This window comes from Alosa pseudoharengus, unplaced genomic scaffold (genome assembly GCF_046254945.1).
Source record: "Alosa pseudoharengus isolate Yale_2024_CS ecotype anadromous, Long Island Sound unplaced genomic scaffold, YU_APseudo_1.1 YU_APseudo_1.1_scf_8, whole genome shotgun sequence".
In the NCBI taxonomy this organism is placed as follows: Eukaryota; Metazoa; Chordata; class Actinopteri; order Clupeiformes; family Clupeidae; genus Alosa; species Alosa pseudoharengus.
Window position 1 is genome coordinate 42,170,441 of NW_027468870.1, and position 403,984 is coordinate 42,574,424.

Here is a 403,984-nt window from a genome sequence, read left to right on the forward strand (position 1 = left end):
TGAAGACATTGAGAGGCTTGGTATGTATTATGAGAACCATTTTGAGAGCTGTGATGACAAATAAACATGCTTCCAGTGATTATTTAAAAAGGGTATGAATAATTTTGGACATGCCATTTTTCATAAAAATGTTCAAAAAATATGAAAACTGATTCTACCACATTATCTTACAACATTTAGCCATGTAGAAGTGTCATTTTCAAACATATTGGTCAAGAGAAAATTAACATTAAATCAATATTTGCCAGGGGTATGAATACTTTTGTTCTTAACTGTATAGAATGTGTACTGTTGACAAAACATAATGCAGTTGGTTCCAAAGTATTCAACCAACGTGAAATTTTTCACCATGTTGTGGTCATCAATGTAGTCAAATACATACCATAGCTTTCTCCTGTGCTTTCTCTAATAACACATTCTCCACTCTCCTCAGATGTTCTTGTGTCTGAATTGGGAATGTGAATTCCTCTGGTAGAGAGGGCGCTGCTTGTGCTGGCTGCTTCTTAGCCAGGGCCTGGAGAAGGAGGGTGTTCTGGCGCACTTGCGCCTTTATCTCCTCCAAGGCCCTGAAAATTAGCTGGTCACGCTCTATAGGTAAGAAAGGTTTAATAGAAAAACAGAAACATTTCACATTGCTTTAGAAAGTGTTGTGACTTAAATGATTATGTTACACAAATGATATCATCAGTCATGTTGCAGACCAGCAAAATGTTTTGTACCGAATGTGTTTGTCACAGGCTGTGAGTAGGAGGTAGTGGGAGCACTCAAGACCGATGAAAACACCGGTGGTGGCTGGAGTACAGGCTGGAGTACAGGTAGCTGTTTGGAGGAGCCTGGTTTCGCAGGTGGTTTCACTGGTTGTTTCGCTGGTTGTTTTGCTGGTTGCTGGTTGGCGATGGAATGGCGTGGCTGAGGTAGAGCTTCAAACTGCTCCACCACTTTGGCAGAGGGCCTGCAGTATGACAACAGGACAACACCACAGGTATTAAAACATCAGTGAATCTTAGACTTTTGTTAATTTGTGTACTGTACGGTTCTTACATTCTAGGCCTTCTGAAACTTTCATCCTCAGAAGTGAGGGAGTCTTTCTTGGTGGCCCTCACCAGTTTCTTCCTGGCCGCTTCATAAGAATCTGTATTTGAGGGAAACATTTGTTAAACAAGGAACCATATTGCAGCATGTATAGAAATGAAATGAAGTTGCATTATGATGAATCATGTTATCTCTCTCTCTCTCTCTCTCTCTCTCTCTCTCTTTCTTTCTCTCTGTGTTTGTTTACAGGAGGGTCTCACCATATTTCTTCAGTACCCTGACAAAGAACTCCCCCCATGTCTCATCAGGATCCTCCTGATTCTGGACAGCCACCTTACCCCGTTGCATACTTTTGTATGGTGGCCAGAACGACACTTTTTGGTCGACACTCAGCCAGCTTGTGGGCACCACTTCAACCTCATTCTTTTCCGTAAATAGTACAATTGCGAACATGATCTGTAAACTGAAATGATGAACAGATGAACTTAGCTTACTAACTAACTAACTTATTTATTTATTTATTTATTTATTTATTTATTACTAACTAACTAACTTATTTATTCATTTATTTATTTATTACTAACTAAATTATTTATTTATTTATTTATTTATTTATTTATTACTAACTAACTCATTTATTTATTTATTTATTTATTTATTATGTATGGTTCAGTCGGTATATTGCAAAGCCATGTTTGACAGGCATTGCAACCATTTTGGCATCAATGGTTTTCTCTGACAAAGCCACCACCTCTACAGACAGTCCTTGAACAAAAGCAATATTCAAATTGAGGGAGTCAACTGGGGATGTGAAAAACGACTGTCTGTTTAAAAATTTCCGTCCCAAAAACTGTGTGCAGCCATCAGCATTGAACATTTTTTCAATTCTGAATATGCTGTGCCCACTCAAAACTATGTTGTTAGGCGCATGGACTGATAAAAAGAATTTGGGACAGGTGTAGTGAGAGAGTAGACTGTGCAACACTGGACTGACATTGACTGACTGACTGACACTGCTGTTTAGTTTTTGTTCAGCGATGCGTTTTACAATTTGCTGCAAAGGTTGGTTTGGCTTTCTGATCTTTCTTTTCAGTTGATGCAGAAAGTTTTCGAAAGGAAAGGCAGAAATTCTCTGCAAGGGGCCAAATTTTCTGACATCGTCTGCCAGGTGGATTAAGCTATGGACATTGTACACAATGAAATCGCCATAAATCACAGAGAAGTTTTGGACAAAGACTCTGATCACCTTCTCGGCGTAATCACAGTATGTTTTTGACAGCTGTGGGCTGCATAGAATGGTTATGCCCACATGCAGAAGGAGGAAGTGATCGTACATAACATCAGGCAGTTCGTTTTTGAGAGCAATGGGACCCGTATACAAAAGAAATGTCCGAAATTCAGTTGCTTTCCAACGGTCCACCTCTGTTAGGGATCTCCCTCTTCTATTGAACTCTTTTGGCAAGCTTTTTCCAAGTTCCACTATTTTTTGTGATATTGATGTTATTGTTCGGTTGCCAATTCTTGTGGGTAGTGGGCCTCGCATCCACAACCAAATGAGCTTTCTCACTACTCCCAAACACACTAAGTGCATGTAATCGAGCACAAATTGGGAGACCATGCCAATGTTGATGTCAGTGAGGGGACTTTCACCATCCTTGTGGTGATCACTTTGTAATTTGGCCTTAAAGCTCTCGTCTGTACGTGGTGCCGCCATTGTCTCAGGGAAGTTTAATCTGTTATTGCACCAAACACCCTCCTGAACACACCTCTCGCAGCCGTAATACGAATTATGATATTTTATGTTTTTGAGGAATGCTCTTGCTGGTGCATCGCATACAAAGGCCGAAATGATTATTTTGTGATTTTGTTGGTACATAACACCACTTGAGGAGATGACTGACATCTCCTCCACAAAATCGGAGAGATACTCTGCCAAATTTGATGGTTTTTTAAACCCAGAGTATAATGCCACAACGAAGGGAATTTGGTCTGGGTCTTCTTCAATTAATGCCAATATTGGCCATAATTGGTTATTGCTACTTTTAAAAAGTGGCATGCCATCAATATTGATTTGCAGGTGGAGTGTTTGAGCGATTGTTAGGGTGGGACTGTCCTGCATCCTCACCAATACACCTTTAGCTAATCCAAAATAGTGCATGGAGCCCCCTGCTTTTTCTTCCACCTCTATGCTTTTAGGAGTTGACAAAAGTGTCCGACCATCTTTTGGGAGATCTGCATCGGGCAGGTGTTTGTTAAGGACAGCAAGAAGACTTGAAAGATGGCTGATTGGTGTGTTTGTTTCCACTGCCCACGCCTTTAAATCGTCACGTAATTTAATGTTGTCATATTCCTCATCAGGACTGTCAATGTCAATGTCAAAGTCCTCGTCTTGCATACAGTAATCGATATTTTGGATTTCCTCCAGACCACAGGTGGCGCTTATGTCCTCTAAACTAGAGCTAGTACTAACGTTACACCAGTCTCCTCCATCACAGCTGTCTAACGTTTCCGTCCCTGACATGTAGGAGTCGGAGCCATGGTCGGAGCAGTCGGAGTCGTGAGTAACGCTAACTTTTTCCACATTAAGTGATTGTAGCATAGAGACAATGGCCTCTGTATTTTTTTTTGTATGCCGTCTTAAAGACCTTTTTGATAGCAATTTGTTGCTCTCTGCCATTATTGTGACAGACAATAGCGTAAAGTTTACTAGATAACTGTTAGCATCAAGCAAGCTATAGCAGCTAGCGATATAGCTAACGTTAACGTAACCGTTTTCAGCTAACTTTAGCGAGCGAATCCGACTAACGCTAATTTACACAGTTATCGTTCTTGGTTTATGGTGTTGCGGTCTTGAAAGTGACCTTATAACCACTACTTTACCTGAATGTTGACCAAAACACCACAGTGTCTAATGTTAGACCAAAGTCTGTCGTTGGCGATCCCAGGTGAATTGAAAATCAGTTGATTTCAGTTAACTTTTATTCATACGCGCGCAGGTGTGTGTGTTACATCATAAGCACGAGAGCAACCTATATGTTCTATATTGTTGATGAACACAGTGGACCTTTTAACCTGTAATGTGTAGTGTAGCCTACAGTTTTTTTCTCCTACTCTCTCTGTGTGTGTGTGTGTGTGTGCTTTCAGACTCTGGAAAAATGTACTTATGAGGGCTTTATTTCCTTGAAGGTAACTATATTACACCCCCAGACACACACACATCAGTAGTCCTATGAGCTATGAGATGTCAGATTGTGTGTGTTGACACTGGAGGCACACTCACCTGTCTTATGTTCTTCAATGGAGGCTGAGGATGATGAAGACACTGTCTGTATGCTTGGAGTTGTGAGGGGAATTCTTGTAAACATGCACTACCAAAGTTTTAGCCTGATGAGCCAGACCTCACATCTTGATGTAGGACCATTCGCAGTGCTCAGTCCAAGGGGCGGGATAAACGGTTGTCTTTCAAATTCCCTCTGCACGCAATAGGATAGTGCTACAACCATGCATTTTCCCACCAGCGGAGCTAGTTGTTCAAACTTTTGCCAATTTAAACAAAGCTTAACTCGTGTCACGCTGTTCGCCAGCAGCAGCATCCATCTTCTTTGTTTTCAAGTAGCAGGGAATTCACGCAGAACAGTCGCAACTATGCCATCATTATGTTAAGTCCGCTTACTGATTCTATACACGATGTGATTGGCCTGACTGAAGTTGAATTTTTCCAACTCGCAAGCCAACGGAGAGTTGCTAGACTACCCTGGCAGCAAATTACATCACCTTGGCCGCTAGGGTGCGTCTAGATTTCTAGGCTACCAAAGTTTGGGATCACTTAGAAATTTCCATTCCACTCCATTATAGACAAAATACCAGCTGAGATCAATTACATTGTTTTTTTAATCAGTGCAACAGTTTTCAGGTTACACAGTATGCGCTTACATAATTGCAAAAGTGTTCTCTACTATTGTAGAAAGAAATGTCTTATCTCTAATGCAATATTTACATTGCCCATTATCAGCAACCATTCATCCAATGTTCCAAAGGCACATTCTGTTTACTAATATATAATTTCTCTGTTTCAGTAGCATCTGTTTCCTGTTACCAGCGTAACACAACACAGACTGTTTTTCTGCCGTGTATTCAGGGCACAGGCAGCTAGCGGATAGTGAGGCGATGTTTTAGCTTAGAAACTGCGTGACATGTCAACAACGTTTGTATTTACTTGTCACAGCCTGGCATACTGTGTTCATTATTCCATACATCTGATGTGTAGGCTAACTGCTGAACTATGAGGTCCGACAAGGGACCAGGGCTATAGGCTACAGTCAGGGCTACCCTGCTGAAAAAAAACAGCCTGACCAGCTTAAGGTGGTTTGCTGGTTGACCAGCTTGTTTGACCACCCTATGATGGTTGACCTGCTAGACCAGCAAAACTCATGCGACAACATAGCTTCGGCTGGTTTACCCAGCTTGCGATGGTAATTCAGCTGGTTTTGCTTGTCGTATCATCTCAAGTCATTTTAGCTGGTGTTGCCGGTCTACATTGCTGATTTATCTGGCCATGCCAGGTTATGTTGGTCATTCTAGTAAACCAGTATGACCGCCTTACACACACAGTATGCACTTACATAATTGCAAAACTGTTCTCTACTGTTGTAGAAAGAAATGGCTTATTTTTAATGCAATATCTACATTGCCCATTATCAGCAACCATTTATCCAATGTTCTAAAAGCACACTCTGTTTACTAATCTAATATCATTTCTCTGTTTCAGAAGCATCCATTTCCTGTTGTTACCAGCACCATGCCATGTATGTCGCTCTGCATTATCCACATGTACACTGACCAATCACTGACTTGTTTCTTGCTGGGCATTTTTTATAACAGTGATAAACATTAAAAACATGAAAAGCATGAATATTTCTTTCAAACAACACAACTTGTGGTGAAGTCAGAGTATGCTTCCAATCAATCATTACACAACAGTGAAAAAAGTTCAAAATATAGTTTTCAATATAGATCGACAGATAGATACTTTATTGATCCCCAAGGGGAAATTCAATTCAATAAGAACCTAGACAAGATAAATTCATATATTGAAATTGGTCAATTGTTATTTCCATTGAATATTTTTATTTAAGTACACCAAGTAAGTACAGAAACCACTGTAAATGTGCCTTTGGCCTATTTGATCCATGCTTGCAAATACACACACCTTCAGCTGTGTTGCTGTGTGTGTGTGTTAGAGGGTGATTGACTAAATAGCACCACTGTACATTGTAAAATGAGTGTGACAAACATGTAATGCAACTTTTTTGTTTGTTTTTAAAATCCATGCTATCTATTTCTCTGTCTAATGTATATTTTTTTGTTTCTATCTGGTCCATTCAGGTGCTCTCTGCAGCTCAGAATGAGATTGGCTGGGACTTAATGGCACGCTACTGGGAAAGTGATTACTCACTCATGAGTGAAATAGTGATCTCGTATACTGTGAAATGCCAGTATTAAATAAATGATGGGCTTGTAAACATTGGGTTTGTGTCATGGTTTTCAGCAACAAACATACTTTACATGAAACTGTAAGATGACATTCACTTAAATTGTGAGTTATTAGGGGGAAGGCTGAAATCATTTGACAAATTAACTTTGTCTAATACAAAGATTTACTTGTTTGTATTAGGTGTAATTGCAGTGGCACATTATGATACACATTTAAATAATGCCCAGTCAGACATAAGGAATTTTCTATCAGAAAAACTTTATTGGACCATGGCAGTCATATTTTATGGTGAGGTCACGGGCAACTCCAACTGAAATATCTGATGTTACATGATTAGTGCTTGGATCTCATCTAGCCTATAACCAGAAAGTTGGACATCAGTTCCACCATGAATAGCCTAACTGCTTAACAGTTATACCCATTAGAGTGGAACTTCTAATGGGTGAGCTATAGTATGCTTTTTGTTGGAGTTGCGATAGCTTGACCTATTTGGGAAATGCACTCTTTTTCAGTGACTTCTGTGGGTATACTTAGTTACTTATTGGTCATAGGAATAAGTTGGCTACTGCTTTTCTTGATTGCATGTGGGAAAACAAATATCCTAGTCTTACAAACAGAAGCAGGTATGTATAATCTACAAACCTATGGCTGAAAAAGTTAAGGTTCATTTAGCAAATGTTATTTTGTAGTATTAAAAAAGATTGTTTTATAATTTATCACGTAATTAGCACGTTTAAGATAATCACTGCAGTTGCAAACAGCCGGTCGGTGGACTGCCGTTGGCGTGACTGTGTTTCAACGTTGTAAATCCTCTTGTTTTAAGAGGCCTTTAAGAGGTCTTACAAACTTCTAAAATTATCTCACAAATGCAATAAATAATAATAATAAATAATAAAACCCGAAATCTTGCGTTGTTGACATTCGCTGCAGTTGCAGCCAGTCGGTGGACTGCCGTTGGCGTGACTGTGTTTCAACGTTGTAGATCGATCCTCTAAATATTTTTGTTTGACGCAGCTTGTCGCAGAACAATCCAACATTCTATAAACCAACATTCTATATACAATTGCTTGAGGCGCTGCGGTTGTTGTGACATTGTTTCAACGTTGAAATTCCACCTCCGACACTGCCAACCAATGGCAACGTTGTGACAACGTGTGCTTGCTATCTGGGTAGCTTCCCTCATTGCAGATGGCTAATGGTTAGCCTACACATGAAGTTGGTACTAGGCTACAAACTGCTGCCGTTTGCCAAGGGTAATTGTATAACGTTAGCTAAAATTACCTAGCCTACTGTTTTGATTTTAGTAGGCTACTGACTAGCCTACCCCTGCTAGTCAGTGTGTGTCACCGTGGGCTATGCAGTGGGTTCTAGCTTAGTTTGTAGGCTAATTCTTGCTACATTATTTCAATAATAACTTTAAAGTCTCACTTGCTGTGACGAGTTTCTATCTCATTAAAGATCAGTAGTAGACCTACAAAACAAACGGCTAACAAACTCAGCTGCGTTCTACAGCTAACACATCTACATGTTGCTGACGGCTACCACTTTGCCTGTTTAAAGAGTCTTATCTCGGCATTTGATTTGTGATAAGAACAGTTTAATATGCATTAGTATTGAACGCATTGCGCTGCGGTGTTCATGATGCTAACCTTTAATGAACACCAAGCTGAACTGTCATTCGGCCAGATTCTGTGCCGCAACAATCTGGTATCATTCTGATCCAGACATGCACAAATATGGAGTCCCAGTGTGTGTGAGATGTGGAGTGGAGGTCAGTTTTGCCGCTTTTACCCCCACCTCAATGCCGGCTTTGGCCGTAAGGCAGCTGATACACAGGAGCTGTTGCTCTGTCGCTCATTGCTAAGAGGGCAAGGAAGGAATTTTTTCTCCTTTAAAGGGTTTGGGAGTTTTTCGCCTTCCTCTGTGTTGAGAGTGCCAGCATATTAAAGCCTTCCCTAGCTTACCATGGGAGCACAGGTACACCAGCGTGTAGCTTTGCTCTGTTACACTCCTAGCTGACCATGGAAGCACCTACACCAGCGTGTTCTGCTGTTCCTTGGAATCCTCTCTAATAATGTGCTGCTCACCACTTTTCTTGCTGTTAGCTAAAGTATTTTAATTACATCCTGGTTTCCATAGCACCTCATATTGCTAAATTGGCGCTATTGCTATCCCTGGATTACTCAAACTCAATTATCACAACTCTATGTAATTATATGCACTATCCTGCAACTACTAGACTACTATCGTCTCCATTGTACTTTGTGGCTAAATGCAATTTGCTCATTTTGAATTGCTTGATAGGTGTTGGCTAAAATGAAACATACTTTTTAAACAATTTCAAATCAAGGCCAACACTTTCCCGATTTTCTCCTGAAACTTGTCCTCAGTCAGAGTGTTGAGCTCAATCCTTTTTTCTTTCCCTCCTGCTAGCCAATCAGCCAAGCACCTGCGCCGTAGTGTGGAGCTCTGTTCCTCCGGCATCTCTCCCTTTGTCCATGCAACATGCTTTGTCAACCCAGCAAGTTATGGGTGCCCGCGTGCAGCCCTCTACCTTGCCTTCCACTACTGCGTTCTCTTTTCAAGCCTCTTCTCTTTGCAGACCCAGGGTGCTGTGCAACCTCCTCCCCCTCCCCTGTAGCGACCGCGTCGCTACCTTTTCCCTTTCCCCATCATCTCCCACCGGCGTGAACCGCGTTCGTGCCCGTGTCTCTTCCCCAGCCAGGGACCGCGTCCCTGGTTCTCCCTCACCCCTCTTTCCCTGGATTGGTGCCACCACCCATGGGGTCACCCAGTGTTTCCCATACATTGACTTATTTGTAGCGGCCTACCACAATATCAACATTGACCACCAAACAATGATTTTCCAGGTTGTATTAAATTGTGCTTAAATCTGGTTAGCATCATAACCACACTGTGCTAATTTGATAAACTGTTCCATTCAAGTTAATTCTGCAAACCAACCACCACAATTGGAATTCAATTCTGTGGGAAACACTGGTCACCGCATCCTTCTAACAATGTTTTCCAGATCACACCCAGGTCAATCTTCTCTTTCCGCTCTTCATGTTTGCTCTTTACAAACCCTTTTGCTTCATTTTTTAAGGTGCCTTAGTTGCCCTCATCTTTGGGCTGTATACACGGATCCTGCTGACTCCTGCCTGCACAGTGACTCCTGCACAATCCCCCCAGAGCAATTTGGCTGAGCCATAGACTCTGCCAAGCCTGGGTTTCTTAACATCCATTAATCAGTTTTCGCTTCAAGATGGCTCTTCAGGCTCTTCACTTGTACTAATCTACGTGTCAGTGCCTAACCTACTCCAGCCTAGCCGCTTGCTCTCATTCTCTAAATTTCTTCTCATGCTCTTGAATGCAAACTGCCTCTATTAAGTGTTTTCTACAGGTTCGTATTTACTCTCTAGATTGGCTACCATATTGCTAGGTAGCTCAGTGTTCTCTACAAACTTAATACAGCAAAGTAGAAACCTGTAACACCCATTTATCACCTTTCAGTAACTATCCTTATATTCAGACCATGTGTATGCTATGTAATGTCTAAGATCCCCTTATAGCATATATTTGACATTTTTTGCACATGTAACCCTCATTGGTTTTAAGGGCAACTCTGATATCTACCAACGCATATTGGTATTGGCACAGACCGTTTAGGTTTCATTCAGGCAAATAACGGTCTACCCGAGTAGTAGAATACTCTAGGCGCCTTAGATACCTTTCATATCACCTTATCTATAGCCTACACGGTCCTAGCCAGGGTCTTTTCTATTGGGTTGCATATTTTGGGGTGATAACATGACATGGATCCTGCTTGATTCCTGCCAGCGCAGTACACTCCTGCAAGATCCCTGCAAAGCACTCCATGACCCTGGCTAGGGATCTTGCCAAACAGCAGAATTGTAGATCGTAATTTGGAATGTTAACTTTATGAATCACTCACAAATCTCCGAATCACATGCCATGAGCATCAGCAACTACATCAGTCCTCTATTCCCACTGCACTGGTCCCGAGCTCTGCTACTGCAAGCTGTACTCCACTGCACTGACCCCGAGCTCTGCAACTGCAAGCTGTACTCCCCTGCACTGACCCCGAGCTCTGCAACTGCAAGCTGTACTCCCCTGCACTGACCCCGAGCTCTGCAACTGCTAGCTCATTGCCCTGCATGTCATGTTAAGTGCATGTTACAGTATGTGTGCAAGTGCATGCCTGTTAAGTTAGCTCTCAAGCTTCCCATTACTTCAGGATTGGTACAGCCACCACCGCGGTTGGTGGTCTGACCAATCCGCTAAGCACTCATTCACCCTGGTTAGGGATCTTGCCAAACAAGTTTGCTGTTTTGCATGTCAACTCATAGATTGGCATTTGCATCATCTTAGACCTCCATCTGCCATAGACGACAGGCGCCCCTGGCTGTCTTAATTCAAGTCGTTCCTCTATCGCATCCCCTTTAGATCCCCCATTTGATACAGATGACGGACGCTCCGTCACTTGCTTCTGTTTTCAAATGCAGCTCAAAGCTGTTCTAACGCAAGTCGGAATCCCAGCAGACCGTTACTCAACTTATTCTTTAGGATTGGTGCAGCCACCACTGCGGCAAATAACGGTCTGTCCGATCAAGCCCTCAAAACTCTCGGCCGGTGGTCCTCCGACGCCTATCACTCATATATCAGATCAAATCTCTGATCTGAGGAAGCGCACCTCGCGCACTCCCATTGAATTTGCTCAGCGTGGTTCTTGCCATAGGGTCCTTCATCTTCAAATGCAATTTTTGGGGTGTATGGCGGAATCCTGCCCGACTCCTGCCTGCGCAGTCGACTCCGGCACGATTCCGCGAAGCCCTTCAGGACCATGGCCAGAGACCTCGCCAAACATGCTTTTCTATTATGCTTTTATGTATTATGCTTTTTTGTCTTTATGCAAATTCAGGAATGTGAACTAGTGAAATGGCGTTTTACAAACGGAAGTTCGGGAGGAGCGTGACGGAATTTGCCACGCCTCCTTCTTCAATCAGTCAGGTTATTTATTCGCAGTCTACCTGCCGAAGTTGCAGCATCGGTGTTACTCCGCTCGCAACCCACCACCTCCCCTTACGCCTCCCGTCTTCCATAGTTAAAGAATAAGGGGGTGTATGGCGGAATCCTGCCCGACTCCTGCCTGCGCAGTCGACTCCGGCACGATTCCGCGAAGCCCTTCAGGACCATGGCCAGAGACCTCGCCAAACATGCTTTTCTATTATGCTTTTATGTATTATGCATTTTTGTCTTTATGCAAATTCAGGAATGTGAACTAGTGAACTGGCTGTAGCCTAAAATTAGAGGAGTGACGCTGCAGTTCAGCAGGTGCATGTGTTTGTGCTTCTTGGCATACATGCTGGACGTGACATTGGGGGTGTGGCTGCATCGTCGATTCTACTTTTAAGTTCGAAGTTCGAGATTGAGATGTCATTTCGATCGATTTCGAAATAAAATCGAAATCGTGACACCCTTATTACTTAGCTAATCATTTTTAGCAGTTTTGCTAAAAATGCTAACAATGCTAACTAGTTACAGTGGGTAGGAGTCATAGTTGATGACAAGTAACAGTTACAATGGCTGAACAGTTAAAAAGTTCAGTAGTTTAAAGCAGCGGTCCCCAACCACCGGGCCGCGGGACATTCCTAACCGGGCCGTAGCCTACGACATGAGTTTTTAAAAAAATGCATGCAAACTAAACTCAATTTAATTCGCAATAATGTCACGTTTTTACATGGTATAGGCCTATATGCAGTTGTTTGATTGCACGCATGTTTGCGTTTTGCAAGGTCTATTTTCTTACGTCTGTCTGTCCCGCCTTCAACACTTTACATATTGCCTTCAGCGCTGCGCAGCCTCAGGTCAGCTCACTTCACTTGATTAGTTCTTGGCGAACGGTAGTGTCACACAAAGTTAGTTAAACTGCTAGAATGAGCAACAAAAAACAAGCATCTTTAGCAGGTCACTGGCCAGAGTGTTCGAGAGCAGAGATTTCTTACAGAAAAAAAGTCACCGTTAGCTGCACATTTTAGTGATGAGGACTGGGTGTCAAAACTCGCTTACCTGTGTGGCATATTCGGGTTGCTTAATGACCTCAACCTGTCACTCCAGGGGAGAATGACGACTGTCTTTAAACTGGCAGATAAAGTCGCTGCATTTAAAGCCAAGCTTGATTTGTGGGGATGAATGGGGACGGGGTGTATTTGATATGTTCCAAACAGTAGTGGGGGTTTTGGGAGAGACTGAGGCAGGGCCCTTTCTCTCGCAGCTGGTGCACGATCACCTTGTTGCGCTTTCAAATGAGTTTGAGCGTTAGGCTACTTCCCATCCTCCAAAGATCCACGGCAAACCAATGAGTGGGTCCGCAACCCGAATAGTCCTAACTTGTCAGGGCAGGAGGACGAGCAGTTGATCGAAATTGCAAATGACGGTGGTCTTAAGAGTGTGTATGAGGAAACCTCTCTGGCGGGTTTTTGGATCAAAACCAAAGCAGAATATCCCGAGATAGCCGTAAAAGCGCTGAAAACGTTGCTACCATTTCCCACCCGAATCTATGCGAGGCTGGGTTTTCTGCAATGACTGCAACTAAGACCAAATTGCGCAATCGACTGGACATTTCAAACACACTGAGGGTGTCACTGTGTTACAAGGATACAAGGAAGTTTATTGTCACATGCATATAGTTACTGGAAGTAAGAAATGCAGTGAAATTATGTCTGGTGTCAGCCAGAGTTTCCGCTAGAAAAAAATGGTGCCGGTCAAAGTGACCGGCAGAGGTTTCGTTTTCCGGACATTTTGATGATATGCCGGGATATCCTATTATCGCTTCTTAATTAGTCAAATTGAGGAAAACTGGAGACAGGCTATGTAGCTTAAAGAATAACATAATCAGGCTGTATAGAATGCAACATGTTCATTAGCCTAACTTAAACATGCCTAACAAGGACAGCAAGAGTCCGCTTCGTTCGTTGTTTTAAAAAGGCGACGTTGTTTGTTGCTGCTACCCACGTTATCTCCAGTGGACTGTTTAACTTACACAGATGCGCACACACAAGAATGAGCGCTCACACCACTACCCCCTAATGCTATGCCTCTTTATTTGATAACAATAAATTAAGAAATGTTTCCTATTCTGGCCTGGGAAATGTTTAGTTTCTTTTTCTTTCGGCCGCGATTCAATGATACCGTTTAGTTGTGCCAGAAATGATCCGCGGACCAGTAATCGCCTCGTCGAGGAGGCCCTAACCCTGCAGATCATAGACAGAGAACGCATAGGCCTACTGTATGCTTTGGGTAAAGAACACTTTGCATGTCCAGTATACACGGAGAATGACAGTGTCTTGGAGCGGCCGCACCCCCCGCAACTCCACTTCCAATTCCAATGTCACTGATTCCGACAGATACGCCCGACACTTCTGCTTTTTATCTGGAGGTGGTGGAGTTGACCGGACAGCTGAGGCTTCAGACGTTACCAATTTATCATCATCCATCGCGTCTGGCCATGTTTGAACCGCCTCACTCATTTGTTCGTTGTTTAACATGGTCGTTTTAAGCGTGCGCGCTTCCTATTTGAAATGCAGCATAGGCTGCGCGTGTTGTTTAATAGCTTACTTTTCAAACGGTAGAGCCTGTTCATTTAAAAACAAAGCCAGAGGACGTATAATATAGGCTTACATATTAAGGCTTATTCTCAAATTCAGATTGCGTTAGGGTACGGGATTATTAGCCAATTTCAATCGGACAATTTGACCGGAGAGATTTAATTTTGTCGGAAATTAAATTTTTTTTCCGGCCAATGTCCGGTAATTACCGGACAACGGAAACCCTGGTGTCAGCCTATTTGTGCATTTATGGGGGGGGGGGGGGGGGGTAAAAAGTGCAGTAGAAGAGGGGTTTAGTAGATTAAGTGGCAAGGGCTGCATAAGAATGGTGGGGGAGGATTGGGATTGGGGGGGGGGCACCAACAAGGAGCACCCAAGAGCAACAGGGGCAAGGAAAAACTCCCTTACCAAGGAAGAAACCTTGGGCAGATCCACGACTCAAGGGGCTAACCCAACTGGGGGTCTTGGTGTGTGTGTTGGGGGGATGACAGGGAAGATGGGATAGTGTGCTGTGTATGTGGGGAGAGGGCAGTGTGTTGGAGAAGCTTCCTCATGAGACAATGTGCTGTGTATTGGGGGGGGGGGGGGGGCAGTGTGCTGTAAGTATGTTGGGGATGTGTGTTGGAGAAGCTTCCTGATGAAATAATGTGCTGTGTAGGTAGGGGAGAGGGGGGGGGGCAGTGTACTGCAAGTATGGTGAAGGAACTTACTATTGCAAGCAGAGTACTGTATGTATGATGTATGTGAGTGATGACAGTGAAGATGTGTGTGTAGGCGGGAGGGGAGTGGAGCAGTGACTGTGTGTGTGTGTAGTGTGTGTGTGGGTAGGTGGGGGCAGTGTGCTGTAAGTATGTAGAGCAGGGATGTCAAAGTCAAATACATTAGAGGGCCAAAAAAACAAATTTGCTACAAGCCAAGGGCCGGACTGGTTCAATGTTTATTAAAACATATTAAAATGACTGCACGTAACCTATTGAACCAAGACGTGTACTGTATTTTGTTTAATGATTAAATGAATAATGACTGACTGAAGTGCGGGCAAAGTTTGCACAGAAATGTACGATTTTTCCCATCCTCACCGACCTTGTCATAAAACTTGTTTAAATGATCATACGATGCCTCCTTACTGCTTTGTCGTCTACATCAGCCTTTCTCAAACTTCTTTGACCTGAGGCCCAGTCAAGGCATACTTTGGGGTCATAGGGCCCACCTACATGAACCCACCCCCCATCAAATTATCATAATGATATCACAATTATTATTTTTAGGCTATACTATATTGCTATACATGCAGTTCAAAACAGTCAATGTTTAAAGTGCTAAGATTGTTCACAAAAGTTTGTGAAAACATGCACATCAGAGTACTGCTTTACTAATGTAAAATATAATTAGGCCTACAATAGTTTCATTGTTTTTGCATTGTTGCATGATGCTTGCATGAGAAATACTTCTCAAAACAACAGCAATTATATGGGTGACGTTGGTTTGGGATGTTTCCCTCATGCAAGCATCATACACTGATAGAATATATATATATATATGCTATTTAATTACATTTAATTTGAATGCCTGAATGTAAGGATTTAGGAAACACAATACCAGCTTTTGTGAATGGTAAATGGCGGATCAGATCATGCGTAAATCACTGATCTGGAGATCTTGACTAATTAATAGCTTTTGGCTGACTTTAATACTTAATGCCAAACAGTGTTTAATATAGTCTGTGCTCTGTTTTTTATGGAAGTTGCATAAATCCACGTCATTCTATTAAATGTCGTTTCATAATTAAATAGCCTTCCAATAGGTTGAAGCTTAGCTTTGCTACCAACGTGCACACTATGTTTGATGACACCAAACAAGTATTTCCTAATTGCAGAAATGTTTGTTTTCTTTTTCTGTCCGCGCGGCTCCTTGATCAATTGCGCAGCAAATTAACAGACGATGGCCCGGGAATAATTTCACTCTGCAGACCATTGTCCACATTGCGGACCGCGGCCCATAGTTTGACAAATGGTGACCTGCATGCTGCCATATTAAGGCCTTTTTACGGTGTATTTTAGCCGGGTTTTCGTGTGGAAGGTTCTGTAGAAATCTGGCACCCTATTCAAGAAGTTAAACTGAAAGAGCGTGCCGTTCACAGACACCAGAATGAACGAGTTCATAGTAACGTTCATCAGGCAATACAGTAGGCTACGTTCAGTTCACGTTCGCTCAAAATATGAACGAGTTCATGAACTTTCGTTCAATGAACGCGTTCAGGCACAACACTGGGGAGGGGGGTAGCTGAAAGTTGACATCTGCCCTGACTGAATACTGATGAATAATGAAGCCGAGGCCCACTTGCGGCGCCGCAGTGAGTTTGTGCGGGCTACCGTTGCATTGTGGGGAATGGAGTATTGGTGCGTGCAAAACAGCAGCGGCTGTGGCCTGCGGGCCGGTTCTAATACTAATCAAATATCATCCCGGGGGCCAGACTTTGACATGTCTGATGTAGAGGATGTGTGTTGGAGAAGATCCTGAAGACAATGCTGTGTATGTAGGGAGGGGGGGGGGGGCAGTGTGCAGCAAGTTTGTAGAGGAGGCTTACTGTAGCAAGCAGTGTGCTGTATGTATGTGAGGTGATGACAGTGATGATGTAAGTGCATAGGTGCCAACTCTCACGCATTGGCCGTGAGACACGCATTTGATTAGTTTCACACACTCACACGCCACACACCCGATTTCTCACGCTGAAGTGTCAACCCGGTCGGTCAGATGCCTGAAAAATTAGTTTAGCTAAACTTATTTCCCATATAAGATGCTATATATCTTCATATACAAGATCCAATTATTTGTTTTTTCCAAATATATGGAGAAGTTTATGTGTGAATATGTGACAGACTTATATGTAGTCTCCATATATGGTGGCATACATATCCATACACTAGATTCCACTACTTATTTTCTAAATATATGGAGAACTTGATGTGTGAATATGTGGCAGACATATTTGTAGTCTCCATATATGGTGGCATACATATCCATACACTAGATTCCATTAGCCTACTTATTTTCCAAATGGAGAACTTAATGTGAATATATTTGTTTATGTCTTGGCGTCACAGGTATGGTGTCGACTATGCTGCTCGGCATATTTTGCCTTATGTGTCAACGTTTTGTGTGGAGCGTTTGCGTTTCACCATGTGCATACAAAAATGTGTAAGGGCCAAAGCTACTTTAAATATAAACTAGAAATGCAATTCCAAGGAATTACCAGTCCATGAAAATGCTAAAGTTGTGATGTAAAATATCATGTATAGTTAAAACAGATAATACAGAGATGGTTACTACGGTGATGCTAGGATAGACATGGTGGTTGCATAGCTTAATAAAAGTTGATCGTTTAAAAGTAGACTGTTTAAAAGCTGAATGTAGATAGTTTAAAAGTTGTTGATAGACAGTAGATAATTTAAAAGTTGTTGATAGACAGCTAGTTTAATAGATAGTTTAATGATAGTTTAAAAGTTGAAGGTAAGTAGTTTAAAAGTTGTTGACAGACTGGAAGTTGAATGAATGTTGATATTCAAATAGTTTAATGGCTGTGTATAGGTAGATATTTGACGATAACTGAAAGTTGGAATGGCTCTAATGTTTGCTAGCAGTTATGCTAAGATTTTTAACTATGCTAACCATGCTACTTAGCTAATGTTTTATAGCAGTGCTAGCAATGCTAACCTGCTAACCATGTTACTTAGCTAACGTTTTCTAGCAGTTTAATGAATGTTGATATTCAAATAGTTTAATGGCTGTGTATAGGTAGATATTTGACGATAACTGAAAGTTGGAACGGCTCTAATGTTTGCTAGCAGTTATGCTAAGATTTTTAATTCTGCTAACCATGCTACTTAGCTAATGTTTTATAGCAGTGCTAGCAATGCTAACATGCTAACCATGGTACTTAGCTAACTTAACTAACATTTTCTAGCAGTTTTATTAAACATGCTAACTATGCTAACCATGTTACTTAGCTAATCATTTTTAGCAGTTATGCTAACTATGCTAACCATGTTACTTAGCTAACCTAGCTAATCATTTTTAGCAGTTTTGTTAAAAATGCTAACTAGCATGCTAACTATGCTAACCATGTTACTTAGCTAATCATTTTTAGCAGTTTTGCTAATTAGCATGCTAACATGCTAGCATACTAACTATGCTAACCATGTTACTTAGCTAACCTAGCTAATCATTTTTAGTAGTTATGCTAAAAATGCTAACTAACATGTTAACATGCTAGCATACTAACTATGCTAACCATGTTACTTACTAAAAATGCTAACTAACATGGTAGCATGCTAACTATGCTAACCATGTGACTTAGCTAACCTAGCTAAAAATTTTAACATGCTAACTTTGCTAACCATGCTAACTAGCTACAGTGGGTAGGAGTCATAGTTGAAATAAAGTGTTGACATAGTTGATGACAAGTTAAAAGTTGTTGATAGACAGCTAGTGAATGTATATAGTTTAAAAGTTGAATGTAGATAGTTTAAAAGTTGTTGATAGACAGCTAGTTTAATAGATAGATAGTTTAATGATAGTTTAAAAGTAGACCGTTTAAAATTTGAATGTAAAAAGTTCAGTAGTTTAATGGGTTACATTGTTTAACAGTGGATTATTGTAGTGAGGACTTTTATTTTGAAACAGTTTTGGGCAGATGAAACAGTTGAATAGGATGTGTAGTCTTAATTGACCCAGATTGTATGCTTAAAGCCTGAGGCTGCAGGTGGCCTGAACACCTGCCATAGGATTCTAATTGCTTAATGGCCGTATTTATGATGTCATAATCGGCAATGTTAAGTCTATGGGGAGTTTTTCTTTAATAGTTTAAAAAGTATAAAAGTTTCAAAGTTGAAAAGTCATACCAACCCGATCTGTTTGAAGACCTACGTTACAAAGTTTGAACGAAGTTTCTAAGTTAAACTGTTCAAGAGAAATTGCGTACGGAAAAAGTGGTAAGCGGAATAATAATAAGAAGAAGTTGTTGAAGTTGCCTAGGAAGTACAGTACAGTGCATTTTCATGCACTGTAATTAGAATGGAAAATTATTACGCCTACATTACTAGCACTTGAACTGCCACTATGCATCTCATAGCAGGTGATTGTTAGAAGTATATCTAAAATTCATTTAACAGGAGTTACTGTTAGAATAATTAATTTTAAATGAATGCTTAATGCTTGTAGTATCTTGATATGCGCATGCGCACACAGCAATACCCATCCCCCACCCTTGACTGACTTTTGAACACCAACCACGGTGACTTCAACCGTCACTGTTCTGTCCTGTCATGCATCTGACTTTGTAAGCTGTGCAAACTCTGCTGTCGTCATATCCAAGGTAAGAAGGCCTTTAGTAAACGGGAATTAGTTAGAAAAATATTGTTTTTATAATGTGTGTAATGTTAACCAAATCCGTTTGTTAACAGTCTAACCATCATGTTAGAATTAGCTAACGTTAATGTTATCAATTAGCTATCGATAACGTTAGCGAGCTAATATTGCTAACGTTAGCGATGTTAGCTATTAATGTTAACTTTTCCATTAACTAACTTTACCATTATGTGGAATATCTAGAATGATAGTTAACAACATATCCAACAACAAGCCTGTCTGAGATGTCGTTATGAATATAAGTTTTAGTTTGAATGAAATATCAGGTGTAAGTAAGTTAGCTAACCTAGCTATAACTTAGGCTACATTTAAAGTGGCTGCTATTAACCATGCAGGCTAACGTGAACGTTAGTAGGCTTAAATGGATCTTTAGTTTGTGAAGGGTAGTGTTAAGCCATCCTTACAACAGAAGACTTTGACAAGATTTGGGGAAGATTCTTGAAAGTCTTTTGAGTAAAGCTTGAATGGGGGGCATTAGTTAAAAGACTCCAATCTTTCAAGAATCTTTCCCAAATCTTGTCAAAGTATTCTGATGTATGGATCATTAGGCTACATGTTCATCTCATAGCCCTTATTTAAGCTTACTTGTGCCAAGGCGTGTGTTTATTAAAGATGCATGTGAAGGTAGTAGTGCTTCAGTGATGGCCTTTTCATGTTCTGTGTGTTTTACAGCATATTAATCTTCTCTGTTCCCTGTTTGCAGGTGGTGATTTGTGAGGACTGCTGCCCTGAGAACACTGAGTGCATTCTGCCAAATCAATGTGTGCCACTTCCATACAGAGAAAAAAAGTTTCTACCTGGAGAGTTTACTCACTGTTTGTGTGGAAAAAATAAACTTTAATAAAAGGTTAAACAAATATTTTGTGTGTTTTCTTCGGGACATCAACAATGTTATATTTCTGAAATATAAATATATTGTGACATATTTCTTTTTGTATGGGGAAGTCCAGGGCGGGGACAATGAGCTAGCTGGAAAGCCTAGCGTCATTTACTGTCAGTGGGAATCACGCAACACCCGATGTCTCGAGATACAGTATAACATAAAGACGTTGTATTGTAACAGTCTTGTTAATCCAGAAATAATGACATTTACAATAAAATACTTACCGATGATGTATTTTCCTGTGGCGTGTTTGGTTCAGCAATTATCCTTCTTTCCCACTAACAGTAAATGGCGATAGACTTCAGCAGCCAGAATAGATTCACGTTTGCTCAACTACAAGTCTTTTGTGCTTGAGTTTCATTTTTCCTCAAAATACAATTTGTGTGCTTGCTCAAAACATTTTTCTGTGCTCAAATTGTTCTACTGCTCGCTCATAAAAGAGGCACAATAAAACATTGATAAAATGCATATTTACACTGAGGCAGACTTCAAAGAGAGAGAGAGAGAAAGGGAGAGAGTGTTTGTGTGTGTGTGGGGGGGGGGTGTTGGGGTGTGTGTGTGTGTGTGTGGTTGAGAGAGACAGACAGACCAAAAAAGGGCTTGAGTCAGGGTTAGAGACACAGGCTTGACAGACATCGAAGGGGGGAGGGTGAGAACGACAGACAGAAAACAGAGTGAAAGAAAGATACTAGAGTGGATAGAAGAGTTAACACTTTATCAGGAAAACAAAAGAGAGAAGTTGTGTCCCAGTCTCTGAGGTGACCGTACTGCTGGAGTCTTACAGAATCGTGTTGAAGGTGAAAACAACTGCTACAACAGGGATTATGGAGCAGCAGACAAGTTGAGCCGAGTCCAGCACAGCTCTGCCATTATGTCAGCAGATTCACGGCCCAGAGACCCTCGGCTGCCAGGGGTCTTCATGAAGCCTGGGCCAGTGGGGCTACAGACTCTACTGGATCTGCTAGTGGGGGTGTATCAGGAGTTCCGTGGCTCTGCCTTGTCCAGGGAGAAGTATGTCTCAGGCTTCCTCCAATGGGGTCAGTTCCCTCCTCTCCTTCATTTAACTCACACTCTCTCTAGCTTTGCCCGCTAGCTTGTCACCTACATATGAAGTGACAACATACACAGACCATACATATTATATAGAGGTAGGCATGCTGGTATTGCTTTTGATAAAATGTTGACATTCTATGCGGTTTGTGACTAAAATACATCACTTACATTAAAATTAACCTGAGCCAGTATACTGAGCCTAAGCATTATTTAGCTAAACATAAGCAAACCAAATCATGTACACAATTGTAAGGTAAATATAGGGCTGATCTTCTCATCCCTTTATAGACCAACTCAAGGCTGCAGGTTAGGGTTGGGCTGTATATAGCTTGAGTTATTGTAGCTGTGTTTTATGAGAGGTTCTCATCATGAAGCAGTGGCCACAGCTGTACATGTACTCACTAAACTTATTCACCTGTCTCCTCTGATTCTCCATTGTAAGAAACAAACAGATTGCTGTAGATGAGAGCAAACACAAGGTCATGTAGGCAAACACACGTGGTCATGTCATGTTACGAGCATGTTGGACATTTGTCTGTCTGTTGGACTAGTGTCTGTCAATCCACCATTACAAATCCAGAATTAAAGAGAGGAGTACCCTACAGGTCGTGTAAAACCTCCCCCACATACATTGTTTTTCCACCTTGAACATTTATTAAGACTGCTACAAAGACAATATTAGACATTTTCTTGTATGTAAGATCAGTAGTATTGTTATATATCATGGCAGTGAAATTATTATTTTTTTTTTTTAAAAAAAAGAAATAACAAACTAAAGGCACCTTTAAGAGTTTTTTTTTTTTACCTCAACATAACATTTCCAAAATCATTTTGATGGCACATAACCTCATAAAATGTCAAACGACAACTGCCATTGTCTGAGCAGCCCTCTATAGGCAATTACTGACCTAGCAACTTTCTGTGTTCAGGTAGAAACACTTGAAAAGCTGCTATGCTACAGGAATTCTGAGATATCTTTCTACAGACTGCCGTCAGTGCATTGCTTCTATATCCGAGTTATGTTCATACTTTGAAGCAAAAAATGCATATTTAGTTTGTTTATTTTTGCGATTCTCTTCTGTAGGGGGACCCCGAGAGCAAATCTTCTTTAGTGCTGCTTTATATATAAAAGTATATATATACTATACTTAATTATTTTTCCTGTTAGTAACATATATTTTAATAATGCAGGATCGCCACTTCACATATCACATATTTTCTCCTGTGTATTAACCAATAGATTTACAATAAAACTAGGGCTGTCAGCATTAACACGTTAATCGCGATGCGATTAAGGACCAAGCATAACATTTTTTAATCGCATTAAAGGGACACCAGGCAAGCCTGATGCTTTTTCTCTACGAAACTCCCCCTCGCTCGGTCTGAAGCTCTTTTCCTTTTCTTTGCGTCTTCCGTCAAGGGTTTTCGCTGCTTCTTCGCCGGCTCTGCCATTATACACACGTTTGCAACAATCTCTAGCGTTTTGTTAGCCTGCCTCTGTGCTGTAAAGTGATACTGCTTCGGTCGGCGGGTAGGATAAACCGAACTTGCAAGTGCAGTAGGGGCGGGCGAGAGAGCCTTCATTCGCCATTCGTCATTTAACCATATACTGACTTACGAAGATGATTAATTAACACGAAAAAAACATTGCCTGGTGTCCCTTTAATGCCACCAAATGCCGCCAGAGATTTTTTATTTTACACCTTCACTTATTTCACTTATCAATTATTCTCTTTGGCTGCTACTATTTTGGCCATTTGATGCACCGTTTCTTGTCCTCAAACTGCCACAGACACTTCCTAGTAGGCTTCTGCATGCCTTCCTCCTGTAGTCATGAAGATAATAAACACCAACGCAGTTCTGAACTCCCGGTCGGCTGAATGGACGTTTTACTCCCTGTCGGTTCAGTTGACATGGAATTAAAATATCACCGAAATACCTCAAATTTAAGCTATAATCTACAACATGGGTCGGCAACAGGCAGCCAAAGCTGGCCCGCCACCAATTTTTTTTATCTTTTATTTTACAATATCGATTTACAAATTCCAAATTCCTATTCACCAATCAGACCGCGGGTGGGTGCTAAAACAAATATGAGAAAGAACACCAAATGCGTTGGATCCTGCCAGCCTAATCTGTGCATAACCCTCGGCCAGCGCTTCAATATTGCGCATTTGTGCCTCTGATTGGAGGTGGCGCTCCGTTTCATAGTGCGGTATGATATTCTTTTCAAACAGCGACAGCGTTGTTGCATATCAGATACACAAGCTTTGCATTTGTGAAACCGGGTAAGATGAACGCAAAATTTTCTTTCCATTCCTCTTTATACTGTAGGCCTAGCTATATTTCTCTCAGCTAACTCCTGTAGTTCGCTTCTCTGTATGCTAATATTTCTTGAAGGCAAACAATAAACATTGTAACATTGTCAGGAGATGGGTCAGCCAAGTAGCCTATTTAAGAATAAAAGTAAAAGATAGACTTTATCCGAAGAAGTCATTAGAATAAGTCAGGCTCCGTGTTAAATTGTCCATCAAGGCCAAAATTATTGTTGCCTAGTGCCCACATTTACTATTCACAATATTGAAAAGGGAGATAAAACAGAGTTTATCAAGAGAAATTAATTACTCAAGTATACCATCAATGGGTCCATAGGCTACATGGTTTATTTTTTTCACAAGTCATTTTTATCCATTCTCCGGTTGGATGCGTGTGTGGACTAATAGACGATCCACCGGAGCTGCATTTAATAGTAGCCTATACTCTGGCCCGTCAACTATTGGTTAAGAAAAATACTGGCCCGCGGCCAAAGTTTCTTGCCAACTCCTGATCTACGAGCTAAACATTGTTTACACTCCTACACTGTACACGTTTTCAACTGAACTAGTTAACTGAACTGAACATAGTTAATGGAGATGGACTAGGCTATTTCTGTTTGTTATGCACTTCATTGAAACGTGCTGTTGGCCTGGGCTACATTTTGCACATGCACTTGCATAATTTGTCAATATGAAAACTTCCTTATTTTCAATTGAACTCAAAGATAATGAACATAGAGTATTTTTTAGTTTGTTACGCCCTTTATCATGTCTCCTACATGTTGTGCATGCACTCTGCTGTAGCATTTATTTCAGATTATTCAGCTATATTTCTGAAGAAGACATTGTGTTGCCTCAGGCCCGTCTTTTGCACATCTTTTAAAATTTGATTTGATTTACTTTATTCATAAAGTAACTTTCTTTGCATTCATTTGATTCCCAATATACAATTAAGACCACCAGGCTCGTTCTGGGTGATACATAGGGAGACCACACATGGATAAGGACTTAACAAAAAGATGTATTTATTAAAGTAAATATGTCTGAAAATATGAAGTGCAGTCAGTATTAGTGGGATGGTAAGAAAACAGGTGTGGTGTAAATCAGTTTAATGTGCAAAATCCAAACAGACGACGCATGCTGCGATTGAGGTAGCGTCTTTTATAGTACAGGTGCCCCAATCAGGTGATCAGCAGCACCTGTGACATGACTCCGCCCTGCAACCCAGAGAAAGATAAAGACAGGCAGGCAGGCAGGCAAAGACCGGCAGGGTCGTAACACAATCAAGATACTGCTATTAATTGCTTTACATAATATGGAATTCTGGAAAGTTCTGAAATGCAAAATAATAGAATTTAAACATGTGATAAAATATGTGATTAGTCACGATTAACTATAGAAATTCAGCGATTAATCATGATTAAGAAAAAATGTATCGTTTGACAGCCCTAAATAAAACCATAACAGCTACATTGACTGTTTATCTTGAAATTTGTACTTGTACTCAAGGGTGTAGGTTTGGTCTCAGCTTTGGTGGGGACACGTCCCCAACTCCTGTTGTCAGGATACCAACATTATTGTTTCAATACCAATACCAAGTGAAGAATCTCAATTTTGATACTTTTGCGATTTTTAAAAATGTTATTTGGTTTGGGGGCCCCCACCACCTTGACGCCATCAAAGTCAAAGTCAAATTTATTTGTATAGCACAGTATCATACACAGAGGTCATTCAAATTGCTATAAAATAAAATTAAATAACATAAAATGAAATATATGGTAAAACAAGAATAAGACAAGAATAAAACAAGAGTAAAATAGGATTAATTAAAAGTAATGGTAAATGGGTTTTTAAGTTTCATTTTTAAAAGTGACAGTTGGGGCAGATTTTACTTCTGTTGGTAGCTTGTTCCAACACTGGACAGCATAGTGTTTTTTTCAACAGGGGGACAGCATCCCCCTGCTTAGACCTGACCCTGGGCACAACCAACCGACCAGTGTCAGAAGATCTTAGTGACCTGGGGCCAGTTCCCCAAAACGTTCTTATCGCTAAGTAGTTCTTAACCTATTCCTTTACCTCTCTCTTAACGTTATGGCACGATTCCCGACACGTTCGTACGCTAAGTATATCTTCTGTAAGTCACACGTTCGGAAGGTTGGTCTGGACCATTCGTAAGCTCTCTCTTAGCGTTGTTTGAGCTCTCAAGACGCTAGTCGCCGCCACTGTGCAGCAGTCTTTAGAAATCAGCGCAGCGCAGTACAAGTCAAACTATGGTAGGCCGACAGTATGTTGACAGTGTTGTGGCTCAACGATGATTTTATGTTATGGACATTTTAAGACTAATAATAAAATATGTTCGCAATGGATGCAGGCCTATTTATGAAGTTTACTGTATTTGGTATCAGAACTAATATGGTGGTAATTAGCCTAGGCTATTTAGTAATGTCATTAAAGCTTTCAAATTGGCAATCACTTTTGATAATTAAAAGCTGGCAAAGAATTTGCCTCTAAATGGTTGCTTTTTATTGAAAACATTAACCAATGGCAATCATTTTTTTAATTTGAACCTTGAATTTCCCCTGGGGATCAATAAAGTATCTATCTATCTATCTATCTATCTATCTATCTATCTATCTATCTATCTATCTATCAATACCGCATTAAACAGAAGTAACTGCAGCTGCTTGCCAATCAATTATAATTGTAAGGTACCTTACCATTAATATAAAAGTGTATTACATCATTTTAAGAAGTTGTTAAATCCATGTCAAGAACCGGCACAAGTGGCACAACGGGATAAGGAGGGTGGATGATTAGCGAGGGATAGGCCTACCCGGTTAGTCTACCCGTCACAACATATCGTGTGAACATTGTGACAATACTGACATACTGACAATTTGATAATTTAGTTAATAGTTTATATTTTACTGATAACTTAAACTATGTTAAAATAAATGTTACTGGAATAATTTGAGGAATATTTCATTTGCATAGAACGTGTTGTGTTTCTTAACGCCGTCATGCACCTTCACGTGAAGTAGAAAATCGATTCCTGAGCAATCGATGCCAACTAATTCAGCACCTTCACTTGGGACAGCGCCTTTGTAACGTCGAACGTAAGAAGCAGCGTGTTAAGAAGCTTCCTAAGGGACACTTCGGGGAACACACTTAGGAACATAAACAACTTTAGTAAGATATATCTTTTGAGTCTTCTTAGCGCGCTAAGAGTGAGCGTTATTGGGGAACCGGCCCCTGGTCAGTTTGTAGTGGACTAGCATATCTGAGATGTATTTTGTTCCAAGGCAATTGAGTGTTTTAAAGATGATCAGGAGGACTTTGAACTCGATTCTGAATTGTACTGGAAGCCAATGCAAAGACCTGAGGATTGGTGTGATGTGTTGTCTTTTTTTGTTTTGTTAAAATTCTGGCAGCAGCATTTTGAATTAATTGCAGATGTCTGATTGACTTTTTGGGGAGGCCAGTGAAGAGGGCATTGCAATAGTCATCAAGCCTGGATGATACAAAATGCATGCATGAGCTCTTCTAAGTCTTGCTTAGATACCAAATCTCTGGTCTTTACTATATGTCTCAGGGGCCAGAATGCTGTTTTAGTTATGGCTTTTATATGATCACAAAAACTAAGATCTGCATCCAAGATAACACCAAGATTCTTTACTTGGGTTTTTGTCTGAAGACTTTTACAGTAGACTCCAAGTAGGCACTGAAACTTAGGCTCCCTTCCTTATTCCCAAAAACTATCTCAGTTTTATCTTTGTTTAATTGTAAGAAACTCTTCTGCATCCAACTGTTCACTTTTTCAATACACAGGCATAAGGAGTCAATAGGACCATAGTCATTAGGTGAGGTAGATTAATGCAAGGTAAATCTGAGTATCATCTGCATAGTTGTGGTATGTAATGTTATACTCTTCAAAATTTTGGCCTAGGGGGATCATGTAGAGGTTAAATAACAGAGGGCCAAGAATGGTAACCTGACCCTAGCCAGATGAATTTCGCTCTGCCTAGCTCCACTCATCCATCTGGAACCGATCCATTGAAATGTTGCTTCAGAAGGCTGGACCTAATCAAAAAATGCTTGCATATGATTGAATAAGCCACTTGTCCGTCATCTATTGACGTGCTACTTCAACCACGCTCATCGAAGCCAACCCGTGACGCTGATAACAGTCTCACAGTCGCTTCTACGCTATGTCACATCTATGAAACTCCCGCCCTGCGTCCTGATTCGCTAAACCATAAAGTTGGTTGGAGAAATACTCTCAATGGAAGAGGTTCCAGATGGATGTGAGTGAAGCTAGGCGGAGCTAAGCGGAACGACATTCATCTGGCTAGGGCCAGGTTACAAGAATGGACCTCTGAGGAACTCCATATGGCATGGATGTTTTCTCCGATGCATAGGTTCCAATGGACACAAAGTAATTTTGGTCTTCTAAGTAAGTGCAAGGATATGTGGATTCAATTAGATAGATAGATAGATAGATAGATAGATAGATAGATAGATAGATACTTTATTGATCCCCAAGGGGAAATTCATCATGTTTACTATGTCATTAGATAAAATGAATGTTCAAAAAATTAACAAGTCAAAGAAAATCTTTCTGGGATGAGATCATAGAAGAGATAAGTTAGCCTACATTAGCCTACATAAACAGAATATAGGAACAGGAAAATGTCTCGGATCCATTGTTTATTGCGACTGCAAGATTTGTAGCCCAATTAACAGTCAGTTAGACAGGTCATCTGCTGGAAACATTAGGCCTAGTTTTTGGTCAAAGTTTTCTCCATGGATTCCTGGTTAGAACCCCTATTGGAACAGATTAAAACTTGGGACATGTTGAATTTTGTCCAAAAATCCGATATGGCCGCCGTATTCCAAAATGGCAAATTTTTACACTTTTTGCTATGCTATGGGGACATTTCCAGTAAAAACAGTGTCATTTTAGCAAAACACTGTTCTTTTCTAGCAAATACATATTTACAGAGGTTAACTGATGAAAACCCTAAGTATTTTTCTAACAATTTTAAATCATTAAAAAAATATAATTTTGTCAGATATTTGTCAAATATCAGAAATCATCAAATTTCCTTCAAACATAAACCTCTTACAGGTTAAATACAGTTCAAATAAATTTGGTACCTTAACTTAAACAGATTAAAACATATGGCATTTAGACATTTTCCCAAAAACTCAATATAAATTCAATAATATGGCCCCAGCCGGGGCGCAACTGGCTGGGGCACCTGGACCATACGCCGGCGACCCGGGTTCGATTCCTAGTGATGGGGACGAGACCGCCTATGCCGAGTCAAGACCGAGTCTTTGAAGGGTCGAGACCGAGTCTGTTGGTTTCCAAATACAGTCGAGTTCGAGTCAAGACCGAGTCTTTGAGGAAGCAAGTCTGAGTCGAGACCGAGTCCTTTAGGAGTCGAGACCGAGTCAAGACCAAGACCATAAAAAAATGTCAGTTTTCATATTCATAATTTAATATCACCCCAGTTAATAATCAACCATTAGGCCTACAGACTAAGCTAGATTGGGAATTGTTTAGAGGAGCAGTCTTAATGTCTTAATATGGACTATGCTGACCTACAGACACTCACCGGCAGCAGAGCCATAGAGATAAATAAACGGCTCTGACGGCAGTATCTTTGCATTGCACCATGGGATGTCATTTTTAAATAATGCCGGTCAACATTGCATTTTATTATTATTGTTGTTATGTGTTGTGTGTTTTTTTTATATGAACATAAAAAATGCGTTGGTCTCGAGGACTCGGTCTGAAATTACGAGTCCTTCTCCACCCACTGTGGTCCGAGACCGAGTCAAGACCGAGTCTTTGAAGGAACGAGTCCGAGACAAGACCGAGAAAGCAGAAATTGGTCTTGAGACCGGTCTTGAGTCCGAGACCGGACTCGAGTACTACATCACTATCGATTCCCGCCCCGTGGTCGACACAACAGATGCTCATAGTGCTGGGCGGTATACCGGTTCACACCGTATACCGGTGTATATTTTCATTATGATATGAATTTTTAATATACCGCCATACCGGTGTATTTGATTACACAACGTTTGGAACGCTGCGCTGCGCGACAGTGTTTCAGACAGGACTTTTTTCACACGCACGCATGGTGCCACTGCGAGGCATAGTGAGGGTAAACACCTGAAGTTTTTCCCCTGAAGTATGACCCTTAAGGCTTAATTTCTCCTTAGATAAGGGGTTTATTTAAGGGTGTTGCACAGAATACCTTAAATTGTTTCTTTAGTTAAGGAAAAACGTTAAGGGATACTGCGAAAGGGATTTACCGTCACGAAAATTCTATTGAGATTGTTCAACAGCAGCTGGCTAGTACAGTAGGTGATGTCGTTAGTTAGCAACCCACCAAACACAGTGAAGTTTAATGAGCTTATCATTCATCTCACCTTAAGAATATTCGCTGAATTATCCAGGTAGCAAGTAAAGCATGTTATAGACATGCACTGAGCAATACAAGCTGGCTAGTTAGAAATGATCCTGACTGTCATCAGTGCACCAAAACGAAATTTTTTGTTAATGTTTTGACTAGCGAACCGAACCGAAGCTCATGGCAGGCTAACATGACATCCACATTCACATGAAGTTAACGTTAGCCTACCACTAACGTAATGTAAACCACACAATACCAATAAGGCATGTTTCTGATAGGCCTATTTGACAGAGTAAGCATATTAGCAGAGAGGTTTCATTTTAAATTGTATAATTTTCAAAAAAGTATAAAGTTGCACTACTTTTTGTATTGGTTTTATAGGCTACAAGATGTTTGTGAAATTTGCACAGTAAAAGTTCTGTATTTTGACTGCAATTGTCTTTGCATTCTGATTAGATTCTTCATTAGAATCTTTTTTTGGGGGGCCATGCAAAACTGCATTACCACTAGTGTGGAGTTATTCTACATCACGACAGTAAAATATACCATCCTTAGTCAATGTACTGCAGCAATTCCTCTCTTAACCTGTAGAAAATGCTGTGAACATCTGATTATGCATGGAAAAAAAATACCGTCATATACCGTGAAACCGTAAGAATTTAGAAAAATACCGTGATATACATTTTTGGTCATACCGCCCAGCACTAGATGCTCATCAGATGACCCCAGTGAGTGGTTGGGGATGTACAGCTGGATCATAGAATTGAGATAGCCGTAAGCAGATCCAGTAAGTGTCCTATAGGCCAAGGTCTATTATAAGGAGTCAAGGTAGAGTAGGAGAGGAGTTACATGTGTCCTCTTTGGCTGATTGAAGACCAGGCGTTCTGCAGCATTCTGAATCATTTGCAACGATCTTACTACACAATCAGGCAGGCCAGCTAACAGTGAAATACAAAAGTCCAGTTTGGATATAACCATGGCCTGCACAAGAAGTTGTGTGGAATCTTGTATTAGATAAGGTCTGATCTTCCTAATGTTGTAAAGGACAAGCCAACACAATTTTGCAATTCAGGCTACATGGTTTCCATGGCGCCGCCGCGTTCGGACGCCTTTTTGGTTGCTCCGCCTAATTTGTGCTTATATTTACTCTTTTACCTTTTATTAACCCCTAATTTTTTGCACTTTTCCATTGCACTGATTACGTATGATGGCGTTACACTCAGAAACATCGGGATGTTTTAATCGGCGATTCTACCTGGCCGACTGAGATTCTCCGAGATGCATCATGGAACCATGGAGACGCATCTTGGCGCAGAAGGAAAAAAAACGGGGAAAACGAGCCGGGGCCCGTAACGGATTGAGGAATAGAGCTCATAGGCCTCCACTGCCTAGCATTCTCCTAGCCAATGTCCAGTCTCTTGTGAACAAGATGGATGAACTAAGAGCGAGGATACAGTTTCAAAGAGAAATCAGGGACTGTAACATTCTATGCTTTACTGAGACATGGCTAACTGAACTTGTACCGGACTGTGCCATCACTCCGGTGGAGTTTTTCTCTGCTGCTCGCTCTGACAGGACTGAGGAATCTGGAAAATTGAAAGGTGGCAGTGTTTGCATCATGACGAACAGCAAGTGGTGTGATCCTAGAAATGTCACCGTTCTCTCAAAGTCCTGCTCGCCTCATCTAGAACATCTAGCGATCGTCTGTCGACCCTTCTACCTGCCCCGTGAGTTTACTTCGGTAATATTCAACGCTGTCTACATTCCTCCACAAGACAACACAGATGCTGCGGTTTCAGAATTGCAAGAAGTGTTAAATAGACAACAACACACGCACCCTGAAGCTGCGCTTATTGTGGCCGGTGATTTCAATCAAGTACATCTGAACCGGTCCATGCCTGAATTTATTCAACACATTTACTTCCCTACACGTAGTGACAACACACTGGATCACTGCTACACACAGTTCAAGAACAGTGACAAAGCTAAGTCTACCAGCTTTCGGAAAATCAGATCATGCCGCTGTTTTCCTACTGCCTATGTACAAACAGAGAAGTCAGAGGGATCCCCCAGTGACGAAGGAGGTCAAGCGCTGGACTGACCAATCGGAAGCCAGGCTACAGGACGCCCTTAGCAACGTTGACTGGGAGATGTTCAAGACAAACTCTGCTGACATCAATGAGTTTTTTTTTTACATAATTTCACTGCATTTCTTACTTCCAGTAACTATATGCATGTGACAATAAACTTCCTTGTATCCTTGTAAACTTCTTTGTACATGCTCAAAGAAATTAAGTCGGTCATCAATTATGATGCCAAAGTTACGTGCCAATCTAGTTGGGGTCAGTGAGGAGGAGTCAGGCTGGATGTTAATCTGTTGGGGAATAGCTGCTGGAAACACCAAAAGCTCAGTTTTTGAGAGATGAAGTTGAAGGTGTCGGTCTGTCATCCAGACTGAAATATCAGGCATGCAGAAATCTGATGGGAAACAGTCCTCAGGTGGTAAAGACAGCCCTGCTGAAAAAAACAGCCTGACCAGCTAAAGGTGGTTTGCTGGTTGACCAGCTTGTTTGACCACCCTATGATGGTTGACCAGCTAGACCAGCAAATCTCTTGCGAAAACATACCTTCAGCTGGTTTACCCACCTGATGGTAATTCAGCTGGTTTTGCTTGTCGTACCACCTCAAGCTGGTAATTTTAGCTGGTGTTGCTGGTCTACACTGCTGGTTTAACTGGCCGTGCCAGCTTATGTTGGTCAAACCAGCATGACCATCTTACACCAACAATGTCAAGCTTGGCAGGCTGGTTACCAGCATGACCATCTTGCACCAGCTGTATCTCACACGACAGGCTGGTCAAACCAGCATGACCAGCTTCCTCAGATGGTCACGCCAGCATATCCAGCTGGTGATCCAACCAGCTACACCAGCAAAGACCAGCAAGAGCTGGAAGAAAACCAGCAAAGACCAGCTAAAACCAGCTACCAGCATAAGCTGGTTTCTAGCTGTTTTTTTCAGCAGGGAGGTAAAGCCGTCTGCATAGCAGTGAGTCAAATCCATGGGAGTGAATGGTCTTACCCAAGGAAGTGGTGTAAATAGTGCCCTAATACTGATCCTTATGGCACACCTGTGGTGAGGTCATGATACTTTGATACAAGACACACTGAAAGAACGCCCTTTAAGGTAGGATTCAAACCAAGATCTTTCCCAGAAATTCCCTGTTCAGACAGTGTAGAGAGGATAATGTCATGGTTTACAGTATCAAAGGCTGCACGTACAGTAAGTCTAGTAGAATTAATACTGATGACTGAGCAGACTCCTGATTTGAGGTGCTGCTGTTTACGGGTTTGAGTCCGGGCGTGTGCAGGGCTGAACCACGCAGATTAAACAGTAACAGTAAATGTAAATAGGTTACATTAGCTACTCTCAATGCTTCAGAGACAGTCACAGACAGAGCAATTTCAGTAGAATGACCACTCTTGAAACCAGACTGCATACGGTCTAGCAGTTTGTTCTGATACAGAAAGTCATAGACTTGCTTGAAGAACACTTCCTCCAAAACCAACAAGAAAGGAAGAAGGGAGACAGGTCTGTAGTTCTTCATCAATTGTATGAAGTGTACTTTTTTTTAGCAAAGACATAACCCTTGCCTGTTTAATAGAAACTATTCCAGAACTGAGGGTAGTAGTATTAAACACATGCATGACTGCTGGCAGAACAGCAGGTGTGATAGACTGCAGAAGAATGGATGGGACAGGATCCAAAGGGCATGTTGTTGGATGACTTTGCTGAAGCAGTAGAGAAACCCCTTCAAGAGGAGAGAAAGAGTCCAACAATTCACAGGCAAAGCTCTCCTAATGGGTTCATCAAACTGAGCACTTATCCTGTTGTGTTTGCAGTCAAATATGACCGATTGACAATTCTTCTCTCTAAAAAATATTGTTAACTTATTCTCACTACCATGAGGTTTTTTGGCTTTGTTAACACAGGGCATCTGAACACACAAAACAAATTTTGATATTTTGTATAACTTTGAGTGTTTTATTTAACTTTTTTAACTGTTTTATAGACCACCCATGTGTATTTTCGGTCAAAAATGACTGGCCATTAGAAATTAATGGGTGAACAAATGGTCAGTGTATAAAATTGAGTCCAGGCACATACTTATTGATCAGATGGACTGTATATGCACTTCTGTACATTAAAACACACACAAACACATACACTCCCCCTCTTTGCTTCTATGCCAGCCCCCATTGGAACCTTTCCCCAATTGAATCTTCCCCTTTCTGACTTGCATGAGCTCAGGTCAGTGAGGCCTGCTGGCCATAAATACCAAACGGAAGTTTAAAACTGGTTATATCCAATAGAACACAAGTTGATACAAAGGTCTATCACAACATTAAATGATAATATGTGTGTTACTGTGTATTTATAACAAGTTATAATGCAGCTGTCATTTTTGACCGGGAACACAAAACTAGTAAACATAAAACAAACACAACAGGAGGGTGAAGCAACTTTCAGTGAAAATGTTGCAAAGTCATCTGCTGACAGTGAAGTATGGCAGTGGTGGAGGATTGAGAAGAGACTTGAAAGTTGAAAAAGTTTTCTACTGTCAGTTGCACTCTCAATCTTGCTCTGATAGAATGTCTTTTTTGCAAGTGTAACAGTGAATGAAAAAGATGATCGCAAAGACTGGTAGTTACTAAGACCATTTCCATCTCTGGATTTACGTAATTTTCTCTCAGCAGCTCTAAGTATTACTATCATTAATATAGTAATAGTAACAATATATCTAGCCGAGTGGTAAAATAGTATTTTTTGTAGAGATGTCCGATAATATCGGCCAACCGATATTATCGGCCCGATATTAGCATAAAAATGTAATATCTGTTAATATCGTTATCGGATTTTTTTTGCCTTAAAACCGATAAAATAATCAAAGTCAAAGTCAAAGTCAGCTTTATTGTCAATTTCTTCACATGTTCCAGACATACAAAGAGATCGAAATTACGTTTCTCACTATCCCACGGTGGAGTCAAGACATATTTTACCAATTTTAAGTCCACAGACAAACATAACATTCAAGTAAACAAAAAAGTAAGTAAATAAGTAAATAAGAGGGCACATATAATGAAAAAATAAGAGCAGCAAAATTTGGTTGAAATTGTGCATAGACAGTCAATAAAATAAAATACTAGTGCAAAGTCAGGCCAATAAGAGGCTGAGGTAGTTCTGTTTGACCTAAGTAAGAAATAAAGTGGCATAGTGGTGCAAGTTATGTAAGAGCAGCAGAAGTGTTGTGTTTTCAGGACAACAACAACAAGTTGCAAAGTGTACAAGTGTGCAAGTGGAGTGGTGCAGGCGGCCATTGTGGGTCCAATGTCCAGGATGTTATGTAGCTGAGGGTGGTGGGGGGAGAGGAGGGAGAGAGTTCAGCATCCTAACAGCTTGGTGTATGAAGCTGTTGGTGAGTCTGGTAGTGCGGGAGCATAGGCTTCTGTACCTCTTCCCAGAGGGCAGTAGATCAAACAGATTGTGAGCGGGGTGACTTGCATCACTCACAATTTTGGTCGCCTTGCGGGTGAGGTGGGTGGTGTAAATGTCCTTCAGGGAGGGGAGTGAAGCACCAATAATCCTTCCAGCTGTGTTCACTATGCGCTGCAGGGCTTTCCTGTTGTATTCAGTGCAATGCTTGCGTTACACCCAAATAGTGCCTATGCGCTCCTGAAGCGTTTACCGCCGGCGCACAGATGATGAAAATCAGAGGTTTACAGGCCACGGTGGCCTTGGTGCCCCCTTCTCTAAATATTCTGCTTTGCGTCCTACTAATAGCGATTTAGCCTATGGCCTATGGCCAAATTACGCAGTGGAGAAAGTGACAGCGCAAGAAAGAAAGTGCGTCCAAATTAACCCATCCTACTCATCACACAGACATCACAAGTATCACATGAAAGAGCTTTTTCTCAGCTTTTAAACGATGTTAGCCGCTAATTGCTGTGGTGAACCGTTCGCGAGAAAAGTAAATAATATCATTCAATTTAATCATAAATTCTACCAAAGGTTTTGCGTCCATCTCCCTACCCATTCATCTCGGTGGAATACTTCAGAACCCTTCGTTTAACATATGACAAACCATATATCAGAATAAACAGCAGACCTTACCGAACAGAAAGGTGTAAAGCAGTCCCCTGTACAGTTAGCCGTTCCAGACTAATCCCGTTTTGAATTTGCAGTAAATTTCAACATACATGGATGTCTCCAAATTTGGGATTTAAGTTTTACACTGTGTTTAAATTGTTCCACATTATTTCATAACGGGCCAAATACAAAACAAATATTACAAATGTCGCCTAGATATCGGTAAATCAGAGGACAGCTGACTATAAGAGTTTGTGAAAGTAGCCTTCATGATCACAAAATGCTAAGCATGCATCTAGGCTATTTGAGTTTCTTAAAGCTGAGCTGTGCTTAAATTGTTTAATACATGATTTCATAACAGGCCAAATATAAAATAAATGTTAAATATAGCCTAGATATCTGAAAATATTAGATGATCAGATGATTTACAGTTATATGTAATATGTCATGTTTTATGTTTTTGTAATGTTTCATACAGTGATGCAGGTCTACTGCAGTGAATACAACTTTGATCATGTTTATAGCCTACTACTGTATAGTTAACTTTGGCCTTGGTGCCCTGACATGTGGCCTTTGTGCCCCCCACCAAATATGCCCAACTGAAGGCCAAGTGGCCTTGCCCCTAAAATGGTGAAATTCTAAGCCTGATTGTGGGTATGGCCCGTTATGAAGGCCAGTCAGTCTTTTAGCCCCGTTCATTGGACTAATACTAAAGGAGGACTTTGTTTACTACTCTGGAAGGTCTGGATTGAAACGTTGTGCCTTCCTTGTTCTTATTGCACACTACCTTAATGTTGCATCTCTTTGTTGTTGCTCATGTAGAGCAGTGCTGATTGAGCCCAGTTTATAATTTAAATGATTGCATTAGCCCAAGTAATGGGCTAGGGACACAGGCTGCTTAGATTTGTACACCTTAAATGTTTCATTTTTTGTACTTCACCTCAAGCCTGAAGTATTTTTTGTAGCTCAAACAAATGTTTTCAAAATTGTGCAGTATAGTTGCCACATTGTAATTGACTCATATTTGTGCATTCATTCAATTAAGGTGATTGAGTTTTAGTTAAAGAAACAGTTCATGAAGCATCCTACAAATGCAGGCTCATTTAACACAGAAAAAGGGTAGCCTGTCATACACTATGCCTGTTATTTTAGTTGGCTTTACATTCTGCTATGTTGCACATAGTTGTTCAGGTACAATGTTTTATCATTTGTGAATAAGTCAAATTTGCCCTATTTGTTGTGGGCATTGTCAAGATTATCTCAGGGAGAGTGTAATCCAAACTGTTGTTTGAGACAATTTAAAAAAAAAAATAAACATGGCACTTTTTCCCTAAATTAAGTTGAAGTATTTTTCTTATTTTGAACAGACAATGTTAACATTTGGAAAGCCTTGTTGCATTCAAGAATGCATCCAGTGGGGCATCACAATAACATTAAGCATGTTGTGTTAATTCAACAACAGGAGATATGTGATGTTACCTAAATTAGTTTTGAGGAAAAATAACCCACATATCGACATCGGTATCAGCTGATATCGGAATCGAAATTTGAGAGTTGGACAATATCGGCATATCGGATATCGGCAAAAAAGCCAATATCGGACATCCCTAATTTTTTGTAATTCCATCACCTTTATGGAACTATCTTGTTTCTTATATCAATTAACATTTGTCAAAATGTTTTTAATAAAAAAAATACCTCTAGCTTAACCAAAAGTGTAGACCCAAAAATTCACCATTTTGGGGATATTATTGAATTTATATTGAGTTTTTGGGAAAATGTCTAAATGCCATTATGTTTTAATCTGTTTAAGTTAAGGTACCCAATTTATTTGAACTGTATTTAACCTGTAAGAGGCTTATGTGTAAAGGAAATTTGATTATTTCTGATATTTGACAAATATCTGACAAAATTATGATTTTTTTAATGATTGAAAATTGTTAGAAAAATACTTAGGGTTTTAAAATCATCAGTTAACCTCTGTATATATGTATTTGGGTCCGTGTAACGCTTTGCAGTGCTTTGTTCTATTTGCTCCATCCATCTGATCCAAATTAAAAAATGTGTTCAATAATTCAATTTTCAATTTTTTTAACTGGTCAGCAAATAGATAATTGCTGCTATTTTCTAAATGTGTCATTAGTCACGCAAGATAAAGAAAACAGAAACTGGATTGAAAACAAAAGTAAAATTCAGTTAATATTGACGACAAGAAAAAATACTTTTTTTTACTGTTTTTGTTGGGCTGAACCACAGGTGGGGGGGTGTACCTGATACATATTGGCGTGCGGTGTTGGTGATCACATTTTCTCAGCGGATGTAGAGATGGAGGGCTATCAAACACAGTTCAGCTTGCATCAAGGAGCCAAGCGATTGATAATGTCAGCTCGAGATCAGAACTTCAGATGCAAGGGAGACATTGCTGCGTCCTGACACTTATGAGTAGGCCTACGTGTGCTAGCCTATGTTCTGGAAGGCTTTGAAGACCTACATGAGCATTACCAATGGACTTTTTTATTTTTTTTTATTTGTTTATTTGTTTTGTTGTCTGTCTTGTATGTCTTGGTGTCACGGGTACGCTGGCGACTACGCCGCTCCGTCCGGCATTTTTTGTATTTGTTATTTTTTAAAAGTATTTGTCTTGTCTTGATGTCATGGGTACGCTGGCGACTACGCCGCTCCATCCGGCATCTTTTGTCTTGTTGTTATGTGTCTTGTTTGTGGAGCGCTTTGGATTGCACTATGTGCATGTTAAATGCGCTTTAAAAATAAATCTGACTTGAATTGACTTGACTTGAGCCCTAGTAGCCTACAGGCCAATGTTGGTTATTTGCTGTTGAAATTAATAAATGGATAAACGGATAAATTAGGCTCACTGTTGTGTCTTCGTTTAGCCTAATGAAACCTAGTCTAGCGTAAAGCGTTAAAAAAGCAAAAATGCCATGTCAAACAGTGCTTGAGGTAGCCTGTATAGCCCGGTATAGCCAAGACTGTCGATGGCAAAGCATTCTGATTTGGGGAATTATTTGCTATGGCATGGCATTCAAATATAGGCTACTATAGATATGTTCAACATAGGCTGAAAGTTATGTTTAACGTGCCTTCTCCCAAAAAGTTTTAGTTATTAATCTCTAAAGTAATGAGTCAAAATCAAACAACTTCAGGCGGCACTCTCTTCCACCATCTAGCCTGGCCCAGCTAGATGGTTTTCTCCCCCCGGTGCTCGTGGTTCAGTCCAACCACAGGGGTAAAAAAGGAAAATTAGAAAATTGACGCATCATTTCAATTTTCAAATTTCAAATTTCAACTTCTGAACAGAAAACCGTAACTGTGCTCAATTGAAAATCAAAATAAGCAACAATAACCCATTTACTGTGCCGTCCTAAAGAATGGATAACTGATCTTTAAGCCCATTTTTATATTTTTTCATGTGAATTCTGCAAATAGAACATAGCACTGCAAAGCGTTACACGGACCTATTTAATAGAAAAGAACAGTTTTTTGCTAAAATGACACTGTTTTTACTGGAAATGTCCCCATAGCATAGGAAAAAGTGTGTAAAAATGTGCTATTTTGGAATATGGCGGCCATATTGGATTTTTGGACAAAATTCAACATGCCCCAAGTTTCTGACCAGGAATCCATGGAGAAAACTTTGACCAAAAACTAGGCCTAATGTTTCCAGCAGATGACCTGTCTAAGTGACATGGTGACTTCTATTCTGTTACTGTCTGTGCGGCACACCCCTATTCAACATGACTCCTAACCTTGGTTGAAAGATAACAGAAGCTAGGTTTAGCTGTGACAATATACTTAATTCAATTTGAATCTCCAACAAAAATGGAAACTGTAGAATACAAATAGATAGGCTACTGACAGGAATTCTACACTCTCTTTCTACAGACTGCAGTCAGTGCATTCTATCTATATCATATTTCAGTTTTGTTTCAAAGATGCACATACAAATTAATTTATTATTGTGCTTCTCAACTGTATATGTATGTATGTATATATATACTTTTTTGATCCCGTGAGGGAAATTTGGTCTCTGCATTTAACCCAATCGGTGAATTAGTGAAACACAAACAGCGCACAGTGAACACACAGTGAGGTGAAGCACACACTAACCCCGGCGCAGTGAGCTGCCTGCTACAACGGCAGCGCTCGGGGAGCAGTGAGGGGTTAGGTGCCTTGCTCATGGCACTTCAGCCGCGGCCCATTGGTCGGGGCTCGAACCGGCAACCCTCCGGTTACAAGTCCAGAGTGCTAACCAGTGGGCCACGGCTGCCCGTCGGGGGGACCCTGAGAGCAAATCTTCTTTAGTGTTAATATAAAGAGGAAAGTTGAAAGGAACACGCCACAGTTTTGTGAAATTGGGTTATTCACTGTCTCCCCTAGAGTTAGATATGTGAGCAAAAGCATTTTTGTCTTAGTCCGGCAGCACCCCTGCTGACCAGTGGTGTAGTCTACGCGATACGCAGGACTTAAAAATAGGCAAGGATAGGTATTTGGGGTTTATCACAGTATACCCACTACAGCTAACTAGACTACACCACTGCCACTAACTTAGCTTGGAATTTCTCGTCACCGGATAGCATGTCTTGAGTAAAAAGTGAGCCAACAAAAAAAAATCCCTAATTACTTTTTGTGGCCTGCTACTTGGGCACAGAGATTGTTTGTGCTGTGGCGAGTGAGTCAAGGTACTCATGTGTTGCGTGATATCTCTTCGCCCAATATAGTCCCAAGTCAATTGCCTAGGAAATTGCCTCGTCTTAATTTGCATTGCCATTTGTACTCATTGTGAATAACCAGGCCACAAGAAGTAATTAGGGATTTTTTTTGTTGGCTAGCACATAGCTGATCTACAAAGCACAAAAAGGGGCAAAAATGTACATGCTGAAGGGCAAAGGCAATATATTTTTGAGGTATGTATTGGCAGACAGCCCTGGTAACTTAGCCTAACCTTGTCGTGAACACACCCACTCGCTTGTCTGTCAGTGCCACCACAAAGTGAAGTATTCTATGCTTTGACACGCTCACATTCGTGTCAGAGAACCCCCCCCCCACACACACACACTTTGGTTTCAGTCAATCAAATGACAGTGTTTCTTTTACGGTCGTCCTGACCTTCGGAATCAGTCCAAATAGCCAAACAAATTTGCTAAAATATTGGTTGGGACTGGGGACAATTTTGGTCCCCATCTAAACCTACACCCATTCGCTGTCATAGCTGACCTCAAAGTAAAGCAGCATTCCCATGGGTCATGGAATTTCAGGAATATCATAGAATTTTAATGAAGTCTATTCCAGAGATGGAACGTCAGGGATATTTTTGGGGGGCAAAGTCATGAAATATTGAAATTATGTTGCTTGACTTTAAAATGCACTTGCCAAAATAGATTAATACAAATGTATTCCCACACAGCATTGATGTTTATTGGGTTATTAGCTTTTTCCATTATTACTTGCTTAAGTGGTTGTGATTAGCCCTACCTTTTTTTCAATGGATTTTTTTCATTTCCCAAATGTTTTTTTTTAATAATTCATATTCTGTGACCTGCATAATTACTAATAGCAAACTAAGTATTTAGTAATTTCAATAATTCATTTAAACTATTAGGCTAACACTTCTCTTTAATGTCATTACATTGAATTGGTGGTGTGTAATTGGTCTAATTGCCTGTCACTTTAAGGATGTGAGAGTAGGCTACCCTAAATGCATTTCTGAGTGGATTGGAAGGCTTGCATCTCACTATTTTCGGCTACGAGTGGAAAAAAACTTTTTGCGTAGTGCATAAGAATATGTGGATGCAATTCGGTATGTTCTCTGTCATTAATTAAAATAAATGTAAATTTGAATTAAATCTTTCTTGGATCATAGAAGAGATAAGTGTCTTGCAATGTTATTCATTTCTATGATTTTGGTACAAACAAGTTATAGGGAGGTCTCTGGTGTCTGCAGAAGTGAGTGTGGCATCTGTCTCAATATTCTGTGCGAGGGACTCGCAGGCTGTGGTAAGTGAAATTTCATGAGGAAACTATGATGATTGGTCAAATGTGCAGAAAAGTTGTGGTGTTTGGACAAAATTTCAAGGTCGCCCAGAATTCATGGGGATTGCTGCAGCTACACTGCAGCTAAATTTACCAAAAATAATAAGCTCCCAAATGGTTGTTTGATTTTATGTTGGGTAAATTATCATTGGTAATCCTCTGATTTTTTTTGTTACAAATCAGATTCTTTCATTGTTGTGATCCACATAAGGAATTACTTTTTCAAGTGGCATAATAGCCTGTGACAAGGATTTGTACATTAGGTCGAGTTGGAAATATTTAAGGATGTATGCAATGGGTGTGGAAATACTGCTGTTTGTGTTTGGAGCCTGACAAAAAGAGACGTAGCACAGACAAAGTTCTGTTGGGCTGTCTCCATTGGACATATTTCCATGTATGAGGCAGTCAGACCATCTGGCAATCTGGTGGGGCAACTGTAAACAATTAAAAGAGAGAGAAGAGATTCTAACATCCCCTCTCTCATTTTTTTTCCAGAATAGAGCTGTACAGTCAGCCTATGTGCATGACCCTTTGCTGGCAGAGGATAGAATGGAATGCTGAAGAGACTATGTATGTTGCCCAGGGAATTTTAGCTAGTTATTCTGTTCATCAGCGTAAAAGGATATAATTCTCAGATATACAAAAGTATAGTAAATCAAGCCCAACAGATACTCACTTAATGGCCCAATGTGGGTTTTTATGTGGTCAAATTGTGCAAGGACAAATAAATCTCATTTATATCTATCTTACTGATAATGTTATTAAGTGTGCTTGCAAAGCAGCACACTTATTGTTCTTCTTATAAGTTTTATTATTTTTCCCGTCTCCCTAATTTTTTGTCAGCTCTAGCGCCTAGGCCCTTTGAGACAGAGACACCGTTCCAACTTTAAAACGTCCGGTCAGTACCAGTGTAAGTTGGTCGCGAAGATGACGTCAGGTGGGCGTGTCGTTCGTCCGCCATATGGATTGAACAGAAAGCGAAACTACATTTTCACAGGTCACAAATTTGGTCCGAACGCCACGAAACTTGACGTACATTATCCTTGGACCAAGCCTCACAAAAGTTACCGGAAGGATTTTTGATTTTCGAAAGCGTTTGCCCGTCACAGCCAAACGAAATCGGCGGCGAAGCTCCGAAACAGGAAGTCGTCCATATCTCGGGAACACGGTCACATATCGATACCAAATTTTGTATATGAACTGGGGACTCCAATGTGAGGGTGCATAAGCTAAAAAAAAAAAAGAAATATTCCAAAAGTTTCCATCATTTTGCAAACCACCCACAGGTATTTGGTAACTCTCACCATTCACCTTTGCACCATTCACCTTCTATCACAATGCCTTCCAAGTATGCTAAATGCCTCTGGGCAGCCACAATGTCTCTGGGCAACCTTACCCACTCTTGAAATCCTTGCTCTGCCATGGGATAGTATGGACTTACAAACTGAAATAGCAAGGAGAACAGTAGCTATATATAGCTTACATAATAGAGTTGTTTTCACATTGACGGTATTCAAATTAAATGTTTCATTATTGTTAAATATCATGATGGGAGAGCATTATTAAAAATGTTACAAGTATGCAAATGCATATGTTTACGGGCATTTACTGTGTTGTTTTGTTGTAAAGACATGCAAGGCATTCTGGGCCATGTAATGAACAGTGGTCGGCAGCACTCTTCTCCAGCCCCTTCTCCTAATTGCTGCATCCATAAGTGCATACCACTTCCAAGAAGCGGCGGTGGCCTCACCCGCCTCTCTACTAACACCAGTACGGGGATGCTTAAGCACCTGTGGATAAACGACAGCAAAAAAGCTGCACTACTTCACTATCAAATGCTACAAACACTAAGGGCCCTATTATCTTGGTTTAAAATGCATGGTCACTGATCAAAAGCTTATTTAAATTTAGTGGGATGTCCAGTCCACATTGGGAGTGTTTTCATTATCAAACGTCGGGTGAAAAATCCTCTGTTGAATGAAAGTAACTGTACGTTAAATATCCAAACTTTTCTTGTAATCATCTTTATGTGGCGAGAGTATAGCCTACATGCATAATTTTCACTCGTCTATTATTTGAACTCATTGACAAAGTGAAACTAACTTCACAGTGGTGTCAGTCAACAACAAAACAGTATACACAGTTACAGTTTTTTTCTGATTGCTTAAGCACATTTTTTGTAACTATTGGCCATTTTTGCAAAACTCAACAAATAGGAAAATAGGAAAACCTTTCACCAAATCAGCAAAACATTGTAGTTCTCTTGCAAAAGCTAACACACCTTGCTTAAGTCTTCACACCTTTGTAAAAATGGTGTTTTCGTATCAAACAGTAAACACAAGCCATCACAATAATAAGCACACAATGTGCCAACTACACACTGATGGTATGAATAAAAAACACATCTGGCTTTTGTATCTGACAATGTAGGCTATGAAGTTTATCATGCAGCAGGACAATGACCAGAGCACACTGTCAACAAAACAAAGGACTTCATTGGGGGGGGGGGGGGGAGTGGAAGGTTTTAGACTGGCCAAGTCAATTACCTGACTTTAACCCAGAGGTAAGCAAACTTTTTGGAAAATTGGCTGGCCGGGTGATATCAATTATCAACAACGACAAGCCAACTGGAACCCGCTTTCTCTCCCTCTCGTGCATGCTTAGACGCTTTCCCAATTAAATGGAGTAGCATAACGTTCAAGTTAGATCTGCGGCAAAGGAGATAACAAAGAGTATCATCTCTATTAGCCCTTTCAGACATACTGTACGTGTAAGACCGGAGGTTCTGTGGATGTTAAACGGTGGGGCCGTATATCTGAACGACATAAACGATCATATGGAAGTCCAAACTTAGCCGGTTGTTCTACTGCCCCCCCCCCCCCCCCCCAAGTATTTCCTCCAGACATTATGTAAATGCACTGTGTCTGAATGAAGCGTAGAACCTGCGGTTAAAATTCACACCTCGTGAGAGGGCGTGTCGATGACGTTTCTTTCGTGCGTCCATGACTGGAGCACTTAAATGCCAGGGTCATGATGGGAGTGGCATATTGCTGTACAAAAAATCGAAAGAGAATGCCGACCATGAGGGCTGACGACGTCATGGAACATATGAAGGGAACGGCGAGAGACACCCTGATGTACGACCGCATTGTAAGGCAGCTGGAAGCCAAAGGAATTACCAGGACCAAGGCACAAATAATCACCAAGCTGAAGGCGCTGAAAAGGCAGTACACCTATGTTGTTGACCACAACAACAAGAGTGGGAATGACAGGAAAACGTTCCAATACTACAGCTTGTGCAACGCATTATGAGGATATAAGCACTCGACAAGACTACTGATTGTGTCTGGAAGCATGCCGGTGCTAGGTGCAGGTGCATCCCAGACTGAGTGCATAGAGTCCGAACCATCTACATCTACATCCGAGCCTGCCTCTACCTCCGAGAGCTCTCCAATGCCGGACAGCGATGATGAGGGTGGTGATACATCACTGAACCAGTCGGTCTCGAGCATAGGTAATTTATTGTTTGTGTTGGCATTCTAAACTGTTCACGAAATACAACTAGTAGCTGGTTTTAATTCTGTTGAATCTAATGACATTCGGGTTCTTTCTCAAGTGTCACCCTGTCGCTCGCCGCCGAGAAAGAAGGCGAGGAAGGCACGCGCCGGGTCCATGGCAGAGATAAGGAACCTGCTGGCGGACCTTGATCGGGAGATGGACGACTGGGATCGGCGGAGGGCGTTGGAGAACCAGGAGCGTGAGGAACGCGCTCGGAGAGAAGCGCGAGAGGACCGGGCAAAAGAGAGCGCTCAGCTCAATCAACGGCTCCTCGACCTCAACACGGTCCTGCAGCAGATGGTCCAGAGGATGCCAGGCCCACAGGCCCATGGCCAGTACCCACCTCAAGAGCCAGCGTGGAGGCCAGAGCCTAGGTACCATCGCGACAGCGGTCAGGGTCCATCATACACAGACCTGTGAGCCCTCATCTCATCGCTTCATTCCTGACTTGCCATGTTGAACATTTGTTCACGCACAGCACATCACACAGCACATCGACACTTGACTCCATGGCCTAGGCTAGGCCACTGGCGGATGGACACTTATTTGTTTGTTTGTTAGGTAATTCAAACTTCGGGTTTGGTGCAATTTTTTGTCACTTTTTAAAACGTGTATTTTTTTAAACGTGTACTTTTTGTAAACGTAATGTAACATGTTTTAAACATGTTTTTAACATGTTTTAAATGTCAGGGCCCTCGGAAGTCTACCAATGAAGTGTGGAGCTACTTTGAGCCTCGTAAATGGTGTAAAACAGTGATTTATTTGCATGGCTAGCCCAATGCCCGAGGCACCCCCATTGAAAACCTGTTGGTAGCATCAGCTAACTAGCGCACACTGAACTTCTCCTTTAACCCAATAGAGCATGCATTTCACCTCCTGAAGAGGAGACAGAAGGGAGAAACCCCCTGAAACAAACAATAACTGAAAGAAGTTGCTGTAAAAGCCTGGAATAGCATCACAAATGAAGAATGCAACAGCTTGGTGATGTTCATGGGTCGCAGGCCTGAGGCAGGCATAACCCTTGCAAGCAAGGGTTATGCCACCAAATGTTATTTACTTTAAGATTATTTGTTCCTTTACTTTTGCTCACCTAAAAATGCTGTGGTCTAATACAAACAGTGATATGTCCTAAGTTGTTTAACACATCTAAATGTAAATATCAGGAAATAAAATTTGACATTATTGCTGACTATGCCAACACCTTCTTTGGAACTCCTTGCTCTCGCTGAGACTTGGATCAAACCAGAGAACACAGAGTTGCTAGGTTACGCTGGCGAGACACGCCGCTCCATCTGGCATCATCTTTTTGTTTGTTTTTATGTAATGTTCGTAATTTTATGTTTATTTATTGTATTGATTTGTCTAGTTACATTTTTTTCTCTCTGTATTTTTGATAGTTTTCGTGTTATTCTCTTAGTCCTTTTTACTGCTTCCAAGTCGCCTGATGTCGTTAACGTTTGTCCATTGGGAGCTTTCTATGGCTAACGTTAGCTTTTGCCGAGGGGATTTCTCGGGACAGCAGCTGGAGCTACTCTGCGAAAGATCTGCCGAGGCCGCCGAGCTGTTTCTGACCTGCCTGTGACCTGCCATGCCAACTGCCTGGAGTCTGGATTGAGCAGACTAACGTTAAAGGAGAATTCCGGTGTGATTTTGACCTAAAGTGTTTTGAAACATGATACCGAGTGTGAACGTATGTCTCATAGCCCATCTCGGCTTGTCCCCTGCACTCCGAAATCTGGCGCTAGTTAGCCGATGCTACTAACAAGGCGGTCAATGGTGGTGCCTCGGGCATCGGCATAGCCATGCAAATAAATCACTGTTTTACACCATTTACGAGGCTCAATGTATCTCCACACTTCATTGGTAGACTTCCGAGGGCCCTGACATTTAAAACGAGACATTGAGAACTTTGAAAAAGCACTGGTAGTTTACTTACAAGACGATTTATACAGACAGTATCTTCTCGAAGTTTAGCGTTTGCAGCCATCTTGAATTTAGTCACGATAAGTCGAGCGACGAGTAAGAATGAACAGGTATGATAAGGGATCAGATTCCAAAAATAATTCCGTGGAAATGCATGGATTCCAGTTGCTGCTACTGGAAGAAACTGTAATCCATGCATTTCCACAGAATTAATGGTGTAAAACAGTGATTTATTTGCATGGCTATGCCGATGCCCGAGGCACCACCATTGACCGCCTTGTTAGTAGCATCGGCTAACTAGCGCCAGATTTCGGAGTGCAGGGGACAAGCCGAGATGGGCTATAGGACATACGTTCACACTCGGCATCATGTTTCAAAACACTTTAGGTCAAAATCACACCGTAATTCTCCTTTAACGTTAACGTTGAAGAACTGGGCCCCGGCCGTGGCGCGACTGGCTGGGGCACCTGCATGGAACGCCGGCGACCCGGGTTTGATTCCCGCCCCGTGGTCCTTTCCGGATCCCACCCCAACTCTCTCTCCCACTCGCTTCCTGTCATTCTCCACTGATCTGTCTGATTAAAGGCATAAAAAGCCCAAAAAATATACTTAAAAAAAAACAAAAAAAAACTTTGAAGAACTGCATCACGGACCAACAAACTGTCGCTGTTAAAAGTCCACCGAGTTGCTGATTTACACCATCGCCCACGACTTCGGACTTATGCTTCCAGTGATCTCCAGACTAACAAGGCCTAACGTTAACGTTATCTCCAGACTGCCAGTGAGTTCACCGGGTTGGTCAGTTGTAAAGAACTTTGTTGGCGTTGCATCGGTTGTGGAGACACAGCTGTGCGCAGTTTCATGCGAGACATCATTGCCCTTGGACATTTTCAGCTGGTTCGAAATTGGACTAATTAAATGTTTTATTTTAATTTTATTTATTCATTTGTTTGTTGTCTGTCTTGTATGTCTTGGTGTCATGGGTACGCTGGTGACTACGCCGCTCCGTCCGGCATCTTTTGTGTTTGTTATTTCTTAAATGTATGTCTTGGTGTCACGGGTACACTGGCGACTACGCCACTCCGTCCGGCATCTATTGTCTTTGTTAGTCTGTGTCAATGACAATGTCTTATATGTGGAGCGCTTTGGGTTGCACTCTGTGCATGTTAAATGTGCTATACAAATAAAACTGACTTGACTTGACTAACACTGCCATCCTGGCTGCACTCTCCACTAACTTCACACTCTCCCACACCCCTCGCCCATCTGGATGAGGAGGTGGGATGGGCCTGCTAATCTCCAACAAATGGAGATTCACTCCGCTGCTGCCTTCAAACTGGTGCTGGTCATATAATTAGAATATCATGAAAAAGTTGATTTATTTCAGTAATTCCATTCAAAAAGTGAAACTTGTATAATGTATACATTCATTCCACACAGACTGATATATTTCAAGTGTTTATTAGGGCCTGAGCACCGAAGGGCGCAAGGCCCTATTGTTTTTGTAAGGATTATTATTTTTTCACTATTATTAGGGCCCGAGCACCGAAGGGCGCAAGGCCCTATTGTTTTTGTAAGGATTATATTTTATTTTTCACTATTATTATTAGGGCCCGAGCACCGAAGGGCGCAAGGCCCTATTGTGTTTGTAAGGATTATTAGGGCCCGAGCACCGAAGGGCGCAAGGCCCTATTGTTTTTGTAAGAATTATTATTATTATTATTATTATATTAACTTTGTCTCAGAGCATTTTCCTTTTTTGAGGTGGTTAAGAGGGGTGAAAAGTCTTGAAATGGCACACACATCAGGTGTCACGCAAAGCAGTTAGGTACAAGAGCTTGGCCCCGGGCGTGGCCCAGGGACTCAGTAGCGCCCCCTTAGGTGATTGAGGCAGTGGTTGGCACATACTTTCAGCTAGACGCATCAAATTTGGTAGGTGTGTGTATCTCCCCAAGATGAACAACTTTCGTATGTACAATGCATTAGCCATGCTCAACAGGAAGTGAGGTATTTGGGATTTTGTGCGGACTGAAATGTGATGAATTGTGATGCCAAAAGAGGTTCTTCCCATAGGTGAAAACGCATGAAATGACAGGGATAAAAGCTTGGCACCGGGCGTTGCCAAGGAACTCCATAGCGCCCCCTTATGTCACTGTGACTTGTGGTTGGCATATAGTTTTAGATACACACACCAAATTTGGTGGGTGTATGTAACTCCCAAAAACAAACAACTTTTGTATTAACATGCCATCAGCCACACCCACAGGAAGTGAGATAATTGAGATTTTGTGCATTGTGGACATGATCAATTTTAACATACTCCTCCTAGACGGTTGATCCGATTCATGTCAAAGTTGGTATACATGACGCCGAGATGTTCCTGATTATACATTGTGAAGTTTTTTTTTGATATGTTGTAATTTGACGAAATGGCGAAATTATTAATTTTAATACCCTTCCACATAAGCAATAAATGTGTCATAATTCACCATGCATGGCTTGAAATGTTTTAAATTTCACAGGTCATTGAAGACCATGTTAATGATAATATTCACATGCCCATAATGCATGTTTGGCATAGCGCCACCAACTGGCAACAGAAAGAATGACAATTATACTGATGCCATATGATCAATTTGAACATACTCCTCCTAGACGGTTTGTCAGATTCATTTGAAATTTGGCAAATATTATGCCAAGATGTCGCTGATGTTAAATTGTGAAGGGATTTTTGATAACTTATATATTTGATATGATTTTAATATCTCACCACATAAACAGGAAATGTGTCATAAATCACAGTGCATTGAATGAATGGTCTGAAACTTCTCAGGTTAATAGATATCATGATTATGATGATATCCAGACACCCAATAGGCCTGCCTGACATAGCGCCACCACCTGGCCAAGCAGGAAATGTGCCAGAAATGGACAATGCCTTAAGTGATTGATCTGAAACTTTATAAAATATCAGACATCATTATTGTGATGATATTCACATTCGTAATTCACAGGCCTAGCATAGCGCCACCATCTGGCCAAGCAGGAAATGTGCCAGAAATGCTCTATGCTTTGAATAAATGGTCTGAAACTTCTCGTGTTAATAGATATTATAATTATGATGATATCCAGACACCCAATGGGCCTGCCTGGCATAGCGCCACCACCTGGTCAAGCAGGAAATGTGCCAGAAAATGGACAATGCCTTAAGTGATTGATCTGAATGTTTACAAAAAATTTGAATATCATTATTGTGATGATATTCACATGTGTAATTTCCATGCCTAACATAGCGCCACCATCTGGCCAACCAAAAAGTGTATCAGAAATGTTCTTTGCTTAAAATGAATGGTCTGAAATTTCTCAGGTTAATATATATTATGATTATGATGACACCCAATGGGCCTGCCTTGCATTACGCCCCCATCTGGCCAAGCGAGTAAATGTGGCAGAAAATAAAATACAAAAACAAATAGCACACGCATCAAATATGTACATTTCACAAACGCACCACGTCGGAAGCTTTTTTTTGATATGTTGTAATTTGACGAAATGGCGAAATTATGAATTTTAATACCCTTCCACACAAACAGTAAATGTGTCATAATTCATCGTGCATGGCTTGAAATGTTTAAAATTTAACAGGTCATTGAATACCATGTTAATGAGAATATTTGCATGCCCATAACGCATGTTTGCTATAGCGCCACCAACTGGCAACAGAAAGAATGACAATTACACTGACTTCAGATGATCAATTTTAACATACTCCTCCTAGACGGTTTGTCAGATTCATTTGAAATTTGGCCAACATTATGCCAAGATGTCGCTGATGTTAAATTGTGAAGGGATTTTTGAATGTTGTAACATATTTGATATTATTTTATTGAATGAATGGTCTGAAACTTCTCAGGTTAATAGATATCGTGATTATGATGATATCCAGACACCCAATGGGCCTGCCTGGCATAGCGCCACCACCTGGCCAACCAGGAAATGTGCCAGAAATGGACAATGCCTTAACTGATTAATCTGAAACTTTATAAAATATTGGATATTATTGTAATGATATTCATATGTGTAATTCACATGCCTAGCATAGCGCCACCATCTGGCCAAGCAGGAAATGTGCCAGAAATGTTCTATGCTTTGAATGAATGGTCTGAAACTTCTCAGGTTAATAGATATTACGATTATGATGATATCCAGACACCCAATGGGCCTGCCTGGTATAGTGCTACCACCTGGCCAAGCAGGAACATGTGCCAGAAATTGGCAATGCCTTTATTGATTGATCTGAAACTTTACAAAATATTAGATATCATTATTGTGACGACAGGGCTGCCAATTTTCAAAAAACCTTGGAGTGAGATTTGGTGGGGCCAACCAAAATTTTACTGCGGAAATTTTTGTTTGGCTCATTCAGCATTATACCGTACAGTAAAAAAAATGTACATCAGTGGTTCTCAGGTGTAGGGACCAGGCATGGACGGATTATGAACTTTCGGGCCCCTGGGCCCAGATGTATTAAGGGCTCCCCACTAATTGTCGCATATGTGGAAGGGGGGTTTGGGGGTACTCCCCCAGAATTTTTTTTAATTTGTTTAATGTGATTTCCTGTATTCTGGTGCATTTTGGGGATGGGCAATACTAAATTCAATCAGATTCATAGCCTACATCCTGATGTGTTGATATTGAGGCAATGATTCCATGCAAAGGCTTGGGCTTCAGGGCCCCCTCACACCTTGGGCCCCTGGGCCTGGGCCCGGAAGGCCCGTGCAGTAATCCATCCCTGGGATCAGGGTCCCAGAGTTTAATTAACATTGGTATCAAAGGGATCTACCACTAGGACCATGGGCATTGGAGGCATTCTGAAAGTGGGTGGGACATTTCAGTGGGGGGTATGGGGGTCCTCCCCCAGAAATTTGTTTTTGGACTAGATGCAATTTCCTGAATTCTGGTACATTTTAACAGGTTATTTAGATACTTCTATGTAACAAAATAAAGCCAGCCTACGAAATTAATAAAAAGTAAATCATGCATAATTTAAAAATAACTCAATATATAGGCTACTTGGCTATTCAATAAGGTTTCCATAACAGCACCGCGGACATTCAATGAACGCATGAAAGCGGATGGTTTGTTTGAAATCCTGACACTCTTTCAACTACATGGAACGTAATAGTGATCATCAAATACCTCCCCAGATTTCAGTGCCCATCAGTCCCAACATTTAACAATATAATCAAACAGTCCAAAAGTAAATTAAATATCAAACTAAACCGAAAATGTCATGCTTTTGAAGGCCTACCATTATGCCGCTCCAAGAAACACATGTCTCAAAATAAAACTCGCATAAGAAATAAAGGGCTGTCTTGAATACAATCCTGCCTCTAAAGGCCTGTACTTTGTCTTAAGACCCCGGCCATAATTTGAGGATTTACAGTATCTAAGTAGACAAACTGGCTTCAGATATCCAACAGAGTGAATAGAGATTGTGCAGTCTTAGCTGTGGTTAGTGACGTGATGCTGTTAATGGGGAGTTTTACCTAGCCTAGCGTAAACCTATAGGTTATTATTTATTTGGCGTACCTATAAGGCTTTTTACCTTATCAAAAGTGAGGGGGACGACTGATCTCTTCAACACTGTGGGGGATTTGGCGCTTGTCACTGTGTGTGTGACAGAAGCGGAATGGGAGAATGCGTGTAACAAAAAAAAAAGTTTATGAGCGATTTACGTGCAAATGGGAGAATCCAATGAAAATGACAATGAAGCACTAAACAGATGCTGAAAACAGCACTGGTATTTCGCATGGCAAAAGTGGGGGGGGTCCAAACTAACAATTTTAAAAAGTGGGTGGGTGTTTTGTAAGAATTTAAGAAATGTTTGTATATTAACTTTTAAATGTATCAATCAGGTGCACTTTCAAAATAAATTCAGAGGTCAGACTTGTTTATTTTAATATTTGTGCTGTAGCCTAAGCTATTTTGCACTTCAGAATTATAACTGCACACACAGGTGGAATAGTTATGGTGATATTGCAATAAGTTCACAACCACAAAAACATATGCTACATTTCACAGTTCAGAAATGTTCAAAAATGTGTGTACATTTCAGCACTCCATGAAATTATGCAGAAGTGGTCACCTGTGTTATTCAGCTAGTTTATTTAAGATAATATATTGGTCATTGTAATGGCCATAGCCTATAGCCTACATGCTATTCCTTTTTCAGGATGTACCCATATCTGCATGATGTAAATGTTTGCATATGGCTTATGTCAGGCTTTATATCAATATTTGTGTCTCGTTATTTGATTTTCTTCATATTTTTGCATTAATGTCACTAGGAAGCATGCCAATATAAATATATTTATTTATCTGTAATGGGATTGGCTGGAACCTGACAATATAAGAACCATGATAGTGGGATAATCTATGGCTGAGCAATTTACAAAAATGTATGTAGGCCTACTGACAAATAGTTTACTTTAGAATACATTATAATTTCGCCCCAATGAGGCTATGTAGAAATGTGTTGCAATTTCAAAACCGGATTACTCAGGAACCATTTATTGCACAGAGGCATGCTTTATATCCTCGTATTCGGTACGGTTTGCTGTTTATTGTGATATTGGGTTTGCCACGTGTTGTGTGAAGGGTTAGTGAAATATTAAACCGAGAGTAATGGGTGTGCACTGTGTGCAAAATGCAAATATGATTACCCTAAATTGCACGTCGGTTCAATGTTAATTTTCTCACGAACCATTTATCACAGCAACTTGGCGCTAATATCATTGGAAAGCTTAGATTCCGCACGTTCATATGATGTGTGATATCATATGTATAGGTTTAGTTTAGTTGAACCTCATCTGCCAGGTATTTGACCTACCAGGTTGACACTTCAGCGTGAAAAATACTAAATAATACTCAAAGCATACCTGAAGCCGGGGAAATGCGGGGGGAATGCGCCTGGGATGGCTTCTGAAGTAGCATCGCAAATGAGAGAAAATTTTGAAAATTCCACAGACAGGGGGTGCTCTTGAACCCTCTCACGTCTCTGAAAGCATAACCGTGGCTCAACAGGTAGATCTATCAGGGTTCGTACACCTATTCCAAGATCAAATTCAAGCACTTTTCAAGCACTTTCAAGGTCAATTTTCAAGCTTTTCCAGCACTTTACAGCGGTGGCAAATGGCATATTATACGAATATACTAACTCTACCTACATCTGTTATCATGAGCTACCAACCAGTAAGCTAGCAATGCGGAGATGTGACGTTGGGTGACATGAAGATGACTGAGTTGTCATATAATTGGATACATTTAACTTCTTGCCAAACAGCACAATATGCACATATGCATGGTGTTTTAATGTCCTTTCCACTTGTAGGGCCTATAAACATTAAACCACAAAACTAAGCTGAAATTTGAGACCTGACCAAGGCCGTAGCCAGGATTCAAATACCGAGGTCAGGGGTGTTGATAGAAATGTTGCCTCCCGCAAAATACTATGGGGGTCCGGGGGCATGCCCCCAAGGAAGAAAAATGTGAAAAATAACCCCTTAAATTATGACTTATGGTGAATATTGCGGAAACTAATAGATAAATTGACATAAATATAATTTATACATTATAGCATAAATCACAGCCTATTAGGCATATGGTATATTTATAAAAGAGCAAAGTAGCCTATATATGCATCTGAAAGACTTAACCATAGAGGTCTGTAATGTAAAGGCTATCATGATCATTTACAACATGTTTTGTTTATAACTTAAACCAACACATTTTTCCACAATATTCTACTTTTTTAGATGCACCTGTATATTTCAAGAGCCTTTTCTCCAATTGGTTTTGAGGATATTTATACTGATATCTGCTCCGTCTTTATTTAAGAATGCTCTGCTTCTCCTCATCAGAGTAGTGAATGTTGCATTTATAAATTGCAGGGTCATAGGCTGCTGAGCTTGTACCTTCTGACACAGTGAGTGTCACATCTTGACTCTCACTCACTTGTGAGGGCCCTTTGCCTATTATTTTCCTCTCTTCTCCTAACTCTTTCTCCTCATTTCCACCTTTCTGCCTGATTTACTTCTCCTGGCTTCTCCTGTGTAAATAACTGACCAATAATCAATAGGCTATCATGCTTAATATAATATCCATATAAATATCTACTATTATCTACTATCTAGGCTACTATCTATATGCTACTATTTTCAGTGCAGGTTAGCTAGCTGCTACTCCACTGAATTCAGCATAACATTTTGAGTAGGCCTTGAAGTCAGCCTTTGTTCAGGTCTGACGATTATTTATTTTGGATAATGGATTTGTGGGTAGGCCTATTGAAGTTTATTTGAGCTGCGTGAGACACTGTGTTGCGTTCGTCGTTAGTTAGGACATAGCCTACCTCTGACATGTCAAAACGAAAGTAGAGTTGACTCTGCTATCGCGGAGCTAACTCTACTTTCGTTTTGACATGTCAGAGGTAGGCTATCTACAACTATGTGTTGCGTGACAGTGCGTTGATGCAAGGATAATTGTCTTGTCGGCTATTTTTAGTTAATAAATAAAACGAAATTTGAAGAAAGAAAGGTGACCTCTATGGTAGATACGGCCATAGACATGACTGGTGCGGTTTTAAATTCACATACCATAAAGTTTCGTCTCCCTCTTCAACCTAACTTTCTCCTTGTCTTCCAATGATTGGAGCTAAGTAGCCTATTCAATAATATGTTAGCTTTAATGGCGACCTAGCTAGCAATGCATCTGTATGAGCCTAGCCTACATGATTTCTGTTCAGCAGTCCGAAATAGCTGTTTTCTAACCAACGCTCATTAAAACGGCAACCTCACTTCATGTTGATGGTTATCTCCGACTGTGTGCAGGGGGGCGTTGTCACGCATGAAAACAGACTGGCAGATCCATAGACTGAGCAGATCAGTCACACACGCAGAGGCGCAAGCGAGGACCATGGCGGAGAAGTTTTAATTTTAAACTCTCCGACTTTTTGCGATCTAATACGCTAAGCTAACTATTCCGTTAGATAGCTATTTGTGTCAAAAGAAATACACTTACAATTTTAAGCATTTTCAAGCACTTTATCCAAAATGCAAGCACTTTTCAAACCTTGAAAACGCAACATTAAAATTCAAGCATTTTCAAGGATTTCAAGCACCCGTACGAACCCTGATCTATAGATAGGCTAAACTCATTTTTCAGGCATCTGACCGACCGGGTTGACACTTCAGCGTGAGAAATCGGGTGTGTGGCGTGTGAGTGTGTGAAACTAATCAAATGCGTGTGTCTCACGGCCAATGCGTGAGAGTTGGCACCTATGTGACGATATTCACATGTGTAATTCACATGCCTAGCATAGTGCCACCATCTGGCCAAGCAGGAAATGTGCCAAAAATGTTCAAGGCTTTGATGGATTGATCTGAAAAAAATAGCACACGCATCAAATATGTACATTTCACAAACGGACAACATCGGGGCTTTGTTGGATTCCGAAATGTCACGGGTTGCGGCCCGCAGGTGCTCGGGCCCGCCATTGCCGCTTGCGGCTATATTTAGGGCCCAAGGCCCTATTGTTTTTGTAAGGATTATTAGGGCCCGAGCACCGAAGGGCGCAAGGCCCTATTGTTTTTGTAAGGATTATTATTATTAGGGCCCGAGCACCGAAGGGCGCAAGGCCCTATTGTTTTTGTAAGGATTATTATTATTATTATTATTATTTTAACTTTGTCTCAGAGCATTTTCCTTTTTTGAGGTGGTTAACATGGTCGAAAACGCTTGAAATTTGGCACACATATCAGGTGTCACGCAAAGCAGTTAGGTACAAGAGCTTGGCCCTGGGCGTGGCCAAGGGACTCAGTAGCGCCCCCTTAGGTGATTGAGGCAGTGGTTGGCACATACTTTCAGCTAGACGCATCAAATTCGGTAGGTATGTGTATCTCCCCAAGATGAACAACTTTCGTATGTACAATGCATTAGCCACGCCCAACAGGAAGTGAGGTATTTGGGATTTTGTGCGGACTAAAATGTGATGAATTGTGATGCCAGAAGACGTTCTTCCCATAGGTGAAAACTCATGAAATTTGGCACACACGTCAAGAGGTACCATGAATACACAGGGGAAAAGCCTTGGCACTGGGCTTGGCCCAGGAACTCCATAGCGCCCCCTTATGTCACTTTGACTTGTGGTTGGAATATAGTTTTAGATACACACACCAAATTTGGTGGGTGTGTGTAACTCCCAAAAACAATCAACTTTTGTATTAACATGCCATTAGCCACACCCACAGGAAGTGAGGTAATTGGGATTTTGTGCATTGTGGACATGATCAATTTTAATGTACTCCTCCTAGACGATTGATCCGATTCATGTGAAAGTTGGTATACATGATGCCAATATGCTTCTGATTCTAAATTGTGAAGCTTTTTTTGATATGTTGTAATTTGACGAAATGGCGAAACTATGAATTTTAATACCCTTCCACGTTAACAATAAATGTGTCTTAATTCACCATGCATGGCTTGAAATGTTTTAAATTTCACAGGTCTTTGAATACCATGGTAGTGATGATATTCACATGCCCATAATGTATATTTGGCATAGCGCCACCACCTGGCAACAGAAAGAATGGCAATTACATTGATGTTACATGATCAATTTTAACATACTCCTCCTAGACGGTTTGCCGGATTCATGTGAAATTTGGCTAACATTATGCCAAGATGTTGCTGATGTTAAATTGCGAAGGGATTTTTGATATGTTGTAATATGTCATGATTTTAATATCTCACCATATAAACTGGAAATGTGTCATATAATCACAGTGCATTGAATGAATGGTCTGAAACTTCTCAGGTTAATAGATATTATGATTATGATGATATCCAGACACCCAATGGGCCTGCCTGACATAGCGCCACCACCTGGCCAAGTAGGAAATGTGACAGAAATGGACAATGCCTTAAGTGATTGATCTGAAACTTTATAAAATATTGGATATCATTATTGTGATGATATTCACACATATAATTCACATGCCTAGCATAGCGCCACCATCTGGCCAAACAGGAAATATGCCAGAAATGCTCTATGCTTTGAGTGAATGGTCTGAAACTTCTCAGGTTAATAGATATTATAATTATGATGATATCCAGACACCCTATGGGCCTGCCTGGCATAGCGCCACCACCTGGCCAAGCAGGAAAATGTGCCAGAAATTGGTAATGCCTTTATTGGTTGATCTGAAACTTTATAAAATATTGGATATCATTATTGTGATGATATTCACATGTGTAATTCACATGCCTAATATAGCGCCACCATCTGGCCAAAAAGTGTATAAAAAATGTTCTTTGCTTAAAATGAATAATCTGAAATTTCTCAGGTTAATATATATTATGATTATGATGACACACAATGGGCCTGCCTTGCATATTGCCCCACCTGGCCAAGCAAGTAAATGTGCCAGAAAATAACATGCAAAAACAAATAACACACATATCAAATATGTACATTTTACAAATGCACCACGTCGGTGCTTTGTTGGATTCTGAAATGTCATGGGTTGCGGCCCGCAGGTGCTCGGGCCCGCCATTGCCGCTTGCGGCTATATTTAGGGCCCGAGCACCGAAGGGCGCAAGGCCCTATTGTTTTTGTAAGGATTATTATTATTATTATTATTATTATTATTATTATTATTATTATATTAACTTTGTCTCAGAGCGTTTTCCTTTTTTGAGGTGGTTAACATGGTCGAAAACGCTTGAAATTTGGCACACATATCAGGTGTCACGCAAAGCAGTTAGGTACAAGAGCTTGGCCCTGGGCGTGGCCCAGGGACTCAGTAGCGCCCCCTTAGGTGATTGAGGCAGTGGTTGGCACATACTTTCAGCTAGACGCATCAAATTCGGTAGGTATGTGTATCTCCCCAAGATGAACAACTTTCGTATGTACAATGCATTAGCCACGCCCAACAGGAAGTGAGGTATTTGGGATTTTGTGCGGACTAAAATGTGATGAATTGTGATGCCAGAAGACGTTCTTCCCATCGGTGAAAACGCATGAAATTTGGCACACACGTCAAGAGGTACCATGAATACACAGGGGAAAAGCCTTGGCACTGGGCTTGGCCCAGGAACTCCATAGCGCCCCTTATGTCACTGTGACTTGTGGTTGGAATATAGTTTTAGATACACACACCAAATTTGGTGGGTGTGTGTAACTCCCAAAAACAATCAACTTTTGTATTAACATGCCATTAGCCACGCCCACAGGAAGTGAGGTAATTGGGATTTTGTGCATTGTGGACATGATCAATTTTAATGTACTCCTCCTAGACGATTGATCCGATTCATGTGAAAGTTGGTATACATGATGCCAATATGCTTCTGATTCTAAATTGTGAAGCTTTTTTTGATATGTTGTAATTTGATGAAATGGCGAAACTATGAATTTTAATACCCTTCCACGTTAACAATAAATGTGTCTTAATTCACCATGCATGGCTTGAAATGTTTTAAATTTCACAGGTCTTTGAATACCATGGTAGTGATGATATTCACATGCCCATAATGTATATTTGGCATAGCGCCACCACCTGGCAACAGAAAGAATGGCAATTACATTGATGTTACATGATCAATTTTAACATACTCCTCCTAGACGGTTTGCCGGATTCATGTGAAATTTGGCTAACATTATGCCAAGATGTTGCTGATGTTAAATTGCGAAGGGATTTTTGATATGTTGTAATATGTCATGATTTTAATATCTCACCATATAAACTGGAAATGTGTCATATAATCACAGTGCATTGAATGAATGGTCTGAAACTTCTCAGGTTAATAGATATTATGATTATGATGATATCCAGACACCCAATGGGCCTGCCTGACATAGCGCCACCACCTGGCCAAGTAGGAAATGTGACAGAAATGGACAATGCCTTAAGTGATTGATCTGAAACTTTATAAAATATTGGATATCATTATTGTGATGATATTCACACATATAATTCACATGCCTAGCATAGCGCCACCATCTGGCCAAACAGGAAATATGCCAGAAATGCTCTATGCTTTGAGTGAATGGTCTGAAACTTCTCAGGTTAATAGATATTATAATTATGATGATATCCAGACACCCTATGGGCCTGCCTGGCATAGCGCCACCACCTGGCCAAGCAGGAAAATGTGCCAGAAATTGGTAATGCCTTTATTGGTTGATCTGAAACTTTATAAAATATTGGATATCATTATTGTGATGATATTCACATGTGTAATTCACATGCCTAATATAGCGCCACCATCTGGCCAAAAAGTGTATAAAAAATGTTCTTTGCTTAAAATGAATAATCTGAAATTTCTCAGGTTAATATATATTATGATTATGATGACACACAATGGGCCTGCCTTGCATATTGCCCCACCTGGCCAAGCAAGTAAATGTGCCAGAAAATAACATGCAAAAACAAATAACACACATATCAAATATGTACATTTTACAAATGCACCACGTCGGTGCTTTGTTGGATTCTGAAATGTCATGGGTTGCGGCCCGCAGGTGCTCGGGCCCGCCATTGCCGCTTGCGGCTATATTTAGGGCCCGAGCACCGAAGGGCGCAAGGCCCTATTGTTTTTGTAAGGATTATTATTATTATTATTATTATTATTATTATTATTATTATATTAACTTTGTCTCAGAGCGTTTTCCTTTTTTGAGGTGGTTAACATGGTCGAAAACGCTTGAAATTTGGCACACATATCAGGTGTCACGCAAAGCAGTTAGGTACAAGAGCTTGGCCCTGGGCGTGGCCCAGGGACTCAGTAGCGCCCCCTTAGGTGATTGAGGCAGTGGTTGGCACATACTTTCAGCTAGACGCATCAAATTCGGTAGGTATGTGTATCTCCCCAAGATGAACAACTTTCGTATGTACAATGCATTAGCCACGCCCAACAGGAAGTGAGGTATTTGGGATTTTGTGCGGACTAAAATGTGATGAATTGTGATGCCAGAAGACGTTCTTCCCATCGGTGAAAACGCATGAAATTTGGCACACACGTCAAGAGGTACCATGAATACACAGGGGAAAAGCCTTGGCACTGGGCTTGGCCCAGGAACTCCATAGCGCCCCCTTATGTCACTGTGACTTGTGGTTGGAATATAGTTTTAGATACACACACCAAATTTGGTGGGTGTGTGTAACTCCCAAAAACAATCAACTTTTGTATTAACATGCCATTAGCCACGCCCACAGGAAGTGAGGTAATTGGGATTTTGTGCATTGTGGACATGATCAATTTTAATGTACTCCTCCTAGACGATTGATCCGATTCATGTGAAAGTTGGTATACATGATGCCAATATGCTTCTGATTCTAAATTGTGAAGCTTTTTTTGATATGTTGTAATTTGATGAAATGGCGAAACTATGAATTTTAATACCCTTCCACGTTAACAATAAATGTGTCTTAATTCACCATGCATGGCTTGAAATGTTTTAAATTTCACAGGTCTTTGAATACCATGGTAGTGATGATATTCACATGCCCATAATGTATATTTGGCATAGCGCCACCACCTGGCAACAGAAAGAATGGCAATTACATTGATGTTACATGATCAATTTTAACATACTCCTCCTAGACGGTTTGCCGGATTCATGTGAAATTTGGCTAACATTATGCCAAGATGTTGCTGATGTTAAATTGCGAAGGGATTTTTGATATGTTGTAATATGTCATGATTTTAATATCTCACCATATAAACTGGAAATGTGTCATATAATCACAGTGCATTGAATGAATGGTCTGAAACTTCTCAGGTTAATAGATATTATGATTATGATGATATCCAGACACCCAATGGGCCTGCCTGACATAGCGCCACCACCTGGCCAAGTAGGAAATGTGACAGAAATGGACAATGCCTTAAGTGATTGATCTGAAACTTTATAAAATATTGGATATCATTATTGTGATGATATTCACACATATAATTCACATGCCTAGCATAGCGCCACCATCTGGCCAAACAGAAAATATGCCAGAAATGCTCTATGCTTTGAATGAATGGTCTGAAACTTCTCAGGTTAATAGATATTATAATTATGATGATATCCAGACACCCTATGGGCCTGCCTGGCATAGCGCCACCACCTGGCCAAGCAGGAAAATGTGCCAGAAATTGGTAATGCCTTTATTGGTTGATCTGAAACTTTACAAAATATTGGATATCATTATTGTGATGATATTCACATGTGTAATTCACATGCCTAATATAGCGCCACCATCTGGCCAAAAAGTGTATCAAAAATGTTCTTTGCTTAAAATGAATAATCTGAAATTTCTCAGGTTAATATATATTATGATTATGATGACACACAATGGGCCTGCCTTGCATATTGCCCCACCTGGCCAAGCAAGTAAATGTGCCAGAAAATAACATGCAAAAACAAATAACACACATATCAAATATGTACATTTTACAAATGCACCACGTCGGTGCTTTGTTGGATTCTGAAATGTCATGGGTTGCGGCCCGCAGGTGCTCGGGCCCGCCATTGCCGCTTGCGGCTATATTTAGGGCCCGAGCACCGAAGGGCGCAAGGCCCTATTGTTTTTGTAAGGATTATTATTATTATTATTATTATTATTATTATTAGGGCCCGAGCACCGAAGGGCGCAAGGCCCTATTGTTTTTGTAAGGATTATTAGGGCCCGAGCACCGAAAGGGCGCAAGGCCCTATTGTTTTTGTAAGGATTATTATTATTATTATTATTTATTATTGTTATTCTACTTTTTTGCTTTCCTGTTTTTGAGGTAGTTAACATGGTCAAAAACTCTTGAAATTTGGCACACGCGTCAGGTGTCACGCATCACAGTTAGGTACAAGAGCTTGACCCCGGGCGTGGCCCAGGGACTCGCTAGCGCCCCCTTAGGTGACTGATCCCGTGGTTGACATATATTTTGAGGTGGTTAACATGGTTGAAAAGTCTTCAAATTTGACACACACATCAAGTGGTACAGTGAATAGACAGGGATAAAAGCTTGGCACCGGGCTGCCCAGGAACTCCATAGCGCCCCCTTACGTCACAGTGACTTGTGGTTGGCATATAGTTTTAGATACACACACCAAATTTGGTGGGTGTATGTAACTCCCAAAAACAAACAACTTTTGTATTAACATGCCATTAGCCACGCCCACAGGAAGTGAGGTAATTGAGATTTTGTGCGTTGTGGACATGATCAATTTTAACGTACTCCTCCTAGACGGTTGATCCGATTCATGTCAAAGTTGGTATACATGATGCCGAGATGTTCCTGATTATAAATTGTGAAGGTTTTTTTTTATATGTTGTAATTTGACGAAATGGCGAAATTATTAATTTTAATACCCTTCCACATAAACAATAAATGCGTCATAATTCACCATGCATGGCTTGAAATGTTTAAATTTCACAGGTCATTGAAGACCATGTTAATGATAATATTCACATGCCCATAATGCATGTTTGGCATAGCGCCACCAACTGGCAACAGAAAGAATGACAATTATACTGATGTCACATGATCAATTTGAACATACTCCTCCTAGACGGTTTGTCAGATTCATTTGAAATTTGGCAAACATTATGCCAAGATGTCGCTGATGTTAAATTGTGAATGGATTTTTGAATGTTGTAATATATTTGATATGATTTTAATATCTCACCACATAAACAGGAAATGTGTCATAAATCACAGTGCATTGAATGAATGGTCTGAAACTTCTCAAGTTAATAGATATCATGATTATGATGATATCCAGACACCCAATGGGCCTGCCTGGCATAGCGCCACCACCTGGCCAAGCAGGAAATTTGCCAGAAATGGACAATGCCTTAAGTGATTGATCTGAAACGTTATAAAATATTGGATATCATTATTGTGATGATATTCACATGCGTAATTCACAGGCCTAGCATAGCGCCACCTTCTGGCCAAGCAGGAAATGTGCCAGAAATGCTCTATGCTTTGAATAAATGGTCTGAAACTTCTAATGTTAATAGATATTATAATTATGATGATATCCAGACACCCAATGGGCCGGCCTGGCATAGCGCCACCACCTGGTCAAGCAGGAAATGTGCCAGAAAATGGACAATGCCTTAAGTGATTGATCTGAAAGTTTACAAAAAAATTGGATATCATTATTGTGATGATATTCACATGTGTAATTTGCATGCCTAACATAGCGCCACCATCTGGCCAACCAAAAAGTGTATCAGAAATGTTCTTTGCTTAAAATGAATGGTCTGAAATTTCTCAGGTTAATATATACTATGATTATGATGACACCCAATGGGCCTGCCTTGCATTATGCCCCCACCTGGCCAAGCGAGTAAATGTGGCAGAAAATAAAATACAAAAACAAATAGCACACGCATCAAATATGTACATTTCACAAATGCACCACGTCGGTTCTTTGTTGGATTCCGACATGTCATGGGTTGCGGCCCGCAGGTGCTCGGGCCCGCCATTGCCGCTTGCGGCTATATTTATTATTATTATTGTTATTTCACTTTTTTGCTTTCCTGTTTTTGAGGTGGTTAACATGGTCGAAACCTCTTGAAATTTGGCACACACGTCAGGTGTCATGCATCGCAGTTAGGTACAAGAGGTTGACCCCGGGCGTGGCCCAGGGACTCGCTAGCGCCTCCTTAGGTGACTGATCTCGTGGTTGGCAAATATTTTGAGGTGGTTAACATAGTCGAAAACGCATGAAATTTAGCACACACATCTAGTGGTACAGTGAATAGACAGGGATAAAAGCTTGGCACCGGGCGTTGCCCAGGAACTCCATAGCGCCCCCTTACGTCACAGTGACTTGTGGTTGGCATATAGTTTTAGATACACACACCAAATTTGGTGGGTGTATGTAACTCCCAAAAACAAACAACTTTTGTATTAACATGCCATTAGCCACGCCCACAGGAAGTGAGGTAATTGAGATTTTGTGCGTTGTGGACATGATCAATTTTAACGTACTCCTCCTAGACGGTTGATCCGATTCATGTCAAAGTTGGTATACATGATGCCGAGATGTTCCTGATTATAAATTGTGAAGTTTTTTTTTGATATGTTGTAATTTGACGAAATGGCGAAATTATTAATTTTAATACCCTTCCACATAAACAATAAATGTGTCATAATTCACCATGCATGGCTTGAAATGTTTTAAATTTCACATGTCATTGAAGACCATGTTAATGATAATATTCACATGCCCATAATGCATGTTTGGCATAGCGCCACCAACTGGCAACAGAAAGAATGACAATTATACTGAAGTCGCATGATCAATTTGAACATACTCCTCCTAGACGGTTTGCCAGATTCATTTGAAATTTGGCAAACATTATGCCAAGATGTCGCTGATGTTAAATTGTGAATGGATTTTGGAATGTTGTAATATATTTGATATGATTTTAATATCTCACCACATAAACAGGAAATGTGTCATAAATCACAGTGCATTGAATGAATGGTCTGAAACTTCTCAGGTTAATAGATATCATGATTATGATGATATCCAGACACCCAATGGGCCTCCCTGGCATAGCGCCACCACCTGGCCAAGCAGGAAATGTGCCAGAAATGTACAATGCCTTAAGTGATTGATCTGAAACTTTAGAAAATATTGGATATCATTATTGTGATGATATTCACATGCGTAATTCACAGGCGTAACATAGCGCCACCTTCTGGCCAAGCAGGAAATGTGCCAGAAATGCTCTATGCTTTGAATAAATGGTCTGAAACTTTTCAGGTTAATAGATATTATGATTATGATGATATTCAGAGACCCTATGGGCCTGCCTGGCATAGCGCCACCACCTGGCTAAGCAGGAAAATGTGCCAGAAATTGGTAATGCCAATATTGGTTTATCTGAAACTTTGCAAAATATTGGATATCATTATTGTGATTATATTCACATGTGTAATTCAAATGCCTAATATAGCGCCACCATCTGGCCAAAAAGTGTATCACAAATGTTCTTTGCTTAAAATGAAAAATCTGAAATTTCTCAGGTTAATTTATATTATGATTATGATGACACACAATGGGCCTGCCTTGCATTGCGCCCCCACCTGGCCAAGCAAGTAAATGTGCCAGAAAATAACATGCAAAAACAAATAGCACACGCATCAAATATGTACATTTTACAAATGCACCACGTCGGTGCTTTGTTGGATTCTGAAATGTCACGGGTTGCGGCCCGCAGGTGCTCGGGCCCGCCATTGCCGCTTGCGGCTATATTTATTATTATTATTGTTATTCCACTTTTTTGCTTTCCTGTTTTTGAGGTGGTTAACATAGTGGAAACCTCTTGAAATTTGGCACACACGTCAGGTGTCATGCATCGCAGTTAGGTACAAGAGCTTGACCCCGGGCGTGGCCCAGGGACTCGCTAGCGCCCCCTTAGGTGACTGATCCCGTGGTTGGCAAATATTTTGAGGTGGTTAACATAATCGAAAACGTATGAAATTTAGCACACACATCAAGTGGTACAGTGAATAGACAGGGATAAAAGCTTGGCACCGGCCGTTGCCCAGGAACTCCATAGCGCCCCCTTACGTCACAGTGACTTGTGGTTGGCATATAGTTTTAGATACACACACCAAATTTGGTGGGTGTATGTAACTCCCAAAAACAAACAACTTTTGTATTAACATGCCATTAGCCACGCCCACAGGAAGTGAGGTAATTGAGATTTTGTGCGTTGTGGACATGATCAATTTTAACGTACTCCTCCTAGACGGTTGATCCGATTCATGTCAAAGTTGGTATACATGATGCCGAGATGTTCCTCATTATAAATTGTGAAGTTTTTTTTCGATATGTTGTAATTTGACGAAATGGCAAAATTATTAATTTTAATACCCTTCCACATAAACAATAAATGTGTCATAATTCACCATGCATGGCTTGAAATGTTTTAAATTTCACAGGTCATTAAAGACCATGTTAATGATAATATTCACATGCCCATAATGCATGTTTGGCATAGCGCCACCAACTGGCAACAGAAATAATGGCAATTATGCTGATTTCACATGATCAATTTGAACATACTCCTCCTAGACGGTTTGTCAGATTCATTTGAAATTTGGCAAACATTATGCCAAGATGTCGCTGATGTTAAATTGTGAAGGGATTTTTGATAACTTATATATTTGATATGATTTTAATATCTCACCACATAAACAGGAAATGTGTCAAAACTCACAGTGCATTGAATAAATGGTCTGAAACTTAACAGGTTAATACATATTATGATTATGATGATATCCAGACACCCAATGTGCCTGCCTGGCATAGCGCCACCACCTGGTCAAGCAGGAAATGTGCCAGAAATGGACAATGCCTTAACTGATTAATCTGAAACTTTATAAAATATTGGATATTATTGTGATGACATTCACATGTGGAATTCACATGCCTAGCATAGCGCCACCATCTGGCCAATCAAGAAATGTGCCAAAAATGTTCAATGCTTTGACTGATTGATCTGAAATTTTACACAAAATTAGATATCATGATGATGATATTCATATGTCTTTTTAACATGCCTTGCATAGCGCCACCAATTGGCAAGAGAAGGAATGTGTTTTTTCCAAGTCTGTTGGATATAACAATCAGATGCATCAGTGTGGCATAGCCCCATCAGCTGGCCATAGAATAGTTTTTGAAATTTATTTACAAAATTTTAATTAAATATCATTATTTTGATGATTTTCACATGTGTTATTTCCATGCTTAACATAGCGCCACCATCTGGCCAACCAAAAATGCATCACAAATGTTCTTTGCTTAAAATGAATAGTCTGAAATTTCTCAGGTTAATATATATTATGATTATGATGACATCCAATGGGCCTGCCTTGCATTGCGCCCCCACCTTTCCAAGCAAGTAAATGTGCCAGAAAATAAAATGCAAAAACAAATAGCACACACATCAAATATGTAAATTTCGCAAACGCACCACGTCGGTGCTTTGTGCTCGGGCCCGCCATTGCCGCTTGCGGCTATATTTTCTTTTAATTTTGATGATTATAACTGACAACTAATGAAAACCCCAAATTCAGTATCTCAGAAAATTAGAATATTACTTAACCCTCTAGGCGCCACTGTCGAGTTAACTCGACAAGATGCGGTACTGAATAAAACGGCCGATTTAGTCAAATAGGGTGTCATATTTCGTTCGACTTCCACTCCACTAGATGGCAGACATGTCATAAGTCATCCCCGAGTCGGAAAAAGGTCACGCTTTAAACAAAACTTTTGAGCTACAGCTGTAGTGAATCAGTGCGTGCAATACCGGATATAGTGTGCGTGTGAGCCACTTTGTCAGAGCGATATTGTCAACGTCAGCGAGTATTTGCATTAGATTATCGTCTAATGGCATCAAAAAAGTTTACCTGAAATTAAGTGTTGGGTCTTCTATTCGTGGACCCTGATTCTGAAGGGGAATATCTGCCTTCAGAAAATGACGGTGATTCGTTTAGTTAGTGAGGCTTCAGATGCGTCCCTGCCTTGCAATGATGCAGCTGGACAAAGTGAGAGTTTACTTCATAGTTTAGCTTACACCAAGCACAAACGTTGAATCGTTTGCCCAATGTCACTGGTGGGAATAATGTTTCACAGGTTCGGAGTGTTCTTAGGGAAGTTAGCAGGGTGTTAGTGGTGTGGCGAACGAGGCTGGAGGTAGCCTAATGTCCATAGCGCTAGCTTCTGTCTAATGAACGTGTGCCTCTCCACAGTCGCGGCGACAGTAACGTGGTGGAGCCTTTGTCTAATGCCACTGGGTATGTTAGACGAGGTCGAAGTGCTCATAGGACAGTTAGGGGGGAACGTAGTGGCAGTGTGGGGAGTCGCAATGAGAATGACAGTAGGCCTAGTCCGAGCTGCGCAAATTCTCTCCACTCGACGCGCGCGAGGCAGATCTGGCCATGCTGCTCGCATGGTGGAGGTGGTGACACGCTCTCTCCCTCTCCCTCTCCCACACACACACACATTAGGTCATGCATAGTCTATCACAAGATGATGGGAATGCCGGCCCTGTATGGATAGGGATAGGGAGTCATTATCTCTACAGCAAAAGGCCTGCTACATAAAAAAAAAAATGTCAGCCATTTATTAGTAATGATTTACACTGTTGATTTGCTATCTATTTCCCTGATCATTTAGGACATACACTATGTGTTCCTTTTTGTGTGTTCATGTCCTTGTGATGTGTGTGTCTTTGTCAGCTAAGAAAAAAACAAAAAAACATCAACAAAAACAACAAAAAGAAAACATTGTCTCTTGTCTTGTCTCGTCATCTCACTCCTGATCTGTGCCTTGCCGTGACAAATGAGCTTTTGAACTAAACAGGTCTTGTCTACTTGTGTTTGTGTGTCATCTGAATAATATATATGTGCCCCATACATGGAATCAGAGTGCCTACTGTATGTAGTAAATGGAAAATCTCTACAGCAAAAGGCCAGTCTACCGCTACATGCATTTGGTTTGTTTCTGCCATTTATTAGTAATGATTTACACAGTTTGTTCACTACTTACTATTTACCCGAGCATTCAGTATTGTGCAATATAGCATACAGAAGGTGAGGGACATTTTGGGGGGAAAGAAGTGGTGCATTTTATCATTCAAACATGCGACTTTTCATGAAAATTCTATAATCCAAGATGGCCGCCACCATATGACATCATAATATGCAAATTCGATATAAACATTTAATCTCTACATACACTTTGGGTCATCCTTAATATTTCTCTAATTTACAGAAAGTCTCTATCTCTTATCACTTTTAAGATATAGCCTTTTGAAATGAAGATGTCAAAATTGATCGTTTCGGAAAAAAACCTCTGGCGCCTATTACTGAATTACTGACATAAATCAACTTTTTGATGATATTCTAATTATATGACCAGCACCTGTATGTCTCATTCGAATACAATGCAATCACAGTGATCGCCCCAGCTAAACTATGTGTTGGTCATTTACCGACCACCAGGCCAACTTGGTGGCTTTATGGATAAGCTGGACAATCTGCTATCCTCCATCCCTGAGCATGACTGTCCACTACACGTCCTCGACAATATGAACATCCACTTAGATGCCCCATGCTCAGCAGTCAATTCTCTAGCCTCGTGAGACCATCCTGATCTCGCAAGCTTCAGATTTTCACTCGCAGATCAGTCTGGCATCTCTCCGATAGAGAAAATTTGGAGCAGTTCACCAAACGAACGTCCAATCAGCGTTGGTTTTGAGGTGGGTTTAGGTGTGACACGACTTCCACGGATGAGATGAGCATAGTTATCGCTGACGTTTTATCCGAATATTTGAGTATTCCTGGGGAAGCTTACCCTGGAAATCCAGAGTTCTCGCGAGAGCACAATGGAATTGTCTCTGCGAGACACTCTGGCAAAGAGCATTGATGCACGTTACTTTTACCCCAACATTCCGGGAAACCAGCTAAACTGATGAAGACAGCGCTGCAACGTTTGGGGACAGTACACATTTGTCGCAGTGTTATCCGATTGCGTCGAAGTCCGAAATAATTCAGAGTAAACATGGTCTAGCGTTATCCAATTGCGTGCAGTGAGATTTTTAAATGCATGCTTGTTGCCGCCCCTCGAATTGGGCCATTACATTGTTCTTTGCCAGACCCTTAATCTTTCTAGATTATCAGGGTCTGGATTTTCCAGGCTAGGGGAAGCTAGGAAGCTAGGAGTCTCTGCAATGTAGCTGGGAGGAATGAAGGACACAGACACCCTCCAATTCAAGTTAGTGTTTGATAGCACTGAATCTTACTTAACGAGAAGGAATATGCTTTCTTCAGACATGTAGCCTACCATGAAAACTTAGTGGGGATTTTCGTTGATGAGGTTCATGTCACATACAATAGTACGTTTTAAAACGTTAACATTAGCTACTTACCTAACTTGTATGTTAAAAGATGCCATTAGAAGAACGCTTCATTTATCTGATTGGTTGATTTGGACCGTCCATCACCAACATAGGTAGTGATAGACAGATGGTTTATCCAATCAGCTAACCAGTATTTTCGCCCCTTCCCAAACATTCTCCAACGGAAAGTTCCCAGATGGATATGCGGAGCAAATGCGAAGCAATCCATCTGGCGGAGTCAGGTTATCAATTCTCTACATGTCCACAGCATTTGATGTGGTTAATCGCCGCATCCTTCTCTCTATGCTCTCAAACATGACTAATAGCACTGCTGCTGGAAAAAAATCTAGGGGAAACACTGCAGGGGTCCCCTAGGGCTCAGTGCTGGGCCCCCTTTACTATCTACATCACCTTAATGGGACAGATTATCCTTTTGCACAGCTTCTCATACCAGAATGCGGTGACACACCTCGTCTACAACCAACCCAAAAGGGCACATCTTACACCACTGCTCATCCAACTAGCTTATCCAACTGGCTACCTATGACCACTCACATCAAATTCAAGCTTCTAACGCTTGCCTACAAAGTAGTCTCCGGTTCTGCTCCCACCTACTTGAATGCCCTCATACAGGCATATGCTATCTCCCGACCGTTGCGCTCCTCAGACGAATGATGTCTAGCTCTGCCACCGGTACGCTCAGGCCAATCCAAACTTTTCTCATTTGTTGTTCCTTGTTGGTAGAACGCGCTACCAGTTCCTTCAACAGCAGGGACATCCCTCTCCATCTTCAAAAAACTCCTGAAGACTCAGCTCTGCAGAGACTATCTCCGCTCGTAGCACTACTTACAACTAGCCTTGCTAATTCTAGCACTTACTGTACCACCTGACTAGAAATGACACTTGACTGTATAAATACAGCTGAAGTGCCCTTGAGCAAGGCACCTAACCCCTCACTGCTCCCTGAGCGCTGCTGTAGCAGGCAGCTCACTCATAGTTCGAATATCAGTTTTGGGGGGGTCAGATGTTTTTTCTGATATTGTGAAAAAATATCATTACAGTTACAATACAAGTCAACTCCTATTTTTACTGTAGGAACATTTTCATGTAAAGCGATTTCAGACACCCCTATTGTGGACCATACCATTTTAAATCACCGTGGCGCTATAAGCAACTGAGATAGAGAACGACTTCAACTTCTCAAGCAAGTGTCAACATTGAATGACGAAACGCTAGGTAACTTCCTCCAGTAGGCTAAATTCGGTTTGCTGCTGATGTGCATGGGTAAATGTAAGTTGCTAGCTGACGTCTAGCTTGTTGAAAATGTGTTATTTTACAACCTTCATTTATAAACGTGTTTTGTTCTTTCATAGCTCATGTCACGTCTTCATACATTGAATTACTGGCTACTTATTTGCTACTTACCCACTCAGGCTAGTAAAGTGGACCTTGGTTAGTTACCAAGGTTAGTTAGCAAGATAGGCTAGGCTAAGATGAACTCCATAGCCTAGGTGTCCATTCTCATTTTATCTTGAATAAATTATTGTGCCCTTTTGAAATTAGTTTGGCACAGATCCTGTGTTTTTATATTACCGGTATGTATGCACAAGAGGGTCTGATGTAGCTTAGTCTACATAACATCAGTGAAACCTGTGGAAACATAAAAAGACCCAAGTAGCCTAGGCTAAATAGTAGGCTATGTGCTAGTTTTTGAATTTGTTTTGAACTGGTTTGTATTGTTTTTACATTCTATAATTTCATATTTTTTAGTTCAATAAATAGTTTCATCTGAGAACCCTGACTATCTTAGATTTTATTTTATTCTAAGAGACACTATGAGGAAAAGAAAAGGGCACACAGACATCAGGCACTTTTTTGGTGCTAAAAGAATAAGCAGGATATATTACACTAAGAACACTATAGAACACTAAGATCTACAAACAATTACATTAAAAATGTAGGTGCAGTTAGGTTTTATACACTGTTCATATGTGTTAATGAAAGGGGTGCTCAGCAGACAGGAGAGGCACAGGATGAAAGCCGTGAGCAGGCCGCAGGGAGACGACAGGATATATAAGAACGATGAGATATTATGTAGCCTACTGATTATCAGTTTGTTGCATGTTTAGACCTTATGTGTTGCACAACACATGTTGCACTTGGCGATCACGGTGTGGATTGATATGGTAGTGGACCATGATGGTCATGGAAGAAGTGAAGGAGCAGTACCCCCCAATTATGGTGGGGTAATTCGCACTCTGAGCTCACTGCGTCGGGATTAGTGTGTGCTTCACCTCACTGTGTGTTCACTGTGTGCTGAGTGTTTCACTCACGGATTGGGATAAATGCAGAGACCAAATTTCCCTCACGGGATCAAAAGACTATACTTATATACTTACTTATAAGTAATAGAGTAATACATAACTAATTCTTACCAGTCTTGTCAACACTAGGAACTAGTGCTGTCAGTTAAACGCGTTATTAACGGCGTTAACGTAAACCTATTTTAACAGTGTACATTTTTTTTATCGCGAAATTGACATTCTTTTTGGTCTAACAAACTTTGTAGTTTTTTCATATGCTGTTGCAACAACTAGTAACGTTAGAACAACTACAACACCACAGGGGATCTAGGTAGACCGGAAACTAAACAATACGCACTGACGAATGGAATGGAACGTTGTATGTGCTGCACGTACACGCCTTTCTTTTACTGTCTATGGTACACGCCCCCTTTTAGGGGAAAGATGACTGTTTGGATATAATGGAATCCTATGCTGCATCGAAGTGGGGAGCGAAAAGGGCTTATACTTACTAAATCTCGAAACAAACGTGAATAAAAGGCACAAAATAATGTTGGTTTAAGAGTTATATGTGTGTTTATGGGATTGTGACCATTATGTTCCTATTTTTTGCTCTTTCCAGTTTACTAACAGGAGTGTCACGAATGTAGGCACAGTCAAACTTCCCATGGCTGACTCATTCAGTTCAAGTTCAGCAAGCTTAACTTTACATGTCATAACATCAACTAAACATAAGTCACACATTCATTCTATCACTTGTAATATGAGCGTAGCCTATTTCCTACAACTAGGTGAGATAATTGGCTGTTATACTGAAGTTCCACAGTTAGCTAGCTAGCAAGTTAACAGTTTTACATGGGATATTATGGTAAGTGTAACTACGTGCTAAATTTGTCCTCAAGATTGGGGTATTGGAAACAAATTAGGTTGGTAATGTACATAGTTTCAACATGAGTAAGTTACATACACATAATTCTTCATACTGTAACTGCTGTGTTAGTAAAACTAGTGCAGTGTCCGTTCAAACATGCCATTCCTGAAGAAAACCCGTAGCCCAATTACATGCCCACAGGTATGCCTGCTTTAAAAATAGGATGATAGGGAAACATCTTTCCAGCTAAGCATTCAATAATGATTACTGAATATTATGCATCATTGTTTGAAATTTGCAACGTGACTCAAAAACAGTCTTTAGCATAAGTGACGTCGCTCAGTCTGCCACTTGTTGTCTAGCTATGTGGCATTAGCCAATCACTCGTTTCAATTTGGGACCTTGCAGTCAGAATTCAAGTCAAACGACAATTCTTAAGTCCAAAGTAGCCTGGGCTATTCGAAGCGTCAGTTTATTGCACATACTTTTATTTTGAGTGGTCACTACATACCCGTGTTTGTTGTTATCTGGTTTCAAGGTGTAAGAAAATATAGAATTTATTAAGAAAGGAGAGAGAGAGAAAGAGAGAGATGTATTATATATATAGGTAATATTAAAATAGAATTTATCCAGGTAGATAAGGAAAATAATGAATAGATTAATAAGAATAAATAAAAGAACATATAAATATGGCCATTAAAATAAATAAACAAATATATACAGCTTATATAAACTATATGTGAGTATAACTAAATTAAATCAGTGTATGTGAGATGTAATTATTTCAGCCAGCTGACCAGCTGGAATTGCAACAGTAGCGATCTGCCACTGAGTAAATCCGTCTTTCAACAAAGTTCTGGGCATTCCTGTGTGTAATTCGGTTACTCCTGGATTTTGGAGCCTTCTAGAACAGGCGGTTGAGAGGTAGATGCTCGAGTCGCAGCCACAGACACAAACCGTTGGCGATATCCAGGACAAGCGGTTGAGAGGTAGAAGCTCGAGCCGCTGACACAAGCCATTGGCGATATCTGAAGTTCCAGTACAGGCGGTTGAGAGGTAGACGCTCGAGCCGCAGACACAAGCCGCTACTATTGCTACTATTTTGACTCTTTGGCTTTGATGCACTGTTTCTTGTCCTCAAACTGCCAGACACTTCATAGCAAATATTCTATGAACTTTACTTCCTCCTAGTCCTCCTCCTGTAGTCATGGATATAATAAACACCAACGCAGTTCTGAACTCCTGGTCGGCTGAATGGTGTTTAAATTGCTGTGGACACCGATGCCGACATGAGTGCGATGCATTCTGCTTTCGACATTAATTTAATTCGTTCGCCATAGCCACCTTCCTTGTTGTTCACCGTCGCAGGACTGTCGTTATCCTGTTAAGCCCGCCTTAAGACTCTCTAACAAAATAGAGCGCTGTGATTAGATGACGTTCACGGCGTCAGCCAATAGAAATCCCTATGGTTTGATACTAGACGTACAGGCTGAGCAAATTAATTTGCTGCCGCTAGGGTGCGTCTAGATTTCTAGGCTAATTCTTTTCAATACAACTCCGCACACCAGCATCGCACTTTGCCGCCGTGTAAATCACGATTCAATTATATTTGGTCGACGCCGTTCCATGAAATTCATTGTTCATCCAGTGTAAAAAACTTCGGCGCTGATGTGTGTGGCAAGTAACAGTGCACCATAGACTGTAGGCCTATAAAATGGCAGTGCACTCATGTCGAAAAGTTCCTTATTTTCAACTGAACTCAAAGATGCCTCAGGTCTGCTGCACATCTTTTGAAATTGATTTGAAATAATCAAATAGACCTATGTCTTAAAGTTAAGTTAATAAAGTAACTTGCTTTGCTTTCATTTGAATCCCAATCAAGATACACAATAATTGCTTTATATTGTTAATATGGACTCATGGAAAGTTCAGAAATGCAAAATAATAGAATTTTAATCATGTGATAAAATATGTGATTAATCGTGATTAACTATAGGAATTCAGCGATTAATCGTACATTACAGATGATTTAAAACATGATACTATCATCTTGCTGGCAAATGAAATGAATAAAGAAAACAAACAAAAGTTATTCAGAATATTTCATATTTTTTACAAATCTGAACGATGGGGGGGGGGGGGGGTATATTAGCTGGATCTGATTTCTGGCTACACCAGGCGCGTAATTTAAGCGCTCCGTTCGCAATGTGCAAAAATAGTTTAGAAGACTGGTCTACGTGCTGCTATCACATCTGGTGTAGCCAGTTGCACTGGTCACAGTGGAAAGTAATTGGTGTAGCCTCCCTGTCAGTCTTCCACATATGCATTCATTGTATTGCCATACGCAAAACTGTATCGCACCAGTGCTACATTGGAAAATTATCAATCGCACAGACTGATTTTTTTGTAGCATATGCAACATATATGTCGCACTGTACAGCCCTGATTGTGAAATGAAAACGTTTCGGTTATGATTTATTGAACCGCAAAACACAAATCTTGCGAATCTGCCAATTTCTGTCTAACTTTACCGAAGTCATTCAGGTGCGTAGTCCCCGCCTCCTTAATTTCACCAATGCTCCTGCTCGCTTCCCATGTTTGCGTCTCCGGCAGATTCCATGGAGAACCGCACCAGGATTCCAACCAGGATTGCAGTAAATTTGCTGGGTTTGTGAAAACCGAAGAAAAAGTTCCTGTACAGGATTGTCTGATGTTTAAGAGTTCCTCTCTGTCAATTATGGCCAATCATGAAGTTATTCCACAGCACAGACCATCACCACTTCGACCAGTGGTGGACGAAGTACAAAAATCCTGTACTTAAGTGAAAGTAGAGATAGGGGGAGACCGGGGCTGGTTGGAACAGGGGCAGGTTGGCACACTGTTAATATCCAGGCTACTAGAGGGAGCTGCAACAAAATTCCAACACTAAACTGGCGGCCTTATTGAGTAGAGTAAACTCATGTACAGTATGTAACTGGTCTCCAGGTCATTAACCCTTTAGGTGAGAACAACTTTTTAATTTTGTAGTGTCAAAACCTGCCACCTCCCACTAAATACATCCTAGAAGGGTAACAGTTACGGATATAAAAAAAATATTCAGCGGTCACAAAATGTATCAGAGTAAAAAGTAAGATATTTGGCCTAGAAATGTACTGGAATAAAAGTAAAAAGGTTAACAAAATTGAAATACTCAAGTAAAGTACATACATGAAAAAGCTACTTAAGTATAGTAATTGAGTAAATGTACTTAAGTAATGCCCGCTACTGCATGGGACAGACAAACACATATTAGCCTATGTAGACTGACTGATATGTAGTATATTTATGAATGATTAAAGGGTAACTTGGCAACTATTTCAACTTAATAAACCTATTAAGAAATCATTTGGATGGTTAAATGGCCTGCTGCGTTGAAAATGGTGACTGTCCCCGCTATACCCCTAGCGTCCCCAGGCGGAAAACCAACCTTGCAACATTGAGACTACCGTCCCGGTAAGAAAAGTCAGAAACAAGAAACTTGTTTTAAATTGTGTTTCCTTGTAACATCCACATTGCTCTGCTGAAATTATGCTAACCGTTTTGCTAGCTTGTAAACAAATCCATGTGCTTTATTGTGCTTTTTCCCACAGTTTGAAATAGCATAATGCACAACTTACATTACATTACATTTGGCTGACGCATTTTTAACCAAAGCGACTAACAACATGGTAAACAGTTTAAGTTTTAAAGCAATTCTCAACAATTTTAGGACAATTTAAAAACGGTAGAGTACAGTAAGAATAAGTGCATCAGTGAGTGCTGTTTTTAACAGTTTAAGATGGCTGGTAAGTGCTAGGGTCAGCAAGACTTGTTGTAAGTGGTACTATGAGAGGAGATGTTCTCTAAAGAGCTAGAGGTCTAGAGGTAGCGTATGTCTGTATGAGGGCAAGTAGGCGGGAGCAGAACCGGAGACCACTTTGTAGGCAAGCGTTAGAGCCTTGAATTTGATGCGGGCCGCCATAGGTAGCCAGTGTAGCTCGATGAGCAGCGGGGTAACGTGCCCTTTTGGGTTGGTTGTAGACCAGGCGCGCCGCTGCGTTCTGAATCATCTGAAGGGGTTTCACTGCGCAGGCTGGGAGACCTGTCAGGAGGGCGTGTAGTCGAGTCGTGAGATGACTATTGCCTGAACCAGAAGTTGGGTAGCATCTTGAGTCAAGTAAGTCCTGATTTTCTGTATGTTGTAGAGTGCGAAACGGCATGACTGTTCTCCAGCAGATGGGGAATTATAGCTAATCCTGCCAAGTTTCCCTTTAATATTAAATTGCAATAATTCTTTGAATGATTCATAGACAAATAAATGTTTTATGCATGTAAACCAAATAAATTTGAACAATTGTGTCTGTTAATAGGTCCTAACACTTTAGTGCACATTGTATGTATTTCCGAAAAAAAAAAAACGTGTTTCAATAGGAGCTTAGACAACATTCTAAATCACATTTTTACACTGAATTTATCGTAACTTCTGCATAGCTGTAATAAGTTTATTGGTTCAAATAAGGTTTTGTTGACTCACACACAAATGAGTTTCATACACTACATTTTTCTCTGTCTTTTAGACTGATTTTGAAAATGAAGGGGCTGCCAATTTGAATATGGCCGTGTGAGGGACCGAGGCGACCACCCCAAGTTTAGGGAAGTGTGCCACTGGATTAGGTGGTGTTGAGGGAAGGCAGGAGACAGCAGTTCCATACAAAAATATAATTTATTTTGTCCATAAACAAGCAGGCAGATCCAGGAAGCACAATTAATGGCGGCCTTACATTGTACGATTTTGGCCTGTTTTCACAGTCGGCGACTAAATTTCCAAAGTCGGACAGAAATCATGGGAGTTGTACTGGAATCGCGGCGCGCTCCCGTCAACTAGATCGTTAAGTGTAAGGTGCCAATCTTAGCGGTTTTAAGTCAGTCGGAGTCAGTCCTTTTCTAGTTTTGCCGTTACGACAATATCAAACATGTTTGATATTATCGCAAGTCTTTCTAGTCGTGGCTCATGCAAATAGTGACGTAAACTATAAAAACCAATAGTGACCTCTCTCCAACACCAAACAGGAAGGGGCAAAGTATAGGCGACAGCTGTAGCCTATAATTATTTGTTATTCTTACAATATTTGTCATTTCTTATACATATTTAGTCGGCTCTTCCATGTGACAGAACAACTCTATATCGGTTAGGGATGTCACGCATGAAACAATACTGCAGAAACACGAAAATACAACTTTGAGTTTAGTAGGCTATCATTTCAGTTCCTGTATATCTATTGCACGATGGGTAATAATTTAAAGGAATCTAGTTGCAGTCTTGTAAATAGTGACCCTGCAAGATCCCTAGTCATTGCAAAATCATAGTCTGTGACTTAAAACCTCTACTACTTGTCTTTAGATGTGAGAGGGTCTGAGACTGTAGTCTTTCAAAAATCTTTTCCAAATCTTTGCAAATCTTTCCAAAAGTCTGTCAGTGTAAGGAGGGCTTAAGAGTCCAAACATGAAATCCAGGGATTTTCATTAGACAAACAAACATGTACCGTGCCATCAAATTAGGCACCAGGAACTTACCCTTTCTAGGCTCCCTGTCCAAGCAAGGCGACCTTGCAACTTTGGACCTACTTTCCCCTTGCCTCACAACAAGCAAGGGTTAATTTTACATAGAAACAAACAAACAAATACTTCACAACTTCCCTGGCCCTGGATCTCTGGCTCTCCAATGTGTCCTCATGTTTTCCTGTGTTTCCAGTATTGTGTCTCTCTCCTGTGTGAAATAAGCCTGCCTTTAAATAGGCTAGGCAATTACCCCAATCAGCATGTTGGGCTAAACCATTGTATAGGGGTGAAGGTCTACACCATTAACCCAATCACAGTTAAAATCGACACCTTAAAGGAAAATTCCAGTATTTAGCACTTTGAGTCCCTTTTCTGGTTTGTTTTGGATGAACTAGAGTAGTGGACACCGAAATTTTGACGAATGGTCCTGTCTCGACCTTTCTAACTCGTTTTGAATCGCCTTTGACTTGTCAGAGTGGCAGAATAGGCATACTGTAGGCTACTCAAACATGTCCTAAAACAACCCTTAACGTTCGTTTTCAAAACTGTGCAATCATCAAGTGGTTAGTGGTGTTCATTGATGTTCCAAAACAAGTAGCGTAGCGAAATACAGTTTCTGACGTTTTATTTGGCATTTTGTAAAATCCCATTGATTTCTGTTGGAAGATTCATTGCACGTTGATATTACTGCGCCACCGTCTATGCTTCAGGTTCAAATATTGAGCAGTTGTGAATAGTTCCACAATAGCAAATAAGACGGCTGGAAATCATACATTGCGCCGATATATTTGCTTTTAATAATTAACGAACACCACTAACCACTCGGTGAGTTGCACAGTTTTGAAAACGAACGTTAAGGGTTGTTTTAGGACATGTTTGAGTAGCCTACAGTATGCCTATTGGCAGCCACTCTGACAAGTCAAAGGCGATTCAAAACGAGTCAGAAAGGTCGAGACAGGACCAATCGTCAAAATTTCGGCGTCCACCACTCTAGTTCATCCAAAACAAACCAGAAAAGGGACTCAAAGTGCTAAATACCGTAATTTTCCTTTAATACAGACACATACATACCACATAAACCTGAAATTGAGTGCAGGTGAGTGTGTTTGGCTGCAGTCCATGCAGGTGTGGCACAAGTTCAAGTTTATTTATATAGCACATTATCATACAAAATGTACGGAGCCCGGGAGGTGACATGAAAAAAAAAAAAACTGAGAACACTGACTAGGTTTGTGAGATCTCGAGTTTCTTTTGCGAGATCTCGAGTTTCTTATGCGAGATATTGACTTTCTTTTGCGAGATCTCAAGTTTCTTTTGCGAGATCTTGACTTTCTTTTGCGAGTATCGCAAATCCATCAATGCATATGAGAACCACTAGAAATGTTCCGGAGAGCTCTAGCCACTGGAATTAGGTTGCAGTTCCTTATTTTGGCATCTGCGTTGGTCTGAGGTTGCGTTCCACACTGACTGACGAGTCAAACTAGTCAGGGTGTGATTTGTGAAAAAAGCCGAGGGGGGGGATGCGTCATCACTCCTACACATCACTCCATCCTAAACCTCGATTTCAATAGTCAATTTGATTTTAGAGGCTTTAAAAATATGAAGTTTTGTTTCCCTTTCTTTAACTTGTTTAGCTGTAGTCTCCAGTGCAGTGAACAAGCCACTGCATTCTGCAGTGAGTCAAGACCAGAAGTTAACGTTACCACACACGCACAGTGATAGTCTTTTGATTTTAGACAGGGCCGGTCCTACATTATTCTGGGCCGGGGAGCAACACGCCATTATGGCCTAGGTATATGCACGCACCACAGGCGAGCACAGGCTAAAGGAGAAACATCAACCAATTCAGATCAATTAGTTAAAATAATATAGATCAACCATACAATTGCAAGCGATCATGCCACAGCAGGCTACTGTATTAATGTCATCATTGTCCTACTGTATCCTCGAACTCGTCTGTTGCCCGAACGTGAAGCCAAGAACCATAGGCCTTCCTTCTTTGTGTTCTCTCCCTCCTTTTTTGTATTTTCTATCCTCTGTTTATGTTCTTTTTTCTGGCTACCAAATTTGTTTACAGACATTTTCCCACTAGTTTAGCCTACCAAGCATACGCGTAGCCAAGGCCGGGCCTGTCTACTTGTCAGTCTTGCCCGTCCAATTGACCTGTCGCTAAGCCCCGCCCCCCATTGTTACCGTGTGAAAACTCGGACAAACAAACCAGACTTGATTAGAAATACATTGTGGACAATGGCAGCTGGCAGTATATGAAAGCAGGCTTTGAGGACGTTTTGGTCGATAAAGGATTTACTTTCCTCCAGAAGCTATCAAAAGGGACTTAATTATGCTATGGAAGGGTGTATTAAAAACTTTAGAATACATACAAGGTGACAAGCAGTTGTGGCGAGTAGCCGTGCAAAAAACACTGACGTTAATGCTAGCTAGCTAGCTAATGGAAGATTGATACTAAAATATGTTAGGTTACGTTAATATTTGATGTAGTAAGAATATAGTAGTTGGCTAATGAGCATTTTCATCTTGGGATTTAACAGGGAACCTGTGCCCACGTTGTTGGCTTAGTAGCCTACATTACGTCGAGCTGTTGCAAACGCGAGAGACGTCCTGTGGGGTATACTACGAAGCACGTTAGACATATCTAGGCTATGTAGACATATCGAGGCTTGACAAAGCCTTGACTCAGGGGTATACGTTAAGTGATACTACGATTGCAGTTATGTGATATATTTGTCAAACTAGGCTTTCAGCTCAGATCTGTGTGCGTTCTCAGTGTTGGGATGACTTTGGCCAATCGTGTAACGTGGAGACGCACAAGACCGCCTCTATTTAAAAACAATTACTTCCGGCTATAACTTAGCACATAACCTCCTCCCGACCAGGTTTGGTTGACAGCACAAGATACCATGGTGATATAGCGACACTAAAACAGATCCACTTTCGTGTCACAGCATAGCCTGGCTTTGAGCGCAACATACCTCGCTAACCCACTAATCGAGATTCGTAGTACAGCCCACTGTAGGCTACTGTTGATGAAAATATACCCCGTTTTCTAGCCTCTCGTGGTACCGGCTATCAGTATTACACATCCCCCATGCAAAACGTTTGACCATGGTTATCCGTCGGGGTTTTTTGAGTTAATAAACTCCATAAATAACCATTAATTTGTCATTTTATGCCTCCTCCCTGTTGTTTCCTATGGAGTTGTCCGAGCTGATGTCCGAGTCTCGTTGAGGCTGGACTGTCATTGGCTCATCAGCGTTCTAAGGGTGGCGCTTAGAGACAGGTCAATTAGAGGGCTTTCCTTCGTTTACGCTCACCATCTAAAAAAGACGCGCAAGTCAACACTGCGCTGAGAGTTCAAGAATCAGTCAAATCACGTAGGCTACAGCCGGCAGCTCCGTAATTGTCAGTTGTGATGAAATGCGTTCATATTCCACTTTTTATGTCATAAACGTTGCATGCCTATGAAAAGGCTTTGCAGTAGGATTGTCCGATAGTCAAGCTGTTGCTTCAATTTGTGTTTTAATTTATGCGACGCACCGATGCTGGGTTCATGCAGTTTTGAGCAAGTTTAAAATGTTTAGCCGACTGCATAATGTTTCATTTTTGTACAATAAGTTCCACTTTTCATGTCATGAATGTAACATGCCTATGATAAGGCTTTGAAGTTGTCCAATATTGTCTCAATTGTGTTTCATGTGACGCACCGAAGCTACATTCATGCATTGTTTTGCTCCAGTTGAAAATGTTTCTGCGTAATTTGTCAGCTGTGATTAAATGCCTTCAATAAATTCCACTTTTATGTCATAAATATAACATGCCTATGATTAATAATAAATATCATTTGTATGGCCACATTTCTGGCTACGCTACCGAGAACAGAATCTCTTAATCTCACGTCTTGACACTTGCAGTCAGATGGGCTAACGTAGCCTACTACTCCCCACGGGGGAGGGGTAACTTTTGATACATTTTTAAAAATAAGTTGTTATCAGCCAATAGGGAAACTGCCAGAAACAACAAGCAACAACGCTTTAAGCTGGTAATGAATGCACTTAATGCAGAATCACCACAGAAAGCGTTTATTTGATTATTTATTTTTCTGTCGGTTGAGAAGTAATACATGATCAACCGTATCGAAAGCTGCACTAAGGTCTAACATTACTAGGACAGTTGTTTTACCTGAGTCTGTATTCAGGTGGATATCATTTAATACCTTTACAAGTGCAGTTTTGGTACTGTGGTGTTGACGAAAGCCTGATTGTAGTTGATCATAGATGCCATTTGTATTTAAATAGTTATTGACTTGGTTGAATACAACTTTCTCAATAACTTTGCCTATAAAGGGGAGGTTTGAGATGGGCCTTTAGTTGTTAAGCACAGAGGGATCAAGGTTTCTTTTTTATGAGGAGTTTGATAACTGCAGTCTTAAGAGAGGCTGGGAAAATGCCTGAAATAAGAGAGCCATTCACAATCTTTAAAAGCTCAAATGCCACACAATCAAAGATGCTTTTAAAGAAGCTTGTGGGCAAGGTGTCAAGACAGCAAGTAGATGAGCTGAGCTGCATCACTGTTTTTTCAAGAGTTTTACTATCAATGGCAGTAAATTCAGATAAAGAGGCTACATGTGTATTTGATGATTTAACCAAGACATTACATAAGCAGGTGGAGCTATTTTTTTTTCTAATATTTTCAATTTTTTTTTGGAAGAAGGAAGCAAACTCACTGCATTTATCAGATGAGATAAACTCTTGAGGTAGATGTACTGGAGGATTTGTTAACTTATCAACAGTGGCAAACAGTGCACGGGAGTTGTTAATGTTCTTGTTAATGATGTTAGAGAAATAACATTGTCTAGCCTTTCTTAACTCATAGTTGTAAGATTGAAGTTTGTCTTTGAATATATTATTGTCAACCTGAAGCTTGCTCTTTCTCCATTTACGCTCAGCTTTCCTACATTCTCTTTTCTGAGTCGCTACTGCTGTGGTATACCTCCATGGTGCTTTACATTTCCTGGGGACTTTTTTAAGCTTGGTAGGTGTTACAGAGTCAAATATCCTGAGAATTTTGGCGTTAAACAGACATAGATGGTCCTCCACACCCAGAGTTGTTATGCATGGTGTAATAGCCATGGCTTCCTTAAATAGACTGCAGGTATTCTCATTAATATACCTCTTAGGGACAGTTTTCGATTGAGTTTGGCTAATTGGAGAGACCTGTCAAAGAATACAAAACCCATCAAAGAATACAAAAAAATTATCAGATAGTGCTAAGTCTATAGCATTAATTGAAGACAAGGCAGTTCTTCAAAAGTTTGTCGTAGGGGAAAAGGAGAGGACTCCTTTTTCACAGGCTGTCAACTCATTCGAATGTCACTCAGCAACTGTAGGATGACATCAGAAAAATGTGCAGTGGTCTCTTAATTTTTTCCAGAGTTGTATATTATAACTGTAGGAAATAACATATATATTCTTACTTCTCTTCCAACTGTAGCTGAGCCACTGGTGAGGCAGGTGCAGATGACAAGAATTCAAAGGGATGACTTTGAGATCCTGAAAGTGATTGGCAGAGGGACCTTCAGTGAGGTTTGGGACCAATCTAAAGACACTTCAAAGTTACATGCTTCAAAGAACTTGGATAGGGGTCTGTAGGAGTGGTATCCTGTTGGTCTCAGCCAGGTTCTGTGTCTGCAGGTGGCTGTGGCAAAGATGCGGAGCACCCAACAGGTTTACGCTATGAAGATTATGAACAAGTGGGATATGCTGAAACGAGGAGAGGTAGGCTATGCTGCATACCAACATCATTTTATTTGAATCCATATCAGGTGTCTCAGTCTAGGTGTTGTTTCTTGGTTTTTAGACAGCTTGCTACCAGGAAGAGAGAGAGGTCCTTCTGAAGGGAGATCGACAGTGGATTACGGAGCTCCACTACGCATTTCAAGATGACAATTATCTTGTAAGGATTAGTTTAATCAGCTTTTTATTGACACGTTCACCATTACAAAGTGTAGTGGCAAAATTTCGTTCTTGGGGTTCATTAAATTAAACCACTTCGTGTGGGCAGCCTAAGGATTTCTGACTCGTCTCCATATCCAATGCTTCACCGTTATTCATTTTACTTTCAGTGTACTCACGGACCAGTTGAGTTTCCTTTTGTTTTCTTTAATTCTTGAAGTCTTGGTAACACAAAAGTATCTTGGTACAAACAAAAAAAGGTAAAATAAAACAGAAATATCACTTGGTTAGACTATATTCATTTTCTTTTAAGGCACGGGACACAAGGACACAGAAGCGCGGTCAAAAAGCTATGTGCCTTCATTGCTGCACGCACGTCAACTAACCAGCACGTCTCTCCCATAGATATATACACTAGATGTCGCCTTCTGCTTCTCAGCATGCGTCAACACCGCCGCCATCTTTGTACAGGGATCTGAAGCGCTAAACTAGTTCTCCTGTATTGTCAGCGTTACCTATTTAGCGACGTTTGGCCATCCCCAGCGATAGAAAACCTTTTTAGCGATTAGCGACAAATTTGGGAACTTCTCACAATGATGGCAGATCGGCTTCTTTGTTGTTGAAACGTAAGAAAATCTCCTTTCTCATGGCTTTGTCATTTATGAATTCAGCTACATCTCGTTTGCCCATGGCACTGACCCATGATTTAAAAGTAACGACTGGCGTAGCCTATGTAGGCCTAGTAGCAGAGGTAAATGTTCTACAGATCTACAGCAACTTCTGGTGAGATTACAACTTAGCCTACATGAGTAAACGACACGAGGGGTATGTGGCCTCAACCAGAGCCTGTCGAGAAGAGCCTGTTTACTTTCATTGTATCGAACCTGGTTGCAGTTTACTCATTGTTCCTCTAGGGGCCGCCGCTAGCTAGTGCAGAATGAATGGGAGTCTATGGGGCTAGACGGGTAAAATGTATCATTATTATCGTCTTAAGCTTAGTTTTCTCTAGACTCAACCATAAATACATGCCTGTCAGTTGGAACAACCCAAAAAACTAGATAATTGCTTGAGATTTTGACGATTTATGGTGATTTTATTTTCGCTAGATCTTTGCCCAGATTGACGCTAATGCATTATAGAGGAGTGGATCACTGAAGCAAGATGGCGTCTCGATTGACGCATTCGTTCCAATGAACAGCAGTAGTCAAGGCGACATCTAGTGTATATGTCTATGCGTCTCTCCTACTACATCACACATATTCCTTAGAATTCGGTTAACCAATCAAAATGCAGCATTAATCACACAGTTCTAAATAAGCATATGCAAATTATAACTAATCTAAAACAATACTAAATACTATTTTGGCATATCTAAATATTCATTATTCATTCAAAATATTCCTCAAAATTACTTTCAATAATTTGGCTCTAACACAAAGATTATCTATCATATCAAAGAAAAACACTTTCTCTATAGGTTTCCAAAGCCAACGTGCACTAGGAGATACTTTTTAACATCCTGTAGGATGGCATTTCTAAAGGTTTTTACCAAATCAAGTTATCATTACGCTGAGAGGACGCTGGCGTGAATGTCGCTGCTTCTCAGTCTCAGTCTCCGAACTTATCGGCCTTCTCAGTCTCTGAATTTATAGCCTACTCTAAAACTTGCCGGTTTTACAGACTGTTGCCTCGGCGATTGAAAATTAGTGGATTACGAGCTGATCTCCTAACTTTAGTGTGCATCAGTCTCATGTCGCCATCTCTTCAACCTATGTAATCTATGCCTATACTCAATGGAACACTGACTATGCTAACCAATTGATCTGTGGACTACCAACGAGAGTGTACGGATCACGGACACCTTGCCTCGACACAGATTTACAGTGAACTCACCTGGTCATCTGGACTGCCCCTCAGTAGTAATCCTAGTCTTGTTTTCTTCTTGGTTTCTTCTGTTTGTAGTTAGCAGCTAGCAAGCAAGCTAGGGCACTTCCAGCCTCCTTTTTGCCATGACTCTCTTAAGTACTCTGCAGCTGAACTTTTCAAACTTAGGACTCTGACCTCTCCAAACTGCCTGGAGGTTATTACATCTCTCTGATTACTAAGTCGCACCCGCTACGTGCATAGGTCTGCCCGACATAAGTTTGTTTACATGGACAGTACTCCAGCTGTTCCTGCAGTCAGGTGCCATGCTTCACTGTGGCAACGTCATCTAAACAAACCATGCCCACGTGCCGTCAACCTACGACCCCTGCTCTGTGTAAACAGCACCTTGACCCCTGTTGCTGCACTTGCTAACAGGGCTGCCTCATTCATGCTGCTGAACACTCGCTCACTAAACAACAAAGCCCTACTCATCCATGACATCATTTTAGAAAAGAAACTGGACTTTTTATGTCTGACGGAGACATTGCAGAGCCAGCAGGATTTTGTAACCCTCAACCAAGCTACTCCCCCAGCCTATGCATATATTCAAAAACCTCGTAGCTCGGGCCGTGGTGGTGGGTTAGCTGTTATTCACCGTTCTGATATACAGATCAAAGAATTTCCAGTCAACCCTACCTCATTTGAGTGCCTCCACTTTGCACTGGCAGGGGCCGCTCAGCTCCAGGTGGTACTTGTCTACCGGCCCCCTAAAATCTCCACCCACTTCCTACCAGACCTCTCTGGGCTGCTTGCTACCATCTGCCCCAAATCCCCGTCAACCATTCTCCTGGGTGGTTTTAATATGTGGACTCTGATAGCTACGGAGCCCGGGAGGTGACATGAAGAAAAAAAAAACGAATGTTAAAAAAAAAAAACTGAGAAAAGGTATGTACTTGGGACAAACACTGACTAGCTTTGCGAGATCGTGGGCTCTATCTTGCACTTTAGCGCAATTGACTTTGCGCAAATCGCTTTGTGGGCGAATCTTGGGCACTGTTTCTAATTTACCGACGGGATAATGACTGTTGCGCCCGACGCAAATCTAAAATGGGGTGGTCTGTAGTAGCTACATTATTCATGGGGGTTACATGCTGCTATTCCGACATGCCGCTACTTAGACATTGGCGTCTAATTGTCGAAGTGGCGGCATTAACATTAATTTTCAGGCGTCCCACTACTGCGGCATTTTTTTTTTCATTGTCGGAGTAGCGGCACTTGACCTTTTTTCAAACGTCCTGTCATTCCGACACGAGGTCATTAACAGTGCCATAGCCAGGATTTTTCAACGGAGTGGACTTTTGCGAAGTAGGCTAGGCCTAGGGTGGGCCTTTATTTTTTTTTATTCCAATATGGGCAGTATAGCCTAGGCCTACAGTAATCGTCCCAACTTTAAACAACACACGATTTCATCACAGCTCAGACGATTCATGGCAAAAAAACAATAAAAGGCTACATTGATAAATAGCAGGGGCATCGACAGGATTGGATTCTATAATAGCCTACGCACAAGAACTTTAACCGAATGAAACCGAAAGGTTAGTCGCGTCTTTAACCCTTAAAGGAGTACCGTCACACCAGTGTGACGGGAATGTTGAGAAATGAACGTTCTAAAGAATATCTGGGTTCATTGAATTGCGCCTCACACACACCAGCTCCGTTGAACATCAATGTTCAATACATATTTTTCGTGTTTAAGAGCTAAAACAAGTTGATTAGAGAGTCATATTTAAAATGTCCGGTAGTCTAAATTATAGCCTATAGCGCGTGCATCTCAGAGGAAGAGATTTTGGAGAGAGAGAGAGAAGATTTAACCTAGGTGATGATTATTTGTGTCTGGTGGTAATTAGACTTGAGTATAGATACCTACGAATTGTTTTGAATAAAAAAAGATAAGACAACAAATGAAATGTGACCCTGCAGGGCGAAACCAGTCGTTTTGGTAAAATTTACAAAATTAAGTTATTGTAGCCTACTCACACGAACGGCCATAAACTAAACTTTAATATGCATATCGAGGGTATTGCAAATAGTATTGGGTATTGGATAGTCGCCGACCCTCATTAGATGTGGATATTTGGAGGTTAGGATAGCCTTAAAGAAACAAGGTTATCGCAGTTGCTGTGAGACATACGGCCCTTCTCCAGGTATGTCGTAATAGAGGGTTGTCGTAATAACGGGATGTCGTAATAAAGAGTGAACCCCATTCATGGGTGTGGTTTGGGCGTAACGTGCAATAAACCAATCAGAGCATCATCTCACATTCCCTTTAACAACAGGCACGCTTGTTCAATAGCGGATTGCTATTATGATGGCGGATTTGCCAGGCGCAGCCAGGAACGGTTCACAGCGCTATAGTCAGTTGGGAACAGTTTGCTATTGATTTTTCCTCTTGACAAAATGTAATACAGAAATGTCACTTTCCGATGTTTTGGGAGCACTCTCACTGAATCACGAGGTTAGGAATGCATGGTGATATTTTTGCAATGTAATCTAACATTACCTCACTATAGACAATGCAGATCTGTCAGATAAGCTCTCCTCTCCCGTGCTGCTGCTGGGGCATTTGGGTTAAATGGCATCAGCATGCAATTCAACATCACGTCTCATTAAGTCCTCTAATATTTCCTAATTTATGTCATCAACACATCCGTGATTTGTGGAAATGTGTTCGCTAGATTTATACCTGTTTTTTCACATCGGACACCACACTGATTTCCCTCGTGTAGCAATATTTTTCCTTGTTTTTCCTTATTTTTCCTTCCATTTTTATGTATGGTTTGGAGAAATAGGAACTGCGTTGTATAGATGAGAGGAGCAAAGTGCATTGCGCAACACAGGCGCCCAAGCAAGCGCTCCTGCAGGTGTAAGCTACAGCTGTACCTTACCAACAGGCAACTCAACAACGAGAAACAGTTTCCAAGTTGACCTAACTTTCCAACTCTGCACAGTATCCCATTAACTGCATGACAGTAGGCTATTTACAATATTTATTTTATGTAAAGTAGAGTTTGTAAACATGTTATCATCAACTTAATGCACGCACAACTTTTGTTTGAGCAGGAGAGAGAATAACAATGAATGGATGCAGCAACTACAAAAATTGTAGCCAAGGCTACTTGCTGCTTTCTTTTACTGCAAGGGCGTAGGTTTGGTCTCAGCTTTGGTGGGGACACATCCACAACTCCTGTTGTCACGATACCAACATTATTGTTTCAATACAAGTGAAGTGAAGCAAATGAAGAATCTCGCAAGTGAAGAATCTCGATTTCGATACTATTGCGATTTTTTAAAATTTGGTTTGTGTGATTTGTGAGATCATTTACATCAGTGGCAATCATAGAATTTGATTGACCCTCCACACACACACACACACACAGAAAGTGATGGTTGTAGGTTTCTTTTTCATATTTTGGAATTCATATAAACTATAAATTTATATTGATAATTATTCATAGTATTTTATGATCTGCATGATTACTAATAGCTAAACATATTTAGTAATTTGATTAGGCTACATCATATTGATATTTAAATTATTAGGCTACACTTGTCTATATCATCACATTTGGTGTGTAAATCTAATTGAGTGCCTGTCACTTTAAGAGGAACGTGAATGCTGAAAAATAGTTTTGCAAGTGCAAGGATAATGTGGATTCAATGTTTGCTATGTCATTAGATAAGATAAACGTTAAAAAAAAACTAACTAGTCAAAGAAAATCTTTCTGGGATGAGATCATAGAAGAGATAAGTCAAGTCAAGTCAGATTTATTTATAAAGCGCATTTAACATGCACATAGTGCAAACCAAAGCGCTCCACAAACAAGACACATAACACCAAGACAAAAGATGCCGGATGGAGCGGCGTAGTCGCCAGCGTACCCATGACATCAAGACAAGACAAATACATTTAAAAAATAACAAATACAAAAAATGCCGGATGGAGCAACGTAGTCGCCAGCGTACCCGTGACACCAAGACATACAAGACAGACAACAAAACAAATAAACAAATAAAAAAAAGAAAATATATTTTAAAAGAGGAAAAAGTGATGTTAAAATTAGTCCAATTTCCAAACCAGCTGAAAATGTCCAAGGGCAATGATGATCCGTGAAAACTGCGCACAGAGCTGTGTCTTTACAACCGATGCAATGCCAACAAAGTTCTTTAGCAACTGACCAACCCGGTGAATTCACTGGCAGTCTGGAGACAACGCCAGAAGCCAGGCCCGCTAGACTGCAGCCCGGAGACGATGGAAGCACAGTCCAAAGCACTGAGCAATCGTGTAGATCCGCAACTCTGTGGACCCAACAGCGACCCTGCCGCTCCGTGAGAATGCAGCTCTTCACCGTTAACGTTAGTTTGCAGTTGGGAAGGCAGCTCGCAGGTCAGCAACAGCACGGCGGGCACGGTAGATCTTTCGCAGAGTAGAGCCTAGGTCCGGCTGTCCCGAGAGATCCACTCGACCAGACAGTGAAGTGCACTGTTCACGGATGGATGGAAGGATGTCAGAGGCCCAGTTAGTCTGCAGTTGGCATGGCAGCTCGCAGGTCAGCAACAGCTCGGCGGCCACGGCAGATCTTTCGCAGAGTAGCCTAGGTCCAGCTGTCCCGAGAGATCCCCTCGACCAGACAGTGAAGTTCTGCACCGCTCACGGATGGATGGAAGGATGTCCGATGCCCAGCTAGGGCAAAAGCTAGCCATAGCAAGCTCCCAATGGACAAATGTCAACGACATCAGCTGACTTAGAAGTAAAAAGGACTAAGAATAACACGAAAACTATCAAAAATAGCGTAAATAAATAGGGAAAAAACTAGACAAACCAATAAAAAAAATAAACATGACATTAGATAAAATTACGAACATTACATAAAAACAAACAAAAACATGATGCCAGACGGAGCGGCGTGTCTCGCAATGTTAATTTCTATGAGTATGGAAATGCTCCAGTTTATCTTTTATTTCTTTGCATTGTGCAGGCTACATTCACAAATACATTAGCCTACATAAACAGAATATAGGAACAGGAAAATGTCTGACAATATCCTGGGTAATATCCTAACAGCTAGTGCTATTTTACTCAGTAAAATCCACATTTGAAAGCCTGATCACCAGTTGCCAGTTTGTATGGCTAACTATTTTGCCTAGACTGCAATGAAAAAGCTTCGTATTTTTGGGTGGCAAAGCTGATCTACAAACCACAAAAAGGGGCAAACATGTACATGCTGAAGGGCAAAGGGAATACAATGTTTTACTCTGGCCTTTTTTGGGATAGGCTATGTATTGGCAGACAGCCCTAACTTACCGTTGTCGTTGACACACCCGCTCGCTTGACTGCCGGTGCAAGTACAGTAGCCTGTGCTTTGACGCTCTCCGTGCGTGTAGGCCTGTAGCGTGCATGTCAGATAACCCTTCCCCCTCCCCCTCTGTTTTTCAGCAAATCATATGACGACGTTTCTTGTACTGTTGTGCTGGCTGTCGGAATGATCAGCTGCACAAATAAGTTCGCTAAAATATTGGTGGGGACAATTTTGTCATCTTAAAATATTGATTAGGACTAGTCCTTAGCGTCCCACCTTAAATCTACACCCATGTTTTACTGTCTATGGTTGCTGGTTAACAGCACATAATAAGCTTATTTAAGCGAATTCACAAACTCAAGTCTTCAAGGCCATCATGGATATAAAACGTTTTTTGAAAACAACGAAAGGATGGAGGGAACAAAGCAAAGTTTGGAGTTATTTCAGATGGGTTACAACAAGGTAGGCACAATTGTGGTGCTTGTCAAAAACTTACCGCAGCTGGAATAAGGCTTATAGGCTGATGTTAAAGCGCACACAATGTTTAAAGCCATACACAACGGTAAATTGGAACAAAACTAAAGGTAACTTTAGCCTTTATAGGGCTGTATAAAGTTGTCCAAATTAATAGGTCGTAATTAGGCGTTGTTGTTGTAAAGATATTGCATGTAGATGTACTATATAGGCTACTAAATTTTTTTTAGTTGACCAATGCACGAACAAAACCGGGAAACGGACAAATATTATCAAGGCTTTGAATGTTTCCATCTGTGCACAGAGTGTCTGTAGATCGATGTGCATAGCATTAATTTCTGCAGGCCAGTGGCCATGCATGCGCCCTTAAAATAGCATCTGAATTTGCGCCACTGACTTTAGACCAGGAGGTTCCTGGTCTGTGGCGGAATTGTTTTCTGAAACTGCAAAATATCAACAGGGACCGTTTGCGCCGGAACACGCCCCCTCTTTTCGCTGAAACGCCCCCGTGGGCGCACATGTACCTGTGGAGGGAAAATTCCAATATGCAAAATAGCTTTCATAGGAAAGACAAAAGCGTGAGTATACAAAGTCAATTGCGCTGGTGTGCAAGATAGAGCCCCTTGAGTTTCTTTTGCAAGATATTGAGTTTATTCAAGATCTCGCAAAAATAAACTCAAGATCTCGCAAACCTAGTCAGTGTTTGTCCCAAGTACATACTTTTTCTCAGTTTTGTTTTTTTTTACCTTCGTTTTTTTTTTTCATGTCACCTCCCGGGCTCCGTAGATAGCTGTCCCTTTGCTACTGACTTTTTGTCGCTAACTCCATCCTGGCCTCAGTCAACCATGGTGTCCTCCAGGGATCTGTGCTTGGCCCTCTCCTCTTCACCATATACATTCTTCCCCTCAAATTATACGTCACCACGGTCTCGGCTTCCACTGCTACGCTGATGACACCCAACTGTACATCAGCACCAAACCCTCAACTCAGCTCCCACCTGGATCACTTGTCAACTGTCAAGAACTGAACTTAAAACCTGGATGACTACTAATCTTCTCAAACTGAATAGCAATAAAACTGAGCTCATGGTGGTGGCTCCTAAGCCACTGCTCAAGAAGGTTGGGGATCTTCTGGATGTGGATGGGTGTTCCATTGCTCCATCCCCTGAAGTCTGCAACCTTGGCGTCATTCCATTCCCACATTAAAAACACCATGAAAGCTGCTTTCTATCACTTGAAAAACATCTCAAGATTACGACCCTCAGTAACCGAAACCCTTATCCACTGCTTCATCTCCACCCGTCTGGACTACTGCAATGCCATATTCACAGGTCTCCCCTCAAAGGCCCTGGACAGGCTGCAATATGTTCAGAACTCAGCTGTCAGGGTCTTAACAGGCACTAAGCCCTGGCAGCACATTACCCCCACTCTCATGCAGCTCCATTGGTTACCAGTCAAGTTCCGCATCATCTACAAAATCCTGCTTCTCACTTACAAGTCCCTCCATGCTCTGGCCCCTAAATACCTCTGTTTAACCTAGTCAGAAATCAATATGGCTGGCAGCGGTGGAGCACTTGTTGACCAAGAGGTGAGTAAATACAAATAAATCACAGTTATTTCCAATAATACCATCATATTAGCGCTTACAACTGATTATAAATGTCTAAATATAGTAATGAAGACAAAAAAGTCTTAACTGTTTGTGGAGCTGTGGAGTGTATGTATCCCCAAAGATACGTTGCCAGATTAACGGTATACAATTTGGTCAATGTGTATTCTGTGTAGTATTGAAGATTTAGTTTCAAACAGGAAGACATGCTCTGCACTGCAAAAACAGATGTTATCAGCCACAGGTGTGTACATTATAAAGACCTACCAACCTTGAATTTCCCCTTGGGGATCAATAAAGTATCTATCTATCTATCTATCTATCTATCTAACCTGTAAGCATTTCGCATAGCAACCACGCATTTTCACATCAGAGTACACTGGTACGATTTCTTACTTAAAGGAACCATATGTAAGATTGTGGCCAAAACTGGTACTGCAATCACTTTCAAATTACTGTAGAGCGGTGTGTCCCCTCCCCCTCCCCCCTGACTCGAGGTTGCCAACCCGGATGCCGAAACACTACCAACTTTGTGATTAGTAGATAGGTGGAGAGTGGCACATCAGGCCAAAACACAACATGACATGACAAAACACAACATCAACATCAGTTGAGGGCTGCAACTTCACTTTTTAAATGACAATATCCTGGCCGGACTACTATTGTCAGTGATATAAGTATTTGAGATGATCATGATTTCTTAATGTCTAGTAACATATCAGGGCCATTTTATGATTAATTGAAATCCATTTCCTACATCCATTTCCTTTAATATTAATTTCTATACAGCATTTCAGAATGTTTGTAAACAATAGGCTCAAGATCCTTCCGGTGGGGTAGGCCTATACTACGAAGCACGTTAGACATATCTAGGCTATGTAGACATATCGAGGCTTGACAAAGCCTTGACTCAGGGGTATACGTTAAGTGATACTACGATTGCAGTTATGTGATATATTTGTCAAACTAGGCTTTCAGCTCAGATCTGTGCGCGTTCTCGGTGTTGGGATGACTTTGGCCAATCGTGTAATGTGGAGACGCACAAGACCGCCTCTATTTAAAAACAATTACTTCCGCATTCATGAGCGATAGCTTAATCTACACTGCGGTGATTTTTTGTGTCTAACCTATAACATCAAATAAATCAATTGTCATCAGTTGTTGTATGGTATGCACGTCCATAGTGGGATATTTGCACACACAGCACTATTAAAGCGCTTTTGAGATCCAAAATGTTAGTAGAGGCGGAGCTCCACCTGTAAGATATATGACAGAATCCTACACGTGAGATAACTTCGTTTTTAAGACAATTGATTGGTCAGTGTGCGGTAGATTACACGATTTGAGCTAAAACTTAGCACAAAACCTCCTCCCGACCAGGTTTGGTTGACAGCATAAGATACCATGGTGATATAGCGACACTAAAACAGATCCACTTTCGTGTCACAGCATAGCCTGGCTTTGAGCGCAACATACCTCGCTAACCCACTAATCGAGATTCGTAGTACACCCCACGTGTGGCAGAACGCAAGCGGCTTCACTGACCATACATAGTTAAAACATGGAAAAGTTGAAACAATAACGAAAACGTGTTGTGTTTGGGGTTGTGCCGCCAGATATACAGCAAAAAGTGTAGGGTTTTTATCGATTTCCTTCAGAAAAAAATACATTTATCCAGCGGAACCTGTGGGCGAAGTTTAAAGCTAGTGGACGTCGTCAAAAGTAGTGCTGCAGAGAAGATGGCAAGACTGCGGAGTAGCCACTTCTAACATCTGTGGTATCCGATCCGACCGAGCAACAAAAGCCCAATCAGCCTTTTTAGTTAGATAGCAGGGAAATACACCATCTACAGATTGTAAGTCAAACAGCAACAGTCACTAAAAGAACCACTCAATGGTTGGCTGAGGCTCATTTAGGCTACACATTATAGTAGGCTAGCCTAGGCTACTATGCATTTCATTTATTGCTATCTCCTTAGGGCCGGTTGCACAAAGCACCTTAAGTTTTGTCCCTTTCATCAACCACGGAGATTGTTCGTTTGCTAATTTGTGCTTGCTTTTCTGAGGGTGCAGATGTTGGTCAATACGGGACTGTCCAAAATAATAGCAAGCTGTGTGCACATAATTGTCGATCAAATCAGATAGTGAATGACGCATTACAAATCTGAGTAGCCTATAACTAAGGGCCCGTCCCAATACCTCCCCTACCCCTAGATTTTTGCCCTAACCCTCGTTTTTGCGCGTGCACGTGTAGGGCTAGGGTGTCCCATTACTATAGGGAGCAAGGGGAAGTGCTATTTTGCCCTTAAAATCAACCCTCAAAACATAGCCAGGACCGATGCAGGCTTAAAACGAAGTGGGAGATGAAATTACCCTGGATACCGTGCGAGCTCAGAGAGCCGGCCAAATTTCTCATATATTTTCGCAAATAAGCATATTAAAATTTCGGAATATGTTAGCTGGATGCACATCTGATGGACTGTTGAGTTTTGAACACTAATGTTAGAAAATATTTCACGAAGCTATCTGACGATGTTCATGATATCTGCTGAGTGCTTTGAGAGAGTCTCAAAGTCAAAGTCAAAGTCAACTTTGACTTTGACTTTGAGACTCTCTCAAGTCTGCCCATTAAATAACGTTATATATCTGATCTGGGTAGTTTCGTCAATATTTAAGGTGGGTGTTCTGGCGTTCACATGAACACGAATATCTTTGTTGATTAACTAGACGTAGATAAACCAGCACAGCCCACACAACAACGACCGCTGGAATGGGCATGTTCCTGAATGAAAATAGTAGCAGGCTACTACCGGTAGACACGTCGGCGCTGCGCGTGACGTAGGTGAGCACGTTCGCTACGCTAATTTGCATTTAGTGGTGTCCCAATTTATAGGGAAAGATCTTCACCTCCACTTCCCTTGTCAAGGGGGCTTTAATGTTGAGGGCAATCAAAACCAAGTGGAAGTTTTAAGGGGGGAGAAATGGGACGGGCCCTTACTTTGACAAGTTTGACGGATGACAGCCAAACACGGCGCACCTTAGCGCAGTGACAATTAATTTCACGATGTTAGCTATAATTATTAATGCACATATGCCTATTAATAGCTAATGTTAGCAATACATAACTCAACTGGTACGTACAGACATAGTTGTAACTAGCTTGCTAAAGTTATGCCGTTAGTCAGCAACCCAAGCTTAATTATTTTATAATCTTACCTTAATTAATCATTTTCGGTGACATTTATCCATTCATCAGTAAAGCCATATAAACATGAACTGAACAATACTAGCTAGCTAGTTAGATATTATCCTGACTGTCATCAGGGCACCAAAATAAAAAAAAAATTGTTTTGCCTGGCGAACCGATGAACCTCATGGTTATTTAGGCTGCTATAGGTCGTTTGTGCAACGGAGTTTCTTATAAGATAAGAAAAGGAGAAAGCCTTAAATACTTGAGGGAAAATGATAAGGAAACCGAAGTAGAATACTTAAAGGTGTTTGTGCAACCGATTTTATTTTAAGGGGGCCTTAAATCAGATACCTGAACAAGGTGTTTTGTGCAACCGGCCAGTCCCTCAATGGGCATGTTAAGTGTCTGAATTTCCACCACGTCTGTTTTTTAATTAACTTACCTATTGAAATGTATTAGGCCTAGGCTACGGCCGACAGTGGGTCTTCCCCAGCAATTTACCTCACGTAGCAATTTCATCATTCGCCTTTGATTTCGACTGATACTTCATTCAAACTACTGGGTAGAGTGGACGCAGCATGGCTGGCCAAGACAGGTATGACTCATTGAATATTAATGAGACTTCCCATACCCATATGAATGAGAAGTAGCACCCCGCAAGACGAAAATCATTCATTCAAGCCATTTACTCTGTTTTCTTGATCGCTCTGCTCTGGTCAAATGACATGGAAGGGTTTGTTTACTAGTAGTGCCATCGGAGAATGCTTCGGCTTTTGCCACCCAGAAGAATGTATATTGTTATTGTGACGTCATGGTAAATTGTCATATACAAACCAAGGCAGCGGATTCCTAAAGAAACGCAAGCACCCACACCATAAGTTTATCTAAATTAGCTATGTACCAAAAATTACATTTTACCGTGACTCGAAGAGCTGTAAACAATGTTGTAAGGCTGCGTGTACAAATCCGCTTGGAGCTCCAGTGGAATTTTGATTTTGCCGTTCACTGTTGCTAAGTTACGTTATGAAGTTTGGCACTATACATTCTCACACAGGATAGGGATCAATAATACTTTCCACTATCCCAAAGGTTTAGTATACATCTCTTATATGATCTATTTCGATTTTATAATGTTGACAATTACATAATCATTGGAGAAAAAAAAACATAGATAGTTCTAAAATGAAATAAACATTTTTCCTTCTTTTTTGAATCAACCTTCCGCGCCTCCCCTCAAATTATTTGGCGCCCCCAGGGGAGGCGCGCCTCACAGTTTGGGAACCTCTGGATTAGATTAAACTTAACACATAAAATGTCCTACGGCACACTAACATCCTGTGTGAAGAAAAAATAAACATACCATAGCCTAAAATTTCAAATAATACACAGATATGGCCTTATTATGGCTTCTATGCAAGACCTGCTCAATAAAACAAGCGCCCTTTGTTTCATTTGTAGGTGACTATATCTAATTTAATTGTTGTTATGAACTGGATATGTGATGATTCTGTGAATACTGGATATGGGGCCCCCGTTGTACAATGCCTGCATACCACAAATAGTGCAATCATACAATCAATGAGAGCATGTGGTTATAAATTCTTTGATGCAACAAGTTGCTTTTCTGGACCAGTGAGTGACATTTGGGTAATTTTCTGCGGCACACCTGATGATCTCTCACGGCACACTAGTGTGCCCCGGCACAGTGGTTGAAAAACACTGATTTACTGTAGCAGAGTACAGGTACAGAGCCAATGAAATGCAGCTGACATCCAACCAGAAGTGCAAAGAAGCATTAAATACCAAGTGCAGGTAGAGTATGGTTGCGTATACAATAGAGATTAATAATGTACAGTGTATAGTTGGATAAATGCAGGTATATAGTATATATGTTGAGTATAAATAGACATTCTATATAACTCTGAGGTGGAAAATTGGAGTATGTCCTCGTCCGGGGAAACAGCTGCCTCCTTGTTTTCTCGGTCAAATCAAGCATAGAAGTGGTTTAGCTCATCTGGGATGTAAGTACAGGAGGGTAGGGAAGAGTTGCAAGGGGATTTGTTGGTGATTGTATATAGACCTTGCCATATACGCCGGGAGTCGGAGGAGTGCTCTACAATCCTTTTCTTGTAGGTGTGTTTGGTCCCTGGATATTCCTTTCCTCAGGTTGGATCTGGCTGAGCTGTAGGCCTCCTGGTCTCCCGACTGAAGGCTGCATCCCTAGCCTTGAGGAGGAGGCAAACTTCTTTGTTCATCCAGGGTTTCTGGTTAGGGAATAGTTTCACTGTTTTTTGCGTCTACACACTTGTTGATATAATCCAGGACAGAGTTGGTGTATGTGTGAATGTTTGTATGGGAGTCCACGTCAGCAGCAAACACATTCCAGTCAGTGTGCTGGAACTGTTGTTGTAGAGTGGAGTCTGCGTCTTCCATACAGACTTTAACGGCTTTTGTTGTTGGTTTCACACGTTTGATGACTGGGGTGTACTTAGGCAGGAAAAACAAAGAGAGGTGGTCGGACTGACCAAGGTGGGGGAGGGGTGTGACTTTGTAGGCACCAGGCACATTCATGTAGACATGGTCCAAGGTTTTATTGTCTCTAGTGAAGCATGAGACATTTTGGTGAAATTTAGGTTGTACAGTTTTTAGGTTAGGTTTTGGGCTCTAAAACAGATTGTCAACATTATAGAGCTACTATAAAAGATTCAGTTTGCATTGGATCAAATTTAGATAGATATCCAACATTAAAGATGGTTGCTATCCAAAATGTATATTGTGTGCATGGCTATGTCTGTTTTTGGCTGCATGGATAAAGGCCGACATGAGCCATTTTTTTTCTCAAAAAACTTCAAGGTTGGCAGGTCTGATTATGTCAGTATAATAGGCCATATAATGCCCTCCAGGGTATCACAGTTAGCATATGTTATGGCAATAGAAGGATGAATAGAAGAATGACTGAGAGAATGAGAGTGATCGAGGAGATCCCTGAACGCTCTTCAGACATAGGCATTAGTGATGAAGATGAGGAAGTCATTATCAGGGACAAAAGAAAGATAAACCTAGAGAATGAGAATAGTTCTGCTGAGGAGGGGGAGGAGGAACAAATGAACCAAAAAGCTGCAGAATTTAGGTGATAGTGCTTTAATTGAGGGACTTGGGGTCTGTCTCAATACTACCACTTCACCCTACCACTTCGCACTTCCGGTTTGCATGTGCATGTTTAGGGGTAGGGTGTCCCATTTCTTTAAGGACCAAGAGGAAGTGTTGTTCAAACCTTCAAACTACCACTAAAAATCGCTAAAACTTTTGGTTTTGGCAGACTATAATTGAAGGGGAAGATTTCCCAAGATACATCGGGCACACTGGAAAAACATCACAAGCACACCAAGAGACTCATTAAGGCGAGACACTACAGGTGAATGGGGCAACATTTTTAACTAACAGATATCACTATGAAACTTCCCCAGTTGATTACTTACAAAAAAATATGACAAGTTTTCTGTAATTTAATGTTTAAACATGCAACTTAGACATTATCTAATTAAATATGTGCTAATTTGCATGCATTTTAAAAAACAAAAGCATTAAATAAAGCCAGTTTCAATTTTGTTTTTTCAATGTGTTCACCTATTAGATAGATAGATAGATACTTTAGATGGGAGGAAATTACCTAGGGATTTATGAATATCTACTTTTGTTATCCTGTAATTCAGAATATAATGTCAATAGCCTTAAAAAATCAAATGTCATATAAATCAAGCTAGGAATGATCAACAACTCCCTCTGTAAAAGTCTTCTAAATATAGTTAACACTGCTTATCTAATAAAATCTAACCAAGTGTTATTAATCTTACATCAAGATCAAGAAATCTAGTTGGCATTGTGCTTTCTCGTAAAATCATTTGACTTAAAATAAGTCAAACTCTTCTTAAATTAAGACGTCTCATCCTGAAAACAAGAAAATTTGTCTGCCAGTGCGTTAAGCAAATTTGTCCTAAAAACAAGCAAATGTGTCTGCCAGTGCATTGAACACATTTGTCTTGATAAGACTCCTTGAAATAAATCAAAGTTCTTAAATTTAAGTCAAAATAATCTTTCGAGAGAACACTAAGTCTCTTCATACTAAAACAAAACCAAATTGATTTTTTGATCTTGATATAACATTAATAACACTTGGTTAGGTTTCATTTTTTGCCATGTGTAAGTGCTTCTGAAGTGGATATTTCATTCTCAGAGTTGGAGAGGAAGCTTGTTTTGAGAAAACAGCTTTGAAGCACAGCCAATGAGATTCCGTTGTCAGTCTAGACCTGCCTTTGAACTTTCACGATTGGTTGATGATACAAAGAAAATGTTCATATTTAGATTGCATAGTGTCATGCAGGGAAAACAGAGCTTTACAACAGTACTACACGTGATGTGTTTCTGATCATGGTCGTGGTAGTGCATGCAATGTTAGAATGCTAACTTTTGGTGAATTATGAAGAAATATACAGGCACAAGAAAATAGAATGTAATGAAATAAACTCCTAAATGTGTAAATTGGACTTTTTTCTGTAGTAGTGTGAAAGAATACACGCTAAGGTAGCAAACTAGCCCAAAATCTCAAAATTGGCCAGTGCATGAAAAAAACGAGGTTTTCACCTGTGTCTCGCCTTAAATGGATATTCCACCATTTGGGGAATCACACTCATGTTCCACCTCCCCTTGAGTTAAACAATTGATTTTTACCTTTCTCCAGTTTATCCAGCTGTTCTCTGAGTCTGGTGATACCAGTTTTAGCTCCAGCCTAGCGTAGATCATTGAATCGGATTAGACCATTAGCTTCTCGCCTGCTAGCATCCCTCGAAACTAGGGTGACCAGATGTCCCGAAAAATTCGGGACAGTCCCGATATCCAAGCAGTTGTCCCGAATCCCGAATCCTGCCCTAATTGTCCCGAAAATTATACTCAATCAGAATACTGAGTAGGCCTAGTTATTTTCTGATAAACATTAAAAACTGTCCGTAGAGAGTCTGAGTCGACTGCATGCAGCCCCCGACGGCAGCTAAGTGTCTGGATGCAGCCCGGCTACTTTGTTTCTTTTTGACGTTCTATAAGTAGGCGCAAATATGCACTGATTTCGCGAAGCCGAGGACATTGTGCAGGCAGCGCAGCAGGCAGAGCCAGCGTGTGTGCAAAAAAATACGTCGGAAGTTCGGCCTAATGTCCATGTCGTTTTAACATAATCTACTTAATCTAACAATTATTTTGTATTCTTACTTAATGACCCATAATTTTGGCAAGGCTTGTTATTAGCATTAGGCTATTATCCTTATTCTGAAAGGTCTGATTTGCACTGTTACGCAGTCATTGTTTTTTTTTTTCCTACAATGACATTTTGAGTTCATGATTTCTCTGTTGTATTTTGAGGCAGACTTGATGTTTGAATAAAAATGTGTTTTGGTACAGGTTTGAAAATTCGCTGTAAGCCTACCAACCCCCCCCCCCCCCCCCCCCCGAAAAAAAAAAAGCGTCCCGAATTTCAGCCAATCCCATCTGGTCACCCTACTCGAAACACAATTGTAAGTTGCTTTGAATAAAACAAATGTCTGATAAATGAATAAATGAAGGCTAAATGTAATGAACAGTTTTGTTCAGAGCTGATAGGGCAACTGTATTTGACAGAGGATAGATGTAGGTTGCTAGTGACAAATTATTAGCTTTCTGTGTAGTACAATCTCTTTATATATTTAAAGATAATTCAATCGTTCTGGTTGTTCCACAATGTGCCACCCCTTATTGGTGTGGATGCCTCCCTAAAGCTGTGCATTTCCCCTGTCATATACACACACTGAGTATGTACAGGCTATAATGTGCATGTAATTTGGTATGTTGAAAATAAGAGGCAGATGAATGTACATAAATACTGACAAATTGCCAAGTTAATTCATTTGATAACTGTGTGTACTTCTGTGTTTTAATACAGTTGACAGAAGAAAAGGTTTGAGCACCAGTCAACAGCAAAAGCCCAGGAATTCAGAGCTCTTAATAAGATGTATAGTAGAATATATAACAGTATATATATATATATATATATATATATATAGTTGATTAAAAAATGAAATCCATATAAATGGATTTGTGAAATAAATGATCAAGGAAAGCAATAATGTATCAGTTCTGTTTATCAAATAAAAAATACATTCACCATTTTGACTGTTTTCTTACCTTAAAGCAGCACGAAAGAAGATTTGCTCCCTACAGTAACAAATTATGGTAACACTTTACTTGACGGGTGAGTTCATAACACATTCATGACTGTTTCATGAGACATGACTCAACATTCATACCAAACCTTTCATGAATGTGGAAGACAGAACGATGACAACTTGTCAAAATAAAAGTCCAACAATCGCAAAGCAGCTAAATGTTTTTCAGCGTTTTTTGGCCCCATTGAAATGAATGGCGGAATGCTGGGCCTCTATGACATCACAGCACCTCATTACTTGCACCTGGTAGAGCTCTGCTGCTAGAGTTGATTACTTGCACCTGGCAGAGTTCTAAGCCATCTGGCAATGTCTAATGGGCTGGGCTGGGCTGTCTGTGTATATGAAGGTGTGTGCATGTAACCTTTGACCTGTGTGTCCGATTTTCATGAATGAGGTACCGTTGGAATCCTCGAATGAAGCCCAGTTCAATGCCTTGCCAGCACCAAGTGTAAAGGTGTAAAAAAAGATTCGCGCTCTGCCATCTTTTTTTAAAGTGAATCCATGTTCATACAGGTCATTTAAAAAATAAAAAAAATCCCAATCCATTAAGCCCTGTTCAATGCCCAGCTAGCTCCATTCAAACTTAGTCATGTAAACAGTTGTATAGATTATAACATTGAGAAACACACATTCATTCAGATATTATGCACTTCTAGTCCGTGAGCCAGAGGGGTTGGTCGTTAACGAAAAAGTGGCAAAGGCTACCATACCTTTTCTGAAAGCCTGAAATCTCAGCTTTTCAATGATGTAAGATGGCCATCTGAAAAGTGGCGAAGGCTACCATACCTTTTCTGAAAGCCTGAAATCTCAGCTTTTCAATGATGTACGATGGCCATCTGACACATAATGGATCAAAGGGATCTGTCAGTGGTGTTTTGGATGGCCATAAGTACAAAATCATGTATGAAGCCCTCCTGAGGCTAGTCTGGAATTAGTTTCCCCAGTGGCTCACAGAGAACCATCCTGATTCCCACAATCTCTTAGATATCCTGCCCCTAGACTTGAGTGTCTTTTCTGAGGGTATATCATCAACCACTGTAGAAGAATCACTTGACCGTACAGTCTTCAGAAAGGTCCATCAGTACTTCTGTGAATTCCTGCAGCATCTCAGGTCTCAGCAAGGTCCACTGGCCAGCTTCTGGATGTCATATATAGACATGGTGGAGGTTGTACTAAACCTTGTGAGGGCATCACGTGAAGGAAACTGGGCATTGCGCATGGCTAGCATTCGATCAATCATCCCCTGGACATTTGCCTATGATAAGCCGTGGGGCAGCCGTGGCCTACTGGTTAGCGCTTCAAACTTGTAACTGGAGGGTTGCCGGTTCGAACCCCGACCAGTAGGCACGGCTGATGTGCCCTTGAGCAAGCCACCAAACCCCTCACTGCTCCCCGAGTGCCACTGGATTAGTGTGTGCTTCACCTCACTGTGTGTTCACTGTGTGCTAAATGTGTTTCACTAATTCACAGATTGGGATAAATGCAGAGACCAAATTTCCCTCACGGGAAGAGTATATATACTTATACTTAATCTGAATTATGCAAGGTCACTCACTGCTTACTACTCAGAGATGAGCCATATTGAACATGAGAAACCAGATCTGTACAGGTACATGTTTCTCTGTGAAGGTGGCAGCAAACACATTTGGCAAGGTTCCGATTGACCAGACCCTAGAGGAAACTGTCAATTGGGACACTCAGACAGCTGGAGGCACAAAAGGGTTCAGCTTGAACTCAGCAGGTGTCTCAAGATATTACCTTACTGCTGAGTACAAAAGCTTACAAAAAACTTACCTGTCTATATTGAAAAGCTCCCTGGGACTCCAACAAAGTGACTGTTCTAACAAGGACCTTGGACAAAGCAGAATTGGCTAAGACGAAGAACACATTACAAGCACTGTGGATCTGTTGGATTCTAGTTGGATAAATCCATTTGCAGGTGGTGAGTCCCTTGTTTCTCTGTCTACTAGAAGTACAGCACCAGCAGATGTTGCTGAAGACCTTCTGAATTCACACACCATTGGCAAGAATGCCTACAGAACCTTCTCTGGTGAGCGTGTTGAGAGTAATCCTCCTGCAAAGCAGTTCCATGCACCACTCTCCAAGATGAAACTGAAAACGTTCTCCTCAATGCAGGGAAAGGCAAAGACATGCAATAAAGGAATAAAGAAGTTATACTCAAAGCTGATAATCGAATATTTGCCCAGATGGTACTGATTGCATAGAGTACATGTAAACCAACAATAGTAAACTATTACTATAATCACAAACCCTATGCTACTATACAATAAAGTAGCCTGGTCAAATCAGTTCCATATCGCGGGTGACTTTGTAGTTCTTCAGAGCCCTATTTTTACAACCCCTGCTGTCTATACCACGTCCATTACGGACACTATCATCACTATTGCCACTGGCACCTCCAGCTATGTTGGGCAGAGGGTCGAAATCGGTCGAAATAAGCATGGTATGCTTAGTGGACACTGTCGCAAAGACGTACCTCCATTCACAGACGCACCGTGACTATCAGTCAATAGACGATCGATCATATTCTCCAAAAGGCAGATATTCTCCTTCAGAATCATAATAGGTGAATAACAGATCCAAGACTTCATCACACGTGAATTTTTCTTTCAACATTTGGTGTATTTCTGCTTCAATTTGTGCAAAACTATGGCCCGCATCGCTTCCGCGTTATGGAGGAAATGCACGTCTTCTTCGTGTGTTTCTCGCGTGTTTTCGCATGCTTCCTGAAAACTTTGAAAAAAAAGGTTGAGCTTGAATCGAAGCTCTGGGTGTCTGCCAACTAGTGGTCAAGAGTACAAATGAGATTTTACACTGTACTCGCGTCTATCGTCTGTTTTATTCAGTAATGACGATTGTCGCAATATTGCGACATGGGCGGTTAGAGGGTTAAAGAGTTACCCCATACATATGAAATATGTAACGGAGTTAAGAGATGGAGGTGTCGAGACGATAGAGAACATTGGGTTATGTTGTAACCCTGGTTCTCTGAGTGAAGAGACCATCTCTCCAATCCTCAGGCTGCTCAGAGACCCATTCCAATCAAACTATCAGTGATTACACGCCAACACAGGTGTTTTATAGGTTCGGGTGTGGGCGTGACCAGGCGAGCCGGTGTGTCTTAAAGCCTATCCAAAGTCTTTGACAGGTGGGGGGCCATTCCCTGTACATATGGAATATGTAACGGAGTGGAGAGATGGTCTCTTCACTCAGAGAACCAGGGTTACCCCATAACCCAATGATCTCCAAATTGTGTTCCTACCTGAACAGCAACTTTCTGTTTTACAAGCCATAAGACCTGCTCAGAATGCTGTTCACCCTATGAAGAGTTTATGTGCCATCAAAATGATTTTGGAAACATTATTTTAAGGTAAAAAAACTCTTTTATAACCCTTTAATAGGGCAATGTATCCCAGGAGATACAACTAATAAAATTCAAAATGTAACAAGTTCAATGTAGCCTATTCCACTGTCTACTCACGTTGGTAAACCGCACTTGAGCAAGCAGTTTGCAGTTACTCAGAAATGCATTCTAGTTATTGTTATTTTTTCTATGCACCCAGTTTTATTGTTATTTAAAAAAAAAAAAAAAAGCCCAGTTCTCCTGCTCTTAGACCTTTTGAGGTATCAATTTCTTTCAATTTAATTTTCACTTATAGAGCGCCAAAACATTACAAGTCTCATGGCACTTTACAGAGTGTTCAATATTCAGAGAGGGCCCATGAGTAACAGGGGCAAGGAAAAACTCCCTAAAATTAGAGATACATATAGGAAGAAACCTTGAGCAGATCCACGACTCAAGGGCCTGACCCATCTGCCTAGGGTCAGTTACAGAGTAGTAAGGTGTGTATACATGATAAATTAATAAGTAAGTTAGGTGTAGAGAATAGAACATGGTGTTTAAAGCCACCTGAGGAATATAAAGAGGTGGGATGATTACATGTCCAGTATGATAATGCATTAATCCTATTTAGTGTCAGAAAGTTCAAATAGTCCAGTGTAGGGAATTCATTGTCCATGGGGATTAGGAGTTGTCATTGGGCAAGTAGTGGGTCGCTAGGCTGTGTGGGCCAGGAATCCGGTAGGGGACCAGTTGGTATTGCCACCGGTCCAACTCTGGAACGTCCTGCCAGAACCGGTGTTGTGTGAAAATTTAAGATGGTGTCAGTGACCCTTGTCATTCTTCTACCACAGTGGTCCCCAAACTTTTTCTTCCAAGGGCCAGCTCACTATGCCTGGCTCTAAGAGAGGGCCAGAGACTCGGAGTATATCAGTAACCATAAATAGCTTAGTGCTGTGAACAACAGCAGTCTACCTTAGTTGAATATTCCATTACATTTAATCATAGGCTATTGCAATTTAATACCATTGTTAGCTGTGTTTATATTGCCATCATGCCATATCAGTGTAAAATGTAGCTCAAATGAAATAATACTAATAAAAAGACTTTAGCATTCCCAAAAGTATTAGCAGGGAGTCCCAAAAGTATATTTTATTAAAAATGTGTGAACTCTGAACTCTGTGTCTTTGCATACACAGCTCAAATTGTGAACAAGCAATATCCTACAAATAATTTAAAGTTCTCAAACTATGAGAGTTTTATGAAGTGCTGGCAAAAACATCTGAAATTACCACCATTCTAACTTTCATTCACCTGATGAGAACTTGAGAACGAGTGAATAAAAAATTGATCCCAGAAAGTCCCAGAAATATGACTTGAATAGAAGTTAGTTAGTTATTAACAATTAATTGATACACTTTTAGAATACTTTGAGCACTGATGCATACAGCATAGGCCTCTTTGTTTACAGGTAGGCCTACATTTATTTCCGTTTTCGATGGCAAACATGCAACAGCGCGAAAACAACCACCAGTGGACAAAAAGAGTATTACATGTGTACTGTTAAGACTCGCCATAGAGAATGAATGGGGGAAATTACGGAGGTTATAGTTTGAGTATAAGTAAGTATAAGTATATATACTCTTTTGATCCCGTGAGGGAAATTTGGTCTCTGCATTTATCCTAATCCGTGAATTAGTGAAACACACTCAGCACACAGTGAGGTGAAGCACACACTAATCCCGGCGCAGTGAGCTGCCTGCAACAACAGCGGCGCTCGGGGAGCAGTTAGGGGTAAGGTGCCTTGCTCAAGGGCACTTCAGCCGTGCCTACTGGTCGGGGTTCGAACCGGCAACCCTCCGGTTACAGGTCCGAAGTGCTAACCAGTAGGCCACGACTGCCTGTATGACGACTGATGATGTCATACTCCCATGCGGGCAGGATGCTATATACCACGGACATTTTGGAGGGCCACCCAAAATGAGGTGGGCTGTAGTTTGGGGACCACTGTTACAAAAAGGATTTTTGATGTTCGAAAGCATTTGCCCATCACAGCCAAACTTCACATACATAATGTTCAGACCATGTGTGACAAAAGTTACTAAAAGGATTTTAGATTTTTGAAAGCATTCACCCATCAGAGCTAATCGAAATCAGCGGCGATGCCGCCAAACAGGAATTGAAGAACCGCACCTGAGCAAGCACGGTTTGCAGTTCTTTGGAAATGCATTCTAGTTCAAAATACCAGTGGACTGAAGAAAGCCCTTGCTTTCTGTCCAACTTAGTCCATACCTGCCAACACTCCCGTTTTTCCCGGGCGCTCTCCTGTGTTGTTATCTCTCCCGGGAAACGCTTGGAATTTGCATGACCATCAAACTTAATTTTACAATCACGATCCATTCATTTCTTCTGTTAGTCTGACATTGCCACACCCTACACATAGCCTACACTTACTTACTTTCAATTTCAACCCTTTTGTCATAAAACCTGGCAACCCAAAACCCAAATAAGGAAGCGGGTCCACACTGTGCAGCCACTAAGTCTAGTTACACGCGGGCTAGTTGATTAGCCTAGTGTCTCAAATTGTTAGAAGAAATGTTGTGATTAACACCACCACATTATAACTGTTATGGAGTGTTGTTGACACACAATCTTTGGAGCAGTTTGGAGTTTTGGAGGAAGGCTGCATGCAGCAGGTGGATGCATATAACTGGCATGCGTATCTATTTCGGTAAGGTAAAAGCAACGATCGTAATGCAAGGAGTGTATGAAACATGTTGCAAACACTGACCCCCCCGAAAAAGAAAAAACTCCTGTTTTTTAAAAGCTAAGGTATGGCTTAGTCCATGATCAATCCTGCAGTTGTTGCTCCAGATACTCGAGCAGCTTATAGAAGGGCAATTTTTACCTGCTTTATTTAACAGGACAGAGTCCTGCACGGGTCTGTTTTTGGAGACCTGCACCCGTAAAGTCGTAAAGTTCAGCACCAGATCCTACCTGTCACCCGTGATAATATCAAAATTAAATCTGCATCCGGCCAGACCCGTTAATATTTGGCCCGTTACCCGACCCGTGCCTGCGATAAATCGCACACGAGCTAAAATCATTCCAATTAAAGTACTTTACTTTTATCTCGCATCTCTCAACATCACAATATAGGCTCTCTGTGAAACAGCCTAACAAGGGCTTTCTTTTGCGCTATTGGAGCACGTAGGGCTACAAACAACCTAATACAAATATTTAACGAGCCCCTGTCAACTTTCACATTTGATTTGAGTATTTCACATTTAATATGAATCTTAAGCTAATGAACAATATAGCCTAAAGTGCGCTTTCTTTTGCGCGATTCAAATAGCCTACCATCGGCACCTTTTAATAGGCTATGGAACCTGATAACTAGTGCATTTTTCTTTAACATTTTGCATTAGTGATAAATCTTACAATAACAAACCATAGCCCAAAGCTTGCTGCATCAGAGCATTACACAAATAGACCTACCGGTATTAATATTACAAGAAAAAATACAACCTGAGCATCACAAACAATAGCTATATGTAGGCCTATGCCTATGCTGGCAATGCTCCAACTACGATATGCATCAAGAAATCAAAGTCGCAGTAGTGACTTGATGGTCAAAGGTCGTAGGCTATCATTAACTAAAACACATATATTTAATGTGGTAATGTTAATTTAGACATACACATATTGCACATATTTTTCATTTATGTTTTATTTCAGCAAACTAAAATACTGTTTTGGTTCTCATCCTCTACCTGCCCGCAAGGAGTTCCTTATCCGTCCGCACCCCCGCCCGTGAATTTTAGGAATGTCACAATCCACCCGTTAGAGCAACTTTTATGCGGGTACCCGACCTGTTACAGGACTCTGGAACAGGATAAAAAAATGTTTAACAGGGGGGCGCTGTGGCGCAGCAGGCTACAGCGCCTGTACCATGTACGGGGACCCAGGTTTGAATCCGGCCTGCGGTCTTTTCCCGATTCCCACCCCATCTCTCTCTATCCCACTTACTTCCTGTCACTCTTCACTGTCCTGTCCACATAAAAAGGCAAAAATAGCCCAAAAATACTTTAAAAAAATGTTTATGAACATTTAGGATTAGCCAACATACTGTGACATTGAACTCATGTGTAAAGATAGAAAATTATATGAACATGTTATTTCCAGCTGCAATTACAATATCAAGACTACCAATTAATTTTAAAAGTTATTATTTTGAGTAGTAATGTACCAATTCTTACTATGTTTTTCTCAGTATCTCGTTATGGATTATTATGTTGGTGGTGACTTGCTGACTTTGCTCAGTAAATTTGGAGATCGGATTCCAGAGGACATGGCCCAGTTCTATCTTGCAGAGATGATTATGGCCATAGACTCTGTCCACATGCTTGGCTATGTACACAGGTATATGTCAAGCTGAATTAACTGAACCACTTTCAAATAATATTATCTCTTGTGTGAATGTATTATCATATATGGTGTATAATTATTGTCATGCTTCAGAGATGTCAAACCAGACAATATCCTGCTCACCGCAGATGGTCATGTAAGGCTTGGGGACTTTGGATCTTGTCTGAGACTCCAAGAGGATGGAATGGTGAGTCTCATTTGAATTTAGTTGTTATTAAAGTACCATTTATTGAATTAGAACTGTGTTCAATCCTGTCAGGACCTGTCTTATTAGCCTTAAAGACACATTACTATGTTTATGTGTGTTCTCAGGTTCACTCTTCTTTGGCAGTGGGAACTCCTGATTACCTGTCTCCAGAAATATTGCGTGCAGTGGAGGGTGGGAGTGGGTATGGCATAGAGTGTGACTGGTGGGCCCTGGGTGTATGCGCCTATGAAATGTTGCTGGGGACAACACCTTTCTATGCTGAGTCCCTCTCTGAGACATACGCCAAGATCATCCATTTCCAGGTGTGCTTAAATGATAACAACAGCTATTCATCCAGTAGAATTAAAAATGTACAAAATGTATAAAAATGTAGCAGCCTCAGAGAACAATACTAGATTATGACCATGGTTACATCTGTCATTACAGTATGTTCTGGGCTGGCTGACATGATCTGATCATAGATATGTATGCTCTTAGCCTAGAATCTTAATGTAATTTGCAGCCAGGGTAGTCTAGCAACCCTCCGTTGGCTTGCAAACTGGAAAAATGAAACTTCTAGCAGGCCAATCACATAGTGTAAAGTCGGCGACGGTTCCGTGTGAATTTCCTACTACTTGAAAACAAAGAAGATGGATGCTGCTGCTGGCGAACATCGGTCTTTGAATCGCGACTCGAGTTAAGCTTTTTTAAATTGGCAAAAGTTTGATCAACTAGCCAACTAGCTCTGCTGGTGGGAAAATGCATGGGACTCATGAGTTGTAATGGTAAGTTCCCAGACCCTACATATTGGTGTGGGTCTGGCTCGTCAGGCTAGTATGCTCTCAGATCAGATGGTGTATACTAGTGAGCTAAGAGTTGCAAGTTCGTGGAAAGTTTCAGATAAGTTTTTTTGGTAAATTTCCAAAAACCTTCCACCTTGCAAATGCATATTACAGTTGAGAGACATTAATATTAGTCACACACAAATGTCCATGTTTATAAAAAACAAGTCAAGTCAAAGTCTTCGTTCAGTCCTCCAGAAGACAATGTGCCCATGTAAAAAATCCAGCGTGCTTCACACTGTCGAAGTTTGCTTTCCACGTCACGGCTTCTGCGGCTGGGTGATAGGCGTTCAATTCCCATTACCTCCAAGTCACTCATCTTGTGCTCAGCCATGGAGAAGTGTTTGGCCACTGGTGATCTAATGTCCTTTCTGTGGATGGTACTCCTGTGTGTTTGTTGATTCGGATTCTCAGTTGCCTGTTGGTCTTGCCAATGTATTGTAATCCACAAGGACAAGTTAGTAAATAAATTACATTCGCAGAGCTGCAAGTTATGAATTTGTTGATTCCTGACTTTGAGCATTTTAATTTATTGATTTTCTTCATACCTGTAGTGGTGCACGATGTGCAATTCCGGCAGGGGAAAAAACCTTTTGCATCGTCCAGTCATTCCTGTGGTGTCTTGGAGCGATCAAATGTATCAGCATGCACCAAGATGTCACATACATTTCTAGCCCTGGAGTGTACAAAGAGTGGTGGATCTCTAAACAGGGTAGCACATGCTTGATCTGTGTTGAGGACATCCCAATGCTTCCTAATTATCTCTTCTATCTGGTTGGTTAGAGGTGTGTAGGTGGTACAGCAGATCACAGAATGGTCTTTTTTCTTTCTTTCATTGGTTTGGGTGTCATTCTGGGCCGAATTTACCTTATGATAGGCCCGGTCCAGTGTGTCTTTGCTGTAGCCTCTTGCCAGGAATTGACTGTACATCTTGTCTGTCTCAGTCCGGAAGTCTTGGTCATCACTGCAGATTCTCCTCACTCTCAGGAATTGGCCGTATGAGAGCCCCTGTTTCAAAAAGGTGGGATGGAAGTGTATGACCCAGGTGTCCAAAAACTGTCCTTGAAAGGATCACATTCCATGCTGAACTTAATGGTTTCATGTAGACAATTCATGTACAGTAGAAAAGACTGGAGTAGCTGTTCAGAGCCCCACCATACTAGAAGACAGTCATCAATGTACCGCTTGTAGAACAGGATATGGTTTGCAAACGGGTTGTTGGAGCATAGCTTTCTTCCAACATCCTTAGGAAAAGGTTAGCAAAATCAGGGGCTAAGGCCGCATAGCCACACCCATGTTTTGCAAATAGAAGTCACTTCCAAATAGAAAATAAGCTTTGCTTAAAACTATCTGCCATGTCAACAAGGAACTGTGTAGGAGGCGACTGATGGCTACGTTTCTCCAAAAAGTGTTTGAGTGCCCTCAGGCCACTTTGGTGTGGAATATTGGTGTATAAAGACACCACATCGTTGCGAGAGATGACTGATGAGGTCTCCTGTGTCTCTGATGTACGATGGAAGATCTGTCACCAGTGATCTGATATGGTGATCAATATATTTGGAGAGAGGCTCAGTCAATAAATTGTTGCTAGGCACTATTGGATGTCCCGGGGGAATCTTAGTAAACTGTTTATGCACTTTGGGTAAGATGTACAGTAAATCACAGGAATGGTGGGATGTTCCTTCGTGAGAAATCTTTTATCTGTGTTTGTGATGAACCCAGCAGCTGTGCAGCATTCAAGAATAGATCTATTTCTTTTTTGAATTTGGTGGTTGGATCATTGGGGAGCTTTTTTTCTATGCATTAGTGTCTGCCAATTGTCTTAAAATCTCCATGTCATAGTCAGCTCTGTCCATGCAAACTAGACCACCACCTTTGTCTGCACTCTTGAAAATTATATCAGACTCTTTGGACAATTGTTGGAGTGAAGATCTCTCTTGTGCGGCCAGGTTCAGTTGATGTCTGTTTCTATTCTGTGAATGGAACATGTTGTCAACATCTCTTTCCACTAATTTGCAGAAGGTGTCAATGCTAGAACATGTCACAGGTGGTACAAATTTGCTCTTGACTCTAAACTGTGGTGTAGACTTGACCTCAATAGAGCCAGTCTGCCCAGTTGTAGGCAAATCTGTCCTGTCCTTATGATAGAAATACTTAAGCTTCATGCTGCGAAAGAATTTGAAAAGCTCTACCTTGTACCGCTTGTTGAACTGCGAGTTTTATAAACATTAACATTTGTGTGTGACTAATATTAATGTCTCTCAACTGTAATATGCACTTGCAAGGTGATTCAGTATGTTAGTATTGATAATGTTTTGCTTCTGGAATGGATGAACATGCAGTTAGTCTCTGGTATTTGTTAATTGATTGCTAATTGAGCACATGAGGAATTCAAGAATCGTTGTGCTAAACAAATCCACGTTTGGGAGCTTTAATCAGTGTGCGGACCTTTATTATTTCTTCTTCACACCTACACATAACCCATGAATAATAGTCAGATAATAGTCAGAAACGATTAAAATTTTAGCTAAAAGACTTTCCCAGGTTCAGAAATGTACAAAAATAAGTGATATTTTATCAGTTAGCAGAAAGCATCTGAGAAAAGTTTGGTCTTAAGTCTAGATTTGAAACTGGCTACAGCTTAAGGGCCATAAGCAATCTAATCAAATATATATATATTAGCAATAAAGGCCTATACAGTATATATCAACTGCCATAGACATTCTCACTTGGCCTTGACAGACAGAGGCAAAATTTTCGACACTTATTCAACAGAGAAAATCTTCACAGTGGACCAGCAATCTCCCTCAGAGTGCAGTTCCCATAATTTGCATCAAACAGTCCAGGGGTAAATTGAGTATAAAAAAAACCACTTAGTGTCGTGTATATTTTCCTTTCCATATTAAAAATTCCAGGAGACACAAATCAATCAGAAGGAGATAGTATACAATATAAAGCCTACTTTATTATAAATATTTGTTAAAATGAATAGCAATTGGAATAGAAAAATTGGAAAAGAAATACACACATTTTCGCCAGGTGAGTGACCCCCCCCCCCCAACTTGAACTCAGTTCAGTTCAGTTCAGATATCTTTATTAGTCCCCGAGGGGCAGCCAACCCATCCATGATGGGGTTAAAAGTTAAAAAGTGCATTAGCATACACTGTATAAATGTATGCAATGTTAAGAATAATAAATAGACAAATAAATCAGTAAGTACTGCAGCAGTCATACATCACCTGTCTACAGCCACACACACACAAACACACACACACACACACTTCACCTGCCAGTGACGGAACAGAGCAGCGGAGTCCAAGAACCAGTATTGTTGTAGTTATGTGCATTCTTTTAACAGTCTTATATGATGTTCATTTAACAGTCTAATAGCAGAGGGAATGAATGAGTTGGCATAGAGGTTAGTTTTACGTATTGGCACATGGTACCACCGACCTGACTGCATGATAACCAATTCATCACTGAGTACATGACTTGGTTGGCAAGATATTCTCTCTTCTTTCTGAATCACCCGTGTTTTCCAGAGATAACAGAGATCTTCTAACTGGGTACCAGTAATTTTTGAGCATACTTTGACAATGTTGCTCAAGCTCTTTTTGTCCTTCACAGACAGTCCAGTCAAGAATGAAGAGTTTTGCATCTTCTACACCCTTGTCCGCTTGATAGGCAAATTGTAGTGGATCTAGTTTGTCTACAGTTAGGGAGATGATTGTGTCCTTGAGGATCTTTCTCAAGCAAAATGTGAATTTCTTTGCTAGGAGAGAGGGAGATAGAGAGCGCGTGCCTAAGTGGTGATTATTTCTGGTGGTAGCAGAGTAATGGATAAGAATTGTTTCGAATAAGACAAAAAAAAGATATAGGCAATGAATGAAATGTTAGGTATCCGCATGATGTAGGTATCTGCGGGCAGGGGGTTTGGACAGCGGGTTAAGTGAAATAGATCAACCTTTTCTGTTCTTGCTGTTTGTCTCACGATACAGTCCGTACTGAAACTATAGAAAGCCCCAGACGAATAGGCAAGATGTTTTGTGGTGCGTCGGAAAATGAGACATTTTATTTTGAATTTTTTCCCGAAAAGTGGGGTAGCCACTGGCCTCGTGACCCAGCCACACCCCCACCCCCGAAGTGCAATACACTTGTCATTTTCCTTGTAGACAGACCCATGGCTACACTAGACAGGCAACTGTGTTCTGTCCCCAGAGCATGCTTTCTATGTTTATGATCTGCAGGCTTAGGCCTCCTCAATGAGGAGATTGCTAGTCCGCGGATAATTTGCAGCGCAATTGAATGGTAGCCTATTATGGAACCGCGGACCGAAAGAAAAAGAAATTAAACATGTTCCTGATTAGAAAATATTTCTTAATTTAGTGTCATCAAATAAAGAGACATGCAATAAGTGGGTAGTGGTGTCAGCGCTTATTCAATGTATGTGCGCGTTTGCGCAAGTAAAACTGAACCACTGGAGCTGACATGTGCAGAAGCAACAAACAACGTTATTTAAAACAACGAACGAAGAGGATCCTTGCTGTCCATGAAAACAGCATAGAGACTGGGTAGTCTAATAAAAAAATGGAAATAACAGGTTTTTGAATTGACACGCAAAATTAGACTGTTGTAGGCCTATAGTAGCAAATATCGTAGCGTTAAAAGATAATATACTTTACTTATATTTCATGCCGTAAAATATTACTAATATACTAAAATTAATTTTGGCGGGTGTTAATAAAAACGTACTAGCCAGTTTGGCCAGTGATGCATGAGGCATTACATGCATGATACATAAGGCTCTGTTCTCGGTCATTTATCCCCCTGGCAGTACTTCCTACATTTCCCATGAACACTGTGCCGTAATGCTACGTGATGACGTTTCATACGCCCATTGGCTGCGCACAGTTTGTAATGAAACCAATGCGAGAGACCATGGAAAATGAACGGAGTGTCTACTACTAAACACAAGGAAAAAGAACGATTGGAGCCAGAGCAGGGAGCATAGACAAAGAGGAGGGAGTTAGCTAGTTAAACTAAAATAAAAAGTAGGGCTGTCAAAATTAACGCATTAATTGCAGTGATTAATTTTGAAATACATAACACATTACAAAATATTAACACATTGTGTTTAGCCTACCTATTTCCTTTGTGGGGGGCTGATGTCATGTAACTGAAACCGCAAGATTGTTTATTTTATTGTCTATGGAGTTAGCTGAATATGGAGAGGAATGTGAGGAGCTTGTAGGCAAAAAGTTTCAGTTTAAAAAAGCTGCCTGATCAGTGATCAGCGCTGCTGCTACCACCACATGCATCACACACTGTGCGTAGGGCACTAAGAGACAGAGGAGGGACCAACATTTAGCCAATAAATAGTAGCTTTATAGTTTTTCACTCTTGTTAGAGAAAGTTTACAATGTCAACATGAACCAACAGCATGTTACATAAAGATGATACTTTGCGCACGAGAGGGAGAGAAAATGAGTGGCAGGTTCCAACTGGCTTGTCATTGTTGATGATAATTGATATCTCCTTCTTAATATAACAAACTTATAAAATGAAATCATGAAGGCAAAAAATAAATAAATTGGCTAGTGGAAATTCTGATTGGCTGGTAACTTTAGAAAGTTTAGAAAGTTACCAGCCACATTGGCTGGTGGCTAAAAAAGTTAATTTAGAACCCTGGGTGCAACATGTTAAATATTAGTAGTTCAGAAACTCCAACGTAGTGCCAATTTAGGTTGAAACTAATCTAGGATGGAACTTAGGTTCAACTTACGTACAAATGTAGTAAATTGTAATGTAACTTGTGCAATGGGCTGAGGTGCAGTGGCTACATGACTACAGAGCGATCGAGAGATGCAAGAGAACAGGTCATGCGCTTGCTAGAGATTACATTATTGTGTTGCCAGTACAAATGACCTTGCGGGCCGCCAATTGAGGAGGTCATTAAAAACTTTAACTAAGGCTGATTCAGTACCTACTGTGGTGAGCTCTGAATCCAGACTGATATAATTCCTGGATTTTGTTCATATGTAAGAAAGCACCAATTTGTTTTTACATAAAAGGGAGATTAGATATAGGCCTATAGTTGGCCAGGTTGTTAGGGTCAAGGCTAGGTTTTTTGAGGGATGGCTTAATAACAGATAACTTAAACGACTGTGGTACATGCTCTGATAGCATTGAATTATTTATAATCTGGAGCAAAGCATTATCCAGGAATGGGAGAGCAGTCTTAAGAAGGTGGGTAGGAATAGGGTCTAGTAGACTAGTTGTAGATTTTGATGAGGACATTTTGGAAGTGAGGTCTAATATTTCGATAGGTGTAAATGAATGAAATGTTGTTCGAGGTCTCATCTGTGATTCTATTATGTTTTCGCTATTGTTCAGCAATGGAGTATGAATATTTGGTGAAACTAGTTCTTAATCTTATCTCTAATTGTTTCAATTTTGTCATTTAAAAAGTTCATACAGAGCGGGTTTATGCTGAGATCAATCGAAAACCAAAAAAAAAAGATTTGCTCTGGATGCTTACTCGACAAGTAAATACTTCCCATCAAGAAGTGCCTGGATGGACTGGATTTAATATCATAACAAGAGACAGAGTAACAGTGAGCCAAAATGCTGTGGGGTATCTCCCTACAATAAATGCCCCAGCCACAGACATGCCAACAGTTTTAGAAATTCTACAACAGTCAGCACTGATGAGATAGAAACTGAAACTCCAACAAGTCGTGGTGGTGATGGACCAAGCGATTTATGCAAAGGCAACAGAAATTGTGTGGAAACACAACAATGAGTTCAGCCAGAGACTTTCTAATGTGGAGATACAGCACTCAAAAAATACTCCATAGAAATGCATGGGGCTAGTTTGTCACGCCAATATGGCCGTTGTCTACACATATCCAACCCCTTCCTCGGCAAAACGTCGACATGTGAATACATTGAGCCAATCATGTGGTGTGATGTGAATACATTGAGCCAATCATATGGTGTGTTGTGAAGACATCGTGCCAATCATGTGTTGTGATCTCGCCGCTGGAGCAAGATTGGTGTCGTGAAGCCTTGCTCACGCGCATTTCTGCCGAAATGGATGCCCGACGAGTGCCCAAAAAGCGTTGTCATATGGCCGCCGAGTGGAGGGACTTGCCTAAAAGGACTTTGGTTCAGCAACATCCTTCGTTTGGGCACATTTCACACCATACTGACATTGGTTATTCTTGGAAAAATATTTCAAGATGCAGGTCTTCGTGATCTCTGTATAGAATCTGGACTAGTAGCTCATGGATCATTGGCTGGTGTGATTAAAGGCAGAGTGTACAATCATGCAGTGAGAGTGCACAAACGTATTTACTCCGCTTAGCCTGGAAGGGATTTATCAAATGGATGGAATTTAACTGTGCAAGCCATGTTGAAAGAGTTATCTTTTTAATGGCTCAAGTGTCCAGACCTCCTGATGACTTATGCCAGCAACATTTTGAGTCACTTCTGGCACATTATGACTATGTACAAACAGCTGATCTATGGAATGAATACCAGCACCATCTTCAATGTGGTAATGGGGACTTATCTGCTTTCTGGATGTCATATCTTGACATAGTTGGTGACATTCTTCTGGGCCTCATACGCGCATCTAGAGAAGGAAATTGGGACTTGCATTTGTCTGCAATAGCTAAATTACCATGGTGCTTTGCCTATGACTGAGTTAATTATGCACTGTACTTACCAATCTATCTTCAGCAGATGTGCAATCTCCAACAAGAGCATCCAGAGGACTACCTAAGAAGTGGTGGATTCTTTGGCCAATTGTCTGATAACAATCCATTTGGTTGTGTACCGACAGACCAGACAATTGAGATGACCATCAATAAAGACACACAGACAGTCAGGGGCACAACCAGGTTCAGCCTGAAACCAGGTGTTGTGAGAAGATATTATCTTACCGCTGAATTACCGAAGCCGCTTTCTGGGATTCCTAAGAGAAATTACCTACATGAATGCTATAGCATGTTACACCATTCTGATGGTAAGTCTGTAGCAGCTGTTACTGATGTGGTGGAGAATTGGATCAATCTATTTTCAGAGGAACATAAGTTAGTTTGCATATCTACAAGCAGGCAAAACTACAGGTTAGGGATGATCTGATTCAGGCTCATCCTAGAGGCAAAGATGCATATTCTTCAAGACAGAGAGGCTGGAGTCAGATACACTTAAGCAAAAATTCCACGATTGACAAAGCAAAATGTAAAGACATTTACGAGCATGAGTCAAAAAAGAAATACAGGCACATGGAAAGACCATCATGTTAAAGACCAAACTCTGTTTGGAAGAATAGTAGTTATTGCTCAAAGCCTGGACATGAGAGTAGTCTTTTGTCACCCTGTTTACCCTGGTCATTGGTGACATCTGAAGGGATCCCAAGGAAAACCTCTAAAGCAGCACTTGCAATGCATTTGCAGAAACTTGCATAGCCATCAGACGATCTTCCAGATGAGTATAATACAGCAACAAACATTGATGGAATGTCTCTGGTCTAGAAGGTCAATAACAATGTCTCAACTTTTGCAGACGTTGCTGCTGCTATTCATAGCATGATCTGTAAAGAGGCAAAGCAGATCCAGAGAATTGATGTTGTGTTTGATACAATGAGATATCCATCAAAATAGCTGAGAGGACAAACAGGGGTGAAGAACAAACTGCATCTCAAATAGTAAGGCAATGGAGAAATGTCCTAAAGCAAGTAAACAACAAAAGCAGCCTGATTGACTTTCGTGTAAGATAATGGCAAAAGGTTCAATACACTGAAAAACTTGAAGGAAAAAAACTCAATGAACTCACCTGGACAAGTGCTGGAAAATAAGAGAACCCCATTGTGAAGAAGTTCATGATCTGATAAGCCAACATTGTCAGACACCAAACAGGACGAGGACCACAAAAGCGTCACGTTCGAAAGTTTATTTAAGGGTTGGGTGTTAAGGGGGTTTCAGGGGTTCCGGGGGGGTACGGGAGTTCCAGGAGTTCCGGGGGTTTCAAGAGTCTGCGTGTGTGTGTTCCCCCAGTAGCCGAACAGCGATGGCAGGAGCTGGATGATCCGGGAAGTCCTGGGGGAAACACACACACAACAGCAATTGAAACGAAGCGGCAGTACAGTCAAGGATTAGGCGGTATTCGTAGAAGAGAGACGGAAGGCAGGTCAAGATTACCGGTAGTGATGTGCCCAATGAAGCGAGGCTTCGGAGCTTGTGTCGAGCAGAAAGGGGCGTGCCAGATGAAGCCCCGGTTCGAGGCTTGTGTCGTTTCCATAAAAATCACGTGAAAAATCAGTGTGACGTCTGAAGCTTCGTTTGGGACACACACCCACGTGACTGCTTCGGAATCTGATTCAAAGGCTTTGAATTGCGCGAACCAGGGCACCCGCTCTAGTGTCGGAATGAGTTGTGTTGTATTGCAAGAGCCAGGCGAAATTTGTGGGTAGCCCTGATTTATATAGGATGTTTTCTCTGTTTGTGAATTGACGTTCTTTTCTTTCCGGAAAATGTCCATAATCCATAATATCATGCACATATAGAAATAAAGAAGAAATAGCCTAGGCCTAGCCTAAAGCTTTGCCATTTAGAACAATGACATTAAAACGTGTCTGCGTTGCAATCTTGTCTCAACTTCAATCATGTCATTTAAAAGCAATACAGGCTAATAATTTCTATGTAGGCCTAACAATAATGGCTGACATAATATTTTCCTTTTATTGAAAGTTTGATTCATGAAACGTCAAACTATGTCAGGCCATGTAGGGTTTGGTTTAATTAGGCGCCTGGTCGTTTCCTTTTCACTCTCGTCCATAGCGTGTTGAGGTTGATAATACTTCGTCCTGGTTCAGAAGCTAAGTAGTGTCTACTGCGGTCGTTAAGTGGATGGGAGACCGATTGGATCATTGACTGGGATAACATGATTTCACGCCTCCACGGAAAAACCAATCTTCACGTGATAACGAGTGACGGGATTATGTTGCCTAATCATATTTTATTGTATTGAATTGAGACAAACAGAAATGCACATTTCTTGCAACACTTTTAATGTAATGAATGAGAACATTTAGAAGCTTTGGCATTGTGTTGAACGTTGTAGGCATTCTTTTCACTAGTCCGTGACTGCGGGGCTTTATGCAAACCACCAGATGTCGCTGTGTTTTCCTTATCTTCCATGTTTCGAAGCTTCGACACATTACTCGGCACATTAAGGAAATGTGCCGAGTAGCGCTCGAGGCTTCATTTACCCATCACTAATTACTAATTTACTAATCTAATTGACATTGGCAAGATATGTTCTGTCATTGGCTCTGAAATTTGCATGGCACTTATTGGATTCCACACATTTACTGGACGTGATTCTGTAAGTGCCTTTGCTGGTAAAGGAAAGGTGCGAGTACCCATAGGAGAGATTGAAATCACATCAACTGCCCCCTTGCAAAGATTCACTTGCAAAACATTCACAAAGAGCAAATTTCCAAGCAGCAATATGGAAAAGGTGCTTTCAAGCTGATCTTAAAACTCCCAGTCCAATAGGTTATGGTTAGAGGCTTGAAGATGGCAATCTGGTGATCAATTGGATGGATGGATCAGGCTGTGTTAGACTTCTCTTGCAAGTTGCCATCTTGCAAGTGTCTTTTGAATGGCTTGAAATGCACTGACATGTGTCGTCTGATGAATTGTGCCAATCAGCCAAGTATGGAACAAAGTGAAGCAGTCTACACAGAAGAGTATGTCTATGACAATGATGATGAATTCCATGAATAGATTAAAGGTTGTATCAGCGATAGCGGGGATACGTCACTTCTGTTGATGTTCAAACAAAACAGAGAGCTAGCTCGCTACTCCCTCCCCCTCCATGCCGTGCAATTAAAACTCTCCTAAATACGCATCTCGTCAGTTATTGGTTGAAATACTTTATTTTGCCTTTGAAGGGTTGCCAACCCTTGTTGGTAGCAATTGTTTTTGTGTACAGATCTCGGAGCCTACGCTGCCTACAGAGACGCATATTTTGACGACCTGCTTATGGGGCAGGCAGCTAGCGGATCGTTAGGAAAGATTAGATTAATGATCATTTATGTTTGGGCCTTTTTTGGGTCTGAAATCGCTGATACAACCTTTAAATATCCTTTGTACTTGTTTCAGCTACAATTTAAAAAAAACATGGTAACTCTTTACTTGACAGTATCGACATAAGAGTGACATGACACTGTCATGAACACATGGCACTGTCATGACACATGAAACCTAACCCTAACCCTAATCTTAACCTCTAACCCTAATCCTATAACCCCAACCCTAACCCTAACTATAAACCTAACCCTAATCCTAACCCTAACTTGTTATGACAAAAACCGAACATCACTTAAATAACAGAAGTGTTATATGTCATAAACGTTTATGACTTGTTTATGACACGTTCATGACAGTGTCATGTCACTCTTATGTCGACACTGTCACTGACAAGTAAAGTGTAACCAAAAACATTTGTACTGCAGACTTATGCATGTCATCATTTAACATTAATTTCAATTCTCAACTGAAAGTAAGGAAGGTAGAATAGTAATGATCAATAAGGTTGTCTGCATTCAGGCATTGCTGTAACATGTTGCTCAAATTTGAAATTTACTCAAATTTACATTTTTTTACACATAAATCTTGAAATTTATCAACCAAAATGAAGAGCAAACTCACATAATGATTCAGAATATGTATGCCAACATCAAACTCCAAATATGCATACTTAATAATGAGGTTTGGTATATTTTATTGGCTCTTATGAGTGGTTTAACCAGACCCGGCGGCAGACACAAATTCACGGACTGGCATTACATTTTTCCAAGGGGGGCACAAATTGATCACTGCTGGAACTTAAATTGATCACGGAAGTTTAAGCTGACACTTGACAAAACATTCTAATATGAAAATGTAGATGCAATTGGTGTAAAATGGTGCAGCTCCTTTAAGAGAGCCCCGTGCGCAGGGATAGAGAGAGAGAAAGCGTGAGGGGATATGTTTTATGTGTGTTAGAACTGAGACTGTGTGGAGAAAGTAGACATGCTGTTGAGACTGGAGCGAGTTATATTCAAAGTAATGCAAAAATAAATCTGCAGATAAAACCAAAATCCTTGTTCATTTGCTAACCACTTTTAGATAGAGGGTGTTAGCCATGAAGTTACGGATAACTTCGGCCCTGGAGCGTTAACAAGCTCCCCTATGTTCTCCGACTAGGCAAAAGAAGAAACAGTAAAAGTTAACACTATCAAACAAACCCAGAAATGACTAGGCCTACTTACTAACTACAATATGAGACATAACCTACCTGCGAGCCGATAAGCCATATTTGTTAGCCTTTTGTTAACCTAAACTGCGCCACTAAAAACGTCCTCTACATGAAGGTGATAGCTGGGCTTACCTAATGTTCCTGATTGATAAACTACGGAATAATACAGATTTTACTAGTTTTATTTGCTTTAGGCTACATGGTCCTCGCTTTAGATTGGGGGGCTGCAAAATGTACTACAAATAGGTAAGAAAGGTCTTATAAGCGTATTAGTTATCCACCAACAAATATGCTTGTAAGTAACTTATAAGGCTGCTTATTAACACTTACAAGCTGCATGTTAACAGTTAGTTAATGTTATTAAAGGATAACAACAGTTAACTAACTGTTAGTAATGAATTGTTAACTGCTTATTATGCACTGTTAATACCTAATAAGCACATGTTATTCTAAAGCGTTACCAAAGATGGTTCTTGAGGGTTACCAGGGTTGGGTCAGATTACTTTGAAATATAATCCATTACTGACTATAGATTACATGGCAGTTTTTGTAATCAGTAACATAATCAATAGGATTTCCCAAAACATGTAACAAAATCTGAATACTTTAGGATTACTTTTTAAACAACTTGTACACAACATACACATTCTTATTTTCCATGGTCTTTAAATTACTCTTTGTTAAAGCTACATTGTGTAATTTCTAAGTCAATTCTAAGCAAAAACCCATTTCTTCTTTCAAAAATATGTGCTCATTCATGTGTATTTACTTCCACCAACAAATCAAAATATTCTCGTGAGCGTAGAATCTGCCATTCAGAATACATACGAGCGAGTCGCCTGTATGGCGGCAGCCATGTTTCGGGCTCCATCTTTAGAACATTAGCCAAGGAGAGACATACCTGAAATTCTAGCTCTGCCTTTCACGTTTGTAGGACAGTTACCAAACTACAGCGTTGTACTTGCGGCTGCTGGGAAACCCCTAATGTTGAATCACCTGCTGATCTCTGACTCTTCGTATGCAGACAGAAGACCACATTAGCGTTAGCTTGAGCTACATATCTTGTACAGTATTGTTGAATAACGTTAGCACTGATAAGTTACTCGCTGAATGTAAGCCAAAATAACAAATCCATAGTGACATTATTCATCTTGCATGAAGTATATGAGCTAATAGTTTTACGGGCAAATTACTAAATGCAATTTGCAAATATTTTTCTAAAATAATTTTTTATCAATAATTTTGTAATTTTGTGATAGTAATTGTTGTAAATATTTGTTATATTCATCATTTGATTAAATCAAGTTTTATGTAAGCCCTTTTTATTTCACTTGGGAAAATCAAGTGCTAATCATTTCATTTGACAGTGGAATCTGTGTTGTTGCAGGATTACTTTGAATTCCCTTCAGGAGATCAACAGATTTCTCCAGACGGCAGGTCTCTAATTACAGGGTTGATCTGTGAGAGGCAAGAGCGTCTGGGGACCAGAGGTTCTGGGGACTTCAGGGGCCATCCCTTCTTCAGTGGACTGGACTGGGGTCGTCTTCACCTGCTCCCAGCTCCATTCCAACCAGAAGTCTCCAATCCCACTGATACATCCAACTTTGATGTGCTTGATGAATGCCTGAGTGAAATGGTATTTGGAACTGAGGATGCTACAGTTTGTTATCCTAGTTACGCCTATTATTAAATATTTGATAATAATAATAATAATAATAACAATTTAAAGTGCCTTTCATGACACCCATGGTCACTTCACAAACAAAAAGGTTGTTAAAATTAGTCATCTCATAACATAAAAAATAAAAGTAGAAGTCAGTCAGTCCATAAGCCATCTTGAAGAGGTTTTAAGTCAGTTTTTAAAGTCAGTAATTGAGTCGGAGTGTCTAATGTAGTCTGGCAGTGAATTCCACAGCTTGGGGGCGATGTAGCTGAAAGCCCTTTCTCCCAGGGTGCTGAGGTTCACACTAGGGACATGCAGTAAGCCTGCTGAGGAGGATCTCAGTGAGCGGGCAGGGGTGTTAACTTCCAGGAGATCAGTGAGGTAGGTGGGGGTATAATTGTATAGGGCCTTGTATGCCAGGAGCAGGACTTTGAAACGTATTCTGTAGGCAACTAGAAGCCAGTGCAGTTGCATAAGCAATGGTGTTACATGGCTAGTGGATTTGGAGCCTGATAATCCTTGCTGCAGAACTCTGAATCAGTTGGAGCCGATGGAGTAGCTGATTAGGTATTCCAGACAAGATCGAATTACAGTAGTCAAGGCGGGATGTCACATATGCTTTTACAAGGACTTCTACACTCTGCTGGGTGAAGTCGTGCAATGTTCCTTAGATGGAAAAAGGCACTTCGAGACATACTGTTTATGTGTGCACTAAATGAAAGTGTATTGTCCAGTATGACACCAAGGTTCTTGATCTGGTTGGAGCAAGGGATGGTGCTGCCATCTACACAAAGGGTGAAAGGTTCCATCTTAGCAAAAGCTGATTTGGAGCCAACCACTAGCAGCTCAGTCTTACTGCTATTCAACTTCAGGTAGTTTTGTGTCATCCACAAGTTTATGTCATGGAGGCAGGCAGTAATTGCAGCTGGCAGAAGAGTGGCAGTGGGTTTTGTAGATAAGTAGAGCTGGGTATCGTCAGCATAGCAGTGACATTGAATACCATGTTGCCTGCCCAAGTGGGAGGAGGTAGATAATAAACACGAGAGGGCCTAACACAGACCACTGGGGCACCCCTCTTGTCACAGCACTACTCAATTCAATTCAATTCAAGGTTGCTTTATTAGCATGAGTACAGTGTTGCCAAAGCACAATTAAAACAGCATAACAATTAGAACATTGACAGCATTAAGGGAAACAGTAACATGTAACATAAAAAATTACGTGTATACCCTCACTTTCTCTCTCTTTTTCCACACACACACACACACACACACACACACACAGGCATGTGATCACACACACACACACACACACACACACACACACACGGGCAGCATACACATTATAATACATTGGATTAAGTACAGACATTAGGTCGGGCATTGTGGCAAAGTGTCCGACTCACTGTCCCTCATGTCGTGGCAAGCTGTAACGTATTTTGCAGCCAGCGGAGCAGTCAGTCCTTCTCCTAGCAGGTGGGCCAATTTATCACAGTCTTTAAAGAAGACCTATGCAACAATTTGAGCAAAAATTACCTTAATTATGCAGGTTGAGAGTCGTTCTGATGGTTCTACAACACTTTTTGGGTCGTTTGGTGGGTGCTTCGTCTTCCCCTAGTGCTTCTCCGCGGAAAAAACGAATATGCAACTTTCTGGTCCCGTCCCGAACAAATCTGGAACTCAGCGGAACTATCCAATCGCGTCTCGAAAATGTAGTCAGATTGTAGTTTCTAAGAAGACTGCAAAACTGCAGTCTAAGTTTGCTAATCTGTTCAAACTTTGGACAGTATAGGAGAAAGTGCATCTCTGTTTCAACCTCACCAGTCCTACAATGACCACAGAGCCGCTGCTCTTTGGGAAGCCGTGTTTTTTTGTACCGCTCTCAGACTTGCAACTCAGCATTTGTACATACTCTGTCCTTCCAGAGAGATAGGAGGTGAACCACTGGTGAACACTGCCCTGCACTCCGATATTGGCTAAACGTTCCAGGAGAAGATGTTGAGAGATGGTGTCAAAGGCTGCACTGAGATCAAGGAAAATCAGAATAGAAACTAGAAATGTAATGCCAGAGGAATTACAATAGCGGATGGAAAGCTGCTGGGTTAATGTTGGTGGGGAGATTTCTGAAAAAAAAAAACCATTGAATCACTTAATCTTTGAGTTCATACAAACCCTTGTACCAAAAAACCTTGTGTGTCAGGCGTTCTTGAGATATCACACTCAAGGTGGGTTTGACCTTGACATTTGACTTGAGTCCATACAAATGTTCACACCAAATTTGAAGCATGTGCGTCAAGCCGTTCTGAAGTTGTGACACAATCACGAAAGCTGGCCTTTGGAAAATGTAGTTCAGAGAAAGCCAAATTGTATGCAATGCAAGACTACCTGCAAAACGGGGCTTTCAGTTGGTGTTGATGACTGCTCATTCTGCACCCAGATAACAATTAGTCATTGAATCTATATTAAAATCAACATTACTTTGTCAACGTAAAAACACTCCATAATAAGGTGCCATAATAAATAGCAAACTAGTAATTACCTAACCCTTTGTTAATATTTGTTAATTGTTACTAAAATATCTATTTGGCACAAGTTAATAGTTTTTTCATCATTAATTAATTAATTAAAAGTTGTTTGCATAAAATCTGTATGTTAATGTTTTAACAAATCTATTAACTAATATTGTATTAATATTTGTAGTTGACTAAATGTCTTTTTGGCACTAATTAACAGTTATTTCTTACATCATTTAAATGTTAAATGTTTATTTACAAACTATATGCTAATATAAAAGTTAATGACATATTATTTATCTAGCTTTTCTGATTAGCTTTGTGGAGAATTTATGGAATTTATGGTGTATGGCTTTATGGTCTTGTGGGGTGTATAAGGCACCCTACTGCCAGTGGTTGGTTGTGTGAGAGTTTGCGCACCTCTTCTTCCACTTCATCCTTATTGGATACCTTTGTGGTTGGCTGTCCTGTAATTGGTGACCCTCTGTCTAGTGTCTAGATGTAAGAAATAACTGTTAATTAGTCCCTTCCCCTGGACAATCCCAACGCTGGACTATTGAACTTTCTGTCACTAAATCAGGAATAACGAATTACCATAACGGATACGTAATCATCCCACCTCTTGTAACTTTCAGCTCAAGTGCTTAAACACCATGTCTTATTCTCTACACCCGACTATCATATGCATTTGTCATGTATACAGACCTTACTGTCATGTACTGACCCTAGGCAGATGGGTCAGGCCCTTGAGTCGTGGATCTGCTCGAGGTTTCTTCCTATATATATCTCCAATTCTAGGGAGTTTTTCCTCGCCCCTGTTACCCATGGGCCTCTCTCTTGCTTTTCTTTTCTTCCTTTCTTTCCTTCTTTCTCTGATTGCCTACATTCTGTAAAGCGCCATGATACATGTGTTATGTTTTGGCGCTCTATAAGCACAATAAATTGAATTGAATTGAATTGAAAGTAGTGCCTTTGGAAGTACTATTTGGTTGCTGCTTGAATTTGGTGAAATTCAGGGGAGAGGGGTGTAACAGAGTTAGAAATGTAGTTTAGTGTTTGTATGTGATTTTCGCCGTAATTAACCCTTAGAACCCGATTGACGCAAAGTGCGTCAAAAAACACACCCTTTCTTCTCTGTTACATTGCTCCGGAACGGTTCGTCGCAGCGAGATGAAACCTTTATTGCACGACAGAGCAGAAGTGGGGCTTTCCAACGAGACTACACACTTGTCTGTACGATCAAGTATGAAAATTAAAAAAAATCATGAAATTAAATCAAATTGCATCATATTTACAGTCTATACTCCTCTGCGTTCACCTGCACACACATTACTCTAGTTTGAATTACTCGCGAACCCGTGATCGCATCGATATGGCAAGCATATCAGATGAAAGAGGGGGCATAGGGCTATCCATTGGTACCATGTTTATCGATCCTTCTGGCTTATAAAACCAGACGAAGTGACTGCAAAATAATAACGTCATGTACACAAACCAACCTGCACACTCATTACTCTCGTTTGAATTACTCGCGGACCCGTGATCGCATAGATATGCCACGCATGTCAGATGAAAGAGGAGACTCAGAGCTATCATTTGATACCAAGTACATCCTTCTGGGTTATAAAACAGACGAAGTGACAGCAAAATAATAACTTCATATAGCTGGACTTACCCCACGTTTTTGTCTGTTCTTGTTGCAAAGCATGTTTATAATCCAATGCTATCATGTGTTTCTCTATGGCAAAGCATGTTCATATTGCGGTTTTGAGATCCTAGCAAATTCCTACATGGCATCCAATTCAAGGCTCACATTGCATCCCAATTTGTTCAACAAATAAACACCTTTTTTGCCTTTACTTTGTTCATGGCAATGCAGTAAAAAGTTGAGAATTATTATGACTGCATACACACAGGCACGCAGGCTAACATGCAACCTCGGGTCAAGTCAGGTCAGATCAGTTCGTGTCACAGATATGGAGCGCGGAAAGGTCATTTTTCATCACTAAATAAAAAATGGCATTTATTTCTGTAAATCACACAGCAAATATTTCTGTAAATTGCTCAGCCCCAGAGTATCCCTCCAACATGGCAATTATATTGCCCGATTCAGGACAGTCTGCCCTACACACACATGAAATGCATGTAGAGCTGTGAGCTTGCTGTGGTGAGATACATGTCGAAATATAAGAATTTTTATAATACACGTTTTATGTTTTAATTCTTTAAAAATCAAAATAAAATCAATGCTAGTATTAATACATGAAATGGTGCCAGATCTGAATAGCCTAGACTCTCCTGAAAAAAACAATATATAATATATGTGTGTGGCACTTACAATGACCAGAATAAATCCTTATGAATAAAGGTAGTGAAAATGCCCTAAAAACAGCTTAGGGTTCTAAGGGTTAAGCAGCTTTATTGAGATTGGTGTTTTGGAGCCCCCTTTGGAGAAACGGTATACTGCAGCTCTGCTGCGTTTTGTCCTTGTATTGTTGCCATAGCCGATCAGAAGCGGTATGCTTTGCATTGGGTAGGTTGATTGTATAAAGCACTCCCCACTTTGTTTTAATTTTGTAACTGTAAAATGTTGTTTAAGTTGAAAACTTCGATGTGGCTGGTAACTTTCTAAAGTTACTAGCCAATCAGAATTTCTACTAGCCAATTTTTCCGGTGAAAATAAGAGAAATTATGAGTGCCACTGAATGTATTTGATAATTTTATGGAGGATCTATCTATCTATCTATCTATCTATCTATTGTGGTGGATTTCTATGACTTAAAGGATGCATGCATGTTTTTGTTATAAACTTTGATATTACTGCAATTATTATGAGACTTCAAGGCCTGTACACATCTTAAGCAGACCAGACCAGGTGTCAAAGAGTGGGGTGAATGAGTGCACAGTGACACTGGGCCTAGACGGTCAAGAGCGAGAGGATGAGGTAATGGTAACTGGAAAAAACCAGAATCAGACAGTTTTGCATATAATTTTTATGCATGATATGACAAGGGGTCCCACCAATATCAGTAACCTTGGTGGATGCTGATAGGCCAACAGGTGTCTTTCGAGGGTGGCGAGAAGGCCCAACTTCAAGGTTAAGGAGTATAAAAGATAGGCCGCAGCCATTTTGATTTTAGATCTCATCGGGGGCCACCATCTGATGACATCTCACCTCACCCTATTGCTTGACACCTGGTCTGAACATTGTTTAGACTGGATTATCACTGCAATACGGTGAATAAAGATTCAGCAGTCTTCAGAGATCTCCTGTCTGTTCTGTCTCCTTCGGACGCCTTGTCCCAGAGTGCTAATTAGTAATAGTCAAGTGATAAATTGCTAGTGGATTCGAAAGTGGACTAGTTTTTCCACGTCACTATCTATCTATATCATCATCCCCTGCTTCATTCCTCTTCTCGCCCCCAGAAGTATGTCCCAACCACCGCCGCATTTAGTTTAATCTTAACTTTTTACTGGGGCTGTCAAACGATTAAAAACAATTCACTTATTAATCTCATATTTTGAAATTAATCTAGATTAATCCTGATTAAAAAGAAAAAAATTCTCCCTAAAGACTAAAGCTTCTTAAGTGTCATATTAAATACAACATAAATCACAAAATTAATGAGTAACCACAAAGGTAAAAGTAAAACACTTTTATATTATTTAAATGACAATAATTTAAAATAATTTTGTTTTAAAATCTGCCAAATCCATAACCATAACCATAAAATATGAATTTCTTAATAAAATATTACTCATTTGATGCTGCTTTGTAAATGGTGCACTGTCACTTTAAACCCATTGTGTTCACAGATTCTGATAATGATCTTTTTTTTTACCAGCTCCATGCAAATATAGCCTATGGCTAGTCTACAAACTCTTAACATTGTGTAGCATGTAGCCCAATATTAACAATGATAAGCATGATGTTAAGTTGGTATCAACAGCTTTTATTCCTTTGGAAATAGAAGCATGTCATGACATGATGCTAGCTAGACATGTTCTGTTTGCAATTAAAAGTGAATTATGAGCTTGGTAGCCAGCCACCTAGTTAGCTGAGTGGATGCATTTCAATCGGCATATCATGTGCTTCATGTAAACAAATTATTGAAGACTTCTAGACTCACCAATTCCATTACGCAAAGGCAAAGACAACTCTTTATATTCTTGTCCATTATCCAAATCACAGAGTACAGCCTATGTCAAAGTGCCCTGGCTCTGGACCGTTTAACTGGTCAGTATGGGAACCGGATTAATTGGCAATCTCCTCTAACCTCGTCTTTGTTGCTTTCAGTATTTCGTTTTATAAGTTTCTTATATTAAAAAGGAGATATCAATTATCATCAACAATGACAAGCCAGCTGGAACCTGCCACTCATTTTCCCTCTTGTGCGTGCTCAGGCGGGTTCTCAATTAAATGAGGTAGCATATGTTCAAGTTGGATCTTAATGGAGAGGACCCGAAAAGTATCATCTTTATGTAACATGCTGTTGGTGCATGTTGACATTGTAAAATTTCTCTAAGAGTGAAAAACAGTTTGCAATAAACCTACTATTTATTAGCTAAATGTTGGTACCTCCTCTGTCTCTTGGTGCCCTACGCACAGTGCAAAATCGCACTGTCAAAATCGCGTTAATTTTGACAGCACTACTTTTTACTTTACTTTACTTGCTAACTCCCTCCTCTTTCAGTCTATGCTCCCTGCTCTGGATCCGTTCGTTCTTCTTCTTCCTTGTGTTTTTTGGTTTCCATGGTCTCTCGCACTGGTTTCACCATACATAAGGGTTTCACTGTAAACTGCGCGCAGCCAATGGGCGTATAAAAAGTCATCACGTAGCATTACGGCACAGTGTTCATGGGAAATGTAGGAAGTACTGGCACGGGGATAAATGACTGAGAACAGCCTTATGCATCATGCATGTAATGCCTCACGCATAACCGGCCAAACTGGCTAGTAAGTTTTTATTAATACCCGCCAAAATTAATTTTAACCCGCATTTGGCGGGTTGGCGGGTGTTAATTTAGAACCCTGGCCACAACCTACCACTCATACAAACGTAGTTCAAAACTAATGCTAAGTTTCAGCCAGGGATTGTTTGCCATAGAATGCCATTTCCCTCGTCAGGCCAGCTATCGCTAGGAAAGGCGGCTGGCTGGCAATTTGAGTGTGAAGTGCTTAGCTACCGCCTCCACTGCACACAATCGCGAACCTAGAAACATTCCCGAGGTCTAGCTAACGTAATATAACTTACCTACTGAATCCTCGGTTATCGCTTAATCAAGTTATGAACTTGCTCGCCGTAATACTAATATTATCAAACTAGTTAGAGTTAAACTTAACATCCTCTCTAGACGTAGCATCTAAGCTACAAGTTTGAAGCTAACACCAGCTTGCTTGCTTACTTGATTAGCCGAGTCATTTTAAACAGACTTCACACACTCCATTCGAATAAAAAACACAAATTAATTGTAACTTACATTGGGTGTGGTAGGAAAACGTCAGTTTCGTCATCGTTTGTTGGACGAACCAGACAACAAGAACGTAAACTTTCTTTTGTGGTTGAAAGCGATGATGGCGTGAAGTGGCCTGTAGGAATCAATGACGCAAGGAGAACGCTACTGCGCATGCGCACAAGTTAATTATGGGATGTGTAGTTTTAGGGAGCGCCAGATTGTATGCATTAGAAACTGAGACAGTTGGATTCACAGTTGACACCTGTGCTAGTGTTCTGATTAGCCAGAGAACTACTCTGGGAGCTTAACGAGCGCAGCGGGCTTTAAGCCATTATGACATCACAGCCATTCAAGTCTATGGGGGAAAAATGAGCTTTTTAACATTTTTAATCCCCTATTTCTCAAAAAGTATAAACTTTAAAAAAAATCTGAAAAAATCTGAAATAGGGTAATAGTGAAATCTGTTGTTAGGGTATTTGACATGGTTAGTAGGCTGTTGCTATGGTACTTGAGGTGGTTGCTAGGCTGTTGCTAGGTTAGTTGTGGTGGTTGCTATGCTATGCTGGTTGCTAGGTTAAACTCATTAGTTGCTATATTGGTTGCTAGGTTATAACTGTGGAAGTGGTTGCTAGGCTGTTGCTAGGGTTTTTGACATGGTTGCTAGGCTGCTGGCCCACTTTCAACCATAAACTTGCCAAACTCAGCGGAGAAAGATATCAGTAGATACTTCTGATTTGTAGTGTTTTGTTCACTTGGATTTTGGAAATGTTACAGAGAAATATGTTAGCCCTTTCTGCCTCCAGACCATAGTTGCATATCCTCCTGTAGAAGTTATCAGACAAAAACGATCACTGGCTAACCCACTTTAAACTACTTTAGCAAAGTCCTTGGCTGCAGGTTGTGAGCAACAGGCAAACACAAGATACAATTGCAGTCCAATGAGATGCAACTTTATTCTCTGCGATCATGGCAATGTTAGACGATGTCGTTGGTGGAACAAATATAAGTTCGCCAACCTTGACTCAGGCAACTTGAACGCTTGTCCCCTTCAGCTGTGACGTGTGCCGATGTATGAACAAGACATTACATTACATTACATTTGGCTGACGCATTTTTAGCCAAAGCGACTTACATATGTCAACTATATTACAAGGGATTACATTTTCCCCGGAGCAACTTGGGGTTAAGTGCCTTGCTCAAGGGCACAACGGTGGAAGCTGGGAATTGAACCGACAACTTTCAAGCTACTGCACGCTAGCCCAGCTCCTTAACCGCTACACTACCACCGCCCCAGTTAGGCTATAAATAAATATCGGGGTAAGTTACAGTTGACAATAATGACGGATCTTTACTTAATGCTATTAGATATGGGTCCATAAGTTTATCTACTTATATTGACGAGATGAAGCCATTAGGCTACTGTGCTCTGCTCAGCTCAAATCTATGCGCTACAGGCGATTGTCACATAGAATAGCCTATAGAACTGGAATGTCATATCAACAATATGGCCGCGGCGGTGTTTGCGAATAAGCCCTATAGTTTTTAATTAATAGTTTAAAAAGTATAAAAGTTACAAAGATGAAAAGTACAAAGCACACATGTCCTAAGTAAGACCTACATAACATAGTTTGAATGAAGTTTCTACGTTAAATGGTTGAAGCTGCATTAGCTGCGTTAGAATATAAGAAGAAGCGGAAGAAGAAGCCTAGGAAGAACAGTGTAAAAAGCCTAGGAAGAACAGTGTGATATCTTGTGAGTTGATAATAATGCACTTTAGACGGTGGGTTCAATAACAAAACAACGTTTACTGAAAGCTGCAGGAATACATCAGCCCATACAAGTCTCCCGCTCCGGAGCTCAGTTCCTATCTTACTCGTTACTCTGAGTTATGTGACTAAGGGAACCAATCACATTTACTGCTACATCACAGCATAAGACCCAGTCTATTACATTCCTCCCCTTTTAGTTTAAGACCTGTGTTACTAAAAATCAACCATAAACTTACTAAGTCTTAAGGCCTATTCACACCAAGAACGATAACGATAACTATAACTCTAACGTTAACGATAAAAGCGTTCACACTGAACAACGATAAACAAAGTCTCTCCTTGTGTTAATGAATGTGACGGTTAAAATTCAATGGGTTCTGATTGGCTATTAGCTTTTTATCGTTCTGAAAATTGCTCTGAAAGTGATCCCCAACGATATCGTTCTTCATGTCGTTATCGTTATAGTTTATGTGTGAACGTCGTCATTCATATTAACGAGAACGATATTTATTTATAGCTATTGTTATCGTTATCGTTCTTGATGTGAATGGGCCTTTATTCACACAGGCACGATCACTTTAAACATTTTTTTTTTTTTTTAAACAACTTAATTCAACTCATTACAATTCTAGTCTCTTGGGCAGGGTTGCCAACTTTGGGTGTTTGGCTGGAGTGAGATTTTGTGAAGTCATAGTGCGTGTGCGTTAAATTTTTCCCTAAACCTAATTTTAAAAATGTCTGTCCCCTGACTTTTTTGCTATGTACAGTATAATCCCTGATTTATGTTTTTTTTTTTAAAAAAAAAACCTATTAGAATGGAAAAGTTTCTTCAAAATGTACAATTAAATTATTGATTGCACTTGAAAACAAGACCAGTGTTTTAACACCGTGGCATGGAAGGATTATGAGCCACTGGGCCCCTGGGCACAGACATGAAAAGGGCCCCCCTGCCCACCTGAAAAAGGTAGTAGCTCAGTAGAAAACATTTAAAAATAACCCCTTAAATGATGACTTCTGGCGAGTTTTGTGGAAAGAAATGGACAGATTGAGACTTATGAATGTGTGTATGAGTGTACATATGTATCAGGGATGGAAATAGCCTAAAATATTTTTTTCCACCTACCATTGTGGCTGGTGGATTCCAAAGTCTACCAGCCACTAGAGATACAGAACATATGAACATTTGATGAAAAATCACGACCAAAATGATCACGGTTATTGGTATTATTGCAATATGATTAAAATGTGCTGACTTTTTTTCTAAACCTACCATCAATGTTGGACAGAACTCATAATTGGCCTGCTCTTCATGACCAGTAGCAACAAATCTAAAGGTCAACAGACTATAGTGTCATAAAAGTGGTGTGGCTCCTTTAAGACCCAATCCACTGGTGTGAGTTCTGGAGCCATCCAACTTTATCTAACTCTATACTATCCTACATCATCTGATTTTAATATTATAGGCTATATTTAACATTTAACATTTATTTTCTATTTGGCCTGTTATGAAATTATGCATTGACCAATATAAGCACACTTTTTTAAGACACTTAAATACATGCATGCTTAGCATTTCGTGAAAACAAATCATTATGGCTACATCGACAAACTCTTAGCCATGAGCTGTACAGTATATCCTCTGATTTTAATATTTACACATATGTAGGTATTTAAGCACAGATCAGTTTTAAGACACTTAAAGCCCAAAATTGAAGACCATATAGAAATTTGCTACCATTTCAAAACCGGATTACCCTGGAAAGGCTTATTGTACAGGGGATTGCATTACACCTTTGTGTCCGGTAAGGTCTGCTGTTTATTCTGGTTTACGGTTTGTCATGTGTGGAACGAAAAGTTTGTGAAATATTCCTCCTATATGAATTGAAATGAGCGCAGCCTAATATGATTATTTCTTGAAAGTTAATTTTCTCGCGAACCGTTTATCGCAGCAAATAGCGGCTATACCTTATAAAAGATGAGAAAAAGTTATTTCATGTGATGTCTGTGAGGCTACTTCGCGAGTAGTTCCTAGAGAAGAATGGGCGGCCACACTTTATGTCGGTCTGCCTCATGTCTAAATAGCAGCGTGTTCCGTGAAGGTGTCGCGGACCGGATTAAACAGTCAGCGAATCAACAATCAGAGAAAACTGCGCTAAGAACGTTGTAGGCTGATATTAGATCTACCTGCTGTTTGTCTAGACATATGTATGCCTTAAACTCGTATCCTGTCATTTAGAAACAATGCTGTGGTCTAGTCTAGTCATCAACAAAAAATTAACGGATTGCAAAAAAAAAAGAATGGATTTGGCGTGACATTTCTTGAGTGTGCGTGAGAGCGTGAGATTGGTGCTGAAAGCGTGAGTGTCACGCCAGATGCGTGAGAGTTGGCAACCCTGCTCTTGGGAGCACTTCTGAGTCTCTCTGGATTTCTCCTTGGCTGCACCCCTAGAGGTACAGCAGTGGTGTTGTTACTGCTGGGCAGGGGAGACGTAGCATTGCCGGACAATGCTTGGCCCAAGCAGACGCCCTTCTCCGAGGTGTCAGAGTCAGGCAGTTTCTCTCCACTGGCCGATACTGGGTCAGGCGCTGGCGGAACCACTGGGGTAAGGTCTTGGTCCTCAAACAGTGTGCATGGCTCCAGTTCCTCGAGTTCTCCTCTTCTCCACAGCATGTGGTCGACATGAACGGATCGTTGTCTGTTTCCTTCCCAGACACGGTATGTCACAGGACCTAAGCGTTTTATGACAGTAGCGGCAGTCCATTTCTCTTCTCCTCCCCTGAAATTTTTTCACTCGGACTTGGTCGTTTTCCTGAAACTCTCTCAATTTCAGTCTCCCTTTGTCGTGATAGAGTTTCTGTTTTGCCTGCTGGTGCTCTACAGTGCGCGATATGTCTGGTCTCAACAGACTGAAACGGGTGCGAATCTCTCTCTTTAGAAACAGCTCAGCTGGAGAGCGACCTGTGACTGAGTGCGGCGTAGCCCTATACATGAGCAGAAAGTTTGACAGCCTGTGCTGCAGCGAGAAGCTGGGCTGTCCACTATATTTGTAAGCTGGGCTGTCAATATTTGCACAGACCTCTCAGCCGCACCATTCGATGCTGGATGATATGGTGGGACCAGAGTCTGTTTTATTCCATTTTTTTCAAGAAACTGCTTGAATTCTGCGGAGACGAACTGGGGTCCATTATCCGACACGACCTCTTCCGGAAGACCATATGCCGCAAATAGGTTGCGCAACACCTCTATGGTTCGGCTCGACATTGTGGAGGTCATGTGGAAAACCTCCAGCCACTTAGAGTGACTATCCACTATCACTAGGTAGTACTGTCTATCCTTCTCCGCGAAGTCAAGATGAATCCTCTGCCAGACTCTGCCAGGCCACCACCAGGGATGTAGCGGTGCCACCGCAGGTCCCTTCTGCACAGCTTGACACACAGCACAGTTCTGGACCATGTCCTCAATCTCGCCATCCAAACCTGGCCACCATAAATAGCTGCGGGCTAGGGCCTTCATTTTGCAGATGCCAGGGTGTTCATGGTGCAGGTCTTTGAGAATCTGCTGTCTGTGCCTTTGAGGAACAATGACTCTGAGACCCCACAATACACACCCTTGCTCAGCTGACAGTTCATGCTTCCTGACAAAGTACGGTTTCAGGCTGTCCTCATACATGTAATTAGGCCAGCCATTCATGGTATAACTCCAAACCTTGCTCAACAACGGATCTCTGCTGGTGCCTACTTTTATGTCATGAGCTGAAACAGGCAAATCTTCCACACGTGAGAAGTAGAAAATGTTGGATTCCTGTGCTGTGTTGTCCAACTCGGTCACAGGAAGTCTGGACATAGCATCAGCATTAAAGTGGTCTGACGACTTCTTGTATTCTAGCTCATAACTGTAAGCCATGAGAATCAACGCCCATCGCTGCATAAGCAAAGCTGCCAATGTAGGCACAGCTGACTTTGGCCCTAAAATAGCCAGCAAGGGCTTGTGATCCGTGATGAGAGTAAATTTGCTTCCATATAGATACTTGTGAAACTTCCTCACTCCTCATTAAGAGTGCGTGAGGCGAACGCAATTGGTCTCTCGTCACCATTGTCCATCACATGCGAAATGACTGCCCCTACCCCGTACGGGGATGCGTCACATGCCAATCTCAACGGCTTCTCTGTGTCATAATGTACCAGGTCCGTGCTGCTCAGTAACATCTCTTTACCTTTCTTGAAGGCTTCCTCACATGCAGGTGTCCAGCTCCACTTTTCCTCCCGTTTTAGCAGAGCGTGCAATGGCTGTAGCACACTAGACAAGTTCTTCAAAAAGCGTCCATAATAGTTCAACAGTCCCAAATAAGAACGCAAATCAGAAACATTTGTGGGCTTTGGGGCCTTTACAATTGCCTCCACTTTTTGCTGAGTGGGGTGCAGGCCTTCCTGGTCTATCCGATGCCCCAAATACTCTACACTGGACTGCAAAAATCTGCACTTGGCCAACTTTGCTCTCAAGCCATAACGTGCAAGGCAGCTTAACACTGCCTCCAGCCTTTTCAAGTGCAGGGCCTTTGTGTTGGCTGTGATCAAAATGTCATCGAGAAAACATGTCACACCTTCTTGCCCCTGCAGAATCTGGTCCATCACTGATTGAAAAATTGACGGTGCGCTGGCAACCCCATAGCTGAGGCGATGGTAGTGATACAGTCCTCTGTGGGTATTAATGGTTAGATACTCTTCAGAGTCTTTGTCCAATCTCAATTGCTGATAAGCATGAGAAAGATCTAACTTTGAGAACCATTTCCCTCCAGCTAGGGTCGCAAATAAGTCCTCAGTGTTGGGCAGGGGGTAAGTCTCTACTTCCAGTTGGCTATTTATTGTGACCTTATAATCCCCACAGATGCGGATGGATTTATCGGCCTTCGGTACAACTACGATCGGGGCCCCCCATTTGCTTCGATCCACTTTGGACACTATTCCATCTTTTTCTAACCTATCCCGTTCTTTTTCCACAGCCTCTTTCAATGTATATGGCACAGGGCGGGCTTTGCAAAAAACTGGCTGTGCATCTGGTTGCATTCTAATTGTTGCTCTGAAATCCTCTATGGCACTGACATTCTCCGAAAACACCACTGAGTGGTGCTGCAGCACTGCTTGTAATTCCGGATCGCCGTGATTAGGTCCTTTTTCGACTGTGAAGATACTTTTCCAGTCCAGCTTCAGCTTCTCAATCCAATTTCGGCCAAACAGAGCAGGCCTATTGCCTTTCACTATGATGAGAGGCAGTGTAGATTTCTGGTCACCATACTGCACTGGTGCCTGAACACAGCCAAGTATCCCCTTTAAGGGATAACCTTTCTTGTTATATGAAAGTGGATATTACTGCTCATATTATAGTATTCATGGATAAACAACAAACAGAAAATGGTCATATCTTTTAAATAGATATGTTACAAAAATTGGTAACACTTTATAATAACTGCACACAATTCATCATAGCCTTTGTTACTTATTAAGCCTTTGTTACTTATTAGTTAATTGTTCATCATTAGTAATTTCTTGTTCATACATAATTTATCAGCAGTAAAGTATTTGTTCACACAGTTATGAATAGTTTGTTCATAGTAAATAAGCCTATATCTAAAATATGTTTATACATTATTGTTAAGGCGAGACACGGCAGGTGAAAACATCGTTTTTTCATGCACTGGTCAATTTCGAGATTTTGGGCTAATTTGCTACCTTAGCATGTATTCTTTCACACTACTACAACAACAAAGCCCGATTTACACATTTAGGTGTTTATTTCATTACATTTTGTCTACTCGCGCCTGTATATTTCTCCTAAATTCCCCAAAAGTTAGTCTTCTAACGTTTCATGCTCTACCGCGACCGTGATACAAAACATAACATGTGTAGTACCGTTGGAAAGCTCTGTTTTTCCTGCATGACGTTGTGCTATCCAAATATGGACACTTCCTTTGTAACCGCAACCAATCGCGAAAGTTCAAAGGCGAGTCTAGGCTGAGAACGGAATCTCTTGGCTGTGTTCCAAGGCTGTTTTCTCAAATGGAGTTTTTATCATTTTCCAGTAGAAACATATCAGCCTATGTAGCACCTATGTACACCAAACTTTCCAGATATACACTTAGCAGTATTCTGAAGATATTTACAGAGGGATTTGTTAATAAATCATTCCTGGCCTGATTTATGTGACATTTTAATCAAAAATATAAGGCAAAAATCGATTTTTTAAGGCTATGGACAGTATATTCTGATTTCCTAGGTAATGAAAGAAGATATCCTGAAATCCCTCTGTAATTTTATTTTTATCTTGTATGCAAACAAAATGAAAGAATCATTTTGTACCAGGCTTTATCATATGTTCAGATCTATCTACCGAAAATATATGCACATTTGCGCATATTTAATGAGATAATGCCTAATTTGCATAATTAAACATTCGAATTTCAAAAACTTGTAATACATTTTTTGTTCATACTTGTGTAAGTAATCAACTGAGGAAGTTTCATGGTGATGTCTATTATTTAAAATTTTTACCCTATTCACCTGTAGTGTCTCGCCTTAATACTTAATAAATAATGCAATAATATGTTTTTGATTAAGTCATATTTCCATTATTTAACAGTTGTTACATACACATGCACTAATGCACTAATGATTAGTTAGGGTGAGGATACATATTTTATAAACCACTTCCCAATATTATAATTAATAATTAACTCAGGAGTGGTTAGTTAGTGACATTTAGTGAGCTCATCTAAAGTGAGGACGTTTTATGCCTTGCAAGACATTTACAAATGAGTTATAAAGTTTACTCTTGCATTTATTCATTTAGCCGAAACTTTCACCCAAAGCGACTTACACATGTCAATGAAATTAAAGGGCAAGGCCACATTGGTGGACGCCGGGGCTTGAACCCCCAACTTTATGGGTTACTGCATGTTAACCCGGCTCCCTATCCACTACACTACCTCTGCCCAGTGGTATTACAACAGTCAATTCAAAAATATAATATAGATATGCGTGTTTACTATGAACACATTTTTAACTGTGTGTAAACATGATTTACAGATGAGAATTAATGTAGCAATAATGCTTTACAAACTAAGAATACAGCATTTAATAATAGTTTACAGATGTTTAATAAATGCTTAACAGTGTGTAGTAGAAGAAAACAGAAACTCTTGCATAGTTATAGGGGTTTCTGTCTGGGCCAAGGTAGTGTAGCGGATAAGGAGCTGGACTAGCATGCAGTAGCCTGAAAAGTTGGGGGTTCGATTCCCGGCTTTCACTGTTATGTCAATGGCCTTCAATTTAATTGACATGTGTACGTCGCCTGTCTGCTAAATTAATGAATGTGAATGTAATCTTTACAACTCATTTGAAAATGTGTTGCAAGGCATAGAAAGTCCTCACTTTAGATAAGCTCACAAAATATCATTAACTAACCACTTGTAACTCCTGAGTTAATCATGAATTATAATATTAGGAAGTGGTTTATAAAATATGTATCCTAACTAATCATTAGTGCATGTGTATGTAACAACTGTTAAATAATGGAAATATTACTTCATCAACAAAATATTATTGCATAATTTATTAAGGCGAGACACGGCAGGTGAAAACATAGTTTTTCATGCACTGGTCAATTTCGAGATTTTGGGCTAATTTGCTACCTTAGCATGTATTCTTTCAAACTACTACAACAACAAAGTCCGATTTACACATTTAGGTGTTTATTTCATTACATCTTGTCTACTCGCGCCTGTATATTTCTCATAAATTCACCAAAAGTTAGTCTTCTAACGTTTCATGCTCTACCGCGACCGTGCTACAAAACATAACATGTGTAGTACCATTGGAAAGCTCTGTTTTTCCTGCATGACGTTGTGCTATCCAAATATGGACACTTCCTTTGTAACCGCAACCAATCGCGAAAGTTCAAAGGCGAGTCTAGGCTGAGAACGGAATCTCTTGGCTGTGTTCCAAGGCTGTTTTCTCAAATTGAGTTTTTCTCATTTTCCAGTAGAAACATCTCAGCCTATGTAGCACCTATGTACACCAAACTTTCCAGATATACACTTAGCAGTGTTCTGAAGATATTTACAGAGGGATTTGTTAATAAATCATTCCTGGCCTGATTTATGTGACATTTTAATCAAAAATATATGGCAAAAATCGATCGATTTTTTAAGGCTATGGAAAGTATATTCTGATTTCCTAGGTAATGAAAGCAGATATCCTGAAATCCCTCTGTAATTTTAATTTTTTATCTTGTATGCAAACAAAATGAAAAGATAATTTTGTACCTGGCCTTTGTACCTAATGAGATAATGCCTAATTTGCATAATTAGACATTCGAATTTCAAAAACTTCTAATACATTTTTTGTTCATACTTGTGTAAGTAATCAACTGAGAAAGTTTCATGGTGATGTCTATTATTTAAAAAATTTACCCTATTCACCTGTAGTGTATTAACAATAATTCATAAACATATTTTAGATATAGGCTTATTTACTATGAACAAACCATTTATAACTGTATGTACAAATACTTTATTTTTGAGAATTAACATAGGAACAATGCTTTACAAATGATGAACAAAGCATTTTGTAATAGTTTGCTGGTTTATAATAAGAAAATGATTTCATTTATAAGTGGTTGTTTCATTACTTATTAAGTATAAATCATGTACTTACAAACATATTTTTTGGATAGGCTTATTACTATGAACAAACCATTTATAAATGTGTCAACAAATGCTTTACTGATGACAAACCATTAACTAATAAGTAACAAAGGCTTAATAAATGATGAATTGTGTGTAGTTATTATAAAGTGTTACCCAAAAATGAATAGATATGTTTATTTGTTTGTATGAAAAAAACAAGTAAATAATGACATGTAAGGTTACACTAAAGCCCTAATGATGTGACACTTTTCCCAATTTAGGCTCCTAAAGACCCAAGGAAATACCTTAGAAAATGCTATGCTTTTGTCTGGTTTGTCCTAATCTGGTTAACACCAGACCACTTCTCAAATCTCAATTGGAATTTAGAGTGAGTCTTTGACTTGATTTAAGACTTTCAGGGGTGTAACCAGTAGTGAAATTAAGCTTGAATGGGTGCATTAAACACTTACCAAATAGTTTCAGAAGTGCAGCAATCAAAACTCTCTTGTAAAATATGGTTTTAAATGCAGTTCTTTACTCAATTCTAAATAAAATACACGTCCATATCTATTTAACCCTGTCACTACCAGCACAAACATTGGTTGTGTCGAAAGCACTGTTCTATCAGTCATCGTATCAAGACTGGTCCATAAGTGATTGTGATTGGTTCCTGGATACTTGGGAAATTGGAAATGGGTGGAAATGGCCTCCTTGCTAGACTGACCTGCAGAGCAAATTCAAATTGCACAATCCAATGGGTTCTCCCAGGCTAGGTCTGTCCCCTTCCTGACAAAAAATGCTCATAACCTACCTATACCTATGTTTGCCTTATATATATATACACACAATACCAGATACAAGTTTGGAGAGACTTAGAAATTTCCATTCCACTCCATTATAACCCTAGGAATACCAGTTTATATATTTATATATTTATATATATATACTTTGTGGTGTACTTCACAGGAAACTCTGTGTGATGTCATGGAGAGGGCGCCTGTGGGTGTTCATTTGGCCTTTGTTGGTTTTTCCTATACTGCTACTAGGTAACCTCATCAGACATAATTTGCAGGTATTTCCCCATTATATTTTCTATCACAGATGTAACTTACTCATTCGTTGCTTATTTTCAGTGAGACTGGTGCAATGGACCGCAGTCACAATATCATGATGGAGATTGACCACCACCAGATAAAAGAGTGTCACATTTTCCAGGAGAAAGTGGTAAGAAAGTGTACTAATCTGCATGGTATTTAGCATATTATTGACAATATTAGCATGATTTAACAAGGTATGTGGAATCTTTCAGCATCAGATGTGGCAGATGAGAGAACCACCCTCAGCAGAGAAGCACCCTCTAGCACTGGGACTGGCTCCTGCAAATACGCAAGACACTGAGAAGCACAGAGAACTACATAAAGATGAGCTAATCAGGTGTGTAGTGAACTATTGCAGATGCAGCTAGCTTTGAAATAATATTTACCAGTGAGACAAAATAGTATGACCAAGTTGAATTGAATAAATAAAGGAAGGAACATATTGAACATATTGAAGAAGGCAAAATGTCCTGATAGGAACATATTGAACAAAGCCAAACTAATAGCATGGCTGCCACTTTGAACTAAGTATGTAGAAAGAAAACACTGGGTGGGTTTCCCACACTGCAACAAATTAAATCTAACCAAGTATTATTAATATTTTATTAAAGCTGCAGTTGGCAAGATTGGTAACACTTTACTTGACGGGTGAGTTCATAACACATTCATAGCAGCGGTCATAAACTGCATATAATGCATTCATGACTGTTTTATGAGACATGACTCAACATTCATACCAACCCTTTCATGAATGTGGAAGACACAACGACGACAACTTGTTAAAATAAAAGTCCAACAATTGCAAAGCAGCATTGCCGTTTTTCTCTTCAGCTTTTGTAAATATTTCATGAATATCTTATCTAAGTCTACATCGAATGTCACTTTACCATACAAGTTGTGAAGTATGCTTAATCACTGAGTTTAACACTTGGAGGTAAACTAGCCTACATTCAGCTGACCCACATTTGTGTAACCTGGAACGGTTGGACATTCCCAGTAGCAAAAGATGAGAAATCATCTGCAAAGGTTACATCATAAAACAAAAACATTTTTATGAAACAAAAATTATTTGCTTGACCATGTTCTGTCACTTTGGCACTGGAGTAGCCCATTGACTCAGATGTGACGTGATCAGGTAAGAAGTTTGGAACAAAAACGGCAATGTTGCTTTGCGATTGTTGGACTTTTATTTTGACAAGTTGTCGTCGTTCTGTCTTCCATATTCATGAAAGGTTTGGTACGAATGTTGAGTCATGTCTCATGAAACAGTCATGAATGCATTATGTGCAGTTTATGACAGCTGCTATGAATGTGTTATGAACTCACCCGTCAAGTAAAGTGTTACCGCAAGATTTTTTTGATCATATTCACTGAAACCGACACACTCCGACAGAACAACATAAGGATGAGACGTCTTAAAAGAAGTCAAACTCTTTTTAAATTATGTCAAATGATTTTAGGAGAAAGCACTAGGTAAGTGTCTTTATACTGAAAACAATACCAACTAGATTTTTAAAAAAAAAATCTTTTGTTAAGTTTAGTTTATTTATTAGGGACCATGTACAATTTGAAACATAAATGTTACCATTTAATGCATTGTACCAAAGTTAGCCTCAGGCTAATTTACATACATCTGCAGTCCCCTGGCAAGGCACAATAAAGAACATACAAACACCCTCGGTAAAACCAGTAAGGGGCCAGGGCGTACCATTGTGTACACTAGAGTAAAGTTGGAAGTCTAACATTTTCAAAACTCAATAAATTATGTTTCTTTAGGATCTTGCAATGGTGGTACTGAAATGGCTTTTTATCAAGGTTTTTTATAGCCATAATGATTCTAGAGGTTTAATGTCTAAATCGCACTAAATGATTTTAGCTAGGAATTTTCTCTTAAAAGTTATTCACAAAGCCTCTCAGACCTACTCTTAGTAAGGACAAATGACAACTCTTTTAAGATGAGATAAGAGCTCTGTTGCTATGGTTGAGGTCATTACTCATGCACAAGCTTTATTAAAGTGACCACCTTGATTGGCTGATTATTATAATGCGGGAATGATGGTAAAAACCTCCCCTATGAAGATGAGTGACAGATGACAGGTCTTAGCTGGTGGTGATAATGTGTGCCCTATAAGTACTGTAAAGGATGGAAGATGATGAATAAATAGCCTAAATGAATGAAGAGTAAGACAAAGCAAATAGCCTAGTAGCATCAGTGTTTCCTTACGTTTATTTCAGCATGGCGGCCCACCACGGTTTAATTAATACCGCCACGGTATCAGAATCAGGGCAGACGCACAATGTAGTTGCAGTTGCTTTTTAAATAATCCGGCCCATATGGGTTAGCCAAGAAGGGCCCATGTGGGCTAACCCATGTGGGCTACCCATGTAGGTCCTGGTTGGGTAAATAGTAGGAAAGCATTTATATGGGCTCGGCATGGGCAACACAACTGGGTCCCAGTAGGGATTACCACTTGGGTTAGACATTGTCAAACCTGGTCTAACCCATGTGGGCTCCCAATATGATATGGTCTGTAATGGGAATCCCATATATGGGCTCAGAATGGGCAACACATATGGGCCCCATTGGTATTTCATGTTTGGGTTAAATATGGGCAAACTGGGATAAACCCATGTGGGCTCCCCATGTTGGTGCCATGTGGGTCCTTAATGGGAAATCAACAATTGGGTTCAGGCTGGGCAACACATATGGAGCCCATTATGGTTAACCTCTCGGGTTGGATATGGGCAAACCTGGAAAAACCCATGTGGGCAATCCATATGGGTCCCAAATGGGTAATTAATGTGAAACCAATATATGGGCTCAGAATGGGCAACACATATGAAGCCCATTAGGGTAAACCACTCGGGTTGGATATAGGCCAACCTGGACAAACCCATGTGGGCAATAAATATGGGTCCTAGATGGGTAATAAATGTGAACCCAATATATGGTCTCAGAATGGGCAACACAAATGGGGCCCAGTTGTACTTAATGTTTGGGTTAGACATGGGCAAACTGGGATAAACCCATGTGGGCTCCCTATGTTGGTGTCATGTGGGTCATTAATGGGAAATCAACAATTGGGTTCAGACTGGGAAACACATACAGTGGGCAGTGCTTCGACTTGGCCAGCTTCCCTCGCGGTCCGCGCGCGGGATCACGCAGCATCACGCGACTTTAATTTGTATTTTTCCAGTGACGCTGCAACGACGCTGCAACAACCGGCAGAGGTCTCAAGTGAGCAGGGTGTCTCGTAAAAAGAAATGGAGCTGGAAAACCCTACACAGACTTCACTAGTCTTTAGCAGACTGGTTTAGAAATAATTTAATAGCCAGAAATATGCCTGCCCTAATAAAGAAATATTTGGTTAACGGCGAGTGAATCCTGTTTGCAGCCGTAGAAGAAACGCAGGACAAATTAAACATTCTGGTTTTCTCCGAGTGCAACGATGATAGACAGACATCATTTGGACAAAATATAGAGCATATTAACCTCCGTTGCTCAGCCAAATGCCTTCCTGTTACGTCCTGTTATCACGGAGTTACAGGCGATAAACTATTTTTGATGGTCAAGTTTACTTCATTAGCGTTTATTTCTTTGATTATTAAAGAGTGTTTTTCAAGGCTTGACTTCATGCTTATTCAGAAGAGCATTTAGTGCTCTTCCCAATCCCAGACGTTCACATTGCATGTTTGTTTGAGATACGCTTGTCATAGGCGCCGATACCGTGGGTGCTCCATCTCTCGGGCACCCACTGAAAACATCGAGCACCCACGTGTGCCAGCTAACTGTCCCGGCTAAATTTACATTAATTTAAAATCAAACATCGCAGTTTATGTTAAATTCAGCATCTCTCTTAATGTGATTGGATATGTTGCTGTCAATTCCCTACTTCATATACTAACCACCAATGAGAGCGTCTCTCGTATGAAAATTCCTGACACTTCCCACCTGAAGAATTAACGCAAGGCTTTCGGGTCTTCAGCCCCGAATGTTTAAAATGTATATAGCTCTGAATATCATTTTATAAGTAGTCTGACAAAGCTTATTGTTTTGTGACACAGCTAAACACTGGTACCTCATAGAACGTCTATAACATAGCCTAGGTGGTCGCAACTCACAAAAGTAAAGCAGATAGAAAGAACTCACGCAAATCTAGCCTACAACACGCAGACAGCTTTATATGCGCAGGGGAGAGCGCGCACCCTTCTGATGGTATCTTGCTAATTCACTGAACTGCATTAGGTGACACAAATGGTATTGCCTTTATCTTATAACTCCTTGTCTGAGCGACTACCAGACCTATGGTTTTTAAAAGTCAGATGTTCCCTGACAAAGACATTCGAAAATTAAGAATGTTTATTGACTTGAAAAATACACTAATTTTTGCAAACTCCCTTCATTCAACCCTTGAAGACATCGCGGTCTGGTGCGCTATGTAGATCGTTTCTCGTACCATTTAATTTCTCAGAATTTAGGTCTACTAGTCCTACAATAACGTCATTACCAAATACATCTTTTATTTTTAGTTGATCAACCACAAAGAGTAGCATAGGCCTACTGTGCACAGTGCACTGACGACTGTAGCAGCCCAAGGTAACCAGTTGTTGTAGATGAGAGGCAACCCCTTGTTTCAGATAGCCTGGACAACATGTTACCTGGGTGTTGCCTACGTTATTAATTAATGGTAGCCTACAATAGTTAATTGATTCGCGTAACATATTAGTTGGCTTAAAGAGTAGGGAATCATGATGGAGAGAGTCACGCGTGTGTTGCTTTTGCGGGATCGAATCCAGTTTAATGCTAGTTTTCAAAACATATATTTTTTACATGTCTTTTGTCCGAGTGGCTGTAATGTAGCCGAGCGCTCATGGCGTATGAAAAGCGAAAACCGCCTAAAACAACTTGTTTGTGAATGTCTGACAACTGCTGCAGCGCATGCACGCGCAAGGAAACCAGTAGGTGGAGAAACCAGAAGGCACACAACACCGGAATGATTTTAAGGCTATTTCGCATAGGCTACTCAATGGTGCTATTTCACACGCATTATAGCGACCCCTACTCACCGGGGTTAGGTGGAAGGTGTTAATAGACGATTGGCGTAGCCTAGCCTAAGTCAAAAGTCAAAGTCAAAGTCAGCTTTATTGTCAATTTCTTCACATGTTCCAGACATACAAAGAGATCGAAATTACGTTTCTCACTATCCCACGGTGGAGACAAGACATATTTTACCAATTTTAAGTCCACAGACAAACATAACATTCAAGTAAACAAAAAAGTAAGTAAATAAGTAAATAAGAGGGCACATATAATGAAAAAATAAGAGCAGCAAAATTTGGTTGAAATTGTGCATAGACAGTCAATAAAATAAAATACTAGTGCAAAGTCAGGCCAATAAGAGGCTGAGGTAGTTCTGTTTGACCTAAGTAAGAAATAAAGTGGCATAGTGGTGCAAGTTATGTAAGAGCAGCAGAAGTGTTGTGTTTTCAGGACAACAGCAACAAGTTGCAAAGTGTACAAGTGTGCAAGTGGAGTGGTGCAGGCGGCCATTGTGGGTCCAATGTCCAGGATGTTATGTAGCTGAGGGTGGAGGGGGGAGAGGAGGGAGAGAGTTCAGCATCCTAACAGCTTGGTGTATGAAGCTGTTGGTGAGTCTTGTAGTGCGGGAGCGCAGGCTTCTGTACCTCTTCCCAGAGGGCAGTAGATCAAACAGATTGTTAGCGGGGTGACTTGCATCACTCACAATTTTGGTCGCCTTGCGGGTGAGGTGGGTGGTGTAAATGTCCTTCAGGGAGGGGAGTGAAGCACCAATAATCCTTCCAGCTGTGTTCACTATGCGCTGCAGGGCTTTCCTGTTGTATTCAGTGCAGCTTCCGCCCCACACAGCGATACAGCTGGAGAGGATGCTCTCAATGGTGCCTCGGTAGAATGTGGTCATGATGGCTGGTGGAGCACTTGCTCGCCTGAGTTTCCGCAGGAAGTACAGGCGGCGCTGAGCTCTCTTCGCCAGTGATGCTGTGTTGGTGGTCCAGGAGAGGTCTTCACTGATGTGCACCCCCAGGAATTTGGTGCTGCTCGCTCTCTCCACCACAGCACCGTCGATGGTCAGTGGCAGGTGTTGGGTGTGACCTCTCCGGAAGTCAACAACAATCTCTTTGGTCTTGCTGACGTTCAGCAGGAGGTTGTTGTCCCTGCACCACGTGGTCAGATGGTCGACCTCCAACCTGTATTGAGTCTCGTCGCCCTTGGTGATGAGACCCACCAGAGTTGTGTCGTCAGCAAATTTCACTATGTGATTGTTGCTGTAGGTTGCAGTGCAGTCATGCGTCAGCAGGGTGAAGAGCAGCGGACTGAGCACGCAGCCTTGGGGGGCCCCTGTGCTCAGTGTGATGCTGCTTGAGGTATTGTTGCCAACACGTACTACTTGAGGCCTCTGACAGAGGAAGTCCAGTAGCCAGTTGCAGAGGTAGGTACTGAGTCCCAGTTTGTCAAGTTTGCAGATGAGTTGTTGTGGTATTATGGTGTTGAATGCAGAACTGAAGTCTATAAACAGCAATCTCACATATGAGTCTCTTTTTTCCAGGTGGGTGAGGGCTGGGTGGAGGGCAGAGCAGATTGCATCCTCTGTAGACCGTTTGGCTCGGTATGCAAACTGGAAGGGGTCCAGGGTGGGGGGGAGAATGGATTTGATATGTGACATGACAAGCCGCTCAAAGCACTTCATGATGATGGGTGTCAGTGCCACAGGGCGGTAGTCATTGAAGCAGGATGGAGCAGTTTTCTTCGGCACAGGTATGATGGTGGCAGCTTTGAAACAAGATGGGACGATGGCTTGCTTCAGGGAAGTGTTAAAGATGTCTGTGAAGACATCCTTAAGCTCCCCTGCGCAGTCCTTCAGCGCACGACCAGGGATGTTGTCTGGACCTATTGCCTTACGGGTGTTGATAGCAGCAAGTGTCCTCTTCACGCTGTCGGCAGAGAGGCACAGGGGCTGCTCATGTAGAGGGGGATGGGTCTTCTGTGGGCAGGTGCTGTTTTGTGCTTCAAAGCGAGCAAAGAAGCGGTTCAGGTTGTTGAGCAGAGGGATGTTGCTCTCGCAGCTCTGTGGCGCGGGCTTGTAGTCCGTGAGGGCCTGAATGCCCTGCCATAGGCTTTGTGCGTTCCTGCTGTCTTTGAAGTGGGTGGTTATCTTGTGAGTGTATTCCTTTTTTGCTTCCTTGATGCCACGGGACAGGTTGGCTCTCGCTGTTCTCATGCCAGCTTCATCCCCAGCTCTGTAGGCTTTGTCTCTGGCCCTCAGCAGCCTGAGGACATCCCCTGTCAGCCATGGCTTCCAGTTAGCCCGAGTGATGATGTCTTTTGTGTGGGTCACATCATCAATGCACTTGGTGATGTAAGAGGTTACAGTGTCTGTATACTCCTCTATGTCTGTCTGGTTGTTGTAAGTGGCTGCCTGCTTAAACATTTCCCAGTCTGTTGTGTCAAAGCAGTCTTGAAGAGCATCGGAGGCTCCCTCAGGCCACACTTTTACCTGCTTACGAACCGGTTTGTTCACTTTTACCCTTTGTCTGTATGCGGGCATTAGCATAACAGTGATATGGTCTGAAAGTCCAATGTGGGGGAGGGGGGTGGCTTTGTATGCTCCTTTGTGTGTAGTGTAGACCAGGTCCAGGATGTTATCTCCTCTTGTTGGAAAATCAACATGCTGGTGTAGCTTTGGAAGTACAGTTTTAAGGTTAGCATGGTTAAAATCTCCAGTGAAGATGGTGAAACCGTCTGGGTGTGCCGTCTGTTGTTCACTGACAGCCTGGTACAGTTCACTAAGAGCCGCGTTCTTATCGTTGTTGTTGTTGGTAGGCGGGATGTATACTGCGACTAGCAGAATCGCAGTAATTTCCCTTGGCAGGTAAAAAGGACGGCACTTTATGATCATAAACTCTGCCAGTGGTGAGCAGTGTTTGCATACTACTACAGTGTCCCGGCACCATTCATCACGGATGTAAACACAGATTCCTCCTCCTCGTGATTTACCTCCCTTTACAATGGCCCGGTCTGCTCGATAGCATGCTAGCTGCTCCAGTTGTACAGCAGAGTCCGGAATGTTGTCATTTAACCAAGTCTCAGTGAAGACAAGCACACAGCAGTTACTTACTGTCCGGTTCGTTGATCTCAGCAGTCGTATGTGATCCATTTTGTTGTCCAGTGATCGTACATTTGCCAGGAGAATGGATGGTATGGCTGGGCGAGTTGGGCTGGCCGCTAGCCTGGCCCGGACGCCTCCGCGCTTGCCCCTCTTCTGCTTCCTCGCACACCGCTTCCGACGCTTTCTTTCCGGGGGAGGAGTAGCAGGCGAGTCCGGTGTTGTTGCAGGCCGGAGTAGTCCGAGTTCCTTTAGCGTCTCTGTTTCAAAGTCCAGAACGCTGCAAAACTTGCTTTTGCAGATGTCAATTAAAAACTGTCTGCTGTACTTGTAGTACGACGTAGTAAGACGAGACGAACACGTAAAACTTTCGGACAAACACTTTTTAAACGAACAAAACACCGTACGGTTGGGACAGAGAGAGGTCGCTGCGTGTGTACGCGCCGCCATCTTGGATCTGTGTATGTGTGTATAAAATTGCTCAAAAATGACGTTCGAATATCCCCTCTAAAATAAACGCATGTATTCGAATATATTGGAATATCCTTTCTGTTTGTATTGTTTAGAAAATGATTGACGTCTTGAGTTAATGCATTAAACATTGTTTGCTGGTTACCAGCCACAAATAGCCTACAGATTCTTGCGTGCGTACATTCTCTATTCTCTCCAAAATGTGCCCGTTCTATAGGCTGGCCAAGTGCGTAATTCTGCGGCATAAAGCAGATGTATTTGTTTATTGTACAGAAAAATAAAAATAACCTGTCAAGCAGTCAATTGACTACATTGCAGTCAATAAGTAGGGCAAATTACGAAACCAAAACGTGGGTCATAGTTGTCTAAGCCTCTGCTGTGAGGCCAAACCCATGAACAAAGACGCATTGATATCTGCAATAGTTTTTTTTTGGCGAAACAAGCTCACAGCCGAACGAGTCATAGCACTGAAGGGAGAGGCAACTGGCATGTGATCTCCCCACGGGCCAATGGATGTACAAGTTTTCTCCTGTGCCTACGATATTTAATCCAGTGTTTTGTCAAGTTGCAAAATGCTATTCGTTTTAATGAATTTTTATAATAGTATGAAGTACTTTTTGTATAGGGTACTATCTTAATTGCTTTATACTCAATACTTGACCAATGGCTATTGCATCTGTCTATTGAAAGTGAGAATGTGGCATGTGATCTACTGTGTAGGCTTCATAAAATAAAATAAACAGATTGCTAATGGCCTACAAGCTGATCTGGGGTGCGTTTCCCGTACAACTACGGAGGTTAGCTTTTTACTAACAGGATGCATCGTTCAACTAACCAACATGTAAGTTACGACTGTTTCCCAAAACTGTCGTACTTACATAGTACTGTAAGTTTGGACCATGATAGTTTCCAAACTTCAGTAGTCTGGACTAAAGTGGTTAATGATGTTTAGTAGCACGTGAACGGGCACCTGCACATACTTCTGTGGCGCATTGCGTTAAGGCCGGCAGATGACAGCCACCGTTGCACAGCAGTTACCAGTCCCCTGTCCAAGAGTTTGAATCTGGGTTAAGATTTTGACAACAATATTGACATCGTTGTTTACCTAAGTTTATCTTTTGTGCAGATCATATTATCAAAATCAGAATCAGCCTTCTTGGCTTGGTTTGCGTAAACTAACAAGGACCCCCCCCCCATGAAAATCAAAGGCTACATATTCTCAGCTGACTCGTCAAAAAGTGCGCCCCACCTTATTATTATCTGCAGGTGTGTGACTTTTACTTACGTGCACATGGCTGCAAATTGACTTTTAATTTATGTATTTTCTGCCTTGGGCATTTTAAAATATGGATGTAAAGAAGTGTAAATATCAATTAGAAACCTAAATATATTTATAATTATTAATTTGCAAACAAGTAACTGGCGTCAGTGACGTCTTTGACATGAAGATCCCTGGAACTATGCTTCTACTAGCATTCTACCACAGGTCGAGAGGTGTAGTTGTAACTACACAACTTTACGATAGTGGTTGCGAACGTTCGTTGCTACTATGGTTTTGGGAAACACTAACGTAGTGTAACGATGCATTGGACTATGTAAGTTCCAAATATGAATGTAATTCTGCGGCATATAGCAGATGTATTTGTTTATTGTACAGAAAAATAAAAATGACATGTCAAGCAGTCAATTGACTACATTGCAGTCAAGAAGTAGGGCAAATTAATTTACGAAACCAAAACGTGGGTCATAGTTGTCTAAGCCTCTATAGCGTAGCCTGTTAAAAACGTGGCAGAAGCCTACCCAAGGCTACAGATTAATTCTGAACAGTTATTTCTCTACTGGCTCAATTATCACACCATGGTTTTGATTTGCGTAGTTACGTTAACCCAACACTGACAATAATGTAGACAGCAAATTTCGATTTCCGTTACCACCTTGTAGTCAAGCCTTAAGCCATACCTAAGTAGCCTAAATCGAGGTAAATTGAGCTTTTTCAGAAGGGGCGGCAGACAGAGCGATGTACAGTGGCAGAGCGACGCACAGTGGCTGAAAGTGGTACTAAAGCTTCACGCAGCTTCACGCCTCGTAATGCGCGACTGAAGTGGCCATTTGAAAGCGATGCCCACTGTATGGGGCCCATTAGGGTTAGCCACTCGGGTTGGATATGGGCAAACCTGGACAAACCCATGTGGGCAATCCATATGGGTCCTAAATGGGTAATTAATGTGAAACCAATATATGGTCTCAGAATGGGCAACACAAATGGGGCCCAGTTGTACTTAATGTTTAGGTTAGATATGGGAAAACCTGGATAAACCCATGTGGGCTCCCCATGTTGGTGCCATGCAGGTCATTAATGGGAAATCAACAATTGGGTTCAGGCTGGGCAACAAATATGGGGCCCATTAGGGTTCACGGCTCGGGTTCGATATGGGCAAATCTGGACAAACCTACGTGGTTAATCCATATAGGTCCTAAATGGGTAATTAATATGAAACCAATATATGGGCTCAGAATGGGGAACACAAATGGGCCCCATTTGTGTTTAATGCTTGGTTCCGACATGGGCAAACTTGGACAAACCCTTGTGGGCTTCCCACATCGGTGCTGTGTGGGTTATTAATGGGAAACCAATATATGGGCTCAGAATGGGCAACACATATGGAGCCCATTAGGGTTAACCACTCGGGTTGGATATGAGAGAACCTCAACAAACCCACATGGGCAATCCATATGGGTTCTAGATGGGTAATTAATGTGAAACCATTATATGGTCTCAGAATGGACAACACATATGGGCCCAATGGTATGTAATGTTTGGGTAATACATGGGAAAACTGGGATAAACCGCAGGCTCCCTATGTTGGTGCCATGCAGGTCATTAATGGGAACTCAACAATTGGGTTCAGGCTGGGCAACACTTATGGGGCCCATTAGGGTTAACTGCCTGGTTCGATATGGGCAAAACCGGACAATATCAAGTCGGCAGTTCATTTGGGTCCGATATGGGTCATTAATGTGAAACCAATATATGGGCTCAGAATGGGTAACACATATGGAGCCCATGAGGGTTGGATTATCGCAAACCTGGACAAACCCACATGGTTAATCCATATAAGTCCTAAATGGATAATTAATATGAAACCAATATATATGGGCAAACCTGGACAAATCCACATCGGCAATTCATATGGGTCCCAAATGGGTAATTAATGTGAAACCAATATATGGGCTCAGAATGGGCAACACATATGGATCCCATTTGGGTAAACCACTCAGGTTGGATATGGGCAAACCTGGACAAACCCATGTGGGCAATAAATATGGGTCCTTGATGGGTAATTATTGTGAACCCAATATATGGTCTCAGAATGGGCAACACAAATGGGGCCCAGTTGTATTTAATGTTTGGGTTAGACATGGGCAAACTGGGATAAATCCATGTGAGCTCCCAATATGAGTCCTACTATGGTCTGTATTGGGAATCACATATATGGGCTCAGAATGGGCAACACATATGGGCCCCATCGGTATTTAATGTTTAGGTTAGATATGGGCAAACCGGGATGAACCCATGTGGTCTCCCAATGTTGGTGCCATGTGGGTCATTAATGGGAAATCAACAATTGGGTTCAGGCTGGGAAACAAATATGGGCCCCATTAGGGTTAGCCACTCGGGTTGGATATGGGCAAACCTGGACAAACCCATGTGGGCAATAAATATGGGTCCTTGATGGGTAATTATTGTGAACCCAATATATGGTCTCAGAATGGGCAACACAAATGGGGCCCAGTTGTATTTAATGTTTGGGTTAGACATGGGCAAACTGGGATAAATCCATGTGAGCTCCCAATATGAGTCCTACTATGGTCTGTATTGGGAATCACATATATGGGCTCAGAATGGGCAACACATATGGGCCCCATCGGTATTTAATGTTTAGGTTAGATATGGGCAAACCGGGATGAACCCATGTGGTCTCCCAATGTTGGTGCCATGTGGGTCATTAATGGGAAATCAACAATTGGGTTCAGGCTGGGAAACAAATATGGGCCCCATTAGGGTTAGCCACTCGGGTTGGATATGGGCAAACCTGGACAAACCCATGTGGGCAATAAATATGGGTCCTTGATGGATAATTATTGTGAACCCAATATATGGTCTCAGAATGGGCAACACAAATGGGGCCCAGTTGTATTTAATGTTTGGGTTAGACATGGGCAAACTGGGATAAATCCATGTGAGCTCCCAATATGAGTCCTACTATGGTCTGTATTGGGAATCACATATATGGGCTCAGAATGGGCAACACATATGGGCCCCATCGGTATTTAATGTTTAGGTTAGATATGGGCAAACCGGGATGAACCCATGTGGTCTCCCAATGTTGGTGCCATGTGGGTCATTAATGGGAAATCAACAATTGGGTTCAGGCTGGGAAACAAATATGGGCCCCATTAGGGTTAGCCACTCGGGTTGGATATGGGCAAACCTGAACAATATCACGTGGGCAATTAATTTGGGCCCTACATGGGTAATTAATGTGAAACCAATATATGGGCTCAGAATGGGCAACACATATGGATCCCAGTTGGGTTAACCACTCCAGTTGGATATGGGCAAACCTGGACAAACCCACGTGGTTAATCCATATAGGTCAGGGGTCTCAAACTCAAATGAGCTGGGGGCCAATTCTGCCAACGTCATCTGATTGGAGGGCCGGCTATTTCTGAAAATGCAATGTTCTTTTTTTCAAATACCACACAAAACTGCAAACAGAAAGTGCAAGTGTTTTTATTTAGTTTTAGACACCTCTGCTAGCAACCTTAGCTTAAAATAAATATTAATACAAATTATAAAACAAATGAAAAACATAAAAACAGGTATGTGTGTGTTTCACACCAAATAAAAATATTTTCCTCTCATAACTTTTTTAAACCTGGCAAACTATAGGCGTCAGGGTTAAGAAAGCAACACCATTGGATTTTTATATCAAAATTTCAAAAGGCCATGGCTTGAAAGTGGTCAGAGATAAAGTCCTACTGTAAATGTAAAAATCTTTGAGTAAAACAAAAGTTTATGAAGGGGGTAAATTTACCCATCTAATTTGCCACTGGATTTGGGTTAGACATGGGCAAACTGGGATAAACCCATGTGGGCTTCCCATGTTGGTGCCATGTGGGTCATTAATGGGAAATCAACAATTAGGTTCAGACTGGGAAATAAATATGGGCCCCATCGGGGTTGGATATGGGCAAACCTGAACAATATCACGTGGGCAATTAATTTGCAATAAATTTGAATTTACCACCCAGGTCGGACATGGGCAAACACTTTGATTAATTTCTGCTTGGTTGAGTCTCAGATAGAAAAAAAAAAAGATTTGGCCTAAATGCGTAGGTCATATGTGGGGCACATTGGGGCTTTCATTGAATGGGTCAGTACTTTACATGTTCTTTTTGGAAATCCAAGCATGGAGTATATGGGCAGAGTGATTTGGACTCCTTACAGGAAATAATTATATGAAGTTCCATTGACTTGAATAGGATTTTCCAGGCCTTTATGGTGAAATATTCTTTAAATAATGAAGGCTGAAATCCGTTTCCAGGGGAAATCCGAGTCCAGTTCGCCCTTTCAGGACTTATTTTCTGGATAATGACCGGAATTATGTCATTATCCCTTACTCAATACATGTAGTCAGCACAATGGGCCCATTTAGGTGTACCATTGCAGTTTAAAATGGGCATATACCCAGGCAAATTCATATGGATTGACTACAAGGCTGTTAAGTAGGACACAAATGGACAATAGTTCGGGTAATAAGCAATGTGCAATGTTTAGCGTCATTGGGACAGGGTCTTTAAAAGAATTGCACAAAGGAGGCTAACTATGTAATGTATACAAAATTTGAAGTGCGCAAAGTTTACATTGAGGTTGGTGATCTGATTTTACTGGCCAATGCAGTTGTGGGTGCTAATTTTAATACTTTTTTTAACCCTGCATAGTGCACACTCTACAAGCAAGGGCTGACTTAATATGTGAACTGAGGGTTCTGTACTGCCACTGCACTCTTTTGATGCTGGTCTATAAACATTCAATTCATTTCATGAAAAATCTGTTGTTCAGAGAGCAATTGCCTTTCCTCCTTGTGGAGTGGCCTTCCATTACATGTAAGGGAGAGCAGGCTCTGTAGAAATATTTTTAATCTAGACTTAAAACATTGTGCAGTTCAGAGATTGGGGGTGCTTCAAAGGGTCACAGCAAGCCACACACTATTTGACACTAGGTTGGCCTTGTGCACCTCTCCATTTCCCTCTTCAACCTTGGTGTACAGAACACCAATACAGTGTGACCATAAATACCGACGAGTTAGACTGAAAATGGTTATATCTTTGAATCGAACATTCAACTGTAGTAACAGCACCTAACGCTGGAGCAATTTGAACTGCTCATTATAGCACTGCCCTGGTCTAAAACAGTGGTTCTCAACCTTTTTTGCTCTGTGACCCAAATTTAAACATAGCCTACCACTTGTGACCCTAAGACAAAGGCTGAAAGCTAATCATGCCTAAGGTTCAGGTTATTGACTCTTGCAACCCTTTCAGAACTTCACGCAACACAAATTTGAGTCCCGACCCAGAGGTTGAGAAACACTGGTCTAAAAAATGCTAATCAAAGAGGTCACATCACAGCTCATGGAACACGCGGCCAACATCAAGACCTCTTACCTGGACCAAGCCCATCCTGTTAAAGGCCTGTCTTCCTACCCTCTGTTCAACATCATCAACTGGAAGTCTCTGTCCTGATACCCAGCTATCATACTCTCAATGATACTCATACTCACAACCTCCCCTTTCTTTAGTCTAAACCTGGAAAGAGCAGTGGCTGCCCAACTCCAGCACTATGTCCAACCATGAGCTCTTTGAACCCGTCCAATAAGGTTTCAGAGGCCACCTGCTGTCATCAATATCACCATCAATCCCCTCATTGCTGATGACAAACACGATCCTCATCCTGTAGGGTTTAACAGTTTCCTATTTCTCTGGAGACAGGGCCTTCCAAAACAACCTATGTCACAACTGCCTCTCCATACCCGCTGTGTCCCCAAAGACCACTTATACACATAGCCTATTATTACAGTGCATGAAAATGCACTGTACTGTTCTTCCTAGGCATTTTATTCTTCTTCTTCTAACGCAGTTAATGCAGCTTCAACCGTTTAACGTAGAAACTTCATTCAAACTATGTTACGTAGGTCTTACTTAGGACATCTGGGCTTTGTATTTTTTAACTTTGTAACTTTTATACTTTTTAAACTATTAATTAAAAACTGTTCAAAATTTCCCCATAGACTTAACATGGGCTGATGACATCACAATAGTTAAGCAATTAGAATCCTATGGCAGGTGTTCGGGCCACCTGCATCAACTGCCAGTCTCAGGCTTTAAGCATACAAACTGGCCCTATTAAGACTACACATCCTGTTCAACTGCTTCCTCTGCCAAAAACTGTTTCAAAATAAAAGTCCTCACTACAATATTTCACTGTTAAACAATTTAAGCCTTTAAACCACTGAACTTTTTAACTGTTCAGCCATTGTAACTGTTACCAGAGACTTTCTAATGACACAGCACTCAAAAAATACTCCATAGAAATGCATGGGGCTAGTTTGTCACGCCAATATGGCCGTTGTCTACACATATCCCACCCCTTCCTCGGCAAAACGTCGACATGTGAATAAATTGAGCCAATCATATGGTGTGTTGTGAAAACATCGTGCCAATCATGTGTTGTGATCTCGCCGCTGGAGCAAGATTGGTGTCGTGAAGCCTTGCGCACGCACAGTTCGACCCAAAGACTGTGCCCGATGAGTGCCCATAAAACGTTGGTATATGGCCGCCGAGTGGAGGGACTTGCCTAAAAGTTTTTTTGCTGTTACTTGTCATCAACTATGACTCCTACCCACTGTAGCTAGTTAGCTAAGTTAGCTAAGTAACATGGTTAGCATAGTTAGCATGCTAGCATGTTAACATACTAGTTAGCATAGTTAGCATAACTATTAAAAATGATTAGCTAAGTTAGCTAAGTAACATGGTTAGCATAGTTAGCATGTTACCATGTTAGTTAGCATAGTTAGCATAACTGCTAAAAATGATTAGCTAGGTTAACTAAGTAACATGGTTAACATAGTTAACATGTTAGCATGCTAGTTAGCATAGTTAGCATAACTACTAAAAATGATTAGCTAGGTTAGCTAAGTCACATGGTTAGCATAGTTAGCATTTTAACATTGTTAGCATGCTAGTTAGCATAGTAACTTGGTTAGCATTATTATCTTTGTTAATATAGTTAGCATAACTGCTAGCAAACATTGGAGCCATTCCAACTGTTAGTTATCGTCTACTATCTACCTAAATAATTTAACCATTTAACCCTTTTGTGCCCGTGCCGAACATTTAATTTTTGGTGCTGGATGACCTCCTTACACAACAAACCTTATTTCTTGAGTATAATACATACCATCAATGGGATATACATACCATTGTAATCAGAAGGATCAGTTCTATCAAATGATGTAAAATACATATGGTAATGTTGATATAGTAATGAACAGTCTTTGAAAATCCTCTCCAAATGTATACCGAAATTCGTTAAAATTTAATTTCATTCACATAAAAATGAATTTTCATCATATTTCTATACAAGATAGAGAAAAATATAGAGTGTATGACATGTTCAGCAAGTTGTGGGCTATTTAACAAAAAAGACTGAATTGGAATATCATTAACCTTTTAAAAGTTATGATACATTTAGTGATCAGTGTAAAAAAATGCAGGAAACGGGATTTAGAATGTTGACAGAATTCACATTCTCTTTCTCACCAAAAACATGAAAGTATGCATAAAAACTAATAATGAAGTCAGACACAATGGTTTAGATTTATTTGGTCCATAAGAATAAACCATTTATTTGTAGGGGTGTCACGATTCTCCAAATCCTCGATTCGATGTAATTTTCGATTTTAAAGTCACGATTCGATTCGATTTTCGATCTTTTTTAAATATTACTATTAATGCATTCCTTATATGTTATTTACTCTTTTTGGCCTTTTCCTTTTCTTTTTCGGGGGGCTTTTATTTTGAAACCGCTTTGAAACCGTTCCAACCGTGAGGTTGTAATGTAAACAGAACTAACTTTAGGCTAAAACAGAGACGTGAACATAGTAAAATGAAACAACACAGAATGTTAATTTGATTGTTTCAGCACATTCCGAAGAGACCCAAGGTTAGTGTTCATGGAATATGTACTTATAAATGTGCATTTTAAGCCTTAAAGTAACTTTGGACTGTAATTAGACCATCTTTTCACTTGCTAAGTTGAGTAGGCTAAGTTAGTTTTAACTGACGTGAATGAACAAATACTTCCACACCGGTGATTTCAAAGTAGCAAGAGGGGCTTTGATTTCGGTAGGTTGATGTGTAGGCCTATATTTTAACTGGCTGCAGCCTAAAATTAGAGTGTTGACGCTGCAGTTCAGCACGTGCATGTGTGTTTGTGCGTCTTGTCATACATGCTGGACGTGACATTGGGGGTGTGGCTGCATCGTCGATTCTACTTTTAAGTTCGAAGTTCGAGATTGAGATGTAATTTCGATCGATTGTCGAAATCGTGACACCCTTATTTATTTGTATATAAGCAAATGCTACAGTCAATAATAATGATATATAAAAGAAAAACATGTACCTTACCAGTAATACAGGAAGTAAGTATACTGTATATTTATTGAAGATCAATTCTGAATAGAGACATAAAATACATTTGATTCAACAGATACAACTTCCTTATATAAATTAGTGTAATATGAAAATGATATACTGTATCTATAAACTGTATTATTTATGAAAAGCTAGGAATACAATCAACTTCAACATCACTCAAAAATCAATGTGTTCTAAACATTTGAAAGTGGATTACATAGAACAAGCCTGTTGAGAATATACACATATACACACAAACTCACACACACACACACACACACAGAGGAGGATAGGGAAAGGTGGGGTGGGGAACCTGAAGGTTAAACACAGAAGACCTATGACTCAAAACGAAACGTATCCCCTTCTGTAGAATGCCAAATCTGACAGCAATTTTGTTTACCAAAAAAACAGTCACCTACCGCTAAACTCCAGGCCATACAAGCTACTTTAGTGTTATTATGTGTTGTTTTTATAACAAAGCCAACAATTTTTCTTTGGCTCCTGCTGTACAGGAATATGTACTTGATGAAAAGACGACAGAGTAGTAGTTGGAGCAGCTGAAGGCGAGGCTGAAATTTTGACGGAAATGCCTGCCAGCTGTTGTGATAGATTTTCTCCAAAGTCTTTCTGGCTGTAGCTACCAAACCTAGGTTCAACACCAGATTCTGCATTGCCAAACTTGAAATTAGGGCTGCACGATATTAGGAAAACATGCAATATGCGATAACATTATTGAGTACTGCGATAATGATATAAGTTGCAATATTTAAATATTTCCACCTCATGTTTTTCTCCAACCTCATACGCTGCGCATCCCACGTTATTAGGCTACCGGCATGCCGAGTGCAGCGGAAAGTGAAAGTAAGGGGTTGCGATCGCACAGTCCAACAAAGTAGGCTTAACAACTTTCACAAATAACGAATCCTGATTACCTCTCTGCTGCTGTCTGGGGCTTTTGCTAAATGCAAATCATGAAATACAAGCCTTACAGTGAAAGACAGATATCTTCTAATCCTATAACTATAACGAAAGAAATTGTTTATTTTAACACAGTGGAGAAGGACGCATTTGGTGATGTGTTTGTAACACGTCATCCTTAATAAAACCAAAATATCTCCATATAACAGACATGCTTTTCCTTTTAGTCACCAATTCCTCTTCACCCAAGTGTAACCTACCTCGCTCGACTCACTATCTTCAGCCATCACGACATTAGCTCCCGCCTCAACACCTAAAACACCACACACCTAAACTGGTAGGGGACGGGCTTCTAGGGCAGCATGACAGCATCGGTTTGGTAAAATATGTTGACATTCAGAATGTGAATACACCATAGACTGTATGGAATGCGCACGGCACAAAAAATGTATCGAAATTTATAGAAAATTAAGTAATCTGTGCGGTATGTCCATCGCAAATGTTAAGCGAGTGCAAGATATCGCGATAACGATAGATTTTAGATATATCGTGCAGCCCTACTTGAAATAATAAGAAACTACTGACAACGGCAATGTCAATGGAGAAAAAGTGTACACAATATGTATTTCTCATTTGGTCAACGCTCCCTGATCCCTTCAGAGACTTGGTTCCCCAGTAGCAATGGATATTAGGGAGGGAAGTTAAGTCCCATGTCAATGATCAATCCCAGAAAACTGTGAAACTCTTCTGGGGTCTCTTCGTCCCATGCCCCTTCACTGTGTGTTTGCATACGACGGCCTACTAAGCACAACCTCCCACCCGTTCCGGTTGGTAAAACCACATATGCCTGGGACAACAACATATAAAAAACAACATAACAAGTCTATTTCACAGTGTTTTAGTGGCAGTCTACACTACCCTACGCACGGCACCTAAATCTATACCTTCTTCGTCCATCCTCACATGGTCTTCAACATTGTGAGCGCAAGCTCATCAGCAGTCAGCTACCTCTTCAGGCCTGCAAGGAGGTCTGTGTAGGTCTTGTCATCCTCCATCTGAAACAACAGTAAAATCATACAAATGTAATACCTTTATTAATTTAAAAAATAAAATCACAAAACTACAGATGCGTGCGTGTGTGCACATACATACACAAGAAGAGATAGCCTAAACTATTGAAGCATTCTGAGTAACTCAAAAATATTTAGAAGTATGAAAAGTAATTTTATTACACATACCCTAAATCTGATTGCCTGGCTGGCATTAAGATAAAGACAGATTACATTTCACCTAGTAACTGCTTATATGCAATGACATTTCTGACATAATATGTGATTTCACATCATGTTTTCTATAACTACATATTGAGAAGAGTAGAATATCAAGTCATGCCATCTTAGAAAATGTTGAGACAAGCATGTCTGATGTTTGTCATTTAGAAGTTAGCAAGGTAAAACAGTTCACTACAAACTGCCTAGCGAGGTAACAACCCGAGGAGGCAATAAGTTAATTAGCACTACATTTCTGACAGAATCCATGATTTCACATCTTGTTTTCTACAACTACATATTGAGAGGAGTAAAAATATCGCTCAACTTATTTCATGTAAGAGAACGCAACTTAGAAACGCGGCGCCCATTGATTTATTCAGCTTTGGTATGCTATACTGTCTTGCCAATATAATGCTTACCTAACAAGCAAATTGGTACTAGAAAACAAACTTACTAACAGGTTATATACTAACAGGTTTTTAAATGAAATTGTCAAATGAAAATAACTGATATCAAAAGCAAACGAGAATACTGCAAGCAGTTCAGAGTAATGCAGCTAGCTAAAGTTACATGACGATCCACTTAGCCCCCGCTAATCCATAATGTTGACACTGATGAGAAAGCATATTACTGTCAAATAACATGATTTTATGACTACAAATTAAGATTAACCATAACTAGAAACGATGTAAAAACATACATTACCTCAGTGTATCCAGCTGTGCGGTTTCCAGTCGAGGTAAACTCCAACGAAGTGCAGGTGGCATCTGGCGGTCCATGTCAAAATGTACGACTGACGTGAAAACTTTTTTTCACGACTCATCTTCAAGTATCCAAAACATTTCACGCCATAAACCCTTTAACCAATCATGTCAAATTGAAGCTTATGTTGTCAGCATTACGGGAAGATTTCAGAAATAAAATCAGTCATTGGACAGCTGAGATATTAGATGATTGGTCATCGTTAAAATTTTAACGAAATTAGAACGGTCGGGCTTGTAAGGGTTAAATGATCAACCTGTTTAACTGTTCAGTCATTCCAACTACAGTGGGCATCGCTTTCAAATGGCCACTTCAGTCGCGCATTACCAGGCGTGAAGCTGCGTGAAGCTTTAGTACCACTTTCAGCCACTGTGCGTCGCTCTGCCACTGTACATCGCTCTGTCAGTAGCCTGACTGCCGCCCTCTCTGAAAAAGCAGGAGGCTACCAAACATAATTGTTACCGAGAGGAATCCCAGCCTACGAATTCAATAACAAAATAAATCATGCATAATTAAACATTACCTCGATTAAGGCTACTTGGGTATGGCTTAAGGCTTGACTACACGGTGGTAGCGAAAATCGAAATCTGCTATGTTATTGTCTGCAATGTAGTCAATTGACTGCTTGACATTTCATTTTTATTTTTCTGTACAATAAACAAATACATCTGCTTTATGCCGCAGAATTACATTCATATTTGGCTGACTGCAGACGCGCCACTTCACTCCCGATATTCCAAGATTAAGATAGTAGTCTATACAAAAAGCATACTATCATAAAAATTCGTTAAAACGAATAGCTATTTGCAATTTGACAAAACACTGGTCCTCCTTTTGCGAATGCGAGGACGATATGAGCCTGTTGCATTTAGTTAGATGTCCGAGTCACGCATGTTTGAAAACCACTGGCTCGTAATCACAATAATTTAACACACGACAGTTGGATAGCCTACTTCATCATGTCCCCATGCCTACATTTTTGTGAGTAGCATAGAGATCGTTAAAAACAATAAAGTAGCCTATGTCTCTCCGTTTGGGACATCGAAAACTTATATTTTTAATAGGGTAGACTACCGTCGGAGATGCTGACTGGCAAAGGCCTCGGGATAACACGTTATCTCCACTATCATCAGTCATGCCCCTTGATCAAAGTGGGGAATTAAATAAAAGTTTGAGAACCACTGGCTTAACAAGTTACCTGCAGTCCAGAGCAATATTCTGATGATCGGCGATGATATCGGCAAATGTTTGTTTTCCAAAGTAAGAATTTCACTTGACCATGCACCTTCGACAATGAATAGCTCATTACACTTGTTAGCCTACTGTTAAACGTAGGCCTAACTGGTATCACTACTCCTGGCTACTCCTAAATCGCACTAAAAGATTTTAGCTTGGAGTTTTCTCTTAAAAGTTATTCACAAAGCCTTTCAAACAACTCCTAAACTAGGAGTGAGTCTTCGTTGCTATAGATGACGTCATTATTCATGCACGAGCTTGACTGAAGTGACCACCTTGATTGGCTGACGATTGTAACGCGGGAATGATTCCAAACACCTCCCTTCCGATGATGAGTGACAGGTGACAGGTCGAAGAATGCGTGCGCTACACAAGTAGTGAGAAGGACGGAAGATGATTAATAACTGAATAAAAAGGCCTAGCCTAAATGAATAAAGAGTAAGGCAAAACAAATAGCCTAGCCTAATGAAACATAGGCCTATGGATTGATGCAGTACCTTTGCAACATTATTAAATTAATCTGTCACCATATGCCTAGGCTACGTTTGCAAAGAGAACATTTTAATTTGATTCACAATGAAATGTTACATTTAATTTACATGTTAACAATGAGTAGTTTTGGTTGTTGTTGGTGGCGTTATTGCATTCCTTTTATGAATGCAAAATTGTTCCCTCGCGATTGGAAGCTCCTGTTGCCGCATAGCGCATTTCAAAACATCGCAGCGTAAAATGCCACAAAAAGCTGTTTATGAATAGGTCTTAGTGAGTTAGGAGCCCTCTCGAATTCTTTTAAGCTGTCCCAGACTTTTAGGTGCTACTTTTAGGTCTATAAAAATGCTTCGTGAATTACTTTTTGTGAAAAAAATTAGGAGTCCTAAAGTTAGGAGTGACACGCCCATTATTTTTAGGAGTGGCTCCTAAATTCGCCAGTTAGGAGCTACTTTTAGCCTTAAAATTCTTTGTGAATAGGCCTACGGCCCCTGAATAAAAAGGCCTAGCCTAAATGCAAAACAAATAGCCTAGTAGCCTAATGAAACATACGGATTGATGTAGTATCTTTGTAACATTATTAAATTATTCTGTTACTATGCCTACGTTTGCAAAAGAGAACATTTTAATTTGATGCACAATAATGTTACATTTAATTTACATTTTGACAATGATTAGCCTAGTTTTGGTTGTTGTTGGTGGCGTTATTGCATGTTAGTTATGCCTATAATGCAAAATTGCTTCCTCACTATTGAAAGCTGCATAGGATTTCAAAACACGGCAAAATGCCGCAGGTTTGTGAATAGGTCTGTGAGTTCTTTTAAACTGTCAGAGGTGGGAAGGTATGATTTGTTGGGGGGCAGGGCCGGATTAACTGGTCACAAATGTCTGATGGCCCCCCTTCCCCCCCAGCCAACGTGAATCGGGTGGTCAGTTAATAGGCTGAAGATTTTTCCTGCCATCTAAGGCAGCGGTCCCCAACCAACCGCCCGTACATTCCTAACCGGGCCGTAGCCTACGACATGAGTTTTAAAAAAATGCATGCAAACTAAACTCAATTTAATTCGCAATAATGTCACGTTTTTACATGGCATAGGCCTATATGCAGTTGTTTGATTGCACGCATGTTTGCATTTTGCAAGGTCTATTTTCTTACGTCTGTCCCGCCTTCAACACTTTACATATTGCCTTCAGCGCTGCGCAGCCTCAGGTCAGCTCACTTCACTTGATCAGTTCTTGGCGAACGGTAGTGTCACACGAAGTTAGCTAAACTGCTAGAATGAGCAACAAAAAACAAGCATCTTTAGCAGACACTGGCCAGGGTGTTTAAGTTGCGAGAGCCGTTAAAGTTGCGAGTCACCGTTAGCTGCACATTTTAGTGATGAGGACTGGGTGTCAAAACTCATATTCGGGTTGCTTAATGACCTCAACCTGTCGGGAGAATGACGACTGTCTTTAAACTGGCAGATAAAGTCGCTGCATTTAAAGCCAAGCTTGATTTGTGGGGACGGGGTGTATTTGATATGTTCCAAACAGTAGTGGGGGTTTTGGGAGAGACTGAGGCAGGGCCCTTTCTCTTGCAGCTGGTGCGCGATCATCTTGTTGCGCTTTCAAATGAGTTTGAGCGTTAGGCTACTTCCCATCCTCCAAAGATCCACGGCAAACCAATGAGTGGGTCCGCAACCCATTTGTCAATATCCCAAATAGTCCTAACATGTCAGCGCAGGAGGAAGAGCAGTTGATCGAAATTGCAAATGACGGTGGTCTTAAAAGTGTGTATGAGGAAACCTCTCTGGCAGGTTTTTGGATCAAAACCAAAGCAGAATATCCCGAGATAGCCGTAAAAGCGCTGAAAACGTTGCTACCATTTCCCACCACGTATCTATGTGAGGCCGGGTTTTCTGCAATGACTGCAACTAAAACCAAATTGCGCAATCGACTGGACATTTCAAACACACTGAGGGTGTCACTGTCTTGTTGCAGGGAAACAAGCACAGGGCTCCCACTGATTATATTCGTAATGCACGTTTAGTTCCCATGTTTTGTTCCCATATTTTGTTAAGCATGTTCACACTTGATAGATGTAGCTTCAAGTTGTTCAATTTTCATAGTTCATATTGTTACATTTTCACTTCTTCAAGTTCACGTTTTTCACGTTTTTAAGAGTTCGTTACCTTCACTGTTCATACATAACTGGAGCTAGTTCTTTTCAAGTAATGCATGCACAACACATATGAAACATGGAACTCCCGACCCCCCCCCACGGTCCGTGAAAAAAAATGGGAATCAAACCGGTCCATGGTACGTAAAAGGTTGGGGACCCCTGATCTAAGGCACGAGCGCATCTGTGAGGCCAAGCCTCACCAAGTAGCTCGTTTGTTTACAACTAACATTCCATTTAATTAAACTGCTTTATAGGCTATGCCGAAATAGTTTTCAACATTTTGAATATTAGTGTCGGGTGAATTGAAATGTTCTCAAAGTAGCCTTATGGCTGAAAGCTGCTTGGGATCCCCCCCGTCAAGCAATATAACCATACAAACGCGCTTCCTGCACTCATTGTTTCAAAAGGAGTAATTTTGGCTTTGTCAGAACTGAAGAGCTGTGGACGGCACGGCACGGCAACGCAACGCAACACAACACAGACACCGCTTCTCTCGCGTCAGTCACTGACATGAACGAAACACAGAACCCGCTTCTCTCACGGCAGTCACTGACAGTAGCCTAGAATAAATGCATGGGGAAAAACACTTCCCCATTACAAAGACATCGTAAAACACTGAAAGTTAATATTTTGTCACTAGCAACATATCGGAACTCCCCCTACCGTCGGTCCCGTAGGCTATTTCCACCGTCTTGCGTGTACACTTATATCCATTTCTATACAAACCAAGACAGCGGACTCCTAAAGAGACGCAACCACCCACACCATAGGTGTATCTAAATTAGCTATGTACCAAAAATGACATTTTACCGTGACTCAAAGAGCTGTAAACAGTGTTGTAAGGTTGCGTATACACAACCGCTTGGAGCTCCAGTGGAATTTTAATTTCACGACAAGAATTCTCGGTCTAACCGTCCATGTGCCGTTAAGAACCAAACCAGATTTTGTTCAAATCTACACACCTATGGCTACTGAAAAATTTAAGGTTAATTTAGCAAATGTTATTTTGAAGTGTTAAAAAACATCGTTGTTTTAGAATTTCTGAACAAAAGTGGTGATAATTGGGGGTGTTACGATACATCTGTCCTTTGTCAAATGTGTTATGTTCCAAGTAGCCTATGCGTAATTCTGCTGCATAAAGTTGTATGTTTATGACATTCAAGCAAGGAAAACGATGATTTGAAGACATCTGTTTCGTTGGAAGGGCAAGGGGTAGCAACAGGGCAACACAGAGACAGGCCCGATGGCAGGGTTGTTATGAGGGTATTAAAATCTGGGATAGCCTATTCTACGGCAGGACAGCGGGGAAAAGTTAAAATACGTGATAAACACGGAAAAAGTTGGCATGCATTGTTTCGGTTCCCATGCACAGGGATTATTTGTCATATTATTAATATGATTATTTGTGAAATTGTGCAAACAGGTGCAACACATTTGAAAAGGAAGGACTGGTAGCATGCAAGCTCACGAAAGATTGATTTAAGAACGTTATCACAGTGTGTGGCTGTGGCGCAAAGCAGCGCGGGCGGAAGACATGCGACAATTGGCAAGGGGAGGGTCATGTCTTTTTTAACAATTCTGTTGGAGGGTCATTGAACAATTTCTAGCAGGCAAGGGAGGGTCATGCAACTTTTGACTGAAGCACTCAAAATTCCTCCGGTGGCCCCTTCAATAAATAACGAACAGTCCCTAGATTGCTGCTGGGCATGGACGGACTGGCCATCTGGCATACCGGGCATTTTCCCGGTGGGCCGACGCACCTTTTGGGCCGATAGAATAGGCTATATATATATAATTAAATAATTTTGGCCAACGATCGGCCCAAAGGAAGGACAATCAGCGGCCCATTGGTTACATTTCCATATTGACACTCGACTGATCCAATGAAAGCTCACGTCAGGCCCCACCCCTCACATTTTGGCTCAGAGCCAGGATTTTGTGAGCCATCAAAAGTTAATCGAAGTTGCCTGCACGAAATTGCGGCGGGTGCCGGCAGTGACAATAGTGCAAAAGTAACACCAATGTAGAAGCTTCAAAAATACAATATTGCAAGTAGGCTAGCATATGTCAGCAACATGTTGAAGTTCGTTGAGTTTGAACGAGCATGTAAGCAACCATAGGGACAGTGGGACAGTGAGCAGGTGGTGGAGCCTAGTTGAGGCAGAGGCTACATGATAAGAACTCAGTGGTGGAGCAGGTAGGCTACTGTATGTGTGACATGCCATGCTGACGATGATGATTATGATGACTTATTAATTAATGATATGGTAATGATAACGTAAGGCCGTGCTGTGATTATAATAACAAATAGCGCAACTTAAATGTTCTAAATGAATGATTTGCAAACCCGGACAGCAAAAGACTGTCAAATCGATGTTAATTGTTGGTCAGATTTATCAGTTTCCGTCAGACGCCCAAAATTCAACATCGATGGCATGAGTGGTGGTTGGTCTCTCAAAGTAGAGCGTAGAAAGGGTTCTATCGTGGAAGGGTTATCATAGTAAAGATGGGCTAAAAGACTGTAGACTGACGGAAATGTAGGCTACAAAACATAAAGTCATATTCATGCACAAGCCAACTAATATACAGTAACATATGATAGGCTACTGGAAGACATCAAAGATAATTAGTTAATGTAGCTATAATGTTCCAAAATACGTAGTATAGCCTACAGGAATAAAATATTTCCAGCAACAGCCCTATTTATTTTGTGTTGTCTCAGTTGTCCTACAGTGATTAACGTCTACAACAATCTAGGTATGCCTAATTTAGCTCTTTACACATAGGCTTCATTAACTGTTTGGTGCTGCTGTCAGTTGAGCATTGTATAGTTTAAATGTAGCCTATTGAATAATTTGAAATGATACTTTGAATTCAAGCAGAAACTCTTCTTTAATAATTGCTTGTAGGCTATAGCCTAGACTACTTGAATATGGAGATCATGTGCTCCATGGCTACCTCTGATCAGTCAGAGTGATAGCCAATGAGGCCTACATCACTTTCAGTGCTCCATGATGCATGTAATGCAAATATGATTGCATGTAATGCAAATATTTTGTATTTAATTAGGTGTGCCCGACCGATTTGAGGGCCACTTGCTGTGGGCTTTATTTATTAGTGGGTTTGATCCAGCAAGCCCACTATTGTTCTTCTTAAGTTTTCTTATTAGTGGGTTTGATCCAGCAAGACCACAGCATGGCTTTGCCATGCTGTGGGCTTGCGGAGCAAGCCCACTATTGTTCTTCTTAAGTTTTCTTATTATTATTATATCTTCCTATAAGCCCACTTTTTGGCCGAACTACTGCTCCTAGACCGTTTGAGCTATCGACGCGGTTCGAACTCCAAAAATTCAGGCCCGAACCGGTGTAACTTGCTTGTTGATATCGTGTCGCTGGCCCTTGTCGTTTTCGCGGTATTCCCGTTTTTCTGCGTTTTTTGGGCCCATTGAAATGAATGGCGGAATGTTCAGAATTCAAATTTCGATTGTGACATCACAGCTCTAATTGCTTAAGCTTGCACCTGGAAGAGTTCTAAGCCACCTGGCAGAGCTATAATGGGCTGGGCTGGGCTGTCTGTGTATATGAAGGTGTGTGCATGTAACTTTTGACCCGTATGTCCGATTTTCATAAATGAGGTACCGTTGGAATCCTTGGATGAGGCCGAGTTCCATGCCCCTGATCAAACCCACTCTTGCAGTTCCTCGGAACCGCAATTCTAGTTATTATATCTTCCTATTCACCCACTTTTTGGCCGAACTACTGCTCCTAGACCGTTTGAGCTATCGACGCGGTTCGAACTCCAAAAATTCAGGCCCGAACCGGTGTAACTTGCTTGTTGATTTCGTGTCGCTGGCCCTTGTCGTTTTCGCGGTATTCCCGTTTTTCTGCGTTTTTTGGGCCCATTGAAATGAATGGCGGAATGTTCAGAATTCAAATTTCGATTGTGACATCACAGCTCTAATTGCTTAAGCTTGCACCTGGAAGAGTTCTAAGCCACCTGGCAGAGCTCTAATGGGCTGGGCTGGGCTGTCTGTGTATATGAAGGTGTGTGCATGTAACTTTTGACCAGTATGTCCGATTTTCATGAATGAGGTACCGTTGGAATCCTTGAATGAAGCCCAGTTTAATGCCTTGCCAGCACTAAGTGTAAAGGTAATGTAAAAAAAGATGAGACAGCGCGAAGCGCTGTCTCATCTTTTTTTTAAAGCCAAACCATGTTGATACAGGTCATTAAAAAAAGGTCATTAAAAAAAAAAAATATATATATTTTCCAAATCCATTCAGCCCAGTTCAATGCCTTGCCAGCACCAGTTGTAAAGGTCATGTAAAAAAAGATGAGACAGCGCAAAGCGCTGTCTCATCTTTTTTTTAAAGCCAAACCATGTTCATATAGGTCATTAAAAAAATAAATAAATAAATAAAGTATTTTACCAATCCATTCAGCCCAGTCCTATGCCCAGCATGCTCTATTCAAACTTAGTCATGTATGTGTACAGTTGTATAGATTATTACATTGAGAAACACACTTTCATACAGATATTATGCACATCCACACATTACACATTCATGTTAAGTTACTCATCATTGCCCGGCAAGAAGTCCACAATCAATTCAATTGTCTTGCCACGATCTGTGGAGCTTACAGACAACGTTATATTGCTATAGGTTCTGTATGCCATTTAAAGCCGACCTAACGATGAGTCCCTTTAAGACGGTGTGTTGCAATGCATTCTGGGTGCTGTGCTGTGATCCGACAGCTCGTCACCTGACCCACCAAACACAACGATGCTTGAACCAGAGCACTTGAACTAAACGTAGTAAATATAAATAGCTACCAAGGCTCCAAATAGCAACACACTTACACCGTAGCATAATGAGGGTATCTACATGTAAAGCGAAGCATTCAGAACTCTACAGGCAGTTTATTAAAAAGAACGTCAACGGGTCAACGTCAACGATAAGTAAGTCAGGCTAACGTAAACGTTAGCTATTTGCTGTTGTCATGCTAGTGCTATATGCTTTAGGCTACGTGATGGCCATTTATCACACTAATTTTAGGTACTACTTTTACGAGGTCTGTAGTTCTGTCAAAATGTATCTTATCGTTGAACAGACTACAGTTTTATCTTCCTTAGACTTCGTAGATGTAGTTACTACAATTTGGAAGCGAATTTCGAAGTGTAAATATGGTTTTAGTGTGTAAACAGACCAACCGCGATTTTGCAATGAAGTTAATTGAGCCTTTTATGTAGGGCTACTAGGCTACTTTCACGAAGTCTGTAGTTCTGTCAAAATGTATCTTAACCATGTAGTATGTTCATAGATATCTTCCTTAGACTTCGTAGATGTAGTTACTACAATTTGGAAGCGAATTTCGAAGTGCAAATATGGTTTAAATGTGTAAACAAGACGCCTGATGTTTAATGTTAATGAATGGGCACAGTATTATTGTGTACAGTAATGGGCTATCAGTAGTATGTAAACAGTTCATGTGTTATGTGATTTACATAAACTAGTAAACAACTGAAATGTTAAAAGCTGGTATTGTGTTTCCTGAATTCTTACATTCAGGCATTCAAATGAAATGTAATTAAATAGCATATCAATCATGCAACAATGCAAAAACAATGAAACTAGTGTAGGCCTAATTATATTTTACATTAGTAAAGCAGTACTCTGATGTGCATGCTTTCACAAACTTTTGTGAACAATCTTAGCACTTTAAACATTGACTGTTTTGAAGTGCATGTATAGCAATATAGTATAAAAAAAATAATAATGGTGATGATTTTATTACAATTTGATGGGGGGTGGGAGGAGGGGGTGGGTTCATGTAGGTGGGCCCTTTGACCCCAAAGTATGCCTTGACTGGGCCTCAGGTCAAAGAAGTTTGAGAAAGGCTGATGTAGATGACAAAGCAGCAAGGAGGCGTCGTGTGATCATTTAAACAAGTTTTATGACAAGGTCGATGAGGGTGGGAAAAATCGTACATTTCTGTGCAAACTTTGCCCGCACTTCAGTCACATTGTCTTTTAAGAAAATGCAGTCCATTTTTCGGTTTCAGCAGTCAACAACCTCAGAACTGACCCTTCAGGCCTCTCAGGAGGCACTGCCCTCTAACCTAGCGACCACCTGAGCAACCAGCATGATTGCCCTAGCAACCAGCATAGCAACCACGTTATTTATGCGTTTTAGCTTATTGGATGTTGCGTTGATGCAGATAACTTTTGATCCGTGTGCCCGATTTTCATAAATGAGGTACCGTTGGAATCCTTGGATGAGGCCGAGTTCCGTGCCCCAGATCAAACCCACTCTTGCAGTTCCTCGGAACCGCAATTCTAGTTTATTTATTATTCCTTTTTACCCACTTTTTGGCCGAACTACTGCTCCTAGACCGTTTGAGCTATCGACGCGGTTCGAACTCCAAAAATTCAGGCCCGAACCGGTGTAACTTGCTTGTTGATTTCGTGTCGCTGGCCCTTGTCGTTTTCGCGGTATTCCCGTTTTTCTGCGTTTTTTGGGCCCATTGAAATGAATGGCGGAATGTTCAGAATTCAAATTTCGATTGTGACATCACAGCTCTAATTGCTTAAGCTTGCACCTGGAAGAGTTCTAAGCCACCTGGCAGAGCTATAATGGGCTGGGCTGGGCTGTCTGTGTATATGAAGGTGTGTGCATGTAACTTTTGACCCGTATGTCCGATTTTCATAAATGAGGTACCGTTGGAATCCTTGGATAAGGCCGAGTTCCATGCCCCTGATCAAACCCACTCTTGCAGTTCCTCGGAACCGCAATTCTAGTTATTTATTATTCCTATTCACCCACTTTTTGGACGAACTACTGCTCCTAGACCGTTTGAGCTATCGTCGCAGTTCGAACTCCAAAAATTCAGGCCCGAACCGGTGTAACTTGCTTGTTAATTTCGTGTCGCTGGCCCTTGTCGTTTTCGCGGTATTCCCGTTTTTCTGCGTTTTTTGGGCCCATTGAAATGAATGGCGGAATGTTCAGAATTCAAATTTCGATTGTGACATCACAGCTCTAATTGCTTAAGCTTGCACCTGGAAGAGTTCTAAGCCACCTGGCAGAGCTCTAATGGGCTGGGCTGTCTGTGTATATGAAGGTGTGTGCATGTAACTTTTGACCCGTATGTCCGATTTTCATAAATGAGGTACCGTTGGAATCCTTGGATGAGGCCGAGTTCCATGCCCCTGATCAAACCCACTCTTGCAGTTCCTCGGAACCGCAATTCTAGTTATTTATTATTCCTATTCACCCACTTTTTGGCCGAACTACTGCTCCTAGACCGTTTGAGCTATCGACGCGGTTCGAACTCCAAAAATTCAGGCCCGAACCGGTGTAACTTGCTTGTTAATTTCGTGTTGCTGGCCCTTGTCGTTTTCGCGGTATTCCCGTTTTTCTGCGTTTTTTGGGCCCATTGAAATGAATGGCGGAATGTTCAGAATTCAAATTTCGATTGTGACATCACAGCTCTAATTGCTTAAGCTTGCACCTGGAAGAGTTCTAATGGGCCGTTCTTTTTGTCTTCTAATCGCGACTTGCATCTCGATAGTGACGTCACGTCTGTATCGGAAAACAGGCAACAGCTGTTTTTTGCGTTCTATTTGTACACCACACGACGAGTCGGAGATAATGATGGACGCCCCCAGGAAAATCGCTCTTGCATTAGCTCTGAAAGAGTACAGAGAGCTACAATCCAAGTATGTGGTTCATCAGCGAAATATGGAAGAAGATGATAGAAAACGGAGAATGTAAGTACATGTTTCAGCTAATTTGAAAGTAGTCTATGAATGTTTTAACCGCTGTTTAAGTGAAAATTCCGTTGCTACGTATAGGCCTAACTTGTAACGGCTTTTTATGTGTAACATTGTAGCCTAACGCTTGTTGCGACATGCAGATGTCCAATCAAAGGTTAAATAGCGGAAGCGGGGGTTGGGCTACTCATTCACTGAGACATCATTACACTGGAAACACAAGGGAAGTCAATTAATAAAACAAGCGCGATACACGAACGGGGGTAGTCACATACAAAACACCGGGTAAAACACATGATGTAGGCTACAACCTAAAGAAAGACTCTAGGCCTACAAGCTAACACATACATGGCAAGATATAGGCTACGCAATTACACTCACAAAAGATGCAGTTTTTAAATGCAGCCTACCTAAGATGTTGAAAGATATTAGTGGAACTTTATTCTAGGTTTTCTAAGCCGAATGCTGTAAGCTACTCCGATACGTTAACCTGCAACAAAGAAAGGTGCCCCAGTCTGCTCTCTTTGATAGACTTGCCTGATTTTGCAGCCTCAACTGGATGATGGAATATCCCACTTTAATTAAAGTCTACCTATATGTTATATAAGTTTAGAATGCCTATTCTGTAAAGTTCTTAAGATCTATTGCTAGTATAAGCAATCAACCCCTTTTTACTGCCTTAAGAAACAAAACAATATAACAAAGCAATAGATTTTAAACAACATTTATTAATTTTAGGTTTTCTCTTTCATCAGGGCACTGATCTCGATTGTATTGCGCTCCAGACATCAAATTATCCTCAAGACGGGAACTGAGTGGGAAATAATGCTCAACTGGAGTGATGCCACCTTTGCTCGTCATCTGAGGATCTCAAAACACCAGTTCGAGTACCTATTGACCAAGTTACAGGACAACGGCCTACACACTGATCACACCCAAGGAAGGACTCCGGTGCCTGATACAAAGAAGGTTCTAATCTTCCTCTGGTATATGGCCAATCAGAACAGCTTCAGGGAGATTTCTGACAAATTTGATGTATCACAATCAGCAGCGCATGGAATCATCCACCAAGTGCTGACCATCATGTCAGGCATAGGAAACACCTTCATCTCCTGGCCAAATGCTTGTGAAAAAGCTGCCTCTGCTGCTGCCTTTCACCGTGTCTGTGGCCTTGATGGGGTTATTGGGGCAATTGATGGCTGCCACATCAGGGTCCAGAGGCCACCCATAAGAGGAGGGGATTATATGAACCGCAAGGCATACTATTCTGTTCTCCTTCAGGGGATTGTGGATGACCGGGCCCGCTTCATTGACATCTTTGCAGGACCACCAGGCAGGGTGCATGATGCCAGAATGCTGAGGAGTTCCACCTTCTTCACACAATGGCAGGAGAAGATGGGGGAGCACTGTCTGTTTGGGGATAGTGCCTACATTGGACATGCCTTCCCATTCATCAAGACTCCAAGGCGTGACAATGGAGCTCTAACGGTGGAAGACCTTAGGCACAACTCAAAGATCAGCCAGGGGAGGGTTATTGTGGAGAATGCCTTTGGCAGAATGAAGTGCAAATGGAGGCGTCTACGTGACCTCCAGAACACCCGCATTGACATTGTGGTCATGATCATTATGTCTGCTTGTTTCTTACACAACATGTGTATCGCTGCTTCAGCCGTATGTCCAGAACACCGACATGGCTGCCCAAGGCAGGATGATCACAATGAGTAGACTCATTTTTACAGTTGAAAAGCTTCTAAATATATTAACTCTTACAATGCATTCGCTTTCTGTTGTTATTGATGTTTACTTGTTATATTCTGTGTGTACTAATGATAATGTTTTACCTAAATTGAATGCTTCACCATTTTCTAGCCCACAGTATGGTTTTGAGTAATTAAATATTTATTTTCCATAAAAAAAAAATACTAAATAAGAAACATAGAATAAAATTATTACAAAATATATTATACATACATACACACACACAACTTCACTTAACAAACTAAAGATTTTGAATAAAAAAAAAATATATATATATACAGCTTAACAAACAAATATAATTATATTAAATAATAACATATATTAAATAATAACTTATAATAATAACAAATATAATTAAATAGAGGGAGGATCAAATGTCACTCAGAATTTATCTATCAATCGTGTAATCAGGCTTTCAAAGCCCTGCTGTGAAGTCCTCATCTGGGCCATGGTCTCCTGGTGGCGTTGCTGGCTGGCCATTTCTGTTTCCCGGAGGAAAGTCAGGAGGTCATCGTCCCTTGGACGCTTGCGTGGCATTCTTGGGGTGGTACAGGGTGTTTCTGGTGGGTTGGAGTTGTATGTTGGGCTGGGTGTTGATGTGCGTGAGGTGGTGGCAGAGACAGTAGGTGTTGATGTGCGTGAGGTGGTGGCAGAGACAGTAGTGTGGGAGGTGGTGACTGTGGCAGTGGCAGCTTCACTGCAAACCACTGCTTCCTGTCTTCGGACATCCACCCCATCTTTCGTTCCTACAAAAGGGAACACCACATCATGTTGGGCCCCAAGCAGATCGTCCATTTCCTTATAGAACTGGAAACGTATGGGGCCCTTCCCTGTGCTGGTGTTATTATCTTTGACCTTTTTATACCCCTCCACTAAGGTGCACCACTTCCTGGCCACCTTGTCAGGGCAGAATGCTTCATTGTATTGTTCGGCTAGTTTTGAGGCCATATCTGCCCACAGCTCCTTCTTATTTTTCCTGCCAAATTTTAGCCGGCTGTTGAGGTCCCTCATAGATTTTGGGAGACCCTCTCCCTCCCTCTCCAGATGTAGCCTCATCAGGTCAACCAGGAAGAGGGTTTGCTCCCTCGTAAAAAAATCATGCTTCCGCATGGGCAGCGCTATGGGATCGTCGGCAGAGGGTGCCTCAGGGCAGCTGCCTATATAACACATAAAAGCAATATGCCAGTAAGCACAAGGTTATTAACATCCTTACTAATGCTATTAATATGATTAAACTATGGTCATTATTTCCATTATCTTACCAGCTTCAACGAGGTTGACCTTGATGGATAGGTCCCCATCAGCATAGAATACTGTGGGGTCGGCTTCATGCTGGTACAGAGGACCAGGGAACGGCAGGGTCCTCTGTGAATTGAGGAACAGGTCCGTGTTCTCTCCTAAATACACTAAAACACACACATACACGGCAATTACATTATAGCCATGATTTAGCTTGAGTAAACATGTAATGGTACTGACCACAATTGGCTTGTCAATCCTTGACCTATGTTTCAGGTCTCAACTAATTATCACACATATAACAACCCTGAAGAGGTTTCCATTGTGTTCAGAGTGGGTGAAGTGCTTTGCTCTAACCAGGCACATTAAGGATTCACCCATTTAAGGCCTATTCACACCAAGAACGATAACTATAATCATAACGATAAAAGCGTTCACAACGATAACAGATAGGCCTAGTTTATGTTTGAACGTCGTCATTCATATTAATTAACGCACGATATATTTATAGTTACCGTTGTCGTTCTTGGTGTGAATGGGCTGTAACCTAATATGCTTGAACAATAGTATCTTTCTGTGTTTAAACGTTAATCAAATATAGACACATGTTCATTACATATTGCCAAACATATTTCACAGTTTGATATCTGAATATTCCGTTATTATTAACGTTAACGGTAACGTTATGCTACTGCTCTGACTCGGCATTGTTGACATAGCAACAGGAGCGTCTCTAGACAATTTTAACGGCACAAGCTACAAAATAACTTATTAGGCGGCACTTGACACATAAAAAGACTGTAGCGACATGCCTATAGGTAACAGTATACAGTGCTGTGTGTACGACTTCTTCATTTGGTTACAACAAAGACAAAAGTGCTTTAAATAGCATAACACCATAATTTTAACTTACGTGTGATGCTTGTAGTAGCCATCTTGTAAACTGAACTCGGGGTCCTCTGAGTTCAGACGAGTTGACGAGTTGTTTAAACAACCTCGGGAGCATTCTTTTTGCAACGTCTGTTTCGTAACCCAGGTAACCGGCTCGCAAATCGAGTTCGGTGGACAAAAAGAACGGCCCATAAGCCACCTGGCAGAGCTCTGATGGGCTGGGCTGGGCTGTCTGTGTATATGAAGGTGTGTGCATGTAACTTTTGACCAGTATGTCCGATTTTCATGAATGAGGTACCGTTGGAATCCTTGAATGAAGCCCAGTTCAATGCCTTGCCAGCACTAAGTGTAAAGGTAATGTAAAAAAAGTCTCATCTTTTTTTTAAAGCCAAACCATGTTGATACAGGTCATTAAAAAATATATATATATATATTTTCCAAATCCATTCAGCCCAGTTCAATGCCTTGCCAGCACTAAGTGTAAAGGTCATGTCGCGCTGTCTCCTCTTTTTTTTAAAGCCAAACCATGTTCATATAGGTCATTAAAAAAATAAATAAATAAAGTATTTCACCAATCCATTCAGCCCAGTACTATACCCAGCTAGCTCCATTTGAACTTAGTCATGTGTACAGTTGTATAGATTATTACATTGAGAAACACACTTTCATACAGATATCATGCATATCCACGCTGCATTACTAATCAAGTTACTCATCGTTGCCCAGCAAGAAGTCCACAATCAATTCAATTGTCTTGCCACGATCTGTGGCGCTTACAGACAACGTTATATTACTATAGGTTCTGTATGCCATTTAAAGCCGACCTAACGCTGAGTCCCTTCTAGACGGTGTGTTGCAATGCATTCTGGGTGCTGTGCTGTGATTCGACGGCTCGTCACCTGACCCACCAAACAACAACTCTCTGGGATGTGGCAAATATCGCGTAAAAACCTTGTTGCCGGAACAACAGGGAAAAGGCAACAGGATAGCAGCACGAAAGATACACAGGATACACACGGAATTTTGATGGACGTCCTTATCAGTCTATGGTCTAACTTATAAACGTGTCGGGTCAACGTCAACGATAAGTAAGTTAGGCTAACGTAAACGTTAGCTATTTGCTGTTGTCATATGCTAGTGCTATATGCTTTAGGCTACGTGATGGCCATTTATCACACTAATTTTAGGTACTACTTTTACGAGGTCTGTAGTTCTGTCAAAATGTATCTTATCGTTGAACAGACTACAAGGTTATCTTCCTTAGACTTCGTAGATGTAGTTACTACAATTTGGAAGCGAATTTCGAAGTGTAAATATGGTTTTAGTGTGTAAACAGACCAACCGCGATTTTGCAATGAAGTTAATGGAGCCTTTTATGTAGGGCTTCTAGGCTACTTTCACGAAGTCTGTAGTTCTGTCAAAATGTATCTTAACCCTTTCGTGCCCGTGCCGAACATTCCATTTTTGGTGCTGGATGACCTCCTCACACAAAAAAACTTATTTCTTGAGTATAATACATACCATCAATGGGATATACATACCATTGTAATCAGAAGGATCAGTTCTATGAAATGATATAAAATTAATATGGTAATGTTGATATAGTAATGAACAGTATTTGAAAATCCTCTCCAAATGTATATCCGAAATTTGTCAAAATTTAATTTCATTCACATAAAGATGAATTTTCATCATATTTCTCTACAAGATAGAGAAAAATATAGAGTGTATGAAATGTTCAGCAAGTTGTGGGCTATTTAACAAAAAAGACTGTATTGGAATATCATTAACCTTTCAAAAGTTATGATAATTTTAGTGATCAGTGTTAAAAAAATGCAGGAAACGGGATTTAGAATGTTGACAGAATTCACATTCACTTTCTCACCAACAACATAAAAGTATGCATAAAAACTAATATTCAAGTCAGAAACAATGGTTTAGATGTATTTGGTCTATAAGAATAAACCATTTATTTGTATATAAGCAAATGCTACAGTCAATAAGAATGACATTAAAAAAAAACATACTGTACCTTACCAGTAATACAGGAAGTAAGTATACTGTATTCATTGAAGACCATTTCGGAAAAGAGACATAAAATACATTTGATTCAACAAATACAACTTCCTTATATAAATCAGTATAATATGAAAATTATATACATATATAAAATGTATTATTATTCATGAAAAGCTAGGAATACAATCAACATCACTCAAAACTCAATGTGTTCTAAACATTTGAAAGTGGATTACATACTTAGAACAAGCCTGTGGAGAATAAACACATACACACATATACACACAAACTCATACCCACACACACACACACTTACAGAGGAGGATAGGGAAAGGTGGGGTGGGAAACCTGAAGGTTGAACACAGAAGAGCTATGACTCATTACTAAACGCATCCCCTTTTGCAGAATGCCAAATCTGACAGCAATTTGTTTATCAATAAAACAAATTCGCCTACCGTTACACTCCAGGGCCATACAAGCTACTTTAGTTTTATTATGTACGTTTTTTATAACAAGCTCCTGCTGTACAGGAATATGTACTTGATGGAAAGACGACAGAGTAGTAGTTGGAGCAGCTGAAGGTGAGGCTGAAATTTCAATGGAAATGCCTACCAGCTGTTGTGATAGATTTCCTCCAAATTCTTTCTGGTTGTAGCTACCAAACCAAGGTTCAACACCAGATTCTGCATTGCATTGTCAAACTTGAAATAACAAGAAGCTACTGACAACGGCAATGTCAATGGAGAAAAAGTGCTTTCTGGTATTCTGCGTTTTTTGGAGTACACAATATGTATTCATCATTTGGTCAATGTCCCCTGATCCCTGCCAAGACTTGGTTCCCCAGTAGCAATGGATATTAGGGAGGGAAGTGAACCCCATGTAAATGATCAATCCCAGAAACCTGTGAAACTCTTCTGGGGTCTTTGTCCCATGCCTCTGCACTGTTTGCATACAATGGCCTACTAAGCACAAGCTCCCATTCCTTCCGGTTGGTAAAACCACATATGCCTGGGACAACAATGTGAGTAAATAAAAAAGAACATAACAAGTCTATTTCACACAGTTTTTTAGTCTGCACCATCCTACGCATGGCACATAAATCTATACCTTCTTCCTCCATCCCCTCATGGTCTTCAGCATTGTGAGCGCAAGCTCATGAGCAGTCAGCTACCTCTTCAGGCTTGCGAGAAGGGCTGTGTAGGTCTTGTCATCCTCCATCTGAAACAAGAGCGAAATCATACAAATACCTTTATTAATGTAAAAAATAAAATCACAAAACTACAGATTTGTGCATGTATGCACACAAAAGCAGAGGTAGTCTAAACTATTGAAGCATCCTCAGAATATACTCGAAATATTTCTAAGTAGGCCTATGAAAAGTCATTGTATTACACATGGGTTTAGCTACCCTAAATCTGATTGCCTGGCTGGCATCAAGATAAAGACAGATTACATTTCACCTAGTAACAAACTGCTGAAATGCAATAATGACATTTCTGACAGAATATGTGATTTCACATCATGTTTTCTATAACTAAATATTGAGAGGAGTTGTGCTTCATCTATTTCAAGTCATGCCATCTTAGAAAATGTTGAGACAAGCACGTCTGATGTTTGTCATTTAGAAGTTAGCAAGCTAAAATAGTTCACTACAGACTGCACTACAGATAACAACCGGAGGAAAGGCAATAAGTTAATTACATTTCTGACAGAATATGTGATTTCACATCTTATTTTCTACAACTAACGTTACATATTGAGAGGAGTAAAAATATCGCTCAACTTATTTCATGTAAGAGAACGCAACTTAGAAACGCGGCGCCCATTGATTTATTCAGCTTTGGTTTGCTATACTGTCTTGCCAATATAATGCTTACCTAACAAGCAAATTGGTACTAGAAAACAAACTTACCTACAGTTTATATACTAACAGGTTTTTAAATGAAACTGTCAAATGAAAATAACTGACATCAAAAGCAAACGATAATATTGCAAGCAGTTCAGAATTATACAGTTAGCTAAAGTTACGTGACGATGCACTAGCCCCCCCGCTAAGCCATAATGTTGACGCTGATGAGAAAGCATATTACTGTCAAATAACATGATTTAAGGACTTCAAATAAAGATAAACCATAACTACAACCGATGTAAAAACAATATTACCTCAGTTTATCCAGCTGTGTGGTTTCCAGTCGAGGTAAACTCCAACTTAAGTGCAGGTGGCATCCGGCTGTCCACGTCAAATGCACCGACTCAAGTGAAAATATTTTTTCAAGACTCATCTTCAAGTATCCAAAACATTTCGCGCCATAAACCCCTTAACCAATCATATCAAATTGAAGCTTATGTTGTCAGCATTACGGGGAAGATTTCAGAAATAAAATCAGTCATTGGACAGCTGAGATATTAGACGATTGGCCATCGTTACTTTTGTAACGAAATTAGAATGGTCGGGCTTGTAAGGGTTAACCATGTAGTATGTTTATAGATATCTTCCTTAGACTTCGTAGATGTAGTTACTACAATTTGGAAGCGAATTTCGAAGTGCAAATATGGTTTAAATGTGTAAACAAGACGCCTGATGTTTAATGTTAATGAATGGGCACAGTATTATTGTGTACAGTAATGGGCTATCAGTAGTATGTAAACAGTTCATGTGTTATGTGATTTACATAAACTAGTAAACAACATAAATGTTAAAAGCTGGTATTGTGTTTCCTGAATTCTTACATTCAGGCATTCAAATGAAATGTAATTAAATAGCATATCAATCATGCAACAATGCAAAAACAATGAAACTAGTGTAGGCCTAATTATATTTTACATTAGTAAAGCAGTACTCTGATGTGCATGCTTTCACAAACTTTTGTGAACAATCTTAGCACTTTAAACATTGACTGTTTTGAAGTGCATGTATAGCAATATAGTATAAAGATAATAATAATTGTGATGATATTACAATTTGATGGGGGGTGGGAGGAGGGGGTGGGTTCATGTAGGTGGGCCCTATGACCCCAAAGTATGCCTTGACTGGGCCTCAGGTCAAAGAAGTTTGAGAAAGGCTGATGTAGACGACAAAGCAGCAAGGAGGCGTCGTGTGATCGATCATTTAAACAAGTTTTATGACAAGGTCGATGAGGGTGGGAAAAATCGTACATTTCTGTGCAAACTTTGCCCAAACTTCAGTCACATTGTCTTTTAAGAAAATGCAGTCCATTTTTCGGTTTCAGCAGTCAACAACCTTGACTATTTGAAGATACTAATCTATTGTGTACAGTAATGGGCTATCAGTAGTATGTAAACAGTTCATGTGTTATGTGATTTACATAAACTAGTAAACAACATAAATGTTAAAAGCTGGTATTGTGTTTCCTGAATTCTTACATTCAGGCATTCAAATGAAATGTAATTAAATAGCATATCAATCATGCAACAATGCAAAAACAATGAAACTAGTGTAGGCCTAATTATATTTTACATTAGTAAAGCAGTACTCTGATGTGCATGCTTTCACAAACTTTTGTGAACAATCTTAGCACTTTAAACATTGACTGTTTTGAAGTGCATGTATAGCAATATAGTATAAAAAAAATAATAATTGTGATGATATTACAATTTGATGGGGGGTGGGAGGAGGGGGTAGGTTCATGTAGGTGGGCCCTATGACCCCAAAGTATGCCTTGACTGGGCCTCAGGTCAAAGAAGTTTGAGAAAGGCTGATGTAGACGACAAAGCAGCAAGGAGGCGTCGTGTGATCATTTAAACAAGTTTTATGACAAGGTCGATGAGGGTGGGAAAAATCGTACATTTCTGTGCAAACTTTGCCCGCACTTCAGTCACATTGTCTTTTAAGAAAATGCAGTCCATTTTTCGGTTTCAGCAGTCAACAACCTCAGAACTGACCCTTCAGGCCTCTCAGGAGGCACTGGCCTTCTAACCTAGCGACCACCTGAGCAACCAGCATGATTGCCCTAGCAACCAGCATAGCAACCACGTTATTTATGCGTTTTAGCTTATTGGATGTTGCGTTGATGCAGATAACTTTTGATCCGTGTGCCCGATTTTCATAAATGAGGTACCGTTGGAATCCTTGGATGAGGCCGAGTTCCGTGCCCCAGATCAAACCCACTCTTGCAGTTCCTCGGAACCGCAATTCTAGTTATTATATCTTCCTATTCACCCACTTTTTGGCCGAACTACTGCTCCTAGACCGTTTGAGCTATCGACGCGGTTCGAACTCCAAAAATTCAGGCCCGAACCGGTGTAACTTGCTTGTTGATTTCGTGTCGCTGGCCCTTGTCGTTTTCGCGGTATTCCCGTTTTTCTGCGTTTTTTGGGCCCATTGAAATGAATGGCGGAATGTTCAGAATTCAAATTTCGATTGTGACATCACAGCTCTAATTGCTTAAGCTTGCACCTGGAAGAGTTCTAAGCCACCTGGCAGAGCTCTAATGGGCTGGGCTGGGCTGTCTGTGTATATGAAGGTGTGTGCATGTAACTTTTGACCCGTATGTCCGATTTTCATAAATGAGGTACCGTTGGAATCCTTGGATAAGGCCGAGTTCCATGCCCCTGATCAAACCCACTCTTGCAGTTCCTCGGAACCGCAATTCTAGTTATTATTATTAGTGGGTTTGATCCAGCAAGCCCGCTGTGGGCTTGCGGAGCAAGCCCACTATTGTTCTTCTTAAGTTTTCTTATTAGTGGGTTTGATCCAGCAAGCCCACTATTGTTCTTCTTAAGTTTTCTTCTTATTATTATTATTAGTGGGTTTGATCCAGCAAGCCCACTATTGTTCTTCTTAAGTTTTCTTATTATTATTATTATTATTTATTATTCCTGTTCACCCACTTTTTGGCCGAACTACTGCTCCTAGACCGTTTGAGCTATCGACGCGGTTCGAACTCCAAAAATTCAGGCCCGAACCGGTGTAACTTGCTTGTTGCTTTCGTGTCGCTGGCCCTTGTCGTTTTCGCGGTATTCCCGTTTTTCTGCGTTTTTTGGGCCCATTGAAATGAATGGCGGAATGTTCAGAATTCAAATTTCGATTGTGACATCACAGCTCTAATTGCTTAAGCTTGCACCTGGAAGAGTTCTAAGCCACCTGGCAGAGCTCTAATGGGCTGGGCTGGGCTGTCTGTGTATATGAAGGTGTGTGCATGTAACTTTTGACCCGTATGTCCGATTTTCATAAATGAGGTACCGTTGGAATCCTTGGATGAGGCCGAGTTCCATGCCCCTGATCAAACCCACTCTTGCAGTTCCTCGGAACCGCAATTCTAGTTATTATTATATCTTCCTATTCACCCACTTTTTGGCCGAACTACTGCTCCTAGACCGTTTGAGCTATCGACGCGGTTCGAACTCCAAAAATTCAGGCCCGAACCGGTGTAACTTGCTTGTTGATTTCGTGTCGCTGGCCCTTGTCGTTTTCGCGGTATTCACGTTTTTTTGCGTTTTTTGGGCCCATTGAAATGAATGGCGGAATGTTCAGAATTCAAATTTCGATTGTGACATCACAGCTCTAATTGCTTAACCCTTAAGAACGTACCGTCACACTGGTGTGACGGCCGTTAACTATCCGTAAAAGCGTACCGTCACACTTTTGTGTTTGGAATGTTGCTACATAAGTATTCTAATTGCTGCTTAACAATGGGCTACCACTTGTTAGCTAACATAGGCTGACATTGTACATTCTCAAAGTCAAAGATCTCTCGCAAATCACTTTGCCACTACCATTTTGTTATGTCCACATTTTGCAGATCTAGTTTATATTTTATATTTATATATGATTGTGTGGTCGGGCTATACATGACAAAATCCACGGAAGTGGCAAGTATTGGGAAGACGTTTACTTACAGGAGGCTACAAATGTGGTTAGCTTCACTGCCATTTATTGCCATATTTCTGAATGTCAGTCATTACACCAAGCACAATAAAACAAGCAAAATTAGTGCTTTTTTAAAAAATAAATGATGTTATTCAGTGTTTAGTCAAATCTCATGGCCACTGATCAGATGAAAATCAAAATGACCGCGAAATGTACGGAATGCTGGAAACAAACAAACGAGCTATGTAGCTTTGAGTAACGCACGCGGCTCAGGAAACATAGTTTGCTACATTCATGATTAAAACTCGCACAAGAAATGCGCATACATCTTTATCTTGTCCCATTATAATCACAGCTTTATTTCCGTTCATTCATTCAGAAAACAATCGTAGTATTTACAGACGCTATACAATTTCATCGATAATATTAGTCATGGCACATTTGAAAAGGCGTCAGCTTACTGATGAAGAGATCAGGGTTATTTTTACATCTAATGACAACTCTGATGTGGACATTGAACATCCGTCTGAGGTAAGAGCAGAGATATTCGCGTTAGAGTTTAGATTCTCTGCCCGAAGAGATCAGGGTTATTTTTACATCTAATGACAACTCTGATGTGGACATTGAACATCCGTCTGAGGTAAGAGCAGAGATATTCGCGTTAGAGTTTAGATTCTCTGCCCGAGCCCGAGCCGCGGGCCGGGTCGGGCCGATATTTCCAGCCACAATCCTCGGGCCGGGCCGGGTCCTTGATCAAGCTTTTTTTTTTTTTTTTATCATTAGCCTACTTGGGTGGGGAGCTAAAGCTATGCCATAGTCAGACTCAGAAATATTATATATTTATCAAAGTAGGCCTAAGTAAAAAGTGTATACAAAGTTATACAAGTTAGGCTCAGAGTTACAAAATGTCATTTGTAATGTCGTCTCGTAACGTGTCATGCGCAGCTTCTCCACTCGCACGCATCATGCCGGGCCTGCTGTGCTGTATTGTGTAGCTTAAGTGCAACGTGAAGCTTGAAGATGTAAAGAAAAAAAAATGAAAACAGGAGAAATAACTTCGAGCAAGTTTGGAGAAAAGTCGGAGGTATGCATTTGTCAGGTAGGCTATGCTTTGTTGCGTGCATTAAGTGCGCACGATGTTCACCTATGACAGCAAAAATACTTTAAGATGAACATGAAGCAGGCTTGCCATGGCAGAAATAATGATAGCCAGCCTTCAATGTCCTCTTTTGTCACTTCTCCAAGCATAGGTCCCACACCTGAGAGCGAGGCAAGCCCTCACAGAGAAATGCGTTGAGTTTTGCTACAGGGACATCATTTTACGTTGTAAGTGGCTTACGTTTCTTCATTCGGATTCATTTGCAATCCATTCCATTCTGAATAAACAAACATAGTTTAGCCTACATTCTTCATCCTCCGTTGCATTATTCATTAATATAATTCTAAACGGATTTCTGTAGCTCAAACAGCTCGGAATTGTAGTTGAGAACGTCAGTTATAGGCTAATGGCCCACGTATTTAAAAAAAATGTCGGGTTTAAATCGGGCTCGGGCTCATAATTACAGTTAATGTGTCGGGCCGGGTCGGGCTCGGGTAGGGTCGGGCTTGATTGTTTGGGCCCGATCTAAGCTCTAATTCGCGTGTCCTGTTATCCTCGTGACAATTGTAACACGTTGTCAGCGCGACTTCATTTGCGTAATCAGGTGCATGCATGCAACACATGTGATCACATGATGAAAGCATGTGTGTGTGTGGTACTTTGCAATATTCACGTGAAATAAAACAGATCAGGCCATGCTGCACTGCATAGATTGTAGGCCACCTAATAATGACTATAGAATGTCAGTGTAGAACGCTAGTGACGCAGCCCAAAAAACTCACCCAGTGGAGTACGTTGGTTTAAATAAAACCTACGTTCTTAAGGGTTAAGCTTGCACCTGGAAGAGTTCTAAGCCACCTGGCAGAGCTCTAATGGGCTGGGCTGGGCTGTCTGTGTATATGAAGGTGTGTGCATGTAACTTTTGACCCGTATGTCCGATTTTCATAAATGAGGTACCGTTGGAATCCTTGGACGAGGCCGAGTTCCATGCCCCTGATCAAACCCACTCTTGCAGTTCCTCGGAACCGCAATTCTAGTTATTCTTCTTCTTCTAACGCAGTTAATGTAGCTTCAACCGTTTAACGTAGAAACTTCATTCAAACTGCGTTGCGTATGTCTTACTTATGACATGTGGGCTTTGTATTTTTCATCTTTGTAACTTTTATACTTTTTAAACTATTAATTAAAAACTGCTCAAAATTTCCCCATAGACTTAACATGGGCTGATGACATCACAATGGACTAATTAACTTGATTTGCACCTGGTATCATCTTCCAGCTGCTCATCTAGGCCCCATCAAAGAATCAGTTCAACTGATTGCACCTGTATCAACTGCTTTCTACTGAACTAGACCAACTCTCTCTGTCTCTCCATTCTACAAGGATATAAGACACATTTCCTCCAACTTTCTATCCATTCATCCTCTTCAAACCATTCACTCATCCACCCATTAAACTATCCATCAACATCCATTAAACAATCTGCCTATCAACATCCATTCAACTTTCTGTCTATCAACATCCATTACACTATCTACATTTAACTTTTAAACTATATACTCTGTCTCAGGCTTTAAGCATAGAATATGGCTCTATTAAGACTGCCGTTAAGCAATTAGAATCCTATGGCAGGTGTTCGGGCCAGCTGCATCAACTGCCAGTCTCAGGCTTTAAGCATACAAACTGGCCCTATTAAGACTACACATCCTGTCCTACTGCTTCCTCTGCCAAAAACTGTTTCAAAATAAAAGTCCTCACTACAATATTTCACTGTTAAACAATTTAACCCTTTAAACTACGGAACTTTTTAACTGTTCAGCCATTGTAACTGTTACTTGTCATCAACTATGACTCCTACCCACTGTAGCTAGTTAGCTAAGTTAGCTAAGTAACTTGGTTAGCATAGTTAGCATGCTAGCATGTTAACATGCTAGTTAGCATTTTTAGCAAAACTGCTAAAAATGATTAGCTAAGTTAGCTAAGTCACATGGTTAGCATAGTTAGCATGCTAACACGTTAATATGCTAGTTAGCATTTTTAGCAAAACTATTAAAAATGATTAGCTAAGTTAGCTAAGTAAAATGGTTAGCATAGTTAGCATGCTAACATGTTAGCATGCTAGTTAGCATAGTTAGTAAAACTGCTAAAAATGATTAGCTAGGTTAGCTAAGTCACATGGTTAACATAGTTAGCATGTTAGCACTGCTAACATGCTAGTTAGCATAACTACTAAAAATGAAAACATTAGCTAAGTTAACTAAGTTAAGTATTATCCACCTATTTAACTGTTCAATTATTCCAACTATATTAAACCTTATCTACCAAGCAAATCATTTAACCATATAAACTATCCACCTATTTAACTGTTCAGTCACTCCAACTATATTAAACCTCATCTACCTAGCAACCAATATAGTTTGTTTTTACTCTGTATGATATTTTACATCATATTTTTTGCATTTTCATGCACTGTATTTCCTTCAGGAAATGCTTTTCTAGTTATTATTATTATTATTATTATTATTAGCCTAAAACTACTACAACTAGCATATCTAAAAATGTAAAGTTGACCACTGATTCCATACTACATGCAGAATGCAGAATGCACAGAGTTCTAATACATATGCCTACATGTATAAACCTAGAAAATCTAGGTTTATAGTGTAATTAGCTTTATTTTTTTAAATTTATTTTTCATTGACAAATCATAGTTATTTTATTCAATCATGTTTCGGGGTGGGCTCTGCTTTGAATGTCGACGTCACCCAACGTATCAGTTGACGTTATCAACGTTATCATAGTGATATGCGCGGGAGATTGACTTGTTCTACCTGGGCTCACTCCTCCTAGCGTTCATCGTCGAAAGCTTCCATAGGTAAGTACAATTGTGATTCATTGATAAGTTGTGTAAAAAGTATTAGCTTATGTACAACATTTTCGACTGTGTTCTGATAATTTAAATTACACAATTTGCTATTATGAACTCTTGCTAGCCTTAGGTCTACTTCATGAGCTATTAAGGTAAGTCAATGGACATCACAGCTAGTTTGAGTTTAAATGGTAGCATAAGTATTTCGGATATTGCATGATAATTTCTAACGTGAGGTTTTACAGCTGAGTTAGGGAAGGCAGCACTTTTCATCAGATTAGATATATGAGCTTCTAGGCTACTTGCTGCAACATTCTTCTTCTAAATAACAATTAGCCAGACTACCACTACTATCCACTACTACTCATTGCGTCTTTACACAACCCTGTCTCGCAGGTCTATGGACAATTCTCTCGACCCCGTGGCTTTGTTTTTACTCTGACATACACCATCAACTGTGAGACCTTACATAAAGAGATGTGTGCCTCTCCTAATAATATCCAGTGAATTCATTTAGGCACAGGTGGACTTGAATCAAGTTGTAGAAGCATCTCAAGGACCATTGATAGAAGTAGGATGCTCCATGTAAATGGAATATTTCAGTTTTTTATTTTTTATACATTTAAGAACTGTCAAGAATTTTGCAAACACAGAAGGATTACATAGAGTGGCCAGGAGACGCGAGGGATCATGGATGTGTTTTCCATTTGAGGAACGTAGGCTAATCGATTGCGGACATGTACAGACAGCCACAGACACGGAGCATATAGTAGGCCTACTTTCACTTTCTAGAGTGTGCATTCAGTACGTGAAAGATGCTTCATACCAAAATAGCGATCAAACATTATCAAATTTATCATGACATGTTGTCACAAACACTTATTCCTATTAGAAAATTAAAACCAAAATCATGTAAGTAAAGACTATGTTAAAAGGATTTTACACCATTTGGAGAATTACACTCATTTTCCACCTCCCCTTGAGTTAAACAATTGATTTTTACCTTTCTCAAGTTCATTCAGCCGTTCTCTGAGTATGTGGATACCACTTTTAGCTCCAGCCTGGCATAGATCGGATTAGACCATTAGCATCTCGCCTGCTAGCATCAAGTTTAAAAGTGATTTCCGGTAATTTTCCTATTTAAAACGTGTCTCTTCTCAAGTTAGAATGTGTAATAAGACTAATTGAAAATGAAACGTGGCAATTTTCTAGGCTGATTTGACATGGAACTATACGCTCATTCAGGCATAATAATCCAGTCACTAACCAATTTGTCTGCTGCAGCTCAACCTTGTTGCTAGCCTACGGGAACTATTTTCAGGTGCTGCATGATATCATTGTGCCGCTGCGCCCATGGTGTTCCTTGATTATTACTGAGTGTAATTCCCCAAATGGTGGAATATCCCTTTAAGTGTTGTTCTTCTCTCATTGATGATTTAATAAGGAAAATATGATTTTGGTTTGTAAAATGTATGCCCCCACCCCAAAACTCTAAATAAAAAAATGTCTTTGGACGACTTATTTGACCTTATTCATGCAGAAAAAAAGACCCTGGATTCAATTTTCTCCAGAATTTGTCACGGGCAAGACAGACGAGGACCACAAGTGCGTCACATTTCTTTCAGTTTATTAAGGGTTGGGGGAAAAGGAGTGAGTGGGTGTGTGTGTCCCAGTGGCAGAGAGGCGTCAAACGTTGATGGGGACGAAGGGTCTGGGCTTACACGCCAGGGGCCTGGAAGTCCTGGGGAACACACACGCACAACAGGAGAGCAGAGGAACAGGGCAGGCGAAACAAGGCAGCAGCACAGACAAAGCCAAGGCAGAACTCGCAATAGTAAAGGTGGCAGGTAGGCTGAGTTACCAGAGCAGGAGAGCAGAGGGGAGTCAAGCGGGTCCGGGTACAAAAGTAGGAGTCAGAGTAGCGCGTAGACGTGCAGGTTACAGGTGCAGGCTTTGCAGACGTTCTGACAAAGGTGGACTGAAAAACAAGGCTTTAAATACAGGGGATGGTTAACAGGAAATGCAGTGCAGCTGGCAGGTCAATGAGAGAGCAAGGGTAGGGACAGGTGCGGCTAATCAGGCAGAGCAGAGACTGGGAGTGGCAGATAATTGAGAGCAATGAAGGCTCGTTAACAGGCAGGGAGAGAGAGCTCACGACAGAACCCCCCCCCCCCAAGGGACGGCCCCAGAAGTCCCCAAGAGACACCACCAAACCGGGCGGGTGGAGGGGGAGCCGGTGGAGGGCTAGAACTCCTCGGACCGATCAGTCTCCATACCCTGATCTTCAGAAGGCTCCCCAGAAGTGGCACCGTCAAGGGCCAGGTCAGGTTCCGGAGCCCGACCCCGTCGAATGACCGGCTGGTCTGGATGCCTCCGGTGGAAGTCTTTGATTAGGGTCCGGTCCACAATCCGGCTGGCAGGCACCCAGGTCCTCTCCTCAGGTCCATAACCCTCCCAGTCGACAAGGTATTGGATGCCCCTACCTCTTCGGCGGGACCGGAGCAGACGCTGGACAGAGTAGACTGGACCACCATCAATGAGGCGCGGAGGAGGGGGAGGAGGTGCAGCCGGAACCAGTGGACTCTCATGAACCGGTTTGATCTTCGACACATGGAATATAGGATGAACTCTCATGGATCTTGGTAGTTGGAGCTGAACAGCAGTTGGGCTGATAACCCTCCGGATGGGGAATGGACCGACGAACCGAGGCGCCAGCTTCCGTGACTCCACCCGCAGTGGCAGGTCCTTGGCCGACAGCCAAACCTTTTGTCCCACATGGTAGGCGGGAGCAGGAGTTCTGCGGCGGTTGGCACCCGTGGTGTAGCTGGAGACGGACTTGAGGAGCGTGGCACGGGCTTGTGCCCAGGTGCGGCGGCACCGGCGAGAATAGGCAAGGGCAGATGGGCAGGTGACTTCGCCTTCTTGGCTGTTGAACAGGGGTGGCTGGTAGCCGTACACACACTGGAAGGGTGACATGCCGGTGGCAGAGCAGGTCAGAGAATTATGGGCATATTCCACCCATGTCAGTTGCTGAGCCCAGGCATGAGGGTTACGAGATGCCATGCATCGGAGTGCCTTCTCCAACTCCTGGTTTGCCCGTTCCGACTGGCCGTTGGACTGGGGATGGAATCCAGAAGTTAGACTAACCGTGGCCCCCAGCAAACGGCAGAACTCCTTCCAAAAGGTGAAGGTAAATTGTGGGCCTCGGTCCGAGACGACATCACAGGGCAGTCCATGTATGCGAAAAACATGCTCTAAGACCACCTGGGCAGTCTCCTTGGCAGACGGCAGCTTCGGGAGGGGGACAAAGTGTGCCATCTTGCTGAACCGGTCCACTACTGTGAGAATAACCGTCATTCCATCAGACTGGGGCAGACCCGTGACAAAGTCCAGTGAGATGTAGGACCAAGGCCGCGTTGGCACAGGCAGGGGCTGGAGTAATCCAGCAGGGGGCTGATTGGACGACTTCTGCTGGTTGCATGTGGGACAGGCGCGGACAAAGTCTCGTACATCCCTTCTCAGAGATGGCCACCAGAACCGCTGGGCAAGCAGATGGCAGGTGCGAGTGGATCCAGGGTGGCAAGCGAGACGAGAGTCGTGTCCCCATTGTATGACCTGAGACCTCAGGTGTCCAGGGACGAATAGGCGGTCAGCAGGGCATGCACTGGGGCCGGGCTGGTCATGGAGAGCCTCCCGTACCTGTTCTTCAATGTCCCAGGTCAGGGCGCCTACGACACAAGGACCGGGAAGAATGGATGCAGGATCCTGGGAGGGGGCATCATCTTTCTGGAACTGGCGGGAGAGGGCGTCTGGTTTGATGTTACGTGATCCAGGACGGTATGACAGGGTGAAATTGAATCTAGTGAAGAACAGAGCCCAACGGGACTGTCTCGGGTTCAGACGCTTGGCCGAGCGGATGTACTCAAGGTTCTTGTGGTCTGTCCAGACTAAGAATGGAACTGTGGACCCCTCCAGCCAGTGACGCCACTCTTCCAAGGCCAGCTTGACAGCCAGCAGCTCACGGTTCCCTATGTCATAGTTGCATTCTGATGGGGACAGGCGACGGGAGAAGAATGCACAAGGGTGGAGCTTGCCGTCTTCTGCAGCCCGCTGAGAGAGCACGGAACCAACTCCCACATCGGAGGCGTCCACCTCCACAACAAATTGCCGGTCTGCATCCGGCATCCGGAGCACGGGGGCAGAGGTGAACCGAGTCTTGAGGACAATGAAGGCCTTGTCGGCTGCTGGGGTCCAGGCGAAGGGCTGCTTGGTGCTTGTCAGAGCAGTGAGAGGAGCGGCTACAGTGCTGTAATTCCGGATGAACTTTCTGTAGAAGTTTGCAAACCCGAGGAATTGCTGCAGCTTCTTTCGGTTTTCTGGGACTGGCCAGGAGGTCACTGCTGAAACCTTGGCTGGGTCCATCTGGATATTTCCCTCTGCCACAATGTACCCCAGGAAGGCCACGGTCTTGACATGAAACTCACACTTCTCTGCCTTGACGTAGAGTGAGTTCTCCAGGAGACGACGAAGGACTTGCTGGACATGCCGGGTGTGTTCAGACAGGGTCTTGGAGAAGATTAAAATGTCGTCCAGGTAAACGAAGACAAATTTGTTTAACATGTCCCGTAGTACATCGTTCACAAGAGCTTGGAACACCGCAGGAGCGTTGGTGAGACCGTAAGGCATCACCAGGTACTCGTAGTGGCCGGTTGGGGTATTGAATGCTGTCTTCCATTTGTCGCCCTCCCGGATCCGCACTAGGTGGTAGGCATTCCTGAGGTCCAGCTTGGTGAAGATTGTGGCTCCCTGGAGCAACTCAAAGGCAGAGGTGAGCAGAGGCAGAGGATACCGGTTCTTCACAGTGATGTCGTTGAGGCCCCGGTAATCAATGCAGGGCCGAAGGGATCCATCCTTTTTCCCCACAAAGAAGAACCCAGCACCGGCAGGAGACGAGGATGGACGGATTATTCCAGCCGCCAGGGAGTCACTGATGTAATTCTCCATGGACCTTCGTTCAGGGGCAGACAGGGAATAGAGACTGCCCTTGGGAGGGGCAGTGCTGGGGAGGAGGTCGATGGCACAGTCATACGGTCGATGCGGGGGCAGAGATGTGGCCTTGAGCTTGTTGAACACCTCCCGGAGACCATGGTAGCATTCCGGGACGTTCGAGATGTCAGGAGCAGAGTTGACGGGTACGGAGCGGAGAGGAAGCGTGGCAGCGAGCAGACAGGTTTGGTGGCAGTCCTTTCCCCACTCCTTGATCTCCCCGGTTGTCCAATCGAGGTGAGGGTTGTGCCGACGGAGCCATGGGTAGCCCAGGATGAGAGGTTGGCCCGGAGAGCGGAGCAGGTGGAACCGGATGGCTTCCTGGTGGTTACCAGACAGCATCATCGAGACGGGGGTAGTGACACGAGTGACTGTGCTGAGCAGGTGTCCATCAAGCGCCCGAGCAGGAACAGGAGGTGTCAGATGGTGAATCTCTAGTCGCAGCTGGTGAGCGAGCTCAGCGTCCATTATATTGGCTTCGGCGCCAGAGTCCACCAGGGCCGCCAGGGTGTGTGTGGAATCAGAAAGGTGAAGACGAACTTGCAGCAACGGTTTGCGGTTGGAGGACTGGATGGTCATTGAGCTCAGCCGGACTCCTCCTACATCTGGTGAGCTTGGGCTTTTAAAGGGCAGTTGGCAACGCGGTGTCCATCTCTTCCGCCATACAGACAGAGGTTAGAGGAGAAACGGCGCTGACGCTCTGCGGGGGTGAGGGAGGCACGACCAATCTCCATGGGTTCAGACAGCTCAGGTTGGCTTGGTGGAGCAGTAGGGGAGGACAGAAGAGCAGTCGGCGCACTTTGTGTGCTGGTGGCTGGCGGATTCTGGTGCCCCCTCTCTCGACGGCGAGTGTGGATCCGTTGATCAATTCGAACGGCCAGGGCGATGGGATCATCGAGGGTGGAAGGCAGATCATGGGAAACCAACTCATCTTTGATGTAGTCAGCCAGGCTGTTGAAGAATGCGTCCACCAACGCCTCCATATTCCAGGCGCTGCGTCTTGCCAGAGTCCGGAAGTCAATAGAATAATCTGCGACCGTCTGTCAGCCTTGCCGAATACTTAGCAGAGCCCGGGATGAACCCAGATCGAAAACCTTGAGCATCTCCTCAGCGAACTGGTCGAAGGATGTGCATGCGGGGGTCTGACGCTCAAACTCTGCTGTCCCCCAGAGTCGAGCTCGGCCGGTCAGGTGTGTGATGACGTACCCGACTTTTGCCCCCTCTGTGGCAAAGGTTCTGGGCTGCAGGCAGAACTGAACCCGGCAGCTTGTCAGGAAAGCCCGTACCTGGGTTGGGTCGCCGTTGAACCGCTCGGGATTGCCAATCTTGGGTTCTGGAGCTCCGGCAAAAGCGGCAGGAGTGATCAGGGCAGGTGACTCGGGGGCTGTAACGGTGGGCAGACTGGCTGGGACTGAACCGGCAGATGTAGGCTGAGGAACCAGGTGAGCGAACAGTTGTGTTATCTGGGCAAGTTGTTGTCGCTGCTCCTGAATCTGTTGTTGTTGCTGTTGTAACAACTGATGGGTTTGCTGGAACTGCTGTTGCTGCTGTTGGCCAAGCTGTAACAATGAGGCAATGTCGCCAGTCATCCGATGGACGTCTCCTTCTGTGCGTTCAAGACGTTGCATGGCAGAGGGTAGTTCGGGAGCATCGAGATCCATGTTGTCTGAGACGTGCGCTGGGTCCATGTTGGTCAGAACGTACTGTCACGGGCAAGACAGACGAGGACCACAAGTGCGTCACGTTTCTTTCAGTTTATTAAGGGTTGGGGGAAAAGGAGTGAGTGGGTGTGTGTGTCCCAGTGGCAGAGAGGCGTCAAACGTTGATGGGGACGAAGGGTCTGGGCTTACACGCCAGGGGCCTGGAAGTCCTGGGGAACACACACGCACAACAGGAGAGCAGAGGAACAGGGCAGGCGAAACAAGGCAGCAGCACAGACAAAGCCAAGGCAGAACTCGCAATAGTAAAGGCGGCAGGTAGGCTGAGTTACCAGAGCAGGAGAGCAGAGGGGAGTCAAGCGGGTCCGGGTACAAAAGTAGGAGTCAGAGTAGCGCGTAGACGTGCAGGTTACAGGTGCAGGCTTTGCAGACGTTCTGACAAAGGTGGACTGAAAAACAAGGCTTTAAATACAGGGGATGGTTAACAGGAAATGCAGTGCAGCTGGCAGGTCAATGAGAGAGCAAGGGTAGGGACAGGTGCGGCTAATCAGGCAGAGCAGAGACTGGGAGTGGCAGATAATTGAGAGCAATGAAGGCTCGTTAACAGGCAGGGAGAGAGAGCTCACGACAGAATTACACTTTAAGATGATACACATATTTATACTCTCTGCCTGGCTTGATCTTATTAGCAGTGACGCTGGCAGGCGTAATCCTGTACGCACCGTGCGTACAATTTTTTCACGGCTTCATTTGTGAAATCATTCAATATTAGCCTACAACAATAAAAAAAAACTTGTGACAACTAGCCTATATTTATTGACGCATGTGCAATCTGAATATTGCCATTATTCCGAATAAAACCGGAATATGGTGTGCATGGAAACCATAGACTATAAAATATGAAAACGTAGGATTGTCATGACATGATAACGATTGGCCTGTGGCGGTTTTCAGGTGTGGCTTTGGATGGGTCAATTCTGGCGCTTAAAAACACAACATTCCATTAATTCATAGGATAATAGCCTAAATCATTCAGTCATGAAAAGAAAACAACAGCAGCAGCTTATTATTTTTCAGGCGTTTAACCGTAACGTTAAAAGACATACTGTTCTTAGCAGTGATGCTGACAGCAGTGAAAGATTCTCCTCTATGGTCACGGTCACTTACACATGTTTAAAATGTTGAATTGTTTGCTTTCCTCTGTAGGATTACAGTATTTAAAACAATAACGCACTGTTTGGAACAGGGATTCAGTTAATGTGTGGAGCAGAGGTTTTCAACCTTTTTGGGGCTAAGGCACGTCATGACGAGTCGGGTTGGTGCGGGTGTTAAAGGACCCGTATGTAGGATTTTGGCCAAAACTGGTACTACAATCACTTTCAAAATACTGTAGAGCGGTGTACACCGCATATGTGGTAACTAGAGCAGAGCTGGCAACCCAGATGCCGAAACATTACTGACTTTGTGATTACTAGATAGGTGGAAGGTGGCGGATCAGGCTAAAACACAAATATGTAAACATCAACATCAGTTGAGGGCTGCAACTTCACTTTTTTAAATGACGATATCCTGGCCGGACTACTGTTGTCAGTGATATAAGTATTTGAAATTAGCATGATTTCCTAATTTCTAGTGACAAATCAGGGCCATTTTATGATTAATTGAATTACATTTCTTACATACGGTTCCTTTAAAAGTCCTTGACTGCGTAGGCCCAGGCCTATCATCTAAAAGTTTTGGGACAACCAAAAGAGCAGTGTAATATATTTAGAGTGTTGTGAGCAAATCCTTATTGTTAGTAGGTTACCATAATTGTGTTTTTCTCTATCGCAAATCGCGACATAAACTTGGTTTATTTTTTCTTTTCTTTCCCTTTTTGGGTTGGGCAGTGAAGTTATAATGCGCATAAGGTATGTTCACCTAATTTGAGCCAGAGCCCCTTGTTCTGTAAAGGTATTCCTGTCCATTCCAAACTGCGTTAAAATAGTGTGTTTAGCAACCAGAATTAAAAAAAATTCCCGGGAGAGAAATCTCCCTCATCCCAGAACTTTTAAAAAGCTTGAAACACCCCTATAGCCCACGTAGCCTACAGCCAGTGTTGTAAAAGTTAGACGCGGTAGGCTATTTGATAAGGGATGACATGGGTAGGCCTATAGGTTGACGTGATTAAGAGGGGCTTTCTGTTCCAATTTTGTAAAGGTTTTTCTTAGACTCAATAAGGAGAGGGCTACACGTTAGGCTAGCCTATATTTACCAAAAGCGCAAATTTTGTAAATAAGGTCGGGTATCTTTTTTTGGGGGGGGGGGGCTGGGCCACGTATGGTGCGTACTATGGAATACAACCCTAGCGGCGCCCCTGCTTATTAGTACAGAGCAATCGCCCCATTTATTGATGATAAGGCCAATCACTGTGCTAGGCAAAGCTAGCAAGCTCTAGACAAGCTAATGCTAACATTAGCACAACAATACAGCATAGAGTTGCCTACTGTTTTCAGTGAAATTTCAAATCATTAGAAGCTCTGTATTGAACTGATACTAATCCAGTAAGTGCAATGTGAAGCATTACAAAACTGACTGACTGCCCATGGAAAGCTAATTTGTCTCAGTAATACACCTCTTGAGGGGAGCAGGTTCGGCCTAAATGTTACAATGTATGAAGTTAAACATATTGTTCTTGAAACATGTTTATGATACTTGGCAGACCTATTATCCAAAGAGATGCACAAAATACAAAAAACAGATTAACATTAAATTATAATTATTATATTGTAATTGGGTCAATGATGTGACATGTATATTGTCTTGTCCAAGTATTATAATTTCTTTGAAGCTATTTCAATCCACATGTGTAATGCCTCAATTTAATCTACAAAACCTGTGTAATTTAAACATATTTTCAGTACATTAATATAACCCCCAAAATACCAGGTGGTCCAACCAAAAAGTACTGATTACAAACAGTAAAAATATTGACTTTGAAGCGCGGCAACACTACATTGGCCCAACTGGCTCATGAACTAAATCATTTTGCAATTAGTAGTCAGTAGAAAGCATCTGAATTTAATTGATCTAATTCAATTTGATGGGCTTGTTGCTTTTTGAAATGCATCCTCAAAAAAATTAAACATGGAATTATGTGAAATGTATATTTGAGTATGTTGATTTCCTGTCTGATAATACCAAATACTCATATCCAAGCATTTAATCTTAAATATAATTTTATTTTACGGAGGCCCTCAAGAAGAACCCCCTTACCAGCATTACAAATCAGGAGGCTGAACGGTCATTAGGGAAATGGTTTACTGGGGCAAGGGACAGGGGAGGGCTGAGGGCAGCCAGAGTGGCGAAGTGATTTAATTCAATTCAATTTAGGTATTGCTGTTTGTAACCAGTTCTTGTTGTTGTTCTCTGTGTTGATGTTGATGTTCTCTGTGTTGTAATTTATTAAATGATTATTATTAAATGCAGAAAAAGAAAATTAGGCTGCTTTTTCTGCTGTTTGGTGGGACCTTAGAGCCATAGTGCCTGGAAGTGACTAATATTATTTTCTAGTGAATTACATATGGGTCTGGTTTTGGATTGGTATTTATAGTGTATGTTGTAAACATGGGAAACATGGGAAGCATGGGATTTTAATTATATTTTATTGTAAATGTTGGAGCCATATGACATTGAAGACGGGACCAAGATCTTGTATGCATTGCCCAGCTTTGCCCTACTTAATGACTATAATCTTGCATGCAACCCATTTGGCCAATGTGTAGAACCTACACTGAATATTAAGGTTGGGCACGGATGGGTCTGGCATTTATTGCCCAGTTTGGAGCCACATAAAACCCATTGTAATCCTGCCTGAAGCCCATGTGGACAAATGGCATTGGGCCACTATAGAACCTGCGATTCATCCCTCCTATACCCCATTATTTAAATCATGTAGTACCCATGTAGAACCCAGGTAGAATTTAAGGCTGGGGCCCCAGATGGGTCCATTGTATGTTGCCCAGTTGGGACCCAAATAAAACCCAGTGTAATCCTGCATGGAGCCCATGTGGGCAAATTACATGGGGCCACTTTGGAAACCGCGGACAATCCCACAAAAAAACCCATATTTCAACCCATGAGGTACCCATGTAGGACCCAGGTAGAATTTAAGGCTGGGTTCCAGAAGGGTCCAGTGTATGTTGCCCAGTTGGGACCCAAATAAAACCCAGTGCAATCCTGCATGGAGCCCATGTGGGCAAATGGCATGGGGCCACTATGGAACCCGCGGACAATCCCATATTGGACCCATATTGGCAACACATATGGTACCCACAAGGGCCCCATATACAAATGTTGGCTGGGTTGGTGGGTGCGGTTAAACAGGGTGTGGTTTGATAGTCTCTTGAACAATGTGTTTGCTCGACCGTTTTATTGTGAGCCCTGAATGTGTTTAGCTTGGTTTCTTGATGGCTAGCTCGCTAGCTAGTGGGGGTTTAGCGTAGCAGTCACTTGCTACCGAAGCTGTAGTGGGAGCTATGTCGTGAAAAATGCGAGCCCAAATCTGGCAAAAACTTCTTTAACTTTCTTCTCAGTGTTTCTTTAGTGGTGCCATTGCTTCAGAATTAGGGGACGCAAAATATTGTCTGGAAGTATAGTAGGCTAAATGCCCTCCGCTGGCTGCTGAAAATTGCAGTTTAACAATAAACAGCAATGCTAATCCGAGGTACCTGTCTAGTTTTATTCCATAAATATATTGTTTTATAGACGTTAGTGCCATGCGCTATCAAGAGCTTCCATGTGCTATGCATGTTTGTCAACATCGCAAAAACTACAATTTTCACACAACTTGATGGAAAGGTGTAGCCTAGCACAGGCTAAGGAAAACCCATTCATTTCTGAAGCTGATCATATTGAAAGTATTTCCCATATCGTAGCCTATTAGCTCGCTCGCAACAACAGCAAAATGAAACTGGAAAGTGGATGTCTCCACAAAGACACCACTGTTACATTAGATGCGCACTTAATCGTGAATCGATTGAAACGACTGGTAGTAACAAAGGTGAATTGATTAAAGCAATACTTGGCCAAAACATTTTGTATGCACTCGCGGTGATGGAAAACATCCCAGGAGTGACACCCGACCCCCAGCTTTTTCATACTAGCCTTGTAACCTTTTTTTTTCGGTGGGGGGGGGGGGGGGCACTGTTAAAAACTGTTAAAAAAAAAAATTAGCGGAAACACTGAGCATAATGACATACACTACGGATTGAAGCAGTGAAGCAGTATCTTTGTAGTATGTTTTTAATGAGTCTATATGAAAACACGTAGGCCTACATTCGCAAAGAGGAGAAACAATTTCATTTGATTTACAATAAGACGTTACATGTAGTTTTGGTTGTTGATAGCGTTATTGCATCCCTTAGTTACAATGCACAATTATTCCCTCGCAATACCGAATACCGAGTACCGAAGCCATGACGTAGCGTTGCCAAGGCAGCAATTTCACTGGATCTAAACAAACCAATCTAACCATTGAAATCATCATTAGCGACGGCTTTCTTAATCTAACAGTGATTTATTTGCATGGCTAGGCCGATGCCCGAGGCACACCCATCGAAAAACTGTTGGTAGCATCGGCTAACTAGCGCAAGATTTCTGAGTGCAGGGGACAAGCCGAGATGAGCTATGAGACATACGTTCACACTCGGTATCATGTTTCATCATCCTGTTTCAACACACTTTAGGTCAAAATCACACTGGAATTCTCCTTTAATAGGGGGAGCCCATCTGCGTCTCGCTGGCTGCAGCTCTAATGTCAATGCAATGTTAATGCAAATTAAAGCAGCTAATAGGATAACTGAAATAAAACCATGCCAATCTCTAGGTATGGTGAAGGTATGTGATGATGTGGGGCTATTTTAATTTCAAAGTCCAAGGGAACTTTTTTAGGATACATAGTATCCTGGATCCATGAAATAACTGGCCTTTAAAAATCTGTATGGGAATTTAACATAGGGGTATGATAGGGGTATGTATACTTATGATTTGGAGACATTCATAAGTATTCATAAGTGAAGACATTAACATCAATTTTCAAAAGATGATTTTTATCCCTCTTTTTAGTCAACTTTTGCATGGGTATGCTAAGGGTGATAAGGGTACATATGAGCACAACTGTATTTATATTGTTTACCGATAAGTCAGTGACTTCCATCCCTCTAGAAATTACTTGATTAAGGGTGTTGCCAAAGTTGTGGGTGGACACATGCTGTTTTAGCTCTAAACTGTCCAAAACATTGGCTTTAGCATCAGTCGTCTTATTGATATGGATATTAAAATCGGCATTTACAACTAGAGAATGTAATTCCGAGGAATTAGCAGTGCATGAATATGCAAAACAAACTTTTATTTGGAAACAGTTGTAAGCAGAGGAAACAGTTGAGTCATAGGCAGGAGTCATAGTTGATGACAACTAACAGTTGGAATGGCTGAACAGTTAAATAGTTGACTAGTTTAAATTCTTAAATTATTTAATAGGGAATTATTGCAGTGAGGACTTTTATTGGTAACACTTTAGAATAACATGTGCTTATTAGGTATTAACAGTGCATAATCGAAGAAAATGTTGATATTGATTCTATATTCCGATAATGTTACCAGCTATGCTTTTTTACAAATATGTCTCTGATGGAAGAGTGGTGTTTCATTTCCATAATCTTTGTTCAGTGAACGCATAAAACAGTGTCAGTTTGTCAGCAGTCTAAAGATATTATGCCAGATTTGTAGATAGTTCAGTTACCTAGCAACCGAGGCTTAAAGACGACAAGTGGGTACGTTCAAAGTCGCAAACATCGGGGGCGCTGTGGCGCAGCAGGCTACAGCGCCCGTACCATGTACGGGTCTGAGTGCCCACGGGGACCCAGGTTCGAATCCGACCTGCGGTCATTTCCCGATCCCACCCCATCTCGCTTTCCCACTTACTTCCTGTCTCACTCTCCACTGTCCTGTCAAATAAAGGCAAAAAAAAGCCCCCAAAAAAAAAATATACTCAAAGTCGCAAACATAGGCAAACGTTCGCAATCGATTTGAAACATGTTTTAGTTTGCCTTGAACAGAGGCGAACATTCGTGGTCTGTTGCTGCATTAATTAAACACTACTTTTCCATCAGAAACATATTTGTAAAAAGCATAGCCTAGCTGGTATGATATAGAACATTATCGGAATATAGAATCATTATGAACATTTTCTTCAAAAACACAGATAGGAATGTGGCTCAGTCAACTAACTGTTAGTAATGAATTGTTAACTGCTTATTATGCACTGTTAATACCTAATAAGCACATGTTATTCTAAAGTGTTGTGGGTAGAGGATACAGTTGGCGGGAGTCACAATTGATGACAACTGACAGTTTGATAGTTTAAATTGTTAAATTATTTAATAGTGTGGGCAGAGGAAACTCAGGACTCAGTACTTGATAGAATTTTAAAGCACCCTTGACATTGGGACGGTGCTTGGCGAGATTCGATGACGTAACATCCTTGAAAGAGCGACTTTGAAGGACCCATCCTTGACTTTGAGAAACGGTCCCAAATGGTATGCTTAAAGCCTGAGACAGTGACAGTTGCTGCAGGTGGCCTGAACCAGAGCCTTATAGATAGAGTTGCGACAACTCCATTGACGCTAATGTTCCATTTTTTTCCAACAATGGCGGCCCGTGGAAGCTTCAAATAGTTTCCGGAAGTTAACAGTTAATAATAGTAGTATGGAGCTAAATTTGTCTCAATAATATTTGTATATGCGCAGAGGGGGATCCACAAATATTTCTTGATTTGCATGTGTGTTTTGATATCTACAAATAAAAAAAATCATATTTGTAACTCGTATATTGATTTTTACAAATATAGATGTGCATTTGTAAATAAAATGCCATTTGTAAAATCAAAAATTTAATTTGTGAAATGTGATTCTGCATTTGTGGATCACCAGCACACGCATTCTTCGCTTTCCAAAGTTACGTGTTTTTGGGACGTTCTTCCCCACACATAAAAAAATCATCTGGGTCTGGGTGGCTCCTCTGCCGCAAAGATTGTCTCAAAAATATGTGTGCTCATCCACAAATGCGAAAACGAAAACTGCGTGTGCTGGTGATCCACAAATGCAAAATTAGATTTCATAAAGGCAATTTTCAGTTTTACAAATGCCATTTCATTTACAAATACACATCTACAATTGTGAAAACCAATTTACAAGTTACAAATATGATTTTTTTATTTGTGGATATCAAAACACACATGCAAGAACAATTACAAGATTACATTACAAGAAATATTTGTGGATCCCCCTCTGCGCATATACAAATATTATTGAGACAAATTTAGCTCCATATAGTAGCAATTACATCAGTATAGATTGTAGCCAACATTTCAGACTCAGATTTACATTATTGGCTCATCTGAATAAAAATAATAATAACAACAGTAATAACAGTAATAGTAGTAAAGTAAAAGTATTAATAGCCTAATCATAATAATCAAGAATTTATGTATCGACTATAGCAGCTTTTCTGCTGCTAAGTTTTTTATCAGTTCCTTATCAAATAAATTAAGAGGCTAAAAGCCCAATAAATGTGCCACACCATGATAGCCTAATATAAGATAAACTTAGCGATATCCCCATTCAATTAGGCAGCACTAGGCTACACCACAAACAAGCTGTCATTAATGACATGACGTTTCTTGGGTGTTTAGCTTTACTATCAAATGTCAACATCATCATTTTAAGGCTATGGCTTTAAGTGTTGTTTCACTTTAAAAAGGGCAGCAAAAGCGGGATATAGTGCGACTGCTATATAGATTTGAGGGAGCTGCAGCTATTACAGTGGGCACACTAGCCCAGTGATGAAGGATCATGTAAAATCCCCATCCCCAGAAAGTTTCAAACCAAGCTTGCGCTGATGCATGATCACTGATTAAATTGCTATTTTCTAACATAATGAGCACAACCATTCCCAGGTGCTTCTATCTGTCTGAATCTCATATTGATCTCTTTAGTCTAGCATCTTAATGCTGTATTCACAGCCCGGTGAATGACAATGATGACAAAATGCTGTCCATGTTTAGATAGATAGATAAATACTTTATTGATCCCCAAGGGGAAATTCAAGATTCAAGTTTATAGGGTAGGGCGGACACAGTTTTCTGTGAATATCTCGAGAATTGTAGGGCCTAGGACAGTGGTCCCCAAACTATGGCCCGCCAACTCATTTTGGGTGGCCCCCCAAAACATGTCCGTGGTATATAGCATCTGGCCCGCACGGGAGTAGGCTACGACTTCGTCAAACTATAACCTCCGTAATTTCCCCATTCACATGTAATACTCTTTTTGTCCACTGGTGGTTGTTTTGGCGCTGTTTCGCGTTTGCCATCGAAAACGGAATGAAATGTAGGCCTACCTGCAAACAATGTAAGAGGCCTATGCTGACTGCATCAGTGCTCAAAATATTCTAAAAGTTTAATTATTTGTTAATAACTAACTAACTTCTATTCAAGTCATATTTCTGGGACTTTCTGGGATAATTATTTATATTTTTTATTCACATGTTCAAATGTTCATACAGAGTTCAAAGTTCTCATCAGGTGAGTGAAAGTTAGAATGGTGGTCATTTCAGATGTGTTTGCCAGCACTTCATAAAACTCTCATAGTTTGATACTGTAACTTTAAATTATTTGTAGGATATTGCTTGTTCACAACTTGAGCTATGTATGCAAAGAAACAGAGTCTTTTTATTAGTATTATTTCATTTGAGCTACATTTTACACTGATATGGCATGGTGGCAACATAAACACAGCTAGCAATGGTATTAAAATGCAGTAGCCTATGATTAAATGTAATTGAATATTCAACTAAGGTAGACTGCTGTTTTTCACAGCACTAAGCTATTTATGGTTGATATACTCTGAGTCTCTGGCCCTCTCTTAGAGCCAGGCATAGTGAACTGGCCCTCGGAAGAAAACGTTTGGGGACCACTGGCCAAGGAGGACCACCTTTTTTTGTATGTTGGTCTTAAGGGGTCATGTCAACCCATCCCATAACCACTCATTTTATGTATAGCGCCACCTACAGTGGGCGTTGCTTTCAAATGGCCACTTCAGTCGCGCATTACGCGGCGTGAAGCTGCGTGAAACTTTAGTACCACTTTCAGCCACTGTGCGTCGCTCTGCCACTGTACATCGCTCTGTCAGTAGCCTGCCTGCAGCCCCTTCTGAAAAAGCAGGCTACCGTTAAACATAATTGTTGCCGAGAGAAATTCAATAACAAATCATTAAACATTACCTCGATTTAGGCTACTTGGGTATGGCTTTATGGCTTGACTACACGGTGGAAACGAAATAACTGTTCAGAATGAATCTGTAGCCTTGGGTAGGCTCCTGCAGAAAATGTTGTTGGCGATTTAATACTATCTAGCAACGTTTTTAACAGGCTACGCTATAGAGGCTTAGACAACTATGACCCACATTTTGGTTTCGTAACTTAATTTGCCCTACTTCTTGACTGCAATGTAGTCAATTGACTGCTTGACATGTCATTTTTATTTTTCTGTACAATAAACAAATACATCTGCTTTATGCCGCAGAATTACATTCATATTTGGCTGACTTCTGCAGACGCGCAAAAAAAACACTGCCACTTCCCTCCCCATATTTTACTGATCACACATCAGACATCAGGGGTGTGTTCCCCAAAAGCTAACTACGTTAGCAACTAACATGGTTGAAACTATGTAAGTACGACAAAACTGTTTCCCCACCAAACAGTGAACTATGGTGGTGGAACTTGCATTGTTACACTATGTTAGTGTTTCCCAAAACCATAGTAGCAACGAACGTTCGCAACCACTATCGTAAAGTTGTGTAGTTACAACTACACCTCTCGACCTGTGGTAGAATGCTAGTAGAAGCATAGTTCCGGGGATCTTCATGTCAAAGACGTCACTGATGCCATTAATAATTATACATATAGTTAGATTTCTAATTGATATTTACACTTCTAACCACCATACATCCATATTTTAAAATGCCCAAGGCAGAAAATACATAAATTAAAAGTCAATTTGCAGCCACGTGCACGTAAGTCAAAGTCACACACCTGCAGATAATAATAAGGTGCGCACTTTTTGACGAGTCAGTTGAGAATATGTAGCCTTTGATTTTCATGGAGGGGGGGGTTCCTTGTTAGTTTACGCAAACCAGGCCGAGAAGGCTGATTCTGATTTTGATAATATGATCTGCACAAAAGATAAACTTAGGTAAACAACGATGTGAATATTGTTGTCAAAATCTTAACCCAGATTCGAACTCTTGGACAGGGAACTGATAACTGCTGCGCAACGGTGGCTGTCATCAGCCGGCCTTAACGCAGTGCGCCACAGAATTATGTGCAGGTGCCCGTTCACGTGCTACTAAACGTCACCACCTTAGTCCAGACTACTGAAGTTTGGAAACTATCATGGTCCAAACTTACAAAGTACTATGTAAGTACGACAGTTTTGGGAAACAGTCGTAACTTACATGTTGGTTAGTTGAACGATGCATCGTGTTAGTAAAAAGCTAACCTCCGTAGTTGTACGGGAAACGCACCCCAGATCAGCTTGTAGGCCATTAGCAATCGGTTTATTTTATGAAGCCTATACAGTAGATCACTTGCCAAATTCTCACTTTCAATATACAGATGCAATAGCCATTGATCAAGTATTGAGTATAAAGCAATTAAGATAGTAGCCTATACAAAAAGTACTTCATACTATCATAAAAATTCGTTAAAACGAATAGCATTTTGCAACTTGACAAAACACTGGATTAAATATCGTAGGCACAGGAGAAAACTTGTACATCCATTGGCCCGTGGGGAGATCACATGCCAGTTGCCTCTCCCTTCAGTGCTATGACTCTGTTGATGACTTAGTCCAGATGGTCTATGTATTTATTGCAACGTTCGGCTGTGAGTTTGTTTCGCCAAAAAAAACTCTATTGTAGATATCAATGCGTTTTTGTTCATGGGTTTGGCCTCACACCAGAGGCTTAGACAACGACAGTGGGCAGTGCTTCGACTTGGCCAGCTTCACTCGCGGTCCACGCGTGGGATCACGCGGTATCACGCGACTTTAATTTGTATTTTCCCAGTGAGACGCTGCAACAACCCAAACAACCGGTAGATGGCTCAAGTGAGCAGGGTGTCTCGTAAAAAGAAATGGAGCCTGGAAAACCCTACACAGACTTCACTACAGACTTTAGCAGACTGGTTTAGAAATAATTTAATAGCCAGAAATATGCCTGCCCTGCCCTAATAAAGAAATATTTGGTTAACTGCGAGTGAATCCCGTTTGCAGCCGTAGAAGAAACGCAGGACAAATTAAACATTCTGGTTTTCTCCGAGTGCAACGATGATAGACAGACATCATTTGGACAAAATATAGAGCATATTAACCTCCGTTGCTCAGCCTTCCTGTTATCACAGAGTTACAGGCGATACACGATTTTTGATGGTCACAAGTTTACTTCATTAGCGGTTTATTTTTTTGATTATTAAAGAGTGTTTTTCATTTAAAGGTTTGACTTCGTGCTTATTCAGAGCATTTAGTGCTCTTCCCAATCCCAGACGTTCACATTGCATGTTTGTTTATAAAATGGATGCAACCGCGAGATAGGCTACGCGTTTGACGGCAATGAGTTGTTAACAGACATGAACCAAGACATATAGCCCAGCAGCAATTTAGGGACTGTTCGTTATTTATTGAAGGGGCCACCGGAGGAATTTTGAGTGCTTCAGTCAAAAGTTGCATGACCCTCCCTTGCCTGCTAGAAATTGTTCAATGACCGTCCGACAGAATTGTTAAAAAAGACATGAACCTCCCCTGCCAATTGTCGCTGTCTTCCGCCCGTGCTGCTTTGCGCCACAGCCACACACTGTGATAACGTTCTTAAATCAATCTTTCCCGTGAGCTTGCATGCTACCAGTCCTTCCTTTTCAAATGTGTTGCGCCTGTTTGCACAATTTCACAAATAATCATATGTGATTAATAATATGACAAATAATCCCTGTGCACGGGGACCGAAACAATGCATGCCAACTTTTTCCGTGTTTCTCACGTATTTTAACTTCCCCCTGCTGTCTTGCCGTTTTAATGTTTTCCCGTAGAATATCCCATATTTTAATACTCTCATAACAGCCCTGCCATTGGGCCTGTCTCTGTGTTGCCCTGTTGCTACCCCTTGCCCTTCCAACGAAAGAGATGTCTTCAAATCATCGTTTTCCTTGCTTGAAGGCGAACTTAGAGTGATGTTAACCTATTTAAGTTTAACGGCGTGATTGTCGTGAGAGCACGATTCATTGGCGCTTGCATGATCGGCCTTATGTCTACGTGCGCACCTGAGGCTACTCAGCTACTAGAGAAAGAATTTCCCCTGTTTGTATGTTCACTCCAAGTTGGCCTACCATAACTTACCAACTCTGCACTGTAGACCCTAACTGGCTAATTATATTTTTCTGTGAAATAAGCAAATGTATTTGTTCAACTTTATGAAGCAGAATTACGCACTAGGCTACTTGGAACATAACACATTTGACAAAGGACAGATGTATGTTATAGTGACAAAATATTAACTTAGTGTTTTACGATGTCTTTGTCATGGGGAAGTTTTTTTCCCCATGCATTTATTCTAAGCTAACTGTCAGTGACTGCAGTGAGAGAAGCGGGTTCTGTGTTTCGTTCATGTCAGTGACTGACGCGAGAGAAGCGGGGTCTGTGTTGCGTTGCATTAATTTATTTTCAATTGGGCATGCCGTGCCATGTCGTCCACAGCTCAGTTCTGAAAAAGCCGAATTTACTCCTTTTGAAACAATGAGTGCGCGCGTTTCTATGGTTATATTGCTTGACAGGGGGGATCCCAAGCAGCTTTCAGCCATAAGGCTACTTTGAGAACATTTCCTAATTCACCCGACACTAATATTCAAAATGTTGAAAACTATTTCGGCATAGCCTATTAACTGACCACCCGATTCACATTGACTGGGGGCCAGGGGGGCCATCAGACATTTGTGCCCAGTTAATCTGGCCCTGCCCCCAACAAATCACACCTTCCCACCAGCTGTGACAGCTTAAAAGAAGTCAAGAGGACTCCTAACTCACAGACCTATTCACAAACTGGTTTTGTGGCATTTCGCCTGTTTTGAAATCCTATGCGGCTACAAGAGCTTCCAATCGTGAGGAAGCAATTTTGCATTGTAGGCATAACTAACAACCAAAACTAGGCTACTCATTGTCAACATGTAAATTAAATGTAACATTATTGTGAATCAAATTAAAATGTTCTCTTTTGCAAACGTAGGCATAGGCATAGTAACAGATTAATTTAATAATGTTACAAAGATACTACATCAATCCCTATGTTTCATTAGGCTACTAGGCTATTTGTTTTGCCTTACTCTTGATTAATTTAGGCTAGGCCTTTTTATTCAGTTATTCATCATCTTCTGTCCTTGTGTAGCGCACGCATTCTCAGACCTGTCACCTGCCACTCATCGTAAGGGAGGTGTTTGGAATCATTCCCGCGTTACAATCATCAGCCAATCAAGGTGGTCACTTCAGTCAAGCTCGTGCATGAGTAATAACGTCATCCATAGCAACGAAGACTCACTCACTCTTAGACTGTTAGTCAAAGATTCTAGAGCGCTCAGCTCCAGAATCTGTTCAGGAGTTGTCATTTTCCCTTACTAAGAGTAGCCTAGGTCTGAAAGGCTTTGTGAATAACTTAATAAGAGAAACTCCTATAGCTAAAATCTTTTATTGCTATTTAGGAGAAGCCTACTCCTAGTGGTAAGATAAAAGGCTTTGTGAATATGGCCCCTGGTGTCTAACCCAATGCATAGCCCATTTACACAAAATAATGGTCGAATATTAGGCTACTGATGATCATTGTTATTTAAGAACATGCAGCGCACCAAAAACATCTTGCTCGTAAAAAATCATCATACCGCACATTGTGGCGGGTCTGTTATTTAACCTACTTACTGTAGGCTGCGCAAACCACAGGCCTTTATTTTGGGCAAGCCTGCATTCAGGCAGGCCTTCTGTTGAAGAATTTTATATAAAGCCTGCGCTAACAGTAATCCTCCTGTCCCCGATACCACAGCTGTGGATAGTGTGGAATGCAAGTAATAACACAATCTAATGTGTGTCTCAATTGTCCCCTGCTGACCACCTCACACATTTCTCTAGATTTTGCAACGACCTTACATGACACAATGCCATAAAATGCCTGTGTTTAGGACACCGAATAATGTTTGTAATTATACCAGTTAGGCCTACGTTCAACAGTAACATAAGTGTAATGAGCTATTCATTGTCGAAGGTGCATGGTGAAGTGAAATTCTTACTTTGGAAAACAAACATTTGCCGATATCATTGGATAGGGACTATGCCTACTTGTTTATTTTTTACGTAGCCTACAATGGCCAGTTCAGACAAAGCCGAAATTACTCATTTTGAAACATTTGTATGGTTATATTGCTTGACTTAAATCCCAGAGAGTAGGCTAGGCTACCGCACCCCACAGTGATGGGCCTAGCGGTCTTACACGGTCAGTGTGGGGTATAAACAAGCTGAGAATTTAGCGGTGTCACGTCTGCCTGTCACAGACGTGGGGAGCTGAAGCTTGGGATACAGTTACTACAGTAACAGTATTTTATTTTACTTCTTATGGAATATATTTTTTTCACTTTTATAAAGGCTTTGTTTGAATGCTGTTGGAACAAATAGTAGTTGATTATAAAGGCAACTTTCTGTTGCAATATTCTGTGTGTTCTGGACTGCAGGTAACTTGTTAATCCAGTGGTTCTCAAACTTTTTCTTTCATTCCCCACTTTGAGGCATTGACTGATGATAGTGGAGATAACGTGTTATCCCGAGGCCTTTGCAAGTCAGCATCTCCGACGGTAGTCTACCCTATTAAAAATATACGTTTTCGATGTCCCAAATGGAGATCCATACTTTATTGTTTTAACGATCTCTATGCTACTCACCAAAATGTAGGCATGGGAACATGATGAAGTATCCAACTGTCGTGTGTTAAATTATTGTGATTACGAGCCAGTGGTTTTCAAACATTATGCGTGAGTCGGACATCTATGCAACAGACTCATATCCTCTCATTTGCAAAATGAGGACAGACTGCTCAGATAACAGGTGTACCTCCAGTTATGCACGGTTTTAGTCAAGTCATTTAAATGTGCTGGTGAAACAGTTGTGTACTCTGGGCACAGTTCTGGGCACAGTTCTTCCAGAGCTTCGTGCCAAGTAATAAGCGTTGAGTTGAGATGTTTGTGTGAATGAAACGAAGCGTAGCCTATAGGCCATAGTGTGACATGCGTAAACCAATGGTGTAGAGTTGACGCCACAGGGTTTTATTTAAGAGAGCCTACGTTTGAATGTAGGCAATTTATATTCACAATACTTAGGCCTACTAAAATAAATAGTATTTTATTTGTATTGGTTGATGTAATCGGTCGGTCTTAACGCAAGTTTACAACCGGCAAGTCGGTCGGACTAAAAGGGGAAAAAAATAAATATTTGGGTCGTTCTAAATTGACAGGGTCGGTCGGGTTACCGCAAACGAAAATATTTTTAAGGATGGCCTGGCAGTGTTTTTTTGCACGTCTGCAGAAGTCAGCCAAATATGAATGTAATTCTGCGGCATAAAGCAGATGCATTTGTTTATTGTACAGAAAAATGACATGTCAAGCAGTCAATTGACTACATTGCAGTCATAGTTGTCTAAGTATTGGGTCATAGTTGTCTAAGCCTCTATTGTGTAGCCTGTTAAAAACGTCGCCAGATAGTATTAAATCGGCAACAACATTGTTTTCTGCAGAAGCCTACCCAAGGCTACAGATTCATTCTGAACAGTTATTTCTCTACTGGCTCAATTATTACACCACTGTTTTGATTTGCGTAGCTGCGTTACCCCCAACACTGACAATAATGTAGACAGCAAATTTCGATTTTCGTTACCAACGTGTAGTCAAGCCTTAAGACATACCGTCTAGCCTAAATCGAGGTAATGTTTAATTATGCATGATTTATTTTGTTACTGAATTCGTAGGCTGGGATTACTCTCGGCAAGTCTCCTGCTTTTTTTTTTAAAGTAGGGGCGGCAGGCAGAACGATGTACGGTGGCAGAGCGACGCACAGTGGCTGAAAGTGGTACTAAAGCTTCACGCAGCTTCACGCCTCGTAATGCGCGACTGAAGTGGTCATTTGAAAGCGATGCCCACTGTATGACCCACGTTTTGGTTTCGTATATTAATTTGCCCTACTTATTGACTGCAATGTAGTCAATTGACTGCTTGACAGGTTATTTTTATTTTTCTGTACAATAAACAATACATCTGCTTTATGCCGCAGAATTACGCACTTTTTCCAGCCTATAAAACGGGCACATTTTGGAGAGAATAGAGAATGTACGCACGCAAGAATCTGTAGGCTATTTGTGGTGGGTTACCAGCAAACAATGTTTAATGCATTAACTCAAGACGTCAAACGTTTTCTAAACAATACAAACAGAAAGGATGCAGCAGGCAGCAAATGTAGAAGAGTAATTTCCAGTGGAAGAACAAAATGCTGAATGAAGCCCAAAGATATGAAGGCATATCTGGCAAGTTGTTATTTTTTGAAGACGTAAATGGTTGGGCTATAGGCCTAGTTTGCAAGGAGACATAACGCTTGAGCATGCCACACTATCCACAGCTGTGGTAGCGGGGGGTTGGAGGATTACTGTTAGCGCAGGATTTATATAAAATTCTTCAACAGAAGGCCTGCCTCGAATGCAGGCTTGCCCAAAAAAAAGGCCTGTGGTTTGCGCAGCCTACAGTAAGTCGGTCTTAGTGAGTTAGGAGTCCTCTCGACTTCTTTTAAGCTGTCTCAGAGGTGGAAAGTTGCGTTCGTTGGGGGCAGGGCCGGATTAACAATTCATGGACCCTTGGGAACAAATGTCTGATGGCCCCCCCCCCGCCCCCCAGCCAACGTGAATCGGGCGGTCAGTTAATAGGCCTATATCGTGAAGATTTGTCTTGCCATTTAAGGCACGAGCGCATCTGTGAGGCCAAGCCTCACCAAGTAGCCCGTTTGTTTACAACTAACATTACATTTCATTAAACTGCTTATAGGCTATGCCGAAATAGTTTCAATATTTCGAATATCAGTGTCGGGTGAATTAGGAAATGTTCTCAAAGTAGCCTTATGGCTGAAAGCTGCTTGGGATCCCCCCTGTCAAGCAATATAACCATACAAACGCGCGGCCTGCTCACTCATTGTTTCAAAAAGAGTATTTAAAACAATATTTATCTTCTTTCAGTTAATTCAAAAGTTTCCAAAAAGTTAAAAACAGATGACATGATGCGCGTCACTGACATAATGCGTAAATAATATAGACCTAGCCTAGATATTCCAATATATTCGAATACATAAGGGATAATGCCCGACGAGTTGTCCATAATCAGAAATAAATGGACGAGGCGTGAACCGTCCGACGCGAAGCGGAGGCGAAGTCCATTTATTTCTGATAATGGACGCATAGAAGGGCATTATTCCGTTTATACCATGGTCACTTACGAAATAAATAAATATGAAATCAATTACAGTGGGCAGTGCTTCGACTTGGCCAGCTTCCCTCGTGGTCCGCGCGCGGAATCACGCGGTATCACGCGACTTTAATTTGTATTTTTCCAGTGACGCTGCAATGACGCTGCAACAACCCAAACAACCGGCAGATGTCTCAATTGAGCAGGGTGTCTCGTAAAAAGAAATGGAGCCTGGAAACCCCTACACAGACTTAACTACAGACTTCAGCAGACTGGTTTAGAAATAATTTAATAGCCAGAAATATGCCTGCCCTGCCCTAATAAAGAAATATTTGGTTAACTGCGAGTGAATCCCGTTTGCAGCAGTAGAAGAAACGCAGGACAAATTAAACATTCTGTTTTTCTCCGAGTGCAACGATGATAGACAGACATCATTTGGACAAAATATAGAGCATATTAACCTCCGTTGCTCAGCCAAATGCCTTCATGTTACGTCCTGTTATCACGGAGTTACAGGCGATAAACAATTTTTGATGGTCACAAGTTTATTTCATTAGCTGTTTATTTTTTTGATTATTAAAGAGTGTTTTTCATTTAAAGGTTTGACTTTGTGCTTATTCAGTAGAGCATTTAGTGCTCTCCCCAATCCCAGACGTTCACATTGCATGTTTGTTTGTAATGGATGCAACCGTGAGATACGCGTTTAACGGCAATAAGTTGTTAACAGACATGGACCAAGACATATAGCCCAGCAGCAATCTAGGGACTGTTATTTATTGAAGGGGCCACCGGAGGAATTTTGAGTGCTTCAGTCAAAAGTTGCATGACCCTCCCTTGCCTGCTAGAAATTGTTCAATGACCGTCCGACAGAACTGTCAAAAAAGACATGATCCTCCCCTGCCAATTGTCGCTGTCTTCCGCCCGTGCTGCTTTGCGCCACGAAGACACACTGTGATAACGTTCTTAAATCAATCTTTCCCGGGAGCTTTCATGCTACCAGTCCTTCCTTTTCAAATGTGTTGCACTTGTTTGCACAATTTCACAAATAATCATATGTGGTTAATAATATGACAAATAATCCCTGTGCACGGGGACCGAAACAATGCATGCCAACTTTTTCCGTGTTTATCACATATTTTAACTTTCCCCCCGCTGTCTTGCCGTTTTAATGTTTTCCCGTAGAATATCCCACATCATAGGCGCCAATTTATGTTTTCGTCGGTGGGTGCTCAAACAATTAAATGCCCGATACCAACGCCCATGTGTATTGTTGCCATACGGTTTTTGAGAAGTAATGTATGCACTTCAACACTTTTGGAAATCAACAGCGGCCAACACACAAAAACGCCAATACAGTTTGTGGGAGTCCATGGGCGTCACCCCCGAGGACATTTCTTGCTCTTAAGCAAAGGCACATTTTTTGTGCACTTTCAGTCACCTACACTAGGCCTACGCCTAAATCACGCATGATCCGTCGTTTGACTCCTGAACAGTTTACGTAACTCAGTAGGTTAATTGCATTAACCCAAACTAAAAGCAAAAACACTTTGCTTTGTTTTTATAAACAAAAATTATATTTCGTGTTGACATCACGCCGTTAAGCCTATCCATCCAGAAGCCAGTGGTTCTCAAACTTTGCCATATCCTACAGTGGTGTAAAAGGCGTGTATGGTATCATATTTTTGTAAAGGTCTGCCAGGGATATTCTTAGGCCTATGAATGGTGTGCCTTCTCACAAAAGCATAGTCACTGGGCTCAGCTAGATGTAGCTTTCTCCTTCACCAACCTGTGAGCCTATGAGGCAGTCACGTCATCAGTGGTCCTTCTCATCTGCTGATACAGCAACACTCCTTTCCTTTTCAGAATGTTCTTTCTATCCATAATCATAAGTCTTTCTTCAGTGAATTAGCAAGATACCATCAGAAGCCAACAATCATAAAACACCTGTGCGCGTGCTCTCTCTCCCCTGCGCATGAAGCTGTCTGTGTTGTAGGCTAGATTTGCGTGAGTTCTTTCTATCTGCTTTACTTTTGCGAGTTGCGACCACCTCATCACATTAATAGGCTATGTTATAGACGTGCTATGAGGTACCAGTGTTTAGCTGTGTCACAAAACAATAAGCTTTGTCAGACTACTTTTAAAATGATATTCAGGGCTATATACATTTTAAACATTCGGGGCTGAAGACCCGACAGGCCTTGCGTTAATTCTTCAGGTGGGAAGTGTCAGGAATGTTCATATGAGAGACGCTCTCATTGGTGGTTAGGATATGGAGTAGGGGATTGCAACATAGCCAATCACATTATGAGAGATGCGGAATTTAACATCAACTGCAATGTTTGATTTTAAATTAATGTAAATTTAGCCGGGACTGTAAGCTGGCACACGTGGGTGCTCAATATTTTCTGTGGCTGCTCGAGCGGAGCACCCACGGTATCGACGCCTATGTCCCATATTTTAATACTCTCATAACATTAGCCCTGCCATCGGGCCTGTCTCTGTGTTGCCCTGTTGCTACCCCCTGCCCTTCCAACGAAACAGATGTCTTCAAATCATCGTTTTCCTTGCTTGAAGGCGAACTTAGAGTGATGTTAACCTATTTAAGTTTAACGGCGGCGTGATTGTCGTGAGAGCACGATTCATTGGTGCTTGCATGTTCGGCCGTATGTCTACGAGCGCACCTGCCTACCATCAGGCTACTCAGATACTAAAGAAAGAATTTCCCCTGTTTGTCACTCCAAGTTGGCCTACCATAACTTACCAACTCTGCACTGTAGACCCTAAACTGGCTATTTATATTTTTCTGTGAAATAAGCAAATGTATTTGTTCAACTTTATGAAGCAGAATTACGCACTAGGCTACTTGGAACGTAACATATTTGACAAAGGACAGATGTATGTTGCTAGTGACAAAATATTAACTGTCAGTGTTTTACGATGTCTTTGTCATGGGGAAGTGTTTTTCCCCATGCATTTATTCTAGGCTACTGTCAGTGACTGCCGCGAGAGAAGCGGGTTCTGTGTTTCGTTTATTTCAGTGACTGACGCGAGAGAAGCGGGGTCTGTGTTGTGTTGCATTGCGTTAATTTATTTTCAATTGGGCATGCTCTGACGTGCCGTCCACAGCTCTTCAGTTCCGACAAAGCCGAAATTACTCCTTTTGAAACAATGAGTGCCGCGCGTTTGTATGGTTATATTGCTTGACAGGGGAGGATCCCAAGCAGCTTTCAGCCATAGGGCTACTTTGAGAACATTTCCTAATTCACCCGACACTAATATTCAAAATGTTGAAAACTATTTCGGCATAGCCTATAAGCAGATTAATTAAATGTAATGTTAGTTGTAAACAAACGGGCTACTTGGTGAGGCTAGATGGCAAGATAAATCTTCACGATATAGGCCTATTAAATGACCACCCGATTCACGTTGGCTGGGGGGCAGGGGGGGCCATCAGACATTTGTGCCCAGTTAATCCGGCCCTGCCCCCAACAAATCACACCTTCCCACCAGCTGTGACAGCTTAAAAGAAGTCGAGAGGACTCACAGACCTATTCACAAACCGGTTTTGTGGCATTTCGCCTGTTTTGAAATCCTATGCGGCTACAGGAGCTTCCAATCGTGAGGAAGCAATTTTGCATTGTAGGCATAACTAACATGTAATAACGCCACCAACAACAACCAAAACTAGGCTACTCATTGTCAACATATAAATTAAATGTAACATTATTGTGAATCAAATTAAAATGTTCTCTTTTGCAAACGTAGGCATAGGCATAGTAACAGATTAATTTAATAATGTTACAAAGATACTACATCAATCCCTATGTTTCATTAGGCTACTAGGCTATTTGTTTTGCCTTACTCTTGATTCATTTAGGCTAGGCCTTTTTATTCAGTTATTCATCATCTTCCGTCCTTGTGTAGCACACGCATTCTCAGACCTGTCACCTGCCACTCATCGTAAGGGAGGTGTTTGGAATCATTCCCGCGTTACAATCATCAGCCAATCAAGGTGGTCACTTCAGTCAAGCTAGTGCATGAGTAATAACGTCATCCATAGCAACGAAGACTCACTCACTCTTAGTCAAAGATTCTAGAGCGCTCAGCACCAGAATCTGTTCAGGAGTTGTCATTTTTCCTTACTAAGAGTAGGTCTGAAAGGCTTTCTAAATAACTTAATAAGAGGAACTCCTAGCTAAAATCTTTTATTGCTATTTAGGAGTAGCCTACTCCTAGTGGTAAGATAAAAGGCTTTGTGAATATGGCCCCTGGAGTCTAACCCAATGCATAGCCCATTTACACAAAATAATGGTCGAATATTAGGCTACTGATGATCATTGTTATTTAAGAACATGCAGTGCGCGTAGGGCACCAAAAACATCTTGCTCGTAAAAAATCATCATACCGCACATTGTGGCGGGTCTGTTATTTAACCTACTTACTGTAGGCTGCGCAAACCACAGGCCTTTATTTTAGGCAAGCCTGCATTCGAGGCAGGCCTTCTGTTGAAGAATTTTATATAAAGCCTGCGCTAACAGTAATCCTCCTGCCCCCGATACCACAGCTGTGGATAGTGTGGAATGTTCAAGTAATAACACAATCCAATGTGTGTCTCAATTGTCCCCCGTTTACTCTTATAGGCTACTGCACATTACAAGATCTGTACGAGATGATCCGCAGCACTGAAGTGAGAAATGATTTAACTCTTTGTGTAGCGCATGTGAGCGCTTTTCCCCCAATTTCAACCTGAATATTGGTGGGGACATTTCAGTCGTAATTTGACATTGGTGTGGACACGTCCTTCGGTCCCCACGCAAATCTACGCCCCTGACACCTTATATGTGATTTTGGGAAGTCTGTGATGAATGGAAATGAAATATATGACGATTGAAAACTCATGAAAACGCACAATCTGGACATTTTATCTGGACATTTTGGGCTGTATTTTCGGTCACCAGCGCATGGCGTAAAGTTCGTTATTCACCGGCGCGAAGTTGAATTTGTTATTTTGCACCTTTATTTTTTAAGCATTGCGCCCAGGGGTGTGGCAATTAACAACCTAGGGAGGGACCTGGCGCATTGTCTAAAAATCGCTATCATACACCACCTAAACCTGGTCAGAAGTCAATGGCGAGTTGTTCATATGCTATTTTAAGAGCGCATGTCAACAGTCATATTGGCAGGTGCACGCACCATCCTTCTATCATTCATGAACGCACACCAGCGCACGTCCATGCAAAGCATTACAAATTGCATGATTACAATGGTAAACATAATTAGAATAAAGATATTACGAAATACTGTACATCTCATGATGAGTAGTTATTCACCATCATTTGCAAAGTGATTAGGGGAGAGGCGAGAGACACGTATGGAGCACAGCTGAAGACGCACTGTCACGAGATATAAGCAACTCCTCTGCAGGATAAATGTTGTTTTATTCAGTCATTTGAGCAACATTAGGGTAAGTGTTGCATTTTCCAGCCTATGTTTTCGATGGTAACCCATTGTCAGTCAATAGTGAAAGTAACTGCATATAACTGTCTTGTCGTTGACTGACTCCTTGGTGAAGTTAGTTTCACTTTGCCAATGAGTTCAAATAATAGACGAGTGCAAATGCGTGAAGGCTATGCTAGGCTTTAGTAAAGCATGGTTTAAGAATGACTATTCCATACGGTCTCGCAAGCAGCCTCCTTCAAATGCGCCGTTGAATGCCAAAATACCGATGCATTTATTTGACATATCGCGCGTTGCGCCGTTAAAGGGAATGACAGATGTCATTCTCATTGGTTTAAAATGATGTTACGCCCCAAACACACCCATATGACTGATTAAAAGACCTAGGAACACCTTGTTACGCCATGCGCTCCACTTTTGAGAACGAAACCCCTCCCAATGTGAATTGAACATCCTACTAAATTTGAATAGACTTTTGACGAGTGACGATGCACTTTAGAATGTCATGATAGGGCCCTTTATCATAACTCGGTTGCCGCTTTGGGTCAGAATCAGTGACGCATGCACGTCAACTCAAAACCAGGCCATTTTCGTGGGTCTATCACTAGGTGGCAGTCTCGCCAGGTCTCGCTGATCACTTCCCGGAAAGTTTGCAGGCAACACTTCATATTTCATGAAAGACGTTATATCTCCATTTCTAGAAAAAAGATTTTGATGAAAACTAGCCACTGTTTAGCTTGGGATTTCTCAGGAACAGAGGCGTGTAGAAATACACGGTTTTCACCCACTGAGAGCTTAAAGTCTCACCTTTTAAACGAGCCATTGTATGTGTTCATAGCTATAACACAGAATATGCTGTGGCTGTACAAAAATCATCAACAATGGTCTAGATTGCTGGCACTCTAGGACAAAGCTTCCGAAAACAGCTTGACATTCAATGAGTTAAAGATCCCATGGCACTTATCGCAAAGAGTAGGTGGTTCCCTGATTTGCTGGCTAAATTCCCAACCTGGTTCATTCAATTTGACCTTGTAATCATCCTCCCAGTGTGTAATTGGCTCATTCACTCCATCACTCTCCACCTGAAACTAGTGTGTGGTGAACATTCTGGCACATAATGGCTGTTGTGCATCACTCAGATGGGTGCTACACATTGGTGGTGCTTATAGAGATTCCGCCTCTCCTGTGAAGCACTTTCAGTGTCAAGAAAAGTGCTGTAACTGTAATATGTTGTTGTTACATTAACCCTTCTCACCCCACCCTACCCCTTTTCACTCCTGTTATATATATATATATACTTATACACTGTTAACAAACATCAAATATATACATATATTTGATGTTTGTTGACATTGTTAAATGAAGGTGATTCACTAGTTCCCTACAGTATTTTAAAGGAAGGAGCCAGTTATGTATGCATTATTGTAACAGATGGGCTAGGTTATTGGTAGAGTAGTTGAATAGCACACTATACATGCACACACACATACATACACACACATGACACGCACAAACACGCACACAAACACATAAACATACAGTACCCTCCAGAATTATTGGCACCTCTGCTAAAGTTGACTAAAAACATGTATAAAAAACAATCTGTTGGTGATTTATTGTAATCTCACAATGAAAAAAATAGGAAAAATCCAACCTTGAAGGGAAGCATTTTTTTATACATTTTTTATAAATATTTTGAGAAAAAGAAAAATCTCATAAAAAAATTAATATTTTTAACTAAAGCACATTGCTCAGAATTATTGGCACCCCTGGAAAATCTTATATACAAAACCTAACAGAAGCATTTTCCTATCTAATTTCAATTTACTTAAGTTAATCAGAGTGTCTGTGAACTTTCAGAAGTAGTTCATGACTTTCTTTTTCACTATGGTATGGAAATAAAGTCACACACAGGCTAAATCCTCCAGTCATTTTTCAACATCGGAAAGACAAGAGAATACACAAAATTTCACAAAAAAGAAAGTGTGTTGACATTTGTAAATCAAAGAATGTCTATGACAACTAGGTACTTTGTCGAAAATACCTATATTTACAGTTAAAACAATGATTAAAAGGTTCTAATTATCTGGAAATGTGACAAACCTGCTTGGACAAGGACCCATGGTTATCTTGCCCCCACGTACAGTATGGAGGATGGTAAGATAGGCAAAAAAATCCATAAGAACCACTGTTGGAGAGTTACAGACAAAGGTAACATCTTGGGGTCACCAAGAAAGCCTGTCCAGTCATTTAATTACCAATGTAAATGGCAGGAGTTACTGAATGGTACAGTGACTTTGTCTGGAAGTGTGGTCTATTGTCAGATTAAATGAAAATTGCACTCTTTGGCAAACACTTTAGGTGTTTTTGATAGAAGAATGGCTATACTGAAAATAACCCCATACCTAATGAGAATTATGGTAGAGGGGCTCTGCTATTGTGGGGCTGTTTTTATTCCCAAAGGCCTTGGGAACCTAATTAAGGTGCATGGTATCATGAATCATGATCCAAGAAAAATCTCTGCCAAGACACTACAAGTTGGTCATGATTGGATCATTCATCAGGTCAATGAACCAAAACAAACGTCCAGATCAAAACAAATATTGTTTGCTGAACACAAAATCATGCTTCGGACATTGCCATCTCTGTCCCCTGATCTAAACTCCATAGGAAAACAGTGGGGTGAGTCAAAGAGAAGAATGCACAAGTGTGGACCTAGGAATCTGGATGATCTGGGGAGATTTTGTAAAGCCGAACGGTCTTGAATCCCTTGCTTTGTATTATCTAACTTTTATGGGGTGTCGTAGGAGTTTATTACAAGCTGTTTTATTGGCAAAGGGAGGCTTAACAAGGTATCACAAGCAGGGGTGCCAATAATTGTGAGTGACATGTTTTTGTTAAAAATATTTATTTCTTTATGAGATTTTCCTTTTTCTCAAAATAAATTTGCTTCCCTTCAAGGTTGGGTTTTTCCTAATTTTTTTCACTGTGAGATTTTTTATACCATTTGAGACGTTTTATACCAGTTTTTAGTCTTTAGCAGTGGTGCCAATAATTCTGGAGGGTACTGTGCATACACACACACACACACCCTCACACGCATGCACCCACACATACAAACACACCTACATACACAAACACACACACAAACACACAAAAAAACACACACACAAAAACCAACTTATATGCAGGCACACACATTCTATAAACACACACAGAAGCACACATATGTGACCCTGCAAGGCGAAACCAGTCGTTTTGGTAAAATTTACAAAATTAAGTTATTGTACTCACACAAACGGCCATAAACTAAGCTTTCCAACGATATGTATATCGAGGGTATTGCAAAAAGTATCGCTAAGATAATCGCATCCAAAGTTGGCATGGTTCTCCTGTCACGATACGCCAGAAGAGGATAAAATCACAAGTAAATTGTCGCGTGCGATAGTGTGAGGGCACAGCTATGATTAGCCTTACGGTAGCGTGACTTTGAAGCGGATGACTGACTATGCAGTTTCAACCATAGTTTCAACCGTGCAATGAGTCTTTTTCTGCCCCCTAGTTAATACCTGGGACGGTCATAAGGTGTCACTATAGAATATAATTAATGTATTTCGGGGGAAGTAAGGGGAGAGGAAGTTCTGTGTACACAGATTGTGTATAGCCTAGCCTACTTTTAAAATGTGCTAGCCTACTTCTCCTGGTCCCTAAAATGACGCCAGGATATTTCTAAAAGTTTCTGCTTTTGACCGTTCGTGCCCTGAAAGGCAAGTCTTTCACATTCATATTCGGTTACATCTGCCAAGAACGATATAGAGCTGCCACATTGGGTAATGAGTAATGAGTAGCCTAATGAGTAAATTAGCTCTACCATACCCTACCGTAAAACCTTATAGCAGCGTGGACAAAGGGAATGACTGCTAATGTGTTGATTAACGGTTAACGGTTTAACAGTCGAAATGTAAGTTTATCCGTGAAATTTGTTCACAATATGAAAGTGTAGACTGTATACTGTCGAATTATGTGAAAATGTGAAATTCGACATTTTAACCTGTACGTTTGTTTAGCGTGGATTTTCTCAAAATAGCACCGTGCACAAAACAACTGGTTTCGCCTTGCAGGGTCACATATACAAAAAAACAACCACACACTCTGCACACACTCAATTACAAATACAAAAAAGGAACAGAGTAGGAAATGAACACAATTTGACAAACATGACTTATTTTTGTGGTAAAAATGTGCTGGACTGGGCGGCGGTCATATTGTGTACCGCTCTGCAGTACATCTAGTTTATTGAAGGACTTACGTGTTACGTTTTATATTTTATTATGATCACTCACATTACCATGTGTTTACTGTGTAGGTAATGTTATGGTTAACTTAAAATGCCCACCATGAGTTAGACGGGAGAGATGTTAGAAAACCTTTAAGCGGTTTTGTACAGCTCATCGAGTCACTGTACAAGTACATTTTTTTTGTATATCTATAATTTAGATACACTTATGGGGTGGGTGCAATTGCATTTTTTAAAGAATCTCCCGTCTTGGTTTTGTACAGAAATTTTAATATAAAGTGACACATACACGTAAAAAGGTGAAAAAAGGTCAACTTCCAATATTTAGCAGGCCAGGAAGGTCTGGAATTTGATTTAATATATATTGCTGTAATGGTAGGATAACTACATAGTTTACACTGTGTTATAAATATTGTATATCAATGCATTTATTCACTTTCAATTACGCAAAGTCGTGGCTCTGTCTTTCAATATTGAACAGTATTCAATGCATTCTAATCAATTGTCAATCACTTCCAGGAACTTTTTGAAGTTTACATGAACCATGTGACCTTAACAAATTTGGAACACACACTGTCTCAACACTTTCTCTTTTGGCACAGGATTCTAATTGCTTTATGATCCTATTGTGATGTCATAATGGCCAATGCTAAGTCTATGGGGAAACTTTTTAGTTTAAAAAGTATAAAATTTACAAAGAGAAAATACATAGTAGCTATGTCCTTAAGACGACCTACGTTACAAAGTTTTAGTTCTAAGTTAAACAGTTCAAGTTTAATAGCGCTCAGAAAAAGTGCATTTTCATACACTTCAATAACAATAAGAAGAAGCCTAGGAAGAACAGTACAGTGCATTTTCATGCACTGTAATAACTACACACAATTCATCATTCAGTATTAGGAAGTGGTTTATAATAATGGAAATATTACTTCAAATATTAAAAATTAGGTAACACTTTATTTGAAGGGGTCTACACAAGGGTAACATATTTATGACATATTTTAGATATAGGCTGAGTAAATGATGAACAAAGCATTTAGTAATAATTTTCAACTGGTTTATAATGGCATTATTTATACTAAATTTATAACAACCATTTATAAATTAATGTATAAATGGTTGTTGCATCATTTATTAAGTATAAAACATCTATTAACAAACATTTATTTTTATTTTTTAGGCTTATTTACTATGAACAAACCATGTATAACTGTGTACAAATGATTTACTGATGAGAAATAATGTATAAGCAATACTTTACAAATGATGAACAAACCATTTATTAGTTTACAAATGCTTAATAAATTATGAATTGTGCGTAGTTATTATAAAGTGTTACCGAACTATGTTTTTTGTGATAATTGTAATATCACCAGCTACAATGAATTGTCTTTTCACTGAGTTCAACAAAAAGTCTGTTTTGATTATCTCCTACAAGATATGACTGAACACACTTGTGTGAATTAATTTGTCAACAACAATTTGGTACTTGTTCAGAAAGTTGCAGGAAGCAGAGCAGAGAAATTCACAGATGGAGAGCGAGCTGAAGAGGCTACATGAGGAGATCCAGGCTTTGAGGACTCACAAAGAACGAGGTGAGCAATATCCTGTCCATCGATCTTTAATCTTTTAATCTAAGGGCTCAGAAACAAGGAAATTATTATTACTGGAGGACAATGAATCTTTGGTCTCTGAGATTTCAAACATTGATACATACAGTAGATAGTAAGGCTCTTGAACAATTCAGTGTCATTCACTGACTGACCCTCTTCATAAGTTATGTCAGGATATCCCCTTATTAACCCCCTTAGATGGACGCGTCCAAATTCACACCCATTATTCTCTGTTGAATTATTCACAAAGCAAACGGTGCTAGGTACTAGTTGCTGTGATAAGCGGTTTGTGATAACTGTGAATTTACATTACATTGAACCATATTTACAATCTTCATACAGCTCTGTGTCCATCTCCACAGTCGTTCATCTCTCTGGAATATCTCAGTTTCATGTGCTCACATGAAAGTTTCATGAGCGCACATGAAAGTTTCATGTGAAAAGGTGTTGCGTGCGCACACGAAACTTTCATGTGCTCACGTGAAACTTTCATGTGCGCACATGAAACTAAACTTTAGATTTTTTTTTGCTCATGTCCCAGGGGCTCCGTACATTTTAGACTATGTGTTCAACTTTACTAAACAGTATAGAAGTAAGCCCCCTCTCCTTGCCCCGCTCTCTCTCGCTCTCCCTCCCTCTCCCGCTCAATGGACACGCACGACCCGGCCAACACAATCCAAATAAAACATTCACAATCGTGAAAGCAAGGACACGTACTGTAAAAGACGACTAGCTAAATTACTTTTAAATCCGCTTAGCATCGTTAGCATGCTGCACATATTTGTTTAAAACACTTGCATTCAAGTTGACTGATCATCTCAATACCAATGTTTCCCAAAAGGGCCTGTCCCAAGGAGAACAAGTATTACCTTGAAACTTAAAAACACATGGGGTAACTGAACAGTCCAATCAGTAGATTATGATAAGCTAGCCAAATGGCGTTTTACAAACGGAAGTTCGGGAGGAGCGTGACGGAATTTGCCACGCCTCCTTCTTCAATCAGTCAGGTTATTTATTCGCAGTCTACCTGCTGAAGTTGCAGCATCGGTGTTACTCCGCTCGCAACCCACCACCTCCCCTTACGCCTCCCGTCTTCCATAGTTAAAGAATAAGGGGGTGTATGGCGGAATCCTGCCCGACTCCTGCCTGCGCAGTCGACTCCGGCACGATTCCGCGAAGCCCTTCAGGACCATGGCCAGAGACCTCGCCAAACATGCTTTTCTATTATGCTTTTATGTATTATGCTTTTATGTCTTTATGCAAATTCAGGAATGTGAACTAGTGAACTAAGTATAGTCTTTTGATCCTGTGAGGGAAATTTTGTCTCTGCATTTATCCCAGTCTGTGAATTAGTGAAACACACTCAACACACAGTGAACACACAGTGAGGTGAAGCACACACTAATCCCAACGCAGTGAGCTGCCTGCTCAGGGACGGATTAAACAGATATGGCCCCCTGTGCACAATTAAAAAAAAAGGCCCCCCCTCCCCCTGACCACGACGCACGCGTGCACGTGACGTGCGCGTGCAGCCAGCGCGTCTCTATTTGCTGTCGCTGTGCAGGCTGCATGGTGCACAATTTCACACAATGACAATGTAGTACATTATGTCATATATTATAACTCAGGCCCAAACAGAAAGCACCAGCTGTTTTTATTATTAGGCTGTAATCTCTATTTGCTGTCCAAACAGTCTACAGCAGGGGTTCCCAACATTTTTCATTAAACGGACTGGACAACAGTTGTCATATTTCTGACGGACCGGTAGCAGGGACGTTGATAGTATTTTGTGAGAGGTGGTGCTGATCATATTACTTATTAATTATTAGTTCGGGGGTGTCCCCCCCGGGAAAATTTTGAAATTATGGCTGTTAAATACACCCTTTTAACGCAGTTTGGAAGGGGCATACAAACTTTCACAGAGCAAGCAGGGCCCGTTTTCTATCTGACTCAGGTGACATGAACATTGGCTACCTGCATGATAAGGTTTTCACTTTACTGCTGCTTGACACTACCTTGCATGGAGACATATTTCACGTTAACAGTGGAGATGTTAGCAAAACTATAGCGTTTGGTAAGATTGTGCAGTTATCCGGTTCCGTTGTTTTTTTGTTTTTTTAATCTGAGGGCCCCCATTGGCTCAGGGCCCCTGTGCATGTGCACACTTGGCACAAGCCATGATCCGTCCCTGTGCCTGCTACAACAGCGGCGCTCGGGGAGCAGTGAGGGGTTAGACTTAGGGTTATTACTATTATTATGACCACTGCGCAGCGAAGCTAGGTTTGGGGTCATCCCTATGTTCCCCAGGTCCTATGTTCCCCGGGTCGTATGTTCCCCGCTACCGGGGAACATAGGACCCATTTTTTAAAAAAGGGTCCTATGTTCCCCGCTGCTTCCAAGTAGACTGCAGCCGCACGGCAAGGCGCGGGTTGTTGTTGCTCCGTGCCCACACTTTGTTTGTGATGAGGGAAGGAGAGGGGGCGCCGCGAACTGAAGTTCTTTGCACAGAGGCGCAGTGCGGAGCCCAGTGTGATATAGTCACGTTTAATTGATTTAATTGAGACACTTAAAGGAATTATCCGGAGTAAAATGCACTTTAGATCGATTTACGGATGATTGGGGGTACATACGTTGAGTTGACATCAAAATCATGTCATTCGGATGTGTTTTGAGAAAGTTTGATGGTACCGTTTTCAGTCACAACTCGTAGCCTGGAAGTCAGCGGGGCATTTCAATTGCGCCGCTACAAAACGCTATTTTTATACCTCTTCTACAGTTCCAAACAACATAACACTTAAGTGGTAGTGAGTAGAGGGTCCCTAAAGCCAAACCGAAGTATCCCAAGGTCTTTATGTGGTCGAATAGATAGTCCAGAATGAATTTCATCAAGCCAGTACCTTTCCGGAAATTTTGCCATATTTGCCGCCACCTTCAGGGGAAAGTCCGTAGGAGTCTTATTGATGAGTGTGTTGTAACACGCTCTGGAAATTCTAAATTTCGTCGCCGTTTTTTTTTTTTTAAAAAAACATAGTCCAGTATTTCTTTCGAAATTGAAATGAAGTTGTATGGACTGGACTATGTTTTTTTTTTTTTTTTTTAAACGGCGACGAAATTGTGAATTTCCAGAGCGTGTTACAACACACTCAGCAATAAGACTAATACAGCAAAGATGGCAACATTTCCGGAAAGGTACTGGCTTGATGAAATTCATTCTGGACTCTCTATTCGACCACATAAAGACCTCGGGATACTTCGGTTTGGCTTTACGGACCCTCTACTCACTACCACGTAAGTGTTATGTTGTTTGGAACTGTAGAAGAGGTATAAAAATAGCGTTTTGTAGCTGCGCAATTGAAATGCCCCGCTGACTTCCAGGCTACGAGTTGTGACTGAAAACGGTACCATCAAACTTTCTCAAAACACATCCGAATGACATGATTTTGATGTCAACTCAACGTATGTACCCCCAATCATCCGTAAATCGATCTAAAGTGCATTTTACTCCGGATAATTCCTTTAAGTCTTGTATGTAACAGTAGCTGGTGTCAGTGGCAATCAGCCTAATGACACAGCCCCACCTGTTTTCCTATGATATTAGGATTGGCTCACTGTCTTGCTGCAACGGCCTGCTGTGTTTAAATCAGCGTTTCTCAAACTGTGGGTCGCGGAGACATGCCAGGTGGGGCGCGAGCTGACGTGAAAAACAGGAGTTTTTTTATTTTTTTTTAATCTGTAGCCTGGGCCCAGGTACAGTGGGCATCGCTTTCAAATGGCCACTTCAGTCGCGCATTACGAGGCGTGAAGCTGCGTGAAGCTTTAGTACCACTTTCAGCCACTGTGCGTCGCTCTGCCACTGTACATCGCTCTGTCAGTAGCCTGACTGCCGCCCCTTCGGAAAAAGCAGGAGGCTACCAAACATAATTGTTACCAAGAGGAATCCAAGCCTACGAATTCAATAACAAAATAAATCATGCATAATTAAACATTACCTCGATTAAGACTACTTGGGTATGGCTTAAGGCTTGACTACACGGTGGTAGCGAAAATCGAAATCTGCTATGTTATTGTCAGTGTTGGGGGCAATGCAACTACGCAAATCAAAACAGTGGCTGACTGCAGACGCGCCACTTCCCTCCCGATATTCCAAGATTAAGATAGTATGCTTTTTGTATAGGCTACTATCATAAAAATTCGTTAAAACGAATAGCTATTTGCAATTTGACAAAACACTGGTCCTCATTTTGCGAATGCGAGGACGATATGAGTCTGTTGCATTTAGTTAGATGTCCGAGTCATGCATGTTTGAAAACAACTGGCTCGTAATCACAACTAGAATTGCGGTTCCGAGGAACTGCAAGAGTGGGTTTGATCAGGGGCATGGAACTCGGCCTCATCCAAGGATTCCAACGGTACCTCATTTATGAAAATCGGACATACGGGTCAAAAGTTACATGCACACACCTTCATATACACAGACAGCCCAGCCCAGCCCAGCCCATTAGAGCTCTGCCAGGTGGCTTAGAACTCTTCCAGGTGCAAGCTTAAGCAATTAGAGCTGTGATGTCACAATTGAAATTTGAATTCTGAACATTCCGCCATTCATTTCAATGGGCCCAAAAAACGCAGAAAAACGGGAATACCGCGAAAACGACAAGGGCCAGTGACACAAAATTAACAAGCAAGTTACACCGGTTCGGGCCTGAATTTTTGGAGTTCGAACTGCGTCGATAGCTCAAACGGTCTAGGAGCAGTAGTTCGGCCAAAAAGTGGGTGAACAGGAATAATAAATAAACTAGAATTGCGGTTCCGAGGAACTGCAAGAGTGGGTTTGATCAGGGGCATGGAACTCGGCCTCATCCAAGGATTCCAACGGTACCTCATTTATGAAAATCGGTCATACGGGTCAAAAGTTACATGCACACACCTTCATTATACACAGACAGCCCAGCCCAGCCCATTAGACATTGCCAGGTGGCTTAGAACTCTTCCAGGTGCAAGCTTAAGCAATTAGAGCTGTGATGTCACAATCGAAATTTGAATTCTGAACATTCCGCCATTCATTTCAATGGGCCCAAAAAACGCAGAAAAACGGGAATACCGCGAAAACGACAAGGGCCAGCGACACGAAAGCAACAAGCAAGTTACACCGGTTCGGGCCTGAATTTTTGGAGTTCGAACCGCGTCGATAGCTCAAACGGTCTAGGAGTAGTAGTTCGGCCAAAAAGTGGGTGAACAGGAATAATAAATAACTAGAATTGCGGTTCCGAGGAACTGCAAGAGTGGGTTTGATCAGTGGCACGGAACTCGGCCTCATCCAAGGATTCCAACGGTACCTCATTTATGAAAATCGGGCACACGGATCAAAAGTTGTCTGCATTAACGCAACATCCAATAAGCTAAAATGCATAAATAACATGGTTGCTATGCTGGTTGCTATGGTGGTCGCTAGGTTGACATTACAGGGGTGGTTTCTAGGTTGTTGCTAGGGTAATTAGTTAGTTGCTAGTAAGCCATCTTAAGCTGACTGCATAAAGTGATTATTTTAAGAGATACATTTTCAAACCAGAACTGTGTATAGGTCATGGTTAAAAACGTATCAGAATCTCAGAAATAATCACGTAATGCAGCCAGTTTAAGATTTTTTAAGAAGTCAGATTTTTTAAAGGCAATCAAATTTCTGCTGACTCTCTTCTGGCTGCGGTTAAAGGCCAGCGCCTCCTGAGAGGCCTGAAGGGTCAGTTCTGAGGTTGTTGGCTGCTGGAACCGAAAAAAGGACTGCATTTTCTTAAAAGACAATGTGACTGAAGTGTGGGCAAAGTTTGCACAGAAATGTACGATTTTCCCCACCCTCATCGACCTCGTCATAAAACTTGTTTAAATGATCACACGACGCCTCCTTGCTGCTTTGTTGTCTACATCAGCATTTCTCAAACTTCTTTGACCTGAGGCCCAGTCAAGGCATACTTTGGGGTCATAGGGCCCACCTACATGAACCCACCCCCTCCTCCCAACCCCTATCAAATTGTAATGATATCACAATTATTATTTTTATACTATATTGCCTACATGCACTTCAAAACAGTCAATGTTTAAAGTGCTAAGATTGTTTACAAAAGTTTGTGAAAGCATGCACATCAGAGTACTGCTTTACTAATGTAAAATATAATTAGGCCTACACTAGTTTCATTGTTTTTGCATTGTTGCATGATTGATATGCTATTTAATTACATTTCATTTGAATGCCTGAATGTAAGAATTCAGGAAACACAATACCAGCTTTTAACATTTCTGTTGTTAGTTTATGTAAATCACATAACACATGAACTGTTTACATACTACTGATAGCCCATTACTGTACACAATAATACTGTGCCCATTCATTAACATATATTAAACATCAGGCGTCTTGTTTACACATTTAAACCATATTTGCACTTCGAATTTCGCTTCCAAACTGTAATAACTACATCTACAAAGTCTAAAGAAGATAACCATGTAGTCTGTTCATAGATAAGATCGATCAATTTTGACAGAACTACAGACTTCGTGAAAGTAGCCTAGTAGTCCTACATAAAAGGCTCCATATTCACTTCATTGCAAAATCGCGGTTGGTCTGTTTACACACTAAAACCATATTTACACTTCGAAATTCGCTTCCAAATTGTAGTAACTACATCTACGAAGTCTAAGGAAGATAATCGTGTAGTCTGTTCATAGATAAGATACATTTTGACAGAACTACAGACTTCGTGAAAGTAGCCTAGAAGCCCTACATAAAAGGCTCCATTAACTTCATTGCAAAATCGCGGTTGGTCTGTTTACACACTAAAACCATATTTACACTTCGAAATTCGCTTCCAAATTGTAGTAACTACATCTACGAAGTCTAAGGAAGATAACCTTGTAGTCTGTTCAACGATAAGATACATTTTGACAGAACTACAGACCTCGTAAAAGTAGTACCTAAAATTAGTGTGATAAATGGCCATCACGTAGCCTAAAGCATATAGCACTAGCATATGACAACAGCAAATAGCTAACGTTTACGTTAGCCTAACTTACTTATCGTTGACGTTGACCCGACACGTTTATAAGTTAGACCATAGACTGATAAGGACGTCCATCAAAATTCCGTGTGTATCCTGTGTATCTTTCGTGCTGCTATCCTGTTGCCTTTTCCCTGTTGTTCCGGCAACAAGGTTTTTAAGCGATATTTACGCCACATCCCAGAGAGTTGTTGTTTGGTGGGTCAGGTGACGAGCCGTCGAATCACAGCACAGCACCCAGAATGCATTGCAACACACCGTCTAGAAGGGACTCGGCGTTAGGTCGGCTTTAAATAGCATACAGAACCAATAGTAATATAACGTTGTCTGTAAGCTCCACAGATCGTGGCAAGACAATTGAATTGATTGTGGACTTCTTGCTGGGCAACGATGAGTAACTTGATTAGTAATTAGTAGCTGCGTGGATATGTATGATATCTGTATGAAAGTGTGTTTCTCAATGTAATAATCTATACAACTGTACACATGACAAAGTTCAAATGGAGCTAGCTGGGTATAGGACTGGGCTGAATGGATTGGTGAAATACTTTATTTATTTATTTTTTTAATGACCTATATGAACATGGTTTACATTACCTTTAAACTTAGTGCTGGCAAGGCATTGAACTGGGCTTCATTCAAGGATTCCAACGGTACCTCATTCATGAAAATCGGACATACGGGTCAAAAGTTACATGCACACACCTTCATATACACAGACAGCCCAGCCCAGCCCATTAGAGCTCTGCCAGGTGGCTTAGAACTCTTCCAGGTGCAAGCTTAAGCAATTAGAGCTGTGATGTCACAATCGAATTAGAATCCTTGAACATTCCGCCATTCATTTCAATGGGGCCGAAAAACGCAGAAAAACGGGAATACCGCGAAAACGACAAGGGCCAGCGACACGAAATTAACAAGCAAGTTACACCGGTTCGGGCCTGAATTTTTGGAGTTCGAACCGCGTCGATAGCTCAAACGGTCTAGGAGCAGTAGTTCGGCCAAAAAGTGGGTGAAAAGGAATAATAAATAAAGTAAACTTAAGAAGAACAATAGTGGGCTTGCTCCGCAAGCCCACAGCATGGCTTTCAGCCATGCTGTGGGCTTGCTGGATCAAACCCACTAACTAGAATTGCGGTTCCGAGGAACTGCAAGAGTGGGTTTGATCTGGGGCACGGAACTCGGCCTCATCCAAGGATTCCAACGGTACCTCATTTATGAAAATCGGACATACGGGTCAAAAGTTACATGCACACACCTTCATATACACAGACAGCCCAGCCCAGCCCATTAGAGCTCTGCCAGGTGGCTTAGAACTCTTCCAGGTGCAAGCTTAAGCAATTAGAGCTGTGATGTCACAATCGAAATTTGAATTCTGAACATTCCGCCATTCATTTCAATGGGCCCAAAAAACGCAGAAAAACGGGAATACCGCGAAAACGACAAGGGCCAGCGACACGAAAGCAACAAGCAAGTTACACCGGTTCGGGCCTGAATTTTTGGAGTTCGAACCGCGTCGATAGCTCAAACGGTCTAGGAGCAGTAGTTCGGCCAAAAAGTGGGTGAACAGGAATAATAAATAATAATAATAATAATAAGAAAACTTAAGAAGAACAATAGTGGGCTTGCTGGATCAAACCCACTAATAATAATAATAATAAGAAAACTTAAGAAGAACAATAGTGGGCTTGCTGGATCAAACCCACTAATAAGAAAACTTAAGAAGAACAATAGTGGGCTTGCTCCGCAAGCCCACAGCGGGCTTGCTGGATCAAACCCACTAATAATAATAACTAGAATTGCGGTTCCGAGGAACTGCAAGAGTGGGTTTGATCGATCAGGGGCATGGAACTCGGCCTCATCCAAGGATTCCAACGGTACCTCATTTATGAAAATCGGACATACGGGTCAAAAGTTACATGCACACACCTTCATATACACAGACAGCCCAGCCCAGCCCATTAGAGCTCTGCCAGGTGGCTTAGAACTCTTCCAGGTGCAAGCTTAAGCAATTAGAGCTGTGATGTCACAATCGAAATTTGAATTCTGAACATTCCGCCATTCATTTCAATGGGCCCAAAAAACGCAGAAAAACGGGAATACCGCGAAAACGACAAGGGCCAGCGACACGAAATCAACAAGCAAGTTACACCGGTTCGGGCCTGAATTTTTGGAGTTCGAACCGCGTCGATAGCTCAAACGGTCTAGGAGCAGTAGTTCGGCCAAAAAGTGGGTGAATAGGAAGATATAATAACTAGAATTGCGGTTCCGAGGAACTGCAAGAGTGGGTTTGATCTGGGGCACGGAACTCGGCCTCATCCAAGGATTCCAACGGTACCTCATTTATGAAAATCGGGCACACGGATCAAAAGTTATCTGCATCAACGCAACATCCAATAAGCTAAAACGCATAAATAACGTGGTTGCTATGCTGGTTGCTAGGGCAATCATGCTGGTTGCTCAGGTGGTCGCTAGGTTAGAAGGCCAGTGCCTCCTGAGAGGCCTGAAGGGTCAGTTCTGAGGTTGTTGACTGCTGAAACCGAAAAATGGACTGCATTTTCTTAAAAGACAATGTGACTGAAGTGCGGGCAAAGTTTGCACAGAAATGTACGATTTTTCCCACCCTCATCGACCTTGTCATAAAACTTGTTTAAATGATCACACGACGCCTCCTTGCTGCTTTGTCGTCTACATCAGCCTTTCTCAAACTTCTTTGACCTGAGGCCCAGTCAAGGCATACTTTGGGGTCATAGGGCCCACCTACATGAACCTACCCCCTCCTCCCACCCCCCATCAAATTGTAATATCATCACAATTATTATTTTTTTTATACTATATTGCTATACATGCACTTCAAAACAGTCAATGTTTAAAGTGCTAAGATTGTTCACAAAAGTTTGTGAAAGCATGCACATCAGAGTACTGCTTTACTAATGTAAAATATAATTAGGCCTACACTAGTTTCATTGTTTTTGCATTGTTGCATGATTGATATGCTATTTAATTACATTTCATTTGAATGCCTGAATGTAAGAATTCAGGAAACACAATACCAGCTTTTAACATTTATGTTGTTTACTAGTTTATGTAAATCACATAACACATGAACTGTTTACATACTACTGATAGCCCATTACTGTACACAATAATACTGTGCCCATTCATTAACATTAAACATCAGGCGTCTTGTTTACACATTTAAACCATATTTGCACTTTGAAATTCGCTTCCAAATTGTAGTAACTACATCTACGAAGTCTAAGGAAGATATCTATAAACATACTACATGGTTAAGATACATTTTGACAGAACTACAGACTTTGTGAAAGTAGCCTAGTAGCCCTACATAAAAGGCTCCATTAACTTCATTGCAAAATCGCGGTTGGTCTGTTTACACACTAAAACCATATTTACACTTCGAAATTCGCTTCCAAATTGTAGTAACTACATCTACGAAGTCTAAGGAAGATAATCATGTAGTCTGTTCATAGATAAGATACATTTTGACAGAACTACAGACTTCGTGAAAGTAGCCTAGTAGCCCTACATAAAAGGCTCCATTAACTTCATTGCAAAATCGCGGTTGGTCTGTTTACACACTAAAACCATATTTACACTTCGAAATTCGCTTCCAAATTGTAGTAACTACATCTACGAAGTCTAAGGAAGATAACCTTGTAGTCTGTTCAACGATAAGATACATTTTGACAGAACTACAGACCTTGTAAAAGTAGTACCTAAAATTAGTGTGATAAATGGCCATCACGTAGCCTAAAGCATATAGCACTAGCATATGACAACAGCAAATAGCTAACGTTTACGTTAGCCTAACTTACTTATCGTTGACGTTGACCCGACACGTTTATAAGTTAGACCATAGACTGATAAGGACGTCCATCAAAATTCCGTGTGTATCCTGTGTATCTTTCGTGCTGCTATCCTGTTGCCTTTTCCCTGTTGTTCCGGCAACAAGGTTTTTACGCGATATTTGCCACATCCCAGAGAGTTGTTGTTTGGTGGGTCAGGTGACGAGCCGTCGAATCACAGCACAGCACCCAGAATGCATTGCAACACACCGTCTAGAAGGGACTCAGCGTTAGGTCGGCTTTAAATAGCATACAGAACCTATAGTAATATAACGTTGTCTGTAAGCTCCACAGATCGTGGCAAGACAATTGAATTGATTGTGGACTTTTTGCTGGGCAACGATGAGTAACTTGATTAGTAATGCTGCGTGGATATGCATGATATCTGTATGAAAGTGTGTTTCTCAATGTAATAATCTATACAACTGTACACATGACTAAGTTCAAATGGAGCTAGCTGGGTAAAGGACTGGGCTGAATGGATTGGTGAAATACTTTATTTATTTATTTTTTTAATGACCTATATGAACATGGTTTGGCTCTTTTTTTACATGACCTTTACACTTAGTGCTGGCAAGGCATTGAACTGGGCTGAATGGATTTGGAAAATATATATATATTTTTTTTAATGACCTGTATCAACATGGTTTGGCTTTAAAAAAAAGATGAGACAGCGCTTCTCTAGTGCTGGCAAGGCATTGAACTGGGCTTCATTCAAGGATTCCAACGGTACCTCATTCATGAAAATCGGACATACTGGTCAAAAGTTACATGCACACACCTTCATATACACAGACAGCCCAGCCCAGCCCATTAGACATTGCCAGATGGCTTAGAACTCTGCCAGGTGCAAGTAATCAACTCTAGCAGCAGAGCTCTACCAGGTGCAAGTAAGGAGGTGCTGTGATGTCATAAAGCCCCAGCATTCCGTCATTCATTTCAATGGGGCCCAAAAACGCCGAAAAACGGGAATACCGCGAAAACGACAAGGGCCAGCGACACGAAATCAACAAGCAAGTTACACCGGTTCGGGCCTGAATTTTTGGAGTTCGAACCGCGTCGATAGCTCAAACGGTCTAGGAGCAGTAGTTCGGCCAAAAAGTGGGTGAACAGGAATAATAAATAAAGCCCACTAATAAAGTAAACTTAAGAAGAACAATAGTGGGCTTGCTGGATCAAACCCACTAACTAGAGAATGTAATTCCAGGGAATTACAAGTGCATGAAAATGACGCTAGGACAGACATGGTGGTTGCACAGCTTAATAAAAGTTGATAGTTTAAAAGTAGACAGTTTAAAAGTTGAATGTAGATTGGGAGTTGATCACACTAGTTGACTGAAAAGCCCAGGCTGCCAAACAGTTGTGGGCAGAGGACACAATTGGCGGGAGTCATAGCTGATGATGACAGTTGGATTGGCTGAACAGTTAAATAGTTGGATAGTTTAAATGGTTCAAATATTTCATAGGGAATTATTGTAGTGAGGACTTTTATTTTGAAACAGCTTTGGGCAGAGGAAACAGTTGACGGGAGTCAAAGTTGATGACAACTGACTGTTGCTAGAGTAGTTATGGTGGTTGCTATGCTGGTTGCTAGGTTAATGATGTTGGTTGCTAGGTTTTAATGGAATGTGGTTGCTAGGCTGTTGCTAGGGTACTTGAAGTCGTTGCTAGGTTGTTGCTAGGATGTCCATGGTGGCTACTATCAGAAATAAAGGAGTTACTACAGTGGTTTGCTTGTATAATCATCTTGGTTGCTATGGAAACTGACATAGATGCTTAATTTCAATGGTTGCTAAATTGGTTGCTAGGTAGGTGGTGGTTTAATATAGTAGGCTAGAGGCATAGTTGATGATAACTGACAGTTGGAATAGTTGAACAGTTAAATAGTTGGATAGTTTAAATGGTTAAATTATTTAATAGGGAATTATTGTAGTGGAGACTTTTATTTTTAAACAGTTGTGGGCAGAGAAAACAGTTGAACAGGATCTGTAGTCTTAAGAGAGCCAGATTGTATGCTTAAAGCCTGAGACAGACAGTTGCTGGAGGTGGCCGGAACCATATGGCTCTGGCCGGAACACTTGGCATAGGATTCTAAGAGCCCTATTGTGATGCCATAATCGCCAGTGTTAAGTCTATGGGGAAAATTTTAATAGTTTTTAATTAATACTTCAAAAAGTATAAAAGTTACAAATATGAAAAATACATTCCCCACCTGTCCTAAGTAAGACCTTCGTAACACAGTTTGAATGAAGTTTCTACATTAAACGGTTGAAGCCGCATTAAACGCAGAAAAAGCATTAGAAGAAGAACTAGAAAAGCATTTCCTGAAGGAAATACAGTGCATGAAAATGCAAAAAATATGATGTAAAATATCATACAGAGTAAAAACAAACTATATTGGTTGTTAGTTAGATTAGGTTTAATATAGTTGGAGTGACTGAACAGTTAAATAGGTGGATAGTTTATATGGTTAAATGATTTGCTTGGTAGATAAGGTTTAATATAGTTGGAATGATTGAATGGTTAAATAGGTGGATAATACTTAACTTTAGTAGTTATGCTAACTAGCATGTTAGCAATGCTAACATGCTAACTATGTTAACCATGTTCCTTAGCTAACTTAGCTAATCATTTTTAGCAGTTTTGTTAAAAATGCTAACTAGCATGCTAACATGCTAGCATGCTAACTATGCTAACCATGTGACTTAGTTAACTTAGCTAATCATTTTTAGCAGTTTTGCTAAAAATGCTAACTAGCATGCTAATTCACATGCTAACATGCTAACTATGCTAACCAAGTTACTTAGCTAACTTAGCTAACTAGCTACAGTGGGTAGGAGTCATAGTTGATGACAAGTAACAGTTACAATGGCTGAACAGTTAAAAAGTTCAGTAGTTTAAAGGGTTAAATTGTTTAACAGTGAAATATTGTAGTGAGGACTTTTATTTTGAAACAGTTTTTGGCAGAGGAAGCAGTTGGACAGGATGTGTAGTCTTAATAGGGCCAGTTTGTATGCTTAAAGCCTGAGACTGGCAGTTGATGCAGCTGGCCCGAACACCTGCCATAGGATTCTAATTGCTTAACGGCAGTCTTAATAGAGCCATATTGTATGCTTAAAGCCTGAGACAGAGTATATAGTTTAAAAGTTAAATGTAGATAGTGTAATGGATGTTGATAGACAGAAAGTTGAATGGATGTTGATAGGCAGATTGTTTAATGGATGTTGATGGATAGTTCAATGGGTGGATGAGTGAATGGTTTGAAGAGGATGAATGGATAGAAAGTTGGATGAAATGTCTTATATCCTTGTAGAATGGAGAAACACAGAGAGAGTTGGTCTAGTTCAGTAGAAAGCAGTTGATACAGGTGCAATCAGTTGAACTGATTCTTTGATGGGGCCTAGATGAGCAGCTGGAAAAAGATACAGGTGCAAATCAAGTTAATTAGTCCATTGTGATGTCATCAGCCCATGTTAAGTCTATGGGGAAATTTTGAGTAGTTTTTAATTAATAGTTTAAAAAGTATAAAAGTTACAAAGATGAAAAATACAAAGCCCACATGTCCTAAGTAAGACCTACGCAATGCAGTTTGAATGAAGTTTCTACGTTAAACGGTTGAAGCTGCATTAACTGCGTTAGAAGAAGAAAAATAATAAGAATAAGAAGAAGAAGCCTAGGAAGAACAGTAGAGTGCATTTTCATGCACTCTAATAAGAAATTTTGGAAGAACAGTATAGTGCATTTTCATGCACTATAATAATAATAATAAAATGCCTTGGAATAACAGTACAGTGCATTTTCATGCACTGTAATAAAATGCCTTGGAATAACAGTACAGTGCATTTTCATGCACTGTAATAATAAGAAGAAGCCTAGGAAGAACAGTAGAGTGCATTTTCATGCACTCTAACTAGAAAAGCATTTCCTGAAGGAAATACAGTGCATGAAAATGCAAAAATATGACGAGTTCATATGGTTAAATTATTTGCCTTGTAGATAAGGTTTACTATAGTTGGAATGACTGAACAGTTAAATAGGTTGATAATTGAAATGGTTAAATTATTTAGGCAGATAGTTGACGATAATGAACAGTTGGAATGGCTCCAATGTTTGCTAGAAGTTATGCTAACTATATTAAAGATAATAATGTTAACCAAGTAACTATGCTAACTAGCATGCTAACAATGTCAAAATGTTAACTATGCTAACCATATGACTTAGCTAACCTAGCTAATCATTTTTATTAGTTATGATAACTATGCTAATTAGCATGCTAACATGTTAATTATGTTAACCATGTGACTTAGCTAACTTCGCTAATCATTTTTAACAGTTATGCTAACTATGCTAACTAGCATGCTAACATGCTAGCATGTTAACTATGCTAACCATGTGACTTAGCTAACTTAGCTAATCATTTTTACCAGTTTTGCAAAAAATGCTAACTAGAATGCTAACATGTTAGCATGCTAACTATGCTAACCATGTGACTTAGCTAACTTAGCTAATCATTTTTAGCAGTTTTGCTAAAAATGCTAACTAACATGCTAGCATGCTAACTATGCTAACCATGTGACTTAGCTAACTTAGCTAATCATTTTTAGCAGTTTTGCTAAAAATGCTAACTAGCATGGTAACATGTTAGCATGCTAACTATGCTAACCATGTGACTTAGCTAACTTAGCTAATCATTTTTAGCAGTTTTGCTAAAAATGCTAACTAGCGCTAACATGCTAACTATGTTAACCATGCTAACTAGCTACAGTGGGTAGGAGTCATAGTTGATGACAAGTAACAGTTACAATGGCTGAACAGTTAAAAAGTTCAGTAGTTTAAAGGGTTAAATTGTTTAAGAGTGAAATATTGTAGTGAGGACTTTTATTTTGAAACAGTTTTTGGCAGAGGAAGCAGTTGAACAGGATGTGTAGTCTTAATAGGGCCAGTTTGTATGCTTAAAGCCTGAGACTGGCAGTTGAAACAGGTGGCCCGAACACCTGCCATAGGATTGTAATTGCTTAACGGCCGTATTGTGATGTCATAATCATAATGTTAAGTCAATGGGGAAATTTTGATAGTTTTTAATTAATAGTTTAAAAAGTATAAAAGTTACAAAGCTGAAAAATACATAGAACCCATGTCCTAAGTAAGACCTACGCAACGCAGTTTGAATGAAGTTTCTACGTTAAACGGTTGAAGCCGCATTAAGAGCGTTAGAAGAAGAAGAATAAGAACTAGAAAAGCATTTCCTGAAGGAAATATAGTGCATGAAAATGCAAAAATATGATGAGTTCATATGGTTAAATTATTTGCTTGGTAGATAAGGTTTAATATAGTTGGAATGACTGAACAGTTAAATAGGTTGATAATTGAAATGGTTAAATTATTTAGGCAGATAGTTGACGATAACTAACAGTTGGAATGGCTCCAATGTTTGCTAGCAGTTATGCTAACTATGTTAACAAAGATACTAATGTTAACCAAGTTACTATGCTAACTAACATGTTAACAATGTTAAAATGTTAACTATGCTAACCATATGACTTAGCTAGCCTAGCTAATCATTTTTAGTAGTTATGCTAACTATGCTAATTCACTAATTATGCTAACCATGTGACTTAGCTAACTTCACTAATCATTTTTAGCAGTTTTGCTAAAAATGCTAACTAGCATGTTAGCATGCTAACTATGTTAACCACGTGACTTAGCTAACTTAGCTAATCATTTTTAGCAGTTTTGCTAAAAATGCTAACTAGCATGTTAACATGTTAGCATGCTAACTATGGTAACCATGTTACCTAGCTACAGTGGGTAGGAGTCATAGTTGATGACAAGTAACAGTTACAATGGCTACACAGTTAAAAAGTTCAGTAGTTTAAAGGGTTAAATTGTTTAACAGTGAAATATTGTAGTGAAGACTTTTATTTTGAAACAGTTTTTGGTAGAGGAAGCAGTTGAATAGGGTGTGTAGTCTTAATAGGGCCAGTTTGTATGCTTAAAGCCTGAGACTGGCAGTTGATCCAGGTGGCCTGAACACCTGCCATAGGATTCTAATTCCTTAACGGCAGTCTTAATAGAGCCATATTTTATGCTTAAAGCCTGAGACAGAGTATATAGTTTAAAAGTGAAATGTAGATAGTGTAATGGATGTTGATAGACAGAAAGTTGAATGGATGTTGATGGATAGTTTAATGGGTGGATGAGTGAATGGTTTGAAGAGGATGAATGGATAGAAAGTTGGATGAAATGTGTCTTATATCCTTGTAGAATGGAGAAACACAGAGAGAGTTGGTGTAGTTCAGTAGAAAGCAGTTAATACAGGTGCAATCAGTTGAACTGATTCTTTGATGGGGCGTAGATGAGCAGCTGGAAGATGATACAGGTGCAAATCAAGTTAATTAGTCCATTGTGATGTCATCAGCCCATGTTAAGTCTATGGGGAAATTTTGAATAGTTTTTTATTAATAGTTTAAAAAGTATAAAAGTTACAAAGATAAAATATACAAAGCCCCAATGTCCTAAGTAAGACCTACACAACATAGTTTAAATGAAGTTTCTACGTTAAATGGTTGAAGCTGCATTAACTGCGTTAGAAGAAGAATAATAACTAGAAAAGCATTTCCTGAAGGAAATACAGTGCATGAAAATGCAAAAAATATGATGTAAAATATCATACAGAGTAAAAACAAACTATATTGGTTGCTAGGTAGATGAGGTTTAATATAGTTGGAGTGACTAAACAGTTAAATAGGTGGATAGTTTATATGGTTAACCCTTTGCAGACCGCACGTTCTAATTTCGGTACCCCAGTACCGATGACATTCAGTCTAATAACTCTGCCATACCCCAACCAATTTTATCAATGAAAACTTCCTCAAAAACGTCACATCATAGGCTTTCTGGCGATATGATTGGTTAAGGGATTTGTGGCGCGAATTACTTTTACTATGTGAAGGAAAAATCAAGAGTTGACGTCTCCCTCCACTAGAGGAAAAACAGCAGGAAGCACTATGCATCGTTGATCTTCACGTCGTCTAAAGGAGAAACTACTGGATCATCTGAGGTAAAAACAAGTCTTTTTATGTTATTACTACTTGTTATCCATGTTATTACTTCAAATCGTTTTTAAAAGTTATTTTTGCTGGTAATTACACCTTGTATGCATGGCCGTAACATAATGCGTGTGTGTGTTCACTTCAGCTGATATGACAGCTTCTATTTTAGCACACCGTAATCTTTAGTAAACTCATTATTTTCAATCATTTTTGGGGGGTTACTATATGTCAACCAAGATTACAGACCTACTAAGACTGAAACTTTAACGATTTGTTCTATTTTGAACGATGTTGCTTGCTTGTCATCCGATGATACAGAAAACTAGCTAAGTTAGGTAACGTTAGCATCAGGAGAGGCTGCAACATGTCCTGACGCGTAGTCGCGATAAAGTTCACTCCCGTGCTTCATGACTGGCAACTTTATGTCAAGTACACCTAATCGGTATTTTATTGTCAAATAAACCTTTCATTGCTTCGTAATATGTATAACACAATTTACAGTTGTTTGTAGCCAAGTTGCTTAGCTTACTTAGATAGAAACATCTGACATGAAGGACAACGTTAATGTTATGTTACCGACGTGAAGACTGTGTTGATCACCGATGGTGTAAGGATTTTATTCATTGACGGCTGTTTTCATCAATACATGACTGAAGATTTGTTAGAAATGTGTCTTAGTATTGTTTAACTTTTAGGCTGTAAGGTTGGCTGCTACGATTATGAGGTTTTTGGGTGGCTAACTATGATGGGAGCTCATACACCCAAGCCTACTCGTCGACACATAATTTTCTGGGGGTGTTTTGTCTTTACGCAACTGCAGTAGCCTATGCACGGTGTGTATGTGTATGCATACGCTGTTTAGATGTTTTCTGTCATATCTCCTGACTCATGTTCATGAATCAATGTTTGCTTGTAAGCTGGTATGCTATGTATGGTTTAGCCAAGGCAATAACACTTATAGTGAGCTCTGAGACTAATGTTACCTCTCCAAGCAATATTGGAGTCCTCCAGTGACAAAAATACTTTTAGTGAAAAGAGTCATGGTTGGTGGTGATTAAGATTATGTGGAAGTAATGTAAAATAAAACTAAACAACCTATTCACTATCAGACCTGTGATTTTTTTGTTATTTTAGATGGAGTGAGAGAAGTACGTGCAACTGAGGTGAAAGCAGCCGACTGCTGATGGCAAACATGACCCCAAGGACCACGATGGCATGGACATGGGACATGGATGGGTAGTTTCTGGATGAAGAGGAAGACAATGATTTGCTAGAGGAGGAGAGTAATCTCCCGTCATCCTCAGCTGGGTAAGCATGTTTGTATGTGTGTGTGTGTTCGCCCAACTGGGCGTATGCACATTTCTGGTTGTGATAAGAGTGTTGCTTATAACAATAATGACAGGGATTATAGTGATAATAGTTTAGATAGATAGATAGATAGATAGATAGATAGATAGATACTTTATTGATCCCCAAGGGGAAATTCAGGAAGTTTGCTTAGATTTGTAATTCAATTTATAATTTTCTTATCTGACAATTTCTTTATTTTGAGCTTGGTCAAGTCCCATGTCAGGTAGAAAGCATACACTTTGCCTATCCTTCTAACACAGACAGGGACACCAACTCCAGTAGCATTTACACCTCATCGTCTGCTAGGCTTAGATGGACACACACACACACACACACACACACACGCCACAGCTGTGACAACACACACACCACGGATCTGGTGTGAATGCGGTGTTAGTGTATCACCTTATGTGTAGGGCAAATTATATCGATAATTATATATTGTATCGAATTATATGCTGTATGGTTGTTAAATGTATTGAATTTCTCCTTTAATGTTTTAATTGTTTATATGTGTGAATGTAAATTGATGCTTTGTTATGCTATAATATGAATTGATGCTTTGTTCATCATGTTAGTTATACTGTTGTCTTGTCATTCTTGTAGTTCTAATAGTTACTGCTTGTTTGTAAACATATGTTTATGTTATTTACCTGAAGTTGTTGTTCCTGATTATTTAATGAAATTGTTAAAGACTTATCTAAATAAAATGATTTATTTCCTCTTTCGTAAACCTAACACATGTGCCAGTGTCTCTTATTCTTGTTTTCATAGTAGAATGAAGCACACGGAGAAGCAGTTACCATCTGCCTAGTCTTTATTTCAGCCTTTATCTTTCCTCCCCACAATTGATTTTGCCTCTTCAGAGTACAGTAAGACATCCTATATTTAGCTATGCATCTTGTTTTTATGGTAAAACATCTTATATTTGTTACATGACCATTATATCTGTGTATTTTTGGTCAGATGTCAAACCAGGAAAGGAAAACATCCTACTCTTTAAAAATTCTACTTGTTACTGCGACTTGCAGTTATGAGTAAATTAATCATAACTTCTGAACCAAAGGTGATAAATTGATTCTGTTTCTTTCACTGAGGAGAACACAACACTGTCTATCTTTCACACACTATATCTACAATAGACATTATGTGAAAAGTAAGATTCATCTTGACAAATTTATATTTTCGTGTTTTTTGATGTTGAATTTTGAAGGTATTGTTTAAAAACAATGTGTGTTACCCTCAAACTTATTAACTATGATATGTGCCATTTTAAAGGGCTAGTTCTCCTGATTACAATGGTGGGTATATCTTATCTCTGCCATGTAGCATGGCCACACAATAAGCCTTTTTGTCTCACAAGGGCATCAAGTATGAAAAAACGGAATGTTTCATGCCGTCTGCAAAGGTCTAATAAATTTATCATAACTTTTGAACAAAAGGTGATACATTAATTCTGTTTTCATCACTGAGTAGAGGACAAAATTGTGAATCTCACACACACTCTAAGTTTTTCTCTATCTACAACAGAAATTGGGGGAAAAATGAGATTAATCTTGACAAACTGATAGTTTTGTGTTTTTTGGGGTTGAATTTTAAAGATATTTTTAAAATAATATGTGTGTTCTCCTCAAAATTATTAATTATATTTTATACCATTTGAAAGGGCTATTTCTCCTGATTATAAAGGTGGGTAAATTATATCTCTGTCATGTAGCATAATCACACAATAAGCCTTTTTGTGCCATAAGGCCATCGAGTATGAAAAAATGGAATGTTCGGCGCGGTCTGCAAAGGGTTAAATGATTTGCTTGGTAGATAAGGTTAAATATAGTTGGAATGATTGAACGGTTAAATAGGTGGATAATACTTAACTTTAGTAGTTATGCCAGCTAACTATGCTAACCATGTGACTTAGCTAACTTAGCTAATCATTTTTAGCAGTTTTGCTAAAAATGCTAACTAGCATGCTAACATGCTAGCATGCTAACTATGTTAACCATGTGACTTAGCTAACTTAGCTAATCATTTTTAGCAGTTTTGCTAAAAATGCTAACTAGCATGTTAACATGCTAGCATGCTAACTATGCTAACCAAGTTACTTAGCTAACTTAGCTAACTAGCTACAGTGGGTATAAGTCATAGTTGATGACAAGTAACAGTTACAATGACTGAACAGTTAAAAAGTTCAGTAGTTTAAAGGGTTAAATTGTTTAACAGTGAAATATTGTAGTGAGGACTTTTATTTTGAAACAGTTTTTGGCAGAGGAAGCAGTTGAACAGGATGTGTAGTCTTAATAGGGCCAGTTTGTATGCTTAAAGCCTGAGACTGGCAGTTGATGCAGCTGGCCCGAACACCTGCCATAGGATTCTAATTGCTTAACGGCAGTCTTAATAGAGCCATATTGTATGCTTAAAGCCTGAGACAGAGTATATAGTTTAAAAGTTAAATGTAGATAGTGTAATGGATGTTGATAGACAGAAATTTGAATGGATGTTGATAGGCAGATTGTTTAATGGATGTTGATGGATAGTTCAATGGGTGGATGAGTGAATGGTTTGAATAGGATGAATGGATAGAAAGTTGGATGAAATGTGTCTTATATCCATGTAGAATGGAGAAACACAGAGAGAGTTGGTCTAGTTCAGTAGAAAGCAGTTGATACAGGTGCAATCAGTTGAACTGATTCTTTGATGGGGCCTAGATGAGCAGCTGGAAGATGATACCAGGTGCAAATCAAGTTAATTAGTCCATTGTGATGTCATCAGCCCATGTTAAGTCTATGGGGAAATTTTGAGTAGTTTTTAATTAATAGTTTAAAAAGTATAAAATTTACAAAGCTGAAAAATACATAGCCCACATGTCCTAAGTAAGACCTACGCAACATAGTTTGAATGAAGTTTCTACGTTAAACGGTTGAAGCTGCATTAACTGCGTTAGAAGAAGACGAATAATAAGAATAAGAAGAAGAAGAAGAAGAAGCCTAGGAAGAACAGTACAGTGCATTTTCATGCACTGTAATAAGAAGAAGAAGCCTAGGAAGAACAGTAGAGTGCATTTTCATGCACTCTAACTAGAAATGCAATTCCAAGGAATTACCAGTGCATGAAAATGCTAAAGTTGTGATGTAAAATATCATGTATAGTTAAAACAGATAATACAGAGATGGTTACTACGGTGATGCTAGGATAGACATGGTGGTTGCATAGCTTAGTAAAAGTTGATAGTTTAAAAGTAGACTGTTTAAAAGCTGAATGTAGATAGTTTAAAAGTTGTTGATAGACAGTAGATAGTTTAAAAGTTGTTGATAGCTAGTTTAATAGATAGTTTAATGATAGTTTAAAAGTAGACCGTTTAAAAGTTGAAGGTAAATAGTTTAAAAGTTTTTGACAGACTGGAAGTTGAATGAATGTTGATATTCAAATAGTTTAATGGCTATGTATAGGTAGATATTTGACGATAACTGAAAGTTGGAACGGCTCTAATGTTTGCTAGTAGTTATGCTAAGATTTTTAATTCTGTTAACCATGTTACTTAGCTAATGTTTTATAGCAGTGCTAGCAATGCTAACATGCTAATCATGGTACTTAGCTAACTTAACTAACATTTTCTAGCAGTTTTGCTAAACATGCTAACTATGCTAGAAATGATAGCATGCTAATTATGTTAACCATGTTACTTAGCTAACTTAGCTAATCATTTTTAGCAGTTATGCTAACTATGCAAAATAACATGCTAACTATATTAACCATGTTACTTAGCTAACCTAGCTAATCATTTTTAGCAGTTTTGCTAAAAATGCTAACTAGCATGTTAACTATACTAACCATGTTACTTAGCTAACTTAACTAATCATTTTTAGCAGTTTTGCTAAAAATGCTAACTAGCATGCTAACATGCTAGCATGCTAACTATGCTAACCATGTGACTTAGCTAATCATTTTTAGTAATTTTGCTAAAAATGCTAACTAGCATGTTAACATGCTAGCATGCTAACTATGCTAATCATGCTAACTAGCTACAGTGGGTAGGAGTCATAGTTGATGACAAGTACAGTTACAATGGCTAATCAGTTAAAACGTTCAGTAATTTAAAGGGTTAAATTGTTTAACAGTGAAATATTGTAGTGAGGACTTTTATTTTGAAACAGTTTTTGGCAGAGGAAGCAGTTGAACAGGATGTGTAGTCTTAATAGGGCCAGTTTGTATGCTTAAAGCCTGAGACTGGCAGTTGAGATCCAGGTGGCCTTAACACCTGCCATAGGATTCTAATTGCTTAATGGCCGTATTATGATGTCATAATCGGCAATGTTAAGTCTATGGGGAATTTTAAAAAGTTTTTCTTTAATAGTTTAAAAAGTATAAAAGTTACAAAGATGAAAAATACATAGCAGCTTTGTCCGTTTGAATACCTACGTTACAAAGTTTGAATGAAGTTTCTAAGTTAAACTGTTCAAGAGAAATAGCGTACGGAAAAAGTGGTAAGCGGAATAATAATAATAAGAATAAGTTGCCTAGGAAGAACAGTACAGTGCATTTTCATGCACTGTAATAAAAAGCCTAGGAAGAACAGTACAGTGCATTTTCATGCACTGTAATAACTAGAAAAGCATTTCCTGAAGGAAATACAGTGCATGAAAATGCAAAAATATGATGAGTTCATATGGTTAAATTATTTGCTTGGTAGATAAGGTTTACTATAGTTAGAATGACTGAACAGTTAAATAGGTTGATAATTGAAATGGTTAAATTTTTAGGCAGATAGTTGATGATAACTAACAGTTGGAATGGCTCCAATGTTTGCTAGTAGTTATGCTAACTATGTTAACAAAGATAATAATGCTAACCAAGTAACTATGCTAACTAGCATGCTAACAATGTTAAAATGTTAACTATGCTAACCATGAGACTTAGCTAACTTAGCTAATCATTTTTAGCAGTTTTGCTAAAAATGCTAACTAGCATGCTAACATGCTAGCATGCTAACTATGCTAACCATGTGACTTAGCTAACTTAGCTAATCATTTTTAGCAATTTTGCTAAAAATGCTAACTAACATGTTAACATGCTAGCATACTAACTATGCTAACCATGCTAACTAGCTACAGTGGGTAGGAGTCATAGTTGATGACAAGTAACAGTTACAATGGCTAAACAGTTAAAAAGTTCAGTAGTTTAAAGGGTTAAATTGTTTAACAGTGAAATATTGTAGTGAGGACTTTTATTTTGAAACAGTTTTTGGCAGAGGAAGCAGTTTAACAGGATGTGTAGTCTTAATAGGGCCAGTTTGTATGCTTAAAGCCTGAGACTGGCAGTTGAGATCCAGGTGGCCTGAACACCTGCCATAGGATTCTAATTGCTTAATGGCCGTATTATGATGTCATAATCGGCAATGTTAAGTCTATGGGGATTTTTAAAAAGTTTTTCTTTAATAGTTTAAAAAGTATAAAAGTTTCAAAGTTGAAAAGAGATAGCAACCCGATCTGTTTGAAGACCTACGTTACAAAGTTTGAATGAAGTTTCTAAGTTAAACTGTTCAAGAGAAATTGCGTCTAGAAAAAGTGGTAAGCGGAATAATAATAAGAAGAAGAAGTTGCCTAGGAAGAACAGTACAGTGCATTTTCATGCACTGTAATAAGAAGAAGCCTAGGAAGAACAGTACAGTGCATTTTCATGCACTGTAATAAGAAGAAGCCTAGGAAGAACAGTACAGTGCATTTTCATGCACTGTAATAAAATGCCTTGGAATAACAGTACAGTGCATTTTCATGCACTGTAATCAGAAGAAGCCTAGGAAGAACAGTACAGTGCATTTTCATGCACTGTAATAAGAAGCCTAGGAAGAACAGTACAGTGCATTTTCATGCACTGTAATAAAATGCCTTGGAATAACAGTACAGTGCATTTTCATGCACTGTAATAAGAAGAAGCCTAGGAAGAACAGTACAGTGCATTTTCATGCACTGTAAAAAGCCTTGGAATAACAGTACAGTGCATTTTCATGCACTGTAATAAGAAGCCTAGGAAGAACAGTACAGTGCATTTTCATGCACTGTAAAAAGCCTTGGAATAACAGTACAGTGCATTTTCATGCACTGTAATTATAGGTGCATCCCAAATAGAATACTGTGGAAAAGTTAATTTTAGAATATTAGAATAACTAGATGTTCCGCAGTGCGGTACAAAATATGACCGCCGCCCAGTCCAGCACATTTTCTCCACAACAATAACGCTTGTCAAATTGTGTTCATTTCCTACTTTGTTCCTTTTTTGTGTGTTTGTAATTGAGTGTGTGCAGAGTGTGTGGTTGTTTTTGTGTATATGTGTGCTTCTGTGTGTGTTTATTGAGTGTGTGTGCCTGCATGGGGCAGCCGTGGCCTACTGGTTAGCGCTTCGGACTTGTTACCGGAGGGTTGCCGATTCGAACCCCGACCAGTAGGCACGGCTGAAGTGCCCTTGAGCAAGGCACCTAACCCTCACTGCTCCCCGAGCGCCGCTCTTGTTGCAGGCAGCTCACTGCGCCGGGATTAGTGTGTGCTTCACCTCACTGTGTTCACTTTGTGATCAAAAGAGTATATACTGTATACTTATACTTATACTTACTATATAAGTTAGTTTTTTTTGTTTTGTTTTTTGTGTGTGTTTTGTGTGTTTGTGTATGGAGGTGTGTTTGTATGTGTAGGTGCATGTGTGTGAGGGTGTGTGTGTGTGTTTATGTGTTTGTGTGCGTGTCGTGTGTGCGCATGTATGTGTGTGTGCATGTGTAGTGTGTGTGGGTGTTTACGTGTCTTTGTGTACATGTATGTGTGTTTTTATGTGTGTGTGTATGTGTGTGTGCGCATGTGTGTGTGTCTTTATGTATGTGTACATAAATAAAGCAAATCAGGGAACCACCTACCCTTTGCGATAAGTGCCATGGGATCTTTAACAACCATGGTGAGTCAGGACCTCAATTTAACGTTCATGCAAAGGAAAACATATCATGCAGTACAGTGTCCCTGTCATTGCAATAGGACATTGGGATTGATATTTGTTTGGTGGCTTTTGGCCACAGGGAAGAGTGCCACCTACTGGCCAGCCACCAACACCACTTCCAGCAGGAACCTACTCTTCCAAGGAGGTCTCTTATCCAAGTACTAACTAAGCCTGCTTAGCTTCAGTAATTCAGCAAAGTCAGGGTATCTGCTGGTCTGGCTGCTGGTTGAAAACAAAAGGTGAAAGGCATACATGATTCTAACTGTCTCACTGAATTGCATTATGCACACTCAATTCTCACTGGTATCTGCTAGACAACAAGTACCTAAACATGATTAGTTCATAGATTTCACATATAAAATACATTTTATACAACCCCACCCCCATCTTGCCTGTTCATAATTCTGAGAAATTCTTGAATATTGTCCATGTGGGCATGTATGTGTTTATGTTTCAGTTGGGCATGACAGTGACAGAAGTCTGCCATTGAACATACTCTCCTACCGGGTGTGTTGTGTAAGGGTCTTTGCAGTCCATGGCAGACAAGATTTTGTTCAGGGTCCTTTTCTCAGCCAACCACAGAGCCAGCTTTCCACACTGTCTAGGAAGCCTAGAAAGGTTCTGTTTATTGGAATGGATAGGGGTTCTGAAGCCCACCCCACCCCCCACTCCAGTCCAAAAGTAGTTATGTAAATAATAACCTTGGGAAGTAGCCAAATGGATAACTTGAAGTCTTTTTCGATTCTCCCCATAGGTCCGCTGGACACAAGTGAGGTGTGAGTCATATCTCCTAGTGTGTGCTAGGGAGCGCCTGGGAATGTCATTGCTGGTGTAAAGTCTCCCGAGCTAAAGCTATTATTCACACAACAAAGGACTGATGATGTTCTTCAGCACCTCTCAAGGATATGTCAAGTTTTGCTAAGCAGGCAACTATAAGTGACTAACTTGAAGTAAACAGAACTATAGTGACACATTTCTACTGAGGACCTCTTAGCACTGAAATAATCTGTGTGTGATAAACTGTTGTTCTTCTATAGCCATAGAACAATTCCTGCTTGTGTTTTAGTTCTGTTTAATTTATCTCTACTAGAGTGCCATTATAGTTTTCTGTGATAAAACTCTAATTTTAAAGTCCACTCTGATGGGTGGCATAAATCATGTTTATCTAAGAAAAAATTAAATATGAACGTTTTCATTGATATTTCTATTTTGAAATATGGGTGATAAACTCGTTGTCGAAGTCCCTCAGGGCCAGATGTACTAACGCTTTTGCGCCCACTTCAAGCGTATTTGTTTCGCAACGTGCGTGTAAAATCATTGCAAAGTATGTACAAACAGGCCGCAATAATGATAAAGCGCAAACTGCCTTTGTCGTGGGAGCTGAAAATGGCACATTGCGTTTTTCGTGTCATACATATGCATTCATGGGAGGATCCAGGGGAAAGTGGGAGTTTAGCGTAAAGAGATGGGAGGGGAAGCGTAAAGAGCGACTAATTATGTATTCCACGGTATGTACAAAGACTGCTCGTGAAAGTGCACGTCTATTCTGCGCCTAAATACTTCCGCCTTGTAAAAGCAGGTGTTAATCCAAATTGCAGTTCAATGCGTCAATAAGAGAACCTTTCAAAGACAACAGAATCGTTATTTAGAGCACCAGTTTTGTAAGTATTTGTAGGCTACTATCAAAAGCAACCTTAACTTTCGTTGGCCTTTCAAATGTCTTACTTTCACTTTCACGTCATTTACTTAAACTTTCCTACTTGCTAGATTTGACCAATCTTCCATAGCCTACATGCACAAGTAGTTTGAGTAAAATGACTGATCTTCATTATCTCCCTGCTTGTTGACATCTTATCATGTATGGTATTATTTCATGATCGCTAAACATTTGATTCGTTTTAATGTTGTCATCAGTTAACTTCATTCAACTGCACTTATATGTAGGCTCTGCCATTCAGTTGTGGGCGTTCGTAAATTGCGGTAATGGGCGGAAAAAAGCAGAGAAAGGCGCAGTTTACACTATGGATTGAAAGTTTGATAAATACGACGGAAACTTGGGTCTGACAGCGTTCGCAATCTGCGGTTTGTCCATGGCGCTGACAACGCTACGTTCGTAAATGTACGTACATCTGGCCCTCAGTGTCTCCAGCAGCTCCAGTGGATCACTGTAAAATGTTCTGCACTATTAGTAGTACACTGCTATGCTGTATATGTTCCCAGTAATATAATGTACTTTTCATGCCTATTGTTTGTTACAGCACAATTTATTTTTACTATGACCACAGAACACAGTAAAATTGCTGGGAATGAATGGGAAAGTTGCTTGCCAATAGCTGCCAGTAGGATACTGTCCATTAGATTTTTTAAAAACAGTGTTCCTTCAGTGGCTTGCTAAGTTTCATTCAGTGGCTTGCTGTTGGATTCCTCTAGCTGCTCCATAAGAGCTTCCTTCAGTGGCTCATTGTGAGGTTCCTTCAGTGGTTTGCTACAAGGTTCCTTCAGTGGCTCACAGTCGAGTTCCTCTATCGACTCGTTCTGAGATTCCTTCAATGTCTTACTGTGGAGTTCCTCTACTGGCTCATTATGAGGTTTCTTCAATGGCTCACTGTGGACTAAATTTTGGTCTAGATTACTTGAATAAATTATGGCAGACAAACCAATATTGGATTTTTAAGACCAGTCTGATTTAAATATTTGTTTACTTATGATGGTTGATATCTATTTTAACACAAGCATATTGCATAAATATTGTTTTCCGACATATAACCTATAAGGATCAAGATACAACGCCTTCTACAACATCTTCTACAATCATTGCCACTCCTGGACAAAAGCATGAATGAATATGAATTATCATATTAGGAAGTGGTTTATAAAATATGTATCCTCACCCTAACTAATCATTAGTGCATGTGTATGTAACAACTGTTAAATAATGGAAATATTACTTCATCAAAAACATATTATTGCATCATTTATTAAGTATTAACAATCATGTATAAACATATTTTAGATATAGACTTATTTACTATGAACAAACCATTAATAACTGTGTGAACACTTGCTTTACTGATGATAAATTATGTATGAACAATAAATTACTAATGATGAACAAACCATTAACTAATAAGTAACAAAGGCTTAATTAATGATGAATTGTGTGTAGTTATTATAAAGTGTTACCGCCACTTTTTATTAACGTGCGTAGTCACGTTGAGACAAATATGTCACGTGACTTCTTACTCCATATTGCTGTGTCATCAGCACCTGTGATTTAATCTGCTACAAAGTTTTACCTTGAGCTCAATTAGCATAGTTTTGACACAGATAAAGTTTAAGGAAAGAGTGGTTTTATCCCACAAATAGACCAATAATTTCCCTTCTACACAATTGGCAAGCTTGTATGCTATTCATTTCCTAGGATTTATTTGAATGTATGAATTAAACGCCAAAATTATGTACAAAATGGACAACTGCAGGAACTGCTTTGGAGACAAAGGTAGGTTATGAATTGTCTGTTTTGCTGTTCATTGTGCAAAGATCAAAACCACACCCTGAACATAAATAACATAGAATATATTGTTCTTGATTCTTTATTTAAATGTGTACAATTCTATTTGATAAAAAAAGACAACCAACCCTCCTAAGATTGTGTGACCACTTTTAAAAAATATTTTCAAGATCAAAACCTTGTCGTGTCCTTCACTGCCATTTTTTTTAAAGAATGCCTCTAATTTTGCCTGTTTCATTCTTGCACATGAAATGATAAAATTATATGAGGAGTTTGGTTCCAACACGCTATAAATCCAAAATTGTTAAATTGAGAAAAAAGGCATTTTCTTTCCCAAAAGACTGTTTGTATGAAAACTGTTATTTTCTGTTTCAAACTGTAATATATCATTGTAAATTTGTAATAACATAAAAAAATATAATATTTTGATTTTAAACATTTATTAAACAAAGATTTTTTTTCTCCAAAATGCAATATATCCATAACACATTTCCCCCAAAATGCTACAAATCCATTTATTAACAAAAACTCACTTTCTGTATGAAATTGAGCAAAGACATAACAATAAATAACAAGAAAGGTTGTCTATACATATGACAAACCCCAAACTTGAACAACATCACTTATATTAAACCATTGAGCACTGCGAACGGTGAGTCCCCAGACTCTACATCTTGATGTGGGTCTGGCTCGTCAGGCTATTACCTAGCACTTTCTCGTAAAAACATTTGGCTTCATTCAAGAAGAGCTTGACTTCTTTTAAGACGTCCAAGGATTCCAACTATATCTCGATGTTTGAAATCGGGCATTCGGTCCAAAAGGTCAGTGCATTCAACACCAACTTTGACCCATTCATTTTTTTTCAGTGTACAGTGGTACCAGAGATGGTACCAACATGGTCACAATGGTACCAGCAGCCTACAACAAGAGGCTTTCTTTCGTTTCTCTCTGCCCCTTTATGATTGGGGGCCAAACAGCGACGCCTTGTAACCAGCTGCAAGTAGCAAAGCTGCGAAGGCCCATTGTGTTTCTATCTTTTCTTACTATTATTGGGGGCCAAGCAGCAAAACTGCGAAGGTACCCATTGTGTTTGTTCCTTGTCTTATTATTCTTCTCCTCTGGAAGTCTATGGCAGCACATAGAACCGTCCAGTAAAAAATTGTGAAATTTGGTACATTGATTCGGCACAGTCCCATAAATCATTTTACCAAGTTTTATGTCTGAACCACAGGCAGTCTAGCGCCTGTGGTTCAGACATAAAGTTGGCCGATTTCGAACATCGAGATATAGTTGGAATCCTTGGATGAGGCCGAACTTAACCCTTAGAACCCGATTGACTCAAAGTGCGTCAAAAAACACACCCTTTCTTCTCTGTTACATTGCTCTGGAACTGTTCATCACAGCGAGATGAAACCTTTATTGCGTGACAGAGCAGAAGTGGGGCTTTCCAACGAGACTACACACTTGTATGTACGATCAAGTATGAAAATTAAAAAAAAATCATGAAATTAAATAAAATTGCAAATTGCAAAATAATAACCTCATGTACACAAACCAACGCTGCACACCCATTACTCTCGTTTGAATTACTCGCGGACCCGTGATCGGATAGATATGCCACGCATGTCAGATGAAAGAGGAGACTCAGAGCTATCATTTGATATATCATCAATACATCCTTCGGGGTTATAAAACAGACGAAGTGACAGCAAAATAATAACTTCATAAAGCTGGACTTACCCCACGTTTTTGTCTGCTTTTGTGGCAAAGCATGTTTATAATCCAACGCTATCGTGTGTTTCTCTATGGCAAAGCATGTTTATAATCCGGTTTTGAGATCCTAGCAAATTCCTGCATGGCATCCAATTCAAGGCTCACATTGCATCCCAATTTGTTCAACAAAGAAACACCTTTTTTGCCTTTACTTTGTTCATGGCAATGCAGTAAAAAGTTGAGAATCATTATGAGTGCATACACCATAGGCACGCAGGCTAACACGCAACCTCGGGTCAAGTCAGGTCAGATCAGTTCGTGTCACAGATATGGAGCGCAGAAAGGTAATTTTTCATCACTAAATAAAAAATGGCATTTATTTCCGTAAATCACACACCACATATTTGTAAATTGCTCAGCCCCAGAGTATCCCTCCAACATGGCAGTTGTATTGCCCGATTCAGGACAGTCTGCCCTACACACACATGAAATGCATGTAGAGCTATGAGCTTGCTGTGGTGAGATACGTTACACAGAGCTAGACAACATTTATACAGACTCACACATTGATACATAGAATGACAAAAAGTCCAAAAAAACATACAATATATATTAAAAAAGTGTGTATGCATGCTTTAGGATGGTATCAACCTGTCTGAATTCAACCTATTTAGCAACTGGATGCTCCAGTTGTTAAAGGGACACCAGGCAAGCCTGATGCTTTTTCTCTACGAAACCCCCCCTCGCTCGGTCTGAAGCTCTTTTCCTTTTCTTTGCGTCTTCCGTCAAGGGTTTCCGCTGCTTCTTCGCCGGCTCTGCCATTATACACACGTTTGCAACAATCTCTAGCGTTTCGTTAGCCTGCCTCTGTGCTGTAAACTGATCCTGCTTCGGTCGGCGGGTAGGATACACCGAACTTGCAAGTGGGATATTTTTCCTACAGGCAGTAGGGGCGGGCGAGAGAGCCTTCATTCGCCCCGTAATGAGTCATTTAACCATATACCGACTTACAAAGATGATTAATTAACACGAAAACGTTGCCTGGTGTCCCTTTAAATAGGTTGAATTCAGACAGGTTGATACCATCCTAAAGCATGCATATTTATATTCGAAATTTATATTCGAAAGCATTTCAAAACCAAACACGGTACATGGACTCAGGACCCAATTAGGAGGAGGCTCAATAAATTTGGTGACGTTTGACCTATAGGGGTGGCTGTAATTAGCAAAAAAAAACATTTTGGCCTCTAATGGTTGATGTGTTTGAAATTGAAACTTACTAGTGGTGTATTGATATTCGAAAGCGTTTGCCCGTCACAGCCAATATAAATCAACTGTGAAGCCGCCAAACAGAAAGTGAACTCATATACAAGGCTTTCTTGTGTAGCGGGAGCTAGGAGTTACTCCGCTACTAAAGTATGTGCGTGTGCGTGTGTGTGTGTGTGTGTGTATTAATGTTCAGTCTGCTGCCCAGGTGAGGCACTTACCTTAACAAATCACCAGCACTATGAACTAGGTGAGTATATATTACTAGAAAAGCATTTCCTGAAGGAAATACAGTGCATGAAAATGCAAAAAATATGATGTAAAATATCATACAGAGTAAAACAAACTATATTGGTTGCTAGGTAGACGAGGTTTAATATAGTTGGAATGACTGAACAGTTAAATAGGTGGATAGTTTATATAGTTAAATTATTTGCTTGGTAGATAAGGTTTAATATAGTTGGAATGATTGAACGGTTAAATAGATGGATAATTTAAATGGTTAAATTATTTAGGTAGATAATTGACGATAACTGACAGTTGGAATGGCTCTAATGTTTGCTAACAGTTATGCTAACTATGTTATCAAAGATAATAATGTTAACCAAGTTACTTAACTTAGTTAACTTAGCTAATGTTTTCATATTTAGTAGTTATGCTAACTAGCATGTTAACTATGTTAACCATGTTACTTAGCTAACTTAGCTAAACATTTTTAGCAGTTTTATTAAAAATGCTAACTAACATGTTAACATGCTATGCCAACCACGTTACTTAGCTAACTTAGCTAATAATTATTAACAGTTTTGCTAAAAATGCTAACTAGAATGATAACATGCTAACTATGCTAACCACATTACTTAGCTAACTTGGCTAATCATTTTTAGTAGTTTTGCTAAAAATGCTAACTAGCATGCTAACATGCTAAAAATGCTAACCATGTGACTTAGCTAACTTAGCTAATCATTTTTAGCAGTTTTGCAAAAAATGCTAACTAACATGCTAACATGTTAGCATGCTAACTATGCTAACCATGTGAGTTAGCTAACTTAGCTAATCATTTTTAGCAGTTTTGCTAAAAATGGTAACTAGCATGCTAACATGTTAACTATGCTAACCATGTGACTTAGCTAACTTAGCTAATCATTTTTAGCAGTTTTGCAAAAAATGCTAACTAGCATGCTTACATGTTAGTATGCTAACATGCTAACTATGCTAACCATGCTAACTAGCTACAGTGGGTAGGAGTCATAGTTGATGACAAGTAACAGTTACAATGGCTAAACAGTTAAAAAATTCAGTAGTTTAAAGGGTTAAATTGTTTAACAGTGAAATATTGTAGTGAGGACTTTTATTTTGAAACAGTTTTTGGCAGAGGAAGCAGTTGGACAGGATGTGTAGTCTTAATAGGGCCAGTTTGTATGCTTAAAGCCTGAGACTGGCAGTTGATGCAGGTGGCCCGAACACCTGCCATAGGATTCTAATTGCTTAACGGCTCTATTGTGATGTCATCAGCCCATGTTAAGTCTATGGGGAAATTTTGATTAGTTTTTAATTAATAGTTTAAAAAGTATAAAAGTTACAAAGATGAAAAATACATAGCACCCATGTCCTAAGTAAGACCTACGTAACATAGTTTGTATGAAGTTTCTACGTTAAACGGTTGAAGCTACATTAAGTGCGTTAGAAGAAGAATAATAATAAAATGCCTTGGAATAACAGTATAGTGCATTTTCATGCACTGTAATAAATCGGATAACAATAGAGTGCATTTTCATGCACTCTAAAAAGCCTTGGAATAACAGTACAGTGCATTTTCATGCACTGTAATAAGAAGAAGCCTAGGAAGAACAGAACAGTGCATTTTCATGCACTGTAATAAGAAGAAGCCTAGGAAGAACAGTACAGTGCATTTTCATGCACTGTAATAAAATGCCTAGGAAGAACAGTACAGTGCATTTTCATGCACTGTAATAATAATAATAAAATGCCTTGGAATAACAGTACAGTGCATTTTCATGCACTGTAATAATAACTAGAAAAGCATTTCCTGAAGGAAATACAGTGCATGAAAATGCAAAAAATATGATGTAAAATATCATACAGAGTAAAAACAAACTATATTGGTTGCTAGGTAGATGAGGTTTAATATAGTTGGAGTGACTGAACAGTTAAATAGGTGGATAGTTTATATGGTTAAATGATTTGCTTGGTAGAGAAGGTTTAATATAGTTGGAATGATTGAACGGTTAAAAAGGTGGATAATACTTAACTTAGTTAACTTAGCTAATGTTTTCATTTTTAATAGTTATGCTAACTAGCATGTTAGCAATGCTAACATGCTAACTATGTTAACCATGTGACTTAGCTAACCTAGCTAATTATTTTTAGCAGTTTTGCTAAAAATGCTAACTAGCATGCTAACATGCTAGCATGCTAACTATGCTAACCATGTGACTTAGCTAACTTAGCTAATCATTTTTAGCAGTTTTATTAAAAATGCTAACTAGCATGCTAACATGTTAGCATGCTAACATGTTAACTATGCTAACCATGTGACTTAGCTAACTTAGCTAATAATTTTTAGCAGTTTTGTTAAAAATGCTAACTAGCATGCTAACATGCTAGCATGCTAACTATGCTAACCATGTGACTTAGCTAACTTAGCTAATCATTTTTAGCAGTTTTGTAAAAAATGCTAACTAGCATGCTAACATGCTAGCATGCTAACCATGCTAACTAGCTACAGTGGGTGGGAGTCATAGTTGATGACAAGTAACAGTTACAATGGTTGAACAGTTAAAAAGTTCATTAGTTTAAAGGGTTAAATTGTTTAACAGTGAAATATTGTAGTGATGACTTTTATTTTGAAACAGTTTTTGGCAGAGGAAGCAGTTGGACAGGATGTGTAGTCTTAATAGGGCCAGTTTGTATGCTTAAAGCCTGAGAATGGCAGTTGGTCCAGGTGGCCCGAACACCTGCCATAGGATTCTAATTGCTTAACTGCCGTATTGTGATGTCATAATCATAATGTTAAGTCAATGGGGAAATTTTGATTAGTTTTTAATTAATAGTTTAAAAAGTATAAAAGTTACAAAGTTGAAAAATACAAAGCTCACATGTCCTAAGTAAGACCTACGTAACATAGTTTGAATGAAGTTTCTACGTTAAACGGTTGAAGCTGCATTAAGTGCGTTAGAAGAAGAATAATAATAACTAGAAAAGCATTTCCTGAAGGAAATACAGTGCATGAAAATGCAAAAAATATGATGTAAAATATCATACAGAGTAAAAACAAACTATATTGGTTGCTAGGTAGATGAGGTTTAATATAGTTGGAGTGACTGAACAGTTAAATAGGTGGATAGTTTATATGGTTAAATGATTTGCTTAGTAGATAAGGTTTAATATAGTTGGAATGATTGAACGGTTAAATAGGTGGATAATACTTAACTTAGTTAACTTAGCTAATGTTTTCATTTTTAGTAGTTAGCAATGCTAACATGCTAACTATGTTAACCATGTGACTTAGCTAATCTAGCTAATCATTTTTAATAGTTTTGCTAAAAATGCTAACTAGCATGGTAACATGCTAGCATGCTAACTATGCTAACCATGTGACTTAGCTAACTTAGCTAATCATTTTTAGCAGTTTTGTAAAAAATGCTAACTAGCATGCTAACATGTTAGCATGCTAACTATGCTAACCATGTGACTTAGCTAACTTAGCTAATCATTTTTAGCAGTTTTGTAAAAAATGCTAACTAGCATGCTAACATGCTAGCATGCTAACATGCTAGCATGCTAACTATGCTAACCATGCTAACTAGCTACAGTGGGTAGGAGTCATAGTTGATGACAAGTAACAGTTACAATGGCTGAACAGTTAAAAAGTTCAGTAGTTTAAAGGGTTAAATTGTTTAACAGTGAAATATTGTAGTGAGGACTTTTATTTTGAAACGGTTTTTGGCAGAGGAAGCAGTTGGACAGGATGTGTAGTCTTAATAGGGCCAGTTTGTATGCTTAAAGCCTGAGACTGGCAGTTGAAACAGGTGGCCCGAACACCTGCCGTAGGATTCTAATTGCTTAACGGCCGTATTGTGATGTCATAATCATAATGTTAAGTCAATGGGGAAATTTTGATTCGTTTTTAATTAATAGTTTAAAAAGTATAAAAGTTACAAAGTTGAAAAATACAAAGCTCACATGTCCTAAGTAAGACCTACGTAACATAGTTTGAATGAAGTTTCTACGTTAAACGGTTGAAGCTGCATTAAGTGCGTTAGAAGAAGAATAATAATAATAATAATAATAAAATGCCTTGGAATAACAGTACAGTGCATTTTCATGCACTGTAATAATAATAAAATGCCTTGGAATAACAGTACAGTGCATTTTCATGCACTGTAACTAGAAAAGCATTTCCTGAAGGAAATACAGTGCATGAAAATGCAAAAAATATGATGTAAAATATCATACAGAGTAAAAACAAACTATATTGGTTGCTAAGTAGATTAGGTTTAATATAGTTGGAATGACTGAACAGTTCAATAGGTGGATAGTTTAAATGGTTAAATTATTTAGGTAGATAGTTGACGATAACTGACAGTTGGAATGGCTCTAATGTTTGCTAGTAGTTATGCTAACTATGTTAACAAAGATAATAATGTTAACCAAGTTACTTAACTTAGTTAACTTAGCTAATGTTTTCATATTTAGTAGTTATGCTAACTAGCATGTTAACTATGGTAACCATGTTACTTAGCTAACTTAGCTAATCATTTTTAGCAGTTTTGTAAAAAATGCTAACTAGCATGCTAACATGCTATCATGCTAACTATGCTAACCATGTGACTTAGCTAACTTAGCTAATCATTTTTAGCAGTTTTGCAAAAATGCTAACTAGCATGCTAACATGCTAACTATGCTAACCATGTGACTTAGCTAACTTAGCTAATCATTTTTAGCAGTTTTGCAAAAAATGCTAACTAGCATGTTAGCATGCTAACATGCTAGCATGCTAACTATGCTAACCATGTGACTTAGCTAACTTAGCTAATCATTTTTAGCAGTTTTGCAAAAAATGCTAACTAGCATGCTAACATGCTAGCATGCTAACTTTGCTAACCATGTGACTTAGCTAACTTAGCTAATCATTTTTAGCAGTTTTGCAAAAAATGCTAACTAGCATGTTAGCATGCTAACATGCTAGCATGCTAACTATGCTAACCATGTGACTTAGCTAACTTAGCTAATCATTTTTAGCAGTTTTGCAAAAAATGCTAACTAGCATGCTAACATGCTAGCATGCTAACTTTGCTGTCCATGTGACTTAGCTAACTTAGCTAATCATTTTTAGCAGTTTTGCAAAAAATGCTAACTAGCATGTTAGCATGCTAACATGCTAGCATGCTAACTATGCTAACCATGTGACTTAGCTAACTTAGCTAATCATTTTTAGCAGTTTTGCAAAAAATGCTAACTAGCATGCTACTATGCTAACCATGTGACTTAGCTAACTTAGCTAATCATTTTTAGCAGTTTTGCAAAAAATGCTAACTAGCATGCTAACATGCTAGCATGCTAACTATGCTAACCATGTGACTTAGCTAACTTAGCTAATCATTTTTAGCAGTTTTGCAAAAAATGCTAACTAGCATGCTAGCATGCTAACATGCTAGCATGCTAACTATGCTAACCATGTGACTTAGCTAACTTAGCTAATCATTTTTAGCAGTTTTGCAAAAAATGCTAACTAGCATGCTAACATGCTAGCATGCTAACTATGTTAACCATGCTAACTAGCAACAGTGGGTAGGAGTCATAGTTGATGACAAGTAACAGTTACAATGGCTGAACAGTTAAAAAGTTCAGTAGTTTAAAGGGTTAAATTGTTTAACAGTGAAATATTGTAGTGAGGACTTTTATTTTGAAACAGTTTTTGGCAGAGGAAGCAGTTGGACAGGATGTGTAGTCTTAATAGGGCCAGTTTGTATGCTTAAAGCCTGAGACTGGCAGTTGATCGATCCAGGTGGCCCGAACACCTGCCATAGGATTCTAATTGCTTAACGGCTCTATTGTGATGTCATAATCATAATGTTAAGTCAATGGGGAAATTTTGATAGTTTTTAATTAATAGTTTAAAAAGTATAAAAGTTACAAAGTTGAAAAATACATAGCCCAATTGTCCTAACTAAGACCTACGTAACAAAGTTTGAATGAAGTTTCTACGTTTAACGGTTGAAGCTGCATTAAACGCGTTAGAAGAAGAAAAATAAGAATAAGAAATTTTGGAAGAACAGTATAGTGCATTTTCATGCACTATAACTAGAAAAGCATTTCCTGAAGGAAATACAGTGCATGAAAATGCAAAAAATATGATGTAAAATATCATACAGAATAAAAACAAACTATATTGGTTGCTAGGTAGATGAGGTTTAATATAGTTGGAGTGACTGAACAGTTAAATAGGTGGATAGTTTATATGGTTAAATGATTTGCTTGGAAGATAAGGTTTAATATAGTTGGAATGATTGAACGGTTAAATAGGTGGACAATACTTAACTTAGTTAACTTAGCTAATGCATTTTTAGTAGTTAGCAATGCTAACATGCTAACTATGCTAACCATGTGACTTAGCTAACTTAGCTAATCATTTTTAGCAGTTTTGTAAAAAATGCTAACTAGCATGCTAACATGCTAGCATGCTAACTATGCTAACCATGTGACTTAGCTAACTTAGCTAATCATTTTTAGCAGTTTTATAAAAAATGCTAACTAGCATGCTAACATGCTAACTATGCTAACCATGTGACTTAGCTAACTTAGCTAATCATTTTTAGCAGTTTTATAAAAAATGCTAACTAGCATGCTAACATGCTAGCATGCTAACATGCTAACTATGCTAACCATGCTAACTAGCTACAGTGGGTAGGAGTCATAGTTGATGACAAGTAACAGTTACAATGGCTGAACAGTTAAAAAGTTCAGTAGTTTAAAGGGTTAAATTGTTTAACAGTGAAATATTGTAGTGAGGACTTTTATTTTGAAACAGTTTTTGGCAGAGGAAGCAGTTGGACAGGATGTGTAGTCTTAATAGGGCCAGTTTGTATGCTTAAAGCCTGAGACTGGCAGTTGATGCAGCTGGCCCGAACACCTGCCATAGGATTCTAATTGCTTAACGGCCGTATTGTGATGTCATAATCATAATGTTAAGTCAATGGGGAAATTTTGATTAGTTTTTAATTAATAGTTTAAAAAGTATAAAAGTTACAAAGTTGAAAAATACAAAGCTCACATGTCCTAAGTAAGACCTACGTAACATAGTTTGAATGAAGTTTCTACGTTAAACGGTTGAAGCTGCATTAGCTGCGTTAGAAGAATAATAATAATAACTAGAAAAGCATTTCCTGAAGGAAATACAGTGCATGAAAATGCAAAAATATGATGAGTTCATATGGTTAAATTATTTGCTTGGTAGATAGGGTTTACTATAGTTGGAATGACTGAACAGTTAAATAGGTTGATAATTGAAATGGTTAAATTATTTAGGCAGATAGTTGACGATAACTAACAGTTGGAATGGCTCCAATGTTTGCTAGTAGTTATGCTAACTATGTTAACAAAGATAATAATGTTAACCAGGTAACTATGCTAACTAACATGCTAACAATGTTAAAATGTTAACTATGCTAACCATATGACTTAGCTAACCTAGCTAATCATTTTTAACAGTTATGCTAACTATGCTAACTAGCATGTTAACATGTTAGCATGCTAACTATGCTAACCATGTGACTTAGCTAATTATTTTTAGCAGTTTTAAAAAATGCTAACTAGCATGCTAACTATGCTAACCATGTGACTTAGCTAACTTAGCTAATCATTTTTAGTAGTTTTGCTAAAAATGCTAACTAGCATGCTAACAAGTTAGCATGCTAACTATGCTAACCATGTGACTTAGCTAACTTAGCTAATCATTTTTAGCAGTTTTGCTAAAAATGCTAACTAACATGCTAGCATGCTAACTATGCTAACCATGTTACTTAGCTAACCATTTTTAGCAGTTTTGCTAAAAATGCTAACTAGCATGCTTACATGCTAGCATGCTAACTATGCTAACCATGTTACTTAGCTAACTTAGCTAACTAGCTACAGTTCAGTAGTTTAAAGGCTTAAATTGTTTAGCAGTGAAATATTGTAGTGAGGACAGTTTTTGGCAGAGGAAGCAGTTGAACAGGATGTGTAGTCTTAATAGGGCCAGTTTGTATGCTTAAAGCCTGAGAATGGCAGTTGAGATCCAGGTGGCCCGAACACCTGCCATAGGATTCTAATTGCTCAACGGCTCTATTGTGATGTCATTAGCCCATGTTAAGTCTATGGGGACATTTTGAACAGTTTTTAATTAATAGTTTAAAAAGTATAAAAGTTACAAAGCTGAAAAATACAAAGCACCTATGTCCTAAGTAAGACCTACGTAACATAGTTTGAATGAAGTTTCTACGTTAAACGGTTGAAGCTGCATTAAGTGCGTTAGAAGGAAGAATAAGAATAAGAAGCCTAGGAAGAACAGTACAGTGCATTTTCATGCACTGTAATAATAATAATAACTAGAAAAGCATTTCCTGAAGGAAATACAGTGCATGAAAATGCAAAAATATGATGAGTTCATATGGTTAAATTATTTGCTTGGTAGATAAGGTTTACTATAGTTGGAATGACTGAACAGTTAAATAGGTTGATAATTGAAATGGTTAAATTATTTAGGCAGATAGTTGACGATAACTAACAGTTGGAATGGCTCCAATGTTTGCTAGTAGTTATGCTAACTATGTTAAAGATAATAATGTTAACCAAGTAACTATGCCAACTAGGATGCTAACAATGTTAAAATGTTAACTATGTTAACCATATGACTTAGCTAACCTAGCTAATCATTTTTATTAGTTATGATAACTATGCTAATTAACATGTTAACATGCTAACTATGTTAACCATGTGACTTAGCTAACTTCGCTAATCATTTTTAGCAGCAGTTTTGCAAAAAATGCTAACTAGCATGCTAACATGCTAACTATGCTAACCATGTGACTTAGTTAACTTAGCTAATCATTTTCAGCAGTTTTGCAAAAAATGCTAACTAGCATGCTAACATGTTAGCATGCTAACTATGCTAACCACGTGACTTAGCTAACTTAGCTTATCATTTTTAGCAGTTTTGCAAAAAATGCTAACTAGCATGCTAACATGCTAGCATGCTAACTATGCTAACCATGTGACTTAGCTAACTTAGCTAATCATTTTCAGCAGTTTTGCAAAAAATGCTAACTAGCATGCTAACATGCTAGCATGCTAACTATGCTAACCAAGTTACTTAGCTAACTTAGCTAACTAGCTACAGTGGGTAGGAGTCATAGTTGATGACAAGTAACAGTTACAATGGCTGAACAGTTAAAAAGTTCAGTAGTTTAAAGGGTTAAATTGTGTAACAGTGAAATATTGTAGTGAGGACTTTTATTTTGAAACAGTTTTTGGCAGAGGAAGCAGTTGGACAGGATGTGTAGTCTTAATAGGGCCAGTTTGTATGCTTAAATCCTGAGAATGGCAGTTGGGCCAGCTGGCCTGGCCACCTGCCACAAGATTCTAATTGCGATGATGTCATAAAGGGCAATGTTAAGTCAATGGGGATTTTTTAAAAGTTAATAATTAATAGTTTAAAAAGTATAAAAGTTACAAAGTTGAAAAATACATAGCCCCTATGACACAAGTAAGACCTACGTAACAAAGTTTGAATGAAGTTTCTACGTTAAACGGTTGAAGCTGCATTAAACGCGTTAGAAGAAGAAGTATAATAAGAACTAGAAAAGCATTTCCTGAAGGAAATACAGTGCATGAAAATGCAAAAAATATGATGTAAAATATCATACAGAGTAAAAACAAACTATATTGGTTGCTAGGTAGATAAGGTTTAATATAGTTAGAGTGACTGAACAGTTAAATAGGTGGATAGTTTATATGGTTAAATGATTTGCTTGGTAGATAAGGTTTAATATAGTTGGAATGATTGAACGGTTAAATAGGTGGATAATACTTAACTTTAGTAGTTATGCCAATTAGCATGTTAGCAATACTAACATGTTAACTATGTTAGCCATGTGACTTAGCTAACTTAACTAATCGTTTTTAGCAGTTTTGCTAAAAATGCTAACTAGCATGTTAACATGCTAGCATGCTAACTATGCTAACCATGTGACTTAGCTAACTTAGCTAATCATTTTTAGCAGTTTTGCAAAAAATGGTAACTAGCATGCTAACATGTTAGCATGCTAACATGTTAGCATGCTAACTATGCTAACCATGTGACTTAGCTAACTTAGCTAATCATTTTTAGCAGTTTTATAAAAAAGGCTAACTAGCATGCTAACATGTTAGCATGCTAACTATGCTAACCATATGACTTAGCTAACTTAGCTAATTATTTTTAGCAGTTTTAAAAAAAATGCTAACATGTTAGCATGCTAACTATGCTAACCATGTGACTTAGCTAACTTAGCTAATCATTTTTAGCAGTTTTGCTAAAAATGCTAATTAGCATGCTAACATTTTAGCATGCTAACTATGCTAACCATGTGACTTAGCTAACTTAGCTAATCATTTTTAGCAGTTTTATAAAAAATGCTAACTAGCATGCTAACATGCTAGCATGCTAACTATGCTAACCATGTGACTTAGCTAACTTAGCTAATCTTTTTTAGTAGTTTTGCTAAAAATGCTAACTAGCATGTTAGCATGCTAACTATGCTAACCATGTGACTTAGCTAACTTAGCTAATCATTTTTAGCAGTTTTGCTAAAAATGCTAACTAGCATGCTAACATGCTAGCATGCTAACTCTGCTAACCAAGTTACTTAGCTAACTTAGCTAACTAGCTACAGTGGGTAGGAGTCATAGTTGATGACAAGTAACAGTTACAATGGCTGAACAGTTAAAAAGTTCAGTAGTTTAAAGGGTTAAATTGTTGAACAGTGAAATATTATAGTGAGGACTTTTATTTTGAAACAGTTTTTGGCAGAGGAAGCAGTTGAACAGGATGTGTAGTCTTAATAGGGCCAGTTTGTATGCTTAAAGCCTGAGAATGGCAGTTGGGCCAGCTGGCCTGGCCACCTGCCACAAGATTCTAATTGCGATGATGTCATAAAGGGCAATGTTAAGTCAATGGGGATTTTTTAAAAGTTAATAATTAATAGTTTAAAAAGTATAAAAGTTACAAAGTTGAAAAATACATAGCCCCTATGACACAAGTAAGACCTACGTAACAAAGTTTGAATGAAGTTTCTACGTTAAACGGTTGAAGCTGCATTAAACGCGTTAGAAGAAGAAGTATAACTAGAAAAGCATTTCCTGAAGGAAATACAGTGCATGAAAATGCAAAAAATATGATGTAAAATATCATACAGAGTAAAAACAAACTATATTGGTTGCTAGGTAGATGAGGTTTAATATAGTTGGAGTGACTGAACAGTTAAATAGGTGGATAGTTTATATGGTTAAATGATTTGCTTGGTACATAAGGTTTAATATAGTTGGAATGATAGAACGATTAAATAGGTGGATAATACTTAACTTAGTTAACTTAGCTAATGTTTTCATTTTTAGTAGTTATGCTAACTAGCATGCTAACATGCTAGCATGCTAACTATGCTAACCATGTGACTTAGCTAACTTAGCTAATCATTTTTAGCAGTTTTGTAAAAAATGCTAACTAGCATGCTAACATGTTAGCATGCTAACTATGCTAACCATGTGACTTAGCTAATCATTTTTAGCAGTTTTATAAAAAATGCTAACTAGCATGCTAACATGCTAGCATGCTAACTATGCTAACCATATGACTTAGCTAACTTAGCTAATCATTTTTAGCAGTTTTGTAAAAAATGCTAACTAGCATGCTAACATGTTAGCATGCTAACTATGCTAACCATGTGACTTAGCTAACTTAGCTAATCATTTTTAGCAGTTTTGTAAAAAATGCTAACTAGCATGCTAACATGCTAGCATGCTAACATGCTAGCATGCTAACTATGGTAACCATGCTAACTAGCTACAGTGGGTAGGAGTCATAGTTGATGACAAGTAACAGTTACAATGGCTGAACAGTTAAAAAGTTCAGTAGTTTATAGGGTTAAATTGTTTAACAGTGAAATATTGTAGTGAGGACTTTTATTTTGAAACAGTTTTTGGCAGAGGAAGCAGTTGGACAGGATGTGTAGTCTTAATAGGGCCAGTTTGTATGCTTAAAGCCTGAGACTGGCAGTTGATGCAGCTGGCCCGAACACCTGCCATAGGATTCTAATTGCTTAACGGCCGTATTGTGATGTCATAATCATAATGTTAAGTCAATGGGGACATTTTGATTAGTTTTTAATTAATAGTTTAAAAAGTATAAAAGTTACAAAGTTGAAAAATACAAAGCTCACATGTCCTAAGTAAGACCTACGTAACATAGTTTGAATGAAGTTTCTACGTTAAACGGTTGAAGCTGCATTAGCTGCGTTAGAAGAAGAATAATAATAACTAGAAAAGCATTTCCTGAAGGAAATACAGTGCATGAAAATGCAAAAATATGATGAGTTCATATGGTTAAATTATTTGCCTTGTAGATAACGTTTACTATAGTTGGAATGACTGAACAGTTAAATAGGTTGATAATTGAAATGGTTAAATTATTTAGGCAGATAGTTGACGATAACTAACAGTTGGAATGGCTCCAATGTTTGCTAGTAGTTATGCTAACTATATTAAAGATAATAATGTTAACCAAGTAACTATGCTAACTAGCATGCTAACAATGTCAAAATGTTAACTATGCTAACCATATGACTTAGCTAACCTAGCTAATCATTTTTATTAGTTATGATAACTATGCTAATTAGCATGCTAACATGTTAATTAAGTTAACCATGTGACTTAGCTAACTTTGCTAATCATTTTTAACAGTTATGCTAACTATGCTAACTAGCATGCTAACATGCTAGCATGTTAACTATGCTAACCATGTGACTTAGCTAACTTAGCTAATCATTTTTAGCAGTTTTACAAAAAATGCTAACTAGCATGCTAACATGTTAGCATGCTAACTATGCTAACCATGTGACTTAGCTAACTTAGCTAATCATTTTTAGCAGTTTTGATAAAAATGCTAACTATCATGCTAACATGCTAGCATGCTAACTATGCTAACCATGTGACTTAGCTAACTTAGCTAATCATTTTTAGCAGTTTTGCAAAAAATGCTAACTAGAATGCTAACATGCTAGCATGCTAACTATGCTAACCTTGTGACTTAGCTAACTTAGCTAATCATTTTTAGCAGTTTTGCTAAAAATGCTAACTAGCATGCTAACATGCTAGTATGCTAACATGCTAGCATGCTAACTATGCTAACCATGCTAACTAGCTACAGTGGGTAGGAGTCATAGTTGATGACAAGTAACAGTTACAATTGCTGAACAGTTAAAAAGTTCAGTAGTTTAAAGGGTTAAATTGTTTAACAGTGAAATATTGTAGTGAGGACTTTTATTTTGAAACAGTTTTTGGCAGAGGAAGCAGTTGAACAGGATGTGTAGTCTTAATAGGGCCAGTTTGTATGCTTAAAGCCTGAGACTGGCAGTTGAAACAGGTGGCCCGAACACCTGCCATAGGATTCTAATTGCTTAACGGCCGTATTGTGATGTCATAATCATAATGTTAAGTCAATGGGGAAATTTTGATTAGTTTTTAATTAATAGTTTAAAAAGTATAAAAGTTACAAAGTTGAAAAATACAAAGCTCACATGTCCTAAGTAAGACCTACGTAACATAGTTTGAATGAAGTTTCTACGTTAAACGGTTGAAGCTGCATTAGCTGCGTTAGAAGAAGAATAATAATAATAATAATAACTAGAAAAGCATTTCCTGAAGGAAATACAGTGCATGAAAATGCAAAAATATGATGAGTTCATATGGTTAAATTATTTGCTTGGTAGATAAGGTTTAATATAGTTGGAATGACTGAACAGTTAAATAGGTTAATAATTGAAATGGTTAAATTATTTAGGCAGATAGTTGACGATAACTAACAGTTGGAATGGCTCCAATGTTTGCTAGTAGTTATGCTAACTATGTTAATAAAGATAATAATGCTAACCAAGTTACTATGCTAACTAGCATGCTAATAATGTTAAAATGTTAACTATGCTAACCATATGACTTAGCTAACCTAGCTAATCATTTTTATTATTTATGATAACTATGTTAATTAGCATGCTAACATGCTAACTATGCTAACCATGTGACTTAGCTAACTTAGCTAATCATTTTTAGCAGTTTTGTAAAAAATGCTAACTAGCATGCTAACATGTTAGCATGCTAACTATGCTAACCATGTGACTTAGCTAACTTAGCTAATCATTTTTAGCAGTTTTGTAAAAAATGCTAACTAGCATGCTAACATGTTAGCATGCTAACTATGCTAACCATGTGACTTAGCTAACTTAGCTAATCATTTTTAGCAGTTTTGCTAAAAATGCTAACTAGCATGCTAACATGCTAGCATGCTAACATACTAGTATGCTAACTATGCTAACCATGCTAACTAGCTACAGTGGGTAGGAGTCATAGTTGATGACAAGTAACAGTTACAATGGCTGAACAGTTAAAAAGTTCAGTAGTTTAAAGGGTTAAATTGTTTAACAGTGAAATATTGTAGTGAGGACTTTTATTTTGAAACAGTTTTTGGCAGAGGAAGCAGTTGAACAGGATGTGTAGTCTTAATAGGGCCAGTTTGTATGCTTAAAGCCTGAGAATGGCAGTTGAAACAGGTGGCCCGAACACCTGCCACAGGATTCTAATTGCTGTGATGTCATAAAGGGCAATGTTAAGTCAATGGGGAAATTTTGATAGTTTTTAATTAATAGTTTAAAAAGTGTAAAAGTTACAAAGATGAAAAATACATAGCACTCTTGTCCTAAGTAAGACCTACGTAACAACGTTTGAATGAAGTTTCTACGTTAAACGGTTGAAGCTGCATTAAACGCGTTAGAAGAAGAAGAATAAGAAGAACTAGAAAAGCATTTCCTGAAGGAAATACAGTGCATGAAAATGCAAAAATATGAGTTCATATGGTTAAATTATTTGCTTGGTAGATAAGGTTTACTATAGTTGGAATGACTGAACAGTTAAATAGGTTGATAATTGAAATGGTTAAATTATTTAGGCAGATAGTTGACGATAACTAACAATTGGAATGGCTCCAATGTTTGCTAGTAGTTATGCTAACTATGTTAAAGATAATAATGTTAACGAAGTAACTACGCTAACTTCGCTAATCATTTTTAACAGTAATGCTAACTAGCATGCTAACATGTTAGCATGCTAACTATGCTAACCATATTACTTAGCTAACTTAGCTAATCACTTTTAGCAGTTTTGCAAAAAATGCTAACTAGCATGCTAACATGCTAACTATGCTAACCATGTGACTTAGCTAACTTAGCTAATCATTTTTAGCAGTTTTGTAAAAAATGCTAACTAGCATGCTAACATGCTAGCATGCTAACTATGCTAACCATGTGACTTAGCTAACTTAGCTAATCATTTTTAGCAGTTTTGCAAAAAATGCTAACTAGCATGCTAACATGCTAGCATGCTAACTATGCTAACCATGTGACTTAGCTAACTTAGCTAATCATTTTTAGCAGTTTTGTAAAAAATGCTAACTAGCATGCTAACATGCTAACATGCTAGCATGCTAACTATGCTAACCATGCTAACTAGCTACAGTGGGTAGGAGTCATAGTTGATGACAAGTAACAGTTACAATGGCTGAACAGTTAAAAAGTTCAGTAGTTTAAAGGGTTAAATTGTTTAACAGTGAAATATTGTAGTGAGGACTTTTATTTTGAAACAGTTTTTGGCAGAGGAAGCAGTTGAACAGGATGTGTAGTCTTAATAGGGCCAGTTTGTATGCTTAAAGCCTGAGACTGGCAGTTGAAACAGGTGGCCCGAACACCTGCCGTAGGATTCTAATTGCTTAACGGCCGTATTGTGATGTCATAATCATAATGTTAAGTCAATGGGGAAATTTTGATTAGTTTTTAATTAATAGTTTAAAAAGTATAAAAGTTACAAAGTTGAAAAATACAAAGCTCACATGTCCTAAGTAAGACCTACGTAACATAGTTTGAATGAAGTTTCTACGTTAAACGGTTGAAGCTGCATTAAGTGCGTTAGAAGAAGAATAATAATAATAATAATAAAATGCCTTGGAATAACAGTACAGTGCATTTTCATGCACTGTAATAATAATAACTAGAAAAGCATTTCCTGAAGGAAATACAGTGCATGAAAATGCAAAAATAGCATGCTAATAATGTTAAAATGCTAACAATGTTAACCATGAGACTTAGCTTACCTAGCTAATCATTTTTAGTAGTTTTGCAAAAAATGCTAACTAGCATGCTAACATGCTAGCATGCTAACTATGTGACTTAGCTAACTTAGCTAATCATTTTTAGTAGTTTTGCAAAAAATGCTAACTAGCATGCTAACATGCTAGCATGCTAACTATGCTAACTATGTGACTTAGCTAACTTAGCTAATCATTTTTAACAGTTTTGCAAAAAATGCTAACTAGCATGCTAACATGCTAGCATGTTAACTATGCTAACCATGTGACTTAGCTAACTTATCTAATCATTTTTAGCAGTTTTGCAAAAAATGCTAACTAGCATGCTAACATGCTAGCATGCTAACTATGCTAACCATGTGACTTAGCTAACTTAGCTAATCATTTTTAGCAGTTTTGTAAAAAATGCTAACTAGCATGCTAACATGCTAGCATGCTAATTATGCTAACCATGTGACTTAGCTAACTTAGCTAATCATTTTTAGCAATTTTGTAAAAAATGCTAACTAGCACGCTAACATGCTAGCATGCTAACTATGCTAACCATGTGACTTAGCTAACTTAGCTAATCATTTTTAGCAGTTTTGCAAAAAATGCTAACTAGCATGCTAACATGCTAGCATGCTAGCATGCTAACATGCTAACTATGCTAACCATGCTAACTAGCTACAGTTGATGACAAGTAACAGTTACAATGGCTGAACAGTTAAAAAGTTCAGTAGTTTAAAGGGTTAAATTGTTTAACAGTGAAATATTGTAGTGAGGACTTTTATTTTGAAACAGTTTTTGGCAGAGGAAGCAGTTGAACAGGATGTGTAGTCTTAATAGGGCTAGTTTGTATGCTTAAAGCCTGAGACTGGCAGTTGAAACAGGTGGCCCGAACACCTGCCATAGGATTCTAATTGCTTAACGGCCGTATTGTGATGTCATAATCATAATGTTAAGTCAATGGGGAAATTTTGATTAGTTTTTAATTAATAGTTTAAAAAGTATAAAAGTTACAAAGTTGAAAAATACAAAGCTCACATGTCCTAAGTAAGACCTACGTAACATAGTTTGAATGAAGTTTCTACGTTAAACGGTTGAAGCTGCATTAAGTGCGTTAGAAGAAGAATAATAATAATAATAATAAAATGCCTTGGAATAACAGTACAGTGCATTTTCATGCACTGTAATAATAAAATGCCTTGGAATAACAGTACAGTGCATTTTCATGCACTGTAATAAGAACTAGAAAAGCATTTCCTGAAGGAAATACAGTGCATGAAAATGCAAAAAATATGATGTAAAATATCATACAGAGTAAAAACAAACTATATTGGTTGCTAGGTAGATGAGGTTTAATATAGTTGGAGTGACTGAACAGTTAAATAGGTGGATAGTTTATATGGTTAAATGATTTGCTTGGAAGATAAGGTTTAATATAGTTGGAATGATTGAACGGTTAAATAGGTGGACAATACTTAACTTAGTTAACTTAGCTAATGCATTTTTAGTAGTTAGCAATGCTAACATGCTAACTATGTTAACCATGTGACTTAGCTAATCTAGCTAATCATTTTTAGCAGTTTTGCTAACTATGCTAATTAGCATGCTAACATGTTAGCATGCTAACTATGCTAACCATGTGACTTAGCTAACTTAGCTAATCATTTTTAGCAGTTTTGTAAAAAATGCTAACTAGCATGCTAACATGCTAGCATGCTAACTATGCTAACCATGTGACTTAGCTAACTTAGCTAATCATTTTTAGCAGTTTTGTAAAAAATGCTAACTAGCATGCTAACATGTTAGCATGCTAACTATGCTAACCATGTGACTTAGCTAACTTAGCTAATCATTTTTAGCAGTTTTGTAAAAAATGCTAACTAGCATGCTAACATAAACTGTAGCTTACTCTCCAGAAAATTAAATTGATCCGTAGCCTACCGAGGTTAGTCCTTGTCACGTAGCTCTTATATAGGCCTAAATAGCCTATGCAGCTTAATACAAGTTCTCGCCGATGTCCACTGTAACGTTAGCACTCAGCTATACGGGACCCAGCTGATCAATGTAGCTAACAACGGTAACTTTGTTACAGACACTGAACACTAATCACGATCGGAAAATAAACAAACGTAGTCTGTAGCCTACTATTCCGCTCTACCAGCTAGAACTAAGCTTACTACCAATATTGTTTACACTAATTTTCCTCCCTGTCCTTCGTTTAGCTTCGTCTTGTTCGTCTGTCTTTTTTTTTACCGTTATCTTCTTCTCGCGAACCCAACTCAGTTACCCCTAGTTACCCCAAAGATTCTGTCATGAGCGAGCACTTATAAAAGAGCACTTGTAATGGCCCCCATTACACTTGTATTAAAACCAAACTTGGTTCATGGGCTCATGACCCAATTAGGAGGAGGCTCAAGAAATTTAGTGACTTTTGAATGACAGGAAGTAGGCTTATATCTCAACGCTTTCACCTATTGAAACCAAACTTTGTACATGGACTCAATCCTGAGGACATATAATAACTTTGTTGACCTTAGACCACTATGGGGGCACTAGAAGTAGGCTCATATATCTCAGCAAAGCTTTCACATATAGAAACCAAACTTGGTATATGGACTTGGGACCCCATCCTGAAGACACACAATTTGGTGACCTTCTATCACTGAAGATACAGGAAATAAGCTCATATCTCGGCAATGTTTTCACGTATCGATACCAAACTTGGTTCATGGACTCGGGACCATATCCTGAGTATGCACAACACATTTAGTGATCTTTGACCACTAGGGGCGCTAGAATTATTAACACTTTCTCATATCGACACCAAACTTGGTACATGGACCATATCCTGAAGACGCACAATAAATTTGGTGACGTTTGACCACTAGGGGCCCTATCATTAGCAACACCTATTGAAACCAAACTTGGTACGTGAACTTGGGACCACATACTGAGGACGCACAATCAATGTGGCTAACTTTGACCACTTGGGGCACTATAATAATAGCAACACTTTCACGTATCGAAACCAAACCTGGTGTGTGTATGGGGGAAAGGGGTTGGTGTGTGTGAAAGGGGGAGTAATGGGGTTTCTGCAGGAGGGGATATACCCATGTTTGTGTGTGAGGAGGTAATGGGATGTGTGTGGGGGATATTGTGGATAGATGTCTCTGTGTCTAATGTAACAACATTCAGTTGCCAAGACAAATCCTGCTCAACTGCTTGGCCCCCTCATTGCTGCTTGCAGCTATATTTGGGGGCCAAGCAGCGAAGCTGCAAAGGCACCCATTGTCTTTGTTAGTTTTGCTGAAAGCCGACGGACCCTTGGGCGGAAAAAGGTTGAAGACCCCTGTACTGTATTATGGTAAAGAAATGTGACCTTCACAAAAGCATTAATGCAAATAAGGTGTATTATTATGTAGTTTATAATGGGCAATTAATGGAAATATTATTTCTTGTTTATTCTCATTTCAAGCCACACACATCCATTCTTAATAACACACACATACAGACACATTTAATAGGCTACATACCAAACAGTGGGACCTGACACTATTATGCTTTGCTGTGCTGTGTAAATCTCACAATACCTCAAGTAAAGTTCCGGATTGGATTTCCTTCACACTTTGTGTTCCTCTCCGACATCCATCATACATTATTCCTAAAACAGTCCTACCCTTATTCACCAATGCAACACCCATTTAACAACAAGGGCCCTATCGTGCACTCAAGCGCAATTGACTTCATACACTGGCGCTTGTATCATTCCTATTTTGCATTAAACGCATTGAATTTTCCCTCCACAGACGCAGGTCGTTTTAGAAAATGAACCCTAATACGCGGTTATTCAGATACTGTTTTAAGGGCGCATGCATGGCCACAGGGACGCCTGCAGGAATGAATGAGTATATGCACACCCATCTACAGACACCCCTGTGCACACACTGAAACATTTGATAGATAGATAGATACTTTATTGATCCCCAAGGGGAAATTCAAAAAATTCAAAGCATTGATAATATTTGTCTGTTTCCTGGTTTCGTTTGTGTGTTGGTCACCTAAAAAGTAGCCTATATACAACATCCACATGCAATATCTTTACAACAACGCCTAATAACGACCTATTAATTAACTTTATACAGCCCTATTAAGGCTAAAGTTACCTTTAGTTTTGTCCCATGTTTGACCTATAGGGGTGGCTGTAATTAGCAAAAAAATACATTTTGGCCTCTACAGTAAGTTGATTTTGATAATGTGTTTACAAACTTTACAGAAAATATTGTAAATAGCCTACTGTCATGCAGTTAATGGGATACTGTGCAGAGTTGGGAAGTTATAGTAGGTCAACTTGGTATGAAGACAAATATAGAGGAAATTGTCTCTCGTTGTTGAGTTGCCTGATGGTAAGCACAGTGCGTATGGCTGTACACCTGCTTGGGCATAATGCACAAAGGACATAATTTGCTCCTCTCATATACACGGACGCAGCAGTTCCCATTTCTGCAAATCATACATAATTACAAGGGAAAATATGAGGGATCATTGTGGTGTCCATGAAGATGTGGGAAAATAAGCATAAATCTAGCATACACGCCATTTTCATGAATCATGGATGTGTTGATGACATAAATGAGGAAATATTAGAGCTCTTAAGGAGACGTGATGTTGAACTGCATATGCCGATGCCATTTAACCCAAATGCCCAAGCAGCAGCACGGGAGAGGAGAGCTGATCTGACAGAAGAACATTGCAAAAATATCACCATTCATTCATAGTGATTCAGTTAGAGTGAGCCCAAAACATCAGAAAGTATGTCTTTGTGACATTTCTGTATTTACATTTTGTCAAAAAGAAAATTCAATAGTATTCATATAACAGTCCTTGCTGTGAACGCTCCTGGCTGCGCCTGACAAATCTGCCATCATAATAGCAATCCGCCATGGAACAAGCACCTGTTGTTAAAGGGAATGTGAGATGATGCTCTGATTGGTTTATTGCACGTTACGCCCAAACCACACCCATGAGTAATGTAACTACTTCAGACCAACCCATTTTAGATTTGCGTCGGGTACAACAGTCATTTATCCCGCCGGTAAAATAGCAACAGCAGACAAGATCCGCCCACAAAGCTACTTGCGCTTTGTGCAAAGATACTTGCGTTATTGGTCATTAAGATAGAGCACCAAGAGTGTAATCTCTGTATCCTATTTTACCGTGCTTATGGAATCGAGATTCATTGTGTTCGTAGAATGTTCTAGCAATATGGAGTGCTCATTTGTTTGAGAGATGAAGCAACAGTAACTAAGAGATGTGGGACTTATGAATGGTCAATTCCTCAAACCCTGATTTTTTTCTATGGCGTAGTTCACAATTAAAAATCTTTCTAAATGTCATGCAAATAGGATACAACTTCACATACACATAAAAAGTTAAAAACCATGTCCTTGAAATGGATTAAAATCGATTGGAAATATGTTGTGAAAATGACAGCATGTGTAGAGAAAAGGCATCTGACCAGTGTTAACTGCAATTTAACATTTAGAGGGTATAACAATTTCTCTCCAGTTATTACCTGCTCCTAGAGCAGGGCTATTCAACTGTATTACCAAGTGGACCAGACAGGAAAACTACTCTAAAATAGCACATATTTTTAAAAATAAATCAGTGAAACAGTATCCTGACAAACAATAAGCAGCATTTTAATGCCTCAATCAAGTGATAGGCTAATAGGGGTGTCATGATTCTCCAATTCCTCGATTCAATTTCATTTTCGATTTTAAAGTCACGATTCGATTTTCGATCTTTTTTAATATTACTATTAACACTTTGAGTGCCAAAAATGCAATATTGCATTTTTTTGTTCCCATGCGTTGAGTGCCAAAAACACAAAATTGATTTACAAAATTAAATTAAATTACGAAAATAGAATACTCTAATACACCTTATGTACGATTTTGGGAACTCTATGATGAATAGAACTGAAATAGATGACGATCGAAAACTCATGAAAATGCACAATCTGGACATTTTATCTGGACATTTTATCATAACTCGGCTTTTCATGGTTGCCGCTTATGGTCGAATCAGTGACACTTGCATGTCAGGTTCCGTGAGTTTATCACTAGGTGGCAGTCTCACCAGGTCTCGCTAGGTCACTTCCCGGAAACCTAACTTTACAGGCAACACTTCACAGGTGCTGAAGGGGAAAATGAAAAAGTTGAAGAAAAAGATATTGCAGCAGGGGCGTTTTTGCCAGACAACGCTGGATGAGTCCACCTTTCTACTAAGACAAGATGACTCTGACCACGACAATCAGGGGAGACCAGGATCACCACACAATCAGGGGAGACAACATTAGATCAAAAACATTAGAAAGAGTGACTGACAAGTCACGCTTGCAAGAAGGCACTTTCTTGCCAGAGTGCCGAATATGTCGGTGATAGTGACACAGACGTTACCGACCAAGAGGAGGAGGAATTATGGAGCCCGACAGCAGTAGAAAGGTGGTTTTGTGAACATAAAAACTATATTTATCTTACAAAAGTCCTTTGACCCAGAAATGTAAGTGTCAGAAGAGTGACAGGCTCAAACAGCGCATATTTTTTAAAAGACGCTAAATCTCCATTCCAAGAAAAAAACAGGGATTTTGATGAAAACTAGCCTCTGTTTACAGATACAGGTTTTCAGGTACAGAGGCATGTATAACTAAATGGTTTGTACCCACTGAGAGCTTAAAGTCTCACCTTTCAAACGAGTCAACCATAATGCTCAACAATGATCTAGATTGCTGCCACTCTGGGCCAAAGCTTCCGAAAACAGCGCTGCATTCAAGTGTTAATGCATTCGGTAACACTTTACGGTAAGGTTACATGAATTATCATGAATTCATGCATGAATTAATTCATGATTTATACATTGCTTCATTTCTTTATATTTTATGAATCATCAGGAATTGACATGAGTTCATAGTCTCTCATTCATGACCTCATGCATGAACAACACATCAACTAAAGCATAAGGTATGATGGGTATATCATTATGATTTCTTAAGCATGATCATCAAGATTACATGAACTTAAGGTTAATTGCTCATGAGTTCATCATGTCTGTGGCCCCTCAACTAAAGTGATGAATGTGTTTAGAGAGCTGCAAAGTTGTGTTCAAATCAGAATTTGAGCAGTGATGACCACATTTTTGGCAGATAAAAGAAATAATCATGATCATGCTTAATAAATCATAACTCATAATGATGTTCCCACCATACCTAATGCTATAGGTGATGTGCTATTCATGTATGAGGTCACAAATGAATATCAAATGTCAATTCCTGATGATTTATGAGATATTAAGGAATGAAGTAATACATATAACATGAATTAATTCATGCATGAATTCATGATAATTCATGTACCCTTATCGTAAAGTGTTACCATGCATTCCTTATGTTGGTTACATTTGTTTGGTCTTTTCCTATTCTGTTTCGGGGCTTTTATTTTGAAATCGCTTTTTATTTTGAAACCGTTCCAACCGTGAAGTTGTAAACAGAACAAACATTGAACACAGACGTGAACATAGTGAAATGAAACAACACAAAATTATAATTTCATTGTTTCAGCACACTCCGAAGAGACCCAAGGTTAGTGTTCATGGAATATGCACTTATCAATGTGCATTTTATGCCTTACTTGAGTAAGTTAGTCTTAATTGACGAGAATGAACAACAAAATACTTCCACACCAGTGATTTCAGAGTAGCAAGAGGGGCTTCGATTTCGGTCGGTTCATGTGTTTTTTTACTGGCTGCAGCCTAAAGTTAGAGGAGTGTTGACACCGCAGTTCAACATGTGTGTGTGTTTTTGCGTCTTGGACGTGACATGCTGGAAGTGACATTGGGGGTGTGGCTACATCATTGATTCTACCTTCAGAGTTCGAGATGGAGATGTAATTTCAATCGTTTTCGACTTAAAATCGTAATCGTGACCCCCTTATAGGCTAACTAGCATCAACATCAAACTCCTGACATATTTCATATTGTATACAATATTAGACTAGCCCTCTAAAACTATTTTTACACTCCACAAACGGAGTGCCTTACTTGCAGACCAGGGGCCTCATTTATAAAGCGTTCTTACGCACAGATTTGATCTTAGACCGTGCGTACGCTCAAATCCATGCCAACGCTCAGATTTATAAAAAACGTCTTTGACGTGGAAAAGTGCTTATCTCCACGTCAGGTTCAAACTTGACGTACGACCATTTCCTTGTGGTAATGCCGGGGTACTGAAAGTAATCTGAGGTCTAAGTGCGATGCATTTTCAAAATTCCAAGACCAACGATCTCATGTCTTTCTTTGCCATATGCATGATCAATATCAGAAGATTTTTAAAGACGTTTTTGGACGCAGCTTAATGTTTCATGGTTTGGCATAAAACTGCTAATGAGAACTATAGCCCACTTAAGAAAGTGAAAAAATTTATAGCTTACTTATTTCATAATATCTAAAAAACACAAAGACCTACGATGGAATGATTGAAACATTCTTACAGGTGATCTAGTATATTTGGTGTTCTCACCAATCTAATATTGACCATAAAATGTCCAATTGCCCTCGTTTAGGAGAGGAAAAGTACATTTGTGCCAGGGATGTAGTGGTAAAATAAGAGGTGGGTGAACTATGAAATCTGCGATCTCGGTGAGGTGGACTGCGCCATGCGGTATCGGATTTTTAAAAAAGACATTCGAACATGTTTGATAATGGTGGAGGTTATTATGTAGTATTGGGAATAGGCCTATAGGATAGTATTGGATAATACAGTTTTGAATGTTAAAAGTGAATAAACTCTTTTGAGAGGTGGATAAACTCTAATAAGAGGTGGGTAGGCCTAAACTCTATTTCTGAAATGTCAGAGGTAGATAAACTGCGTTTACTCGCGTTTAGCACTACATCCACTACATCCTAATTTGCGCTCATAGGCCTTCCCAGCTTCGTAACAGAAAGGTAATATTTGAATGTAAGCTATACAATGTAGGCTATATATGATATAAAATATCTATAGCCTACATTGTATAGCACAACAAAGAAACAGAAGTTATCCTCTGAAAGGAGGGCATCTTCATATTTAGTGTTGCGTCGGAGTTGCGTAAAGAGGTGCTGAGCGCGCACCTGTTTGTTTTTTTGACTGGCAGTGCCCAAGATCAGATGACAATACGTGAGTTGAATAATGTAGGCTAAAATATAAATGAATTCTGCAATCTCGGTGAGGTGGACTGCGCCATGCTGTATCGGATTTTTAAAAAAGGCATTCAGAACATGTTTGATAATGGTGGAGGTTAATGTACAGTATTGGGAATATATATAGTATTGGATTGTACAGTTTTGAATGTTAAAAGTGAATAAACTCTTTTGAGAGGTGGATAAAGTAAGAGGTGGGTAGGCCTAAACTCTATTTCTGAAATTGCAGAGGTGGATAAACTGCGTTTACTCGCGTTTAGCCTCCACTACATCCTAATTTGCGCTCATAGCATACGCCTATTCCCAGCTCCGTAACAGAAAGGTAATATTTGAATGTAAGCTATACAATGTAGATATTTTATATCATATACAGTATAGCCTACACAACCAAGGGACGGAAGTTATCCTCTGGCATCTTCATATTTAGTGTTGCGTCGGAGTTGCGTAAAGAGGTGCAGAGCGCGCACCTGTTTGCTTTTTTTGACTGGCAGTGCCCAAGATCAGATGACAATACGTGAGTTGGTAAAATATAAAGGTAGGCCTAAAGCAAACAATAAAGGACAATGTTTAAGCCATTGGACATTATTGAAAGAAAACGATAGCAAAGATATGCAGAATGAATGAATATTGACCGGCGAACTAGGCTACTTTTTCAGCAAAAACATAGCCTATCCTAAAAGAAACGTTAAGCCTACATGACATATCACGCTTAATTTAGTCCTCTGTTTTGTAGACTAAATCAGCATATTACCCTGGGTCATATTGGAAACGTACAGTAGCCTACTGTACCATAACGTACAGGATTATGCTGTAGGCCTAGGTCTTTCCTTCATAAGGTAGGCCTACCCAATTTTTTTTCAACAAAGTAGGCCTAAACATAGGCTACTAAATGTTGATTATTCACATTACTGCAAGCAAAAGGAATGAAAGCGAGCAGAGGACAATGGACATGGATGCATACGATCTCTTTCCAGAAAGCTTTGCTGGAAAAAACATAATTAGTTAAGCTATTCGAACTGACGCATATAGGCTAGTTAACATCAGATGGCATAGGCTAGGCCTATACAATGTTTTCAATATATAATTTTACATAGGCTACAGCTTTTAGGCCATTGATTTCATTAAAACATATGCTAATGATATTGATGAGGGGGTGTTTACAAGGCGGAGACCTAAAACCATCCGGCTGCGCACAAGTTGACGTTCATTTGTGATTTATAATGGGCACATCTGGAAGGGTGGCGTACGCACGTTTTTTTGTGCGTACGTTCGTGTTCTCTGAATCACACGTACGATCATTTTAGAAATGATCTAAGATCAAATGAAGGATGGTTTCTACGCAACACTTTTATAAATGAGGCCCCTGGTGTAGCCTTACAGGTGCAGTGAAGTGGATTTTGTTATCATTAGACAGAGCCAGCCTACCAGTCTTTACCTGCTTCTGGTCTTTATGATAAGATAAGAACCTGCTGGCGGTAGCTTTACATTCATGTAGCAGACAGTTTTAAAGTTAATTGTTATTTATATGCTTCCAAAATTTGTTATTAATTTATTATGTTATGCTTGTATGATTACAGACGCTGTGATAAAGTCATGTCCTGTGCCACCACTTCTGATTACAACGTAAAGCATGCAGTACAGTGATTCACAGCAAACAGGAAAAGCTCAAGGAGGAATCTTAACTGTCAGCATCCCTATCCAAAAATATCAGGCACTGTTATTTCCAACTAAGAAAAAACATGGTCTGGTATGAAGGTTACATGTTCTATTCATTACATTAAGCATTGAGGTAGTGACAAGTGTCCACTATTGTTTAGCAATTGCATAAAGGATTTATACATTGATGTTCCCCAACATATTATGTTACTGTTTGTAACTGATAGATAACTTGTAGGCTACTATGGTGTAGCTGAATTTATGTACTGCTAAAACCCCAATTTTCATACTTATAGTGCTTCACACAATGAAAGCATTTGGCTGTAAAATTACAAGGTGCTTCACAAGATAGATTTTGACTTAATCATGTCCTAAACTGAATGTATTAGTCATTAGTAGCTTAGTATATTGTTGGCCAATATATAATAAGCCAGGGATATGGGCTGAATAAACTGCTTCATGAATGGTCCTAAACGGGCCCAGGCCAGATGATTAATGGGTCCGAAATGGATCCGCGGTGGATGCGTTGTTTGATTACTTGTTGGTTGCTTGTTGTGCAAGTGAACCTGTTTCGCGGACTCGTTCCGGAGCCTGCGGTACGTCCGCGGCGGATTCGCTGCAGAGTCAGTTTGCTATCTGGGTATTTGCTTTCGGTCTTGTAGGATCTCTCTGTAAATTATGTTAAATTAAATGGCTTAAGGGCCGTTCAAACCAAGAATGATAACTATAAGGATAACTATAAAAAATATCATTCTCGTTAATATGAATGACGACATTCACACATAAACTACAACAATACATGAACAATGATATCGTTGCGGATCACTTTCAGAGTGATTTTGAGGACGATAAAAAGCTACATGTATATCAGAACCCATCACATTTTAGCCATCACATTCAGTATGGTTATAGTTATGGTTATAGTTATCGTTCCTGGTGTGAACGGCCATTTACTCCAGTCAACTGTCCCCCATTCTAAGCAGATTCCTGAACCACACAGTTGACGCAACGTAAAGAAGATAATCAAGGGTGTTTAATATGCTTATATGCTTATAATAGCTGCTAATGTCCAAGAGACATATGTAGCAAGTAACTATTGGGAGACAAAAGAACATACTTTAGCCCTGGAAAACATTTGTTGTGCTGTGGATGGTAATGACGGAGAGAAGTTTTAAAGGGAAACTTGGCAGGATTTCCCCCTATGCTGGAGAAATTGTGCATTATGCTATTTCAAACTGTGGGAAAAGGTAACGATAAAGCACATGGATTTGTTTATAAACTAGCGAACGGTTAGCATAAGTTTGGCAGAACTATGTGGATGTTACAAGGTAAGAAACACGATTTAAAACGAGTTTCTTGTTTCTCACTTCTCTTTCCGGGACGGTAGTCTTAATGTTGCAAGGTTGGTTTTCCGCCTGGGGACGCTAGGCGCAGCGGGGAAAGTCACAATTTTCACCGGAGCAGGTCATTTAACCATCCAAATGATTTCTAAACGGGCTTATTATGTTGAAATAGTTGCCAAGGTCTCCTTTAAAGGAACCGTATGTAAGATTGTGGCCAAAACTGGTACTACAACTACTGTAGAGCAGTGTATCCCCTCCCCCTCCCCCCTGACTGGCAGAGCTGGCAACCCGGATGCCGAAACACTACTGACTTTGTGATTAGTAGATAGGTGGAGGGTGGCGCATCAGGCCAAAACACAACATGACAACATCAACATCAGTTGAGGGCTGCAACTTCACTTTTTAAATGACAATATCCTGGCCGGACTACTGTTGTCAGTGATATAAGTATTTGAAATTAACATGATTTCTTAAAGTCTAGTGACATATCAGGGCCATTTTATGATTAATTGAAATACATTTCTTACATACGGTTCCTTTAATATGTTAAGCCTACAGCTTTTACTGATAACTAACTTTCTTCCGAAGTTCCAAATGACACTATATTACATGACACTGGGTGGGCAGCTATTGGGAGAAAAAAGGACATAATTTTGCCCGGAAAACCTTCATTGTGGTGTGGATGGTTGTGATACGCTTAAGAGGCCAGAGAAAAGAGTTAACAGATCAATAGACTAAAAGGAGAAGCCTTGGTCACTGTGACAGCACCACAAAAAATATCCTCTTTAGACCAGCATGGAGTTTATGTGAACAGGCACAACAGCACAGCAACCTGTTCACCCCATGTGGTGCACATTCCTGGCTCTGTGATTAGATAGTGAACTTAGATTCCTGATTGGCTAACCAAACCTGAACATCACCATAGGTTATTCAACCAGGAAGCCCCAGAATTGTCTCAAAAGTACTTGTATTTCTAGAAATGACTTGTACACGCAGCAGATTTGTAACTGCAGAATAGATTTGTATTTAAAAGATAGTAACCGTGGAATGGTTTGTACTGGTAGAATATATTTGTAGATGAAGGACATATGGTTAATACTGAAAATTGTTTGTGTAATTTTTTTGTAATGTCACAAACCAGTTTTACAGTTACACATCCTGACACACACATATACAATACATATGAGACACTTTTGATCCCCAAGGTGGGACAAAAGTCTGTGTACCTGCAGAAAAGATTTGTAACTGTAGGACATTTTTTTGTGTGTAGAGCATTGATTTGTAACGTTAAAATATATTTATAATTGTAAAATATTTGTAACTGTAGGATGATTTGTAGCTGTTAAACCGATCCGTACCCGTAGAATAGATTTGTAGGTGTAGTGCATATTTGTAATATTCACAATTACAAGTACAGTACAAATCAATTTTACAGTTTCAAAACGTGATACACACGTACAAAACATATGAGTAAATTTTGATTCCATAGTTTAATGTGTGTTAACATAAAATTATAGGCTCCCATTTCACAAATGGCGGGTGACATATTCAAACTGCCAGTTCACTTGTCTGTAAAAAGTGAGCTTCTCAGTCACCAACCAAGACTTATCAGATGACATGACCAGTATGATCGATTAGTTTCAACAGTTGTCAATAAAGTGGTCAATAAACTCAAATACTATATTAACAAATAGTATATTATAGTATTAAAATCTCCAGGGGCTCCATCTCAAGTCATTTAGCCCTTTATTATTTCATTAAAAGGGTCTTAAAACATAATCCTCACATAGTTACTCAATGGATTGTTCATTATCAGAATAACAGCTGCAGTTCTCTCAAATCTCTCAAGATTTACACATTGTTTGAAAATCAAAATAACTATCTCAATGCTTATTATTTATATGAATATATAATACATGTAGGGTATATGATCATTTACATTTAATTATGATTCCTAACATGAATATGGCACATTCTTTTCGCATCCTTCAAATTACTCTCGTTAATTAAATGTCAATCACATATTTGTAATATGTGTAGATTCATCAATGTCAATCACCTCAAATCCAGTGTTGTCAATACCTCCTTTTGTCTGTTGATGACTATGGTCATGCTGCCTATCATTTTGGAAGCAATGGTCATGCTGCCTATCATTTTGGAAGCAATAGGCACAGTGTGGAGTTTCCACTGGCACTGTCTTGGAAAAGTTAGAAAAGTCCACGCGATACTTGCCCCCTTTAGTCCGTGACACAATTGGCAGGAAACTGTGACCCCATTGGATCTCACATGGAATGAAAGAGGTTCGCACTTGACATGAGGAGCTGGTGGATTCAGCAGTGCCATCAAGGAACACCACCAGCTCAAACTCCTCTTTGTGCAGGGTGTCTGCTGACATTTCACAAAAAGGACTGCTCTTGTCAATGACATGGCAGAGTGTGAGTGGGCACACAAAAAAAAGATTGTCCTTGCCTGCATCCAGAGTAAAGTCAATACTGATCTGATCCAAAATGATGGTTTCTCCCTCTGATGTAATAGTGGTCCTAAGCAGCTTGGCATAAATATGACTCCCAATCAGTAAAGTCTTTCGCAAGTTGGCCACCCTTATAAGCAGACAGAGACTACCTTTCTTCGGGCAGATAACAGCTGTTTCACTGAAAGTCACTGTTTTTGCTCTCTTCTTTGGGAGGGAAATCTTTGCCAAAATGAGCCCACACATAAAACAGTTTATAATGGCTCCTATGAGGGACTGAATAATGATCAGTATTACTGTGCCAATACAGTGCCCAGTTAAAGCACGGCCACCATATCCTATTGTTGTCTGTGTCTCAAGAGAGTAAAGGAAAGCAGTTGTTAGTCCATTTACATTTTCTATACATCTGACCTGACCATTTGTTGAATTCTGTCCCAGCAGGTCCCCATTACTTTTCGCAATCGAATACCATAACAGGCCAAAGATAAACCAGCTACCAGTGAAGGCAAAAACAAAGTAGCATAAGACGAAACGCCAGCGAATCTCTACAAAGGTTGTCCAAAAGTCCACAAGAAAAGCAATATGATTAGGATATCTTATGTTCCCAAACTCAATGTTGCAGTGACCATCCTTGGTCACAAGGCGAGTCTGACGCATCCCACGTTCAGCTAAGTGGTCATGGATATGCTTCTGGATGTACTGGAACATCCTTCAGCTTAGGAGAAAATCAGATTCATTGTCACATCATTTAGAAAAAGGGTATGCATTTCCTGCTTGTTTGAAATATTATGACATATCCAAAGCTGGATGTATGATGCATACCAAAAGAGTACAATTTTTATGTTTATGTTTAAAATATCAGTGCAAAAATTATATATTATATATATATATATATATTATATAGTCTTAGTATTCTAGCATTACAGAACAGTAAGTAGTTACAACTGTAAAACCTGAAATTGTTAATACATTGCATGCTGTTTCTGTGTTAATATTTGAAGAGTTTGGTCCATTTAAAAAAAACATTAACAAACCATATTATTTGATTGTGTATTTCAGGTAATATCACAGTTCTACTGAAATTACTTGGAAACAAAATAAAAAAAGGATTTATGAAATTCATTAAAATGAAGGATATTGTGTTTTGGTACCATTTCATGTTTTTACTTAAAGACCCATAATTTACAAAACATGATTACCTTTAAAATACCTATCTTAATTTGTGTGACATATAAATTCTACACTTAAATGAATCAGAATGCATACTGTACATATTAGAAATTCTCCAAAATGACTCCAAATGTTCCCTCAACCTGCACAATTCACAAATAATAAATTAACATTTGTTTGGATGTATACTGACACTAAATAACGTACACTTTATATAAAGTAGATAATACATTAAAGTTTACATACCTGTTAACTCCAATCATCAGCCAAATTGTACACAGGAGTAGTTCAAATCTTACAGCGGTTTACACAGGTTGCCATTGGAGTGCTGCAGAGTTTTAATCCTCATTGAAATTTCCTAATCCAAGGCACATGCCACAGTTTACACTGCCAACCAAATACAACGACAAGTTAATGGTACATTTGAAAAATGTGTTCATTCCATTTACTCCTAAGCAAACTTTACTTTGCACACACACACACACACACACACACACACACACACACACACACACACACACAAACCTACACTGACAACATCATACTAATCATTCACAATTTCTTAGTGCTATATGACCACTACCATTGTACATTGATAAGCACTACATCTCATTAAAAGTGTGGGTTGAGATCTGGAATATTTACATATGTTTATGCTCACTTTTCTAAAAACCAATGCTCTACAAAAATGGCATAGATTCAAGAAAGCGTAATCTCGAGAGAATCATTGGCATTTTTGTTTCACAACTTTTTTAAAGTAATATAAAAAGAACCTTGGATAACATTTCCCTTTTCTTCTTATACTCCCTCTATCCCCTCCCCCGATTGCTCAATGTACTCAAGATTTGCATTACAATACTATTGATGGATGCCAAGCGACTATGGCATCTTCATAGCGACAAGTTTAACCTTATAGTTTGAGTAATATAAGGCTTATAAAATCCCCCAGAAATATGTAATTAACTTTTAATCTGATTTGACCATGTCTGATGTCAAATTTAAGAAACCAATCTTATGACTATGTAGAGAAGATGCCTGCTGTGTTGTGCAAATCTGGGGGAACTGAGGGGTATGGTATTTACAAAACCGATGGGCAGCAACTGATGGTTTGAAATTTGAACCCTGGCTGACCAGTTGCCAGGTGGCTGCTATGCCACTGCTTTTCCACCTGTACATTGAATCCACCACTGAATTGCTTATGCTTGAGTCAATTAATCTTGGTTTATATGTAGTAACCCCCCCCACTAAAAGACTAAAAATAATGACAGTTTACTAAAGACTACGGTGTGCTAAAATACCAGCTATCATTAACAGCTGAAATGAACACAAACATTATGTTAAAGTACATATGCACACGGTGTAATTACTGGTAAAATAACGGTAACACTTTCTATGAAGGTCACTGTTATAATGAGTTATGCATACTGTATATAACACCTTATAATGTGGTGTATAATAGTTCACAAACAAATGAGACTTGTTGATGTTGATGTTTTATATTGGTATACTATGGACATATTTACACTTTACTTAAAGCAAGCAAAGACATGTCACATTAAAAATGAGTATAATGTATTATTCCATCTTGAAATCACTAAGCATACGTTGTTATAATTGTTATATCAGCACAGTGTAGTGGATGTGTAGTTATGAGCAGGGCTTGAAAACAAAATTATTTTTCAAACGTTCCGTTCCGAACGGTTCAGGTAGGCCTATGTTTAACGTTTTCGTTCTTGCATGCGTTCCGCCACCAACATATCGGTCCTGAACCGGTTCCGGCAGTGTTTGGCGGGCCTATCAAGTCTATTTTTGTGGACTTTACCTTAGAATAGACCTACTCATTATTTCCCCTTGATTTAGCCTATACCGTAGCTATGCCCAAAAATAATAAATCACAGGCGGCATCCAAAAACATTCAGATGGGCTATCCATCCCATAGCCTACAGACTTACTGTAATTTCTTATCAAAAATATTTCTGGATACGTGCTAAACTCCTTACCTGGTTGTAGCCTAAGTTTTATCCATATGGAGATATTCAAAGGCTTGCGCTATAATTCCAACCCTGTTTATAAACGAACCTGTCTGTTGCTGACAAGGCCTATCTCAAATTTCCCATTTAACTCTTCTACATAAATTAGGCTATAATTGCGCGAACATTTCAAATCCCGACTTTAAAACGACAAGGCGTGGACAGGCAAAATAGGCTATTACGCATAGGCTACAAACAATTTCCAAATCAGTTTCAGTAGCCTACGCTACGAGCTGGCCTAAGATCCGAAGTGGCAGACGGATAGGTTACATTACAACAGCAAGACAAAATATACATATTTGGACCAAAGGTCCATTTATTCATTTTTTTTTTAAAACTGCAGAAATCAAATTATTAGGCTGTTATATAGAGAACGAAAAAAAACGTTATTAACCGGTTTTGTGGATTTCAGAATAACGTTTCTGTTCCGGAACAGTTGAAGACCATTTTGTTTTCGTTTCCGTTTCCGCTCCTCGTAAAATTCTGTAAAATTCCGTTCGTTTTCGGTTTTCGTTTTCGTTCCTTGAACCGGTTCGGAGCCCTGGTTATGAGTAGGCAGGGATTGGAGGTATAATGCATTATACAAAATGACCTGGGGCCGGTTCCCCGATAACGCTCACTCTTAGCCCGCTAAGAAGACTCAAAAGATATATCTTTCCAAAGTTGTTTATGTTCCTAAGTGTGTTCCCCGAAGTGTCCCTTAGGAAGCTTCTTAACACGCTGCCTCTTACGTTCGACGTTACAAAGGCGCTGTCCCAAGTGAAGGTGCTGAATTAGTTGGCATCGATTGCTCAGGAATCGATTTTCTACTTCACGCGAAGGTGCATGACAGCGTTAAGAAAGACAACACGTTCTATGCAAATAAAACATTCCTCAAATTATTCCAGTAACATTTATTTGAACATAGTTTAAGTTATCAGTAAAATATAAACTACTGTATTAACTAAATTATCAAATTGGCAGTAGGTCTAATATGTTCACACGATATGTTGTGACGGGTAGACTAACCGGGTATCCCTCGCCAATCATCCACCCTCCTTATCCCGTTGTGCCACTTGTGCCGCTTCTTGATGGGTTTAACGACTTCTAAAAATTATGTGATACACTTTTATATTAATGGTAAGGTACCTTACAATTAGAATTGATTGGCAAGCAGCTGCAGTTACTTCTGTTTAATGCGGTATTGATTGCCATTGGTTAATGTTTTCAATAAAAAGCAACCTATCTACAATGAACAGAGAGAGAGTTAGATAGCCTACAGTATGGTGGGGAAGCAACGTAAAAAAAGGGCACCAAGCTTCTCGTCAGAGGAACTTGAAATTGTGCTGGACGAGGTGAGCTTGCACAAGGTGACACTGTTTTCCAGCTTTCGGAATAACTTGTGCAACAGCAACAAAAAAGAGCTATGGAGCGACATGGACTACACGGCTCCGCGGCCGGCGCCGTTTATGATTCAATACAAGGACACGTTGGATCGCTGCCATAGGCCTAGTTGGTCGCTTACTGGACACCACCATGCTTACCCATTTATAGATCTTAGTCATTTAGAGGCAAATTCTTTGCCAGCTTTTAATTATCAAAAGTGATTGCCAATTTGAACGCTTTAATGACATTACGAAATAGCCTAGCCTAGGCTTACCACCATATTAGTTCTGATACCAAATAAAGTAAACTTCATAAATAGGCCTGCATCCATTGCGAACATATTTTATTATTAGTCTTAAAATGTCCATAACATAAAATCATCGTTGAGCCACAACATCATCAACATACTGTACCATAGTTTGACTTGTACTGCGCTGCGCTGATTAAAGACTGCTGCACAGTGGCGGCGACTAGCGCCTTGAGAGCTCAAACAACGCTAAGAGAGAGCTTACGAATGGTCCAGACCAACCTTACGAAAGTGTGACTTACAGAAGATATACTTAGCGTATGAACGTGTCGGGAATCATGCCGTAACGTTAAGAGAGAGGTTAAGGAAAAGGTTAAGAACTACTTAGCGATAAGAACGTTTTGGGGAACCGGCCCCTGGGCTTTTTGGTCCATAATGATAATCTGGTATAACCATTAGTTATAATGCATTAAACAACAGTTATGATAACATTATAAGGTGTTATGGATGTATGCATAACTCATTATAACATTGACCTTCATAGAAAGTGTTACCACTTGAAGACATAACCTGGATAACTGGTAACAATAATATATAAAGACTGCCTCCAGCAAAATGTCAAATCTGCTTTCAAGTGGCTTAAAATCACAGCAAATTCACGTCACAAATCCCATTCATATTGCCATAAAGCTTATGATGTGACATTTTGATAAATAAAATCGGTTGGGTAATGGCGGAGATATTAAACCTCATCAATATGAACTTGAACGTCATCAGGACTGGAGTACCAAAATTAGAATGGGCCAGCTGCAAAGGGTTAAAAGACCTAAGCTTCCTCATAAAGTATAATGTGCTCTGTCCCTTCGAGTACACAACCTCAGTGTTGCACTTCCAGTCCGGTTATTTGTAATTTTCCACTACCTCCACCTCTTTCCCCATGATGGACACAGTGTTCAACTCTGTTTTGGCCCTCCTAAAGTCCAGTACCATCTTTTTTGTCTTGGTCACATTTAAGAAGATGTGGTTGTTCCCACACCATGTCACAAAGCTGTTCACCAGTTCTCTATACTCAGTCTCCTCCCCATCCTTCACACATCGCACAACTGCCGAGTCATTGGAGTATTTCTGCAAATGACAGGTTTCAAAGTTGTGCTGGAAGTCTGATGTGTATTGTAAAGAGGAAAGGAGTCCCTTGCGGTGGTGCTGATCACCTCCTCAGAAACACATCCAAACTGTGGTCTTTCCATCAGGTAATCTATGATCCATGGATGTGTCCATCTGAATCCTGTCTAGCTTCTCTCATAGCAGTACAGGTTGTATGATATTGAAGGCACTGGAGAAGTCAAAGAACATTATTTTCACTGTGCTGCCAGCTTCATCCAGGTTATTGTGGGCTTGCTGAAGCAGGTAGATGATGGCATTCTAAACACCAACCTCAGAGCTGTATGCAAATTGCATGGAGGTGGTCACCTGAAGTCTGGGCCAGCACCAATCTCTCCAGCACTTTCATGCAATTGGATGTTAATGCCATTGATGGAGTGATGGAGGAGGTAGAGATGCTCCTGATGCAATAAAGGCTACAAAATAGGAAAATGCCTAACTAAAATTGACAAAAGACAGAATATTTGTCAGTAAAATAAATGAACGCACAGTAGATTGTACTATACAAAACATAAAAGGTAAATTCCCATGTATGCAGTCAATGGAAATGGTTAGCAATAATGGATAAACGGGGCTCATCCCAGTCGATTGCTAAATTGTGGAGGACTGCACAGGTGACTATTATGTTGCTTGCCCTTTGTGGTGTGGTTTGTAGGCTGCTGATTCGCAAACCATTTGACAGTTTATAGAGCTGTAATAGAAACAGTAATATTATAAAAAATAATGTTATTACTTACTAATATTATTGCAAAACGTCTGCTCCACTATTTGAAACATCGAAGTGTTTCACAGGCGTTAAAGTCAGTAGTGACATTAATTATGTACACCGCACAAATGCATTTTGCCTAGTGTATATTTGTTATTATTGACAGACCAAATATCATGGGATGTAGCCTTACGTTGATTTGTAAAGGCTTGATTACGCACGGTGCCATGGAAAACGAGTGTAATGTGGTTGCAGTCCACTATTCCAAGCACCCCAGGCATACATAAACGTAAAACGCCGTGGAGATATCTCTCTGCTCTTCTTCGTTTGCCATAGCTATATAGTTGGGGTGAAGAACAGCGATCAATATAATGAGTTAAGACCATTAAGTTAAGACTGCATCTGCTGGGTTAAAATTCGAAATCAGAGTAGTTCTGGTTTAACCCAAGTTTAACTTGGTATCAGCTAATCCTGTGTGAGTGAGTCGTTACACAGCAATCATGTTCAACTTTGCGCTCAGCTGCGTGTTAAACTCCAAAACCTTGGTTTTAAGGAGTATGGTTTTAAATCGCAGCGCAACTAGCGCCATGCTAACTGACAGAGCAATTGGTCCTTATTGTTTCTGTAAGGATTATTATTATTTTTTTATTTTTTTTTATTGTTATATCTTAATAACAATGTAATCCGTAATAAATGAATAGACCGGAGGCAGCTTGTCGTTAACTCATTTATATATGAAACTTAAAAGATACGGTACATAGAGCAACCTGCCCAATAGGGGCGCTTCAGTACAGTGGCCCAACAGGGCCAGAATTAAGGATACGAAATGTAGAACTCCAATACACCACATTTCCTCCCCCCCTTATTTACAATCAAAATTAACACTTCCATTTTAGGAAAGAATGTGAGAGCTACATGTGTAAACTATAAGTTCAAAAGGTCGGGAGGATGTCACTCCCGTGTTGGATAATGGCTGAGGTTGTTCTCCATGGGGGGCTGTGCTTGCCCAAGCAAGGGCGCGGGAAGGGGGGTGCTGAGGGTGCTGCAGCACTCCCTGCTGGCAGGAGATAGATTTTTAAAATGTGTTATATAGCCTATATTGTAAATAATTAGGCTACTAATTCGCTGTCTGTCATTATTTATATTTGTGTATGTCAAATGATGAGTCAAATAGCAGAAAAGGGTTATGGATTGGTTGGAATATAGGCTACTAAAAATTAACAGTTATAGAGATCAACGTGAACGTGAGTCAGTTACTGTAAGAACCGTAGCGTGGTTTCAGCTATGTGATAGCCAGAGAATGTCTAATCTGTAAACGGGCTCTGGTGATAGCGATCAAGTGTGTAGGCCTACGATTGATATGGGCCTACATATTCTATGCGATTTACAAGTTAAAAAAAGCATGGAAAAGCTGAAAGAAACTTTAATTGTGTTGTACAGTTTTGCAAAATTAATAAATTATAGCTAGTGAAATCATTTCACTAGTCGCAGATAGAAATTATTAGGACACATTCTTGCTGTGGAGATGACACACTTTAGTCTATTCAGGAATTATTTGCAAGATCATTGCAGCCTGATTATTAGCCTATATTTAAAGCCAAACATCTCTGGTGTGGTTTTGACGATCAGAAAAGTAATTTTCCATACTGAAATAGGCTAATTATGTCAAGTGCGCTTCTGTGGGTGCAGTGGAGTCGGAGTGCTGTCGCGGAACATTGGAATTTGTGGCTGCCCAGGACGTATAGATAGATAGATAGATATACTTAATTGATCCCTAAAACTTCTCTCTATCACCCGCATACCGCACTAAAATGATGTATTTAGCAGTCAAAATCCGAAACATGTCCAGGAGGGGAGAAATCGTCGGACATCCATTTATTTTGGTTATTCAGCACCCCTGGTCAAAAATAGGTTCCCGCGCGCCTGGGCCCAAGCCCAGGCCCAGTAGCCACAGGGATCTGGGGTGCTGTGTCCACTCCTCTTTGGTCATGAAGGGTGGAGGGTGGAGTCTCCGTATCGTTGCTGACCTCGGACATGACTTCTGGGCTCAGGGTGTCCCGCACTGGGTACTCGTTCTGCTTGGTGAATGACGTTACCTCTGTCTCTGGGTCCTTACTAGCAAGCAACTGGTCAGTGTGGTGACGCCACATCATGTCGTTCCTGGTGCGTACCTGGTATGACAGAGGACCGGTCATGGCCACCACCTTAGCAGGCACCCACTTAGGTCCCCCATGATAACTCCGAGCTAGAACCTGGTCACCGGGAGAGAAGGACCGTGGTGCAGCAGCTTGCCTCCGGGCTTGTTTTTGCTGACAGTGTTGCACAATTTCGCTCCCTGGTTCGTACGCAGTTCTCTTTTAAGTAGTAGTGCTGCTGGGGATGACTTTGTGGTGCCATGTGGGGTGGTCCGGTAGGTCAACAGGAAACGGTGTAGCCGCTGGTGGAGGGTACCCTGACCTGCTTTTAGGTTGTGCTTCAGTGTTTGCACAAACCTCTCCGCTAAGCCATTAGTGGCCGGGTGGTATGGTGCAGACCTAATGTGTTGAACAGCGTTGACTCTAAGGAACACAGCCATCTCTTTGGACACAAACTGAGGACCGTTGTCACTCACCAGTTGATCTGGACTTCCGAATCAACTAAACATTTCTCCCAGTCTCTCAACGGTCTTCTTTGTTGTTATTGTCATGATGGCAACCTCAGGTCACTTACTGTATGTGTCTACAACCACCAGGAACATTTTGTCCTCAAATGGTCCAGCGAAATCGATGTGTATGCGCTGCCATGCCACTGCTGGCCACTCCCATGGATGAACAGGAGCTGGTTGCGGTGCATTTCTCACTCTCTGACATGTGGTGCACAATGTAACTTCATCAATCCTGGCCATCAAAAGTAGCTTCGGGCCACCTCTTTCATGTGCACCATGCCACAGTGTCCAGCATGGAACTGTTTCAGCATGGGTCTGCCTGACCACATATGGCTTAGTTTCTGGCGTCTCTGATATCTTTTTTCCTTTTTATGGCTTCTAGTACTACAGACAACACCGGATCGTTCCTGGTGGCAATTTTCACTTGATGTGCTGTAACAGGGTCATCTTCAACTTGGTGGAAGTAAAAGATGTCTGAGTGCCGTGTCATAGGCCTAGTTACAGGAAGTGGAAGGCGTGAGAGGCCGTCTGCATTGCCATGGAGTTCTGATTTCCTGTATTTGATGTCATAGTCATGGCCTGACAACAGCAAAGCCCATCTCTGCGTTCTACTAGTAGCCAGCGGTGGAATGCCTGTGTGTGGTCCCAGGATAGCAGTAAGTGGTTTGTGATCAGTTAGGAGTGTAAATCTCCTCCCGAACAGATATTGATGGAACTTCCTGATTCCAAACACAATGCTCAGGGCCTCACGCTCGATCTGAATGTAGTTGGATTCTGCTTTATTTAGTGTTCTCGAAGCGAATGCTATGGGCTTTTCTACACCGTCAGGCATAATGTGAGAAACCACTGCACCTACCCCATAGGGAGATGCGTTACATGCTAGATGTAGTGGCAAAGATAGGTCAAAGTGTGTCAGTGCATCAGAATTCAACAGACAAATTTTAAAATCTGTCACATATTGTCCAAATTATTTTTTATTTCACATCTAGACATGTTAAATGCATGAACTAGGGCAAAAAAAGTGAAAAAAAAAATTCCGATTTTTTTCATACTTTTCAGATTTTCTTAGTTTTCGCATAAGGTCTGCGGTCAGGATGAGACAGATTTTTGACAAATTTCAAAATCTGTCAGATAATTGTCCAAATTATTTTTTATTTCACGTCTAGACATGTGAAATGCATGAAATAGGCCAAAAAATTGGTTTAATTTTTTCGTACTTTTCAGATTTTCTTTGTTTTTGCGATCAGGATGAGAGACAGATTTTTTGACAAATTTCAAAATCTGTCAGATATTGTCCAAATTATTTTTTATTTCAGGTCTAGACATGTGAAATGCATGAACTAGGGCAAAAAATGTGAAAAAAAAAATATTCCGATTTTTTTCATACTTTTCAGATTTTCTTAGTTTTCGCATAATGTCTGCGGTCAGGACAGGAAACAGATTTTTGACAAATTTCAAAATCTTTCAGATTTTGTCCAAATTATTTTTTTATTTCACGTCTAGACATGTGAAATGCATGAACAAGGGCAAAAAATGTGAAAAAAAAAAATATTTCGTTTTTTTTCGTACTCTTCAGATTTTCTTAGTTTTCGCATAATGTCTGCGGTCAGGACAGGAAACAGATTTTTGACAAATTTCAAAATCTGTCAGATTTTGTCCAAATTATTTTTTCACAGTTTTCAGATTTTCTTAGTTTTCGCATAAGGTCCAGAGTCAGGACAAAAGACAGATTTTTTGACAAATTTCAAAATCTGTCAGATATTGTCCAAATTATTTTTTATTTCAGGTCTAGACATGTGAAATGCATGAACTAGGGCAAAAAATTTGAAAAAAAAAATAATCCGATTTTTTTCATACTTTTCAGATTTTCTTAGTTTTCGCATAATGTCTGCGGTCAGGACAGGAAACAGATTTTTAACAAATTTCAAAATCTGTCAGATATTGTCCAAATTATTTTTTATTTCACGTCTAGACATGTGAAATGCATGAACTAGGGCAAAAAAAGTGAAAAAAAATTGGTCTGATTTTTTTTTAGTACTTTTCAGTTTTTCTTAGTTTTCACATAAGGTCTGGGGTCAGGACAAAAGACAGATTTTAGACAAATTTCAAAATATGTCAGATAGTGTCCAAATTATTTTTTATTTCACGTCTAGACATGTGAAATGCATGAGAACTAGGGCAAAAAAAGTTTTTAAAAAAGTGATTGATTTGTTTCTCACTTTTCAGACTTTTTTAGTTTTCGCGGTCAGGATGAGAAAAATGTTTTTTGACAATTTTCAAAATCTGTCAGATATTGTCCAAAATATTTTTTATTTCATGACTAGACATGTGAAATGCGTGAACTAGGCCAAAAAAGTGAAAAAAAATTGGTTTAATTTTTTTAGTACTTTTCAGTTTTTCTTAGTTTTCACATAAGGTCTGGGGTCAGGACAAAAGACAGATTTTTGACAAATTTCAAAATCTGTCAGATATTGTCCAAATTATTTTTTATTTCACGTCTAGACATGTGAAATGCATGAACTAGGGCAAAAAAAGTTTTTAAAAAAGTGTTTGATTTGTTTCTCACTTTTCAGACTTTTTTAGTTTTCGCAGTCAGGATGAGAAATTTTTTTTTTTTTAAATTTCAAAATCTGTCAGATATTGTCCAAATTATTTTTTATTTCACGTCTAGACATGTGAAATGCATGAACTAGGGCAAAAAAGTGAAAAAAAATTTGTCTGATTTTTTTTTAGTACTTTTCAGTTTTTCTTAGTTTTCACATAAGGTCTGGGGTCAGGACAAAAGACAGATTTTTGACAAATTTCAAAATCTGTCAGATATTGTCCAAATTATTTTTTATTTCACGTCTAGACATGTGAAATGCATGAACTAGGGCAAAAAAAGTTTTTAAAAAAGTGTTTGATTTGTTTCTCACTTTTCAGACTTTTTTAGTTTTCGCAGTCAGGATGAGAAAATTTTTTTTTTTTAAATTTCAAAATCTGTCAGATATTGTCCAAATTATTTTTTATTTCACGTCTAGACATGTGAAATGCATGAACTAGGGCAAAAAAGTGAAAAAAAATTTGTCTGATTTTTTTTTAGTACTTTTCAGTTTTTCTTAGTTTTCACATAAGGTCTGGGGTCAGGACAAAAGACAGATTTTTGACAAATTTCAAAATCTGTCAGATATTGTCCAAATCATTTTTTATTTCACTTCTAGACATGTGAAATGCATGAACTAGGGCAAAAAAAGTGAAAAAAATTGGTCTGATTTTTTTTAGTACTTTTCAGTTTTTCTTAGTTTCCGGGGTCAGGACAAAAGACAGATTTTTGACAAATTTCAAAATATGTCAGATATTGTCCAAATTATTTTTTATTTCACGTCTAGACATGTGAAATGCATGAACTAGGGCAAAAAAGTGTAACAAAATTGGTTTGATTTTTTTTAGTACTTTTCAGTTTTTCTTAGTTTTCACACAAGGTTCGGGGTCAGGACAAAAGACAGATTTTTGACAAATTTCAAAATATGTCAGATATTGTCCAAATTATTTTTTATTTCACGTCTAGACATGTGAAATGCATGAACTAGGGCAAAAAAGTGTAACAAAATTGGTTTGATTTTTTTTAGTACTTTTCAGTTTTTCTTAGTTTTCACATAAGGTCCGGGGTCAGGACAAAAGACAGATTTTTGACAAATTTCAAAATCTGTCAGATATTGTCCAAATCATTTTTTATTTCACTTCTAGACATGTGAAATGCATGAACTAGTGCAAAAAAGTGTAACAAAATTGGTTTGATTTTTTTTAGTACCTTTCAGTTTTTCTTAGTTTTCACATAAGGTCCGGGGTCAGGACAAAAGACAGATTTTTGACAAATTTCAAAATATGTCAGATATTGGCTTAAATTATTTTTTATTTCACTTCTAGACATGTGAAATGCATGAACTAGTGCAAAAAAGTTTTAAAAAATTGGTTTGATTTTTTTTTAGTACCTTTCAGTTTTTTTTTGTTTTCACATAAGGTCCGGGGTCAGGACAAAAGACAGATTTTTGACAAATTTCAAAATATGTCAGATATTGTCCAAATCATTTTTTATTTCACTTCTAGACATGTGAAATGCATGAACTAGTGCAAAAAAGTGTAACAAAATTGGTTTGTTTTTTTTAGTACCTTTCAGTTTTTCTTAGTTTTCACATAAGGTCCGGGGTCAGGACAAAAGACAGATTTTTGACAAATTTCAAAATATGTCAGATATTGGCTGAAATTATTTTTTATTTCACTTCTAGACATGTGAAATGCATGAACTAGGGCAAAAAAGTGTAAAAAAATTGGTTTGATTTTTTTTAGTACCTTTCAGTTTTTCTTAGTTTTCACATAAGGTCCGGGGTCAGGACAAAAGACAGATTTTTGACAAATTTCAAAATATGTCAGATATTGTCCAAATCATTTTTTATTTCACTTCTAGACATGTGAAATGCATGAACTAGTGCAAAAAAGTGTAAAAAAATTGGTTTGATTTTTTTTAGTACCTTTCAGTTTTTCTTAGTTTTCACATAAGGTCCGGGGTCAGGACAAAAGACAGATTTTTGACAAATTTCAAAATATGTCAGATATTGTCCAAATCATTTTTTATTTCACTTCTAGACATGTGAAATGCATGAACTAGTGCAAAAAAGTGTAACAAAATTGGTTTGTTTTTTTTAGTACCTTTCAGTTTTTCTTAGTTTTCACATAAGGTCCGGGGTCAGGACAAAAGACAGATTTTTGACAAATTTCAAAATATGTCAGATATTGGCTTAAATTATTTTTTATTTCACTTCTAGACATGTGAAATGCATGAACTAGTGCAAAAAAGTTTTAAAAAATTAGTTTGATTTTTTTAGTACCTTTCAGTTTTTCTTAGTTTTCACATAAGGTCCGGGGTCAGGACAAAAGACAGATTTTTGACAAATTTCAAAATATGTCAGATATTGGCTGAAATTATTTTTTATTTCATTTCTAGACATGTGAAATGCATGAACTAGGGCAAAAAAGTGTAAAAAAATTGGTTTGATTTTTTTTAGTACCTTTCAGTTTTTCTTAGTTTTCACATAAGGTCCGGGGTCAGGACAAAAGACAGATTTTTGACAAATTTCAAAATATGTCAGATATTGTCCAAATCATTTTTTATTTCACTTCTAGACATGTGAAATGCATGAACTAGTGCAAAAAAGTGTAACAAAATTGGTTTGATTTTTTTTAGTACCTTTCAGTTTTTCTTAGTTTTCACATAAGGTCCGGGGTCAGGACAAAAGACAGATTTTTGACAAATTTCAAAATATGTCAGATATTGTCCAAATCATTTTTTATTTCACTTCTAGACATGTGAAATGCATGAACTAGTGCAAAAAAGTGTAACAAAATTGGTTTGTTTTTTTTAGTACCTTTCAGTTTTTCTTAGTTTTCACATAAGGTCCGGGGTCAGGACAAAAGACAGATTTTTGACAAATTTCAAAATATGTCAGATATTGGCTTAAATTATTTTTTATTTCACTTCTAGACATGTGAAATGCATGAACTAGTGCAAAAAAGTTTTAAAAAATTGGTTTGATTTTTTTAGTACCTTTCAGTTTTTCTTAGTTTTCACATAAGGTCTGGGGTCAGGAAAAAAGACAGATTTTTGACAAATTTCAAAATCTGTCAGATATTGTCCAAATCATTGTTTATTTCACTTCTAGACATGTGAAATGCATGAACTAGTGCAAAAAAGTGTAACAAAATTGGTTTGATTTTTTTTAGTACCTTTCAGTTTTTCTTAGTTTTCACATAAGGTCCGGGGTCAGGACAAAAGACAGATTTTTGACAAATTTCAAAATATGTCAGATATTGGCTTAAATTATTTTTTATTTCACTTCTAGACATGTGAAATGCATGAACTAGTGCAAAAAAGTTTTAAAAAATTGGTTTGATTTTTTTAGTACCTTTCAGTTTTTCTTAGTTTTCACATAAGGTCCGGGGTCAGGACAAAAGACAGATTTTTGACAAATTTCAAAATATGTCAGATATTGTCCAAATCATTTTTTATTTCACTTCTAGACATGTGAAATGCATGAACTAGTGCAAAAAAGTGTAACAAAATTGGTTTGATTTTTTTTAGTACCTTTCAGTTTTTCTTAGTTTTCACATAAGGTCCGGGGTCAGGACAAAAGACAGATTTTTGACAAATTTCAAAATATGTCAGATATTGGCTTAAATTATTTTTTATTTCACTTCTAGACATGTGAAATGCATGAACTAGTGCAAAAAAGTTTTAAAAAATTGGTTTGATTTTTTTTTAGTACCTTTCAGTTTTTTTTAGTTTTCACATAAGGTCCGGGGTCAGGACAAAAGACAGATTTTTGACAAATTTCAAAATCTGTCAGATATTGTCCAAATCATTTTTTATTTCACTTCTAGACATGTGAAATGCATGAACTAGTGCAAAAAAGTGTAACAAAATTGGTTTGTTTTTTTAGTACCTTTCAGTTTTTCTTAGTTTTCACATAAGGTCCGGGGTCAGGACAAAAGACAGATTTTTGACAAATTTCAAAATATGTCAGATATTGGCTTAAATTATTTTTTATTTCACTTCTAGACATGTGAAATGCATGAACTAGTGCAAAAAAGTGTAACAAAATTGGTTTGTTTTTTTTAGTACCTTTCAGTTTTTCTTAGTTTTCACATAAGGTCCGGGGTCAGGACAAAAGACAGATTTTTGACAAATTTCAAAATCTGTCAGATATTGTCCAAATCATTTTTTATTTCACTTCTAGACATGTGGAATGCATGAACTAGTGCAAAAAAGTGTAACAAAATTGGTTTGATTTTTTTTAGTACCTTTCAGTTTTTCTTAGTTTTCACATAAGGTCCGGGGTCAGGACAAAAGACAGATTTTTGACAAATTTCAAAATATGTCAGATATTGTCCAAATTATTTTTTATTTCACGTCTAGACATGTGAAATGCATGAACTAGTGCAAAAAAGTGTAACAAAATTGGTTTGTTTTTTTAGTACCTTTCAGTTTTTCTTAGTTTTCACATAAGGTCCGGGGTCAGGACAAAAGACAGATTTTTGACAAATTTCAAAATATGTCAGATATTGGCTTAAATTATTTTTTATTTCACTTCTAGACATGTGAAATGCATGAACTAGTGCAAAAAAGTTTTAAAAAATTGGTTTGATTTTTTTAGTACCTTTCAGTTTTTCTTAGTTTTCACATAAGGTCTGGGGTCAGGACAAAAGACAGATTTTTGACAAATTTCAAAATCTGTCAAATATTGTCCAAATCATTGTTTATTTCACTTCTAGACATGTGAAATGCATGAACTAGTGCAAAAAAGTGTAACAAAATTGGTTTGATTTTTTTTAGTACCTTTCAGTTTTTCTTAGTTTTCACATAAGGTCCGGGGTCAGGACAAAAGACAGATTTTTGACAAATTTCAAAATATGTCAGATATTGGCTGAAATTATTTTTTATTTCACTTCTAGACATGTGAAATGCATGAACTAGGGCAAAAAAGTGTAAAAAAATTGGTTTGATTTTTTTTAGTACCTTTCAGTTTTTCTTAGTTTTCACATAAGGTCCGGGGTCAGGACAAAAGACAGATTTTTGACAAATTTCAAAATATGTCAGATATTGGCTGAAATTATTTTTTATTTCACTTCTAGACATGTGAAATGCATGAACTAGGGCAAAAAAGTGTAAAAAAATTGGTTTGATTTTTTTTAGTACCTTTCAGTTTTTCTTAGTTTTCACATAAGGTCCGGGGTCAGGACAAAAGACAGATTTTTGACAAATTTCAAAATATTTCAGATATTGTCCAAATCATTTTTTATTTCACTTCTAGACATGTGAAATGCATGAACTAGTGCAAAAAAGTGTAACAAAATTGGTTTGATTTTTTTTAGTACCTTTCAGTTTTTCTTAGTTTTCACATAAGGTCCGGGGTCAGGACAAAAGACAGATTTTTGACAAATTTCAAAATATGTCAGATATTGGCTTAAATTATTTTTTATTTCACTTCTAGACATGTGAAATGCATGAACTAGTGCAAAAAAGTTTTAAAAAATTAGTTTGATTTTTTTAGTACCTTTCAGTTTTTCTTAGTTTTCACATAAGGTCTGGGGTCAGGAAAAAAGACAGATTTTTGACAAATTTCAAAATCTGTCAGATATTGTCCAAATCATTGTTTATTTCACTTCTAGACATGTGAAATGCATGAACTAGTGCAAAAAAGTGTAACAAAATTGGTTTGATTTTTTTTAGTACCTTTCAGTTTTTCTTAGTTTTCACATAAGGTCCGGGGTCAGGACAAAAGACAGATTTTTGACAAATTTCAAAATATGTCAGATATTGTCCAAATCATTTTTTATTTCACTTCTAGACATGTGAAATGCATGAACTAGTGCAAAAAAGTGTAACAAAATTGGTTTGTTTTTTTTAGTACCTTTCAGTTTTTCTTAGTTTTCACATAAGGTCCGGGGTCAGGACAAAAGACAGATTTTTGACAAATTTCAAAATATGTCAGATATTGGCTTAAATTATTTTTTATTTCACTTCTAGACATGTGAAATGCATGAACTAGTGCAAAAAAGTTTTAAAAAATTGGTTTGATTTTTTTAGTACCTTTCAGTTTTTCTTAGTTTTCACATAAGGTCTGGGGTCAGGACAAAAGACAGATTTTTGACAAATTTCAAAATCTGTCAGATATTGTCCAAATCATTGTTTATTTCACTTCTAGACATGTGAAATGCATGAACTAGTGCAAAAAAGTGTAACAAAATTGGTTTGATTTTTTTTAGTACCTTTCAGTTTTTCTTAGTTTTTACATAAGGTCCGGGGTCAGGACAAAAGACAGATTTTTGACAAATTTCAAAATATGTCAGATATTGTCCAAATCATTTTTTATTTCACTTCTAGACATGTGAAATGCATGAACTAGTGCAAAAAAGTGTAACAAAATTGGTTTGTTTTTTTTAGTACCTTTCAGTTTTTCTTAGTTTTCACATAAGGTCCGGGGTCAGGACAAAAGACAGATTTTTGACAAATTTCAAAATATGTCAGATATTGGCTTAAATTATTTTTTATTTCACTTCTAGACATGTGAAATGCATGAACTAGTGCAAAAAAGTTTTAAAAAATTAGTTTGATTTTTTTTAGTACCTTTCAGTTTTTCTTAGTTTTCACATAAGGTCCGGGGTCAGGACAAAAGACAGATTTTTGACAAATTTCAAAATATGTCAGATATTGTCCAAATCATTTTTTATTTCACTTCTAGACATGTGAAATGCATGAACTAGTGCAAAAAAGTTTTAAAAAATTGGTTTGATTTTTTTAGTACCTTTCAGTTTTTCTTAGTTTTCACATAAGGTCTGGGGTCAGGAAAAAAGACAGATTTTTGACAAATTTCAAAATCTGTCAGATATTGGCTGAAATTATTTTTTATTTCACTTCTAGACATGTGAAATGCATGAACTAGGGCAAAAAAGTGTAAAAAAATTGGTTTGATTTTTTTTAGTACCTTTCAGTTTTTCTTAGTTTTCACATAAGGTCCGGGGTCAGGACAAAATACAGATTTCTGACAAATTTCAAAATATGTCAGATATTGTCCAAATCATTTTTTATTTCACTTCTAGACATGTGAAATGCATGAACTAGTGCAAAAAAGTGTAACAAAATTGGTTTGTTTTTTTAGTACCTTTCAGTTTTTCTTAGTTTTCACATAAGGTCCGGGGTCAGGACAAAAGACAGATTTTTGACAAATTTCAAAATATGTCAGATATTGGCTTAAATTATTTTTTATTTCACTTCTAGACATGTGAAATGCATGAACTAGTGCAAAAAAGTGTAACAAAATTGGTTTGTTTTTTTTAGTACCTTTCAGTTTTTCTTAGTTTTCACATAAGGTCCGGGGTCAGGACAAAAGACAGATTTTTGACAAATTTCAAAATCTGTCAGATATTGTCCAAATCATTTTTTATTTCACTTCTAGACATGTGGAATGCATGAACTAGTGCAAAAAAGTGTAACAAAATTGGTTTGATTTTTTTTAGTACCTTTCAGTTTTTCTTAGTTTTCACATAAGGTCCGGGGTCAGGACAAAAGACAGATTTTTGACAAATTTCAAAATATGTCAGATATTGTCCAAATTATTTTTTATTTCACGTCTAGACATGTGAAATGCATGAACTAGTGCAAAAAAGTGTAACAAAATTGGTTTGTTTTTTTAGTACCTTTCAGTTTTTCTTAGTTTTCACATAAGGTCCGGGGTCAGGACAAAAGACAGATTTTTGACAAATTTCAAAATATGTCAGATATTGGCTTAAATTATTTTTTATTTCACTTCTAGACATGTGAAATGCATGAACTAGTGCAAAAAAGTTTTAAAAAATTGGTTTGATTTTTTTAGTACCTTTCAGTTTTTCTTAGTTTTCACATAAGGTCTGGGGTCAGGACAAAAGACAGATTTTTGACAAATTTCAAAATCTGTCAAATATTGTCCAAATCATTGTTTATTTCACTTCTAGACATGTGAAATGCATGAACTAGTGCAAAAAAGTGTAACAAAATTGGTTTGATTTTTTTTAGTACCTTTCAGTTTTTCTTAGTTTTCACATAAGGTCCGGGGTCAGGACAAAAGACAGATTTTTGACAAATTTCAAAATATGTCAGATATTGGCTGAAATTATTTTTTATTTCACTTCTAGACATGTGAAATGCATGAACTAGGGCAAAAAAGTGTAAAAAAATTGGTTTGATTTTTTTTAGTACCTTTCAGTTTTTCTTAGTTTTCACATAAGGTCCGGGGTCAGGACAAAAGACAGATTTTTGACAAATTTCAAAATATGTCAGATATTGGCTGAAATTATTTTTTATTTCACTTCTAGACATGTGAAATGCATGAACTAGGGCAAAAAAGTGTAAAAAAATTGGTTTGATTTTTTTTAGTACCTTTCAGTTTTTCTTAGTTTTCACATAAGGTCCGGGGTCAGGACAAAAGACAGATTTTTGACAAATTTCAAAATATTTCAGATATTGTCCAAATCATTTTTTATTTCACTTCTAGACATGTGAAATGCATGAACTAGTGCAAAAAAGTGTAACAAAATTGGTTTGATTTTTTTTAGTACCTTTCAGTTTTTCTTAGTTTTCACATAAGGTCCGGGGTCAGGACAAAAGACAGATTTTTGACAAATTTCAAAATATGTCAGATATTGGCTTAAATTATTTTTTATTTCACTTCTAGACATGTGAAATGCATGAACTAGTGCAAAAAAGTTTTAAAAAATTAGTTTGATTTTTTTAGTACCTTTCAGTTTTTCTTAGTTTTCACATAAGGTCTGGGGTCAGGAAAAAAGACAGATTTTTGACAAATTTCAAAATCTGTCAGATATTGTCCAAATCATTGTTTATTTCACTTCTAGACATGTGAAATGCATGAACTAGTGCAAAAAAGTGTAACAAAATTGGTTTGATTTTTTTTAGTACCTTTCAGTTTTTCTTAGTTTTCACATAAGGTCCGGGGTCAGGACAAAAGACAGATTTTTGACAAATTTCAAAATATGTCAGATATTGTCCAAATCATTTTTTATTTCACTTCTAGACATGTGAAATGCATGAACTAGTGCAAAAAAGTGTAACAAAATTGGTTTGTTTTTTTTAGTACCTTTCAGTTTTTCTTAGTTTTCACATAAGGTCCGGGGTCAGGACAAAAGACAGATTTTTGACAAATTTCAAAATATGTCAGATATTGGCTTAAATTATTTTTTATTTCACTTCTAGACATGTGAAATGCATGAACTAGTGCAAAAAAGTTTTAAAAAATTGGTTTGATTTTTTTAGTACCTTTCAGTTTTTCTTAGTTTTCACATAAGGTCTGGGGTCAGGACAAAAGACAGATTTTTGACAAATTTCAAAATCTGTCAGATATTGTCCAAATCATTGTTTATTTCACTTCTAGACATGTGAAATGCATGAACTAGTGCAAAAAAGTGTAACAAAATTGGTTTGATTTTTTTTAGTACCTTTCAGTTTTTCTTAGTTTTTACATAAGGTCCGGGGTCAGGACAAAAGACAGATTTTTGACAAATTTCAAAATATGTCAGATATTGTCCAAATCATTTTTTATTTCACTTCTAGACATGTGAAATGCATGAACTAGTGCAAAAAAGTGTAACAAAATTGGTTTGTTTTTTTTAGTACCTTTCAGTTTTTCTTAGTTTTCACATAAGGTCCGGGGTCAGGACAAAAGACAGATTTTTGACAAATTTCAAAATATGTCAGATATTGGCTTAAATTATTTTTTATTTCACTTCTAGACATGTGAAATGCATGAACTAGTGCAAAAAAGTTTTAAAAAATTAGTTTGATTTTTTTTAGTACCTTTCAGTTTTTCTTAGTTTTCACATAAGGTCCGGGGTCAGGACAAAAGACAGATTTTTGACAAATTTCAAAATATGTCAGATATTGTCCAAATCATTTTTTATTTCACTTCTAGACATGTGAAATGCATGAACTAGTGCAAAAAAGTTTTAAAAAATTGGTTTGATTTTTTTAGTACCTTTCAGTTTTTCTTAGTTTTCACATAAGGTCTGGGGTCAGGAAAAAAGACAGATTTTTGACAAATTTCAAAATCTGTCAGATATTGGCTGAAATTATTTTTTATTTCACTTCTAGACATGTGAAATGCATGAACTAGGGCAAAAAAGTGTAAAAAAATTGGTTTGATTTTTTTTAGTACCTTTCAGTTTTTCTTAGTTTTCACATAAGGTCCGGGGTCAGGACAAAAGACAGATTTTTGACAAATTTCAAAATATGTCAGATATTGTCCAAATCATTTTTTATTTCACTTCTAGACATGTGAAATGCATGAACTAGTGCAAAAAAGTGTAACAAAATTGGTTTGATTTTTTTTAGTACCTTTCAGTTTTTCTTAGTTTTCACATAAGGTCCGGGGTCAGGACAAAAGACAGATTTTTGACAAATTTCAAAATATGTCAGATATTGTCCAAATCATTTTTTATTTCACTTCTAGACATGTGAAATGCATGAACTAGTGCAAAAAAGTGTAACAAAATTGGTTTGTTTTTTTTAGTACCTTTCAGTTTTTCTTAGTTTTCACATAAGGTCCGGGGTCAGGACAAAAGACAGATTTTTGACAAATTTCAAAATATGTCAGATATTGGCTTAAATTATTTTTTATTTCACTTCTAGACATGTGAAATGCATGAACTAGTGCAAAAAAGTTTTAAAAAATTAGTTTGATTTTTTTAGTACCTTTCAGTTTTTCTTAGTTTTCACATAAGGTCTGGGGTCAGGAAAAAAGACAGATTTTTGACAAATTTCAAAATCTGTCAGATATTGTCCAAATCATTGTTTATTTCACTTCTAGACATGTGAAATGCATGAACTAGTGCAAAAAAGTGTAACAAAATTGGTTTGATTTTTTTTAGTACCTTCCAGTTTTTCTTAGTTTTCACATAAGGTCCGGGGTCAGGACAAAAGACAGATTTTTGACAAATTTCAAAATATGTCAGATATTGTCCAAATTATTTTTTATTTCACGTCTAGACATGTGAAATGCATGAACTAGTGCAAAAAAGTGTAACAAAATTGGTTTGATTTTTTTTAGTACCTTTCAGTTTTTCTTAGTTTTCACATAAGGTCCGGGGTCAGGACAAAAGACAGATTTTTGACAAATTTTAAAATATGTCAGATATTGGCTGAAATTATTTTTTATTTCACTTCTAGACATGTGAAATGCATGAACTAGGGCAAAAAAGTGTAAAAAAATTGGTTTGATTTTTTTTAGTACCTTTCAGTTTTTCTTAGTTTTCACATAAGGTCCGGGGTCAGGACAAAAGACAGATTTTTGACAAATTTCAAAATATGTCAGATATTGTCCAAATCATTTTTTATTTCACTTCTAGACATGTGAAATGCATGAACTAGTGCAAAAAAGTGTAACAAAATTGGTTTGTTTTTTTTAGTACCTTTCAGTTTTTCTTAGTTTTCACATAAGGTCCGGGGTCAGGACAAAAGACAGATTTTTGACAAATTTCAAAATATGTCAGATATTGGCTTAAATTATTTTTTATTTCACTTCTAGACATGTGAAATGCATGAACTAGTGCAAAAAAGTTTTAAAAAATTAGTTTGATTTTTTTTAGTACCTTTCAGTTTTTCTTAGTTTTCACATAAGGTCCGGGGTCAGGACAAAAGACAGATTTTTGACAAATTTCAAAATATGTCAGATATTGTCCAAATCATTTTTTATTTCACTTCTAGACATGTGAAATGCATGAACTAGTGCAAAAAAGTTTTAAAAAATTGGTTTGATTTTTTTAGTACCTTTCAGTTTTTCTTAGTTTTCACATAAGGTCTGGGGTCAGGAAAAAAGACAGATTTTTGACAAATTTCAAAATCTGTCAGATATTGGCTGAAATTATTTTTTATTTCACTTCTAGACATGTGAAATGCATGAACTAGGGCAAAAAAGTGTAAAAAAATTGGTTTGATTTTTTTTAGTACCTTTCAGTTTTTCTTAGTTTTCACATAAGGTCCGGGGTCAGGACAAAAGACAGATTTTTGACAAATTTCAAAATATGTCAGATATTGTCCAAATCATTTTTTATTTCACTTCTAGACATGTGAAATGCATGAACTAGTGCAAAAAAGTGTAACAAAATTGGTTTGATTTTTTTTAGTACCTTTCAGTTTTTCTTAGTTTTCACATAAGGTCCGGGGTCAGGACAAAAGACAGATTTTTGACAAATTTCAAAATATGTCAGATATTGTCCAAATCATTTTTTATTTCACTTCTAGACATGTGAAATGCATGAACTAGTGCAAAAAAGTGTAACAAAATTGGTTTGTTTTTTTTAGTACCTTTCAGTTTTTCTTAGTTTTCACATAAGGTCCGGGGTCAGGACAAAAGACAGATTTTTGACAAATTTCAAAATATGTCAGATATTGGCTTAAATTATTTTTTATTTCACTTCTAGACATGTGAAATGCATGAACTAGTGCAAAAAAGTGTAACAAAATTGGTTTGATTTTTTTTAGTACCTTTCAGTTTTTCTTAGTTTTCACATAAGGTCCGGGGTCAGGACAAAAGACAGATTTTTGACAAATTTCAAAATATGTCAGATATTGTCCAAATCATTTTTTATTTCACTTCTAGACATGTGAAATGCATGAACTAGTGCAAAAAAGTTTTAAAAAATTGGTTTGATTTTTTTAGTACCTTTCAGTTTTTCTTAGTTTTCACATAAGGTCTGGGGTCAGGAAAAAAGACAGATTTTTGACAAATTTCAAAATCTGTCAGATATTTGCTGAAATTATTTTTTATTTCACTTCTAGACATGTGAAATGCATGAACTAGGGCAAAAAAGTGTAAAAAAATTGGTTTGATTTTTTTTAGTACCTTTCAGTTTTTCTTAGTTTTCACATAAGGTCCGGGGTCAGGACAAAAGACAGATTTTTGACAAATTTCAAAATATGTCAGATATTGTCCAAATCATTTTTTATTTCACTTCTAGACATGTGAAATGCATGAACTAGTGCAAAAAAGTGTAACAAAATTGGTTTGATTTTTTTTAGTACCTTTCAGTTTTTCTTAGTTTTCACATAAGGTCCGGGGTCAGGACAAAAGACAGATTTTTGACAAATTTCAAAATATGTCAGATATTGTCCAAATCATTTTTTATTTCACTTCTAGACATGTGAAATGCATGAACTAGTGCAAAAAAGTGTAACAAAATTGGTTTGTTTTTTTTAGTACCTTTCAGTTTTTCTTAGTTTTCACATAAGGTCCGGGGTCAGGACAAAAGACAGATTTTTGACAAATTTCAAAATATGTCAGATATTGGCTTAAATTATTTTTTATTTCACTTCTAGACATGTGAAATGCATGAACTAGTGCAAAAAAGTTTTAAAAAATTAGTTTGATTTTTTTAGTACCTTTCAGTTTTTCTTAGTTTTCACATAAGGTCTGGGGTCAGGAAAAAAGACAGATTTTTGACAAATTTCAAAATCTGTCAGATATTGTCCAAATCATTGTTTATTTCACTTCTAGACATGTGAAATGCATGAACTAGTGCAAAAAAGTGTAACAAAATTGGTTTGATTTTTTTTAGTACCTTCCAGTTTTTCTTAGTTTTCACATAAGGTCCGGGGTCAGGACAAAAGACAGATTTTTGACAAATTTCAAAATATGTCAGATATTGTCCAAATTATTTTTTATTTCACGTCTAGACATGTGAAATGCATGAACTAGTGCAAAAAAGTGTAACAAAATTGGTTTGATTTTTTTTAGTACCTTTCAGTTTTTCTTAGTTTTCACATAAGGTCCGGGGTCAGGACAAAAGACAGATTTTTGACAAATTTTAAAATATGTCAGATATTGGCTGAAATTATTTTTTATTTCACTTCTAGACATGTGAAATGCATGAACTAGGGCAAAAAAGTGTAAAAAAATTGGTTTGATTTTTTTTAGTACCTTTCAGTTTTTCTTAGTTTTCACATAAGGTCCGGGGTCAGGACAAAAGACAGATTTTTGACAAATTTCAAAATATGTCAGATATTGGCTTAAATTATTTTTTATTTCACTTCTAGACATGTGAAATGCATGAACTAGTGCAAAAAAGTTTTAAAAAATTGGTTTGATTTTTTTAGTACCTTTCAGTTTTTCTTAGTTTTCACATAAGGTCTGGGGTCAGGACAAAAGACAGATTTTTGACAAATTTCAAAATCTGTCAGATATTGTCCAAATCATTGTTTATTTCACTTCTAGACATGTGAAATGCATGAACTAGTGCAAAAAAGTGTAACAAAATTGGTTTGATTTTTTTTAGTACCTTTCAGTTTTTCTTAGTTTTCACATAAGGTCCGGGGTCAGGACAAAAGACAGATTTTTGACAAATTTCAAAATATGTCAGATATTGTCCAAATCATTTTTTATTTCACTTCTAGACATGTGAAATGCATGAACTAGTGCAAAAAAGTGTAACAAAATTGGTTTGTTTTTTTTAGTACCTTTCAGTTTTTCTTAGTTTTCACATAAGGTCCGGGGTCAGGACAAAAGACAGATTTTTGACAAATTTCAAAATATGTCAGATATTGGCTTAAATTATTTTTTATTTCACTTCTAGACATGTGAAATGCATGAACTAGTGCAAAAAAGTTTTAAAAAATTGGTTTGATTTTTTTAGTACCTTTCAGTTTTTCTTAGTTTTCACATAAGGTCTGGGGTCAGGACAAAAGACAGATTTTTGACAAATTTCAAAATCTGTCAGATATTGTCCAAATCATTGTTTATTTCACTTCTAGACATGTGAAATGCATGAACTAGTGCAAAAAAGTGTAACAAAATTGGTTTGATTTTTTTTAGTACCTTTCAGTTTTTCTTAGTTTTCACATAAGGTCCGGGGTCAGGACAAAAGACAGATTTTTGACAAATTTCAAAATATGTCAGATATTGTCCAAATCATTTTTTATTTCACTTCTAGACATGTGAAATGCATGAACTAGTGCAAAAAAGTGTAACAAAATTGGTTTGTTTTTTTTAGTACCTTTCAGTTTTTCTTAGTTTTCACATAAGGTCCGGGGTCAGGACAAAAGACAGATTTTTGACAAATTTCAAAATATGTCAGATATTGGCTTAAATTATTTTTTATTTCACTTCTAGACATGTGAAATGCATGAACTAGTGCAAAAAAGTTTTAAAAAATTAGTTTGATTTTTTTTAGTACCTTTCAGTTTTTCTTAGTTTTCACATAAGGTCCGGGGTCAGGACAAAAGACAGATTTTTGACAAATTTCAAAATATGTCAGATATTGTCCAAATCATTTTTTATTTCACTTCTAGACATGTGAAATGCATGAACTAGTGCAAAAAAGTTTTAAAAAATTGGTTTGATTTTTTTAGTACCTTTCAGTTTTTCTTAGTTTTCACATAAGGTCTGGGGTCAGGAAAAAAGACAGATTTTTGACAAATTTCAAAATCTGTCAGATATTGGCTGAAATTATTTTTTATTTCACTTCTAGACATGTGAAATGCATGAACTAGGGCAAAAAAGTGTAAAAAAATTGGTTTGATTTTTTTTAGTACCTTTCAGTTTTTCTTAGTTTTCACATAAGGTCCGGGGTCAGGACAAAAGACAGATTTTTGACAAATTTCAAAATATGTCAGATATTGTCCAAATCATTTTTTATTTCACTTCTAGACATGTGAAATGCATGAACTAGTGCAAAAAAGTGTAACAAAATTGGTTTGATTTTTTTTAGTACCTTTCAGTTTTTCTTAGTTTTCACATAAGGTCCGGGGTCAGGACAAAAGACAGATTTTTGACAAATTTCAAAATATGTCAGATATTGTCCAAATCATTTTTTATTTCACTTCTAGACATGTGAAATGCATGAACTAGTGCAAAAAAGTGTAACAAAATTGGTTTGTTTTTTTTAGTACCTTTCAGTTTTTCTTAGTTTTCACATAAGGTCCGGGGTCAGGACAAAAGACAGATTTTTGACAAATTTCAAAATATGTCAGATATTGTCCAAATCATTTTTTATTTCACTTCTAGACATGTGAAATGCATGAACTAGTGCAAAAAAGTGTAACAAAATTGGTTTGATTTTTTTTAGTACCTTTCAGTTTTTCTTAGTTTTCACATAAGGTCCGGGGTCAGGACAAAAGACAGATTTTTGACAAATTTCAAAATCTGTCAGATATTGTCCAAATCATTTTTTATTTCACTTCTAGACATGTGAAATGCATGAACTAGTGCAAAAAAGTGTAACAAAATTGGTTTGTTTTTTTTAGTACCTTTCAGTTTTTCTTAGTTTTCACATAAGGTCCGGGGTCAGGACAAAAGACAGATTTTTGCCAAATTTCAAAATATGTCAGATATTGGCTTAAATTATTTTTTATTTCACTTCTAGACATGTGAAATGCATGAACTAGTGCAAAAAAGTTTTAAAAAATTAGTTTGATTTTTTTTAGTACCTTTCAGTTTTTCTTAGTTTTCACATAAGGTCCGGGGTCAGGACAAAAGACAGATTTTTGACAAATTTCAAAATATGTCAGATATTGGCTGAAATTATTTTTTATTTCACTTCTAGACATGTGAAATGCATGAACTAGGGCAAAAAAGTGTAAAAAAATTGGTTTGATTTTTTTTAGTACCTTTCAGTTTTTCTTAGTTTTCACATAAGGTCCGGGGTCAGGACAAAAGACAGATTTTTGACAAATTTCAAAATATGTCAGATATTGGCTGAAATTATTTTTTATTTCACTTCTAGACATGTGAAATGCATGAACTAGGGCAAAAAAGTGTAAAAAAATTGGTTTGATTTTTTTTAGTACCTTTCAGTTTTTCTTAGTTTTCACATAAGGTCCGGGGTCAGGACAAAAGACAGATTTTTGACAAATTTCAAAATATGTCAGATATTGTCCAAATCATTTTTTATTTCACTTCTAGACATGTGAAATGCATGAACTAGTGCAAAAAAGTGTAACAAAATTGGTTTGATATTTTTTAGTACCTTTCAGTTTTTCTTAGTTTTCACATAAGGTCCGGGGTCAGGACAAAAGACAGATTTTTGACAAATTTCAAAATCTGTCAAATATTGTCCAAATCATTTTTTATTTCACTTCTAGACATGTGGAATGCATGAACTAGTGCAAAAAAGTGTAACAAAATTGGTTTGATATTTTTTAGTACCTTTCAGTTTTTCTTAGTTTTCACATAAGGTCCGGGGTCAGGACAAAAGACAGATTTTTGACAAATTTCAAAATATGTCAGATATTGTCCAAATTATTTTTTATTTCACGTCTAGACATGTGAAATGCATGAACTAGGGCAAAAAAGTGTAACAAAATTGGTTTGATTTTTTTTAGCACTTTTCAGTTTTTCTTAGTTTTCACATAAGGTCCGGGGTCAGGACAAAAGACAGATTTTTGACAAATTTCAAAATATGTCAGATATTGTCCAAATTATTTTTTATTTCACGTCTAGACATGTGAAATGCATGAACTAGTGCAAAAAAGTAGAAAAAAATTGGTTTGATTTTTTTTAGTACCTTTCAGTTTTTCTTAGTTATCACATAAGGTCCGGGGTCAGGACAAAAGACAGATTTTTGACAAATTTCAAAATATGTCAGATATTGGCTTAAATTATTTTTTATTTCACTTCTAGACATGTGAAATGCATGAACTAGTGCAAAAAAGTTTAAAAAAATTGGTTTGATTTTTTTAGTACCTTTCAGTTTTTCTTAGTTTTCACATAATGTCTGGGGTCAGGACAAAAGACAGATTTTTGACAAATTTCAAAATCTGTCAGATATTGTCCAAATCATTGTTTATTTCACTTCTAGACATGTGAAATGCATGAACTAGTGCAAAAAAGTGTAACAAAATTGGTTTGATTTTTTTTAGTACCTTCCAGTTTTTCTTAGTTTTCACATAAGGTCCGGGGTCAGGACAAAAGACAGATTTTTGACAAATTTCAAAATATGTCAGATATTGTCCAAATTATTTTTTATTTCACGTCTAGACATGTGAAATGCATGAACTAGTGCAAAAAAGTGTAACAAAATTGGTTTGATTTTTTTTAGTACCTTTCAGTTTTTCTTAGTTTTCACATAAGGTCCGGGGTCAGGACAAAAGACAGATTTTTGACAAATTTCAAAATATGTCAGATATTGGCTGAAATTATTTTTTATTTCACTTCTAGACATGTGAAATGCATGAACTAGGGCAAAAAAGTGTAAAAAAATTGGTTTGATTTTTTTTAGTACCTTTCAGTTTTTCTTAGTTTTCACATAAGGTCCGGGGTCAGGACAAAAGACAGATTTTTGACAAATTTCAAAATATGTCAGATATTGGCTGAAATTATTTTTTATTTCACTTCTAGACATGTGAAATGCATGAACTAGGGCAAAAAAGTGTAAAAAAATTGGTTTGATTTTTTTTAGTACCTTTCAGTTTTTCTTAGTTTTCACATAAGGTCCGGGGTCAGGACAAAAGACAGATTTTTGATAAATTTCAAAATATGTCAGATATTGTCCAAATCATTTTTTATTTCACTTCTAGACATGTGAAATGCATGAACTAGTGCAAAAAAGTGTAACAAAATTGGTTTGATATTTTTTAGTACCTTTCAGTTTTTCTTAGTTTTCACATAAGGTCCGGGGTCAGGACAAAAGACAGATTTTTGACAAATTTCAAAATCTGTCAAATATTGTCCAAATCATTTTTTATTTCACTTCTAGACATGTGAAATGCATGAACTAGGGCAAAAAAGTGTAACAAAATTGGTTTGATTTTTTTTAGCACTTTTCAGTTTTTCTTAGTTTTCACATAAGGTCCGGGGTCAGGACAAAAGACAGATTTTTGACAAATTTCAAAATATGTCAGATATTGTCCAAATTATTTTTTATTTCACGTCTAGACATGTGAAATGCATGAACTAGTGCAAAAAAGTAGAAAAAAATTGGTTTGATTTTTTTTAGTACCTTTCAGTTTTTCTTAGTTATCACATAAGGTCCGGGGTCAGGACAAAAGACAGATTTTTGACAAATTTCAAAATATGTCAGATATTGGCTTAAATTATTTTTTATTTCACTTCTAGACATGTGAAATGCATGAACTAGTGCAAAAAAGTTTTAAAAAATTGGTTTGATTTTTTTAGTACCTTTCAGTTTTTCTTAGTTTTCACATAATGTCTGGGGTCAGGACAAAAGACAGATTTTTGACAAATTTCAAAATCTGTCAGATATTGTCCAAATCATTGTTTATTTCACTTCTAGACATGTGAAATGCATGAACTAGTGCAAAAAAGTGTAACAAAATTGGTTTGATTTTTTTTAGTACCTTCCAGTTTTTCTTAGTTTTCACATAAGGTCCGGGGTCAGGACAAAAGACAGATTTTTGACAAATTTCAAAATATGTCAGATATTGTCCAAATTATTTTTTATTTCACGTCTAGACATGTGAAATGCATGAACTAGTGCAAAAAAGTGTAACAAAATTGGTTTTTTTTTTTTTAGTACCTTTCAGTTTTTCTTAGTTTTCACATAAGGTCCGGGGTCAGGACAAAAGACAGATTTTTGACAAATTTCAAAATATGTCAGATATTGGCTGAAATTATTTTTTATTTCACTTCTAGACATGTGAAATGCATGAACTAGGGCAAAAAAGTGTAAAAAAATTGGTTTGATTTTTTTTAGTACCTTTCAGTTTTTCTTAGTTTTCACATAAGGTCCGGGGTCAGGACAAAAGACAGATTTTTGACAAATTTCAAAATATGTCAGATATTGGCTGAAATTATTTTTTATTTCACTTCTAGACATGTGAAATGCATGAACTAGGGCAAAAAAGTGTAAAAAAATTGGTTTGATTTTTTTTAGTACCTTTCAGTTTTTCTTAGTTTTCACATAAGGTCCGGGGTCAGGACAAAAGACAGATTTTTGACAAATTTCAAAATCTGTCAAATATTGTCCAAATCATTTTTTATTTCACTTCTAGACATGTGAAATGCATGAACTAGTGCAAAAAAGTTTTTAAAAATTGGTTTGATTTTTTTAGTACCTTTCAGTTTTTCTTAGTTTTCACATAAGGTCCGGGGTCAGGACAAAAGACAGATTTTTGACAAATTTCAAAATAGTCAGATATTGGCTTAAATTTTTTTTCATTTCACTTCTAGACATGTGAAATGCATGAACTAGTGCAAAAAAGTTTTGGTTCGATTTTTTTTAGTACTTTTCAGTTTTTCTTAGTTTTCACATAAGGTCCGGGGTCAGGACAAAAGACAGATTTTTGACAAATTTCAAAATATGTCAGATATTGGCTTAAATTATTTTTTATTTCACTTCTAGACATGTGAAATGCATGAACTAGTGCAAAAAAGTGTAACAAAATTGGTTTGTTTTTTTTAGTACCTTTCAGTTTTTCTTAGTTTTCACATAAGGTCCGGGGTCAGGACAAAAGACAGATTTTTGACAAATTTCAAAATATGTCAGATATTGGCTTAAATTATTTTTTATTTCACTTCTAGACATGTGAAATGCATGAACTAGTGCAAAAAAGTTTTAAAAAATTGGTTTGATTTTTTTAGTACCTTTCAGTTTTTCTTAGTTTTCACATAAGGTCTGGGGTCAGGACAAAAGACAGATTTTTGACAAATTTCAAAATATGTCAGATATTGGCTGAAATTATTTTTTATTTCACTTCTAGACATGTGAAATGCATGAACTAGGGCAAAAAAGTGTAAAAAAATTGGTTTGATTTTTTTTAGTACCTTTCAGTTTTTCTTAGTTTTCACATAAGGTCCGGGGTCAGGACAAAAGACAGATTTTTGACAAATTTCAAAATCTGTCAAATATTGTCCAAATCATTTTTTATTTCACTTCTAGACATGTGGAATGCATGAACTAGTGCAAAAAAGTGTAACAAAATTGGTTTGATATTTTTTAGTACCTTTCAGTTTTTCTTAGTTTTCACATAAGGTCCGGGGTCAGGACAAAAGACAGATTTTTGACAAATTTCAAAATATGTCAGATATTGTCCAAATTATTTTTTATTTCACGTCTAGACATGTGAAATGCATGAACTAGGGCAAAAAAGTGTAACAAAATTGGTTTGATTTTTTTTAGCACTTTTCAGTTTTTCTTAGTTTTCACATAAGGTCCGGGGTCAGGACAAAAGACAGATTTTTGACAAATTTCAAAATATGTCAGATATTGTCCAAATTATTTTTTATTTCACGTCTAGACATGTGAAATGCATGAACTAGTGCAAAAAAGTAGAAAAAAATTGGTTTGATTTTTTTTAGTACCTTTCAGTTTTTCTTAGTTTTCACATAAGGTCCGGGGTCAGGACAAAAGACAGATTTTTGACAAATTTCAAAATATGTCAGATATTGGCTTAAATTATTTTTTATTTCACTTCTAGACATGTGAAATGCATGAACTAGTGCAAAAAAGTTTTAAAAAATTGGTTTGATTTTTTTAGTACCTTTCAGTTTTTCTTAGTTTTCACATAAGGTCCGGGGTCAGGACAAAAGACAGATTTTTGACAAATTTCAAAATATGTCAGATATTGTCCAAATCATTTTTTATTTCACGTCTAGACATGTGAAATGCATGAACTAGTGCAAAAAAGTGTAACAAAATTGGTTTGATATTTTTTAGTACCTTTCAGTTTTTCTTAGTTTTCACATAAGGTCCGGGGTCAGGACAAAAGACAGATTTTTGACAAATTTCAAAATATGTCAGATATTGGCTGAAATTATTTTTTATTTCACTTCTAGACATGTGAAATGCATGAACTAGGGCAAAAAAGTGTAAAAAAATTGGTTTGATTTTTTTTAGTACCTTTCAGTTTTTCTTAGTTTTCACATAAGGTCCGGGGTCAGGACAAAAGACAGATTTTTGACAAATTTCAAAATATGTCAGATATTGGCTGAAATTATTTTTTATTTCACTTCTAGACATGTGAAATGCATGAACTAGGGCAAAAAAGTGTAAAAAAATTGGTTTGATTTTTTTTAGTACCTTTCAGTTTTTCTTAGTTTTCACATAAGGTCCGGGGTCAGGACAAAAGACAGATTTTTGACAAATTTCAAAATCTGTCAAATATTGTCCAAATCATTTTTTATTTCACTTCTAGACATGTGGAATGCATGAACTAGTGCAAAAAAGTGTAACAAAATTGGTTTGATATTTTTTAGTACCTTTCAGTTTTTCTTAGTTTTCACATAAGGTCCGGGGTCAGGACAAAAGACAGATTTTTGACAAATTTCAAAATATGTCAGATATTGTCCAAATTATTTTTTATTTCACGTCTAGACATGTGAAATGCATGAACTAGGGCAAAAAAGTGTAACAAAATTGGTTTGATTTTTTTTAGTACTTTTCAGTTTTTCTTAGTTTTCACATAAGGTCCGGGGTCAGGACAAAAGACAGATTTTTGACAAATTTCAAAATATGTCAGATATTTGCTTAAATTATTTTTTATTTCACTTCTAGACATGTGAAATGCATGAACTAGTGCAAAAAAGTTTTTAAAAATTGGTTTGATTTTTTTAGTACCTTTCAGTTTTTCTTAGTTTTCACATAAGGTCCGGGGTCAGGACAAAAGACAGATTTTTGACAAATTTCAAAATATGTCAGATATTGGCTTAAATTATTTTTCATTTCACTTCTAGACATGTGAAATGCATGAACTAGTGCAAAAAAATTGGTTCGATTTTTTTTTGTACTTTTCAGTTTTTCTTAGTTTTCACATAAGGTCCGGGGTCAGGACAAAAGACAGATTTTTGACAAATTTCAAAATATGTCAGATATTGTCCAAATTATTTTTTATTTCACGTCTAGACATGTGAAATGCATGAACTAGTGCAAAAAAGTAGAAAAAAATTGGTTTGATTTTTTTTAGTACCTTTCAGTTTTTCTTAGTTTTCACATAAGGTCCGGGGTCAGGACAAAAGACAGATTTTTGACAAATTTCAAAATATGTCAGATATTGGCTTAAATTATTTTTTATTTCACTTCTAGACATGTGAAATGCATGAACTAGTGCAAAAAAGTTTTAAAAAATTGGTTTGATTTTTTTAGTACCTTTCAGTTTTTCTTAGTTTTCACATAAGGTCCGGGGTCAGGACAAAAGACAGATTTTTGACAAATTTCAAAATATGTCAGATATTGTCCAAATCATTTTTTATTTCATTTCTAGACATGTGAAATGCATGAACTAGGGCAAAAAAAGTGAAAAAAAAATGGTCTGATTTTTTTTAGTACTTTTCAGTTTTTCTTAGTTTTCACGTAAGGTCCGGGGTCAGGACAAAAGACAGATTTTTGACAAATTTCAAAATATGTCAGATATTGGCTTAAATTATTTTTTATTTCACTTCTAGACATGTGAAATGCATGAACTAGTGCAAAAAAGTTTTTAAAAATTGGTTTGATTTTTTTAGTACCTTTCAGTTTTTCTTAGTTTTCACATAAGGTCCGGGGTCAGGACAAAAGACAGATTTTTGACAAATTTCAAAATATGTCAGATATTGGCTTAAATTATTTTTCATTTCACTTCTAGACATGTGAAATGCATGAACTAGTGCAAAAAAGTTTTGGTTCGATTTTTTTTAGTACTTTTCAGTTTTTCTTAGTTTTCACATAAGGTCCGGGGTCAGGATAAAAGACAGATTTTTGACAAATTTCAAAATATGTCAGATATTGTCCAAATTATTTTTTATTTCACGTCTAGACATGTGAAATGCATGAACTAGTGCAAAAAAGTAGAAAAAAATTGGTTTGATTTTTTTTAGTACCTTTCAGTTTTTCTTAGTTTTCACATAAGGTCCGGGGTCAGGACAAAAGACAGATTTTTGACAAATTTCAAAATATGTCAGATATTGGCTTAAATTATTTTTTATTTCACTTCTAGACATGTGAAATGCATGAACTAGTGCAAAAAAGTTTTAAAAAATTGGTTTGATTTTTTTAGTACCTTTCAGTTTTTCTTAGTTTTCACATAAGGTCCGGGGTCAGGACAAAAGACAGATTTTTGACAAATTTCAAAATATGTCAGATATTGTCCAAATCATTTTTTATTTCACTTCTAGACATGTGAAATGCATGAACTAGTGCAAAAAAGTGTAACAAAATTGGTTTGATATTTTTTAGTACCTTTCAGTTTTTCTTAGTTTTCACATAAGGTCCGGGGTCAGGACAAAAGACAGATTTTTGACAAATTTAAAAATCTGTCAAATATTGTCCAAATCATTTTTTATTTCACTTCTAGACATGTGGAATGCATGAACTAGTGCAAAAAAGTGTAACAAAATTGGTTTGATATTTTTTAGTACCTTTCAGTTTTTCTTAGTTTTCACATAAGGTCCGGGGTCAGGACAAAAGACAGATTTTTGACAAATTTCAAAATATGTCAGATATTGTCCAAATTATTTTTTATTTCACGTCTAGACATGTGAAATGCATGAACTAGTGCAAAAAAGTAGAAAAAAATTGGTTTGATTTTTTTTAGTACCTTTCAGTTTTTCTTAGTTTTCACATAAGGTCCGGGGTCAGGACAAAAGACAGATTTTTGACAAATTTCAAAATATGTCAGATATTGGCTTAAATTATTTTTTATTTCACTTCTAGACATGTGAAATGCATGAACTAGTGCAAAAAAGTTTTTAAAAATTGGTTTGATTTTTTTAGTACCTTTCAGTTTTTCTTAGTTTTCACATAAGGTCCGGGGTCAGGACAAAAGACAGATTTTTGACAAATTTCAAAATATGTCAGATATTGGCTTAAATTATTTTTCATTTCACTTCTAGACATGTGAAATGCATGAACTAGTGCAAAAAAGTTTTGGTTCGATTTTTTTTAGTACTTTTCAGTTTTTCTTAGTTTTCACATAAGGTCCGGGGTCAGGACAAAAGACAGATTTTTGACAAATTTCAAAATATGTCAGATATTGTCCAAATTATTTTTTATTTCACGTCTAGACATGTGAAATGCATGAACTAGTGCAAAAAAGTTTTTAAAAATTGGTTTGATTTTTTTAGTACCTTTCAGTTTTTCTTAGTTTTCACATAAGGTCCGGGGTCAGGACAAAAGACAGATTTTTGACAAATTTCAAAATCTGTCAGATATTGTCCAAATCATTTTTTATTTCATTTCTAGATATGTGAAATGCATGAACTAGGGCAAAAAAGTGTAAAAAAATTGGTTTGATTTTTTTTAGTACCTTGCAGTTTTTCTTAGTTTTCACATAAGGTCCGGGGTCAGGACAAAAGACAGATTTTTGACAAATTTCAAAATATGTCAGATATTGTCCAAATCATTTTTTATTTCATTTCTAGACATGTGAAATGCATGAACTAGGGCAAAAAAAGTGAAAAAAAAATGGTCTGATTTTTTTTAGTACTTTTCAGTTTTTCTTAGTTTTCACGTAAGGTCCCGGGTCAGGACAAAAGACAGATTTTTGACAAATTTCAAAATATGTCAGATATTGGCTTAAATTATTTTTCATTTCACTTCTAGACATGTGAAATGCATGAACTAGTGCAAAAAAATTGGTTCGATTTTTTTTTGTACTTTTCAGTTTTTCTTAGTTTTCACATAAGGTCCGGGGTCAGGACAAAAGACAGATTTTTGACAAATTTCAAAATATGTCAGATATTGTCCAAATTATTTTTTATTTCACGTCTAGACATGTGAAATGCATGAACTAGTGCAAAAAAGTAGAAAAAAATTGGTTTGATTTTTTTTAGTACCTTTCAGTTTTTCTTAGTTTTCACATAAGGTCCGGGGTCAGAACAAAAGACAGATTTTTGACAAATTTCAAAATATGTCAGATATTGGCTTAAATTATTTTTTATTTCACTTCTAGACATGTGAAATGTATGAACTAGTGCAAAAAAGTTTTAAAAAGTTGGTTTGATTTTTTTAGTACCTTTCAGTTTTTCTTAGTTTTCAAATAAGGTCCGGGGTCAGGACAAAAGACAGATTGTTGACAAATTTCAAAATATGTCAGATATTGTCCAAATTATTTTTTATTTCACTTCTAGACATGTGAAATGCATGAACTAGTGCAAAAAAGTTTTAAAAAATTGGTTCGATTTTTTTTTAGTACTTTTCAGTTTTTCTTAGTTTTCACATAAGGTCCGGGGTCAGGACAAAAGACAGATTTTTGACAAATTTCAAAATATGTCAGATATTGTCCAAATTATTTTTTATTTCACGTCTAGACATGTGAAATGCATGAACTAGTGCAAAAAAGTAGAAAAAAATTGGTTTGATTTTTTTTAGTACCTTTCAGTTTTTCTTAGTTTTCACATAAGGTCCGGGGTCAGGACAAAAGACAGATTTTTGACAAATTTCAAAATATGTCAGATATTGGCTTAAATTATTTTTTATTTCACTTCTAGACATGTGAAATGCATGAACTAGTGCAAAAAAGTTTTTAAAAATTGGTTTGATTTTTTTAGTACCTTTCAGTTTTTCTTAGTTTTCACATAAGGTCCGGGGTCAGGACAAAAGACAGATTTTTGACAAATTTCAAAATATGTCAGATATTGGCTTAAATTATTTTTCATTTCACTTCTAGACATGTGAAATGCATGAACTAGTGCAAAAAAGTTTTGGTTCGATTTTTTTTAGTACTTTTCAGTTTTTCTTAGTTTTCACATAAGGTCCGGGGTCAGGACAAAAGACAGATTTTTGACAAATTTCAAAATATGTCAGATATTGTCCAAATTATTTTTTATTTCACGTCTAGACATGTGAAATGCATGAACTAGTGCAAAAAAGTTTTTAAAAATTGGTTTGATTTTTTTAGTACCTTTCAGTTTTTCTTAGTTTTCACATAAGGTCCGGGGTCAGGACAAAAGACAGATTTTTGACAAATTTCAAAATCTGTCAGATATTGTCCAAATCATTTTTTATTTCATTTCTAGATATGTGAAATGCATGAACTAGGGCAAAAAAGTGTAAAAAAATTGGTTTGATTTTTTTTAGTACCTTGCAGTTTTTCTTAGTTTTCACATAAGGTCCGGGGTCAGGACAAAAGACAGATTTTTGACAAATTTCAAAATATGTCAGATATTGTCCAAATCATTTTTTATTTCATTTCTAGACATGTGAAATGCATGAACTAGGGCAAAAAAAGTGAAAAAAAAATGGTCTGATTTTTTTTAGTACTTTTCAGTTTTTCTTAGTTTTCACGTAAGGTCCCGGGTCAGGACAAAAGACAGATTTTTGACAAATTTCAAAATATGTCAGATATTGGCTTAAATTATTTTTCATTTCACTTCTAGACATGTGAAATGCATGAACTAGTGCAAAAAAATTGGTTCGATTTTTTTTTGTACTTTTCAGTTTTTCTTAGTTTTCACATAAGGTCCGGGGTCAGGACAAAAGACAGATTTTTGACAAATTTCAAAATATGTCAGATATTGTCCAAATTATTTTTTATTTCACGTCTAGACATGTGAAATGCATGAACTAGTGCAAAAAAGTAGAAAAAAATTGGTTTGATTTTTTTTAGTACCTTTCAGTTTTTCTTAGTTTTCACATAAGGTCCGGGGTCAGAACAAAAGACAGATTTTTGACAAATTTCAAAATATGTCAGATATTGGCTTAAATTATTTTTTATTTCACTTCTAGACATGTGAAATGTATGAACTAGTGCAAAAAAGTTTTAAAAAGTTGGTTTGATTTTTTTAGTACCTTTCAGTTTTTCTTAGTTTTCAAATAAGGTCCGGGGTCAGGACAAAAGACAGATTGTTGACAAATTTCAAAATATGTCAGATATTGTCCAAATTATTTTTTATTTCACTTCTAGACATGTGAAATGCATGAACTAGTGCAAAAAAGTTTTAAAAAATTGGTTCGATTTTTTTTTAGTACTTTTCAGTTTTTCTTAGTTTTCACATAAGGTCCGGGGTCAGGACAAAAGACAGATTTTTGACAAATTTCAAAATATGTCAGATATTGTCCAAATTATTTTTTATTTCACTTCTAGACATGTGAAATGCATGAACTAGTGCAAAAAAGTTTTACAAAATTGGTTCGATTTTTTTTAGTACTTTTCAGTATTTCTTAGTTTTCACATAAGGTCCGGGGTCAGGACAAAAGACAGATTTTTGACAAATTTCAAAATATGTCAGATATTGGCTTAAATTATTTTTTATTTCACTTCTAGACATGTGAAATGCATGAACTAGTGCAAAAAAGTAGAAAAAAATTGGTTTGATTTTTTTTAGTACCTTTCAGTTTTTCTTAGTTTTCACATAAGGTCCGGGGTCAGGACAAAAGACAGATTTTTGACAAATTTCAAAATATGTCAGATATTGTCCAAATTATTTTTTATTTCACTTCTAGACATGTGAAATGCATAAACTAGTGCAAAAAAGTTTAAAAAAATTGGTTCGATTTTTTTTGGTACTTTTCAGTTTTTCTTAGTTTTCACATAAGGTCCGGGGTCAGGACAAAAGACAGATTTTTGACAAATTTCAAAATATGTCAGATATTGGCTTAAATTATTTTTTATTTCACGTCTAGACATGTGAAATGCATGAACTAGTGCAAAAAAGTAGAAAAAAATTGGTTTGATTTTTTTTAGTACCTTTCAGTTTTTCTTAGTTTTCACATAAGGTCCGGGGTCAGAACAAAAGACAGATTTTTGACAAATTTCAAAATATGTCAGATATTGTCCAAATTATTTTTTATTTCACTTCTAGACATGTGAAATGCATAAACTAGTGCAAAAAAGTTTAAAAAAATTGGTTCGATTTTTTTTGGTACTTTTCAGTTTTTCTTAGTTTTCACATAAGGTCCGGGGTCAGGACAAAAGACAGATTTTTGACAAATTTCAAAATATGTCAGATATTGTCCAAAATATTTTTTATTTCACTTCTAGACATGTGAAATGCATGAACTAGTGCAAAAAAATTGGTTCGATTTTTTTTTGTACTTTTCAGTTTTTCTTAGTTTTCACATAAGGTCCGGGGTCAGGACAAAAGACAGATTTTTGACAAATTTCAAAATATGTCAGATATTGTCCAAATCATTTTTTTTTCACTTCTAGACATGTGAAATGCATGAACTAGTGCAAAAAAGTTTTAAAAAATTGGTTCGATTTTTTTTAGTACTTTTCAGTTTCTTAGTTTTCACATAAGGTCCGGGGTCAGGACAAAAGACAGATTTTTGACAAATTTCAAAATATGTCAGATATTGTCCAAATTATTTTTTATTTCACGTCTAGACATGTGAAATGCATGAACTAGTGCAAAAAAGTAGAAAAAAATTGGTTTGATTTTTTTTAGTACCTTTCAGTTTTTCTTAGTTTTCACATAAGGTCCGGGGTCAGAACAAAAGACAGATTTTTGACAAATTTCAAAATATGTCAGATATTGGCTTAAATTATTTTTTATTTCACTTCTAGACATGTGAAATGCATGAACTAGTGCAAAAAAGTTTTAAAAAATTGGTTTGATTTTTTTAGTACCTTTCAGTTTTTCTTAGTTTTCACATAAGGTCCGGGGTCAGGACAAAAGACAGATTTTTGACAAATTTCAAAATATGTCAGATATTGGCTTAAATTATTTTTCATTTCACTTCTAGACATGTGAAATGCATGAACTAGTGCAAAAAAATTGGTTCGATTTTTTTTTGTACTTTTCAGTTTTTCTTAGTTTTCACATAAGGTCCGGGGTCAGGACAAAAGACAGATTTTTGACAAATTTCAAAATATGTCAGATATTGTCCAAATTATTTTTTATTTCACTTCTAGACATGTGAAATGCATGAACTAGTGCAAAAAAGTTTTAAAAAATTGGTTCGATTTTTTTTTAGTACTTTTCAGTTTTTCTTAGTTTTCACATAAGGTCCGGGGTCAGGACAAAAGACAGATTTTTGACAAATTTCAAAATATGTCAGATATTGTCCAAATTATTTTTTATTTCACTTCTAGACATGTGAAATGCATGAACTAGTGCAAAAAAGTTTTACAAAATTGGTTCGATTTTTTTTAGTACTTTTCAGTATTTCTTAGTTTTCACATAAGGTCCGGGGTCAGGACAAAAGACAGATTTTTGACAAATTTCAAAATATGTCAGATATTGGCTTAAATTATTTTTTATTTCACTTCTAGACATGTGAAATGCATGAACTAGTGCAAAAAAGTAGAAAAAAATTGGTTTGATTTTTTTTAGTACCTTTCAGTTTTTCTTAGTTTTCACATAAGGTCCGGGGTCAGGACAAAAGACAGATTTTTGACAAATTTCAAAATATGTCAGATATTGTCCAAATTATTTTTTATTTCACTTCTAGACATGTGAAATGCATAAACTAGTGCAAAAAAGTTTAAAAAAATTGGTTCGATTTTTTTTGGTACTTTTCAGTTTTTCTTAGTTTTCACATAAGGTCCGGGGTCAGGACAAAAGACAGATTTTTGACAAATTTCAAAATATGTCAGATATTGGCTTAAATTATTTTTTATTTCACGTCTAGACATGTGAAATGCATGAACTAGTGCAAAAAAGTAGAAAAAAATTGGTTTGATTTTTTTTAGTACCTTTCAGTTTTTCTTAGTTTTCACATAAGGTCCGGGGTCAGAACAAAAGACAGATTTTTGACAAATTTCAAAATATGTCAGATATTGTCCAAATTATTTTTTATTTCACTTCTAGACATGTGAAATGCATAAACTAGTGCAAAAAAGTTTAAAAAAATTGGTTCGATTTTTTTTGGTACTTTTCAGTTTTTCTTAGTTTTCACATAAGGTCCGGGGTCAGGACAAAAGACAGATTTTTGACAAATTTCAAAATATGTCAGATATTGTCCAAAATATTTTTTATTTCACTTCTAGACATGTGAAATGCATGAACTAGTGCAAAAAAATTGGTTCGATTTTTTTTTGTACTTTTCAGTTTTTCTTAGTTTTCACATAAGGTCCGGGGTCAGGACAAAAGACAGATTTTTGACAAATTTCAAAATATGTCAGATATTGTCCAAATCATTTTTTTTTCACTTCTAGACATGTGAAATGCATGAACTAGTGCAAAAAAGTTTTAAAAAATTGGTTCGATTTTTTTTAGTACTTTTCAGTTTCTTAGTTTTCACATAAGGTCCGGGGTCAGGACAAAAGACAGATTTTTGACAAATTTCAAAATATGTCAGATATTGTCCAAATTATTTTTTATTTCACGTCTAGACATGTGAAATGCATGAACTAGTGCAAAAAAGTAGAAAAAAATTGGTTTGATTTTTTTTAGTACCTTTCAGTTTTTCTTAGTTTTCACATAAGGTCCGGGGTCAGAACAAAAGACAGATTTTTGACAAATTTCAAAATATGTCAGATATTGGCTTAAATTATTTTTTATTTCACTTCTAGACATGTGAAATGCATGAACTAGTGCAAAAAAGTTTTAAAAAATTGGTTTGATTTTTTTAGTACCTTTCAGTTTTTCTTAGTTTTCACATAAGGTCCGGGGTCAGGACAAAAGACAGATTTTTGACAAATTTCAAAATATGTCAGATATTGGCTTAAATTATTTTTCATTTCACTTCTAGACATGTGAAATGCATGAACTAGTGCAAAAAAATTGGTTCGATTTTTTTTTGTACTTTTCAGTTTTTCTTAGTTTTCACATAAGGTCCGGGGTCAGGACAAAAGACAGATTTTTGACAAATTTCAAAATATGTCAGATATTGTCCAAATTATTTTTTATTTCACGTCTAGACATGTGAAATGCATGAACTAGTGCAAAAAAGTAGAAAAAAATTGGTTTGATTTTTTTTAGTACCTTTCAGTTTTTCTTAGTTTTCACATAAGGTCCGGGGTCAGAACAAAAGACAGATTTTTGACAAATTTCAAAATATGTCAGATATTGGCTTAAATTATTTTTTATTTCACTTCTAGACATGTGAAATGTATGAACTAGTGCAAAAAAGTTTTAAAAAGTTGGTTTGATTTTTTTAGTACCTTTCAGTTTTTCTTAGTTTTCAAATAAGGTCCGGGGTCAGGACAAAAGACAGATTGTTGACAAATTTCAAAATATGTCAGATATTGTCCAAATTATTTTTTATTTCACTTCTAGACATGTGAAATGCATGAACTAGTGCAAAAAAGTTTTAAAAAATTGGTTCGATTTTTTTTTAGTACTTTTCAGTTTTTCTTAGTTTTCACATAAGGTCCGGGGTCAGGACAAAAGACAGATTTTTGACAAATTTCAAAATATGTCAGATATTGTCCAAATTATTTTTTATTTCACTTCTAGACATGTGAAATGCATGAACTAGTGCAAAAAAGTTTTACAAAATTGGTTCGATTTTTTTTAGTACTTTTCAGTATTTCTTAGTTTTCACATAAGGTCCGGGGTCAGGACAAAAGACAGATTTTTGACAAATTTCAAAATATGTCAGATATTGTCCAAATTATTTTTTATTTCACTTCTAGACATGTGAAATGCATGAACTAGTGCAAAAAAGTAGAAAAAAATTGGTTTGATTTTTTTTAGTACCTTTCAGTTTTTCTTAGTTTTCACATAAGGTCCGGGGTCAGAACAAAAGACAGATTTTTGACAAATTTCAAAATATGTCAGATATTGGCTTAAATTATTTTTTATTTCACTTCTAGACATGTGAAATGCATGAACTAGTGCAAAAAAGTTTTAAAAAATTGGTTTGATTTTTTTAGTACCTTTCAGTTTTTCTTAGTTTTCACATAAGGTCCGGGGTCAGGACAAAAGACAGATTTTTGACAAATTTCAAAATATGTCAGATATTGGCTTAAATTATTTTTCATTTCACTTCTAGACATGTGAAATGCATGAACTAGTGCAAAAAAATTGGTTCGATTTTTTTTTGTACTTTTCAGTTTTTCTTAGTTTTCACATAAGGTCCGGGGTCAGGACAAAAGACAGATTTTTGACAAATTTCAAAATATGTCAGATATTGTCCAAATTATTTTTTATTTCACGTCTAGACATGTGAAATGCATGAACTAGTGCAAAAAAGTAGAAAAAAATTGGTTTGATTTTTTTTAGTACCTTTCAGTTTTTCTTAGTTTTCACATAAGGTCCGGGGTCAGGACAAAAGACAGATTTTTGACAAATTTCAAAATATGTCAGATATTGGCTTAAATTATTTTTTATTTCACGTCTAGACATGTGAAATGCTTGAACTAGTGCAAAAAAGTAGAAAAAAATTGGTTTGATTTTTTTTAGTACCTTTCAGTTTTTCTTAGTTTTCACATAAGGTCCGGGGTCAGGACAAAAGACAGATTTTTGACAAATTTCAAAATATGTCAGATATTGTCCAAATTATTTTTTATTTCACTTCTAGACATGTGAAATGCATGAACTAGTGCAAAAAAGTTTTAAAAAATTGGTTCGATTTTTTTTAGTACTTTTCAGTTTTTCTTAGTTTTCACATAAGGTCCGGGGTCAGGACAAAAGACAGATTTTTGACAAATTTCAAAATATGTCAGATATTGTCCAAATTATTTTTTATTTCACGTCTAGACATGTGAAATGCATGAACTAGTGCAAAAAAGTTTTAAAAAATTGGTTCGATTTTTTTTTAGTACTTTTCAGTTTTTCTTAGTTTTCACATAAGGTCCGGGGTCAGGACAAAAGACAGATTTTTGACAAATTTCAAAATATGTCAGATATTGTCCAAATTATTTTTTATTTCACTTCTAGACATGTGAAATGCATGAACTAGTGCAAAAAAGTTTTAAAAAATTGGTTCGATTTTTTTTAGTACTTTTCAGTTTTTCTTAGTTTTCACATAAGGTCCGGGGTCAGGACAAAAGACAGATTTTTGACAAATTTCAAAATATGTCAGATATTGTCCAAATTATTTTTTATTTCACGTCTAGACATGTGAAATGCATGAACTAGTGCAAAAAAGTAGAAAAAAATTGGTTTGATTTTTTTTAGTACCTTTCAGTTTTTCTTAGTTTTCACATAAGGTCCGGGGTCAGGACAAAAGACAGATTTTTGACAAATTTCAAAATATGTCAGATATTGGCTTAAATTATTTTTTATTTCACTTCTAGACATGTGAAATGCATGAACTAGTGCAAAAAAGTTTTAAAAAATTGGTTTGATTTTTTTAGTACCTTTCAGTTTTTCTTAGTTTTCACATAAGGTCCGGGGTCAGGACAAAAGACAGATTTTTGACAAATTTCAAAATCTGTCAGATATTGTCCAAATCATTTTTTATTTAATTTCTAGACATGTGAAATGCATGAACTAGGGCAAAAAAAGTGAAAAAAAATTGGTCTGATTTTTTTTAGTACTTTTCAGTTTTTCTTAGTTTTCACATAAGGTCCGGGGTCAGGACAAAATACAGATTTCTGACAAATTTCAAAATCTGTCAGATATTGTCCAAATCATTTTTTATTTAATTTCTAGACATGTGAAATGCATGAACTAGTGCAAAAAAGTGTAACAAAATTGGTTTGATTTTTTTTTAGTACTTTTCAGTTTTTCTTAGTTTTCACATAAGGTCCGGGGTCAGGACAAAAGACAGATTTTTGACAAATTTCAAAATCTGTCAGATATTGTCCAAATCATTTTTTATTTAATTTCTAGACATGTGAAATGCATGAACTAGGGCAAGAAAGTGTGAAAAAATTGGTTTGATTTTTTTTTAGTACTTTTCAGTTTTTCTTAGTTTTCACATAAGGTCCGGGGTCAGGACAAAAGACAGATTTTTGACAAATTTCAAAATATGTCAGATATTGTCCAAATTATTTTTTATTTCACTTCTAGACATGTGAAATGCATGAACTAGTGCAAAAAAGTTTTAAAAAATTGGTTCGATTTTTTTTTAGTACTTTTCAGTTTTTCTTAGTTTTCACATAAGGTCCGGGGTCAGGACAAAAGACAGATTTTTGACAAATTTCAAAATATGTCAGATATTGTCCAAATTATTTTTTATTTCACTTCTAGACATGTGAAATGCATGAACTAGTGCAAAAAAGTTTTACAAAATTGGTTCGATTTTTTTTAGTACTTTTCAGTATTTCTTAGTTTTCACATAAGGTCCGGGGTCAGGACAAAAGACAGATTTTTGACAAATTTCAAAATATGTCAGATATTGGCTTAAATTATTTTTTATTTCACTTCTAGACATGTGAAATGCATGAACTAGTGCAAAAAAGTAGAAAAAAATTGGTTTGATTTTTTTTAGTACCTTTCAGTTTTTCTTAGTTTTCACATAAGGTCCGGGGTCAGGACAAAAGACAGATTTTTGACAAATTTCAAAATATGTCAGATATTGTCCAAATTATTTTTTATTTCACTTCTAGACATGTGAAATGCATAAACTAGTGCAAAAAAGTTTAAAAAAATTGGTTCGATTTTTTTTGGTACTTTTCAGTTTTTCTTAGTTTTCACATAAGGTCCGGGGTCAGGACAAAAGACAGATTTTTGACAAATTTCAAAATATGTCAGATATTGGCTTAAATTATTTTTTATTTCACTTCTAGACATGTGAAATGCATGAACTAGTGCAAAAAAGTAGAAAAAAATTGGTTTGATTTTTTTTAGTACCTTTCAGTTTTTCTTAGTTTTCACATAAGGTCCGGGGTCAGGACAAAAGACAGATTTTTGACAAATTTCAAAATATGTCAGATATTGTCCAAATTATTTTTTATTTCACTTCTAGACATGTGAAATGCATAAACTAGTGCAAAAAAGTTTAAAAAAATTGGTTCGATTTTTTTTGGTACTTTTCAGTTTTTCTTAGTTTTCACATAAGGTCCGGGGTCAGGACAAAAGACAGATTTTTGACAAATTTCAAAATATGTCAGATATTGTCCAAATTATTTTTTATTTCACGTCTAGACATGTGAAATGCTTGAACTAGTGCAAAAAAGTAGAAAAAAATTGGTTTGATTTTTTTTAGTACCTTTCAGTTTTTCTTAGTTTTCACATAAGGTCCGGGGTCAGGACAAAAGACAGATTTTTGACAAATTTCAAAATATGTCAGATATTGGCTTAAATTATTTTTTATTTCACTTCTAGACATGTGAAATGCATGAACTAGTGCAAAAAAGTTTTAAAAAATTGGTTTGATTTTTTTAGTATCTTTCAGTTTTTCTTAGTTTTCACATAAGGTCCGGGGTCAGGACAAAAGACAGATTTTTGACAAATTTCAAAATATGTCAGATATTGTCCAAAATATTTTTTATTTCACTTCTAGACATGTGAAATGCATAAACTAGTGCAAAAAAGTTTTAAAAAATTGGTTTGATTTTTTTAGTACCTTTCAGTTTTTCTTAGTTTTCACATAAGGTCTGGGGTCAGGACAAAAGACAGATTTTTGACAAATTTCAAAATCTGTCAGATATTGTCCAAATCATTTTTTTTTTCACTTCTAGACATGTGAAATGCATGAACTAGTGCAAAAAAGTTTTAAAAAAATGGTTCGATTTTTTTTAGTACTTTTCAGTTTCTTAGTTTTCACATAAGGTCCGGGGTCAGGACAAAAGACAGATTTTTGACAAATTTCAAAATATGTCAGATATTGTCCAAATTATTTTTTATTTCACGTCTAGACATGTGAAATGCATGAACTAGTGCAAAAAAGTAGAAAAAAATTGGTTTGATTTTTTTTAGTACCTTTCAGTTTTTCTTACTTTTCACATAAGGTCCGGGGTCAGAACAAAAGACAGATTTTTGACAAATTTCAAAATATGTCAGATATTGGCTTAAATTATTTTTTATTTCACTTCTAGACATGTGAAATGCATGAACTAGTGCAAAAAAGTTTTAAAAAATTGGTTTGATTTTTTTAGTACCTTTCAGTTTTTCTTAGTTTTCACATAAGGTCCGGGGTCAGGACAAAAGACAGATTTTTGACAAATTTCAAAATATGTCAGATATTGGCTTAAATTATTTTTCATTTCACTTCTAGACATGTGAAATGCATGAACTAGTGCAAAAAAATTGGTTCGATTTTTTTTTGTACTTTTCAGTTTTTCTTAGTTTTCACATAAGGTCCGGGGTCAGGACAAAAGACAGATTTTTGACAAATTTCAAAATATGTCAGATATTGTCCAAATCATTTTTTTTTCACTTCTAGACATGTGAAATGCATGAACTAGTGCAAAAAAGTTTTAAAAAATTGGTTCGATTTTTTTTAGTACTTTTTAGTTTCTTAGTTTTCACATAAGGTCCGGGGTCAGGACAAAAGACAGATTTTTGACAAATTTCAAAATATGTCAGATATTGTCCAAATTATTTTTTATTTCACGTCTAGACATGTGAAATGCATGAACTAGTGCAAAAAAGTAGAAAAAAATTGGTTTGATTTTTTTTAGTACCTTTCAGTTTTTCTTAGTTTTCACATAAGGTCCGGGGTCAGAACAAAAGACAGATTTTTGACAAATTTCAAAATATGTCAGATATTGGCTTAAATTATTTTTTATTTCACTTCTAGACATGTGAAATGCATGAACTAGTGCAAAAAAGTTTTAAAAAATTGGTTTGATTTTTTTAGTACCTTTCAGTTTTTCTTAGTTTTCACATAAGGTCCGGGGTCAGGACAAAAGACAGATTTTTGACAAATTTCAAAATATGTCAGATATTGGCTTAAATTATTTTTCATTTCACTTCTAGACATGTGAAATGCATGAACTAGTGCAAAAAAATTGGTTCGATTTTTTTTTGTACTTTTCAGTTTTTCTTAGTTTTCACATAAGGTCCGGGGTCAGGACAAAAGACAGATTTTTGACAAATTTCAAAATATGTCAGATATTGTCCAAATTATTTTTTATTTCACGTCTAGACATGTGAAATGCATGAACTAGTGCAAAAAAGTAGAAAAAAATTGGTTTGATTTTTTTTAGTACCTTTCAGTTTTTCTTAGTTTTCACATAAGGTCCGGGGTCAGGACAAAAGACAGATTTTTGACAAATTTCAAAATATGTCAGATATTGGCTTAAATTATTTTTTATTTCACGTCTAGACATGTGAAATGCTTGAACTAGTGCAAAAAAGTAGAAAAAAATTGGTTTGATTTTTTTTAGTACCTTTCAGTTTTTCTTAGTTTTCACATAAGGTCCGGGGTCAGGACAAAAGACAGATTTTTGACAAATTTCAAAATATGTCAGATATTGTCCAAATTATTTTTTATTTCACTTCTAGACATGTGAAATGCATGAACTAGTGCAAAAAAGTTTTAAAAAATTGGTTCGATTTTTTTTAGTACTTTTCAGTTTTTCTTAGTTTTCACATAAGGTCCGGGGTCAGGACAAAAGACAGATTTTTGACAAATTTCAAAATATGTCAGATATTGTCCAAATTATTTTTTATTTCACGTCTAGACATGTGAAATGCATGAACTAGTGCAAAAAAGTAGAAAAAAATTGGTTTGATTTTTTTTAGTACCTTTCAGTTTTTCTTAGTTTTCACATAAGGTCCGGGGTCAGGACAAAAGACAGATTTTTGACAAATTTCAAAATATGTCAGATATTGGCTTAAATTATTTTTTATTTCACTTCTAGACATGTGAAATGCATGAACTAGTGCAAAAAAGTTTTAAAAAATTGGTTTGATTTTTTTAGTACCTTTCAGTTTTTCTTAGTTTTCACATAAGGTCTGGGGTCAGGACAAAAGACAGATTTTTGACAAATTTCAAAATCTGTCAGATATTGTCCAAATCATTGTTTATTTCACTTCTAGACATGTGAAATGCATGAACTAGTGCAAAAAAGTGTAACAAAATTGGTTTGATTTTTTTTAGTACTTTTCAGTTTTTCTTAGTTTTCACATAAGGTCCGGGGTCAGGACAAAAGACAGATTTTTGACAAATTTCAAAATCTGTCAGATATTGTCCAAATCATTTTTTATTTCACTTCTAGACATGTGAAATGCATGAACTAGGGCAAAAAAGTGTGAAAAAATTGGTTTGATTTTTTTTAGTACCTTGCAGTTTTTCTTAGTTTTCACATAAGGTCCGGGGTCAGGACAAAAGACAGATTTTTGACAAATTTCAAAATATGTCAGATATTGTCCAAATCATTTTTTATTTCACTTATAGACATGTGAAATGTATGAACTAGGGCAAAAAAGTGTAAAAAAATTGGTTTGATTTTTTTTTAGTACCTTGCAGTTTTTCTTAGTTTTCACATAAGGTCCGGGGTCAGGACAAAAGACAGATTTTTGACAAATTTCAAAATATGCCAGATATTGTCCAAATTATTTTTTATTTCACTTCTAGACATGTGAAATGCATGAACTAGTGCAAAAAAGTGTAACAAAATTGGTTTGATTTTTTTTTAGTACTTTTCAGTTTTTCTTAGTTTTCACATAAGGTCCGGGGTCAGGACAAAAGACAGATTTTTGACAAATTTCAAAATCTGTCAGATATTGTCCAAATCATTTTTTATTTCACTTATAGACATGTGAAATGTATGAACTAGGGCAAAAAAGTGTAAAAAAATTGGTTTGTTTTTTAGTACCTTACAGTTTTTCTTAGTTTTCACATAAGGTCCGGGGGGTCAGGACAAAAGACAGATTTTTGAAAAATTTCAAAATATGTCAGATATTGTCCAAATTATTTTTTATTTCACTTCTAGACATGTGAAATGCATGAACTAGGGCAAAAAAAGTGAAAAAAAATTGGTCTGATTTTTTTTTAGTACCTTGCAGTTTTTCTTAGTTTTCACATAAGGTCCGGGGTTAGGACAAAAGACAGATTTTTGACAAATTTCAAAATATGTCAGATATTGTCCAAATAATTTTTTATTTCACTTCTAGACATGTGAAATGCATGAACTAGGGCAAAAAAGTGTAAAAAAATTGGTTTGATTTTTTTTAGTACCTTTCAGTTTTTCTTAGATTTCACAAAAGGTCCGGGGTCAGGACAAAAGACAGAATTTTGACAAATTTCAAAATATGTCAGATATTGTCCAAATCATTTTTTATTTCACTTATAGACATGTGAAATGCATGAACTAGGGCAAAAAAGTGTAACAAAATTGGTTTGATTTTTTTTAGTACCTTTCAGTTTTTTTTAGTTTTCACATAAGGTCCGGGGTCAGGACAAAAGACAGATTTTTGACAAATTTCAAAATATGTCAGATATTGTCCAAATTATTTTTTATTTCACGTCTAGACATGTGAAATGCATGAACTAGGGCAAAAAAGGGAAAAAAAATTGGTCTGATTTTTTTTTAGTACCTTGCAGTTTTTCTTAGTTTTCACATAAGGTCCGGGGTCAGGACAAAAGACAGATTTTTGACAAATTTCAAAATATGTCAAATATTGTCCAAATCATTTTTTATTTCACGTCTAGACATGTGAAATGCATGAACTAGTGCAAAAAAGTGTAACAAAATTGGTTTGATTTTTTTTAGTACCTTTCAGTTTTTCTTAGTTTTCACATAAGGTCCGGGGTCAGCACAAAAGACAGATTTTTGACAAATTTCAAAATCTGTCAGATATTGTCCAAGTCATTTTTTATTTCACTTCTAGACATGTGAAATGCATGAACTAGGGCAAAAAAGTGTAAAAAAATTGGTTTGATTTTTTTTAGTACCTTACAGTTTTTCTTAGTTTTCACATAAGGTCCGGGGGGTCAGGACAAAAGACAGATTTTTGACAAATTTCAAAATATGTCAGATATTGTCCAAATAATTTTTTATTTCACTTCTAGACATGTGAAATGCATGAACTAGGGCAAAAAAGTGTAAAAAAATTGGTTTGATTTTTTTTAGTACCTTTCAGTTTTTCTTAGATTTCACAAAAGGTCCGGGGTCAGGACAAAAGACAGAATTTTGACAAATTTCAAAATATGTCAGATATTGTCCAAATCATTTTTTATTTCACTTATAGACATGTGAAATGCATGAACTAGGGCAAAAAAGTGTAACAAAATTGGTTTGATTTTTTTTAGTACCTTTCAGTTTTTTTTAGTTTTCACATAAGGTCCGGGGTCAGGACAAAAGACAGATTTTTGACAAATTTCAAAATATGTCAGATATTGTCCAAATTATTTTTTATTTCACGTCTAGACATGTGAAATGCATGAACTAGGGCAAAAAAGGGAAAAAAAATTGGTCTGATTTTTTTTTAGTACCTTGCAGTTTTTCTTAGTTTTCACATAAGGTCCGGGGTCAGGACAAAAGACAGATTTTTGACAAATTTCAAAATATGTCAAATATTGTCCAAATCATTTTTTATTTCACGTCTAGACATGTGAAATGCATGAACTAGTGCAAAAAAGTGTAACAAAATTGGTTTGATTTTTTTTAGTACCTTTCAGTTTTTCTTAGTTTTCACATAAGGTCCGGGGTCAGCACAAAAGACAGATTTTTGACAAATTTCAAAATCTGTCAGATATTGTCCAAGTCATTTTTTATTTCACTTCTAGACATGTGAAATGCATGAACTAGGGCAAAAAAGTGTAAAAAAATTGGTTTGATTTTTTTTAGTACCTTACAGTTTTTCTTAGTTTTCACATAAGGTCCGGGGGGTCAGGACAAAAGACAGATTTTTGACAAATTTCAAAATATGTCAGATATTGTCCAAATTATTTTTTATTTCACTTCTAGACATGTGAAATGCATGAACTAGGGCAAAAAAAGTGAAAAAAAATTGGTCTGATTTTTTTTTAGTACCTTGCAGTTTTTCTTAGTTTTCACATAAGGTCCGGGGTCAGGACAAAAGACAGATTTTTGACAAATTTCAAAATATGTCAGATATTGTCCAAATCATTTTTTATTTCACGTCTAGACATGTGAAATGCATGAACTAGTGCAAAAAAGTGTAACAAAATTGGTTTGATTTTTTTTAGTACCTTTCAGTTTTTCTTAGTTTTCACATAAGGTCCGGGGTCAGCACAAAAGACAGTTTTTTGACAAATTTCAAAATCTGTCAGATATTGTCCAAGTCATTTTTTATTTCACTTCTAGACATGTGAAATGCATGAACTAGTGCAAAAAAGTGTAACAAAATTGATTTGTTTTTTTTTTAGTACTTTTCAGTTTTTTTTAGTTTTCACATAAGGTCCGGGGTCAGGACAAAAGACAGATTTTTGACAAATTTCAAAATATGTCAGATATTGTCCAAATTATTTTTTATTTCACGTCTAGACATGTGAAATGCATGAACTAGGGCAAAAAAGGGAAAAAAAATTGGTCTGATTTTTTTTTAGTACCTTGCAGTTTTTCTTAGTTTTCACATAAGGTCCGGGGTCAGGACAAAAGACAGATTTTTGACAAATTTCAAAATATGTCAAATATTGTCCAAATCATTTTTTATTTCACGTCTAGACATGTGAAATGCATGAACTAGTGCAAAAAAGTGTAACAAAATTGGTTTGATTTTTTTTAGTACCTTTCAGTTTTTCTTAGTTTTCACATAAGGTCCGGGGTCAGCACAAAAGACAGATTTTTGACAAATTTCAAAATCTGTCAGATATTGTCCAAGTCATTTTTTATTTCACTTCTAGACATGTGAAATGCATGAACTAGGGCAAAAAAGTGTAAAAAAATTGGTTTGATTTTTTTTAGTACCTTACAGTTTTTCTTAGTTTTCACATAAGGTCCGGGGGGTCAGGACAAAAGACAGATTTTTGACAAATTTCAAAATATGTCAGATATTGTCCAAATTATTTTTTATTTCACTTCTAGACATGTGAAATGCATGAACTAGGGCAAAAAAAGTGAAAAAAAATTGGTCTGATTTTTTTTTAGTACCTTGCAGTTTTTCTTAGTTTTCACATAAGGTCCGGGGTCAGGACAAAAGACAGATTTTTGACAAATTTCAAAATATGTCAGATATTGTCCAAATCATTTTTTATTTCACGTCTAGACATGTGAAATGCATGAACTAGTGCAAAAAAGTGTAACAAAATTGGTTTGATTTTTTTTAGTACCTTTCAGTTTTTCTTAGTTTTCACATAAGGTCCGGGGTCAGCACAAAAGACAGTTTTTTGACAAATTTCAAAATCTGTCAGATATTGTCCAAGTCATTTTTTATTTCACTTCTAGACATGTGAAATGCATGAACTAGTGCAAAAAAGTGTAACAAAATTGATTTGTTTTTTTTTTAGTACTTTTCAGTTTTTCTTAGTTTTCACATAAGGTCCGGGGTCAGGACAAAAGACAGATTTTTGACAAATTTCAAAATCTGTCAGATATTGTCCAAATCATTTTTTATTTCATTTCTAGACATGTGAAATGCATGAACTAGGGCAAAAAAAGTGAAAAAAAAATTGGTCTGATTTTTTTTAGTACTTTTCAGTTTTTCTTAGTTTTCACATAAGGTCCGGGGTCAGGACAAAAGACAGATTTTTGACAAATTTCAAAATATGTCAGATATTGTCCAAATTATTTTTTATTTCACGTCTAGACATGTGAAATGCATGAACTAGGGCAAAAAAGTGTAAAAAAATTGGTTTGATTTTTTTTTAGTACCTTGCAGTTTTTCTTAGTTTTCACATAAGGTCCGGGGTCAGGACAAAAGACAGATTTTTGACAAATTTCAAAATATGTCAGATATTGTCCAAGTCATTTTTTATTTCACTTCTAGACATGTGAAATGCATGAACTAGGGCAAAAAAGTGTAAAAAAATTGGTTTGATTTTTTTTAGTACCTTACAGTTTTTCTTAGTTTTCACATAAGGTCCGGGGGGTCAGGACAAAAGACAGATTTTTGACAAATTTCAAAATATGTCAGATATTGTCCAAATTATTTTTTATTTCACGTCTAGACATGTGAAATGCATGAACTAGTGCAAAAAAGTGTAACAAAATTGATTTGATTTTTTTTTAGTACTTTTCAGTTTTTCTTAGTTTTCACATAAGGTCCGGGGTCAGGACAAAAGACAGATTTTTGACAAATTTCAAAATCTGTCAGATATTGTCCAAATCATTTTTTATTTCATTTCTAGACATGTGAAATGCATGAACTAGGGCAAAAAAAGTGAAAAAAAATTGGACTGATTTTTTTTAGTACTTTTCAGTTTTTCTTAGTTTTCACATAAGGTCCGGGGTCAGGACAAAAGACAGATTTTTGACAAATTTCAAAATATGTCAGATATTGTCCAAATTATTTTTTATTTCACGTCTAGACATGTGAAATGCATGAACTAGGGCAAAAAAGTGTAAAAAAATTGGTTTGATTTTTTTTTAGTACCTTGCAGTTTTTCTTAGTTTTCACATAAGGTCCGGGGTCAGGACAAAAGACAGATTTTTGACAAATTTCAAAATATGTCAGATATTGTCCAAATTATTTTTTATTTCACTTCTAGACATGTGAAATGCATGAACTAGTGCAAAAAAGTGTAACAAAATTGATTTGATTTTTTTTTAGTACTTTTCAGTTTTTCTTAGTTTTCACATAAGGTCCGGGGTCAGGATAAAAGACAGATTTTTGACAAATTTCAAAATATGTCAGATATTGTCCAAATTATTTTTTATTTCACGTCTAGACATGTGAAATGCATGAACTAGGGCAAAAAAGGGAAAAAAAATTGGTCTGATTTTTTTTTAGTTCCTTGCAGTTTTTCTTAGTTTTCACATAAGGTCCGGGGTCAGCACAAAAGACAGATTTTTGACAAATTTCAAAATCTGTCAGATATTGTCCAAGTCATTTTTTATTTCACTTCTAGACATGTGAAATGCATGAACTAGGCCAAAAAAGTGTAAAAAAATTGGTTTGATTTTTTTTAGTACCTTACAGTTTTTCTTAGTTTTCACATAAGGTCCGGGGGGTCAGGACAAAAGACAGATTTTTGACAAATTTCAAAATATGTCAGATATTGTCCAAATAATTTTTTATTTCACTTCTAGACATGTGAAATGCATGAACTAGGGCAAAAAAAGTGAAAAAAAATTGGTCTGATTTTTTTTTAGTACCTTGCAGTTTTTCTTAGTTTTCACATAAGGTCCGGGGTCAGGATAAAAGACAGATTTTTGACAAATTTCAAAATCTCTCAGATATTGTCCAAATTATTTTTTATTTCACTTCTAGACATGTGAAATGCATGAACTAGGGCAAAAAAAGTGAAAAAAAAATTGGTCTGATTTTTTTTAGTACTTTTCAGTTTTTCTTAGTTTTCACATAAGGTCCGGGGTCAGGACAAAAGACAGATTTTTGACAAATTTCAAAATCTGTCAGATATTGTCCAAATCATTTTTTATTTCATTTCTAGACATGTGAAATGCATGAACTAGGGCAAAAAAAGTAAAAAAAAATTGGTTTGATTTTTTTTAGTACTTTTCAGTTTTTCTTAGTTTTCACATAAGGTCCGGGGTCAGGACAAAAGACAGATTTTTGACAAATTTCAAAATATGTCAGATATTGTCCAAATCATTTTTTATTTCACTTATAGACATGTGAAATGCATGAACTAGGGCAAAAAAGTGTAAAAAAATTGGTTTGATTTTTTTTTAGTGCCTTGCAGTTTTTCTTAGTTTTCACATAAGGTCCGGGGTCAGGACAAAAGACAGAATTTTGACAAATTTCAAAATATGTCAGATATTGTCCAAATCATTTTTTATTTCACTTATAGACATGTGAAATGCATGAACTAGGGCAAAAAAGTGTAAAAAAATTGGTTTGATTTTTTTTAGTACCTTTCAGTTTTTTTTAGTTTTCACATAAGGTCCGGGGTCAGGACAAAAGACAGATTTTTGACAAATTTCAAAATCTGTCAGATATTGTCCAAATTATTTTTTATTTCACGTCTAGACATGTGAAATGCATGAACTAGGGCAAAAAAAATTAAAAAAAATTGGTCTGATTTTTTTTAGTACTTTTCAGTTTTTCTTAGTTTTCACATAAGGTCCGGGGTCAGGACAAAAGACAGATTTTTGACAAATTTCAAAATCTCTCAGATATTGTCCAAATTATTTTTTATTTCACTTCTAGACATGTGAAATGCATGAACTAGGGCAAAAAAAGTGAAAAAAAATTGGTCTGATTTTTTTTAGTACCTTTCAGTTTTTTTTAGTTTTCACATAAGGTCCGGGGTCAGGACAAAAGACAGATTTTTGACAAATTTCAAAATCTCTCAGATATTGTCCAAATTATTTTTTATTTCACTTCTAGACATGTGAAATGCATGAACTAGGGCAAAAAAAGTGAAAAAAAATTGGTCTGATTTTTTTTAGTACTTTTCAGTTTTTCTTAGTTTTCACATAAGGTCCGGGGTCAGGACAAAAGACAGAATTTTGACAAATTTCAAAATATGTCAGATATTGTCCAAATCATTTTTTATTTCACTTATAGACATGTGAAATGCATGAACTAGGGCAAAAAAGTGTAAAAAAATTGGTTTGATTTTTTTTAGTACCTTTCAGTTTTTTTTAGTTTTCACATAAGGTCCGGGGTCAGGACAAAAGACAGATTTTTGACAAATTTCAAAATCTGTCAGATATTGTCCAAATTATTTTTTATTTCACGTCTAGACATGTGAAATGCATGAACTAGGGCAAAAAAAATTAAAAAAAATTGGTCTGATTTTTTTTAGTACTTTTCAGTTTTTCTTAGTTTTCACATAAGGTCCGGGGTCAGGACAAAAGACAGATTTTTGACAAATTTCAAAATCTCTCAGATATTGTCCAAATTATTTTTTATTTCACTTCTAGACATGTGAAATGCATGAACTAGGGCAAAAAAAGTGAAAAAAAATTGGTCTGATTTTTTTTAGTACCTTTCAGTTTTTTTTAGTTTTCACATAAGGTCCGGGGTCAGGACAAAAGACAGATTTTTGACAAATTTCAAAATCTCTCAGATATTGTCCAAATTATTTTTTATTTCACTTCTAGACATGTGAAATGCATGAACTAGGGCAAAAAAAGTGAAAAAAAATTGGTCTGATTTTTTTTAGTACTTTTCAGTTTTTCTTAGTTTTCACATAAGGTCCGGGGTCAGGACAAAAGACAGATTTTTTACAAATTTCAAAATATGTCAGATATTGTCCAAATCATTTTTTATTTCACTTATAGACATGTGAAATGCATGAACTAGGGCAAAAAAAGTGAAAAAAAATTGGTCTGATTTTTTTTAGTACTTTTCAGTTTTTCTTAGTTTTCACATAAGGTCCGGGGGTCAGGACAAAAGACAGATTTTTTACAAATTTCAAAATATGTCAGATATTGTCCAAATCATTTTTTATTTCACTTCTAGACATGTGAAATGCATGAACTAGGGCAAAAAAGTGTAAAAAAATTGGTTTGATTTTTTTTTAGTACCTTGCAGTTTTTCTTAGTTTTCACATAAGGTCCGGGGTCAGGACAAAAGACAGAATTTTGACAAATTTCAAAATATGTCAGATATTGTCCAAATCATTTTTTATTTCACTTATAGACATGTGAAATGCATGAACTAGGGCAAAAAAGTGTAAAAAAATTGGTTTGATTTTTTTTAGTACCTTTCAGTTTTTTTTAGTTTTCACATAAGGTCCGGGGTCAGGACAAAAGACAGATTTTTGACAAATTTCAAAATCTGTCAGATATTGTCCAAATTATTTTTTATTTCACGTCTAGACATGTGAAATGCATGAACTAGTGCAAAAAAGTTTAAAAAAATTGATTTGATTTTTTTTTAGTACTTTTCAGTTTTTCTTAGTTTTCACATAAGGTCCGGGGTCAGGACAAAAGACAGATTTTTGACAAATTTCAAAATCTGTCAGATATTGTCCAAATCATTTTTTATTTCACTTATAGACATGTGAAATGCATGAACTAGGGCAAAAAAAGTGAAAAAAAATTGGTCTGATTTTTTTTAGTACTTTTCAGTTTTTCTTAGTTTTCACATAAGGTCCGGGGTCAGGACAAAAGACAGATTTTTTACAAATTTCAAAATATGTCAGATATTGTCCAAATCATTTTTTATTTCACTTCTAGACATGTGAAATGCATGAACTAGGGCAAAAAAGTGTAAAAAAATTGGTTTGATTTTTTTTTAGTACCTTGCAGTTTTTCTTAGTTTTCACATAAGGTCCGGGGTCAGGACAAAAGACAGAATTTTGACAAATTTCAAAATATGTCAGATATTGTCCAAATCATTTTTTATTTCACTTATAGACATGTGAAATGCATGAACTAGGGCAAAAAAGTGTAAAAAAATTGGTTTGATTTTTTTTAGTACCTTTCAGTTTTTTTTAGTTTTCACATAAGGTCCGGGGTCAGGACAAAAGACAGATTTTTGACAAATTTCAAAATCTGTCAGATATTGTCCAAATTATTTTTTATTTCACGTCTAGACATGTGAAATGCATGAACTAGTGCAAAAAAGTTTAAAAAAATTGATTTGATTTTTTTTTAGTACTTTTCAGTTTTTCTTAGTTTTCACATAAGGTCCGGGGTCAGGACAAAAGACAGATTTTTGACAAATTTCAAAATCTGTCAGATATTGTCCAAATCATTTTTTATTTCATTTCTAGACATGTGAAATGCATGAACTAGGGCAAAAAAAGTGAAAAAAAAATTGGTCTGATTTTTTTTAGTACTTTTCAGTTTTTCTTAGTTTTCACATAAGGTCCGGGGTCAGGACAAAAGACAGATTTTTGACAAATTTCAAAATCTGTCAGATATTGTCCAAATCATTTTTTATTTCATTTCTAGACATGTGAAATGCATGAACTAGGGCAAAAAAAGTGAAAAAAAAATTGGTCTGATTTTTTTTAGTACTTTTCAGTTTTTCTTAGTTTTCACATAAGGTCCGGGGTCAGGACAAAAGACAGATTTATTACAAATTTCAAAATATGTCAGATATTGTCCAAATCATTTTTTATTTCACTTATAGACATGTGAAATGCATGAACTAGGGCAAAAAAAGTGAAAAAAAATTGGTCTGATTTTTTTTAGTACTTTTCAGTTTTTCTTAGTTTTCACATAAGGTCCGGGGTCAGGACAAAAGACAGATTTTTTACAAATTTCAAAATATGTCAGATATTGTCCAAATCATTTTTTATTTCACTTCTAGACATGTGAAATGCATGAACTAGGGCAAAAAAGTGTAAAAAAATTGGTTTGATTTTTTTTTAGTACCTTGCAGTTTTTCTTAGTTTTCACATAAGGTCCGGGGTCAGGACAAAAGACAGAATTTTGACAAATTTCAAAATATGTCAGATATTGTCCAAATCATTTTTTATTTCACTTATAGACATGTGAAATGCATGAACTAGGGCAAAAAAGTGTAAAAAAATTGGTTTGATTTTTTTTAGTACCTTTCAGTTTTTTTTAGTTTTCACATAAGGTCCGGGGTCAGGACAAAAGACAGATTTTTGACAAATTTCAAAATCTGTCAGATATTGTCCAAATTATTTTTTATTTCACGTCTAGACATGTGAAATGCATGAACTAGTGCAAAAAAGTTTAAAAAAATTGATTTGATTTTTTTTTAGTACTTTTCAGTTTTTCTTAGTTTTCACATAAGGTCCGGGGTCAGGACAAAAGACAGATTTTTGACAAATTTCAAAATCTGTCAGATATTGTCCAAATCATTTTTTATTTCACTTATAGACATGTGAAATGCATGAACTAGGGCAAAAAAAGTGAAAAAAAATTGGTCTGATTTTTTTTTGTACTTTTCAGTTTTTCTTAGTTTTCACATAAGGTCCGGGGTCAGGACAAAAGACAGATTTTTGACAAATTTCAAAATCTCTCAGATATTGTCCAAATTATTTTTTATTTCACTTCTAGACATGTGAAATGCATGAACTAGGGCAAAAAAAGTGAAAAAAAATTGGTCTGATTTTTTTTAGTACCTTTCAGTTTTTTTTAGTTTTCACATAAGGTCCGGGGTCAGGACAAAAGACAGATTTTTGACAAATTTCAAAATCTGTCAGATATTGTCCAAATCATTTTTTATTTCACTTATAGACATGTGAAATGCATGAACTAGGGCAAAAAAAGTGAAAAAAAATTGGTCTGATTTTTTTTTGTACTTTTCAGTTTTTCTTAGTTTTCACATAAGGTCCGGGGTCAGGACAAAAGACAGATTTTTGACAAATTTCAAAATCTCTCAGATATTGTCCAAATTATTTTTTATTTCACTTCTAGACATGTGAAATGCATGAACTAGGGCAAAAAAAGTGAAAAAAAATTGGTCTGATTTTTTTTAGTACCTTTCAGTTTTTTTTAGTTTTCACATAAGGTCCGGGGTCAGGACAAAAGACAGATTTTTGACAAATTTCAAAATCTCTCAGATATTGTCCAAATTATTTTTTATTTCACTTCTAGACATGTGAAATGCATGAACTAGGGCAAAAAAAGTGAAAAAAAATTGGTCTGATTTTTTTTAGTACTTTTCAGTTTTTCTTAGTTTTCACATAAGGTCCGGGGTCAGGACAAAAGACAGATTTTTTACAAATTTCAAAATATGTCAGATATTGTCCAAATCATTTTTTATTTCACTTATAGACATGTGAAATGCATGAACTAGGGCAAAAAAAGTGAAAAAAAATTGGTCTGATTTTTTTTAGTACTTTTCAGTTTTTCTTAGTTTTCACATAAGGTCCGGGGTCAGGACAAAAGACAGATTTTTTACAAATTTCAAAATATGTCAGATATTGTCCAAATCATTTTTTATTTCACTTCTAGACATGTGAAATGCATGAACTAGGGCAAAAAAGTGTAAAAAAATTGGTTTGATTTTTTTTTAGTACCTTGCAGTTTTTCTTAGTTTTCACATAAGGTCCGGGGTCAGGACAAAAGACAGAATTTTGACAAATTTCAAAATATGTCAGATATTGTCCAAATCATTTTTTATTTCACTTATAGACATGTGAAATGCATGAACTAGGGCAAAAAAGTGTAAAAAAATTGGTTTGATTTTTTTTAGTACCTTTCAGTTTTTTTTAGTTTTCACATAAGGTCCGGGGTCAGGACAAAAGACAGATTTTTGACAAATTTCAAAATCTGTCAGATATTGTCCAAATTATTTTTTATTTCACGTCTAGACATGTGAAATGCATGAACTAGTGCAAAAAAGTTTAAAAAAATTGATTTGATTTTTTTTTAGTACTTTTCAGTTTTTCTTAGTTTTCACATAAGGTCCGGGGTCAGGACAAAAGACAGATTTTTGACAAATTTCAAAATCTGTCAGATATTGTCCAAATCATTTTTTATTTCACTTATAGACATGTGAAATGCATGAACTAGGGCAAAAAAGTGTAAAAAAATTGGTTTGATTTTTTTTAGTACCTTTCAGTTTTTTTTAGTTTTCACATAAGGTCCGGGGTCAGGACAAAAGACAGATTTTTGACAAATTTCAAAATCTGTCAGATATTGTCCAAATTATTTTTTATTTCACGTCTAGACATGTGAAATGCATGAACTAGTGCAAAAAAGTTTAAAAAAATTGATTTGATTTTTTTTTAGTACTTTTCAGTTTTTCTTAGTTTTCACATAAGGTCCGGGGTCAGGACAAAAGACAGATTTTTGACAAATTTCAAAATCTGTCAGATATTGTCCAAATCATTTTTTATTTCACTTATAGACATGTGAAATGCATGAACTAGGGCAAAAAAAGTGAAAAAAAATTGGTCTGATTTTTTTTAGTACTTTTCAGTTTTTCTTAGTTTTCACATAAGGTCCGGGGTCAGGACAAAAGACAGAATTTTGACAAATTTCAAAATATGTCAGATATTGTCCAAATCATTTTTTATTTCACTTATAGACATGTGAAATGCATGAACTAGGGCAAAAAAGTGTAAAAAAATTGGTTTGATTTTTTTTAGTACCTTTCAGTTTTTTTTAGTTTTCACATAAGGTCCGGGGTCAGGACAAAAGACAGATTTTTGACAAATTTCAAAATCTGTCAGATATTGTCCAAATTATTTTTTATTTCACGTCTAGACATGTGAAATGCATGAACTAGTGCAAAAAAGTTTAAAAAAATTGATTTGATTTTTTTTTAGTACTTTTCAGTTTTTCTTAGTTTTCACATAAGGTCCGGGGTCAGGACAAAAGACAGATTTTTTACAAATTTCAAAATATGTCAGATATTGTCCAAATCATTTTTTATTTCACTTATAGACATGTGAAATGCATGAACTAGGGCAAAAAAAGTGAAAAAAAATTGGTCTGATTTTTTTTAGTACTTTTCAGTTTTTCTTAGTTTTCACATAAGGTCCGGGGTCAGGACAAAAGACAGATTTTTTACAAATTTCAAAATATGTCAGATATTGTCCAAATCATTTTTTATTTCACTTCTAGACATGTGAAATGCATGAACTAGGGCAAAAAAGTGTAAAAAAATTGGTTTGATTTTTTTTTAGTACCTTGCAGTTTTTCTTAGTTTTCACATAAGGTCCGGGGTCAGGACAAAAGACAGAATTTTGACAAATTTCAAAATATGTCAGATATTGTCCAAATCATTTTTTATTTCACTTATAGACATGTGAAATGCATGAACTAGGGCAAAAAAGTGTAAAAAAATTGGTTTGATTTTTTTTAGTACCTTTCAGTTTTTTTTAGTTTTCACATAAGGTCCGGGGTCAGGACAAAAGACAGATTTTTGACAAATTTCAAAATCTGTCAGATATTGTCCAAATTATTTTTTATTTCACGTCTAGACATGTGAAATGCATGAACTAGTGCAAAAAAGTTTAAAAAAATTGATTTGATTTTTTTTTAGTACTTTTCAGTTTTTCTTAGTTTTCACATAAGGTCCGGGGTCAGGACAAAAGACAGATTTTTGACAAATTTCAAAATCTGTCAGATATTGTCCAAATCATTTTTTATTTCACTTATAGACATGTGAAATGCATGAACTAGGGCAAAAAAAGTGAAAAAAAATTGGTCTGATTTTTTTTAGTACTTTTCAGTTTTTCTTAGTTTTCACATAAGGTCCGGGGTCAGGACAAAAGACAGATTTTTTACAAATTTCAAAATATGTCAGATATTGTCCAAATCATTTTTTATTTCACTTCTAGACATGTGAAATGCATGAACTAGGGCAAAAAAGTGTAAAAAAATTGGTTTGATTTTTTTTTAGTACCTTGCAGTTTTTCTTAGTTTTCACATAAGGTCCGGGGTCAGGACAAAAGACAGAATTTTGACAAATTTCAAAATATGTCAGATATTGTCCAAATCATTTTTTATTTCACTTATAGACATGTGAAATGCATGAACTAGGGCAAAAAAGTGTAAAAAAATTGGTTTGATTTTTTTTAGTACCTTTCAGTTTTTTTTAGTTTTCACATAAGGTCCGGGGTCAGGACAAAAGACAGATTTTTGACAAATTTCAAAATCTGTCAGATATTGTCCAAATTATTTTTTATTTCACGTCTAGACATGTGAAATGCATGAACTAGTGCAAAAAAGTTTAAAAAAATTGATTTGATTTTTTTTTAGTACTTTTCAGTTTTTCTTAGTTTTCACATAAGGTCCGGGGTCAGGACAAAAGACAGATTTTTGACAAATTTCAAAATCTGTCAGATATTGTCCAAATCATTTTTTATTTCATTTCTAGACATGTGAAATGCATGAACTAGGGCAAAAAAAGTGAAAAAAAAATTGGTCTGATTTTTTTTAGTACTTTTCAGTTTTTCTTAGTTTTCACATAAGGTCCGGGGTCAGGACAAAAGACAGATTTTTGACAAATTTCAAAATATGTCAGATATTGTCCAAATCATTTTTTTATTTCATTTCTAGACATGTGAAATGCATGAACTAGTGCAAAAAAGTGTGAAAAAATTGGTTTGATTTTTTTTTAGTACTTTTCAGTTTTTCTTAGTTTTCACATAAGGTCCGGGGTCAGGACAAAAGACAGATTTTTGACAAATTTCAAAATCTGTCAGATATTGTCCAAATTTTTTATTTCATTTCTAGACATGTGAAATGCATGAACTAGGGCAAAAAAAGTGAAAAAAAAATTGGTCTGATTTTTTTTAGTACTTTTCAGTTTTTCTTAGTTTTCACATAAGGTCCGGGGTCAGGACAAAAGACAGATTTTTTACAAATTTCAAAATATGTCAGATATTGTCCAAATCATTTTTTATTTCACTTATAGACATGTGAAATGCATGAACTAGGGCAAAAAAAGTGAAAAAAAATTGGTCTGATTTTTTTTAGTACTTTTCAGTTTTTCTTAGTTTTCACATAAGGTCCGGGGTCAGGACAAAAGACAGATTTTTTACAAATTTCAAAATATGTCAGATATTGTCCAAATCATTTTTTATTTCACTTCTAGACATGTGAAATGCATGAACTAGGGCAAAAAAGTGTAAAAAAATTGGTTTGATTTTTTTTTAGTACCTTGCAGTTTTTCTTAGTTTTCACATAAGGTCCGGGGTCAGGACAAAAGACAGAATTTTGACAAATTTCAAAATATGTCAGATATTGTCCAAATCATTTTTTATTTCACTTATAGACATGTGAAATGCATGAACTAGGGCAAAAAAGTGTAAAAAAATTGGTTTGATTTTTTTTAGTACCTTTCAGTTTTTTTTAGTTTTCACATAAGGTCCGGGGTCAGGACAAAAGACAGATTTTTGACAAATTTCAAAATCTGTCAGATATTGTCCAAATTATTTTTTATTTCACGTCTAGACATGTGAAATGCATGAACTAGTGCAAAAAAGTTTAAAAAAATTGATTTGATTTTTTTTTAGTACTTTTCAGTTTTTCTTAGTTTTCACATAAGGTCCGGGGTCAGGACAAAAGACAGATTTTTGACAAATTTCAAAATCTGTCAGATATTGTCCAAATCATTTTTTATTTCACTTATAGACATGTGAAATGCATGAACTAGGGCAAAAAAAGTGAAAAAAAATTGGTCTGATTTTTTTTAGTACTTTTCAGTTTTTCTTAGTTTTCACATAAGGTCCGGGGTCAGGACAAAAGACAGATTTTTTACAAATTTCAAAATATGTCAGATATTGTCCAAATCATTTTTTATTTCACTTCTAGACATGTGAAATGCATGAACTAGGGCAAAAAAGTGTAAAAAAATTGGTTTGATTTTTTTTTAGTACCTTGCAGTTTTTCTTAGTTTTCACATAAGGTCCGGGGTCAGGACAAAAGACAGAATTTTGACAAATTTCAAAATATGTCAGATATTGTCCAAATCATTTTTTATTTCACTTATAGACATGTGAAATGCATGAACTAGGGCAAAAAAGTGTAAAAAAATTGGTTTGATTTTTTTTAGTACCTTTCAGTTTTTTTTAGTTTTCACATAAGGTCCGGGGTCAGGACAAAAGACAGATTTTTGACAAATTTCAAAATCTGTCAGATATTGTCCAAATAATTTTTTATTTCACGTCTAGACATGTGAAATGCATGAACTAGTGCAAAAAAGTTTAAAAAAATTGATTTGATTTTTTTTTAGTACTTTTCAGTTTTTCTTAGTTTTCACATAAGGTCCGGGGTCAGGACAAAAGACAGATTTTTGACAAATTTCAAAATCTGTCAGATATTGTCCAAATCATTTTTTATTTCATTTCTAGACATGTGAAATGCATGAACTAGGGCAAAAAAAGTGAAAAAAAAATTGGTCTGATTTTTTTTAGTACTTTTCAGTTTTTCTTAGTTTTCACATAAGGTCCGGGGTCAGGACAAAAGACAGATTTTTGACAAATTTCAAAATATGTCAGATATTGTCCAAATCATTTTTTTATTTCATTTCTAGACATGTGAAATGCATGAACTAGTGCAAAAAAGTGTGAAAAAATTGGTTTGATTTTTTTTTAGTACTTTTCAGTTTTTCTTAGTTTTCACATAAGGTCCGGGGTCAGGACAAAAGACAGATTTTTGACAAATTTCAAAATCTGTCAGATATTGTCCAAATCATTTTTTATTTCATTTCTAGACATGTGAAATGCATGAACTAGGGCAAAAAAAGTAAAAAAAAATTGGTTTGATTTTTTTTAGTACTTTTCAGTTTTTCTTAGTTTTCACATAAGGTCCGGGGTCAGGACAAAAGACAGATTTTTGACAAATTTCAAAATATGTCAGATATTGTCCAAATCATTTTTTATTTCACTTATAGACATGTGAAATGCATGAACTAGGGCAAAAAAGTGTAAAAAAATTGGTTTGATTTTTTTTTTAGTGCCTTGCAGTTTTTCTTAGTTTTCACATAAGGTCCGGGGTCAGGACAAAAGACAGAATTTTGACAAATTTCAAAATATGTCAGATATTGTCCAAATTATTTTTTATTTCACGTCTAGACATGTGAAATGCATGAACTAGTGCAAAAAAGTGTAACACAATTGGTTTGATTTTTTTTTAGTACTTTTCAGTTTTTCTTAGTTTTCACATAAGGTCCGGGGTCAGGACAAAAGACAGATTTTTGACAAATTTCAAAATCTGTCAGATATTGTCCAAATCATTTTTTATTTCACTTCTAGACATGTGAAATGCATGAACTAGGGCAAAAAAGTGTGAAAAAATTGGTTTGATTTTTTTTTAGTACTTTTCAGTTTTTCTTAGTTTTCACATAAGGTCCGGGGTCAGGACAAAAGACAGATTTTTGACAAATTTCAAAATCTGTCAGATATTGTCCAAATCATTTTTTATTTCATTTCTAGACATGTGAAATGCATGAACTAGGGCAAAAAAAGTAAAAAAAAATTGGTTTGATTTTTTTTAGTACTTTTCAGTTTTTCTTAGTTTTCACATAAGGTCCGGGGTCAGGACAAAAGACAGATTTTTGACAAATTTCAAAATATGTCAGATATTGTCCAAATCATTTTTTATTTCACTTATAGACATGTGAAATGCATGAACTAGGGCAAAAAAGTGTAAAAAAAATTGGTTTGATTTTTTTTTAGTGCCTTGCAGTTTTTCTTAGTTTTCACATAAGGTCCGGGGTCAGGACAAAAGACAGAATTTTGACAAATTTCAAAATATGTCAGATATTGTCCAAATTATTTTTTATTTCACGTCTAGACATGTGAAATGCATGAACTAGTGCAAAAAAGTGTAACACAATTGGTTTGATTTTTTTTTAGTACTTTTCAGTTTTTCTTAGTTTTCACATAAGGTCCGGGGTCAGGACAAAAGACAGATTTTTGACAAATTTCAAAATATGTCAGATATTGTCCAAATTATTTTTTATTTCACGTCTAGACATGTGAAATGCATGAACTAGTGCAAAAAAGTGTAACAAAATTGGTTTGATTTTTTTTTAGTACTTTTCAGTTTTTCTTAGTTTTCACATAAGGTCCGGGGTCAGGACAAAAGACAGATTTTTGACAAATTTCAAAATCTGTCAGATATTGTCCAAATAATTTTTTATTTCACTTCTAGACATGTGAAATGCATGAACTAGGGCAAAAAAGTGTAAAAATATTGGTTTGATTTTTTTTAGTACTTTTCAGTTTTTCTTAGTTTTCACATAAGGTCCGGGGTCAGGACAAAAGACAGATTTTTGACAAATTTCAAAATCTGTCAGATATTGTCCAAATCATTTTTTATTTAATTTCTAGACATGTGAAATGCATGAACTAGGGCAAAAAAAGTGAAAAAAAATTGGTCTGATTTTTTTTAGTACGTTTCAGTTTTTCTTAGTTTTCACATAAGGTCCGGGGTCAGGACAAAACACAGATTTTTGACAAATTTCAAAATATGTCAGATATTGTCCAAATTATTTTTTATTTCACGTCTAGACATGTGAAATGCATGAACTAGTGCAAAAAAGTGTAACAAAATTGGTTTGATTTTTTTTTAGTACTTTTCAGTTTTTCTTAGTTTTCACATAAGGTCCGGGGTCAGGACAAAAGACAGATTTTTGACAAATTTCAAAATCTGTCAGATATTGTCCAAATAATTTTTTATTTCACTTCTAGACATGTGAAATGCATGAACTAGGGCAAAAAAGTGTAAAAATATTGGTTTGATTTTTTTTAGTACCTTTCAGTTTTTCTTAGTTTTCACATAAGGTCCGGGGTCAGGACAAAAGACAGATTTTTGACAAATTTCAAAATCTGTCAGATATTGTCCAAATCATTTTTTATTTAATTTCTAGACATGTGAAATGCATGAACTAGGGCAAAAAAAGTGAAAAAAAATTGGTCTGATTTTTTTTAGTACTTTTCAGTTTTTCTTAGTTTTCACATAAGGTCCGGGGTCAGGACAAAATACAGATTTCTGACAAATTTCAAAATCTGTCAGATATTGTCCAAATCATTTTTTATTTAATTTCTAGACATGTGAAATGCATGAACTAGGGCAAGAAAGTGTGAAAAAATTGGTTTGATTTTTTTTTAGTACTTTTCAGTTTTTCTTAGTTTTCACATAAGGTCCGGGGTCAGGACAAAAGACAGATTTTTGACAAATTTCAAAATATGTCAGATATTGTCCAAATTATTTTTTATTTCACGTCTAGACATGTGAAATGCATGAACTAGTGCAAAAAAAGTGTAACAAAATTGGTTTGATTTTTTTTTAGTACTTTTCAGTTTTTCTTAGTTTTCACATAAGGTCCGGGGTCAGGACAAAAGACAGATTTTTTACAAATTTCAAAATATGTCAGATATTGTCCAAATCATTTTTTATTTCACTTCTAGACATGTGAAATGCATGAACTAGGGCAAAAAAGTGTAAAAAAATTGGTTTGATTTTTTTTTAGTACCTTGCAGTTTTTCTTAGTTTTCACATAAGGTCCGGGGTCAGGACAAAAGACAGATTTTTGACAAATTTCAAAATATGTCAGATATTGTCCAAATCATTTTTTATTTCACTTATAGACATGTGAAATGTATGAACTAGGGCAAAAAAGTGTAAAAAAATTGGTTTGATTTTTTTTAGTACCTTGCAGTTTTTCTTAGTTTTCACATAAGGTCCGGGGTCAGGACAAAAGACAGATTTTTGACAAATTTCAAAATATGTCAGATATTGTCCAAATTATTTTTTATTTCACTTCTAGACATGTGAAATGCATGAACTAGTGCAAAAAAGTGTAACAAAATTGATTTGATTTTTTTTTAGTACTTTTCAGTTTTTCTTAGTTTTCACATAAGGTCCGGGGTCAGGATAAAAGACAGATTTTTGACAAATTTCAAAATCTCTCAGATATTGTCCAAATTATTTTTTATTTCACTTATAGACATGTGAAATGTATGAACTAGGGCAAAAAAAGTGAAAAAAAAATTGGTCTGATTTTTTTTAGTACTTTTCAGTTTTTCTTAGTTTTCACATAAGGTCCGGGGTCAGGACAAAAGACAGATTTTTGACAAATTTCAAAATATGTCAGATATTGTCCAAATCATTTTTTTATTTCATTTCTAGACATGTGAAATGCATGAACTAGTGCAAAAAAGTGTGAAAAAATTGGTTTGATTTTTTTTTAGTACTTTTCAGTTTTTCTTAGTTTTCACATAAGGTCCGGGGTCAGGACAAAAGACAGATTTTTGACAAATTTCAAAATCTGTCAGATATTGTCCAAATCATTTTTTATTTCATTTCTAGACATGTGAAATGCATGAACTAGGGCAAAAAAAGTAAAAAAAAATTGGTTTGATTTTTTTTAGTACCTTGCAGTTTTTCTTAGTTTTCACATAAGGTCCGGGGTCAGGACAAAAGACAGATTTTTGACAAATTTCTAAATATGTCAGATATTGTCCAAATTATTTTTTATTTCACTTCTAGACATGTGAAATGCATGAACTAGTGCAAAAAAGTGTAACAAAATTGATTTGATTTTTTTTTAGTACTTTTCAGTTTTTCTTAGTTTTTACATAAGGTCCGGGGTCAGGATAAAAGACAGATTTTTGACAAATTTCAAAATCTCTCAGATATTGTCCAAATTATTTTTTATTTCACTTATAGACATCTGAAATGTATGAACTAGGGCAAAAAAAGTGAAAAAAAAATTGGTCTGATTTTTTTTAGTACTTTTCAGTTTTTCTTAGTTTTCACATAAGGTCCGGGGTCAGGACAAAAGACAGATTTTTGACAAATTTCAAAATATGTCAGATATTGTCCAAATCATTTTTTTATTTCATTTCTAGACATGTGAAATGCATGAACTAGTGCAAAAAAGTGTGAAAAAATTGGTTTGATTTTTTTTTAGTACTTTTCAGTTTTTCTTAGTTTTCACATAAGGTCCGGGGTCAGGACAAAAGACAGATTTTTGACAAATTTCAAAATCTGTCAGATATTGTCCAAATCATTTTTTATTTCATTTCTAGACATGTGAAATGCATGAACTAGGGCAAAAAAAGTAAAAAAAAATTGGTTTGATTTTTTTTAGTACTTTTCAGTTTTTCTTAGTTTTCACATAAGGTCCGGGGTCAGGACAAAAGACAGATTTTTGACAAATTTCAAAATATGTCAGATATTGTCCAAATCATTTTTTATTTCACTTATAGACATGTGAAATGCATGAACTAGGGCAAAAAAGTGTAAAAAAATTGGTTTGATTTTTTTTTAGTGCCTTGCAGTTTTTCTTAGTTTTCACATAAGGTCCGGGGTCAGGACAAAAGACAGAATTTTGACAAATTTCAAAATATGTCAGATATTGTCCAAATTATTTTTTATTTCACGTCTAGACATGTGAAATGCATGAACTAGTGCAAAAAAGTGTAACACAATTGGTTTGATTTTTTTTTAGTACTTTTCAGTTTTTCTTAGTTTTCACATAAGGTCCGGGGTCAGGACAAAAGACAGATTTTTGACAAATTTCAAAATCTGTCAGATATTGTCCAAATCATTTTTTATTTCACTTCTAGACATGTGAAATGCATGAACTAGGGCAAAAAAGTGTGAAAAAATTGGTTTGATTTTTTTTAGTACCTTGCAGTTTTTCTTAGTTTTCACATAAGGTCCGGGGTCAGGACAAAAGACAGATTTTTGACAAATTTCAAAATATGTCAGATATTGTCCAAATCATTTTTTATTTCACTTATAGACATGTGAAATGTATGAACTAGGGCAAAAAAGTGTAAAAAAATTGGTTTGATTTTTTTTAGTACCTTGCAGTTTTTCTTAGTTTTCACATAAGGTCCGGGGTCAGGACAAAAGACAGATTTTTGACAAATTTCAAAATATGTCAGATATTGTCCAAATTATTTTTTATTTCACTTCTAGACATGTGAAATGCATGAACTAGTGCAAAAAAGTGTAACAAAATTGATTTGATTTTTTTTTAGTACTTTTCAGTTTTTCTTAGTTTTCACATAAGGTCCGGGGTCAGGATAAAAGACAGATTTTTGACAAATTTCAAAATCTCTCAGATATTGTCCAAATTATTTTTTATTTCACTTATAGACATGTGAAATGTATGAACTAGGGCAAAAAAAGTGAAAAAAAAATTGGTCTGATTTTTTTTAGTACTTTTCAGTTTTTCTTAGTTTTCACATAAGGTCCGGGGTCAGGACAAAAGACAGATTTTTGACAAATTTCAAAATATGTCAGATATTGTCCAAATCATTTTTTTATTTCATTTCTAGACATGTGAAATGCATGAACTAGTGCAAAAAAGTGTGAAAAAATTGGTTTGATTTTTTTTTAGTACTTTTCAGTTTTTCTTAGTTTTCACATAAGGTCCGGGGTCAGGACAAAAGACAGATTTTTGACAAATTTCAAAATATGTCAGATATTGTCCAAATTATTTTTTATTTCACGTCTAGACATGTGAAATGCATGAACTAGGGCAAAAAAGTGTAAAAAAATTGGTTTGATTTTTTTTTAGTACCTTGCAGTTTTTCTTAGTTTTCACATAAGGTCCGGGGTCAGGACAAAAGACAGATTTTTGACAAATTTCAAAATATGTCAGATATTGTCCAAATTATTTTTTATTTCACTTCTAGACATGTGAAATGCATGAACTAGTGCAAAAAAGTGTAACAAAATTGATTTGATTTTTTTTTAGTACTTTTCAGTTTTTCTTAGTTTTCACATAAGGTCCGGAGTCAGGATAAAAGACAGATTTTTGACAAATTTCAAAATATGTCAGATATTGTCCAAATTATTTTTTATTTCACGTCTAGACATGTGAAATGCATGAACTAGTGCAAAAAAGTGTAAAAAAATTGGTTTGATTTTTTTTAGTACCTTTCAGTTTTTCTTAGTTTTCACATAAGGTCCGGGGTCAGCACAAAAGACAGATTTTTGACAAATTTCAAAATCTGTCAGATATTGTCCAAGTCATTTTTTATTTCACGTCTAGACATGTGAAATGCATGAACTAGTGCAAAAAAGTGTAACACAATTGGTTTGATTTTTTTTTAGTACTTTTCAGTTTTTCTTAGTTTTCACATAAGGTCCGGGGTCAGGACAAAAGACAGATTTTTGACAAATTTCAAAATCTGTCAGATATTGTCCAAATCATTTTTTATTTCACTTCTAGACATGTGAAATGCATGAACTAGGGCAAAAAAGTGTGAAAAAATTGGTTTGATTTTTTTTAGTACCTTGCAGTTTTTCTTAGTTTTCACATAAGGTCCGGGGTCAGGACAAAAGACAGATTTTTGACAAATTTCAAAATATGTCAGATATTGTCCAAATCATTTTTTATTTCACTTCTAGACATGTGAAATGCATGAACTAATGCAAAAAAGTGTAACAAAATTGATTTGATTTTTTTTTAGTACTTTTCAGTTTTTCTTAGTTTTCACATAAGGTCCGGGGTCAGGATAAAAGACAGATTTTTGACAAATTTCAAAATCTCTCAGATATTGTCCAAATTATTTTTTATTTCACTTCTAGACATGTGAAATGCTTGAACTAGGGCAAAAAAAGTGAAAAAAAATTGGTCTGATTTTTTTTAGTACTTTTCAGTTTTTCTTAGTTTTCACATAAGGTCCGGGGTCAGGACAAAAGACAGATTTTTGACAAATTTCAAAATATGTCAGATATTGTCCAAATCATTTTTTATTTCACTTATAGACATGTGAAATGCATGAACTAGGGCAAAAAAGTGTAAAAAAATTGGTTTGATTTTTTTTAGTACCTTGCAGTTTTTCTTAGTTTTCACATAAGGTCCGGGGTCAGGACAAAAGACAGATTTTTGACAAATTTCAAAATATGTCAGATATTGTCCAAATTATTTTTTATTTCACTTCTAGACATGTGAAATGCATGAACTAGTGCAAAAAAGTGTAACAAAATTGATTTGATTTTTTTTAGTACTTTTCAGTTTTTCTTAGTTTTCACATAAGGTCCGGGGTCAGGACAAAAGACAGATTTTTGACAAATTTCAAAATCTGTCAGATATTGTCCAAATCATTTTTTATTTAATTTCTAGACATGTGAAATGCATGAACTAGGGCAAGAAAGTGAAAAAAAATTGGTCTGATTTTTTTTAGTACTTTTCAGTTTTTCTTAGTTTTCACATAAGGTCCGGGGTCAGGACAAAAGACAGATTTTTGACAAATTTCAAAATCTGTCAGATATTGTCCAAATCATTTTTTATTTCATTTCTAGACATGTGAAATACATGAACTAGGGCAAAAAAAGTGAAAAAAAATTGGTCTGATTTTTTGTAGTACTTTTCAGTTTTTCTTAGTTTTCACATAAGGTCCGGGGTCAGGACAAAAGACAGATTTTTGACAAATTTCAAAATATGTCAGATATTGTCCAAATCATTTTTTATTTCACTTATAGACATGTGAAATGCATGAACTAGGGCAAAAAAGTGTAAAAAAATTGGTTTGATTTTTTTTAGTACCTTGCAGTTTTTCTTAGTTTTCACATAAGGTCCGGGGTCAGGACAAAAGACAGATTTTTGACAAATTTCAAAATATGTCAGATATTGTCCAAATTATTTTTTATTTCACTTCTAGACATGTGAAATGCATGAACTAGTGCAAAAAAGTGTAACAAAATTGATTTGATTTTTTTTTAGTACTTTTCAGTTTTTCTTAGTTTTCACATAAGGTCCGGGGTCAGGACAAAAGACAGATTTTTGACAAATTTCAAAATCTGTCAGATATTGTCCAAATCATTTTTTATTTCATTTCTAGACATGTGAAATACATGAACTAGGGCAAGAAAGTGAAAAAAAATTGGTCTGAGTTTTTGTAGTACTTTTCAGTTTTTCTTAGTTTTCACATAAGGTCCGGGGTCAGGACAAAAGACAGATTTTTGACAAATTTCAAAATATGTCAGATATTGTCCAAATTATTTTTTATTTCACGTCTAGACATGTGAAATGCATGAACTAGGGCAAAAAATTGTAAAAAAATTGGTTTGATTTTTTTTAGTACCTTGCAGTTTTTCTTAGTTTTCACATAAGGTCCGGGGTCAGGACAAAAGACAGATTTTTGACAAATTTCAAAATATGTCAGATATTGTCCAAATCATTTTTTATTTCACGTCTAGACATGTGAAATGCATGAACTAGTGCAAAAAAGTGTAACAAAATTGGTTTGATTTTTTTTAGTACCTTTCAGTTTTTCTTAGTTTTCACATAAGGTCCGGGGTCAGCACAAAAGACAGTTTTTTGACAAATTTCAAAATCTGTCAGATATTGTCCAAGTCATTTTTTATTTCACTTCTAGACATATGAAATGCTTGAACTAGGGCAAAAAAAGTGAAAAAAAATTGGTCTGATTTTTTTTAGTACTTTTCAGTTTTTCTTAGTTTTCACATAAGGTCCGGGGTCAGGACAAAAGACAGATTTTTGACAAATTTCAAAATATGTCAGATATTGTCCAAATCATTTTTTATTTCACTTATAGACATGTGAAATGCATGAACTAGGGCAAAAAAGTGTAAAAAAATTGGTTTGATTTTTTTTAGTACCTTGCAGTTTTTCTTAGTTTTCACATAAGGTCCGGGGTCAGGACAAAAGACAGATTTTTGACAAATTTCAAAATATGTCAGATATTGTCCAAATTATTTTTTATTTCACTTCTAGACATGTGAAATGCATGAACTAGTGCAAAAAAGTGTAACAAAATTGATTTGATTTTTTTTTAGTACTTTTCAGTTTTTCTTAGTTTTCACATAAGGTCCGGGGTCAGGACAAAAGACAGATTTTTGACAAATTTCAAAATCTGTCAGATATTGTCCAAATCATTTTTTATTTCATTTCTAGACATGTGAAATACATGAACTAGGGCAAGAAAGTGAAAAAAAATTGGTCTGATTTTTTGTAGTACTTTTCAGTTTTTCTTAGTTTTCACATAAGGTCCGGGGTCAGGACAAAAGACAGATTTTTGACAAATTTCAAAATATGTCAGATATTGTCCAAATCATTTTTTATTTCACTTATAGACATGTGAAATGCATGAACTAGGGCAAAAAAGTGTAAAAAAATTGGTTTGATTTTTTTTAGTACCTTGCAGTTTTTCTTAGTTTTCACATAAGGTCCGGGGTCAGGACAAAAGACAGATTTTTGACAAATTTCAAAATATGTCAGATATTGTCCAAATTATTTTTTATTTCACTTCTAGACATGTGAAATGCATGAACTAGTGCAAAAAAGTGTAACAAAATTGATTTGATTTTTTTTTAGTACTTTTCAGTTTTTCTTAGTTTTCACATAAGGTCCGGGGTCAGGACAAAAGACAGATTTTTGACAAATTTCAAAATCTGTCAGATATTGTCCAAATCATTTTTTATTTCATTTCTAGACATGTGAAATACATGAACTAGGGCAAGAAAGTGAAAAAAAATTGGTCTGATTTTTTGTAGTACTTTTCAGTTTTTCTTAGTTTTCACATAAGGTCCGGGGTCAGGACAAAAGACAGATTTTTGACAAATTTCAAAATATGTCAGATATTGTCCAAATCATTTTTTATTTCACTTATAGACATGTGAAATGCATGAACTAGGGCAAAAAAGTGTAAAAAAATTGGTTTGATTTTTTTTAGTACCTTGCAGTTTTTCTTAGTTTTCACATAAGGTCCGGGGTCAGGACAAAAGACAGATTTTTGACAAATTTCAAAATATGTCAGATATTGTCCAAATTATTTTTTATTTCACTTCTAGACATGTGAAATGCATGAACTAGTGCAAAAAAGTGTAACAAAATTGATTTGATTTTTTTTTAGTACTTTTCAGTTTTTCTTAGTTTTCACATAAGGTCCGGGGTCAGGACAAAAGACAGATTTTTGACAAATTTCAAAATCTGTCAGATATTGTCCAAATCATTTTTTATTTCATTTCTAGACATGTGAAATACATGAACTAGGGCAAGAAAGTGAAAAAAAATTGGTCTGAGTTTTTGTAGTACTTTTCAGTTTTTCTTAGTTTTCACATAAGGTCCGGGGTCAGGACAAAAGACAGATTTTTGACAAATTTCAAAATATGTCAGATATTGTCCAAATTATTTTTTATTTCACGTCTAGACATGTGAAATGCATGAACTAGTGCAAAAAAGTGTAACAAAATTGATTTGATTTTTTTTTTGTACTTTTCAGTTTTTCTTAGTTTTCACATAAGGTCCGGGGTCAGGACAAAAGACAGATTTTTGACAAATTTCAAAATCTGTCAGATATTGTCCAAATCATTTTTTATTTCATTTCTAGACATGTGAAATACATGAACTAGGGCAAAAAAAGTGAAAAAAAATTGGTCTGATTTTTTTTAGTACTTTTCAGTTTTTCTTAGTTTTCACATAAGGTCCGGGGTCAGGACAAAAGACAGATTTTTGACAAATTTCAAAATCTGTCAGATATTGTCCAAATCATTTTTTATTTAATTTCTAGACATGTGAAATGCATGAACTAGGGCAAGAAAGTGAAAAAAAATTGGTCTGATTTTTTTTAGTACTTTTCAGTTTTTCTTAGTTTTCACATAAGGTCCGGGGTCAGGACAAAAGACAGATTTTTGAAAATTTCAAAATATGTCAGATATTGTCCAAATTATTTTTTATTTCACGTCTAGACATGTGAAATGCATGAACTAGTGCAAAAAAGTGTAACAAAATTGATTTGATTTTTTTTTAGTACTTTTCAGTTTTTCTTAGTTTTCACATAAGGTCCGGGGTCAGGACAAAAGACAGATTTTTGACAAATTTCAAAATATGTCAGATATTGTCCAAATTATTTTTTATTTCACGTCTAGACATGTGAAATGCATGAACTAGTGCAAAAAAGTGTAACAAAATTGATTTGATTTTTTTTTAGTACTTTTCAGTTTTTCTTAGTTTTCACATAAGGTCCGGGGTCAGGACAAAAGACAGATTTTTGACAAATTTCAAAATCTGTCAGATATTGTCCAAGTCATTTTTTATTTCACTTCTAGACATGTGAAATGCATGAACTAGTGCAAAAAAGTGTAACAAAATTGATTTGTTTTTTTTTTAGTACTTTTCAGTTTTTCTTAGTTTTCACATAAGGTCCGGGGTCAGGACAAAAGACCGATTTTTGACAAATTTCAAAATATGTCAGATATTGTCCAAATTATTTTTTATTTCACGTCTAGACATGTGAAATGCATGAACTAGTGCAAAAAGTGTAACAAAATTGATTTGATTTTTTTTTAGTACTTTTCAGTTTTTCTTAGTTTTCACATAAGGTCCGGGGTCAGGACAAAAGACAGATTTTTGACAAATTTCAAAATCTGTCAGATATTGTCCAAATCATTTTTTATTTCATTTCTAGACATGTGAAATGCATGAACTAGGGCAAAAAAAGTGAAAAAAAAATTGGTCTGATTTGTTTTAGTACTTTTCAGTTTTTCTTAGTTTTCACATAAGGTCCGGGGTCAGGACAAAAGACAGATTTTTGACAAATTTCAAAATATGTCAGATATTGTCCAAATTATTTTTTATTTCACGTCTAGACATGTGAAATGCATGAACTAGTGCAAAAAAGTGTAACAAAATTGATTTGATTTTTTTTTAGTACTTTTCAGTTTTTCTTAGTTTTCACATAAGGTCCGGGGTCAGGATAAAAGACAGATTTTTGACAAATTTCAAAATCTCTCAGATATTGTCCAAATTATTTTTTATTTCACTTCTAGACATATGAAATGCTTGAACTAGGGCAAAAAAAGTGAAAAAAAATTGGTCTGATTTTTTTTAGTACTTTTCAGTTTTTCTTAGTTTTCACATAAGGTCCGGGGTCAGGACAAAAGACAGATTTTTGACAAATTTCAAAATATGTCAGATATTGTCCAAATCATTTTTTATTTCACTTATAGACATGTGAAATGCATGAACTAGGGCAAAAAAGTGTAAAAAAATTGGTTTGATTTTTTTTAGTACCTTGCAGTTTTTCTTAGTTTTCACATAAGGTCCGGGGTCAGGACAAAAGACAGATTTTTGACAAATTTCAAAATATGTCAGATATTGTCCAAATTATTTTTTATTTCACTTCTAGACATGTGAAATGCATGAACTAGTGCAAAAAAGTGTAACAAAATTGATTTGATTTTTTTTTAGTACTTTTCAGTTTTTCTTAGTTTTCACATAAGGTCCGGGGTCAGGACAAAAGACAGATTTTTGACAAATTTCAAAATCTGTCAGATATTGTCCAAATCATTTTTTATTTCATTTCTAGACATGTGAAATACATGAACTAGGGCAAGAAAGTGAAAAAAAATTGGTCTGATTTTTTGTAGTACTTTTCAGTTTTTCTTAGTTTTCACATAAGGTCCGGGGTCAGGACAAAAGACAGATTTTTGACAAATTTCAAAATATGTCAGATATTGTCCAAATCATTTTTTATTTCACTTATAGACATGTGAAATGCATGAACTAGGGCAAAAAAGTGTAAAAAAATTGGTTTGATTTTTTTTAGTACCTTGCAGTTTTTCTTAGTTTTCACATACGGTCCGGGGTCAGGACAAAAGACAGATTTTTGACAAATTTCAAAATATGTCAGATATTGTCCAAATTATTTTTTATTTCACTTCTAGACATGTGAAATGCATGAACTAGTGCAAAAAAGTGTAACAAAATTGATTTGATTTTTTTTTAGTACTTTTCAGTTTTTCTTAGTTTTCACATAAGGTCCGGGGTCAGGACAAAAGACAGATTTTTGACAAATTTCAAAATCTGTCAGATATTGTCCAAATCATTTTTTATTTCATTTCTAGACATGTGAAATACATGAACTAGGGCAAGAAAGTGAAAAAAAATTGGTCTGATTTTTTGTAGTACTTTTCAGTTTTTCTTAGTTTTCACATAAGGTCCGGGGTCAGGACAAAAGACAGATTTTTGACAAATTTCAAAATATGTCAGATATTGTCCAAATCATTTTTTATTTCACTTATAGACATGTGAAATGCATGAACTAGGGCAAAAAAGTGTAAAAAAATTGGTTTGATTTTTTTTAGTACCTTGCAGTTTTTCTTAGTTTTCACATAAGGTCCGGGGTCAGGACAAAAGACAGATTTTTGACAAATTTCAAAATATGTCAGATATTGTCCAAATTATTTTTTATTTCACGTCTAGACATGTGAAATGCATGAACTAGTGCAAAAAAGTGTAACAAAATTGATTTGATTTTTTTTTAGTACTTTTCAGTTTTTCTTAGTTTTCACATAAGGTCCGGGGTCAGGACAAAAGACAGATTTTTGACAAATTTCAAAATATGTCAGATATTGTCCAAATTATTTTTTATTTCACGTCTAGACATGTGAAATGCATGAACTAGTGCAAAAAAGTGTAACAAAATTGGTTTGATTTTTTTTAGTACCTTTCAGTTTTTCTTAGTTTTCACATAAGGTCCGGGGTCAGCACAAAAGACAGATTTTTGACAAATTTCAAAATCTGTCAGATATTGTCCAAGTCATTTTTTATTTCACTTCTAGACATGTGAAATGCATGAACTAGGGCAAAAAATTGTAAAAAAAATTGGTTTGATTTTTTTTAGTACCTTGCAGTTTTTCTTAGTTTTCACATAAGGTCCGGGGTCAGGACAAAAGACAGATTTTTGACAAATTTCAAAATATGTCAGATATTGTCCAAATCATTTTTTATTTCACGTCTAGACATGTGAAATGCATGAACTAGTGCAAAAAAGTGTAACAAAATTGGTTTGATTTTTTTTAGTACCTTTCAGTTTTTCTTAGTTTTCACATAAGGTCCGGGGTCAGCACAAAAGACAGTTTTTTGACAAATTTCAAAATCTGTCAGATATTGTCCAAGTCATTTTTTATTTCACTTCTAGACATGTGAAATGCATGAACTAGTGCAAAAAGTGTAACAAAATTGATTTGATTTTTTTTTAGTACTTTTCAGTTTTTCTTAGTTTTCACATAAGGTCCGGGGTCAGGACAAAAGACAGATTTTTGACAAATTTCAAAATCTGTCAGATATTGTCCAAATCATTTTTTATTTCATTTCTAGACATGTGAAATGCATGAACTAGGGCAAAAAAAGTGAAAAAAAAATTGGTCTGATTTGTTTTAGTACTTTTCAGTTTTTCTTAGTTTTCACATAAGGTCCGGGGTCAGGACAAAAGACAGATTTTTGACAAATTTCAAAATATGTCAGATATTGTCCAAATTATTTTTTATTTCACGTCTAGACATGTGAAATGCATGAACTAGTGCAAAAAAGTGTAACAAAATTGATTTGATTTTTTTTTAGTACTTTTCAGTTTTTCTTAGTTTTCACATAAGGTCCGGGGTCAGGATAAAAGACAGATTTTTGACAAATTTCAAAATCTCTCAGATATTGTCCAAATTATTTTTTATTTCACTTCTAGACATATGAAATGCTTGAACTAGGGCAAAAAAAGTGAAAAAAAATTGGTCTGATTTTTTTTAGTACTTTTCAGTTTTTCTTAGTTTTCACATAAGGTCCGGGGTCAGGACAAAAGACAGATTTTTGACAAATTTCAAAATATGTCAGATATTGTCCAAATCATTTTTTATTTCACTTATAGACATGTGAAATGCATGAACTAGGGCAAAAAAGTGTAAAAAAATTGGTTTGATTTTTTTTAGTACCTTGCAGTTTTTCTTAGTTTTCACATAAGGTCCGGGGTCAGGACAAAAGACAGATTTTTGACAAATTTCAAAATATGTCAGATATTGTCCAAATTATTTTTTATTTCACTTCTAGACATGTGAAATGCATGAACTAGTGCAAAAAAGTGTAACAAAATTGATTTGATTTTTTTTAGTACTTTTCAGTTTTTCTTAGTTTTCACATAAGGTCCGGGGTCAGGACAAAAGACAGATTTTTGACAAATTTCAAAATCTGTCAGATATTGTCCAAATAATTTTTTATTTCATTTCTAGACATGTGAAATACATGAACTAGGGCAAGAAAGTGAAAAAAAATTGGTCTGATTTTTTGTAGTACTTTTCAGTTTTTCTTAGTTTTCACATAAGGTCCGGGGTCAGGACAAAAGACAGATTTTTGACAAATTTCAAAATATGTCAGATATTGTCCAAATCATTTTTTATTTCACTTATAGACATGTGAAATGCATGAACTAGGGCAAAAAAGTGTAAAAAAATTGGTTTGATTTTTTTTAGTACCTTGCAGTTTTTCTTAGTTTTCACATAAGGTCCGGGGTCAGGACAAAAGACAGATTTTTGACAAATTTCAAAATATGTCAGATATTGTCCAAATTATTTTTTATTTCACTTCTAGACATGTGAAATGCATGAACTAGTGCAAAAAAGTGTAACAAAATTGATTTGATTTTTTTTTAGTACTTTTCAGTTTTTCTTAGTTTTCACATAAGGTCCGGGGTCAGGACAAAAGACAGATTTTTGACAAATTTCAAAATCTGTCAGATATTGTCCAAATCATTTTTTATTTCATTTCTAGACATGTGAAATACATGAACTAGGGCAAGAAAGTGAAAAAAAATTGGTCTGATTTTTTGTAGTACTTTTCAGTTTTTCTTAGTTTTCACATAAGGTCCGGGGTCAGGACAAAAGACAGATTTTTGACAAATTTCAAAATATGTCAGATATTGTCCAAATCATTTTTTATTTCACTTATAGACATGTGAAATGCATGAACTAGGGCAAAAAAGTGTAAAAAAATTGGTTTGATTTTTTTTAGTACCTTGCAGTTTTTCTTAGTTTTCACATAAGGTCCGGGGTCAGGACAAAAGACAGATTTTTGACAAATTTCAAAATATGTCAGATATTGTCCAAATTATTTTTTATTTCACTTCTAGACATGTGAAATGCATGAACTAGTGCAAAAAAGTGTAACAAAATTGATTTGATTTTTTTTTAGTACTTTTCAGTTTTTCTTAGTTTTCACATAAGGTCCGGGGTCAGGACAAAAGACAGATTTTTGACAAATTTCAAAATCTGTCAGATATTGTCCAAATCATTTTTTATTTCATTTCTAGACATGTGAAATACATGAACTAGGGCAAGAAAGTGAAAAAAAATTGGTCTGAGTTTTTGTAGTACTTTTCAGTTTTTCTTAGTTTTCACATAAGGTCCGGGGTCAGGACAAAAGACAGATTTTTGACAAATTTCAAAATATGTCAGATATTGTCCAAATTATTTTTTATTTCACGTCTAGACATGTGAAATGCATGAACTAGTGCAAAAAAGTCTAACAAAATTGATTTGATTTTTTTTTTGTACTTTTCAGTTTTTCTTAGTTTTCACATAAGGTCCGGGGTCAGGACAAAAGACAGATTTTTGACAAATTTCAAAATATGTCAGATATTGTCCAAATCATTTTTTATTTCACTTATAGACATGTGAAATGCATGAACTAGGGCAAAAAAGTGTAAAAAAATTGGTTTGATTTTTTTTAGTACCTTGCAGTTTTTCTTAGTTTTCACATAAGGTCCGGGGTCAGGACAAAAGACAGATTTTTGACAAATTTCAAAATATGTCAGATATTGTCCAAATTATTTTTTATTTCACTTCTAGACATGTGAAATGCATGAACTAGTGCAAAAAAGTGTAACAAAATTGATTTGATTTTTTTTTAGTACTTTTCAGTTTTTCTTAGTTTTCACATAAGGTCCGGGGTCAGGACAAAAGACAGATTTTTGACAAATTTCAAAATCTGTCAGATATTGTCCAAATCATTTTTTATTTCATTTCTAGACATGTGAAATACATGAACTAGGGCAAGAAAGTGAAAAAAAATTGGTCTGATTTTTTGTAGTACTTTTCAGTTTTTCTTAGTTTTCACATAAGGTCCGGGGTCAGGACAAAAGACAGATTTTTGACAAATTTCAAAATATGTCAGATATTGTCCAAATCATTTTTTATTTCACTTATAGACATGTGAAATGCATGAACTAGGGCAAAAAAGTGTAAAAAAATTGGTTTGATTTTTTTTAGTACCTTGCAGTTTTTCTTAGTTTTCACATAAGGTCCGGGGTCAGGACAAAAGACAGATTTTTGACAAATTTCAAAATATGTCAGATATTGTCCAAATTATTTTTTATTTCACTTCTAGACATGTGAAATGCATGAACTAGTGCAAAAAAGTGTAACAAAATTGATTTGATTTTTTTTTAGTACTTTTCAGTTTTTCTTAGTTTTCACATAAGGTCCGGGGTCAGGACAAAAGACAGATTTTTGACAAATTTCAAAATCTGTCAGATATTGTCCAAATCATTTTTTATTTCATTTCTAGACATGTGAAATACATGAACTAGGGCAAGAAAGTGAAAAAAAATTGGTCTGAGTTTTTGTAGTACTTTTCAGTTTTTCTTAGTTTTCACATAAGGTCCGGGGTCAGGACAAAAGACAGATTTTTGACAAATTTCAAAATATGTCAGATATTGTCCAAATTATTTTTTATTTCACGTCTAGACATGTGAAATGCATGAACTAGTGCAAAAAAGTCTAACAAAATTGATTTGATTTTTTTTTTGTACTTTTCAGTTTTTCTTAGTTTTCACATAAGGTCCGGGGTCAGGACAAAAGACAGATTTTTGACAAATTTCAAAATCTGTCAGATATTGTCCAAATCATTTTTTATTTCATTTCTAGACATGTGAAATACATGAACTAGGGCAAAAAAAGTGAAAAAAAATTGGTCTGATTTTTTTTAGTACTTTTCAGTTTTTCTTAGTTTTCACATAAGGTCCGGGGTCAGGACAAAAGACAGATTTTTGACAAATTTCAAAATCTGTCAGATATTGTCCAAATCATTTTTTATTTAATTTCTAGACATGTGAAATGCATGAACTAGGGCAAGAAAGTGAAAAAAAATTGGTCTGATTTTTTTTAGTACTTTTCAGTTTTTCTTAGTTTTCACATAAGGTCCGGGGTCAGGACAAAAGACAGATTTTTGACAAATTTCAAAATATGTCAGATATTGTCCAAATTATTTTTTATTTCACGTCTAGACATGTGAAATGCATGAACTAGGGCAAGAAAGTGAAAAAAAATTGGTCTGATTTTTTTTAGTACTTTTCAGTTTTTCTTAGTTTTCACATAAGGTCCGGGGTCAGGACAAAAGACAGATTTTTGACAAATTTCAAAATATGTCAGATATTGTCCAAATTATTTTTTATTTCACTTCTAGACATGTGAAATGCATGAACTAGGGCAAAAAAGTGTAAAAAAATTGGTTTGATTTTTTTTTAGTACCTTGCAGTTTTTCTTAGTTTTCACATAAGGTCCGGGGTCAGGACAAAAGACAGATTTTTGACAAATTTCAAAATCTGTCAGATATTGTCCAAGTCATTTTTTATTTCACTTCTAGACATGTGAAATGCATGAACTAGGGCAAAAAAGTGTAAAAAAATTGGTTTGATTTTTTTTAGTACCTTACAGTTTTTCTTAGTTTTCACATAAGGTCCGGGGGGTCAGGACAAAAGACAGATTTTTGAAAAATTTCAAAATATGTCAGATATTGTCCAAATTATTTTTTATTTCACTTCTAGACATGTGAAATGCATGAACTAGGGCAAAAAAGTGTAAAAAAATTGGTTTGATTTTTTTTAGTACCTTACAGTTTTTCTTAGTTTTCACATAAGGTCCGGGGGGTCAGGACAAAAGACAGATTTTTGAAAAATTTCAAAATATGTCAGATATTGTCCAAATTATTTTTTATTTCAGTTCTAGACATGTGAAATGCATGAACTAGGGCAAAAAAAGTGAAAAAAAATTGGTCTGATTTTTTTTTAGTACCTTGCAGTTTTTCTTAGTTTTCACATAAGGTCCGGGGTTAGGACAAAAGACAGATTTTTGACAAATTTCAAAATATGTCAGATATTGTCCAAATAATATTTTATTTCACTTCTAGACATGTGAAATGCATGAACTAGGGCAAAAAAGTGTAAAAAAATTGGTTTGATTTTTTTTAGTACCTTTCAGTTTTTCTTAGATTTCACAAAAGGTCCAGGGTCAGGACAAAAGACAGAATTTTGACAAATTTCAAAATATGTCAGATATTGTCCAAATCATTTTTTATTTCACTTATAGACATGTGAAATGCATGAACTAGGGCAAAAAAGTGTAACAAAATTGGTTTGATTTTTTTTAGTACCTTTCAGTTTTTTTTAGTTTTCACATAAGGTCCGGGGTCAGGACAAAAGACAGATTTTTGACAAATTTCAAAATATGTCAGATATTGTCCAAATTATTTTTTATTTCACGTCTAGACATGTGAAATGCATGAACTAGGGCAAAAAAGGGAAAAAAAATTGGTCTGATTTTTTTTTAGTACCTTGCAGTTTTTCTTAGTTTTCACATAAGGTCCGGGGTCAGGACAAAAGACAGATTTTTGACAAATTTCAAAATATGTCAAATATTGTCCAAATCATTTTTTATTTCACGTCTAGACATGTGAAATGCATGAACTAGTGCAAAAAAGTGTAACAAAATTGGTTTGATTTTTTTTAGTACCTTTCAGTTTTTCTTAGTTTTCACATAAGGTCCGGGGTCAGCACAAAAGACAGATTTTTGACAAATTTCAAAATCTGTCAGATATTGTCCAAGTCATTTTTTATTTCACTTCTAGACATGTGAAATGCATGAACTAGGGCAAAAAAGTGTAAAAAAATTGGTTTGATTTTTTTTAGTACCTTACAGTTTTTCTTAGTTTTCACATAAGGTCCGGGGGGTCAGGACAAAAGACAGATTTTTGACAAATTTCAAAATATGTCAGATATTGTCCAAATTATTTTTTATTTCACGTCTAGACATGTGAAATGCATGAACTAGGGCAAAAAAGGGAAAAAAAATTGGTCTGATTTTTTTTTAGTACCTTGCAGTTTTTCTTAGTTTTCACATAAGGTCCGGGGTCAGCACAAAAGACAGATTTTTGACAAATTTCAAAATCTGTCAGATATTGTCCAAGTCATTTTTTATTTCACTTCTAGACATGTGAAATGCATGAACTAGGGCAAAAAAGTGTAAAAAAATTGGTTTGATTTTTTTTAGTACCTTACAGTTTTTCTTAGTTTTCACATAAGGTCCGGGGGGTCAGGACAAAAGACAGATTTTTGACAAATTTCAAAATATGTCAGATATTGTCCAAATAATTTTTTATTTCACTTCTAGACATGTGAAATGCATGAACTAGGGCAAAAAAAGTGAAAAAAAATTGGTCTGATTTTTTTTTAGTACCTTGCAGTTTTTCTTAGTTTTCACATAAGGTCCGGGGTCAGGATAAAAGACAGATTTTTGACAAATTTCAAAATCTCTCAGATATTGTCCAAATTATTTTTTATTTCACTTCTAGACATGTGAAATGCATGAAGTAGGGCAAAAAAAGTGAAAAAAAAATTGGTCTGATTTTTTTTAGTACTTTTCAGTTTTTCTTAGTTTTCACATAAGGTCCGGGGTCAGGACAAAAGACAGATTTTTGACAAATTTCAAAATCTGTCAGATATTGTCCAAATCATTTTTTATTTCATTTCTAGACATGTGAAATGCATGAACTAGGGCAAAAAAAGTAAAAAAAAATTGGTTTGATTTTTTTTAGTACTTTTCAGTTTTTCTTAGTTTTCACATAAGGTCCGGGGTCAGGACAAAAGACAGATTTTTGACAAATTTCAAAATATGTCAGATATTGTCCAAATCATTTTTTATTTCACTTATAGACATGTGAAATGCATGAACTAGGGCAAAAAAGTGTAAAAAAATTGGTTTGATTTTTTTTAGTACCTTTCAGTTTTTTTTAGTTTTCACATAAGGTCCGGAGTCATGACAAAAGACAGATTTTTGACAAATTTCAAAATATGTCAGATATTGTCCAAATTATTTTTTATTTCACTTCTAGACATGTGAAATGCATGAACTAGTGCAAAAAAGTGTAACAAAATTGATTTGATTTTTTTTTAGTACTTTTCAGTTTTTCTTAGTTTTCACATAAGGTCCGGGGTCAGGATAAAAGACAGATTTTTGACAAATTTCAAAATATGTCAGATATTGTCCAAATTATTTTTTATTTCACGTCTAGACATGTGAAATGCATGAACTAGGGCAAAAAAAGTGAAAAAAAATTGGTCTGATTTTTTTTAGTACTTTTCAGTTTTTCTTAGTTTTCACATAAGGTCCGGGGTCAGGATAAAAGACAGATTTTTGACAAATTTCAAAATCTCTCAGATATTGTCCAAATTATTTTTTATTTCACTTATAGACATGTGAAATGTATGAACTAGGGCAAAAAAAGTGAAAAAAAAATTGGTCTGATTTTTTTTAGTACTTTTCAGTTTTTCTTAGTTTTCACATAAGGTCCGGGGTCAGGACAAAAGACAGATTTTTTACAAATTTCAAAATATGTCAGATATTGTCCAAATCATTTTTTATTTCACTTCTAGACATGTGAAATGCATGAACTAGGGCAAAAAAGTGTAAAAAAATTGGTTTGATTTTTTTTTAGTACCTTGCAGTTTTTCTTAGTTTTCACATAAGGTCCGGGGTCAGGACAAAAGACAGAATTTTGACAAATTTCAAAATATGTCAGATATTGTCCAAATCATTTTTTATTTCACTTATAGACATGTGAAATGCATGAACTAGGGCAAAAAAGTGTAAAAAAATTGGTTTGATTTTTTTTAGTACCTTTCAGTTTTTTTTAGTTTTCACATAAGGTCCGGGGTCAGGACAAAAGACAGATTTTTGACAAATTTCAAAATCTGTCAGATATTGTCCAAATCATTTTTTATTTCATTTCTAGACATGTGAAATGCATGAACTAGGGCAAAAAAAGTGAAAAAAAATTGGACTGATTTTTTTTAGTACTTTTCAGTTTTTCTTAGTTTTCACATAAGGTCCGGGGTCAGGACAAAAGACAGATTTTTGACAAATTTCAAAATATGTCAGATATTGTCCAAATTATTTTTTATTTCACGTCTAGACATGTGAAATGCATGAACTAGGGCAAAAAAGTGTAAAAAAATTGGTTTGATTTTTTTTTAGTACCTTGCAGTTTTTCTTAGTTTTCACATAAGGTCTGGGGTCAGGACAAAAGACAGATTTTTGACAAATTTCAAAATATGTCAGATATTGTCCAAATTATTTTTTTTTTCACTTCTAGACATGTGAAATGCATGAACTAGTGCAAAAAAGTGTAACAAAATTGATTTGATTTTTTTTTAGTACTTTTCAGTTTTTCTTAGTTTTCACATAAGGTCCGGGGTCAGGATAAAAGACAGATTTTTGACAAATTTCAAAATATGTCAGATATTGTCCAAATTATTTTTTATTTCACTTCTAGACATGTGAAATGCATGAACTAGTGCAAAAAAGTGTAACAAAATTGATTTGATTTTTTTTTAGTACTTTTCAGTTTTTCTTAGTTTTCACATAAGGTCCGGGGTCAGGATAAAAGACAGATTTTTGACAAATTTCAAAATATGTCAGATATTGTCCAAATTATTTTTTATTTCACGTCTAGACATGTGAAATGCATGAACTAGTGCAAAAAAGTGTAAAAAAATTGGTTTGATTTTTTTTAGTACCTTTCAGTTTTTCTTAGTTTTCACATAAGGTCCGGGGTCAGCACAAAAGACAGATTTTTGACAAATTTCAAAATCTGTCAGATATTGTCCAAGTCATTTTTTATTTCACTTCTAGACATGTGAAATGCATGAACTAGGGCAAAAAAGTGTAAAAAAATTGGTTTGATTTTTTTTAGTACCTTACAGTTTTTCTTAGTTTTCACATAAGGTCCGGGGGGTCAGGACAAAAGACAGATTTTTGAAAAATTTCAAAATATGTCAGATATTGTCCAAATTATTTTTTATTTCACTTCTAGACATGTGAAATGCATGAACTAGGGCAAAAAAAGTGAAAAAAAATTGGTCTGATTTTTTTTTAGTACCTTGCAGTTTTTCTTAGTTTTCACATAAGGTCCGGGGTTAGGACAAAAGACAGATTTTTGACAAATTTCAAAATATGTCAGATATTGTCCAAATCATTTTTTATTTCACTTCTAGACATGTGAAATGCATGAACTAGGGCAAAAAAGTGTAAAAAAATTGGTTTGATTTTTTTTAGTACCTTTCAGTTTTTCTTAGATTTCACAAAAGGTCCGGGGTCAGGACAAAAGACAGAATTTTGACAAATTTCAAAATATGTCAGATATTGTCCAAATCATTTTTTATTTCACTTATAGACATGTGAAATGCATGAACTAGGGCAAAAAAGTGTGAAAAAATTGGTTTGATTTTTTTTAGTACCTTGCAGTTTTTCTTAGTTTTCACATAAGGTCCGGGGTCAGGACAAAAGACAGATTTTTGACAAATTTCAAAATATGTCAGATATTGTCCAAATCATTTTTTATTTCACTTATAGACATGTGAAATGTATGAACTAGGGCAAAAAAGTGTAAAAAAATTGGTTTGATTTTTTTTAGTACCTTGCAGTTTTTCTTAGTTTTCACATAAGGTCCGGGGTCAGGACAAAAGACAGATTTTTGACAAATTTCAAAATATGTCAGATATTGTCCAAATTATTTTTTATTTCACTTCTAGACATGTGAAATGCATGAACTAGTGCAAAAAAGTGTAACAAAATTGATTTGATTTTTTTTTAGTACTTTTCAGTTTTTCTTAGTTTTCACATAAGGTCCGGGGTCAGGATAAAAGACAGATTTTTGACAAATTTCAAAATCTCTCAGATATTGTCCAAATTATTTTTTATTTCACTTCTAGACATGTGAAATGCTTGAACTAGGGCAAAAAAAGTGAAAAAAAATTGGTCTGATTTTTTTTAGTACTTTTCAGTTTTTCTTAGTTTTCACATAAGGTCCGGGGTCAGGACAAAAGACAGATTTTTGACAAATTTCAAAATATGTCAGATATTGTCCAAATCATTTTTTATTTCACTTATAGACATGTGAAATGCATGAACTAGGGCAAAAAAGTGTAAAAAAATTGGTTTGATTTTTTTTAGTACCTTGCAGTTTTTCTTAGTTTTCACATAAGGTCCGGGGTCAGGACAAAAGACAGATTTTTGACAAATTTCAAAATATGTCAGATATTGTCCAAATTATTTTTTATTTCACTTCTAGACATGTGAAATGCATGAACTAGTGCAAAAAAGTGTAACAAAATTGATTTGATTTTTTTTAGTACTTTTCAGTTTTTCTTAGTTTTCACATAAGGTCCGGGGTCAGGACAAAAGACAGATTTTTGACAAATTTCAAAATCTGTCAGATATTGTCCAAATCATTTTTTATTTAATTTCTAGACATGTGAAATGCATGAACTAGGGCAAAAAAGTGTAAAAAAAATTGGTTTGATTTTTTTTTAGTGCCTTGCAGTTTTTCTTAGTTTTCACATAAGGTCCGGGGTCAGGACAAAAGACAGAATTTTGACAAATTTCAAAATATGTCAGATATTGTCCAAATTATTTTTTATTTCACGTCTAGACATGTGAAATGCATGAACTAGTGCAAAAAAGTGTAACACAATTGGTTTGATTTTTTTTTAGTACTTTTCAGTTTTTCTTAGTTTTCACATAAGGTCCGGGGTCAGGACAAAAGACAGATTTTTGACAAATTTCAAAATCTGTCAGATATTGTCCAAATCATTTTTTATTTCACTTCTAGACATGTGAAATGCATGAACTAGGGCAAAAAAGTGTGAAAAAATTGGTTTGATTTTTTTTAGTACCTTGCAGTTTTTCTTAGTTTTCACATAAGGTCCGGGGTCAGGACAAAAGACAGATTTTTGACAAATTTCAAAATATATCAGATATTGTCCAAATCATTTTTTATTTCACTTATAGACATGTGAAATGTATGAACTAGGGCAAAAAAGTGTAAAAAAATTGGTTTGATTTTTTTTTAGTACCTTGCAGTTTTTCTTAGTTTTCACATAAGGTCCGGGGTCAGGACAAAAGACAGATTTTTGACAAATTTCAAAATATGTCAGATATTGTCCAAATTATTTTTTATTTCACTTCTAGACATGTGAAATGCATGAACTAGTGCAAAAAAGTGTAACAAAATTGATTTGATTTTTTTTAGTACTTTTCAGTTTTTCTTAGTTTTCACATAAGGTCCGGGGTCAGGACAAAAGACAGATTTTTGACAAATTTCAAAATATGTCAGATATTGTCCAAATTATTTTTTATTTCACTTCTAGACATGTGAAATGCATGAACTACTGCAAAAAAGTGTAACAAAATTGATTTGATTTTTTTTAGTACTTTTCAGTTTTTCTTAGTTTTCACATAAGGTCCGGGGTCAGGATAAAAGACAGATTTTTGACAAATTTCAAAATCTCTCAGATATTGTCCAAATTATTTTTTATTTCACTTCTAGACATGTGAAATGCATGAACTAGGGCAAAAAAAGTGAAAAAAAATTGGTCTGATTTTTTTTAGTACTTTTCAGTTTTTCTTAGTTTTCACATAAGGTCCGGGGTCAGGACAAAAGACAGATTTTTGACAAATTTCAAAATATGTCAGATATTGTCCAAATTATTTTTTATTTCACTTCTAGACATGTGAAATGCATGAACTAGTGCAAAAAAGTGTAACAAAATTGATTTGATTTTTTTTTAGTACTTTTCAGTTTTTCTTAGTTTTCACATAAGGTCCGGGGTCAGGACAAAAGACAGATTTTTGACAAATTTCAAAATCTGTCAGATATTGTCCAAATCATTTTTTATTTAATTTCTAGACATGTGAAATGCATGAACTAGGGCAAGAAAGTGAAAAAAAATTGGTCTGATTTTTTTTAGTACTTTTCAGTTTTTCTTAGTTTTCACATAAGGTCCGGGGTCAGGACAAAAGACAGATTTTTGACAAATTTCAAAATATGTCAGATATTGTCCAAATTATTTTTTATTTCACGTCTAGACATGTGAAATGCATGAACTAGTGCAAAAAAGTGTAACAAAATTGATTTGATTTTTTTTTAGTACTTTTCAGTTTTTCTTAGTTTTCACATAAGGTCCGGGGTCAGGACAAAAGACAGATTTTTGACAAATTTCAAAATATGTCAGATATTGTCCAAATCATTTTTTATTTCACTTATAGACATGTGAAATGTATGAACTAGGGCAAAAAAGTGTAAAAAAATTGGTTTGATTTTTTTTTAGTACCTTGCAGTTTTTCTTAGTTTTCACATAAGGTCCGGGGTCAGGACAAAAGACAGATTTTTGACAAATTTCAAAATATGTCAGATATTGTCCAAATTATTCTTTATTTCACTTCTAGACATGTGAAATGCATGAACTAGTGCAAAAAAGTGTAACAAAATTGATTTGATTTTTTTTTAGTACTTTTCAGTTTTTCTTAGTTTTCACATAAGGTCCGGGGTCAGGATAAAAGACAGATTTTTGACAAATTTCAAAATCTCTCAGATATTGTCCAAATTATTTTTTATTTCACTTCTAGACATGTGAAATGCATGAACTAGGGCAAAAAAAGTGAAAAAAAATTGGTCTGATTTTTTTTAGTACTTTTCAGTTTTTCTTAGTTTTCACATAAGGTCCGGGGTCAGGACAAAAGACAGATTTTTGACAAATTTCAAAATATGTCAGATATTGTCCAAATCATTTTTTATTTCACTTATAGACATGTGAAATGCATGAACTAGTGCAAAAAAGTGTAACAAAATTGATTTGATTTTTTTTTAGTACTTTTCAGTTTTTCTTAGTTTTCACATAAGGTCCGGGGTCAGGACAAAAGACAGATTTTTGACAAATTTCAAAATCTGTCAGATATTGTCCAAATCATTTTTTATTTAATTTCTAGACATGTGAAATGCATGAACTAGGGCAAGAAAGTGAAAAAAAATTGGTCTGATTTTTTTTAGTACTTTTCAGTTTTTCTTAGTTTTCACATAAGGTCCGGGGTCAGGACAAAAGACAGATTTTTGACAAATTTCAAAATCTGTCAGATATTGTCCAAATCATTTTTAATTTAATTTCTAGACATGTGAAATGCATGAACTAGGGCAAGAAAGTGAAAAAAAATTGGTCTGATTTTTTTTAGTACTTTTCAGTTTTTCTTAGTTTTCACATAAGGTCCGGGGTCAGGACAAAAGACAGATTTTTGACAAATTTCAAAATATGTCAGATATTGTCCAAATTATTTTTTATTTCACGTCTAGACATGTGAAATGCATGAACTAGTGCAAAAAAGTCTAACAAAATTGATTTGATTTTTTTTAGTACCTTGCAGTTTTTCTTAGTTTTCACATAAGGTCCGGGGTCAGGACAAAAGACAGATTTTTGACAAATTTCAAAATATGTCAGATATTGTCCAAATCATTTTTTATTTCACTTATAGACATGTGAAATGTATGAACTAGGGCAAAAAAGTGTAAAAAAATTGGTTTGATTTTTTTTTAGTACCTTGCAGTTTTTCTTAGTTTTCACATAAGGTCCGGGGTCAGGACAAAAGACAGATTTTTGACAAATTTCAAAATATGTCAGATATTGTCCAAATTATTTTTTATTTCACGTCTAGACATGTGAAATGCATGAACTAGTGCAAAAAAGTGTAACAAAATTGGTTTGATTTTTTTTTAGTACTTTTCAGTTTTTCTTAGTTTTCACATAAGGTCCGGGGTCAGGACAAAAGACAGATTTTTGACAAATTTCAAAATCTGTCAGATATTGTCCAAATCATTTTTTATTTCACTTCTAGACATGTGAAATGCATGAACTAGGGCAAAAAAAGTGAAAAAAAATTGGTCTGATTTTTTTTAGTACTTTTCAGTTTTTCTTAGTTTTCACATAAGGTCCGGGGTCAGGACAAAAGACAGATTTTTGACAAATTTCAAAATATGTCAGATATTGTCCAAATCATTTTTTATTTCACTTATAGACATGTGAAATGCATGAACTAGTGCAAAAAAGTGTAACAAAATTGATTTGATTTTTTTTTGTACTTTTCAGTTTTTCTTAGTTTTCACATAAGGTCCGGGGTCAGGACAAAAGACAGATTTTTGACAAATTTCAAAATCTGTCAGATATTGTCCAAATCATTTTTTATTTCACTTCTAGACATGTGAAATGCATGAACTAGGGCAAAAAAGTGTGAAAAAATTGGTTTGATTTTTTTTAGTACCTTGCAGTTTTTCTTAGTTTTCACATAAGGTCCGGGGTCAGGACAAAAGACAGATTTTTGACAAATTTCAAAATATGTCAGATATTGTCCAAATCATTTTTTATTTCACTTATAGACATGTGAAATGTATGAACTAGGGCAAAAAAGTGTAAAAAAATTGGTTTGATTTTTTTTTAGTACCTTGCAGTTTTTCTTAGTTTTCACATAAGGTCCGGGGTCAGGACAAAAGACAGATTTTTGACAAATTTCAAAATATGTCAGATATTGTCCAAATTATTTTTTATTTCACGTCTAGACATGTGAAATGCATGAACTAGTGCAAAAAAGTGTAACAAAATTGGTTTGATTTTTTTTTAGTACTTTTCAGTTTTTCTTAGTTTTCACATAAGGTCCGGGGTCAGGACAAAAGACAGATTTTTGACAAATTTCAAAATCTGTCAGATATTGTCCAAATCATTTTTTATTTCACTTCTAGACATGTGAAATGCATGAACTAGGGCAAAAAAAGTGAAAAAAAATTGGTCTGATTTTTTTTAGTACTTTTCAGTTTTTCTTAGTTTTCACATAAGGTCCGGGGTCAGGACAAAAGACAGATTTTTGACAAATTTCAAAATATGTCAGATATTGTCCAAATCATTTTTTATTTCACTTATAGACATGTGAAATGCATGAACTAGTGCAAAAAAGTGTAACAAAATTGATTTGATTTTTTTTTTGTACTTTTCAGTTTTTCTTAGTTTTCACATAAGGTCCGGGGTCAGGACAAAAGACAGATTTTTGACAAATTTCAAAATCTGTCAGATATTGTCCAAATCATTTTTTATTTCACTTCTAGACATGTGAAATGCATGAACTAGGGCAAAAAAGTGTGAAAAAATTGGTTTGATTTTTTTTAGTACCTTGCAGTTTTTCTTAGTTTTCACATAAGGTCCGGGGTCAGGACAAAAGACAGATTTTTGACAAATTTCAAAATATGCCAGATATTGTCCAAATTATTTTTTATTTCACTTCTAGACATGTGAAATGCATGAACTAGTGCAAAAAAGTGTAACAAAATTGATTTGATTTTTTTTAGTACTTTTCAGTTTTTCTTAGTTTTCACATAAGGTCCGGAGTCAGGATAAAAGACAGATTTTTGACAAATTTCAAAATTCTCTGAGATATTGTCCAAATTATTTTTTATTTCACTTCTAGACATGTGAAATGTATGAACTAGGGCAAAAAAGTGTAAAAAAATTGGTTTGATTTTTTTTTAGTACCTTGCAGTTTTTCTTAGTTTTCACATAAGGTCCGGGGTCAGGACAAAAGACAGATTTTTGACAAATTTCAAAATATGTCAGATATTGTCCAAATTATTTTTTATTTCACTTCTAGACATGTGAAATGCATGAACTAGTGCAAAAAAGTGTAACAAAATTGATTTGATTTTTTTTTAGTACTTTTCAGTTTTTCTTAGTTTTCACATAAGGTCCGGGGTCAGGATAAAAGACAGATTTTTGACAAATTTCAAAATCTCTCAGATATTGTCCAAATTATTTTTTATTTCACTTCTAGACATGTGAAATGCATGAACTAGGGCAAAAAAAGTGAAAAAAAAATTGGTCTGATTTTTTTTAGTACTTTTCAGTTTTTCTTAGTTTTCACATAAGGTCCGGGGTCAGGACAAAAGACAGATTTTTGACAAATTTCAAAATATGTCAGATATTGTCCAAATCTTTTTTTATTTCACTTATAGACATGTGAAATGCATGAACTAGTGCAAAAAAGTGTAACAAAATTGATTTGATTTTTTTTTAGTACTTTTCAGTTTTTCTTAGTTTTCACATAAGGTCCGGGGTCAGGACAAAAGACAGATTTTTGACAAATTTCAAAATCTGTCAGATATTGTCCAAATCATTTTTTATTTCATTTCTAGACATGTGAAATACATGAACTAGGGCAAAAAAAGTGAAAAAAAATTGGTCTGATTTTTTTTAGTACTTTTCAGTTTTTCTTAGTTTTCACATAAGGTCCGGGGTCAGGACAAAAGACAGATTTTTGACAAATTTCAAAATATGTCAGATATTGTCCAAATTATTTTTTATTTCACGTCTAGACATGTGAAATGCATGAACTAGTGCAAAAAAGTGTAACAAAATTGGTTTGATTTTTTTTTAGTACTTTTCAGTTTTTCTTAGTTTTCACATAAGGTCCGGGGTCAGGACAAAATACAGATTTCTGACAAATTTCAAAATCTGTCAGATATTGTCCAAATCATTTTTTATTTAATTTCTAGACATGTGAAATGCATGAACTAGGGCAAGAAAGTGTGAAAAAATTGGTTTGATTTTTTTTTAGTACTTTTCAGTTTTTCTTAGTTTTCACATAAGGTCCGGGGTCAGGACAAAAGACAGATTTTTGACAAATTTCAAAATATGTCAGATATTGTCCAAATTATTTTTTATTTCACGTCTAGACATGTGAAATGCATGAACTAGTGCAAAAAAGTGTAACAAAATTGGTTTGATTTTTTTTTAGTACTTTTCAGTTTTTCTTAGTTTTCACATAAGGTCCGGGGTCAGGACAAAAGACAGATTTTTGACAAATTTCAAAATATGTCAGATATTGTCCAAATTATTTTTTATTTCACGTCTAGACATGTGAAATGCATGAACTAGTGCAAAAAAGTGTAACAAAATTGGTTTGATTTTTTTTTAGTACTTTTCAGTTTTTCTTAGTTTTCACATAAGGTCCGGGGTCAGGACAAAAGACAGATTTTTGACAAATTTCAAAATCTGTCAGATATTGTCCAAATCATTTTTTATTTCACTTCTAGACATGTGAAATGCATGAACTAGGGCAAAAAAAGTGAAAAAAAATTGGACTGATTTTTTTTTGTACTTTTCAGTTTTTCTTAGTTTTCACATAAGGTCCGGGGTCAGGACAAAAGACAGATTTTTGACAAATTTCAAAATATGTCAGATATTGTCCAAATTATTTTTTATTTCACGTCTAGACATGTGAAATGCATGAACTAGGGCAAAAAAGTGTAAAAAAATTGGTTTGATTTTTTTTTAGTACCTTGCAGTTTTTCTTAGTTTTCACATAAGGTCCGGGGTCAGGACAAAAGACAGATTTTTGACAAATTTCAAAATATGTCAGATATTGTCCAAATTATTTTTTATTTCACTTCTAGACATGTGAAATGCATGAACTAGTGCAAAAAAGTGTAACAAAATTGATTTGATTTTTTTTTTGTACTTTTCAGTTTTTCTTAGTTTTCACATAAGGTCCGGGGTCAGGACAAAAGACAGATTTTTGACAAATTTCAAAATATGTCAGATATTGTCCAAATTATTTTTTATTTCACGTCTAGACATGTGAAATGCATGAACTAGGGCAAAAAAGTGTAAAAAAATTGGTTTGATTTTTTTTTAGTACCTTGCAGTTTTTCTTAGTTTTCACATAAGGTCCGGGGTCAGGACAAAAGACAGATTTTTGACAAATTTCAAAATATGTCAGATATTGTCCAAATTATTTTTTATTTCACTTCTAGACATGTGAAATGCATGAACTAGTGCAAAAAAGTGTAACAAAATTGATTTGATTTTTTTTTTGTACTTTTCAGTTTTTCTTAGTTTTCACATAAGGTCCGGGGTCAGGATAAAAGACAGATTTTTGACAAATTTCAAAATCTCTCAGATATTGTCCAAATTATTTTTTATTTCACTTCTAGACATGTGAAATGCATGAACTAGGGCAAAAAAAGTGAAAAAAAATTGGTCAGATTTTTTTTAGTACTTTTCAGTTTTTCTTAGTTTTCACATAAGGTCCGGGGTCAGGACAAAAGACAGATTTTTGACAAATTTCAAAATCTGTCAGATATTGTCCAAATTATTTTTTATATCACTTCTAGACATGTGAAATGCATGAACTAGTGCAAAAAAGTGTAACAAAATTGGTTTGATTTTTTTTAGTACTTTTCAGTTTTTCTTAGTTTTCACATAAGGTCCGGGGTCAGGACAAAAGACAGATTTTTGACAAATTTCAAAATATGTCAGATATTGTCCAAATCATTTTTTATTTCACGTCTAGACATGTGAAATGCATGAACTAGTGCAAAAAAGTCTAACAAAATTGGTCTGATTTTTTTTAGTACTTTTCAGTTTTTCTTAGTTTTCACATAAGGTCCGGGGTCAGGACTAAAGACAGAATTTTGACAAATTTCAAAATATGTCAGATATTGTCCAAATCATTTTTTATTTCACTTATAGACATGTGAAATGCATGAACTAGGGCAAAAAAGTGTAAAAAAATTGGTTTGATTTTTTTTAGTACCTTTCAGTTTTTTTTAGTTTTCACATAAGGTCCGGGGTCAGGACAAAAGACAGATTTTTGACAAATTTCAAAATATGTCAGATATTGTCCAAATTATTTTTTTTTTCACGTGTAGACATGTGAAATGCATGAACTAGTGCAAAAAAGTGTAACAAAATTGGTTTGATTTTTTTTTAGTACTTTTCAGTTTTTCTTAGTTTTGACATAAGGTCCGGGGTCAGGACAAAAGACAGATTTTTGACAAATTTCAAAATCTGTCAGATATTGTCCAAATTATTTTTTCTTTCACGTCTAGACATGTGAAATGCATGAACTAGTGCAAAAAAGTGTAACAAAATTGGTTTGATTTTTTTTAGTACTTTTCAGTTTTTCTTAGTTTTCACATAAGGTCCGGGGTCAGGATAAAAGACAGATTTTTGACAAATTTCAAAATCTGTCAGATATTGTCCAAATCATTTTTTATTTCATTTCTAGACATGTGAAATGCATGAACTAGGGCAAAAAAAGTTAAAAAAAATTGGTTTGATTTTTTTTAGTACCTTTCAGTTTTTCTTAGTTTTCACATAAGGTCCGGGGTCAGGACAAAAGACAGATTTTTGACAAATTTCAAAATCTGTCAGATATTATCCAAATCATTTTTTATTTCATTTCTAGACATGTGAAATGCATGAACTAGTGCAAAAAAGTGTAACAAATTGGTTTGATTTTTTTTAGTACTTTTCAGATTTTCTTAGTTTTCACATAAGGTCCGGGGTCAGGATAAAAGACAGATTTTTGACAAATTTCAAAATCTCTCAGATATTGTCCAAATTATTTTTTATTTCACTTCTAGACATGTGAAATGCATGAACTAGGGCAAAAAAAGTGAAAAAAAAATTGGTCTGATTTTTTTTAGTACTTTTCAGTTTTTCTTAGTTTTCACATAAGGTCCGGGGTCAGGACAAAAGACAGATTTTTGACAAATTTCAAAATATGTCAGATATTGTCCAAATCTTTTTTTATTTCACTTATAGACATGTGAAATGCATGAACTAGTGCAAAAAAGTGTAACAAAATTGATTTGATTTTTTTTTAGTACTTTTCAGTTTTTCTTAGTTTTCACATAAGGTCCGGGGTCAGGACAAAAGACAGATTTTTGACAAATTTCAAAATCTGTCAGATATTGTCCAAATCATTTTTTATTTCATTTCTAGACATGTGAAATACATGAACTAGGGCAAAAAAAGTGAAAAAAAATTGGTCTGATTTTTTTTAGTACTTTTCAGTTTTTCTTAGTTTTCACATAAGGTCCGGGGTCAGGACAAAAGACAGATTTTTGACAAATTTCAAAATATGTCAGATATTGTCCAAATTATTTTTTATTTCACGTCTAGACATGTGAAATGCATGAACTAGTGCAAAAAAGTGTAACAAAATTGGTTTGATTTTTTTTTAGTACTTTTCAGTTTTTCTTAGTTTTCACATAAGGTCCGGGGTCAGGACAAAATACAGATTTCTGACAAATTTCAAAATCTGTCAGATATTGTCCAAATCATTTTTTATTTAATTTCTAGACATGTGAAATGCATGAACTAGGGCAAGAAAGTGTGAAAAAATTGGTTTGATTTTTTTTTAGTACTTTTCAGTTTTTCTTAGTTTTCACATAAGGTCCGGGGTCAGGACAAAAGACAGATTTTTGACAAATTTCAAAATATGTCAGATATTGTCCAAATTATTTTTTATTTCACTTCTAGACATGTGAAATGCATGAACTAGTGCAAAAAAGTGTAACAAAATTGATTTGATTTTTTTTTAGTACTTTCAGTTTTTCTTAGTTTTCACATAAGGTCCGGGGTCAGGATAAAAGACAGATTTTTGACAAATTTCAAAATCTCTCAGATATTGTCCAAATTATTTTTTATTTCACTTCTAGACATGTGAAATGCATGAACTAGGGCAAAAAAAGTGAAAAAAAAATTGGTCTGATTTTTTTTAGTACTTTTCAGTTTTTCTTAGTTTTCACATAAGGTCCGGGGTCAGGACAAAAGACAGATTTTTGACAAATTTCAAAATATGTCAGATATTGTCCAAATTATTTTTTATTTCACGTCTAGACATGTGAAATGCATGAACTAGTGCAAAAAAGTGTAACAAAATTGGTTTGATTTTTTTTTAGTACTTTTCAGTTTTTCTTAGTTTTCACATAAGGTCCGGGGTCAGGACAAAAGACAGATTTTTGACAAATTTCAAAATATGTCAGATATTGTCCAAATTATTTTTTATTTCACGTCTAGACATGTGAAATGCATGAACTAGTGCAAAAAAGTGTAACAAAATTGGTTTGATTTTTTTTTAGTACTTTTCAGTTTTTCTTAGTTTTCACATAAGGTCCGGGGTCAGGACAAAAGACAGATTTTTGACAAATTTCAAAATCTGTCAGATATTGTCCAAATCATTTTTTATTTCACTTCTAGACATGTGAAATGCATGAACTAGGGCAAAAAAAGTGAAAAAAAATTGGACTGATTTTTTTTTGTACTTTTCAGTTTTTCTTAGTTTTCACATAAGGTCCGGGGTCAGGACAAAAGACAGATTTTTGACAAATTTCAAAATATGTCAGATATTGTCCAAATTATTTTTTATTTCACGTCTAGACATGTGAAATGCATGAACTAGGGCAAAAAAGTGTAAAAAAATTGGTTTGATTTTTTTTTAGTACCTTGCAGTTTTTCTTAGTTTTCACATAAGGTCCGGGGTCAGGACAAAAGACAGATTTTTGACAAATTTCAAAATATGTCAGATATTGTCCAAATTATTTTTTATTTCACTTCTAGACATGTGAAATGCATGAACTAGGGCAAAAAAGGGAAAAAAAATTGGTCTGATTTTTTTTTAGTACCTTGCAGTTTTTCTTAGTTTTCACATAAGGTCCGGGGTCAGGACAAAAGACAGATTTTTGACAAATTTCAAAATATGTCAGATATTGTCCAAATTATTTTTTTTTTCACGTGTAGACATGTGAAATGCATGAACTAGTGCAAAAAAGTGTAACAAAATTGGTTTGATTTTTTTTTAGTACTTTTCAGTTTTTCTTAGTTTTGACATAAGGTCCGGGGTCAGGACAAAAGACAGATTTTTGACAAATTTCAAAATCTGTCAGATATTGTCCAAATTATTTTTTCTTTCACGTCTAGACATGTGAAATGCATGAACTAGTGCAAAAAAGTGTAACAAAATTGGTTTGATTTTTTTTAGTACTTTTCAGTTTTTCTTAGTTTTCACATAAGGTCCGGGGTCAGGATAAAAGACAGATTTTTGACAAATTTCAAAATCTGTCAGATATTGTCCAAATCATTTTTTATTTCATTTCTAGACATGTGAAATGCATGAACTAGGGCAAAAAAAGTTAAAAAAAATTGGTTTGATTTTTTTTAGTACCTTTCAGTTTTTCTTAGTTTTCACATAAGGTCCGGGGTCAGGACAAAAGACAGATTTTTGACAAATTTCAAAATCTGTCAGATATTATCCAAATCATTTTTTATTTCATTTCTAGACATGTGAAATGCATGAACTAGTGCAAAAAAGTGTAACAAATTGGTTTGATTTTTTTTAGTACTTTTCAGATTTTCTTAGTTTTCACATAAGGTCCGGGGTCAGGATAAAAGACAGATTTTTGACAAATTTCAAAATCTCTCAGATATTGTCCAAATTATTTTTTATTTCACTTCTAGACATGTGAAATGCATGAACTAGGGCAAAAAAAGTGAAAAAAAAATTGGTCTGATTTTTTTTAGTACTTTTCAGTTTTTCTTAGTTTTCACATAAGGTCCGGGGTCAGGACAAAAGACAGATTTTTGACAAATTTCAAAATATGTCAGATATTGTCCAAATCTTTTTTTATTTCACTTATAGACATGTGAAATGCATGAACTAGTGCAAAAAAGTGTAACAAAATTGATTTGATTTTTTTTTAGTACTTTTCAGTTTTTCTTAGTTTTCACATAAGGTCCGGGGTCAGGACAAAAGACAGATTTTTGACAAATTTCAAAATCTGTCAGATATTGTCCAAATCATTTTTTATTTCATTTCTAGACATGTGAAATACATGAACTAGGGCAAAAAAAGTGAAAAAAAATTGGTCTGATTTTTTTTAGTACTTTTCAGTTTTTCTTAGTTTTCACATAAGGTCCGGGGTCAGGACAAAAGACAGATTTTTGACAAATTTCAAAATATGTCAGATATTGTCCAAATTATTTTTTATTTCACGTCTAGACATGTGAAATGCATGAACTAGTGCAAAAAAGTGTAACAAAATTGGTTTGATTTTTTTTTAGTACTTTTCAGTTTTTCTTAGTTTTCACATAAGGTCCGGGGTCAGGACAAAATACAGATTTCTGACAAATTTCAAAATCTGTCAGATATTGTCCAAATCATTTTTTATTTAATTTCTAGACATGTGAAATGCATGAACTAGGGCAAGAAAGTGTGAAAAAATTGGTTTGATTTTTTTTTAGTACTTTTCAGTTTTTCTTAGTTTTCACATAAGGTCCGGGGTCAGGACAAAAGACAGATTTTTGACAAATTTCAAAATATGTCAGATATTGTCCAAATTATTTTTTATTTCACTTCTAGACATGTGAAATGCATGAACTAGTGCAAAAAAGTGTAACAAAATTGATTTGATTTTTTTTTAGTACTTTCAGTTTTTCTTAGTTTTCACATAAGGTCCGGGGTCAGGATAAAAGACAGATTTTTGACAAATTTCAAAATCTCTCAGATATTGTCCAAATTATTTTTTATTTCACTTCTAGACATGTGAAATGCATGAACTAGGGCAAAAAAAGTGAAAAAAAAATTGGTCTGATTTTTTTTAGTACTTTTCAGTTTTTCTTAGTTTTCACATAAGGTCCGGGGTCAGGACAAAAGACAGATTTTTGACAAATTTCAAAATATGTCAGATATTGTCCAAATTATTTTTTATTTCACGTCTAGACATGTGAAATGCATGAACTAGTGCAAAAAAGTGTAACAAAATTGGTTTGATTTTTTTTTAGTACTTTTCAGTTTTTCTTAGTTTTCACATAAGGTCCGGGGTCAGGACAAAAGACAGATTTTTGACAAATTTCAAAATATGTCAGATATTGTCCAAATTATTTTTTATTTCACGTCTAGACATGTGAAATGCATGAACTAGTGCAAAAAAGTGTAACAAAATTGGTTTGATTTTTTTTTAGTACTTTTCAGTTTTTCTTAGTTTTCACATAAGGTCCGGGGTCAGGACAAAAGACAGATTTTTGACAAATTTCAAAATCTGTCAGATATTGTCCAAATCATTTTTTATTTCACTTCTAGACATGTGAAATGCATGAACTAGGGCAAAAAAAGTGAAAAAAAATTGGACTGATTTTTTTTTGTACTTTTCAGTTTTTCTTAGTTTTCACATAAGGTCCGGGGTCAGGACAAAAGACAGATTTTTGACAAATTTCAAAATATGTCAGATATTGTCCAAATTATTTTTTATTTCACGTCTAGACATGTGAAATGCATGAACTAGGGCAAAAAAGTGTAAAAAAATTGGTTTGATTTTTTTTTAGTACCTTGCAGTTTTTCTTAGTTTTCACATAAGGTCCGGGGTCAGGACAAAAGACAGATTTTTGACAAATTTCAAAATATGTCAGATATTGTCCAAATTATTTTTTATTTCACTTCTAGACATGTGAAATGCATGAACTAGGGCAAAAAAGGGAAAAAAAATTGGTCTGATTTTTTTTTAGTACCTTGCAGTTTTTCTTAGTTTTCACATAAGGTCCGGGGTCAGGACAAAAGACAGATTTTTGACAAATTTCAAAATATGTCAGATATTGTCCAAATCATTTTTTATTTCACTTCTAGACATGTGAAATGCATGAACTAGGGCAAAAAAAGTGAAAAAAAATTGGTCTGATTTTTTTTAGTACTTTTCAGTTTTTCTTAGTTTTCACATAAGGTCCGGGGTCAGGACAAAATACAGATTTCTGACAAATTTCAAAATCTGTCAGATATTGTCCAAATCATTTTTTATTTAATTTCTAGACATGTGAAATGCATGAACTAGGGCAAGAAAGTGTGAAAAAATTGGTTTGATTTTTTTTTAGTACTTTTCAGTTTTTCTTAGTTTTCACATAAGGTCCGGGGTCAGGACAAAAGACAGATTTTTGACAAATTTCAAAATATGTCAGATATTGTCCAAATTATTTTTTATTTCACGTCTAGACATGTGAAATGCATGAACTAGTGCAAAAAAAGTGTAACAAAATTGGTTTGATTTTTTTTTAGTACTTTTCAGTTTTTCTTAGTTTTCACATAAGGTCCGGGGTCAGGACAAAAGACAGATTTTTTACAAATTTCAAAATATGTCAGATATTGTCCAAATCATTTTTTATTTCACTTCTAGACATGTGAAATGCATGAACTAGGGCAAAAAAGTGTAAAAAAATTGGTTTGATTTTTTTTTAGTACCTTGCAGTTTTTCTTAGTTTTCACATAAGGTCCGGGGTCAGGACAAAAGACAGAATTTTGACAAATTTCAAAATATGTCAGATATTGTCCAAATCATTTTTTATTTCACTTATAGACATGTGAAATGCATGAACTAGGGCAAAAAA

At 37.7% G+C, this 403,984-nt stretch overlaps 3 protein-coding genes across 6 annotated transcripts; 2 read left to right on the forward strand and 1 right to left on the reverse strand.

Moving 5' to 3' along the window:
- The first annotated feature begins 21,109 nt into the window (after positions 1 to 21,109).
- dmpk (DM1 protein kinase) lies at positions 21,110 to 262,162 on the forward strand. Of its 4 annotated transcripts, none has more exons than XM_076275081.1 (13): positions 21,110 to 21,501; positions 86,168 to 86,259; positions 86,368 to 86,451; positions 86,534 to 86,629; positions 113,005 to 113,153; positions 113,253 to 113,346; positions 113,472 to 113,669; positions 127,888 to 128,136; positions 147,549 to 147,628; positions 147,716 to 147,806; positions 147,892 to 148,016; positions 232,940 to 233,037; positions 260,096 to 262,162. In XM_076275081.1, exons 1-13 carry the CDS (start codon positions 21,336 to 21,338, stop codon positions 260,119 to 260,121), a joined length of 1,548 nt encoding a protein of 515 aa, XP_076131196.1. In that variant the 5' UTR covers positions 21,110 to 21,335; the 3' UTR covers positions 260,122 to 262,162. The 4 variants fall into 4 exon arrangements, with proteins under 4 accessions (XP_076131196.1, XP_076131197.1, XP_076131198.1 ...); XM_076275082.1 differs by having other exon boundaries at positions 232,944 to 233,037; XM_076275084.1 differs by having other exon boundaries at positions 21,363 to 21,475.
- LOC143112447 (uncharacterized) lies at positions 45,370 to 47,028 on the forward strand. The gene is made up of 3 exons (XM_076274720.1): positions 45,370 to 45,969; positions 46,072 to 46,429; positions 46,873 to 47,028. Exons 1-3 carry the CDS (start codon positions 45,810 to 45,812, stop codon positions 46,964 to 46,966), a joined length of 612 nt encoding a protein of 203 aa, XP_076130835.1. The 5' UTR covers positions 45,370 to 45,809; the 3' UTR covers positions 46,967 to 47,028.
- Positions 262,163 to 296,510: 34,348 nt separating the features above from the next.
- Positions 296,511 to 297,671, reverse strand: LOC143112274 (ATP-sensitive inward rectifier potassium channel 1-like). Its single transcript, XM_076274541.1, has one exon. It carries the CDS (start codon positions 297,669 to 297,671, stop codon positions 296,511 to 296,513), a length of 1,161 nt encoding a protein of 386 aa, XP_076130656.1.
- Between the last annotated feature and the right edge of the window lie 106,313 nt (positions 297,672 to 403,984).

Bases quoted from the DNA above. Each gene is read 5' to 3' on its own strand.
- dmpk (XM_076275081.1), top strand. From the start codon at position 21,336: ATGTCAGCAGATTCACGGCCCAGAGACCCTCGGCTGCCAGGGGTCTTC. The intron at 86,260-86,367 runs GTTTGGGACCAA...CTGTGTCTGCAG, and splicing joins GCAGAGGGACCTTCAGTGAG to GTGGCTGTGGCAAAGATGCG. The intron at 147,629-147,715 runs GTAACCTCATCA...GCTTATTTTCAG, and splicing joins TTTTCCTATACTGCTACTAG to TGAGACTGGTGCAATGGACC.
- LOC143112447 (XM_076274720.1), top strand. From the start codon at position 45,810: ATGCCGGTGCTAGGTGCAGGTGCATCCCAGACTGAGTGCATAGAGTCC. The intron at 45,970-46,071 runs GTAATTTATTGT...TTCTTTCTCAAG, and splicing joins CCAGTCGGTCTCGAGCATAG to TGTCACCCTGTCGCTCGCCG. The intron at 46,430-46,872 runs GTGAGCCCTCAT...TTAACCCAATAG, and splicing joins GGTCCATCATACACAGACCT to AGCATGCATTTCACCTCCTG.
- LOC143112274 (XM_076274541.1), bottom strand. From the start codon at position 297,671: ATGTTCCAGTACATCCAGAAGCATATCCATGACCACTTAGCTGAACGT.